The 408142-nt window shown below is 47.2% G+C and overlaps 12 protein-coding genes and 1 long non-coding RNA gene across 24 annotated transcripts; 8 read left to right on the plus strand and 5 right to left on the minus strand.

Moving 5' to 3' along the window:
• Positions 1 to 4304: 4304 nt before the first annotated feature.
• On the minus strand, positions 4305 to 12765 carry MMACHC (metabolism of cobalamin associated C). 3 transcript variants are annotated; one of them, XM_072866426.1, is made up of 4 exons: positions 12439 to 12765; positions 8968 to 9162; positions 7811 to 7963; positions 4305 to 7262 (listed from the first exon to the last, which is right to left on the minus strand). In XM_072866426.1, the coding sequence occupies exons 2-4, from the start codon at positions 9070 to 9072 to the stop codon at positions 6951 to 6953; spliced, it is 570 nt and encodes a 189-aa protein (XP_072722527.1). In that variant the 5' UTR covers positions 9073 to 9162; positions 12439 to 12765; the 3' UTR covers positions 4305 to 6950. The 3 variants fall into 3 exon arrangements, with proteins under 3 accessions (XP_072722527.1, XP_072722526.1, XP_072722525.1); XM_072866425.1 differs by lacking the exon at positions 12439 to 12765 and adding an exon at positions 11599 to 11728 and having other exon boundaries at positions 4305 to 7259; XM_072866424.1 differs by lacking the exon at positions 12439 to 12765 and adding an exon at positions 11599 to 11728.
• Positions 11854 to 37206, plus strand: LOC140653845 (uncharacterized). Of its 2 annotated transcripts, none has more exons than XR_012043249.1 (4): positions 11854 to 12500; positions 19591 to 19725; positions 21505 to 21625; positions 32897 to 37206. It is a non-coding gene; the product is annotated as an uncharacterized lncRNA (long non-coding RNA). The 2 variants fall into 2 exon arrangements; XR_012043250.1 differs by having other exon boundaries at positions 35088 to 37206.
• On the minus strand, positions 26798 to 42124 carry LOC140653842 (uncharacterized). Its single transcript, XM_072866423.1, has 5 exons — positions 42006 to 42124; positions 31589 to 32059; positions 30172 to 30501; positions 29844 to 30007; positions 26798 to 29020 (listed from the first exon to the last, which is right to left on the minus strand). The coding sequence occupies exons 1-5, from the start codon at positions 42070 to 42072 to the stop codon at positions 28976 to 28978; spliced, it is 1077 nt and encodes a 358-aa protein (XP_072722524.1). The 5' UTR covers positions 42073 to 42124; the 3' UTR covers positions 26798 to 28975.
• A 9356-nt stretch (positions 42125 to 51480) lies between these two features.
• TESK2 (testis associated actin remodelling kinase 2) lies at positions 51481 to 137667 on the plus strand. The gene is made up of 11 exons (XM_072866751.1): positions 51481 to 51679; positions 59743 to 60047; positions 81292 to 81413; positions 90907 to 90955; positions 110979 to 111125; positions 121591 to 121673; positions 123665 to 123740; positions 125401 to 125484; positions 126610 to 126696; positions 130241 to 130376; positions 132586 to 137667. The coding sequence occupies exons 2-11, from the start codon at positions 59826 to 59828 to the stop codon at positions 133596 to 133598; spliced, it is 2019 nt and encodes a 672-aa protein (XP_072722852.1). The 5' UTR covers positions 51481 to 51679; positions 59743 to 59825; the 3' UTR covers positions 133599 to 137667.
• Positions 137668 to 138884: 1217 nt separating this feature from the next.
• TOE1 (target of EGR1, exonuclease) lies at positions 138885 to 144094 on the minus strand. 2 transcript variants are annotated; one of them, XM_072866752.1, is made up of 7 exons: positions 143929 to 144094; positions 143813 to 143853; positions 143499 to 143595; positions 143155 to 143313; positions 142559 to 142818; positions 140944 to 141115; positions 138885 to 139825 (listed from the first exon to the last, which is right to left on the minus strand). In XM_072866752.1, the coding sequence occupies exons 1-7, from the start codon at positions 144037 to 144039 to the stop codon at positions 139031 to 139033; spliced, it is 1635 nt and encodes a 544-aa protein (XP_072722853.1). In that variant the 5' UTR covers positions 144040 to 144094; the 3' UTR covers positions 138885 to 139030. The 2 variants fall into 2 exon arrangements, with proteins under 2 accessions (XP_072722853.1, XP_072722854.1); XM_072866753.1 differs by lacking the exon at positions 143929 to 144094 and having other exon boundaries at positions 143155 to 143363; positions 143813 to 143855.
• MUTYH (mutY DNA glycosylase) lies at positions 143531 to 150175 on the plus strand. 5 transcript variants are annotated; one of them, XM_072866756.1, is made up of 16 exons: positions 144519 to 144708; positions 144945 to 145078; positions 145920 to 145959; positions 146321 to 146394; positions 146530 to 146571; positions 146660 to 146731; positions 146929 to 147042; positions 147319 to 147416; positions 147703 to 147847; positions 148114 to 148189; positions 148264 to 148449; positions 148604 to 148749; positions 148969 to 149121; positions 149259 to 149306; positions 149579 to 149725; positions 149816 to 150175. In XM_072866756.1, exons 1-15 carry the CDS (start codon positions 144606 to 144608, stop codon positions 149681 to 149683), a joined length of 1536 nt encoding a protein of 511 aa, XP_072722857.1. In that variant the 5' UTR covers positions 144519 to 144605; the 3' UTR covers positions 149684 to 149725; positions 149816 to 150175. The 5 variants fall into 5 exon arrangements, with proteins under 5 accessions (XP_072722858.1, XP_072722859.1, XP_072722857.1 ...); XM_072866757.1 differs by lacking the exon at positions 144519 to 144708 and adding an exon at positions 143531 to 143763 and having other exon boundaries at positions 149579 to 150175; XM_072866754.1 differs by having other exon boundaries at positions 149579 to 150175.
• Positions 150176 to 150794: 619 nt separating this feature from the next.
• Positions 150795 to 154000, minus strand: HPDL (4-hydroxyphenylpyruvate dioxygenase like). The gene is made up of 2 exons (XM_072868267.1): positions 153812 to 154000; positions 150795 to 152510 (listed from the first exon to the last, which is right to left on the minus strand). Exon 2 carries the CDS (start codon positions 152497 to 152499, stop codon positions 151315 to 151317), a length of 1185 nt encoding a protein of 394 aa, XP_072724368.1. The 5' UTR covers positions 152500 to 152510; positions 153812 to 154000; the 3' UTR covers positions 150795 to 151314.
• A 2319-nt stretch (positions 154001 to 156319) lies between these two features.
• On the plus strand, positions 156320 to 158021 carry LOC140654662 (selenoprotein Pb-like). Its single transcript, XM_072868192.1, has 4 exons — positions 156320 to 156528; positions 156633 to 156845; positions 156985 to 157120; positions 157779 to 158021. Exons 1-4 carry the CDS (start codon positions 156320 to 156322, stop codon positions 158019 to 158021), a joined length of 801 nt encoding a protein of 266 aa, XP_072724293.1.
• Positions 158022 to 170784: 12763 nt separating this feature from the next.
• ZSWIM5 (zinc finger SWIM-type containing 5) lies at positions 170785 to 272571 on the plus strand. Its single transcript, XM_072866896.1, has 14 exons — positions 170785 to 171504; positions 241985 to 242341; positions 251110 to 251258; positions 251874 to 252024; positions 257449 to 257628; positions 259957 to 260133; positions 262470 to 262616; positions 263590 to 263727; positions 264265 to 264525; positions 264957 to 265092; positions 266754 to 266911; positions 269124 to 269287; positions 269595 to 269676; positions 270111 to 272571. Exons 1-14 carry the CDS (start codon positions 170814 to 170816, stop codon positions 270971 to 270973), a joined length of 3654 nt encoding a protein of 1217 aa, XP_072722997.1. The 5' UTR covers positions 170785 to 170813; the 3' UTR covers positions 270974 to 272571.
• Positions 272572 to 273629: 1058 nt separating this feature from the next.
• Positions 273630 to 277321, minus strand: UROD (uroporphyrinogen decarboxylase). Its single transcript, XM_072866904.1, is given in 13 exon segments — positions 273630 to 273907; positions 274094 to 274160; positions 274436 to 274536; positions 274681 to 274818; positions 274954 to 275115; positions 275367 to 275564; positions 275662 to 275724; positions 275924 to 276003; positions 276086 to 276198; positions 277063 to 277127; positions 277130 to 277188; positions 277191 to 277254; positions 277256 to 277321. Coding segments are annotated over 13 exon segments (1341 nt in total). The 3' UTR covers positions 273630 to 273742.
• LOC140654008 (E3 ubiquitin-protein ligase HECTD3-like) lies at positions 277288 to 293511 on the plus strand. 2 transcript variants are annotated; one of them, XM_072866897.1, is made up of 21 exons: positions 277288 to 277789; positions 277881 to 278041; positions 278488 to 278580; positions 278854 to 278989; positions 279426 to 279541; positions 279825 to 279938; positions 280358 to 280440; positions 280754 to 280985; positions 281461 to 281542; positions 282487 to 282669; positions 283335 to 283387; positions 283717 to 283781; positions 284229 to 284332; positions 284665 to 284784; positions 285137 to 285226; positions 285589 to 285795; positions 288101 to 288230; positions 288679 to 288753; positions 288988 to 289069; positions 289191 to 289262; positions 289523 to 293511. In XM_072866897.1, exons 1-21 carry the CDS (start codon positions 277457 to 277459, stop codon positions 289605 to 289607), a joined length of 2616 nt encoding a protein of 871 aa, XP_072722998.1. In that variant the 5' UTR covers positions 277288 to 277456; the 3' UTR covers positions 289608 to 293511. The 2 variants fall into 2 exon arrangements, with proteins under 2 accessions (XP_072722998.1, XP_072722999.1); XM_072866898.1 differs by having other exon boundaries at positions 277290 to 277789; positions 280820 to 280985.
• A 1200-nt stretch (positions 293512 to 294711) lies between these two features.
• LOC140654009 (E3 ubiquitin-protein ligase HECTD3-like) lies at positions 294712 to 303629 on the plus strand. 3 transcript variants are annotated; one of them, XM_072866900.1, is made up of 21 exons: positions 294712 to 295228; positions 295323 to 295483; positions 296035 to 296127; positions 296555 to 296690; positions 297066 to 297181; positions 297446 to 297559; positions 298639 to 298721; positions 298962 to 299127; positions 299698 to 299779; positions 300054 to 300236; positions 300332 to 300375; positions 300494 to 300558; positions 300834 to 300937; positions 301221 to 301340; positions 301469 to 301558; positions 301651 to 301857; positions 302115 to 302244; positions 302717 to 302791; positions 303035 to 303116; positions 303204 to 303275; positions 303452 to 303629. In XM_072866900.1, exons 1-21 carry the CDS (start codon positions 294902 to 294904, stop codon positions 303534 to 303536), a joined length of 2535 nt encoding a protein of 844 aa, XP_072723001.1. In that variant the 5' UTR covers positions 294712 to 294901; the 3' UTR covers positions 303537 to 303629. The 3 variants fall into 3 exon arrangements, with proteins under 3 accessions (XP_072723001.1, XP_072723002.1, XP_072723003.1); XM_072866902.1 differs by having other exon boundaries at positions 295110 to 295228; positions 295306 to 295483; XM_072866901.1 differs by lacking the exon at positions 296035 to 296127.
• A 604-nt stretch (positions 303630 to 304233) lies between these two features.
• Positions 304234 to 407615, plus strand: EIF2B3 (eukaryotic translation initiation factor 2B subunit gamma). Its single transcript, XM_072866903.1, has 12 exons — positions 304234 to 304389; positions 304606 to 304754; positions 307453 to 307592; positions 325764 to 325923; positions 331591 to 331702; positions 356683 to 356772; positions 375667 to 375797; positions 376445 to 376638; positions 380780 to 380857; positions 381558 to 381706; positions 395656 to 395759; positions 407401 to 407615. The coding sequence occupies exons 2-12, from the start codon at positions 304607 to 304609 to the stop codon at positions 407451 to 407453; spliced, it is 1359 nt and encodes a 452-aa protein (XP_072723004.1). The 5' UTR covers positions 304234 to 304389; position 304606; the 3' UTR covers positions 407454 to 407615.
• The last annotated feature ends 527 nt before the right edge of the window (positions 407616 to 408142 follow it).

Raw genomic sequence — 408142 nt, forward strand, 5'->3', positions numbered from 1 at the left:
TTTGTATATTATCTAAAATTAAGAGAATTTACTCCCTTATTTTTGTGATAGTTATCTGTAAGTTTTGAAAGAGAATAGCATTTGTGCACAAGCATCAACAGGATTTTTTGTGTGTGTGTAATACAAAACAGTGCATCAGACTTAAATTCTATACATTATAAGTTTATCATAGAATGTGATTTTTAATATTTGACATACAGAACCTAACCTTTACTAGATTTTGTACATCTTTTATGAGCATGTTATTCCAAAATTAACAACGGCATATTTATTTTTAGATGTTTATAAGAAAAAAAAATTGCTTAGTAATGTTTAAAGAATTAGCACTTTGTTACAAATGAGTATCTCACTGGTTTTGAAAAATACTCGTAAGAAGTTACTAAATTAAAAAAGTGCTATTTTCTTAACAAATGCTCCACCCTTTTTATCAGGCCTTTCATGAATAGTTTATCGGATTGTCCAACAAATCAATACAGTTCAAAGAACAAAAGCAAGTAGCTTACATTTCACAGGTATTGCAAAATGATGCACTTTGGTTAGGAAAGCATGTTTACAAACGCCCCACAACTGTACTTTTAAGTAATATTACATCAAAACAACAGTCATGTGAAGATTATGTTAAAATAATGTGGTTTCTCATATTAATAGTTTGAAAATTATAATATCCTCTCTGAAATTTTCATCAGGTCTGATGTTCAGTATTAAATGACAGCCTGTGTAAATACATATTCTGAAGTATCTTGCTAGACAGATAGAGGACTTAAAACAGAAATGTCATGGTTCTACTTTGCAAAGGGAGAAATGAGGTTAGTGCAGAGGAGTGGTGTGAAGCCATAGAGTAGTTAGCTCTGTCCAGCGTGTACTTGTAGGAATGCAGCACAATTGGACATCAATTCAGAAAGTGTGTTAAAGCTGTCACTGGAGGTTTGGGTTTTTTTTTGATACAAATTAATGGCACATACAAAAAGAACACTAAATGAGGAAATCAAATAGCAGGTATCTTTTTGATAATTAATATATTACCTTCTATTTTTTAATACTAGGAGAGAAAAAACAGATGAATTTGCCTTTAATGTACAGTCAGAACTGATTTTACTTTGGCTGTCCACACGTCTGTGTTTGTATCAGGTCACTAGTCAGCGTCTTCACCTGTAACACTGGTATAATTTAAGCACCTCACAGAATATAGGAGTATGATACTACAGAATGGCTTTACAGGCCAAAACCTGTGCAAATCAAACGACCGTGTGTAATCAATTAATCTGTGCTGCGCACACTTATGTGGCTGCAGGAGAACAGGTTGCCATCATGCTGTGAATTGTTTGCAGTGTTCCTGAACAAGGGATGTGCCTGTGGTAAGCTCTTCTCACCACACCTAGTGATGACAGGCTTGGACTTCAATGTGAAACTTGGCTCCTTCACCTGAAACTTAAATCATTATACATATTATGGGACACATGAATTTAGAATGCTTCTGTGCAAGATACCATTTGACTATTATCTATATGAATATATGAGAAGTCTTCAAGATTGCACTGTCCTCTGAAAATGTGAGTCCAGTAGGTTTATGTTCCATATTCTATAGCAACATATTTTTGAAGTATCTGCACTGACAAATGAGATTAATATCCTTTGTCAAGAGAGAAAAAAAATCTTTAATACACAATTAATAAAACTTAATGTAATTTAAAACTAATGTATTTAATCAAATTAACTTTTCACAAAAATAAGTTAATTTCTTTTTCATTTTTATTGCTGTAGTTTTATATTTTAGAAGAAGAGCTTGTTAAAAAAGTTTGAAGCAGCAGTGAATGAATCAAGACGACTAGTCAGAACAATACTGGAAAAAAGGTTATGAGATGAAATTAAAACCTAAAACTAGCTAATTCCTTTAAAAGGAATAAGAGGTTTTATGCATTCATAGAAAAATTAATGATTCTGCATAAATTTAACATTCTGTAGGGTATTTTTCAACCCAGAAATTCCCTCCACCTCTTCCTTTAATTTATTTACAGGAATTCTCCTATCCCATGCTTTGTTTTACATGAGGAAAAAAACCCAGGGCAACCTAGTGTAAAGGTGTATGACTTCCAGAAACTCTGAAGAAATTAAAAAATCGAATTATCTTTCAAAATGTCCTTTAGGAAGTGTTTTGGGAAAATAAAACATATGCAGTTATTAAAAATAAAATTGCTCACTGAATTATCAAAAATAACATAAAAAATAACATCAAACATAAAAAAATAATATCAAACATCAAAAATAACATAAAATGAGAAAAGTATTCTAGGTAGACTATTAATGAATGGTAGTTATGTAATTTATTTTTTCAGGAAGTAGCCATTTCAAATACTTTTACACATATATAATCATATTTTGAAGACTGTGGTATATTACTGGAGAGATTTTAAACATTCCACTAAAATATCTTATTGCTCATTCTGTGATAATTTTTTGTCAAGTTTTCCACCATATTTCCCATTATTATATTTCAGTTATTGGAAAAAAAAATACCACTCAATTTTTTTCATCTGAAGTGCTGTTTTTCTACGTATTGTGAACATCTATCTGTTTTTCAGTCGCAGAGAAAAGAAAGGCACATTTGTGTTCCTTGGTTTGTTCTGTTTCCTCCTTGAAAACCTAGAAGGGAAGTGCTCTGTTTGCTTTCTGAAGCAAACATGATTGATGATCTGTCACAGGATATATGATATGACAGGAAGCCAACTTAACAGCAAAAAAGTCTCATGAATACATTTGTCTATTTTGGTAGATGAATTTGTGAAAGTTAAGGTTGCACAGGTACAGCTGGGCTCTGCGCTGCAGTAGACAGCAAAACCTACCTCCCCTGAGAGGAGGAACTTCAGAACTGTTGCCACTTAAATTGGTATTCAAAGCTAACTTTTTAAATTTACTTTTTGCATGGGGCTGAACAAAGAGTGCTGATAACCACAGTGGCGCTGATCAGTAGCTGCCACTGCTTGTTTTCAGAAATACGGAAGTCTTTACTCAGATTTTTTTTTTTTTTTTGTCAAATTCAAGTCACTGTGCATTTTCAGTAATTTAACCCATGTTAAATAGTAGCTACACCACAAATAACTTTGGTCACAAATGAATAAGAGACCATGTATACTATAGTGAATCAGTAAAATAATGCTTCTGACCCACAGGAGGGCAATGTAGCCCTATTAAAACAAACAAACACCAAAACTGCATCTTAAAAAAAAAAACGCAAACAAAAAAAAACCAGAAGAGTGTACTACTCTCATAAGGTTGGCTATTTTTGTCTGACGCACCAGCACTGACTTATACAGCAAACCATCTTTAGTCTTCCATAGTTTAGAGGAAGACAGGACTGTTACAAGCCATCCTTTTTACAGGAGAAGGAAATAAGGCAATTATCAGGAATTAAGTTTGCCAAACTCTACTTCATACCCCAAACAAATATTAGTGCTTATTCTTGTACTGCTGAGATGTAACTGATTTAACTGGTAAGAAAAAAAAAGTTTTTCCCTTTCTGAGCAATAATCCTGATGGCTGCTTGTCACCAGATTAGATTGTGCTTTGCATTTAATCAGTATTTTCTATCACATCTTTACTCTTAATAAAAATCTCAGTTATTTTAAGGTTCATGAAGTGAAAAAAAGGAAATTTTAACTGAAGGAGAAGATGAATGATAAATGTTATGTGCATAAAAACATTACAAATTTGCTAATTCTCCATAGAATATTTTATTAGCTTGAAATATACCGAAGATCTTGTTGCTAAAATGGAATTCAAATTCAAGTAGCTTTTAATTTGTTTTTCACTGTTCAGCTCTTGTGTTATATTGAGGTTATATTGAGGAAAAAAGATACTTTAATAAATGCTTAAAAATTAGGATTTAGTGAAAAACTTACTTGTCTAAAAATATAAAATGTGATACTTGAACTAGTAAATCTATCTAAGTATTTGCAATTACTTGTTTGACATTTGCAAATGCCGAAAATAAGAGTGTCTTCACAATGCCTCAAGATCCAAGAATGATCCGTTCCTCACCATGTCTAGTCTTGTCCCAAGAGATAAGTCAAACAGGTTCTCAAGCTTCAATTTTCTAAGACAAAGACCATTATACTCCAGCCAGCAAGGAAAGAAAATTACTAGCTGCAGCTGTGGATCTCAGTGACCTGGCTAAGAGAAAGCCAGTAAGAACCAATCCAATTCACTCCAAAGTTACTGTAGTAGGAAAGGATATGTTATTAAATATTTGTACACCGTTCTGCCTGACATAACTATATTGCCAGAAGCACAAAGAACACAGATTTACCCTTACCATGACTCAGTATTCACTAATATGTTTTAACAAATAAGAATTCCAGCACTTACAGGTATTACTTTGAAGTTAGTGAGGGAAAATCCCTCAATTATCAGTTATGTATCGCTGGACATCTTGAATTTTTGTTACTGCAAGAACAGAGGAAAAAATCAAAGTGCGTTGTCATGTGCTTGCTGTTAAATGATCTTGCTGAAAAGACCCCGTAAAGATAAATGTTTGTTAGACTTATTAATAATGTGCTGTATGTTTTAATTTTGATATCCCAGATGAGCCTGCCATAACACTTTACTAACTTCTACTAAGATAACTAACTTTTTATTTTGTTATCAGATACTGGATTCTATGTGTCTTGGGTAGCTCACTATTTTCAGTATGTTAAAAACGGAGTGATCGATTCTCACTTTAATATCTTTAGCTCTCCACAAGTTAATAATTGCATTGCTTAAATAAAAATACTCATTACTGAGGGTTACTTACAATTTTATTAACCAAAATACCATCTGAAGAGAAATAAATTACAAAAATTGAAATGAAATGGATATGGTAATCTGTTTAATAAATAAACTAAGACAAAATATTAAACATATATAAGAAATCAACCCCAAAATAGCAAAATATTTTACTTTAAATTGTAATGTAAAAAGATAAATCCGATTCCATTCTGTATGTATCCTTCTAAGAGAATCAGTATTTTGTATATATTACTAATATGAACCATTAACTTAAGTCCCTATTAAATTACAGTTCAGTTGGAAAGTTCTGGAAGGTCAACCAACATTTAAACCAGAAATACTTCTATAACAAAAGAACAGAATTTAAACAAATTTCATTATCTTGCTTAAATTAAAAATCACAATACCACTATCACACAGTAAGTCAGGTGTCTGCCTTAGATGTGGTGAACAAAGCATGGAAAGCAACAAAGACTCTTGTGTAACAGCAAATACACTGAACAAACCCAGCGATCACATGCTCACTGCTCTGTTCACAGGAGAACAAACTTGTTACACTGAATTTTGATTATGCTTATTTAGTATATAGACTATGAAAAAATATATCAAGCAGTGACTTATTGTGAGGGCAACCTTAGTGTTTGGGTCTCCAACAGGTATGAAGAATCACGAAATAAAATAAAAAGAAAGGGCTCAGTTCTGCAAAGTGAGTATTTTTGCATCATCATGTTGACATCAAGGAAAGGGAAAAAGTGCTTAGCGATCTGCAGCATTGCACTGCAGTCAAGTAACAAGTCCCACAAAATATATTTTAATTTATTATAATATATTATTTTAATGAGGCCTGAGCCTCAAAGTGCTCTAAGATAAATTAATTCCTGATTCCTGCTGCCATTGTAGCCTCTGAACAAATCTAACAGGACAAAGTAATCTAAAAAAAAAGTTATGTTTCTGTCTGAAGGTGTTTTATCCAGCAATATAAGTAACCTGAACGTCATTAATATCTTCCCTTTTTTTCCTCTGCTTGCTTGCATGTACATGTGACAATGCTTCATGCAATGGTTTTTACGTGCGTGCAGGTTTATGATCTCCCCCATATGGGAAGTACAACCGGAAACTATGGCAGTAAAACTGCAGTATGTGCTGGCATAACACTGAAAAATACTTTAAATTCAAACATTGTCTACCTTAGAAAAAGGTCACAAGAACTGATTTTTTCAGTCAGTTATCTTAATATGAGTAAAAACTCCTCTCACACTGACATTATTCAGCACCCTTCTGAAGATTTTAGTCAGCTGCTCTATACAGTGGATAAGTGCTTAAAACTGACCTAAAGACATCACCTTGTTCTGAGAAGCTGACCCTGGGTGAAAAGGAAATGAATGCATCAGACTCAAACTGTGACCTTATATCAGACCAAGCTGTGACCAATACTGTCCCTTTCCCTTTTGGAACTACCCTGAAGGAGGCAGCTGCTCTTGGCTGTGTTTTGCTCACTCCATGTGCAGGACCACACCACTCAATGAAACTATCTCTGGAGATTTGTCTTTTGGAGGTTAAGGAAAGGAGACATTAAAAGATTTCTTAATTAAATTAAGACAGCTTCACTGCAAGTGAGGGAATACAGGACAAATTTTCTTTCTGAGGAAGGCAAGACTTAAAAGACTGAACATCGATTCCCCAGGGAGGGCTATGACACAGGGTAATAAAATGCTGGATACATCTAAAAAAAGTATATGTCCTGAGTTCAGATGAAAAAAAGTCATAGTACAATGACTGAAAATTAACGTCTTTAGTCTTACACAGAATAAACCCAAAACATTTGGAAAGAAAATTCTTGAGAACAAAAATTACTTTTCTAATGAGCAGCACAGGTTTTCCAGTTGCCAGGGTGTCTGAACTTTTCCCAACCAAAGGCTAATCGGCATCTTACCAGACTCCCAAAAAGACACACCAAATCAGCAACAGCACAGAACGGACTGCTCCCGCCTTCTTCCAGACCACAAGTGCTATGATGCAGTGCTCCCTCTTACTCTGAGAAGCTGATGTTTGGATTGAGACGCTGCACACGCTGCTTGGATTTGCCATCTCTGTATCAGCACGCCCTCCTCCTCAGCACCGTGGAAAAGAAGGTGCTGATGAGTTACAGTTTGCTTGCCCTCTGTCCCACCATGGAGCCACGTTACTTAGTGAAATGTGCTTCTCTGGGCTTCTTGTGTCAGCCCTAGCAGTCTGAATCTCTCCGCTGGAGGAGTGGCAAAGTAGGCTTTTTGCTCCTCCGAGTACCTTTCCTTCACTTCAATTATGTCCCTGTAGCGGCCGTCCTGCCAGTGGAAATTGAATTGCTCCAGCAACTCAATTCTTTTCTCCTCTGTGCTCACACAGTCAACAGGGGCAAACTGTTCCAGGAACGGTACCTGAATATCTGGGAACAGGAGGAGACCCCGGATAGCAAACCAACCGCCATAATTGGGATGGATACATACGCCATATATCTTCTGGAAGGAAAAAAGAAGGATCTAGGATGTCTCATTTTGTCTTTAGTAATGGTTAGAGTTCAAAGCATCAAGCTTTGATGCAACTTCTCACACTCCTAGACCTCTGTTGGAGTGCTATGGAGAGAAGAAAGGAAAGCTCTTTCCTGAACATGTGGCTTCAAGGACTGCATTTCATTCCCATTTTCCTGTGCCCACACACACCACCCTGTAATGTGGGGAGAGGTCCCTTTCTGAAAATCTAACACAGAAGTTAACCACAGTGCAATATTTTTTTATTTATAATGCTCCAAGCAACAGGTCTTCTTTTCCACTGAAATTTATTCTCCTAAGTAGGTTTAATAGATCAAGCTATTCTTCTCCATGTATGCATCTCCTTACCACCCCGAAGAATCCTAGAAGCTTCTGATTCCTGTCTGAAACACTTTATGCATCTATATGTGATCTGGACTTTGTATTTTCCTGCAGGAAGAACTAGTGAGTAAACAACAGTTGTACAATTCAGTGATTGCAGTTCAGTGGTTTTTTTCCAGACTGTGTTTTTGCCTCACCTTTTTACCCCAAGGATCAAGCTTCACATCCTTCCTTTGGTAGTAATATGCAGCTCCAGCAACATGGGCAGCTGTCTGTGCCAAGAACTTGGGCTTTCGGCTTGGCAGGATCTCGTAATCAAAGATGACGTCCACCTTCTGGTCGGGGAATTTCTGGGAAAATTAAAAAACATCAGCCCAGGCTCATGGAAAAAGATTTGCCACTACAGAAGTGCTGGATGCCAGCAAATCAGGCACATGAGAAGCCTGCAGTTTTCCACATCCTGCTGCTGAAACCTATCAGCATGCTTGTGGCCTTGGGTTTTCAAACTATGATTGTAAAGCACTCTGCATAGCTACAGGTTGTAATGGCAAAGAGACAGAATATGCAAGTAAAGCAGGTGAACAGCCTGTTGATGCTCTCAGTAAGAATTACCATCACGAATAATGCTTTACCCTTCTCAAGAGCAGGGGTGTAGTCAATCAAATTCAGCATTATACAATTATGCATGGAAGATCGGTCTGACCTAAGCACTTAGCTATGATGAGTGCTCTAAAGATAATGGAAGGCTGAGACATACATGAAGTTGATAAGGGGGATTCATACTGGAATGTGGAAGGTCTAACCAAGAATTACTGTCCTTGGGAGTGAAGCACATCCTGGTGAAATATGTAAGCTAATTAAGATGTTTTTGGAACAATCTGAAACTACTAGTAGAAGTGTGATAAGGAGCACCCTCACGCGAACTATCCTCATTATAATACTAAAATTCACACCCCTTGAGCTGGAGACCCTGGCCCAAGCAGAGACCACTCACCTTTGAGCGTGTGCAGAATAGTAAAGTGGTACTGTAGCTTTAAGATCGAGACAAGAAAATGTAGACCAATAGAAAACTGCTTTGCGTAATTACTTATGCATATGTATAACTAGACTGTATAAATATTGTACCTGCATGAACGAGTGGTGTGCTAGCTTTGTGGAGCTACCACCTAGCACCCGGTCTTGCGCAAAACTTGAAATAAACTGGTATCTCGGCTCTGTGTGCGTATTGGTTGCACACCGGGTAACAAACTCCGTTTGTGAGACAACAAGGGCAGGAACCAGGAAGGCTTTGTCTACTGCCCACCCCCAGTTATATGCCACAATAGTAAAAGGAATTGGTATTTCAGGTTCTTACCTCCTTCACACGCGATAAATGATGAGAAACACACTGATCCACAGGATCCCTGATTATTTTTAACCGTTCTTTGTTCACAAAAGGTTTAAGGGCTTTGTCAAACATTGAAGGTGTGCTGAGGACCACGAAGGCCAGCGTGTCATCTGGGTAGGGAAGATGAAAGGCTGGCTGGAGAATAGCGTTGTACCATCCAACCTTTGGCAAAGAAAAACAAATCTCCATTAAAACAGGGACACCACTCTTTTGCTAGTGGGCATGCAGGAATTTTAAAAAGTGGAAAGAAGTATAGCCACCTTCATTTGCAACCCAGATATGCAGCCTGCCTAGTGCCTTCCATTCAAACCAAGTTGTTTTGCATACTGGGATTTACAGTTTCTGGAAGCTGTACCTTGATGTGAGAGATAAGAATCATCCATTGCATTCAGCTCAAGACTGCTCTTTATCCAGCTCTGCTCAGAAACTGTAGAGGGAAGTATGAGCAACCACTCTTGCCAATGCAAACCAGACGTTTTGGTTTAGATAAAGCTTTTACAGGTTTTTTTTCCTCAGCATTGGCCAGAAAGAAACTGGTGCATCCATTTTGCTCATGTGACAAGCTGCATGGTTTATTTCTTCAGCAGGAAACATTTATGTATGGAAATGAAGGATGTGAAGCTCCTAGCAGTGCTAGAATCCCCCAGAACCGTCAGCTGTAGCGTGTGGATTGTGACATAGTCACATTTTTATATTTGTTTCCAGGGCTGGATGTGTTATAACACAGTCCAGAAATGAGGGATCAAGCCCAGGGCAGCAGGAAGACATGACCAGAGGGACAGGGCTCAGACCAGCAACTGCCAAGCAGGAGGAGGTAATCACCAAAACCCCCCGCACTCTGCTACTAATGTATTGCACAATAACATCAGTCTTTTTATAGGTTATGACAACTCCCGCTCTCCTGGGATGTCACAAAGACCAGGTCTAACATTCAGAAAGCTATCAGGTAATGTAACTCTAATATTTAGTCTGAAACTGCAAAATACTGGTCATCTCTAAATATCTGTGAAATTAATCTGAAAGTGACTCTACAGGTGACAGTGGCAGCCAGACCTGCCCATATAGAAACATACAATGAAAACTAAGTTTATAATAAAGATACATTCTTATATCAACCCCAAATTTTCATCAGTTTTGTGGCTCGTTTAAGATGCTGAATTGAGATGTTACAAGAAATTAGAGAGATGTGAATCTAGGGTTTGCTGATTTCCTAGTTTACATCAGTCAGCACACCAGAGCTAGCTGTATGAGAATTAAATCTAGAAAAAGATGCAGCACTATAAGGTTTCCCTCTAGTAGCTGGAGCCTTTTTGATCTGGTTTTGCCCCTCATTCTGCTGCTATCTTTTGAGAAAGTTGTATGAAATTCTTCTCCAGATTCTGGAGATTTCATTTCTATTAGCACCTCATTCCCTTTTACTTTCTGTCAGATCAAGAATATAGCAGGAAATACGAACATTTCAGGTGACAAATACAACATTCCCTGAGGAGGGGAAGGTCAGGTTTATTGTTGATTTGTATTTGATATTGTAGATTGATTTACTGCAGATTGCCTCTGGGGTGGGCAAAGAAGGAACCCCTAAGTTTTGGTGGAAACTGAGTGTATACAGTACAACACGGGACAGTGGAAGAGGCTGCCTCGGTTGCAAGGGAGAGACCCCTTCAGTGGTCAGAACGAGCCGAGTGTCCGCAGGCCATTTACAAACGGATGAAGTAGCCTGCATTTTAATATACAGGTGCGTCTACATTTAGATTAAAATTTAAGCTTGTTTAGAGGACTTTACTCTCTGTCGGTCCAGATGTATCTTTAACTCTCCTGACCTTATCAGACCAGGACCAACACAAAGGACCTGAGCAAACCTCTAGCTCGGCGGGTGCTCCGCCGGTGCCAAGGCACAGCAATAACCTTGGCCTGCTTTACCGGGCAGGCTAAACAGACCTCTCGGGCTTCCTCGTTAACGCACGCTAGCAGCGGTGCCGCACGGCTCCTTGGGAGCCTTTCTAGCCCCAGCCCGCGAACTGCTGCGCCAAGGCCCGGGCCCCGGTGCGCGGAGGGGAGCTCCCCCTTCCCCCGAGGCAACGGCCGCCCCGTGTGCCGCCCCCGCGCCCGGAGGAGGTGCGTGCGGCGCCGCGGGGCCCCCCCGCCAGCCCGCAGGAGACGGATCGCTTCACCCCCGAGCGGGGCCCGCGGGGCGGAGCGGCGGCGGCCGAGGCTCGGGGAGGCAGTGCCGCCTGCCGTCGGCCGCGCGAGGAGCACGGCGGGCGCCGCGCCGTTCGCACTGGGGCTCGTCCTGCCTGCGCCGGCGGCCCGGGCAGAGCCGGAGGCGGGAGCCTGGCGGCGAAGCAGCCCCCCCGAGCCGGGGCTGACCGGGGTGGGGGGCGGCAAAGGGCCGGCCCTCCGCGGGAGCACTCGCCGCGGGGCCGCCCAGCGGGACCGGCGCCTCGGCCCGGCACCGCTCCCCTCAGCGGCGGTAGGGGTCACCCCCGGCTCCGGGAACCGCCGCCGCTCCACACCCCCGCCAACGCCGGGGACGGTGACGTCGCTCTGATTGACGTCACCACGGGCGACGTCACGGCGAGCCCCGCGTGACGCCAGTACCTTGAAGGCGTGCACCTCGAAGCCGAAGGGGCCCAGGGCACCGCGGAGCCGCTCCGCCACGCGCCCCTCCATGCCGCCCGCCGCGCGGGGCACGACGGGAAGGGTAGTTCTGACAGCCCGCCGGCGCGCGGCTGCGCGCGGGGCACCACGGGAGGCACGGCGGGACCCCCCCAGCACACCGCCGCGTCTCCTAGGAGACGGCCCGCCGCGCAAGGCGCCCTGGGATTTGTAGTGCGCGCCGCCCTCCCCTCCGCGCCAGCCCGCCCGGCGGGGACTCCATGTCCCAGCGGGCTCCGCGCGCAGGACCGGGCCTGTGCGGCGCCAGGGGCGGCTCCCGCCTTCCGCCCCGCGGCTGGGCGGCCTGGGCGGGCGCCCCGAGGGAGGGACCGTTACTTTCTCCCCGGGGAGGGTGCGGCGGCGGTCGTGCCGACAGGGCGTTACGCAACACCCTGTTTGCTCCGCTCGCGTGTCCCGGTAGCTGCCGGTGAACTTCTGCTGTCCCCGAGTAGCGCATTGCTCCCGTGGTGGGTCGGTGGTTAGGCTGATAATCTCGGTAGAGGCCTTCCTTTTCTAACGGCTGCGTGTGATTCTGTAGTTCGAGTGGGAAAGGCAAGAATTCCGGTATCTCGATGCGTGCCCCGGCCGGTTTCCAAGCTCGCGGCCGAGATGCTAGCTGAGGCAGGTTTAAGGATGCGGCAGGCCCAGGTGGGCTCCTTCCTTCGCAGCCCCTGGTAACGCCTGTTGCTTTCGATCGGCAGTGGGTTTGCAGCTTGACAGACTAGGCCCTGAGAACGCTGTGACTGAGGAGTGCCTGCCTGGCACCCAGCAGCCGTGTCGTACCTGGGTGTGTCTCCCACGCTGGAGCGAGGCAACAGCGGAGCTAGCAGCAGTCCCAAACCAAGGTGATTTGAGGGCTCTGGTGAGATTGCCTCTCTGTTAAGAGCAAGTTTTCCTAGCATAGTTGCACAGTGTGCCCATCCGTGCTATATACCACTTTGCATTGTGCACATTTTTCTTTCATCATATGCTGTTTGAAAGCCCCACCTTCCTGTGTGGGTGGACGCTGCTCACTAAAATAGTTAGCAAGGCCTCTGCGCTGGTAATCCTTTCTCCTTCCCCATCTGAAAGTACGTGTTCTTTGCAGCTTCCCTATTCCATACCAACACATTTGCCACATTGGAGACCAAGCCTCCGATTTGGATCTCCTTACCCTAATCTTTATAGCAGCTTAATATAATCTTTATAGTTCTTGCACAATGTTCTCCAGCTGTTAGTCCTGAGTGTTATGAAGATCTGGTGCCAGGACTGCAAGTTCTTGAGGACAGGACTACTTCAGATCTGCAAACTTTGTGGAGTTCCCTTATATCTTCTAGAGCCCCAAGAGTTGTTTCTTACCGTATCTCTGCCCTCTGTAGGAGGAGGACAGAACAATCCCCTCGGTCTTTTTTAGAATTAAGGTTTGTTCCTTCCAAGTCTCCCTGTATTTCCAGCTTCTGAAGTTGAACCAGCCTACTAACTATGTTCTTTCCTGGACTAAGTTATTCTCATACAAAATCTGTTTTTGCCCATCCACTCAGATCATTGAGTCGCTCGAACTGAATCAGTCTGTGAATTGACTAAAGCAGGAGAAAGAGCTCCAGCAGGAGCAGATCAATAAGCTAGAAGGTAGTGAAGGTAAAGGCACTGGAATGGAAGCACTCATGGTTACAAGAGCCTCTTACACAGATCACTTCTTGTCTAGGTTGCTGAAGTCCTGTTGAAGAAACAACAGGCTGTGAATGTAGCCCGGCACAATGTAGCTCCATCTCCGTGCCAAACAAGTGAGCACAGACAAAGTGTTGGATACAAGGCAGAAAGGGCTTTTTGAATTTTTCATTTCTTCCTTTGCCTTTTCTTTAGTGATCTGAAAACCTGAGAAGCACCTTTGCTTCCCAGGAGAGAAAATGGACAGTGGGAAACGAAGTTGAAGTGATTTCCTGGAGGGCCACGACCAAGCTTGGTCTAGAGTCAGGTATCCTCACATGGAGTCCTTTGCTGAAACCCTTGTGATGCACAATGTTTAGTCAGCTGGCCAAGTTGCCTTTGAGGGTGGTTAGTTCAAATATTTGAATTCTTAATGTGCATCTTGCCTGGTTTTCTGTCTGAATATAGTGGTCCAGGAAGACAGGGTTTCTATGGTCTGCTGAGCATACAGCATAGTGGCAGAGGGGAATTCTTGGGCTACTGCTGTATCCTACCTCTGTCAGGGATTGGTATGGGACTGAACCTTGAAACCATCTTACTAGGTGTTCTTTGATCCTATTCTTATCCCTTCTGTCCCAGCAACTGACGAGCTAGGCTGGGACCTTAACACCTCCTGCCTCTCCTGTTTGCTGTTACAGAGGATGCTCAGTGATTGCAGAACAGCACTTAGAGCAGTTTGCAGGCCTTGCCAAGGAGGACAGAGGAGTTGAAAGGTGAATGCCATAACTAGCAACAGCAAGTGCTTCACCAGCAGTGAGATTGTCCATGTCATTTGTAGCCCAGTGTCAACAGTCCACAAGAAATAAATGAGATGTCAGTGCTAAGACCTTTGTAGATTCAGGGCTGGTGCAGGGGAGGTACTGGAGGAAAATGTAACTTTTCCTACTTTCTTTAAGCAGTGAAAAACTACTGTGACAAAATGATGAATGTGTGAGGACAGAGTTGGAGCAACTGCAGCATAAAGTCAGTGAGTGGTGGTGTGTTCTGCTCCTCTCATGGTCTGAACTCTGATTCTGCACAGGGCAACCTGTTGCTGCCCAAGTGGTCTAGCAGAAACAGCCCCCGGTGGGAAGCACTGTAATGTTTGTTATAGTTGAGGATCTCTGTTCAGGAAAATAAAACCGAGGAACACTGCTGAACAGGCAGTGCTGGAGGAGAAGTAAAGAAGAATACACAGGGCTGCCAAGCTGTGACTCCATGCTGTGCTCTGGGAGAGCTGTGGGAGGAGAACATGCATGGCGTTTGCCTGCAGCCTCTGAATCCACCCTTTGCCTTGGGAGAGATGTGGGTGGATATAGTTCTGTAACGTTTTGCCTGGCAATAGAGAGATGGAAAATTAGGTGCCGAATGTAGTTTAATCATGGCCTTTTTCTTGGTCTGTGTGAGGTCAAGTTGCTTTACTGCACAGGTCAACAAGAGGAAGAACTATTGAACCAAATGTCTGCAACTGATTAAATTAAGAGAACTCAAAGTCAGCACTGCGAGGTGGGCTGCTTTATAGTCACACTTTGTCCTGGTTTTGGCTGGGATAGAGTTAATTTTCTTTATAGTAGCTAGTATGGGGCTATGTTTTGGATTTGTGCTGGAAACAGTGTTGATAACACACTGATGTTTTAGTTGTTGCTAAGTAATGTTTACACTAGTCAAGGACTTTTCAGCTTCCCATGCTCTGCCAGGCGCACAAGAAACCAGGAGGGGGCACAGCCAAGATAGTTGATCCAAACTGGCCAAAGGGCTATTCCATACCATATGACATCATGTGCAGTATATAAAGCTGGGGAAGAAGAAGGAAGGGGGGGACATTCAGAGTGATGGCGTTTGTCTTCCCAAGTAACTGCTGCGCGTGATGGAGCCCTGCTTTACTGGAGATGGCTGAACACCTGCCTGGTGATGGGAAGTAGTGAATGAATTCCTTGTTTTGCTTTGCTTGCATATGCGGCTTTTGCTTTACGTATTAAACTGTCTTTATCTCAACCCACAAGGTTTTTTTTCACTTTTACTCTTCTGATTCTCTTCCCCATCCCACTGGGGGGGAGTGAGTGAGCGGCTGTGTGGGGCTTAGTTGCTGGCTTGGGTTAAACCATGACACACCTCTTCAATCCAAAATCGGGCACTGGATGGTTTGATGGCCTGTGGCAGACCTACTCTTGGAATGAGCAAGCTTTGCTACTGGGATCTGTGGAGGAGAGCTGTGTGTTGAAACTGGTGTATGAAGAGTTTACTGTGAATAGTAGCCAGAATGAAAAATGCTGTTGCTGCCACAACAGAGGAAATATTTTTATTAAATACTGTAGTACCACTAGAAGGCTTTGATTGAGACAGCCAGTGTGCAAAGTGCTCTGCAGGCACCTTTCCTGCCTCACAGGCTTGCTGAAACAGCCTGAAGAGGCCTGCCTGTTCCAGTGTTGAATGATGGATGGCAGTTAGAAAGTGATCTTCAAAATATATATAAGTGGGGGAAAAGATAAGTGTTTGTATGTATTCAGATATAACAGGTCCTACTGCAGCCAGAATGCAATCAATCATTTTTTTAGTTGTGGCAGAAGTAGGTTGCAGACCTTTGCAGAAGGGAGAATCAGAAGAGACTTGATGGGAGAACAGGGAATGGACAGAGCTGGGGGGTAAGGGTTGAAATGAGAGTAGGGCTAACAACTGGCCTGTATCTATCTTTTGCACCAAGCAGCATGTTACCATTCTTCTGGAAACCTGCTGCAGGAGGATACTTGCACAGCCAAGGCTTGTAATCTGCTTCCCAAGGGGAGGTGGAGGCATGCTCTCAACTACTCTGTAGAGTCAGGTGATCACTGTGGGCAAAACACTGCTATTCTACTTGTAGCAAAACTTTAATTCCTGCTGAGGAGGGCTAGCATGAAGAAGAGGTTACAGATGATGCCAGGTAGGGTGCATCGTGATCTGAACCCAGAAGCATATAAAGAAATCGAGCATTACCTTTGGTGCTGGAAACATGAAGTGTTCACCAATGGTGGCATGTTATGTGTCCAGCTCTCTACTTTTTCTCAGTTGTTCCAACCTTATCTGGACATGATTTTTCTGCAGGGTTTAATGGTGCTGTGGTGGATCAGAGGCTGCCTCTGGGAAATGCTTGGAAGTGACTGTCCCCTCTTTCTCAGGTGCTAGATTTGCTGAGCAGCCACAAAGCACAATCTTACACTTTAGACGAACTCAGGATGGAAGTGTGGAGCACCCAACAGAAGCTTGGCCACATCAGGTAGAGGGCATACACCTTCAGGCAATTTGGGGGATGCCCAGCTCTGTGCATGCCACATGAGAGCTGCTGCAGGGACAAGTGCAGCTCTTGGGTTTCAAGGGGAGTAATTGCCTGGGAGCTGCAGGAGTGTGTCACAGGAGGGTGCTGCTGGCTGGTGGCTGTTCAGAGCTCCACAGGACAGCTCTTGCTGTTGCAGCTCGCTTTCACAGGGGCTGGATTGGCAATCAGAGATGCTGGGGACTGATGTCTCATCTTGCTGTTCTTGTTTGCCAGCTGTCCTTTGTACCTGCCTGGATAGAGTATTTGTCTTGTGGAGCACAGTTCATTTCCGTGGCTAGTATGGTACTGGCTTTACTGATGTTGAAGGTAGTGGATTTGTCAGCTTTGTGAGGTGAGGTCTTCTGTTTAAATCCTGAACTGGTAAAGCTTGAAGCGAGTATGGCTTAAGTGTCTGCCCTTTCCTGGTGAGGACCTCTGGCTAAGTGCAGGCAAGGCGTTCAGTCCTTCTGAGACAGCTAGTGAAGGGGGTGAACTGGCAGCCTCCGTTACTGAGACGTTTGTATCCTGAGGGTTAGCACCTTCTGCTTATTCCATGCGGGCGTTGCAAATGGGTACCTGCTCTTCCCTTCCCAGCTGTCCTTGGAGCTGAGCTGGCAGGGTCTGAGTTACCTCACAGCTTCCCTGAGCCATCTCATCCGCCTTGTTTAATCAGGAGTGTTGCTGTCTCCTACCCAAGCCCTTTGTCAGGGCAGTGGTGGACTCCACATGCTCTCCTGGTTGCTAGTTGGACAGTACCTTACTTGCTTTTTGCTGAAATGACTGAAAATAATAATCAGTGCCTCCAAGAAGAGGTGCTCATTTGAATTGCCTAAGCTCTAATTCTTTCCCAGCTTCCCCAGCCACCCTCACTTTCCTTTCTCACCATGCTCGGCTGGTGGGAACTAGCTTTGCTTGTGCCTCTAACCTCCGCTAGCTTGGCCCTTGCTCTCCCTCCACCCCTACCCGAGGGCTCTGACCAGCTCCCTGGAGAGAAATGAGTGACATCGGAGCTTCCTTGTTGAGGATCCTTAGATCTTTCTGGTTCTGTTTAATTGTATCCTCTCCAACCCCAGCTGCCCTCGGACAGCTGCCAGATGTCCTAACTGTCACAGATTTAGCTGAGGATTCATGTCACTGTTCCCAGCGGTTGGTTCCCCATGCAGCTTTGTGCTACAGTAAAACAGCATCCAGAGAATATGCATCACTCCTCTGGGGGAAGGCAGCGATGTCTCTCTGAGGTGTCTGTGTTCCAGGTATGGTTTTGTTTTTTTTTTTTAATTATTAGGAAGAACACAACACTCCCATTCATCTCCCTCAGGCTAATGCTGATGTCACATGGGCTACAGTGTGGTTTGGTGTCATCATAAAGTATTCATACAGAAAGGATCTTTCATTCTCTGTGTTCTCCAGAACAGTAAATAAGTATCACCAAGACACAACGTGGTACTGCTTATAACATAAGGGACTTTGCTTCTGCTTTCCATCCACAGCTCTTGAAACCTTTTTCTGACCCTGTTAAAGAACTATTGCTCTGCATTAGGTAGGAACCCGAGAGAGATAGTCACACAAGTTGTTTGAAGACTCATGGCAATTTGGTAACTGAAATGGAGTTAAAGGATATCTTAATTCCTTGTCTGTTTTTCTGATCTTTCTCCCTCTTGACCATAAGCATATTAATGTCTGTCTTGATTAGTGGGGAAGTATTGGTGGACACTGAGTGTGGAGGTCAGCGTAGCTCTATTATTAGGTTTTCTTTGATAAAGGATATCGTATCAACTTGGTGAGATGTTTTCAATAATGGAACTCATTACAGTTCTCCTGTAATTAAATATCGATTCCCTATTTCTTTCTATACAAGCCTAAGGCCTTCCCTTATTATGTCACTCTCCCACCTGTTGTCAAGCTGTGATTTCATGAGATGTGTCTGCGCTGTCAACATCAGCTTAAAATGTGCCCACCCCTCTGTTTTTTCCTGCACTGGCCTCACAGCACATTGCCTCCTGAGTTTCTGCCACTGCAATTGTTGGCGTGCTGTAAATCCGATCAGGGAGCCGAGCTGGTTCTAACAAGTGCGTCATTGTTTTGGTTTGTATTTTTTTCCCCTAAAGTGATGTGCTTCACAGTGCTGCTGCAGGAAAAAATTGTGCTGGCACAACTGAGATAGATAACAATGTGAACAGGGCTAGGTGGGGAGGCAGAAGTTCTGCTGCCAGACCGTTCATCTGCTGAAAACACAATTGAATTGCTCAGCAGAACTGCCTTCTGCTGCTATGGGGCATGACTTTGAACCCTGTCAGAGTGGTTCCCACCCCATCCCCCCCCAGTAATTGTTCCAGTAGGCATTGCCAAGCTTAAGGGACTGTCAGTGTTATCCTTTTGCTTCAGTCAGATCTACAGTCTCTCACCTGAAAGATCAAGTGAAAAGTCCGTTCTTGAAGGAGGTGCAGTCCACTGAGCCTGCAGGGAAAGACAGAGATCATCGGAACTATTCCCCACTTACTCCAATGTTACTAACACTCTGGGACATGGTATTCCAACCTCCCTTTGATTTAGAGATCTTATGGTCAGGTCAGGTGTTCTGTTGTCCCTTTCCAACACAAACTGACCCCTGTCTTGGAAGGGTTTGGCGTTGTGACTGTGGCTTTAAGCAGAAATGAGCTGGCCAATTCTTTGTGTTTTAAAACTGCATGATTTGGAGTTGATTGGAGCCATTGGTGTCAAAGACTGCTGAAATCCAGTGCCTGAACATTTTTGCCAATGTGTTTTCCTGCCTCGGTTTGTGTATCATGGAACCTGTTTTCTGCTGCCTTGTGCCACTGGTTGTACTCATGCAAGAATAAGTAAAATGCTGTTAAATCAGAATAGCAGCAGTTTCTCCACATGATAAAAGGTGTCACAAAAGGTAGACAGTGGAGGCTTAGGCTCAGCAAGTTAATCCTTGAACTTTTGACCTAACCTGCTGCTTGCTTCATTTCTTTTAGAGAGAAGCAAGAACTTGCTGAGAGAGGCAGAGTGGTTTTGTCCAACTTTGTGTGAGGTTTCCACCTCAGAGTTCAGACTCAGAGACTTCAGCTCCGATGAGCTTTCCAGCGCCGCAGAGATCAAGGTGCCTGAAGGTAAGCGTGGCTGGTTCCTGCACTCTCAGGATCTGAAGAGCCTAGCTGGGTTTTCCACAGTAATGCAGATGATAGAGGTCTGTAGAACCTATTTATATCTGCTGTTCAGGCCATTCCAGAGGTCATACTGATAATTTGCTGTGCCCAGTTTTACTGGTAGGGGTGAGTATTAGGCACCTAAAGGCAGGAAGGCAGTACAATTTGGAGTGGTGGCCTAGCACTTGGGCCACAGTTAAAACTTTGCTCTGAGAGCACTATTGCTTTGCCAGGACAGAGGTAACTTGTGTGTGCCTGTCTATTCTTTCATCCTCCCTCCCCGTCTAGTGTCAGGGAAATGTAAAGCTGCATGTGAGGGCCAATTATGATACTTATCACTTCCTCTAACAGCGCCAAGATACCACTTTTTAATGTGGCTCCATTTTTGTTTTGGTGCTGACACACAGCCAGTGAGATTAGGAAGGTGAAAATTGCTCACTTCAAGAAGGTTCATCTCTCAGCCTCTTTATCCTTTTGGATTTATGCCTTGCTTTTAGGATATAAAACCCCCTTGTGTTTGCATTAACACTTAGCATTAAACGAAATCAGGAACAAAGGGCTAATGTTCCTTTAAAAGAAAAAATTCATGCCCTACTTTAGTAAGATGCTTAAGATTCTTGTGAATGGAGGCTGTAAGGCATATTAAACTGCCCTATGTTCTGTTTTTCCAATTTACTAATCCTGCTGATTCAGACTTTACTAGCAAACCTGCTACAATTAACTGCTTTGTAGATGCAGTCGTAACATGTCAGGTTGCTGTTAGGACGATGCCTAAGGAGTCTTCATGTCCCATCAAAGGGTTAAGTTTTTCTCTTTAACATTTATTCTGAGGCACATGCCAGGTAGGGACTCCTATACAGAGCTTTACTGACCAAATGCTCAAGTAGTACCCCTCATTTAGTATGAAGAACCTAGTTACGTGTTGCTTAGTATTAGTAGTAAATATTTATATCGTAGTAGCATCAGAAATCCTGACTAATACTGCAGCAGGGGCACCCAGTAGCTGTGTTGGCAGCTTGCTAGGACACTTGGGACCACAATTCACTTATATGGGCACCTATTTTTATTTGAGCTTACCTAGCTTGTGAGGATGCTTGTTGGTATTTCTCTGTTTCAGTAGAAGATGAGTGAGGATGTTTTTGTATTAGAGTTTTATAGAAATTGCAGTCCACACTGAAACAGCAGTGCTGCAGGGGCTAGACATTAGCTGTTGTTTGTTCTTAGGGTTGGCATATGGGGTAAGGAGTTTGGGGAAGGCTAAGTCCTTGTTCTGTTGGGAGAGATTGTAAAGGTATCTCCACGCTGTGTTTTGATCTGGAAGAGAGCAGTGCTGGAGAAGAGGCTAGAAATAGCTGGAGCAGATGACTTCACCAGTGACCTGTCTGACAGCCTGCCTGAACTACAGCTGCATGACCTTTAACGTTAACTGAAAGATGCACCCTTTACTGTAGGGAACAAGTAAAAGATGGAAAGGATATTGGCTTCCCTAGGCGGGCAAACTCTTCTTCTTGACTTGTTGTTACCTGGATTTACCAGAACTGGAAGCTATGAGGTGTGGGGCTGACCCAAAGGAGGCAACTCAAGAAAGGCAAACAGCCATTTTGATAAGTCATTCACAGACCTGCCCAGTCCCACGCTCTACCTGAGACCTGAACTGTTGGCTGTCATCTCATGCTCTCTTGCTTAGACCTGCACCTTGTACCTTTACAACACAGTGCTGTGTATTCTCTTCTTTCACCCCAGGTGACAGACACTGATGGAGGGCCTGATTTGTGGTGCTTCAATCAACTTTTGCAGTTGCCAGCTGGCTTGCAGAGGGAGAGATGCTGTGGTGCTTGTCTGCAACAGGGGGGTTTCCTCCAAGGTCAGAGAATTCCTAGCTGCAGCCCTTTGCTTCAGCCCTCTCCCATGGGATGGGCTGTATCATCTTGTCTTCTGAGCTCTCACTTGGTGGACCAGAACAAATTGAGATAATTTTGTGTGTTGTCTCTACTAATGCCTTCAAATGTTTTTTCCCCAAATATACTGCAAGTTTTGGGTTATGTTGGATATTGTTTAAACTGTTGGCTAGCTAAAGCTCTAGGATATATAGCTGGGCTTAGATTGTGCTATTTAGGGAGACTCTATGCGTAGCAAGAACAGAACAGATATGGACTGACCATAGATTTACCCTGTCTGACAAGACCCAGTATGGAGCAGCTGACTTGACAAGTGTTGGTAAATTGCTTCCTCTTCTGTGGCTCAAAACAGGCTAAGAAATCTTGTTTTTTGAACAGAAACTTCCATGACCACCATAAAGGGGAGGTTGTTTTATGAGGATAAAGTGCCATAGTGGCAAAAAAGGGCCTTGTGAAATTTCCTAATGTGGTTTGAATTTTTTTTATTCCATTTTCCTCTGAGAGAACTTAATTTTAGAATTGCTAGCTGGTGAAGGAGAAGGGAAGAGGTGAACAACACTGACTTCAGAAAGCCTTAGAGTATGGGGAAAGAGAACAACTGCCTATTTGATGGTGAAGGCTTTGTAGTCTAGCAGATGGGATAGTGCAGGAGATGATAAATCTGTGGCATTCTCTTTGCTGCCTGCTTCTCAATCAATACAAAGGACCTTGGGATGTGGCACAGAGTCAGGGATGCCTGTAAAGGTGGCCCAGCAGAGCTTGGTTAGGACTGGTTTGAAAAGCAGGCAGAGACGGGTGGTGCTGAGAGTAGCAGTAGGAGTCATCAAGTGGGGGCTTGAGCACAGACCAAGACAGGACACAGTGGCGGAGGCTGCTCCTGTAACCTTCGTCTCATTCAGTTGCATGAACTGTGGCTTTTGCTTTGAAGATCAGTCTGAGATCAGTTAGTTTTCCCTTTCCAGGGAACAGCTGCTTCCCAGAGTTCAACTCTGCTTCTTAGGGTGGACCTGAATGTGTGAACAGCCATTGGCAGATCATGGTCAGGATGTAAAAGCCTGCTTGAGTGGCTTGGATCTGACTGAAGCTGAGCTGGGAAGTGATTTGATGCATCCAAGAAACAGACTGAGCAGGATGCAAGTGACCAATTCTCTGTCACTCAGTGTGGGTCACCAGGTTAGACTCTGTAAAACAATGGGAGCTGTTCTCCCAGTGCTTCTCTTGGACCTTTTTGAAAACGTGTTCCTTTTCTGCTAGCCAACCACAAATAGTATTGTGCATGATTGCCTTCCACCTACAAATATTGAGATCCTTTTTAAAAAAGTAGGCAAAAAGTTCTTATCCTGGCCCCAGGCTTATCAGTAGGGAAATTGAAGCAATGATCATGTTAGTGGCTTGATCTGCCTGTGTGATCAGAAAGCATAGCCAGGATTAGCACAAAGGAAAACTGCTAATTTTGCAGTTGTCCCCTGTAAAACCCTTCTCAGTCAGAATCAAATGAGTGCCTAAATCTGGCTGAAAGGCATGTTCCAGAACCCATGAGCCTTGTCTTGTTCCAAGCAGAAACTGTGATTTAGCATTGAAAGCTTCTGGAATTCAGACATAAGAGCAAATTTTTAAGAAAATACTGAACAGGGCTGACTGCTCATCCCTCTTCCTACAGCTCCCAAGAAAGACCAGTGTGAAAGGAAACACTCTAATGCATGTGAGAATCATCCTGTGGCAACTGATGTGTCTAATTTCAGAGCAAAAGTACTTCTGAAGGAGAGACGATTAAAACAGGGGAGGGGAGAAGCTACCCTGCGGGAGATTGTCAACAGATGTTCCATTATAGTTCAAAGAGTGCCAGCAAAAGGCTTCTGCTGCAGGGATATATTAATTCTGGGCAGTTCATCACAGGGAGACCTGTTTTATGACTGGGAGGATACCTCTGGTAACTTAGCTCTTTATTTGAACTGTGGGTGGGGGATTGGGTCTACCTGTAAACAGAGAGGGAGCTGAACAGTAGGAACAAACACATACTTATTTTCTTGCAGCTGTGACCACTGTCCGTCTGATCAAGATCATGCTGGTTTTGTGGTTCAGGGAGTTATTTGGCTGATGGGTCTTTCAAAAGAAAAATTATTACAGAGGAACTGAGGCTAACCATTGTTAAACTGCTGGTGCGCATAAAGCAGACCTGTGTTGAGTATGTCTTTTAAGTATATTTATTAGACAGGAAGTGGGAACAAGCACAAGGAAGGCTGTGCAGGCTGTCAAGCAGATGAATACATCAATCCATTTGTCTTTAAAACGCACAAATCTATCAAGTTTGACACTGTCTAGCACCTTATCTATGCTTCCTTCATGTAATAGTTAATGATTGCTTATAAAAGCCTACGTATGTTGCAGAATCAGCTATGGTGGGGGATCTAGTTTGCAAGCTGTGTATCACCAGCCACAATCAGAAGGTCCTCTTCTGGGCAGGTTTAAGTGCTTTACCTTCTGAGACTGTTTTGAAGTTGTGCTTTGGGTAAAGGCTGATTTTTTGCAGAACTGTGAGGAAACATGTCCCCTGCAATATTAGAGCGGGGAAGAGTCTTCCTTCAAATGCGGTTGGATGGGGAAGTTCAAAGACCTTGATTATCCCACAAAGTTCTGGGGAATTTAAAAAAAAACCCAACACAAATGGTTTCGGGGGCCTAATACTGATGGAGACTTTTGTATTAGCCATCATGGTCTTCCAACTTTGCTTATCACTTAGCTACATATCAGTAGGACCACAGATCTGGCTGTTTTATGGACAGGAAGTGCATGATTTCTTTTTTCTTTGTGGGGGATGGAAGGGAGGATTGGAGAGAAGATCCTTCTCTCACTTCTGCTGTGCAGTGAAGCAGAGGTAGCAATTAGATGGGAACATCCCTGGCAGAGGCTCAGGAGGTACACTTAGAAAAACTCTCCCCCTTCCCCAATGAGAAATCCACATTTATACTGAATTGTTTGCTGTCATAGAAAATTGAGTAGAAATAACGCAGAGGCGTGCAGTCTCCTGTTTCATTCCTAGGTGTCTGAGAAATGACAGTAGGCATTTTCTATTCTCCCCTGGGTATGAGAAGAACATTGCTTGGCTACTGGCTAAAAGCTTCCCAGGTTATGTATCATTTCATAGCCTTCATTACTGAAAGTTTACTGCTCTGCCTCCCTGGCTTGCTTCTGCGCTCCTCCCTGGATCACTGCAATGCCTCTTTCGTTCTGCTCTAAGTGGTAGCAAGCAAGGGGACTATTATCCATGGGAGAGCCTTACGGGGTTGTTGGTCTTACCAGATCCACACGCTGCCTTGTCCACTCCAATGCTTCTCATGGGAGTTTCTCTGTCTCCGAATGCTGTCTGTAGCCTTATTTACAGACTTGCAATGTGACATGATGGTGAAAATACACAGTGTCCAAAGCTAAACTCAGGCACTGAGCCATGAAGGACAACTGACTGGGCAGAGAACTGGCACGTAGCACAGGTAGCCTTGCCCTTGGCAGAGCAGCTCTAGCACTGTCACTTTTCAGGTACTCAAATCCCCTTCCCTTCAGAACATGAGTCTGGAGAGGGGAGGAGGGGAAGGCAGATAGGGCAGGTAGGTCTCAAACTCTGCTTTTCTTTTATCTGGGTTTCTTTCCCTCCTATTTAGCTTTAAACATTAAGTGATTTGATTGATTCTTGTCCCCTTGCTAATCAAGAATATAATTGTGCCTTACCCTAGGAGGCATTAAAACTAAGCCTCATCAAAAGCAAGAGCTGTGTTCAAAGGGAAATGCAGAAATTTGCAACAGTTGTTTTCTGGTTCTGTCAGTTTGCTTTGCTGCACGGGAAAGAGGAAGCCCATACAACCGGCCCATGGTCCATCTCCAAACCTGGCCACCTCAGAGATTGCAATACCTGGCTGGGAGGTCAGAACTTGGCTGGGCAAAAGCAGGAAGCTTCGTGCCTCCCAAGGGTGGCTGCCTGCACAAGCCTGTCCTGCTGCCTCTCCAGCTAACGCAGATCTGCTCTGTGCTACCTCTCTAACAAGGCAGCTCAGCAGTTTGTTCTGCAAAGAGTGAATCAGCTCTGAGTGGGGTTGGTGGTGAAAAGGCAGAACAGAGGAAACTCCGACATAAACCACCAGAATAATCCTGACATCAGACCTGAGGAGACTGGCTTATTTGTAGCATGTTTGTTCCGTTACTTAGTTCTTCTGTTTTGTATGGTTGTATGTTGGGACAGGACAGAAATCTCTGCAGGGTTTAGAGTTCACCCCCAAGTCTTCAGATTACTCAGCAAGCACTGTGCTAGGCTAAGAAGTCTTTCTTTGCTCTCCCCTTGCTCTAGATCTTCCAGAGATTTGCTTTTCTAGATTTGTTGTGGGAACTCTTTCAAAAACAGCATAAGCCCAAGGACCAAGTAGTTTCACTCACCATATTTTGCTTTTGCAGTAGAAAATCTTGTAACACAAACAGTCTATGACATGAGCTGGATGATTTTGCCCAAGTATTTTAACAGCTAGGAGAGACAGTTAGCTCAGGAGAGACTCGTATCAGGTCTGTAGCAAGAGCTGGGCTTTTGAAGCAAACTATGAGCGCTTACCTCCCTGTGGGTCTGAGCTCCAAAGGGAAGAGTTCAAAACAGCTATAAAGCTAAACAAAAAGAAGTACATGCCTTTCAATTTGCTTTGTCTTCTGTACTATAGAAAGAAGCATGGCAGATGATGCTACTTAGGTTTGGATTAGGCTGGCTTTCAGGATATTTCTGTAACTAGAGTTCAGGGTTGCAGCTGACAACAGATGAGAATAAGGATATCTTCAGTCAGAGGCAAAGGAAGAGAGTCTAAAGGTGTATGTTAGATTATTTGGTCTAGTCTGGTTCTCTAAGACAGATTTCATCTGATTTGGCCATTGAGAAATTAATCTCAGTCAACCCAGACAGGGAATGACCCTGACAAGAAGCAACACAAGCAGGGGTGGTGTCCTTCTGAGCCCTCAGAGCTATGGTTTATAGCTGTCTGGCATTTTCACTAGTATCAGCTCTGTCAGTCTTCCTTCCCAAACTGCTGCTGTTTATCTATCACAGGATTCATTGTGATCTACAAAAGCTTTTCAGCTACATGTTTGCAATGAAAATATGAGGACCGGGACACCTTTGGCATTTGTAACTTTATTGCAGAAAAAAAATTCCACTATTAACATATTTTACAAAGAAAGTTGCACTTTGGTGTTGGGCGAGTTTGCTTCCTCACCCCTTTCCCCTGGACAGCGATGCATGGGAAACCAGAACAACCAGCCCCTGCCCTTTCGGTTGTGTGCAGAGACACTTTCCAGCTATGCCAGCCTGCACCAGTTCCAGCCAGGATGGAGTTCTATTTTCCACCACTAACTTGCCTTTCTTTTTGCCAAAAACCAGTAGCACCCTGCCCTCCGGCAGGGGAAACAAGTCTGTAGCTAGGGAGATTGCTCTGTGCAGACAATGCTTGATACAAAAGCTTTGGAGTTGTGACAATTGCCCTTTAGTTTTCATGCAATAACAGTAGGAGAGAACCAACCCTTCTTCCCTATTTTACTGGGCACCCTTACAATAAACAGATGCAAGGCCCAAGCCAGCAGCTGAACCCAAACTGCACTGCAGCCATTTGTCAGCCACTTTGGAAGTAGTAATGCAGGAAGGAGGAACTCCTGCCTTACCCAGTTCATCTATTTGACCCAGACCAGTTCTGCTCCATCTTTGGGCTTTGCAGCTAATTTGAGCCCTGCTGATGGGGAAATTCCCCTTTCTCTGCTAAGATGAGCAATAACAGCACTGGAAAAAAAAGGTACTTTTGCTAGTGAGGCCTGGTATCTGTCCTTTGCGGGGTCAGTGAGTGTTGCTACTGAAAGGAGAGGAGAGACTGAGGTTTGTAAGAGCAATGTGGTAGATAATCTCTAGCTCTTGCTGTATCCTGAGGGAGCAACTGGCTTAGTCAAAAATCAGACACTCTAGAGAAGGCATGTGTTTACCTGCAGTCAAATGTGAATTAGAAAACAGGAGCAGGTGTTAATTACATGAAGACTTTCATGTCACGCGCACTCCAGTCTTTCTGAGGCGAGGGCACCAAAAGATCCTCAGACTTACACTCAGAGGCTCTGGTCCGTGAGTTTCCTTGAGGAGCCTCAAGAGCCTTGGATGCAGTCTACAGCAGTGATATTTTGAGGCGAAAGTGCAGAATCTAATCAGCCTAACACCTAGAAAGGGAAGGGGAGGAAGGCACCTACATCCAGGATCTGTCGTCATGACAAGACACCAACTGGCTCAAAGACCAACATTAGAAAGTGAAGGAGCTTTGACCTTGCATAGCAGAGGAGGGAGGGTGCAGTACTAGTTTTGTACACCAGCTTTCAGCAACCAGATGCTAGCAGCAAAATGGGAGGTACCTGAGGAAAGGCATGTGTCAGTCCAGGCAGGGAAACGGATGAAAGCATTTACTGAGCCTGGGCAAAGAGTTTACGCATATGCTGAAAGCATCAAGTATGGGACACACAGTTTCCTCATTTTGTGAGACCAAATTAGTGTGTCTAATAGGCAATAGACTGAGTCCTATCAAGCCCTGTTAAGCTAAAATTATGTTCATTTTCCGCCCAGCAACTTCAAAGCAACTTCAAGTAGCGAGGGCACTTCTCCAGTGGCCACAAAACTGTTTTCCCTGGTTAAAGAGAAAAGGTATGCATGTAGGAAGGAAGCAGAGCAGCCTGTCATCCTCCTGGTAGGTGTTTCAGGATGGGCAGTGCCAATCCCAGGACTAAAGCTGAAACAGGAACAAAAAAAGTGCAAGAAAAAACCAAAACAAACAACCTTAAAAATACAGACCAAGAGGGAGCCCAAGAGAACTGATTTCCACATCCTTGGCTTCCTCAGAAAACAGCAGTCTCCTTTGCTAGCACTGTACTGACATCACCAGCGTTAAGAGCGCTTGTATGGATCATTTGCCCACCTCCTTTGAAAGCAGTAGCCACCAAGATAGACAGAAGAGATCCATGCAGAATGTGATGGCAAAGGTTGTCTTGGCTAATTGGTCACCACACTAAAAGGAGGAGGCACCTCTTCAGGGCATTGTTTCGAGGAGAGCCTGGAGGAAAGGGACAGACTTGGGCTCTGATTCCCAGCATAAAAACTTCAACATTGAACTATTTAAAAAGTCTAAAACCAAAAGCCATCTGAAAAGGATCTTTCAGTTGTGTGCAAATCACAGCCCCTCATTCCTCAGCAGATCGTCTGGGACCAAGTCCTCAAGGCCTTCTCCTCTGGGAAGTTCAGCCGGCCAGGCAGAGGACAGCCTGGTTGCCTAGTAGCTGTAGAGTGAGAGAGGGGTGTCCTCCATCATGTCATCCTAGAAGCAGAGAACAGCGTGCTTTAATGAGATGTCTGCATGATGGCATACAGTCCCAGCCTGGAAGAGTGCTGTGGAGGCAGCACAGCCTTCTCTTCCACACTGTCACAGTGTGGCCATCTGCCCAGCGATCCACCTAAATGCTGTCCCTGTGCAATTCCTGGATCTTTGGACTGTCACTCTCCTCTCCTGCTGCAGCTTTTGGAGAGAAGAGGTGTATGCAGGAAGAGCCTGCCTGCTGCAGGGATGTGGAAAACCCTGGCTATGGAAAACTCCACTCAGCTTGAAACAGCATCAGCTTGCTTGCTAGCTGCCGAAGGGAATCGGTACTCCTCTGTCCCAGAAAGCACAGTGAGTTAGTTGCAGCTTCCCCAGAGCTAATCCAGCCTCTGAAACTCTCATATCTTTTTATATCCCCAAAGGGTCAAACGCAGACAGACAGACAACCTCCCCAGACAGAGCACAGAATCTGCTTTGTCATAGTCACAAAGCAAATATATCAGAATACAGGAGGAGAGGCTAGGAAGGTGTCATTTCAGGGGAAGTTTGGATGGAGCTCCCCTTCCTCTCTCTATTTAACCTCTTAGCATTCCCCTGCAGAGTGAGGGGAAGGCAGAGAGCTTCTTTAGTGGCCAACCTTGAGACTTGCTGTCTTGATTCAAACCCTGGATAGAAGGAGAGGGACCTAAGAGGGAATAGGAGTTGTGATCAGCATTCTGGCTGCTGCAAATATGCAAAGCGTCACTAATGTAGTAGAAGGGGAACTGCAAAGCAGCCAGTAGCAAGCCAGACCATGTCAGGCTGGGCTGAAGGCATTACTCACCATGGGCAGGTCCTGCAGGCGCCGGAACTCCATGCGGCTGTTGTGCTGGCGGTATCTCAAGAAGCCCACCAGGCCCAGGATGCCCACCATGACAATGAAGACGGAGATCACGGTGATTACCAAGGGATCAGCCCTCGTATCAGCCAACGGAGAATTGGGTAGCTCTGCAAGGATACCAAGGGAATGAGGCCAAAAGAGAGTCTTCAAGGGCTGGAGTAGCAAAGCCTTGTCTTTTCTGGTTCTGCTCAGTACAACCAAGAGGAAATTTGAGGTACCCCCAACCCTTTGCCATATTTTGTGAGAGCAGGGACAAAAGCAGAGCATTTACCTGGATTTTCGTCATCACCAACATCCAATACAGAAGCTTTCTCATGTATGGGCTCCAATGGCTGCTTTGGTGTAGATGTGCCGGTGGGGATGGCAGCTGTGCTGGTATATGTGGAGCTCGTCACAAGGGGTCTCACTGTCACAGCACTGGAGGCGGAGGCAGAGGACGTGCTCCCTACGGTGGTGATGGGAGCAGAGGAGGTTCTGGGCTCCGTGGTGCTCTCTTCTGTGGCACCCGCAGGGCTTGTTCCTGGCCTGGTTTCAGACCCTTCTGCTGTGGGCTGCACGGTCTGCCCACCAAAAGGCCCCAGCTGAGAGCTGTTAGTTGTTGCTGCAACATAGGAACAAGCAGTTATTTCAAAGGATAAAGTGCAAGCGCGCTGTTCTGTGGGACTGGACGAGATGGAAGCAAGTCTGTAAGGAAGACTGCTGGGACTATAGGAGAAGCAGCTTATTGACAACCCTTTGGAAAACAAGCAGGTCCTATAGCACAGACACAGCTGAGCCACGCTATATATAAGCCACAGTGCTTAGAAAGTCCTCTTGGTTTTCATGTGCACCAATCTGCAATGTCAGCTAACTGCAGCTGGGCCCACAAGGCCTGTCCTCTGGGGACAAAGACAAGCAGAGAACCCTCAAACAGCTTTGCACAGAGCTGGGGATAACCCCAGAGCAAGAGACTGGGAAAGGTCTCTCATTACGGGGAGCACAAAGGGGGCTGCCCAGGGACTGGGTAGCAGCATCCCCTAAGGCTGTGTCTGTGCGTCACAGAACAGCAGGATCTTGTGACACAAGCTAGGGCGAAGGATGCGGTTGTGCGTGAACACCATGCAAATCAATGGTCAATCAGTATCTGCCTTGCATCAGGGGTGTGTGACAGCCTGGTAGCCCCAAGGTGGGCGAGACTGGGGTCGCAGACCCTATAGCAAGTCCCCACGCTGCCCAGAGGGATCTGAAGGTAGGGTAGGGGTTCCCATGGTTGCCCAGGGATGGATGGGCTGATGCTTGTGCCTGCCCATCTCCATGCTTTGTGTTAAGGGAGGGTGCGCTGCCCCGTTCTGCAGGCAGCAGGGAAGGGTCCTGTCAAGCCCCCAGCCCTGGTGCAGGAACAGCCCAGCTGGGCAGCACTGCTGAAGCACGTTGTTTCAGATGAGATATATAATGGACTTCCCTGCACACAATCAATGTCCTCATCAGAAAGCAGCCAGCACAATTAATACCATAATTAATGGGGCTTGCAAAGAGGATGCTGAACTAACAGCACCTCTGCAAGTCAGTACCACTGAACTGGCTGTGCTTAATGGCTCATTCCCCTTTTCCCCGCCTCTCTCCAATTCCCATGAGAGTTCACAGAAGTTCCCAGGTTGTGCATCCTTGGGGCAGGACTTTCTGCACAGGCAGGAAAGGCAAAACCTCACCCGGCACACTGTTCACAGGAGGCGTGGGGGTTGCACTGCTGGTGTCATCCATTTCTTCAGTTGTGCTGAAAGGCTCTGTGACTTCGTGGTTGGGCTGGTTTTCTTCCAGAGTACTGGCAGTTGTGGTAGGAGAGGGAATTTCCATGCTGCTGTTGACTGACAAGCTCATATTGTGGTGCTCACGCTGTGTAACTGTGACGTCCCCGGGTCCGGCAGTGGTGGAAGCCTGCAGTCTCTCTGCCTTGGTGCCTACCATGGGGGTGGCAGGGATGGAGGCATCCTCCATCTCTGTAGCGTGGGCTCCAGTGGCATTGAGTGTTGCAGCAGTCAAGTTTTTCTCCAGGCTTGTCTTGGGAATGGCAGTAGTCACTGGACTGAAGTCAGAGGCTTCCCTTGGCTGATCCGAGGTTAGCACTGTGCTAAGGAAAGGTGATGGTTTCACCGAGGTCTCTGCTGTCTTCTGTCCCTCTCCTACGGAACAGAGTTAAGAAATGCTGAGAAATTTGTCAGAGATCCCACACTGAGAGGAGAAACAGAGGGGGGGGCCAGGAATTTAACCTCTCCATCCCCTTAACTCCAAATCCAGCACAGGTTCACACTTGGGGAAGGGGTTCAAATAGCTCCTCTGTCCTTGTGGCCTCTCTGAGGCAGCGACCTGCTCTAGGGGACCTGTCTTTACCCTCCTCCCCCTCAAGCCCTGTGGTCCTGTTCTGTGGGGTCAGCATCACTAAGCCCTCTAGCCTGGAGCACCTTTTAAACCTTTTGAAAGCATTTGAGTTTTTTAAAAGTACCACCTGAGACCTGATTCTGTGAGAAACTTAGATAAGTCTTCCTTGGTTCATTGAGAAGGAGTCAGAAGTGGTGCAGAAAAAATACAAGTGGGGAAAAAGTGGAAGTAGATCCTCTTATTTCCCCTGGCCCAATGAAGTGTAGAAAAGTAATGTTTAAAATGTCTGTGGCTGGCAAGGGTAAAGCCATCATCTTAGCAGTAGTGTGGGCTTGCTGCTAGAGGGAAAGGTAAAATGGGTAGCCAGAGAATACTACAGCTAACAGAGCTGGTGGTGTACTTTGGGAGGTGCCTTCCTGAGCTATTTATGAACACATCACCACCATAAAGTGTGACTGTTGTGATAGAAATGGGGAGCTACTCAGCCTCCCACTACAGCTTCCCTCGCCGGGACCTGCGGTGAGCAAGGATCCCCCCCAGATCTGCAGCCGCTAGACAGTGTGACAGCATGCGGGAGGAGGAAAACCACAAGGCTCTTACACTGCCCGTTCATAAACATGGATCCTGTGGGGTTTTTTTAGGGTGTAAACAGGAAGAAAACACAGAAATGTAGCCACATCAGGATGGACTCTCCAGACAATTTAAAAACATCGCATGGTCAATATTTTGACAATTTCTGTTCGAGTTTCTACCCAAGCCAGAGGTGTGATGAGCCAACTACAGAAAAAATAAAGGTACTGAAGAAAATCCATCTTCATGCCCACTCTCTCCACAGTGGAGAAGCATCCGAGGCAGATGCCGTAACCAAGAAACATTCATCCACCGACAAAGCAGCCCACTCTTGTACTAAGGCTTTGGGGAAATCTCAGCAGTTTTTAAAAGCTCTTCAGAATGGACACAGTTATCAGAGCTCTTCTCCAGCTACAGCACTTAACAGGCCCTAAAAAAAGACACAATACATCTCTCTCAAGAGACCTTTGCAGTACCCCGACCAGCTGGAGAATTCAAAACCTCAAAGCATCCTGTCGGGAGCTGTGCTTGCCTGGCCCGGGGCCCCAGTGCCAGGAGGGCTCCCACGGGGGATGCACAAACAGGCAGCACAACCCTGCTCGGCACATTCAGAGAACAAGCTCTCAAGGGGAGCTCCAGCTGGGGCGACTTAAAAATGAAGACCAAAGGTGTAAGTGATGCTCCCTTTGGCCTTGCCTTGATCCAGCTGTCCCTGGCCAGAATGTGCCTCTAAATAAAGCAAGGTGCTCTCTGAAATGGAGCTAAGGTGTAGGATATGGTTACACCAGTAACACCTGGACGGAAAAGAGCTGAGCACTGCCTTTCCCCAGCTCAGGCACCAAAGCTCACAGCTCTTCATGCGACAATTTCCAGCCCTAAACCCAGCATTGCTATTCAGCACGCTGCCTGTTGGGTGAGATCCCAGCAGCTCCAGAGCCTGTGCTGGGCAATGCTGAAGGATCCCGGCTGGGCATTGGCAGATGCTCGCTCTGTAAACACCCGACTACCTGTTCCTACGCAGCAAGAGATGCACACAGAGCTGTGCTGTCACTGTGGGTAAACAGGAAAAGGTGGTGGCCAGGTGCCCGGCCAGCGGCGAGCCTGGCTACGTGCTGCTTTGAATAGCTGGCCTGTGCCTGGGACAGTCTCCCACAGGGTGGCAAGCCGTGAGTGGGGTCATGCAGAGGAAAGATTTGAGGAGAGCTGTCTTGCACAAAGGCCTGAGCAACTCTGAAACACTTGTGCCAGTTTCTGACTAGGAAAGGAAAGCCAGGGGGAAGGCGGACGAGTCTGGGCCCTACATGCCAGGGCACCTCCCTGCAGTGTCAGGAACTGGCATCCCTGCCAGGAGATGCTGTGGGGCAGGAGGGTTTGCGGGGACGAGCAGCTCCCTCCACCCTGCGAATAAGGACGGGCTGCACACACAGCTCCCCGCTGTCTGCAAGAGGGAGAGCTAGTGGGAGTAGTATTTCCCTAAGCTCTTCTCTCTGTAAGTAGCCACACAGCTCCTTCCCGTAGAATTGCTCGGTGTCCATGACCACCAAGGAAGCAGTGCCCGGGTGGATGGGCTGCTCCGCCCTGCATCCCACAGGAACGTAGCAGGACCATTGCAGAAAGGCTTGTGCTGTAGCGGCAGCCGGCCCGGACCTGGTGTAACACAGCACTGTGGCGTGTAAAACTTGGTATGTAGAGAATTGCAGAAGAGAGGAGATGTTAAAATTGGCAGGTATAGAGCAGGAAGGGGAACCGCTGGGGCAGCAGGGCACCTGCTCAGAGGCCTTTGAGCACGGCAGGTGTTGATGACACCTGGATTAGTAGGTCATCCAGCCCAGGACATCACAGCACACCCAGCACAGGAAACAAAGGAGAGCCTAAACCAGGCTAACACAAAGACTCAAGCCATTAAAAGATGATGGCGGGAAGATAGAGAACAAGGCAAGAGCCTTAAGATGGGCAAGGAAACAAAGGACAGTGAGTAAATCCTGATCACTCGGGGACAGACAGACAAAAGATCACCATCACCATGTGTCAGCTCCAAAGAGGTAAGGGCATATCCACAGCCAGCACACAGTCACCAAGCAAAGCACCTGGGGAAATACCCAATAGGTGCAACTTAGTGCTTGTGAGCATGTGGGTGTTAAGAGCGCAAGCACTAATGAGTTTTATTTCAGTTTTGTTTTAGAATAAAAATACTCCCCCACAGGGTCTTGCATTAAGATTTGCTACATCGTTGCTGCAATGCCACAACTTTGTTTCCCACAGTTTTATCACCGCCCAAAGAGGCAACCCATTCCCACCCAGCTCCGGTGCAAACCCTGCAGTACAGTGGGGAGAGCACGGCTCTGCTGCAAAGCTGCTGCGGCCAGCTGTGCTGGATGAGACCCAGCGAACCCCACGCCAGCTGTGATCCTCCAGGGTCCAACCACTGTGGTTTGCTCTGCATCCTTGGTGCCCGACAGGTCGGAAAATCCCCAGCTCCAGCACGGTCACTGCTGCTCCAGCCACTGAGCGATGATGTTTTTAGCTGTTTATCAGTTACTTACAGAGATGCAGGTCAGAGCTTATTAGTCTGGCGTCTTCCTGGAGGAGCTCTGCTTCCTGCATCACATGCTAGGGAGGCTGTGGCTGCATTGCCTAAGGCATCGCCCTCATCAGCTCCTGGAGACAAGAGGGAACCATGCCCCTCTTGTCTCAGATGGAAAGGGAAGGAGTTAGTGTGGATGCTGCACCTTCTCTGGGATCCCCCAGGCCCTGACAGTTGCAGCAGCCCAAGACAGCTGGTGAAGTCACCCCTTGGATCCATAATGAAGAAACTACGACTGTACTGGAAGTGAGGAAGCAGGACCAGCTGCAAGCAAGAGCTCTGATAATAACAGCATCTCTGTTTCCCTGATGGGGAACCAAGGGTGGGTTTGCTTTGGTTACGCTGCAGTGCCTGCTAAAGCAGAGCTGGCTGGCGGTCCCCTGGCTACAGCCCTGCTCCTGCCCCGCGTCTGTGCTAACCACCAGGCTCAGTCTGCACGTGGTGAGAACCAGCGATCTCAGACCACATTAGGGCAGGGCTGGTGGATTTGGAGCAGCAGCTCCCATCAGACAGTGCTGACTGCAGTGACCTCTGTCTGGGAAACGAGAGGGGCAAAGGAAGAGAGCAGCCCCAAGGGAGGAGGGATGCAGCCAGCCGAGAAGCCCCTGCCTTGGACAAGGGTGGGAATTGCTCCCTGCTCTGCGAGGGAAGGGAGGGCTCTGAGCATCAGCCCACGGCTTCGGGCCCTCTCCAGCACTGCATGACGACACTGAGGACCTCCACGCATCAACCCAAGCTCCCACCAGCTCCAGAGCAGACATGGTATAAATATGCCATAACGGAGACTGAGTGAAGGAAGCCAGCTCTGCAGGAGACAGGGCCGTCCCTGCTTTGCGCTCCCTGCCCACGTTTCAGGGCTGGGGCCAAGCGAGGGGCTGAGGAAGGTTTGCACAACCAGCACAGAGCACCGCTGCTGTGTCAGGGCAGCCACGCAGAGCGGGGCCGTCTCCTCCATCCTCTGCCACAGCAGCCACCCCACTGTCTATTTGTTTCTCAGAATAAAACAAGGCAGCGAGACAGAGCAGGGCCTCAGCTGGACCAGCCTGTGGGACAAGCTCTTGCCACAACCCTCCTGCCACGGTCCCAGCAGCATCCTCTGCACCCCCTTCCTATCTCAGCCAGAAACAGCAGCCTGAGGTCCCTGAGGGTCAACACAAACCCAACTCCAATCCATAGCCTTTACCACCGTTTCTAAAATCCTTCTTAGGGTGAGATGTAGGAGAGCCATGTAAGGTAAGGAAGGCAGCAGCAGGCTGGCTGCTGGGGCTCGAGGGAGAGCAGGGCTGCGGGGTGCAGGCTGCAGTCACCGCTGGAAGAGGCGCACAGAGACCCAGGCGAGAGCTGAGCACAAAGAAGAGAAAGGATCTAGCAGGACTCCCTGGTGTGGATGTATCCTCCTGCGCAGGCTGTCACTGTCTGCGGATAGCACCTCACTTAAATCAGCTTCCTACAGAATGCATGTCAAACCACTACTCTGATTCATTGAAAAGGCACCCAAACCCTTCTTAAATCCTATTTTTGTGCACTAAGTGAATTCAATTTCCATTTAAGTGTAACAGCCCAAGTCGCAAACAACCTAGTAAAATGCAAAATTAATGTTTAAAAAGTAACAGCATAAACTGTAACTTAAATGTATTTAAGCAATTATATTATATCCTCTTGCTTAGCAAAGTACTCCATTAAGTGTAGAAATTATCTTTTGTTGCCAGTTATTACATTTTTATGGTTACCAACCAATGGTAATTAAACAACCTCTTCAAGGAAAAAGAGCTTGAGTATAAATGCAAATAAAACCATACAGTGGGATTTAAAACCAAGGATCCTCGTTTCATTTAGAAGCAGAACTGGAGTAGCTGCTGATTAGATACCTGCCGAGCCTGACCTCTTCTTAACTCAGAGCTTGGAATAAAAAAAAAACAAGTGGCAGAAGAGATTTCTGGAGGCCTTCAGGTAGGTGCCAGATGCACCCAGGGATGCTGTAGAGCAAACACTGTCATCGTGACGAAGTGAGGTTCAGACACGCAGATCCGGTACGAAGGGCAACTGCTTTGTAAGCTCAGCTCCAGTTTGATACTTTGCAGGACCTCGATGGAGGCAGGATGCCACCGGGCTGCATTTGCTGCAGGCTCCAGCGCTCTCCCTGCCAGGGCTGATGCTGGGACTGTCCCCATCCCCGTCCCGGCAGAGAGAGGCTGAACGGGCTCCATCTGCTGCGAGAAGTCCAGGCATGGGGCGCAGGGACAGACTGGACCTTGCAGCCTGCTCGGGGATCACAGCGAAGCTCTTGCGTGGCAGCAAGTTACTTCATCGCACCCCATGTGTCCTCTGTGAGCTGAGCCGTGCCCTGTTGTGCAGGCAGCAAAACTGGGGGGAGCTGAACTAGGGGTGCCGAGTGCCGAGTGCGGCCCTGGAAAGCTGCCAGGCCAGGCAAGCTGCAAAGCAAGGGCTGCGGTAAGGGACAGGAATAGAAACTGAGTCTCCTGACTGAGACGCTCCTTCTGGCCCAATAGGCAGGTGGCCACGAGCTGAGCACGAGACGGGGCTCAGATTAGATATGGGGTGTCGAGTGAGCGCAGCGCTGGGGAGGGACAGCCCAGCACCCAGCCTGCCCGGGCAGGCAGGAGGATGCTTCCCCGGGGCATCTGCGGATGCTGGGCCTAAAGCTTGAACCCCTGGGGAGCAAAAAGGGGAACCAGGAGTGTGCCAGTGCTACCGCTTTGTTTGGTGGCACTGCATTTGTGATGGGGACAACCAGCCGATGGTGGCATAGCAGAGCCAGGCAGAGCAAGAGTTGCGAGAGCAGAGACGAGCAGCCCTGGAAACAGCACCATAAATGCCAAGCACAGGTTCTTCAGTACTAGGAAAAGCCATAAAGCAGCACAGACATGCCCAGAGCATGCAGCGCTGCCAGAGCCTGAGTCGGGGAGGTACATCAGGGAGGGGGGCAGCGACAGCCCGAGCGCCTGCCCGCAGGACGCAGCACCCCAGGGTGGCACGTGGCTAGGTGCCTAGCTCTGCCACGTGAGCCCTTCCCCACCCAGCCGGGGCAGGGAGACATGCAAGAAACTGTGCTTTCCCACAGGTTTGCATGAAGCCCCATCACTGATCCCCCATTTAGAGGCAAGGGGGCACTTCCCGAATTCTCATGGCAGGGCAAAAGAGAGCAGGCTGCCTTGCTCAGCCACCACTGTCACACCAGCCAGTTATTTTCCACTGGCTGCAAGCAGCTACAAAGCACCCTGCTTGGCAAGAAGGTGCCCAGGAGGCTCCCACATTGTTTGCTTTGTTCCTCGGTAGAGGGATTGAGCCATGATGAAGACCCCTTTGCCCAGAAGCTGCTGGGGACATGCACGGCACCAAGGCCTGGGAAGCCTGCCCTCCTCTGGGGCTGCATAACCCCAATAATACAGCAACAGCAGGGAGCTCTGGCATCAGCCAGCCCTGCCCTGCTTACCTTGGGAGTCACAGCTGCAGTGGAGGAAGCACTCGCGTCATTAGGAGAAAATTAATTAGGCAGTTGCCTTAATAGCAGCCCCATGTCAGCAGGGAGCCTGGTCTCTAGTGCAGTGTGGCATGAGCTGGGGGGAATCTGGACACCAGGAAATCTGCCCAGCCCCAGCAGCCCCCAGGACCTTCCTGTCAGCTGTGTGGCTGCTGGTTTCATGGGCCATGGGGCTTGGAGGATGCATCCTGCCCTGAGCAGCCGCAGTTTAGGTCATGCAGGGCGAGCACGTGCCCTGGCCCTGCCCTGAGCACCCCTACAGGGCTCAGGACATGGCCCCAGACCAGAGCAGGGCTGGGCCTTGTAAGAGCTGCCCTGCAGAGTGTGGTGGGGATGAAGGCGGCCAACGTCACCGCAAAACAGCCCCGTGGAAACCCCTGCAGCAAGAACTGCGTCTGCCCACCCAGAGGGTCTCGGTGGAAAGGAAGGAGGGAGAGGGGCCTCTGTGCTTTGGATCGTCCCTGCTCCCTTTTGCTCAGAGGGATGGGGCCAAGGGAGCTGAAGGAGGCGAGTGCTTTGCCCCTGCCCAGCAGGTCAGGCCTTGGAAGGGCAGCAGGGAGCCAAGATCCACCCTGCACCTGGGGCTGGGGGAAGAGCACATCGCAGAAATGGCATCGAAGACCAACGGCACGACATGATGGGGCTGGGCAGGCGGTGCAGGGTCGGTGGTTACCCCACACAGCCGGAGGTACCACCCTGAGGAGAGGACCAAGCTGTGGCTCAGTTCTGGGTGCAGGAGAGCTGGAGCCCTCCAGCCAAGGGCGGGTTGGGGCCATTCACTCCCCTTCGCCCTGGGCAAACAAGGGGAAAAAAAATCATGGCAAATCAGCTGCGGGGCTCTGCAAGCGGACACACTGCCCGCCTGTGTGCATGGCCCCAGGCGCTGACAGACAGCGCTTTATGCCCTCCTGCCGATCCTGGCCCCGCGCTGTCCCCTCCGCTTGTGAGGCAGCTCAGCGCGGGAGGGGGAGGCAGCAAAATGCCCAGACCAAAATTACTTGGGGTTTTATTTGTAAGGCTAACGGTGCTGGAGGAAGTGGATTTCCGCAGGCAGCGAAGAAAGGCTGCATTGAGAGGCCGGGGTGGGCAGAGCACAGGGGATGCGGCAGCCCAAGTCCCTCTGCGGCCCCGCAGCAAACCCGTCCGGGGAGTGGGAGCAGGCGCTGCCAGACAGGGGTGCCAAGAGGATCTGCACTGGGAGCAAGGCAGAGACCACGGAGCTGGGACAAGCCTGGTTTTGGACAGATTTGTCTAGGGACTGTCGACTTTGGGGCCAATCTCCAGGCAAACCCTTCCCTTCCCCCATCACTGCCCTGCTGGGATTCTCTGGTGTCTCATTAAGGGCTGTGCTTGCCATGGGGCATTTTTTTATTGGTGGCATCTCTTCCATGCCATCTATTTTCACAAAACATTTGCGCTCTCAACTGTGGCTGGGATTAGCTAGCGGATCCACAAGCCATGAGGACAAGGGCCAGGCCAGCTGCATAGGTGCCATTTCCTGAGGCTGTGAAGGGATTTTGTGATTGGGACACTATGCATGAAGATCCCAGGAAAAACCCAGCACAACCTTAAGTCTGGTACATTCCAGCCATTTGAGTCTTGGACTTTGCAGCGAGAAGGCTCCTATGAGCCAGCTGGGGCAGGGGGCTCCCTGGGGGTACCCCAGCGTGCCGGTGCAGGAAATGCTGCGAGACACGGGGCCAGCCCAGCCAGCGGCAGCCCTGAGCTCCTCCTCCTCTCGGCGATGGAAATCCCGAGTCGAGTCGTTCCTCTGCCAGCGAGTCACTCCTCTGCCAGTGGCCGGTCACCTCCCCGCACCCCGTCACAGCACAGCCACCCTCGCACAGGGAGCGCAGCGTTACCCAAGGCTTTGCCCACATAAAGGGGGCTGGTTTGGGACTGTTTCCCCGTGCTCAGCCTCAAACCCAGCCAAACCACATCTGGCGCCCAAAACCTCAGCCTGAGCGCTGCTCCCGCTGCCGGGGCTCAGCCCTGCAGGCACCTACACTGGGGTTTTACCAGCCCAATTAGTTATTAGAAACCGAGTTTCTGCGTGTCAGCCCTCGGTCTCTATTGCTGCTGTCACCGTGCTGTGATCTGACCAGGGTCTGGCCAAGGGTTTTTCTTCAGCTGCAAAGAAGAGGAAACACATTTGCTGCCTGAGCCCCAGGCAAGCCCCTAAATGCCAGCTCAGACTTTGTCATTGCCAGGGTCACGGGGGATGGCGACAGCCCCCCGACTCGGGGCATGCTCCCCGCCACGCGGCAGGGCTCGGCGGCGTGTCAGTGGACGGGGCTGTCAGCGCCACGCTGCAGACTGCGCCTCCCCACGTGGGGACATGGAGCCGAGCCGAAAGACAGCCTGGGAGAGGCTGCCTGGGGCCGGGGTCTGGCTCCTGCTCCGTCCTGGACGCCGGCATCGCCTCCTCGCCCGCAGCACATCGGGGCGGGCGCCCTGTCCCTCCAGGGAGGCGGCAGAGCTCGGGCTTTGTCCGGGGTCCCCTCGGTGGGCAGCTCAGCACAGTAGGCACCCTAGGGCCGCAGGGTGGGAGACAGGGGACTTCGCAGGGCTGGATGCTGGTGGGCGAGCGCCTCCGCGCTCGCTGCTCCCCTCCCCGCGCATCCCCGCGGCTTCCCCGCTGGGCCAGGGAGGTGAACCCGGCCCGGCCCCGCCGGCGGGGGAGCAGCGCCCGCGGGGCGAGCGCTGCCTGCAGCTGCCTTGTATGGGCAAGGCCGGGGCGGGCGGTCCCGCTGCTGCCTTGAGCGCGGGGCTCGCCCGGGCCCCCCCCCGCGCATCTCTGGGCGACCGTACCTGCGCGCCCGGCGGGGCGACGGCGCCCGGGGCCGGGGCACTGCGCCCGAGTCTCGGGGCCAGGCCCGGGCGCTGCTCCCCGGAGGTTTCCGTCCCCGGGGAGCCCTCCCAGCCCCAGCCCCACCAGCCCCACCAGCGGGCGGAGGAGCCCGAGCCCGGGCCCGGGCCCCGGCGCTGCCCCGACGGCTGCCCCCGGCGCTGCGCTCCCCGCCGCGGCGAGACCGGCGGGACCCCCCGGGCCGCCCCCCCGCCCCGGCACCCCTCGGGCGGCCGCCCCCGGTACCTGGCAGGGCGCAGAGCAGGCAGCAGGCGGCGGCGAGGCGGAGCAGGGCGCGCCGCGTCCCCTCCATGCTGGGCCGATCCGCGCTGGCTCCGCCGGCGGCACCGGGGCGGTGCCGGGGCGGGACGGCGGCCGGGGCGGGGCGGGCGGCACGTGGTCCGGCCCCGGCCCCGGAGGCGCGGGGCGGGGGCCGCTGCCACCCCCCGCACTCCCGGCACCCTCCGCATCCCCGTCTGGTCCGGCCCCGGCACCCCCGGTCCGGCCCCGCACCGTCCCCGCCCGGCCCGGCCCGGTACCCGGCACCTCCGTTTCGAGCGTTTCGAGCAGAGCGCTCCCGCTCTGGTCCTGGTTCTGTCCCCGGCACCCTCGGTCCGGTGGGGCATCGCCCCCAGCATCGCCTGTTGGTCCCCGGCACCCCGGTTCGGGCAGGGCACTCTTGGTCCAAACTCGTACCGGCCCCGGCATCGTCGGACCGGTCACCCCTGGTTCGGGCAGGGCAGCCCCGGTTCAGTCCTGCAGCACCCTGTCACCCCATGCTGGTCCAAGTGACCCCGGTCCAGGCCCTCACCATCCCCCAGTCTGGTCCCGCATAGCCCCTGGCACCCCTACTTGAGCCTGGCACCCCCACTTCTGCCCCATACAGGGATGGGGACAGCGGCCAAGCCCAACATGGGGCATTGCCCTCAGGCCCCAGCACTATTTTGGGGTACACAGGTCTGTGGGCACAGCCAGGTGCAGAGCTGCTCCAGCACCCCTGGATGCTGCCCTGGCCAGGGCCGGGGTGCTCAAGCCCTGCTTTTTCAGGGCATCCTGCAGCCTGTGGGGCACCCCCTGGCCCCACATCCCTCCCAGCCTCCTGGGGACTGGCCAGCCCCATCCAGGCATTGTGAGGGCTGAGCCAGCAGCCACCCTTCAGAAAGTCTGACCGCTCTCTTCTGGTCGGCATTTCTGAAGAAGAAACCCCATTATGAAGCTGGCAGAAGCCAGGCGCCCGGCCAGGCACCCTGCGCCCAGGCTGCTCTCCGGAAGGACCAAAAACCCCCTTGCAAATCCCTTGGCACGGTGCTTCCTCCCTGACCCCAGCCTCGTATGGTGCAGCTGGTGTGAGCTCCATCAGCTCTCACAGAAACAATGGGAAGGTTTGGGGCTCCTCTGATCTGGGGAAGTGCCCTTCGCCCATAAGGTGCAAAGAACATGGGGCCTCGGAGGCATCCGAGGGCCCCACATCATGGTGTGGTCCTTGCTGACCCTCTCTCAGGCTGCTTTGGCAGAGGTGGGGCTGTGACGCTCCTTCTCCATCCCGATACCCATGTCTGCAGCACCATGGGACAGAAGAGGAAGGTGGAAACGGATATTTTTGTTCCCCAAGAGGTCTTGCCTTCCTTCTTCAATGTGGGGCTCCTTGGTAGCTCCTGCCCTCAGTTCAGAGGCAGGTAGAAGTGAGCAGGGTTGATCTGATGCAGAACTGATCACGTCTTTTACTGGCTCTTAAAAAAAAAAAATTAAACCTCAGTCCCTCATTGGAAATGTGTTTCTAGCTGCTTGCTACTTATCGTCACCAAAACTAGATGTAACATTTTCTGGCATCCCGTTAAGGCAGAAGTAATTGGGCTTGTACAAATTTCCCAGTTCTAAGGGGAATTATTTTAAGAGTATTTACAACTTTTTGGTAAGTTATAAGAGTCTTCTGTTCCCCGCAGACGCCGCAGGGCTGCCCGGCAGAGCAAAGACTCCTTTGTGCCAGACAGGCTTGGGCTCTCAGTGCCACAGTGTGCACCACCCGACCCGACACCTCTCAGCCTGACAAATCTCACCAGCAAGGGACCAGGGCATTTCCACCCCCTCCCGGCACCCATCCCTGGGGAGGACATGAACTCCGGGGGACGTCGGTGCTGCTGGCTGCTCCCACGGTTCATGAGCGTGTCCAACGCCTGCAAGCTTCTGACTCATGTCTCTCCTCTGGTCTCTCTCTGGAGACGTCGAAACTCTATCCATCTCAGCTGCCTTATAGATAGCGGCTCTCAGTCGTCAAGGTTACCGGTCCCTCTGCTTTAATTAAGCGTAGAGACATGGCACGGGGTATCTTCAACAGCTGGGGAACAAGAAGAGCATTGGGCTGGCACTCCCAGGCGGTTTGTGAGCAGCATGATAAACCTGGGCAGATGAGCCCCCCTGCAGGTCACTGCTATTACTTTAGCTGATCTCTGCACTCATTAGGATTATGATTAACACACTAATGAGGCACCTTCGGCTCCCCATAGCATGGAAGGGGTGGCTGGGAGCAAGAAAAGTGACTGCATCGGTGTGACAGTGCCTTTGCAGTGACACTGCTGCTCTCCCACCCTGGAGAAGGGAGGAAAAACAAGGGGCACTTTAACATCCCACTGGTGCACTGACACTTTCTCATGGAGTGAGCAAAAATATTCCCCTCAGATACCAGGCAGCAGCCCCCTATGTCCCTGTGGGCTATATAGGGGCTCTGACTTGCTCAGGGGGTAGTCGCCTTGGACTATTCTCGAGGAGGACTGAAAACACCCTTGCAAATCCATGCAGCGTGTAGGTCAGACAGGTCTGGGTAGCGATGAGAGTTGAGGACTTAGAATAACTTCTGAAAGAAAGTTTTGTGCTCGAAAAACACAGCATCGACTTCTGCCAGTGTCACACTCTCTCTTGCAGTGGCTTTATTCAGTTCCCGTCCTTTTGTTTCTGGCTGGTGGCCAAAGCACAGAGCAGGCCAGAGATGATAATGTTGATTATGTTAATTTAATAGGAAGAAGCAGATAATAGGAAGTGAGTGGAAAACAGTGGCAGCAAAAGGGCTGAGGGGAAGTGAGGGTATAGGTAGGAGGGAGAAAGATGTTGGCCCTCGATAGATGTGTAAGCTCAGTGCTTGGGCTGTGTCCCCCAGCCTGGACTACGACACGGGTTGAGCGTCCCCTGAGCGAGCAGAGCAGCGGCACAGCTTTGGTCCCACTGCCACCATCACCCCAGCGCGGCCCTGCACAATCTGAAGAACGATCACCTTTTTCACACAGCCCAGAGGTGAGTGGTCGCAGCAGCGGGAGCCCTGGGCAGAGGGATGGCAGCTGTGGCCAGCACTGCTGGGACGTGGGTGGTTCACCTGGTTCATGTAAATAAATCATCCCACTTCTTGCGCTTCGGCCTCTCTGTCCTCTGCCCTTCGCCACCGGGCACCGGGAGCACCGCTGGTGCACATCTCACCCTGCCCTTGCAGAGAGCTCAGCGGATCCCAGCCTGCCCCGTGCCACCTTGCAAACCTGCTTTTTCAGGAGGGCTGGGCATGATCAGAGTTCATCTTGGGCCAATATATCACCCCCAGACGGCTGCTTTCTCACCCTCCAGAAACACTTCACTGTGGGATGGAGAGAGGGGCTCCTCTGAAAGGGAGACGAGTCGGCACCTGAAGGGACTTCTAGTTCTCAAGGGAGCTGGTAGCCAACTGACTGGAGCAGAAGAGCTAATCCAAGGTGAGTCATTCCCCCCCCTCCAAGGCTGAAGCATTAAAACAGTTTTTTATGAAAGGCAAATTAAATCCCACAAGCCAGAGCCAAGAAAAAAGAATTTATCAAAGAGCAGGAGATGCTACTGGGTGACTTGCAGGCAGACAGAGGGAGCATTTGCTCAGCAGCCCGGGATATTACATCTCCTCTGTTGCTCCTCCAATGCAAAGAGCACTGCCGTTCATCTATTTTTAATAACAGTGAAGCAGGCAGTGAACCTGACTTCAAGGCTGGGAGCTTGTCTTCTTCCCCCTGTGTATCTGTTCTGACTCATCTTCCTTTCAAGGGCCCTTCACAGCTTTGGAACCCAGTGAAGGAAGAAAGGAAAAACAAAACGGAAGAAAAAAAGCAGATCAGACAGCAAAGCGTCAGAGACAGAGAACTGTTCTGGGAGAGGAATAATAAACACTGGGACTTCACTGGCTCAGGGAGCTGGGAAAAATGAAGGGGCTGGGAGACCTGAATGTATACAGGGTCATGCTGATCCGAGAGCGGGATCTCTCAGACAGCTGAGCAGGGATCTGGTAGCAGCTGGATGCTTGTATGTCTTGAAGCTCTGCAGAAAGCCCAGGCTGGAGGAAGCAGGGGCAGAGCTGAGGGTGCCCAAGCCCAGTGTGGCCAGGGGGAACAAGCTGAAGAGCTCCTCTGTAGCAGAGGTCTCCAATTTCAGTGCCACAACAGGTCTCTGCACCGTTGTAATTGCAGAGGTAAGGGCAGCAAGGGTCAGGAGTGTCATCAGAGGAGGGAAGGCTGCTGCACAGCCCAGGGAGGCAAAAAGCCGTGCTTTCATCCCTGAGAAGACTTGGCTTAGCTGGGGTGAGAGGACGGTGCACCAGGCAATACAGGACACTTTTGGGCCTTGGCATGGGGCAGGAGAGGTGGGACTGATGGCCATGTGGGCTGGTGGCCTCGATGCTCAGTAGGACTGCATGGTCTCTTTGGGTGTCCACCATGGTCCAAGCTAGTGCAAGCTGTATTTCTGCACTCTGGTGGGTGTTACTGTGAATACACCTTTGTCAGATGTTTAAGGTTTTCCCCTACAAAATTGGTATTTTCGTATCAGACAACCCAAAAACTCAGGGGCTGCTGAGAGGAGACACGCCCCAGGCCTGCCCCGAGCACTGGGGTCTCACCCTTTGCCCCTCAGCTCCTAAGGGCTGGCGCATGGTCTGATGGGCTCTCCCCAGGGCTGAAGCCACCCAGGCACAGTGATACGGGGTCAGTCCTGGCTCACCGTCCCGGTGCTTGCACAGCCTCATGGCTGGGAGCATCGTGGAGCAGGCTGGAGCAAGCCGGCTGGCTCTGTGCCGCTCCATGCCCACGGTACCACCAGGAGCTTGGCTATAGCCATGCCACGGCACCGTTGCAGTGTGGACTGGCTCTGAGTTGAAGCCAGGACAGCAGATGGCCATGATGAGCAGGCAGGGGAGCACAAGACCATGGCACCGGTCACAGCATGGCAGCTGCCTAAATGGGGATATCCATCTGCCCCAGCACAAGCCCTCTCTGGTTCCTGAGGTAGGGTGTCTGGGGCTGCTGCCAGCCTCCCGCCTGGGCTCTGCCCAGCCTCCTGGAAGAGGAACACGGAAGATGCTCTGACAATCTCGTCCTCTGGCATGGTTGCCAGGTCTCGTGCAGGGATGCGCGGTGCCAAGTTTGGGCTGACACGGCAGCATGGCTTTGTGCACAAGGACATGCTGGTTGCCTTGTCCGCACCAGTGGTGAGACAGAATCTTTAACCCTGTTCTTCATCGGCAGGCATGTAAATCCTCGCCCAGAGGACAGCGTGCAGGCAGCTCCCACAGAGCCCTGCTTGCTGCCAGGAGGATGGTCATGACATGACAAGGAGCATGCAGTCCAAGAGCAGCCCCAGCTGTGCCTTCCCCTGCTCAGAGCGGAGGGAAATGGCCTCTCACCCATGAGCAAACCTCACCTTGGGCTGCAAAGGCCACCTGCAAGGCTGGCTGAGGGAGGTGTGGGTGGGAGGATGCACTGCCAGGGGAAACCATTAAGATGCTTTTTGAAATCTAGGTGTGTCTGAAAGCCTAAAGGGATCATTTTTCATGGCTGTCCTGTTAAATGCCCACTGAGGAAAGGAGCTAGAAAAGGGACAGCTTTGACATTAGACAATTCCAGGCAATTCCAGGCAGTCCCCCTGGGACCCTCTCCTCTGGCTCCAGTGACATGACTCCAGATTTCCACTGGTGTAAATCAGAGCAGAATTTGACCAATCCTATCTAAAGAAGATGTTTTTCCTCGATGGGTTTCATGACATAAAGTATTTCATGGGTTAAATCACTAAAATGCCCAATCTCATCACAGTGCTGTGAAGTTGGTCCCCTGGGAGGGGAGAAAGACAGTCCCTGTTGCCTGACACTTATTTAATTTTGGAGCCCACAAAACCTCTCTGTTGGGGAAAACACCTGCTCTGCTACAGCGGAGGCAAAAGTTGCATGGCTACATCGCAGCATCTTTCTCCTTGGGAAGGAGAAACGTCCCAAGCTTCTCTCCTCTGGAGCATTTCCAAAGCCCAGAGGAAGGGAATTTCCCCTCCTGCCTGCTCTCACCCAACTTCTCTCATGCCTATTTTTATTGCCACCCTGTGAGTTAACCCTTGGCTGCTCTTTTGCCAAACCGGTTACATTCAAAAAGCCAAAGCAATCTGTCTGGGGAAGTGAGTCTATCTGAGAGCAGAGAGGAGCAAACCGCAAGCCGCAGAGCTGTTTTTTGGAGTGGCTGATCTTTGCATGGGGCAGCAGCCCGGGGGCAGCTGGAGGGGAGGGGAATACCCGCCGTGAGCAGAGCTTCCTGCGGTATTTACGGGCTGCATGACCCTTCTGGGATGCAAGAGGGAGATTGTTAGAACGAAGTATGCTGTGACATCTGCAAGACTTTGCCTTTGATGAGTCTCTTTGATGAGTCTTCTAATACAACGTTCATTTTCCTCTCTCCGGGAAACAGAGGAAGACTACAAAAGCCACTCGTCTTCTGCAGATTTTAAAGCCATGGATTTGCTAGGGTACTTCTGCCAGCTGCGAGGAGGGACGGGGGACTTTCTCAGACAAAGGTTCTGCTGTTGATGTACGTACACACGTGGTCACCAGCAAAACACATGTTTTTTTCCGCTTTCAAAATGTAGGCCTTGCCTTTGAGATAAAGCTGTAGGAGGAGTCATAAGACTATCTTATTTCCCTCTCAAAACAGGGGTGATCTATGAGATACATCACAGGACCTCATGCAATGTTATATGAAACACAGCATGAGTGTTTCCAGCTGAGATTTAACGTTACTGAATCACACTGGCATATTTTAATGATGTTACTTTGCACCAGCCCACGAGATAAATGCTTATTCCTGGATGTTGCCAGTAAGACATTTGCAGGCCAAAAGCAGAGACAACGTATATCTTGTTTGGGAGACAGAAAAGAGGTGAAATTTGTGGTGGGGAACTGGGGAACGATAATTCTTTTGCTTTAGTGCCGGGATTAGCTCCCAAAAAGAGACGTAATAAAAACCTACCACCAGATGTCATCTTGAAGCTAACTAAGAGCTTCCACACCAGCAGAGACGCAGGATACTGGGGGAATAGTGAGATGAAACGAGGGGTTTCTTTAATGGGGTACAAGGCAGCAGGATCACTGCACGCTGGCATACTGAATGACCACGGAGATGGAGATATTTCAGGGCTGCCTTTGTGAAGTCTTTACACTTGCTTGGATAAATCCCAGCAAAATGCACAGCATTTAAATTTAACTGTAAAAAATAAGTTCTAAAAAATTAGTCTTGATGAAAAGCCCCATTCTGGAGCTCAGTTCTGCTTGAGTGTCAGAGAGCAGAAGACACTGATGGAGCTGAGCAGTTCCATCTGCTTCATCACTGATTAAAATGTGATGGGTATGATAATAATTGCTTAATGGCTTAATTACAAAAGCTTTGCTGCACCCTGTGTTTGAGCTGTCATTAGAATAGATGTTTGCATATGGTTGATATTTAACATGTGGGAGTGTGGGAAAATTTCCTGTGAGGGAAACTGAGAAGGAAAACTAAGAAAGCAGGACAACTTTTTTCCCCACACAAAATACTTTTAATCTATTACCTGTGCAGAAATTATTACACTTTTTGCAGTTAAGTTCACAGAGAAAGTTTCACCATAGACTTGGGTGAAACTCTGAGACTAAATTCAATCAATGAATTGCAGAGTAGAGATTTTAATCCAACTGTAAGGGTAAATCTCCATTCAGTATTATTTGTAGAGTTGGTGCTGATGTTTCCAAACACCCTCAAGCACATTTTGGATCGAGCTGAAAAGATTAGATGTAGATTTAATGACAAAGGATAATGAGAAAACATAGTACTAACTTGGTATGGCAAGACTGAGCGATGTGTTCTTGTCTGAGACTCTTTTTAGTTATAACTCCACTGTTTTTAACTGTTTGCAATGGGGTTATTCTATCCAAGACTCTACAGCGAATGAACTTTGTTTTTTGAAGAGTTTCAGTAAAAATAGCTCAGCCTTTGCCAAGGATGAGGTCAGGGGAAAAAAGTCAATCCCTTGCCAATGTAAAACAAAACCAAAACCCCCTTACAACCATTTAATGAGATGTTCTAGTCCCGCCGTGCTTTGGAATGGATACTTGAAGTTTGGCAGTGTGTCCTAGCAGGAAGAAAGGTATCTTTTTCTATACCTGTTACAAGCTGCCTACATGTGGATAAGTTACAGTTTGAAAAAATAACAGTTTATATGCAAAAAGTCACAGACTTATTACAGCTTGGCAGCCAAAAACCTCAGAAAATTTGAGATGCATTAAGCAGGCTACAGGCAGGACTCGAGGGGCTGAGCAGGACGTTCTGTGCAGCGTGCCCCTCTGCTGTGACCGCCACCACGACTGGGGTGCAGGCAGCTGGAAACAAAGGGGAGAGTTTGGGTAACGTGCTGAAGTTGTGAGAGCTGGAGGGAGGAAGAGACCAGAACAAGGGATGAATCCTGTGGGAAACGTAGTAGGGAGACAGGGAATTGGAGGTAATAACAGCAGGGATGCCGCCACAGAGCCCAATTATGGTCACTTTAAAGCCGGGTGTCGCCCCAGCCACGTGTGAATGGCTCTGCGGGCGGAGGGGCGAGGGCTGCTGCCGGAACTGGCTGCGCTGCCAGTCAGGATTTAGGGCGAAGAGCCGGCGGAACCTGCCGCACGAAGGCTCAAGCCGGCGCTAGGCCGCAGGTGCGCGGCGAGGCCCCGCGGGCCGCCAGGCAGCCCCTCTCGAACGGGACGGCGGTTTCTCTGCTTCCCGGACGGACAGTCGGTTACCCGCCGGCGGCCGCTGCCGCACACGGGTGTGTGCGGTGCGGGACCGCGGGGCCTCCGCCGGCTCTCCGCAGCGCCCCGGCCCGCCGTCGCCATGGCACCCGCGCGCGGCCTGCCGGGACCCGTCGGCGCAGCGCGGGCCCGCTGCCCTCCGCTCCCGCCGGGGTGCCCGTTCTGCTGACAGCTTCACGCCTATCGCTGCCTATAAACATACGGGGATTGGCTCTTCCGCCCGTCCGTCACCACGCGCACCACACTCCTACTGGCTAACTCTCTTATTTATAATCCGCCCTCAAAGGCTGACCAGTGAAAGCGAGGCGCCCCTAGCAACACCCCTCTCTCTTTCCTGCCACTGGCTCCCGCTCGTCTCTCGGCGTTGTTGTCGCTCGTGTGGCTGGCCAAACTGCCTGCCTCTCAAGTGCCTCATGACCAATTAAAAAGGAGCACTCACGTGGACTACTTGCCAGTCCCTCCGCCCGGTTTCCCTTTCTCCATTGGTCGAGAGCCCCCCTCCATCCAGCCTCGCCCGGCGCCGATTGGCTGCTAGAGAGGGGCGGCTCCTGGTCGGGTGCCGCCCCGGCGCTGTGGGCGGCTTGGCGGCGGCGCTCGCCGGGGGGGGGGCGGACGCGTGAGGAGGAGGAGGCGGGGGCCGCGGCCGGGGGAGGAGGAGCTGCGGCGATCACGGCCCCGGGTCCCGCAGCTGGGTTCCCTCCTCACATGGGGCCCCCTCGCTTGCCGCAGCGGCGGGGCAGACCCTCGCCGGGTTGCTGAGGGGCCGGGGGTTGGCCGCGGGTGGGGTATGCGGCCATGAGAGCCCGCGCCGCCCACAGGCCCTGCTGGTGCCGCCGCTCAGGTAACGGCCGGCGCGAGGGGCGGAGGGGGGCGCGAGCAGGGAGCGGGGCGGGGGGTGCCCGCATTTCTCCGGGGCAGCCAGCGAGGGGAAGGTCGTTGCGGGCGGGGGGGGCACCCCCCGAAGGCGGTGAGGGAGGAGAGGAGCCGCTCCGGGGAAGGGCACCCGTCTAGCGGAGGGGAAGGGGCAGCCGGCGGGGTCCCGCCGCCCCCCCCCCGGCAGTGCGGTGAGGTGAGTGATGCGTTTGGGTTAGCAGGTGCCTGAAGGGGCTGCCTTCACCCCGGGGGCGAGGTGTGAGGGGGAGCGGGTGCTGCAGGACGCCTGAGCGCTGCGGGGGAAGCCGGCTGCGGGGAAGGCAGGCTGCAGAAACCCGTGCCCTGATCCGGGGGCAAGGGTCTGCCTGAAGACGGCTAGGATCTTTGCCCGACCACATGAGGACTGCCTTGAAAATGGTCGCTTTGCCAAGACGTGTGAAAGCTTGGCTCGGGTTTTGCTATTTTAAGTGCTACCCTGTAAGAATACATGAATCATGTTTTAATGACAGGCTCGACCGTTCAAGTGTATGTGCATATATGTTTGCTTTATGGCCTTCAGATGAAAGGTGCTGTATAAATGCAGATGATCACTCTTAATGTTGCATTCCTTTGAGGGTGGGAACTCTATTTGCTTTAAGTATAGGGGACTTTCCACTCGGGTATTCTGATAGGTAGTACCTTGATAGTTGAAAGCTAAAATTTCAAGAGTACCAAATTGAATTTTATTTAAGTTTATACCTTTCTGTTTGTCCCCCTAAAAAAGATTTACAGCTAATATTTAGCCTAATTTATGCAAAGCCTTTATGCTTCAACTGAAATTATTATTTTTTTTTTAGTAGAGATCAGAGTTCTAACATATTTTATTGTCTGCAAAATCAACAGACTTACAGTTTTATGGACTTAATTAGGCACTGCAATTTACAACCTAAGATAAGGTTTTTTTAATGAGAAACTCTGATACACCCAGTGGACTAGCCATAAGCCGTTCCATTTAGTCATCATCTTTGGAAATTATTGTTGCATACCATATCCTGACAGGCCAATAAAAATGTCATTTTCCAACTCTTGCAGAAATCTGCTGTACAACTGTAGACATGGCTGTGTAACTCCATTGTTCATTTTTATTTGTCTTCACGTAAAACTTGCATGCAAAGCATGAGTAGCTTGAACTGAAGGGAAAGGGGTGTGTTCCCTGTACCTGGTGGCAAGTGTGTGCTCTCCTGTGGTTTTTGTTTTGAACTTGTTTTTTGCTATTTTGTTAGGATGAACAGCTGGCAGTGGGAGCGGAGCAGGAGATAGGGACAGAGTACTCCTTGCTTCAGTGCTTAATATTTTTCTGACCATGGAAGGAGAAATTTGGTCCAAATGAGGTGTTCTGGTGGTATAGGCCTCCTGTAACCTAGTTGTACCCTCCATTTCTATACATTTGTGCTTTTGTCGTTGTAATTCTTTATGCAAATTATTCACAAATTCATGAAAGAAACACAGGGTTAAAGGAGGAGAATGTTGCTTCTGTGTCTGCTGCAGAAAAGAATGAAGCTTGAGGTTCACTTGCATCATAGGTTCCCTTTCTGTATTCTTCCTGTAGCCGAGAACCACGCATTTGCACAACAGCAAAGCTTTTTATTGTATCCTTGCAGCATGGTATCTTGCAGCCTGGCACAAAAATAAGTGCCCAAAAATAAGTGCCTTTCTAGGCAAGATCAAAAAATAGTCAGTGTTCGTAAATTTTTTTAAGCCCGTTTCCTGCTTATTAGTTCCCTAATGTGTTCATTTGAAGTTGTGTATTTATCAGTAAGTACATCTAATAATCGGCAACTGTATCACACTGGCTCCATCTGTTGTCTGTTGCCAAGTCCTCTTTCTGACTTAGATAGTAAGCTTCTTTCCGTACGGCCCTGTCACTTTTTCTTAAGTTTAACACATTTCTGGCAGTGGCTAAGCCACTTTTTGATATGATTGTCCCATTAGTTGCACTGGAGAATTGTAATAGCTCTTGCAACCAGGAGGGGAGTTAGTTGAAAGAACTTTGCTTTTGAAAGCTGACTTTGTACACTCCAGGTCTGTGGCTCACAAACTGTGAGTTACAGGTTTCCCCTTGGCACCCAGGGTGCTTCAGATTGATATGTAAATACCAGCAGATTCCAACGTCTCTACGTTAGCAATAACAGATTTGGGAAGCCCTATTCTCGCTTGAAGAATTAATAAACAAATTAGTCAAGACTGTGTTACTGTTCCGTTTGTGCAGCTGGTACCTGAAGCAAACATGGTACTGGGTGTTTCACAGTAGCATGAAACCAGTAGCACGGACTGGTGCTTCAGCTGTATTTTAAAGGGTAGATTACAGAATGCGTTTAAATATTTGTGGAGATGATACTTTTAGCTGGGAAATACAAATATTGACTGTCTTGTGTGATGATGTATAAATGTAAGATTTTGTCCAAGAGAGGTCAGTCAGGTATGAAATTCAGCCTGCTTACTTTATCTTTATCCCTCTTTCAAGCATTCTTGTTCTCTTTTCTTGCCTTTGCTGTGCTGGGTTATCTCACTGGCTGCATTGAAACAACAAAAAGTCATGAATGCCCCCAGTGCTAACAGAGCTGTCAGCCCTCAGTCATAAACCTGGCGGAGAGGCTGAGGGGGAAATTCCTTGATTATTGAGATGTTACAGTACCTGTTGGTATTGGAAGGCTTTGGTTCCCTTTGTTTTTCTCAAGAGCTAAGCAAATGTCAGCCTGCTGACACCCGGAAGGCATGAGCTGCTTCTCAGTGTCTTTACTGAGCTCTGTTTTGTTAGGCAAACATAATATATTAAAATTATCCATTTGAAGCGGCAGCTGTGTATTGTACATGGTCTACTTGAGTGATTATTTAACTCTAACCATGCTCTGTAACTAGGCTAGTGTGTCTGTCTGCACTGTGGATTGGAGTGACTAAAACCAGGCTAGGAGACAAATGGATTTTTGCAAGGTCCTTCTGTAGAGGTTTAGTTTTATATTATAATTGGACCCTAGAAACTGTTGGCAATTATACTATGGGCATAAGGATCAAGTGGTTTTCTGTTTGTTTGTGGGTTTTTAATCTCTTCCCCCCCCCCAGTTCTATTTGCCTTCTAAATATGTGCCAGAATTTATGTCTGTGCTTGATGCAAATATTTTTTAAACCTACAACCTTGGCCCTGAATCCTGAGCTCTGCAGTAAGTTAATGGCTAGTCTCTCTTACTGGTTTCAGACTTGGCTACAGTCACAAAATAAATGAACTGTTTGTTTCAGCTTAGCCTCTTGTGGAAGTTTGTTTGCATTATAAAACCACGATGCAGTTTAGCATACTTGCAGTTTCTGGAGTGCTGTAGTAGGGCTAATGCAGGTCTCTTCTGAGGAATGTCAGCCCTACTTGTGGGAAGCTTATGCTATGACAGTACTGGCTAGAGCTAGGAATTACCCCCTACAGGAGAGATGAAATTAAAGCAAAATATTACCTAAATGAAAATAGAAAATGTTGGGATTTTCACGTTCGAGTGTAATGTCGTAATTAAGACTTTAAACTGGACCCTAAGACTTAATCCCATAAAAGTAGTCAAAAAGACTTCAGCTTCAGGATGAGCTGGGCCAAATGTAGTGCAAGCTCTGGTACTTGTACCTACCTTGTCTGTAAATATGTGACATTATCTTTCTCCCAAAGACAAGAAGCTAAGTTATGGACAAACCAAGGAACTTTCCTCTGTTAGGAAAGCGGATGACAGCAGTTGAGAACAAAATTGTGGAATGCCTGGCTCTCTTTACCTGTTCAGTTTGATTTCTTGTGTTTCATTCCCAAATATTTTTCTTTTTTTTTTTTCTTTTTTTTTTTCTCCAGGCTAATGACCTCAAAGTCAATTCAGTCTTTGGAAGATTTAGTTCTTTACATTCCTTTGAAGCTTTTCTGAAATTTGCACATTACTACAGTGAATGCTTCCCCCCTCCCCCCCCCCCCCCCCCAAGTTATTATTTTGTTGAGTGACACTTGCCAGCATAATTCCTTCATGTTTTTGTAGTGCTGGGTTTTGAAGCTACATCAGACTATGAGTTTAAATAGTTAACTCCTGGCAAATGACTTATGTCAAAGCTTTGGCATCTTGTTCTTCAGAAAACCTTTTCAAATTAATAACATGCATCCACCAGATTTATTGCTTTCCAGGCTGAATGCCTAGCGACAGTCTTCTGTGTCTAAAAATGGTTGTTGTTGTTAAGGCCATCTTTTAGGAAATTGTGAGTTTGACATTTGAGTGCAAATATGCACATGTTATAAAGATACTGGGAACAGAAAAAGTCTTAGTAATGAATTGAGATGTTTTTTGGAAGGATCTTGTTTTACACCCTGAGGCATTAAAGAGATGCTGCTAAAGTTGAGAAGCCTTACCCATTTTTATGTCTATGAAGTATAAAATGTTAAGTACTGGCTAATATATGTCACCTCTTAGATTTACATTGATGTGTGGGGTATAACTTGATGTGCTATTGTGGGGTTTCCGTCTTTAAGTATTTGCAGGCTTAGGCATTGGTTTTGAAAGCCAAACATCTAATTAACCAAATAAATGCTGATAGTATTTGTATTTATAGTAATTTCTACAATTAAAAAAATCAATGCATTCATACAGTGGAGAAACTGATCTTAATATAATATTAACATGAATAATTTTTTTTTTCTTCAAAGTTTGTTTTTTTAAACCAAGAAATTAAAATGTGGTAGGGCATGAAACATTCTGAAATTGTGCTTTTCAGTAATAAAATAAGTGGATGAGTAGGGCAGGTATGCATTTTGAGAGGTGTATTTCTAAATTATTTTTGTCTTGGCAGAGTGGGGTGTGTTTTTCTTGGATAAGGATGTCAGAAAAATTGGTCTGAAAGCTGAGAATTGATTGGGAAATGTTTTTAGTCTCCTTTTTTAACTGGCTGTTGAGCACAGCTTAAAGAGTTTTTAAGCTGAACTTTAATATGAAAAAAAAACCACCAACAACCTTTTAGTTGGTTGCAGAATTTGCAGGATGGTTTGGATTCTGTTCAGTGCACTTTAATTAACCATACAAGGTAGTAAATTAAAGTACCTCAGACTGACTTGACAGTCAATTAAACCTTGGTTGATTTCATTGAGAATGTGATCATTAGTGTAATTGGCCAAAATGACAGGAGGCCCACTTGGAATTGTGCCCACTTGAAATTTGCCTCTAATTCTGTCCTGGGCAGAAAACTAGACAAATGGAGCTCTATCCAAATAATTTCCAAGGATTTCGTGTAGCTGTCTGGAAAGAAGGCAAACTCTAGCAGGCAAAAATGAAGGAATGAGTTACTTGGGAATCCAGGTGGCAAAGCCTTTTGGGGTTTATGTTGTGTGAAGTACTTTGAATATCTTCTTTCATTGTGGGATTTGTATAGAGTTTTGCAAAGTTCACCATGTGATTTCAATCAAAAGGATGTGTATGTGAGGGAGATTTTTTTTTGTTTTGTTTCATGTTTTGTTTTGTTAAATAGATTGAGAGACTATGGCGAGAGCTGATCTTTTGTTAATACTATATTTAAGGTATAGGTATACTGGATACTTAAGACAGAGTTAGGCTTTTCCTCCTAATCAAGATCTCTTACCTGACTTGGTATCTTCCTCTGTTGAGACAACAGCAATCTTCCCTATTTTCTTTTTGCATATATCTTGCTTTGCTTGAGAACTTAAACTTATACTCCTGATTTACAAGTTGCTTTAGTTTGCTGAGCTGCAGTGCAGATGTGTTGTTTCACTAGATTTAGCAGAGGTGTCTACACGCTCCAGGGTCCACTTCATATGGTGTTCCTGTGATACTGGAGTGTCGTACTGTGCATTTCTGGGGCAAATGCTTGCTCCCTTCCTTGGAAAGTATCTAGTGCATGTGGGTACTACTCTCATGTAAATAAGTTCTAAAAAATTGTTTCTTCAATTACAGCGGGTTTTCTGGTCAGTCTCCAAAGATACTTGCATCTCCTGTTCCAGAAAATGAATTGTTAACACTGTGGTTTCCTGTCCATCCTCCTTCCATAGATAGTTCTTTCTTTATCTCCTTGAAAAGTAACCACATGATAGTTTGTCCCTTTCAGATCAAAAGGAATTATTTAAGCATGCCTTGGAAATTCCTGGGCATCTTCTCTATAGCTGAGGAGGTTCTCTGGGCTATTTTTCTCAGCTGGAGAGATAGAACAGGCTTTATCTTCCCATGGTGCTTCTGTACCATTTCCAGACCCTCAAGGCTCATGGGGCAAGAATATGAGGTCAGAAATTGGATTCTGATCTTCTGTGTGGCAATCGGCCACACCATAACATTAGACCGTGTAGTACTATCATCTGAAAAGCTCAGTAAGCTCATACATGTGGGAGTCTGCATATAAAATTCTGTAGGAATACCACGACGTGGGATTTGATAGAGATTAAATTTCTTAATCAGGCTGTGGTAAGACTCTCTTATACCCAACGACTCCCATTTAGAGAGGTAAGTGTTAAGATATTTGAAATAAACACCCTTCAAAAATATGGAGGGTTTTTTATTTTTTTTATTATTATTTTTTGGAGAGGACAACCTCAAATTAATTCCATGCAGTTCAACAGAGCTTACTTCTGAAGGCAGGGAAGGACTGTGTGTTTTTCTGATGTGTTGGCACAGAGCATGTCTGAAAGATACACTGCATACAAAACATGGGTATAGCAGCACTGCTGTATATTCAGAGGACAGCTGGTGTGCCTCTGTTTTTGAGATGCTCTTCAAATTTAGTGTATTGTTCAGGTTCTGTACATCTGTGTAAATAGAAGTATAATTGCCTGGCCTGCTCCCTGCTTTGTGATTATTTTGTCCACCATTTTTTTTGTTTTTTAAATTTTATTGTTTCTTTCCCCTCCCTCCAGTTTTTCATTCACCCTCGGGGGGGAAGAAAAAAAAAAAAGAGAGAGAAATCTATCCTCTTTGTGACTGCTCACTTTGTTCAGGTTTTGTAGGGGCTCACCAAATTGCTGTAAATGAACAGTTAAGTGTGGAAAAGATGAATAACCTCTCGAGTCTAAGGTTTAAAGAAAAAAAAAAAGTAGGCCACCTGTCAAGTTTGCCAGTCCAAGCTGAATTTGATGTGCTCCAGAGTCATCCTGATTACTTCATCATCCTCTTAAAAAGAAAAAAAAAATTCCTGTACTGTTGGTGTACACCCCCCCCCCCCCCTTTATTTTTTTCTTTTCTCCTACTTGGCAAATGTAGCTTGTTTCCTGTGTTTTCAGTTGAACTGAAATTAATACAGCTTTAAAAAGTGTGTTTGTGGGGAGAATTGTTCTAGCAGTTTCTTATAAGAATACTTTGTTTTTGTAGCAGGATTATTGATGTTTTTATAAATCTGGGGGCTAGATCTTTAGTGGATATAAACTTGTGTTCCTACCAATTAAGGAATTAGTCTTGGAACACTCATAGGTGGAAGCTTTAAGAACAAAGGTTTTGGTGCTCCACCTACTGTTATTGACAGCTAATAATTTTCCTTATGTCAACTGAAAGTTGATCTGGTTTTTATAGTTAGGGATCCTTCGTTCAGTCCCTAATGTGAAATGGTTTCTTGCGATAGTGGTAGACTGGTCACCAACTGCTACTGAAGTAGAATAGAGCGTTACATTTTGTGGGTTTCCTCCTGCTTAGTTGCTTGCTTTAGCAACCAGAACTTAAGTAAAAAAGAAAGAGGCGGGGGGGAGGGAATGAAAGTTGTTTGTTAGCAGTTAAATTTTGAGTTCCAAACCTATTCATCTCGTAATAGCCAGAGCATAGGGTATTTCCGTGAACCTAAAGGAAAAGTTCATTAGATTGTCTGTCTTTACTGATGATGCTGTGGGGTTGGTTGTGGTGTTTTGGGTTTTTTTTCCTTCAATTTTTCATGCCCCTACTTGGATATCTTCTGCTTTTTTTTTCTGACTCCCTTAAACTGGTGTAAGCTGTGTTGGAGTCCTATCAAACATATCTAATATGTTTACAATAATGGTAATCTCAATTTCTTGTATTTTAGGATCCAACAAGAGTAGAGAAGACAGCAAATTACCTAAGATGTGAGAAGTTCTCCCTTAGCAAAAATAAAACCTTGTTTTCAAAATGGACCGAAGTAAGCGGAATTCAATAGCAGGATTTCCACCACGCTTGGAGCGCGCTGAAGACTTTGATGGTGGCGCTGGAGGAGAAGGGACTGCATCCCAGATAGGAAGAGTTTGTACCTCTTCATACAGAGCCCTGATAAGTGCCTTTTCCAGACTTACTCGTCTTGATGACTTCACATGTGAGAAAATTGGCTCTGGTTTCTTCTCTGAGGTGTTCAAGGTGTGTGTTTAGTTCTTTCCTCTCTTCATGTTGATTGCTTCATGTTTGGTGCTGAGAATGTACACGAGTATCAGCAGAAGTACTTCTCAGTGAAGTCAACTGTTTGTTCTTGTCTTTGCTTTACTCAGGATGAGTGAGTGATGGAGAACTTGTAGGAATCACATTTCCTCTGTCACTCTTTCAGCTGTTTTTTATCACTTGTAATTTATTTGGGGAGTTGCAGAGGCTATTTGGGAGAACCAGTAAAAGCTAAAAAAAAATTGATTTCTCTTTTGGTCTCTGCCATGTATTTTTGCATTCATGTAGTGTATGAAACACCAATGGCTCTTGCTTCTCTTATATGTAGGCGTGAATGTCTTTAATGTAGCTAGTTTATTAGTTTTGTGGGATTGTACTCATTCCTTTGGTAGTCTTTGCCTTCCAACACTAGATGCATGTGTTAAGAGATCTACACATGATTACTGAATTTGAAACCACAAAATTTATTGCACTGAAGTTACAATACAATTAGCTGCTCTTCTCTGTTTCCTTTGCTGCTTGTTATGCCATGCCTCTAACTCAAATAATCAGAGATTGGTTTGAAGTAAATAGTATGAATGAGAAAATCTGATGTTGTCAGTGACTTGCTGCTATGAATCTGGGAAGTGGATAAGATCTTTGTAAAGCAATTTGTGAAACCATACAGGCAACCCCAGTTTTATAGCGCTGGTGATATTTCTGCTGTTCTGACTGTTCTGGTAAGGTTTATTGTAGAGGAATAGGACATTGAGTTGACTTCCAAGCTTTTAGGCATTGCAAAAATAATTTGTTTCCTTGTCCTAGTTCCTGACTTTAAATGAAGTCACCCTGCAAATTATTTCCATTTCAGTGAAATGCCAGAAAACTTTTATCTCACAATATGATGTCCATTCCATGACGCTTCATGTAGTCTTTTCTTTAAGAAGTTAAACCAAAAAAACTCTTATCCAGCTTTATTGCTGTGAATAGCTATGCAAATTAGAAAATGAAAATTTTTTTTATGTTGCTTTAATACCCAAAGGCATTCAGATCTCCATATATACCTCTCCTCTTGTGTAAAGGCAAGCCACTCCACAGAAGTCTGTCTGTTTAGCTAGATGTATGAAATTTAATTTTCACTAACACAAGTTTTTAATTCTTTCATATGGGCAGACATGAAGAATTTTATTTGGGGTGTGTAGGAGACTTGGTACAGGTCAGCTATTTATAAAGCCAGCTTGTATACCAATTGAAAACAAGGTTTTGTTTTTTTCTTCTTGTTTTCCTATTTAGAAGACTTTCTGTAAAGCATTTTGTAGCAACTGTCTTTGTATCCAGACATTTCTTAACATGAAATGAACTGATTTTTAAAGTTCTGTGTGCCACTGGAACTCATCTTTACGGCTTTTATGGCAAAGCTGCTGTGAAATGTATAAGGCTACCAATAGACTTGGGTCATCTCTAAGTAACTGGGGAATAACAGACCTTGGTTTGTTTGTGTGAATTTCAGAATTCATGTTTTGGAGTAGTTTTGTCTTAGGTTTATCTCAGTGTTGCTGATTAGACATTGTGTTTTTTCCTATTCTGTAAATTCAGGACTTTTTCCTCTTTAAGACTTGAATTTTCCAGTGCTTAGATTATGAATTTATCCTATAGTGGCATTGCCAATCATATTTATTTTGGGGCTTCAAAAACTTACATAGTTGAATAGCTACATACTTTGTGAACAGACTTACTGGGTGAAATAGCTGTAATACCCTACCATACATTGGTGAGGAACATCATGGAGAAGCGCCCTGAGGCAAGGTGGTTGCATATCCAGCAGAAAGGTACGGTATTATTGATCATTAGGAAACAAAAGTAGGTGGGGGAAAAAAAGAGGCTAAAAGTAAAGGTAAATTTCCAGCATTCATAGTAATTGATTTATTAAGAATATCTTATTTTAAGAGAGCACTTGGTTTAGTCAGGTAGTGGCATACAGAGGTAAACATCTGTTTGAGAATTTATGTTGATTGAGAGAAATCCTTGATACCCGATTTACCTTCCTGTGCATAAGTCTGCTAACTCTTCAAAAACCTTGCCCTGCCATTCCTCCTTTCAGTAAGCTAACCTAGACATCACACGGTGTTAGTCTGTAGTCAGTGGCATTACTCTGAGAGCGATGGTAGTAGACTGAGTATCTAGTGTCTGTTTTCCCAGAAATAGCCACAGACCTCCTGCAGGGAGACAATGAGTGATAAAGCCTTTTCTTTCACATCGGTTTCAAACAAGGTCTCGCTTCAGTTTTGGCACAAAGGGGTGAGAATACATTACGACCTTATCTTACATGCAGTTCCATACTCATTTAAGCAAGTTTCTGTTCTGTTAGTTTATCAGCCTGACCACCTCTGTCATTAAACCTACTGTGCTGATGATCATATTTCATGCAAGAACCTTGATGTGCTTCCAGGAAGGAGAGCCTCATGGTTTGACACAGTTAAAGTTCAGTCTGGTCTGCAGGCTCCCAGCTAAACGATCGAACTCAGACAAATCCAGGATAGTTCTAGACTTACTGTGTAAGTAACTTTACAAGACCAATGAAGCCTTCCCTTTAAATTAGCAAAGGTGTCTCAGAAAACCCCATGTCACCAGAGCTTTTTCAATTATGTATTTGTCTATTGTTTTGTGAGTATCATACATTGCGTTCACTCAAGTGATGAGCAAAGAATGTTTGGACTGTTTTGAGGGTTTGGGATTTTTGTTTTGCTATGTAACTGACAATTGTTTTCAGTGATTTCTTTCCCTCCATCCTTTTCTGTGGAAACTCCTTTTAAAATATAGTCTATCACAGTGGATAGAAGTTGCCTTCTCTTAACTTGGGAATAGGAGTACATTACAGCTTAGATGTATATATTAGTGGTCATATGTGCTATGAATGATCTTTTAGCATTTCTAGTGCACCTTTATTCATATACAAATTAAACTTTGTGGTTTATTCAGCATAAAGTATTAAACTAGCATTTTGATTTTGTTAGCCATCACTATAATGCTTCGAATTCACATTCACCTGAATACTAAGTATTATAGAAACTAGTTTAGAAGAACTGAACTTTTTCAAACTATTCACAGTCTAGTTTGAAGCAGCTGACTGACTAGTGCCTGTTCTAATTTTCAATGGCAAGTGCAGCACACTGAGGTTTGCTTTTAAGATTGAGCTAGGCAAAGACTGTTTATGTAAATAAACAATGCCCAGCCATGATCCCAAACCTTTAAATTCCCAGCGGGGGAGACCAGTAAGGGCTGATGGATCTATAAGTAATTGTGGGGGAGATAAGCATCATGAAACTAAATACCGTTATTTGGAAATAGATACTGTTCATTATAAAATGTGTGTGTTGGAACAGCAGTCAGACTAAAATCCAGGATCTTTTTCTCTTCAAATATACATTCAGGTTCAAAGCCAGTACTAAATATTCAAGTTGCTGTAGAATTCCTTCAGGTGTTCTTGTTGGCTCCACATTCTATAGGTGAACCTTTGAGAGAGACTAGAAATACTTCGATGCTTTGGCTGAATGTTAAAAATGGACTTTTTGTAGTTCATTATTCATGTATATTTCAGTTTATTATTGCAGTATATTATTCAGGGCTCATTGATCCAATATAGAATTGTGCAAATTCAGTGTCCTGTGTGTTTGCATGTTGGGAAGGTCGTGTTGCTATACAGGTGTGGTCACTGGGGAATTCGAGGGTTTTGACTGTTGAGGAATGGTGAAATCTTTTGACATCAGGGAAGAATTCATGGTTTTGTCTTGGGTAGTTCTGGATGCTAAAATAGTTATTTCACTGCTGACAGTTCTTCTGTTTTAAATATGCCTAGCCATCTAATTAGCAGTACTATCAGAATACAATTCAAGAGGAGGAAAACAATTTATGTTTGCGTCACTCTGATTAGTTCTGTAATGCAGGGACACCTCACTGCTCTTGTAATGATGGGTTTAACTGTTGAAACCCCCCCCTCCCCAATAGCTAGAGAGTTGACATATGTATAACAGGGAGAAAAAGAATTTCTATTTGTCAGGGAACATGCTCTGACAAAACTGCTAAAGCTAGTGCAGCCTTCCAAAGATTATCTTTGGGACAGGCAGAGATCAAATTTGAAGTCAACTCAAGTCAACAAGGCCACAGTCTTGATCACTTCAAACTGTGCTTTTAACCTTGTAGGAGTCAAGAGATTTACTATTTGAAATCAGTCATCAGAGAAAAAAATTCCATCTTATGAAATACTCTAAGCAATATGTCAGTATAGTTTGTATCTTAAGGCATGCACCTGGGAAGGTTATTCATGTGAGCAGTGAAAAAGGTGCATAATACCTTTAAAAAAAATCAGTTAATGAAATACTTGTTTAATGGTGGATGGGTAAAGACGAGCCTATGAATATAAGATGTATAAGACATAATACAAAATAAACTGCCTTTTAGAGCCAAAATACTAAGCAGCTTAGCATGGGTGCCTCCAAAGAAAAATTTTGAGAGGGGAAATCAGCCCTCCATTTCAGCATACTTACTGACAGCACCAAGCGCTAAGCACTCAGTTTATGATCCCCTATAACTTGAGATCCTTTCTGCAGAACTTCTGGCTACACAGTTTTTCTGTTTTTGCACTTGTGCGGCAGATTTTACCTAGTAATCCCTACTGGGTTAAATAATGCTGCTTTGGTGGTTGGGTTTTGTTTTTTTGTGTTGCCCTCCTTCAGGCATGTCTTAATTTTTCAAGATCACTTTGAATTCTAATCCTGCCTCAGAAGTGCTTGGCCCTCCTTCACTCCCTAGTTTGACTTCAGGCAGATTCCTCCAGAGTCCTACTTGATAATCTTACTGGTTTAGCTGTGAAACACTAGCTACACTTTTGATTATGGTTTTACATTGCTACTTTATAGTAGTTCCTTCTAGATCACATTTGTCTGGCTTATTTATGAAGATGTCTTGTAAGATGCATTGAAGCCATATGAAAAACAAGTTATGATGAATCTTAGTGCTGATATAACATGGATACCCTTGAGAAACAAATGCTGGAAATGTCAGTGCTATTCTGTGATGTATGGACACCATAGCCTATGAAACTAGCACTATCCAGGTGCAAGGCCAAGTCTGAATGCAAAGAGAAGGCAGTGTACTTTTGGTTGACTTAACAAGAGGAGTGGTGGGTGCAAATGTGTCAGTATCCTCAGGATGTTCATGCTGTATGTGCTGATGCTGTAAAGGCCTCCTATTTGAATACCCTGGAATGATGGTCCTCAATTCATCAATTAGTTATTTGTCTTTATTTTGCATGGTCAAATTTATGTGCTCTGAGTTTCAAAAGTGCTGACCAATCAGGGAAGGTGTGCCTGTCTAAATACGTACCTTGTGCCTGAGGCTAGGATCCTCATAAATATTTATTTAATGTCTTCAAGATGCCTTAAAGATAAGCAGCATCCAGCTGTCTAATGTGAAAGGACAAACAGGGCTGATGTGGAGTTGTGCTTAGAGGTAGTGTGAAGAACACTTACATGTAATTCTTTTTTATCAAATACTTGTAATATATTTTGAATAAAACTAGTAGTTCTGTTACCTCTAATGTACACTATCTAGTATAATTTTGTTTTGTATCATTTGTGATACTGTGTCTCAAGCACATTGTCATGCTGGTGGGCTTGACCTCTGGAACATCTGACTGTGGCAGATCTGAGAGATACTACTGATCTCCCAAAGTGACTCACGGAGAGCTGCTTTTTTTTTTGTGCTTTATACTATTTTAATTACCATTCTGCTTGATTAACATCTCTCTGTGTGTTTGTCTGTAATTTTGCAGGCCTTGAGGAGTCCAGCGCAGAAATGTTTGATGTCACTTTCTTCTTTTGGCCTCTGACCTAGGTTTGACAGAACTTTCTGACTAGAATAAACAGTGCAGAGTAAGAACTGTACAATGGAGTAAGTGAGGGACTAACTCATAGGACTTCAGACACAAAAGTTATGAGAATAGATAGGTCACTTGACAAAAAAAAAGTATCTGTCTTGGTTGGCATGAATATCTATTTTCATGTTATACTTTGCCTATTATGTCTCAAGGTTAAACTATATGTTTAAAGGCATTATGGACTTCTCAAACAGTTAAGGCTTGGAAGAGTTATTAGGTCTCTACACACACACTGCTACATAATCAAAGGTCATTATATTTTACCAGTAACCTGTATTTTGTCTACAGCATATATTGACACCACATACAACACAGGTATACTCCCTCCTCTGTTGTTGTTTTTTTAATTCAGTTCTGAACTGAAGACCTCAAAGACAGTGTCATGGATTCCAGTGCTCAGTGTGTAATGTCACTGTTGTAAATTTGTACCTAACAAATTGGTCTTGTACCTAACAGAAGTCTCTGGACCTGTTAGTCCACCAAGTTGTGCTTTGTATTGTTTTTGCTGCGCCAGCGTCTCTTTAGTACTTCTTCTTTCCTCCCTATAAAACTTGATGTACATTACCAAGTTAGATTTTGAAACTTTTGGTGTGTTAAGTAGCCCCAATTTCTGTCTCTTTCCTGTCCCACCCCAACTCTAGGAATGACCTAGTTCTTGCAATATAGCTTTAAGTCTTTCCAATATCTTCTCCAACATCTTTCTCTTTCTAAAGTGGACATCCTAATTCAGAATGCCCTAGTTTTGTTCTTAACAATGACATGTAAAAACTATCCTTTTGCTTTGTGTCACACTCTTTTATAATGCACACCACTTGTTGCCATAGCACATTAGTACCTTATGTTTGATGGGTGTGGGTCTCCTGTTCTGTAGCCTTCAGTCCTTGTTTGTGGTGAAGTTTCTCATTTGGGTATGTTAATTTTTGCACAGATGGACCTAAGATACAAAGCGGCCTTCAGTACTTAGTGAAATAATGCGAACAGGGTAATGCTAGAAACTTAGAAGTTTCAAATTTTTCTGAGTGGCAACTTCCATCAGTGAGCTGGAAGTGAACACAGAATATTGAGTAACAGGAGGCCTAGCTCAGTTCCTCTGGAAGCTCAGTAAAAGACTTCCCTATCTTATGCTGCTTTGTCATGTACAACTGTATCTTGAGCTATCATTAGCCAGTCTTTAATCTAGTTGTAGTGGGTTGTGGCACGAAGTCAGATGTCTTACAGAATTTTGTGTGTTCATATATGTATATTACTATTGTAAAACATTTATACAATTAGCTTAATAAATCTTATCACCTAATTTTAAAATTAATGTAAAGCTGGGAAGGGATGTTATGAGAACTACTGCAGTATCCTTAGCTGAGCCAGGCTCGAATATATGTGATCTGTTCTTGGCAGCTATTTTCAGCCTGTCGTTTAAACTTCCATTATAGAAGATTCTAGAACCTCCTTTGGTGTATCCAGGCCATATTTTATTATTTTAACTATCCTTTTATAGCTAGAACTTCCCAGTTTGAGTTGTTTCTACAGCTGGTCCTGTCTATTTGCTTATTGACTCTACTAGCAACTCATTACTGACAGAGGGTTCAGTTTTCCTGTGGCATTTAGTGATATATCATGTCAACAGAGGCCTTCTTCCAAGAGTAAAATGTCTGTGAATGTGTGGAAGGAGGGAAGGAGATATTTGAGTAGTTTTATAAACAAGCATGCAGAGAAGGGAGTGCCAATTCAGATTAAAAGGAGAGGATGACTTCAAAAACGACATGGAAAAGGTGCGGGGAAAAATTGCAAGAGAATCTGAATTCAAGGCAAGGGAGCTGCTGCTTGGTTTGCAGCCCATGCTTAGCAAAACCCCACTGGAGAAGGTATTGGAAACCAGTGGCTCAGAGGTTGTAGACAGCACTTTCCAGAACTGGAATCTTCATTAACTTGGGTTTTGATAGATAAGCAGGCACTGCAATATTTGAACTGTCAATGTGTTTTAAATCTAGATGTGAGTCTGTGCATTATTGCCCATCTTTGCAGGATGGCCGAGAATACAACTGGTATGGAGCTCCCTCCTGCAGGACAAGGCCCCAGCGCACTCCTAGGACTCTACAAGCAAGTTCTTACTGTCTCCTCTGCGTGCACCTGTTTGCCGCAGAAGTAGGATGTCAGTCTTCAGGGCTGTCAAACCAATACCTTTCCCCATGAATTCTTTTAAGGGGGAAGGGGTTAAATGTCAGCACGAATCAAAGAGATTCTGGGCATTCCAACTGGAGACAAACTTTTCTTAATCCTAATGTACCCTTTTGATTATTATTTCAAATCTCTCAACATAAACACTGACAACAGGAAAAAGATGGTTTCTTTGTTAATACCAAACTAAGGGGTGAATTTGGCTCTTAGTACAGCTCTAGCTTTTGCTTTTGAACAGTTTGATTGCTTTGTCACCAGACTTTAGGCCAACATTACGTTCTTCAAAGTGACATTAATATATCCGTAAAATCACTTAATTGGGCAGAATGCTTGTGTGTTTTTTATGTAGAGGACGATAGGAAGACTAATTGTGTGTAGGCATTTTTCTTTACGGTAGCTGTTGTATATGAGAGCTAGTGTTGCTGGAACCATAGCTTGGTTTACACAGTGGGTGTGTGAACTTGTATTGTGTCCCCAGACTTAGAATGCAGTAACAAGAGTTTTCCTCTTGTCATTAGTAGCGTACTGGAGATAATTGCACTTTTTTTTTTCCTGGAAACAATTCTTGCCCAGTAGGCATAATTGCTTTCTGCAAGTTTTGCTTACATCGAGCTTTGGCATTTTTATTACTGTTTAGGCCTTCCTACCACACTGTACATCTTCATGTGTTTTTCTTCGCGTTATAGACTTGTGGAGTCAAAAGCATAGGGTTCGAAAAGACTTCATGTCACCTTGCTTTTCATCCTTTTGTCCCAGGGCAAAAGCAGCTTTATCTGTCGTTGTTCACGGACATCTCCGTAACCTATTCTTTAAAGCTGCAGTAGTCTCTACTGTCAATGGGAGATGCTAACTCCCAGGTATCTCTGAAGAATCAATTTTATAGAGCAAGAGAGGAGTGGTTGCGTCATAAGCCACACTGGACTGAAAAACCTCCAGCGGTAGATTAGGCTACTCTGACTTCCTTTGAAGATGATGTGCAGGAACAGCCTCTTCATCTGGTTGAGCTGGGAGGGCAGAAGCTCTTGGCAGAGGGATGTTAAAAATCTACCGAGGAAGTGAGAAAGCATCTGGAAGATTTGCTTTCTATCGTTTATATATGCTTTCCTCATACCTTCTCTATTTAGAATGATTGTCATTTTGTCTTAAGGAACAAAATAGTAACACTATTGATTTAGAAATCTGAAGTACAACAAAAATATCTTTCTGCATAACTCATAAGGAAGTATTTCTGGTATTCAGGTTAAAAACATTCTGAAGGCAGCACTGAAGTAGAAGTCAGCTGATAATGTGAAATTTCACAGGAAACCTCAAATCTGTTTCATGCTTTTTCTTTGTCCTTAGTGCTTCAGTTTCAAAGTTCTCTCATTTTCTACTGTGATGTTTTGAACATGTAGTGTAAGGTTTGCACTAGGAAAGGGTCCTCTTTGATTGCCTCTGGAATTAGCAGCCTGATCAGGGGCCTGAACAAATGTAGGTGTTCTTCAAAAACTTTGTAAAACGTTAGAGGTGAGATCACAGTATCCTTGATATTTGTGGGACTATTTGATAGGCTTAAAAGGTATTTTATTACCCTATGAAGTATTTGTAGGAAACTGTCTAGTTGTATGTATTAAATACTTTTTCAACATTGGATATTTGACTTTTCTAAAGGTGGAGAACTGTAACACTTGGTGTCAACACATGGGGAAAAATAAACAATAAAAATTGGTTTGATAACTAAAAAAGTGATTTGGTGAATGGCTTCAGTCTTCACGTGTTTGGTGTATAAAAATTGATGTCATTACAGTGCATAAACGGTCTTACAATGAGAAAACAGTTGTTTGAAGGTACTCTTTAGGCATAATAAGGCCCAATGGCTAGAAGCTGTAATAAGAATTGTGCTTATTTTAAAAATTAAATGACTGTGGGAACAGCCTCGCCAACCAGAAATTGTCTTCTCTCTCCTGTTGGTTCATTGGTCATGTTTGTAGCCATCCTGTTTTTTTTAGAATGTTCTTGATTAAGCTTAGCAAGGTGTTGAGAAACTTATAGCTACAAACAGTTTAAGGCCACCAATTTTGGAAGCTAATGGTCTAGACAATTTTTTTTTTTGAAGTGTTTGGTTTTTTTCTCCTTGAGATTGGTGTTGCTACATCAGGCAAAATAAGATACTTCAGGCTCTGCTTATGACATATAGTGGCAGAAGCAGTCCTCTTAGGTTGGAAAATGAGTAGGGAATGAGTAAGTGGATTATTCTACATATTTTACGTATTTGTTACGCAGATCTAATATTTGGTCTTGTAGGCACGGGGAATATACCTTGTGACTGAGAAGTGACACCCATCTGAGCAGTGCGTGTCTTCCCTCACCCAGGTGTGGTGCATTGTTCCTCTTCTAAATTTCTTCTGTCATTCTGTCACAGTGGGATAGAGCCATTGCAGTTGTCGCTGCCCTCCCTGTGTGATGTGATGCCTATTAGAAAGACAGACAGCAAATCTTCTTGTCCACGCATGCCTTTTGGTCTCATTTCTTATTTCAATGGGGTTCAATTTTAAGCTGAAAATCTTCCCCTTTTGGCTAGTGGAGGAAACTCTTTCACCTTGCTTAAGATGACAGCGGCAAGATACTTGAGACTTAAGGTCTCCTATATGAAGTTACAGTGTTAAAACTTGCCGCTAATTGTTTGCTTGGGAATACAGTCACTCTGTGTATTATATAAACTGGCCCAGAAGGCTAGAATAACTTTGAAACTTAATTTCAAGCTCTTCAGTAATATCAGCTAGGTGGTTCTAATCAGTCTCTTTCTATTCTGATACTTGTCAGGAGTAGGAAGAAGCACCATTCTGGAACTGAGATGAGGCATAAGTCCTGAGGATGCTGGTGCTTACTTAGTCAAAGTAGAAGTCTTGTAAGTTTGATTTGTCTCACACTGTTGTGTGAAGTATCAGCCTTTTGGAACCCTTCTACCAACTGCTAAGATGATTTGTATGGTAACCACTAAAGCAGACAGTTGTCTTCCTCTTGCTAATGATTTTTTGGTTATTGAGGTGCCAAGTCGCTGTCATCCTAGTCCTTGTCACTTAATTAGCCAATGCTTTTATAGGGCATAGGCTGTGGGGAGAAGTAGTAATAAATAGGCCTTACTCCAACAGATCATTAATATAGGCATTAAAAACCTCATCTGCGTTATTATTCTTTATGGATTGCACAACCGGGGCAAAATACTTACTTCATTCCCACTCATGTGTGAGTAGCATTAAAATTCAGAATTACCTGTCTGACTTGCAGGGTACTCTTACTCTTAACATTTAGCAGAATTGCAAATGCTTTGAAATACAAAGCAAAATGGAGGGCTAGTTCGCATTTGTTACCTGAAATAAGTCCTGATTTTTATTTATTTATTTTCTGGCTAGAAGTCTTAAAATATGCATGTAATAATCACCCTGTAACATCAGCTGTGGAAACACTGGAAGTGACTCAAAGCTGTCACCAGGTAGCAGATCTAATGAAAGCCTTGCCTTTTGTAGTGGTGTTGAAAAATTTTAAGAAAATTTTCAAAATCATATTTCCACAATACTTTTTCCTACAGTCCTACTTGGCATCACTACAAGTAAAGTCTAAAACTATACTGAGTGAAGCAAATTAACAAACAGGGGAAAGAGAGTTTTGCTTACACTACGTTTCACTTTTCTGGTTTGGTCAGCCAGCTCCTCTGCTGAAGAAAGAAAACTTCGGAAAATACGGTAGAACTATCATTATACCCTGAAAGTGAAGGATTTGTTTCTGTAGTAAAAAGCCAGAGCAAAAATCACTGAAATGAACTTGGTACTAAAAGAATACTCAGTCAAAAAATGAATGTAAATCAGTGTAAAGTTGTCCATTTTGAAATGTACTCATCACCTGTGTGAAAACTTGGCCTCTTCTAACTCTTGTTGAGCCGCTGATAAGTTAAATGTGCGAGGTATGTCTTTGTCCTTACAACTAGAGAGGATGTTCACAAATTCTGTCAACAATAAGAAGGGCACTCTGATACTGCAAGGTCCCACTTGTTACAGTAAGAGATAACCTCCTGGTTGGGTTTTGTGTTTAGTACAGTGACTTCTGTAGTTAAGAATCCTTTGGGCCTTTGATTTTCTTCTGGAAGAAAAGTTGTGCCAATCTGAGTATCATTGTGCAGTTTCCCGGGGCAAAGCAGGTGGCAAGATTCCCTTGGCACAGAAATGTTTGTGGGCTTTTTGTCTTGTTTTCCATAATAATTTCTCAAGCACAGTTAAATGATCTGTTTAGTTTTCTGTTCTGGATGGAGATGTGCTGGGTTGGCAGCTCTGGGATTTTCTGCGTTTTGCCAGCTGGCAAACATGCACATTTGTGTAAGCTCATTCATAGCTGATACTGAGAGACAGGTGCTGATTTACTGTTCTTCAAATAACTGTGCTGGCATATGTCCAGTATTAACATGACTGCGCCTAGAGAACAGAGTGCATCGCTTAAGATCATTGTGACACACCTCTCTGAACACTTAGTTACTGGTTTGGGGGGGCAGGGGAGTTAAATACATTTCAGTGATGGATTTCACTGCCTGTGCCTGGAGACTGTGTGTGTGATGGTAATACAGGTGCATGTGTTACTGACTAGTATGAAATCTAAAAATGAAAAGTGCAAATTATTATTGATAGCAGTAACAGAAAAGAGATGTTGTTTACAGTCTCAGATCCATAGGGAATGCTTCCTCATAGTCCCTTAATAGCCATTGGTAATGATTAGAGAAAGGAACTCCAAAACCTGCATAATGTGGCTTCTGTTAGTCTTTACTTCCCCAGCTGTTGGGAATTCTGTATGCGAGTCATCCAAGATGTCCTGTTCCCAGTAGCTGCTGAGGCCATATCCAAATTGTAGGGACTCCCTTCCCCTCTCCTTGTGAGCTTCCTCCGTCTGGGAGTCGCCATGGCTGCCAACCCGATCTCACTGTGCTTGTCACAGCCTGAGAGCGCTTCAGGGTGGCTGCACGGCCCTTCGTGTTAGGCAGCAGCAGGCGCTGCTCTGCACGGGTGAGGCCTTCTGTTTGATGGTCTTGTTGGATTAGGGGTTGAGGAGAGGACAGAGCTATGAAACATCCGCTGGAGGATTCGGTACTGAGACAGCGTTGCTTTGTTAACTAATCCATAGCTGACAATATGTCTAACAACTGAGTCACTAATGACAGTTTGTAACTTTCACATCAGCTGCCTGCAATTAAGTCCTGCAAATCCAATTCTTGTGCTTCCTAGTCTTTACTGACAATGAGGAGACATGGTGTATTTAATTAGCTACTTTTTTGCTGGGAGAATTTAATTCTTAAGAAGAGCAGTTCCATGAAGGCTTAAATAACAAGAAACTATTTAGAGCTTTTGTTTTTGGCTGTAGCCTGAAAGTTATTAAATGTAGCAATTTATAAAAACTTAAGTATCCTCAAGTAAGGAAAATGTAGCTCCTTTATACTCCCTGCTTTCTTCGTATTTGTGGTTGTGGTCAAGTCTTAGTGCTGCAACTGTGATTATAGTAGCAATAGTTGTATGCCAGTGGGCTCTGTTCTGAAATGTGAGATTGACTTCCTTACTCATGCATGGTAACATTTATTTGAAAGATTTATAAAGGAAAGGTAAGGAAATTATTTCTGCCCAAAATAAAACTTTCTTTCAAGGTTCCCATACCGATTTTGAAAATGAACCCAATAAATGGGTTTGAATAGCGATGATGACATCATTGGTACACTGTGGGGGCTGCGTGCTCAGTACCAAACTGTTAATATACTGTAAAAGACTGAAGGTGCAATTATATGTCGGGAAAACTCAGCCTGAAGTGTTTTTTGCTTCAAAAGCATCTGCAGATTATGTAAATACCATCATCTTTCATACAGGATAAACCCATAGTAACACGGGAAATATTTAACCACAAGTATTACAAATTAAATAGGAAAATAAGGACACAGCTACAGTGTCTGATTATGTATTATCTTTGGATGTTACAATAGTCATTTGCAGCAAACTTCCAGTTTCCCTGGCAGGTAGATGGCAATATCACCTCCATTTTCTAGGTACAGTTGAAGAGAGAATGAAAGTAAGTGAAGTAGCATGCCCAGGGCTGTTCAATGAGCTGATGATAGCTACCATTAAAAATGAAGAATAAGCTCCCAGTTCTGTACTTCAAACTCAATATTTCTTTTCCTTTCCAGACTATGACATTAGACTCAGGTATAAAGTACATACTTGAGCTATATACTGAGGTTGTGGTATAACAATGCTCTTCTGCATTTTCTTGCCTAGTACTTAAGCAGCAGGTCCATGTTCCTTCTCCTGGATTGCAAAGGGAATTTTATATGGTTACATTCTGCTGAACTGGCTACAAAATTAGTCAACTTCCCCATCCGGGCTGTGCCTGTTTATATCTCATCTCAAACTGTGGAACAATAGTCCTCTGATTAGTTTGTGCTTTCTCTCAAAATAAGACTGTAGTCTCTTTTTGCCTTTATGATTTGATTGAGATCAAGTTAATGGCAGAGAGATGTGCACAGATTCCTATCAATAAATGGTTTGTTTAAAGTAAATGAATGCTGTATTTTGGGCCCTGGTTCTACGTTACAGTGGGCAATGAAGAAAAACAAAATACAAAAGAAAAATTGAGGGGCTTTAGGCACACAAATGGATTTACAAAGTATCAACGGTACCGCTATCTCACTAATTATGAATTCACTTTAGTTTGGCAAATGAATTGGACAACTTGTTTGACTGTAGGTGTGGAATATGCTGGACTATAGGTGTGGAATATGTTGTAGTAATTGAACTTGCTACTTTGCTGAATTGGTGAAACTAGAAGTTATGAAAGTTATCAAGGTAGGATCTTTGTTTGATGACCAATACCAAGCCTTTGTACTAAAGGGAAAATGGTAAAGGCTCCAACTTTTTTCTCTGTATTTCTCACAACTGTTTTTAGTACTAAAAATTAGTGGAGTCACAATTACTGTCAGGGTTTTGAAAGGTTTTGGGTTTTGTTCTGTGCCTAGTTTCTGTACATTTTCTGAACCTGTGCTAAAGCTCTTGTAACACATACTGACTAGTTTTGTTTGGCAAAGTTTTGTTACACTTGGCAGGCTTCTCTCTTGCTACAAGAAGTTAGAGTGTAGTGACATTATACTACTACTCTGAAAACAACCACAACCCAGTCTGACTCCCTAGCATCAACATAGCAGCTTAATATTATCTGGACTGATGTATCTCTTTAAGCTTCTATTTGTCACTGCAAATTTTCCTAGTGACATGAGATTTTTTACTTCATATAGGCATCACTACTATGAATATGTGTTACATTTTAACATTTAGAAAAACATTTGAGATTCCAGTTTTACAAACAGTGTTATCTGAGCTGAAGAATAGGTTTGTCTTCTCAATTAAAGGGAGGTTTCTTCAGTCAAACAGAGTTATACTACATAGCATAGTTAGTGCAAACAGCCTAGAAAGGTGACTAAAGTAATGTCTTCATCTCTTATAATCACAAGAGAAAATACTTGCAAATCAGATGAAGACACTTAAGAATGTTACGGAAAAGAGACTGATAGAAGGTGGCATAGATAAATAAAAAGTAATTTGACCTTTTCTGTATATGTCACTAACATGAAGGCTGCAGGCTGAGTGAGGAGGAAACACTTGAACTGGTGAATGTAAGGTTTGTGAGCCAGTGTAAGTAAAAAATAATATGTGTAGCATTTTTGTGGATAATACAGTGAGCTTGGAAACAGGAAGCAAACTCAGGGACAGTAATCTATTAGGACTAGGGAGGGCTGCTTTTAAAATGGTACTTTGGACACATGGCAGGGAAGGTGAAGGTGAAATGGCCAGATGAAGATTGAGATGTGTAAAAGAATGAAGAAAGAATTGGTGTGGGTGCTAGAGATAGACAGGCAACATGATTTTATGTAGTAGGCTGCATAAGATCTGTAAATAATTAAGCATTGAGGCTGGATAGCAGAAGAGGGAAAGGTAAGGAAAAACTGGAAAGCAATTAAATGCCGTTTTGGAGGAGAACAGTGGCAAAATACTTCCAAATCATTGTTATATAGTTGGAAAATAATGAAAATGCAGTTAAAAACTAGGGGCAAAAAGGAAAGTTGTATTGGCAGATTTATAACATCAATATTAGGAAATGTTCTTCAGATGCTCATTCCAAGGACACCTGGAAAGGTACAGTTAATAGTAAAGGTCAAAAAGGCCTTATGAAAGATGAAATCAGGCTAGATTTCAGCTATTGCTTAAATGTTCCTCCCCCTTCAGTCCAGGCAAAACGTGGAAGTAATATAAAGGTTTGGATTTTCAGAAAGCCCTGACATATCTATATGACTTAATAAATAATTATTTAAATGATATTTAGGGTTTTTTAATAATAAAGAATTTTGTAGCTAAGCAGCAAGTTGAAAATCAAACCCACCAATTTTTGCCAGATATTCTTTGTGTGAACTTGGTATAGCATTTATATAGTGACTAGTTCTTTTGAATGTGAGCCTTGCTCAATCGCTATTATGAGATTTCCTTCAAATGTATTACTAATTTCTGTACGTGGATCCATGACTTCCTCTGCTTATAACTTTCTTCTAAAGGAAGTGGTAAGGTCCAGGATCAGAACATGGTTTGGAGACACAGTGAGCAGGCAGGCCATGCAGCTAGCCATAGCCAGGTCAAAGTACTTACAAAGTACTTTGATCCTAGAAGAATCAGGGTGCAAAGGGACAGTTTAACTGCCTGCCAGCAATAAAACAGGGAGGCAATATCTGGTTACTGTGACCTCGGAGATGGAGACGCATAGGTAAGCAGACTGAGAAGTCAGAAGCGCATGCAAAGCAGCATGGGAAAGCAGCTGTAGGATTGTCAGAATATTTCTAAGCAGAGACATGATCATCCAGACATCACTGAAAGGTTACTTGCTCTGATATGCAAGGAACCCTAATTAATAATAATGTCAACAGCTTTAAAAGCTTTGCAGCAATCTGCTAGTTGCATCAGTGAAAGGTTTGAATTGCATGAGTAAATCCCTGCTTATGTTGAGTATACAGGCATATGCCTGAGGCAAACTGCCTTGTAAACAAATGTTAAATTGGATCAGCAGTATTTCCAAAATATTTACTAGTTTTCCTTCTGGAGCGGTCAGGTGGCTGAAACATCACTTCCATGCTTTCATAGCACAGAGGTGGCCTGAAAGGAGATGAAGAATTAAAACTAAACGGTTTGGCAGGGTTTTGGCAAGGGATGCCGAAACAGACCCAAATTTTGTCTAGGGTATGACTGACAGGTAAGTAGGCACAGAGGGTAGTGTAACTGATAGCTCCTTCTATGTAGATGATCCGGAGTTTGACCGAGACCTTAAAGATAGGACCTGTCTGTTCCCTGTTGGCAGTCCGTTCTTGCCACGGAAATACTGTTAGCCAGCAGTGCTTTAGAGGAGAGAACACAATTAGTCTTATGTATCTAAGGGGAGAACATAATTAGTCTTATGTACTGAGAGGAGACCTTATCGGTCTCTACGACTACCTGAAAGGAGGTTGTAGTGAGGGGGGTGTTGGTCTCTTCTCCCAAGTAACTAGCAATAGGACAAGAAGAAATGGCCTCAAGTTGCGCCAGGGGAGGTTTAGATTGAATATTAGGAAAAATTTCTTCACTGAAAGGGTCGTCAAGCATTGGAACAGGCTGCCCAGAGAAGTGGTGGAGTCACCATCCCTGGAGGAGTTCAGAAACCGTGTAGATGTGGCACTTCAGGACATGGTTTAGTAGGCATGGAGGTGTTGGGTTGACAGTTGGACTAGATGATCCTGGAGGTCTTTTCCAACCTTACTGATTCTATGATTCTATATTCCAAGTGATTAGCATTGTGTTCCATAATATATAAACTGGTATTTGATTTTATTCATAATATTGGGTATTGTCCTCTTGAGAGATGTCCTCCCACCTTCAGTTCTGCTTCTTCCTCCTTGCTTAAAGGGTAGCTAGCATGAGAGGAAGAGTCCTTGTTTTCCCACCTCTCCTTTGGTTTGATTGGGTAATTTGCTGTTCTATCAGATTCAGGAGGAGTACACCCTCCAACATCAGAACAACATACAGAAGTTCAAATAAAATCACTGGTGTTACCTTATGGTGTCCCTTTAAGTCAAACAAAGCATAGTGCAGTGTTGGGTGCTGTTTAGAGACCAGTTATATGGACAGAATATGCTATATATGCTAGAAATCTGAGCTATTTCCAAGCATGGTGAAAATGATTTTATAAAACAGATGAACGAAAAACCCCCAGACCTCACCTCTGAACCTTGTTCAGTCTATCAAAACTGAAAAGACTCCAGAATATCCTTCTGAAATGGAGGATGAAAAATTTTGTCTTTGCAAAAGCGGCTCAATTTTCTCTGGATGTGGAGTTAGTGCTGTGGGTAGTCAGACCTTTGAGAAGCAGTTGCTGGCCACTTCCTCTTGTGTATCAGACCTGAAAACCCAGGAAGCATGCAGGACACAGTGCCCCAAAAACTTACCCACCCTGTTTTCTGAAGTTTCCCTAGCTCAAGAAGAGTGGTCAGAACAAGGAAGAGGCAAAGAACAAGGAAGAAGGTCCTATGATAGGTTTTACTTTTACCTCAGTGTTGAGGCAAAAGGATGTGAAATTTTGGCACGGAACTGAGTGAATTATAGAAATGGGCAGCAAATTAAGAGGTAGCTAGCACAGTTAATGAGAAGGTAAATACTGTTTAAGACCACACTTCATCTGAGTTCCTCCTCACCTTCTACCTCTATTCATTCCCTGTTGGCAGACCTTGAAGCTTCTGTGTTAGTGGAAAGCTGATTTCTGAGGAAGTTCTGTTGAGAGCATCTCTCTGCCGGTAGGAGTTAAGTTCCTTCAGATTCTTTCCTATTCCCTGCAAACCCCAAATTACTCCACCACAACACCCAAGATTCCTAACCCTCCTCCCAGAGGAAGTGTGCTGATTTAGCTGCTGTGTATAGATTCAAAGCTTTCAAATTATCCTTTTTTCTTAATTTAAATTTTCATTGTTGGAACAAATCTTTCTTTCTTAAGTGTATGAAAGCATTTTTAAAATTTCTTGTTCCTCAGCCAAAGCACCACTGCTAATAAAACTAATGTATAACTAAAATATAGATTATAAAAGTCTGGATATAGACATTGACCTGTCCATCTTAGCTTGTTAATTCAAATCAGCTGGGTATGCAAAAGCTGTGTAATTAAAAATTAATGAAAGCACACAATAGACACAAGAAACCTGACAAGTAACAATAAACCTCATCAACTTAACATGCAATCATCCTGCTTAAAACCAATAAGGATGCCAAACAGGCAAGACAGGTTATATGCAGAAGGATTCTAGATTATCTTGTTATAATGCACTAAAGCTGTAGTTCGACCAGTTTTATTTTGAAGACAGTGTTGCCACTGAAAGGAGGAGTCCCATGCTTATGAACTTGCTGTTGGTTTCTGCTCTCAGTGCTGGTTTCTATATCCTTCTCTACCTCCTTTCTCTGATCCTTCTTGCACTGGGATTACTGGGTGACTGTGGGTGAGGCAGCTGAGAAGCTCATGGGCAGGAGGGGAAGCAGGAGAAAAAGCATCTGTGGGCTATTTTTCTACTCACTCAGTCCCTTGATGTTGTTTACTACACTTAACTGTAATGTTTCCAGTGCTACCCTATACTTCAAACTAGGACGGGAATAGGCAACTTGCGTTAAGCCAGGCGCACATCTGAAACGTGACACCCTTTCCTCCCAGTACATCCCTGTGCTGAATTTGTGGTGCTTTGTGTCTAGGTGAGAATGTTTAGCTGAAATATGCCCCTTGTTCTTGAAGATATGGTGTGCAAATAAAACTTGAAAATGGGTATCACTTGCTGTCTCAGACCTACCAGTGAGCCTCACCTCCAAAAAACATACCCAGCTTTCTTCTTGCATCTGTTTATCATGAATTCAGCTGTTCTTTCTGTAACTCACATACCACAGCTAAAGAAGCCTTTTATTGGAAAAGATCAGCAGAGTCTCCTGGAATAAAAGGAGGCAGGCTGCCATTGTTTGAAAGACAGGTAGTTTGTGTGTACCTACATCGTAATGTAGATTTCTGTTTTAAATTAGAAAGCTGATGAGAGTCTTAAATTCTTGCATCACAGACTTTTCTAAACTTTTTCTAATCTCCATAAACATGAATAAATTTGCCATGGTGGTAGTTCAGTGCTTTGAGAAGTACACATTTTCTGCTTATGAGCTGCAGGTCCTGATGTAGGAAGAAAATAATGGAAACACGATTTCCATGAATACTACTGATATGCATGTGGGAATGCTGAACTGCAAGGAAATTCTGAGGCTTGGCAAGTCTTGTACTATTGTGACAACTCCTTTCTGATAGTAGCACACTTCTACATAACCTTGGTTTGTTTGCTGATGACAAATAGGCTAGTTTGAGAGTATCAAGTTAGAAATGGCCACAATCATGCCTTTCTGACTGTGGAAGGTAACTCTGAATGGTGTGCTGGTTCTGCACAGTTGCTGGAGAAATCCTCTTTTTCATGGTGACATTCTGCAGCCACTACTGAACATCCTAGACTGGGTGATACCATGTCGAGTAACCTCTCTGCTTCGCAGCTTTCTGTCCACTGAATGTATAATCTGGTTCATGGTCTTGATTCAGAAGTAAACATTGAATACCTCTGAAATTTGCCCTGTAGCTGTAACGAGCAGGTCCTCTCATAATACGTTCTGCGGAACAATGACACCAACTACTGCAGTGGGATAAGAAGAGGGATATGGGTGGAACGAGGAAACACCTCATTTCATAGCTCTTGGAGCAGGAAACTTTCTCTCCCTGGACAAATAAGTGGCTTCCTTCACTTGTACTAAGAAGCTGATAACTATTTTTTCAACTTCTCAAGCTTTCTGTCATCACCAGTTGCAAGAGAAGAGCAAAATACCTTTTCACATTTGGGTAGTATGCTTATAGAAAGTCATCTGTGTGATAAAGACTACAGAAATCAGAGTATAGATTAAGTCATTGTAGTATGGTTGTACTACAACATTACTAAGTTGTACTACAACATTACTGTTTTTTCAGTTTGCATTTCATATGATTACCATTTTTTTTGCTTGTATCCTATAGGTAAGGCACAGAACTTCAGACCAGGTAATGGCTTTGAAGATGAACACACTGAACAGCAACAGAGCAAACATGCTGAAAGAGGTTCAACTTATGAATAGACTCTCACATCCAAACATCTTAAGGTATACTGGCTTTTTTCTGAATCATATAGAGATAGGTTGTCTTTAGTAGAGCTTTCCTATTTCCAATTTTTATTTATTTATTTTTTATTATAGCTGTATCTGTTGTGAATGTGTTAGGATCAGCTTTTAATTTAGTGGAAGAAGGGGAGGAGGAAGAAAAGACTTGAGCAAACTGAAAATCCGCATGATTTTGGTATCTGAAGTTTACCAGTAATGAGTAACTTATTTCAGAGAAAAGCAAGTTTTCACATTATAAATTTCTGATGAATCAGTAAAATGGTATGAAGAGTGAAATTTGGCTTCTCTTCATGTATTTAAATTATTGCAAATTTAACACCTTTTAAATAATCTATGGTTACTAATCTTGCAGATTAACAATGCGAAGTGCCATAGCTTCCTCATATTTTTAGGTCTGTTTTCTGGTTTTTAGCATTTTCTTATTGTAGTATTGCAAGGTGGGGCAAGGGGGTAAGAAGAAAAGAAGCTAGAGTTGAACTAATCAGATTATCTGCTCTTGAAAGGAAAAAGGTAGTTCTTGTTTTGCAACGGATTACTGGATGCAAATCCAAAATATTTCAACGTGTATCTTGTTACTCCTTGAATCTTTTCAGTCTTGGTTACTCTTTTATGATGATGTGACAAGCAATTAACATAATTAGCTGAAGCCATAACATTAAGAAGTTTAAAAGTGTGATAACAGTGCACCAACTAGCCAGTTCTCCTAAACTGCTGTTGCACAGCTGGGATCCATTTTGATAGTCTCAGGCAGTGTAGCTCTTTCTGAAAATTTTTGGAGACACAGTGAACTTTAAGTAACTTAATTTCTTCTTCTTCACTGGACTGTTAAATAGTACAGACATAGTACTGATTCTGAAAATCCTTTATAATCAATTTTTCTGGTCCTTGAAATCCTGGCTCAGTCTTCATCAACTGATGTGTAACAATATTATCTCGTTCGTTTCCTTAAGTATTTATGAGGAGATATATCAGAAGCATTCCATTAATTCATGCCTATTTTCTATTATTTTTTTCTTAAACCCCCCAAAACCTGTGAATTTAGAGAATTTTTACTCGTAGTAAACTGTATTGGTTTTATCACAGTATGTTTATTCAAGTGTTGTAGTAATCTGTCCCTAATTGGAATTCTTAGTCTGTTTTCTCTGCTCCAAGGTGAGGTGAGTTCCCAGCAAATCCTCTGTCTCTTCTGTTTGTCTGTTTGTTTGGTTGTTTTTTTTAAATTATTTCAGATATCCGGCTTTTTAGGTTTCAGGATCATTAATTGTTTCTTATATCTATCCACCACTTCCTTTCCCTCAGAATCCTTAGATAAGCAGCTTATGATCCTGGGAACTGATACAGCTGCTTTTTTAGCAAGGTTTGTGGAAAGAATAACTTCATAGGATTTGCATTGTCAGAATCATGAATTCAGTACACTTCATCAGTTTCTTTATGAACTTTGTGTGGTTTGTAAATCTTACTTAAAAAAAAAAATCTAGCTTTACAACTCTGTTCAAAATAAAGTATTTAATTTGGCCTGGGGTGAGGGAAAGTAGGAAAGGGATGGTTTGACAGGCAAAAATCATTCAGTTGCAGCTTAATGTAATCCTGCCCCCCCTTGAATGGAGTTACACAGGTGTTGCTGAGAACAAAAGTTATTGTGCTCAGTTCTGAGTAATTGCTGAAATTTAAATGTCTTACGATGTCTCAGAGATCATATTGATGATATACCAGTTCCCTCTGGCCTTAGAGCCTATGAATAATTTGAAGTCAGTGGTGTTGCACAGATGGTCCTGAAGAAAGAACAATAATGTATTGATTTATGCATGAAGCAGAAAGGAATTCCATTTGGTCTCCCAGTTATTACACAGGATTGATAGAGAAATCTTTTTTTTCTGTGTGCTCAACTAAGCAGTTATGAGTAAATACATAATAAATTACTTAAATAGAAACAGTTTATCTTTGCATAATTGGTTTTGAAGAATAAACTACACTTGCTTTATGAATTGCTTGATTTGAGGCTTCTTCAGAGAGTTGGTTCTCTGGTAAAAAAATATTGCCTTTTTCTTATGTATTAGGTAAGTACCCTTGCTGTGGGGAGCAAGGACATTCCTACAGAAATGCAAATGAGAAAACTGTATTTAGTTTTAGTTTATTCTTTTATTGAATTTATTGAATAATAATACACAGTAAAAACTATTATATTTCTTTGTGTAGCAGATAACGTGGCGGTTTTGTGTGTTAGTTATGTGTCATTGTATTTTTGGTTTAAAATCACTTACTGCAGTGTTTCCAGTCCCTTTATACCTGGGAGAAGATTTTGCCCTTTTTAAATGTTACCTGCCTATGTGTCTATGTATACCTGTATATATACACACATGCATGCAAACATCTGTATTTATGTTTCAGAAACCTATAAATCATTGGTGCTTCTACTAGTGTTGTAAAAATTAGTTTAGGACCTATTTCCCACTTTAGAAACACATTAAAAATAACATTTGATAATAATTTTATTTTATAGTAAATTGGTGAGAGGTGAAAACATCGTGCTGTCAAGTAAGAGCAGCTGGAGTAGTATTGCTGAGAGGTCACTAGGAAAATGTTCTACAGCAATGTGTTCCTGCTGAAACATTTTCTGGGATAATTTTTGGAAATTTTAAGCTTGTATTAGTATTTAAAGGGAATGATCCTCTTCCAAGAAGTTCTAATGTATAACTTCCCTTTTCCAGGGACTATGAGCTACCTCAGTTTGCTGTTAAATGTTATTTTTTTCACTTAATTTCTCTCCTTTGAAGTTCTTCCTCTATATTACTGAGTAAGCTGTTTTGTCACTAGCATCAAGTTTAATTATTTATTGATTAGTCATGGGATCTCCTCCACTTGGCTTGAAGGTGTACTCTGATTTTATGTAATATATACATCTGAGCTTCTTCACCTTCTGTAAGCTCTAGGATTACCTACTGTTAACTTACGTTGTAAACAAGTTACTTTCCTTAGTGCTGATCTGTTGTTTGCCGGTAAGGATACCAGTGGATTCTTAGGCTGAAATGTTGAGGTCGTGTGCAGCAGTTAATTTTAGCAGGTAGAGGGCTGCGAGGCGCTCTGATAACAAATGGCTTTTAAAATTATGAAACTGGATAGATACTGGCTTTACGGCATCCAAAGTCTGCTCTCAACCTATTTCAACATGTGCAGTTCAGTCAATTAATGTTTTAGAAAGTGAATGTCAGATTCAGCAGTGATGCATTTACTTTAGTATACTAAAATCTTCCTTAATCTGGACGTGGTTATGGTTTTGAACATCCTGATGCTTTAGTACCTAAAATTTGTAATTGAATCAATATTTTTGTCCTAGAACTCTTCCCTGGTTTATATGAACTAAGTGATATGGAAGAAAGAAGAGATTCCTCTTCCTAGTGTATTTGATAGCCAAAAATCATTGTTGTCCTTTGGATGATTAAAAAACCCATCCCTTTGCCAGTGCCCCAAAATACATAGCAACTTTTTACAAGCTATCCCTTCTGTTGCGCCTACGGTTAACTTCAAGATGTTATTGCAAAGATTCTTGTATTTTTGCCATGGATTGCACTGATGTGAATAATAAATATTGCTGACTATTTGAAACTGCTTTTGTTTCTGTGCTGTCCATATCGACTCATTTTCACAGTTACAGATGCCTTTTAAGGTTTTTATCCTAGCCTGCAACCACCATTCTGGAGCGTGAGTTTGTCAGTACTTGCTGACTTTCTTCCATTCCTTAGCTCAGTAGAGATTACCTAGAGGTAGGCCTGCATTCTTACCTTAGTGATACCTCTGTACTATTTTAGGAGATGGAGTTGTGTCACTGTGTTTCAGTTTCCCTGTTTCTAATACTTGGTGAAGTATCAGTCTGGTTATTTAGGCTTTAAAAATAACTTGTGTTGCTGTGCATGGAGTGAAATGCTAACTTTAAATATCCCCACTCATTTCAGTATTTCTGTGCTCAAATTCTGCTCTTGTCCAGCTATGTAGATCCACCTTAATCAGGAGAGTGATGTAAGTGAAGAGCTTAGTTTTCACTTACCAAGTCCCCAGTAAGTATACCATCCCCATGGTAGCATCACAAAGATTCTAGTGGTCAAATACATACATATATATAAAATACATGTTAAAAAATTTTCTAATATATTTTCCATCAAGAAAATGAGAAACCGCCCTCTATTAAAGGGATTATTTTGGAAAAAATGGAATTTCTTTGTCAGCGTGTTAAGGATATTTTGGAATAGAGGACTCCAGCTCTTGTAGCTGCATCGGCATGATGGTAAAAAGTAAGAGGATTTAGAGGCTTTTTTTTCTCCCTTCCTCTTCCTTCCTATTTCAATTAGCAGATGTGATTCCAGAGGCAGAGTAGATTTTAACTGTAATGTAGTAACTTTTTGTTCAGTCACTGGTAATCATAAGAAACTATGTATGAAAGATCTGCTTTTTTTGGTTTTGCTTTTTTCCCCACGGAGCAGCTTAGGGACATTTTAGGAGTGGCTAGGGCAAAAGCAGACTAATGGTGTTCATGGAGTGCTCTGTTCTGTTTCTGCCATCAACCCCATCTCATATCATCTCTTATCTCCACATCACTCCTGCATGCAAGCTAAACATGGAGGACTAAAATGCTTTTCTGCCTCTGATCTACACTTCTCCTTGTCCTGGGTGTAGGATGTGCTGGCTTTACCACATCTTCCCTCAAAACATATGGTAAGAGCAGGAGTGGAAAAGTGAGCTGAGGTTTGTAGCATGTGATGTTTACTATAGCCACTTTAATACAGGTTGACTGATACATAGTAAGACTGTAATTGCTGGGGTTAGGGGAATCAGGTTTGGCACATTTCTTCACTTCCTTACTAGCTTGTGTCCCATTTAAAGCTTAGTGCTGTTCAAGGCTTGGGTTAGATCTGGTACCAGGGTTATGAGAGGTCTGGTGTATGGTTGTAAATGTTTTTCAGTGCTTCGCTGCTTCTCTAAATGCTGATGTGCTGCCGTAGTAATGAGTTTTTACCCAAATCAAAGTAAGAAAATAAGGCTGGAAAGGACTCCAGAAATCTCCGTCCTTGTGTCCTAGGCTGGGAGCCTTAAGGCTGCAGCCCGAGAGAACCGATACCTTTTCATTCTGGTAATGTTTTACAGGTTTGTTTTTCTCATTTTCACAAATGAAGTGGTGTGCTAACACAGATTCTCCATCTCCTGTGCTGTCTCTTAAATTAGTGTATCTTCAATTTTGAGATAGAATTTCAGTCTTTAATATCACTACTGTTTGCATGAAAAAGTATTTCTTTATTTGATCTGTACCTTGGGGACTTCATTTAAAACATTCTGTACACAGAAAGCCTTAGCTCATGTCTTAAGTGCTCTCATGGGAGCGCTTGGTGATATTGCTGCGTGTTTGGGAGTGAGTGTGCAGGCAGATTGACTCATTGATTAAATCCACCTTCTTGTGTGCGCGTGCGCACACACCAGTAAGCAAGCAGCGTGCATATTACATGAACGTCTTTCAAGGAGAATTTTATTTCATCTCCTTTCAGACAAATCTAGCACCCTGGGAACGCAATACCATTTTTTGTGTGTGTGCAGTTTTCTCCTGTCAAACCTTCCTTTTTATGAAATTATTTGTGATTGACTTTGTTACAACAGGCAGAAGGATGGCTTTTGTCTCTTAACATCCTTTGTCCTGTATTGAATAGTGCTTTAGCAGAAAAGAAAGACTTTTACTTCTCTCTGTGTAATGTGGCTATCAAAAAGGAGTATTTTAGAAATGCTGTGCACAAGACAGCAGAAGAGAGGCTGTATGCGTTGTTTATAATATGTTACAGAAGGGAGAGATGAAATGCCTTACCTCTATGTCTTGAATCAAAATGCAAGTGTAGAAAACTTAAAATACATTTTTAATCGAGCATGGTGCCTGAAACATTAAGGAAGGTCTTAATGCAGACTCAGTATTCTTACTCACCCTCTTCATTCTCCAACAGTCAGTGCAATGAAATAAGCATCTGTCTTTTGACCTTATTTCTCTTTGTGTTACTCAGCTCACATGAGAGACTTTTGCACTGGTGTGTTTGGTTTGTTTCTTTTTTTAAATGTTATCATCAAACTGCTGAATTTTCTCATACAAGCAGTAAATTTCAGAGGGCATCAATTTATTATGTTGGACTGTAGCTGCCCCAGGTTTATCCACAGAACAGGAACATGTCCCAGTGAAGTTCTTTTAATGGGAAACATGTGTTCAATGTCTAGATGTCCACAGTGGCTGTATAATCTGGATATTAGTTTTGTTTGATTTATCAAGGAGGCAAAGATTGCAGGCTGGGGCTACAGTTCTTAGTCTCCCCCTTCCTGTCCAGAATTTTCTCCCTTGCAGTCAGACTGAACTGAAAGCAGTTTGGGCAACTGCTGTTAACAGACTAAGAAATATCCAGAGTACCTTCTCTTGCTCTTGTCTAGGAGGGCAGGTATTACAGACTGATTGAGGAATAACTTGGTTTATGAGAAGAGACTTCCAAAATCTGAACATCACTGACATTTGTTAGAAAGCATTTTGTGGTGGAAATGTGCTGTGCTGTATTTAGTAGGGTGGACTCAAATAGCATCCTTCATATTTGCAGCTTCTGGGGAAACTTTTCCAACCACTAGATATGATTTTGGAAGTGCTTCAGCTTTCCTGATAAGGCCAGATACACTGTCTGGAAAATAAACCTCCATAAATCTGCAAATGGTCTCCTGTTTTGTGGATCACTGGTTCATTGAAGCTTCTTCCGACTAGAAATGCTTATAGGAAGTGTAACCTTTGGCTGACAAGACATTCTGCTGAAGTTCACCTACAAGCACATTTTGGCTCTGGAGACAGTGCGTCTAGCCAACAGGAATAATCTCAGCTTCCTATCCACAGAACTTGGAATCTCATTTGGGGCAATCTCAGAAATTTAAATCTTATGTTAAGCCTTGCTTGGTAATTGTATTTCCTGGTAGCAGCTGCATGTATTATCTTTTAGTGAAAATGCTTTCCAACAGTGTTTTGTAGCAGTACTTGGCTTAACCAAGAGGCTTATTATTGCTTGATACAGCAGCTAAGACGAAGTTTTCCAGGAATTTGGATCACTAGAGGTCTATTCTATCAATCTATTTTCCAGAGTCTGAAAGCTGAGATTCTTGACACAAAGTTTAAATGGTTTCAGTATGTTGCTTGTAAACTCATTAATTCTGTCTTTATCAGTGTATCTGGTTTCTCTTTTCCTGGGTAATAACTTCTAAATATGTGGGGTTTATAAATGTATCTTTCTGTCCAGCTTTTTTCCATGAGATCATGATATTGAGCTTTGTTTTTAATTTCTGATTTAAAGTTAGAAATGTATGTCTGTTTCCCAGTAGAAAGCCTAAATGTTTAAGAATTTTTGAACTCTTACTCTTGGTGTCTTTTCTGCCTTAAGTGTAGGTTCGCAAAGGTAATGAATATGTTTCCATTGAGACTTCCCTTGACCAAAACAGGTTGGCAGAAAAAGTTAAGTTCTACCAGTTTTTGGGTGACAGTGATGTTTTTCTTGTTTGGTAAAGATGAGACAAGAAATTTTAATTTTGCCAAAATTTTGATAAATTCTTAATTGCATGCATATTTTAGAATTAAGTCAAATACAATGAATTCCTAATTTTAAAGTAATGTATACACCTTTACAAAGGAAGAGTTGATATATAGGTGAAAACATTATTATTTTTAATTACTTAGCCTCAATTTTTTTTGAATGAAAATACTGCAGTATTGGGTTAACCTGTGTCATTAGCGTGTTTCATAAAAGAGAAAATAATACTTTCAAAAATTGTCTACTAGTGGAACTGATATCTTGGATTTTTTTTCCATTTTTGCTTGTGAATAAAGCTATTAACAGCATGCCCAATAGCTCTGGAGATTTTCAGAATGCATTAGGGAAGAAACAGATTTCTGCTCTGGAGGAGTCTGGATTTCTTAGTCTCAGGAAGCTTAATTTGTCAAGTTGTTTACAAAAGTGTTCATATGTAATTCCTGTATGAAGTGAAACTCAGGAACAGCAATGTTTTGAGTGGATGGTATATATAAAAGAACCCTTCTTCCCTTTCCCCTGAATACCTGCTTGTGCCCTATTGTTCTTCATTAAACAAGAGGAATTGGACTTTCGCTGTCTCTCAAATTAAAATTTGCATATTTAATTCAGGGAATATTATTTGAGGTGAGACCAGGCAATAGACGTTCAAGTACAAGTCCTGCTTCTTTGGTTATAAAAACAGATTTCCACAGCTCAGCTTATGCAAAGGACCTTACCTATATTATTTTTCTTTGGCTGCTTGTAATTTACCAGTCAGCTGTTGGACAAGAGAACAGTGAGGATCATTCATTTCTTCAAAAGAAGCTTAGCTGAACTAGGACTACATGTGTCTTGCATCATTTTGCTTTTAAATTCAGAAGTGTTTGAGGATATAAAAGGTCCTTTTCCTTCAAATTGTTCTCCACAAGATTCCCCTGTCACATTTAATGAAATCATGCCATTTCTACCCCTTGCTTGCAAAGTGGAAATTTCTGAACATTGTGGAAATGACAGACAATGTGGTTTTGCTTGTTGAGACCAAAATCTAAATGATAAAACTGAAAATTAATTAATCTAAAAAGAACCAATACTTTAACTGTGCAGGGAGGGCTCTGAAGTGCATATTATTTAAGTTTTACTGAACTTTCTCATGGGACATGTTTACCGTTAATATTAATTTGCATTTTGTCACTTTTAAGTTCGGCTTGTAGGGTGGTAAAAATGAGCTTTCAGTTGTTCCTTGTATGTTAAATGTATGGCACATTCTCTATCGCTTTCCAGAAAAATCAACGGTGACAGTCATTACTATTAACAGCAGGAGTCTGAACCTTGTGCAGCGTAGGTAACTTTTGTGGAATGTGTGTATACTGGGTACTATTGAAGCTTGGAAATAGGTGTTGGAAATAGGGGGTTGCGAAGGGGAAGTATACTGCACATATGTGCCCTCATATTCCTGAGTGGTTAGAAATGGGATAGGAAGAAACATCTTTATGCTTAAGCAGCAAAATGCAAAGGGAAGTAATTTTCTATTTATGCAGACCAACAGTGGATTACTTGGCTTAAACTTCCTTAAAACAGAACTCTGAGACTGTTCCTTGCTGCATAAATCATAATATGCTGGCCTTTGCTTATAGTCAAATTAGTAACTTTCCATCCTGAGTTTGAGCTGTCTCCTGTGGTCTCTTGGAACTGCTAATTTAGATTATATTGTAGCGTAGATGCATCGTTTTGTTTTGTGCTGAGATGTTTAAATAATCAACCTTGAGATATGCAGTATCTGTGAGGCTGAATTTTTTCTTGTTCTTTTTCCTTCTTTCTTGGCATATCCAGTACTTCTTATTATCTTAGTTTCTTTAAAGAAAAAAAAAAAGAGGGGGGGAAAAAAGCCCAAACCACTTTTCTTTTCTTGTTTCTTGTAGGTTTATGGGTGTCTGTGTGCATCAAGGACAGCTGCACGCACTTACTGAGGTAAGACTATTTCATTGATATACATACTCAATATGAAACAGTTCTCAGGCCAGATTCTGCAAACTGCTGTTCACCTTGAGCGATAGTTTCTTTTATGGTGACTAGTGAGTTAATCACATGCTACTTGCTATGCAGTGGGAAGTCTGCAGAATCAGGCCTCAGAACTGTACTTCACTCATAGCCCTTTTATGTCTTTTCTCATCAGAAGCGCTTATTAGGATGAAAAAAAAAAATCACAGTAGGAACATAAAATTTCACTGATAATCTGAATGAGAGATGTGGATTACTGTTGAGCTGCCCCTAAATATTTTTTTTTCAGTGACATTGCATTGTATTTAAGTCTTATTTATACTCTGGTTGTGTGTGTTTCACAGGTGAATGAGGGACGTTTCAGCTGGGTGATATTAGTGTATTCAGTCCCTACCACTTTCTTACTTGGAATAACATCAAGATTACAGCTTAATCTGGGTCCCATAGAAAGGAATTATTCCATTGCCCCTATACCCTGGCCAAGATGTAGGTATCAAATGAGAAACTGAAGTTTCCGTTCATGTGAGTCTTCCCACCAGGTTTTACTGGGTGGTATGTTTAATCCCCCTGTAAACTGCTCAGGAAAAACAACAAGGGACTATTCTCTTGTTAGGAGTAGCGTTGCCTGTTTTGAGTCAAAATCAATAAAATGTTTTTCCTGCTGTTTTAGTTTGAGTACAGATTGAGAGGAAACTCATGTTTTGTAAAGTTAATGTTTCTTATTTACTTCTATTTTGTAGGAACTGCTCAATTAAAAGATTAACCCTTTCCCACCCCCAAAGACAAGTATGTTATTAATTAGCAATTAAAACAGGTTCCTGGTATGCTTGCCAAGAGCTACTGTAAAATGAGAAGATTGGATAGCTGTATGCCAATTATCAGCATACATGTGGCCATCACTTCCTGTAACTTTAATATGCAACTCTGAAGCAAAGATGCACATGTGTGGGCAGTGAATTTCTTCACCTTCTGGGGTGACAATTCTGCAATTCTAGTTCTAGCTCCTATTAGAGTGATGCACACGAGTTCACAGTGGCCCTATTTCTAATGTAAGAGCAAAGGTAAAGACACTTCCAGAAATTTCAAGATACAGCACGTGTGAGGGGTCCTTTGATATGAGAGGGACAGTTTATTTGATCTTTTCCTCCCGCTCCCTCTGTGCTCAGTAGAGGAAACATTTCTAAGATTTGGTGTTAGAGGGCTGGTCAAGTCCTTCAGGCAGGCTTTGCCAGCATTATTGCCAATTTCTTTTGGACCTCTGATCAGTTAAAACAGGGAGGTTTCAGGCCCTTCCACTCACTAAACATGTCCTAGAGAACATGGAGCTTCATAACACTTCGTTGTACTAAATCTTGGCAGATATTCCTTAGTGTGGTTTTTTGTTGGTTGGTTGGTTTTTCCCCCCCCTTCATCCCATTTGCTTGTCATTTAAACATCCCTCCCCACCCAGAAAGCCAAAAAAATGAAACCAGCACAGATGCTTCCTCATGGAGAGCTAACTTTGTAGCTGCTTGCTTTGTTCAGCTATTTTTGAATTCCTGGCAAGCAAGTAAATCTAAGAAAGACTTCAAAGAGTAACTTTTTATAGTTATAATTCAGAATAACAGAAGAGATTCCTGAAACATCTTGAGACCAAAGAAGAAAAGTTTTAGACTGAAGAAGGTTGCTGCAAAATTTTGAGAAACATAATGGCTTTAGTGACATATTATAAAAGTACATGTAGTGATCACTGCTTTTCTTATGTGGACGAAGGTGGACATTTAATGCCTTCAATAGGAAAAAACACGACTGAAGGCCATCATAAGTTGATGTTGTAGGGAATCCACACACAATTTTGTCCAATACAGTAGTTGTTCTTTGGTTTTACAGAGCTTTTAAAAGTTAAGAGCTGTGTATGTTCCAAGTGGGTGGAATTAGTTGTGTTTTCTGGCAACAGTAGTTGCATTTTTCATCTTGAAGTGTGTGCAGAGTAATAGTTGAGTTCTGAAGACTTCTGGAGGTTAGAGAAGGGGGCTGAAATGGTTAGCTGAAGGAATTATTAGTAAGATGGACATGGTGAATCACCACTTCAAATATAGCCCAGGAGGATAAACAAATCAGCCACTGTCTGCTGGCTTTTTTCAGCTCGTGGTCCAAAACGGTGGTCTCCTAGCTTCCAGTGCTCAAGTTAATTGATACTAGCCTGATGCTACTAGCACTCAGAGAACTTCTGCCAGGGTTTCACTTCTTTGGAGATGAAACTGTTGATTCAGAGGCCCATTGCTCAACAGGTGTCTGAGTCACTACAAGGAGAATCCTCTCTCACTAGCCTATGCTGGATCTATTCTGTAAGGAGCTTAATTATCCCTTCTTGTGTTTTGAGAGTATAGTTGATGATATGCCTAAGTAAAAGGGATACAGCATCACTTGGAGCTTATGTCTGAGGGCATGATGGGAAATCATGTTTATTTGTATGTATATGTTTCCATGACAGAAGAAGTTAAGAACTCGCGGCAAATGTTCAGTGAATGGATTTAGATGACTTGTGCTTAATAGCCTCCTGTGCTATTAACAGGCAGAGCAACAACCACAAATGGTGTTAGAGGAGCCTTGAGGATTTTATAAGCCTGTTAAGGGGCTACATTAGTAATATACAGCACTTTGTTATTGGAAGGCAGGGTCTGAAGCGTTACAGACTTCTTTTCTTGCATGTTTAAACATACGGGAGGCTAAACACAGTGGATCATGCAGAGCAGGTTTTTTTGCTTGAGAAAGGTGTTGATGGTATGTGGGCCTTGGGTTTTTCCCTTTTGGCAGCTTTTTACATTGTTTTAATTGTCCTCTCTCAAGTGGCTTTTGTTTTTAAAACTGTTGGGCAAGAAGCAGTTTCTGTTTGTTTTGGTTTGTTTTTTTCAAAATAAGAATGGAATTGTTTAATTATAGACTGCACTAGGACTTTGGCCTTGTTCTGAATCCACAGTCTTATCAGTTTTGAAAATCCAATATTGTTTTCGAAGTTCTACTCAAGCCAGAAGCTATGGCATATGCCTCTTCTGAAGTAGTTCAGTATCTATCCTTAGAGTCACAGGGACATCTATCCTTGCAAGCACATAGTTAAGAAACATTTAAGGAAAGTGAAGTAGATGCTTTAATAGGTGTACCACTCGGATGAGTTGGCAGGTGTTAGACTGCCTCACTAACTTTGAGCTGATGGGTACAGATTTGCTGTGCTCATTTTCTGTATGAACCAGGAACTGGGTATTCCTTTCTCAGTATTCAGCTCTGATCTGTAGCTAGTGGGTTGTTTCTGTAGCTACAAGAATCTGCAGGGCTTCCTGCTGTACTTGCATGCCTCTCCAACTTAATTTCAGCCTCTCCTTCAAGCCTCTCTCTGTTTTCCGGCCACCTTCCTAATCTGACAACTCTCTATTCACTTCAATTTCTTAATTTCCTGGCACACAGCATCCTCAGACTTGGAGAAACTTGCATAGTAGTACAGGCTCTGGTGTCAGTTAGCATGAGATGCTGCTGAGCATTCAGAGACCAGATCTGAGCCACTGCCAGGGGGTTAGCAGACAGCATACACTCCAGGGGACATGAAGCTATGAGCCAGTTAGCATGGAGTAGCCAGGCTTAATAGCAATAGCATATGATCTGATTCCATACACATTTACCATGGAATGGATGCATGAGCAAAGCACCCATTTTAGATGGGAGGCAAACAAATTTATTTGTGTGTTGCAGGTTCTATAGGCCTCTGCTATTACACTGAAGCAGATAACATAGCATACAGTCTAGCATGTAAAAGCCACTTAATACCTTTTTGCGAATCTTAAATTATTTGTTGAACTCTGTTAGGCAGGTTTATCTGAATTTCTAAGAGAGAGGTCAGGGTAAAATCTTGTTATAATTAGATGTGTATATATATGCACAGAACAAGTCATACATCTTGATAATTCCTTCTTGAAGGAAATGAAAACCCTGACAGCTGTGCATATAGAAGATGAGGAAGGGAGAGTTATTATGTGTTGATTGGGATATCTTGAAATTGAAGTGCTTTGCAAACAATAGCTAATTGTTACACAGAAGTTTTATGGCTATTAATTCATACTGGATCATAGTAAAAAAGTGCACAAATGCTCTGCTGCCACAATCTGAAGCTGTAGCTTTACTTGCTCAGTGTGGGATCTGACATGCATCGGAGCTTTCTCAGGCAGGGAGCAGGGCCGTGGCAGTATGATAGGAACACATGATCTGTGATGGAGCAGTGGACAGTATTGTTTTAGCCAGCAGCTGGATCTGCTGTCTGCCTGACATGCCTCTCCTGCAGTCTTTCAGTCTTCCTCCTTGCTGGTGTACTACCTAGTCAGTCCTTCTGATTCTATCCCAAGTATCTGGTGTGGTATTAGATGTTTCACGGGTCTAAGTATGTTTGGGCAGCCTGGGTTTGAAGGTGCTGTATACGTGGCATTGGAACAATGGTGAGATAACTAAGGGGCGAGCCAGCCTTTCTGTGCATCTAGCTCTTCCTGTGCATCCCGTTTGGTGAGTTCTCCTTGGTGAGTTCTCCTTATCAGCTGCTTCACGTACTGCACTTTACAGGTGTTGCGTGCAGAGGTGCATGAAAGTGCCTTGAAGTCTAAAATGTTTCCTGCATGCTCAGTGGTGTTGTCTGTGACAATGCATGCTAGCAATGTATAGTATGGACAACAGAGTTTAATGCAGATGTATGTGGCAAAAAGTGCTGTAAGAAAAATATCTTGACTGCTGCTTTAGCTTTTTTTTTTAAGAGAATCCACAGAATTCTTTGAACTTGTGCACATTTTCAGTTCAATTAATTTTTTTATAGCTGTGTCATAAACCCCAGGAAAAAATTTACTATGGAAATCCTTCCAGACATGTTAATTTTTATCTTTGGCAAGATAATTGCTATTGGACAATTTTAACGTGTTGCACCGTAATAGCTTACTGAATTTGACACTGCTGTTTTTACCATCAACCACAATTCATTGTTTTGAGACAAGAATGCTGTTATGTAGCAGTTTGGAAAAGATTTTTTTTTCTTTTTTCCCCTTCCTTGCATAGTGTATCCCTTTTGTACTCCTAAAGCTCATCTTAATGAAACAGCCTGTGGCTTTTGAAGAGAGAGGGGTTTTTTTTCAATAAGTTCCTCTGTGATAACGGAAAACTTTCCTTTTCTGCTTTTCCTCCCAACAGCAATAATTTAAGTAAACTATAAATGCAATTAGTGGAGTTTCAGACCTTTGGAGACCTTCCTATTTTTAATATTCTTTTACTTTTGGAGATAGCACTGACTGGGAAGAAAAAAATATTAAAAGCTTAAAATTCTCAGAATTGTTACAATTGTGCTGAATTACCCTTTTATAAGGAAGGGAAAGTAAGTTCTTTAAGTGAGAAGGTCCTTCTGATATACAACTTTCACAAGCAGAATCTATAATTAAAAATGTTTAATTTTCCTTCTCTCTTTTTTCCTCCCCTCAGTTCTTAGGCATCTTTCTCTGGAGAGTCTTTGATCCTGGAATGGAGAAAAACAGGCAGACATCACTTAGGTCTCCTCTTCTAAACCTTTATGCTATAGCAAAAATTGTAGGCATACATTGCCTTCCAGATGGCAACTGTTTTAAAAAGCCCAGGAACACCATTCCTTGCCTGCTCCCTCCTTCCCCCATCTCCTGTAACACTTGCTAATCCCTAGGGTTATTCCATGAGTGTGATTCATATTGTTTGAGTAACTTTAGTTTTATGCCTGTAGCACTGCAAATACTTAACTCAGCTTTGGTGATCACACTAGGCTAGCCTGTCAACCCTAGAGAACGTAGTGTTTTTAGAACTGTAGTTCCTATTATCAGTCATTCTGCAAATATTCCATATGGCAAAGGAATTGCTCCCAGTTTAGGTATTGCCTGTTTACCAGCTGAGGTTTAGTTCCTGGGTAAGATGGCTCTCTGGTGGTTGTCCCTCAAAAAAGAGAAAAGCTGCAGTGCTAAGTTGATTAGCCTGAGCTTGGAGACAACTGAAGAGAAGATGAAAGTGTTAAAGGTGGCACCAAGTAGAAAATTAAAAGAAATCAAGGGACTCTCAACTTCATCCTATTAGAAAATGTTACTCATCTGCTGGATGCTGCTGTCCAATTTCTAGCAAAAAATCAATTGGAGAATTATTAGGCAAGCCATTTCCTTAATGTAAGATTAGAGGTTTAGGTATTACCTAATGTGTACAGAGAAGCCATACTGATTAGAGACTTCCAGATCAGTTTGTATCCTTAATATCTTGTGCTTTTCATTAGCTACCCTTGCTTATTGAAATCTTCCTCAGGCACTTTCGTAGTCTTTCTGACTGTAGTATTGAAAAAAGAAAACTCAAGAGGATGAGCAAAAAAGCAGAGGGATGGGGAAACTCTATAGAGATGTTTTGGTCCTCTGTCTCTCCTCAGATTTGGTCCCTAACTCTGGTCCAATTTGGTCTCATTTGCATACATAAAACATCTTATTTAAGTGTATCAGATGTCTCAGTTATGTCAAGTTATTTACTTTATGGTCTTGTGGAATTAGCAACTGCTGTGACTTTCTGGAGAAATTAAGTGAGCAACTGTGCAAACTTTCTCTTGGATGTTTTTGCTGACAGCTCTGAGAATATACCTGTTCATTCTAAACATCTTTGTTTTAGGGAAATGAGTCTGGATACAGAGTAGTGTAAAAAAGATGGAATTTACTTTGAAGCAACTTTAAAAAAAGATTAGCATGCTATGATGACAAAGGATATCTTTCAGATGACTTTCAGCAGCCGGCAGCTGGCATTTTTAAATGCCTTCTGGCTCTAGGATGCTGCAGAAGGACTGTTGCTTAAACTTTGTAAGAACTCTAAGTATGTGTAAAATTCTGCAGATTAAATTGATCCTTATGATCTCTCAGCCAATGAATAGCATGGCCTGTGGATTAATACTGTAATAAATCTCTACTTGCATGCTTTATTCTTTTTGTCCTTAGTTCAGATATTTTTAGTAGCATTCGTTACAGCTACAGCTTCATTTTATGCACTTCCATGGGAACAGGCAGAAGAGGAGTTATTACAGTGGTGCTGTACTGGTGCCAGTGCTGGAAAGTGCAACGTGTAGAGGCAATCTGGGCCTTTGCAGGTATAAAACCCAAGTACCAGAAGTGTAAGTTTAGCCTTATGGAAAGTATGTCAGAGGCGTCAGGTCCTCTGCTAACCTGTGGTTACATTCTACCCCTCCTGGTATGGATTTGGGTATTAGAACTGAATATATTTATTTCCAGGAAGGTATGCTTTGATGAAAAGAATGGGTATGTGGTATAAAACTAGAGTACCTATTGCTATTATTTGCTTGCCCCTTTTGCTGCTTTCATTGTAGGACTGGAAGTCCAGCCAGCACACATCTGTGTTATTTCCTCTGTTAATTTGGTTGTTTGGGTTCATTAGCTTTTCCCTTACAGGAGTCATTAAGAGTCAGGCCTTGCATATACTTCCTTCGAGGTCAAGAGAAAACTATTCATCTGGACCCCAGGGATTTGACCTCTAGAGAATGGTAACCTTATCTGATGCAGCAGTAGTTGCACTGCCCCTTAATGACTGGGGACTGTGTGAGAAGTTCAGGGTATGACCTGAGGAGAAGAGTGTAAGGGTCATGGCAGCAGAAGTAGGGTTTAAAATTGAGCAGGAAATAACTCAGGTGTTAGGAAGACTAGGCTAGTCTGTAATGTAAAGGTGAGAAGTCATTCCATTTCATTGCAACTGGGTTTTTTTGGTACTAAAATAGAATGAGTGCATCACAGAAGATGTCTGTTAGGACTGTTCACTGTCTGCATAGTGCTTTATGTTTCTGTTCTTGAGAAAAAGCACTTATCTCACCACAGAAAAATTGTTGCAAGCTAATAGATGCTTTGAAATATCTAGTTAATTCTGTTATCCTTTTTTAAAATATATAGAACTGTGCAGTGTTTTACTTTTTACTTTGGGAAATAGAGTTAAGGTGAATTTACAAGACGCAAAACCTGTGCTACTGTGTGCCTGCTTACTGGCACATATGAATATTGGCTCTTTTTGGGTTAAAAACAAAAACCAACTGAACATGTACAGAAAGACAAGTCTATTGCCCATGCTTTCAACTTCATTGTGTGTGAATACCAGGGCTAAGTTACGAAGAACTGAAAGTATCACCTTCGTTGTTGCGTACAGCAGCTATCTTGACATAGGGAATAGGGACTTTTCTTAGAGCCAAAAAGTTAGGAAGTTTCTGTTTATATTCCAAGATGAATGTGTTTATAACATGGCAAACCAAGTCTCTAGCATTAAATTTTAAAGATCCTTTGAAGTCCTAAGCCTTGGGATGTGCTTCAGATTTCTTGTATCAAAGTATCGTTTTTAGCTTTTGCTTAAATTATTGTGACATTAAAAAGAAGAGATATCTATAAATTTGAATATTAGGTACTTGTATGTGTGTATGTATCTGAAATAAGTTATTTCAACAGCTTTGTCCAGGACCACATGTAGACCTTGTGCTTTTTCTTGATCCTGTGTAGCTGCAAAATGATTCCTAGTACATCTTTGATCGTTTTGAAATGCAGTTATAATATTTTTTTTATAAACTTGTTTAAGTGCAAACACTTGCCTTCATCTCTTGATTGTTCATGATAGAATTTTAAAAATACTTGTCAACAGTTGAGCCATATTTGGTCTTAGTTTTGCACTCTTCACAGCATATGGACTGTCAGTTTCAGTTTTGCTGTAACAGTTCACTTAGGTTCTCAGTTTAATTTATAAAAAGTGGCTGAATGCACTCTCAGCAAATGTAGATTGATGCTTGATGACCAGCTCTACCTCATCCTTTCTCTGTGCTATACAAGGCATCATATTGTTTCATCTTCAGAGCGATGTCCTTTTTTCCCATGGATTTATTCTCTTTAGAGGAGTACAACACCTCTCTCTTCAACTTGAGAGATCCACATATGAAAGGCTTAATATATCTGACACTTCCCAGCTTGCAGAATTGAAGAGATTCTTGTCGAGAAGCATGGATCCTTGTCGAGAAGCATGGGTAGCTCTAGAAGCAACCATGCCCTGATGCAATATTAACTGGAGAGTGCTACACTAACCAACTCTATTGGTTTGGGGGGAGGAGTGTCTGCCCTAACTATATTTTTTAAAGGGTGCATGAAAAAGGAAAAACAATAAAAATCCCATTTCCAGTAATGATTCAGTCTAGATTATTAACTCTAGGAAGACTGAGTGAGGGTTAGAAGGATGTGAGCACCATCATCCTGTTTTATCAGCTAAAGACGTCTCATTTTTGTTGAAATAACGCTGAAGGCACTTGTACTGAGCCTAGATGATTGGTTATTCCAATAGCTGAAGAGCTGCAGACTCTGGTACCCATCACTGTACCTTGTACATGGGAATTGAGTTAGGCTGATTAAAGGTAGAAGTAAACCTGACTCATCTGTATGCACCAGTGGATGTAAAATTAAATCTAAACATGGCACATGTAATAAGTAAATTAGACTGTTCAAAGTAAGTAGAGTTTAAAAAGCTTGTAGAAAAGGTAGGGTAGTGTTGGTATTTGGAAAATGTTACACTGTTTAAACCTTATGCTGTAACTTTAAGGCTTCATTAATTATTTTGTAAGACAAAAAAAGCAGTGTGTCTAAGACAGTGAAGTTATTTCACAGAAGTTAAGACAAAGTATATATTCTTTATGTTGTTTATATTATTTTCCTTGGGAACCAAATATTTTTGTGAATTAGTTAAAAGGAAAAAAAACTTCAGTCCCAAACACAGCTTGATGTGCTGCACATACCAAAAAAGTCCATTTAAAATCACACAAGGGGGCCTGGCTTTCAATGACAGGAGGCAGGAAATTTAGTGTCCTGTCTGAAATTCCATCTCCAGTTGATACTCTTGCAGCCTGATGTTGTGGCATATGTAGTGTCCTTGACCCTTTAGTTCTTTCTCCAGCAAAAATGATACAGGCCTCCACAGGAGTTTCAGCTAAGTCTGTCTGATTTGTAGCTTTGCAATTTTGAGTGCTTAAATATCAAAAGTCAGGTTCTTGGAAAGCATGTAAAAGACCTTATTTAAGTTAGATGATCTTTCCATTTTTTTCCTACATCTAATGGCTATTTACTTTTTCATGAATGACAGCTAACCATCTTGTCTGATTGTAGTGATCAAAGACCTAGGGTTTCCAGAAAAACATTAAACAATAGAGGATTTTTTTAAACTTAGTTTTTGAGTTGGTTATACAAAGTTAGCCCAACAAGAATGCAGGGGCCCCTGTGGCATAGCTTCAGTTTGATAGGAAGTTAAATGCTGCTGTACCTGCTTGCAACACTTGTTCTGAGGACAGGAGGAAGCTTTAATTACTGAATTTGTGTGTGTTTTCCTGTGGCTTATGCCTGATATGATTTGACCAATTCCCCCAAAATGCATCTTTTCAAAGAGAGTGATTTCCTATCATGTACATGCACAGAATTTGAATAAGTGAGAGGTTCAAGTGGGTCCTTGCTTTACAGAAAGGTGGAATTGCTTCTCAAAAAGCTGCAGTAAAAAGCTCAGTTGTGGGAAACAGAAAGCTGACAAAAATGTTGGCTTATGGAGGGTGCAAGCTGGCCTTAGAGGCGGTGTCTCAGGAGGGAAGTGCTGGCAGATCAGTTAAAGGCAGATCAGTGCTGCAGGTTGGTGGTGACCAGGTAAATTAACACATTTGGGACAACTCTACAGAGAAAGTCTCTCCTTTTACCAAAAGCAGACAAGCAATGAAAGTTGTGTAAGCACTGCATTGTGCTGAAGGCACAGGGAAACTGCTAGATGCATTTGCAATATGTGGTTAGGTGAGAAGAAGGGTGGGTTCGCACAGAGAAGAAAGTTCAGGCGTAAAAAGTACTATAATCAGAGACACTAAAGAAATCCTCATGCAAAGACAGAAGCCAAGACTTTGAAAATATGAGTCTAACTTCAGGTGCACAGTCTATATTTATGCATGCAGGTGCTAGATCAGAAGTGATGAGCAACCAGTTATTTCAGTGAGAACTTCTGGATGTACAAGCTTTTGAATTCTAGTCTTTTTCTTAAATGCCTGTGTATGAGCTCGAGAGCTCATGGTTAAACCTCCTTTTCTCCTCCCCCCTTCTCTCTCTCTTTTGCGCTCTCTTTCTCGCTCTCTTGTGCATGCTCCCCCCCGCCCTCCCTTTCTTTTTTCCTTTCAGCTACACAGGCTGTATGTTGGATTTAATTATTTTTTTTCCCCCTGTCGTAGGAGGATGATTGACTTGTTTCATCACTTTAGAGCCTGTAATAGTGCACAAGGAACCTTTGTTATTTATTATTTTAATTGAGATAAATGCTTCTAAATATGTTGTGTTCTGAGGAAGGCTTGCTAAATATCTTGCTGGTGGTAACCTCTTCTTCCATCTTAGAATGTTTCAAGGATAGAAGAAAGATAAGAGGCAGATAAATGTTGAACCATAAACAGCAAGCTCCATTGTCTCATTCCTTCTCTCCCTTCCCTGCATGTGTGTGGCACACACGTGTGGGTGGGTGGGTGTGTTGTGTGAGTTTTTTTGGGCGAGGGATTTTTAGTATCAGTGTTTTGACACTCATCGTAAGCCTACTGGACCATTTGCCATTGTCTCAAGCAAAAAAGAAAATCATTCTTGAACTGCAACCCCTGCAATTCTTTTATTGTTGCTTTCTGATATCCTGGAAGTATGTCTAGGTTAGTAAGAGTGAGAAGATGCAAGCTTCTCAACTATTATGGTATGAGGGGGAGAAGAACTGAATACTGCCTTGAGGACTAGATTTTCCTGTTACTTGTGTGAATGAAGAGATGCAGTCTAAATAGATACTGTGATGCTGGCCCTTAACTTTTTGTCTGGGATTTTTTTCTTATATATTTTCCAGTAAATTCAGTTTGTTTTTAGTGCTTTCTCTTCCTTCCCCCCCACCCCGCTTCACCCTGGACCCCAGGAAACATATTCTTGAATTAACAAGCGTTTTGTAGTTTCACTTCCTCATTTCACTTTACTTATCGGCCATCCAAACCATTCAGAAACTGAGTTGTACAAGAAAATTCCTTTAATGTTTGCTTTGGCACACCACTATTAATAAGAGATCTTGGTGCATTCTATAATTGCCAATAAAGTGTTTGAGCACCCTCAAATGTAAATGGACATTGCGGCACAGCTGGAGTGTTGAGGCTTGGAAAAGCACTCTGAAACAGCTCAAAACCAGTATTCCTTGTGCAGAATTTAAACAAAGTTTGTACTATGAGAGGTGTTTGTGTGCTATAACTTTTGCACTCAGTAGATCCTTGTAGCTGTTTTACAGACTTCAAAAAATGAAGCAAACAGGTTATTTATCTGGAATCTTGCAGGCATATAATCTGTGGGCCGCTACTGCTGGTATCTGTGGGGAAGGTGAGAAAGACCTTATTTAAATAAGGCTCCTTATCAGGGGCTACAGCTTGCTTCTAGGCAGAACGGAGTGTATAGTATGTTCAAAATGCTGTCATTATGGATAGAGCCTTCTGCTCCTAACAGAAGTGTTATTGTAGAGATGCTGTTTCTCTTGCCTGTGTCAGCAACAAGGTACTTTCTCTTCTGTGCCTGTGTGCTAATTTATGCCATTGCTAGCTTGCCATATCCCAGATTTTTATCTGCACTGAAACTAGGCTCTACTTAGAATCCAAATGGTTGTGACTTCAGATTATAAATGCAGGTTTTTTGTTAGGCCTCCTTTGTTTTCTGTTTTTTCTGCTAATATAATTACAGGAAAAATGGTTATCAAGGTCAGTTTGTATAGATATACTGGGAGTGTTTTCCAGTTCCAACAAAATACTAATTTCCTGAAGTATTGCAAACCCTTCATACATATGGGTTGCAATAGTGCATTGTTGCCATGTGCCTGCAGTTGAAGCCTTACTTACAGTATTCTGTTTCTAGCAGCAGGCAAGCAAGTGAACATTAAATCTTGATTGAATGGAATGACAGAAAAGGGATAAATTCAGCATGTTGACCATAAGAGCTGTTGGATGTAGAGAATTAAAGGAAGACAAATCTTACCATACTCTTTTCCATGCCAGCACTTAAATGTTTGGAATGCAACAAATGGTTTTCATTACAGCTCCTTCCTGAGTTAACGCATGTTAATTCTTGTTTGTCCTTATAAAATAAGCCATGCCTGTACATGCCTTTTTAGAAGGAGGAGCCAGTGAATCAATGCCACAACTGACACGGAAGAAGAAACAGAGGTAGATCTGTTGTGTTTCTTGGCTTTTGGTCCTGAGTTCTGATGAGTAACCATGCCATGGCAATAGCATGAGGACGCTTGCCCTCTCCTCTATGAATAGCTGACACTTTTTAAAGCAAGATTATTTTAATCCTGTAATGGTTAATGCTTTTAAAGAATTTTTTATTAAAGAACTGAATTGTTTCTATTGGTTGAAAAGCAGAAGAGAAATTGACTTTGTTACAGACTGTTTTTTCCTTTGGTTTTCAGCAACTGAGGAGCAGGAAAGAAAAAAGTGGCCTTTAGAGGAAGACTTTTGGCTTTTCTTCTGTCCTTTCAATCAGGCTATTTTTCCTAGCCACTTGAGTCCTTCTGGTGTCTCATGAAAAAGTTTGAGTTTTGTTCTGAAATGTACTTGCTTCACCTGCATGTTCTGACTCTTTCAGTACTTGTGGTTTGCTTCCTGGCAACATTAGTTCACCTGCTGTCCAAAAATATACTCGTACAGCCCAAATTAAACATCCAACTTGTTCTGTTCTAATGTTTAATTTATTTTGTTTGGTGCAATCAATGTGTTGGATATTTAATGGAAATGGAAGGTTACTGCTCAGAGGTACTTGGGTGAGGTGATTTTGTAGATTTTTAAACTGGTTGGGATTTTTTTTTTTTTTTTTTTTTAACCCAAGTGGAGGTCTATGAACTAACTTCAAAAACAATTCAATTTAATCTGGTAGTCAGTCTCAGTGTATCAACTTGTAGCATCTCATATTGTAGTTTTGAACATACTGATACTGTCTTTCTCTTCCAGTTCTGCACAGTTGAAGCTAATGAAAACAGTTGGGGGAAATGAGGAAATTTCCAGTCCTCCCACTGTAGCTAATTTTGTGAGTTGTGGCAGAAGGGTATATTGGCTTGTTGTCTTGCAGCCAGAAGCCTTCAAAGTAGTCACTTAGGGAGTGCTGAGTGTGACAGATGACTGTTAAACATACGAGAACTGAAGACTGGGTTGTGTCCTCCTTGAAATGGGTGGTTTAAAATTTTTTTTTAACTTCTGCAGAAAGCTGAGTGAGTGGAAAAGATCTCGGCTTTCCTTTATTAGGCAAGAGAGTTACCTTCTTACTTCCAGCATTAGAAATGATACAAGTATGCAAGCTCTGTCTCCTTTTGACACTGCTTCAATGCATTTGTCGCCAATGTTTGCAATGTTGTTATTTTGCTTTCCAGGTCTCCCTTTAGAGTCCAACTACGTAGTCTGGCTTTTGCTCTGACATCTCTCTTCCTTCCACACTGAAGGTGCTACAGCCGCAATTCTAGTTTTTCTTTCCTCCTGCTTCTTGGCTTGCTGTCTTCATTGGGCTTCTCCAGTATATTTATTCAGTGCTATCTCAGTTGCTTGTCTTGTAGTGTTCTGGATCCCCAGAGCTCATATTCTTTACTTACCTCATTTGGTCTGTCATCCTAAATGCACTCTCCCCACCTACTTTTCTAACCACTTAATGCGTTGCCTTTGGCAACATTTGGGCTCCCATATAGGGCTGTCTTGTGGTTATTTGTTGCTTTTTAAATGGCAAGTAGTGACATTTAAAGCTGAGTAAATAGCAGGCCAACTTTTTTCTGGCTTTCCTGTGCAGTATCTGGTGGCTTATTTATATTAGACCTACATATTTGAAACAGCATTGGTTTTCAAAGTAGCATTGAAAACTCTTTGCAATTCCCTTCAGTCTTTCCCCTCAGACTTAGCAATATTTGGAGTCTTTGTTTTTGAGCGATAATTGCTGGAATCATGTGAATCTGATGCGCCTTTTCTTTAAAATTTCTCATGTTGGTGTGTTCAGACCTTTACTTTGAATTTTGAAGGCTAAAATCTGACAGCTGAAGTTCAGTATTAGTCTCTTGAAACGAAGCATGTAATGCTATGTGTAAGTACCATTATATGCTGAATTTCATTCTGTTCATCATTTCATATGCTTGAGTCTGATAACGTGACTGCAGGTGTCTTGCAAGGAAGCAGTCCTGTTATCCTATTCTTAAGTTAAAATAGCATGTTTCCCTGTGCCCTCACTGTTGTGTGGGAAAGGGTTACATACTGCTACTTTTGCATTTCATACCATTAAGCCTCCTCAACGCTCTTTGATCCAGAAAGCACCTATGTTTGGCTGAGCTTCTGGGTAACCTGTCCTTCAAAGAAGCTACTGCCCTCTTTCCTCATAAGGTTCGGGAGAGGTGTGACAAATGCAGTTTTGCGTAACTGCTCTAGCAACAAAAGCATGAGCTCTTACCATGGATAAATTTGTAGGAAAAGAATATTTTTGTGAGCTAAAACGGTCTTTTAAACCAGTGTTCAATTTGCTGTGTTAAGTTGCAGTAAATGCAAAAATAAACAACCTAGAGCAGTTACTTTTAGACTCTAGCAACCAGATAAATTGACTGTTGGTGTCCTGTTGCATGACAAAAAGCTAGCAGTAGGAATAATGGGTACCTGTTTCATTGCAACCTGATGATACAGAGTTTGAAAAGGTCTGAACACTGCTCCATTTAGCTGTGAGGTCTCTTTATGAAATGTAGTGACCTTTGCTTTCGTTGTCGTAGCCTGATCAGATCTCTGCTCCAATTGCTTGTACACTTACGCAATGGCTGTTGTTGTAGTAGAATAATACTTTGAGATGATGTGTGTGCTGTAGCCTTACTGTACCAGCACTGAAATGTTTCAGGGACAAAACAAAATCCAGTATTCTCTTTGGGAGAGGTGCACTTACTATCCTTTAGGATATTCTTACCACACAGAGCTGGTTTGTGCTAGTAAGAGATTGAGAACAAGTATTTTTATTTCAGTTGTATTGGCAATTAGGAAATTATGTACATAATTTTGTGTCTGTTCCGAAAAGGCATTGTTGAAGGGCTCTGAAAAAATGGGCCATCAGGCTGGCTGTTTGCATTATCAGCCTGAATGACCAGAAGAATTGGATTACTTACGTGACACTGAGGGAGCACTGAACTCTGTGTGGTGCTTGCCTTAGGGACAATTCAGGACTCTGCATGCAAATATTACCTGCTGGCCAGCTAAAATCCGAGCTCAACTAGAGTCTTAAAGATGTCTATAGGAAAATCTTAGTTCAGTTGTTCACTTGATTATTAGCCTGCTGTGCTTCATAGAAGTATGCTAGAAATTAGAGCCAAAACCAGAACTTGCATCTCTAATAAATGAAGTCTGCACACTTGCCAGGTGGCAGTTTCGGATAGGAGGCCTAGTGGGTTTTGTATATCTGTTAGAGTCAGGTTTGATTCTTGCTCTTGCAGCTCATGCATGCTGTGTCCTCTGTGTGTGTCAATTTTTACCTAGCCCATGCTAGAATCCAGTCCTTGCAGTTAAGGTGGGTGAATGACCCTGCAAGCCAATTTGACTGGAAGGGTGCTGGGGGAATAGATATATTAGATGCACGTAACTAATATGGCAGCAATGGATCAAATCAGAAGGCTACTTTATTGAAAAGGAAAGCACGTGCATGCTCAAAATAGTAGCTAACTATTGTCACATTTCAGTACGTATGTCAATACTCTTATGGGTTGCTTGTTTTATTTTATTAGCATTTCTGGAGCAATTACTGTCATGGTATGGCACAGTTTAACCCAAACCAAAATAGAAAGCCAGGCCAGTGATTCCCTTCCCCCTTGCATTCTTTTGCCAATGAATTAAAGTATGGTAGTGTGATCTGGATGGTCTATTATTGCCCAGTCAGAAAGGTGAAATGGTTTGAGATGATTGATAAGTGACACTTTATAATTGGGTTATTGAGCTAGGTGCTTTAGTGCCTTCTGTTCCAGGTTGGTCAATACTGTTCTGATTTGAACGTAACTAGATGAGAAGTGCTACTCGCACTGTTCCAAGGAGGCTGGGAATATATATGAAGTTAATGTAGAAATCTTATTCGGCATTTTTTCCTTAAGCATGCTAGAAACTTGTGATTTAAAAAAAAAAAAATCGAATTATATTGAGCAATGGTTTTTTTTTTTTTCTTGAGTGCTCTACAAGGTCATCTAGCTCCCTTAGGGCTTCAAATAAAAGCAATGAGAAAGAAAGATCAAAGTTGGAAAAGCTCAAAGTAGCATTGTTTCCAACATTAAGTCAGGTTGGCTGCAGCTCTGTCTAGTTGAGTCTTGAAAATCTCCAAGGATGGAGATTGCATAGCCTCTGAGTGACCTGTTCCAGAACTGCTCCGCTCTCCTGACACATGAACTCCTAGCATAAGGGACAGGTTGTTTTGGATCTCTGGCTTGCACCAGCCTGCAATTTCTAGTTTCCAGTGTAGGCATCTGACCAACTCCTCCCCGGCTCCCCCCAGATGCAGTGCCTGGGCTATAGCAGTCCTAAACATTCGATTTTTATCATTGGTGTGTTAAGTCTTGTTTGCCTTGATTTTTTGGAAAGGGGCCAGCAGGCATTTTATTTTGCAAAATGATATGCACTAAGCACAAACTTCTGAGTAATTAAATTATCTTGACGTCAGCACAAAAGAGAATAGTTTGATAGAACATTATACTACTTAAGAACAGGACAGTGTATTTTAAAATGTCAGTCAGATTAGTCTCTGGAGTTCAAGAGCTTTCCTTGCCTAATTGTAAAATAGAAATACTTTTTGCCTGTTTGGTCTAAAAATAGTCAATACGAGGAAGCATTCTGTTTCTCTCTACCTTATTTTGAAATCCTTTCCTGTATATCATTGCACTCTTTCTCCTGCTGTTAGTTTAATGCAAAAGATATGGAACAGCATCTTGAAGTAGTCATAAGAACATGAAATTCTTAAATATTGGAGCATTTCCTAGACCCAGGCACCTTCTGTGGGGTTGCCTCCTTTGATATGAGAAGGTAGTTGATATCTAAAATCTGGTCCAGATTGGAGCTAATTAATCATCTTTGAAGAACATTTGAGTACAAAGAAGTAACTCTTGTACTCACCCTTTGCCTTGATTGTTGCTCAAGGACAAAAGGTGGCACAGCACCATGATCAGGCCAAAGGTTCATATTTAAAAGGAGACAAGAAAATGCTGAGGGTGAGAATGCTTCGTGCCCGCTGTGTCCATGCGCGGCACGTGTACTTCCCAGCTTGTCCAACAGTCGACAGACCTTCTCCTCGAGAGAGAGGGGAGACAGAGGGGTCACATCCTGGACTGCCAGTGAAGTTGCCCCTGTGCATGGGTTGGGATGAACCCAGTTCCCGCGGAATGTGCAGTGTAGCTGAGGGGAGCAGTGGAGCCCCACGCTGCTTTGTGACAGTTCAAATTGGTTTGTGCCTCATCTGCCCAAACAATTTAGCCTCGTTAAGCAAGTTTCACAAGTAACTATTTATCTGCTGAAAAAGGTTTTCAAAATTAACTGGTGAGCTCAGAAAAAGACAGGGCCTAACTGTAAGGAAGAAGCTGTTTTTTGTAGACTGTTCAGGAGGTGAGCCATGACCCCCAGACTTAGTAGTAGAGTCTGGCTTATGTGTGTCCTTTCTTTGCTACAGCATAGTCTGAGGAGATCAGCTACATCCACACTGCATGGTGCGTGGTTCACATTTGCCTTGTGCCCCAGGCTCCAAGACACAAAGAAGCCCAACAAAATACAAGCAAGTTCAAAGTTTCTGAAATAACAAGAGCTGCAATTATGATTTTTATTTTAACGTGATAATGGTGGCACATTTTGTCTGGGTGAATGACACAGGAAAGTGCAAAGTTTCTTGAGAGAGAGTTGGAGAGCTGTCTGGCACAGAGGAGCAAAGTTGGTGCAGCCTGCCGCAGCGTTACATGCTTGGACCAGGCTTGGGAGCAAATTATCCTGTCTGCTTCACTTGGATTGTCTTGAGAAGTCACTGCATTGCTGCCAGGTTTTCCTTCCCAAGTGAGCTAGTCTTTCTGCTTTGTTGCTGGGGACTGGGGCTGGGAGTGAAACAAGAAGCTACTCAAACAGGGCATAGCTGCTGTTGTGGTATAAAAGCTCTATATGTAAAGCATAAGCCCAGTGTTGCTGTAATGCTTATTTGAGCAGTAGCGCTGCCACGTCTTAACCCTGGGTTATATTACTTGACATCATTTGGGTGCTGCTTTATTTCACTGTCTCTTGTAGCATTTATCTTATACTTAACGTAGGTTCCTTTTCATGAGGGCTACTGTTTGATGGGGTTGATGTAGTACTGAACACAGTGGGAATCAGATTGCTGATTAGGACTTGTAGATACATCAGTGAAAAAATGTAACTTACAGCAACATGTTGTAATATTTTTCTTTGATGCTGCTTCAGTTTAGGGAATTGATATCTAGGAACTTGATCAGGCTCCGTGACCTACACTTGGATACTTAGCCGTCTCTTTTTTGACTTACTCTGTATGAGAGAGACCCAGCTCGTCATCCTTTTTGTCCTTATTTTCCTCACACTGAAATGAGACGGTGATAGTCTCATTGAAAATGAGATGGTGATAGATGATTGTAGGTGTTTTTGAAGGGTCCATTTAAATGCCAGTATTTAAATAACATAGAGTTAATGCAGTGGTGGCTGTTGCATGCATCTTTAGCATAAAAGCATTGATATAGGTGGTGAAGGGAGACATTTTCAGCCTCTCTTGATGTGCAAACTTTGTGCCTGCCTAGCCCTTAAGGAAAAAAAAAAAAGGTTTTTAATGTGTAGCTGAGCTGAGGACGCTTGTGTAATGATGAATTTTACATTCCTTACAATATATGAAGTTAAATAATTACAAATGTTGCTTTGTCCTTTCAGTACATCAACTGTGGTAACCTGGAACAGCTATTAGACAGTAACCAGCATCTGCCCTGGACAGTGAGGGTGAAACTGGCGTATGACATCGCTATGGGAATCAGTTATCTTCACTATAAAGGCATTTTCCACCGAGACCTTACATCCAAGGTACCATTTATAAAATTAAGGGAACTTTTAAATGAAGGTGCTATAACTGGTTGTTTGGTTCTTTCTCCTCCTTCCAGCAGAGAACTGCTATTATATAAGGTGTGATCTAAGACATTTTGAGAAAAATTGAAATACTGTTTATAGGATTAAAACTTTCCTCAAAACATGTTGATAGTTTGTATAGAAACTGGAGAAATAACTATCCTGAAGGCAGGTCATTCCTTAAATGAGTTCAGGTTAGGATTTCTCAGAAAGCAGCTGCAGAGTTTTTTAGTTCTGAATTATTGTTTGGTAAAGTATTTAAATCCCTGGATAATTAAGCATAACAATCTAACATTGGAACAGGTCAAGCATATAAAGAACCCAAATTCAGGAGATTTTTACAAATGTACTTTAAAATCTCCTTGTTTTTGTTTCCCCATGTATTTCACAAATCTTCTTCAGTAGGAAGAGTGACCTTTCATTACTAATTCAGCATGAAGTGTCGTCCGCAATCCTGGTTTACATTTCTTTCATTTCTGAAGTCAGTAAGATCAAAACAGTTTACCTAAAACTTTCACATTTCAAAATTTCCTCCAGAATGATATTTCAGTGGCAGAGTTTTCAATGGACATAGATTTTTTTTTTTTTTAAAACTGTTTTGGTGACAACTTGTATAAGTATAGTTGGCTGAAGTAGATAGCTAATTCAAGGTCAGCTAGAAATATTGACATAGGAGCACTAAGCTCTGTGAACAAATTGCCCCAGTATTCACACTGGGTCTTGCCATCCATTGCAACCTGTGCTGAGGGCTTTGCTGTCCTGTTTATCCTGTTGTCTGGAGCTAATGAGCTAGTTTAAGCTCACTGGGGACTTGCAACATGAAAGTGCTCCAAAACTGTTCTTGGGAAGACTTCATAATGTCACTTCAGTCAAAAGCATCCAGAAGAACGTTATCTTAGCCTAAAAGGAACTATTTTTTAAGATTAGAAACAGCTTTTAAAAATAAAACCACAGCAGAGAGTGTTTGCAAATGTGAGTGACTACTAATCCTCCATCAGTGTAGTGTTAAACAGATAAAGAATGTGCATTTAGCCAAGGGGAAAAAAAAAGTAGTTCAACTGGAAGGTGAAAGAAGTATTTCACTGAAGTCATAAAATACTTCCTTGGGTGTCCTTTCAAGTGAAAGGTGCTGAATTCTCCAAGGAAGAATATAAAATTTCTGAAAAATGCCCAGTCTTGGAGTCATGTCACTCTGACGTGATATACGTAGAAAGAGCCATTTTAGTCACCTTGGAGTGTGCAGATAAGAGATGCGTAAAAATAACTGAAAAGATAACTTGGTGTTCCCCCTTTTTTTTTTTTTTTTTTTTTAAGTTCAGGATGTATTTTGGTACATTTAAGAGTGGGGAAGTAGAGTTACTGCAAGGAACCAAAGTAACTAAGGAGAACTGTGTGCCTGCAGCATTTATCGTAACATGTACTGTGATGGCTAGTCATACGAAAATCCATTTCCTGAGACCTCTGTAAATGCCTTTGTTCAAAGCTTTACATAATTGTATGTCATTCTCCGGTGCTGCCCTACCAATGCTTCAATGTTATCTATTGCTGAATGTTGATTGTTTAGAGGAAGCCCCCACTGGGAGGAGTGCATGATTTCACTGCCATAGCAAACTCATCGGTGGCCACAGGAAGTAGTAAGAGTTATTTAAAAACAAACAACAAACCAAACCAAGCCCTAAGAATTTACTAGCAGTTATGCTATATTTGGGTGGTTCTTAGGACTAAAGGTATAGTATCTGTGTGGGTCACATTTGGAAGCTGTCAGGATAAAAGTTTAAGTCATCAGCTATATTGTGTGTTTTCCAGTTTCTTGGGGGTTTTGGGTTGCTTTTGGTTTGGGGTTTTTTTGAATATAATTTTTTAAATTTTTTGAGGTAATGTATGCACTTGCTTGTTCTGGTTGGGAAGGGAACTAGATGAAACACCTGGCCTTAAGCGCCTGGGTACCTGTGGATTTTATTAGTGTATTATTGTATTGATGAAATATACTTTAAAATTAAATATGTCAGGCAAATTACTCTCCTTTTGGGCAAATGTTTGCCCTGCTGTCTGGCTGAGTTTTAAATAAGTTACTTTGTTCCAAAGCAAAAAAGTTAAGATAATAACCATAGCAAAAACCTGTCACCAGAAATTTCAACTCTCAGACTGTGGCTTTCGGCTACTGCTTGAGGAGGTGCCTTGTATTTTACAGGTTTGTACTGGCAGTGGGATGAATCGTCTTCATTCTTACTCATAAATAGTCAATGTGTGAGCAAGCTGAAGGAAGATGGGATGGGCTCTTTCCTTGTGAGAGAACTTGTGATCTGGATTGAACAAGGGCAGATCCAATACTGTTCTATATTGTCCTTCTTTCTTCGGTAAACTTCAGTAATTGATAAGATGGCTTTGTTAATCGAATGAAGGCAAAGACAAGGATTTAGATGTCTGCAAAAGTCAGAACAGACACTGAGTTTGCAAGATGGGAGAGTGAGGTATTTTTCTAGGAAACTTGCTGGCCTTGACTGAACTATGAACAGAATGAAGCTGAGACTTTCTGTGCAGGAATGTCTCCATGCTTTACCTATTACACTTAACACAATAGCCCACTGCAAATTACCCCTCTAATATGAATTTTACTATAAAAATTATTTGGGATTACTTTAGACCTGTACTTCTGCCTTTCATCTTCTGTTTCTGGCAAACCTCTAATTCCTGCAGCTTCCTGGAGCAGGTGGTGTGAATACATAAAGTTTATTCTGTCAGTTATGGCAGCACAGTTGTCTTGCTCTGACAGTAGCATTATATGTGTCTATGTACTGGATGCATAAAAACTTAAAGAAGGAAAAGTTCCTGTCCCCTGCCAATCTAAGACTGAAAAAATAAGTGGTTTTGACAATTAGTATACAGCAGGGTGATCTCTCTTCCTAATTGCATCATGTGGAGAGTAGCAGAACAGCATTGATACTGCAGAAAGCCAGAGGGAAGAATGGTGGAGAAGAGTAGATGTAGGTCATTATAGTCGATGTGGCAGCCCACAGGGGATGTCAGCCCTGACATCCCACTGGTGACCTTCCTGCTGCCCTTCTGTCAAAGAGAGAGGCAGTGCTTGTTAGAAGAGAGTGTGCTGCCCAGACAACCGGTACTTACCCACGTTGTGAGCAGCTCAGTCCTTCAGCTCTGGGCTTGGGCTGCTGTAGCTGATCAGGCTGATCTGCCCTGATCGACAGCAACAGCCTAACTTGAATCTGTCAGAAGGTAAGAGTGGTCGGATTGGCTGTTTCCAGCCTGCAGATAGCAGGTGTGTGGGCAGGGTGACTTGTACATTTTGTAAGCCAATAAATGTGGTGTCCTCACTTTGGACTTGTCACAAAGAGATTTACGCAGAGATTAAGCCATAGATGGGTTATGACAACCAGCCTCATTGGCTCATTCCCTGTCCCCTATCCATATAACTGCAAGCCCTGTTAATTGTTTTTTTTATTTGGGGCTCCTTGTAATGTGCACAAGAAGGATTTGCAACCTGGAAACATGAGGATTTTCTTTATCTTTCAGCAATTCTCAGGGAGGTCTGGTTATGAATTTTAACTCTGAAAGTCTTAGTCATAGAAGATGCAGTCATTAAAACAGAAATCATAATGTGAAACATTGGATGTGTTTCAATAGGAGCCAGTGGATTGTGATAAAGTTTTTCTTAATCTGACTTGTTTTTGCAACATTCTGTCTGTTAGCTACAATTAAAATAAGTGTTCGGAGACTTCTCTGTGCCTTCCCAGCCTGCAAAAAGAATATAGCAAAATCCTTTTGTACCTCACCCCTCAAAACAAATATCTTACTACTACACAGAGAGTTCCTTCAACACCTTGTTTACACTGTATTTGCATTGCATTCAAACCCTGCTCTGGAAGCACTGTTGACTTCCTTGGCAGCTTACACAGTGACTTCCATAATATCAGTGAATTTATTCTTACAGTATCTCTGAGATGAGGGAGATAAATAAACTCAGCCTTATCAGAACAGATTAAAAGCAAGAATATTGGTGAATACTGGGTATGTGTGTTAAGACTTTGTTTGGAGTATTTGGCATCTTACACATCTTTAAGTTCAAGGCAATATGCTCACTGACCTCAGAGGCAGTTGGAAGCATTACAGCACTTATAAAATAGTCAGGTTTGACCCCTGAAGGCAGAGAAACCACAAGATTAGCAACAATCTCTGAAAGATTTTGTTAAACTAGCTTCCTTGTCACAGAACCCTCCTGTGATGCTGAGGAAGGCCAGAATCCAGATCCTGGGGCAACACTGCAATAGTCTTAACCACAAGACAGAGACCTTCATTTCCAGCCCAGGCTTTCTTTCTCATCTCTTCCCAGCCTTTCTTTCACCTTACTGTTTCTGTGGCAAGAGTGGCCAGAGTCCTGAAAATAGTGGTCCAAGTGTTTTATGTACAGCCCCAATTCACGGTCAGTGTGAATCCATTGCATGCACTAAAAGACATGGGTGCCAGGTGGAAAACTGTCTGTGTGATCATGTAATTAAGGACTTTACCTTAATGTGTATGCATAAGGGGAAGAATGAAAGTTCTCACAGGAAGTCTTACGTCCCATCTTTTGTGCGATATTAATTATTTGATGTAGTGTATGTTGTGTGCAACTTTCTACCAATTAAAAAACCTGGAAAAAACCAATGGCATTATGCACTTCATTTGCAGGGTTAGAAGCTTGAGATTCATGGCAAAGGTTAGTTTCTTTAGTTAATACAGTTAACTAATACATGAAGTATTTTTAATTAGTATTTATTGCTACTGGTAATTAGTATTACAAATACAGAATGCATGTTTTTGCTACGGAGCAGGAATAGAGAGAGGAACAAGAGAGACTCCCTGGCAGTGAGAAGCAAACATCTAGGAGTCTGCCCATTTTTCAAGACCGATCATATCTACTCTGTGACTATCCAATCCTTTCTGCTAGCATGATATGCCAACCTCTGGTCAGGCTTTTCATCCTTATTCAAAGGCTTTTCCTCTTCTTTTTGCTCCCAGTTCCTGCCTCCCAACCTTACTGTTCAATCTCCTTGTCTGGCTGACTGCAATTACCCTCTTCCTATTGCTCCTGCTTGATGCTTTATCCCAGCTATCTTTCTGCATTCTGGTCTTTAGTATGTTTAGCCATTTCTAGCTCTCCCCCTGTTCTGCTGTTCCAGGTTAGCTCTATTTTCCCCCACCACCACCTGTTTGCTATACCTGCAGTTCTTATGTCCTCGTAATAGTCTCCAGGTTTTTTTCCACATCTCAAGAACCTAGCTCAAGGCCTGGTCTTGGTCCCTGCCAGCCCCAACTTGGACTCCTGCTCTGTCACCTTATTCACTCTTTCAAATTCCTCACACAGCATGTCCTGTCCCAGTCTACTTTTTGCAGGGGTGGCAAAAGGTGCATCTTACACAGAGGTCTCGTCATGTTTCAAGTTGAGAACATGCCAAATCTGGTATGATACCATAGGCTAATATTTTTGAGGATTTTTTATTTTCATTATTTCAAAATTTGCTTGCAACACATATTCTAAGTTTGTTGTCCCAAGCAGCTGAGCTGTCTTAGCTGAACACCCCCCTCCCCAAAAGCCCACTACCAAAGCTCTTGATTAAAAACAAACAGGCAAACCCCCAAACAAATGCTTTTTAGTTTTGCAGAATTATGTACAATTGAAAACGGTCTTACAATCAGTAGTAGGTTGTGAGCAGTTTTAGGGAAGATTGTGAGCTCCATTGATGATAAAATCTATGAAGAAATTCTAATTTCTAGGCATATATATATATACAAACACATGTACATGTGTGTATTCCTGCCAACATCTGCTTTCACTTCACAGTAAATGTGTAATGGCTCACTCTTCTTTCATTGAGAGAGGAGTAGTCTCAGTTACTACGGGACAGAAACATGCATGTGAGCAATTACTGTGGATTATCTCATGTAACATATATTCACTGCCTTTGGACTTGAAAGTGACATACCTTGGCTTCCTACCTTGTATGCTGTTTGCTTGTTTAACACAAAATAAAACAAAATAAAACCCAAGCAATGAACAGAACCTTTGTCTGATGAGTCTCATACTTGCTGCTGCTGCAGTTGTAAGGTCCCCTTTGTGCTAGAGTAAGCTCTTGCCTGGATATTTTGCACTGCAGGGGAGGGGTTGCACTGAAAAAATTAGCTGTTACAGATGATTATTTCTAATGATAGTCACAATACTAAACTTTTACTGGTAGTTTGGGACCCAAATGGAGCCTGTCCCTTAAACATAATGGGTTTAGTTTCAGAAGTGTATCTAGTATTCTAAACTTCCTGTTGTACATTTGTCAGTGGTGTTTCTCCTAGGGGATAGCACTTTAAAAACAGCTGATATATCTTAATTGGCCGTTCAGTATTTTAATTCAGTAACAGTCATCAAAGGGTTGCAAATGACGCTGCAGTAGCATTCCTGTATTTTCTGGAGTGCAATAAAATCTCTGAGGAGTTTAGCTTGTAAGTCATATTGTAAAATAAAACGATGGGGTTTCTTCATCTAAGCAACTTATTTTTAACTCTGAAACTCTTGAGTCTATTTTCGGTTTTGTTTGTGTAAAAGGGAGAGTAGAATATTGCATTCGTCTTAGTAGGATTATGCTGTGCAAAGCAGATGTTAAGCTCCTGTAACACACAAAGGGGGCTTTATGTTCTTTCACATCTGTCTCTGCATAAACAGCTCTGTTAACTCTTTAGGGCTCATGTACAGAGCTCCTTGCTTCTATTAAGAGACTGCCTCAGGAAGGACTGATGGGGTCCCCATTTGGGGGGAAAAAACCCTCGAGAACCCAGCTGAAGTCAAATACTGCCCTCTTTGACCATGTGAGCTGCCAAAGGAAAGAACATCCCTGTCTGTAGAGGTCCAAAGAGAAAGCTTGGGAAGGTCATAATGTTTTATTGCCTTGCAGCTTATACAAATAGTGCAATAGTAAGTCAAAAGCATTTTCTTAAAGCCTGTGTTGTAAAGCTGCTTGGCATTTCACCTCATAGGCAGTTCTAGAGAGGCTCTTTGCACTAGAGAGGGGTTTGAACTCTTGCGTCTCTGCGCCAAAATCCATTAATGAAACTTTCATACCAAATTGATACACGTATTTTCTTTTTTGTAGAAACTGAGAAGTATCACTTTGTCAGCAGAAACAGTGCAGTATGCTCTACTGTACTTTTCCTACTAAGATACCACCTCTAGCTTAAATTTAAAAGCTCCTTTCAACCTTTTAGTCTCTAATGAAGCTTTGCCCCTTTTTTGATCCTGATTTATCTTGGCAGTAGAATGTGAATGCTTAGAAATGTCTTTCATTGAGTGCATGTGAACTACCAGTTACTGTGGGCTGTGTTAAGTCACCTTTTTATGAATTGCATCTTAAATCTGGTAACTAAACTATCTGTGCTGTGGATTTGGTGCAGTGTTGTGTAATGGCTTTACTAGGGTGGGAAGGGTGGAGAAGGAGTATGGTGGTGCTGAGGGTTGGCCTTAAACACTTGGAGAATCTCAGCACAGAACGAAGCATCACCATCTGCAAAACTTTGTCCTCAATGAGCAGTACAAGCTTGAAAGGTGACGTCAGACCATGCTGGTATCTGTAGAAGGGTTTTACTACTGATTTTGGTAGGAATAGGCTTCCATCCTTTCTGGGTTCCAGGAAGTTGGTGCTTAGCTACATAAAAATTTGCCCCAGTTGAATTAAATTAGTTTAGTTTCAGTACAGTGAGCATTTGTAGTGACACTGGCATTTTTTTGTCTGGTGCATGTCACCTGCCCATGGCTGATTTACGTGTGAATAAAAAAAGTCACTCTTGTACTGGAATACGTATCCCAATTAATTTAAATTCACACTCAGCACTTCTTCATATGCAGACAAAAGGCAAGCTTCCACTAATGAAAGAGAATAGTTAAGCTTCCTTCTTTATGTCATTTAACATTGTGTGGCCCACCACAGCGGAACGGTTGATCGGTATTTTATAGCAGAAATGTAGCCCTAGGCTTTCCCCCATTGCCTCGTCATGGTGTAGTGGCCTCTCCTGCAGTACCTCTGGACCCCACAGCGGTAGGGTGTCCGCTCTGGTTTCTTGAAAGGCCTGCACTGAAAGGGAGCCTAGCTTTGCTGCAGGCAGCTCCTACTCATTTGGGAAGGAGCTCAGAGCTGTCAGGTAGTATTACTTGGCAGCTAGATTGGATGCTCTGTTGGTTTAATTTATGATTTATCTAGGAATAATCTACTTGTACAATAGTTCAGTGCTGTACCTGAGAGCTGAGACTGCCTGGGGTTTGGTGGGGGTAAGATTGTTCATCTTCAGTTGGTGATGTATTGTTGTCTAATGGGATGTGATTGTATACTGGTAAGAAGCTGAAGGAAAACTTGCTGTCAGGATGATGTTGCATTTAAGCCTCCTTTTGGTATCAAAGCAGCCCTCTAAATTATTGCAGATCTTAGTCAGTAGAAATGTTTCTACAGATTTTTAGTTATGTTGAAAATAGTTCTTAGTCTGGATTCAGATGTTGCCCTGAAATTTTGGAGGCCAGGGGTCATTGGAGAATAATTCTAACCCACAAAACCCAGAAGGTAAAAGGAACTACAGCAGTCTTGCTACTCAAAGAGAACAAAATGTAAATAGTCAAAGGTAATGCAAGAAGGAAATCTAGATCTTAAAACTAGTTCTTTTAGGAATCATAGAGGTTGTTTTTTTTTAAATGCTGAATTATGAATCATCTTAAATTGCTGAGAAATCTATGGTGGAAAATAACCTGATATTTTGCTGCATAAACTAGTATCAGCATTCTTGTACACTGCAAAATCTCTGGTGTCCTCACAGACTTGTTTCTGTGTGGTACACAATGAAATTCCCCTTGGCTGAATCATTTGAGTAAGATTTTTCAGAAAAGTTTTATCCTTCTCAGTTTTAAGTCCACTTATAGTGACCAAATGTTTAAACAGAGGCAAGCTGAATGAATGTGCTCTTTGATAAAAGATAACAAAGGCCGTAACTGAGAAGCTTTGCTGCTCTTTGGGCAAGCATGGTTGATTTAACTTGGTACATGTTTATGAATCCCCAAACTAACTGTACTTATTATACTTGAGTCATGCTAAACAAATAAAATTTTGCATCTCAGGAGCCTGGCTTGTGTTTCAAGAGGCTGGCATGCATTTTCTTTACATGATTGCAGGAGTGGCTTGCTTAACCTTTTAATTGGCAGGAAGAAAACTCACTTCATGGCCTGAGCCACAATCATCTCTGAATAATGTAAACAGTGATGACCTGAACTTGATCTTTTAGACAAGGGACTCACTTTTCTTGGTAGTTGCATTATACAGACAAGCTAATGCCCCGGGGTCAGTGAGGGGCTTTTGTACATCCAAGCACAATAAAGCTTGAAAGTGTTTCCTGCTGTTTAGCTAATTAATGCAGGGTACCACTCTGTAGGAGTCGGCAGTGGTTTTGCTGCCTGTCACTGCTATTGTACTGCCTGCAGAAGGATACAGAGCAAGGCATGTGGTAAGGGAATGAGTTCTCTGTCTTGCTCCACGTATTGCAGGACAGAAAAAAACTTAGGGAAGTCAGCTATTGATTCATTCGGTGAGAAGGGAAAAGATGTGGTACTGGAATGGTCAAAGCATATTTCTCAGTTGTAAATAAATAACAAAAATAAATCGATAATACCCTGCATGTGATGTGATGCTGCCAGACCAGAATTATCTGTGTGTGTCCTTAAATTGCCCTCCCTCCCTCCTGACACTGGAGGGCACATCTGAAAGGAAAAGATTGACAGCTTCTCCCTATTAGACTTTTCCCTTAAATCATGTTTTATGATGTACTGTAGAATAAAGAATTTTATTTGAGACTTTAAAAGCATGTATAACTTCGTCATATCTTGTATTTTCTGATGAAAATCTACTGCAAAGCAGTGAATTCCTTTTCAGTAGTTAATGTAGCAAAAGATACAAAGGCATTTAGAGTCTGCTCTGATCTTGTATTCTGGTCAGGTACAGGCAAATTGTAAAGAGAAAAGTTAAGGTGTCGTAGTGAACAGCATGTATTGCATACTTGAGCAGTAAGGGAGCTAAATCATCTTAATTCTTGCTAGAACCTAGCTGGGTACGTGCTGCCTGTGGCTGCCTGCTTTCTCAGCAAGTTTTTAAGTGGATTATTAACTAAGTGTAAGGCTGTTTGCAGCATCTTAAGTTTGACAGACATGTGATTGTGCAGAGGGCAGGGTAGGGGAAAAGGGTGGTTGCTTTCAGGCAAAAGGTTCTCACAGATTAATGTCTTCCACACAATATCTTGTAGTCTCGTTCCAGATTAAAAATAAATAAAACAAACAGTATATGGGTTTCATGCCCAGACAATAACTCTTCTGTTTGGTTTTTGTTTGTGTTGTTTTTTTTTTTCCCCTCAGAACTGCTTAATAAAACATGATGAGAATGGATACTCAGCAATAGTGGGAGACTTTGGTTTAGCAGAGAAAATTCCTGATCACAGGTACGTGAACTAATCAAAATACGGCAAGAGCTGCAGTGCAATTGCAGGTCAGAAGCTCTAATGAACCGGATCCGTGAGGCCATTATTGCATTCTGATACAAAATTTGCAAAAAATATCCTCAGTCTTCAGTCTAGAACTGCAGGCTGGATGACCAAAATGTTCCAGCCTTTAATTACTGTTCATTTTGATAGATTTAGTGGTGACATTTATTCTTCAAAAATGCTCCAGTGAGTAGAGGATTCACTCAAGCTTTTCAGTAGATCTTCTAATCAGGTACTTGGGAATTTTGGTGTAAAAAATAAACCACAACAAAGCAAACACAAAAATACTGTCCAGCATTCTGGATTGGGATGATTTTGTAATAAATGTCCTCTGTTGATTCCAAACAACTTTAATTAGCTTCTTTCCATTTTTGTGAACAATACTCAGTGGCATTCCAGTATTATTCTCTTTAACCTCTGGGTTAGTTGTTAAGATCCAGGTTTACAACAAAGAGATATTAAAATTACTGTCTAACAGTAGCTCACCATTTTACTCTCCCTAGGATGAAATTATAATCTTAACTCATTTGAGGAATGCACAGGTGACTGTCACAAGCTATTGTCACAATTGGAAATAGTCCTTTTGTCATCCCTCTGTTAGGGAGATCAAGGACAAGGATTTCATTGTACTCTCTGTATATTGACTTGTGTATTTCAGAGTATTCTGACTGTGAACTGCGCTGTCAGATTTTCTCCAGTGTGTGCTTCTGCATAAAATAAATAAAAGTCTTCCAGCTTTTTTGACCACAAAGAAAACAATAAAAGTTGATCTCAGATATGCACTGTTTTTAAACTGCACATATCCTAAAACCGTATCTTGGGAGATCTGAAGGCTTGCATTAATGTTGATGAAATACTGATCTAAAAGCTTAAAAAAGTGAACATCTTAATTTCCAAACTACTGATAAGTACAGCCAATGTGTATCTTGTATGCTCCTGTGGAATCTCTGCCCTTTAAGGTACTGAAAGCTTCAGCTGTATTCGTACGAACCCATCACAAAATCAGGAAGGCACCACAGATGCCTTAAGGTGTTCTTAATACCCAGTTTTGAGATGCTCTGAAAGCTGAGAGTACAGTAATAGCTAAAGTTAAGGTAGCTTGATACTAAAACAAACAACATAATAAAATTGTTACGTTAGCTACCATTTTGGTTTGATCTAGTCTTACCTCCATTTTGAAATGCAGTTTTGTTGTTTTCAGCTTGCTGACGAGCAAGCCATGCTATTTTGAGGCCTTCAGAGGCCTTTTTTTTTTTTTTTTTTAATAGGTATTCCTTCAAGGTCAGCTGGGTGGCAAGCTGGAGGCCTTTCTTAAGGCCCCGGTATTCAGCCATGTGAAAACATTGCAAATTTTTCAAATTGTCTCTATTCTGATTACTTTTAATTTTTCCCTATTAAAGGATTCATCTGGTCAGTCTTGACTTTTTTTTTTTTTTAATACAGCTTGCAAGCAGGCTGTGCTGAATACTTTCAGAGCTGCTTATTGGTATACATGTAGGGATGGATACCTGCATGTCTTGCTGCATGAATGGAGAACTTGACATCTAGCCTGAAACTGATGTCCACAAACCTTTCTATGTGTAAATGAAGGAGCTCACTCTGCCAGGAGTTTGGAAACCAAAACTATTGAACAGCCATGACCTTAAAATAAAATAATTTTTTTTTTTTAAAGTGGCCAGGCAGTTAGAAACTGGAAGTAAAATATGAGTAATTGATTGAAGCTTTCCTTTACTTTCACCTTCTCCTCCTGCTATTGAATGTTCCAGTGACTCCAGTAGGAAACCAGTGTAAAATACAGTATGTTATGGAACCCACTTGTATCAGCTTCCCTCTGGTGAAAGTTTCTGCAGATACTTGGAAAGTTAGTAGCAATGCCTGAGCATTTAATTAATAGTTCTTCTCTCTCTCCCCCTTCCCTCCTTTCCCCCATCTATCCCATATCTATATAGTGAGAAGTTACCAGTGGTGGGTTCACCCTTCTGGATGGCACCAGAAGTTCTCAGAGATGAACCTTACAATGAAAAGGTAGGTACATGATATAAATGGACTTTAGTTGTCAGATGTTTCTCTTCAATATACAAGATTTAGAATTTCCATAATATTAAAATTATTGTTATTTTCATTTGTGACATTTCTATACTTAGTAGGTCATTCAGACTAAGGGAGAGTATGAGTTGAATAGCTAATATTTTTAATTCATGGTGTGGATTCTTATATGGAAATAGAATTACTGTTAGCATAATTCACCGTTATGCTATTTCCATTCTGAAACACCCCACATGCAGAAATATGGTAATGGCTTGTTGACCTAACACAACTTAATTTAACCAAGTCTCATGAGAAATGTAGTGAGGTTGCTTCCCTGACCATACGTTAGTGAAATCTGGGTAGAAGTAAAAGGTCTGTATGTAAACTTGTACAATTATTTTAATTAAAAAAACAAAACCAAAACCCAACATTTCTCAAGGTAAAGATACCTGGATAAAAATGTTCGCCAAAGGTATTTCTACGTTTTCCTATCTGTGGCATTGGGAAATATTTCTTTCAGAGGAGGATCAGATCACACTGCATTTTAGAAATAGTATTTTCAGTCAAGCTCTTCTTTACACAGGATTTTCTCTCCCATGTGTAACATAGTCTGCTTCAGCCCTGCGAGTGCATTTTTTCTGTGATAAAGCCCACATCCTGTACCTTTTTATAGCTAGCAGTCGATAGTCTGTTTAATTGGAGGTACTTTTAACTTGCAGGAAAGCAGTAGCTACCTCAGTAATGAATGTAATAATTACCATTTCAAAGCTTTTTTTAAGAGTTCCAATTGGCCTAAATTAATAATAAAGTACCCGAATCGATGGTGCCACATTCTTCACTAACCCTAGGGCATGGAGAACTAAAGAGGAAGCAGGTCTCACCTCATCAGCATGAAAGGTGACATATAAGCTTGCCTGATATGTAAGGGATGAGGGATGCTGGCTTCTTCTCTGTAGACTTGTATTCCATGTTTTCCTAAATGTTATTACATGATAAATTCAGGTGGGTGGAAATCTGAGGAACTGTGCAGCTCCAGGGGTAGTCAGATAAGTGATTACTAAGCATCATGGAAATTTCAATGGAAATTGATGCTGGTATACAGTGTTACTGGATATCTCAAGCTTTGGGAAAGACACTGTTTACTCCAGAGGTACTGAACTGTGAGAAGAAAAAAATGTAATTTTTCTTAAAAACAGCATTAATGTTCTGGATAAGCTGTGATCATGTGTATTCTAAACCTGACTTTCTAACCAGAGTGATATATAGCCATGTCATGTTTTGGCTATGTTTTTAATTACTCCCATCTGTAAGACATCAAATGCAACTTCACCATTCTTTATGCAAGGAAGGATTTTTTAAAATTTTTTTTTTTTTTACACTGCTGAACTAAGAGTGGTTTGGTGGGTTTTTTCTTTTTCTTGAAAGAGTTTTAAAGTTATTGTTGCTATTTGTGCAACAAGAATACTTTACTCTGAGCATGTGTTTCTTCACATGGAAAATGTTAGCTATAATGTAGTTGCTTAGTGTTGTAAGGCTGTGGTGTTGGCGTAGTTGTTTCACGGTAACCATTTGGGGTATGGAGAAACTCAGCGGCAGATAAGAACACTGAGTATTCATAGCTGAACCATGTGGCTATTTATTTTTTTTTCTCTCTCAGGCGGATGTGTTCTCCTATGGTATAATTCTGTGTGAGATTATAGCAAGAATACAAGCAGATCCAGACTATCTCCCTCGCACAGAGGTAAGTGGTTACGTTTATAACATTGGTGGGAGGTGGCAAGTATGCCATGATAATGGCTGGCCTTTAGAACTTCTGGCACTGCTGCCAAAGATACGATGAATAGGTGTTACATTAAAAATAGCCTATAAAAGGCTTTTGTTCTTCTGTGCTGTTATTGTAAGAAGCTCCATTGAAGACACTTTCACAGAGACTTTGTCCAGCTGCAGTCCTCATGGGAAATCCTTTCTGCCCCTAACTGGCAGAACACTGAGAGCATTGCAGTGACCTTCCTTTTGTAGAGTGATAGCTCATGTAGACTTCTTGCCAGATTCAGAACAGAGCTCTTTTGGCACACTGCATCCACTAAGCAGCCCCTCCTTGTGAAAGGGGCAGGAGCTATGTTAGCAGCAGCTAAAATAAGCTCGCTCTTATTTTTGCATAGACTGTGCTAAGCACTGTGGATCTGAGCTAGAATCAAATAATCAAAGATGATACTTCTTACTTTCTTCAATTGCTTTTTTGGTTGAGTCCCATCTGCAGGGCAGCTTTTGGCCCTCTATGGGGGGTCTTCCAAATTGTCTTTCCCCCTCCAGTTCTGAAAATGCAAAATTGCTTAGGTCTTGAACTGCAGTAAATAAGAGATTCTTTTGTTTCTCTGCCCTTCAGATTTTATAGGAGTGCATTTAAGGAACTGGATAATTTGTATTACCAGTCTACCATCCACTGAAAAATTAACCATTTTAATTGATACATTTTCATCATAGTGAAGCCTCTGGTTTTATAGCAGGCTGTTAATTTACACTGTGAAAGTCACCATGGTGAAACATCATAGGGTAAGATATTGTTTCCAGATCCACACGGGCAATATTTCAAGTGCAATGGATTGCAGTTGAGTCCAGGAAGAAGGATGGTCTTTGAAGTCAGCTAATTCTCTTACAGGTATCTTGTATCAAGTAATCCCCATTGGGAATGCTGCAGTTTTGAGTATGCATGAAGTTTTCTCAAAATCCTCTGTATGTGGCTGCTGAGAGATGGTGTTCATGGTTATTCCTGATAACTCCATGTAGGGAGCCCCTGAAAAGAAGATGCTTTGGGCCAGATAGCAGACCTCATTTATATCTCTATGCTGTGTTTTTGTTTGTACAGAATTTTGGATTAGATTATGATGCCTTCCAGCACATGGTGGGAGACTGTCCCCCTGACTTCCTCCAGCTGGCCTTCAACTGCTGTAATGTGAGTATCTTGAAGGGGAGAGGCCTAAACTGGAGTTCTCTAAATCCCTCTGGCTTTTGAAGATAGAGCTTAAAGCATTTACAGAAGAGACTTGAAGAGCCTACCTATAAAAGCAGCGTACATTCTGATAACCCAGAAAGTTCCATGCAGTTTTTATAACCCTTCCCCTTGCAAAAAGGTCTGTCTCTTGTTTTTGCAATTCTGTGTTCTGTCATGCCAAACAAACAGGTCTGGCACACTGAACAGCTTCTTGCAGGCTGCTCAGGCTGATCATAACCAGTTGTACGCTATTGACACTGGCTGGCCCTCGGGCTGACAAAATCCAGCTGTTATTGTGTACAGACCTACTGAGGTGTGAAGAAAGAATTTTGAGTTGCTCTCACAACAGAGGGGACAAACAAATCAAGAGCAGGCACTAAACTACTCTAAAGTTTCTATATGCTGCCTTTTGGAAAGTGGGATAAACCTCCAAATCCCTAGCCTGTGTTCCAAAAAAAAAAAAAAACAAACTTGGACCCAAATCATTTAATATCAGTAAGGCTATAGGCAATGCACTGTATGGAGTAAATTTTCTGCCAATTATTCAAGTAAAATTGTGATAGATAGTGCTGGATGCCTTCATGGCTCCTCATTTTGAAAATTCCAAGGAAGTAGATCTCTTTTGTGGGTTATCCCATAACAGAGGTTGCTAGTAACTTTGTATAGTAAACTGGTTTATATGAAGTAAGAGAACGTGAACTTCCACCAGATTCAGCTGAAGTTGGGAATGTCCAGTTTGCACAACTTAAGGTGAGGCAACTTCTAAAAATTTTATTGCACAAAACTTTGCCTGGGACTCCACAGCCAGGCCATGCTGGAGCCAATACCAGCACTGTGTCCAAGTGAGTGTTTGTAAGAAAAGTCTCATCTCTCCATGCTCTTGATGCTTATTTTTGTCCCAAGCTCCCTCTTTGCTTTCTGTTAGTACAAATGCACATGCTCAAAGGGAGAGCAGTATAAAGGTGAGGATGTGAGCAGGTGGGGGTGACTGCTGCTCTTGACACAAGATAACGTAATTTAATTCTAAAAATGTTTGTGGAACTTACTCTGGACAAGCTACTTCACTCCTCTAATTTCACCTTAGTACAGTGGAGCTTGCTTCACCAGGACAGTGGTATGTCTGACTCATGTTTATGAAGTGTTTTGACTACGTAAGCACTAAAGGGTTGGGTTTGCTAGAGGTAGGATTTGACTTTGGAAATCTCAACTCCAACCTGTAGACTCCAGAAATCATACTGCATCCAAACACATGGTGCATGATTCAAAGCAATTTTTCAGCATAGGTGAAATTCAGAATAAAACTACTCATGAAGAAAGGGGAAGTGTCTGATCTTATATTCTCATATAAGAATTTGGTGTGTTCAGAGAAAAAGGATTTTCTCCTACTGATTATCATCAAATGCTGCTTCCTGTATAATAAACGTCCCTTCCCTGCATTGAAAGTGGAAATTACTGTCTTGTGATCAAGCCATTAATATGCTGATTTCAGCGTGGAACATGCTATAATTCACTTACCACTTACCTAGTAGAAGGAAAACAGGTGAACAGATAAGGCTTTCTTATATCTTCCTAAGCATACTGTGCTTAAGTAATAGGTGATCGGTGTGATAATTTGCTCTTAGACGTGGACGTTTATATAGCTTTTTATTATTTAACAGGTCAACAAACAGTGTAAACTGTATAGCTCAGCTGATTAGCTGAACTAATGTGCAAAGCCCTGGGGTTTTCTACAGCCAGGAAATGTGTTTTAGGGCAACCTAAGAAAACCAGTAAAAACTGACATGTATGAGCTTTAATTTGCTGTTATAAAGTATTTTTTTAAATAAGTACATGCAAGGAAGTCTAAAACTTAAGGCTCCTCAACAACTATAAGCCTACTTGAGCTAACACTTATAAACGTAATCATGCATGATCATGCAAAAAACTTACCAGCATGAGCTGAGCTGTGGGCAACTGCTGCCTTGAGGAAGAACCTTGTATTCCGTTTGAGCAGACCTGGACTGCTCAGGGATGGAAAAGGCAAATATTATTCTGAGTCACTTTTCCATTGCTGTTCTTGTCCTGGATCTTACCTAGCACAAATTAAAATAGCCAGAGAGCTCTTCTTACTTCCTGTAGCTTGCAAGAGCTCCCTAAGCTTCCTAAATTAGTAAGTTTGTCAGAGTACAGAGTGTGTGCTTTGGTGTTGCCCCTGCCCTACTCTTTCAGTGAAATAGGGAAAGCAGAAAAATATGTTTTCCTATGCCAAGAGATTCCAGCTGCTGCATTAGAACAACTTTCTTGCTGCTCTTGAGCTCTTCAAGTGTGATTTGTTTGTTTGGTTTTTATTGCTGTACGTATTTAGCCCTTTAATTTTTAGCCCTTTACTCTGTGTTGCTAGAAGGTGTTCTGGCATTGCTGATCATACCAGTTCTCTTCAGAAAGATCCGTCTTGTAGGACCTGCAAGGCAGTACCAGGGAGGTCTTTGGGGTTTTTTTGTTTACAAAGCACCACTGCTGCCTTTGTACTAGAGGTGAGATCTGTCTGGGCTTGTCTGCTCTGAAAAAGCCTTTAGAGGGCTGGAAACAGGAATCATGTCAAACAGAATCTTTTTTAATAGTGTAATGAGGTTAACTTTCAGCTGCTGAATTAGACGTTACTACTTACAGTAGTTAAACCTGTAACATATATACAGGGCCAATGTTCAAAATGATGAAATGCCTTCTGAATTACTACTTAAATTAAGCTGCTTGCCCTCTAGTACAATTTTAGTGTTGGACTTTGTTTAGAGATCCATTTCTACTAGGGTGAATAAATAAATACATACTGATAAATACAAACTGAATACATACTGATGACTGGGGGGGTATTTTACTTGGGCAAAGACAGATTTTTTTCTATTGTATTACTTTGCCAAATTATATAACCAATCTTGCTTCCTCACAAGACAGACCAGTACACCGAGTAGTAAGGCTAATTAACAGATGGAAGGATACAACATTTTAAACTTTAAAATCAGCAATGCCATTTAGGTGGGTTTTAATTAAAGCCACAAGGAGATGATGGAAGAATTACAAACTTTTAAAGAATGACATAGCCAAGTTGCTCTGTTTAATCCTTACTGCTTCAGGCATGTTTTGAAATAACATTGATATATAATCTCTGACTGTTAACTGGAGTCCAGAAAGAAATCCTTGAACTATGAAAGCTGTTTAAAACAAACAAACAAACCAACCCCTCTCTGAAGCTAATCTAACAGCTTCCCACCTTTTCAATTTAAAATGCGTCCTCATCATAGAACGTTTACAACCTGATAATTAAATGTGAGAGGTATAATAGACATAAACTGGGACAGAATACTACTTTTCCCCTGCTTTACTTAGTTTTTTTGCAATGACAACACACATCTTAAAATGATCTTGAATTTCCTCAGTTCCTTCAGATTGTCCCTCTGTCTGTCCACTGTGTAAGTAGAATAGCATGAACAAACCCACATGAACTTATTTGATTTGTGTGCATTTGCAGATGGATCCAAAGTTGCGTCCTTCATTTGTTGATATTGTCAAAACACTGGAGGAGATTTTAAACCGCCTGAGAAATGAGGACTCGGAGAGAGAGAGAAAGTTTTTGAACCTTGACAACAGTGAAAGGAAACCCAAAGGTAAGTGTCTGTACAACATTGCTGCAGGCTAACAGCAAGAGGGTACAATGCTTCATATTTTGGAGACTGGGATTTCAGCTATATATGGTATTATTTACAGCTTATGAATGATTTTACTCAAAGCATGAAAATTATTCTGGAAAATGCTATATATATACTTTGCACTGCAGAGTGTCCTTTGGGAAAGAACAGCTAACTGTTTCTTAAAGTGCCTCAAAAGATTCTGCCCACAAGCTCTTGAGGGGAAATTTAGAGTTAATTTGGGAATGGTTTAGTAAGTTGCTAATAGTATATGAAAATCCATCAACTTTTGCTTTGTCCCTGCCATACTTGGTGCATATACATAATTTCTTTGGTGTATGTTACATGTAACACTTAGAAGCTTCTTAAATTTCTTCAGGAGGAAGAGCAGAGAAGATGCAAGAGTATTATAAAGTACCTAGAAATACTCTGAAAGACTGGGGAAAAGATGAATCCCAGATCTGCTTGGGAATGCTGGCCTTGAAGGGCTTTCTCTAAAGCCATCTAGTGCCACCTGGTGTGGGGAGCAAACTGCAAGCAGTTCTTGTAGGCTGGGGCATATTCTGACTTAGGTATCTTTTATGTTAGTAGACTTCTGGCATTGGAAACTTAGAGTACAGTAAAAATAGTTTATCATATTGTGTATATATAAATACACAATATATACACATATACATCTATCTGTAATATGGTTACAGATTGAAATAAGTTCTGTATTGCAAACCACATGGAGTGCATGGTCTCCCATACCTGGAAAGCATCTAAAGAGGTGTGAGTTAAAATGGAAAATTTTTTGTTTGTTTGGAGTTTTTTTGATTGTTGGGTTTGTTGGGGGTTTTTTTGTGTATGCTTTGTGGGTTTTTTTGGTTTTTTTTTTTTTTTTTTCCCCTGGCATCCTCCCTTTGGAGGACATGTCAGATTTGCATCTTCTTGGAGAAGTGTTACATACTGCTCTTTGACCTGCATAGTCTTTCCTAGGTGGAGTGACTACAGTCTAAACTGTGGCAGTATTTAAAGGGAAAAGTGGAAATCTGTATGTGCTTATTCTGGAAATGGTAATCAAAAGGAGATATCACTTCTCTACATCCATTTGTTGTTACTCTACCCACAGCTCTTCAGAGGCACCTTGAGAGCCAGTGGCAGATGCATGTTCCAAACACTCAAGCAGTTAGCCATCTTTTTCTAAAACAACTACAATTTTTCCATCCTGTTCTAGTGATACAGCTTTTATATTTATATATATATGTATGTGTGTATGCGCATGTGCGCAAATAAATACACACACGCGCATATGTACAACTTTTTAACTCCTATTCATTAGAGTCAAACTCCTAGTTTCTGTATTGGATAATGTACTGAATGAAGGCTGGGATGGAATGATTTAAACTCTTCATGGTATCAGGAGGGGCATTTATTTTGGTCTTAGACTTTTCCCATCGGGGAAAAAGTCCCAATTCTTTTGGCAACTATGTTTTGTACTTGCTCTCTTTTATGGTCAGTATCATCAGGAGATCTTGGCCAAGCTGGAAGTCATGATAAATCTAGAAACATGCAGATTGTTCTTCTCCAAGACTACCCTGTGCCATCTCTGCTGTGTCAGTGTACTGGCAGCGAGGAGGTTTGAAGGGGCCCTAAAATACAGGGTTTGGCTAGAAGAGGGAAAGACTTCTTCATTCCTACCAAATTTTTATACAGTTTCCTTTCCTTTGTTTTTTCTGAAGACAATACTGCCTTGCCAAATTAGCATCCCCCATAATGTGGATGGCAAATTTGGTCATAAAATGATAAAGCAGCAGTCCCAGTTTCACTGCCTAGGGAAGTAAGATGGCATTAACTGAATTTGCATTTCCTCAAGTCTTCAAGATGACTTTTAATTAGCCTGAGGCATGAGTAAAGAGGAGAGAATATTTTAAATGTAGTTTTGACTGCCTGACATTTAAAAGGTCCTGTGGACAGGGCTGCCAAATCTCCACATTTGAAACCAATAATACACTGAGGAGAAGGGAATGGTGTCCTTGTGTTTGTGCAGGAACTTGTAAGGAATGAGCAAACATGTGCTTATGGAAGATACTTTGGAATATCAGAAATGCGGCTTTTTCTTTACAGTTGTCACGAAGGCTCTGTGAGGGAGCAGACATGCAGGCATATAGCTCCTTTAAGCTAAGAGTATTTCTTTTCTTCTACTCAGGGTCAATTGAAAAAGGACCAGGAGTAAAACGTTTGAGTTCCCTGGATGATAAAATCCCACCCAAGTCACCCCGTCCACGTCGGAATATCTGGTTGTCACGCAGCCAGTCAGATATCTTCTCCCGCAAGCCTTCCAGGAAGATAAATGTGCAGGACCCCTACTACACGCCAAACAAAGGGTTAGGCCGGAAAGTTAATCCCTTCAGTGCCCGGGAGGACCTCAAAGGGGGGAAGATCAAATTCTTTGACATGCCAAGCAAGTCTGTGATCTCCCTTGTGTTTGACTTGCATTCTCCAGAGGCAGGTGGAGGCCTGAAAGCCAGCCAGTCCCAGTTCCGGCAGGCATATAGCACAGACTGGCAAGAATTTTCCCTTCTTCCTGGGAGGAGATGCAGATCACTTCCACTCTCTCCTGAATTGCCGCACAAGGAATATGGCCTGTTTGGGGGACTGTCTTCTACTGTCAGCAGGTGTGACCCAACCCAGCTAGGTGCAGAGGTTCGGCAAAAACTCCTGAGTAGCAGTAAATATGGTGTGTCAGAGATTCCCCCCTTTCAAGCCAAGCCTCACAGGCCAGAATTTCCTCCTGTACCAGGACAAGAGGAGGATATGGACTGTTCAGATGGGCCACTGGCCCAGGAAGAAAATGGGTTTTGCCCTGTTGAGAACACGTGTGGAGATCCAGCGTGTAATCAGCCATTAGTGCTGGCCCAGCCTGAGCCACTATCTTACAAAAAGCTCCCAGCTGAAAATTCAGTGAACTCTGAGGGACATGGCTCCTCACAAGTGTTTGCAGGTTGTCTCCCTTCTGAAGAGATGGAGGTGGAAGATGACCTACTGAAAAATACTCCGCTAGAGTCTACAAAGCCTCTGTTTAGTGTTAGTCCTTCCACTGAGCTGCAGAGAGAGGCATGGCCCTTCAGGGAGCAGGATGGGGACAGTCCTGCCCTGTTGTCTCAGACCTCCTCCAACATCTCAGCAAGTGGCAGCATGCAGTCAACTTGTGACATATGAAGAGAGGGCTCAAACTGAACGTGTCCTTGAGGGAACAGTTGTTCCCAGTCGCTTAAACTCTGTTTTTCTATAGTGCTGGGCTTCACATTCAAAAGAGACTCAGCAGATGGTAGAAACTGGCTGTCAAACAGATAGCTGCAGACAGTGTCTGGAGAGACTGATTATTTTAACTTTATTTCAAACTGTGCTTATTCCCTTCCCTGATTTGCATTAGGAGGGGGAACTACTCCAGCCAGAATGGCCATGTGGGCCCCACAGTCCTTCCAAGAGGCAGCAGCCAGAGCAGGCACCGTGTAAACAGTTTGACCTGGATTCCAGCATGGAGCATTTCAAGGCCTTAAGCTCCATGTTGGGTAGAAAGAGCAACCCTTAGGTTTTCCCTCTTTCTCTGACTGACCAGCTGCTCTAAACCACTGCAGATTTTGCATTAACATTCTGCAGCAGTGCACGTGATTTGGAGCCTCTGTTTTAGAAACGGGCTCAGAGATCTTTCAGAGCTGTGTTGAGCAGGAATGCTGTCTCAGAGCTGTGTTGAGCAGGAATGCTGTCCCAGAGCTGCTGTGAATGCTGTTACAGCATTAAACAAGCTCTTCTTTCAAAAACAGCAAAAACAAAACTCCTCATACTGGTCGCAATCTGCAGGCTGAATCACGTGACAAGTACTTTGTGATTAACAAGAAGAATCTGTTCCCTGGTGTTTCATTTTCCCTTGGGATTTGGTAATGATGTGTAATACATTAGGGCAGGATGCGGTAAGCACCGCTCTCCTCCTTGCACAGCTCTTCATGTACCTCAACCTAAATGTGGAGGAAGATTTGCCCAGGGCACAAGAGGAGACCCATATTCCAAGCATTGGCATTTCTGGGCTTCTGGAGAAACTGCCAGTGAAAGTACCAGTTGTACTGAGCTTTTGGGGGGTGTGGGCTCTTAGATCTAAAGAGCTGAATGGACATAATGATCTGTTTCTGCAGAATAGTTAATTAAATACAGTATCTAGCTTACAGTTGACTATTACCACTAAGCTAGAGGGGTCACATTCACCTCCCTCTCTGGTACGACATCCCATCTCATTGGTAGCACTGCAGTAATGATGGCTCCTTATTTAAAACCAGACTGCTTGACAGAGGACAGGAATCCCCTGCTCAGGGGAAGTTGCCAGCAGTGTTGCAGGCCACACAAGTGCTCTTGGAGGAGGATAGACAGTAGACTCGCAGAAGGGCTTTGAATTGTCAAATTGAAGAAAATTAGCTTGTTCCAAATTAACTTTTTTTTTCTTCTACAGGACGAAGCTGTTGTCATCACTGGCTTCTCCTGTCACTGAATAGGATGGTCTTTCTTTTTTTTTTTTTTCTTCTCTCCACCAGCAGGTACATGTGAAAAAATCAGCGGCATGAGCTTTAATGCTGCTTGCTGGAACCAGCATCAGAGATCCCCGCTCTGGGATGTGATGTACAGGAAAGCTTGTTCTGTGATGACGTTTGTGCACCATCTTGCCCTTTTCCACTATCATTGTCCCAACAACATGGGATTTTAAAAATATTTTAATTTTTTTTTTAACCTATATTATCATTCCTAATTGAGGTACGCATTGCATGGTGATGCAGTGGAGATCAGAATTTCACCCAGGTAGCCTGTTACACTCTCTTCCTGCCCTCTTGTAAGGATGAAAAATGTAAGCTAGTCTCTGATGGAAGCAAGACTCTTCCTACTCGTTTCCTATCTCAAAGAAAAGATGAAGGAGAAAGCCTTAGTTCGTTCTTGGCTGAGATGCTTATCTTTCCAGAGGTGTAGGTAACTATTCTGTAAATTATAATTACGACTTCCTCTTGTGAAATATGTGTTAACCTGAGCAGCAGTTATCCCTTTGCAGTGTCTGCGAAGAATTAAATGAGAAACCCAGTGTCACTGAGTTACTTAGCACAGTCCACGCTAGATTAGGCAGCTGTTAGCAGTTTGAAAGAGAAAATGCCTATCCTTACCAAGATCACCCCGTTTGGCCCACACCTCTCTGCCTCTTGAAGGTGCTGATCTGTAGAGTAGTCTGTCTTGTGTATCCTGTCTGCAGAGTGCAGAGCAGCTTGTATGGCTGGCACTGTGTGTGTGTAATTTCCTTTGAGGACAGGGAAACAGCAGAACTCAATTGCCAGCTAGTTGCCTGCCTGGTGCCTGCTTCCTTTTTTTTTTTTTTTTTTTCTTTCTCTCTTTCCTCTTTTTATTTTTTATACAGTTGTAATTTTTCAGGAGGGAAACCATCAGCACCAGCTTCTGTTGTCACAAGATGCATTAGGTGTGTGACTTCAGACAAACAAGCAATAATAAGGAGTAGTTTACTTCTGGATCACCAGGCTGTGAGGAAGCTGTCCAGCATCCTACAACTGCCTGCAGCCTCATCGGAGAGCACGCGCATGCCTCCGGCTGCTCTGTGGCTTGCATTAACCCTGGTTGTCAGCACTGACACCTCATCATGAAGCCTGTTGCCCTCTCAGACACTGACTGCAAAGCCTGTGCAGTCAGGCTTGGGGTATCTCTATGGCACCTATTTCAGTGACCTCATCTGTTTTCTTACACCACTGTCTCTTAAAGTGTTTCCCTGCTCTGAATAGCTCTCTTACAAAGCAGCATGGCTAAAATTTTATTTTCTTAAATGTCCACTCTAAGCACAGCCAGCTGACATGCATAGGGCACATCTATCAACTTTTTTAGTTCTTTGTACTGAGATGGAGATGTCAGAAGGAGAAATGTCAAGGAATGGTGGCTCAGGCCTTTCCTGGGTTCATGGTCTGCATGGGAAAAGAGGCATGTGTATGAAACTGTAGTAAAAGGCCATTTTAAAATAGCTAAGAGCTTGCTAAAACCCAGTGTTTCCAAGGGTCTGGATGCAGTTGGCACTCACTACGTCTCATCCCTTTGGTTGTGTAAAGCTGAATCTAGGTTGCACCTAGTAAATACTCCTAGCTTTTCTGCCTACCTGAGGGTGCTTTTCTACTGGGGGCCATTTTCTGACAGCTACTGATGAACATGAATACGAACATGTGGTCAGCAAACTCCTTGTTTTATAGTGATGTGACAAAGTTTTATTGTGATTGGATTTTATCATGATTTCTGACTTTCTTATGAGAGCAGTTCTTGCTCTTTTAAAACACTTTCTACACATTGCTAGGTTCCCTGAAGAGATCAAAGATATTTTTAATTCACTTTAAATCTTTCTATATTGAATTCATTTAAATGTCTGTTATAAGCTATTTTTGTTGAGGTTGCCGGTTGATAAAATGCAACTAAGAGAATGCATGTGAACTGCTGCCCCTCAAAAGCAGGGCAGACAAGGGGCTATAGTAGACTTATACTTGTTGGAGAGGCATTGATGTATTATGTGTAACAGAACATTGGTATTTTTTGCCAGTACAACTAAAGACACTTGAATAATTCCTGTTTGCACTTAATGCTATTGTTTATATTGCATGTCACTACATTTCTATGCAAAACAAATAACCTTTTTTTTGGGAGGAGGGGCAGCCAGATATTTGATTAAGTATAAAGATCTTTGCGAGATGATCTATTTTCGTATTTATGAAGGAGTTTTACGTCTTAATATTTTGCAGTCTGTAAATAGCTCGACTTGTAATTAAAGGCTTAGAAAGAAGTTTGTAGCCTGTGTATAATAGTAAGTTAACACTGCCAGAAAAAGAATCTTTGCAAAACAACTTTTCTAATATTTGTGGATATTTATGAATATGTAAAGAAAGCACCTCTTGTTTTTATGTTGATTGACCTTCTGACTTTTTTTGAACTATAGAAATGGTGTATGTTTTATTGGAACTGCAATAAGAAGTAACCAAAGATGAATCCAGTTAAATATTTTCATAATTTTTTCTTGGTCAGGTTTTGTAAACTTTCCCAACTTGCTTTCAAAATAAAAATAAAATCAAGGCCTGAGTGTTGTGATTAAGAGGGCAACTCTAGGTTTAAAAAAGCTGGCTCAAATGCTTACTTAAGCTATAGATGACATTAATACCTGGCTTGAGATTGTATTCACTGTTACTTGGTGCTGAATTATAAAGAGGGAGAACTGTCATCCTTATTCAGTGTTATTTTGCTCCTGCATCTTACTGAAGTGTTACACTATTAAATCCATGAGACTCAAGGACTTTTTCTGCTCTGCCTTATAGTGCTCTGAAGAGTAGGCAGTAACTTGTGACCTACGAGACAAGATGGCTTTTGATAGCACTCAGCCTGCAGGGAGCTTGCCATTGTGGCTGCTCTGTTCTAGCCCTACAGAATAGCTTCAGTAGCACAGGAAGCAGTGCAGTTTAAGAGGACCACATCTGGCTTGAAGTCCCACTGCATCTCCCCTTACTTACAAGTTTGAAGACCTGCTGTGGCTTGGTTCTGCATGCAGTTACCCTGCACTAGAATCAGCTGGCCCACTTGGGAGGACAAGCTTTCTCCTTCCCCTCTCTCCTGTAGGAGCAAAGGTCTTGTCTATGTATGCTGTAACCAAGATTAAGGTAAAGTACAGATATGAAGTGGGATAGCTCTCCCAGGTGCATGTTCTAAGTCAACTGTGGTCAGTGTCTTTTTTTAAAAAAAACAAAACAACAAACCACAACGCTTTTTTCCTCCTTGACTTCCTTAGAAAGACAGAAATAATTATGTGGGTTACAGGGAATTATCCTACCAGCAGTGACTGAAAGCAGTAACACTTGACTAAACATTCATAAAAACATATGCTTTGCCTGAAGAGTTAGGCTGCTTTCATCTGGTGTCTGGTAGAAGCATCACATCTTCCTCCAGTGACTGTTAATAGCATTTTCTGTCAAGCTGGTTGTATGGGTCAACAACTTGGAGCCTTCAGATGTGTTTTTGTAGGTAGACTTTGACCTTTAGTACATGCTCCTTTTGAAAAGGTCTATCCCACCCTAAACCACTAGGTTAAGTGGTAGCATGTAGTAAGGCTGTAGGTGCAGTAAGGATAAAGGCAAGATCTGGGAGGAGGCTGGGCCTCTAACGTGGTAAGAAGTTTAAGTGGGAAGCTCTGGCCTCTGTCTCCTCTTGTTATCAAGTGATTACCCTCTTCCTTTTCTGCAAGAAGTGAAACCCATGCTAAAGTAGCTAGCCTATGGCCTTTCCAGAAAGGCAACCCTAGGCTGTTTTTTCAAAACGCACTTTGGGTGCAGAGCACTAAACTGAAACTGGGTGCAGTTGGAGAGGTACACTTTTCCTCCCTCTTCTCCAACCTCACCCCTGCCTTTACAGCCCAACATGCCACTAAGGAACACGAGGGGGAACTCCAGTTGAGAGCAATTTAATCGGTCAGAAGTTAAAACAAAAACAGGAGTAAGAAACTTGCTCCTCTTCTGGTCTTGATGGAATAAAGAACTTCAAAACTTGAGGGGGAAAAAGAAAAGCCCAGTTCAGGGAGGAGTCCTCTAGCTCTATCCACTGGCCCAGGCCAACTTCATCTTCTGGCTGTGAGCTTTGGAAGATTTAGAAAACAAGCTCTTCACTATTTGAAGTGGCACCGATTTCCCACTGAGGTACAGTTTATTGTGGCAGTCTGGCAACCAGGGCCCTGCACCAGCGTCTGTGTTTTTTCCTTTTTTGAGCATCCAGACATAAGCCATTATATAGCCAGTCATGAATGCATCAAAGCCAGCTCGGTGCGTGCCCCCCTGTGAAGGGGGACCATGGGTTTCCTTTTCCTTTTCTGCAGCACATGCTGCTTCAGTCTCGGGGATGTCTGGGTGATTGACTGAGCCCACCCCAGCAGGAACCTCTGACTTCCCCTCCACTTGGTCACTGTCAGAGGCATTTCCCTTGGAAGGAGGGCTCACAGCAGCTACCTGGGCAGCAGTTGCTTCAGTGCTCCCCAGATCCTCCTCTTGTTGTGCACTGGTGTCTGAGCTGACCTCTGGTTCCATGTCCATGGAGTTCTCCTTCAGGGGCCTGCCCTCAGTGTCGGGTGTGATCTCTGCCAGCTCTGTAGCAGCTGCAGGCTCATAACAGCTCTGTTTTCGTGGTGGTCCCTCCTCCCCGTTCTGAGCTAGCTCCATTTCTTTCCCTGAGCTTTCCTGTTCAGACACCTTTGTAGGCTCTTCTGTGTTCTTCCGACGCTTCCATTTGTGCTTCCGTTTCTTCCGCTTCTCCCAAAACTTGTCGTCCTCATCAATTATGAGGTCAATGTTATGAGACTGTGGACACTTCACCCCTTTTGGACACCAGCCATAGGCCTAGGGAGAAAGAGAGAAGTCTGTAGCCACCAGCCTCCTGGTTAGAGCAGCTTATCACCATAACATGGAGCAGAGCTAATTATGCCCCTCTACTGAGGGCTTGTGGGGCTGTATTGGGAGCACTGTGTCCAGTTACAGTCCCACAACACACAAGAAAGGCATTGACCAAGTACAGGAAGTGCAGCAGGGGGCTGTCAAGATGCAGTATGCAACGTATGAGGAGAGGCCAAGGAAGGTGGGTTTGTTCTGCCTGTAGAAGATGAGGCTAAGGGGATGGGGATATCTAGTTGCTGTCTGCAGCTACCTAAAGCAGAGGTTATAGAAAAGATGGAGCTAAACTCCTCTGAAGGGAGTACAGGGAAAGGTGAAGTGGTAACAAGTCAGGGGAAATTCTGACTACATGTTTAGGAAAACATTTTTCACAATGAGTGGTCAAACTCTGGAACAGGGGCTTGGAGGGGTTTTGTAATCTCTGTCCTTAGAGATTTTAAAAATTCACCAAACAAGGCTCTGAGCAACATTGAGTTGGTGGCTGGATGAGAAACTTCCAGAGGTTTCCCCAACCTGTGTTGTTCTGTGACGGTAATGTGCAACATCTGGAAGAGTTCCTTTTCTCCCTGAAGCATCTGAAACCAGTTATGATCTGATCAGATGGGCTCTTTGTTTACTGCTGTAGCAGCACCAGGACCCAAGATGCTGTGAATCACACCATGCTACGGTGCCAGAAGCTGCAGACAGGTGATATTTTTTTTGTATCTAATCAAGATATGGGGGAGGGAAGAGGCGGCATTTCTTGCTCAGAGGACAAGACAAACTAATTTAGAACTTACAGCCCTCCCAAGACAGCAATGGGTACTGTATCTCGCATCATCCCAGTATTTAGGGCCATATAATCTCTTTCTGAATCTTTGTGTCTAATGTAACCTGTAGAATTCACCGCCTCCAAACAGCATGCTATTGCCCTTTCCGTCATGAAGCCACCTGAAGCTTGAAAATCTTCCTTGTACTGTGAAGCAAGCAAGGGGAAGGTCCCAGGTGCTTTCCTACCAGTTCCTGCTCTGGCCACATGTGGGTCTTTCCATGGAGCCAGGAAGGAAGCAGGGATTCATGTTACTTACTGAAAATTTCTCACAGACAGGCACTTTATTTCCGCCTCCCACGTCATGGCTTTCTTCTTGCAGGGAGCAGTGGCGATAGTCGATGTAACAGGACATGTTGGCAGGGTAGTTGCAGAACTCAATGGTGAGGTGCTGGCCGCTGGAGTCCTTCAGCTTGCAGTTCTCTCGCTTGCTGGAACAAGAGTATGCAATTACTACACTTAACTCTCTGAAGGTACCACAGCGTGGAGCTGGTGCAAACACGCTGCTCTCCGCAAGTCTCAACTCCACTAGTTTCCTGCTCTTGAACTCTAGCCCCAGTTCGACAGCCTGCTGGAGAGAAACTCAGTCCTGAGAACAGCTTTAGTAAGTATTTGCTTCTGTGCTGATTTAAAGGTTGGTTTCTCTTATGCCGACATACAGGCAAGGACAACAGTGTCTCTGGTGAAGCTATGGGAGAAGGGGACACATAGCTTGGTTTTCAATATTAAGGGCACCAAGATACGTGTTAGTCCTCATAATGTTAACGGACAAAGAGGAAATGCCCCAAAATAAGGTATCAAGTAGAGTATCCAGCAGCTACCGCCCAGACAGGTCGAACCTGGGCAATGCAGACAAGGAAACATTTTCCATCTCATGAGAAAAGAACTGTTTTGTCCCAACAGCTGGCTAAAAGGCCCCAAACTTTTGGAAGGCTCCATGTAACTAGAATTGTGGGTTAAAACATTTAAGAGGTCAGTTGTTTAAAAAGTATTTTCATCCTGTCAAAACAAAACATTCTCATGTTTGTGAACAGCCATCTCGAATGTTTTCAGACCTGTCAAAATGGCATTTCCTGATATAAAACAGTCACTAAAAATACAGTTTCTCCTCTGCAGAGCGTGACTTCAGTTTAATGCAGATTCAAGGGGCTTGTACCACTGCCAGGGGCTTGTTTAGATTTTGTGGGGAGTGCAGAACCAGGGGCCAGACTGACACATGAAGCGCACAGACATCTCTGCTTCTAACGTGTCTGCCTGGAAGATATTCATGAAGAGCTGGGGACAGGAAGTGAGGCAGGACACCCTGGAACAAGAGCACAACCTTTGCTTGGAAGGAAAGCGATGGAAGTTGTAGCTGGCCGCACGTGAGTGTCACGCGCAGGACGTGTGACAGAGATGGTCAGCGTCGGGAGGTGCAGGGAGCAGTCACCCTTTAACTGCACCATCCCTTCCAAAACCGAGTTATAACTAGCAGACCCTGCAAGCACAGCTGTTTTCACTTGCTCTCTAGCTAAGTTTTAAGGGTGTCTGCGCATGTTCCTAACACAGTCCTGTGGCACTGCTGGGCAAGGGCCAGGGCCAGGGCATAGTTAGATCAGGTCACTCTGTGGTCAAAACTGCTGCCAGTGAAAGACCGAAATCCTCTTTCAGCAGCTGCCCACCGAACAGGTAAGGTGTGTTACAAAATGCACCCTTATGCAGTCAGCTCCCGTCCTAGAAATGGGACGGGCACAGGGCAGTCACCTGAAAAGCACCTTTCTTCGCTCATTGGGATAATACAAAGATCCAACCCCGTTGCCTAGAAAAACAAAGAAAACACTGACGCTCCCTTTGCCTTTCCTCCTGTAAGATTTAAATACCAGAGCGCCGCTCACCACTTCTTGTAAGCATACTCCAGGTAGGATGCTACAAAGCGAGTCTCAAACTCTGAAGCATATTTGGTGTCGTATATTCCTGCTGGAAACATTTCCGAGAGGTCAGCCGTGAAGGTGCCGAGGCTGTCTGGGAGGTGAGCATAGAAGCACTGGTACAGGAAGACCAGATCAATCAGGCCGTTATGGAGAATGAGAGGCTTCTTTGCTCGTATGAGCTCCAGAAAAAAAGTCCGAACGCTCTGGCTCTGGTTCTCATTGCCCTGCAAGAAGAAGGATTAGTCAACGAGCCTTAGCCCCTTGACTTGCCATCACCCTGGGAAGTCCTCAGAGCCTGCTGTAGCAGAGTACTGCCTACAGCTCTGACTCGCTCTGAACAGAGACCCAAATATTTAGAAAAAGCAACTGCACCAAGTGACAGCCTGGATATAAAACAGCAGGGAAGTGAAAGGGATAATGCTGCACTCAAGACCCCGGCCTGAGCCCACCTTCACTCAGCAGCTGTGCGAGGGAGATGCTAGGACCGGGGGAAGCCAGCAACCTCCCCAGAAGCCTGCAGCAGGGCAAGCTGAGGTGTCTGAAGGAGAGCTGTGTTGTACCTTGTCGTTGCCCTTGTGGTAAGGAATCCCCTGGGAGTACTGCTTGTTGAAGTCAAAGCCGTGCTGCACCAGGAACTGCACCGACTGCGGTTCAACAATATAGTCCTCCATGCAGAGGAGCGTCAGGTTGTAGATCTGGCAGAGATACGTGTTCTCGGACTGCAGGAGGAGAGCGTGCAAAGCAATAGAGGGCTACCTGTCGCAGGGAGCTGCCGAAAAAGCCAGGGCGAGAGTCCACGGAGCATGGGTGGGTTGAGTCCCATCTCCCCGCGGAGTCCCAGCGCCCGCCGCTCCCTCGGAAGGCGGGAACGAGGAAACGGCCGCTCTAGGGCCGGCGCACGTACCTTCTCCGGGAGCTGCTTGAAACACGCGACGCCGAGGGACAGGACGGAGCGGGTCCTGGCCGCGCTGCAGACGGCCTTGTACCGCTCTTCGATGCACCTGGGCGGCGGGAGAACGGGAGCTGACGGCTCCTGCCCTGGCACCCCCGCCCTCCCTCGGCCGCGGCCCTGCCCCTTCCCACCGGCCACCCCGGAGGGCTAAACCCGCAGGGGGAAGGGAACCGGGCAACCGGTACCGAAGGGATGCGCCTGGGAGCAGCCGCAGCCGGTAAGTCCGGCTGAGCGACACCTCCCCCCCGCACGGCCGGGGCACTCACGGGCTCAGCAGAGACTTCCTGGCGCCGAGGCCGCTCAGCTCCTGCGGGGAGACACCCGGTCAGCGGCCCCGCGGGCCCGGCCGCGCCGCCGGTCACCGCCCCCCGCCCCGCCTCACCGTGTCCACGGCGACAAAGGTGGCGGTGCGCAGCGCCAGCAGCATGGAGGGCCACAGCTCCGTGAAGTTGTCGCTCTGCACGTCCACCACCGGCACCCGCCACCGCGCCATGGCCGCCCCGCGCCGCTCCCGGGGCCTCCGCCGACGAGGCTGCCCGCCGGCTGCCCGCTCCCGCCGGCTGCCCGCTCCCGCCGGCCTGCTTGCCCGCCCCCGCGCCCCGCGCTGCCTGCTCGCGCGGGAGGCCCGGTTCTTGTCAGCTGCCAGCGGGGTTTTTTACCCCTTCTCCAAAACCCGTTTTCAGCCGAAATTTCGTTTTTAATTAAACAGGCGTTTAGATCGGGCAGCCCGTTGGGGTCCTTCTCGTGCGGCCGCTGGGGCAGGCGGGAGAAGGGGCGGGGACAGCCTCATTTTCTCCTCCGGAGCGCTGTGATTGGCTCCGGCGCGCCGGGAGGTCCCGCCCCCTCGCCCGGGCGGCTTGAGGGCGGGAGGGCGCGAGCCCGCTCCCCCACGCCTCGCTCCGATTGGCTCACGCGCGGAAGGTGGGCGGGGCCGCCCGCTCTGATTTGTCCCCGCGCGGGGGCGGGGCGCTGGAAGGGAAACATTTTCCCGGGAAAGTCTCACGTGGCTCCGTGCCGCCCCTGGGCCCCAGCCCCGCCGGGGAGCGGCCCGGCCCGGCCATGAGCCAGCTCCGGGCGGCGGCTGCCAGGGGGCTCCGGCGGAGCGGCGGGAGGGCGGTCCCGCCTGCGGGGCAGAGCAGGAAGGGCGCGTCGCCCCGCGGAGGTACCCGGTAGAGGGGGGGCTGGGGGAGCGTGGGGGGTCCTCTCCGGGGTACGGGGCCGCCAGCCTGGGCAGCTACCGGTGCTTGCTGCGTCCTCGTAAGGCCCGGCAGTCGGTGCTCGTCCGCCCGGCAGCAGCTCTGTCGGGCTCCCGCCTCTGGCCCCGTGGTGCTGCAGTCGGGCCCCGCACCGCTTCTCCATCCCCTACCGAGCCCTGACCCCGCGCCGCTCTCCTGGCAGGGGTCCCGGCTCCAGCGCCTGATCCGCCGCCCGCCCAGCATCTCTTCAGCGACCCGGCTGAGATCGAGGCCCTGCGCGGGAGCCTGCTGGCTTGGTACGACAAATGCAAGCGGGACCTTCCCTGGAGGACGCTGGTAAGGGGAGGCAGGGGTGCCGTAGTGGGGAACCGGTCCCTCTGCCTTGAGGGAGTGTTGCTGAGGTGACCGCGGTGTCTTTCCCTATGCGATGCATCCCTAGCTGCATGGAAGTGGAAGAGAGTGTTGGAAATGGGAGCGTGCTCCCAGTTAGTCCTGGCAGTTCTGTCGTGGGTGGTCTGTAGCCTGTCCCTAGGTACAAACAGTAAAGCAGGGCACAGGGTGAAACCCCGCTTCTCAAACATAGCCTCCACCCAGAAGTACTTTTCTCTGGTAAACTTAGTCTAGTTGCCTTTTAAACATGTTTTGTTCCTGCCTCCGTGGTACCCTGCAGCAGTGAGCGCTGCATGGAAAAGGTTTTCCATGTATTTGCTTTAAGCCTGTCGAGCGTTTTTTTTAAAGCTCCTACCTGCTCTGTGCTCAGCCTGGCAACTAGTGGTTAGGTGGTGATTGGGGTGGTGGGGGTGGGCGTCAGCTTTATAGCAACAGCTCTCTGAATGGTGCTGGGAGCTGCATGGCCCTTCTGTGGGATTTACATCTGCCTGCAATTGCTTCCTGTGCAGAGGGGCTTGGATCTGGGACAGCTCCTCTGGTGGGATCTTAAACCTCTAAGGTAAACTCTTGCTGTGGGATATTTCATCAGGGAGAAGGTGCTTTGGCTGTCGCTTGATTAGCCTGAACTCAGAACTTCTGAGCGCTTGAGAGAAATATTTTTTTGCAGATTCCCATGCAGTGTTCAAAACACACCACAAGCTATTTTATTTTATATGTAGGTCCCCTCCTGCATATAAAATATCCTGTGTCACCTTGTTTCTCACACTCAATCTTCTTCCCCTTTCAGGCAGCAACTGAGCCGGATGCTGACAGACGGGCGTACGCAGGTGAGGAGCAACGACTGTGCGCCGGCAGGCATGGGAGTGCCCGGCTGCGTGTTTCCCCCTGACACGGATGTGCAATATGGCCTTGCGAGGAAACATGGCTCCAGTTGCCGTCCTTGGAACAAGCTGCCTGGGGTGGCCACAAGAGCCACTGACCTCACTCGCAAGGCTCTGGGGGGTCTGAGAGACCACTTTGGGCCTGAGGGAGCTCCTGTGGGACAGCATGTGGGGAAGGAGGAGGGTGGGAAGGGGTCCCGTGTGTTGGATGCCAGTGCAGTGCTTGTAGCCAGTACTAACGTGACCATGGCACGAGGTGTGGGTGGTGTTGGTGCCTCTGCTCTGATCCCTGCCCTGCTCCCTGCAGTGTGGGTGTCTGAGATCATGCTCCAGCAGACACAGGTGGCTACAGTGATCGACTACTACAACCGCTGGATGCAGGTTACTGTTCCTCACAGAGCCCTGTACCCACAGGCTGCCCCTTTTGGAGACCTTGTCCACTGCCTGTAGCTGATCCCCAGCTGCAGAGCATGGCTCTGCTTGTCCCTGACTTGTCCCCTTCCCTCTGTACCGCAGAAGTGGCCAACGCTGCAGGCTCTGGCACAGGCATCCCTGGAGGTGAGCCTTGCTGGGGCCGGGGTGCTCTCCCTGCCCTCACGGCTCTTCCCATGCCCCATCAAACACCATGCTGTGTCTTTTGGACCAGGAGGTGAATGAGCTGTGGGCCGGACTTGGCTACTACTCCCGAGGGAAGCGTCTGCAGGAGGCAGCAAGGAAGGTACCCAGGTGTGGGGGGCATTTCCCAAGCCCTCTGTGGCCCGTCGGTTGGTGCTGGCTCCTGTCTGCCCTGCCTTGCTGGGGCTGCGTGCTGCGGGCACAGGCTACAGAAGCTGGGATCCTGTCTTACTGTGGGTAAAATGGATTCCATGCACTCACCCTGGCTGCTCCCCTGACCTCGGCCCCCCTCTCTGCCAGGTGGTGTCCGAGCTGGCCGGCCGGATGCCCAGGACGGCTGAGGACCTGCAGAAGCTGCTGCCGGGAGTAGGCCGGTACACGGCAGGAGCCATCGCATCCATCTCGTACGGGCAGGTGAGAGCCGGGCGTCAGTAGACACATCTCCCCTCTCTGCCACCCAGCCCCGCTCCTGGCAGGGTTCTGCTGCTGGGTCTCACGAGCCAGGGGCTCCCCAGGGCTGTGCCTGGCTCTGGCTCTCCCCTGCTTTGCGGTGCGTCTCACCCACCACCCAGCTTGGCCTGCGGGTTGGCCTCGTGTGTGTCCCCCCTCCATCCTGGGAGCACCCCAGCTCCCTGCCTTGCCAGGAGCATGGGCACCTCCTGGCACGGTAACTCCAGCTGCTGGTCCCAGGCTACCGGCGTTGTGGATGGGAACGTGATCCGGGTCCTGTGCCGCCTGCGGTGCATCGGTGCCGACTCCAGCAGCCCGGCCGTCATCGACCGGCTCTGGTAAGGTGAACGCTCCGTCTCTGCTCTGAGCTGCGGTGATCGTGGCTGTGCTTGCTGGTGGCCGAGGGCAGGATCACTCGGGAGCTGTGGGGAGCTGAGCCTGCAAAGGGAGGGAGGCGTGGGGTGCGGGAGCTCTTGGGAAGCTGGTGCTGCTGGGAGTGGTGGAGAAAGGAGCCGTGTTGCCTCTGCCGACCTAGGAGCATCCCCCCTCATGGGCAGGAGGTGGGCAAAGGTCCTGGGGCCCTCGACCTGCAAAGCCCCGGCCACTCACTGCTGTTTCTCCCAGGGACATGGCCAATGCCCTGGTAGACAGGAGCCGACCGGGGGATTTTAACCAAGCCCTGATGGAGCTGGGGGCAACGGTGTGTGTGCCCAAGGCCCCGCTGTGCGGGGAGTGCCCCGTGAAGCAGCACTGCCGAGCGCGGCGCAGAGTAAGTGTGGCCCCAAAATCTGTCTCCTCCCTGCCTGCAGGTGGCCTGGGGCTGCCAGCTGTCCCAGTGGGCTGGCAGAAGGTCACCCCCAGTCCCCTCTGAAGCTTCTTACAAGCCATCCCTGTCCCAGACCAGTGCTGCAAGCCATTCTTGGCTGGGCATCACGTCCTGCATCCTCAACGGGTGCCAGCCCTGAGGGGTCACCATGCATGGGGACAAGGTGGGCTGGTGGATGAACCTGTCCCCATTCCTGTCCCCCCTTGCAGGTGGAGAAGGAGTTGGCCTTCGCCTCTCAGAAGCTGTTTGGAAAACCTGCCCCAGTGCCTGATGTTGAGGACTGTGGTAAGCGCCTGGGGAGATCCCTGTTGTGGCTCTGGGTCTGGGCCCCGTGGCGACTGCTACATCGGTGTTTGCAGGTGTTGGGGGCTGTGCCCTGTGCCCCCCAGCCACAGAGCCCTGGGACAGCAGCCTGGGGGTTACCAACTTCCCCCGGAAAGCAGCGAAGAAGCAGCCGCGGGTGGCGCGAACAGCCACGTGTGTGCTGGAGCGGAGGGGCTGCCACGGGGCCCCGGAGTACCTCATCGTGCAGAGACCCAGCTCGGGTAATGGGGCTGGGCGGGAGGGCAGCGAAGGCACCGCAGGGTCCCTTCCCACCTACACGAGGGACAGAGCAGCCTGGGAATGGGATGTGATGAGCCTCAGCGTCCCCAGATGTGCCTCTTGCAGGCTCATGTCCCCGTTGTGCCCCCTCCCCAGGTCTCCTGGCTGGGCTCTGGGAGTTCCCCAGCCTCCCGCTGGCTCAGGGTCTGCAGGAGGAGAAGCAGAGGGAGGCACTGGCAGATCACCTCCGGGCCTGGACGGGGTGGCCGGTGGTGGCAGGAGGCCTGCGGCTCATCGGAGAGGTGAGCCTGGAGCCAGAGGCATGCAGCGTGAGCCCCCTGTGCTTGGCCATGGGCGATGTAGCACGGGGGGAAGAGGGTCCCCCTTCCCTGCTGTCACCCTTCCCAAGTCCTGCCCTGCTCCTCAGAGCCCTGGCAGCCCCAGTGCCCTTCTGAGGCAGCTGAGCAAGTAGTGCATCTCCTGCTGCCTGCCCATTTCCGTGTCTTCCCATCCCCTCGCAGGTCGTCCACATCTTCTCTCACATCCACCAGACATATGTGGTCTACTCCCTGCCCCTGGATGGGGACGTGACCCTGGACCCTGCCTTGTCCCCGTCCCGCTGGGTGACAGAGGAGGAGTTCCACGCCTCGGCTGTGTCCACGGCCATGAAGAAGGTATGGGGGGTATCTGGGCCTTTCCTCCCTTCCCTCCGTCTCCCTGGGGTCCCGGGCATCCCCTCAAACTCTGCGGGCTGTCCCGGCTCCAGGACGCAGCTGCAGTTCAGCTCTGGGTTCTCTTGTGCTTCCTTCAGGTGCTGAAAGCGCATGAGAAGCAGCGTGGGGAGAGCAGCCCTGGCAAGGTGGGCATCGCTGGAGGGTGTGCAGCCCGGGAGCCACTCCATGCTGCTGTTGGGCCAGGCCCCGGTGTGCGGTGCTGGAGCCCTCCTGGCCTTTGGGGTCAGGCCAAGGAGCATCCCTAGCCTGGGGCAGGGCTGCATCTGGGGGATTTGCCTGGCTGGCTTTGCCCCTGGATGTCCCAAATACTAGGGTCCCCACCTTGCCTCAAAGGCAATCCCTGGAGGCTGTGGGGGCCCTCGGGGTTTGGCTTAGCCCCAGTGTGTCTCTCCTGCAGGGCTCCAAGCGGAAGCGGGGGGCAAAGCAGCAGGGAGCAAGCAGCACCCACCCTGGGACGCAACTCTCCCTCCGCGCCTTCCTCCGGGCACCCACCTCCCCATGATGGCACCTTCAACGTCTGAGACCACCAGAGACCTGCACTGCAGTGAGTCCTGCCCATGGCGTCGGGATGGTGTCCCCACACTGCTGTGTGTCCAGCCCGCAGCTCTTAATGGCCTCCCACTCCTCCTTGCAGAGTCCGCTGGCTTCTCCTGTGGGAATTGTGCCTTAATGGGGCCAGTGTGGTCCTGGACGTGACCTGGAGCCCAGCTTGCCCTCCCCGCTCAGCTGGAACCCTCCTGGGGTTATTTGGTCCCCTACAGCCCCTGCTCTGGCACTGTGGCCCCAAGGCAGCAGGGGTTTCTCTCTGGCAGCAGGAAGGCAGTGGCCACATTGCTCCCGCAGCCCTGTCCCCAGCTGCCCGCCTGCACCACAGCTGCCAGCCAGCGTTGTGGATGCTGCTGTACCCTTCCTGGCCTCCAATAGCCCTTTTTATACACTTGTTTTTACTAAATTTGGGCCACAGGCTTTCTAATAATAAATCTCCTAAAGTGTGTGTGGTTTTTTAAGTGATTTTTTTGCCTCTGTTGCACTGTGCTAAGCTGGGGGTGCCGGGCAGCCTGTGGTTGAATCCGAGGATGGCTGGCAAGATCCCTACACTTGGGCTGGGATTTCTTCCACCAGCCCCTGGGCTGAGCATTAACTGCTGGTGACCATAAATAAGGCACCCAGAGCACCTCTCCTGCGAGGGCAGGGATCAGCCCTGGCAGCTGCACAGCTCCTGCCTGTGGGCTGCTCCTGCGTGGGGCTGGGCAGCCACCCCCTGGGCTTTTTGTAGGGTTTTAATCCCCATTTTTTTACCTTTTCTGTCAGGCTGTTCCCCACTGTGTTCACGCTGTGGCTTTCCCTGATTGTGATGCACAGTAGCACCCTTGCAAAGGCACAAGCCCGGGAGCCTCTTCCCAGGGGGCTGCCAAGGGTCTTCCTCCTCCCCAGGCTTGCGTCCCTGCCTGGGGCTGGCAGGGACAGGGGCCAGTCCTGGGGGGTGCGCAAGGGGCAAGCGGCCTCAGTTTAGGGACTGCAGGACTGGGGACAGCCTGCCTCGAGGGGTGCAAAGGGCCCTTTCATCCTTGCCTGGCACTTGACAGATCTTAAATGGGACGAGACAAAAAATTAAAGCAGTGCTTGCAGGTTAGTTCTTTAATTGAGAGGAGCAAGAGGCCATCACTTGCCCCGCACAGCAGCTGGCCGTGCTCTGGGCGGTAACTGTGGACGAGCTGTGGTGTCCGTGGCCCCTGGGTTATCCACTCCTCTCTGGCAGCCCCTCATCCCCTACGTCTGGGGGTGTTGCTCTGACAGCACTGTCCTTGGCCATGCTGCAGGCACAAGTCTGATTAGATCAAGATGGAATTAAGGCAGAAAGCTCTTCACATGAGGCTCATAACTCACCGGGAACCCAGGCAGGAGGAGAAATCACCCTCCGTCCTGGGGGATGCTCAGAGCCCCACTGGACCTGGCTCCAACCAACCTGCTGTCATGCTGAAGTTGGCTCTGGGTTGACTGGGAGACCTTCCTTGGTCCCTGCCAACCTGGGCCATGCTGCAGGCACCCACTGGCATCTCTACAGTGGCGTATTGCCCCAGGATTGGACCGGAGAGGACAGGGAGCTGAGGGAGGAGGATTGCAGTGTTGCCACTATTGCTGCTGGTCCATATAGACCTGCACAGCTTTCCACAGTGCCTGTATATTGCCTTCCCCGAAGCCCGGTGCTCCCCGCCGGTCAATGAGCTCCAGGAAGAAGGTCTCCTCGGAGAAGATGGGATGGGTGAAGATCTGCATCAAATACTCCTGGGAAGGGCGCTCTCTGGCATCAGTGCCTGGCTGGGCCTTGTCCCAGGGTGTCGTGGTGTCCAGCAGGATGCCCAGCTCTGCCAGCGTGCGGGGGTCCTGCCCGGCCCCCCGGATCTCCTCTGCTTTGCCCCCCTGGCTGTAATAGGTGGTGGGGGGCGTGAAGAACCGCACACCCCCCTGCTGCAAAGCCCTGGTCGTAGAGACGATATTGGTGGTGCGGAGGCCGACGTGCTGGATCCCAGCCCCACCATGCTGCTCTAGGAAGGTGTCGACTTGGTTGGCACCGTCCTCCGAGAGGGACTCGGCGAGGATGAGCTTGCAGCCGTGTGCCAGGGTGCCCTGGGCACTCTGCAGCGCGAGGAGCAGCATGCCCACCCCCTGCCCGCCAACCACGTACCCCTCAGCTGGCCTCTCCCGTGGGTTCAGCAGGAAGCGGCGGAAGCCGAAGCAGTGCTGGTACCAGTCCAGAGCCACCCGGGCACCACCCCGTGGGCAGACATACGTGATGTGGTCGAAGTGGGTGATCTCAATCCCGTCCCCTGCAGCCGAGGGAGCTCCTTGGATGGGCTGGAAGCCGGGCAGGAAGGGTCCCTGGTAGCGGGATCGGTCCAGAAGGGTATGGCTGATGTTGCCTACGATGGAGCTCACCACCCCGTAGGTGACGGAGCCACCACCATCCCTCACCTTGGTGGGGGGCACTGGCAGGGAGCATCCCTGGCTCTGCAGCCGCTCGCAGAGCCCCGGCACATCAGCCACCTCGAAGCAGACGTTGGAGGCTGTGCCCAAGGCGGGCCGGGGGTCCACGTCGTAGAGGAAATCGTGGGAGGAGGCACCGGCAGGCCCCGGCGCCAGGCGCTCGTTGATGAGGAAGATGGCAGATCCCCGTCGCAAGGCCAGCTGCCGGACCCGTGGCGTCTCCCGCACGGCCACCGGCTGGAAGCGAAAGGTTGTGGCCAGGTCCTGGGCCCAGCCCTGCCTGTAGGGCACGTGGAGGGAGATGAAGCAGGGGCGGCTCAGCAAGGCTGCCATGGCTGGGCAGGCTGCGGGGAGGATGCATGGGGTCAGGGGGGGGCTTGCTGGCCGCAGGAAGGAGCCATTTCCCCACCTTGTACAGAGCCCAAGTGCATTTGCATGCACAGATGCACATGTATGTAAATTTGCACCCCTTAAATATGTGTATTTTAAATAAGTGGCTCTCACAAGCTGATATACACTGTGCAAGGGCACCCACCTTTGGGACCAGCTGCAAAAAGCTGCCCAAGGATGCCAAGCTGCCCTGCCCCATGCCTGCACCTGGGGTCACAGAGGAGGAAAGCCCTGAGCCTTGGCCACAGCAGGTCCCCTCTGGAGCCATGTGTTCCTCGAGGGTGCCGCAGGGAGGTTACTGGGGAAATCTGGATAAGGGAGGGGTGTGTGCATGTGTAAGCAAGACTATGGGGACAAGGGTTGTGGGGGGGAATGTCCTGTACCAGCAACCAGGAACATGGAGGTTGGACTGGTAAACACAGAGCAACATGCTGGTTACAGCTAAAAGGCTCCTGTGCTGCCCCAGTGCTTGTCGGTGGTGTCCCACAAATGGAGGGGGGGAGCAGTGGGGTCACGGGAGGCTGATGTGCCCTTCCCCTCCCCAACAAGGACGGCATGGAGCTACCATGCTCCCCGCAACAGGCTCGGGGCGGTGACCTTGCCCTAGGAGCACAGAGGGTGAAACAGGAGGGACACTGCGGGAAAAGCGGCCTCCCTCCCCACCCAAATACCCGTCACACTGAAGGGGGAAAAAAGATCTGTCCAAAACCCCACTCAGCATCCCCTCCCAAGAGCATCCCACTGAGCTGAGGTTCCTGACCCCGTGCCATGCACCAGCCACCCTGGCCGGACCAGAGGTGCCCTGGGGGCGTGGGGGGGACACCTGCTTAATCATTCCCTTCCGCCTGCCCCCAAAAAAGGGCTGAGCGCTGCCTGCGCGGGCCGGGCACAGGGCTCAGCCAGGCCGGGGGGGGAGGCTGCCCTGCACCCGGGCACCCCGCCTGCCACGGGGGAGCAGGGGGCCCGGCAGCGCCCTGGTGGGACCCCCAGCTGCTCCACAGCAGCCCGGGGAGGGGGGATCCTTGCTGGGGCCCCCGCCCCGGTCAGCACACGGGCGGGGGACGGCGCTCCCGCCCTCCTTCCCGCCGCGGGGCCCTGCGGGATCGGCCCCGGCCCCGGCCCCGGCCCCGGCCCCGCTCCGCTGCTGCCGCCGCCTCTCCCAGCCGCCCCGCCCCGTCACCCCCCGTTCTGCCACCCCCCACCCGTGCCCGTGGGGGCCTGCAGGGCCATGGCTCGCCCGCGGCCTGCAGCTCACCGGGGTCAAGGCTGCGGGCGAAGGGGACGCCGGGGCAGGGGCCGGCCCCGGAGAGGCGGTTCAGTTCGCTCCTCCCCGGCACGCAGCAGGCCCTGGCGGGACGGGGAGGGGGGTTGGCGGTGGCAGGGAGGCTGCAGAGCCACCTGCCCCGCCATGGGGACGCCTCCCCGGTGGGAGGAATCGGTGGGTGCCGTCCTGGGCAAGGCACACGCGGCGTGGGGCCGTGCCGGTGCGGCGTGGGAGCTGCTCCGGCACGTTGAAAGCCAGGGACGCGTGGCTGCCGGTCGCTGCGGGTACCGACAGCGTGTGCCGACCCCGGGGGAGCCGGGCTGTGTTCGCAGAACCAAAAGCTGCCCCGGCTGATAACCGCGGCCGCCGGCTCGGGGATGAGCGAAGGGAGGAGACGAGCGGGCTGCCAGGCTGGGGGTCCCTGGGACCGGTGCTGAAATGGCTCAGGGTGTCTGCGCTGGGCCGTTCCCTGCCAGCCTGAATCCCGTCGGAGCAGGGCATGCAGCGGGGGATATGTGCCCCTGCTCAGTACTGGGTGCTTCACGGTGCCTGGGGTGCCCGGCAGGGACCTGGGGGGAGCAGCGTGCGGATGGGCGGTGACAGCTCTGCGGAGAGTCCAGCGTCGGCCACGGGATGGGTCTGCTCCAGGCTGACCCCGCGCAGCTGCGCCTGCTCCCTCATCCCAGCCCATGGCCCCACGTCCTTGCTGACATCCCTGAGCCCTTCCAGTCCCCAGCAGTGATCCCCTCTCTCCCCGCTGCTTGTGGCTGTTTTCGGACAAATCCCCCCCTCTTCGTGTGTCCGGGACCGTGTTGCTGCCCCCATTGTGTCTGTGTCTGCTGCCCTTCCCTGCCTTATCATGTTTTTGTACAGAGCCCAGGTATGATAAAACTGCTCAAATATTTGCAGAGATGTCCGTATGCGGCTGAAGCAGTGAGCTCCTCTTGTTTGGTCGGGGGGTGGAATCCACCGCTGCGATTTCCCAAGGGAGCACGGGCTCTTCACGCCACCACAGCCCCCCCGGTGTGGGGCTGGGCAGGGGGCACAGGACCGGACACCGGGGGCTTGCTGTGGGGCCAAGCATGGCCCGAGAGCGGCTGTGGCACTGCACACCAGGACAGCACGGCCTTTGGGGTGGCACCCTGTGGGGCAGGGAGCTGCAGCACCCCAGGCGTGCGGGGCAGGCACCTGTCTTTTTGGCTGCAGGGTGACAGAGGCTGCGCTGGTGGCTCCCCGGGGACCTTGTGCATGGGTAGCACCCATGGTCCCGCAACCCTTTGGTGCAAGTGGTGCCCTTGGCAATGCTGCTGGCCCTCCTGTGCCCATGGGGGGGCTTTGAGTGGCTGTGCCTGGCTTTTCCCCGCGGCACCGCCTGGTACCCTCTGCGCCAGCCCAGCACCAGGCACCGCTTTGCCCCAGCACGGCTCGCGCTGGGTGTCGCAGCAGGACCCCGAAGCCGCGTGGCACTGAGGGGGACAGTGCCTGCCTTGTTGCTGTCCCCTGAGGCGGGCGGTGGTGGCCGGGGCACAGTCCCCGCTCTGGCTGGGCTCTTCTCCTCCCTCCTGGGCGGGGAGAGTGGACAGGAGATAAAAGGGAGACCAGAGCCAGCTGGGCATTGCTGAGAGTCGCTGGGGCCGGGAGCAAGGTCTGGCTGGAGGACGGCAGTGAAGAGAAGTGCGGTATTGAGGGCTTGTTCTTGCGGGGAAGAGGGCTGGGGATTGGGGGTTCATCCATCCTGAGCAGACCCCACAGTCTCCTGCTCTCTCCCCACCTCCCTGGATCGTCTCCCCCAGCCCCGTGTCCTTCCCCTGCCCATTAAATGTGCTGGATCCTGGAGGGACAGGGTGTATCTTGGGGTGGGCAGGGTTAGGGGGCTGTGGGAGGAAGGGGCTTCAGGCATATATTGGGGGCAGGGGGGTTAAAGGCTCTGTGCACCCCTCAAGTGCTTCGTGGGGCATCAAGGACTCTCAAGGTGACCTGAAGGTGAAACCATCCCACTGACTCCCACTGACTCCCTGCCAGTGGCTGGGACGATGGGGGCTGCATCCCTGCCCACCCTGGGGTAAAGACAGACCCCTGGCCATGGCTGAGTCCGGCTTTCAGGGCTGGGGAGGTGGAGAAGGCCCATGGGGGGAGCGGGACCTTCATCCCCCGATGTGTGGAGTGGGTGCCTCGCCGCTGGGGGGGACTGGGGCACCCAGCTGTCGCAGCGGGTGCCCATGAAAGCCGGTGGTGAGGGTGCTGTGCTTGTCAGGAGCTGGGCACCCCGATGCCCCTGCCTCATCCCCCTTTCCTCGCCCCAGCGGCGCAGGTGTCTTGGCTCCCAGTGCCATGCTGGGACCAGTATGATACTGGCCACCAGTCTTTGTCTGCCCCAGAGGGGAATGCGGGGAGGCGGTTTGGGGTTGCAGTGGGGCTGGGAGGACCCCATTGGGTTGAGCCCCGGGGCAGAGGGGAGACTAACGCCCCATTTCCCCCTGCCAGGGCCGGAGGTCCGGGATGGGGCTGCTGGTGCTGGCCGTGGCCGCCTGGCTGGGGCTGGGGCTGGCCGCGGCCTCCGAGGGGGCGGCCAACAGCAGCCGGCTCTGCCAGGAGGCACCAGCGTGGAGTGTCAATGGCTTGACCCCCATGGCGGGGGCAGTGGGGCAGGTGACAGTGGTGGCCTTGCTGAAGGCCAGCTGACACTTCTGCCTGCAGCAGGCCCACAGGTGAGCCCTGCTCACCCTACCCCAAACTCAGCCCCACCATCTTGGGGGACGGTATGGTGGCCCCCCACCCCAGCACCCTCCTCCCAGTGCCTCCTTCCCCACAGCCTCGGGGGCCTGCGGGAGAGGCTGGCCCGGCAGGGCACGGTCGACGTCCGCTACATGATTGTCAACGAGAAGGCGCCGCTTTCCCGTGCCATGTTCGGGGAGCTGGAGCGCCAGGCCCCGCCGGGTGTTCCCGTCTTCCAGCCAGAGCCGGAGGAGCCCGACGTCTGGCAGGTCCTGGGGGGGGACAAGGATGACTTCCTCATCTATGACCGGTGAGCGTCCCCTGTCTTGGCTGAGGCTTTCCTGGGGGGTTACGAAGCATTTGGTGGGCTTCCCAAAGCTCCTCCCATGGCTGGGCTGGGGGGACCCCAGACCCCCCGCCTCGAGCCAGGCCATGGCTTCTCCCCGCAGATGCGGACGCCTGGCTTTCCACATCCAGCTGCCCTACAGCTTCCTCCACTTCCCCTACGTGGAGTCGGCCATCCGCTTCACCCACAGCAAGGACTTCTGCGGCAACTGCTCCCTCTACCCCAACACCACCCAGGAGGTAAGGAGCAGGGATGCTTGCTGGAGCCGGGCTCCCTTCTCCCCTCTGGCATTGCACATCAGGAAAAAAATAACCTTATCTTCACGTTGGGGACAGGCTCTGGGTTGGCAGCCGTCCTCATCCACGGTTTAGAGGGAAGGTGATGAAAGGTCTGGAATAAGGGCAGTTAAATAGGTCAGAGCTTTCAGGTTGAGAAGGAACGGACTAAAGGGGTCATAGCCCAGGTCTGGAAAAGCTAACTAGGGTTGCTGGCTGTTCTGATATAAGAAAGGGGCAGGCAATGGACCCAGAGGGTGGCAAGCTCAGAGGCAAGAAAAGGACATAGTTCTGGGCTCAGCAGGCGATTAGTCACTCCCTAGGAGAAAAATCCATCTAGAAATATTAAAGGCAAAGTCTCTTTCCTGGCTCAGGAATTCCCTGGACCACAGACAGCTTGAGCCAAGGGATGTAGGTACAGAGAGGCTTGTGCTCTGTGTGTCTCTCCTGTCCTCCCTGCCCCCTGGGTTGGGGCTGGAGAGCCTTTGCTCTGACCCACACAGCTTTCTACATGATGGATACCGGTCTGCTTTCATCCCAGCTCACAGGCATGCTCGCAGGCGCACTGCGGGGCCATGCATGCATTCACATACTGCACCGGCCCTTGTGTTGCTTTCCCCAGGCTAACAGTACCACGGAGGTCCCTGTAACCCTGAGCCCACTTCCCGAACAAGAGGGGAAGGACTCAGAGACCCCCATCCACCAGCACAACCCCCTCCATCCTCACCACCACCACGAGGTCAGCAGCAAGAGAGCCACAGACCCGAGTGGGGACCATGAACCTGCCACGCATGCTCACCGGCACAATGGAGACCACGGCCAGCCCCATCATGAGGGGAAGAAGCAGGAGGGAAATGAGCACTAAGCCAGGCTGGGCAGCCTTGCAGAAGAACCCAGTAGTGTGCAGACCACGCCAACTCGCTTCCCAGAGGCACGAAAGGACTCGCTTTGGGCTGCCGGTCACCAGCAGCGTTGGTGTAACAACTCCCTCCAGCATCCCCCATGTGGGTCGTATTCCCACGCTGTGACCAGGGATGAAAATCCCCCTCAGCCCCCCCCGAGGTGCTGCATTTTCAGCCCCAGGGCTCGGTTCTGAGCCTTCCTCTGCCGCCGCCTGCCTTTCCGTGCTCAATGAAGCCTGCTGTGCAAACCGGGAGGTCCCCGGTCACTGCTGGCTGACACTGCACGGAGCAGCAGGGCAGGGGTGGAGAGGCCAGAACTGGGACGGGAGCAGCACTGCCAGCGTGCTCTGCCTGTCCTGGCACCCCTGGGTGTCCTGGCACCCCTGGGTGTCCTGGCCGGGGACCGAGGGGAGGGACAGCGTGTGCCCTGCAGGACGTGATCCCAGGGGATGGGGGCACTAGGAGCGGTGGGAGGTCGCAGCTCCCCATGGTCTAAACCCTGTACCCCCATAGCTGTCACATCCTGGGGACCCTCCAGGCCTTGCACACGGGTATGTGCAGTGGTGATGGGTGGCCGCAAGATGGTGGCCTTGTCCCCTCTTGGAGACCTAGGGGCTGTATCCAGGGCCCACAGCCCTGGGAGGACGGGGGTGAGGATCCTGGGGTCTCTCCTGGGGGAGAAGCGAGATTGGAGGGCGATGCGGATATCCAGAGTACGAATAAAACCTCTGTGAAGCAAACCCTGCTCAGCCTGGCCTCTGGTGGGGGCCTTCCCCGGAGAGGGTGGGAGGCTCGCTCAGCGCGGGGCTGGCCCTGGGCACAAGGCACGGGCAGGGACTTGGGGCTGGATGTGGACCCCATAAAGCATTCCCCTGTTCAGAGACTGGGCGGTAAAGGGGTTGAAGACTGAAGAGACCCCAGCTCTTCATACCTTTGGGTTACCTCCTGCCAGCATGGCAACCCAGGGCTTAGTCCCCCCCCAGGGCAGGGCATTAACCCTGCACTGCCAGGAGGAAGCTTGGCTCGGCACCTCCGTCTCTGGCTTGCAGGTGTGATGTTGGGGTGCCTGCCCTGAGCTGCTGTCGTGGGGCTGGAGTTCCCACAAGCAGTCCAAAGTCATCTTGGGCATCTTGTCCCCAGTGCCCAGCCTGGTCCCCATTGCACGCACAGTGCTGGGGGCTGCCCAGCCCTCAGGCAGCTGGGTGCTGCGTCCCTGGCAGGCAGCTGTGCCTGCCTGCACCCCAGGCTGCCCCCATGCCTGTCTCAGCCCTGTAGCCCTTCACTCCAGCTCCATCCATCATCCCACACACCCCCCTCGACACTTCATCGCCTCTCCGGGCCCCACAGCCTGAGTGGGGAGCAAAGATGGTTTTTCTGCTCGGCGTTATGCGGCACCATGCTGCGGTGCGTGTCCTGCTGCTGATGCTCTGAGCTGACTTTCTGCCCCACGTCCTGGGAGGCTGCACCCCTCCGCCCTGTCTCTGCCGGGGGATGCTCTGCCCAGTGACTGGGGCAGGAGCCAGGGTGAAGGGGAGCCGTTCCTTGTGGGGATGAGGGCAACGGGATCAGGCGGGTCTTTCTCTCCCGCCCATGGGAGCCAGCCAGGCTCTCCCACGGGCTGCTGGCTGAGACTCTGCTCCCCCTCCTCCATCTCTCTTGCTCCCTCCCTCCTCCTCATCCTCCCCTTCCTCCTCTACCTGCTCCCAGCAGCCTGCAAGGGCACCTCTGTCTGCTGCTCCTGCCATCAGTATTGAGGTTATCTTTTTCTTCTGGCAGCTGCTGTAATTGAAACAAAGCAGGCCGGGCCTCACGGGCTCCACTCCTCTCGCTCATTTTGCCAGTGCTGCTGAGACAACTAATTCATCTTATCGATGCGTGGTTGGCCTCTTTTCCACCAGATCCAGGCAGAGCCCTCTCCCCACCATGGCTGGTGGGAGCAGTCTGTGTCCCTGCGGCAGGCTGCTGGGTGCTGCTCTGACCCAGCCTCTGGTCCTCAGCTTGCAGCAGCTGGGTGCTGGCCACCAGCAGAAGATGCGAGGGGAGCCGGCCAGGGGGGAGAGGTGCAAACTGGAAAGATGCTGATGACTTTTATCTCTTCCTTTTGACTTCTGATACTTCCTCAGCCCTTTCATTAAATTCCACATCCTTTCCTTGCACAGCTCCTAAAGGTGTCCCTGGCAAGTAGGTGACACTGTGATGAGTGGGGCACACACAGATTTGCATTCCCTTGCTGACAACCAGATCTGCAATTAGCGGTGGCAGATAGAGAGATCATGTCTGGTGCTGGGTGGGTAGTCCAGTGGCACTGTGCTGCGCTGCTACCGTTTGGCTGCCTCCCAGCAGACGAATTTCCAGCCCTGAAGACTTGGGTTGGTGTTTTGCTTTGGGTAGAGAAATTGAAGCGTGAGAAAGAGACGTAACACTGTCTGGGTAAAGTCCTGTGTGTCAGAGTAATAGCCAGGGTTTAGGGTGAAGCCAACGGTGCTCCATATGTTATTGACCAAAGGCCTGAAGGATTTGGGGGTGCTGTGCTTGGGGGCCCCATGGCATCGCTCCCCCCCAAAAGGTGCTGGAGACCTGGAGCTCTTCAAAACCTGTGTCGGTGTCTACACTCCAGCGGTGCTGAGGGAGAGTTTTGCTCTGAGTGGGCTGGAGCAGAGGTATTTTGGGGGAGTTAACAGGCTCTTCACATCGCTGATGTCTGGGGGAGTAATGCTGTTAGCAGGAGTCTGAGAGCTCCAAGGAGTGCTCAGCTGTCAGCAGGGCTGGCTCAGCAGGGGAGGGTCCAGGGAAAGAAACTGGGGCTGACTTCAGGTCCTGGCAGTGCTGCGCCGTGGCACCCTGGTGCCCGTGGCTGTGCCACCGCCCCGGAGGAAGATGCACCATGGTACCCTGGTGCCCGTGGCTGTGCCACCGCCCCGGAGGAGGACAGACCCCAGTCTCACATCACATGCAGCCTGCTGCCTTGGCCCTGTGTGCGGCTCCTGCCGAGGGCCAGGCAGAGCCTCTCAGGAGAGGGGGAACAGCCAGTCCTAATGTCAACAGAGGCCTCTTGTGCAGCGATGCTGTGTCAAGAAGAGGAATGGGTCCCTCCTCCTCCGCCCATTCATCTGGCAGCCGGGGCTGGCGTGCCGCCAAGCCAGGCTGCTTTGGAAACATTTCATTGAGGAGGAAGCTGAGCCTAGGAAAACAGAATGAAAATATACAGAGAGATCACTGTTGTTAGGCAAAATAAATGCAGGCGGCTGCATTTCTGTCCCCCAAGTCTAGCTCAGCCAGGCCCCTCTTGCTTCTGTGGGGTGAGGGTGAATGCTGCTGCCTGGGGATAGCAGCCATGTATCTCTAGCGTGGGTTAGGAGCTGGGGAACAAGGGCTGCAGAGCGTGTCCCCAGCTTTGGCCAACTTGCTGACGTCCCTGGTGAGTAGGTCCAGATTCATCTTGATGTAGCATCGCCCAAGGAGATGGGACAGAGCAGAGAAACAGCTGCAGAAATGAGCCAGCCCCAGTGACTCGTGTCCCCAGCACAGCCTCTGGTGCTGGAGGCTGGTGAAGACAGGGCTGAGGAAGTGCGTCAGATATTGGCCCCGTTCATTCTCATCTCCCTCCCCAGCATCAATCACGGGTCCTGGCCAGGCATGAGGCCACCGGTGGGACAGAGCCCAGTCCCCAGGTTTTCAAAGTCCTGTTGCTCAGCATGCCCCATCTTTCATCTGCTGGCAGAGGGAGAGCAGAGTCACCCCAAAGCAGTCCCCAGGGACAGAGGGTGGAGGCACCTCTCTGACTTTTGGGCAAAGGTGCATTCAGCAGATTCACCTCTCCCATTGTTTCACCCATAACCTCTCTCCTCCCTCCAAAGGCCTCCAAGCCTCTCCCCAGCCATTTGCTGACCTATAAGAGACCCACCTCAGCTCCTTCCCTCCTTCCTGGTGGGTCCAGAGTGGTTTGGGGGAGGCAAAGCTGGAGCCCCAGCCCATGGGACATCAAGGCTCTCACCCCTCCGCAGGTGCTCTTAGTGCCACTGCACCGCAGCTTTACGTGGCTTCACCTCCTCTCTGTGTCCACTGAGGATGGTTTGGCCATCGCTGTGCAAGAACAAAACAGCCATTTATCCGTGCTGCTGGTATCTAGCTCCTGCCTTTGTTCACCAGCGATGGACAATGCCACGGAGGGAACAATTTGCTTCTGGTTTTTCTGGTTTTGATCTGGGGGTTGAAAGGAGCCCAGTGTGAGCAGACAAAGCCCAACCAGCACCCCGGGAGATACACATCTCACCAGCCCAACATGTGTGCATTTGCAGCATGGAGATGCCCAAGGCTGAGACTGGATCCTGTGCTGGTCCCTGTGTTCATAGGAGCTTTACTAAAATTCAGGCTCCCTCTTCTTGCCCTCCCGCCAGGAAAGCAGCTAGCAAGTTACTCCTTTTTTGCTGCCATGCGAGGGGATATTTGCTGTGTCTCTCTCCATCTGTCTCTCCTCAAGATGAGCTGGGTGCGATGCCTGGTTTCCAGACAAACCAAGGTGCAGTGCCGGGCCGCTGTGTCCTGCTCTTGCGCTGGGTGGCTTCAAGCAGCGCAGCCGCATACCGGGACTGCTGGCACCTCTGCCGAAGCTTTGCCACCGTCCGCTGCCAGCTCCTACGCTCGGAGCGATGCGTGAGGACACGCCGTCCTGGAGGGGGGCTGGGATGGGTGGGCTGTTAAAGGGAAGGTCAGCGTGGTGCAACCTTCCCTCGTCCCACTGTGCCCCGACTGACCCACGCCGGGGGCAGTGCTGGGGTCCGGCCTCACGAGTGGGTCCCCGCGTGGGCTCTCTGCACTGCCAAGAGCTGAGGTATGTGAGCATCCATCATGGGGAGTACCTGACCGCCTTGTAAAGGAGCTGGAGGAAGAGGACGAACCTGTGGAGCAGCTTCTGAGAGAGAGCACTGTAACACCTACCGAAAGGACACCAATCCTGAGCTGGAGTGGGCAGCTCCCCAGCTACTGTGAGAGCCCTGATAAAGCTACAAAAGAAAAGCTGAGTTAATGATGTTTGTTGGCTTTTACTATGGAAGAGGTCCCAGGCTGGAGACTTTTTTTTTCCCCACGTGGATGTGCCCGTGGCAATGGCTTTGGAATAAATTGTTGAAATGGATGGTAAGGAATGACCCAGACCAGGTGCTCCAGGTGTCTGAACTCCGGCTCCTGAAACCTGCTGCGGAGCGTGGCCTGGGACGATGGCAGACGTGACAGTGATGGTCCTAGCCGTGCCTGAGGTAGGGCTGGCAAATGGCACACACAGCTGCACAGACCAGCAGTACCAGGCAGGAGGAGAAATGCTATAAACTGAAATGAGCTGACTTTCATCAAAGCTGGTTTTTTATTATTTTTTTTCCCTAGCCACCCAGCCAATCAGCATACAGTAATAAGGCCACACAGCCAACTAGCATCCAATGATGCCAGCCAGCCAATCAGCCCCGCGGCACTGTAGCTTTCCAGCCAATCAGCCTGCGGCATTGTGACACCCCCCCCCCCATCTTCCATGTGACATTGTAAACTCCCAGTCAATCAGACGTGTGGCATTGTGAACTCCCAGCCAATCAGCCCTGCAGCATTGCAACCTCCCAGCCAATCAGCCCTGCGGCATTGTAACCTCCCAGCCAATCAGCCATGCGGCATTGTAACCTCCCAGCCAATCAGCCCTGCAGCTTTGGAACCTCCCAGCCAATCAGCCATGCAGCATTGTAGCCTCCCAGCCAATCAGCCGTGTGGCATTGTAGCCTCCCAGCCAATCAGCCGTGTGGCATTGTAACCTCCCAGCCAATCAGCCATGAGCATTGCAACCTCCCAGCCAATCAGCCCTGCGGCATTGTAACCTCCCAGCCAATCAGCCCTGCAGCATTGTAGCCTCCCAGCCAATCAGCCCTGCAGCATTGTAGCCTCCCAGCCAATCAGCCGTGTGGCATTGTAACCTCCCAGCCAATCAGCCATGCAGCATTGTAGCCTCCCAGCCAATCAGCCGTGTGGCATTGTAACCTCCCAGCCAATCAGCCATGCAGCATTGTAGCCTCCCAGCCAATCAGCCGTGTGGCATTGTAACCTCCCAGCCAATCAGCCATGAGCATTGTAACCTCCCAGCCAATCAGCCATGAGCATTGCAACCTCCCAGCCAATCAGCCCTGCAGCATTGTAACCTCCCAGCCAATCAGCCCTGCAGCATTGTAGCCTCCCAGCCAATCAGCCGTGTGGCATTGTAACCTCCCAGCCAATCAGCCATGAGCATTGCAACCTCCCAGCCAATCAGCCCTGCAGCATTGCAACCTCCCAGCCAATCAGCCCTGCGGCATTGTAACCTCCCAGCCAATCAGCCCTGCGGCATTGTAACCTCCCAGCCAATCAGCCCTGCAGCATTGTAGCCTCCCAGCCAATCAGCCGTGTGGCATTGTAACCTCCCAGCCAATCAGCCATGCAGCATTGTAGCCTCCCAGCCAATCAGCCGTGTGGCATTGTAACCTCCCAGCCAATCAGCCATGAGCATTGTAACCTCCCAGCCAATCGGCCGTGCCCTGTGCGCCCGTTGCAAGCGCGGCAGGCCGGCGGCAGGCGGGTCACCTCACCCCGCGGGAGCCGGTCCCGGCCAGGCCGGCAGCCGGTGCCCCGGTTTCGCGCCTTCGTCTGAGACGGGCTCCGCCGCTCCCTTGTTCCACCGTTAATTGCGCTCCATCGCTACGATTTTGTAACTTCCCTTTGAGTCTGAATTTTTCCAGCTTTCAGCCTCTTCTGCGTTGTTTTTTAGCTTGCAGAATCGGTATGTGACCTTCTCTCCGTTACAGACCTTTTTCTTTTTTCCTGAAAAAGTGAAGTTGGTGCAGTGTGGTGTTTCCCACCAGTTTAATGTCTCCCTCCTCCCCTAGAAGACCATTCCCCGCCCAGAGGTACCTGCCTTTTAATTACCGTTTGCAAACTGTGTTAAATGCAGGGAGTAGAAGGCTGGAGCGACACAAAGGGGTTATGGCGTAACCGGCGGTTCCCTGCCCAGGGAAGAGGAGCGGGACCCCGGGTGACGGAGGGCAGAGGGACAAGCCCCAGCCCTGGCCTGGCTCCGGCTTCCCACTTGGCTGGACCCTGCAGCCCGCTCGCCTCTCCGAAGCCAGGGCAGACCCGATGCAAAAGGCTAACGGGAGCGTTGTTTACGCCTCGCTTTGCCATCATTTATTCATGCTCCTGTAGCCTGCAAAATGATTCCCTGGTTATTTTAGCATCTCTAATTAAAGGGAGGGAGCTTCGGCGGCTGAGAGGGGGGCAGTCGGTCGGGGGGCTGCTTTCTGCTGAGCTCAGCGCCGTGGCAGCCAGGGCAGCCGGGGTGGATGCCACTCTCCAGCGTGGGGCTGAGTAACTTTTTGGAGTGCTCTGTGCTTTTAGAGTCCACGCCAGGGAGGCAAGAGACGACTCTTTCTCCTGGAAGCTGAGGGTCTTCCCCCAGCAGCCCCTCTGTGTTTAATTGCCGGCCTGCACAGCAAATGCGTTTGCTGGAAGGGTGCAGAAATCCCCGTGGCAAGGCAGAGGCTCAGCGCTTTGCTAATCTTACGGGGGCTGGGGAAAGGCAGCCCCGGCAAGCCAGAGATGTAACGTTGTGGGTGGGAGAGAGGGAACAACAGCTCCCGACAGCCCTAACTCTCTGGTTGGGTGTGAGGGGGAGCCCGGGTCTGCCCGATCCCAGCCTGACACCTGGGACCCAAGCACCTCGCTCCATTTTTCTCCCTTCCTTGCTGCTGCCCCAGACCATCTCCTTGTTCCTCCTGCCCCTCTGCTCCCGGGTGTCCCCTCTCCAGCCGTACAAAGGAGCTTCCCAACCTCCACCCTGCACCACGGACCCCATCCCCACAGCAGGGCTTGCTGGCTCCCCCCACTCATCCTGCCACCCCCCCAGCCTCCTGCCGAGGTCCTCCAGGACCCTCAGCCCTGCCAGGTCCACGGTGTACAGCAGGCAGAGGCAATGCGGCACGAGGTGCCCTGGGAAGGGCATGGCATGGTGCTGGGTGCAGGCATCCTTGATCATCCAGGATCATTGATCATGGATCAAGGATGGCCTGAGGTTTTTCTCGGGGTTTGCGGTCTCCTTTGGCAGTAGACAAAGGGCAGAGAAGCTGCAGCACCCTGAGCATCCCCTGCTTTAAACTTATGCATCCCTGAGCGCATACGGAGACATATAGGCAAGCAGAGCTGTTCCTGTGTCAAAGTGAGAGTGAGAGCAGCCCTCCTGCACCTGATCTTTGCATTCAGCCCATGCTTGGGAAGGGGAGATGGTGTCTTTCACTCCTTGCATTTCTCTTTTGAGTATGCGGATGATTGCAGTCACACCTGAAGGAGGTCCCTGAGATTGTCAGTTCTGGAAAGTTTCATAAAATAACTGGCTGGCTAGTGAAAAGCAACTTCATTGGAGTCCCTGCTGAAAGAGGGGCACAGCAATAACTCAGCACTAATGAGTCAGTGGAGAAGCCACGGGGGATTTTAACAGTTGGATGGCAAAAAGCTCCAGCTCAAGCTTATGCTTTGTTGGAGACCTTACTAGGCACTCAAGAATCTAAAAATGGAGCTCAACTCCACAGGCAACCAAACCAAGGTATGGCTTCCCTTGCTTGCAAAGCCAAATATTTCATAAGGCAATGCTCTCTGCCCCTTTCTGGACATCGGATCCACAGGAATGCTAAGGAATAACTGTCCTGGGCAATAGATCCCCCTGCTCCTGAGTGCATCAAGGCAGGGGAGCTGCAGGCTACGTTACTCCCCGTGTCCTTTCCCTCCTGCCTCTGCTCTGAACAGCACCAGCAACATGAGAAAGGCAGAAGCCACCACACTTCCAACGAGTGCCTAGGGCTGGTGGCTGTAGCAGGCAGCTTGGCTGCCAATAAGCCCGGCTTTGGCTGTTTCGGAGCAGCAAATCCTCTGGGTGGCTGGAGCAGGAGCTTGGTGGCCGCCTGCGCTCTGCTATCTAGCTCCTTTCCCATTGTTAATTGGCCATAAAGCTTCTGCTGCACTTGTATATCTTCATCTGTCATCAGAGGGACTTCCTTGGTGCTCACTGGGTCTTGAAAAGCTCTGCTGTCATCTCTGCAAAGCTCAGCCAGCATTACCCATGTTAGTGAGGGCACAACATTGACTGTTCAGAGTCAAAGCAATGTCGAAGAGGCACGGGAGCATCCAAGAGAGGGGAAGATGCCCAGGGAAAGGCAGTCTTTCTGCTGGGTGTGGGGTTTGGGCGTGGTGGGGAGAAGAGAGCACCTACACGAAGGTGTGCAGGTAGGAGCAGCCAAGGAGATGGCATCCCCTTGGGCTGAGACGTGGCACCTACCAGCACTTACCCTGTCTGCCACAAAACAAAGCACAGGTGCCAGGAAACCTGCAGAGAACATCTCAGCAGCATCCTTTTCCTCTCTCTTTGTTGAAGCTCTTGAATTTATTTTCTAGCATGAGGAAAGAAGGGTCTAGAGCACAAGTTTTATGAGGAGCGGCTGAGGGAGCTGGGGTTGTTTAGCCTGGAGAAAAGGAGGCTCAGGGGAGACCTTATCGCTCTCTACAACTACCTGAAAGGAGGTTGTAGGGAGGTGGGTGTCAGCCTCTTCTCCCAAGTAACAAGCGATAGGACAAGAGGAAATGGCCTCAAGTTGCACCAGGGGAGGTTTAGATTGGATATTAGGAAAAATTTATTCACCAAAAGGGTTATCAAGCATTAGAACAGGCTGCCCAGGGAATTGGTGGAGTCACCGTCCCTGGAGGTATTTAAAAGACATGTAGATGTGGTGCTTAGGGACATGGTTTAGTGGTGGACTTGGCAGTGCCAGGTTAACAGTTGGACTTGATGATCTTAAAGTTTTTTCCAAACTAAACAATTCTACGATTCTATGATTCTATGAAAGCAGATTTCTTGCCCCACAGCACCTGCAACTTAAAGCTGGGCTTCTGGATGAGCCAGCACCCAAAGAATTTCCCACAATATTGCATTGCACTGCTGCCTAACTGCAGTGTAGAGCCATGGGGGCTCCAGCCCCTTTGGTCAGTAAATTTTCTAGCCAGGGACTCAAAATAAAATGCTTTCTGGGGCCAGCTTGAAAAATCAGCCCTTTGTGAATAACACCAGAGCTGAGGCCAGAATGACTGGAGTTGGTGGGTCACAGCACGGGCAGACCCCGACCAAACAGCCTCCAAGCCGGGAGGGGAACCAGGGCTGCCAGCGGTAGACACTCAGCAAATGGCCAGGCTCAGGAAAGCGTGCGGTGAATTATTGATGTACCTGGTTCCAGGCTCTGAATGAGCAGCATCAGGGCTGAGCAGGAGGCTGACATTTCGCATCCTTCCCCAGGGAGAAGAGGTCTGTCCATGTTCTCCAGGAGGAGGAGAGTTCCCCCTTGCAAAATTCAAGGCAGTAATGAAATGGATAGGGAGAGGCAGAGAGGAATGGGGAGCAACAAATGTTCAGATGAAGAGGGAGAGGAAAAATAGATTGATTTGTCTTTGAAATAACATGCTAACCCCCCCAGAGACAGGCTGGCCAGCCACTGCACTGACCTTGCTTTGATTTGAGTCTGGATTATATGTTTTATGCAGTGAAAAGTCAGCTCGTTGGGAATGAATAACATCCCTGCTCGAGCTGAAGTCTAAAATCCTCTTTATTTGGCACTGTCTGGGGATGACGTAAGGACGGACACTCAAGGTTGTCACTAGGTGAGCTCTGCAGAGACTGCTGACAGAGGGACCGGACAAGCTGGGGTGCTGTGTCCCGGTTCTTGTGCAAGCTCACCCCTGCCTGAGCAGACCCAGCGACTGCGGGGAGGCATGGGTGCTGGCAGAAACTCCCCGGCAATCGGGCTGCTGTAACACCGTAGCCCGCAGCCTCCATCATCATCAGAGCTTAAGAGCCTGCTGGACTGGTCTCTGCCAGGAAGGTGTGCTCTACCTTGGGGCAGGAGGGTGCTTTGGGATGGCCCCTTGAGGTCCCTCTGTGCAGCCAGGGAGGGGCAAAGGTAGACGAAGCCCTTCTCATCCCCCCAGGTCCTGCCGCCACCACAGCGAGCAGAGGTGATGGGCAAAATGCTGTGCTCACAAGCGTTCCCTGTCACAACAATCCCTTATGGAGAGTGAAATGCCCTTTGGGGTTAAAGAAATGGGGGCATGATTCCTGGGGAAAACGTCAACAAACCTGTGTGTAGGTGCTGCCCGCGGCCAGACCCTGCCACCGGTTAGCACTGATTATCTTGAACAAGTCCAGCGGCAGCAAGGAACAGCTCAGCCTTCAAGGAAAACCTCTTCCTGACCTTCATCGATTAGCATGTGGCTTATTCTCCGAAATGGAGATCTCTCATTGCAGTAGCTCTGCCTGCTCTCACTACCTGCCTGAGATCTGATTCCTTCCCTCCGAGTCCTGCAAAGGAGACCCTGGGCTTGGAGGTACCTCGTGGCATAGCAAAGGTGCATAATTATTTCCTGTTCCCTAATTGCATCGCCCTGTTATTCCAGGAAATGTACTCCTGCTCTGTCAGTAAGAGTAAATAGGAGATCTCTGCAACAAGGGAGTAACCAGTAATGGTCTAGATGTGACTGAACTGCAGATAGAAAGGAATTGGGTTTAGATTCTCAAAGCACTGAGAATAACAGAGTAAGAAACCTGAACTCTGAGATCTGTGAGCTCTGCTCTTCCTCAGAGAATTGTCACTTAAAATTAGACAGGACAAAAGAACGGGAATGTATTTCCGGGGAAAATCCTGGGACGGTGTCCTGCTGGACACGGCAGCAAAGCCACCAGCCCCAGCAGGGCAGCAGCGCTCTCCCCATCGGCCCCGTGCTGTGCTGGTCCCAGAGGTGCTGCCATCACCCTCTGCTGAAGCAGAGGCTGGCGAGGAGTCAGCTCCCTGGATTTTGGGGTGCCGACTCAGGCAATATGTGCTGAAGGACCTCGCTTTAATGCAACCCCACCTAAGAGCACAGCAGAGCTCCCTGGCAGTCAGCACTGCCTGTGCTTCTTCATCTCCTCTCCCAAAGGCCACGTGTGCCACAGGCCCCGGTATTTTCTCTGCACCCAAGGATGCTGCAGCGATGTGTGGGACGAGCATCTTTACTACAGGGCTTTAAAAGCGAGAGCAAGCCCTGATGCCCACTGAAGGGTAGGGCACTGCTATCTGCTCTGCTACCCGGTGTGAACCCGAAGGTGATTTGTGGGTCACGCTGGGTGTTAGATTTGTGGGTTAGGCTGGGCGTTGAGACCGCGTACCCCAGGGCTTGCAGCAGGAGCGGTCCCCGGTTCCCGCCGGACACCTCCGGGGCGCGGGGCCACGTCCATGCCCCTTTTGCTGCCTCCGACTCAGCACCAGCTCCTTGCGCTCGGCTGGCCTCGACACCCCCTCGCCCCCAGCGCCGTGGGGACGGGCAGCCGCGGGGCTTTCCCGCTCCCCGCCCTCCGGGCACGGGGGACGCAGCGCCGCCCGTGTGTCCCACCCCCCCGCCCGGGGACACAGCCGGGAGGGCACCGGGGCGGTCCCCGGGGGCCACCCCTCCCCGCCCCGCGGAGCCGGACGCCCGGCACCTCGGCAGGGGCAGGCGGGAGCGGGGGTCCGGCTGCCGGCGGGGGCGGGCAGGGGGCTGCGGAGCGTCCCGCCCCGGCGGGGGCCGGCTCCCGGCCGGTGGGACCACCCCCTCCAGTCTCCACCCCCGGTCCCCCCGCTCTCCTCCCTCTTCCTCCTCCCCGTCTCTCCTCCCCTCGCCCGGCTCAGTCGGTCGCAGCCATGGCGGAGGGAGGAGAGGGAGAGGAGCTGCTCCGCCCGCCGCTGCCCGCCGGCGCCCCGGGCCCCAAGCGCTTGTGCTCCCGGGCCTGCCCGGCGGGGGGCACCGGGGCCGCGCACCCCCGTCCCGGGGCCGCGGGGGCCGGCGCGGGGCCGGGCGCGGGGGCCAGCGGGGCCCCTCCGGCGCTGGCCGGCTGCTGCCCCGCGGCGGCGGCGGGGACGGCGGCGGCGGGGGCGGCGGGGACGGCGGCGGCGGCGGGGCCGGGGGGCGCCGGCGGCGGCGGGGCGGGCAGCCTGCTGCAGCCCGAGTCGCTGCTGGACGCGGCGGCCAAGCGGGTGGCGGGGAGCTGGGCCTTCGAGCGGGTGGAGGGCCGCTTCCAGCGCATCCCCGAGCCCGTCCAGCGCCGCATCGTCTACTGGAGCTTCCCCCGCAGCGAGCGGCAGATCTGCATGTACTCCAGCTTCCAGCCCGGCCGCGCCGCCGCCGCATCCCCCGCCAGCGCCGCCGCGGGGGGACCCTCCGCCGCCGCCGCTCCCCCCGCCCCGGCCGGCGAGGAGAGCCCCGCCGCCGGCCCGCCGCCGCCCGCCGTCCCCGCCGCCGCCCCCGCCACCGCGCCGCAGGGCGAGGGGCTGCCCTTCCGCCGCGGCATCCGCCTGCTGGAGACCGGCGCGGTGGACAACGTGCTGCAAGTCGGTGAGTGCCGGGACGGGGCCCCTGGGGGCTTGTGTGTCGCCCGTCCCCTCCAAACACTTCAGCCTTTTGTCTGGCGCGGTTGTGGTTTGACAGGAAAATCCTGCCCCGGGGGCAGGGACCGCCTTGTGCTCCTCTGGGAAGGTGCCGGCCCTGGGTCTGGGGGGTGGGAGGGCTGGGGGTGACCCCTCAGCCGCCCCCCCCCGGTGAGGTGCGTGTGCCCGGGTGTCACCGGCAGCTGCCCGCAGCGTGGACGCCGTCCATCCAGCCCGAGTGGGGAAAATAAAGCCAGCCCCCCCGCCCTCCCTCCCCTAAAGCGCCCGTCGGGGATTTGTATGGAGGGCACGCAGCCCTGCCGGCCCCCCCCGCCCCGCCCCGCCGCCGGGGTCCCTCTCACCCCTGAGCACCCACACCCACGGGGGTCCCTCTCACCCCTGAGCACCCACACCCACGGGGGTCCCTCTCACCCCTAAGCACCCACACCCACGGGGGGGTCCCGGCCCTTTATGTTGATAAACATAATGCATGTCTCCAACAGCTCTCAGTGTTTGCCTTTGTCTTCTCCATCAGGGGCTCTCCCCCCTTGGAAAATCTCTAGGGGGGCGTCTGCCCCCCGCTTTCCCCTTCCCAGCCCCCTGCACGGGCACCTGCAGCGAGGCCGGCTGGCGGAAAGCGAAGGGAACGGTTGGGGTGACAAGTTGGGTACCACCGGCGGGTACCACCGGCGGCCTGGCACGATGCGCGTTTCGGGGATGGATGCGCGCGGCCTTCTCGCTCTCGTTCGGTGACGAAGGGGCCGTGGGAATGATGGTGGGAATAATGGCATCGTGTTTTCTCTCCATGGGCAGGTGGCTTTTGTGTGCGCTGGCAGAGGGGGATTGTCGGAGAGGAAATGTTGTTCCTCTTCCCCCATCCTTCTAGTCCCTGTCCCCATCCGAAATGCGCCTTATATCTGTATATATTTAAAGAGAAGCAAATTGTGGTGTTTTACATAAAATAATCCGCTCCTGGTTGTTATTGGAAGTGATTGAAATGCGCCTTCCCATTAAAATGACATTAGGCTAGAATTTGCAAATGTGAAATGTAAATTCATTTTGTGCCAGGGTATGGCGTGAATGAGTGAAGGGAGGGTGGTTTTTGTTGTAAGGAATGGTTAGTTCGGCTGTGTTTATTTAAAGAGCCCTCCTTCCTTTTTGGGAGAAAACAGCTTAAAAAAAAAAATCCCATTTGGTACAGTTTACATTCAGAAGAGCATTATCAAAACATTTTCCATTTGAGACATGAAAATAGGAGACAGCAGAAGAATTATCCTTCCACCTCTGAGGATACGCAGTGAAAATTCCTGTAGCACAAAAGGTTTTTCTCTGAGGATACGATTACACCCTTTTTTTTTGGGTGAATTAATATTTTCTAAGGGCTGCATTAAGATGATTAATTATTCTAAGTCTGTTTAAAACACTTAGAAACTCAAAACCAAATAATTTTTTTTAGAAGGAGAGGAGTAGCTCTGTAGGAACTTTAAAATTAGGAGGGGGGAAAAAATAATAGCTTACTGTGGGCGATGCTTCATTGACCTGCCCACCAAGGTGTGGATGCAGTGAGCAGCCGGTGTGGGAGCGGGAGATGGAGGTAACGGTTGCCTAAAACCAGGGCTGGTTCTGTACAAAGGAATTTTATTTTTTAATGAGTTTTTAAATTTATTTCTCTTTGAAATGTGGCCCTGATGAGGCTTTAGCCAACGCTGTGAAGGATCTGGGTGAGCGCTGGGGTCAGGTGGGTGCGGGACACGCAGAGCAGTCCCATCCCAAAGTGACGTCCAGCCCTGGCATCCAGCATCACGCGTGCCCCATCTCCCTGCGCTTCCCGCTGCTGCTTTGGGCCAGCCAGAGGACGGGGAGGACGGCCCCGGCTCTGGCATTTCATATCCCCTGACAAGTCTAAACCATCTCCCCAGCTTTGAAATCGGAGCTCGCGCCCATTGTCCTCCGAACCATCAGCTTTTTAGATGAAGCAGCATGTTCTGGAAGCGCTCGCCGCAAAGTCGGCGGGTGATTTATCTCTTGTTTTCACAGCCCAAAAGGGGCGCGCGGGATGCTCGCCGTGGGAGTTTGCCTTCGGAGCGGGGGGGTCGGGTCTTGGCTGTAGTGCGGCTCCTCTTCGCATGGCAGCGGGTGGGTGATGCGGGGTCGGACACCTCTGTTTTTGTCCCCAGAGCAGCCCTGTCACAGCAGTCCCTTGCAGCTCTGAGATGGAGGAGGAAGACTTACATCAAACAAAAGGCTGTGAAGGGCTGCGTGTTTATCCGGGGTGGACAGGAGGCATAGCTGAGATGTCCTCTGCCAACTTTCCACATCCATCCTGCGGATGCTGCTGGAAGGTGAGGTGGAAGAGCTCCAGCCACCAGAGACACAAACACTTTGTGTCTGCGTGTGTGTGTTTGCAATTAAGATAGGAACTTGGTTGTCGGCTTATATGGGAGCCATTATGTCTTGGAAAAAAATAAAACCCCAGCACTGGCTTACTTGATGCTCACCAGCGCTAAATCAAAACTACTGTTCCCCTCTAAGGATCTCTTTAATGGACACTGCCAGCTCCCAGCGTTGCGACCTGAGGCTTGCACAGTTGAGATTTGCTGTGAATAAAAATCAGATGTTTGTACAGTCGTGTTTCTGACTCAGACCTGTGAAAAAGTAAGGATTGTGCGGATGTGAAATTCCTTCTCCCTGTGGTTGGAAAAATCTCTTTGAAAAATTGAAAGCCAAAATCCAAGAGGAATGGTCTTCTGGAGATGGAACATGGTGTGGAGGGGTGAGGGTTGTACTTCTGGGGACAAACTGCTTCGGGCTCCAGCTCCCTTGTGCTTACAAAGCTGGCAGGTCCAAAAAAACCCATATATGCCACATTATCAACCAATAATTCCTTCATGCTTAGTAAAACTTAAATGAGGCTTAAACCCTGATCTCACTGGAGTCATTAAATTGATTTTTTTTTTTTCCCCCCTGCTCAAAGAAAGATCTTGGATGTTGAACACAGGCATCTTTGTCTTCTTAAAAACTGCTTTATTATTATGTGTACAGATCCTGTCTTTGTGTGTGTGTGGTGTGTGGGTTTTTTTTTCCTTTTAATTTTTAGACAAATGACAAAAGCATGCAGGAAAGGAATGCAGAAATGCCAGGCTTAATATAAAGCATGCAACTGCACTGCATGCTGGGAATCCTAAAGGATACAAAACCTTTAACGACGGCGGTTAATTTTTAACAAGTTCACTCACATAAATATTTATGAACAAAAGTTTTTACACCATTATCTCTTGGTTCTTGGAGAGAGAAAAGACCTTTGGTGGATTTTGACAGTATGCTGTGATCCAGCAGAACAAATTCATGTTTCTCGCCTGCGCTCCCCAGTCTGGTATAATACGGTTTGCCCTCGAGTTGTCGCCGCTGCCGATGGGTGGGCGAGTGTCCGTGGCAATTTTAGGTGGGAATTCTCCTTTTTCTGAAGCATCGAGCTTTGTGCTCTTTGCGTTGTAACCAACCACTTAGGAATCTATATGGTGTGTGCTGCCTATGGCTCCTTACCCACAGATAAGCCTTTGTGCCCTGATGGGGAGGTATGCGGTCCAGCCATAAGTACATAGGCAGAATTTACTTTTGCTGTTAGAGTAACAATGAAACAGGGCTTTAAAACGCACTGGCTTTGTAAACACTTGGAGGGAACCTGTTTTTTTCAAACCTGCAATTAATCATGAATATTTTCTGATGCTTTGCAGGTCAGTCCTGGGTACCTTCCCGTGGTTCCTAGTCCCGTGATTAAGCTGCGCGTCCAGGCGCAGGGGGTTTTCTGACCCTGCTTCAGCAGCCTTCTGCCTGGGCAGAGGTTAAGATAGACCTGATACCTGTAAATAATACCTGTAAATGCCTTTGGCATTTTAATTGGAGGAGTTTTGATTTGGAAGGTTTTTGTTACACTATGGTTTTCAGCTTTTCTCGGTGTGTGTTTGTAATGATGCCTGTTGAAATGCAGCTTCAGAAGTAAAAATACTGATGGGTTCCTATGCTCTTAACGTGGTTGAAACTGCTTTTAATTTTTTTTTCCAAAACTACTTTTAGGCTTTTTAGATTTTTTTTTTTCTAAAAATGCTCGCTTTTAGGCGAGCATTTGGTTTCCCTCCCCTGTGACGTGGTACAGGGCAGAGTCTAAATTTGTATCCAGTTGTTTTTAAAAGTCTAGGTGGTGTGGTGCTTTATGGAGTTGTTTATTTTGGGGAAAACACTTTGATGGAGCTCTCTAGGGCCAGTTGTGGTTCCTTTTGTTTTGTGTAAAAATCAGTCTCCTCCTGGGTCCAGGTTTAAGGCTGTATCCAGCGGGAGCAGGTTTGGAAGGAATGCCATGAGTCATGAAATGTATTTTTTTCATGTTGAAACCTGGTGTCCCATGTCAGGGTGCTGCTAAGGGAGTTTAGTTTTTCTGTATCCTCTTAGTTTTTGGGTGGGGCAGTTGTTGTACAACATGTTTCCAATTTGCTAATGAATTTTTGCTTTATTTTTCTTTAAGGGTAGATTACTTTATCCTACCATGTATATTAAAATACTTTAAACCACATAAAAGGGGCCAGCAGAGGTTCATTAGCCCTATCATGATGGAAACTGTTGAACACTTTAAATATACATTAAGCCCTTTATGTTTCTAATTATTTTTTTCTTAACATATATAATTAAAAGGAAGGATTATTAGGCATTAAAACTTACAATCTGTTTATTGCTGCTCCCTCATAGGTGAGATATTTCTTGAGCATGTTCTGGACTGTATTACAGAAACTGGAACTGGGGATGATGAAAACCACCAGAGTTTCTTGCTGGTCGTGCAGGGAGAGCTAGAAAAACTTTGACAGCTGGAATTTTAACTTTTTTGTTTGTTTGTTTTAGCAGATTTATTTATTGGCTTTTGAGTCTCTTTTTTAAGAGTATAAACAGACCCTCTGAAGCTGGGACGTCTTTTTAACTGGATGGTTAATTACTCCAGGCAGAATGATGCTAGTTTAAAGAGGCTAGAGACCTGAAAAATAAAGCACAAGAAATTAAATATTTAGTTTTGGCTTTAAGAATAAATAGGGTTGAAGCTTTTTTCAGAGAGAAAGTGTGACAAGCCCTGGTTTCTGGCAGGCAATAGGAGTTTGTTCTCAGCTTACCTACGCTTTTTATAAAGCTCAGCCCAGGTGAGACACGGGATTTCTCTGCTTCCAACACACGAGTCATTTACAGCAGATTTTAATTTTGCTCACATCTAGAGGAAATCTTTTAGGAAATATTTAACTGTGCTAAAACTGCAGTAACATAAACCACATGTGCCTGCGTGCTTTGTTTCTGAAGCTTTGTGTGAGGGAATGTGCTTTGCTGTTATTTGACGCTCGCTTTGATGTTAGATGTTTTATGATTAGTCCCTCTAACCTCAGATAGGACTTTTGGAAAACTTAAATGAGCTTATCTATCCGATTGCTCTGTAAAGTGACATTCAGCTGTGAACCATCTCTTGTGGTGTGTCAGCTTTTAATTTTCTTTGGAAATATATATATTAAAAAAAAATCTTGGTAGCATTAGGGTGGAAGAGAGAGTTTGTGGGCTTATGCGTTTCCTTGTTGTATACGTGAACCTAGCCCTGGAGGGGGACCTGGTCCATGGGGGAGGTGGTGAGTCTTCGATCATTTTGGGGTTACGTCCTGCTCCCCTTTCCCAGCGGGAGACCTGCTCCCCTCTGGGGTTAGCTTGGATGAACGGTGTGGCCAACCTTGTGCTTGCGTTTAATGTTTAGGGGTTTTGCATTTAGGTTACACGGAGAGCTCTGTGTTTAGTGGTGGTGCAAGTTTTGCATTGCCCCCCCTCCCCGGCCCTCGGGGCTGGAGTAGCTCTTGCGGGTGAGGAGCTGAGCGGGGATTTTGGGAGGAGCAGCATCTCCTCACCCTCTCAAGGCAGCTGAGCCCGGGGATTTTCAATGAGAGGCCAAGGCTTGTTGCTGCATGACGATGCTTTGTACTTCACGCAGGTGACTCTTCTTCTGGAGACGTAGGGGTGTTGCTGTTTCTCCCATGGGCGTGAGGCGTTGATTTCTGTTCCTCTGGCCATGCTCTGAGGAGCAAACCTTGCATAAGATCTTGGGCGAGGCAGTGGGGAAGGAGCCTTTGCTTGCTCCCCCGTCTCTTCATGCTGCTTGTTTCTTCTGGTGGGCCCTGGGTGAGATTTGCTGGGGACCTGGGAAGGTGGGTGCTGGGGTCCTCTCCTGGCTTTGCTCAGCAGGAGGCAGGTGATGGTTGAACCTGTGTTTCCCCACTGATCTCCCCATCTGTGGCTGGCGTGGATGACTTTATTTTGCAAGGAGCTGGGGCTGTGCAATAGCTATCTTGAGGGTATTAAAATGAACTTCTGGTATGTCCTACCTTACATTTGTTGCTGTCTTGAAGAGGTTATGTCATGGGGTTGTCATACTCCTGGTCTTCTGGGGATGAGAGGAGAGGAGGAAAGCGGCTCCTCTGAGTAACTAGTTCCTGCCTCTGCTGAGTCTTGGCTTTCTTTGGCATCGGCATCAATAGAAACCGATCAGTTTTCCAATGAAATAAAAAACTCAAAGACACCAAACCTTGGCTATGTTAATAAGCGCCGTGAGACAAGTCTACCTGTTTGGATGGAGCCAGTTCTGGAGCCAGGACGTGCAATGGTGGTGGGGAGCTCTCCCTGTCCTTCGGCAGAGCTGCCGCGGCCCTGAAGATGCTCTCCTGCATGCTTGGAAGAGCAGGACTGAGACCCGCTTAATTTTTGACCTGGCTTTCACAAGGGTAGGGTCTGATGTACAGGCTTGACCCCTGACTTCTTGTGCCTTTGCAACGGGAGTTGGGAAAGGGCCTGATAACTTCTCACAGGGAGACACAGGTCCTGCAAAACCACTTCTTGGGAGATGTGGGGGGAAAGCATCTTCATGGTTTTACAATGAAGTGTCCCAGGAGCAAAAATTCAATTTTTCAAAGGCTTTTTTTTTAATCCTGATGTTTAAACATGAATAGATTCCACTTGGTTGGTGCGGCGGGTGTGTTTTATTAAATGCCGAGGATTCACCTGTGCACGACACCACCACATTTCTCTCCAAATGGATTTTCTAGCGCTGCGTTTTAAGAGCATTTGCTTTTTTGTCTCAAGCTTACGGCTTAGGATTTTGTGCAGGATTGGGGTTAGTCCTTGTAAAATGGTGCATTTGAAGTAATGCACAAATTAATAAAATCCTGGGCTTTTACTTGTCGCATTCTAGGTGCACGTTGCCAGGGATTTTTTTTTTTGGGGGCATTTCTCACATCATTAAAAACAAAGCCACAAATGTGCTTAGGAGGCAGATCTGCCTGGATGCCAACTCGGAAAGGTTGCATGCAGATAAGTTGGTCCAGCTTGTTGCCTGCAAGTGTCCTGCTGTTGTCACCCCTGGGTTAAAATGGGAGAGGGGGCTTGTGATGCCCCGCTTATCGCCGGACGCCCGTAACGAGCTGCCTGAACCTACACTGCCCAGCTTGTTTGACCAGGGGCTGCTAATCGTTACGGAGGTTCGTTCAGCGGGATGCGGCGTGGTATCTGCCTGGCTGCTGCCTGGGCACCTGGAGACGGTGCCCGTGCCCCACAGCTGCCGGCGGGGAGGGATTCCCGGTGGGAACGCTGGAGACTCGGTGTCTGGGACCTTGGCAAGGTCAGGACAGGCTGTGCCTCCGCTCCGGATGCCGTCCAGTAGCCCTGGCCTCCATCCTTCAGCTGATGGCAGCGTGTGGGTGACTGCTCGGGACGCCAATAATAGCCATTACTCATTATTGGTGTTATGTGGTTTTTAAAGGCAGGGATCGCAGGAGGTGCTGCGTGCTGCACCCTGGCTGTGGATGTGCGGCTGCCTTGATGAAGATGAGTGCCCTGTCAAAGGGGTGGCAGAGCAACAAATGGGTTTCCAAGATAAATAAAATTTGCATTAATGAACTACAATGGCTTTGGATGCCAAATTAAAAGAAGTGTGTCTGGAGGATGAAAAATAAATGTATTTTCTGTCTCACTCACTGGATCTCGTCTCTTTTCATTTTCTTTATCATCAGAAAGAAATTTTTAATTTTTTTAAAGCCAGTTGTGTTTATTTTGGTAACAGTTCATTGGCTGCTCTGTGTACAGAAGCTTTCTCTTGAAAGTACTGAAACTATATTAAAAGTGCTTTTGGCTGTCATCTTTTATTTTGCTTCTCCTTCGTTCTTTTCCCAAAGCTGGGTCGTTGCTGTATCAAATGCTCTGAAACTGTCTGGTAGCGTTTTCCCTGTGGTGCTCTGTATAAACTGGAAATAAAAAGGGAAGAAATTGCAGGATTTGGGTTTCTGCAGCTTTTTTTTTTTCCCTCTGTGTGTGTGTGTGTGTGTGTCCCATTGAAGTCTGAGCAGCTGTCTCCATCCGCACAGCCCGCCGATGGCATGCACAGATCTGTTTCGTGTGATTAAAAGAGAAATAATACCCCAGTGTTCAGAGAGGGGCCGGGGGGGCAAGCGAGCGCCCGGGGGGCAGCGCTTCTCCCCTCCTGCCTGCCCCTGCCTGCTTGGCCCAGGGTCCAAGGGACCTGGCAGCCTGGCTGCTGCTCCCTGCATCCTTGCGGCTTTATATCCCTGTGAAAGAAGCATTCCATCCCATTTGTGGAGAGCTGCCCTGCTGCAGCGTTTCCACCCTGGGGTGGCTCCTCCATCCTGTACCGGCGACCTGCAGAGGCCCTGGGGTTCTTATTCTATTCTAAGGATGTCGAAACATTTCGGCGGCGCTGCAGCCACTCGCTACCGGTGCACTTTGAAAAATACCCAGCAAGTGTCGAGCATCTGTCTGTGAAGGGGGAGGAAATCCTCCCCCCCCCCCCCCCGTTATTATTTTCTCCCGATTGTCCTCGCTTGGTGTGGCTTTGGCTATTATGGGTTTGTAAAATAGAACTATATATGACCTTTTATCTTACAAGAAATAGGTTAAGCCATTTTTAAAGAAAGTGATGGAGTCAGCAGTGCTGCTGAAGGAGCTGCTTTCGCATGGTTGATAGGCTGTGAAGCTGTTCAATGGACTTTGGTTTCAGAGACAATATCTGTTTAAATTAATCTTTGTCAGATACATGCCACTGCAGACAATTCAAATTCCATTTGCTTTCTGATCTCATAACAAAAAAGCACCTTACACTGGTTCTTTTATCATAAAATTAACTTTTGTCTGTGTGTCCTGGAAACAGGGGTGGCATAAAATCTAGTTAAAAGGCTCTGTTATAGGAGGATTCTGTTTCTTTGTACAAGGCAGACTTTTTTTTTTCCCCTTCTTTCCCCTGCGTGCATTTAAAAAGAAGACGAGTGTTTGAGATGGATTAGGGAGAATGCCAGCAGATGGACCAATTCTGTTGTTGCTGCTGGCAACCATCTAAGCAGCCATTTTGAACAATGCTGATACCGGGGTACTGATAACACAAAGATGAGGATGGGATAAATACCCAGCTAGTCCCTTTCTCCCCGCCTGCTCCTCCTCCTCTCTTTCACGCCGCCGCTGCAGCCCTGTTATTAGAGAACCTGATTGTTTCCAGAGAAATGCTTCATCCTCTTAGCTTGGTTGGTGGACGTCTAGCGTTGCTTATCGCCTTGATTTTCCTCGTGGTTGTTGGAGACACTGGCAGATCAGCCTCTTCCAGGAGTGCCTGCTGCGTGGGTCCTGAGGGGAATGTGATGTTTGGGTGCTTTGCAGTCCTGATGCTCTTTCCTCTACCCTAATAAAGCATGGGGTGTTTGGTCCTTGCTGTATAAGTGGAGATAATTTCCTCCCCTCCTTGTGCACTTTTTAAGTGCTTAATTACAAAGTGTGATGGCATTTGGTGGGTGGATTCTAGGGTTTCAGGAGGTTCACCGTGACCTCAATGAGTCTGAGATCTCCTTTATGCCAAAATGATTAGTATGGGGCTGTGATTGCAAACTGAGGGTATCCCCTTTGCCCATATACTGGTCTCCCCTTCCCCTTCTCCCACTCATGTTGTCTGCTGGCTCTTGGCTATCTGGGCCACGTTCATGTTGTGGACCTCCTGCTCTTGGAGCTTCTTAAGGTCTGTACTGATACCTGTTTGGGCTGCTGGATTTTTAGCACTGGAATCAGTGGCCTTCTATCTCTGTTTTGTTTCCCATGTCTAGGGAAATAACCCTTTCATGGATCAAGAAACCCCAAGCAAGCTTCATTCTTTTCCTAGCAAATGACAAAAAGGCTGTTTTGTGTTTTGCAGGAGGACTTGGGCCAGGATGAGGATGGGGTTGTTCTGGGAAACCTGCTGGGCTTTGCCCTGACCTCGCTGTAGCATAACATGGTCCTGAACCTGTGATCCGCAGGGCCGGTCAGGGGATGCAGCATAGCCTTGGCCATTCGGTACAAGAGCAACCATGGGGTGTGGAGGAGCTCAGTAGAGCTGTGGAGCATCTTGGATGGGAGAGGTGCCTTTGGGATCTGGGGTTCGGGCTTGCTGTAGGAAGAGCAGGGGTGGTGGGGCGGGAGGCGGTTAGTGGGTAGTCTTCGGTTGCAGTTTGGTGTCCAAACGCACTGTCTCTAGGAAGGGCCTGTCCCCAAGTCCTCTCTAGGTAAGGCTGCCATGTTGTCTGCTGCAATGCAACTCCTCTGCAGTGTTTCCACCATCTGGGAGCATGAAGTGGCACAGGCTGGGGCTGAGCCAGGCAGCCAGAGCAGGCACGGTGACAGGAACGCCATCCAGTATTTGTCCTGCTGCCTCTGGTTCTTGGTGAACTGCTTTGGGTCAGGGATTTGCAATTGATTTCCAAATTGCACATCTTTAAAAGGTTCCTGGAGCCGCAGGGCCCTGCGTGGGGAGCTGAAGGCGAGCAGCAGTAAGCTGGCGTGTTCTTGCTGCCTTCCTTGCACGAGTCTGCAGACCTGAAACAGGTCTTTCAGAAGTTTCACAGTCTGAAACCTTCACCTACTTACATTGCAGCATCTCTGAGACCTTTGTGCCTGAGGTGATGCTATTCCTTCTCCAACAGTTGCTCTTTTTTTCAGTTAAAATTTCTTTGTGGTCAAAAACTGTACAAATAGATTTCAAATAAATCTGTATGTACATATACCCATATATCTAATTGTACACAGTAGATGAAACTTTACTGTAAAATAGCAGATGTAAGAATTAAAAAAGGAGTTGGGCAAGCATTTTATGGTTTCCTTTTTTAATTTGTCCCCTGGGTCTGTTACATTTTGAGGTAAATCTTATGTTATACTTCTTTTTTTCCTGTTGGGAAGTATCTTCTCCCTCTTGAGTCTTTCTTCTTTTAGGCCTGCCTTATTTCATCCATAAGCTGTGGACTAGCCATATTTGATGTACTTGCTAAAATATGGGGCATCTATCCTGAAAGTTGAAAAATCAGGCTGTAAACTCCACTTCGGAAATGTTGTTATGGTGGGTTGGGAAGTTGTTGAGGTCGGCTGAGCTCTCTGAAGACTTGGACTGAGAGACTGGGGGTCTCAGCAGGTTAGCTGTCTCGGAAGTCAGCTGGCATCATTGACAGATGCTTTTAGTGTGCTCAGAGAGCTCCAGCACCTGGTGTGGTCCCCAGCCACCTCCTCTTGTGGTGGCTCCTGCTGTGTTGCTTGACCTGTTGCGTTAGGAGATAGATTCTGGAAACTGGAGGATGGGTGAGGAGATACCTTCTGCTTTGAAAGGTGGTAAGTGGGACGATGAATCGTGCTTTTCTGCCTCTTCAGCTCATGATGAAGTTGGGCCTTAAAAGCTCCTGCAGGTTTTGATGGGGAGGAACTGTGACCAAGCGTGATGGTGAGCTTGGTGGCTTGTGGTGTGCTGCTTCTGTTCGCTTGCTTCCCACTGTGGAAAATATTACTCACCGACAGGTGCAAAGCAGGTGGTTGCAAGGATGACCAAGAATGAGCAGTGGGTTTTGGAGTGCTTTTAAGCTATGTCCTCTGAAATGGTGCAGAGTGGAGCTTAGCCCCTTGGCTCTTTTCTAGAGCCCCCTAGATGGCATGGAAGTGTGCATTGCCTCCCCTTCCTAGAGCTCTCTCCATCTCTTACTTGTCTTGAGTTCGACTCAAGTCTGCTTCAGCTTCACAGATCCCATCCCACTACATAGCATTCAGGTTCTTTGGCTAAACTCCCCTCAGGTGTGCTTGATAGCAGCCACTTTTTTTGAGATTGAGGAGCGTGTTCAGACAGTGGTTTATGAGGTTGCTGCTTTCAGAGCCAGCACACAGCACCTTGCTGTTAAAACCTCTGCGGTGCAAGGACAATGGCTTCTGAAACCGTCTCACCAAGTGGATGGTGAAAGGCAGCACATATCCTTGCTTTCTGCTGCTTTAGGGTTGGGATGGATGAGGAGGTAATTGGCAAGGTCAGGCTGTTCTCATGCAGGTGAGGTGTATTGGGAGCAAATAGCTGCTTCCCAGTTTGGAAGCTACTGGTTATTTGGGAAAAGATGGTTTCTGGTCACTATGTTGCTGGGGGGATGTGGAAAGAGCGGGTATCTTCAGGTGCATCGCTCTGTCCACTTTAAGTCACAGCTCTCATACAGTGCAAACATCCATTATCTCTAAAACTCAGCACGGTGACTTAGTTTGAAAGATTCCCCTGCCTTGTGCCTTGCTTAAGCTGGAGGTTATTTGCCGGTGGCTCATGGTGGGCTGCCTTTCCCGTGGGGTACCTGAGGGGCGGAAGGGGAACTGGAAGTGTGTTACAACTGGTGCTGTGCTCGCGGGGAGAGGGGGCAGAGGGAAATTTTGCTCTGTTGCCTTTCTTTCTGTGTAATCTGCTGTTACCTAGGCCCTGGAAAATCATAAAAACTTACAAAAACTGGGCAGGATAAAGATGAATGGTTAGGTGTTCCTAGCCATGGCTTAGCTCCTCGCCTTCCACTGTAGAAAAGAGGCGGGGTGATGGGGGGGAATGACTTAATGGGAATTGTCCAAATTTGTGGCTTTTGCTTGAAAGCACTAGTTTTTCAAGAAGGGTGAGCTTCTGGGTAACGAGGGCTTTTCCTGAAATGACTGATGCTTTGTTATCATTTTGCACTTGAGTAATGCATGTGAAGTAAGGCTTAGGCAAAAAGGACCAAGCCGAACGAAGTCAGCGCAGGGAATCGGAGTTCTGTTACGCTGGAGACCTGCTCCTGGGCAAATGGAGGGTTCGGACGTCGCGTGTTCACTCTGCCGACGGCATCGTCACCTGGCGCTGCTGGTGCCACCCAGCGCCTCTGGGGATTTGCAGAGGGGCTTAGTAGGCATGGCTGCTCCTCACATGGGGATGCCATGTTTTGGCGAGCATCCCGAACAGGAGATTGCCATGGGCAATCGTTCGCTCTCTGCATTCCCTGTATCTGAAGGAGGCACAAGGCAGTGGTGAGGTTTTCCCTTGCCAGCCTGCCTGGTTTTTGGCTTGTTTCTGGTGGCTTCTAGCGGCTCCTAGCTCAGCCCAGAGCCTGTGGTTCAAGCGCTGTGGGAAGGACTGATCCCCGAGAGGGTTTTTTTTATTCCCCACCCGTCCCCACACCCACACACTGCTCAGCCACACTAAGGTTTCCTGGACTGTGAGGTTTGAAGAACCATTAACCTAAAAATGCCCTGAGTAGGAAGAAAATGTTTCCAAGGTCTAAAAATCTTGCAAAGCTTCTGAAGTGGGAATGGGAGCTGTGGTTTGCCTGAGCAGCTTTTCTTGCTCCTGGCTCTGCTGTGAACTGGCTTAGCTTTGTTGGGTGCAAGGGTATGTTTGGGATCTTGCAGAGACGGGAAGGCAGCCCTAGCCCTCCAGGGCCAGGTCAGCCCGAGGGGCTGCCTTCCAAGCAGATGTCCTCTTGGCATGAGGCTCGGCAGGTTTAAGACAGGATGTCCCTGTACTCCGGAGGGCTGCAAGCACTGAAATAAGTAACAGGCTGGGAATGTCTGAATCCAGCTACGAATTCCTGGGGAAGAGGGTTTGGCAATGGCGGGCTGTATCAGCAGGCAGGCTCTGCGTCACCAGTGGAGGACAGCACCTCGCTGTCCCGTGGGCTCTGCTGGGTGCCGAGCCCAGCATTAATGGGGCAGCATGGCTGCACGAGCCCCTTCCCCTTCAGGGCAGTGCTGGATCCAGCTCCAGCGCTGAGGGAGACCACCACCATCCTTGTCCCTTGCTTCTGTTACTGAACGAGGGAAGAAGCAACTAACTGTAAAGGGTAGGGACTCTTCGTGGTGTCAGCTGGACACTGCTGTGTGGGGCTGCGGTTGTTAAGCCGCGGTTGCGATGCAGTGGTAGGGCTCTGGTGGCCATGGGGATGGCCCAGAGGAGGACCTGGTGCATGCGGTTGTGTGTGAAACTGGAAGATGGGGTTGCCTAGGGAGGTGGGCACAAAGGAGCACCCAGGTGGGAGGAGGTTGGTTTTACTCCAGAGCAGGGTTAGTGGCTGTGACTTGGAGCCTGTCCATCACTGAGTCCCAGCAGTCCCATTCCTGAGGGCTTTCCTAGAGCTGCCTCTAAAGCATTGGTGATGCTGCAGCTCAGGAAGGAGCTGACAGCAGGATCCTGACCCTATTTTCGTAAATAGTAACAGCATCTCTAAAGGCTTCAAGGGCTTGGTTGGGAACAGAGCAGCTGGATTCCCCTGTGTCTGGCAGTGGTCAGCAGCAGATGTTTGGGGAGGAGATTAAGAAATGGGGCTGGAGCAGAGAGATGCTTCCCTGGTGGTGAGCACCCTCTCCAGCCAAAGGGCTGCTCTGGCCCTCGGCTGTCATGTGGATGCAGAAGGAGATGGCTTGCGACAGCAGCCCTGGCCCCACGTCTCCTGCAGCAGCAGGATTATCCCCGCGTCTCCTCGGGGCGTAGCATCCCTTCTGCGCAGGCGGCGGATGGCCGCTCCCCTGGCAGGGACCGCTGGCACCGCTCTGGGAGGCAGCAGTGACGCAGAGCTGGTGGGGCTGAAGAGGCTTTTGGAGAGACCAGCACTTCTCCACCCGACTTTGATGCCATCCGAGAGCCACAGGCTGAAGTTCGGGAGAGGGAGCGAAGCTATCAACAGCTGCGGATTTGACGGGGTGTAAGAAATGTGCAATCAAAGAACGTGCTGTAGCACCAGACTCTGCTCTTTTCCTTTCCCCATCGCGATCTTCTCGTCGGTTTGACTTTGCTAAATATTTTAACGCTTTTCTAATTGCAGGCCGAGTTAAATTCCCTGTGCTAATATTTGAACAGGGTTAGCGGTCTGGAGGTGGCATCGTTCCGAAGGGCTGCCTCATCTCTGGGGGTCTGGTGCGTCGTCTGGCCCTCTCCTAGATGCCCGAGGTTATCCATCGAGGAATAGCCCCTCGTGTAGGGATATTTGCGGGAAAGATGAAGGACTCTTCATCCTCCTGACTGCAACATTTTACCATGCGGCTTGTTTGCTGTGGGCTGCAATGGAGGAGTTCCCAGTGTGCGGATAAAGGTGTGTGCAGAGGATGTCCCATGGACGGCGCTGGATGAAGCCCCTGCTGCTTGGTAGCTCATGACGCCAAGTCTGCGAGATCTCTTTGCAGCATGCATTTTGGGCAGCGTTTTTGCATTTGGAGCATGCAGCTGTTATCAGAGGGTTGGGTGAAAGGTTTTCCTTGGAGCTCAGGAGAAAGTGTTTATCATTTAAAAGGGTAACTTGGGGTGAGAGAGAAAGAAAGAGAGGCAGCCTAATCTTGCAATTTAAATATATTTAAAGATTCCCTCTGTTTGAGTTTGCTTCCTAGCCTTGATCAGAAGGAAATGCTGTTAGCTACAGAGTGGAATAAATCGAGGGCACCCTTATCTGTGCAAGATAAATTACTTTTGTTTAGGAAAGACACTCTAGGGATTGAAGAATTTAATTAAATACACAGGGATTATGAATATGCATGTAAATTAGACAATCTAGATATGACATGGCTACAACTGCAGGGAATTGTTCGAACTTAAAAGTGTAATCATTCTTTTTATCGGGATGTGGGGATGGGTAACAAATGAGAAGATTCCCTTTCCCATTTGCCTCTGCCTCTGCTGGTCTCAGGTCATTAAGCAGTGGGAATTACCCGTCGCAGATCAGCCCTCCACAAGCCCGCAGAGATGATGTGCTGGAGCCTTTCTCCACCCTAATGAGCCGCTGCAAGAGCCAAGGGAGAAATGGGGGTTGCGGCGAGGGGCTGCCATGGCACTGACCCAGCTAAGGGGTTTGGGAAGGTGGGGGGATGCGGTTTGCCTTCTGCTGAGAGAGGAGGAGAGCACTGCCGGCAAGGGTGCACGCTGCCGGCATGCTGCCTGCTCGCTGCCTGCTCTCCTGGTACCACCACCGAAAAGGAGGATCCTCTCTGAAAGGCTTGGAGAGATATTTGCTGTGGTTTCAGAGCGTCTCCCTAAAAATCACGGGGGTTAGGGAGTGCAAATATTGATTGATCAGCTTGTCTGCCATTTTTTGGTGCTTTTACAGGGGTGCCTCCCTCCGATTTGATCGCTGCCGTTTGGAAAGTGCAGTTTGGAAATCACAAAATGCTTTTGTAGAGACTAAGCTCTAGATCAGCGTGAACAAGAGAGGCAAAATTGAAATGTCTCTTGAGAGTCAAGACTCCTGAGAAATTCAGAATGAAATGTGGGACCGTGCTTGTGCTGCCCTCCCAGTCAGGTCTGGGCTCCTTGTAGCAACCTGGTGTCTGTGCGGAGCCAAGGCAGGTTCTTCAAAGGACATTAACTGCAATATATAGTGCTGCCTTGAATATGTTTAATTTGCAATTCTTAGAGGTGGCATCTAATAACAATGCAGAGAAATATTTTTCTTTTTTTTTCCCTATGTTTCCTTTGTTTGACTTCACCTCCATCCGCTGGGTTTCATTGTTCTGCTAAAATCAGATTGCTCTATAGTTTGAGTCCAGGACCTGCAACTGAAGAAATAAATTGCTACAAGCGCCCCACCCTGTGAATTATTTTTAATTCTTAAAATAGGCAGCGAGACATGGACATGATCTGACTTTGAACCTGACTAGTCATTAAAAAAAAAAAAAATTAAGGAGAGGCTGGATCTCGACTAGACGTTTTCCATTTTTTTTGTTGTTTCCCCCCATCTTTCCATTTTTTGCTTTTCGGTCGGCCGGAGCTGTATGAGATGGACCTGTTCTCATGGGGACTGATGGGGGTCCCCATTGGGGCCCCCGCGGACCAGGGGCAGGAGCGGAGCTGAGCCTCTGGCTGGCTTCCTCGGGGAGCCGGGGGGTGGTCCGCAGGGCCAGGAGGTGATGCTGCCCTGGGTCACCCCTCCATGGGGCATTAGGTTCTCCCACTTCCTCTGCCCCCTCGAATTGAGGGCTTATGGTAATCGGGAGCTCGGTCCCATCCTGTTCAAGCCATGTGGGAACAATTCCTATTTATCACTTTGAAACGTGGATGATTTTCCAACCCCTGGCTCATGGGATCTGATTAAAAAAACAACAAGAAAAAAAACCCCCCACATCTGAAAATGTGAAATATGTAAAGCCTCCATAATGCACATTTGTTCAAAAAGCTTGGAAGACCTGCTTTTTTTTGTCGAGGAAAAATACAGTAGTGGGAGAATATTTGTATGGGTGCACAAGTGCATGGAGACAGGTTTGAACATTCGTAATAAAATATTTCTAATAAAAATTTAATGTGCTCAAGACAGTGTTATGGCAGCTCATTACTATTAAAGGTCATTTGAAGAGTATTGATCCTAAATGTTACAGCCGAATGTAAACTTTGACTGTTACAGTTATTAATGTGTATTTATGATCTATGGGATATGTGTAAAAGGAAAATGAGAATATAAACGGTATGGTGAGCTCATTTGTTTCAGGATTGCCAAAGGCTGGGTTCACGCAATTCACCTCAGTTTTAAGCATGTCTGTCTTCTTTGTGTTACATAGATTGAACCTTATTTATTTTTATTTTTTTCACTGGCAAAAATCTGTTAGTCCTGCCTGAGAAAGTGAATGCATACTTGAATTTCTGGTCATGCCCATGCCATGTCTGTGTCTGTTGCTAAATGTATATCAGGGAGCAATATTTTGTACCCAGCTTCGATGCAGACACAGAAGTAACAAGGACTGAACTTTGTGTGTGACCAAATTGCTAGCATAATTAGGAGCTCTGAGAAGCATCCATCTACTCTGACTGTCATTAGGAGGTTATGCTAGTGAAAAGCAATTGTGGGTTTTTTCAATAAATTAATTAAAAATGTTAAGCTTGTATACTGAGAGAGCAAGTGGTACTGTATTTATATTTTTGCTATACTGTAATGCACCTATGTTTGCACATCTGAGGCAGAAGGGCTGTATTCACAGTGAATTTTAAGGCTCTTTGTATTTAAAAGAAAAAAAAAAGACAAGAAACCTGTGGTGGCAGGAGGAAGATAAACGGTGCTTGTGATATTTCAAAGTCACATTAATCTTTTTTCCTTCCCTTTTTTTTTCTTTTTCCTTTTAATGTATGACTTTCTCCAGGGAAATTGTCTCCTCATTGACTACAGCGGATTAATGTGCACAGATCAGCTCCTGCATTATTTTTCTGTTTTGACAGAGTGGTGATTTTTATACGCGCATCCCTTTCTGCCAAGATTACAGCTTGTGTTCTTGGAGTTTGGAAGAGTTCACTGCCAAGAAGTGGCAAGGGACGGGAAGCTGCCTTTCTGATGCACAATGCTAGGAAGAAGCTTTCTGTGGGTGCGGAGGCTGTGGTTTTGGTGGTCAGGATGGGAGCCTACCAGAGGGTGGTGAGGGTGAGTGCCTGGGGCGGCCAAATCCTGGCATACGTGCTGGGACTCGTGCTTGCAGGGTGATGTGCCTGGTGGCGTGAAGATGTTGACGTGGGTGTTACTGGCAAGGGTCCGGCACTGGTAGCGAGGTGTGGGCATCCAGTGGCACCGAGGAGCCAGCTTTGGGTGGGCTTGCAATTGCATTGAGAGTCCTTCAAAAGATCCTGCTGCTCTCCAGGCTTATTGATGTCAGCTTATTTTTTTTTCAAATTGCAGTTAAATATACATTTTTCTGGTGAGTTTTGGTAAAGTTCCCCTTAAACAAAAAAGCAACAACTGAGCCAGCTCTGGCCAACCTATGTGAACGGGACAGATTTGGCTTTTTCTTCTCTCCCCGTGGCTCCTGCAGTATCTCTGGGCACGAACTTGATGTTGCATTTCTGATGATCGTTGCATCCTGTTTTTAATGGTTTGTCTAGACAGTGCTGACATAACTATGAAAATAGTTTGGTGACCTAGTCTAGAATTAGTGCTCATAAAGAAATCAACCCTCGCTTCTGATGTTTGCAATCAGTTTAAATGACTATATTGTAGCACAACTTAAGAGGGAGGCAGATTGGAGTTGCTCCAAAGAGCAAATCGTGAGCAAAACATATCCAAACCAAACCATGCGGTAAATACGCAATGGGTAGGGAAAATGCCTAAATGCAGGTTAGCCAAGGCTTGCTTTGGGAGCTGCGTGGCAGGTTTATGGAGTCTGGTGTAAGGCTGGAGTTCCCCCTTGGTTGGCCCAAAGGTTTTCTGGGAAGCTTGTAACCCAAACTCTAAACTTGGTGTGTGTAATGTTGTGCCCTGTATTTGGAGAAGCTTTGTCAGCATAAAAATAATGTGTTCCTTGCAAACGTCAGCTGTGTTATTGAGGGTGCCTTGAATTAGGAGTTTGTAAACTTTGGGATCGGTGGTGTGTCCCATCGGTTAGCTCAAAAATATCTGGCATGTCAGTGCTGGTGACCCTCAGCAGTGTAATCATAATGAACTTCTACTCTGGCCCTGGATTTGAGACCAGTTTCTACAGCACTTGTCTACCACCCTAAGGCGCGTGTGACCTGCCTGCTTAGATTTACTAATCCCAGGTATTTTAAGATAATGTGTCTCCTGAGCTGTAGGGGCTGTGTGGATGTCTCTACAGACCACCTCCCTCCTGTCATGGGGTTCGTTGTTGCAGTGATGACTTGGGCACTGTGGAAGAAGGGTGCAACTTGAAATGAGGTCCTTGGTTGTAATATAGCAGCAACAAAGCTTTGGCACAGCTTCAGTTTTGGTGGGGGTATGTGGAGTGCAGTCTTCATTGGGTTTGGTAGCCTTTGAGAGGTGGCTTGCTGCCCTTGGAGGGGACAGCAGCTCATCCCCCATTCCTGTGGTGTAAACAGAGGAAAAAGGGCAAAATATGAAAAGTTGAGCTCATTTGCAGAGAAATAAATGATGTGTGAAAGGGAGTTGTCTGACAGAGCGGTTCAGTGGTTCTGTGCTTCATGCATAGCTAGGTAGCACGTGGAGGCACTTCCCAGATGTGTGAAAACTGGCCTCTGCCCTCGAGACCTCCCAGGCTGTGTGGGGATGGGAAGAGGTTTCCAGGCAGTGCGAGCAGAGGAGGAGGAAGAGGGACAGGCAGGGTGTGTGCAGGGGTTTCACTTGCTTTAGGGTGGCATTGCAGACGGAGCCAAGAGCAGCGCCTCGTGCCAAGGCTCTTTGGGGGCTTGTGGGTTTGTAGGCACTTAGGATGCAAAAGTCCCCGTGGGTGGCAGTGCAGCTGTCCATCCTGTCAGCCTAAGGCTTTGCTTTGTTCGCCCAGCAGTAACTTTTATTCTTGGATTGCAATGTGGAAAACACTGGAGCTGCAAGTGTCCTGGTGGAGAGGGGGGAGAGCAGGAACCCGTGAACAAGGCTGCCCCGGGCAGTGGGTGTATGGTGAGGGCTGGGGCCAGGTATCTGCCTGGTGTGCATTGAAGTCTCCCCTCTGGTGTGCTGTAGGATTTATTGGTGCAAACGCCTTAAAATGCTCCTCTTCCTCTTCTTTCCCCTGGAGAAACCCCAGGGCAAGCAAGAGCAAGGAAAAGCGATCAGTGAAACTTGTGGATATGACCTAAATCTGGCGTTTGGGAGAGCTGGGAAGGTCTCCCAGGTTGATATCTGCAGGAAAGTGCCAGGCATGGGTGTTATTGGGGAGGGCAATTGGGGATTTGAACAGCTTTCTGACAGTGGGAGACCTCTCCCACTCCTGCTGTGGGTGGATGGGAATTGTGTGCATGGGGCAGCGCCGATCCCGCATTGCGCAGGGGGATGTGGTGGGCCCAGGACCCTCAGCCTGCTGCCCTCCCTGCCTGCGCCGGCCGCTCCCCATGCTGGGGAAGGGGCAGCAGGGTGGAGGTGGCGTGCAGCTGCATGCAAGACCGAGTGTGCAAGGGCTTGGATGCCTGACGATGGCACGGTGACTTTCCATGCCCTTGAGCCTTTGCAGAAACACCATCGTGATAACCAAAGGAAACCGGTCGTGACATTTCCAGGCCGGCAGGGAGCCTGGCCCACCTGCCTGCTGCCGATGGAGGAGGTGTTTCATGACTACCGTTAGTTACGTACTTGAAGAGGGCGGAAACAAATCTTTACTGAATTGGAAACCTTGTGAAAAGGTCACACTTCTGAAAAGCTGTGCATTTTAAGACTGCTCAGCTCTGCAAAGCTGCCTTTGAACTGGAAGAGTGGGAGTTTAACACCCTTGCAACAGCTCTAGGCTTATTAAACCCACAAAGCGGGAGCTGGAACCAGTCGTGAAGTTAACTCTTGCCAGGTGCATGGCCTCGAGAGGGGAGAGAAGCCCATCCCTGGTGGGTCTCCAGGGGAAGGCAGCATCAGTGTGAGCCCAGCCCTTCTACCAGACACCAGAGGATCCGCTTGGGAGGGAGATGGTGCAAGTGGGGGAAACTCCCGTTGTTGCTCAAATTTTGTGGACATGAAAGGGCCACGTGAGGGAGCGGTTCCTGGGGAACCATGCTTCCTCAGTGCCTGCTCCTTCCCTGTCCCTTTAAATCACCGACTTCCCAGGGTGCCAGCATTATCTCTGCCTGTGTCTTCTCTCCTCTGCTGTGGCAAGATGAAGGTTTGCTCACCCCGATGAACATTGACAGTGAAATTGCTGTTTATTATCCGCCCTGCTATTAGCATAGGTAAAATCCCTTCATTACAGGCTATTAGTCTGAGATTGTAGGTGCTAATGGCCCCATTCAGGAGAGCACCAGGCACTTGCAAAATCCTGCTGATGCGCAGGAATTGATTGCTATCGATCAGTCCCTGAGCACCGGCCAGATGTTCCGAAGAGGCTTTAATATTGCTTACAGGGCAGCTGGTCCCTCGTTATGTTTTGGACCTTATTGAAGCTTATAGGTAAGGAGCCCAGACCCTCTCTGCCCGTGAAGTCAGGACCTAGTCAGACGTGCCAGGCGTGGGTGCCCTCACCCTCTCAGCTGGAAGCTGTCCTCTGCGCCTGCACTGGGAAGCATAACAGGTAGCTTAGCCCACCGCTCAGGGTCTCCTCACCTTGCCCGGGGCTGTGGACATGTCAGCGGACACATCCTGCATCCTAGTCAAGAGGACGGGACAGTCCTCAGCCACCCAAATTCACTGGGTTGCTATTCTTTGTCTGTAGTCCTAATGCAAAGCAAACTGGAGAAGCGCAGGGAGAACGTTTGCTGCGGTGGATCTGGGCTGTGGTGGCATCTGGAGAACTTGGTCTTTTGTGGTCGTGGTCTAGCTGAAACAGGTCACCTCATTGGTCACCTCAAACAGCAAAGGTCACCTCAAACAGCAAACGCCTCATTGCTCTAGGTAGATGCTTTGGCAATGTGATGTGGGTTCTCCTGACAGATGTTTCTGTGCAACCCCCAATCTATAACCGAGCTGGAATCAGGCAATGAGCCCACAGATGGTTCGGGTTTTAGGAGCGGTATCTGTGGGCAGTGGGAGAACCTGCAAATGCTTAATTCATCTGAAAACCCAAAGTGTATCTTGTTGACTCTGGCCTACTCGGGCACAAAGGCTGAGTGCTCTTTCGCAAATGCAGGGTCCCATCTCTGTGATGTGGCTTTTACTTCTGTGGCTAGTCCAAGGGAGATTTTGTTGGGATTCCCAGTGTGTGTAAAATGTCCCCTGCAGCACGGAGAGCAATGCACCATGGTTCCTTGCAGCTGCTGTGCCCTTGCTGTTACTTTTCAGCTGGGAAGTGCCTCAGAGTCCTGAAGGAGTGGGACAGGATTGAGAGGGACAAGAGACGCTGCAAATAGGACATGCTGCTCCTGATGTAGCCTGATGGCTTACGGTGTTGGCGAGAGCTCAGAGCATTGGGAAGAGCACATGGGAGGGTGTCTGAAGTGAAGACCTGCTTAAAACCAAGAGGAGAGAAAAGCAGGAGCATGGATGGAGTCCAAGCAAGTTTGACCTCTGCTAGTCTCCGCTCAACATCTGAGCCACTGGGCACCGTGTCCAGAGGGACCTCCGACTCCTGCCTTGTGAGCTGACGTAAGTTTAATTAAATTGTGTCTACCTGGCTGGGCTCCTGCTGGCGTAAGGGATTATTCTGAAGAGTCAGCTGGGCTGCATAGGCACTAATCTCACTGCTTCATGTATCCAACACAGCTTTTCCCATGACACATTTTCATTCCCCCGTGATTGGCAGTAGTCCTATCTTTTTCCTACATCCCAGTGAGTGAAGTGGGATGCAGATCTGGGGAAAGGCAGGGTGAAATACTGGGCTCCGGACACCCCAATAAACACCCAGACTATGGCTGTAATGCGCTTGTGTCTCTGTGTGAGGCTGGGACCACTGCGTGAGTGCCAACCCGTGGTGGGTGAAAACTTCTAGCAAGTTAATAAATCAATTGGATGCCTTTCCAGGCTTCGCGGCATGAGCCGGGGAGGAATTCTTCATGGCGATGATGAGTCACCTGTTTGTGGCCGGTTGGCAGACGGACCGCCGCGCTGCCTCCAATCTGCAGTCCTCCCCTGCTCAGACACCATCGGCTGGAGAAACTGCTGATGCAGCCTGCAGTGTCTGAAACGCGCCGTTGCCATCTGCCTCCCTGACGGAGTTGGAGCAGCTTCTTTTTTTAACCTGAGTTTGCTGAGTCTTGGCTAATTAGCCGCCTTTGGAATTTGTAACAGAAAAACGCCTGCTAAGTTTGGGATGGAGTGGGGGTGCTAGGGCACTGTACAGTCACAGGTTTGGCTTTTTTTTTTAAAAGTCTAATTTGAGCGAAAACAGATATGCAGTAGTCTGATTTGCTTCATTTCTAAATTTGAACTCTGATGGCTTTGCTGTTTCCAAATGCAGTGACAGTAGATGTTTCTCTCGGTTGTGACCTTACCCAGTGCAACAGTTCAGCGTGCTTTCTTAGGGGAAGGAGCTGTAAGTCATGCCCTCTTGCTGGTCTGTTGGGGTGGCAATGAGCTGGGGGAGCCCCACCATGTGCCAGTTTGGAGCAGGTTGGCAGCATGATGGGATGGGTGGGAGGTGCATGGGGTTGCTCATGGTGGGTTCATGGTGTGTCCCAGGTGAGACCTGGCTGGAGACTGTCTCTGTCTTGGTTCCCTTTGCTGAGGAAGGAGATGGGCACTTTGGGGGTGCTCTGACTGGAGAGGGAGGGTGGATGAGGAGCTAGGACAGAGGGGTTTGTTGGCTTGAGTTCAGAGTAGGACGAGATGAATCCCAACCGAGGTGGTTCAAGGTGGTTGATCTTGGAAGACTTTTTCTATCTGAATGACCCATAAGGCTTCAGGAACCCATCGCAGCTCCATTTTGTGATCTTTTCCTATGGTCTTCAGTAGGAGTTAGTGATTTGGAGTGTGGTAGGGATGTTTCTAGGTACGGTAAGAAGTCTGCTTTCCGTAGGAAGGGAACACCGTTCAATGTGGTGTTGGCCTCAGGGTCAGGTGAACCGTATGCTCAAGTAGCCTTTATTGCCTTGGAAGGAGTTCAGCGTGTGAGGTCCATCTGGCACTTTAAACAAGTACATTTATTTCAAGGTGAGCAGGCTTTTTTGATCTTTGGAGCTGAGTTACCCACTTGGACCCATAACGATCCTTGGCGCTCTATTCCGTTTCTCTAGACCTGCTGCTGCCAGTGGGCAGGAGGGCACTTCAGACAGGGAAGGTGATTGAATTAGTTTTCGTTAGGTCCGGGCCTCCTGTCTGCTCTGGACATGCTGCCAAAAATTTATCCAGTCTTATCTTAATACAAACCTTCGTCTCTTAAACTGGAGTGGCAATTAGATGATGCCTGGGCAGCAAACCTAATAAGAGGCCAAGCAGAGCTGATGTTTCACCCTTGCTAACTGAGTAGCAGACTAGCTAGCTGAGACACATCCCTTCTCTAAGCAACGCTGGCATCCAGACATTTCACAGCAGCTAAAATAAATAAGCCCTTCTCCATTTTGTCCATCAGGAGAGGTCCTTGCTGTGCTGGGGGACGTATCCTGGAGCTTGCTTCCCTGGGAGAGCTGGCTGTGAGCTGCCCATCAGCGGCTGATGCAGATCCCTGCTCCTTTTCTTGCTGCTAGAGCGTGCAGGCAGAGGGAAGGTGCTGCCCCATTGAAGGCTTGAGAAGGGAGGGAGGAACACTCAGTCTTCAGAGAACTGTCCTCTGCCTTTACTGACCACATTTCTTAAGGCTTCTCTTTCTCTCTTTTTTTTAAAAAAACATAATCCTGGATATCTTTGAATAACTCGTTCTGTTTGGGAATGGTCTCTGAATGTTTGTCCTTCTGTCTCTCTGCCTTTTGGCATTGGTTTTCGGGTTCCCTGCTCAGCCTCCCTCTTGCAATCATGACCCTGTGTTGCAAGAGGATCTGTTTTGATGTCCCTGCTTGCCTGGCATCTCAGGAGACTCAGGGAGTGGGAGAACCTGGCCATTTGCTTTCCTTAGTGCTTGCCTGTTTGCTCCTGTGAATCTCCTGCAAGCAGCATGATGAAGGATGAATTGGTGGGATCAGTGGAGCTCTGTGCCCTGCCGCTCTGGGAGGGTGCCCTGCTGAAATTCATGGGGGTTATCAGGGCTTGAGGTGCTGTAGAAACCGGACTCCTTTCTGATTTGATGCTCATTTGATGTTCAGATGGGTATTACTAATTGCAGCCACCAAAGTGTTGGGGGTGTGGACTCTGCCTTCCGGGGTTGGGATGTTAGTGCTGTTGGGACTAATTTCTTCGCACAGACGGAGCGTTGCCTCCCTGTCTGTGTCTGAGCTGCTTTCTTCCCTATCAGGTGAGTAAATAGGATGTGAGAGAGAGCCCATTCCCTACAATCCTTAATTGATGGATTTTGCTCTGGAGTTATGTTCTGTGCCATTGGACAAAGAAAGAGAGCCTGTACAATTGCTAAGTGAAAAACTTGTCTCCTGCTATTTTTGAGAACTTGCCTATAATTGTGCATCCCTGCTGTGGCACGTTAGCTTAAACAAAACCTGCACCTGGCCAGGAATATTATAAGGCAAGAAGTGGCAAATACCTCCAACATCAACCTCCTGCAGTACCTTTTAGCTTGGCTTGTCAGCTGTTGAGTGGCAGGAGGTACCAGAGAAATGCAAACATGTTTTTGCTGATGCTCGTGGCAGGGATTTAGTATCCTTCCTTCCTTCATTTGTATTTCTGTAGTTTATCTTCTCTTCCAAATTCATATTTCTTCTTCCGCCGCCTTCCTTTTCCATCTTTGCCATCTTTGTGTCTCTTCTCCTGTCCTAGTGGCTGTGGTCTGAGGGCCTGGAGTTTAGAGGATTACCCTAAAGGATCTGCAAAAGTAGTCAGGCTAAGAAAACCCAGCCTGTTTTCAGGAAGCTGATGTTCATGCTGTGGGATTGCATCTCCACTGGGAAAATGCGTAGAGATCTGCAAACAGAAAAGGATTGAAGGCATTGTGCTCTCGTCTCTTTAGCTTCCCACGGTGTCCAGTCAGGCTGGGTAGCGCAGAGAATAGCTCTGTTGCAAAATTGGAAGGACATGGGCAGTGTAGCCTGAAGGAGCACAGAAGATGAAGGTACTCAGCACATGTGAAATGCAGCAAGGCTTTTTTTCTGAAATCATTGTGCTTTAACTAAATAGCGACTCCCTAGGCCAGTGTATTTTTCAAGTTGGAGAAGCTCAGAAGATGACAAAGTCTCCAGTTTTAGGAGATACCTAGATGTAAGATCTCAGGGCTACAGGAGAACCTCAGCCCTGTTTTAGCTGATGGACTATGCACCTGATTTCACCCCATGATGACTAGAAGAAGTGATCTGTGCCAGCAGGACATTGCTTCCCCAGGTCTATAGTAGAGACCAAGGGCTATATGTTGGAAGGAGCCGAGTTCTCCAGGGCGTTTTGTGGAGAGCCTCTATGAGTCAGGTTGGGGCTCATGGTGGCCACTTACTTTCGCAAGGCTGGTGGCAAAGCCTGTAGTGGGAATGAAGTGGAAGATAGCAGCTCCTTCTTTCCAAGCATACCGGTATCAAGTTGTTCCAGTTCTCCTCAGGATGCCAGGAGCTTGGCTTTCTACTTGTAATGGTTAATTCTGCTGTAAAAACCACATTCTTGGTCGCTTGGGAATTGTGCTGCAGAAGTGTCTCCAAAATAATAAATGGCTTTCAAACTCAGAAAGAACAAGTGTTATAGATTACACTTCTCCCCCACTTTCTTCTTTTTGTCTAAACCAAATTCATATTGCAGAACTTTAAAAATACACAGTCTAATCTCCCTGAAACCTAAAACCATTGATCTTTCCTGTGGGGCTTCATGAATGTGTTTTATTTTTGCAGTGTAGCTGTCATCTTGAAGATCTGTGATTAAAGTAAGGCTTTTTCCCCTCAAAACCCATTTTCATCTGCTGGTGAAGCTGTGGTGAAGCACTGAATTGGTGCAAGATTCATAGCAACTTTTGTATTAGGAAGCAGAAATTACTGGTGCTTGTTTGCCACCAAGTACCTGCCTCACCATCAGTGCCCTTGGTAATGTTTCGGTTATGTGACCATAATGTTCTGGGAGTGGGAGAAAGAAACACTTTTTGGGGTGAAAAAAAGGCTTGGTTGCAGATAAATAATTTTTTTTTCTAAAGCCCATCCAAACAAAATCAATTTTTGAGCTATTTTGGGCTATGATAAAGTGTGCTCTGCTGCAAAGATGTAGATCGTGTGTTATAATACTCAGCTAATGTCGTCTTTCCCAGTGATTTGGTCCCTGTGAGAACAAGTCCTCAAGCCAATTAGATGCTGGAATGAAAAACCACTGGAGGGAGAAGCTTTGCCCGCCTGCGATGCTAAACTTCTGTAAAATATGTAGAGGTATACTGGCAAACAGGGAAGGATCCCACTTGAGGGTAGAGTGGGACCATGCCATTTCACGCTGTCAGGATGTTGTCACACAGGCACAAGTCTGCTCATATGTCATAAATTGGACTGTTTGATCTTTTTTCTTTCCAGGAAACTAAACGAAAGCATATATCCTAACTACGAGTGAGGGAAATGTGTTTTCACAGAGTTCTCGTTCCAAGGTTCTTGTTCCACTCATCTGAGCGTGGCCCTGAGATGCCTTTTGGCGAGGTGCTGATCTCTGGCCACTCCACGGCTCCTGACATCACTGAAGCCATGCAGGGGCTTGGCTCAGGGTGGGAGCATCAGGGGCTGGCCCGTGGGTGGCAGTGCCAGTGCCAGCGGGGCTGTGCACCATGAAGGTGTACAGCACCGTGTCCTCATAGCATCAGCAGTAGAGGAATCTTCTCCCAAATGAAATTGTTGCTTTGGAGTCCCCTTTATACGTTGGAGGCCTTTTGTTTTTGCAGGAAGGAGGTGACACCGGTCCGCTCTGCATCAAAAGCTGCTTTAGAGGCTTTACTGGGAGGTGCGGCCGAGGCCAAAGTTTGATGGGGGTTCTCTCTGAATTCTTCTTATTGAGCATTTCATAAGTACAGTAGACTTGGCCTTAAGTTTGCCTGTTTGACACTTAGCGTCTGTCTAGCATACAGCATGGTTGTGTAAGGTGTCCTGGTTAATAACCAGTGGGGAAAGTACACAGTGCTAAACTTATCCTTCCAAGTCTCTTGGGAAGGAGGTGGGACATTTTATCCCAATAACAGGCATGCTCGTGTTCGGTGGCTGCAGGGGCTTTCTTGTCGGAGCCTGTGCTTTTAACCTCAGGGCAGAAGTTTGTGAAACTACGGATTTACTGAAGAAGAATTTTGCTTTATTGTACCCTCTGCTCGATCTTCAAGTAGATACCCAAATTATGTGGGTGTACGAGGATTTACAGTACAGGACTAGAGAAGCGCTAGGCAGGACGGGTAGGACACTGGTTAAATGGATCGTAGTGATCAGTAAATGTCACCTTGCCTTCCATGTATTTACATAAGTAGAAATCAGAGTAAATATTTGTTTTAGGGTAGATGCTACCATTATGCCAGCTGATGGATGGACTTGGGAAGAGGTGATGTCACCTGCCAGTGTCATCTTGGTAACATAAGTGGAGGTGAATGTTCCTTTTTACCCTCTAGGTCTTGGGGTAGATTTCTTTTTTGAACGTTGTTGAACCAGTTGAATGTGGGGTGTTTTGTTTTGTTTTGTTTTTTTTCTTTCAACTTCGAGATCAGAGTTATTTGCCCTCCAGATTAAAACCCAGCTTTCAAAACCAGAGTGAATTTATGGAGTGTGGTGCATTTTAATTAGAACATTTAATTAGGAGAGAATTCATGAGTAGGTCTTGTTTTAAAACGATCAAAGATGTTAAATGAAAACAAAAAGGAAAGAAATTATGGAGAAGCATAAAAGATCATTTATTTTGGGTATCTTCTCTACCCATCAAAGGAGATCACTTTCTGTCCTGTGCTTTTTGTTCCCAAAATAGCTAAAGTGCTGCCTGATTTCTGCAGGTCGATGTTGATCCGTCTTTGTAATTAACTATGAAAACAAATTGCACAGTTGGGAGAGGAGAGAAGTGAGTGTCAGCAGGCTGCTGAAGATAGCTCAGGTGTGTAAAATGGCTACTCTGGCTCACCACCGATTGCCCTGAAAATAAAGCTGTGGATTTCTCACTTGTGTTTAATGTCTGTGTCGTCTCTTCGGCCTCTTGCTGGGGGTCATTTCGCACGTGTGGCAGATTTACTTTCTGAGACTTCTGCCCATCTCCTCTCTGAGCTGAGTTAACATCTCCTTGCTTTTGGTATCAGAGCATGAGCAGCCAATGTGGGCATCGTATTTTTCTGAAGGGCAGTGAAGGAAGCAAGGAGGTGATTTTCCTGACAAACTACTACTGTCTTGCAGTCTCCAAGCAGCAAATCATGCTAGGTACTGATGCCAGGGTGAAGGACTAACCTGCAGGTCCATCAAAGGGTTTGCTCTCCTGATTCCTGCTCAGGTACATATCTTCCCAGATATTTCCATGGAAGCTTAAAACCCAGCATCCCTTTGCGGACCTAAAATACAAACCCATATTTTTAGTACAGAGCAAGATCTGATGTCCTCAGGAAATGAAGTCACTGACTTCACTGCATCACCCGTTTCTGCCATGGAAACAGTTGGTGAATTAATGCAAGTTTTGCACAGGTTTAACAGCCATCCTCCTCTTCCAAGCGAGGGGTGGGAGGAACATTTTCTATTAAACTCAAAATTGTTGTCTTAAGTTATTAATTCCTTGCATCCTAATGTATTTATCTCTGGCTGCAGTGAGGAGTGGAGAGCTTTGAAATCTAGCTAGCTCAGAGGATGCTTTCTGCACCAGGGAACAAAGAAGAAGCATTGCTTTAGTAGGACACTACGTGGATTTAAAGGCTACTTTACATACAGTGTGCGAGCAGCATAGCGGAGCCTTGCTGTTGGTTTTGAGGGTGTGCGGGTCCGTCCTTGCGTCCTTCAAGAGGTGCCATGTGTGAGACGGGTTCTGTGTAAATGGAGTGTGCAGCTCCTTCTGCTTCATCCAGGTGAGGTCAGGACAACCACCGGCAGTTACCAAGCTGTCCTGGCCGCTTGGGACTGAGACAAAATGAAGAGGCACTAGGATGGTGGCAGTGGAGGCTGTAGACCCTCCACACCAACGTGCTCTCCTCATCTGTTTTTCCCAGGTGTTACAGCAAGAAGCAGTGTTTTGTCCTAAAAATCCAGACTCCAGGACCTGGTTTTACCAGGAGCAGGATTAGATTTGGGATATTTGTGACTCTTAAGTGGTTTTTGCACTTGGTTTGTCTCTCTGCCAGCTTTGCAGTACGTCTCCTTTGATAACCCCGGGCATGTAGGAGCACGTTGGAGGGTGCCGCGCATGTCCCAGTGTGAAGCAGTCGCCTGCCCACCGTCCGTGGGCTGTGTAGGTGTGAGCAGTGAAGGAGTGCTATTTTGCCCATGTGGCTGTGAGCACCATCCCCTTTGGGACCTTTTCAGACCGGGTTGTGCAGTTGGCCAGGCTTTCTAAAGCTGTTTCCATCTCCAGTTCCTTGTGCTTGCTCTTGGCCAAGAAAACATCAAGTTGTTGAAATTATAAGCCAGGATCATACTATTTATGTTGGAGGAAAGGCACAGTTTACATAGACGGGCTCTTTGCAAAATCAGCTTACGCTGGCTTTTAGCAGTTGAAGTGAACAGCTGTAGCAAGTTAGAGATGTTGAAAAGGGAGTTCAGCTTGAGCGGTGTGCTCCTCCACCACGACAGCGCGCTCTCAGCAAGCGGCAGATGACTCCGACCGGGTTTTGCTGGGGTTCGAAGTGGTTTGGGACGGGGGCCGAGTGCCATGCTCCCCATGAGGAGCTAGGATCCTGGGGGCCTGCTGTGTTGTCTACCCCTGTCCCGGCTCCAGGTCCAGCAGTGAATAACAGGCAGGGCCCCGCTGCCTCTGTCTGGCTCGTGTTGAGCAATGCCGTGGTGCTGGCTTGATGTTTCTGGTCTTGCTGGAGACTGAATCTCCTTGGCGTGGCTTTCTGAGCTCTGCTTTTCCCCTCTCCTCCGCTGTGTGTGAGCCTTGGGGTGGTCCCGCTGCCACCCCAGCCTTGCCCCACACCGTGAACACCCTGAACTGGGAGCAAAGATGAGTTTCAGCTTGAAAATCCCTGGGAGCAGGGATTGGGGAGTGGGAGCTTGGAGGCCAGTTTGCATGTAGTGGGGGACCTGGGGGAGATCAGGCTCCCTTCTGGTCTCGGCTCTGGTCCGAACAGCTTTTGATGCACTGGTCTGGTCTGCCAGCAGGGCCTGGAGGGTGTTTGGGGCATCCCTGTCTAGGCATGGCATCTGGCAATGTGTGGGAAGGGGACGGATTTCTTGGACCATGGGATGGCTAGAAAAAAAGACAACTGTTGAGCAGATGTGTTCTCTCTGAAGTGGCTTGAAAGGTCTGTTGGCCCTCAAAGAGGGAAACTCTCTCTAAATGCAGCTGCCTTCTCTCTCTGGATACTAATGGTCCCAAAACCTCAGCGAGTTTTTGCAGAGAGAGCTCAGGCTCCAGCACCGCGGCCTTAAACAGGCACCGGCACTGCTGGAGGAGCCAGCTGCCTCCCACTGCCAGAGCTTCCCATGGCCCAAGGGCTGGAGGAGGCTCTCGTTCTCCTTTCCCTTCCAGCCTTGGAGCTGCTTTGGACAGGACTGAACCTCCGCATCATCCTGCTTTTCTGCTGACACCTTTGCCTGGCATCTGTGGGTGTGTTGAGTAGGGGACTAGTTTCTCCTACCTGTTGGCATGTTTTCTCCATAGAAGCGGCTTCTCTGATGGACACCGGGCATGTGTTTGTAGGGAGCAGGCTGGCCAGGGTCTGGAAATAAGCATTTTTAAGTCAGCGAGGGAAGGAACATGTTGCAAATATGATTAATGGCAGTGCGTCTGCAACTTAAAACTTCTTTTTGTTGTTATTTGATCTTTCTCCTGCAAACTCAGCAGCTGACTTCTGCAGAAGATAAACACATGGGAGGAGAATGGAGAGAGGGGCTCTTTGGTCTTCAAAAGCAATTAAATGTTGAATGTCTGACTTGAGACATCTTGAAGAGGCCCACGTTTAAGCAGGAGGGTGTTCATCCTTTTCTACAAAGCAGGACCCGTTTAAGGGCTGTCAGATGGACAGCAGCAGTTGCAAGTTGGGCAAAGTATGATTTCTTATGGCAGGGGCTGCATGGAGCTGTGCTGGTCAAAGGGAGCTCACATCAGGGCTATGTTCTGTCACATACTCTGTATTTAGGTTGTGTTTTGCATTCACTGCTATTGCTTTAAAATAACTTGAAATGTAGCTGATGTTGGTAGAAGTTTATGGGAGTGATCAGAGGTTTGGGTCCAGGTGACTGTGAGGAGATGTTCTTGGTGCCATGAGGTTTCTGAGAAATGCTGAGATGAGTCAATGGGTTGTGTTTTTCTGGCATGCAGGAAAGCAGATGAGTCTGGCCACCAGTGTTTCTGTAGCACTGAACTGGCAATGGTTGGCTCCCAGAGAGCAGGGGCTGCTGCTGGTGAGCTGGTGCTTCAGGTGTTCCTGGAGATGGCCCTGGATGAAATCTGGCATTCCTTTGAAATGCGAGGTGACTGCCACATGCTGAGGTGGCTGGCAGGAGGTGAGGGCAGAGCACAGGCCAGAAGATCTCTCTGCTTGGCTGCACCCAGTTTTCTGATAGTGGGATCTGGCCAGAGATGCCCTCTGTCCATGCAGGCTTGTGCGGGCTGTTTGCCCTTTCTGAAGGGGGTCCTCCCATGTCCTGCGCTGCCCCACTTTGTGGTGGTCCCCCATTGTTTAGCCTGATTTGAAAAGGGATCTAAAAAGACTTATGAAAGTAGTGACTGAGTCTATCAGCTGCATCTCTGTGTGAAGGACAGGCTGAAAATCATCTCAAGGGACATGGAAATAGTTCTTGTTTGACTGCTTCCACGTGCGAGGAAGGTGAATGGGGGCCGGGTTGTTGCATCCCCTGAGACCCTCTGCCCTCCAGTGTCCATGCAACAAAAAAGTCTTGAATTGAGTCAAAGCTGAGGAACTGGGCAAGGTTTGGAAAGAGGCTCAATGCAGACTCTTGTTCCTGGTCCAAGGAGCATGGTATCTGCTTCTGAAAACAGCCAGGGGCAAATTGTCTAGGATCCAAGTCAGAGGCAGAACAGCAGGTGCCAGTGAACTTTTGGTACGCTTACTGGCTGAATCCCACATTTGGAAGGTAAATTGTGGGGGGAAGTTGCATCTATTACCCAAGCAAATGCTGTTTGAGAGGGATTCCTCTTGCCTGCTTTCTGCCATGTAAAAGTTATGTGTCTTTTTCAGTATAGTCTCCAAGATCTCTATTAGTCACTGGAGAGACCGGTGCTGCCTGGAGGTGATGCTAACCCAGTCTTTTGGGGTACGTAGGTGATTTTATTGCAGTTGATGGTAGAGGAGCCTTGTCCACTGGCACAGACCCTCAGTGGGTAGGAGATGAATCCCACCATCAGCCATGCGAGCGGGAAACTGACTGCTCCATTTTGCAGTGGATTTAGCTAAATTGGCACAACATTCCCATAGACATGAGTCCTTCCTGCTGGCTTGGCACCCTGAGACCAGGGGAGATGGCCCTGCTATGTAAGGACTGTGCAGGCCAGTTGAATCGATGGCTCCTGTCTGAGTGTTGTTCATATGCTCTGTAACACACGTGGACATTAGCATGAGTGAACCTTGAGAGCATACGATCTTACAGAGGCAGGGGGATGTGCTGGCAAATCTGGAGGAAGAAATGGGTGACTTATTCTTCGGGAACGTTTTTTGTTTCCTGACATCTGTTATTCTGCCTTCTCCTGCCTTTTCTCCCCCAAATTTGCAATTTGTCATTAAAACCAGGAAAGAAAAATCCCAATATGCATATGACATTTTACAAAAGTGCTCTCTGTGCTCTTAAAATCCAACAGTTTCGCTGCACGGTGTTCATCTGTAATCAATTAGAAGGTTTTCTGATCAACAGAAGCTGGAGGTTCTGCTCCCTGGAGCTTAGCACTCTGCACGAGGATGTGGGATTGCCTGGCACTTAGTCTCCTTTCACCTGAAGAAGGAAGTTGGAGCAACAATGAATGAAACTCAGTGAGGCAGAATGAGATCAAAAAGCTCCAACCTTGCTTTGTTAGCCCTATTCCAGCCCCATTTCAGTGTTAGATGGTAGTATTAAACCAGATGGTCCAGATGCAGCTTCCAGCTCAGGAAGTCCTGAAGCTGCTTTTGCCAGAAGCAGGGGAGAAGCTTTCACTGCGACTTCCTAGGAGTTGTCAGCCTCTGCCAGAGACAAGATAGAGGTGAAAGCTGTGGTCCAGTGCAGACTGGCTCATTTTTTTGGGGTCCTCTGAGATGTGCTGCCAGTGGTAGGATTGGGACCTCAGGTACCTAAATGGACCTAGCCTAATTTCCCCCCCCCAGCCCCATGGGAGAAGCTCATCTCTCCCTCCTGAAACCAGCCCGGTGTTGCACAGATGCCTCATTGTAAACCTAGGGGAGCAAAACTTTTGGGGGACGAAACTGCTTTCACGCTGCCTGAAGCCTGCTCTACAGGGGGCTTCTACAAAGGTCTTCATTTTCAGTTGCCTCAGTGGGCTATGGAGAAGGCAGTGACTTGGTGAAGGGGAAGCAGGAAAAGAAAACTTACACTAAATAGTAGGAGGAAAAGAAATCTTTCCAAGTGGGGATAAATGATCTGAGTATTTGGCTTCTTAAAAAGAGGGACTGAAACCTGCTGAGGTGTCAGAAGCTAGGTTGGACCAAAACTGGGACATGATCATGCAAGGAGGGATTGGTTCTGGATGTTCTTGGCCACCAAAACAGGTCTCTTCCCTCCACGCTCCTAGGAGAGCTGGCTCCATAGGAAACCTGTCCAGGGCTGGCTTCAGCTTTGCCACAATTGAGAGCAGCAGCAGAAGCATCATCCTGTCCGGTGGCCTGAGTGTCAGGATGTTTCCCTCCTTGGAGGGGGCAGGGGCATAAAAATTAGAAATAAAAGGCAGAAGGGCTTTTGAGAGGGTAATAGAGTATAAGATGGAGTATTAAGCCCATCTCCAACCATAATTAAACCTGCAGTTGGAGGGTCTGCCACATTGCTTCAGACCCTTGGGAAAAAAAAATACTCAGTTGCTAGCTTCATTAGTAATTAAATGTCCAATTACTGTATGTAATGTTTCTGCTTTGCTGAACTCCACAACTGCATTCATAAACAGCCCTAAGGAAGGCCTCTAATCTGTGCCATTGTTCTTCAAGTGGTTTGCACATGCAGAAAAAGAAAAGAAAAATCAGGCAGACATCTATAATATGGAAAGGAAAGGGGGAAGGGGTGGGAAGAGGAGGAAATCAAATCAGCATCTTCCACCTCCCCCCCCCCCCCCGAGGTAGGATCTCTGCCAAGCCCACAGAGAAGCCCTCAGGCCCCTCGAGCATGCAAATGTAATTTTCTATCCAGACAACACACTTTTTTTTTTTTTTAATAAAATGAAGTCCACCCCCACCCCCCAGAAAACCTCCTCAAATCCCTGAATGCACAACAGAAGCAAGAAGAAAATTACAATGAAAGGAGGAGAGACGGGAGGGGGAAAGAAAGCAGCAGCAGCCCACAAACAGAAGGAGAGAGATGGAGGGAGAATTGAGATGAATATGCAGTGTCCAGAGTTTAAATAGACATAAAAGATAATGAAGGGGGGGGGGGGGGAGGAGGGAGGGGAGATTGTAATCAAACAAAATGATTTTGGTCCTCTTCAATCATCCCTGGTTTGCAGGCTGTCATTTTATACAAATTAGAGCCTGGGTAATTTTATGAATATTCACTGGGATTGCAATCACGTTCATTAAAGGGAAGGCACCCTTCTTGGGGCCCACTGCGTCGCTCGGCTTTTGTTCGCCTAGAACAACAGGAAAGCCACTTGCACGGTGGATGAGCGCCGGGTCCGTGCCCCCCTCCCCTCCTCGCCCCGGGAGGGGACCGGGGCTGGGGTCCGGGGCGGATGCTGGAGGCGGCTGGGTGCTCCGAGGGATGGGTTCCCCCCAGGGCAGGGTGGCCCTCGCCTTTGGGGTGAGAAGCGGAGAACTGGGTGGAAATTCCCTTCTGGGGGATAAGAGCCGTAGCCTGGGAATTGGCTCCTCGCCTTGTCTGCAGGGGGGGACCGCAAGTGCTCTAGCCTTTAATTTCCAGGCAAGCCCTTATTGAACCAGTAATAGCTCGAAACCATTCGGGATGAAATAATTGCCACATTTTTACATTATTATTATTTTTTTTTCCCCTTCGAGCGTGGCTGCTGAATTGAATTCTTCTTCCTGCTCGAGAGTCCAACCCAAGTCTGTGTTGCACATGTCTGGCACCACGCTGGGGACGGTTCCTCTCATACATAACCAATCAAAGATGTATTCAGGGCCGTTGTGAGGAAACCGGGGATGATTATAAGTCGAGAGATCCAAGCCTTTTGCTGACTGCTCACCCTCGCATATTATGAAATTTCTGTTAGAAAGGCAGACAAAGCCTTTTGAGCCCGTGTGTGGTGATGGCCTCGCTTGGATGTCTGGCTTTAACTGCTTCACAATGTCGGCCTCTTGTTTCCGTAAAAAGGCAAACGTATCCTATTGTAGCATGTCAAGTACCCAAACTCCGCCATTCAGCAGCCTGGTGATGGCTGTAACCCATCCTCGGGTTGTCACGGTAATGCAAGGAGATCGCTCTGCCACTTGGTAGCCGCCTGGAGGAGGAAGGCAAAGCTGACCTAGAGAAGAAACGTTCATTTAAATATTTGATTGCGTCTTAGCCCAGCGGTGGGATGGCTTGTCCTTTCTCCAGGACAGCTGGACTGCAAGTGAAATCAGGGTGACTGGGTGTCATGTTTGGTTATCGTTGATGAAGCCATCTGTAATAAATTGCGGTGCTGTGCTGGGGTCGCCCAGGGAAGGAGATGTGATGGCTGGGGGGGTTGGGACCATTTTTCTGCTGCTGGTGTGAGCAGGTTCTCCATCGGCCCGGGTGCTGGCAGTGCTGTATATCTGCGTGCCAAATCCAGGTGAGAGCAAGAAATCACCTGGTGGGGACTAAAAGCATTTTTTTTCTTTTTAGAGCTTATATATATATTTTTTTCTCTTTAGATCTAAAAAAGATGAATTAAGATCCGAGGAAGCCAGTCATGCCAACCTGTGCTTTTATGGTTACATAGGTAGTCAAAGAGTCTAGCTTGAACATTACAGTCAAAACAGCTAACTTAACCTAACCAAAGGGAATGTTTGGGGTCTTTTTTGCTGAATGTGGGAACATCACTGGGGCAGAGTGCAGAAAAGTGGTTGCACATGTAGTGGCAGAAGTTTCCTTCTGGAATCAGAGTGACTGTAGCATCTGCCTGCGCTGTGGAGGGTCCTGCCTTCTCCAGATGATAAACCAAGCGCAAAGGGCTGACAGATATTCCACTGGTTTAGTCAACATTTTCCCAGGGCTCGGCTGAGGCCGCAGGGGTTTTGTCCAGTAGTATTGACTCTACAAGACCAGCCCTGGTAGAGGAAGGCATTGGGTTCTGCTCCCAGCAGTGGTTGTGTGTTGGACTGGAACATCATCTCAGGTCCCTCTGCCTGCTGCTGGGCCAAGTAAAACTCGGCTTGCTTTCTTCTGTCTGTCCTGCCCAAACCTTCCCATTGAAGATGCTGCCCCACCAGTGCAGTGGCTATTCCCCAGCCTGGTGCTGTTAATGGCAAGGCTGGTCAGGTCATCTCCGCCATGAGGGGAGGCCATGTGTATGCTCCTCATTGGAGCCACAACACTATCTCTGGCTGCCCTAATTCAACACAGCTTCGTATACAAATAATCCTTCAAGGCTCTGATGTGGGAGGCAGCGTGCGCTCTTCAGGGTTGCCGGGCCATGTGGTTCCTGGCTTAGCACCCTTGCTGGGGGGCCCTGTCCCCTGGCTGCTTGGAGTCATCCTCGGCTTCCTGTGGGCCTGATGTAGAGCAGTAGAGCTGCTCGTTTGTTTTTTATCCAGGGTTTTCCTTTTCTGGCAAGATTTTGTCTTTGAAACGCATCCCAAACCCCCACGAAGAGCCCCGCCATCGAGCTGTGCAGCGCTGGGGGTTGTGCTGAGGGAGCTGGTTAGGATCAGAGGCTCCCTGCGGCGTTGGGGGCAAAGAGGAGGAGTGGGCCGATGGCCCTGAGACATGAGGCAAAATGGTTCCCTGTCTGTTGCTGTTGTCCTTGTTGCTTGGATTGGTGTTCGTGTGCCGGCCAGACCCTGCAGACCCCAAAGCCCAGGTGGACTGGAGGCAATGCTCTCTCCTGTGTGATGGGGGTCCCCAGGGACCCGCGGGTGGGTGTGAAGCTGAGGTTCTTGTATGGGGGAAGGACGTAAAGGTCAACCCCATAGGCAGCCAGACGGCAGCAGCATCCCCGCTCTTAGATCTTGTTCTCTTTGGTGTGTGTGTGTTGCCTGGCTCCTCTTGGGCTTTTCCACCAAAAATAACTTTGCCAGCCAGGCTGGGCTGGTTTTCATCTCATTTGGATCCAGGGACCTTAAAACTTCTGAAGTGTATTTGAGCTTCTAGAGACTATAAACCCTTTCTGACCGCCAGGATGTATTGGTGAGGAAACTTCAGCCTGGGCCTGGAGGGTCTCAGTTGCTCTAGGGTTGTCTAAATTGGAGACATACAAGGACTTCTTGAGTTGGGGTAGAGGAAAAGGGGCTGTTTGTTAGGTCTGTGCTGGGAAGCCTTTTTCTGCTTTACATGTAGGAAAACAGAAATGTACTTTTTTTTACTCTAAGCTCAGCACTTGTTTGTCATTGTCCTAGTTTTTGAGCAAAGCTAAGAAGAAAAGTTCTCAAACAGTTCAATATTTTGTTATGATACCAGGAATGAGGAGTCTTTCCAACAGAAAAGATAATCCCTTGTCTCATTATGTTTATGACTTTAAAAAACTCCTGCTGGCCATTTTCTGTGGGGACCATTTTCCGAGGCAGCTTCTTGGGTTTTGAATGGTTTCATCCCTCAGCGCTTCTTTTGAGTGGAAAGTTTAAAGATGCGTTATCTTGCTTGAGCAGGGCGATAAACTGTAAAGCAAATCTGAAGAGCCTTAGAAAAGGGCTGTACAAAATGCAGATGTAGGGGATTAGAAAGCAGAACTGTACTACATCCAGCGATAAGTAAGGTCGAACTCAGCAATTTCTGAGCAGTTGCACCAGGGAGGAGCAGGGAATTATTGCTTTTTGGCTCCTGGCGGCAGGAACAGAGGCAGAGAAGTATCTAGCGTTGGCTTGCACCTTGGGTGCTGCAGATGGCAGGGGTGGTAAGCAGCGTTACCCCGTGAGGGCTGGAGGCAGCAGGGAGGTGAATTACATAGCAGCGTGCTGTTGGGGGCTGTAGTCCCGTCAGCTGTTAACCAGACAGGGCAGAGCGGTAAAAACATCCCACTGGTTTTATCAAGTGCTGTATGCTCCAAAATGGTTGGCATTTCCATGGATGACATACGGCTGCTGGCAGCGATCTGTTGCTGCTGTTCAGGAGATACAAGGGAAGAGGAGGGACTTTCGAGCCATGATGATGCTTTCAGGTAAGGAAAATCCAATGCATGGCGAGCAGGGAGTGTACCCAAGCTGTCAGTCTTGGAGGTCAGAGAGCCCCAAACCAAAACTCAGAAGTATGGCTTTGACCGATAGCTAAGAGAAAATCAGCTCCTGCCTGGACACAGGACCTCCTGGAGAAGGGGAGGCAGGAAGGGAAGCCCTGACCCGTGTCTCTGATCTATTAATCCTCTGATTTATTTTCTCCCATCTCTCTTGGCCAAATCAAGGCTCAGTTTTGCAGTTTCCCCAGGGCTCAAGTTGCTCTCTCCTGGCTGAGGGCACCACACACCTTGAGGTTGTTCCTGGAGGGCCTGTGTTGCTTTTACAATGCTGATCATCACCTGTCTGAGCAGCTTTGCAAGGTTTTTGTTTTGCTCAGAAAGTAAGCTCCTGTTGAATATTCAGCCCCCGCCTCTAGCTCAGGGTTTCCTGCATGGCCCTTTCCCAGTGAGATGACTCTCATGCCTTCTCCTTTGGCTTGCTCATCTTACTGGAGACACAAAGCTGCCGTCAGTCCCTTGTGTGCTGGGGTAAGATCTGTTGACGTATCCTGAGGCTAGAGTTACTTTCTGTTTCCGAGTAGTTCCCAGGGCACAGATTACAAGTGCTGTGATAAAGATGTTGAGTCGGATATCTTTATTTTTTTTCTCCTGTGATCAGGTCTTTCATCACTTGCCTCTCGCTAACCAGGGAGATCTGAGAGTTGGGCGGATTTCAGCATTTCCATCTACCCCAAACACTGCATAAACTTAGTCCAATGCAGTGTTTGCCATTGGTCCAGCCTCATGAAGCTTAAAGCTCTCCATCTCCCTTTGACTTAGGGAGTAGCTGTGCAGGTTCACCATCTTGCTGGAGCTTGTTGGTGGACCAGAGCAGCTTCTAGATCTGCTTTTTGCTTGAGATGAACCTGCATTTACATTGACCTCAAGAAAGATCAAAGTTGCAGCAGTCGGGTCCGCTTGATGCTTTTCCAGTCCTAGCACCTCTCGCCACTCATTGCTGCTGTAACTCGTGATGAGAACATGTCTTGAGTATACAAAAGAGACAGTGTGAACAAGCCCTGGGGGCAACACAGCTCCGTGAAATAGATTCATTGTAGGTGTAAAGCTGACGAAAGGGAACGTTATGCTCTCTCTTAAGAAGCTGCTATATCTTCTCTATCAAGGAAAGTGTCTTCCAGGAGGTCTGCGGGAATGGAGACTAATCTCTTGAGTGATACATGGGATATCCTCCTGCTTGGGATCCCTAGGGTGCAAAGACCCCTGCACGCCCCATCCTATTCCTGCCAGGTACGTCCCACCAAGATGGGAAGCCATGGATGTGAGTCTCTGTCCATTTCTAGCTTCTTGTGGGAAAGCATGGGGAATCCTATAAGACTGTTCTGCTGGGTCTCTTTTGTCGTTTCTTTCTCCTAGTTTCCTTTCTGAAGACTATCCAAAGACAGGAATATTTTGTGATGGACTGTGAAGGACTTGAGATTGAAAGCTGTAAAATGCACGTCAGCCACTCCATAAACGTCAGAGGTGCTGCAGAAGCACGGCTACTTGAGTTTAGCCAGTTCTGTATCTCAAGTGATCCCTGCAGATTTATTAGATGTTTCAAAATGGATTTGAAATAACTGGATTTAGTGTTTCTGGCGATTCCTTGAACTGTCTTGTTTTTCAGCCAACTTGCATAAATGTGCCAGTCGTGGGCTGCGGTGTATCAGCCAACTTAGCAAATGGTTTTATTTATAGCTGAAAGAGTGAAGCCAAGGAGTATAAATCCTGAAAAAAAGTATAAACTGTATCGTGGAAATAATAAACTTCAAATTCATGGAATTTCTAATGTTCCACTGATGGCTAAAAAATCTGTTTAATGGCCGCTGAGTGATATTTGGCTGCAAAGCAGAAACCCCAAAGTTGTCTTAACTCAACAGTGATATTTTTTAGTGTTTCTTTATGTGCTGGCGCTGAGTCTCTTTGCTGAATGATGGAAAGTTGACCTTCTCCACTGCATTTCTGCAGTGACCAGATAAGATTTCAGATCACAGCTTTGCTTTTTCTGTTGACGATCTATGGCTGTAGCCCAAGTCTCGCTGTTAGATGTTGGGCTGTTTATCTGGAGGATCGGTTGCATGCCCAGCTGACTTTGGGGGTGTGAAAGACGTTCAGTACTGAAAGCAAGTGCAGAGGAGGGAGCTGATGATCGGAGAGTGGATCCTGTGCTTTCATGGCATGGCTGGCCAGCCAAAGGAGCTCCAGCCACGTCTTCAGAGATGCCAGTAAGTGTTGGACTCTGAGAGCTAAGAAGATCTGGACTGTTGAGAAGAGGCATTCTCCTCCTTCATCTCTCCTCTCCATTGAAATCGCTAATGGTAGTGTATTTTTAAGCTGATAACAGTTGTATTCTTTTTTGAGGTGATTCATTAAAACTTACGGACCTGATTGCACATCCTTTCCTCCTAGGTCAGTGTCAATGGCCAATGTATTGCAGGGGCCTCCTTGCTACATCGATTATTTATGTGGGAATGTGTAGGACCTGTGTGTGCATTCAGCAGCTGCTGGTTGGCAAATTTGCATGTAGGTGCGTTGTCCTGGGCAGCGTTGGTCAGGGATTGTTTGCACCAGCCTGAGCTTGGGGTCCCCTTCCTGGGTTGGAGGTGTGGAGGCAGAAACCATGGAGGCTTCATGGTCCCCAAGGCAGGGGGTTGCAGCCTGATGTTTTGAGCACATGGCTGCTGCTTCATGACTGCAGTGAGCTTGGGCTGCTTGTGTGGCTGTTCCCCCAGCCCGGCTGACCGGTGCCAACGTACTCCATGGCAGCCATGGTGTGTCTGTGCCTGCTGTATCTGCAGGTGGTGGTCGAGTGGCCTGCCCGATCGTGGGGTCCCTCATGGTTGAGTGCCCCTGGCCCCAGACAAGAGCTCTCCCAATACACCAGGGTCGTTCCTCTTGGTTGCTTGTCTGTTCTTGTGCTTTGTCAGCCTGGACCAGCCGGGCATTTTGTGCATGCGGCTGCTACTTCCCATTCGAGAGATGGTCTCTAAACACCTAGTTCTGTTTTATTTCTTTAATTTTGTTTAATTTATTTTAGGGCTGGATTCAGCTGAGCAAGTTTGCAGTTTCTCTGGGTTCTGGTGATTGACATAGCTTTGAACGTGGTATTCAAACACAAATACTTCTTGCAGATGCTGAGATAAGTATCTGTAAATCTTTGCATTTACTATTATCCCCAATTTTCTTGTGCAGTGCCTGCTGTCACCGTATAAGGGTATTTATCCTGCACGTAATCTGATTGGAAAATAAGGCTTTGAAACAGAAAGGAAAATACACATTTCAGGTGGTGTTAGAAATGTCAGTTGTGGATGCTTAAACAGTCCTGATTGCCTCCAGGCTTTGGGGCATTTGGGTTTTCAGCCCCCTATTGTTAGATCTAAAGCTGCTTATTGGAGTCCGAACAGGTTAGAAAGACATCTTGTTCTTCAGATCCTCAGAAGTCTGCCTCTCCCCCACTGCGGGGGATGGCCTTCTTACATCCCAGCCAGTCAAGTTTTAACCCTTGGCTTAGACGGCGCAGGGCTGAACAAAGAACCGCTGCTTTCAGATGGAGCAGAATAAAAAGCTATTATTTCATAATAATACTCCGCTCTTCCCCTCCAAGGATTTCCTAAGGACTTTACAAATATTAAGGCCTGGGCAGTCACCCCTGTGACTGAGAGCCAGAGAAATGGCTGTGTGTGGGCATCTGAAGGGTTGAACATGAAGCATAACCTTTGTGTTGGGGTGGCTTCAAGCCTTGAGGTCCCCTGTGCACTTCATACCTATAAGAGGCCAAGGTGTGGCAGGACAGCGAGGGCATTTGGGGCCAGGAGAGCCTCCTGATTTGTATTGCTTTGTACTCATTTCTTAGCCTTGTTCCAGCTCCTTGGCCCTTTCCACTCCTTGTTGGGTCTTAGGTTGAGCTGGTGGCTGTGGGATCAAGGATGCTCTCTGCACAGTCCAGATGAACTCCTTCATGCCATCCCTCAAGCAGGGAAGAGGGAAAGATTTCACTGTTCACTTAGACACCACTATGGGGGTGGTGGAAATCCAGCTGATGTTTCTTGGGCTGGTTATACCCAACCCTCTGCCTCTGCTACCATCACAGCATCAGGTGGTTGACGGGGTGGGATTGAGGTGTCCTTGTATGGAGGCAGGTGCTTGCAGCCCCATGTCCCAGTGGTGGGAGGAGAGATGGGGGAACAGGAGGTCTTCTGTCTAATATCTGGTGCTGTCATTGGGCAGGTTAGACCCCATCTCAAGTTAAAGATGGGAACTCCTCTTAACAGTGAGATTGAGAGTCCTTGCTCTTTCATCCATCCTTTCCTGCCTTTGCGGCACGAACAGGAGCTCTTTTAGGTTGTGAGGTTTTCTTCCCCTGCCTCCTCTTCAATTGCTCCTTAAAATTGGCACCTCCAGGGATGTTGCGGACTCTCCGCTTGGTGTCTGGCACTTTCTGCCCGGCCTGGGGCCAGCTGTCGCTGGCGGTGAGCAGCAGCAGGTGAGCAATGCTGAGGACCTGCTGCTCCCGTGGATGTGGGTACCACCGCCGAGGGAGCACGTGGCACTGCCCTCTTTGCCCACACATCGTCCGTCTGAAAAAGCCGCCTCTGGCTGGCATCTCAAACTGGTGGATGCATCAGGGCCATTTTCTCCCTCAAACAGTGGCAATAAGTCTCTTTCCTTTGCGAGGACAATTAGTTTCTTTCCTTTGCGAGAAGTTTAGTTGGAAAGGGCTGACCTCTCTTCGTGGAAGGAGAGCCCTTGTCCCTTGTGTCCCTGGGAGAAGCCACAGCATGGACCGCTTATGGCTTTTCCTTTTAACACAGTGACGGCGGCTTTGTTTTCTACATTTAGTTTGCATCTAAGACCAGGACACGGCTCATGCTGTGTCCCTGATCCAGTGTTTAAAGCTTTGCTGTGACTTAAGTTTGGCCTGGGCCCTGCAGGGTTTAGCTTAATTTTTAAAGCTCTCAATGTGAATAATTCCTCACTGAATGCAGATCGCAAGAGGGGATATTGATTTAAAGCTTTAAAGCTGGTGGTTATGGATTAAAAAAAAAAAAAAAAGGAAAGAAGGAGATTTACTGTAGTCAGAGCTGGTTGCCTAAATGTTAGTCCCTTACAGACAGGCTTCTGCTGAGCTACGTGTGGGAGTGGCAAGGGAGCCCGGTGAATTTTAGCTTTAAATTGTTGGCTGCTGAGAATCAGCCCTGGGATACACTAAACGGCAATTCCCTGTGCCAGGGGAGCATTTGCTTTAACTCCTTGGCCTGGATTTTGTGTGGGTACGGACATGGTTGTGGGGTTGCAGCAGCTGACCCGAACCCTTCCTCAGGCGTGGGGGACCGGGGGGAGGATGCGCTGGGTTGGGGTGATGCTGCCATATGTCTGCATGTAGGGAACTTAGCTGGGGCAGCAGGTGGAGAGCAGTCAGCAGAAGAGGGGTGTAGGGGCTTGAAAAGAAAATTATGGGAAAGGAAGCTTTGGTAGAGAAGATGCTACAGAAGATGGGGAGAATTACAGGCAGGGAGTATGTCCAGTTAGCAGGCAGGGCTCTGAGGTCACTAATGCTGGTTATTTGGATTTCAAAGAGGATCCTATTAGCCACTGTGGCGGAGACCCATTAATCAGTGGGGCAGGAGGCAGGAGCTCGGGCTGGCCGGAGAAATCAGTTTCCAACGTCCTTGATGTCCTGCCGGGCTGGCGCTGCAAAGCTTCCTGCACAATGATGGGTTTGTCTCGTACGAGATGCTTCCAGCCAGAGGCACCGGGCGGGATGGGGAACGCTGAGCCCCTCTGCCTGTGATCAGCGGAGGGGTACAAGGATGTTGTGTCCATGCAGACTCCTTTGCAAAATCCCATCTTGCTGCTGCTGTCCCGGGAGGTGTTGCTGAGCTGCAGCTCTTAACGGGTACAAAAAGTGTATTACTTACCTTTGGCAAGCATCCTCTTAAAAGATTCTTGCTGTCACTATCCCACAAGCACTAAATGGGATTTGGAAGAGGGTTTGGGGGAAAAAAACAGTGTTTCCAGGTGTGACTGTTTGTGATCCCTTGGAAATAGAATCTCTGGCCTGCCTTTTTGTTCCGATCAGGAGTTTTCACATGTGCCCAGGAGCCATTTCCAAAGGAGCTTTAAGCGCAGGACCTGAAGTCACACTGAAAGTTTGTGAGTTGGACTTGCAGAGCAGCCTTGTTCTCCAAGCCTGGTGCTAGAACTGCTTTAAAAACCTCTGAAAGTAGCCTCTGACTGGTTGGAAGAGCCATTTGCTGTAGAAAGATGCCATGAATAATGCAGAAAGAGACTTGTGAGTTGTCAGAGATGGGGTCAGAGAAGGGTTGCTTAGATAAAATTAAGATCTGGACGTGGTAGTTGAATCTGGAACAAAATGGGTTTGGCAGTTTTTCCCCAAGAAAAGTGGCCGAAACCTTCTTGCTTGCCATATTTAAATTTTTGCCAAAAACTGTTTATCTGGGATTTGCTCTAACACTTCTTTTTATTTAAATCCTCCAAATGCCATTAGGAGGAAGATATTTACCAACAAATGTTCTATCCAAACTCCAGAAAGCCCAGAAATTTCTTCTTCTACATTTAGATTTAACCCCCTAGTCTGACCCATTCAGACTTTGTAGGGACTGACAAACAGAGCTTTACAAAAAAAGGGCAATAAAAATGGTCTTTACAAATAATGTCCATCGCTCCAAGAAACTTGATTACATCAGCAAGATCAAGCCTCTGGCTGGACTGAGTATGCTTAAAATCCCTAATTGTCTGGCTTTTTGTCTGCAGGATGAATTTATAAGAAAAAGGAGAACCCAAGCCTACTATTTCAACACTCCTGGAATTCATGAGTAGAACTGGGTTTCAGAGACTCCCTGTCTTGTTTTGGCTAGGTCCTTAAAATGGAAAGCTGGAGATTAACATGGTAGGCCTGGGGTCATCTTGTTATAGAATACATAGTCTCACAGACACAAGATCTGTTTCTTCAGACGTCCCTTCTGGTTGCGATGTTTGAGCCTTTGCTTTGCTCCCTGGCTAAGAGCAGCGTTAATCATAGGACTGGAATTTGTGACTTAACCGAGGAGGCGTTTTAATGCTTTTCCTGTCATCGATCAGTGGGCTGGAAGCCACTGTCTCAGTAGCGTTGTCACGTTGACCTCTGTGATGGTGCTTGATGGGTTCCCGTCCTCCTGGGTGCCTCCCAGCCCAGGAATGCCTTCCAGTGAGCCCACCTTTCTCCTTTCGGAAGGGATGCTCTGAACTTGGATCCCCCAAAGACAGAAAAGGGGCTTTTTGTGTAGTCTGCAGAGGGCTCTTCTGTCTGCAGCGGGCCACGGTGAGAGACCTTCCTTCTGAATCTGTACTGCTAGAACAAAAAAAAGCCCTTGCATCAGAACTTGCTATTTATATTTCTAGCTCTGAGACTCCTCAGCTGCATTATTAATGAAGCGTTTACCAATTAAGATAGATGAGTCTGCTCTTGAGGGTGTTTGTTAAGGTAAGGTACCTTATTAGCATATCTGATAGATACAGTGCCAGGTGCTGATTAAAACCTTGTCAACTCCCCAGGGACAGAAGTCTTGAGGAAATAAGGTGGAGAAAGTTGTCCTGTTTCCTGGCTTTGGCCATGCTGGGAGCAGGAAGAGGAGCGCAGCATCCCTCCCCAAAGACACATCCCGGACCTCGTGAGCAGCTTGAAACGGGCACGGGGAGGAAATTAATCAGCCCGGATCAGAAATTCCAATAGCTGGAGCGATGCAAGTGTGATTAATGCCTCCTGAACGCAAGAGGTGGAAAGACACTGGGTTTGCTGCTCTTGCAAGGCTAGCAGTCTGTCAGGCGAGGAATTTGTTTCCGACGACCCTATGGATTTCGGGGGTCTGGAATTGATGCTTGCCTATGTTACAGTGTTTCGGCAGCTCGCTAAATTAGGTTTGCAGGCAAAACCATGCTGCGAGGTGCAGTCAGCCCACATATGAAACCAATTTCCCTTTGAAACAGCACTAAGGAGGGCGACCAGAAGAGAAACGAGATCATCTTTAGGTCTCTCATGACCTACAAGAGTTGAGAAGTGTGTATTCACTTTCCATATTTATTATAACGGCAAAGGAACTATATTGTAGGCTTTAATGATCTGCATGTGAAGAGCATCTTAAAATAGACTTAAGATCTTCTTGGAACATACATGTGTGTTTATAAATTTATGGCTATAAAAATGTATGTTTACTGAATACATGTACTTTGTTTCTCCATCTGCTAAATATAGTCACGTATGAAAGTTATATAGAAAATGTAATTTTCCCCTAAATTATCCCGCTGTCAGTCTGCTTCAATTTCAACGTCGGCAGAGGCGAGGAGCGAGTTGAGATGGGCGCTGTCGTGCTGCCGAGCGGGTGTCTGGAAGCAGTTTGCCTGAGGATGGTGATTACTGGAGGCGGGGTTGGTGGCAGCAGCTATTATTAAGATTTGCCCAACAGTTCACGAGATAAGACCCTGTTTTCAGTTTTGCTTGTAATTTTGTCAGGGTTTTAACCATTCACGCTTTAAATTTCCATGCTGGATCTCTGCCTCAAATTGTTTGATTTTAGGGAAAAAGAGTGTAAAACGGTTCTGCCATTTTGGAGAGCAAGCTTGGAGAAAAATGTTGGTTTTGCCCTGCTGAAGAGTTTGAGGAGCTTTTCTTGGAGCTTGCTGTGAAGCTCAGTGCAAGAGGAAGGGGGAGAAGGTGCCCATTTTGCGAGACGTCTTTGCCATCCCTCTGCAGACGTGGCCAAACCAATGAAAAGCTGGAATTCGCATGCCCTCAGCAGAGACTTCTTTTGATTCCAGCGCCTGGTAATTACCCGAGTCCCTTCAAAATGGACAAGGCTCCTTCCCACATGGCTCCCCGGGGAGGCAGGGCTGGATGCCGGCCATCCCCAGCCAGTGACTCCCTGCGGCTAGCTGCACCAGAGCAGGCTTTTCCTCTAATAGCTGCTTTGGGGAGCAGACACGGAGCGGGGAGCTTGTCCCTAATCACAGCTGGGCAGGCAGGTGGGACTGGGGCTGGCAGAGAACACAAAAAAATAGACATGCTCTAGACAAGGGCAGAAAATGGGAAGGGGTTGGGATAGCAGCCGGAGGAAGGAGACCTTCCAGGGCCAGGGAAAAGCGTGGGATGGCATTGTGCAACAGGGACACACCAGGTCAATTTGTCTCACTCTGATATTTCCTAATTGTGCAGCTTGAGTAACGGCCCTTCGTCGGGTGCCGTGTCGCCAGCACGCAGTCCTTGCAGAGGTCTGCAGAGATGCTTGCGCCATGTTTGGGAGATCAGCAGATGTTTTCTCTAAAGAGAGCCTGAAATGTAACTGTTGCTAAAATCAGTTTTTACAATAACTGCAAACACTTTAAAAAAATGGATCGTTCCTCTTGCAAACTCCAGCTCAAATAGTCACTTTAAAATAAATACACTTCTGTAGCGTCTGCAGTTGGGCCTGGCCAGAGAGCCTGGAGTCTGCCTCGTGAAAAGTGTCATGACGCTGGAGTTTGGTTTTGCTCATTTTTGGAGTGTCTTGTAGAGAAGGAAGGAGCCAGGCAGCCAGCAGAGTAGTCCCTGGGTAGGATCTGGGATGGGGGACTCCACCGTTCCTGTTTCTGCTCTGCTGGGCTTGGAGCAGGAATTTGGAGAGCCCTGAGAAACCAGTCACCAGCAACATGTCTCCAGACAAGAGGCTGTTGAAGAAGATGCTGTCTCTTCATTGTTTATTCCTGAATGCTCATCCGGGACCCTATCACTGATGGATGTGAGTGCTCCTGGTTCGCTTCTGCAGCAGAGTGGATCAATTGAGCTCTCTTGGACCTCCTGCTTCCCAACTCGCTGGTGTCCTGCAACGGCAGTGTGGCAGGATGTGCCGCTGTCTGCGGCAGTGTGGGAGGACACCATTGCAGATGTGCTGGAGCTCCAGAAATGACCACGGTCACTCCAGCACACAGAGGGAGGTTTCACGTTTGCACCCCTAAATGCCAATGAGGAACGTGCTTTTTGGATTTGAACCGATGCTATGTTCAGCTGCCAGGGCAGAAATTTCTAGCCATGGGGAGTGCAAAGGTAGCGATGGATCAACTTTAAACGGTGTTAGTGGATTTTCCTTTCAGAACCATGGTTTGCTATCAAAGGAGGATCACAGTAAAAGGTTGCCTCCACACTGCTTTGGCCCGTCTTCCCCTGCCACGTGTGCGCTGCTGTGGGGTTGGATGCTTGGGGAAGTGGGAGCAGGTGGATCCTGTGTTTGGGACAAGTTTCTTTCCTCGAGGATGTGACTTACTGGGAGACAGCAGGAAGGAGAGTTTGTGGGGGGAAGCCTGCGTGAAAAGGGACCGCATCGTGGTCTTCCAGCTCTCCCCGTGGGGAGCTGGGTGGCTGGCGTGCTAGCTGATGTTTTCAAGAAGGATTCCTTGTAACCATTTGAGGAACATTTGCTCTAAATTCACAATCAATTCTTTCATCTGTTGTACAAAAATGCTACCAATGAAAATAGACAAGCTCTCTGGGTCATTTCCAGATGCCCTTAGTGAGGCAGAAGTGTTTATTTTTTATGGGCCAATTTTTGTAGTCTACCAGAACGTCTTGTACTGTCTAATGCCGCATGGAGGAATAGCTCTGCAGAGTGTGTTTAATAAGAGCAATGTGCTCTCAGGGATATTCAAATCAGAGTTAGCCTCCTCGCATGTATGCACTCCATAGTGTGTGTTATAAAACATCTGGGTCCAAAATTGCACTAAAGAAATCAAACGGCCAAGTCAACCTGAAAGTCATACCAGGGCTCTGCCTGGGGAATCACCGTGTGCAGCCCCCTCCTCTGCTGCAGGGACCTTGAGCAGATGGCCTGGCCTTTTTTTATTCCTTTTCCTCCTCCTCCTCAGGATCTGCAAGTCAGGAGTAAAAATCAGCTTTGAATTTTCTGTCAGCATGAGGAACTGCAAGTCAAAAAGGGGCTCTCTGGCCACGGTTCCATGGTTGCGTGGGAGGTGAAGAGCCCTTGGCTCTCCTGTCTCTGCATCCGCCCTTCTCCTGCTGCAGTTCTTGTCTTTACCTCCCAGGTCTGGACCGCCTGGTGCTGGTGGTGCTGGAGCAGTGGGTGGCTGGTGTAGGAGGACATTGGTGGCAGCAGCTCCACCACAGTGTCCCGGCTGTCTTGCATGCCTCCAGCCCAGGTTCCTTCATCTTGGAGGTGTGCAGTGTGATGCTGCCGACTCTGCCCTGCTTTGGGGCTTTTTGCGCCTTCCACCTGGGCTCTGACCTGCTGGGCAGGTAGCTGAGTGTCATGCCTCCAAGGTGAGAGCAATGGTAGGTGTCTAGGGGAGAGCATACACGCAAGGAAAGCTTGTGTAGATACTTCCCCAGGGCCCTCGGTGTGAGCTCTCTTGCTGTTGGACGTACTCCTGGCAGGGCTTTTCCATCAGCCCCACAAGGCATGGGGTTGTTCCTCTTCAGAAGGAGCCTTATCTGTCCTCTCTCCTTTTCTTGGGTTCTCTGTGCATTTACCACGGGGAAAGGAGAGCGATGTGACAGGCAGCAGCTGGAGAACTGTGCTGCTCTGTTGGGTTTGGCAGTCATGGCACCAAAGGCTGGGACACAGCAGTTTGGGTGAATTTGCTTCTTTTGTTTGACCTTAAAACCAATCTTTCCCTTCGTGGATGAGTGTGTAGACGAATGATCCTCAAGATTTAACCTTTCCAATAGGAAATCTGTTCAACAGTGACTTCCATCAATGGCTACTGTCCTTCGGAAATGTCCGTGGCAGCTCCACGTCCCTGTCTGGTGTGACTTGGTTAGAAGACTGCTGCAGAGATGGAAGAGGGCTGTAAGCAGCTCCATCTCACTGAAGGAGCTGGCAGAAAAAGCAGCTGTCAGGGAGCTGTGATGCTTTCTCTGCCTTTGCTATGTCAAGGAAAGCAAGACCAAGAGCTTGGCTTTAAGGGTTTCTGAAATTACTCTTTGCAGACTGGGAGAATATCTCCTCCTTGGCTTGGAAAGGCAGCGGGTTGTGTTTTAGACTAAGCCTGTTCAGTGCGGCTGGTGTTGCACCGCATTCAACAGGGAAACCAGCTATCTCCTGTTTTAAATAAGGATGGGAGATGCAGTAGGAATCAGCCCTGGAGCAGGCTGCTTGTTCTCGGCGTGGGCAGTTTGCCTGTGAAGCATGTCAGCGTGGGTGAGGGAGCCAGGAGGGACCGAGAGGCTCGTGTCCAATGTTCACATAGGGTCGTTCCCTTGGTGCCGCACTAGTAATTTGAATGACATCTGAATTACTTGCTATAATCTGCTTGCGGATGCTGTAAATCAGTGCTAAGCCCTTTCCAATGTGGCTTTCTGAAGGGACCAAGTCCCAAGGATCTGGGACCCTTCTCCCGTTTACGTTTACTCTGTACGCTCTCAAGCTATGTCTCTGCACGTGGGGTGGGCTGTGTCTGCAAAGAGCTGGGCTTAAGCCTGAGCTACTCCAGTCAGTGCTGGTAGGCTGGGGACCCCTGAAGGAGGGGTGTCTTATGCTCTCATACGTGCTGTGTGTGCTTCGTGGGAGTGCTGAGAGGAGCAAACTGAAAACGATGGGCTGACTAGAAAAAGCATTTCCCCAGGATGCAACATCTGGGTTCCCCCACCCCACACATGATGCGCTAGAAGCCAAGAGCCCTTCTCTGTGCTTCTACATCCCAACTGCACTCCCCCCATTCCGCAGGAGAAGGAGATAAAGCAGGGTCCTGCTAGGGGAAGCAGGGGAACTTGCTGCTGAAACAGGTCCCCATACCGGCACAGTACAACTCCAGACTGCATTGCTTTGGTCTAATTAATAATACACAGGTGGCCTGATGACCATACACAGCACCACTCAACCATGCAGCTGGGTCTGCAGTGTGCAGTGGTGGAGATGGGTCTTTTCTTGCCCATGCAGCTGCTAGGGAGGAGTCCTGCTGACTCCTTTGAAGATGCAAGTCTTGGTGTGAATGCCCTGCTTTGGAGGCATGCCCACCCTTCGGTCTGATCCACTTGCCCGCACGTCTGTATGGACTGTCTGCAGGAGCAGAGGTGGTGCGGAGCATGGGTGTGCCAGCACATGTCCCAGAGGACTTTGTGCCCCTTCCAGAGGGGCTTCATGCTCACTGCAGCAAGAGACTGGGCGATGCATCCCCTGCTTGACCTCAGCTTGTTTTTTATACAGCTCAGATGTTGTGTGCTGAAGCTAAACTCAGTGTGGACAAAATCATATGGGACATGGTAAGACCATGCTTTACCATGCAGCATAGGTACAGTCAAGGGCTTTCTTCAGGAGCTGGATGGTTGAATAACACTTGAAGGAGAAAATGTTTGTGCTGAGCCCTGGTGCTGGATCCCCTGTTCTGAACGAGCCTTGCACTCGTCTTTATTTTTTGTATGTCTGTCTGCAGAGCGAGAGCGATAATTAATGCAGAATTGCTCTCCTGGGTTCTGGCAAAGCCAATACTAATTTTCCAAAGTCAGCTCAGAAGTACTGAAAGCACACTTTTAGGCAGGGCTGCGGGTCGAACATTTCTCCATTTGGCTCCTGCTACTTTGATTGTCAAACATCACTTGAAGCTTTTCAGTCAGCATTAAAGTGAGAGCATCAATCTAAACCGGGGAAGTGCTGGACATCAGATGATTACATATTCCAAAAAATTACCTTAACTTGACCTTGGAAGAGGGGGATGGCCAGCATCAGATTTATATATTTTTAATGCAGCTTTTCATTTTTAACTTCTTTCAAATCGTTTTTTTTTTTTTCCTTTATGGATCTTTCTTTCTGCAGTAGTTTGCAAATGCACCGGTCATTTCCTAACGAGCCAAACAACTTCAGCCTGCTTCTTAAAATACCCCAGTGAGGCCCAGAAGGGACATTGTCCCAGCTTTGCAGTCGGGAAAACCAAAGCCCAAAGAGGGCGAGAGCTTCGTTTCAGAGGTGCCAGGCAGTTGCGCTCCTCATTACAAGCACTGGAAACTGGAGTTGTTTTCGGCGGCGTTGAGTCTCTGGCCCCTGCGAGCCGGGCAGAAGACCACAGGCGTTTGGAGAGCTGGAGCTCCCGTCTCACCCAAGTGCGGTTTGCCAGGAAAATGCTCCTCTTGGAGAAGCACCGGGGATTTGGTGGAAGGGACCGTGTCTGGGAGTGATGTGGGCTGGGCGGGTTGCTGCCACGTCACCTCCCTGGTGGTGCGGAGCGAAGGTGAGAGGGATGCTCGGAGGCAGGATGCTCGGAGGCTGCCAGCCTTGACGGAGCAGAGACCACACAATGGCTGGTGGTTTCGCATGTGTCTCTGGAGCGGAGGGGGGTGATGAGATACATACCGTTCGCATGCCTGTGCTCTGGCTTGATGTGGTCTTGCCCGAGCGAATCAAAGCTTTTGCTTTGAAGGCGGTGGAGGGGGAAGGGACTGCCTTTGTTCTGCTCTTTGGAGAGTGCTGGAAATCCTTCAGCCCAGAAGACTACACCCTTCATTACCCTCTGGGTTATTGGCCCCAGATTGGAAGTATGGCTCTGTCATGTGAAGTATTTGATTATTTATACAGTTAATGTTTAACAGAGTTGGAGTATTAGAATTAAACAGGGGACGAGCTTCCAACTTTGCATGGTTAAGGGCTAATAAAACTTCTCTGATCCAGTGTTGTCCTTTCACCAGAGGGGATTTTTTTCATTAGCTTTGGAGTGTTAAAAAGAGATCTCCTGTATTTGAGGCAGATTGATCTGTTGGCTTCAGACAAAGTGAACGTGCAAAAGCGTCAGCTTAAATATCCAGCGGTGCAGATGCAGGCAGCTGAAAATTTAAAGGTGAGTTTAATTGGCGACTTTGATGGCAGTAGCTGGGTTCAGCAGCCCCCGCCTTCGAGACTGGGTGATGTCTGCAGCCCGCTCCGGGTGCGAAGGAGCAGAATGCAGGCTGGGCAAACGATGGACTGGAAGGTGGAGGCTGGCAAGAGGCTGGACCGACCAGCGTTGGCTTTGCCGCTTGCACCAGCCTCTGACAGGCTGTTTTGACTGTCGACTCGCTGCAGGACAGCCTGGAAATGTCAACTGGTGACCCTTCGGTCATCACATCTTCCAGGGGTGCTGAGCTGGGGTACCATTTCCCAAGTGCTTAGCGTGGGGATTGTGAAGGTGTGCCTGGGGCAGCCCCCAGGGCTGGCATGGTCCAGGGGACGGCAGGGGAAGGGGCCAACAGTTAAGGCTGGCTGAGCTTAACGGAGCCTGTGATGGGATTGATGTAGTAATGAGTTTGGGTTTCATTTCTTTTCAGTTTAGTTTACTCAGACTTATGGGTCTGGCGGTGTCTCTCCCAACACACTTCATACCCATTGCATACCCATTACTCTTGGTGGCCCAGAGCTCTCAAAGCTGCACTTCTTACCAGTTATGTGTTTGGAGATGGTGAGGATGCTAATGTGGGTTTTCATACCTTCATTAAGGGGAAGGCTGAGGGATAAGAGCTTGGTGGCATCCTAGAGTTCCCACAGGGTGGAGTGGTTGCGGCTGCCCCAGAGGTTTCCTCAGTGCTGTTGCTCAGCATTGCTCACTTAAAAATCAGGTTGATTTCTAGTAAATCACCAGGACTGAAGGCAGCCATGACGGTGAACTCGCCACTTGTATTTTAGGTGTCCTGATTATCTGCTGCACATTTTCTTTCCCTCTTATCTCCCACGCACTCTTGCCTGCACAAATGCAGAGTATACTGGGAGTGTAATTTGCTTCTACTTTGGCCTGGTGTACTGATGCGACTGATAACTCACATTGTGCTGGCGACAGCCGTTATTAATCCATTCCTTATGGTTGGAGAAACAAGGGGGGATGTATGAAAGCAAGGCTGTTGAAGCTGCTGTTGCATGAGTGGAAGATCCACAGATGACGTTTTGCTTTTGCAAATGTACATCATGAGCATGATGGGAACTCTGCTCCTCATTGTCCTTCCAACCATTTCTCCTCACTGTAGATGATGTGGGAACTGTGCTGAAGAGTTTCGTGTCTCCAGTTCCACCTGTGAGCATCACCTGCTTGTTGGCTGGATGGAGCGAGACTCTGCTTTTAGCTCTTCTGAGAAGTGTTGGTCTCTCCATCCATGATGAGTTCATCTCTAGGTTTAACAGAGTGGTTTCTCTAAACAAGGAACTGAATTGGTTTTAAAAGAATACACCTCTTCTGTAAGATGTCACGGTCGTGATCCATGAGAGCGGCCTGTAGACAGGTGTTCATCACTAAGATGCACTGAGCTTTTATTTCAAAATTTCTGTTTTTATTTACATTTCACCTGCTAGGTCCCAAATTTGGTGCTTCCTTCCCTCGAAGACAGCTGAGCCCTTGACCTGCTGTAGAAGTCTGTGAGGTTTACATCTCCTTCCATCTCCTGAGGAAATGCACAGTGTGGAAATTGGCTCCTAGGGGAAACAGCAAGTGGAAAGTGTAATCCAGTGTAGAAGTATTTATTTTTTAAAGACAAGCAGCAACCTCCTGTCCCTCTGCTGCCCTGTACGCTCCCCGTTTATTTCAGATTTTAATAAATTTCTTGTTTATCTTGAGGAAGCAAATTAATAAGTAATGGCAATTGCTCTTCAGAGAGAGAGGCTGCTGAAGGTTGCAATCGTTTTAATTTGGCATGTGTGTTGTTGCAGGGACTGTTTGCCATTGAAGTGGGCGCATCGGTGTCGGAGACGATAAAATGTGACGGTTCCCTGCACACACAAGCGTTGGGTGTAAAGTCTTGCAAGTAGGTCTCCGAGCAAGGGCACCCACAGCTGTTCGCACAATGGGGGAATTAAGCTGGTCTTGCTGGGAGCTTTGGGTCTCCCGTCTCCTTTAGCTCTGAGTAAGTTTGAAACCCGGCATGACTGGATGGACACATCTTCCCCATGCATTGCCAGGCAATCCCCAGCATTGCTCTTCCAGGTGAGCATCATTGTTTGATGCGTGGTGCTGGTCAGGTCTCAGCCCTCTTTATACTCCAGAAACCCACAGCTGCTTCCTTCAGACACCCACCTGAGGTGATGCTGTGTTCGGTTTGGGGGTGGCCTGGCCCTGGGCACTGTACATACCCCTTCTGTGGGAACATGGAGATGATGGTGGAGCCTGGCTGTGTGTGCATCAGGGTGATGTTAACATCACCGAACAACTAAACCTGAGTGCTCAGAAGCCCTGAGCCATGATGAGAATGACTGGATCTGCTTAAAAGGTTAGGAGCTTTGGGAAGAAAACTGAGTTTCATTTCTGCACCTTTCCGTGTGGTTTCGAGCTTGCGCTTGCATCTTCTTGAGGTGCCCGTGATAGCCAGGCTTGTCCCGTGACCCCACAGGTTGGGGCTTTTCAACCCCAAATGGTCCGATCGCCGTTACTCATTGGCATGCACTGCGGGCCAGCATCCCGGTGGGGGCTGAAATGGCACCTCTTGGAGGAGAAAATGACCTCTTTGTTTTACCTCCTGGCTTTTCCTCATCTGCAAAACTCGAGTGTGAGGGTATGTAACGCCTCATGCATAGTTGGTGCAGCAAGCTGTGGGAATTGCTAAGCAGCCGTGGGAAGCGGGGTTAGAGCATGCAGCATTGAGGCAGCACGGAATCCACCCGCATGGATCCATTTTCAGGTGTCATCTTGGCGAGGATGACTTTCCCAGCGTCGGCCCTGACCCCTCTAATTACAGCAATTTAGTTTGCAATTATGCACCATGTTCAGCCTTGCGGCCACGGTTCCTGGAAAGCCCGACCATGGGAGTTTACCCAAAACCTTGCAGATATTCCAGGTTGAGCCTGAGAAGGTTTCCTGCAGGGAAGGCAGGGCTGGAGGTTTCCTTTCTGGAGAGGCATCGGCCGAGCGTGGGCTCCTTGCATCCCTTGCTCAGTGCTTCCCAGCTTGCTGTCCCACGCGCTCGCCTTTGCTGCCAGACGCTGCTGCCTCGGTTTCCTGGCTGCGTGAAGGGGGACCCTGCTCCTGGGTCAGCCCAGGGAGGGGAAGGTGGTGGGTACCGCTCTCGGGGGAGATCCCCAGCAGGGTGCAGCTCCCCAGGTGCGCTCTGCCGGCTGGGTGGGTTAGAGACCCCCAAGCCAGGATGCGTCACCCACGGTGCGTGGCTGCTCCCCCTTTTCTGGGGATGTCTGTGGACCCTTTTTCAAGGGTCGGGGAAGATTTCCCCCTGCTTTCCAGTCTGTAAGTGGGAGCACCATGTAATACTTGGGTTATGTGCTGATTAGAGCGATTCCTAAAACCCTTTGCTGAGATTGTGGGTAAAACCGCCTTCTCTCAAATTACCGGCTTCCCTTTTCAAAGGGAAGAGAGGAGTCAACTCTCCAGTCGCTCATCTGGTTTTGCTTTTTACTTTGTTTCTGTCCCATTATGCTGAGCTCACTGCATTTTTGGTTGTTTCCAATTCCAAATCGAGATAAATCTGCTGATAACCCTCTGGCACGCGTGGTGTCTGCTGCCAGGGAGCTCTGCCTGGCTCTTCCCACGGAGGACGGGGGCAAACCAGAAGGCGCAGGAGGCTGCAGGGTGGGGTTTCACTCCGGTGGGGCTTTCAGGTTATATTTCAGCCAGCCAGCAGGTAGTTGGCTGGGATATTACAGGGCTTTCCCTTTTCCCTTTTCCCTTTTCCCTTTTCCCTTTTCCCTTTTCCCTTTTCCCTTTTCCCTTTTCCCTTTTCCCTTTTCCCTTTTCCCCTTTCCCCTTTTCCCCTTTCCCCTTTCCCCTTTCCCCTTTCCCCTTTCCCTTTTCCCCTTTCCCTTTTCCCCTTTCCCTTTTCCCTTTTCCCTTTCATAAGGGGACTTAATTACTGAAATAGGTCTGTGGTTAGAGGAGCTGGAGACTCTCCATCCACCACCAGAAGGACCTCATGCCACATAATGGGAGAAAACCACCGCTAAACGGTCTCACATCACACTTTTCCCCTTTCCCTTTGGTCCTGTGTATTTAGCATTAACTGCACAATGTAGGTTTCCTTTTGTTTTAATTCTGATGAATTCCAGAGAGAAGGAATGGATCGCTCCCTCGGTTTTTTTTTCTCTACTGTAGCCCCAGCCATCCTGATGACAGATCTTGTCATTACGCGGTGTCGTTTTAGATGTTTACACTGTACCAAAAGCAAATGGAGGAGCCTGCAGTCCAGGGTGTGTATTGAATAACAATGTTTTTCCAGCAAAAAAAATCTGTGAAGTTTTTAATCAGAAACATGAGTTTTACAGAGGCAGCCTGTACACCGCTTCCTACCCAACGAAGCGATGGTTCACGTCTCTCTGGGTATCAGCTTTTGTGGCCCTGTGTGTTTCTGAAGGCTGTGAAGCCGTAGAGTCATCTTGAACTTGAAAAGCAGGAGCGCTAGTGTTTTCCCATGCGTGGTGGATCCTCCGGGACAGCTTTCCAGTTGCAGGGTCCTCACTAAAGCAGAGGTTTGTGATGTGCGGCTGGGAGTTGCTGGGGACAACGCATGTCCAGGAGCAAGGGTAGCACCATGGGGCTTAAAATCATGGCACGGGGATCTGTGTCTCGTGAAATGCTTGCGTGCTAAAGATGGTGAAAACTGCTGATGCGGGAGAGCGGAGCATCTTTGTTGGGCATCTGTCTCCTAACCGCCTTCCTTTCAAGCAAGGAGGGCTGCTGGGGAAGTCTTGGCTCCTCAGACCTCCCGTTGCCTTCCTGACTTCTCAGAAGGGTCATGTGAAAACTAATGTGATCAAAAGGGGTTTTTAAGTGTTACTTAAAGTGTGATGACTGTTCTGCAGAGTGTTTTCATTGTGCAGAATTGGGCAATTTGACTGCTCGTCAGCCATCACCCCAAACTTCGCTTCCGGGTCTTACCAGGGAGGAGATACTGGCAACTGAGAACTTGTATGTGGTTGCCTCGCTTGGGTTGGTCTTGCCCCTCTTCGATTTTTCTTATAGTGCCTGAACATGCTGCCTTGCTGTTGTCCTCTGGAGTGTGTTGGGCTTTGTGGGCGGCAGTGGACAGTGTATCAAGGATCCCTTTTGTGATACCATTTGTGAAGCTTGGGGAAATGGCCATGGCCAGGAGATGGCACGAGTCCAGCTGCTGTGGCACAGCCTGTGGGCTCCATGGAGCCTACTCTGTAGTTGTCTTGAGTAATTTTGGGCATGATGTATAGTTTGGTAGGACAGGAGGACACCCAACAAAAACCTGGTCCTTGTGGAAGAAGCAGAAAACTCATCCACCAGCAGGCTGAACTAGGTGTGGGAGCTGCCACAGCACACTTGGATGCTCTGCAGGTCTCTCCACTGTCAGGTTTGGTGCTTTTCAGATACCCTCAGCACACTTCATGCACATGATGGGTGAAAACCTTGCGACCTTCTAGGGATGCGCATAAGCACTGCCATCCCTCCTGTGAAGGGCCAGCAGGGGATGGGGGACCGCAATGTGCACGCAGGACTCTTGCTGGAAGAGCACAGAGCCAAGACAGAGATGTGGGAAGCACAATGTGACAGCAAGTGTTCCCCCCTCCAAAGCGTGGTCCTGCTGGAGGTCCCCATGTAGCTGACCCTTCCCCGGCTCTGTGCAGAGATCCCAGGGACAGGAATCCTTTGCTGCTTTCCCCAGCGCTGTGGGGCAGATGTTACACCTCGTGATGCAAAGTCCTCTAACCTCTCACTAGACGGTTCCTCTCACTTTGCAGCTTATGGATTGAAAGAAAGCTGGAAAAATGTTTTTCCACACAAAATCAAGGTGTGTGCCTTTCCTTCACCTCAATTTTTGCTGGACATTGAAATTCAGCATCAGCCTTCCCAAGCTTGACACCCCCCCCTCATCTCCTCTTCTGGGATTGCTCTGGTCAGGGTTGTCACCAAGGGCTGGTGACCAGTCCAGCCACTGGTGTGCAGCAGTTATTTGAATGACTCCCTGTCCTGGAATTAAAGTCCCTTCCTTCAGGAAGAATTAATACACTCACAAGGTTTCCCAGAATGATTCTGGAATAAAATGTCCACAGAGGAGGCTGATCTGGAATAGCAATTGCTGGATATTTTATTCTGCAATGACTAGTTAATTTCCCTATATGGAGCAGCCCTAATAAGCTCCAAAATTTAAGCTTCATTGGTTTGGGGTGGGGGGAAAGGAAACCGCTAAGTTTTTGTGAAGCTACTGAAGTGAGCTAAGCCGTTTAAGTATAATAATATTTCTGCAATATAAAAAATGATTGGCTGTGGTTTCCTCGGTGAAATTCAATAGCAAAAAAAAAAAAAAAAAAAAAAGGTGGGTTTATTATAAATGGGGGCTGTAAAAGTTGGCAGGAGAGGGGTGTCCTGGTGCCTGCTCCTTGGGTCTGTGCCCAACTCCTGAATGGGGGATGGAGAGCAGAAATGGCAAAATGGTGTCATCTCAAAGATTTTTCCACTTTGGGGGAGCAGTTTCAATGCAGAGCTGTTTTCTGTGCTTAAAAGCGAGGTTTTCGGAAGGAAGTTAATTGACCTTTTCAGCAAATCTGTTGCTGAGGCCATTACTACAAATGCTATTGAAACGCTTTGTAAATATAATGTTCATTTAACAACATTGCCAATAACTTAGAAAGTCAGCCTTTATCCTCCCTTTAAAAAAAAATAGAGCTATTCTTAGTGGAAAAAATGTCTTTTTTGGGAAGAATTTGGAGCAGATTTTCGTGCTGAATCTAGGCTGCCTCATTCCCTCAGAAGGCTTCAGAGGCCCAGGAAAATTATAACTAATAACTTCCCTATAAATTGTAGAGCTGCTATTTTAAGGTTTGGTGTCTCACGGAGGAGCAGGGTGGTGTCCTGCTTCCCTCCATTGCTGCACGGTGCCCTGGTTTGATTCTGGTCCTTGTTAGGCTGGCTGCCGGTCCTGCCCTGTGCAAAACAAAAACGTGGGAAGAAAACAAGTCAGGAGGCTCTCAGGCTTGGTTTTGCTTTTGGTTTTCCATATTGGTGGGTTGAGTTTGGGTTTTGGTATGGAGGTGGCCCGCTCCGGAGCTGGCTTTAAATTGCAAAATATGCATTGAATGCAATTTATCTTTGTGTATTTGGAGACAAAATCCAAAGCTGCTCTCCAGCCAGAGGTCAAGAGAGACCTGGAGAAGCTGCCGACACAGGAGGGAGGCCACATCTCAGAAAAGCAGGTCAGCAAGGGGAGCAGATACGTAGAGCAAAGGATGTCCATGGCTCTGGAGCAACTTCTTCCCGACCAGAGGGTAGCCAGGGGTGAGCCCTTAAGCCAGGAGCAACGGGTTAAGGGCTCTGGCATGGGAGGTGCTTTGCTTTTAGTGGTCTGGATTTCTTTTTGTGGGGCTAAGGGTTGTTTGAATTGCCACATAAAAAAAAAAAGACGATGGAGGGAAGAGTGCCGCTCCACTCGCTTTTGACAGCGGTGAAGATCAGTGATCCCATTGTAGTGACACATGCATGGAGGGATAAGAGGCATTTCCTAATTAAAACCCTTTTATGTACTAGAAGCCAGCTTCTCAGCTGTTGGAAATCTGGGTGGCTCCATTGAAGTCAGGAGATGACCCCAGCTCAGCCTTGCCTGTGAGTTTTGGCATCCCCCATCGGTTTCCTTGAGGCAGCCAGAGTGGTGACAGCACGGGGCTGGATCTGCTCCGTGGCAGCCTCGACTGATGGGACGCACGAGCCTGGAAACTCCAGCGATAGTGAATTTCCTCCCCATGGATATTTTCTTTCATGCTTGGAAACAACCCTGCATCTGTTAAGAAAACACCTGAGCTATAACAAGGAACTGCGTTGCTCCTTGTTCAGACACAGCCGCTTGGGAACGCAGAGAGGAGAGGGATGCTTTTGGGATGGTCACAGAGATGTGTTGCTTTTTCTCCCTTGATGTGGAGATGGTGCATTCACCGCTTCTGCCAAAAAATGTACTGCACATCCTCATCTTTCTAATTTCTCATGGTTTTAAGAAAGCTCTTTATATTCAAGCTTACCATAAGATATACTGTAGCAGTAAAGAGCAGAGACTTGACAGCATTTTGCCACCAGTTATTACGTGAACAGCACATGTTAGCAAAGATGTGGTGAGCCCTTCCTCTCTTCAAGCCCTTTCTATTGCTTATGCTGCTGCAAAAATGGTATTCGGGTTGGTTTGTGTTAAATCTGAACTGCTAGCGGAGGAATTCAGCTTGCAGGGCTGCACGTTAGCAGAGGAAATCAGTCTGGGCTTTAAAACTGGTTGTATTTTTTCCTTCTTCCCCCAAACCATATGTCTTTGAAGCAAGGGTTGCGCATCTGGGTAGATTAAAAAGCCATTTGTTGGCAGGCGGCGGAAGGATGTGGAAGGTGATGCTGGGAGGGGCGGTCTTGGCTTTGGGGCTGGCAACAAAAACCCAAAAAAGTTGGGTCTTCAGGTTTGGATGGGCAACAAAGAGCACTGTGGGCTGGAGGGAAAATGGGGGAACAGTCCTGAATATTTTAGGGGAATGTGACAGAATGGGACCAGCCTGCTGGAGCACGGCCTTGGTCCAGCCAGCCCCTGAGCTGGGTAGGGGGAGGAAAAAACCCTCCATTTCAGGCTCCTACATAAACAAACACCAGAAGTCTCGTAAGGGTAATAATGGAAATCACTGGGAAATTGAGTTAATACAAGGGCATCTGTGTAAGTGAGTGCTCGGGACAGGGAAACAGCTTTGTCCTTTAACTCTAGTAATGCTGGAGCGGATGGGAAGCACGGTGTGCTTCACGCATTAGCTGGCTCGCATAAATAGCAAGGCAGAAGCCGGTCCTTGTGGCTGATTAGAGGTTAACAGGGATAGAAACCAGCGGATTGACTCTTCATTTGCAGGAGGTGGTGTGGGATCAGAGCAGATGGCAGAGAGAGCGTCCCTCCAGCTTACTCAGCTGCTCAGAGGAGCTTACGGCTCCCTCCAGCACAAACAGCCCCACTTGCATCTCCTCTGTTTACAGCTGCAGCTCATGCTTCTTCCCTGGCCTACCCGGGGACACAGTATTTCTCCTAAACCTGTGGTAGTTGGTGTCTGAGGCCGTAGGTACGTGCGGGGACGCTTGCAGGCACAGCGCATCCTCTCCAACTCAGCCATATCCCTTTGTTATGGCTCCTCTGGCGTCAGCTCAGCTGCGGGCACGGCCTTTGCGGCGGCTATTAATGGTCTTCGTTAGCTCTGCAAAGCCAGAGGTGCCTTTCCAGGGTGGTAATGACCGGGAAAGGACAGGAGCGTGGTGGGGACCGGGGAGGAGGGCTGCAAGGGGAAAACATACAGCAGAAGAAGCACGGCTGCGTTCTGCTGGGGCAGCATCCTCCAGCCAGCCGTCGCCTGCCTCCTTCATCCCTGCCAAGGACTCGCTCAGCGGCAACACCTTTGCCGGCGATCACAAAAATAAATCGCTTTGGGGAGGAGGGAGGATGTAAACTTGTACCAGCTCTGCTCATTGACTTGCTGGAAGCCTGGATTCCCTATTTTGCAAGGGAGAAATGGCAATTGATTCAGTCTTACCCTCTTTCTTTTTGTCTGCCAGCGCTCTGAAAAGGCACATTTTATCTGTGTGTGACAACACCTGCCTAGGGTGCCTCTCATTGAGCCATGCTGAATCAAAAGAGCAACAAGAAAAGTGGGTTTAATTGCACACATCTTCAGCGGAGTCTTTCTTGCACTGGCAGTACAAAAGGCCAGCCCCGCGCTGGTTGAATAGAGCCCGGGAGGGCTGGGGCACGCCGTACTCTCCGTTACTATCGGAGGCAGATGATTCACTTTGCTGGAGCATTGTCATGTGCAAATGAGTTCATGAGCCCATCTCCTTTCCAACTGCAAGGTCAGGGACTCGGCAATTGTCAGCATCAGCCGGCTGGAGGAATTGATCTAGAAGCTGGGAAGCTTTGGGAGATTTTTACTAACCTCCGCTTCTCACCGCGTGAGCACGCCGACACCTTCCTCCCACGGGTGTTGTCTACATTACAAATATTGACCGATTTTAAGTTCACGTTTGGAAAGCTGCTGTTTTGAGGCACGGAAATGTGACCGAGAATGGCTTATAAATAACACTTGGTGCAGCAATTATTATTCATTGCTAGTTATGGCTTTCACACAGTGGAAAAACAAATGGTTTTTCCACTAGGAGCTGGAGCTGCAGTCCGTTTAATCACTAAAGAGCTTGGAATCGCTTTAGTTTAAAATACCTTTCCGCTGTGGTTTGGAAATTTAAAAAAAAAATATTTGGGTCATGTTAACCTAGTATATACAACTTGCACTGAGAATTTCAGTTTACCTCGTCTGCATCTGCTGAGCCCCATAAATATCAGTGTATTCATTCCCATTTGGTTTTGCAGAGCTCCCGCTGGCCTGAAGGCAGAGCTGCCCACACGTGGATCTGAAACGGGGTTAGTCTGATTAGAGGTGGGGTCTTGGCAGTTCAGCACTGGGTGCGAGAGTGGCGAGGGGGAAGAGCCGAGCTGCTGTCCGCTGCAGCTGCCCCTCTCCGGCCGGGATGCAAGGGGATGTGGCTGGTGCTCTTTGGGAAGCTACGTGAATGGACTTTCCATCATGTTGCTCCTAACGGAGCCTGCCCAAAATATTAGCCTCAGTTACTAGGAGGTCACTTGAGGTTTTGGCAGCCAGATGTGGGGGTGAGTTCCTTATGTACAGCATCTGGCTGCATCCCACCAGTGGTCCTTGCTCAGGGGGGTGGATGTGGTTGCACGTTTCTCTCTGCAGAGCTGTTCCTTGCCCCGCTTCGAGGTTTCCACAAAGACAGAGAAAAGCCTGCAGAGGAGGCAGAGGAGCCACAGTGACGTGAAGAAATGCTCCCCGCATTACCCATGCGTTACTAATCCCCATCCTCTTGCGCAGCAATGCCAGTGCAGCAACCTCAGATGTTCTCTGCTGGTCCAGGGTTAGGTCTGGCGTGAAGGGTGCCTCCCCAGCAGGATTGTGCTAACTCTCCGTGAAAGGCAAGCGAGTGCCGTGCCTGGGAAGAACGAGCTAATTTTTCCAAATGGCACAACTTTGCGAATGACAACTGTGACTTCTGCCTGGACTGCGGTGTGAAATCTGGGGGATGGCTGTGAGCAGCAACTGCCAGAGGGAGCAGAGTGGAGCTCCCGAGTTCCTGGCTAGTGTTGTAGCTGCGGGGTCCTCCTCTCCCTGCTCCTCCTTGTGGGTGTTGGAGGGCTGTGGCTGACACAGTTATGAGAAGGGAAGGAGTTACACCTGAGTTTTGCTTGTTTCTGAGGTTTAAATCTCCACCTGTGGTCTGCCCATCTCTGAACTTCAGGTATTTCAATGTAACTAGCTTGTGCATTGACTTTAACTTCTGTGGTTTGCTGGAGGACCCAAGACTAGAGGTGTCCACCGCCGGCCCGGTGGTGGGTTGGAGCTGCAGGACAGGCTGGTAGTCTCTCCTAATGGATGGCTTGTGGACATCTGGGTTAAAAATGCCCAGCTGAAAGAATCTAGAAGCTCTTACAGAACTGGAAGGGTTTGCAAAGCTCCTTTTGGTTGAGTAGGTTTAGAGATCAAAGGATTCTCCATCTCGGTTAAAGATACTTCTGTTGAGGCCTTAACAGTCTTGTCTTGATAGCAAAGCCTGCTGCGCTGGAGCTGCTGCTAAAGGCTTGGTCCTTCGCAGCCATTTCAGAGCCCAGGGATGTTTTGTGGGTCCGTGTTCCTCCCAGCCTGCGGGATTTATCAGCTCCAAAGAGGAAGGTGTTGCCCAGCTGAAGAGTTTGGAAGTGCCACTGGTGCTCACAGACTCCCAGGTGGCATTTCTAGGGTTGGTTTTAATTTAAATCAGAGGCACAATATCCTGCAGCACTAATGCAACATCAGAGCTGAGACTCAGAGGGCAGATCTGCTGTGGCAGGGAAAATGTCCTTCCTTCGGTGTTTTGTCCCAGTTTGATGGGTAAGTGGGATTAGGAAGGAGATGTGCTCATTGTGTCCTGTGTGCCTGTGAACATTCGTGGCACCTTTCTGTGCTCTTTCTGGGGCAGGTATGAACACTCAGCTCCTTTTGCAACCTGGATCGCAGGGGCATCCACTGGGAAGCATCTGTGGTAAAAGTAGGGGAGGCTGTTCTGGGGCAGGGAGGAGGTGACGTCGTTCTTGGGACAAAGCTAGGCTCCGATGGTGTGTAATGAGTCTGTAGTTACAAAGATGATACTTAATTATTTCTTTTCCATGGTTTTCAAGCCCTGGCACTGTCACTTTGCTGGCAGCAAATCAAACGCCAAGTTAGCTTATGTTAAGGAACAGAGGATGAAGTCCTAGATAAGCACTCGGCTGTAGGAACGTCTTAAATTGAAACATGCAGGGGGGACATGGAGGATAGTATGTTTTTGCTCTCAGCGCTATCCAGACACCGTGTCTGCGGCCAGGGCTGTGCTTCTCTCTGCTGGAGTGCCGGTATCACCTGCCCCACGTGCTGCTTGGGATGTGAGATGAGCACCAAGGAGAGCAGAGTGACAGGTGTCCTTCTCCAGGGTGACCTGTAGCCTCTTGGTGACTGTAGCGTCAGGGTTTTACGTGGACCAGGCGTGAGTGCTTTGATGGATGATGGAGTAACCACACCCGTAACCTACCCTTTAACCACCACTCTTCTCTGGGACAGCGATACCCATCACTGCTGAGCTGGCGAAGCCATCTCCCACCCAAGGGTGCGGCGAAGCCATCTCCCACCCATGGGTGCCAGGGTCAGCGCTGGGTGCAGACCTGGCCGCAGAGCAGGGCGCAGTGTGGTAGCTGCAGGCTGACCTGTTAATGTAAATATTCTGTAATAATGCCGCTGTTCCTGCCAGCTCCTCTCTCTCCCCCTCTCGCCATGTTTAATTTCTAACTAAGCTTCAGATAAATGTTTTGTATAGAGTTTCTAGTTTATCTTAAATAGACCTGCTGCTACCACGGCTAAAGTCTAAACCGACACTTGGCTTAGGGCTCGAGTGCCAGATGAACTTGGCAGTTGCCGAACGGTCCCGTTTGACCTGCAGAGCCCAGCTACGAGTTGTGAGGACCGGCTCTCGTAGTGGATGGGGGAGCACAGCTTTTAGGATGCCTGAGAGCGGCCTGGGAAGTATCTGGGCAAATCTCCTCTCTCGAGGGGCCGGATTCAGACCACGGTTGAGGTATTTTCAGACTTACACTTGTCTGAAACAGGTCATTTGGTTAAATGAGTTCATCCAGCCTTGCACCAGTTAGCCCCAAGTGGGTTCTGGCCCATGATCCTGGTAAAGTAAGCATTTGAAGGCAGTGTTTATGGCTAGTAATTTGTCTTAGCGGATTTTATATATATATGTGCCTATGGGCGTACATACACATATATACATATATTATTGCTCAGGAGCGTAGTTTCCAATCCCTTTAACTTGTTAAAAAAGTAAACTAGGGAGAAACTGGCAGCGAGTCGGAGCTGCCTGCCAAGCATTGCAGACCAGAGAAGTGGTAAAACATAAACACTTTGGAGTTTATCCTTGGGATTTATGTAGTTTGGCTGCTGGGGGATGGACTCGTGCGGAAGGGGCGTTTATCAGCCCCTGTCCGTGCTGCTCCCACGGCACCGAGCCCAGCACCTCCACAGCCGTGCTTCCACTCAGCAGTGTGCGAGCGAGAGGGCAGTGCGGGGTTGTCCATCCCTCCCCTCCCACTCCACTGGCCATGCCGGGTGGGTTTCGGGCATGGCAGCAGAACAGGTCTGCTTCCCCCTCCCCTGCACTAAAGTGAAAGCAGACCTCCTTGACGCTTAATCAGATTTGAATGTGGTTTTTGGCGTAGCTTTAAAGAGACTGGCAGTGAATAGCTGGTTTTGATGCCATTTATTAAAAACCTCTGGTAGAATTTGTCTCGGAAAGCCTTTGTGAGAGCTGGCAAACGCACAAGGGTTTGATGCAGTTAATGTATTTTAATCTTCACCCCCCCACCACCCCTTCTCCTTTTCTGTCACTAATTGTAGGGCTCTCAGCTGTCTGCTGCCTTCTCCGAGGGGACGGTAGGCAGGCTCTGCAGGGACCTCTGTACAAACACGGGCTTAATGTGGTTGCAGTGGCACGGAGAAAAGTGAGCATCCTCTTCGGGGAAGAGGGCTGGGGGGGGCGGCGCGGGGCACCGGTTCCCAGGTACCATGCCAGGCTCTGACATGGGGGCACCTCCAGGTTAGTTAACCTCCTGGCGTGGCCTCGTTCTCCTTGGAGCAACGAGGCAGACGGATAGGGGAAACAAAGATGTCCCTTTTCAAGGAGCCTGGGCAAGTGCAAAGTGGTGGTGTTGGACCTCCTCGGCAGCCGGTTCCTGGGAAGGGCTCCCTGGGCTTTCAGATTGAGGTTAATGAGTATCCAGTGTTTTCTCGCTGACTTTTTATCCCTTGCTTGCTTGGTGCATCCACCTTCCTTGTACCCAGAGGACCTTCTGAGCCCGTTTCTCACTCTTCACCTGCATTTGGGACTTGGGACGTTTTTTCACGGTTTGTGCCTGAAGGTGCTGCAGCCCCTCGTGGTGCAGCGGGGGCTGTTGGGAGCACCATAGCATTTGCCTGAGCAATTTGGGCTGTCCCTGCAGCCCAACACACGGATCATGCCGATGAGTGGCTGGCTTCCTGGCCACAGTATTTCGAGGAGAGCTCAAGAGCTCAGAGGGGAGCAGCAGATATTGTGGAGCTCAAAGAACAAACAGTTTCCCCCCCAGTCCGTGGTTCAGGCTGTGCATTGCTCCCATCCCTGCTCCTTGTTCCCGCTGTGTGGAAGAGCTCAGAGCTGCCCTGGAGCATCCTGCCTGGTTGAGGGACTGAAGTTGGAGTTGTGTTGCATTTAATTTGTGGGAGTCTTTTGTATGCCTCATCAAAGAAAAGAAAACCTGGCCTTTTTCTGCCAGCCCTCGCTCATGTGAGTTACAAATTCAGTGAGAGGGAGGCGTGGATGAAGATGACTCCCAGGAGAGAAACAGTCTGAGAGACTCTTAAACAAATGGGAACCAAGCGGCTTTGCTCATCCCCTGAGGGTTTGCTGTTAAATAAACTTGCCGAAGACTCTGGCTGCACGTGTGTTGGTGCAGGAGCGCGTTTGTATGCAGGCTGGGTGTTGTTGCTGGGTGTAAGCCACCAGAATGGCATGCGTTGGGTGGTGCGCTCCTTGACATAGCGATGCATAAGTGGTCTTGGCTGGCCCTGTCCACCTTCCAGAGTTTGCATGGGTGGTTGTGGTCAGAGGGAAGCTAACATGGCCTTTCGCTCTTCTTCTTTCCCTCTCCAGGGTTCCACCTCAGTGGGACGGTAACAGAGCCGGCGACTGCAACAGAACCAGAGATGACCTACAAGGTGGCCATCAGCTTTGACCGCTGCAAAATCACCTCAGTGACATGCGGCTGTGGGAACAAGGACATTTTTTACTGCGCCCACGTCGTGGCGCTTTCGCTGTACAGGATCCGCAAGCCGGACCAGGTCAAACTCCGTCTTCCCATCTCAGAGACCCTTTTCCAGATGAACAGGGACCAGCTCCAGAAGTTTGTTCAGTATTTGATCACGGCGCACCACACCGAAGTGCTGCCCACTGCCCAGAAGTTGGCTGATGAGATCCTGTCATCCAACTCTGAGATCAACCAAGTGCACGGTAATTCCTCCTCCCTCCCTGAGTGGCTCGGCACTGATTCACTCTGCGTTTGGGGCTGGGGTGGTGGTTTCACACCAACGGTGGTGGCCTCCGCTTTGCCGTGTTTGTCTGTTGCTGCACAGAGAGAGGTGGCAGTGTCAAACTGATGTTAATGCCTGGGTGTTGGGACCGCATCGATGTTGGCCATGTGTCCCCATTCTGCCCTCTGTTCTTCTTTATGTGTTTAGCTGTCAAACGCTGGCTTTAACAGGCAAGAAAAGGCAGAGCAGGTAGGCTGGTGGTGCACAAGGCACAGCTCAGAGCAGGATGGAGAAGCCACCGGTGGAGGAAGGGAGTACGTTCAGTCCCCAACACAGAAGGACGTGGTGCTGGGACCCTGGGGAGCGGGAGGTGCAGTGGGGACGTGGCTCCTCCAGCTTGTGGGGACGCGGTGTCAGCCCAGCCCTGTGCGTTGCTAAGTCAGATGCGGCTGAGCCGGTGGGAGATAAAGCTTTAATCTCCATGGGCGTTAATTTGCTCATAATAAATGAGCACTGCTGTCCTGACCTACTGCACAAAGGCGGCGGAGATGTGTCCCGGGGCTTTGTGTTTGGAAGATGCTTTTGACTTCCTCCCCTGGAAAGCACCGGCTGGGGGACAGTGCCCATCCCAGCCCTGCTCCAGTTGCCCACTGGCCCAGGAGGTGGCCCAGGCTCCCTGGGGAGCTGCCCTGGGGCTCCCTTCATCAGCCCAAGCCAGGTGCTCCTGCTGTGTCTCTCCAAGGAGCCCAGAAGCTGGAGGTTGCCCAGGGTCTGCAACAATGAGCCGCTCCCCACCGTGCCTGTCCCACCAGCTGTAGATGGAGATAATAAACACTTATCTGCCAGGGAAGGGTGTTGTGGGGATTAACACATGCCTGTTAAGTGCTCCGAAGATGAAAAGCCCCATATGCAGCCTAAAATAGGATCTGAACTGGTTGAATCCACATGTAGAGGTGAGGCCAGGTGTCCACCTCCACCACAGGGGTGATGGCAGCTCTGATGTCAGATATTTTCTCCTCCCTTCCTTCTAGCTGGTCATTCCTGCTTCTACCGTGGGAGAAGTTTTTGTCTCCTCCGCTGGGCCACATCTGCTGCGTGTGTGGTTGTGCTCTAAATTACTGGCTGGGGGGGGGCGTGGGTGTTCCTCATTTTTTGGCATTAAAAAAGAATGAGGAGCTGTGGTACTGCAAGAATCTGGTGAGGTCCGCTCCCTCCTTGAGCTGATCCACTGAAGCTGAGGTTGGGCAAGATCCCTTCTTGGCCGTTGTTTGAGGCTGCTTTCTCCTAAGCAGATTGAAGAAAAGCTTTTAAGGCCCTGAATATTTATTGCTCTAGAGTCAGCAAAAGGCTGGTGATTGAGAGTCTTACAAAGATACAGATGTTGGCTCTGGTTCAATATCTGCCTCTTGTTTTTACAAGTGGTTTTAAAAAACAAAGCAAAAATTCTCTGTCCCTTCAGACTTGTGCAAATTCACACACTCCAGTGTGTGATTTTGGACCGATAGAGACGCGTTGACTTACCCAGCAGAAGGCGGCACCTACCCAACACCCATGTGGCTGCGTAGCCAGGGTCACAAGCAAGTGAACGCCTCTGCAAGCAGGACTACAGCCTAGTCTCATCCTGGGGAAGGATGTAGATCAGCCTTAAGACGATGAGATGATTTAAAGATGATCTAAGATGATCTTAAGATGATCTAAAACTCAGACGTAGCACCCTGTGAAAAGGAAAGCTCAAAAAAACTCACGTTCAGGTTCAGAGTGATGTCATCCAGGGCTTCGGCTTTTGATCCTGGACAGTGTTGCAGGCTATACCCTCCGTGTCCTGCCACTGAAGCACAGCCGCAGTGCAACTATATCGCAGAGCTACTTGAGCAAGGAGCTCAGGGCAAGGAAGGACTGCAGGTGTGTGGGGCTGCCTATGTGAGAGCAATTCAGGGGCTCCATTTGAAGGGGATCCAAATTTTTCCCCCATCTTGCCCTTCCCAGCTGCAGTTCACGTGTTCATAGAGGGTCCCCGATCCTGGGATTTGAAATTCTTCAAGGTATGCTTTACATAGAGCTTTATGGGCTTACGCGTGCATTTCTTGGCTGTGTCTGGTTCAGACCCTTGGGGTCACACCTTTGTTTACCTCTGGGTTGAGGCCAAGCTGGCTTTTGGCAACTTCTGCAGCCCCAACAGTAACCCAGTGTGTGCGCGCTGGACACCCGAGGTTATTATGCCTTGGAGCAAGAAAAGCCTCTCTAGAAAAATCCTGTCTTTTTTTCCCCCCATTTCTTCTGAGAAGTGGTCTGTTGAGCTTCAGGTTAGCATCGGGTCTTCCCCACCTGCCTCTGGTCACCCAAAGGGCTGCTCCTTCCACGTTGATGGTGAGCACGTGGGATGGCAGAGCCAATTCTGCACCTTGGGAGCACTCCGGGCTTGCTGAGGAATGCCCCTTGTGCAAGGGAATCGTCTGGTTTTGTAAAATAAGGCTTTCAGGGCTGCTCCTTCTCCCCCTGCAGAGGCTGAATGGCGAAGAAAATTACAGGCCGTTGTCTGGCGCGCTCATCTCGGGGCGTTGGAGCTTTGTTCCGTGTAGGAGTCTGTAGCTGCAGGCTGTGCACCGCATGCCGATCTTCCCGGCTGCCTTCCTAGAAGGAAATGCAAACTGTCCAGTAATGATGGAGTCTCGGAGCGCAGCCAAGGCGCTCGCGTGTTCTCGAAGGATTCAATCCGAGCAGAGAGCCTAGGTGTGCCGGCCGCTCTGCTCCCTACTTGACCTCTGCCTGCTTAAGTGGGTCACGTTTCTGCTCTCGTAGCTGGCTGCAAAGGGCAGCGTGCTCACAGCGAGAGCGTCTCACGTGTCTGACATGTCCACGCTCGGCGTCTGAAGTGGCAGCTGGAGTGAGGAGACTGGGGTGGGTTTCAGTGCTGCTGTGTCCCCTCCTCAAGTGAGTTCCTGCTTGGGGACAAAGTCAGCAGCATGACTGTCTGGCACGGAGCAAGGCTGCAAGGTTGTGATTGTGCCAGCAAATGTGACTTGCGGCTGCTTGGTCTTTCCTGGTGGGGTGGCTGCTGGGGGCAGCCAGGACCTGCAGCTGGAGAGCTTGGATCCAACAGCCAGAGTGAGGAGCATCTGGTCGTGGTCACCTTGGCACCCTGCTCCCTTTGGTCTTCCCAGAGCGCCAGCCCAGGGCTCGCGTTGGTTTGCTGCGGGGCCAGCCTGACCTGGGGAAATGCAAGCTGAGAAAGTGGCTCCAGGCCACCAGCTGTGGTGGACATGCCAGGGATAGGTGCAGCTTTGCTTTTGGGGGGATTCATGCTCTACTACCATGAACCATGGGAAGAATATGTCCTTCTGCCATGGAAGGGTGGAACAGAGAGCAATTGCTTTGGTGCAGTAAGGTATTGCAGAGGGCCAGGAGGTATCAGAGAGGGCAAGGCTGAGAGAAAGAACTGAAATGGGAACTGCAGGCAGAGAGGGAGATTTCAGGGGTAAAAGCAAGCAATACGGAGGAGGAGGAACTCAGAAGCACTAATGAGTCCTGACAGCGCTGAGTTTCCTGCTCTTGCAGCGTGGATCCAACATCCAGCAGCAGTGAGTGCGCAGGGTCCAAGTCAACCAGCAGGCTTGGGAGGTGGCATTCATCTTCTCTTGTGTTTTGGTTCATGCTTGTAGGGAATGATTTGAATTTATTTTAAGAGGAAGACAGGATCATTGTGGGGTGTACAAGAGGAAAGCTACTGTCTCAGATACATCCTTTGAGCCTGATTGGGATGTCTGGGCTTTGGAGGCAAACATTGGATTCTTCCTGAGGGCAAAAGCAGTCTGCGGCCAAGGAAGGAGAGGGGGCTGGTGGAGACCACTGCAGCGACAGAGATGGTGGTCATTAAAATCTTTAATTAGAAGCTTAAAGACAGGCAGCTCTGAAGAGTGAGAGTGCCTGTGGGCCCAGAAGATTTGGGGCTTAGAGGTATCCTTCGTGCATCATTGGTGAAGTCTCCCCCTTCCATGGGTGAGGAGCAGGTTTTGGCAGGCCGAGTGTTTGCAGCTCGGTAACTCATCCTGCTTGAGCAGCACTTGGGCACGGCAAGGAGAGCTGCTGCCCTCAGCCCAGGAGACGTGGTCGGGACGGTCTGTCTGCCCCACGGAAATGCCAGTGGGTGACACAGTGTCTGTGGCGCTCAGCTGATGCCATCGAAAGGCTTGGGATGCTCTTCTCAGCCAGAAGTGAGAAAAGCCACAAAACCTCCACTGTCTTGCAGTGCAGGGGCAGCTCCCTCCAAGAGCAAGCCAGCGAAGTCAGTGTGAATCACCGAGGGGCCTCTGTGGTCCTGCAGGGTCTCGGGAGCTTCCTTGGAGGAGAGGACCTTCAGAAAACTCTTAGTGGGAATGGTCCCTCAGGCTTTGGCATGGAAAAACCAGATCTGCTCATGCAAAAGCCATAAGGAGCCCTCTGCCTCATCTTCTCATTTTTGTCCCAGATGTATTCTTAGCCCTTCCTTCAACTTCTGGGCTAATACTGTCCTTCACCCGTTGGCCTGTCTTGCTTCTTGTGCACAGCAAGTCAGCTGCCAGGTCAGCCGTGCAGGAAGTCCCTGCCTGCTTGTCCTGTCGCACTGAGCCAGGGCTAATGTTTGAGGAGTCCGCAGGAGGTCTTTAACTTTGAGGTCATCCCACGACAGCGTCTGGAGGGCAGCACCGGTAAATCTATTTGAAATTCTGCCTTCCCACTGGGGAGGAGGAGAAGGTCAGGTCTCCGGGGGATTTGTGTTCCTGGTTGCTGAGCTGATGTGAATTTAAGGGAAAATAGCACACCTGAGTGCTGGAGAGAAAGGCTCTTCTGCCAGCTCTTCCCCCTTGTCTTGCAGAGCCACTGGGGCTGCTGAATGACCCCAGAGTGTGGATGTGGTGCTTGACGAGGGGCTTCCAAAGACAGATGGACCCCACGCTGGTACCCGCTGGACCAGAGAGCTCCCGGCCATCGTGCTGGGAGCTGGTCTGGCTTCGCTTTCCCCATCGCTGTCTGATGGGTGTGAATCTTCAGGCCTCCCTGGAGGCTCCATGCAACCTGTCTCCCCTTGAAAACGAACCAGGAGCCTTGGCAGAGCTTGACTCCTTGCTTTGCTGCTATTTTTAATCCCTCGTTAGAGTTCATTTCCTTTCTGGTGCCTGGTTATTTTCTCTCCGAGGTTTTCTGCTGTTTGTTTATTTGTCCGTGTCCTCCCCTCCCTGAGCTGTTCCTTCATGTCTGTTTTCTCTCCGGATGCCAGCAAGGCAGCCCAGAGGTGTTCAGCAAAGCCACCACGTGCAGTCATGAGATGGCCCTTGTGAACCACCGCCACGATGGCCAGCCCTGCTCTGGGCAGCTGCAGCTCAGCCAGCTGGCAGAGCCCTCCCCGGCACCGCCAACCCCAGGGCCAGCACGGCCAGACCCTGAGCTGCCAGCGGGTACCGGGCATGGTTAGCCGAGATGACCACCAGGGAGGTGCCAGGGCGGCCACCTGCATCCCTGGGTTGCTTTTACCATCAGTTTATCAGCTCCAGGCACTGGTTAAGAATAATAATGATCCTTTTTCCTTTGTGTCACCACTGCTGCTCTGCATGAGATGCTCTGGGAGTGCTTCCCACAGTGCCCGGCTGATGTGTCTCCCCTTCTTGGGTTCATGAGCTTGGGTCCAGGATGCGCCGATGCCTCGGTGTGAGCCACGGGATCCCACCACTTCCTCAGCCCTGGAAACCCGCTGCTTTCTGGTCCAGGAACTGCTTTCATTTTCTTCACGTTGGGCAGCTAATTTCTGAGCAAGGCGTTGAATTTTCCATGCCTGGCTTTGCTCTGTTTTCTAATTTGTAGATTTTTCCAGTCCTTATTTCTCAGTCTTTGTATCTCCCTGGAGAAGTCTCACTTGGCTGTCAAACAGTTAAACCCTGAGCCCGCAGCAAGGGAGGGGGTCCTGCTTCTCCTTTGATGGGTTGCATTTTTATCTCTGTTTCTACAGCCAGTGTAAATGGGCTGGTGAAACCCTCTTTCCACTCAAGAGGTGGGGTGGTGTTTCCTTAAATCTGAATCTGGCAGGACCAAAATCCAGCACATCTGAAACAGGGCTCTTTGGAGCAGGAATGCTGCTATATGAGAAACGTGTTACGCAGGCGCCGGGCTGTTTTACATGCCGTTCCCTGCTCCTTTGGAGCCGAGACATGGAATCGCTCATCAGCTGCGTCACGGCATGCCGCTGCCGAAGCCCCCACGGTGTGAACGTTGGCAAGGGGAAGTGGACAAATCCTGCCATTAATATTTAAACCCAGCACAAATCCCGTTGTTTGCTCTTAAATGTTTAACCAGCTCCCCAGCGTAATTGGGCAGCCCGTTATCTGCTGGGTTGTGTTGCACGTGTGGGAATCTGCTATTACAACCCTCTCTCTGAATCTTTTATAGGAGAGCAAAATACATTTACAAGCAAATGCGGGTTTTATTTGGAGGCGCGTTACTAATTTGGCTGCGGCCCGAACCCCAACATGCGAAGTGCTCAATGTGTTGCGTGGGAGGAGGAGGTTTTATTTAGCTGCACTGCACGCTGCTTTCCTCGCTGCTTGGGCTTTCCGTTGCTAACGCTATGTGTGAGCAGCGAGCGCTGAGGGTAGCCCGGGGAACCCCCCAAAAATGCAGCCACTTTTTGCATCTTGCTGACTCCTCCACCTTTATCTGTCACAGCGGCCTCGGTGAGGGACCAAGGATGGGCTGAGCTGGGGTGGGATGGGTCACCCCAGGCATCCGCGCCCTCCTGGTCCCTATAGAGGCAGCCGAGACCGGATCAAGCTGCAGCTGGGAGTGGTGGGTGGGATGGTGGGGAGGAGGATATTAAGAGTGCAAGCGTCTGGGATACCTCTGCGATGGGGACGGATAAACGCTCGTGGTAGACAGATTAGTCATCGGTTCCTGATAGGGGATAATCGCTGGCTTGTCTGCTCTTTATCTGCGAGATAAGGACGGGGTTGGGGGGAGGGAAGGAAAAGGCACGGAAAAGCTGAGACAGCCAGGAAAAGCTGAGACAGCCAGGACGGACTGGTCCTGGTGTGGTGGTCCCTCATGGCTTATGGTGGGGCTTGGCCACCGGCAGCCTGGGAGCAGAATCAGGGCATGCACGGGGCTGTAGGCGAAAGCCCTTGTGCTCATCCAGGGGCTGTGATTTCCTTTCTGCTGCTTCAGCTCCCGTCCCAATTACGTGGTTCTGTCAACTATAAATTATTCTACAGAGGGAGCAGCATCCTCCTCTCCCTTCAGCACAGTGCAGGCTGCACCTAGAGCTTGCTGGAACAGCTCTCGGGCAGGAACTGTTAGCAGAAATTAAAGGAATTTTGTAAAGGACATTAAATACAAATAGCTGTATCTTATCGGGTCAGGAGCCGTTCTCAGGCTTTGCCGGAGGAGCAAAACCCCTCGGGTTGATGTCCTCTTGTTTACAAGCCAAGAAGAGACAGTTGCCCTGCTGAGAAGGCATCCTGGAGCTTGATTTTCATGAATTGCATTTGAGCACCTGGTTCAGCAGCGCACAGAGCTGGGGCGTGTGCAGCATCCTGAGCTGTCTCCGCCTGAAAGCGATGTCTGCTCCCCAACCAGATCCCAGTCGAGTGGGGAAGACATCTTTAAGATTTAATTGGAAATGTGTCGGCTACAGCGTCCCTTGGCTGTCCGTGCAGCGCCTCGCTCTTCCCGTGCTGACCCCCTTCCTCGCTCGAGAGGGAGACGGGATGGGAGAAGCAGACCAAAGTGGAGCGGAGCATCCTCCAGCGGCACCGGTCGCTCCTTGGCACTGGTTCTCACTGAGGGGTTTCTGCAGAGCAGGGCTCAAAAGTGGGGAGTCGAAAAGCTGAGTTTCTGTTCCCTTTTGTGCTCCTGGCTGCTCGCTGGAGCCGTGCTGCTGCCTGCCCCGTGAGCCTGGGAAGCCGGGGACATTGCTGGGAAGTAGGGCAGCACTCGGGAGGGAAAAATGGGAACTGAGAGGAGCAAGGCAAGGGGAGGTGGATCCAAGCTGTTGTTTAAAGCACTTGTGGGTTTTTTTCTTTTTTTTGTTCTCTGGAAGATGAAATACAGCCTGTGAATGCACACATGTGCCTGCCAAAGGCCCTGCTCCAGTCACAGTTTGCTCTTTGAAGGATTATTGATCCTTTGCTCTTTCCAGCAGACGGTCTCTCCCAGGCAGGTACACTGATGCACAGGGACTTTCCCCTGTCCTAAAGCAAATGAGGGGCAGGACCACGCATTTAACCTGGGGCTCTGGAGCCCCCATGCAGCGGTACCTCTGTTCGACTGTTGCTAATGTGGGGAAGGGCTTGCAGGAGCTGGAGCTTTACTGATGGTTAAACCGGTGATGTGGAGCAGGAGGAGGAGCACCCTGGGCGATCCTGGGAGCCAGGGAGCACTGCGGGCTCTGCAGCTGCCCTGCCTGCTCCCCCGGGGCTTTGGAGGAAGGCTCTTCCTCAGCCTCACTTCACGTGGGGCGCAGAGGGAGAGGGGCTAGCTAGGCATTAGCCCTGTGGTCAGGAACCCTCCTGACGGCTGCTGCCACTGCTGTGGAAAGAGAGCATGATGCTGTCAGCTGGGGCTCACTGCCTGGGAACCTGGTTGGTTTTCCCTCACCTGAGCTGATAAAATAGAGGTGGGTCCATATAAAATAGAGGTAGGTCCACTTCTTCTTGCTGGTGGGACTGCTGACCCTGCTGCTATAAACACGGTTGTCTCTTTTCTCCTCCCTCCTCATCCCCCTAGGCGCTCCTGACCCCACTGCTGGGGCCAGCATCGATGACGAGAACTGCTGGCACTTGGATGAGGAGCAGGTCCGAGAGCAGGTGAAGCTGTTCCTATCTCAGGGAGGGTACTACGGCTCGGGGAAGCAGCTCAACTCCATGTTTGCCAAGGTGAGGAGGAGCCGGCTGCTCTCTCCCCTCTCCGCTCAGCACGTCACGTAGCCAGCAGCTCTCCGGCTGCCCTGGCAGGGTGCCCGTCACAGCTGGGAATCTCTGCTCTAGTGCCTTCTCGCCCGGTCGCGGAGCAGGCGGTTGTAATCCAGGCTCTGGGTCAGGCCTGGGTTGTCTCACCCGCTCTCCTGGCAGGTCCCTTCCTCCCACAGGATGGGCTTGCCATGATCCCCGCATGAGGGAGGGCTTTCCCCCATCTCCCCATCAGCACGGTGCGGGGAAGGCCAACCCTGCAGAGCCTACTGAGACCATGGAGAGGTGGCACCAGCCTGCAGGCTCTTCGCTTTCTTTGCAGAAGGGCCTTGTTTTCATGTTCTCGATTGCTTGGTCCTCTTCACAGCCTAGGCTGTGGCTGCTACTCAGCTGAACTCCAACCAGCCATTGCATGAGTGTCATAATGTATGACTATATGTTATACACATATATATGTATATATTTACAGTCTGGACCGCCAGACTGAGGGAGCTGTGGGTTGCCAGACAGGTGACCGTGTATTAAACACCTCCAGGGGACCATGGTTTGTCTCACAAAGGACCTTCTTTCTGTCCTTTCCAGGTTCGGGAGATGCTGCGCATGAGGGACTCCAACGGGGCCAGGATGCTGACGTTGATAACGGAGCAGTTCATGGCCGATCCTCGGCTCTCCCTCTGGAGGCAGCAGGGGACGGGCATAACAGAGAAGTGCCGGCAGCTCTGGGATGAGCTGGGTAAGTGTCACTGCCTTGCAGAGAGTAGCAGCATGGTCGCCTGGGCTGCTGGGCCAGCAGACATCCTCTCAGAGGCTTTTGGGGCTCTTTTTTGGGAGCAGAGGCCCTAAGAGATGCCAGGACCTTGCTCTGTCCCCTGCTGGGGAAATCCTGGTGGGACAGCTGGATCAGGCCCCAGCTGTACAGTTCAACACCTTAAACCAGCCCTTCTCCTGCAAAGGAGTCTAGGATGATGGGTGCGCGGAGTGTGGCTGGTCCCATACTTGCAGCAGCCCGGCGTTTGGTGTGCTGCCCCGAGGCCTTTGCGAGGGAGGATGCAGGCTGGTGAGCCCCAGGGGCTGGATGTAGCCTGGAGACATGGAAGTGCCATTCCTGGAGGAACCATGATCCAGAGGGGGAAAGGCAGGTTCTCAGGTCTCATCCCGTCTTAACAGATTTCTGCATGCTCTGGTGCACGTTTCCAGGGTGAGGGGGGCAGGATGGCCAGTGCAGAGCCTGGCCTTAAGGGAAATGCAGTTCTGGGTAATTCTAGCTAAGCACCTTAGACACTGGCTCAGCTGGCTGACACCATAATATCATTAGAATAAAACATTTAGATGACGTGGGCCCAGGGAGGCTGGTTGTGTGGTGGATTTAACCCAGCAGTTCTGGGCTCTCCTGGACATCTGGGATCTTGGGTGGATAGTTTGACTTGTGCCATAGTTTCATGATGAGTGAGTTTGAGCTCCTCTGCGGCCTGCCGGTGGGAGATGCTGTGTAAGGGCAAGGGCGCACGGGCTGGGACCAAAGGGATGTTGTAGAACTGGAAGAAGGTTGAGGGTGGTCCAGGGGCTGGAGTACCTGAAACTGCAGCTGGGGTCACAGACCCTCTTACCAAGTGCCGAACAAATGCAAACATAGCTGTGAGACCCGAGAGCCTGGCCAAACAGCACAGACAAGGGCCAGGCAGGGGTGGGATGTCTCACTTCTGTGTGAAGTTCCCTAGATGGAAATAACCACACCAGCTCTGAAGAGCTCATCTGTGCTTGCTTGCCAAGAAGATATTTCCAGGATTTTGGGACACTGCAGCTAGATGGTTGGATATGCAAGGCTCCTGGAGAGGTGGCCAAATCCACCAAGCCAGAATTTCCGCATGGAAGAAAGTAAACGTGTTGGTGAAACGTGGATGAATGGGTGTCTAGGCAGGCCTGGATGCAGGAAGCAGTTTGCCCAGAATTACAGATTATTTGGCCAGACTTCAAACTGCTATCCAAGCCGAGAGCCCTCCCTCCCTTCCCACACACACAAGGCAGGAGCGGTTGGGTTTCAGTCCTGGCTTAACCGTGCAAGGACCAGGTCGATGCGCATAGTTTTGGTTGGCAGAGCGGGAGGAGGTGACAGCACGTTCCCATCAGCAGATGGCAGGGTGGCTAGGGAACATCAGGGCCCTACCAAGGCTGGATCAGCATGACAGCAGGTGAAATGTGGTGCCAGCAAACGCACGTCAGAGCAAGCGGCTCGCTTGGCATAGGCACGTCACGTGGAAGGTATTTGGGCATCTCCATGCTGAAGAGAAGCCCCTGCGGAGCACACAGTGATGGTCCAAGAAGTGGCTCCAGGGCAGGATGGGCATGGACTATACTCAGAGCAGGGATTATTGCCCCCATCTCACAGAAGCCTTTTGGATTTGGACCTGGGCAGCGTTTGCTGTAGGAACAGACCATCCCTCTGAAGGATGGGTCAAGGCATGGAGGGACCAGAGCTGCAGCGAGTTGGTGGTGTTCACTGGTAATGAACATCAGCAATGCGGAGAGATGTCCCACACCATGGCTGAGCAGGCAACGGTAGCCGAGGCGCGTGGGGCGGTGAAGGCACGTTGTCTGACCGCCCGTGGGCTGCGGATGCCAAAGCTGCCCGGCGTTACCGCTGCTGCCAAAGGGAGGGACGAAGGGCCCGGTGCCAGCTGCTGCAGGAAGCCCCAGCACAGACCGCGTTCCCCTGCCACGTGGAAGAGAAAAACGGGCCTTGCGGAAATTATTTCGGGCACGTGTTTAATAATTAATCATTGATTTTAGCAAAGACTGCTTCACAGACTTGCGTGGGATTGGAAGATCAGCCTTAAAGAAGATTGTGGATTTATGCTGGGGAAAATGTAAAGGATTTTGCAGGATTTCAGAGTTTGGGGAAAAAAAAAAAAAAATAAAAAGGGCATCATTTGCTTGTGCATGTGCTGCCAACTGAACATCTATTGCCCCGTCTGCTGGGGAGCCAAAGGAAAGACCTGCTGGATGGAGAGCTCTGCGGCGTGGGAGTATTTGCCCTGGCGCATTAGTACTTACGATTAAAGCCTAATTACAAAAAATAGACGAAAAACCAGCTGAAGTGCAGCCTGACCTTAATCTGCCTGGAGACGGGTTTATTTATCTCGGCCACTTGTTTACAGTGGGGAATTTCAGCAGATTAAGCTGGGGAGCGACCCTGTGGGAAACAGGAGAATTTCTTTGATGGTTTGGAAACTTGGGCGCGGGATCGGAGCGCCTGTCCTCTCCAGGGCCAGCAGCCAGGACCGCTGGGCTGGGAAGGCTCTGACCCCCCCCGTCCCTGCATCCAGCCCTGTCATCAAAAAGCATTTTTGTTTAGAGGCTTAGCTTAATCGTGATCTGCCTCTTTGTTCCCCACTTAACCTTCTGCTATCGGAAAGTTCAGATGAAGGTTTCTGCAGCATGTGAGCAGACACGGAATCTGACCTGGCGCGGCATTTCGGCTCAGGACAGGAGTCACTTGTGCTGTCAGCTGATGTCACTTGACCACAGGGCTCAGAAAACCCCTCTTTTTCATCTTCCAGATAACTGTCGTGGCCGAGATAGATGCAAATCCCTCTTCCCTCCTTGTCCCCACCTCCCCGCCACATCTTCCCTTCTGCAGGAGAGCCCAGGGGCACGGCATTTTGGCAAGCAAAGGATGCCTCAGAGGGCTCCCAAAAATAGCCTGTGAAGTCATGAGGCTTCTGAGGATCGCATCTTAGCCGAACTGTGGGAGCCAAAAATCCAGTGGGCGCATCCCGTTCGTGGGGGCGGCGGAGCTGGAGCACCAAGCCTTGTTACCACCTGTCAGCCAAGCCACTCTGCTCACCGTCGGGAGCGCAAGCCGAAATCGCCGGAGGCTGCTTTTTGCATAAGCAGCTCCAGAGCGGGTGAAGAGGAGCAGCGACAACGGGCGGGAGTGCTGGTGGGAACGGGGTGTCTGAAACCAGTCGGAGCCCCGGGACGCCCAACACCAGGAACCAAGTGCAGGATTTGGCTCATGCCCGTTCAAGGAGGTGGGAAGTTTCATGCCCTCGGGACGGGCAGCAAGCAGGCGCCCACCGCTCAGCTGAGGGGCAGTAACCAGAGCCTTAAGGAAGACTCATTTTCCGGAGCTGAGACCTGATTTTTTGGAAGATGCTGTGTCCATGCAGCCCCTGCGGAGCCTACAGGAGCCTGGGAGTGATGGGCTCTGGGAGGGATGGGCCCTGGAAGCCCCAAAGGAGTCAGCTCTTCTCTTGCACATGCATTAAGTGCTGATGTTGCAGCTCAAAAGTCTTCTTCCCCCTCTGTTCATCAGACAGGAGTGGGGTTTTGGTGGGGTTTCCTGGGAGCAGCGGAGCTGAGATGTGGGTGGAGCTGGACTGGGTGAGGGCTGCTTTGAATATTTGCTGATCTTCAGTACATGTGGTTGCTTTTTCCCATGCCCGTTCCTGGATGCAATGCTGCTGCCACCATCTGCGTTGTGATGCCTTGACGTCTTTCCTGCCGAGCCAAGCTGCTCCTAGGAGCTGGACGTGCACAGCCTCCGTGCCTTACTAATGTCCACAAGTCCCAACCAGCAGAGGATGGGTGCTGGGAGATGCACCCCAAAAGCACCACCAAAGCTCAGCTATAACCCAGAGGAGCAGGGAGACACCGGAGTGGAGCCAGAGTCAAGACATTGCTACTCAGCCTGGTTTTGCCTTGCACTGCCTGGAAAAGGGACTGGCTGCTCCGGCTGCCTGTGTCGGAGTCGCAGCCTCGCTCGGGGCTGCTGTGCAGCTCGACAGTGCGGCTGTGCAGCTGGGGAGCTGCTGCACAAAACACAGCGAGCGAGGGAGATGGTTTGGGTGCCTGGAGGAATCCCCTCATCACGCAGCAGAGCCGTGTCGGGTGATGTTGTCCTGCTGCTGCTGGCTGTCACTTTGGGATGGGAATTTTGCTTCTGGGAGTGATGGAGAGCTGGGGGAGAGCAGCTGGGTGGGTGGGGAGAAGAAAGGTGCTCCAGGTGTCCACTGGGCCTATGGAGGAGAGGCAGGGGAGGGTGTTTCTGCAGGAGGCTGAGCTGTCCTGGGTGTGTTACAGGATCCGACCTGGGCAGAGAGAGGAGCAGCAAGGGCTGCTCAGCTCAGGGGGATCCCCGGGGACACTGTGCACTGCAGCTGTGCCAGCACGTAGCCATCCCACCCCACGGGGCAGGCACAAGGGAGGGGACGTGCTGCATCTGGCAGCCTTGCAGGGAAATTTGGGCAGAAACGCAATTAGCTAAAGGAGAATTCACGGTTTTGCACTTATTTGGGTTGCTGCAGCCCTTTTCAGAGCAGTGGCTGACCCAGGAGAGTCGGTGAGGCTCGGTTAGCAGCACCAGCGTCAGCCCTGTCTTATGAAAGGGTGAGCTGGATCTTGATGACGACAGAAGTCCTTGGGCCTGGTTCTGCTTCTCACGCAGCAGACAGCATTGTCAGGCCTGTGAGGTCCCATAGTTGACCTGGAGGGTGTCAGCATGTTTGTCCTACTGATGGGCACCTCTGCTTGCCATATCTGGAGGGCTTGCACCTTGGAGGGCTCCTGCCTGCGAGACATTGAGCCAAGCTCCAGGTTCCTCAGCTGGTTCCTCTGCAGGCTGGGGGCTACTGGGGATTAAAAAAGAAAAAGAAAAAAAAAAAGGGAAGAAAATACACCAAATCTCCTTTTTAAATAGTTGAATGCAAATGGCCTGAAGAACAATAGCAGATGAAATAGCATTCGGAGAGGGCTTTAAAGCGCTTGGAACGTGGGTAGGATCAAAATCAGGTTAGTCTTTGGAGATACAGACTCTGCAGCTTGCCAGGGTGTTTTTAAGCATGCTTTGATGTGTAGTTCAAACACTAGATTTGTCCTGGCAGACAGAAGCACTCACAAATTCATACACAGCCGCTCTCTTCTTCCCTCCTCCCCACTGTCCCCCATCTCATGAGATTATAATTTAGCTTCATTACAGAGGAGTTTCACTTTTATTTAAAAGCTGTCTAAATCCCCCTCCTGGGTCCGTGCATTATGCTGAAATGAGTTTACGGACGCTGATGAAACCTTGCAGGCTCTCACGACGAGCGCGGCAGCAGAAGAGCTTTGCCCTGCGGATATGGTGGTGGCACCTCGTTGATTTCTTGGCTTTGTTTAGGGGCACTGTGGGTGTGCGTGGTGTTAAACCCACACTGCAAGCTGGAAGAGAAATCCTGCTGGCTCCGGCAACTGCGCAAGTGGGGTGAGATGGACGTGTGTCCCCTAGAAGATGGCAATTACGGTAATGAGCTTCCCAACATCACCAACGCGCTTACTCAGAGCTCTGGTCACAGCCAAGGTGAGTCTGGGCAGGAGGTGGAAATGCAGCCGATGGCCACAGGGGTTGGGTCAGGGTCAAAACTCACCTCAGTGTTGAGAGACCTCAATTCACCTGGTGGTGATGTCTCCAGGAGGCATGGGAATACAAAACATTTCTCTTCACAGCCTCTGGTTTTACATACGCTTGGAAATGTTTGGCTTTTTGTGACATCTTGGGTGAAGTCACTTGTATTTTGAGCATCAAATAATTTTCAAAGGCCATTTTAAAGCAATTTGACCACGGGGGAGTTTGGATCTATATGGTCTGTGCAGGTTTAGGTATGGAGTTTTACAGAAAAACGGTGCTGCTTGAATCGGAGTGGAACTGAGCTCTGAAGCCCTGGCTGTAATGTGAGAGTGAGGAGTTGGAGGTGGTGCAGAGCCCCTCGCCCAGCCCTTGGGTCTCGCTTCTGGGCTTTGATTCAGATGGTAGATAAGTCATTAGCCAGGGATGTTAAACGTGGTTCAAGTGCAGAGCACAAATGGAGCAATGTAGTTATGGGGTTGTTCCTTCGTGCTAAAATATTTTCTCAACCCCTGACAAAGCATTTGATCCCTTTAAAGCACTTTTTCCCCTTCCTTTTGCCTGAAGTAGACATTAGTTGAAAGTTACTGCTCTTACCGTGCCTCCATCTGCTGCACTGGAATTGCTCTTTGGTGTATTACGTGCAGCCAAAGTGGGAAGAGGAGAGGGGGATGGCAGCTGTGCTGCGGAGGGAACTTCACTCTTCTGGGTGGGATTAGTCCCCCAGCAGCAGTTCGGGAGCGTGGCTGTCCTGCCAGCCCACCCCAGCCACGGCCAAGACCGCACGCCCCAGCCACCTCCCCGTGCGCGTCCTCAGGGAGCAGATTAATTTAAACCTGGCCTTGCTCCATGTCCTGCGCCAGCCCCGGGACTCCCCCCTGGTGTTCCCAGCTCCGCTGAGGATTCGCTCCGGCATTCGGGGCAGGTCACCAGGGCTGAGCAGGTCACATTTTTAGACATGCAGGGAGTTTCCAAAGCACATGGCAGGGATGTCCCCTTGTCCCTGCGCTCCTGCCTCTCCAAGCAGGGGACTGAAAGCAGCAGGAACCCTGGAGGTGTCCCGGGGTTAATGTCTGTGCATATGCAAATACTGCTGCAAATTGTTGCCAGCCTCTTTTATTACTGAAAGGAGAACAGCTGATTCCTGAAATCCTTCCCTGTAAAGTGAGCAGGCTTGGTTCTGCGCGTACGAACACCTGTTTAATTTCTCTCCACCTCGGGGTGCCTGCAGCATTCAGGGTAATTGCTTGTTGCCATCGTTTCCAGAGTGTGTTTATCCAGCCGCCCTGGATCAGCTTTGAGCAGTGCCTTTTGTTTTCCCCTCTCCAATGTGTTTAACTCGTCCCGTCTTGCAGGTTGCAGGACCTAACATTCAGCACTGCAGCCCCTTTGGGGCTTCCCATTTTGCAGCCCACCAGCTGTGTTTGGCCCTTGTGCTCCGGCGTGCTGGAGCGATAGCAGGATTGCTCCGGATGGGCCTTTTCCTCCTGACAAACCACTTGTCTGATCTGTCTGGCTGGAGTGAAATGCTCATCCAGCATTCAATAGCTTAGAAAATATCATTGTAGTTACAGAGCAGCTCTGAAGAGGAGCACAGACATCTGCTGCAGAGCAGCGGTGGGGTTTCAGACGGTGCCATCTCCTCCCTTCCAGCCCTCTCACACAGCCAGGGGAGGTTGCTGGAAGGTGATGGTTCCCCCCATCGCCCGGAGGCAGATGAGACATGCTCGTGCATTTCTCTTCACAGCTTCGGGTGCTGCTGATCTAAGCAGCTGTGGTTCAGTGAGGCTGGGGCTTTGCGTTGGAGCGGAAGAGGAGAGCTTGTGGTGCTTGCAGGGCAGTAATGCTGAGGAAGCCCAGTCCTGACCCCGGCAGCTGCCTGCACGCCGAATGTCACAGGGGTGGGAATGCACTGCCACATTTCAAGGCGTCAGCCTCCTATGTGACAGTGGATTATCGTCAGAAAGCTGGCGGCAGGGCAGTCCCTGCCTTTTTTCTCACCTCTCTGACCAAGGCAGCTATTGTAGCAAGTTACTTAGCAATGCCGTCTAAGGAGATGGCAGTCTCCATCAGAGACGGGACGGGCAGCAGAGGTGTCTAAAGGCAATCTGCCACAGCGTGGGAGCCGGAGCCCCTGTGCTCAGCTCTGAAACAGCTGGGGTGGGACCAGGTGGGGCTTTGCTCTCGTTGTAAAGACATTGCTTTTCCCAGGGAGGTCGTGTCTGGGGGCAGGAACAGGCTGCCCCTGTCCCACCAAGGCACTGATGGTTTTTCTCTTTGCAGACTCGCTGGCCAGGCCCAGACGAACCGTGTTCACCCGGGCGATCGAGGGCTGTGACCTCCACTGGCAGGACAGCCACCTGCAGCGCATCATTAGCAGTGACTTCTACGTGTCTCCCTCCTACCAGCGGGAGGGTGAGAGCCTCCTCTTCAACTCCCAGGGGCAGCCGCTGTGGCTAGGTGAGCATCCAAACCAGCAGCCCCTTGCATGGCCTGGGTGGGTAGGGCTGCTAGTGGAGAAGAGCCACCCAAGGCATCAAAGCTGGGTCCTTGCAAGCTTCTGCATCCTAGATTGAAAGTGCCTCCCTGGCCCTTAGCCTGAGGAGTAGGGCGAGCAGAAGAACCTGATGCCCTCCCACACCCTAGCCACAGTCCTTATAGCAAGCCCCACATCCTTACAGTCTGGGTTCCCCTTGGGCAGCTTGGGCCAGGGTCATCGTGTCCTCTTTCATCCTGCCAGTGTCTGGCTGTCCCCAGTGCACGCTCTCGCTGTTCCCAGTACAGTCCCTTGAAAGTTGGCTGGGGAGCACAGCTGTATCCTCTGGATTTTTTCTTCCCTGCTCTCACCCTCTCTATAGTCTTCCCTTAAAGGCAATTAGCAGACAGTACAATTAAGCCTTGTATGAACGTAAGGCATACTGGACCAGTCAAGCCCTGCACCCTCCTGTGCTGTAGACCTTTAGTCCATGTACCTCAAGCCACACAACTTCTCTGCTGCAAAGTCATGACCCTGGGCAGATCTGCAGACCCTTGACTACATGTCTGTAATGAGAACGAGTGAGACGAAGGGCTTGGGGGGTATCTGGTGTGGCTGTCAGCCCTCAGACTGACCCCAAAATGGGAGACGCAAGCCCCCCCACCCCCCTTCCAGGAGGGTTGGATGCCTCATCCCTACAGCCCAAGAGGTGAATGTATGGATATGGAACAGGTCAAAATCCACCACTGCACTGTTGTCCATTCCAGGAGCCAGGGTCTGCTGTCAGCCAGCCACATGAGCAGAGAATATTTAAAGTCATCCAGAGATGTGGTTTGTGGAGCAGCAGGCACTAAGTTGCTATTAAGGCCAGGAGATAAGTTAAAAAGGGCCCATGTGAAGGCTGCTGGTACACTTCTGCTAGCTTAGCTGGAGTGGGAGAGGACATTTCTACTCTGGGAAGAGTTTGGTGTAGCTGCAGGCAGCAGGTCTCCTTCCCCTGCAGCCACAGGCAGTGGTGGTGGGTTAGTGCTTCCATGGACTCCATCTAGCAGGGACATGGTGGCCACAGCTCCCCTGTCCCTAGCATAATCTGGGTTCTGGTGAGCCCTTTGGCCCAGCTGATTGGTGCATGTTATTTTTCTGATATATTTGCCGTGATTTTTTGATTTTGCGCTTTCACTTTCTTGGCACCCCTTCAGGGACTCAGTGCTAGGAGAGGAGTGTGGTTTGTCAGCAACTTCCAGTGATGAATTCAGCAAGAAGCTGAATATTTCATCCATTTAGCAAATGAATAGAGGGAGCAACAAGAAGGTCTTTTACAGATGTGTTTGTTCTGAAACCTCTTTCTTGTGTGTTCCTTGAGGGTGACCTTTGGGATGTGGAAACCCCATTTGTGGAGGTGGTTGTCTGCATTTCCAAAGCTTTCTGAGCTCTTCCAGGAGTAGAAATTATCCCTCTGCCATAATTTTAGATCTTCTGTGTTTGCCTTTCCCTTCCCTTGGTAGGACATTTTGCAAGAAAATGGGATTTTCGCTGCTTGTTATGCGACATGTCATGTCATCTGCTCCTGCTAATTTCTCACTCAGTCATAATCCTCTCCACAGTTGCTTGTGATTTCAGGTGAGCAATGAGCAGCAGGAGCAGATGAATTCCTAAGCAACTGTGAGTCTTGGGGGGGGGTTCATGCAACTGTTCCTAATAATAAAGCACCAGGTAGGAGAGCTGCAGAAGAGATGGGGTGTCTGCAGAGCTCGCTCCATGGAGGTGTTAAGGAAGCAGTTCATAACATCACCCCAGACCTACCAGTGCCCTCAGCGCAGTGCGGGATGCACAGCCTCACCCCATGTATCACCACCTGTGTGATGAGAGCAGGGAGAGTTGTTGGAGGAGATGCTAAGAAGCGTTTGGGTGCACAGCAATGAGAGAAATCACCATAAGCTGTGCAGATTTTAGGAGAAATGAGTGGCAGGGTTGTAACAGCGTGTGTTTGGAGCCGTCATATTGCAGCAATGGTGTGTTGGAAATGCTTCCATTAGATAAGGTTTGTGGAGGTGGGGATTTAGGTACTGACGTGGCTGCTGTGGGTTGGACATGGTAGGAGTCCCGTTAGTATTCCTGGTACGCATCCCTGCCAGGAGCAGGGAGAAAGGAATGAATTCAAGACAGGGAGCAGGAGTTTAGCTGGGGTGTGGGGAAGATCAGTAGAAGAAGATGCCCTGAAGCCTGATGCCGTCAGGTTCTCTCCCGCCATCAGTACCATCCCGTGAATTTCTATGCTCCTCTGGCTCAGCTATGCCCTGTATTTGTCCTTGCCTTGCAGAACACGTCCCGACAGCCTGTGCTCGGGTGGATGCCCTGCGCTCCCACGGCTATCCCAGAGAAGCTCTCCGACTAACTGTTGCCATAATCAACACCCTGCGACTGCAGCAGCAAAGGCAGCTGGAAATATATAAGCATCAGAAGAAAGGTATGAATAGAGCTATGGGAGAAGTGTCTCACAAGGTCTGGCTGGGGTGTCCCAGCTGGTTGAGAAAGTCTTCTCCACCTCAGAGAGTAGTGCTGCCCCATCTAGAGCAGCAGAGGTTGACGGTGGGCAGCGCTGTATGGGATTACTCACACCCTAGGAAGACAAACTGATGCATCTGATTGCTTGAGCCAAACTGTTGGTACCCACATGCTAAGGACAGAGGTGCCCACGTGCTGTCTTCGGGCTGCTGGAATAGGGATGTTCTCATTTCCACTGTTGCCATGTCTGGTTGCCTGTAAGGATTGCACAGGCAAGTGATGCCTGCATTAAAGAGGATCTGCTTGTCTGCAGAGCTGCGGTAACTGGCTGCGTGTGCTACCTCCACCTTGTATTTGCTGAGTAAATGGTACCAGGAGGCAAGCCCAGTGTGTCTCCTTTTGCAGTTGCAGTTGGCAGGGAGCAGGGGTCAGTTACTGCGGTGCTGCTGGTGGTCAGTGACTCCTGGACCTTGCTAGCTCAGCCAGCTTGAGATCATCACAAGATGGAGCTTTTAAGATGCACTGGGAGTCTTTGTCATCTCGGGAGAGATTTCTGCTTGTGCTTCCAAAACATTCAGGCTACCATTGCAATTGAGTCCATAAGCTGCAGGTCTGACTTCATAGACCCCATCTTGGGACTCTGCAGTCCCTTGTGTCCTCCTGGAACAGAGAACAAGTCACTGCATCTTACGTGGCCTTAGGGGCACCTTTTTTTGTTGGGTGCCTGTTCCCTCTGATGTCTGTGACAGCATGCATGGTGGCTGCTCTGAGCTGCTCCTTGCCCTCGTGAACTACCATGCCAAAGTTGGCCCTGGAGGTCCCCGTGTCCAAGGCTGTGGGGTAAGAAAAGGCCTCTGGTCTCAGAGACCCCTCTGGGTGCAGAACCTGTCTTTAAATTCCTCACTTTTAATGTCTTTCTGTTCCATTTTTTGCAGACCTGCTGCAGCGAGGAGCAACAACCATCACCAACTTGGAGGGCTGGGTAGGCCACCCTCTGAACCCCATTGGCTGCCTCTTCCTCACCCTGACCGAAGCTTGTAGATTAGAAGAGGAAAATTGCCTTGAAATTTCAGGTACCGAGCGCTCCTCCTGGCTCCCTTCCCGGTGGCTGCGGCTGAACCGAGCCCAGCAGGCAGACCCTGGGTGCAGGTCTGGGGCTTGGGACTCCTGGGCTCCGAATCTCCCCTCTCTCCCCCTTTGCAGGAGCAGCCAGGACAGTGCTGCAGTGCAGAGAGGGGAAGTTAGCGCTCTGAGTTTTCCAAGTGAGGTTTCCCAGCCCAGTTTTTCTCGTTTGCAGCCAGGGCAGAGCAGGAGAGTGGCTTAGCAGAGCTGGGCCGAGGCATGCCAGCCTGTGGGAAGGCTCTGGTGTCAGCTGTGCACCTTGTTGCAGAGGTCTCAGGTCTCCTGCATCTCCTAGTGAGAGCAGGAAGGAGGGTGAAGCCCACATCTCCTGCAGGAAGCTTTTATCCATCATCTCTGGGTAACTGAAGGCAGGCAGCAAGAGAAGCGTGGGTCTGGTTTCTGAACTTGAGAGGTTTTTCCTCTCTGCCGTGGTTCTGCCACCTAGGAAGGCTCTTCTAACCTTGCTGCATCTCTCCCCCTTCTTCTAGACGCTGGGGACTCCAAACCCCCAGTGTATCAACACGTGCCCGTTGCGACCGGCAGCCAAGACAGCAGCGAGTCCTACCTGTCCCTGGCCTTAGAGGTGGCCCTGATGGGGATGGGTCAGCAGAGAGTGATGCCTGAAGGTCTCTATGCCCAGGACAAGGTGTGCCGCAACGAGGAGCAGATCATCGCCCGGCTGCAGGACCTGGAGCTGGACCCGGTGCTTGTGCAGACCCTGCGGAAGCAGTGCATCTTGCTGCTGGAAGGTGGGGGCTTGGTCCATCTAGCTGGCTTCTGTATCTTAGCTGAGTGTTGGTAACATCTCCGAAGTGCCCTTTCCAAGGTTTACTCCTGGCTGACCCCATCCTGGCTTCTTCCTCTGTGGCTGTGGTGCCGAGTCCATAGGATGGCTGCTCTGCCCCATCATCTGGCAAAGCAAGGGTTTGCTGACATCCATGGAGTGAGACCACCTCAGAGGTGTTACAGAGAAGGGCGCTAAGCATGTGGCCTCAGTTTCTGAGGGATTTTGACCTCAGAGGGTTTTTAGAAAAGGAAAGAGCAGCCCTTTGCCCTGGATCCAACTTGAGTAACGCACCAGGGAGCTGCTGAGCCAATCCTCAAAGCTTTGGGGTGGTGCAAACCCCAGCCACAGATCCTGCTGTGCTAATTACAGCTGATGGACTCTGCTTCCATCTAGGTGGTCCCTTCAGCGGCTTGGGAGAAGTCATCCACCGTGAGAGCGTCCCCATGCACACCTTTGCCAAATACCTGTTCTCTGCTCTGCTGCCCCACGATGCAGACCTGGCGTACAAGTTGGCTTTGCGGGCCATGAGGTTGGTGCATGTTTTATTCCATCTCTGCCCCCCATTTTGCCTCCCTCTTCTGCTCCGCCAGGAAGCTGGGATGCGGTGGAGCTGGATGCTGGGATGCTCACCCTAGAGCAGGGATGGGAGCGGAGGTAGGCTTGGAGCTTGCCATCCCTGGGATCATCCTGTGCAGCGTGTAGAGCTGCCCGGGCACCAGTCAGCAGTGCAAAGAGACTCCTGCTCTCTGTTTGGGCAATTCCTGGTTTTCAAGCCCCATCTGTAGGGATTTGCATGGGCCTGATAATGTCTGCTGGTCCAGCCCTCTGCCCAGCCCCTCACCCCAGGCTGGACCACCACCTGCCTGTCCTGGTGACAGGCATCCTCTGCTGCAGCACGTCCCAGGCACGCTCGGTGCTGTCATCTGCCTTGTGTCTTGCCACACAAGCTCTGTCTCTGGGACTGGGGGACACAGCTGATGCCGAGAGCTGCCCCATCTCCCTCCCCGGTGTGTGACACCCCTCAGACATCAGCCCATGTACTGCAGTTTTTTGGCAGGGCCTGGATGGGTCTTGAAAAGGCTGGAATTGCCCAAATGAGTCAATGCTTGAAGGACCGTCAACCCCAGAGCATCCCAGTGCCCTCTCCCGCTGACAACATTGAAAGTCCCAGCCCAGAGCATCATCTTTCTTGTGGCATTTCCTCGGTGAAATGGGCCATCTCTCCCCAACGCCAGGGGAAATTTTGAAATCCTGCTGTCCTGGGAAGAGCTGCTCAGGAGGACAACCAGACCTAAAAGGGCAGCCAAGGGCCTCTGCAGCGTGTGGGGACACCATGCCCCACCAGACCTAAGACCTCCGGCCACCACACAGGAGCAGGACCGAGTGCCCTGGGGTGCACGTTGCTCCCTCGCCATCTGTGTCAGTGCCCCTCCCCTGCTCCCAGCTGGGACCCCCTGTGTTGGGGTGTCTCTGACCTGGGCTGGAAAGGTTGGGCTTCTGCAGCCCCATGGGTACCCCAAGCCTGCAAGCAAGGAGAGCAGAGATGGTTGGATGCTCTCCATATCCAGGGGGACAGTTTCCCTCCTGCACGCTGTGGCTGGCCACCGAATTAGTGACACCAGCACCAACTCAGGGGTTTAAGAGCCAACATGGTTTTGTCACCATGGCTGGCGACGTGAGACTCCTGCTCCCCTTCCTTAGGCTTCCTTCTCCTCTGGGTTTTCCAGGCTTTTGGATATCCCCACACAAGCAGGTAACCCAAACGGGCTGCAGAGGCCCTGGGGAAATGTGCCGCTGCTTCTGATCATAACCGGGCGTTTTAAGAAGAACCAGATGATAAAGCCAGTTCTGCTGGGCATTCTGACATGAAAGGAGTGGGGAGGGAGAAGGGATTTTGCCTTTTTTTTTTTTTTTTTTCTCAGAGGCTTGTGCTTTTCCTTACAAGTTTATAAATCACTTCATGGATCATTCTCCCCCTTTCAAGTCGGTCTCAGATTGATCCCCGTGCCCATGTGTTGAGCACGCAGCCTTGGGAGCCCCCACACGTGCACGGCAGGATGCTTTCAAAGGCAGGGCTGCGAGCAGCTGCCTGCAGGCAGCCTCTGCCTCGCGTCACCAGCACCTCGGGGAGAGGAGGCGAAGCGAGGGCTGGGCTGGGTCTGGTGTCACCTCCTCCCATTTACCCTTCAGGTTGCCCGTCCTGGAGACCACGGCACCGTCTGGCGACGTGACTCACCCCCACCACCTGGTCTCGGTGGTTCCCAGCAGATACCCACGCTGGTTCACCCTGGGGCACCTGGAGTCACAGCAGTGCGAGCTGGCCTCCACCATGCTCACAGCAGCCAAAGGTTGGTGGGGGGGCCAGCTCTGGAACAGGGGTGATGGGACAGAGCTGCACAAGAACATCAAAGGGGTTTTCCTGGAGAAAAGAGGGAGCTCCTGCTTCTGCTCCCTCGAGCACTGGCAGAGACCAGGCTGGACACCCCACTGGCAGCCCGCTGCAGGCAGGGCATGGTGAACTGGCCTCAGAGCAGCCCGTCGGAGTCCAGGATCGCTGGGGCTCTTGTCCCAAAGGGCCCCAAGGCTCGTGGTCCGGCAGGGCGGGACAGGAGGTTCCCAGGAGGTGCAGGCAACCCTGCAGGGATGCCAACTACAGTGCCGTGGATCCTGGGTGATGCTGGACCATGCCTGCCCTGCAGCATGGTCAGCTAGTCCTGCCAGACATGTCACGGGTTCATGCCACGGTTTAGTTTGAAGCTGCTTATCCTTTTACCTTTGCTTTGTCGCTTCCTGCCCTCTCGTAATGATCTTGCACAGGCTGTAGGAGGGAGAAGACCTCCCTGTGCACCAAACCACGTGTGGCTTTCGGCAGGGCTGGAGATGGGGACACTGGGGTCCCAGCCACTGGGGGGAAACACCTCCTTGCTGGTCTCTCAGGCCTCTTCAGTTCCTGCCCAGGCACAATGATGAAGATGAGCACAGGCTTTTCATTACATATCCCTCTGGCCAGAAATCAACCCCACCAGGATGGCAAGCGCCTTGTGCCCCATGAGTGTTGGCGAGCCGAGCGGTTACCACTGCCCGCTGCTGTCCCGCACAGTCTGCGGCAGCCTCCAGCCCCCGGTACTGCCAGCCTGACAGGGAAGGTGCCGCTTCCCCGGTGAGGTGGAAGGTAAATGAGCTGTCAGAAAGCTCCAGCCTCACTGCCTCGGCAGCCTCTTCTCTCCTTCCAGCCGTCCTCCTCTTGGCTGCTTTTTCAGGGCTGATGGTGTCCTGCCCCTGCCTCGCAGTGCCCTGATGGAGAGCTGGTACCTGGCTTATCCTTTAGTTTCTCCTCCCTTCCAGCACCTAATGGGGATGAGGTTTTTATGCTGGGGGTGTAGGGCCGTTGGATTGCGTCTTTTTTTTTCCCACTGTCCCCTTCCCAGGGTGTTCCCCTGCTGCAGCATGTCCCGATGTGATCCTGTGTCCTCGCAGCCTCTCTTGCCCACGCCCCCATGAGCCGTTTTAGGGAGGCTTGGATTTTGGTGTCAGTGCAAGCAGCTGCTGTGGGTGGCAGGCGATATCTTTAGCTATTAGTCACCCGAGATGTCTCTGTGTGCCCAGGTGCAGCACTGGGTTTTTCACACTGCTGTGCTTTACTTGGTTTTCTTTGCGTGAGGTTCATCTGCTCAGTTTATGACTATGGGAGTAGAAACACGAACCTGGAACAAAGCAGAGGGACCTGATGTGGCACGTTGGCATCTCTGGTCTGCACCCATGCCAAAGGTTCCTCTCCCCACCCTGTGTCCTGCAGGGGCTGACAGGAGGATTTCCCAAGCCAGATGGGTCCCTCTTCCAAGATCCTGCCCCATCTCCCAGTGCCATCATGTATCCTTCTAGCACCCATGGCCTCCTGTGGCAGGAGACCACAGCATCACTGTGTGTTGTGCCAGGAACCCCCTTCTCTGGCAGTATCTCAGCCTGTCTCGGTCATGAGAGCTGTGTGCCTGACCTGCGACATCCAGGACCAAGCCGCAGTGAATCTGGGCGACCCTGGCCCGGGCTTTTCTAGCCTTGCAGAGGGAAGTGACTTACTGGGCAAGACAGTATGTGTGCAGCAAACAGCTTTTCTTCTTCTTTTTAGTGTTCCTAAATGAAAACTGACCTTTCTGCAGCCATTGAGCATGGAGCATCTCCCCAAACTGCTCCTTTATCAGGAAAAGGCTGCTTTACAGCTGTCAAACTGGAGCCCAGGGTAGAACATCCAGGTGCCTGGTGATGTCTGCTAATGCTCCAGGACGTGTCTGAGATCACACAGGGTTGTTTGTCCTCTCCACGAGAGGATGGTCTTGAGCGAGGATGGGTGCTGTAGGATATGTCACCTCCTGGCGAGGATGCCCCATTTTGCTGTTGGACTGCAGGGCCTGATCCAGCACCTCTGTGCATCCCTCCATGTGCACGTCCAGAGGGGCTGACCATGCTGAAGGGGCTGTTCACCACCCAGTGCAGGCAGGAAATAGGGTTCAGGGGCAAGGTGGGGGGAGGCCAAGCCATCTGACCATCCTTTCCCGCACCCAGGGGACATGCTGCGCCTACGCACGGTGCTGGAGGCCATCCAGAAGAACATCCACTCCTCCTCCTTGATCTTCAAGCTGGCCCAAGACGCGTTCAAGATTGCCACGCCGGCCGACAGCAACTCGGACACAACGCTGCTCAACGTGGCGCTGGAGCTGGGGCTCCAGGTACAGGATGGCGTGGGGGCATGCCAGCAGCCCTTCTGCCCCTTGTGCTGCAGCATGACAATCTTCCACCAAGCAGATGGTCCCCCGTGGAAGGAGTAAATCCATCCCTGCATGGCCCTGAGCAGGGGAGCTCAGCCCCGGGAGGCCCCTGTGCCCACTGAGGTTTGGGTGGAGGCAAGGCAGCGCTGGGGAGCCTCACAGGGAGCTGGTAGCCAGCTGGGCCGGGGGATTTTTGGGGAGCGCCACGGTATTGGGTGGCCTTGGTGAGTCCTGTGGGGCGGCCGGTCACCCCAGGTTTGCCTTGCAGGTGATGCGCATGACCCTGTCCACCCTCAACTGGCGGCGGCGGGAGATGGTGAGGTGGCTGGTGACGTGTGCTACCGAAGTGGGTGAGTGCCTCGCCGTGCTGGGCAGATCCGGCCCACGCCCAGTGGCACCATGGTGGGCACGGACATCCCGGGGTCATTCATAGCCCTGGGTGTCTGAGATCTCCTGGGTCTCCCGTTTCTTCCTGGGTAACTGGTTGCAGCCCCAGAGTGCCAGCTGGCAGGGCTGGAGCCACAGTGGTGGCCGGGTTTGGGACTGGGACTGGTCCCCTGTACCTCTGGGACAGGCCAGTGGTGTTCGCTGTGCCCTGCAGCATAGCCAAGCAGGGTGGCCTCTTCCTGTCCCCCTCCACCCTGTCCCTGTTGGAGCAGAGGCAGTGGCTCAGCACTGCTGCGGGCCGGCTTTGCCCTGGCTCTGGGCACCCGGGGACTCAGAGGAGCCCCGTGATCCGAGCTGTGCTCCAGGACTGTGCTGTGACCCCAGTGTTTTCTTGCAGGGGTGAGGGCCCTGGTGAGCATCCTGCAGAGTTGGTACTCACTGTTCACCCCCACGGAAGCCACCAGCATTGTGGCAGCCACGGTGATGTCCCACAACACCATCCTGCGCCTGAGCCTGGACTACCCGCAGCGGGAAGAGCTGGCCAGCTGTGCCCGCACCCTGGCCCTGCAGTGTGCCATGAAGGACCCGCAGAACTGCGCCCTGTCCGCCCTGACTCTCTGCGAGAAGGACCACATCGCCTTCGAGACTGCCTACCAGATCGTCATCGACGCTGCCTCCACCGGCATGACCTACACCCAGCTCTTCACCATCGCCCGCTACATGGAGCACCGGGGCTACCCGCTCCGGGCGTTCAAACTGGCCTCATTGGCCATGACGCATCTCAACCTGGCCTACAACCAGGACACGCACCCAGCCATCAACGACGTGCTCTGGGCCTGCGCCTTGAGCCACTCTCTGGGCAAAAACGAGCTGGCAGCCATCATCCCGCTGGTGGTGAAGAGTGTGCACTGTGCCACGGTGCTCTCGGACATCCTTCGCCGCTGCACCATGACGGCCCCAGGGCTGGCCGGCATCCCCGGCCGCAGGAACTCGGGGAAGCTGATGTCCACCGACAAAGCCCCACTGCGACAGCTGCTGGACGCAACGATAAGCGCCTACATCAACACCACCCACTCCCGGCTCACCCACATCAGCCCGCGGCACTACGGGGAGTTCATTGAGTTCCTCAGCAAGGCCAGGGAGACCTTCCTCCTGGCGCAGGACGGGCACATACAGTTCGCCCAGTTCATTGACAATCTCAAACAAATCTACAAAGGCAAGAAAAAACTGATGCTGCTGGTGCGGGAACGGTTTGGGTGAGCCCCGGCCCCCGCCATGCTCACTGGCAGGGTCTGGCCGCAGCACGGGGACTCGGGAGAGAAGAAGGAAGGAAAGCAGAGATCACCTTCCCCCCATCGGCAGAGGCTGCTCTGTTCTGGTCTTCTGTTTCTTTTTTTTGTTTTCTTTCTTTCTTTTTTTTTGTTTTTTATTTTTTTCTTTCTTGGATTTAACCATTTCACATGCTGAGAGGATCCAGAGATTCCTTGGGCACAAACCAAAAGGCAACCACGGGGAAAAAGGATGGTTCGCTCAGCCCCCTGCCCTCCCTTGCCAATACCAAAAGCTAACCTGGAAATCTAATACCTCTTTCCTGAAGGAAGCGGTCGCTGGAGGGATCCGAAGGTTGCAAAGTGCAAAAATCTTCAAAATTACATGAGGAATTAAAAAAGAAAAAAAAAAAAAAGAGCGAGCAAAGAAACCCGCAACACTAGAACCTCATGCGTCACCAAAAGCGATGGCTTTGCAGAGCGCTTCTCCCGCCCGCCCGAGACATGCAAACTCCTCTATTTGTGAAGATACTTCAATAAAAACAAGTTAAAGTAACTGTTCTCAGGGATTGCTTACTAAAAGTAACACAAAAAAAAAGCATTTATGATACTGTAAATACTATAGTATATGTGTCAATTATTAAATTGTAAAGTTATAATTATTTATAATTCTGTCTTTTATTTGGGGGATACTTGAAATTGTCGTGGGCTGGGGCGATTATTTTTATTATTGCTATTATTATTATTATTATTATAACTATTATTTAAAAAAAAAACCACACAAAACAAAACCACGGACAAAAAGAGGAGGAGGCACGCGAACATTTCTCAGGTTCCCACGGCATCGTCGGCAGCGAGAAGGGTGTGGGGGGAGGCGAATGTCCACTCAACTCGCAGCCCTGGGACGGACAGACAGATGGACGGATGGCAGGAGGAGCAGCAGCCCAGCGCTTGAGGACAGCGAAGGAAGGGACTCGGGGCAACACTCGCTCGGACACACATGGATGCTGGCGATGGAGGACACGAGCCCATCGCCTCGTACACGGCCGTCTCCCGGCAGGCGCAGGGGTGCGAGGTGCCTGGGCGGGCATGCGGGCACCGAGGCTGCCCGGCTCCTGGGGAGGGAGGCGGGGGCAGGCGTAGCCGCGCCACCTCCCCGCACCGTTCTGCTTCCCGGCTCCGTGGTGCGGCCAACGCTCAGCCCTTCCTGGCTTCGCCCCGCACTGGGGGCAGACTCTCCAGCCCTGGGCCGGCGGCTCTTTGGTTTTGGTTCATTTCTTTGCCAGTGGGTCGGGAGGGCTGGGGGGGCCAGGGCCGGTCTGGACGGTGACTTGTAGTTAGAGAACGTGGGCTAGTTATCTGCTGTCTGGTTTGACTTTTAATTTTTTGGCAAGTGACTTGTGTCCGCACTCCGGCCAGGAAACCAATTGTACTCGGTCTCTGTTGCCACCGAAATAGCGGTCTTCAACCAGTCTGTTTCTCTCTCTTTTTTTTTTTCCCCTCCCCCCCCCCCTTTTTTTTGCGTGCGTGCGTGTATGTGTGTGTGCGACCTCTTCATCTGATGTTTAATAATAAAAGGGATGAACGTTACCGCCTGTATCTCTGCTGCCTTTCTCTGAAGTCGGAGGGGTCACCATGCTTGCTGGGCAGCCTGGCATCGCAGGCAATGCAAGCAGGGCAGAGCCCGGGGGAGGAGGCGGCGGCGGCATCAGCACAGACCCCTATGGCACCCAGCTCCTGCACCCCAAGGAGGGGGACTGAGCAGTGGCAAGGCACCCTGGCGCCTTCAGGGTGCAACTCCCTGCCATGCTCAGCATCAGCAGGAACCTGCCCACCCTGGTGGCACTGCCCCGTCCGTGTGGCTAGAGCAGTGTTGGTGCCCGTGTCTTGATCCGTTCTACAGCGAGCCTGGACTGCAGTGGGTGTGCTGCAGTGTGGGATGGGAGTGGGACGGAGTCACAACCCAGGGTTCCTGGGTGCCACCGGCACTCTGGGCTGCTTTCTGCAGGGTTTGCTGGGCCCCAGGTAGACCCGGCCCCAACGATCAGAGGAGATGGGGAGGTGTGCATGGGGGGGAGATCTCCAGGACCAGTGGGATGGTCCCAAAGAGGCTCTGGGACCTGGAGGAGGGTGACGGTGGTGCTAGGGCCATGGTGTCTCTGCCGCCATCCCAGCCAGTGTGGCAGGGTGCTGGTGGTGCTGGTGTCTGGAGAGCTCCTGCCACGTGGCTGGCTGTCCCACAGGTGAGTCCTGCTGGGTCTCCCTCCCACTCGGGGATGCCCTGGGTCGATGTCATGTTGCCTATTCCCACCTGAGCAAGACTGTCACGGCTCATGCTGAGCCTGTGGCAGCGGTGGGCTGCAAGCCCCCAGCTCCCAGGCTCAGGCAGCGTATCCCCCCTAGCAGGGCTGAGTGCAGCTGTAGCGCCAGGAGATGCCTATTGTACTCTGGGCTCACACCCTCTCGTGCAAGCTCTTGGCACAACACTGTGCAGCCTGGCCGGGAGCGGCATCCCCCATTTCCCCGTTCTGACGGGGCTCAGGGGCTCCCCCTGACCTCACATGCCCCACTGCCAGGCTGCCATCACTGCCCCTCTCCTCCAGGGCCGTCCAGTTCCCCATCCCCCCCAGCCAGAGCCACACGGCTGCTGCGGAGAAGGCGCTGGTTTAATGCTGCAGCCCAGCCTGGAGCGAGCCCTGTGACAACACACTACTTGGGGTGACTGTGCCCAAACCAGAGTCCTGTCCCCAAGCCCCCAGGCTCAGCTGTGCTTCTGGATGTGGCGGGAATGAGTGTGCACAGCCTCCACGAAGGCACCCACGTGCTCGGGGTTCATGTCGGGGTAGAGGCCGTGGCCCAGGTTGGCAATGTAGCGTTGGGTCCCGAAACCCTCCAGCATCTTCTTCACCAGCTCGCCAATCTTCTCCTGTAGGCACGGTGGGAAACCATGTGTCAGCCCCATCCAGTCCAGGGTACTCCACCCCCACCAGTTCCCAGCCAGCCTGAGGGACTGCTGGGACATGAGCCAGCACTGCAGGTGGGGAAACTGAGGCAGGAGGCCTTTAACACAGGCTGGAACTAACCCCCGCTGCTGGCGATGGCCACAGCTCACCTTGGGTGCGTAGAGCGCGCAGGGATCCAGGTTCCCTTGCAGGGTGATGTCTTTCCCTGTCTGTGCACTACAGCAGAGAGGAAGCAGGTGAGTTGTTGCGTGTGGTGCAGAGGCTGGGGGCAGCTGGGTGCCTGCAGCCCCCACTCCTGCAGGCGGAGGGCACACGGGACCCCTCAGTGCAGCCCCTGGTTGCTGCGAGCTCTATGTAGCATGGGGGCCCAACTATCCCCACCTCTGGAGCAGAAATCTCCAGGCCTGGGGATGGCTCAGGGCAGAAGAAGAGGTCAGGGTACCTGGCCCAGGGTGCTGCCCAGGCACCTGAGTGCTCTGCCAGACTCTTACCGAGCTTCCTGGGGCCGGATCGTCCAGTCGAGACCGACCACCTCATAACCGGCATGAGCCAGGTCGCGCAGCGCGTAGTGTGCATCCTTCGCAAAGATGATCTGGGGAGGGAGGAGGTGGGCAGTAACTCCGCTGTGGGTCAGGCCCCTCTCCACGGGCTAGACTGGGGGAGGCAGGTACGAGGGGATGCACCCCTCTCCAGCAGCCCCCACATGCCAGGGTCAACCCAGGCAGCCCCAACTCACCATGGGCACCAGGGGCAGCGCCTCCTCCTTTAACTTGCTCTTCACAGCCTGGGCGATGTCCCGGATGTAAGGCAGGGCGAAGTCCTGAAACTGCTCTGGGCCCAGGTGCCCCGCATGGGACTCAAACAGCTGGAGCGCCTGCCGGGGACATGGGGCTGGGAGAGCCGCACCTCAGTCCCTCCTCCTCCTCCTCCCAGAAGCTGGAGCCTCTCTGCTCCCTGTCCCCAGTCCCTGCCTTCCTGCCTTGCCCTGTCACCATGCCCCAGGACACACCTGCGCTCCAGCAGCCACCTGCCCCACCAGGTAGTCGGTGACGACATCAGCCAGCAGCCGCAGCAGTCGGTGGCTTGCCTCGGGGTGACGGTAGAGCCATCTCTTGGCCTTGGCCATTGTAGTGGAGCCGCCACCTTCAATCATGTAGGACATGAGCGTCCACTGCGGGAAGGAGAGTGGAGTGAGGAGGGTGATGGAGACAGAAGACGACACAAGGGGCGAGTCGCAGTGCTGAAGGTAGGACCTGTGAGCACCCCAGACAGAGCCTGGGGCACAGCTGCTCCTGCAATGTCCCCCACCTATGCAACCCTATAGCACTCACAGCTCTGGGGGTGTCATGGCCTGTGTCACCCCAGAAGAAAGAGCAAAGAAATCCAGCTGGGGAGGCCACATGGAGGAGCCACATCACTTACAGGCGCCCCAGAGAAGCCAATGAGGGGCACCCTGCCCTCCAAGCTGTGTCGTGTCAGCGTGATGGCCTGGAAGACGTAACCCAGCTCCGCGGTCACGTCCACCTTCTGTCGCAGTTTCAGCAGATCCTCCACCTCTTTCAGGGGCTCTGTGAACGTGGGTCCTTTACCAGGGACCATGACAACCTCCATGCCCAGTGCCTGGTGACAGGGGAGAATGGACGAAGCAGGAATGGGGTGGGCCCAAACCCAGCCCTGTTCCCAGCTGCTGCTCCCCACCACCGGCCATGGCTCTCACCTGGGGCACCACCAAGATGTCGGAGAAGATGATGGCAGCATCCAGGGGGAATCGTCTGAGCGGCTGTGGAGGGGAAGAGGCAGCGTCAGTGAAGGGCTGGGACCCCCGCCCAATGGAGGACCTGGACAAGCACATGGGGCAGTGGGGTCCCCAAGGGCTGCACAACTTACTGGGGCCACCCAGAGTGGCCAGACCCAAGGTTTCTCCCCATCCCCATCTAGGCGGGGAGAGGGGACACACAGACCCCCTGGGGGATGCTCACCTGCAGCGTCAGCTCACAGCACAATTTGGGGCTCCGGCAAGTGGCAAAGAAATCCTGCGCCGCCCGGGTCTCCCGAAACTCTGCAAGGGACCAGCACGAGCGTTATGGGGTGTGTGCCGGGCCCCCCTTGCTGTCCCCCCCTGCACGCCTCCACCTGCTCACCGGGCAGGTAGCGTCCTGCCTGCCGCATGCACCACACTGGGGTGTGCTCCGTCTCCTCCCCACGTGCCGCTCGCAGGAACGTGTCGTTCTTCAGCTTGGGGAAGCCCTTGGGGCTGCGGACAAAAAAGCAGATACAGGTTGTCACACGCAGGGGGTCTGGGTGCCATGCCAGATCCCTGCAGCTGGGGGCAGGGGGTGCCAGGGCCAGCAGCTTGTCCCCAGTCCCTGGACAGTGACTGCAGGAAAGGGCTTGCGCCCAGCTGTGACAAACATGAGAAACGCTCCCCATCACGGTCCAGGGCCTTTTCCTGCTCGGGCGTCCATCTCCGTCCTCTCCCTCTTCCGGGGAGAGGCGATGCCTGGCCCAGGGCCCCATGAGATTAAGTTATCGGGGCCAGCAGATGCTCCCGCCTTTAGAGATTTGGGGCCAGCGAGGCACGAGGGCGGGCAGTACTGCCACCAGCGTCCCTGGCCCCTATCTGTGCCGTGCAGCCCCCGGAGGCTCAGGCGCCCGCCGAGGTGGCAACCATGCATCCCCAACCTCCCCCCCACGGTGTCACCACCGAGGGGCTGGTGGAGGCCGGCCTGCCCCAGGGATGGGGACCCTGGGCAACCACGGGGGATGGCCAGCACCGTCCTGCTGTGACAGGTGGGGGGCATGGGGACAAAGTCCCCAAAGCGTCCAGTGTGGGACCAGTGACTTCACTGCCACGCCAGTGGCCCTGCTGATCCATCCCAGTGCAGGATCAGTATTCCCAGTGCCTCACCACTGTGGGATCAGCCCCGCCAGCGCCTCACCAGTGTCCCCAGTGCAGGACCCTGGTGCCAGCACTGTATCCCCAGCGCCTCACCAGTGTCCCCAGTGCAGGACCTCAGCGCCACAGCGCCGTTCCCAGGGTCACACTAGTGTCCCCCGTGCAGGCCCCGGTGCATGTCCCCCCTCACCGCACTCGGAGGCCCCAGTCCCGGTCACTCACAGGAGCCGCTCGCCGCCCTCCATCCTCCTGCGCCGCTCCCCGGCCCCTCCGCTGCCTCCCGACGCGACCCGCCCCGCCTCATCCCACGGCCGCCCCGCCCCGCCGGCGCCGCCATCTTGCCGTAGTCCCGCCTCTCCGTACGCCGCCATCTTGCCCCTCCCCCTCCGTACGCCGCCATCCCGCCCGGCTTCCCGCTCCTCCCTACGCCGCCATCTTGCCCTGCTCCTCGCTCCTCCGTACGCGGCACGGGCGCCGCCATCTTGCCCTACGTCCGCCCCATCGGGCGCCGCCATCTTGCCTTGTCGGCGGGCGGGGTTTGCCGTAAACTCGCGAGTAGCGACCCCGCCGGTTCGGGGCTTGGCCGCTGCCCGCCGTGCACGGTCCCCGGTGCGCGATGCGTGCGGGCGGGGAAGCGCCGCACCAGGTGCTGGGCCGGCTGCGGTTCCTGCTGCAGTGCAGCGAGTGCTTCCGCCGCGCCCAGGCGCTGCCCGCCGCGCTCTGCTACGTGCCGCGGGAGGTGCAGTACAAGATCTGCAAGGACCCCGCCGCCGCCGCCGCCGCCGCCGCCGCCGCCCGCAGCCTGCTCAGCGTCTGGGACAGCCCGGGGCCGGCGCGGGGCGGCAAGCGGGCGGCGCGGGCCACCATCGAGGTGCGGAAGGGCGGCTGCCTCCGCGCCACCGGCGAGGAGTACTGCAACGGCGCCGGGCTCTGGGTCAAGCTCAGCAAGGTAACGGGGGGGGGCTGGGAGGCCGCTGCGGCCTGCGCTGCCCGCGGAGGGGCCTGTCCGTCCCCTGACGGGAGCCGCCTGTCCCCCGCAGGAGCAGCTGGAGGAGTACAGGAGCGGCTGCGAGCTGGAGGAGGGCTGGGTGCTGGTGTGCAAGCACGCCGACGGCGGGGACCGGCTGGTGCCGGTGGAGTCCACGGAGCGGATCCAGCGGCAGCAGCAGCTCTTCGGGGTGGACTACAAACCCGTGATCAGGTGCGGGGCAACCGCTCTCTCCCTCTAGGTTGCCGTCCCTGGCTCCCCCTCGCACAGCAGAGAGCAGGGAGGTTCTCACCCCCCATTCACCCAGGCCCAACTGCTTGGGGTTTTGGTGTGCCACCCCTCAGCTGCTCCTGGCCTGGACTGAGGAGCCGCAGCCCGCTTGGCCACTTCTTCCATGGAAGTGAGGTAATAGGGATGCCAGGTGTGGAGTTAACTGGGTTTGGCTCGGTCACTGTGCTTGTCACCTGCCTAGCAGGGTGTGGGCTGGAAGAAGTAGAGATGGTTGGAAAGGAAAAGACAGTGGATGAGGCTGGAGGTGATGGAGGCTGGAGCGTGGTGGGGCTTTAAACCCAAATCTTCCCCTTCCAGCTACTCCTCAACCACCGGTTCCTTCTTTCCCCTGGGATTTTCTCACTCCCCCCTTCTCTGGGTTGTTTCAGATGGGAGCAGGTGGTGGATCTGACGTACTCCTTGCGCCTCGGCGCGAAGCCCAAGCCCATGGAGCAGGATGAAGCCGCAGTAGAGAAGCTTCGGTATGAGCTGTTTCCCAGCTTCTGCTGTGGTTGGGTGCAAGCCACTGTCTCTCCCTGGCTGCTCAGACAGCTGTCTCCTGCAGACCGAGGGGAGAGGGAGAAAGACAGGCAGCAGGGAACAGCTCTGCTTGGCACAGTCTTGTCCTAGATAAGCCTGCGCAAAGCAGAAAACAGGGCAAGACCAAGGCAAGCAGGACATGGACCTGCCTTCCCTGACCTGTTAGCCTGGCTGCCCATGACTCTCCAGACCCATTAATCCCTTTTCCCTGGTAGGTTTGTGCCCCCAACATGGACTTACGAATGTGACGAAGACCTGGTGCATTTCCTATATGATCACATTGGGAAGGAGGATGAGAACTTGGGCAGCGTCAAGCAGTACGTGGATAGCATCGATGTCTCGTCCTACACGGTGGGTTAAAGGGACGAGGCTGCATCAGCCCTGCTGTGCCATGGCTCTGGGGAGCGTGGATGGTGCTTGGTGTGCTGCGCTCGGCTGGGCTGTGTTTGAGGATGTGGGAGAGGAACCTGGGGAGCGTCATGCAGCGTATTGTATAATGTGGCCCCTGGAGGGGCTGTGATTTGAGAAGCAAATGCTAATATTGGCTGCTAAGCTGATTTTAGGGAGGGTTTGATATTCTGTTCTGTGTGCGTGACCCCAGAGCACCTTGAAGGGTCAGCCCCAGTGTCCTGTGCGCTCTGTACTCCCTGTGTCTACCCACAGCCCAGCAAAGGGAACGGGCCAGTTTGATGCTCTCTGGCTCTAAGATTCTTGACAAGAGTAACCACTAAGGGGAAGTTAATCCTACCCCCATCTGATCTTTCTTTCATTCGCTGCCCTCTTCCAGGAGGACTTCAACGTGTCATGCTTGACCGACAGCCACGCCGACACATACTGGGAGAGTGATGGGTCCCAGGGCCAGCACTGGGTGCGGCTCAACATGAAGAAAGGCACCATTGTCAAGTGAGGCACCTCTCCCCTGCGCGCTGGCTCATGGCTGGGGTAAACCCTGCAGCCCCCGCTCTCTGCATGAGTCCATCGTGGCCTAAATTTGCCCTGCACTCCCTGCCCCTCAGCCCTTGCTCTGGCTCTGGGCTTGAAAGGTTCTTAGGATTGTCACAGGTACCCAGGGATCCCAGCACCAGCTGAGTGTGCTTCATAACAAGTGTGACCAGGCAATGAGGGGGAGCAGCAATGGGTGTTCAGCTGCAGTTACCTTCTCCTCATTTCATGCTTCCCTTTGCAGGAAGCTCCTGCTGACAGTGGATACTACCGATGAGAACTTCATGCCCAAGCGGGTCGCCGTGTATGGGGGTGAGGGGGACAACCTGAAGAAACTGAATGATGTCGGCATTGATGAGTGAGTGGATGGAGGTGGAGAGGGTAGTGTGGCCCTTGCAGGAGCCTGAGGTGCTGGACACCCCAACCCTAAGCAGTCATGCCAGCACCAGCCTGGCTTCAGAGGCCCAGGGCCTTGGGACAGGCATTTTCCATGTCTGAGCTGCGGGTTCACTCTGCCGACAATAGCAGATGGCACAATCGTCAGGGCGCTCCTGATCCGATTGTGGAACCCATCGGGATCGTGTTGCCTGGATCTGAGGCACCAGCAGGTTCAGGCATTCAACATAGACCATGTTGTAGGCAACTGGATCTGGGTTCCTGCCGCAGGCTCTCATTTCAAAAGATGCAAACCTTCTTCCCTTAACAAGTGGCCGAGTGGATTTTGGCGGGATGGGCAAGGGAACAGCTCTGCAGCCCTCATCTGTGCTGTGTTTGCAGGAGCTACATTGGGGATGTGTGCGTTCTTGAGGACATGACAACACACCTGCCTGTCATCGAGATCCGGATTGTGGAGTGCAGAGGTAGGGCTGGGTGTTATGGCCACATCCATAACGCACCTGTAAGATACTGTACATTAAGAGTTTGTTCCTGTGGCTTATACTTCTTGGCCTTGTGGGCTGTTTCAGATGAGATGCAGAAGAACCATGGGAAACTCCAGGGGGACCTGGAGGTTTGCAAGCTCTCAGCTTTCATCCTATCTTTCCCTGCCTTCAATTTTTTTTTTTTTTTTTTCTTCTGTAAATGCCTCACTTCTTCACAGAGGTATTTCAGGTTCTCAGTGCCCAGCCCCAGAGCTGGTGGAGCTGGTCACATTCCTAGTGCTTTTACTTACAGACCTCCCATGCTGGAAGGCTTGCTTTCTCATGGTCTTAGCGTATCATCCATGGTCTTCCTTGGCAGATGATGGGATTGATGTTCGCCTTCGAGGCATCAAAATCAAATCTTCCCGACAGAGGGACTTGGGGCTCAGTGCTGACATGTTCCAGCTGCCCAATTTAGTGCGCTACCCTCGCCTAGAAGGGACAGACCCTGACCTGCTGTACCGACGGGCCATGCTCATTCAAAGGTACTGTATGGAGGGGGGCAGACAAGTAGGGTGGTGTTGCCTGCAGGGACTGGTGCCATCTCCAGCACGAGTATGGCTGGAAGCTGTAAAACTGTGTGACTCCCCTTGGGACAGGCATCCTGGACCCTGGAGAAAATAGCAGAGTCATTTGGGAACAAAGTGGGCTCGCTGGGGTAACTCCCCTACACTTTCAGATGAATTTTGCAGCTCAAGTTCAGTGTCTTGTGTGTTGCAAGCGCAGCATATCTGTGTGGTGTGTGGGGCAGGTGCACGCAGAATCCCTTGCAAGAGGTGCAAGGTCCCTGCAGCGCCCAGTCAGTGGGAATTTAGTACCAAAGGCTACCGAAGACCATGCTGGGTTGGGTTTGGATCAGTTTTTACTTTTCTGCTTGTGTCTGGGGGTGTCTGGTCTGGAATAGGCTTGTGCAGATCCCTGTCCCTCCTGTGTCACAATACCTTCTTTTTTGGGTTTTAGGTTTATCAAGCTCCTGGACAGTGTCCTGCATCACTTGGTGCCAGCCTGGGACCACACTGTTGGCACGTTCAGCAAACTCAAGGTGAGTGATTCCCTCTGTGTCTTGTGGGGCCTCAGTCTGGCAGGCTGATTGCGCTTGGGCTGTGGCAAGGGAGGCGGTCAGTGCTTGTTGCCTTTAAAGCAGCTCAAGGGAAATACCTGGGTAAGCTCGGTTCATTAAAGCTGTGAAAGGTGATATTGTTTAGAGGCTGGTTTCCTGCTAAAATGCTCATGTGGAAACATGTAGCTATGGGGTAACAAGTAGAATCAAACCAGAGCACTTCACTCTCAAAAGGACTTGGACCATAGCAGCACTGGGCATGTGAGCTGGACACACATCCCCCCTGAGATCTCAGCCCAGGACACTCTATTCCTGCACTTACTGCCAGCAGCTTTGAGCTGGCTGTGTCCAAACAGCAAGGCTTTTACCAGTAATTTCTTTCTGGCTTTAATAAGCTTTTGATTTTCATCTTTCTCATAAGACTGAGTTCATCCCTCCAGTTGTTTGTTTTCCTTACATCCTCTCCCAGATTACATGTGCCGGACACTGCTGGGGTAGCCCTGTTCTGTGTGTTTCTAGGCTTGGTGTCGGAAAGCACTGTAATTCCTGTGACAGCTCAACATAGGATCCAAAGCATTTGAGGATTCTTGTTTGTTTAGAGGAGCTTGCTTTGATTACAAATAGGAGGGATAGTAAGACCAGTGTTCTGGCGAGAGTAAAGGTGAAGGAGAGTCCAAGCAACACTGGAGTGTAAACATCAGATGACGACTGATGGAGAGAGGACTGGGCTTGGTATCTCCCTTAAGCCAGAAAGCAAAATCTTTCAGAGGCAGAGGTGGAACAAATATTGTCAAGGAGAATGTCTGTGTGTGGAAGGCAGTGGCCCTGGGAAGTGGAGAGACCTGGCGGTGCAGTGGCTTCAGTAGGAAGTACATGACGTTCTGGTCACTGGGCACTTCTGACATTTTGGACATACCTGTTGGCAGCATATCAAGCAGTTCTTGCTGCTGTCCAAGAGACGCACAGCTCTCATTACCCAGTGTCTGAAGGACTCGGAGACCAGCAAGCCCAATTTCATGCCACGGCTCTATATTAACCGACGCCTGGCTATGGAGCACCGAGACAACCCTGCCCTGGACCCCAGCTGCAAGAACGCTGTCTTCACCCAGGTACTGTCCCTCTTGGAAGGGTCTCTGCTGCTCTGGGGAGAGTGGGGCATCCCAAAACCAAAATGAACCACATAGAGGTGGGTGGAAGGGACAGCTTGGAGCTGGAGATACCTGGAGTCCTCAAGGCGTGTTCACATGACTCAGGCTCTACACGTGTGCTGATGATCCCATATCCAGGAATAACATCTAGGAGGGATTTGGGATCTCTGAGTTAGTCTCTATTCTGTCCTGGATGCTCTCTGTGGCATGTTGCTAATGCAGAGCATAACAGTCTCATTACACTGAAAGGGCAGCAAGGAATTCGTGTGACAACAATAATGCAGCTGCATACAGTCCTGTATTGTGGTTTTACAGCAATGCTGATCTTCCTATTGTCATTCTCTCCCCACCTCCAAAAGATCTGCTGCTCTGTGTGTGCACAAACAGCCCAGACTGCTGTGAGATTTAATATGTGTTCAATGTACCTCCAAGGCCAGAAAGCTCCATACAGTAGTTAGCACTGTAATTTATGTTCCCCTTCCAAAAATGAAGGGCTCCTAGACCATTTAGAGATCAGCTTTGGTCAGTATTTAAAGTTTGGGGCAAATCAGATTTCTTCCAATTTCCTGCCTTCACCTGGCACCTGGAGAGGGGATACCAGCCTTGATCTTCTCTGCTTGTTGCAGGTGTATGAAGGCCTGAAACCCTCAGACAAGTTTGAAAAGCCTCTAGATTATAGGTAAGCAGTGTCTGGGGGAGGGAGGGGATGATGCAGTGCTGGGAGCTATGTCCTCTGTCACAGCAGGGTGTTTGGGAAGCCTGTGTGTGTCCTGTGCTCTGGAGAGGGTTTGCTAGGGCAGGAGCCAGCACAGCCATGGGATCAGGGCCTGTTCCCCAAGGTGTCACCTCCCTACTGAGGATGCAGCTGTCTCTGGAGACTGAGATCTTGTCCTGTCCTAAGCCCAGGCTGGTCCACCCTAGTCCCCTGGCATCCCTGCTGTCCCTGCTGCCTCCCCCGCATCTCCTTGGCTGTGAGCAGCACCTCAGGCGATGCCTGGTTCTCCGCAGGTGGCCATTGCGTTATGACCAGTGGTGGGAGTGCAAATTCATCGCAGAGGGCATCATCGACCAAGGTAGGGGCTGTGTGAGGCAAGGGCTCCTCTGGCAAAGAGTTGGGGGTTGATGGGGTGACTGTTGCTGTAGGGAGCCCCATCGGGCTCTCGTTTGCTCCCAGTGTTACTGCCCATGGAGGAGAGAGGGAAGGCAGGTTGCCTTGTCCTGCCACCCCAGGCCACGTCCCAGATAAGGAGTGCTGCTTGCTGGGATGGGGACCAGACCTCCATTAGTCACTAACAGCAGCTTTGACAGTGTCAAAGCTCCTTCTGGCTGTCCTCCACAGGCCAGGCAGGGATGTTATTTCTCCTGTCTTATTTCCTCCGGTGCCATAAGGCTCTGACAGGAGCCTTCTGCTGAGTCCTGCAGCAGGTTGGACCAGAATTCCTCATCTTTGCTCCGTAACTCTGAGGGTCAGCACACAGGGAGTTCACATCACTAAAAATGCCCTTCTTTTGGGGTTGCAGGTGGCGGTTTTCGGGACAGCCTGGCGGACATGTCGGAGGAGCTGTGTCCCAGCTCGGCAGACACCCCCGTACCTCTGCCCTTCTTTGTGCGCACATCCAACCAGGTGCTGTGCGTCGGGGTATTTGAGGCAGATCTTTCTGTGCCTGGCAATGCAGTGCTGTCCCTGTCCCCCTGCATGCCAGGGACGTACCTACTTTTGCTGGTCCGAAACTTTTCCTCGTGAAGGGTTGAGTGGATTGCTTTGTGGCATCTCGTTTTAGGATACGCTGAAAAGTGCCTGGATGCTTGTCTCTCACTAGGAATATTGCCAAGGAGGATGGGGGTTTAGCCCACTTCTGTTGAGACAAGTGCCCAGAGGCACTGCAGGAACTGAGTTTGTGGTGCTTCATGCTGTGCTGAGATCATGACTTGGAGTTTTGCCTCTCACTCCTGTAGGGTAACGGCACTGGAGAAGCTAGGGACATGTACGTCCCCAACCCGTCCTGTAAAGACTTCCCAAAGTATGAGTGGATCGGGCAGATCATGGGAGCAGCTCTGCGGGGCAAGGAGTTTCTGGTAAGCTTTCAACCCCATCCCTGTGTGGAGGTTTGCTGCAAAGGGAGTCGTCAGCCCCCTTCTGCAGCCTGTCCGACAGGAGCATGGGAGGGCTCTGTGGTCACACACTGGGACAAAAGGTGTTTGGCAGGATTTGGGGCCGAGGGGTGAGGAGAGCTCACAGCCTGAGTTTTGGGAGATGCTGCTGGGAGCTTGGGAGAGGGTGTCTGATCTCTGCTTGGCTAGGAGGAGCTCTGCATGTGGACGGGGGGAGCAGGGAAGCTCCTCTGTATTTGCACTGTTGAGCCCTGTCTCTATCTTTGGGGGATGTCTCCTTTCATACAGACTCAGCAAAATCCCTGTTCTCCTTCAGGTCCTGGCTCTTCCTGGCTTCGTATGGAAACAATTAACAGGGGAGGAGGTCAGCTGGAGCAAAGACTTCCCTGCCGTGGACTCTGTGCTGGTGAGAGGGACTGGGAGGCTGTGCCTATCCTATTCCTTGTGGCACTCAACAAGGTGGTGATTTGTGTCCCTGTCCTCATGTACTTCCTTCCTCCTGTGATGCATCAAAGAAACACGCACAAAAAGGGCACTCTTAGCATTTAATGCATCCTATAGCTAATATAGAGATGTAGCCATGCTGACTACTGCTTCAAGCATGCCGTGCTCCAGGGTCTGCTAAACAGCTCTAGGGCAGCATGTCCTGTGTTGTGTTACTGTTGCAGCCACTCCAGCCCTTGTCTGGGAAGGGAGGAGATGTGGGTTTGGGCACACCACTGCCCACTGGGCATCTCTCTAACAAGCACTCATCTGGGGCCTGGGCAGGTGAAGCTCCTGGAGGTGATGGAAGTCATGGACAAAGACACCTTTGAGTTCAAATTTGGGAATGAGCTGACCTACACAACGGTGCTGAGTGACCAGCGTATGGTGGAGCTGATCCCCAATGGCAGCAGCACTGTGGTGCGCTATGAGGACCGCAAGGAGTTCATCCGCCTGGTGCAGAAGGCTCGACTGGAGGAGAGCAAGGAGCAGGTAATGCTGTCCCGTAGCATCAGTGGTCATTGAGTTCCCAGAGACATACCCCCCCAGTCTGTTTCTGGTAAAATGCATCGTGGTTAGCATCCCTGGGCTCATTAGTGCAATAGTAGGTGATCCTTTTTGGTGGAGTCCTGGAGCCCATGGAGTTGTTGAGAAGCGAAGTGGCTTATAGCAGCATGGGAGACAGAGGATTTTATTCCCAGCTCTGACATGGGCTTCCTGAATGAACTGGGATGCATCTCTGTGGGATCCTGTTCTCTTAGAATTACAGAATCATAGAATTGTTTAGGTTGGAAAAGACCTTTAAGATCATCAAGTCCAACCGTTAACCTAGCACTGCCAAGTCCACCGCTAAACCATGTCCCTAAGCACCACATCTACATAGAATCAGCAAGGTTGGAAAAGACCTCTAGGATCATCTAGTCCAACTGTCAACCCAACACCTCCATGCCTACTAAACCATGTCCTGAAGTGCCACATCTACATGTTTTTTGAACTCCTCCAGGGATGGTGACTCCACCACCTCTCTGGACAGCCTGTTCCAATGTTTGACCACCCTTTCAGTAAAGAAACTTTTCCTAATATTCAATCTAAACCTCCCCTGGCGCAACTTGAGGCTATTTCTTCTTGTCCTATAGCTTGTTACTTGGGAGAAGAGACCGACACCCACCTTGCTACAACCTCCTTTCAGGTAGCTGTAGAGAGCAATAAGGTCTCCCCTCAGCCTTCTTTTCTTCAGGCTAAACAACCCCAGTTCCCTCAGCCACTCCTCATCAGCCTTGTGCTCCAGACCCTTCACCAGCTTCACTGCCCTTCTCTGGACACGATCCAGCACCTCAATGTCTCTCTTGTAGTGAGGGGCCCAAAACTGAACACGGTATTCGAGGTGCAGCCTCACCAGTGCCGAGTACAGGGGGACGATCACTTCCCTAGTCCTGCTGGCCACACTATTTCTGATACAAGCCAGGATGCCATTGGCCTTCTTGGCCACCTGGGCACACTGCTGGCTCATATTCAGCCAGCTGTCGACCAACACCCCCAGGTCCTTTTCCACCAAGCAGCTCTCCAGCTGCTCTTCCACAAGCGTGTAGCGTTGCATGAGGTTGTTGTGACCCAAGTGCAGGACCTGGCACTTGGCCTTGTTGAACCTCACACAATTGGCCCCAGCCCATCGATCCAGCCTGTCCAGGTCCCTCTGTAGAGCCTTCCTACCCTCAAGGAGATCGACAGTCCTGCCCAACTTGGTGTTGTCTGCAAACTTACTGAGGGCGCACTTGATCCCCTCATCCAGATCATTGATGAAGATATTAAACAGAAATGGCCCCAGTACTGAGCCCTGGGGAACACCACTTGTGACCGGCCGCCAACTGGATTTAACTCCATTCACCACCACTCTTTGGGCCCAGCCATCCAGCCAGTGTTTTATCCAGCGAAGCATGTGCCCATCCAAGCCATGAGCAGCCAGTTTATCCAGGAGAATGCTGTGGGAAACTGTCAAAGGGTTTACTAAAGTCTAGATAGACAATATCCACAGCCTTTCCCTCATCAACTAAGTGGGCCACCTTGTCATAGAAGGAGATCAGGTTAGCCAAGCAGGACCTGCCTTTCATCAACCCATGCTGACTGGGCCTGATCACCTGGTTGTCCTGTATGTGCTGCGTGATGGCACTCAGGATGATCTGCTCCATAACCTTCCCCAGCACCGTGGTCAGACTGATAGGCCTGTAGTTCCCCGGATCATCCTCCTGGCCCTTCTTGTAGATGGGTGTCACATTTGCTAACCTCCAGTCAATGGGGTTCTCCCCAGTTAGCCAGGACTCCTGATAAAGGATTGAAAGCAGCTTGGCGAGCACTTCCACCAGCTCCCTCAGTACCCTCGGGTGGATCCCATCCAGCCCCATAGACCTGTGTGTGTGTCTAAGTGGTGTAGCAGGTCACTAAACATTTCCCCTTGGATTATGGGGGCTTCATTCTGCTCCCTGTCCCTGTCTTCCAGCTCAGGGGGCTGGGTACCCCAAGAACAACTGGTCTTACTATTAAAGACTGAGGCAAAGAAGGCATTAAGTACCTCAGCCTTTTCCTCATCCTTTGTCACTATGTTTCCCGCTGTGTCCAATAAAGGATGAAGATTCTCCTTAGTCCTCCTTTTGTTGCTAATGTGTTTATAGAACCTTCTTCAGGTTCCTTGGAGAATTTGCTGAGCAGTCCTGTGGCTTGCATCCAGTTGAGTCCCTAGGCTCAACCACGAGCCAGGGAAATGGGCGAGACGTGCTGCTTACCTGCCCTGTCTCATTTTCAGATCATGGCCATGCAGGCTGGGCTGCTGAAGGTGGTGCCCCAAGCTGTTCTTGACCTCCTCACCTGGCAGGAGCTGGAAAAAAAAGTCTGTGGAGACCCTGAAGTCACAGTTGATGCCCTGAAGAAGCTCAGTAAGTGAAGGGCTCTGCTGAAAACTCTTTCCCTGAAAACAAGACTGTCTTCTCTCCATGCTGGGACAAGGAGAGGTGTGGGAGGCCAATATTAGCCTTTATTACAGTGAGAATGTGGGCCTGTATAGTTCTTGCCTTTACCTGGGTGCTGATGGGGGCAGGGATGTCCCTCGTCCCCATGCTGGGCTTCAGAATACAGTCTGGGGCATCCCTAAGCTGCCAGTATCTGAGCCTCTGTGGAGCTGAGATGTGTATCTGGATGTGCTTTCTGGGAGGGGCCTGACTGCATGTGTCCCTTGCACCTTGGGTCTATGTACCCTGCAGGCACCTAAATATTTCTTCCTGTGCTGGCAGAGGACCCCTGGGTGAGCAGGGGAGGCTCTCCTCTAATTTATCCAGGAGGAGCTTGGATCTTTAATAAACTGGTTTTCTGTATCCTTTCTGCCAGCCCGGTTTGAGGACTTTGAGCCATTGGACACCCGCGTTCAGTACTTCTGGGAAGCACTCAACAACTTCACTAATGGTGAGTGATTTGCCCTGTCCCTGCATATCTTGTGCCATGACAGCCCCTGCATGCTGGCTGGGAACTGGGAGGGTGAAACCACCCTCACTGCTGCCTGGGAAACAGATGGGAGCCAAGGAGAGCAAGCAGCTGGGCTGAAGGAACTGCTTGCTAGCACTGGGGATACCTGGAAGTGGCTGTACTCCATCTTGCATCCCTCTAGTGTCGGCTGATGTCTTTGCTTTTCCTTCACAGAGGATCGCAGCCGCTTCCTCAGATTTGTCACTGGCAGAAGCCGCCTTCCAGCACGGATTTACATCTATCCAGACAAGATGGGGTGAGTCCATTCTTCTGTAGACTGCAAGGCTGACAGATCCCACACCAAAGGGATGTGTGGTCTGGTCTCCCCTGCCTCACTGGCCTGTTGGTTCTGACCAGTTTGTCACCTTCTCCCCAAGCTCTGAGACAACAGATGCTTTGCCGGAGTCTTCCACCTGCTCCAGCACCCTCTTCTTGCCCAACTATGCCACGTAAGTTTTGGTGCTTCCTTACATCTGGGGACTGTGTGTCTGGGCTCTCTTCTTAACCTTGGTGCTGACCCATAGGGCCGCATCGCTTTGCCACGCTTACATCCCCCTGCCTGTACCATGTGGCTGCTGTGATTCTCTCTGTGAGTGGCTGGTGAAGAATAGCCTCCATCTCAGAAAGCATTTTGTTCTCTCAGCTGGCAAATGCAGCAATGGCAACTCTTCCTTGTCTTTTGCCCCCCCCCCCCTCCTGCCATCCCTAGAGCCAAGGTATGTGAAGAGAAGTTGCGGTATGCCGCCTATAACTGCGTGGCCATTGATACAGATATGAGTCCGTGGGAAGAGTGATGTTGCAGCCTGACCAAGCAGCATGGACAATCGTTCAACAAAATGGTGCAGTGGGAAGAGCTCCCTTGACCCCCAGGATATGTATATATAATAAACATATAGGTGTGAAGCCTGGCTCCCAGCAGTGGTAACCAGCACCTCTTTGGACATGGAGGTTTGGGTCTTCAGCAGGGTGGGAGCTAGCTTGGAGTGTAAATGTGATTACAATAATGAAGCCCTGGCCCAGCCCTCATACATCAGAAAGGTCTGGTAGGCTTTTGTAATGAATTTCTTCTCCACATGTCCCTGTTGCAGCTCCACAACTCTTGCTCCTCCTAGGCTGCGCTCTGCTCCAAACAGAAGTGGGGCAGGGCCACAAAGCTGCATGGCAGTTTACAGCACAGGACAGAGAATTGTGAGCTGCTGCTGAGACCACGGGGAAGCTCAGAGATGTTCAGGGTGTCCTAGCCTGACTGTCCTGACCACATTCCCTTGCCTTGTTCCTGCTCTCACCTGAGGTCATGGAAATGAGATCATTCATCTAGTTTCAAGAAGAAATGGGTCAGGCTGGTGCTGCAGGGGTGCCTCTGGCCACCAGATGTCACAACAGACCTGCACGGCAGGACTGTGGGTGCTGTCAGGAAAGGGCTCCCATGCTTTTACATCGCACAAAATCCCAGTTCCTGTGACCGCCCGTGGTTCCTTGTACCCCTTGCACAGCAGCGACTGCTGGGGGCGCTGCTCCCCTACAGGAGATGGGAACTGTCTGCTTCCCTCCTGCTCTGTAACCTTCAGTTCTGCATCCGGCATGCTGGTGGCCTAGCAGCTGTTCTCCAGGCTCTTTGAGCCTTGGTTTTCCCCTAAAAGACAGTATTACAACTAATCTGTTCTAGTTCTCATGGAGATGTGCAGGGAGGGCCAAGTTCTTCTGCCAGACAGCAGGGGTTAGAGCAGTAGCAGGCACAGCAGCACTGGACTCTGCTCCCCTCTGCCATGGGGAGGTAGATGGAGGTTTCAGGTGGACAGGGAAAGCCATTGCCCCAGGGGAGTGGAGAGACTGTGGGTACCAAGGGTTGGAGCTCCTTGAGCAGATGGACGCTCAGTGTGTGAGCGAGGAGTGGGCAATGAAAGCTTTATAACTTCAAGACCATTGGAAATGTTCCTTGATCTTCCCAGTCCTGGGCAGGGCTAGTCATTGCCTGGCAGTGTGAGCTACCAGGTGTTGGTCCACTTCTATACCCCCAGCTCCATCTTCAGCCCATGTGGTCTGTTGGACCACCGCTACTAAGAGCCACTGAGTCACTGGGGCTTCACTGGAGTGGGGCTAATGCTGTGAGTTAAGATTTATCCTGTCTTAACGCTTCATGCCTTTTTCCTCCTCTGTTGAAGGAGTCTGTCATCCAGAAATTGCCTCCAGTTGTAAACGAAGTCCTTGCCTTCACCAGTTTCCTTTGAAACTGCTGTATTCCCAGACCTGCTGAGGGGGTTTGTACTAAAAGGGATGTAGGACCAGGAGAGAACATGTGCTGTCATCTCCCATCGCGGTGAGTGGAAGGAGTATAGGGTGAGCGGGGAAGCTGTTTCTGGCAGCCCTTGCCTGCAGCAGAACCTTCCATGCTCAGCTGGGTGGGTGTGAAGTCCTGTCTGCTGGAGGAGGTTTTTTGTAAATTCTAGAGTTATCTCAGAATTGAGCTGTGTGGCTTTGTGGCTGATTTCAACAACCAGCTTGGACAGGAGCAGAGCCAGTGTGATACCTTTCCATGCTGGTGGCTGAGTCACTTCCTAGGGTGTCTGTTTTAAATGGGCATGAGCGAGCTGGTGAAAGGACTTTGATCTGCTGGCTTTGCCTCGGTCAGGAATGTTGGTGAAGGAGTCTTCAGCATCAATCTGGGATTTGAAATGAGCCATCCTAGATCCTCTCTGGCCACTGACATTTGGGTGGAATCGATTGTGCTTTTTCCAACCTTCCCCACTTGTCTCTAAGGGAGATCAGCAGGAGGTCACATTATTTACTGAGCAGAACTAGAAGTAGCAAGAAAAATTGACTTCTCTCTGGTACTTTATTGCTGGGCAGGGGAAGAAGGTTGGTTGATGAGTGGCTCAGGGTGGGATGGATAAAGTGGCCCTAGTCTTTGGTGGAGGGTAAGCTATGTCACCTGTGGGAATGGGCAGGTTAAGAGCCAGCTGGGGCTGCTTGGGGTCACTAGCTGTGGGGGAATGGGCACCTGTGGCAGAGACATCTCCAACAGGTGACCACTGGCTCCCTTGGTCTTGGTGAAAGCAACTGCAGCTGACAGAGGGTAACTGAGGTAATTATGGAGGTACCCAGAGTAGCCCAGGTTTCTCACTGAGGGATGAGATGCTTGGACAGCTCTATTCCCACTCACCATCCATGTACACAGTCCCAGCCCTCCGTGATGAGGGCAGAGCTGCTGTGCAGGGCGATGGTGAGAGCAGAGCCTGGCTGAAGCGGTGGGATCCTTCCCTAGAAGCATCATGGCATCTCCATCCTTGGAGATGCTCAAGACTTGTCTTACAGCCCTAGGCAAGCTGATCTAACTTCCAGTCTCACCCTGCTGGCTTCAGGTCTAGGTCCTCCTTAACCTGAAGCACTTGATGACTGTGGAGTTGTCAGCTCTAGCTTTTCCCACATTTCTCTACTCTTCCTCCCAGCAAGGTCTTTTAGCCCCTGACCTCTCACAGCCTTGGGTTTATTTCCTGCCACTGAGAAGAGAGAGAGTACTGTCCAAGGGCTTGCTGGAGCTCAGGTGTGAGTGCTGGAGCTCTGGAGAAAGGATCTAGCTGGTGACAGGGATTTTTGTTTAAAAAAATACTTCTAGTAACAGGACCCTCGCCCTAGCAGGAAGGCTGCACTTGGGAGCTCATCCAGGATGGTCTGGGTTTAACCCCTACAAGCATATTGAGGAAAAACATTGTTTTACCATATATACCATTGTTTTACTGTCCATTTTGTGTTATGGCCATATACATGTTGGAGAACGGCAGCAGCCGCTGCTGTAGTGTTACACGGGGGTGTAGAGACCTGTGAAAGCTCTTCCAGGTGCAGGAAGAGCCCCTTGCTGCAGTGAGGTTTCAGCTGAGATCATTTAGTGCATGGTCAGAGGGTCTGGACAAACATGGCTGCTGAGCAAGGACGCCAAGATAACCCACAGATCGTGTTGTTGAGTTTGCTGTGCAAAGGTGAGCTGGGAAGGGGGAGCTGGTAACCCGCCTGGATCTCCTCCACACGATCCTCTGTCTTGTCTGTGGTGTTTTAAAGCCAATTGCAAACTGAATTTCTGCTGTGACAGCCCAGCAAATTGTGGAAAAGGTCAGCTTGGCTCAGCTCTGGCCAATCTCAGGGGCACCAAGTAGGTGTTATTTCAGTGCTGGGTCACGCTCCTTCTCTGATCTCCAAAGCTGAGGCTAGGAGCGGTCTCCTCCCATGTTTGACAAGACACAAGTCAAGTGCCCCAGCCCCGGACTCCTGCTGTGCGTAGCCTGGGGCGAGGGAGCCCTCCTGGGCACCAGGAACCAGAGGCTGCGTGTCCCTACCCTGTCACCCAGTCTCAAGTCGGTTGAGACTGATTTTCAAGCTAGTGCCACCCTGAGGAAGGTGCTGGTACCCCTGTGCTGCTGAGAAGGAGGCATCTGTGTGTGCCAGAGCTGCAGCTTTACAGGGTGGGTAGGGATGAGCTGGGGGAGGGACTGATGCCCTGGCGGCTCCGTATAACCACTCGCTCTCTCCTGACTTCAGCTTGCTGAATTGTCATAGAATAGCTTCAGGTGATTAATAACGCACGTGTAGTCTAGCTGTTGTTATTCCACTAATACCCTGAAGTATGACAAGCTATAAATAGTTTGACAGGATCTGTCTGTCCCTACCTCATGTAGGATCTAAAATAAAGTGAACAAACTAACTACTCCTGGCCTTCCTGATGATTTGTCTGGTCTGGCTGGGGCTCCTGCATCCTTCTGTTGGGTTAAACAGCGATGGAGACGGTGTCATGAGAGGCAACTGGAAGTGAAGCAGAAATTGGCCCCGTGATACCCTTTGCACACAAAGAGGTGTCATGGAGGTGGCTCAGAGTATTAACTGGGTCAACCCTTTGCAGCAGCTCTGCAGCCAGTTTTATAGGGTGACGTGGCTGCGACGGGAGGGCACAGGACCCTTCTGGCTGCGGTGGCCGCAGTTAGGGGCAAGGCAGAAGTTTGCATTTCTCTCACACCGTGGTTCAGGGCACTTTGCTCCCCGTGAGGCCAGTGCCTATCGCTGTGGTGAGGCAGTCACGCCTGTGCAATAGATAACGCTGCAGGGGTGACAGCTGTCAGACCTCCCTTTGCACTGTGCCTATGGAGCTGGACTCTGACCTGCCAGGAGGGCAGGCAGGCACGGGAGGGGTCCGGAGACCTTTGAGCTCTGCCAGCCTGGTTGTTTCCTGATCCCTAAACGCAGCTCTTTGTGCCCAGCCTGGAGAAATTCAGGTAGCGTGGGGTGGAGCTGAGTTGCTCTCTGCCACCGCCTCACTGTGGTATGCAACAGGCAGACATGATGTGGGGTGACACACTGCCAGCGTTCTGGGGTGGTTGGGTGCTGCTGAGTGTCATGGCCTCGTTCCTGCTGCCAGGATGCCACTGCTGGCGGAGATAAAGCTGCTCCTGGGCAGGAAAGCTGTCATCCTCCCCAGTGAGTGCCCAGAGCGGGGCAGGTGCCCGGGCAGCAAGCCCGCCTGGGGCAGGAATGTGTCCCCCAGCCAGCCAGGAGCTGGCTCTCCCCATAGCAGGATGCCCGCTCCCCTCTTGTCCCTATCCATGCCCGAGATGTAGCCCTGTGCCCTGACCCCACAGGGACCCCCTCTCTGCTTGTAGGGATGCAGGCAGCCACAGGCACCTTGGAGGCCAGGAGGGAGCAGAGTCCTAAGCCGCGGGGTGAGGGGATGCGGGTGACCCGGGTCCGCTCCCGCCGGGGACCGAGGGACCGGGGTGGGTGTAACACAGTCGCGTCTCGGCAAAGCGGGGATGACGGCGGCCCCGCACCCAGCACCCCGCCGGGGAGCGGGGGGGCCGTGGCCCGGGAGGGGTGAAGAAGGGCCGGGGCGTGCCGGAGGGCGCGGGCGGAGCGGCGCCAGGCCGGGGAGGAGGCGGCGGTCGGGAGCTGGGGCTGCCCGCGGCGGGGCGGCCCCGGAGGGCCGGGCCGGGCGCGGCAGCACGGCCGAGGGCGAACCGGAACCGCGGGCAGACCAGGGCGGGCAGCGCCGGCACAGCCCGGGGCGCAGCGGGAGCGGCACCCCCGGGTGCACGGTCCCCGGTGCGCGATGCGTGCGGGCGGGGAAGCGCCGCACCAGGTGCTGGGCCGGCTGCGGTTCCTGCTGCAGTGCAGCGAGTGCTTCCGCCGCGCCCAGGCGCTGCCCGCCGCGCTCTGCTACGTGCCGCGGGAGGTGCAGTACAAGATCTGCAAGGACCCCGCCGCCGCCGCCGCCGCCGCCGCCCGCAGCCTGCTCAGCGTCTGGGACAGCCCGGGGCCGGCGCGGGGCGGCAAGCGGGCGGCGCGGGCCACCATCGAGGTGCGGAAGGGCGGCTGCCTCCGCGCCACCGGCGAGGAGTACTGCAACGGCGCCGGGCTCTGGGTCAAGCTCAGCAAGGTAACGGGGGGACGCGCCCCCCGCCGTGCAGCCGGGAACCTGCCCGGGGGACGTCGGGTCCCGACGGCGGTGACAAGCCGGGATGTGCTTTCAGGAGCAGCTGGAGGAGTACACGAGCGGCCATGGCCTGGCTGAGGGCTGGCTCCTGGCGCAGAGGTTTGGAGGGGGAGGCGATAAGTTGGTGCCGGTTGAGTCCGTGGAGAAGATCCAGTGGCAGCACCAAACGCTCGGGGTTGATTATAAACCCGCGGTCAGGTATGGCCCCAGCCTGCTGCACCCCGGATAGGGACCGGGCTGTGGGCGCTGGAGGTGCGTGTGGCCGGTACCCACAGAGGACGTGTGACCCAGCCATCCCAAATCCCTTGGGCATGTCCAGCACAGCCTCCCTCACTCCCTCCAGCACAGGTGGGACACATCCCTGCCGAGCCGCCTGCGGGCAGGAGGGTGCCCCCTCATAGGCTAATCCTCTTTGCTTGTGGCAGCACCTGCGTAGGATAAAGATGATGCCAGGGGGTTTCTGAGGCACTCAGGTTTGGGCTGAGCCATGTCACAGAGGTAACGCAGTGATGAGAGAGCTCATATTTGATTTTCATGACAGAAGGCCATGAGCAGGGCTGGATTCCCCCGCTCTGCCCCAGCCTGCACCCGCATGCAGGGATGCTCTCATCCCTCCTGCAGCCCCTGGGTGCTGTCACTGGTCCTCCATCGCTGCTGCCTCCACTCCAGGCTAAGACACTAATGCTTGGGCACACTGAGCACTGACTCATCTTTTCCCTTGTGTGACTTCTCTGCTGGTGCTGCTCCAGCTGGGAACACGTGGTGGACCTGACGTACTCCATGCGCCTGGGAGAGAAGCCCAGACTCATAGAGCAGGATGAGGCCGCGGTGCAGAAGTTTCGGTATGAGTGCATCTCCTAGTGTGGTACTACAGCACCCCAAGGGGCAGCTGGCTGGGGCCTGGACGTGCCTGTGGGGCCAGGACTGGCTTCAGGGTTGGGAGTGGGGAGGATGGGTGCCATGAGATGCCTTTTACATTGATACTGTTCGACACTGCTCAAGCAAAGATGGCCTTTGCTCCGTGGAGCATCAGAGCGACCACGTGGTGCTGTTCCCACTGGGCTGGGGTGGCCATAAACACCTGTCATGGTGGTGGTGAGATACAGCCATGCCATCTGCCTGCGGCAGGGACAGCTGTCTGGCGCCATCCCGATGTGGTGACCATGAGATGCTGCGGCCGACCCAAGTTGGGGCACCTGCACAGTGCTGGTGGCAGGTTTGGGGCATGGCCTGGTCTCCCTGTCCCATTAACACGGAGCCCCCCTGCAGGTCTGTGCCCCCGGGCTGGAGCTACGAGCATGACATGGAGCTGGGGCGCTTCCTGTACGATCATAGCGAGAGGGAGCTGTGGTATGGGGACTGCACCAAGGAGCACCTCAGCAGCATCAAGGTCTCCTCGCAGGTGGTGCGTAGCGGGGCTCCTCCACAGCTTAAAATCAGCGTGAGACACACGAGCATCGCCACAGCTGCGGGGAGGAGCGGCTGGCAGTGGCTGTCCCCTCCGTGAGGGGCAGGGGATAGTGGGGTTTTGCCGCTCTAATGAAGCTGCAAGGAGTTGGGCATCTGGAGCAAAACCCCATTGTGTGTCTGGGGTGCTGCGAGGGGTCCATGGCCGTGCCCAGCTTGCTTTGCGTGGGAGCCACCATCCACCCGCAGCCCGGCGAACTGAGGCGCTGGCCTAGTCCGGACCTCCTCTGGCCCCATGGGACCTGTGCAGGGGGTGGACATGGTGTGCCCAAGGATGCTCAGCTCCCTCCCTCCGCTTGCTGCACTCTTGCAGGAGAACTGCGGCGTGGCCCATCTGACTGACAACCAGACAAACACCTTCTGGGAGAGCAACGGTGCCCTGGGGCAGCACTGGGTGCGGCTCGACATGAAGAAAGGCGCCATTGTCAAGTGAGACCTTGGGGTATCCCCTCCTGCTGGCAGCTATGCCAGGGATGGGCAGGGTGCGGGGCAAAACACCATCTTCCTCTTGAAAGCAGCTTTCCCTGGGCTGCAGCCGGGGGCTTGGGGTCGAGGTGGGGGGCAGCTGCTGCCAGATGCACCCCAGGAGGACATAGCCTTCTCCCCACCCCTGGGACATCTCCAAGGGCATCTCCATGCCCAGGCAGCTCAGGAGGAGAGGACAACACTGCCCATTGCTCTTCTCATCCCCAGGAAGCTGTGGCTGATGCTGGATGTGCAGGCCAACTGCTATATACCCAAGCGTGTGGCCGTGTATGGCGGGATGCCGAACAAGCTGCAGCACCTGAGAACCGTGCTTATTAATGAGTGAGTAATGAGTGAGGAGCTCGGGTCTGGCTTAGGCCAAACACCCAAGCTGTCTCTGCATCCCACGCAGATGCTAAGGAAAGGGCTGGGGTCAGTCCTGAGTGAGCCGGCGGTGACGGTGGCTCTCCATGGGTCCCTGAATGCAGGTTACGTCTGTCCCTGCAAGTGTCGTGGGCGCCCACCTCCACGGGACAGCTGGGCGCCTTCATCTCCGCTCCTGCTCCTCCTCTGTGCTGTGGCCGCTGGGCTGCAGCACGCTTCCTCTTGCTTGGTGACTTTGGGGTCTTTCCTCCTCCTCCTCCTCACCTCAAGGGACACGTGCCACTGCCGTCTCCTTTCTGAGCATCTCTGCCTTGCTGTAGCCGAGAAGTCCTGGGGTGCTTCACCTCTCCCTCTTCACTCTGGCTCTGCAGCACCCTTATCGAGGCAGGCAGGGGTTTACACAGGGGTGCGAAGATCTCCTCCTCCTTCCCCAAAACTTGCCTGTTTGCCTTTTTTTGGCTGAGCAGTGAGATTTGCCTTTGAAGAAGCATCCATGAGTCCGCCAAGGTGTCTTTCCTGGTGGCAGGAGCCAACTCCTCTCTGCATCTGGGTAGTTGCGGTGGTTTTTCCCCATGTGCCTGTAGGTCTTTGACGGGACCTTGCCAAAGGCTTTGGAAATACAAGCGAATCAGTTACCAAATTGCTCATCTCCACAAATCCCTGTTTCCTCCAAAACACATCACCCTCGTGTGAGCAGCTTGGCTGGAAGGATGGTTGTGCCAATGCGGGATGCGCCAGGACCCCCCGGGAACAGCAACACGCTGTCGGCCATCTCGCCTTTCTGTTCTGCTTTGAATTTATGCTCTTTTCTGGCTCTTTGGATGTGGCTTCCACTTTCTTCAGGATGTCTCTGTGCCTCTGACAGCCTCTTCTCTCTGCTTGGTCCCCTCCTGCCGCAGCCCTGGTGAGGGGGGGGGCTTTTGCCACGGGTAGCGGCGCATCCTCGGCTGGGGAGCCGGAGTGGCCTGTGCCTCGCCGGCCGCCTGACCAGTGTCTGTGCCTCGCATCTCTGCCATCTCCCTTTGTGCTGTGTGCAGGAACAGCTACCGGGATGTCTGCATCCTCCGCAACATGAAGACCCACCTGCCGGTGCTGGAGATCCGCTTCCTGGAGTGTCGGGGTGAGCCTGCGCTGCCAGACTGGGGCTGCCAGCCCAGCCTGGCCCGAAACCTGCAGCCAGTCCTGGCACCTTGCAGCTCTTCCTGTTGCACCGGCTGCTTTTGGGGGTCCATTGGAAGAAATGAGCTTCATTTGGGATTCTGCAGGCACTAGGGGCCCCTTGCCCCCAGTTGCAGCATCTGAACTGTGCCAGCCACACAGCTGCAGCCACAGACGCAGCATTGCTGTCCTTTCTTGGCAGACGAAGGGTACAACGTCCGCCTGCGAGGGATTAAGATCAAGTCCTTCTGGGAGTGGGACCTGATCCTCAACGCCAGCATGTTCCAGCCAGCCCGGCTGGTGCGCTACCCTCTCCTGGAAGGGGTGGACACCGATGTGCTGTACCGGCGGGCCGTGCTCATTCAGAGGTACGGCATCGTCCCCGCAGTGAGCCCGGGCCCTGAGAAGGACTGAGCTCTGGCCTCTATAGCAACTTGTTGCATGTGTCTTGCTTGAAGTCTGCCATCTCCTTTCCCATGTGCAGCAGGGACTTTGGCTTGCTGCTCCCCATCCGAACACGGCTGCTTCCAGTGCCTGGGGAGCACGGTGCCGGCATGGGACAAGGGGAACCTGCAGTGTGGAGTCTCCCACCCCTCTGCCTGCAGGGCAGCCCCAGGCTAGGGTCAGCACTGGCCCCACGGAGAGACCCCCTGCAGCAAGTCAGCTGCAGTGCTGTGGTGTGGGCTGGGCTGCCCTTCATTTGCAGCTTTTTCTTGGGGGTAACAAAATAAAGCGCTTGGCCAGAGGGTGCTGGTTGGGTGCTCCCCTTGGTGTGCCAGGGCCCCTCTGTGCGCTGGAGGAGACCCATGTGCAGGGAGTGCGGTACCCGGGCTCAGTGCATGCCTGGGGCTGTCTGCGGTGAAACGCCACGGGTGTATTGTGCTCCCCACGTCCACCAACGCCCTCGCATCCTCACGCTGCTCCTCTCCGGTCTCCAGGTTCGTCCAGCTCCTGGACAGTGTCCTGCATTACCTGTTCCCCCTCTCCGAGGAGAGCATCGGCACCTTCAATGCACTCAGGGTGAGCGTTTGCCAGGCTCCCCTGGGATGGTACCGGTAGGAGCATCTCATCATGGGCTCAGCTGGTTCCCCCGGGGGCTGTGGCATGTCCCCCTTCATCCGATGGGGACAGACCAGCCCAGGGCTCATGCTGAGAGCTGCCATGCTGGGCATTGCCAGAGGGATGGGGGAGCTGAGCATCCCCTGTGACACCGGGGGCTGTGCTTGGAGAGGGGGAAAGAGAGCACGTGGCATCACTATCAGGCCTCTAACCATCCCTGCTCGTCCCCTGCTAGAGCATGAAGCCATTCCTGCTGCTGTCCAAGCAGAACACAGCCCTCATTGCCCACTATCTTCAGTCCTCGGAGAGAACCCCCCAGTACATCCTGCCAAAGCTGCGCATCAACCGGCACCTGGCCCGGGAGCACCGTGCCAACCCCGCGCTGGACCCCAGCTGCAGGAACACCGTCTTCACCCAGGTATGGCAATGCCGTGCCCCATGCCGGCTACCTGCCACTGCAGCATCGCTTGCCCCCGCTGCATCTCATCCCCTTTCCGCTCTGCTCCTCTCCAGCTGTACGAAGGCCTCAGATCTTCCAAGAGCAGTCTGGACTACAGGTAGGTCTTCACGTCGCATTTGTGGGGTGTCACCTCCCTGGAGCAGGGTGTGGGGCGATGGCGGGTGCTGCTGGCTCTCTCGGAGGACGGGGTGCATGAAGCTGTTGCTTCCCCGCAGGTGGCCCCTGACCTACAGCCAGTGGTGGGAGTGCGAGTTCATCACCGAGGGCGTCATCGACAACGGTGAGAGCTCTCCCCTCCTGCCTGGGGCTCTCCCCTGGGCTTTCTCGTGCTGGGGGGCAGCTCGGTGGGTCGCCCACTGCGGTGGGGTGCCCACACTGTCCCGGCTGCGCTGTGGGAGGCAGCCCCACTCTGCACGTGTGGGGTGGTCCCTGCATCTCCCCTATGCTCCCAGCGCTGCCCCTGCCGCACGGGGAGGGGGTGGCTTGGCCAGATCCTGCGGCTCAGCCTCTGGCCCCGGTGTGCCAGGCACTAACCGGCCTCTGCCCCCATTGCAGGTGGCGGTTTTCGGGACAGCCTGTCGGATGTGTCGGAGGAGCTGTGTCCCAGCTCGGGTGATGTCCCTGTGCCCCTGCCCTTCTTCGTGCGCACCTCCAACCAGGTTTGGCACCCTGCTGCCTGCCTATCCCGGCCTCGGGGGAAATCCAACAGAGCCTGGGGGCTTGTCCCTCAGCTGCAATATCTTGGGGTGTTAGTCCTGCCTTAACGCTTGCAGGGATATTGTCTGGGGGGGCTGTGCTTGCAGCTGGGTTGTGGAGATCTCCTGGAGGGGTGTAAAGGGCAGGAGAGGCAGGTGGAGGGGTGATGGAGAGGGAGGCTTGCAGGAGGGACCATGCTGGGCTGGTGGCATATGTGTCCACAGGTCCTAAGCCTCTGTCCCGCAGGGTAACAGCAGCAGCACCACCAGGGACATGTATGTCCCCAACCCCTCCTGCAAGGACTTTCCCAAGTACGAGTGGATCGGGCAGCTGATGGGAGCAGCCCTGAGGAGCAAGGAGTTTTTGGTGAGCATGGCAGAGCCTCCCCGGCCAGCGAGGGAGCTTGGCGGGGGCCATCATGTCTTGGGCAGAGGGACTGCCCTCAGGTGAAGGAAGGAGACGGGAAGGACACACGTCTCTTTCCTCACTGGCAGATGCTGTCTCTGCCGGCGCTGGTGTGGAAGCAGCTGGCAGGGGAGGAGGTCAGCTGGAGCAAGGACTTTGCCACCGTGGACACGGAGCTGGTGAGCGGGGCTGGGGGCCAGCAGGGCAGTGCCAGGCACTCCCATGGCTTCTCCAGCTCCGCCGTGATGGCTTTCGTCCATTGGGGCTGCAGGTGAAGCTGCTGGAGCTGCTGGAGGGGGTGGACAGGGAAGCCTTCGAGTTCATGTTCGGCAGAGAGCTGACCTACACAATAGCGCAGAGCGACCAGCGCGTGGTGGAGCTGATCCCCAACGGCAGCAGCACCGTGGTGCGCTACGAGGACCGCAAGGAGTTCATCCGCCTGGTGCAGAGGGCTCGGCTGGAGGAGAGCAAAGAGCAGGTAACAGGAGTGGCTCCAAGGGGACCCTGCCCCTGTGGCAAGCCTTCCTGGTACCTGCGGGGTTGGTGGCTGTGAAAATGTGTCCTCAAAACCAGCTCCAGCTGGGCGGTTCCTCCGTGCATCCCATGCCCAGCATGTCCCTGAGCCCTGGGCACCACCCTTGGGGTCCTGTGGTCCCTGCCCCCAGTGCCCTGGCTGGCTGCCCTGGGCTCAGACCTGTCGCAGTGATGTGGGACCCCTCCTGTGCCCCCCCCCAGATCGCAGCCATGCGTGCCGGGCTGCTCTGTGTGGTGCCCCAGCCTGTGCTGGACCTGCTCACCTGGCAGCAGCTGGAGAAGAAGATCTGTGGGGACCCTGAGATCACAGTGGCCGAACTGCGGAGGTTCAGTAAGTGCCAGGGCCAGCCCAAAGCTGCTCCCAGCCCCCCGCTTGGGCAGGGGCTCCCCTCGACAATGCTCATCCTGTGCATGCATCCTGCCCTGTGCTGAGTCTGTGGTCGTGAGGTGTCAGGGAGCCTGGGGGAGCATGAGCCAGAGCGATCCTGGATAGGGCTGGGATGCTTCAGGTTTAGCTGCAAACTCCACCAGTCCCAACTCTGGTCCCTCTGGTCCTTGGCAACTGTGAGCAGAGGCAAATAGCCACCCTGCAAAGCGGCAGCCCCATTTCTCCACCTGCCTTTGCGCAGGGTGCCAGCCCCGCTTGGGGTGCCGGGGGCTCACAGGGGCTCACCGAGAGTGGAGGGTCTCCTCCTCTCCTGCCTCCACTCTGGGCTCTCACAGAAGGGCGGGATGGATGTGTCCCGTGTTAATTTGCTTTGCTGGGAGTTTCTAATGAAGCTGTTGCACATTCCTCGTCTCAGTGACATTTGAGGACTTTTCCCCCAATGACACCCGTATCCAGAACTTCTTGGAGGCACTCAACAACTTCACCAGCGGTGAGTGACCCCGAGCCTTTCCCTGCTCTTCATGTGCAGTGGGGTGGGCCAGGGGACGGGGCACCCACTGCCCTGCGCCCCGGGGATGCTCAGCGGGTGCTTCCCTGGGAGTTAGCTGGGGTCATCTTTAGCTTTGCCCTGCACTCCTGGGATGCTTCTGCAAGGGCAGACCCTGCCGCAATGGCAGCAAGTGGGACGGTCCTGTCCCTGTCCCTGAGACCTGAGCCCTGTCCTTCCCCTCAGAGGATCTCAGCCGCTTCCTCAAGTTCGTCACTGGCCGGAGCCGCCTCCCAGTTCAGATCACTGTCTACCCGCAAAGGACAGAGTGAGTCCGTCCTGCGCCGTGCCAGGGTCCCTGCGCCGTGCCGGGGTCCCTGGGCCATGCCGGGATCTGACTCTCCTTTCTCCCAAGCTTGGACACATTGGACCTGATGCCAGAGGCCTCCACATGCTCCTGCAGCTTCTTCTTGCCCAACTATTCCTCGTGAGTCAAGCTGGGGACAGGGCACGGGGATGTTCCCCCCTCCCTGGGGCTGGCATTTGGGTCCCCTCCCAGGCTCCCTATGTCCTGCCCCAGGGGACATCCAGGCGGGCGTGGGGAGGGAAGCGTGGGGCTCTTGGTGACTGTCATGGCCGTGACCCAGCGTTCCCCCGCCCCAGGGTCAAGGCCTGTGAGGAGCTGCTGCGGTACGCTGTGTACAACTGCATGTCCATCGACACGGACAGGAACCCCTGGGATGAATGAGGTCCCGCAGGCGCCCCATGCTGTGGGAGCTGCCTGCCCCAGGGACACCAGATTCAATAAAACTGCAGGGCTGGATCCTGCTGTCCTGCCTCAGGTCCTGTTTGTGTCCGTGCTTCTCGAGGGCTGGGACAGAAGTGTATGTGGTCAGTGCTGCAACTCGGGGGCCAGCGTGGCACTGTCTGTTGGGTGCTGTGCCAGCACGGGGTGCTGTGGGGTGGAGAGCATGGTATGCACATGGGGACTTGTGGGTCCTGTCCCCTCCCTGGACATGGTGTACATGGGGAGCATGGCCACAAACTGCCCCCCCCCCCATGCACCCTACAGACTGCCCCTGCAGCACACCCTGCAGACTGTCCCCCTGCCATGCACCCTGCAGACTGTCCCCCCAATGCACCTGCAGACTGTCCCCGCCCCCCAATGCACCCTGCAGACTGTCCCCCCCCAGTGCACCCTGCAGACTGTCCCCCCAATGCACCCTGCAGACTGTCCCCCCCCAATGCACCCTGCAGACTCCCCCCGCACCCCGCCCGCAGCTCCCCAGCACCCCCTGTCTGCAGCCCCACCTCCGGCCGCCTGGGGGCGCTGTGCCGCCGAGCGCCTCCCGCGGCCGGGCAGGAATCCATGACTCGGCGCTCCGCAGCCTGGGCTCCTTCCCTCGGTGTTCTTCTCGCTGCCCTGGCCGGGAGGAGCCGATGGCGGCCGGGCGAGGCGGGGGATCGAGCCTATCGGCGCTCTACCGCCGCTGTCCTCGATTGACCCGCTCGGCTCTCCGCGCGCACGCGCAGTGCGCGCCGGCGCCGCCATTCCTGTTCTGTCAGTGAGGCGCTGGGAGCCGGCGGCCGCCAGCGCGGAGGTAACGGCGAGGCGGGGGGAGGCTCAGCGCCTCCGCATGGGCTGGGGGGGGCGCGGGGGAGGCGGGGAGCCGACGCACGCCTCTGAGAAGCGCTGGCGGCTAAAGTTGGGCCGGGCTGAACCGAACCGGTCTTAGCCCGGCCCGGCTCGGCTCGGCCCGGGCCTGCCCGGTTCTGCCGTGGTTGAGTGAGGCCTTGCCCCTGTGCTCTCTCTGCAGCATGGAGTTCCAGGCCGTGGTGATGGCGGCGGGGGGCGGGTCCCGTATGACGGACCTGACCTCCAGCATCCCGAAGCCGCTGCTCCCGGTGGGCAACCGGCCCCTGCTCTGGTACCCGCTCAACCTCCTGGAGCGCGCCGGCTTCGAAGGTGAGGCACGACGATGCCTTGAGGTGGGGGTGGAGACGACTGCGTACCCTGGCCTCTTCAGGCTTCCCGGGGCCACCTCTGCCACTCCTGTTTGTGTGTGTCGTCGTCCACCCTCGCCCCCGTTGTTCTAATGTCTTGTCGTAGGTGCTCTGTTGATCGGGATAGTTGCTTTAGCAGGAGGTCTCTTCTCTGTGCTGGAGCTATGCTATTGGTCCATGTCACATCCTTTCCTTAACTGTGGGCTGCACCTCCTGTGCCTGCGCCCTCTTCCCCCTCTTCTCCCTTCACCAAGGCTTTTCCCATCTATATGCTTTTTCCAATGTTGGTGTCTTTCCCAGTGTTGTTAACCAGCAGTCTTTCACTGTTTTTTTTCTCTGAATCATTAATAAGAGTGGCGTGAGAAGCATGTCAGCTCTCTTGGGATATCATTTGGTTTGTTATTTCAGTCTGGCCTGAAGTTCAGGGTTACTTGTTCTGTCTGAGGCATTTAGTCCTTGTTGTTGCAGTGTGGAGCCAAGTGCTAGGTTTTGGACAGAACAGGGCAGGGTGAAGTGGCAGACATGTAACGCTCACCTGTGTGCCTTGTTTCATGGGAGGGCTAAAACAGTATTTAGTACATAGTGAGGTTCTTTAGTATTTTCTGGGTTTAGGTTTTTGTTTTGGTTTGAGTGGTGGACCAAATCTCTGTGGTGTTCCCCCTGCTACTTCTAAAACTTCTTCCTGACACCTTTCGTGGCTCTGTTTTTCCATGTTTGTATTTGTCCTTTGCCTTTCTGCTTTTCTGTTTTTGCTTATCCTGCATGACTGTGTGATTATTCTATACTCCATCCCGAGAATGTGGCTTTTTTCCTGACTGCTTTTTTTCTCTGTGACGACGTAAAGATCAGCTCATGGTTACTCATATCAGCCTCGTACAGTTTCAGTGTGAAGGAACAAAAGAAAGAGCAAACTTAAGACTTTGCCTTTATTTTGTTTCATTAAGAAATCCTTGAGAACTTTTTTCCCTTGGAATTGCTTTTTGCCTGTTATTTGTTGAGTCTGCTTTCTGAATGTCCACTTTCTTTGACTGTTCTCCTGTCTCTTTTTTTTGCTAGGATCATACTTTTATCCAGTGATATGGATATATGGGTAGCTAAAAGCTTCTCTGTAACCAGTCTTGTGCTTTGTGTGGCTCTTTATAACTATTCAGAAATAACCATTTCTACTTGATGCCCTTGACCACTAATAGGTGGTGTTATGGTCAGATCTTTCTCTTTTTCTCACACATAGCTCTTCAGCTTATCTATCTGCTACAAAAATTTGGACGTGCAGGGTTGTACATGCAGCTTCAGTAAGCAAGCTACCACCTTCCTGCTCCTCTCTTGCTTCTGCTCCCTGACCAAGCTGTACGTTTCTGTGTTAATACTCCAGTGGTATGACTTCTCTCCCTGGATCATAACTCTACTACAGGAGGCTTTAGTTTCTCATACTTGCTTGTATTAGTAAGTAGGTGTTCCACAGTCTGATTCACTGCGTCCCTTCTGTCCTGACTGCAAGTGCTTCATCTCTCCTAATAAATATTAGGAGACCTTTGTCCAGCTCGCCAGATTTATGCTGAACTATGGGCTTATAACTTCCTCCTAACACCAATTTCTTCTCCATTGGTTACTACTTTCCCCAATTCAAGGTGTGCTTTCAATCCCTTTCTCTAGGTTCTTCAGCCTGTTTTGAATCCAAGTTGGCATCCAGTACAGGATTGGGAGGGGAGCCCTCCCGTATCTTTGGTACCAAACTGTCACACAATTCTCATGTTTACAGTTCCTTCCTCTTTTCTGTTAACAGATTCAGGATGAGTTCAGTTTTGAACGATACAGACTTATTCTTAGTGTGTTTTCATCTTGCCATAGGAGCTTCCTAGGCTGAGGGCTGTATTATTTCCCATACTTCTCTGTTAAAATTCCGTGTGGAACATGATGTTATGATGTTGGGGTTTTTTGGGGGGATGGGATATTTTAATTTCAGGTTTGACTCTTACTTTTCCTTCCAGTTCTTGAGGCCAGGGGAAAAGGTTTCTTGCTGTTTTGTTTTCTCAGTCTTTTCTTTGCAGAGCTTCTGTTCTCACATTCTTCATTTTGGAAAATATGCTTTCATGCCACTGTTGATATCCTTCAACTATGCCACTTTTTTCTTTTATAGATGGCATGAGTTTATTGCTCGCATATTACTTCACTCCCTTGCCAAGCTGGTGCTGGGAAATAGTTTAATGATTGTATTGTAATACTGTGGTTGGTGGTGTTGTCCACAGAGGATTACACAGGATGGGGGGGGGGGGGCAAAAGACAAAGCTCTAAAGTGTCAATGACATTAATGCAGGGTCTCATTGGTCCGTTTGAGGACATACGGTTTGAGGTCACACGCTAATGATAGAAGACATTTCTGTTCTGTCTTGCTATACTCATGCCACTCACATGCATGTGTCCCTTTCAGTAACAACCCTCCACCCACGCAAAGCAGGAGAGATTGTTTTCATATGTATTAGGAGTTTAATTATCTTCTTCAAAAGTTACTATTGCCAAAAGAGCTTGGTTCATTGGAGAACCCAATTATGTTACTCAAGCCTTTTGACAGTTTCATCAAGCTTTGTACATAAAAAGTTAGTGTATCCTATTTGTGATGATTTTTTTTTTCCTTGATCTCATCCCACTTTCCTCTGTCCTAGAGGTCATTGTGATTACAAGGAAGGAAATCCAAAAGATGTTAAACTTGGACACAAAAATGAAGCTGGATTTTGTGTGCATCAGTGACAACATGGACATGGGTACAGCAGATTCACTGAGGCATATTCACCAGAAAATTAAGGTATTACTCTCTTTTATTGAACTTGACTGGAAGACGTTTGTTTATAATAATAATTGTTTTTTTCATTGTGCTTAAAGATCTGTCCCATGTAATGATATTGCGAGTAACTGAATTTCCTGATCTTCAGAAGAGCTGAATTTTTTAAAGGTCACCTCATGGGGGAACTCAAACAAAGACTTTACATGACTAGAATTGACAGCTAGGAAGGCTGGAGCAGATCCAAGCTGGGCACTGGCTGCTTCTTAGTCAGTGTTACCTTTCTGGCAGGTTAATTAAAAGGTTTTATTTGTTCATACAATTTTTCATATGATGTGTGATAGCTGTTGTCCATATAGTGCTTGCGGAAGTAGTTCTGCACAAACGTTCATTGCCATCTTAGCTTAGGCAATACACCAATATGTAAGGAAGCTTATGTTCAGTTCTTGGCCCTGCCACAGGCTTGCCTGCACCATTAGGCAAGTGACTTGCTCTGTGCTTCAGTTTTCTGCTTTTCCTGTGCTTTTGCTGGCTTGGTCATATGGTAAGCTCTTCGATAAACAGTGCCCAAATGTGATAAAGGGCTGCTGTTCGAATAAAAACGCCCGTTTATAGAATTGTAATTTCCAGCTGCACAATTAAAACACTCCCATGTAAGGCAGAAATGATGCTCAGACCTCTTACCACAATCTGGGATGGAATTTTGTTTTAGTCGTTGTCATAAACTTAATCTTTCCGATTTGTTCCCTGTTTGTTTAGGCCATCTTGGCCAAATTGGCAGTTTAAATAAAGGTTGCAACAGAACATCAATGGGCTATTTAAGTCCTGAGGTGCCTTTTTGTCTTCAGGCTCTTTTTGAAGGTAATAAACTGCAGCATAACAGGCTGTGTACTCCCCAGAGAAAGATTCCAGTTCAGACAAGATGAAACTTTCCAGGCAAATATGGGTGTCTGGGTGGCACAAGATTCTGCAAGGGATTAATGCACAGACTAGAATAATTTAGAGGGCAAAGAGAAGATATAAAGAGGAAAAGCAAAATCAACAAAATCAGTTTAACTTAACTGAATGTTTCTGTCGTGGAGAATTGTGCTGTGTCATAACTCAGTTTGGCAGTATTTTTTAAGTACGTGCATGCAGTAAGGAAATATCTCTGCACTGCAAATTGTGACCCTGGCCTTACAGTTTTTTTGCCTGATCAGGGTGATCAGTCCAGCTGTCTGTGTGTCCCTCTTTTTGGTAATCCAGGCAAGTTTGCGTAGGAGGAGGCTTGGGAGACAACAGTAAAGCGTGTGGGGGTAAGAAAATAGACTGTGTCTTCAGAGGCGGCAGTATTGATCTTCTGTTTATTTTTCAGAAAAAAGGCTTAGAGAAGATGTGAGGTAATAGTGAAAAACATACAGCTTTTCAGTCAACTGCTGTGTATGAACGGCAGCAATTGCTTCTGCCCTTTTTATTCCGTGTCTTGCTTGTCTGGCCAGAGAGGACAAAGTGGTCTCTTATTTGAAATAAGCCTATACTAAGTTCTTGAGCAGATTGCTGCACTGTGTATTTTGGAGTCATTCCTCTAGTAAACGCATACCACTGGTACACCTCTTACAGGGTATACCCTCTCCTGTGTGATATAGGTGAGAGAGCTACACAGTAGAGGTAGCTGAAAAGCTGCACTATGTTGGGTATGTCTACAGTGTAGCAGGAGAGGAATCTCACTGAAGAATGCCCTGGTGAAAACAACTGCTGCTTGTGGCCACAGTTTGCTGGCAGGCTTTTTGCAACCCATGCCAAAAGTCTGATGAGGAGTTTAAACTGGTTGCTGAAACTCTTATTTGTCACAAATTGAGTTAATTGCCCACAGACAGAAGAGCAAGTATGCTCAATAAAAACGAGGTAACACGGCACAGTATAGGCAACTTACCTGTGTGCAATGCAAGTGACATGGAGTAAAGCCAAGATTATAAATGCACTGTAAGAAATATGTCTAAGGCTAGCTGAACTGCTGATCACAAATCCTGAAACGCACATAAATGTTGAACCGCTCTAAAGCATAAAAATCTCATGACTTTCTGCCTTGTCTGGCATTTGACTGAGGGAGTTCCGCCAGCGCAGCATTGCTGCTTGCTGTGCCTGCAGTTGCAGGCCTTTTTGCTGTGTCACACCTTGGTTAATGAAGCTCGGTACTTTAAAGATTAGCTGTTGAGATTAGATTTACAGAATTGCATTCAGTAGTAGCATGAGAATACACGTGTGCAAAGCCTGTAAGGGCTGAGGGAAGGTAGTTTGCATTGTTGTTTTATTGCTTTTTGGTGCTGGCATTTTTGGGGGTAGGTAAAACCGTCTTGGTTCACAGTAACAAGCAGCTGACTCCACCAGTCTTACTCTTTCCTTGGTTGTTCAGAAGTTCATGAGAGCAAAGGAAGCCTGTTCAAGTTTTTGTTTGCTGTTCGCCCACTCTACACACACAGGATTTTTTTGACATCTTTACTTCAAGAGTTGATATAGTAGATGCATGTTCTTTGCTCTACTGGAACTCTTCCTGTTATTTTTGGCTGTCTCAGCCTACACCTGATTGACAAGGTAGCAGCTTCATTAAGTTTTTTTTATATTCATTACAAGTCTGAATGTATCTTTTTCTTGGATCCTTCGCACAATAAAGATATCATGCTAAACTTGATTCCTAAAGGCACCTGCTTGAGAAGTAATGAGCAACAAAGAACTTGGTCCCGTAAGTTCTACTTTTTGGGTTCCTAGGCCTGGGTGTCAGTCTGGCCTGTTCTTCACCAGTAGTTCTTTAATTGACTTGTGTGGTGGGGTGTTTTTGTTTGTTTTTATTCAAACGTTCAATTCTGGTGTCTGAATAGCTAACACCATTGAGCAGTTTGTCTTCACAACTCGATGGCCGAGAACTGAGGCTTAAAGAGATGAAGTAATTTACATTAAAGAAATCTGTAACTACTCGAAACTGGACATCTGTCCCCAGTCTGTCATGGTTTTGTGCACAAGATCATCTTTCTATACTCTGTGTGTATTGCATGCTCTGTTTCCCACCTTGAAAAAGACAGCAGGACAAGAGATTAAACACAAGTTGAAACTATTTTAAATGGAAACTGCAGAGATAAAAACTTCAGTAGAGCTGCAGTCCAATTTCTGAATTGCGAGTGAGGTTTTTTTCAGCGTGTGCTAGATTATGACTTTAAAAAGGTCCTCAGTTTGGGAATGCATCGGTCTAAATATAAGTAACTGAAAAATCATTTTGCAGCATATGAAGTAGAAACTGATAGGGATTTTTTTTTGTCTGTGTTTCTATTATTTTTTTCATTGGGTAATATAACACTTATTGATGTTTTATTAATGTCCAGCACTTAAAATTATGTTGTCAAAAAGCAAAAGGTGCATATAGGAGTTACTCATTTATTTCTTAAATGTTTCTTTTTGTGCAGGGATATGAAAACAATTTGTTTGAGGACTTTATTAGAACTATCAATCAGATCCTTTAATTGCTTTCCTGTGGACAATCCCAGCATTTCACTAGAATGCTGTTGGTTTCAGGATCCTCCTATAGTCTGTGTGCTTTATGGCAATTTCCATGGCTATCATTTTAATGTCCAGTCTTTGTTTTTTGATGTACTTTTAATACCACTGTCAGTTTTATTCTTTTGGCCCTTTACGTTCCTAGTTTTCTGCTCATCTTTTACAGGACTGATAATGGATGGCTTTTCAAAATATGAAAATGAAGCTGCAAAGTCTTAATTCTTTTCTCATTTATATATAGGATTGGAAATGGTAGAACATAGATGATGTAGACTAACAGTTGATGGTATTATAATAATGCTTTTGTTGAAACTGCAGCTTTACCACCATAGGGTTGTTTACAGGTCTCTGTCACTTCGTGATCTAGCCTAAACAGAGAAACGAGCCAGCCTTCCATGCCTGTAAGTTTGGATTGATGACCTTTCCTGGTCATGAAGAGTGAAGAGAGCTCCCCTATTCCAGGTGGGGCCTTGGCAAGAGGATGGTATATATAGGAATTTAATGTATTTTGGAAGATGAAGGTGTGCTTCTGTAGCTGACTAAATTTATTACAGGAACATGGATTTTATTTATTTATTTATTTATTTTAAATGCCTTTTGACTTCCATTTTCTTTCACTTGTTCACATACACAATTATACTAGAGTAATTCTGAAGTGATTTACATAGTGAAAACTGCAGTACTTTTTGAGTTATCACCTTACCCGCAGCATGGAAGTGAGACAGGTCCAGCAAGACTTACAGGGGACAAAAAGAAGCACTGCCATGGATTTCTTCAGCTGTGTGCCTGTCAGCTTTTGAAAAGCTGTGCAAAGTAGTGGGAAAAACCTTTCACTAAATCTTTTGAAGACAACGAAGAGCTATGATAAACCAAGCAACTTTGATGGATTGTAACAAGCAATGAATCAAGCAGTTATATCCTTAGGTTCCAAGTCTGTTAAAGCAGTACTCTGGCACAATTTACTCAATCCAGTATCTTTATGTTGAGCTTTTAAAATATTGCTGTGTGTTCATGTCTGTTTTCAAGAATCCTTGTCAATAATTATTTGAAACTCCAGAAAACTATTTTTATAGATTAAATAACAAAGTCAGCTCTCTCAAAGTCTGTAATATGTAAATACCACCTCATCCAATGTACATTAGTAAAAGCAGACTGTGAGCTCTTTAGGGCAGAATCTACGCTTTCCTTTGTCTCTGAAGGATATATGTTTTAGTCTCCTCCTTTGGTTGGAGCCATGTTGCTATTGTCTTAATCTGTTATTTGCATTAAAGAATATGAAAGCACTTGAAATTTAAAAAATCAGTTAGCATAGGTGTAAAAAATTGTTTTTGTATGAAATGTAAATCGAACTCCCTCCTTCATGAAATCTTTTTTTCCACATCCATGTTTTTTTCCTGTTACTTTCTGATTCTGCTCTCTTAAGATATCTTTCCTACTTCATCAATGACTTAAGCTGTTACTTGTCACTGTTTCATCCATTACAGGCATGGGAGGCACATAGCCTTTGCACGCTTTGCTAAGGAGCCTGTAGAATTTCTAAGGGCGAAAAAATAATTTGCTTTTGTAAGAGTCAGATTCTCTAAAGGGTAAACTTTCATTAGGGACAAATGAGCAAACAATCTGAATGTAAGGATAGCTTAATCTATCCCTGAGCATGAACAACTGAATACCTCTTCCATAGATGATGAGAAAACACTAAATTTGTTCTGGATTTGTCTTTTATTTTCCTCACACGTGGTGTTTCAAGATTAAGGGTTTTTTAAATGAGATCAGTGTTTGGCATTTTTAGTAAAACAGTATGTTCAGCATGCTGCTGTAAACTATGATGTTACAGATGTGATACAGCAGGTGCTAAGGTGTAATTTGATAATTTCCATGTTCCTGTTTTTATTTATTTTTATTTAGCATCTAAAGCTTGCTAAGTGCCAGTAGCAGTGTGGAAGGGGGTCTCTGTAAGAGGTATGGTTTTTCTTTTTTTTTTTTTTTTTTTTTTTAACTCATGTGTAATTGCTTTCTCCTCAATAACTATCTCCAGTCCTTGTTTCTGGTTTTCATTGGTAAGCAGCGCTGGCTGGAGCATTCAGATGAGTTCAGTCTGAATAATAGGGACATTAGTAAGAGTCCTGACAGTTTCAGTGTTGATATCTGATATGCTTTCTAGCAAGAGAAGAGATGCGAGTGCTGTCTGCTGCATGCTGTGGTAGGGGATGATGCAGTTTTGTTTTGTAGGCAGCTCGTCTTTCAGTGGTGCTTTTTTTTTTTCATAATTGTGGGCAGTAGCCTTTTTAAAAGTTAATTTCTTTTGATGTCTCTTGAAATTTTATGTAATGAAATCCCCTGGCTCACTTAGGGAAGCTTTTCCTCTGTAGCTGGTGTTAGTGGACACGCTATTTTCAAGTCATAATGTAAAGTCTTCTGTTATGTCCACGGGGCTTTTTAGTGGGGTCATTCGCTTCAGTATGTTGCTCTGTGACTTCTTCAGTCCAGATTTGTCTTCATTTATTTGACTTCTACCACCATTCTTAAAGGCCTTCTCTTGCAGTTTAGTAGGCCTCCTTTGGATGATTCGCAGGACCAGTATGCAAAATATATGTGCCATGACCTGCCATGTTACAGCACAGTAATAGTGTCAAGACTTTGACTGGTGACATAGAACTCATGATTTTGGGGATTAGTAACAAGAAATGGTAATAGGATCTAGGAGCCCAAGAGTAAATTGCAGTGTCTCAGAATGTACTAGTTGAAATAGGGTGATGGTGAGCAGCCACTCTGATGCAGGAAGGAAAGGTAAATGCAAGACTAGAATGTATCAGGTAAAGTGTTTTTTTTGGTAGAGGTGAGAAATTAATACTGTTGTTTAAGGTAATGGGAAGATTTTTTTTTTGCCTGGAATACTGCACAGTGTGGAACTCAAATGCATCAAATGTGGAACAAACACTAGAAAAGGAGATAAGATATTCAGAGTGGAATATAATTGGGTTTCAATTTGCTATGAGAAAACAGGCTGAAAATTACTGAAAAATTACAGGCTGAAAGGTTTTAATCAGAACAGAATAGGATGGTGAAACAGACTTCCAGAAGGAGCAATCAAGACAAAAATCTCCTGACTTTATACTGGAGTGAGAAGCTGATTTTTTGTTGGGGTTTTTTTGTTAGTTTATTTCAAAAAAACTAAACCAACAAACAAAGTAATGTGATACCTGGAATGGCAGGAGGCTAAACTCTGACACAGGAAACCTCTTTGAGGACTGTGTTACTGTGACCTTCTGCTTGTACCATTCATCAAACTGCTGCAGACCTTTTTGTGGGTTGTAGATTATTGCTGACAAAAAAAAAAAAAGGCGGTGGGTGTCACTGTAGTTTACAAATTAGTTCCTCTGAAATTTAGGGGTGTCTAATATTTGACTATTTTGTTTCTTGTGCCAAATTTTACCAGACCCACGCAGCTGCTGTCTGGCGCCACCTCCCAGGCTGGGGCCTCTCCAGGCAGCAGGTTGAGAAACCTGGTTAAATCATGAATCTGTGTTTCAGGCTGAAGCCGGAGGTGGATTGGGTGTGCCTGGATCAAGCATTTGTCTTCACTGAGTCTATATTATTTTCATCTTCTGTTAAGCATTTCTCTCCCTTGTGTCACTCAACTATACTCCAGCCAGTGATTAAAATGTGGTGTTCCAGCAGAGTAACAGCAATGGAACAATTTCACATTTTCCTTCCTTGATGAGCCCTTAGTTGTGTTAATGGAAGCCCTGACTAATATGGTGTGAATTAATCAGCATGTCTTCTGCTGCTATCACTGGTGAGTGCTTGCATGTGAAATGTTTCGTCTCAGGTGGTCCACCTGGCTTTCTCAGTTTCAAAAAGTAAGATTTGAAAATAACACAGCTCTTAAAAAGCAAAGCAAAACAAACCCTAAAAAACTACCAAAAAGAAGAAGAAAAACCAACTTTCTTTGAACAAATAAACAAAGATTGAAACTCCAGATTCTCTTGGTATGTGCATCTTTGGGAGCCATGTTGTGGAAAGTGTGATGTCACGGTGGTGGTCTGTATGCTGCTGAGGGTCACTGATCCGTGGAGTCTTGGACGGCATGGCTAAGCGCTTCGCTTCCTCTGTTGAAAAATCTCCTTTCCAAACACATGATGTAAGTAAGCTTGCTGTAACGGCTGGAAGGTGGAATCTGAGTCCTTTTGGTACAACTAAGCAGAGTTTGGTGAGCATGGAAAGAAAAACTTCAGTCCTCATAATATATAGTTATGTATTTTTTGTACTGTCAGTGGAAATAAAAAAAACAAATGAAATTCATTTGTAAGAGACAAGATCTCTCTCTCTCTATATATATATGAGCAAGACTTAACTAAACATTCTGTTCATCTATTTTGAAATAGTAAAAATAATTTAATCAGTTTTTTCCAGCAGACGTGACAGAAAATACTGTTTACTTGAGTGTCTAAAATGCAAATAAAAGTTGCTGTCTTGCCGGTTTTTCTGATTCTGCCTTCTCACAATGTTGCTAGTGCTGTGTGGGAAAAGCAGATGCATCAGATGGCAGCTCACAGGATATGTAGCATCTTGTTTCCTTCTCAACCTCTGATTGAAAGCTGCCACCACTGAGACTAGGCAAAATTTATTACGGACTGCATGCCCAAGTCCCATTCCCGAAGCACAGCTGACTGTCTTAGTAGAAAGCAGCTATACTGGCAGGTGCTCAGGCTGGCGATGTTGCTGGGGGGAATGATACAGCGCTGCCTGACTGTGTGCTTGATGAATGTGTTCAGGACTTTGCTCTGATCTTTATTTTTCCTGGCAGGGTAAGAGTTAGAGAATTCAACAGTTGCTGGTTGTTGTTGGTTTTTTTTTTTTAAAGTTACTCAGCTTTAGAAGAATGTAGCTAATTAAATTAATTATTTTGCTGCCAGAGTTTACTATGGATCAGGGCTAAAACACCAGAAGTTTGAATAAGGCAATTAGCTCTGAAAGTTAGGATCAAGAGTGGTTATTAGAGCATTTGCTCTTCTGCACGTTGTCAGCTAAAGAGGATGCCTTCCATTATACACACAGGCACAACCTTAGGTGTTTTGCAGGAAGAGTCATTGACAGACCTGCAATGCCTGTCAGTTTTAATTGTTGCATCTCCCACTCCATGTCCTTATCCTTTTCATGCTCCTGGCAACTCGAGGCCTGTGCTCATTATGTTAACCAATACCTCTTGTTTCCATGTAGAAGTTAATTTCTCCTGTATTACAGTATATGTTTTCATTTAGACCCTATGTGGTTTCTGATGAATTACACAAATTCAACATATTCTAGTTGCAGGCATAGTAAGCTCTTTGCACATGTATATAGCTGAAATAACTTGTTTAAACATGTCCTGGTAAAATTCTTTTCCTGTTTTTATGAGCTACTACTAGTTTTCATTTTGGGGGAGTAAATAGAAGTTAGTGTTCATTTTTGTAAATCATTCTTCATTTTCCCTACTTAAAGTATATACAGTCATCTTGTGTAAATGACTTGCTGTGCTATGTGTTGAGGGAAAATTACACCTTCAGTAAAGGTAATCTCAAAAAACGTTTTGCACTTTGTCTTTAACAACACTTTAATGGACACATGAAGGCAAAGAAGAGTTACACGTACTTTATTATAAGCTCATTTTATCAGGCATAGGAAGCCTTTTACATTAATAAGTCAAACTCAAGTTTATAGTTTTCAAAAGTAATTCTGTGATGAATGTTCAAAGAAATGAAAAGTCTGTGTGAAATGAATTTGTGCATCTTATTTTATTTCCAAAGAGAGTAAGATTTTAAGAGTGTGAGGAAAAAAGTTGGTCAGTGTCCTCCAACTGCCATTTTTCCTTGGTGCTGTCAGTGGAGAGGGCAAAGCCTTGTAGCACTTATCAGCCTTGAAGACGTAACTGTCAACCATGCCTGGGTGAGGACATGAAGGGCAGCATGAAGGCATCACTGATGTCCGTGCCACCCTGGGCTCCACAGGGCAGGATGAGTTGTGTAGGGCTCTGTTTGGTGTTCCTCAATGATGTCCTTGTTTTGAATGTTAAGTCACCATCTGGTCTGATGTTTTAATAATTTTTTGCTTGTAACTTCCAGTGTCCTTGGCCTTTCCCCATGAGACTCAAGGCCTCCCTGGCTTGATGAGGTAGGGTGATACTTGCAAGGAGACATTAACAGGCTATTTGTACATTTTTCTGGAATAACATTCCTTCCTTGCTGTCCGCAGCCTTTTTACTTTGTTTCTAGCCTGCGTGATTTCTACTTGTGTGTTTTCCCCACATTTGGATCTTAACCGCCCTTCCCTTATAGGAGGTTGGGGCTTTTCATGGCAATTGTGGGCTGTACAGCTATCATGGTTACCCTGTTGCAGGTGACATTCCTCAGTGAGTATTCATCCCTTGAAAGAGAAAATGGAATTGTTTAGATCAAACACAATTGTGTGTGTTAACCTAAGTACATAGTTCCAGTTATTGGGGAATGTGGGAGGGAGTAGATGCCAAATGTCAACCCATGGAGTTACTGTGCTAGAGAGGGTTTTTCCCTGTGTCTGTTTTTGCAGTAGTGTAACATTGCTAATAGGAGGGTGGTGCTGTGAACAGCACAGGCTATCCCAGAGGCTGTCACATTGCTCAGCACTGTTGAAAGCCATGGTGAAGATCGGTGGACTTGTAGGGTGCTGGAATTGAATTTTGCATTTTTGTCATGTTATGTTAACTGGGAAATCCACATAGGTTATGTAGTTTCTCTTTTTCCTCTGTTCTATGCTGAAAAGGGAAAAACAATTGTGTATTCAGGTTTTCTTGAAGGAAATCCAGGCATTCTTTAGTATAAATTCTATTAGTTCCTTTGGGAAGGTGGTGAAAATTCTGGATGTAGACTAATAGTGCTGGAGAAAGCAGTGGAGGTCTTGAAGTTTTCATAATGTGTTTCTTACAACACCATTTGGTCTTTGCAGACCAAATATCACTAGAAAAATCGGAGAGGTGCTAGAGAAGAAAGTAGTATTGCATGGGGGATAGTATAGGAATCTACAGTTCAAAACAGTACTTTTATGTAACATAGCATGATTTGTTTTTACAGGAAAAAAAAACACTTGAACAAAGCTAACCAGGTTTCACACGCATGGACGCTCAGTTCAGTGCAGGCTAGTATAAAGTGGCAATGCTGTTGAGCTGTGTTTCACAGTGACTGGTTCTGTTGAGCCTGTGCTTTGTGGAGGAGATTAGTGTTTCGAGTTTCTGTTGGAGCAGAGTTGAAACTGGGTTTTGTGTAATGACTTGGTTTGACCTTGGAAAGAGTTGCACACCATTTTTTTTTTAATTTAAGATCATGCTGATACTAGCTGTGGGATGGCAGAATTATTCCTGAGGACACATGCTGTATATGTCTTGGTTTTCATTTACAGTCTGGTTTGAGACTGCAAGGAACCGTTACAGTCCTCTAGGCTGTAAGGGAATTTGCACACAGTAATTAGGGCTGTTAGCCCCAAAACTTACGGGTGACTAGTGAATGTATTTCTGAAAGATAGCAAGTCTTTATTGATACATTCTAGTAGATGAAGAGTCCTCTATCCTATACCTATCCTTTGGTATTTTATTCCAGATCATATTTATTCTCCCTCTTAAAACACTTTGCCTTTCATTTCTACATTGAGCACTGATTTCTAGCCATTGATCTGGTTTTTGCCTGCTTTTTGTTGTGTTGCTGACAGATCTTCTGCTGTTAAGGTAATTGCAGGCTGTGGGCAAAGGCCTTCTTTCTCTTCAATAAGTTGAGCCGGTTGAGCTCCATTAGGACTACTTTTTATTATTGTTGTTTGTATGACTACAGCACCTGACTGCCTAAGGCTCTGCTTACATTAAATGTTACGCCTGGGCTTGAGCTCTGGGCTTTGGCAGCAAGCCTGCTGCGCCGCTGCTGTTGAGATTGGAGCCCGGCTGCTGCATTATCCTTTCTGTTCAAGTGAGGCAGAGTCCAAGATCAGCTGCACAGCAGGTCTGGTAGTGCTGCCGTCCAGGTAGTCCTGGAAACCTGCCTTCCAGGAACAGGAGTGATGAGGAGAGTGCCATTTGTTTCTGGAGTTCTCCTGCCTGTGAAGAAGGGATCTGTTTGTGTAATGTGTTAAGCCAGGGGAGAATTCAGCTTGCCAGGCTCACCCTCTGTGAACTGGTGAATTCAGGGCCTGGGTTATGGGGTGATCCCCTGAGCTTCAGCACTCATGGTTCTCATGAGTGACAGTGCACGCTTTCTGGATGCCTTTAGATGGGGGGAAAAACAGTGTCCTCTGTGGCATGCTTAGGATCTGGACATAAACCCAGGATATGACCCCTGACCTCAGACAAATGAAAGAGCCTAGCGAGACAGGATAATATGTGTCACTGTATCAGTCCAGTGCCCCAGCATACTGATAGCTTGCTAATTGTCAGTTTTCTGTAAGTGTAAGGGGAGCAGATTTCTTTTATTAAAAAAAAGAAAAAGACAGCACAGCCTCAAACCACATCCTTTAGAAGATACAAGTAGGTAATAGAGCTGGCATCCTTTATTGATGTAAGGCAGAAGTAGACTTGGTAAGTGAATGGCAAGTAGAAGGGATAGGCTATTAAAAGGAGGCTAAACAATTTGTGCTTGATGTGACAGAAAATGGAAGCAGTGAAGAAGGGTGATGTGGTTGGAGGCGGAAGCTGGGAAAATTATTTTCGGAGTACCGTGTGAGTAGGACAAAATTGCATTAGTTGGAACCAGAGGAGAATATGGACTGCAAAGCTTATGTTCCAGACCAGAAGGTTTACTGTTCAGTGTCATAATATCAAAGTCCTCCTTTGAAAACATTCTTAATAAGCTTATGAACTTGTGTTCATCTCTAAACTTTTGCTTCTGGTTACTGATAACTGTAAATTACCCCTTTCCACTCCATGTGTCAGTTTGAGCAATAGGTAATGAGACTTCCTCCTGGGAGGGACAGGATGCCTTCCAGGCTTGAATATCTTTCCTGATCCTAGCTTATATGTATGTAAATTAAAAAATATTGATTTTGGATGGTAGCTCTTGAGATACAAAGATAACCTAAAATGGTGTTTTCATTGTATGTTCCCATCTGATACAACGCATAGGATGAGCCATATGATGGGACTAGGGTTAAGTCTTCTCCCCAGCTTCTGGCATCTTTCTTTCAGCTTTCTTTGAGAAGATAAACAGTGATGCTGACAGGTTACGTATGTGAAGGCATTCACATTGCCTTAAGATATCCTCATCTGATGAATTCATTGCCATCCAAGAAATTAGAAGAGACTCCCTTGGCTCCTGCATTAGACTTTTCTGTTTTCTTTAAAAAAAAAAAAAAGCCTCTTTCACGTTACAGTACACACTGTCTTTCAAAAAAAAAACATTTCTTCTATCATTTAATGAGGAGAGGTTGCTGCTGGATTTCAGATTGAGGGACATCCTCTGCCTCCGCTGCCCTCTACCCTTAGCAGAGTTATGAAGGTGCTGGTCTACAGCAAACTTGCTGCTGCAGGGTGGGTACACAATAGGTAAATGCTTCATGTCTGCTAACAAAGTACTAAATCAAGATTTTCTTCTGAATCTTGCTATCAAGGACATTACAAAAGCAGAGTGGGAATTCCCAGCCAAAGGCAGCCATTTCAGTTGGTAGCTAACAAGATCCTACAGACATCAAAAAATAAATGAGGTTCCCTGCTTCAGTTACAGCAACAGCCATAGAGCTTCAAAGAGGTCACAGGTGTGGAAATTGGAGGACTCTTAATGGAGACTGAGATAAAAAGGGATTCTCTAAAGCCTTGGATATAAGTTTCTGATCTGAAGAGTGGTGAGTAATGCAATTGCTAGGAGGTATCTTTGGCTTTGCCTGGAGCATGCTAACAAGCAATCAAAACGCTTGCCCACAGCCAAACTGTTCTTTCCCTTTCCACTCTTTAGAATAATAAAAGCATTACACACAAACCCCACTGTTAATGCAACATGTGGGTGAAGTTCCAGGCTATTGTGTATAAAGCTCTCAGTCTTAATTCCAGCAGTAATTATAACTTGTTCCTCTCTCCCCTGTTGTATGGTGACACCGCAAGAAGTGATGCAAAGTTCTCTGTGCATGTGTTAACTTAGGCTGAGTGTAGGAACAGAGTCTGTCTAATCTCTTGATTTTTTTCGTTACCTGTCAAAGTCTCAGCTGTAATACTGTGCAATTGGAAATTTTTCACATTTAACTTCAATGTTTTGTCTCTCTTCAGTTCTTTTAGGCGCTGGTTCTACTGCTTGTGTATATTTTGCTGCTTTTCTGTTTATAATGCAATCGGACATTTGCTTTCCTTTCTCTTGAGTCTGATTTTGTTCAAATTAGAGATTTCCTTGCAACACATGTTTTCTCATTTTCTAGTCTGCTGTTTTTGAGGCCCTCAGCAGTTTAGGCTATGGGGTCCTGCCCTTGTCTATACTTGATATAAAAAGCATAGTGAATACCACTAAAAATTCATCATTTGCTGCCAGCTATCTGTGGTAACCTTGATATCTCCTGTTTGAACAGAAGGGATCTAGCAATTATTGCTGAATATAAAAGAGTTTTTAGCATTGCCTTTGTATGCAGGGTGTGAGAAAGTCCAAGGCTTTTTATTTATGCTGGTATATTGCACCATATAATTGCATCCATCTTTTGATCTGTGGTATGAATTAGTTCCATTGAAAACATGTTTTCTATTTTTAAATTGGTTGTCTTGAACTGAGTTCTTTAAACATTCTGCTTTTTGGTCTTGTTTTTGTATAGTTTTTCCATATTGTGCTGAGTTTAATAAAATTGTTGACATGTTGGTTTTGAGTTTTTTTCTTTACTGTTTTTTTTCTCTATTTTGTATAAATCTCTTGATGTTTTATGTTACAGTGTCCAGATTGAGTATGTAAGTTATCTCATAGTATCTGAGCATCTCACAGTTCGGAAGCATGTGATGGTGAAGTGCTGTTAGCCAGTGCTAGAAAGGGAGAGTGGAGATTTGGAGGCCTTAAGTGCTGCGTTTCTGTACTTGACTTGACTGAACAGTCTGTGTTCAGCGATGGCTAGACTGGAAGCCCAGGGCTCCATCCATGGTCAGTAGGGACAGAGAAACATCTCCTTGAAATTTGGACCATAGGTGGAATAATCTCTGCAGGACCTTGTTTTACTCCACTGATCAGCATCCGAGTCTAAATCCTGAATTTGAGTGTAAATTGCAAATCTGAGGTTAAATGGGATTACTGAGGCCCAAGTGACTCTTCCAAGGAGTGTCATATTCTCCTTGTCTTTTCTGTGGGTCTTGTGATGCTCACAAAAAATGAGCTGTGCTACCAGCAAGCCGGGGCTGCAGTCCCTATACCTGAGTAGCACTGCAGTGTTTCCTTGTGTTCCCCAATCCAAAGTAATTTGCTGTTTTCTTTTTTATTATACTTGATGTCTGGTCTGTACAGCAGCTTCTGTGGTAGAGCCCTGGTCTGCAATGAGGGCTCCTCCATGTTATAAAAGTAGTAAACAAAATGGCACATATCAAGTTTGGCAGAGCAGGGAAATGACAGAAATTCCAAGCATTTGTTTCATGCCCCATCTGTTAGATGGTCCTCCTTGAGTTAAGACCCTTGCCTTGTCCTTCCCACGGCTGTAATGGGTGTTGAGAGTGCATTTGTGCATGCATTTTTCTTCCTTTGCAGTGGTTCTGCTTGGGGTGTGTGTTTCCTGGGTTTTTTAATCAGTTCATGTTGATTCTTATCATGTGTTTGTATAATAGTTTGGGGTTGATGTAATCATTGTTACATGTATTTCATTAAGAGATGTACGTGTGTGTGTGTACTTAGTTGTTTGCATAATTCATGAAGTCAAGTATGTTCACATACCCCGTGTTAGCACATGAGTGCATGTAGTAAGTACGTACTTCTCTTTTTTGTATCAGTGGCTCATTGGGAAAGGTGCACTGTATTTATTTGGCATGTATATATGTAAAAACCCCACAAGCTCTACCATTTATTTTCTTTCTTCTACACCCACCCTAAAAACGTAAAGAAAAACACACACTTGGGCTAGGGTTCTAGGATAGTTTATTTTTTCATTCAGCCATTAGTTTATTCGTTCAGGAGTTGTACACTGGAAAAAAAGTGCATCCATTAGACAGTGAGGGCTTTATTTATGAGGGGGGTGGTGTTTCAAAGGGGAGGCTGTCAAGTCCCAAAAGAGCCTTTCATGGTGTATTCTCAGCGTGCTTCTGAGGCCACTGCTCTGCTCATCAGGAGGAGAGGCAGAAATGTGGGCTTTACAGAGCAACTGTGTGTTTCACTGGTCCCTGCGCTCACTGACGTTTATTTACATATTGGGAGAGTAAATGGGTAGAACAGATGGCAACCAGACATTTGGTGGTTCTGTTCCCGTATGCTCCTCAGGGGTCTTGCATTCAGTTTTTGCAAAAAGCTTGTCCTATAGTGAGGAGAAAAAACCCAGGAGCCTGTTCACAACTATGAAATGCTTGTTGGTTTTTTGCTATAGTGACAGATTAAAGCATTCAGTAAAATGTGAAATAATTACAAGGTGTTTTACAAGTCCAGATATTTGTTCCTTAGGATAAGTCCATTGGTGTGTCTGTGTCTCTCTTATTATTATTTCTTATTTTCACTACTGGAGTGAATGCATTTAGATTTGAAGCCGGTGATCTCTTCCTTCTACAAACTGAGTTTGTAAAGTACAGGTCTATTTATATGGGTCTTGGGTACCTTTTGGCCTTTTCTGCAAATATTGTAACTCATTTGTGCTCTTGTAAAAACAGAATATCTGAAAATTTTTGCAGTATTTTCCAAGATATTTAAAATGTGTTTCTTCACTATTTACTGTTATGAAGCAGGAGCTTTACTTCCATACCAAGTTGAATTTTTTTTCTTACTTTCTTTGTACACACTGGAATGTTGGAGCAGGGCTGCTCCAGAGTGCTAGGCAGCTTGCTTTGGTGGTTTGGGCTGTTTTGGGTTTTTTTCCAATGTGTGGATGTTGTTTGTTTTAGAGAAGTGATAATGAAAGCACTTCTGGACAAAACCATAATATAAAATACACGTTTTAAAACAATATGTTAAAAGGGGAGATGCAAGTCAGGTTTTGAATGTGTAAAATTCTCAACCTGCACATTGTTCCTTCCTGTAAAGCATCCAGGTGTTTCTCAGTAAAGTGGGGAGAAATCAAATGAAAATTGAAGAGCTTGACCTTTTGCACAGCATGCCAAATCAGCAGCTCTAACAGTTTGTGACATGATGAATTCCAATGACTTATTGGTAAACACATGAAACTGCCTAGCGTTTGTAGGAGAACCTGTCAAATAATGTAAATACCAGACCTCAGTTAGTCTCACCTACAATGTGGAATCTCCTAGTTTTATCTAAAGTCTGTAAAGCAAACCTTTCTATAATAAACCTTTCTGTAAGAAAAGGTCAATGCTGAACTAGTTCACTTTGAACCAAGATACTTTTCAAAAGTAAAAGTAGAATTACTGATCCTCCATGAGTTAATTGACTCAGATTTTACCAGGTCTTTTCTAGTGCCCTTCTTATTAAATAATGTTTTTTAAAAAGACAAAACTAGGAAGCCATGGCACAGTCTGCAGGGAGGCTTACCATAGTAAAGCTTTGTGTGGTAGCACAGAAAGTGAAAATGGTAAATGTCAAGAAAGAAACACTATCTTCTTGAAACGAGTTTAGAAGGTTGATCATTAACAAAAAATAAAGTGGAAACTTGCTACTTTTCTGTAGGCCATGCTGCACAAATATTTTGTTAGGATTAGTTTAAATGAAGATAATTGCTGAACTAGTAGATTTTTGGCAGTATATTCCACAACCCACGTGAAATACAGAAACTTGTTTCCAAGTAAGAGTTTTTAGCCAGAGTATATTGATAGTGTGCATGGTTAATGAAGCTGCTACATCTCACTCAATATGTGACAATGTTTCTGTGATATATGCAGTAGTTCTCTTAAATACTTTGTAAGGCACTTTGGAATCCTTTGAGATCAAAATTAAATACAAGCCTGTTATTAAATAGGACCTAACTTCCTCTTTTTTTTTTTTTTAATATGGGGTATTGCTGGTTTTAGGAAATGTATTTCTAAACTGAGCCCACCATCGCAGTGCAATTACCAAGTAAATCACATCCTAGATAGTCTTTGCTTTTTTTCCCCCCAATAAAATAACATAGTTTAAATAACTTTTCCAGTGGTTTGTAGCCAGATGCAAAGTCAGCTAAAAAAGATTTCTTCAGAAAGATTTCTTTTCTACATCATTATGTAACTAAAAGTAGCTGTTGTAAATACTGCAGAATTTCATGGCAGTCTTGAAAGCCATAGCTTCTGTGTCCTGGTTCCTTCCCTTAGGGGCAGTTGATGGCAATTTAGATGGTCACATATTCTTTATGGTCCAGAGCTGGATAGGCATTAACCAAATAACTAATTCAGTAACAGCAGGACTCAAGAAAAGTGAACTGGTAAAAACCAGTAACTATTTTTGGCAGAGTATGGCAGACCCTGTGTTTTTTAAATTAAAAAAAAAAAAAAAAAGGAAAAAAGTTATGGGTGTATTTGTTGTTGAGTCCTCAAATGCTAATCCATATGTGGTCATTTGTGTCTCTGAAGGGTTTGGGTTTTTTTTTTTTCTTCTTTGGCAGACTGATGTCTTGGTGTTGAGCTGCGATCTGATCACAGATGTTGATTTATATAAAGTTGTGGATCTCTTTCGGACACATGATGCTACTCTCTCCATGTTGATGAAGAAAACTCATGAACCCACAGAAGTGGTACCAGGACAGAAAGGGAAAAAAAAGCCAGGTATGTAGATAGGAATACATACATTTATTTATTAATAAATGATAGAGAAACCACTGGTATGTATGATATGTTTAGTTATCAGTCCCAGAGCGAAAGAAATAAAAAAGACACAGATACCCTATTTTTCCTCATATTCCCTGGTGGGGGTGTGACTTGTTTTTTTCCAGCTCAGAATTAAGTATTAGACTCATGTAATCTTGCAGGCTCTGATCCAAAGCTCACAAGAGTTAAGGGAAAAGCTCCAGGTGACTTCAGTGAGTTTTGGATCAAACCCTAAATTTTTGTTACATATGAACATTAAAACCGTTAGGTTTTTCAAGAGCGCTAAGCATCAGCCAGATTATAGCTGGGAATTTTACCATTGACTGTAGGGACCAGCATTAGATGGGTAACAAATACTTCTAGAAATTCTCCCCTCTCATGATATGTACTGAATTACTCTTCTGAGACCGCATCCAGGAGCCTTTTGCTAGGCAAAACTCCCACTGATTTCAAGGCCTTGGTTAGATGCTTATCTTGTCCCTCTTACCATAATATCTTAGTGCCTTGTAATCTTTAATGTATTTATTCTCACAACACTGCTGTAAGGCAGGGCAGGGCTATGATCCCCATTTTACTTATATGCTAAACATACTAAATACCATACAGTTGTTCCCATACCATACCTCTCTTTTTTCTTTTAATGATATCTGTTAAATTGCTGAGGCTTGATTATTGCCAGCTTAGTGGGTCCTGGTCCATGATTACTGTAGAGCCTCTGAGCTTTAACATGAATAAGAAAGCGTAGCTTCAAACTGAGAGAGGAGTGAAATGCAAGCCAACTGTTGGACTACGTGTGTGTCTGAAAGTGGAGGAAATGTGTTTTTAAAAGAAAGCTGCTTAGACTGCATGAAAAGATTTTCTGGAGCAAAGTGTAAGGATAATAGGGCTGAAAGCATTTAGGAGTTGGACTCTCAAACAGCTCTAAACCCCCTTGTTTTTGAAAAGGCAATCTAAGTGATAATGGCACATAAAAAAAACATTGTCAAGAGCACTACTACAGCCACAAAGTTGAGCATTCAGGAGTTATAAACTAATGGGTCTATGGTTAAACATCATAGAGCTGCCCAGTATGTGAGCTCTGAGCACACAGGGCAGGGGAAAGGAGGTCTATGAGGATAAACAAGATCATCTGAAGACTCTTTGCAAATGTAAACACATCAGGTTGCACATACATTCTTCTTTTGCTTGTTTTTTAATGTCTGTGTACTTGACTTTGTAGCATTACTCTTCCTACATGACTTGTTAAAATTTGTGTATCATTTCTGAGATCTGTAAAAAGACCAAACTTGAAAACATTAAAATTCCATCATGTGGAAGTGTTTTGACACCCACAGTGTTTTTCTGTGGGGCTGGATGCTAAGGTCTCCCACTCAAAGCTACTCTACTTGAGCTGTCATGGATAGCTCTAGTAAGTTGTTTTCTATGAACTGCCTCAAATGAGACATGTACCCTACCAGGCTTTTTTCAGTCATTTGCTAAAAGCAGGGGAGTGCTGAGACTGAGGAATTTTGGGTTCTTCTGCAGGTCCTGGAGAGGGGCAGTACATTTTAGGGAGCACTGGACCCTCCTACCTTTCATTCCTACTTGACTGAATGCACCCTCTTGCTGTCAACATCGTCCTAGCTCATCCCTATCTCTTTTCCCATGCTGGCTTCTTGCCACTACGAGCCTCCATTCTTATTCTCTTTGCTTAGTCTCCTCCTTCAATGATCCTTGTCAAGAGTCCAGCTTCTCTTTCTCATGTATTACTCTTTTCTTTCACTACCAGTCCCATCCCCTGTTCCACTTCTGACTTTTCATCTCGACCTGCTTCATTTATCTGCCCATAGTCACCTTTTTTCTTCTCTTCTGGTTCCGGTCCTTGTGGTCCAGTGTCCTTTCACGGACAGTCCCAATTTCGACTAGTTTTCAGGGACTACTTTCTTTCCCTTCCAGCCCATCTTGCAGAGTCTTCATTTTCATGCTTTTCTTTCCCCTCACCCTTGTAAGCTTTAAGTTTTATTTTGTTGTAAAAAAATAGGTTGCAAAACCAGAACAGATCACGCTCTTTTCCCTGGAGCAGTCATCACAACATGGCTGTGGAGCCTCATGGCTTGTGTGCTTTGCTTGTACCACCTGATGGTAAGAAGACCTTAGATGGGACCTGCTATTTGATTAGAACTAGGAGCTGAGGAATTGAAACAATCTTTCCTTAAGAATAAAACATGCAGAAATTTTTGCAGCAAAAATAGAAGTCTTGAAAGAGCATGTGAAACTGCAGATTTTCCAAGATTTATAATGGAGTCAGATGGCAAAAAGTGCACTTCTGACACACAGGTCAGCAGCACTTACTGAATGTCATGCTTCTTCTCTGAAGAACTGGAATACCAGAGCTTTTCAAGGGAAGGGCCACCTAACTGTTTAAGCTTAGGCTAAACACTTTTTTTTTTTAGCCTTAGAAGCAGCTGAACTGTTTTTGCTGAATTTTTCCAAATGTTCCTCATAAGGCAGGCACCTGGCATTGGAAATTTCATCCCAAACAGTTAAAATTTGATGAAACTTATAAGCAACTGAAGACAAGATATTAACATGGAATGTGTCAGGCAGCTTTTCATAGTATGTGGCACTATTAGCTCCTTCTCTAAATTGTGACACATATATGTTTCTATGTACTTGCACTGTACTGTTCAAGTGTTAGTATTAGGAAATGGATCCTTAGTCCTGACGAGTCACTAGATATATTTGCAGCTTTATTTATTGTTTCACTGTTCCTACAAATTCATTCATTTTTTGAGAAGGAGCAACAAGACTTTTATTTCGCATGTGTCATAGAATCCGATACAAAGTTGTTGCTTTCAGGATATTATTGAATATTCAAGAACTGTGATATAAGGAACTGTTTTTTAATTGGCATGAATTGCAGTGTTATAAGCAGCTATAAATTCGTACTGATGGTTTCCTGAAATGCTTGGCATAACTCAGCTGCAAGTTACAGGGTGAAGTTCATTGGCTTTTATATTTAGGGGATCATATATTGACAATAATAATCTCATTGGCTTTTTTCTAATTGATCAATAAGAGGCATGGCAATAGAAAAAAAAAAAAGCAGAGTGCTAGTGAATGGTAGTAACCCAAATAAACAGAGTGTGTCAGGAATTCAGACACCCAGAATGGAGCCATGTGCTTAAAGATGACCTGGAAAGGATTGAGTGGAAAGGAGTGTCTGAACATTTCTGTGTATAAAGAAAGGCAGAAAAGATGGGGATGGTGACTCTTGCCTGCTTGTTTTTCTTGTCTTGAAAGCAGCAGGCATGTCATCACTGGTATTCCCTGTGTTTGCCAGAAGACCTCTTGGTGGTCTTGCAGGCTGCATCGTGTGCATTCTCTCCCTTGAATTGAAAGGGTGGAGATACTGAATCTTTAACAAAGATGTCTTTTTCCCAAGTGTCAATTAATTATGTTTGATTAAAAAGCATTGTAGAAAATCTGACTGAAAATTATTTCTTCTCATCGCTGAATTGCTCAACTTCCATTCTCTTGTGATGTCATGATTTCTTTAGGTCATTAAAGCCCTCAAAATTGATAGGAATCTAATTTCTAAGGTAATTAATGAATTGCAATAGCTGTGTCAAATTTATCTATTGTGAGGAGGTAAAACACATCCTGCTTTCCATTTTTATACTTTAAACAATTTTTTTAGTTACCATCACCGCAGCTTTAACATTTTTCTTATACTTTCCTTGCAGGGATTTTTATAAACTAGTTATGTATTCATTCTTCCATTTATTTTTTTCCTCACTAAGTAATGCCAGTGTGATTTGAAACAGCACTCTTGTATCTCTGGGTAATTGATTTTGGTAATAACTTTTGTCTTTTCTGAATTACAAAAGTAATGCTATTTATTGCCAGTGTACAGGGAAAAACCTAACCTGAACTGGCATCTGCTACTGAAAAAATGTTTCACTGTCTGTTTCTTGCCTTTGACACAAGCAAGAGAAACCGGTTTGGTGGCAGTCATGTACCTGGTCCTGTTTCATCAAGTTTTCTTTTTCCCTTTCTCTTATTGCATAGAGCTTTGTGATAGCAGTGTAATATGCTACTGTAGGAATGGTCAGGAGATGGGCAGCCACGACCTGAACTTTGAGAGAAGTGTTGGTAACTTGATGGAGTAAAATCTGTCACTGTTGTGTTTCTAGCCTGTCAGGAGACCCCAGTTAGGTGGCAGTGGCGATGGTTGGTTAGCCCCTACTCTCAAACTTCATCACCCTCCTTAGCATGAGAATTGGCACTGCTTTCAAGGCTTATTTCTGAGTTTTTACAGCAAGTGAGCTTTATCCTAATTGTACTTAATTTGTAATAGTGTTACATGTTCAGGCCTATTTTTGTACTTCTTTGCGGTATGATTCATTTCTGAGAGGGGATGGGGGGGATTTCTGAAGAGGGTATGCTTGATCATTTGGATCAAAGGCTGCTAGGAGAACTTTCAACAGCTGTGTAGATTTGGCTGTATTTTGATAGTGGCTATTGCTATGGTAACTCTGAAGGAACAGGTAAAAGGAAAATAAGGGATAGGGCCGAACTGGGGAAAACAGGGTTAAAAATAGTTTGGCTGAGAAAAGATCTTAGAGAATTAACTACTTAGAGAGCCTGCTGTTACTCCAATGTGGTTAAAGGCTTAGAACTTAGGAGATTGAATATTTGCCAGTTTGGACTAAAATGATAGTATTTAGTGGGAGAAAAGAGGTTTTTGTTAGAACTGTACCATGGCATTCTTGTATAGCCTGTGTTCCTGTAAAGATCAGTGTATGGTTGCCACCAGAGTGATGGAACATACTACAAACTGCAAGTTAGAATAAGCTGCCACCATTGTATTCGGATGTTGTGGAAAACTGTTCAAAAATAAATGCTTTACATTTCAGTAGACCAAAGTCACTGTTGATGCACAGTCATTGATTTCAGGAGATGGGAATTGCCACAATAATATATGTGACTATTAGGTATTCTCTTGGTTGACAGTTTTATAAATAGATATTTAGACCAAGTGAACCCACCCAGAAACATCAATGGTCGGAATCTTAGAATCTATACTTTTATGTGTGTTTGTGTATGTTATTTAGGTTTTCTATTGCTATCCATATTTATCTGAAATAAGAGATCAGTTGCAAAGTAGTTACGTCTTAACTGAAATCATAATCCTCTCCAGACCACCAAATTCTAATGTAGAGTGATTTATGATGAGGAAGAAGCAGTTGGATTTTGAAGAACTCTCTGCTTGCCTTGGGTTTGTTGTGTAAATTCAGGTAGCAGGGGTTTTTTTATTTAAAAAAAAAAGGGGGGGGGGGGGGGAGAAGGAAAGCACAGCTCAAGATGGAGTTTTGCATGTCAGGACCTGTAGTTGGCATCTTCATAAAAAGGATGTAAAAAGCTTGCAGGGCCAGTGTTTTGAATGTCATGATATATATCAGATACTCTGACTGAAAAGGAGTTAATAAATATTGTGGATAACTTTTGCAAATTCATTGATTTGCTGGGTTAGTCTGAAACCTAGTATTTCATATTTCGGGGGTGGTTGGTGGTCCCATTTGTCTTTCCAGCCTGCATTAAGACAGGGTTATATAATGATTGTGTTTGATTTTTCTACTTCAGTGGAGCAGCGCGACTTCATTGGAGTGGATGACACAGGAAAAAGATTGCTCTTCATGGCTAATGAAGCTGACTTGGATGAAGAACTTGTCATTAAAAGATCCATCCTTCAGAAGTAAGCTTATGAGTCCGTGTAATAGAAACTGAACTTGGATGGGGGAAAATAACTGTGGACTAGGAGTGATGGTTAAAGACAAAGTAGGATGAGAAGGGAAGAGGAAAAGCAGCTTTTGTAATATTCAGGGAGCAGTATTTTATTATTCATTACCTCATTACAACAAGTTGATAGGCTTGTCTGATACCTTTATTGTGAAAAATTCCAGGGAATAAAAAGGAATGGTTAAAAGGTAACTCTCCTTGAAATGAAGCCAGTATCGCTATAGTTCAGATACAGATTAGATTCAGAGATTCAGAAGTGGTAGACCTATGTCCGTAAATGAAATGCTAGTCTCATTGGCTGAGTCCCAGACAGATTTACAGAGTATCTGAGAAAGGCTCTTGGGATTTCACGACACTTTTGTGCATATAAGGCACAAAACCTCAACTGTGTTTCCAGGCCCAAAAAGGTTCATTAGAGAATCCGTGTTATATCCACCATTAAACTGCACTGGGGACTTGGGTGAATTTATTAAATATGCCAGACTAGCTGAGCTTCCTGCACAGCGTAATTCATATCCCTTAGCAGAAGAATGAAAGATGGCTTGTTGCTCTTTGTTCTGTATGGTGATTTTAGTTTTCTCAGATACACATTGTCTGACATTTTCTGTGGAAAGCTCTGCTGGCTCCTTCAGACCCAGCCTTTGTAGTCTGTCCCAGGCTGACAGTCAGACTTTCACCTCTGTGAGATTAGACACCTGTGGGGCAGCCATCTGAGAGCTGGGAAATTCATCCATGTGGACCTTGTAAGTCAAGGATGCGGACATCTGGGGTCTGCTCCCAGATAATCTCCCCTGTGAAAATGCCTCCGGTGTGTGCTGTAGGCCACAGCTAGGTGTAATCTTTCCTTGAACATCCCGCTACCAGATGCAAGGGGGGTGCTGTGTGCCCATGGAAAGATGACTCCTCTTCTGCCTGAGTTTAAGGATTACCCTAGAAGGAAGGTGGTTGAGAGTGAGCCATGTGTTAACTGCTGTGATGGAAAGAGCCTGTCCCAGCGTGTTCCCACTGGCTCTCTCCTTGGGTCTTTCTCGGACATGGCAGGGACCAAGCTGCAGGCAAGCCTTCTGTACATACACAGCAGCTGATCTGCATCGTGTAGGAAATTCAGCCCTGTTGCATTCTGTGCTTTCGAGCAAACAAAGACTAATAGATCTATTTTGGGCTAGGGAGAAATATTTTATATACTGTTAGTGATAGGCTTGTCATTGTGGCTTTCTCCTAGCACTAGTGGGTGGCTGTGATATAACAACTTAGAAATTGCTGTAACATGTGTGATCTTAGTTGACCTCTGATTTTACAGGTTCATCTAACCAGAGGATTCTCATTCCTGTTACCCTATAGCCAAATTAATCAGGCTTTATCCTGCAGGCAAAACTTTGCCTTCAGGAACACCTGTTCAGATACATTGTCTTCAGCAGATCTTCTTGAGCATAACTGTTCGGGATTTGGTAAATGTGGTGTTGGTGATAAACAGATGGGATAAAAATCTGTATGTCTCCCTGTCTTTCTTACATTTCCATATGCACAGCTATCCAAGCTAATGTAAAGTGTTAACCACCCTCCAAGTAAAGCCCACAGATGACAGCATAGCCTAGAAGCACAGAGAGAAGATCTGCTAAGTGTTAAAAAGAAGAAAAAAAAATTAAGAAAAAGATGCTCTCAAGCATTAGGCAGAAGCATTGGGCCAGTATCCACCTGGGCGAGCCTCTGACATCTGAGACTGCCTGCTGTGGATGCTTATGAGTTCTCTCTGTTTTACAGCTGCCATCTTGGAGCAGCTCTGAGGGAAGCAAAATAGTATATGAAAATTGTAAAATATTTTACAATGAGGCAATTCCAGGGTAGCAACAACTGTGGGAGCTCTAGGAAGACAAAGTGTTGGCAGCTAATGATGTTTTAACTACTGTGTTGTCTAGACCTGCTCGAACCCTGACTTTCTCATGTGAGAAATAAAAGCGACGCTTAAAATGATCTTTGAAGTCTTTTTTTTTTAGTACATCATAGTAAAGCAAGGAGAGAAAAAAAAAAAAAGAACAAGCCCAATCTCGTTTTTCTTCATGGATCACTTGAAGTGACTGACTTTCAGCTACCATGTTGGCTGTTTCTTGATCTCTGGACTTTGTTTTGATGAAATAGCAGACTTTGTGGCAAGATGGGAGAATTTCCAGTACACTCATTTGTTCCTCTGTAAAATACAATAGACATCTTGAGGGTGTTGCTGTTGTTTGTTTTGCTTTTAATGGTCCCTTTGAAGGGCTATGGTGGTCTTGTTACATGAACTCTAGAACTCCTTCAGTGTGTGTTTTGCTCTTCAGATCCTTTTCTTTTTCTATTTTCTTTTTTCTCTCCCTTTTTTAAGGAGGGGAGTGGAAGGAGGGACAGGGAGGGAGTGGTGAAAGGAATGGGAAGAAGGAAGATGAACTTTTCTTTAAAGCTAGGAATCTTGTTACTGGTAAATACCTAGATCCCATACAGAAATGGTTCAAAGGACCTTTGGCTTTCCCTCCTCACAGGAGGGAAGTTGTGTTGACAAAACATCCAAAGCTGTAGAACGCTAATTTAAATCCTTGAAGAAAAAACTTTTTCCTGACCTTTGCCTTCTTCCTATCACTGGATTTCACGCTCTTCACTTTCCTGCCATAAAAGAGCAGCTGGTGGGGAGGGACAGGGGAAAACACACATTCTCCTGAGTACCTGTTGAGTATTAAATATTTATTTGCTCTTGACTCAGGCATTTTGTAATAATAAAAGTGTTACAGAATGAAACATTTTAATAGGATTTCTAAGTTTATGTGTAACCTGTTATTCACTTTCTCAGTTTGGTTGTTCTCTTGTATTCTGAGAATGTATCCTCTTTCCAGATTTGTTGTTTTGATTTGTTTTGGGGTTTTGTGAGTTGTGGATAGCCATTTTGGTTTTGAGAATGCCTCTCCTTGTTACACCACAGAAAGGAGTCTGGATTTTGCTCCTTTGCTTGCCAGAGCAAATCTGGCAAAGCTTTCCATTCAGCTGTTAAAATTGTCCTCACCTCCCCCCCCCTCCCCGTGCTGTTAATCACCCTGATGACAGGTCCCACAGGTAGCATCCTCCTTCCAGTAAACAGTATCAAATACATCCATCCAGGCACGTTTTGGTGTGCATCAGGATGGGCCAGGAGACAAATTTATTGGTGGTGCCTAGAGAGACTAATGCTGCTGGGGAAAGCATTTTCAACGAAATGGTTCCCTGTTTGGGTAATGAGAGCTTATAAAAAGCCATGAACAGCCTGTGCATGTCATTCACTTTGGCAAATAGCTGCAAGATGAGATACTAGAATGAAAGAAATACAGTTTGGGGAAGTTTCAGAGCCAGCTTAGGGCCCTTTGAAGAGAAAAAAATACAGTTATGTGCTCATCCCTGGAGCCTGGTTTTGCCGGTGACATCTCTCTGACTTGGGTCTTGGCAGGATGAAGGAGTGAGGAAATGATGAGAATTCCATAGCTGCTGCCTTTGCTTTCGGAGGGGGCAAAGGTATTTGTTTTCAAAGCACGATTACAATGGACAGGGAGCTTTTTGCTCCACCTCTGATACTTATGGTCATGCAAAGTGAGACAGTAAAAGACACCTGTTGGAGCAGGTCTAAATTTGGAGCATTTCCTTTTAAGATCTTGTGGGCTGTGTAAGGGTGAGTTCAGCCTTCGTGGGTGTTCTGTCTGCACTGACGCAGGTGCAGGGCTTCTCCTAGAGAATATGTTAATAAATCACCATGACAATTCCAGCTACTTATTACCTCATGTGCTTCAGACAGAAAGGAATACCTCATCTATAAATATATGCAGTACTAACATTAGTAACCTTGAAGAAACAATACAGATCTGTTTTTAAGATATTTTAATAAAAAGAGGGGGGTAAGATGGGGAAGCTTTTTCTTCCTTTTCCCCTTGCATCATGAGAGTAAAAATGAATGGTGTAGTATAATTTTAAAAGTCAGCGTTGCCAAGTGGGTAGGTAATGGGAGTTCAGGAATAGCTTTGATACACTTGATTTCCTTTCTGTTGCCTTGGGATATTGCCTTTTTTTTCTGCTGATAATTTGTTTTAAATAAGTGGATCATATATAAACACACTGCAACTTCCTTAGTGTTTCTGTTCTCTGAAACTGCCCTCCTTGGGAAATTGGCATCTCTGAAATACTCTGTCACTCCTATGGTGGTTCTCTTGTTTGTTGTTTTTTGTTTTCCTTTAAAAATCTACTTCCATGGGAGAGGCTGGGAATGACACAGGTATAGGCAGATGCTCCACTGTGTAAAGCATCCTAAACTAGATCATGGGCAGATGTCCTCTTCCAGATCCAGCTGTGCTGGTGAAGGGGACCACCACCTCCAGCTTGCCCCCAGCTGCATGTATGATTGAGTACTTCATAAGGCACATGTGTCAAAATGAGTTGCATTACTTTTAATGGATTAAACAGCAGGACTTTGATAACTTGGTTCTTTTTACTTTGTGCATTAGGGAGTGGTCCCCACAAGCAGTGCCACTGGCGGGGAAGGGAGGGATGCAATAACCTAACTCAGTAGGAAAATCCTGAGGAGCAACTCGGGCAGATCAGGGAGCAAAAACTCTTTGCTGGGCTCAGCTGTCTACAGGATGAATATACATGTGTTAGCTTTGGTGGTGTTCCCGTGTTGGAAAAATCAGTAGTTTTCACTATTAGCAAACTTCTGTTACTAAGTTTCCTTTGCATTCAAGTGATAATTTGAGGAATGCCATGGAAAGATGTTGGATATATCTTTTTTTCTCTAGCATGTGACTCTTAGAGTGATGTGTAGATCTTCATGGTTTTCCCGTTAGTCCAGATCTGCTCTTTTCATAAATAAAAATAAAATTTTCTGACTAGCATCCAGAAAATAAGTCAGGTTCTTTTTGGCTCCTCCATCACAAAAATAGAAATTGTATGTGTTGATTTAGGTAATAATCCTTTTGCAGATGCTCAAGCCAGAAAAGAATCTGGTTCCCCTTACCAGAACTGAATTGGTTTCACAGTACTAGTAGGAATTTAGAAAGCTGTAAAAAGTTATTTTAGCCAGTAAAGCAAGAGGATCTGACTCTGAATCAAAACAGGGGAACTAGGTCTATTGAATAAGAGGGTGTGATTTTTACACACTAACTTCTCAGACTATAACCACACTTTAAAAATGTTGGTGTAGCTTTAATCATATTTATTTACAAAAGAGGATTTTGCTGAACATTTCAGAAAAATATATTGGCCTGTGAGTTGTTTTTTGAGCCATAAGTTAGGAGTAGATGTTCTCAAGATGCCCTTGGAGGTCTTGCTTGCCTGTTCAGGAGTTTTTCAGTTCACTAAGAGTAGCTGCTGTAACTATAAGGCATTAATTTTCTCAGAAAGTTTGCTCTTTTCATTATGCATTTAAGCTTTGCTCAACTTGCTCTGCTTTTTCTGTAAATATGTTGGGGATGAGTGTAGCCTTCAACTTCAGAAATGGAGTATTTTTAAAGTGATTTATTGTTTCTAAAATGGATGTAGCCAAATATAAGGAAAACAGTTTAATTTGGTGCTTTTATATGTTATGCTTGTACAATAAATGTGAACGTACTATCAGCTGTTCGTGAGACATTGACTTTGTATTTTAAAGAACATACTGCTATTACTGATTTTAATACCGTTGCTTCCACAGGATTTTATTGTGTTTTGCTGCTGCCATGTTATTTCATTCATTCAGTTGGGGGGGGTGAAAGGAATGTACAACATATCCAGGTCCTACATATAAAAGAAAGGTCATGCCATGTCTTGACAGCTTGTACAGGTAATGGGTCATGAATCTTAGAATCTGGAATATTAGCAACAACTTCTGTTGAATGTAGCTATAGAAAGACTTACTGGCAACAGATTTAATTTTACTGCAAGATTCTTGCTGAAGTTACGGTACACGTAAGACTAAAACCAGAGAGCGTAAGGCTCAGCATTTGGTTTTTAATCATCAGTAAATATATGTTGTGTGGATTGTCATTAGTCATTTGTCTGTCTGTCTGTCTGCTGCGGTCTCAGACCAGCACTTAGCCCGTGATTTGGTTTTACTTTTCGGAGGTTTCAAAGGAGGAAGAGCTGACTGTATTGCTTGGACACCCTTGAGTCCATGTGACTTGGTAAATGCAGTACTCTGAATGAGTCATCAGGTTGGACAATACTGAAGTTGAATCTGTCTCGTTGTTACTCTAAGCCAGGCTTGGGTCTTGAAAAGATTACAAAGGTCTGTTCGTTTCAGAAAGATGTCTTAATATTTTAATACAGTTGCCACTGTGTAGTTGTTAGCAATGCTGTTAGTTTATTTTGCAGAATTGATGGGAAGTGCAGCCATCATCAGTTGTTTTTGTGACATATTTACCTCAATTGATCCAGATGTAACCTGTATGATCAAAAAGTTCCTCTGAATGGTCTGGTTAGGGGCAAGACACAGAGTGATCAATTATTTGCTTCTAACATATGTTTTCAGCCATAGCGTGTATTCAGTAGAGCTGCCTGTTGAAATCTTAGGGTTTCAGCTTGTGTCCAGCAATCCCAGGATGACCAGTACACGACAGAGGGGCACAGACTCCTTATTGTGTGGTTGGGATGGTACAGAGGAAAAAAAGCCAAAGGTCAGAGGAGTTATCCCTGCTTTTGTGAGCGCTGTCAGGCTCTCCCCTACCACATGTCCGCCATGTGTTCCTCATCAGCAGGATGTGGAACTCCATGACGCAGAGCAGACTGGAATGCGGAGTTAGTTAACACCCGCCGTTGGGGAATTTATCAGCCGATGTGGAATATGGGGGGGGAGGAAACAGCCTAGTTTAGAGCAAAGTAAGGGTGAAATGAGGCATGTGACTGTTCCTCTTCAGTTAAAAGGTCTGATTCTGCTTGGGGCTGACGTCCTGGCTCCTGAGCCCAGCCAAAGCTTGTGGTACCCTTACTGTTCTGCGTTACTGATTTTTTGGTTTTGGTTTTTTGGTTTTTAATCCTTTAAACTGTCATGCTTAGCAGAAGATTTTTGCAGTGGGCTGGAGGGAAATACCCTTGGGATTTTTGCAAGGAACCATTCATCTAGTTTATTCTAAGAAACCCAGACTTTGAAGAGCCTTTCCTTCATCCTGGTCATTGAGATGCCAAATCACTAACTTACAGGGATACATAAAAGTGATAGCCTCTCCATTAAAATTAGCTACACTTGGTATCAATTGAATTGTAGTTGCGTAATATTTTTAGTGCTGATTTATTACACTTACTTCATGGCTACCGTGAACTCTAACCTGGATGATTTACTGTGATGTTTAGCACTGCTAAGAATATTGTGAAAGTCATAATGGAAAGAGTCAGAAAATACAATTAACTGGTTGAAGGTATATGTGTGCCCACGATCCTTATTGGGTTCGCATTCTACTTTACTCGCAGCAAATATATATCTTTCAAAATGTTTCCATTCATTCAGAATACAATGCTGAATTCCCTCTTGAATAGCTGTTGTGTGGTTCTCCCCAAACAGCATTGTGCTGGCAGTTTCTGGAATTACACAGGAAATGAAGAGCATAGCAAACTTTCCTTTCTCTTGCTAAGACATGCTCCCTGGGAGTTCTTCTAGTAGATCGAGTAAATAGCAGAGATCTGTTCTTAAGGGCAGCATGCCCTCTACATTTCTGCTTTGAGAAATCCTAATTTTTGCTGGCTTTAAATCCTTCCTTTTTTCCTCAAATTTATTGCACCATTTCCTCAGCTAGGGAAGATTAGATAGAGATTCCTTTTACATGCAGTAAAACTTATCCACTTGTCTTAGAGATTTTTTTTATAGGACTCTCTCCTTCCCCAGTCACCAAATATGAAATACTCTGTTAGGAATTAAAAGGAGATGGCTATTAGACCTTGATATGTGAACTGGCAATGCAGAATGCTGTATCTTGCACGATTACTCATTCTAAGTATAACTTACATGTACCTGCATACCTGCATATTGGTCAGCAATAGCTGTTGGTATTACTTGGGTTGATCATCTTGAAATCCTGTAACCTTTTAAAAAAACATGGGGAGTGGTATTCATAATTCAGGTTAGTGGAAGCTCAAGATTTTGAAAAATCTAGGTCAGTCAATACAGAGAGATTTAAAAAGGGAATAACTTAGGGCCTTCAGATAGAAAAAATTTGGCTGATGGGCTTTAATAATTAAACTCCGAGGGCTGGAAGCAAACCAGTAAGAAAGCAAGGGAAATTCAAGTTAAAGCTCAGCTTCTAGTTTTTCTGCATATAAATCCTCCAGCAGCTGGTGATATTTGCAAGAGCACAAGAGACTGTCTTTCAGTATTCCCTTTGATTTTATTTTTTTCCCTTTGCTTTATTATTCCCAAGGTGTAGCATTAAATATCATTTCAGAGGCCATGTGTGTCCCTGACTTCTCTGTCTCATCTCTATGGTACATGTGTTCATACATGTATGCATATATGTGTAATATATAGCTTTGTTCACTAATGTATGGGTACAGCATTTCTAGAACTGGGGGGGGAGGGGTGTCAGTTTTTTTCCTCCAAAAGAACTACAGCATTTCTGAAAATACCTCTGAAATTCCCACTTCTGTGACTTTGAGCCTTAGCCAGGTAGAATAGCAATAACAGAATCATGGCCAGTGGTGCCATAAATTTCAACTAAAGTATCGGGCAAGAAGGCTCATTTCTGTTTGTACTGTTGTTAGAGATATTTATGCAGGGCAGGTCTTTCAGCAAGTGTGATTATTTTCAGAGAGGCCCTTTCTCCATTCTTGCATTAGAATGTGCTGGGGATGTGTGTGGGGAATGGCACCTGATGAACAGCAGCCAGACACAAGGCATAAAATCCCTTGGGAATGAGACTTCTCTTTATGGCCATTTTTCACTTCTAAAGCCACTTGAAAAATATTGTTCTTCAGGTAGATCTCCTTCCTAGATCCCTGGGTTAGCATTTGGGTCCCTGCCATTTTCCCAGACCAAGGAGCTACTGAAGACTTAAGCTTTTCAAGTAGGAAAGTATGCAAGCACATATTTTGCAGCACCAGACACTATTGAAAGAATAATGGACCCTTCCCACATTCAACTCCATTCTTCTTGCACTCCCTCCCAGACCTCTGGAGCCACCGTGCTAGCAAATGATTACATTCTGTTTCTCTCCTGTAACTCTTCTAAACCAAATGTTAATTGAGACGTTGATTTATACAATTTAGATTCCTTTGTTAAGTCAGTGTAGTTAAAAGTAGCCTCTGGCTATTGAGGGGATAGATCAGTGAGACAAATTAGTACTTGCTGGTATGTTTTTCTATATCTTACTCTTTGAGAAAATAGTATATATTTCAGATTTAAGGAATATGTCTCTTGCATCTGTTTTAGATGTACCCCATGACAGTGTAGCTCTAGAACATGGGATTCTGGGTGTTTTCTGATTTACGTTATTATATGAAGGAAGCAACCTGAAAAAAAGTAGACTTTGGCATTTTTTTTTGCGATGCCCTTGATTTTTGTCAACTGAAAAGAACGGGTTATGATACTAGGGATGTTATATAGATTCCAGGCTTTCGTATGTGACCGGGGTAACCTCGTGCCTGGGGTAAAAAATGACTTCTCATGTCCTGGACAACTGTTGACTTAAAGGGTTCGCAGAAAAGTTGTCTGACCTTACTTCTCAGTAATCTATTCTTGTCTTTGGAAAAAAATAGAGCTGTTAATCTGTTTGGTTGTTGTAGAAAACCATTAAAATAAGCAACTTTTGTGTTTATAGAGGAAGAGTTCTCTTGTTCTACAGGTGATCTGATGCTGGAAAGGGTAAAAGTTAACATGTGAATTGATGTGCTATCGCCTGTTTGCATTAAGAATGTCTTGTAATTAATGTACAAAGAGATCTCACTTCTCTACTTGGCTTTGTGGCCTTAAAAAATCCACTTAATGTTTGTGTCTCATACTTTCTTTGCTTTTTAAAATGAACGCAATATTACTTTCCTGTCTCATAGAAGCATAACTCATGAATATTTATGTCAGTACGGTAAATGTAAAATGCTGCTCTGAGTACAGGGTATCAACTGTTGGCTTTCCTACATTTAGAATCAGAATAGTACTTGTTAAAACGACCTGCAGGAAGCAGCTGATATAACACTGTGTACAGCATGAGCTACAGATCATGTTTAAACCTAGATTTTCAGTTTCAGCACTTGCATTTTTGCATGTCAGATGCCAGTAGTATTTAAATGTATTATTGTATAGTTTATTGTGTGTTATGTTGTTATGCGCTGCTATTCTTATCACTCCACTGTCTCTAATTTCCTTTCAATGCACTCATTCTCCTGTTTTTCTTACAAAAGCACTGGACATACAGTGAAAAATGAAACACATTTTCTTTTGCATTAACAAGCCACTACTCCTGAGTGTACACAATCAAATTTGCAGATAGGTGGTTCCTCGCATGCGCGTGAACTGGTTTTACAAATGCTGGCCTGAATCTGGCACAGCTTGCAGCAGTGCACCTGAGCTAACATGCAAGTGGCTGTACTGCTGGCAGGGCCAGGCTGGGCTGGCAGGGGTGTAGCTGGGCAGGCAGAGCAGCTCCCGAGCAGCCTCTGAGTCCTGCAGGGGCTGAGGGCACGCTGTGGACGTAACGGAAGGGCTCGGTAGGAGCCACTTCTGGTGCAGAAATAGTAGTGTCGTCTAGGCTTTCTCAGGTCCATGTTACTCTGGATAAAGGGGAAAAACATGCTTATGTTTCTTAATTCTTGCGTTTGCTGCTTTCCATTGCCAGTTTGGCCATGTGATGGCAGCTTTTAAATTCTGAGATAAGAATTGGGGTTTTGTTACCCGAATGTACAGCTTTGGTCGGCACTTTCCAGTTCCAACAAAATGCAAATGTCAAACAGGAGTTAATCTTTTATAGTTCTTCAAATAGCTTACTTTTCACAGTAGAAAAGTAATTCCCTTTAGAAGGCGATCACTCCAAAGACTAACTGCTTTCATTTCTCCTAAACATTTTAAAAGCATGGCAACAATTTCCTATGAGTGATATGATTTAAAAGACCTGACTTGATTTGGGCTACTGTGTGTGATCTGCTTCTTCACTTTTATTTAAATTTTATGCATGAAGAGAAAGAGTTAATGTTTTCTGAATGATGAGTTCTGTTAATAAAACAAGTTGATACTGCCCTGCTAAATAGTGGCCTCATAAAGGTCACATGCATAAATGAAGATGCAATGAACTTGTAAGTCAAGAATGCCATGAACAGCAGAAATGCCAAACACCAGAGCTGAAGCACAGCTGAGTAACCTGCTGCAAAGAAATCTGACACTTTACCTGTTTCTTCGTTTCTATGTTTTGAAGTCATGACTTGATTGATTCACCATCTTGAAGGCAACAGATGCAAGGATATGAACTTGTGCATCTCTGAAAGAAGTGTTTACTCCTGAGCACGAGTCTTCAAGTGACAGAAAGCTCATAGCAGACTGCAGCACAATAATGTAAAGGCTAGTTTTGCTTGACGCTCTTTCTGTCCGTTGACTTCTTAATTTTCCTAAAGGAAAACATATTGACTCCCCTGTGGAGGTGACTCACAGGTTCTATTGATGACCTCTGGAAGGCTTCAGTCTTTTACCTGCCATGTGCCTGTGTCACTACTGCTGATGTTGGCTCTGCCTACAATGACAATAAGAAAACTGGCTGTAAGTGTTTATTCAAGTCTCAATGGAAGTATCTTAGAATACTGCTGTTTCCTAAGGTTTCTAGGTGTGCTGACATGTAGCTGATGAGTGGTTTTCATCATTGGTTAGTGCCTGAAAAGTTACTGTGTGGTGAAGAGGTGAAAGCTGAATGGAGCTGTTCAGCATATAAACAGTTGAAATGAACAGGGATTATGGGAAGGTGTGCTGCACTGTAGTGGTTTGAGGCCACAACCAAATGTGTGCTGTGCATGTGGGGGGGAGAGTCAAGGACAACTGCAGTGCATGCAAGTGAAAGATGTTGGGGCCATATCTTTGTAAAGGCTGATCTGATTTCTAAATGTAAGTTTACTGGTCTAAGTTGTTGATCCCTGCTTGCTGCAGGCTGAGTAGAGACACAGATGTGGAGAATTAGGTGAAGTTATAGAGAGGAGAGAAATTGCTGAGCTTTGGAGTATTCCTTGCAGGTAGGCACTGTCTTGAACTTGCATGTTATCTCCAGAAATGGATAATATCTTCTTATTTACACTCACAGTTAAATATTTATTCCCCAAATTCTGGGATGTTTTGGCTTTTAAATCTAACATGAGGAAGGACAACCAGAGAAAGTCTGTACTAATGTGGATCAAAATACTGTGAAAAAAGTGTATGAGAATCCATTCTTAGTAGTCCTGTTTGTTACCTTAAGCAAAAATGTCACCCTCACTGCCACTGTTTTGTGTCCTGAAGAGAATCCCATGCTCACATCTTTGAGGAACTAATTTTGTCAGCTGGTTGAATAGTAAGACCCAAAATTGAGATTGACAGTTATCAAAAAGTGAGAAGCAAGTGCTCTGCTGTTAGTTGATCATTTTGTGCTTACTTGCTTAGCTGATATTTTCACCAGTTACGTTTTTTTTATGATTTCTGAGTATTGTTCATTAATGTAGTTATTTCATTGCTGAATGACAGCATATTTTTACACACTGCTGTCACTTCTAGCTTTGTTTCAAAAGGAGAGGTGATTCTCCTTGCCAGAAGTAGAACTGTTGTGCTGTATGGTTTGTTCTTCCAGAAATTCCTTCAGGCCTTCGGTTTGTATTTGATTTTTGGCTGGTTTGCAAGAATATGTGATCCCATTGATCCAGTCACATTTTTAATTGAAAACATACATAGTCTGTATACATTAAAAAAGGATCATTTGCATGTAAGGAAGAACCCATGAAAGTGTGTTTGAGAATTCTTACCTGCACCTGGGCATAGAAAAAGATTAGCAAATTATTTTGTATGTATCCATTGTATATTTGTTTCTTTTTTTATCAATGTACGTCAGAGGTCCGAATACAAATAAAGCGTGCTATGCAAGCTAATTAAATCAATGCCTCTGTGGAAGAACTTAGTTTCTGGAATTGCTCTTGTAAATCTGAGATGTAAACAAAAACCTAGTTATTTTTATATCATTTCCCTTTGCCTCATGTATGTGATTCTGGAAGTTGGAGAGTTATATGTTTATGCATCTTTTTATAGCAGAATATTTGCGTGGCTGAATTTTTATTGAAGCGTAATTCCTGGTTTCCTTAAAGCTGAGCAAGGCTACTGTACAGTGGGAACACACATTAATTTGAGTTTCTGTGAAAGGCTGTTCATTTTAAAGCTGTCAAGGCAGCAAATTGTCCTCAAGTGTTTCTTCATTAACAGTTGTTGCTGCTTTTGTAGAAAAGGCTGCTTCAGCCATGGAAAGTAAATTGGGAGCTTTTCCTGAAAGAAGGATGTGCAAAGAACAGCATTTAGGCCATGGGATCTTACTGTCCCTCCTTCTCCTGCCCCTGCCTACCTGGGGATGACGCAGGCACCACTGCGTTTTATTGTTTCATTTCAGCTGCGTGCTGAGATGAGCAGTCTCCAGATGCTCCATTTATCTGAGGTTGGCTTTGGTTTGTTCTTTCTTGGTTCATTTATAGCTTCCTCATAGACTATGAGCTGATTGTGCCAGTTCCTTTAAAATGTAGAACGCAAAGATAGTACCTGTTTTCAGAGTTTAGAGTCTAAATGGACTGTACGATTATGGATGTGGCTCTTGCTCCCATTAAATGTGAAATTCCAGCTCTTCAGAATAAACCTATTTTCTAGTGAATTCCAATATAATAATACAATCTACTATTTGTGAGGAGTGCAGCTTCTGTGGTGTGAATAATCAGACCCACTTCTTCTGTTGAAGTGCAAAAACTCCCTTTTATTTTTAATAGCAAATTATTTTGAGAGCAGAGCTCAGAAGCACGGGATTTTTAGAAGTAAACTAGTCTTTTAAGGCTTCCTGTTCATTTTGGTTGTGCTTATTGCTTCTTACCTCTGATTTATTTTTTTTTACTGTTCTCCGCAGAAGCAACCATTGTAGACTTGGCCCTTTTTTATATTACTAATATAGTCTAGAGGGTTAGCACAGGTCTTTATAGTTACAGATTGTTTCTAATACATTTTTTCTTCATAAACTAAGGGCAGGACTGTACACGAAATCTCTGTTATTGTATTTGTGCTTTGTACTCATGTACTTGTTGACTGTTTTACAAGCCAGTAACGTAGTAGCCACAGGCTAGGAAGCTTGCCCAGAAATCTGGCATATTTAATTAGTGCTAGTAAACAAGCAGAGTTTCAAATTTAATTTTTCCTTCTTTAATTCCTATAAACCTCAAGCCATTTAAAACTTAATTTTGACACTAGTTTCGTTTATGCAGTTGGATAATACTGAAACAGTCCACAACCACAGATGGAATAGTCCCAGTCTCTTCCAAGCAAGAAGGGAATAGAAGTTGTTTTGTTTTAATAGTGTTTGAGGTTGCCGTAAAACTGTAAATGATAATCTTCAGGTCATCCACTACGCATTTTCTTTTTCTTTCTGTTAGGCTAAGTGTTTCAAGATGAGGAAATTGTCCAACCATGGGTTTAGCCTTGTAAAGGAAAAGGGTTGGATTTGTTGCCATTCTGGTCTTTGTACAGAGAGCTGTTTTAAGAGCAAATTATGGAGGCATCTGAACTCTGTTACTTGCCATAGCCAGTTTATTGCTTCTAGGCTGTGAGGTTTAACTCCCTACCCCAGGTGGCATAAGCAACAGAGGCTTCAGTTGCTGTCTTCTCTCTTGCTTTTCAAAACCAGGTTGTGATCAGTGGTGAAAATGGTTCTCTACTACTGCTTCCTCTATCAGGGACCACTGAAGTCTAGATTAATGACGTTTCTCCTATCTGTTTCATTGCTGGAGCCACACTGTCTCCAGACGAGTAGTGTGCTGATGTCTCCTTATCACAGCAATAAAATACTTGCTAATTTTGGCCAAAAACTGGACTTTGTAACTGTAGCTAAAAAAAAAAATTTAAAAAAATAGTATTTAAATTGTGAAAATATGCAGATGAGCAGTGTCTTATTAACTGTCCAGACAGCTTTTCCTTCAAGAACGTGGGTGGTTTGGTTTTGTGGGGGTTTTTTTTGTTGTTGTTTTTTTGTTAAATGAACAGTGACTGTGTCCTACTTATTATAAAGGCAGCTCCCCTCTACTGTATGAAGTGAGTTAGCATATACTGGGCTGTGTGGAACAGCACTCCTGTTTGCCTGAAGTTTCTCAGTCAGCAGTAACCATTCCAGGGAAGGAAGTTAACTGCTCAAAGTACCGTCTCACTGCATTGAATTCGCCAGGATTTTCTTCTGTCCTCTGCAATATTCTAATTGCTGTATTATCACTGTTCAAAAGGAGTGAAATTCCTCCAGCCCAATCTTAAGCTGTTATTCAGGTCCCAGTAATGGGTGAAAGATGAGACAGATTTTTGGAAATCCAGCTCTAGCCTCAGTGCAGTGTACATTTTTCTTCAGTTGGGCTTAATGCTGTAGTGCTCCAACTTTAGCATCCTCCTGAAAGCATTTTAGGTGTAAGCTCAGTTTCTTGTAGTAATATGAAGCAGCCACTTCTGTTATAGGTATTAACAAATCTGGAAATTTTAAAACATGAGTAATCTGGTCTAACCAGAAACTAATCCAGTGTGGTTGTAAACACTGTAATTACTTGTTTAAAAAAATGCTAATTTGGACTTTGGGTGGATGTTAAGCTCTTCCTGTGGTAATGGTAGATTTTTCTGTGTCTTGTCTGTCTTTTTTTTTCCCCCCCCCGATACTTACGTTTATCATCCCATGGTATTTCTAATGGTGTTTTGTAAAATGCCAGTTAGCTATTAAAATAATTAATAATAAAGTTCTTTTGGGTTGAAAAGATGAGAGACATCTGCAAGCTGCTTCAGTCTGACTTCAATTCTCCTTTCGTTTTAAATTCTTCTATCACTCTGCAAAAAGAATGCTACATTTTCTAATTTTAAGGCTTTGTTTTAATGAAGTTCTTATTTGATACTGTCAAAATATTAGCTGATAAATTAAATAGTATAGGTTCTTTTAAACTAGAAATGAACACAAGTGTGTCTATTTCTTGTGTGATGTTCCTATACCCTTGGGGTACAAGAACCCTACTTGGTTCCCCTATTTGGGTATATACTTGGGTATATATTTGGTTCCCCTACTTGGGGTATTTCTTCACTGCAGAATTGGGCTGTACTCTAATGCTGATGTTGCCCCGAGCCCTGACAGCTCTGCATGTCCTGAAGTCTCGTGGCTCAAGGTTGATGTTGCCCTAGATCCAGGCTAGCATGTGTCTGGGGATGCATCTGAACACGTGGGCTGAGTCATGACTTCAGTGTAGCCAAGTTGGGAAACCACTCTGCTTCCCTACAGAAAAACAGGATTGATCAAATCTGACTGCTGATACCTTAGTGTAGTTTCCCCTAAAATGTATTTTTCGTCTATGTACTCATTCAGCATTGCCGAGATGTGGAGTGGCCTGTGTGCTGGCAGCCACAGCCAGGCTCCCTCTGCAGTGGCGGCAGAGCCAAGTTCTGTGCCCACTTGAATTTCTGCCTGAGATAAAGCTGTTTCCACTAATTGATTAAATATTTGACATTTACAGTTGTTGCGGTCTTGTAAGGATGAAGTGTGGTTACTGCGTTACCAAATGCTAAAGTGTCCAGGTTTCAGTGGAGTCAAGATGTGAATAAGTATGACTGTAAAACCTTATCATGAATCAGAAGTGAGGCAGAAGCAGTAGGTTCCAGGGGGAAATCAAAAGAAAACATGGGTCAAAGCACCAGCAGAGGAAGCTACAAACCCTTGAGGAGCAGGAGCTAAGTATAATACATTTACAGTAGATGAAGGAAATGAGCATTGCCAGATTTACTGCAGAGGACATCCTACATGGGCTGGATTTGGGTAGATTTTGGTAATTTAAACCATAACACTTGATTTTTTTCCCTTCTTTGGATTCAAAGTTTGTGTCATCTTGCTTTCTACACTGTAAGTGTTGGGGGGAGCCAGATGCTGCTTTGTCTAATACACAACATGTATTGCTCTTCTCTCCCTCTGTTCTTCCTTCTAACCCTAATGACCTGCTATTGGACTCATCAGGCTGTTTTCCAGTCCCATGTAATTTAACTGTTTTGAATGCAAATATCTTCTAAAGAAAGACTCATAAACACACACCTTCTGTTGTAACAGCTCATTTGCTTGTCAAGCGAAGATCCTAGCAAAGGAAAGTTAGTGATCGGGTATGGCCTATGCACAGTAACAGGTTTAAGGAGGGATTTTTAATTTTAAAAATCTGATGGTGAAGAAGTAGGTGGTTTTCATGAGGTACCTGGAAGGCTACTCACAATGGGAAATCCAAAGGTATGTGTGACAGCCTTGATTTGTCCTGGTTCTGTGCCCTGTAAAATAAGAGGAAATGCTTATAATGCTTATTTCCACTTTGTTTTTTCTGCTTCTGCTTTTACTTGCAATTTAAGGTCAGGAGAGGGGGGGATTTCTTTTTGCCCGTATGCTTTAGTAGTCCGAAGGTATGTGATTACCTTAAATCCCAAAATTTTGCAGATCATAGATTTTAAGTTCTAGCCACTAGTAAAACCCACCTCACCTGAGAGGCACAGAAGGTCTTTAGTGCCTTATCGAGCACGGCTGCGATCAGCCAGTCACACTGCCGAGTACCGTTTTGTTTGCCTTTGAGTCTAGGTCAGTGACATAAAGAAATTGTGGCAGCCTTGCTGTGTTTAAGCTATATATTGCTAGCGACCTACAGCTTTGACCTAGTATTCAGTTTCACTGTTTCCCATGCATTTACTGTAATTATTTGATTTAAGAAAATATATCATATGTCTACTGCTTAGCCCTTTGGGAACTGATGTAGGAGGGATCAGCAGGAGCTGCTGTTCTTCAGTAGCCTCTGTACAGTCCCCCAGTTTCAGTTGTTTGCTTAAAACTTGTTCCTCTTATGAGTTGTCATCCTTTCAGTCCTGGTGATTTTAGGGAACAGTTATTTACTAAGGTGAATTTCCACGAAGCAGGAAGCAAAATGAGCTGAAAATTGGAAATTATTAGGGTTGCCAGGTGCAGACTTCTAGTTCTTTCTCCTTCTTTAGCAAAGAAAGCATTTCCGAAAGCTTGATTAAATCTCTTAAATCACGGTTTAGCCCAGCATAAGAAAAATAAGCTCATATACCAGATCTGAACCAAGTGACTAAGCCATGTCCCGTTGTGTTGGAATCGAATTGATTATAGTGCACAGTAATCTACTTCATTGTCATCCTGGTCTTAACTGTAGCATAAGATGATTACACTGGATGTGTATAATAATAAGGCTTACACTTTGTATATACTGCTTTAAATATTTTGGCACACCATAGGAAGAACCTTTACGTGCAAGGCTTGATTAATCTTTTTCCTCTGTGTATAGAACAAGTAGCTGCCAGAGCTCAAGGCTAAAACCTATTAATAACGTCTCTGGCAGTCCCTGCCCTCCTTTGCAGTGTATTGTCTTCTGTTCACACCAAACTCCGGACTTACTAGCATTTTGGTCTCTCTCTTTTGCTTTCCCAGTTTCTACATAGCAATTGAGGTATTCTAGCAGATTAAGTCTAGTATAAAAGTGTCTAGTATAAAATGTTTGCATTTTCTCTGTATTTTCAGTGGAGGACAGGGAAAGAGAGAAAGGGGCAGGGGGGTTGTGGGCAGCCCAGCCCCTGCTTTATTTCCTACAGCTGTTAGCACTCACTGTGGCAGAGAAGACCCTTAAAATCAAGTTTAGGGAAATGCTTTCCCCAGCAGCTGTGTCTGGTGTGCTCCTGGGGGGATGCACGTGCATCCAGTGAGGTGGCTGTGCACCCCCCAGGGTGTGCTCGGCGGACTTGGGGTGGGTGAGGAATTCCTGTTCTCATTTTCATATGGGGAAGCTGAAGGAGGGCGAAGAAAAATATTTTACGTAAGGTCATGGGATGAGTTGGCTGCACAGCCATCAGCACCCTCGCTGTTCAGCGTCGAAGTCAAGAGAGATGTTAAGGTTAAAGCGTGGTGTTGGTGCCAAGATAATGACTCTTTTCTATGGGAGGTCACGCTGGTTTATTGTAAACCATTACTGACCTTGAACAAATATTAATCCTGAGTCTGACTGCTAAGCTATACTCTTTATACTAGGGAAAATGATTTAATCTTTGGCTTTCAATGGAAGTTGGTTCCTTTACCAAAAAGTTTTCAGCATGTTTTTGTCAAAAGTAGGTTCATAGTTTGTATTATAGTCTCATGGGTATATTAATAATATAACACAACAAAGAAAAATGGCACGTGGTGAAGGTTTTAAATGAAAAATATTTATTATTCGGAAGGCTTTCAAGCAACTTAGGTCATTAGATCAATAAAACATTTTCATTTGGAAAGTACTTCCCATCCTGATGCAGTGTCTCTTTAGAAGCAGCCAGCATGGGGATCGAGGATCGGTGGGTAGTCACCAGAGCTGCCTCCGGGCAGCTGATGTTAAGCTGCGAGCGTGGCCTTTCCTCCCTTGCCAGGTCCTCAGGGGACCAAAGTGCGTCTTACCCTCCTGTCTTTGTAAATAAGGTTGTTACAAAACTGGAGGAAGGGAAACGGCGAGGGGGTGCCTCTGAGCTGGGAAACGGAGGTCAGGGTCACCCGGGGCCCGCAGCACATTTTGTAAGACACCTCGTAGTAGCCTACGCCACCTTGAAATCTTGGGTCATTGCTTTTCTGTGCCCCTTTCCTCTCCACGCCAGCTCTCTCGCATCACCGAGGTATTCCTCGTAGCCAGAACTGAACCAGTTGTTCCACCCGAGAAGCAGCATGCTCTGATTAAGCTCTGCTCCCCCTCCTCTGAAGCCGGGCGGAAGAGGGGCGCTGGGCAGAGCGGTGCGGGAGGCCCCGCAGGCAGAGGGGGGTCCCGGCCGGCGCCGCTACAGCTGCTGCGGTTCAGCCCGGAGGTGGCAGCATTTCACTGGTGGGCAAAGGAGGCCTGGGGTACAGTGGGGACATTCATTTGGCTAAGTGCTTTGGGATCTTTTTGGCCAAAAGCACTGTGTAAAAAAAAAAAAAAAATTAAGGTCATAAGGTGTCTGGGATTTTTGAATAGCCAACGTAACAGTGGTCTTTTATTATTAGTGAGTTTACAGCAAGAGCTGTCCTGTAAATGAGCAATGTGATTTAGGGATTTCCCCCCCCCCCCCCTTTAAAAGTAGGAATGCTTGAGACATTAAAGGTGGTCTGGCAGCTTTTGCTGTGAGACTTCTCTTCGTGTTGATCTGTACACTGGCTTTGTATCAACACGAGAGCACCACCTCTATGCAGACAGTCAGGGGTCGGCACTGTGTGTTTGAACTGGATGGCACGCTTCTTCACGCAAGAATACAGTACATAGCCTGCGGGATAGGGAGAATGCGATAGACTGTTTGGCTACACAGACTGTGAGCTACGTGCAATTAATTAGAAAAGAAGTGAGTGTGGAATGCATAGTTTGCACTTAGCGTGCATTTATTTATTTATTTATTTATTTAGGAGGGATGGGGAGGAAGATGAACTAATACCCCATAAGCCCATGGTGGACGTAATTCAGATATTGGTTCAGGAGCCAGGTTATTAGCAGGTATGATTGGCTTTTTATTGTGTCATTGCTCGGATTAGCATTAGAGTACAGACAGCCTCAGGTCCTTGAGCTTATTTAAAGACCTTCGTATTTTCCATCAACAGCTGTATGAAGTTAAAGGGAAAGAGGCCATGGGATTTCTCTTTCTCAGCTAGTTTATTTGTGAGGTGGTGAGGTTAATGTGGCAATATCCCATGCTTAGTAGAGAGGCTTTTTGGCTTTAAGCATTGTGTGTGCTCCCTTCAGATTTATGATTTTGACCCCAGCCTGGTATTATCACACTGTCAGTGGGAGTGCAGGGCTGGTTTGAACCTCCAGCTCTTGGTGGTAATCTCTCTTAATTAGTTTACAGTTGAAACAATTGTCCGTCTTTTTGCCTTTAAACAAGGGAAGTTTGCTCTATCAGTGGTTGATTTCCCTGAGGGAGGAAGTCCTGAGAGAGGTTATCAGGGAGAAAAAAGCTCCAGGCTCCACTTTCAAAGCAATGCCATGTACGAAGCATGCATCAATCCTGTTAGTACTGCTTATTATTTCACAATGGCGTGTCAGGAATTACGGGCACAGACCTTTCTAAGGACTCTTGCAGACCTTTATGTGGTCTCATCCCGAGTCAGGATTTTGTGGAATTATGTGCTAATAAAAGCTAATTTTACACATTTAAATTGCATTCTTTGAAATTGCTCTTTTAATTGCTGATCTTTCCCTGACTTCTCCACAGATCTCTCAGAGCCTCCTTATTGTCGACTTTCTGCCAGGGAGCCCTCCATGCCTCATCATTAGGGCTAAAATCTGCCATCACTTAACATAACACACAGAGCTTACAACTGGGAGCAGCCCCCTCCCTTGCATGGGAGCACAGACAATAATAGACACTATAGTGGCAGCACCAATGGGAGTTTTACCATGTATTTTAATGACTTGTGCTTGATTACATTTGCTAGATTGAACCGAAGTTCATTTAGTAATTGGTATGATTCTTAGAGGGTTCACACTTGACATTCCTTGCTCATTAAAGAGCTCTAACAATGGCTGTTACAACTTTCATCTCAACGGTGACCCTCTCAGATATATATCCAGACTTTTTCTTTTGATAAACCACCCAACCCAGCATTCATTAACACTTAACCATCTGCAGCCAGCCCCTCCTAGTACCTTCTCTCTTGCTTTGATGATATAATTAAAAGCCTTCTGTATTATCTCCCTCAGAGCGATAAGTCTAGGTGCGTCAGCTCTGGCACATGCATTGTTTGTTATTCGATTCTCTGTATCAGCTGTTCCACACGACGGGCTCATTTTTCATATGTTGTAAAGATTAGCTGATGGAGTGAGAGATCAGAGGCATGAGAAAGGAGTGTGGCTTTCGATATTAGTAACCAGATGCTCATTTGAAATGGTGATGGAGTTTGCTGTTATCTGTTAGATTATTTGGCTCCTTTGCTTTTACCTGAAGATAAACTGTCAATGAAGCACGAGTCAATGAAAATTAGCATCATCTTTAGTGGCTTGTTATGATAGAGTGCTCTTATCAGGCTGGTTTACTGTGGCTACTGTCCCCTTGAGTCTGGTTTACAGAAATCACAGCTTTGTTTATGCATGTGCCCAAACTTGCCTGTTTGACCTTTGAAACTGTGATTATAATATTAATCTATGGGACTATTCTGTTGCAAATCACTTAGGTGGTCTGTATTTCAGAGGATTTTCATTGTGGGACCTCCCTCTTGTCCAGCATGATGTTCAGTTATTGTTAGTATATTCTACATTGAAAGCTAACTCAGAGTGGTGTTTCAGTACATCTTGTTGTCTGGCTGGTTTTTGTGGGGTTTTTTTTTGTGTGTGATGGAGCTGCAGCTAGGATAGCACTGTGCTACTGTCTGTCCACTTGCACTGATTTTGTATAACTTTGTTATAAAGTTGCTTAGCTACAGAAAAACTTGGTATAATACCTTTGCATGCAGATACAAACTTCAGCCCGCAAATCCTCAGTGTCCTGCGGTGTAGCTAAATAGTGTTATTCCAGTTTGCAGGTGGGGAGACTGTATGTGTGAAAGCCACACAGACACTAGCAACAGAACCAGCATTTATTGAGGGGTTCCTGTTTTACACTCTTCTGCTTGATGTCTAGCCCTTGCAGCATTCCCCTGCCTTGTGTTTAAGGGGGGTTGTGATGGATCTTGAATAGGGAGAGAAGAACCTGGCATTCTGGCACTAAAGAAACTGTGTCCTGTCTGTCATCTTCAAGATTAAGAATTGGGGTTTTTCCTCCTATTTTTCCCTCTTCTTCCCATGTTGCATCCATTTCTCTTTTTTTACATGTTGTTGCCTTGTTCCATTGTTTTGTTCATTTTCTCAGCTTTCCTCTCTGCTCCATTTCTTTCCATTTGTCTGTCACCCATTTCAATAAACTATTATATTCATTACATAAATACAAGGGAGTCCTTTTTCTCAGAGAAGATATGAAAATTATCCCTCTCATAAATACACAAAATGTGGAAACCATCCTCAGGACACAGAGCAGGAGGGAGTCTGCTCAGACTTCCAACTGCAAGACCTCATTAAAATTAGTGGATTCCCTATCCTCTTTGCATAAGGAACATTGCTATTTGGGCTGGCTTCCACAGCAACATCTGGGCCACTGATAACATCAGTACTGGAGCATTGCTAGGTGAGCTCATGTTTTGTTAATGAAGTAATCTACTGAAAGCACATATATCATTTTTTAGTACCACATACTTTACTGCAAAGTGTCGTACTACTATTATAGGAGCTTTCCTTTGCAAGTGGGACTTAAAGAATTTCGTTATAGTTAGTAATATGCTTAGCTTGAATTGCATGGCATGCTTAAGAAATGCCACCTAAATTATAAAATTTTAAGACTTAAACACTTTGGTAGTTCAATGCATTAATTGAGAGATACACTGAAAAATGGCTTACTAGAACACCTGATATTCTTGGTAGCTTTGGTGTTACTAAATATTCAGTGTGCTAGTATTGGTTTACTATATATATATAGTGTGTGTGTATATATATGCATATATACATGCATGCCCAAGTTGTGAGCGATCCCTCTGCTGAGGTAACCAAATAATAAAAGTGATTATGATCACAAACATCTGACCTTAGCATGTTCTGGAATAAGCAAAGTTTGGATGGAATATACTGGTAAGATGTGTTCATTCAAACTTCATTATGAAATCCAGGCATCAAAGGAGGAAGAATGAAAACAGAGACAATTTCAGGTGTGGATTGAAATTTCTCTCCGTAATAGCCTCTGGACTGTGAGTGCAGTTGCAGATCTCTTGAACAGTCCAGTATAGTCCCTGACTGTTGTTGTGTTTTGTCTTTTTTTAAATTTGCAAGCTAAATATTCTCGTGGCTTTTCTGTCCTCAGAACTAGTGGCGAGTGTTCAGACAGCCAGAACACTCTTAAATGAGGCTACAGGTGTGTGGAAGGGAAAGTAATATTGGCATAAAATATCCAGCAGCTTTGAGACAGGTTCCAAAAACAGTTTCCACTAAGACCAGAGAATGCATACAGAGAAGTGATAGAAGTAATCGATGAGTCTTTCTGATTTAAAACTTTGTTCTTAAAATATCGAAGCTATTGGAGATTTCCGAGTGTCTGAAATATTAGCCTGCCACTGGTCTGAAAGCAAAAACTTCCCTGTTTGCCATTGTTTGGCTAAGGATGAGAGGGAGTTTTACTGATCTTTCCCATGTTGCTGGGCTGGATAGGCAAGCACTTTGTAATTGAGCTGTGTCAGTCATTTGTAATGTGTAGTGTAGGAAAGGTGAGCAGACCCCATCTCCTTCCCCTATTCCCCTCCAGGAAGTGTTGGAAAAAATACAGTAGTGTTGTTGTGTTTGCTAGCAGAACATGCACAGCCTTGCATATTAAGGCAGGCACTTAGCCAGGAGCTTTGAATTATTGTACCCTGACATTACCCACTGTAACTTTTAGCACTCTGGGCCCATTACTTTGGCTTCCTGCCCAGTAATGTGCAATTTCCACTTACATAAGAAGATGTAGCAGGAGTAATCACTCCTTGGAGGAGGTGTTTTCTTTTGCAGCAAATCAGCCCAGGGCCAGCAGGTGTAAGTTTATAGACACAGTCCAATAATGGCAGCTTGCACTGTTCTCCTCTGTTAATCCAGCAGTAGATGGAAAGGAACAGATCTGCCTTTGCAAATTTTCACTATCCACTGACTTAATTGCAAAGTCCAGCTCTTGGCCATGCAAAATTCTGTGATTTTCCTTTTTTTCTTTTCCAGGCACCCCAGAATGCACATCAGAACAGGGCTGATGGATGCCCATCTCTACTGTCTGAAGAAATATGTGGTAGACTTCCTTGTAGAAAACAGGTAAGAAACCAAGCAGTACACAAGGTAGTAGCAGGTGTTTGCATTGACATATGGTTCATACCAGAGTTTTTAAAGGAAGATTTGTTTCATTAAATGGGCTAGCATAAAATAGAAATGTAAAAGAAATGAGTTTTCAAAATGCTTTAACTACACTAAAAAGAATGCCGAGCATTATGTCCGAGTTTCTTATTTAGACCTTTAAAAAAAAAAATCTAATAACAGCATAAGTGGAAAGCTAAAATTTTTGCCTCTTTTCTGCATCCCTTGTTTTCCTAATGTATCTGTGCTTTTTGGATGCTCATTTCACCAGGGCTCCCCCATTGTTAGGGCTGTGAATACATTTCTGACCTTTGATTTCCCCCACCACAGTCAGTTTTGGCCTTTGCAATCACCTTTTCTCTCCCCCTTCACATCCACCATCACTGCAGGTGGGCTATCTCTGTAGCATCCTATGTTTTTAGCTTGTGATGTTCCTCTGTCAAAACTCTGAGACCACCCACTGAGAGTAAGAAAAACATCCATTTATGGAAGTGGAGAAGGATCTTAGTTATAATACTTCATGAAACAGACCAAAAAAACCTCCCTGTTTATCTTTAAAAAAACAAATAAATGAACAATCCCCCTCACAGTAAGTAGTTCAGTTTTGGAATGATGTCCCGTTCCTAAACTTTTTATAGTGCTCTCATGCCCATTACATATATTGAACGCTCACTGAGTTCTCAGAGAGTTTTTCTTCCCCTTTTAAGTAAGATGAAAGATAAAGGGACTGACTAAGTGTTGTGGTCATAGTGCTTTTCCTTAGCACATAAACTGACATGTGAAAAAACATTGGGGGTGGGGGGATTTGCGGTAGTCTTGACTGTATACAAATCTGGTGATACAGTTGGATACGTGATTGAAGGAGCTCTTCCAGAATAAGGTTCTGTGAGTGAGTTAAAATTAAGTGGAAAATCTGTGTTAATCCCCAGGGCAATTTCTTACCATGCATAAGAATAAAGCTTATCCGCTACTTTGGCTGGCACAGGGGGGCATTGTACAAGTCATGTTAGTTCCCATTTGTATATGGGAACATGTCTGAAAGCTGAGAAAGCTTCAGGAGCAGCAGATGCTTTAAATCTGGAATAAGCCATTTATTCAGTGTATTTTAGAAAGTCGGTGACAGTTTAGACTTCTTGTGTTTCCTGTGGTAGCATGAAGCAGTGTTTACACCTTTCTTTTGTCATAATACAACATGTAGGACTCATTTCTTTAAATCTTAGCCATCTAGTTTTGCTGGGAATAGACATTTCCAGAATATTACACATTTCACACATTCAGTTCTTTTTCCCTGGTATTTCATGCTGTTTTGAATTTAGATCATTAGGTCTGTGGGACAAGGATGGTCTTTGTCAGACATGCCACAGTGCGCGACACAATGAGACCTCTAAGCGTAAATAGCGGTAACTTCAGATTTCAAGGCTTTATGCTATTTCCATTGAAACTGGTGAGATCTTTGGCAATGTCAGTAGCAGGATTTTACCTTGTATTAACCAAAGCCAGCAGAGTGAAATCCTGCTCTGAACTCCTCCAGTTGCTCCCAGGTCCCCCTAGAACACGTCTACTGACTTTTTGCAAGTATGACCAGTTGTTTTTTTGTTTTCTATAGAGAGGTCATTCCCTGTCTTCACTATTTTATGAAGCTCTGCTGCTTTTCCGTGACAATTCCATGACAAATACATAATTACAGCAGCTAGACAACATTCCTTAAGACCTGATAGCAACATCTGGCTTACTAATGGCAGGTAGCTGCTTCATTCTCTTTTACACACATGCTGATTATTCAGTCAATTGACAGAGAGAGTCAACTGCAAGTAATGTGCTTAACTGGCAAATCTGGGTAATGGGACTTTTGCCATGAGGAATAACTTGAGCTTTCAGGCTCCTGGCATTGGTGGGCATTTGCAGCTTGTTTTTCTTCTCTGAGGAAGGGGAGGACAGTGCATACCTGAAGATCTTTCCATGTTTGGCAGCAATGTGCCAGGACTTTTGATAGACCCTGTGGAATATTTTTGCCTCAAAAGTACTGACATATACATAATTGTTTGGGTTTAAGGATTCTTTTTAATACTTTGTTTTTTAGTCTAGAGAGAACCTACAGTAAGATTTTGCCTCTCTGCAATTCCACACCAGGACTGGAGAAGCTCAGATGCCTTGTTTAAGCTGTGCGTGTTTAAAACTAACAGCAGGGACTGAAGTGAACAGTGAAGCTCTTGTACAGTGCCAGGAAGTACTGACACAGTGTACTTCCTCAATATTACAATATTTACATTGTGTTAATATTTTAACAGCGGGGTTTGATGGCAGGCAGAACACCTTTTTTCATTGTTTGTAGCTCAGTGAAGCATTTACATTTTTTTTCAGATTTTATTTTGACATACAAAAGCAGAAAAGATGTTGCCCAGCAGCAAAAAATTCAGATCCTACAGCTGGCTATAGCTCACTCTTTTGCAGAGGAAAATTATTATTATTTCCAGGTCAAAGAATTACATGAAAACTAATGTTGTTATGTATGTGTGATCTGTTGCTTCAAATGGGATAAGAGCCCAGTGTAGTCCCAGCTTAGCTGCAAAGATCTGGCAAGAAGTAGCTCTCCCCAAGTGAATGTAGTTTGTATATAGCTGCACCTGTAAGGATAAATTGCATTCCTCCACTTTGATCGGATTAATATATGCATTGTATGTAAAGTCCAAAGTCACTAGCAACTAATATGAAAACAGGGAAAAGAGAATGTGAAATGGCTAAACCTTTGTTTGGTCCAAGTATATGAATCTTGCTTTAGGATTTAGGACAACTTTGTTACATGACACCTCTGGAAAAAGGCTGAATTTATTGTTCAGATCCAGAATGGAGTTGTGATACCAAGGTTTTATCATCAGCTCGGCCACTGTCTTGCTTTGTGGTACTAGGCAGGTCTCTTAATTTTTCTATGCACTTGTTTCCTCTTCTGGGTGGGATTGTTTGGAGAATAATAAGTGTGTGTTTGGCAGCAGTGAGATTCTACTACAGGGGGTGTTAGGAGAGGTCAAAATACTGTTTGGTAGTCTGTAACTCAGTTCGTAGTCCTTTAATACATTTTTATGAACTATTTTAAAAGGACTGAATAGTAGATTCTCCTGCCTGAAGTTTTATTGCACTACAGCAAACCAAACAAATTCTTGAGTTTTAAAAAGCAGAGATCACTAGTGCCTTTAAATAAGAGTCAGAGGAAATTGTCTGTTTATTAGAATCCTGTCAAATATGTATGTCCAGACAAAAATAAAAAATATCACGCCCCTAATGTTGTTTAAACCTGGGGAATTTATTTTTGGGGGAATTAAACTGCTTTCTTTTTCCTCTCCTAAGAGGAAAAAATGCATTTTGGCAGTTAAAATCCCCATCCCCATCTATCTCTCATCCACTAGTTCGACACTGCATCTTAGTGAAATTGAGTCTTCAAGGGTATGACAGTCCTACCCTGTCCAAATTTACCCAGGTCAAATGCTTGTGGTTCCACAGTGACTTGGGGAACAGCTGAAGAAATTCTTACCCCAGCAGTCTGTTATTCTCTGCGGCTGGAATTTACACCTTCCCTTCTCTCCACACTCCTGCATCACTGGGGCAGGTTGATTATCTGAGTGCTCCTTAATCAGCTCCAGTGCACTGGCAGCCTCTGCCCCAGGGTTGCCAGCAGGAGCATTCAGAGCTCTGCCCTGGGATGGACATCTTCATCCCTGCATCCACAGTGGATACCCAGCACTGACAACTTCTCGGTCTGTTCCCACTAGATTTGCAAGAGGTCACAGACCATACCCTGCTACCAACCGGATTTATAATGTCTGAACAGGGACTGTGACCTTGATGTGAACAAGGTGCAGCTTGTTTGGGCTGAATTTTCTGCTGATTATAACTGTCTCTGGGGATTTTTGCTGCAGAGACCTTTGGGTCTTCCCCAGGTTCTTTTCTGCATCAATGAAGTTAGAGTTGCTGAGATTGGTCTTTGGTTTGGTGGATGTACCAAGTCTGCCAAATAGTATCACATCTTTGCACGGGAGGCAGGTCAGTTAAAAATCTGATCTCCCTGTATTCAGGTGAGAGCTTTTCTTTCCTAAACATTTCCTTTTTCAGAATAAAGCTAGCCTGAGGATCTTATAGGCGCTGCACTTTGCGGCGTGGGGAAGACGGACAAGTGCTGGCCGTGTGTCTTGCAAGAGCTGCTCTGCCAGCACAGGGCAGGGATAGTTGAAGGTGAACACCTGCACCGCATGATGAACTGCACAATATTGCTTTTCTTAAAACGATCATTACATGAACTGAGCCAGCAGGCTAGACAGAAGCAGAGGCTGTAGCTGGCTGGGGGCACGGCTCCACCCCACAGCTGGCGGGCCTCACACCCCTGGGGTGGCAGCCAGCACAGTAGCCAGTCCCTTTTTTGGCACTCTCCTGAGTGCTAGGTTGGAATCCTGCCTTGCTGCTGCATTCAGGGCAGATGGAAGAAGAGAGTTCTTATTCCCTTTCCCCTGTGAACTTCATCTGTAGTAGAGGGCAGGATCTAGGCCTGTGCTCTGTGAGCCTGGCGCACTGCACAGGCATGCACTGATATTTCTTTACTGTGTGCTGACGGCTTGCTTGCTAACAATCCCAGCAAACCTGCTAGCAGAAGAAATGTGATCAAAGTGAAATTGCATGGTAGTTTGTGTTCTGTTTTTCCAGAATATTTCTAAAGCTCTAGCCTGATGCAATAAGATACCTGATTTGGGGGAGGGCGAGGAGGGAGATAGATATAAAGCAACCCCTTCCCCTGTAAAGTTTTAATGTGGAAAATTCAAACTTGCTTTGGAAATTTAAGTGTTGAAGATGTGTGTGTGTCTATATATCCTGTGTATATGCTTAAAAGCATATGTAATAGTGTCGTGGTTTAACCCCAGCCAGCAACTAAGCACCACACAGCCGCTCGCTCACTGCCCCCACGGTGGGATGGGGGAGAGAATCAGAAGAGTAAAAGTGAAAAAAAAACCCTCGTGGGTTGAGATGAAGACAGTTTAATAGGTAAAGCAAAAGCCGCATATGCAAGCCAAGCAAAACAAGGAATTCATTCATTACTTCCCATCACCAGGCAGGTGTTCAGCCATCTCCAGGAAAGCAGGGCTCCATCACACATAACGATTACTTGGGGTCCTCCCAACACTGTAACTCCGAACATCCCCCCTTTCCTCCTTCTTCCCCCAGCTTTATATGCTGACCATGACATCACATGGTGTGGAATATCCTTTTGGTCAGCACAAATATGCATTTATAATATATGTATGCATGAATGGCACAGATGACAACATTTGTTATATGTGTAGCTGAAACCTGTAGACATGTGGAGGCTGCCATTTTCACCTCTCATTGAGGTAGACCAGAAAATCCGAAGCCAGATCAAGGTTGCCTAAAACAAAGCAGTATGTGGTCCTATGTATTAAGTTACCTCCCAAAAATGACTTTTGTCAAATTTCATCAGTGCAGAGCTTGTCATGAATATGCTACTCAAACCTTAGTTACAAGTTGGGCACATAAAAAGCTACATTTAAAAATACTAACTTGCAAAGTTAAGCACTTGGCAGTTAGGAGGTGCCACAGCTGAGGCTCCCTGTGCAACCTTTGGCTTCTGTATGTGCCACGTATTATGGTACAGTCTCCAGTTACATGACTTTGTACATTTATTTTTTTTCTCTCTGTGACCATTGCTTCATTTGTTGCCTGAGATGCTCACTGAAGGAGATACTGTTCAATATTGTATGTGACTTCTGTAGTTCAGGTGAAGGCCACCAGCCTTACTTGCTGCTCACTGTTTAAACCCTGTTCTGAAGATAAGGTAAATAGTTTCCTTTTGGATTCTTGGTGCTCATCACTGATACTATAATGCTCTGCACACACTTCATTAACTGTCTTTCCAGAACCCGATTAGTGAAGTAGCAGTCTTTCCCCATTCTGAAAGGGGGAAACTAAGGCACACAAGAGCTGAAGTTTGTAGCATCTTTGTCTTAAGTATGCCATTTTTCAGTTCTTAATGTTATACAGAGAGCTCTTAATGTTGAAAGAATCTTTTCCATTGACGATAGCTGTCACAGGGTGACACTGATCAAATCAAAAGCACACAGTCAGTGGCAACCTGCAGAAATTAGATTTACGTTCTGCATTCAGCAGCATCTGTAAACTCCTCTGACAGAAGGGAATTTAAAAAAAAATCAGTTCTTCAGGCATCATTCATTTGCCTTAAATATTAGCAGTTCTTTTCTCTTCTTGCAGCCCTCTGCCTTGTACATTTAACACACATGTTCTAACAAATGAGGCAGGCATTCTTCTGCCTCATTACACAACCTTGATTCATCCCCAGGGCATAGTCCATCTTTACATTGGGTGAAGAAGAGATTGAGATTGGGGAGAGAGTAAAAGTAGGTGAGTGTGTTTTTAAGGATTGTGTCATAATGTGTACACACAAGGTCTTAATTATTAAGGTTGTATAAGCAACATAGTTCTAGCTTTTCTTAATTTGAGTGCCCAAACTGTTACCCTGATGTTCTTTTAAGTGTGTGTATATATATTTAGATGTGACACTTTTAGAATTAATCAGTGAGGCTACTGTGACTCTTGCTAATGGAGTAGCTGTTATCAACATAGATTTATCACCTTTCAGGTCAGCCACCAGAAGAAGGGGTGCTCTAAACTTCAAAGAATATCCAGCTCAGCCTTTGTAATCTTGGCCTGGAGCATACTCTGTTACTCTCTGGAGTAGTGCATGAGCAGTCCAGTTACCTTGCTGAGAGAGAGAGAATGGAGCATGCCCAACATAGAAGGACAAAGGACTCAAAAAATTTAGCTGCAAAACAGGTCTCTTCCAAGCATGTGCAACAGTGTTTTTTCAGACTTAGCTTGATGTAGTATGGGCACTTTTTATGTTTACAAATGTAATGCCCTGATGAAAAGACAACCTTGTGCCAAATTGCAAGCATGGAAGTGCAAGAGCTTTTCAGCAAAGCAGTTGAAATATTTTTAACATGGACAAAACAAAGTACTTTTCCATAATTTTGTTCTTGGAAATAGCTGAGACATTTTTGATGAAGCTATCCAAAAAAAATCAGCTTGAGGCAAACACCTGGCATGGGTAATTTCAGCTGAAACAGTTAAACTTTGGCAAAGTTTACAAACAGGTGAAGACAGAAACTTACAATAGGAAATGCTGGGCAATTTATCTATACGCACCCCAATTGCACTGCCTCTGAAAGCCAGTCATCTCAGTTTTTCTGAAGGCAGATGCCACTATGTGTTCGCTCAGATGTTATGGCTTCTCTGTTACGCACCAGAGTGGCAATTGCATTTTCTAACATAAGGAGATCTTTGGACTTCATTTCAAAACACTATGTCTGTATATCTGAAACAAAGTTGATAGCACATGTCTTCCTCTTATATGTTAGAACATTTTACTGTGGTGTCCTTCCCCCTTTTTCCTCCCCCTCTTCCTCCTAAAAGCATGGTAAAATTTTAATTGTGTTTAGTAATGTGTTTTGCAAATCACCATTTTGTCCTGAATCTAGTACTTCTAAATTGTTGGGTGTACAAAAAGTCACCTGGGAGCTGGGCAGCTCTGTTTGTGGCCAGAAGGAATGATGCATGGTACTGGAAAGGCAAGAATGATAAACAGCAGCATTGTGGTCACTTCGAAAGGTCTGAGTAAGCATTCGCAGTGCCTTGTCCTGGGAACACTTCGTGCTAACGTCTTGCTTGCCCCCAGGGAAATCCACTTTCCCTGGGGAGCCCTCCTCTCAGGGTGCGCACTACAAGAGGCTGAGCCGGAGCTAAGGAAACAAATCAGCTCTTCTGCAGTTCTTCCAGTGCTGGCTGGAGAGCTGCCTGCCAGAATTTGCCAGTAGAGAAACTCTTCTCTGAACTGAGCAAATTTGCAGCAAGCTTTATAGCCAAAGTCAGTATGATTTGTTTGCAAAGTTAAACACTGGGGTTTGGGTTTTTTTTTGAACTGCTGAAATAAATAAGAGCAAATTGTGTGAGGTCATAGCGCTCTGCCTTTCCAAACTGCTTCAGCTGCAATCCCAGAGCAAGCTTCTCTTCTCGGCTCCCCTCTGCTCTGTCCAGAAAGCCTCCGCTGGGCCAGCACTAGGAGGGGAGAGGAAAGTTTGCTGTCTCAGTGCTCTGTATTCTGAGATCTGTGGCTGTGAGAAGAGCTGCAGTGGAGCCACCCTTCTCCTCCCCTATAAAAGGCAGGGGCAGTATGAGATCTTTGAAAACTGGAGGTGCGAGTGACTGGCTCCGAAGCTCTTGCTTGGATGGCTGTGTGCTATGCTGTACACAAAGGCCCCTGCAGGTTTATATTAAGGTGCTGCCCAGACTAAACCAGTGCATTTTTTCTTTTTCCCCTCTAAATGCCTTTTTATCATTCAGGCTGTCACCTGTGTTTCCTGGCAAGGGCTGCTGGCTGGGGGAGGTCTGGCAGAGCTGAACACCCAGCTTTGGTGGTCTTTGTGTGGCTGTCTGAAAGATGGCTTAAAACAGAACCTGCTCTGTGAATACCTGCGAGTTAACATGTGTCAGCCGTGTGGCTGGAAGGTTTCTCCTTTGCTGTAAAGAGAGATTTTTATAATGAATACTTTCCTTGTGATTAAAATGGGTAAATAAACAAATAGCTCCTACAGGAAGTATACTGTGTGAAGACAGGGCAAATAGATTGTAGCTTTCCAAACAAGGAAAAGAAAAAGAGGGGGGAACCAACCAACCCAAGCTCCTCCTTAGTGCATTTAATCTATTAGAATGTGAAATGGCAATTTATCTTTCCCATTTCCTTTCCTTGTCAAACATATCCAGCTGTTGGAGCTTTCTCTGCTCCTTACTAGAAATGCCAAGACTTGAAATTTGTTGATGTCCTCCTCCTCCAGAGTATCATTACCGTTATCATCTTTCCATGGTACCAATCAAGCTCACTCCTGAAAACCTCAGGAGAAAAAACCCTAATGATCCAAACTAGATTTAAACAAATTATGATTTTTAGTAAATCAATTCTGTAGTAAATAAAATTCCCTTTCCTGTTAGCAGACTACCTGGGAGCAGACATATCTCTGGATGTGCTGAATTGGAGCTGATTAACTTCATGAATAACTGCAAATCTTTCTTTATAAGACCATGATATACCATAGTGGCCATATGCCTGAGATACTTGAAGCATGCTTGGTCACAGCACAGTGTTCTCTGCATGCAAGCGGCTCGTAATGCAAATTTTTGTAAAGTAAATGTTAAAATTAGTTAATTTAGTCGTATAACTGTGATTTACAGCATCAGATAATGACCCTTTGGATTCCCTATGAAAAGTGATTGTAGGGAGGACATGAAAAAGGTCATTCAAATGTCAATGCAAATATTATAGAATCATAGAAAAATTTAGGTTGGGGAGGGACCTCTAGCAGTCTCTAGTCCAACCTCCTGCTCAAAGTAGGGCTAACTTTTGTGTTGCTCAGGGGGTTTTTTTGCAGTTGAGTTTTGAAAATCTCCAAGGATGGAGACTGGGCCTTGTCCCAGGACCGTACCACTCACTGAAAAGTTGTTTTCTTTATGTCCCAACTGGAATTTCCCTTGTTGCAGCTTGTGTCCGTTGCCTCTTGCCCTTTTACTGTGCACCTCTTGGAAAAGTCTGGCTGTCTTCTGTATCGCTTCACTTTTGGTAGTGGAAAACTGTAATCAGATCCCCCTGCAGCCTTCTCTTCTCCAGGCAGAACAAACCCAGCTCCCCCAGCTTCTCCTCCTGCGTCATGTGCTCCTGGCCCTCTTGGTGGCCTCAGCTGGGCTTGCTCTGATCTGATAATAAACATTAAAAATTGTTAACTGTTTTTTCCGCTGTTTCACGCAGTTGCAGTTTCCTTGGGTAGCCTTCAGTCAAATTGACTTTTGTCTTCATATGAGATGTAGATTTTGAACCACGGAAGAATGATGATTCTTTTATCCATCTATGTGTGCTTTTTTCTTTTTTTTCCTTAAATCATTGCCACTTGGACAAGTATCATCCTAAGCATTCTTTCATCAGTGCAGTACATTTTCTTCCACACAGCACTACTCGCATGTAAGATAATACTTGGGGTGAAATTATTATCTTACCTTGCTGGACATTTCCCTGTGAGGATACAATCCTTATATGTGATATCATGGCATATTTCTCTTGTAGTAGAAAACATGATTCTCCTATATTTTCTGTTCTGTTCGGATGATCTGAATTTCTCCCCAAGATTGTGAAACTTTCAAGAATTTTCAAGAAAATGTTTTCCTTTCTTCTCCTCTCTGGTTTGCTTCTAAATCTCTTCTCTTCCATACCGTTTCAGTCACTGACTGATCCTTTGGAAATGCTGAGAGTCCCCTTTTACTCATGAGTTGAATTTTTGGGAAAGAGAGAAAATAGTGATTGTTTCCCTACTATTCCACTTTTCATAGTTTTTGTACTCTAGGTGTTAGTTCAATGTCAAATTTCGTTGTGCCTTAGCCAGTCAAATGAACCATGAACAATAATAAAGATGTCTGTAGTACTGTTGCCGACTTTATTATTGCGTTGAATTATGGTGATGGGAAACTTTTAACTTCCTGCATATAGAAGGGAGAATAAATGCCACTAATGATGATAGGGCATACATGCCTGAATAGAGCAGCTGAGAGGTATCTTCATTAAGTCAGTGAATCATCAATAGATAACAACTTTTTAAGTAGCTAGAGTGTGAGGTAAGGGCCCATCTTAGAACACAGTCTTGAATCAAAGTGGAGCAACTACAAATTGCTTCACTCAAAATAAAGTGAAAAAATAAAAGAAGGGAGCATAACATTTTAAACAGCCACAGGACAGTCTATGAGAAATGCTGAGGGCTATCTAGTTAAGTTACCAGTTTTGAAGAAGTCAAAGATGTGAATGTGGAGGAGGAGTGACATTTCCCTAAATCAAAGATGCAGAGATGAACTGTAGCGCACACAGCATTTTACACCAAACCTTTCTGAATGAATACCACCTGGAAAGAACATTATGAATAAAAGTAGGCTTGTGAAGAGAGATGGGATTCATTGGCCAAAAAGCTTCATCTTAAAGTTCTTCAAGAAAGGGTAAAGTCACAAAAAAAGTTTAGTCTTATCACAGGACAGTAGAACGTGTTGAAAATGCCACAGTAAAGAGAACAGAAGAGTTGTCCTACAGGGAGGAGTGGAGCAAGGATTAGTAATCAATAGTGAGGATAGGAATTAATTAAGGTAGAATGATTGCTGGGGAGAAGGATGTAGAAATGGGGATTTGTACAGGTGGAAGCAGGACTGAATTACCCAACAGAGCTTCCAGTTTATCTCCCAGACTGCTGAAAGAATGGGCATGTTGTTAAGTCAAACTGAGAATGGGTCCATTTGATTGCAGACCACCAAGCATGATATCTGCATAGAGAAACAGAGCAGTGATGTGGACATCTACAGTGCCTTTAGTGCAGCCTCAGTGGAGCAGGGTGAAAGAGCTTACCCACATGAAGCTACAGCCACGTCTACATTTTTTGACACCTTTTATACAGACAAGTCTGAAGAGTTGATCTATCTAAATATATACTTGTGCACCTAAAGTTTACATAGTTCATCAGTTTTATGGATACACATCAACTTTATCAAATGCATCATATGCATGTGTTTGTTTAGGCAAATTATCAGAATGCCTCTGTTCAATGCACTTTTCAGAAGAAGAGCCTAATTTCAAAAGCATTTAGAAAAAAGTTGGTAACTCAGACACAGATGGCTGCAAAGGCGGAGGTGGGAGAGAATGGGGAAAGATGAGTTCTGGCAAGGAATCACATTTGGTGCAGGTGCGCTTGTTTTAGAAGAATGGGATGCTGTCTGGGAATGAATGAGATCCATTCCTCAGCAGCATGTACAACCTGCCAAACACCCTGGGTGGCCTCCGACGGCCTCGGAGACTTTTGGTCAGAGAGAAGTTCTAAAAACGTCTAAACTTGCTGGCATTCCCATGCAAAAGCTGTATTAGTCAGGAGCTGCGGGGCGTTCCTGGCTGTTTGGCAAGTGGGCAGAGTTAAGGTTACTTAGATGACCCTAGCTGAGCGTGCGCACGCTTTCAAAGGATTTGAGTATGTAATTGAGGAGTTTTAATTTCTGTGGTCAATTTTTCAGAAAGCTGCCTTGTTTCCCAAAGGGTTTTTTGGCAGAAGTGGAAGTTAGATCCCTGCTCCTTTAAGTGCATCCAGACTTGGTGGAACTTGAGAACAGCTTTTTATGTGGTTTGCATCCATGCCATCCCTTCCATACTTTGATCTGGATCCTCCCTGCATTATGGCGTCTATGACTGTCACTTGCGTGTCGTCTTCTGCTTTCCCTCCATCATCCAGAACGTAGGGACTTTGGTGGTGATTCTGCAGTTTTGGGAAGTCATTCATAAACTTGAGTCTGCAAAGCAAAGCTGTGCAGTTGTACCGGCTTGCTCTGCAGTGGCTTTTGAAATATTATCACGCACGCTCTTATGAACGTTGGGAGTAGGTTGCTGTCAGACTTGAAGGTTTTGGTTAGAAAACAGTATGGAAAGACAAATGAAGCACAAATGCAGTCATGTGGAATTACCTTTTAGTAGAACATTTCTCAAAGTTTCCTTGCCTTCTCCATAGGCTTTTAGCTCCAAAAATAATAAGAGACACTGAGAAATAAGTAATTAATATGAAATTGGGGGGGATGAGAAATATATTTACTCTTTTTGTGATAGAAATTTTGAGAATAGAACAGGACAAATAGAACGTAGCAAGAGAATAACATCTGTTTGATGCTGTGATTGGTGTTGCAGGTTATTGAATTAGGCACAAGTAATTGCCTGGTAGTTTATTGGCCTGCCTGGTTACTTTGGAGTTTTCCTTTATTATAATTGGTCTTGGGTACACCAAACAAAGACAAAAAGATTACTGCAAGATATGAGAGCAGAATTAACCTTCTGCAGGGATGTGGCACAGCCTATAAATTTATCATTTGATATTTTTTCCTTTTGTACATAGTCCTTGTCTGCTTCCTCCACATTCTTAACATGTCTCAGAAATTCCAGCATTTTTAGCAGTGAATCAGTGAGAAGAAGGGGAAAAGGCCTGTAATTGCTTTTTCCATTGTGCTTGTTAAAACCGCATTGTGGGAAATGGACCCAAACACTGTCTTTTAAGTGGTGTTGAGTATGAGGCAGGTGGTATTAACTCAGGACTGCATTTACTCTTTTCAAATCTCTTTCCTGTTTCCTTGAGGAAACATGCCTGGTGTATATATGTGGCAAGGGCTGTTTGCCTGCCTCTTGCATTGACATTTTAATTTGGTCCATGATATAAATATCATTTCCCTAATCCCCCTTGCCCTGACCCTGTTTTGTCTTTTCTTCAAAGTGAGTTGACTTTTTTTTCTTTAAGGAGGGGGGAGGAGATGGGAATGGTGGCTGGCTGCTCTAGTTTGGAGCATTAAATGCTCAGGAAAAAAATCTCAGAGTAACTGTTGTTTCTTTCTTTGTATTCACATGGAAATTTTTAATCTCCATCAAAGGATCAGGAGAAAATAATGTTGAGATTCAACAAGAGAGCTCCCAGCTTACATGGAATTTTTAAATGTTATTTGGCTTTATCCTTTAAGCGATGAGAACCATGAACTATGTACCTACAGGGTTCAGAATTAACTTTTCTCTTTCTTCCAACACACCCTTTTTTTTTTTTTCTTTCTCCTTCCCTTTTTCTTACATCTTTATTGTTCTGCATAAACATGCAACTTCTTTTTGGCCAAAACTATAAGTGCCTTAGGATTTGTTTAGTTGTATTTATGTATACATTTCTAACATTAATTATAAGCACCAGTCTGAAATACAGCCTTGTGTTCTCCTTTTGATGTGATCTGAAGAATCTCTGTTGAAGGCCATGGAGCTAAGATCAGAACCCAATCCCACTGTGTGCTTGCATAGTCATACAAGAAGTAACATTAGCCTGTTTAAAAAAAAAAAAAAAAAAGGCAAAAGTAGGTATAAAAGGGCTAATAATCTGCTTGTTTGTAGTGGGGAGTCACAAATACTATCTGCACCTGTAGATGTAGCTGATTGTGCTAATAATGATAGCAAGAGAGACCCCCTGCAACTAGCCCATGGAGAGTAACAGCAGATTTCACAGGTGGGTGCTGACAGCAGTGGTAGATTTCATGCTTCATCACAGATTAATAAAACAGGGAGGATATTAAAATGCTAATACTCATTAATACTGCTTTATGGTGTTTAACATTAAACATAGAAAATGAAAATGAATGACAGCCGGTAAATGGAACTGACAGTTGTGTTCAGGGTGTCTGAAGCTAGTGAGAACTAGCTGCAGGAAATAAAAGCTGTGGATGCTCCCATTCCTGCTGTGGGTCAAGCCAAACAGTACCTCCTGGACTTTTGCAAGGTCACCTAAACTTAGACTTAAATAGATGCTTCTATTATTATAAAATATTTGGTGACATTTTTTCTTTACCAGCATTGGTCAGACCCATTATTTTCTATGTCATATGAAAGACAGAGCCTCCAGCAATACGTATGTCTAAGAGCAGAAATCACAGCCCATTGAAGCATAATTGTGAAATACTTTTTTTTTTTTAAGTTTAGGTGGTCAACATTTGTTTTTTTTCCCCAAAACTTTTCTTGTGTTTTAATTGGCTTCATTGTTCTTCATTTCTGACTAAAGTTTCAATAAGCTTCCCTTCATCCCAGAGGCAGCTGCATTTCAGCAACAAGTAAAAGTTGGCCCTCTGTGGGCTGTAATGTATGTAATGTAACATAACGTAATACAATATAATATAATATAATATACATAGATACAAACTTAATTCTGCCATATCACAGACTGTTCTAATTTCATTTGTGGTTAAAACTCACTGAAAACTTCTGCGTAGCTGTGTTTAAATATGAAACTTAAAGATCTACAGTATTTTCACCTAAAGTTCTTCACAAGTGAAATTTTTTAATTTAGCACGAACTTCATCTGTGCCCTTGCTGTCATGCAAAAATTCCAGGAACACTGGGAAGACGTCATAATGCACAGGGTCTGAGGATAAAGGGATTCTAAAGGCATGGTACTGATTTCTCTCTGATGGTGATAGTACTTGGTAAAGTTACCGTTGTTTGACGAAGTATCCATTTTTGTACCTTAACGTTTTAGGTTTTAAATAAAATTAACCTTGAATATCCTAGGTTTTGTAATGCCTAGGTCTGTGTCTACAGTCTGCAGAGCTGACTGCAAATGACTGATGTGTGCTCTGAGCTATTAGGTACATTTAATATAGACTTTTCCAGGGGGTTCCTTTGGTTTTAAAAATTTTATCTTCTCTTGAATTCCCAGCTGTTTCTTGCACATGCACCATGAATTTCAACTGCCCTGTTGTCTTCATCTCCCCCACGTATGCACTATCTCTTGCCAACATCCCCCTTTGTTGTGACCTGCTGTGTGAAGGGAGGATTCCATCACAGATATAATTCTAATTTTTATATGCTTAAAATGTGATCAGAATCGACCCCTTTCAAAATTGCTGCCATCTCCCATTGTTCTCACGGGACTGAAGCCACATAAGGTGCTCCAGGGATTAGTCCCCCCTTTCCTTAAAGCAGCAATTCAATGGCACTCTCAATCTTTGGCTGTTTAATTGAAAACCTGCTACTTTCTGTTGAGGTGAAAACAGACAGATATCACTTCAAAAATCAAATTTTGGGGAATGAAAGATCACAAAAAAGGCTCATCACTTGAGCTGGAATTTATGAAAGCGTGTTTATTTTGGCAAATGTTTCTCAAAAGCAGGTTCATTTTTATCCTCTCTACCATCTGGATTTTCCTATGAGGTGTCAGAGCATGGTTACTCCAATTTGGCTTAGAACTGGATTTCTGCCAAAATTTTGTGTCCCCTCCTCTCCTTCTGCCCCCCTTCCCACTTTCTTTCTCCTGGTCATAGTAGATTTTTCCTTATGTTGATCTCAGTGGGTATTTCATTCTTACTTCTTGGTGCTAAAGAAAATAACAAGCTTAGAAACCAGGGTGATGCCAAGTTTTAAAACCTGAAGAGAATAAAAAAAGACTGCTTTCTTCAGCATATACAGTCTTACACTTATTTCTTCTTAATATAGGCACGTGTGGTTCAGGATTTGATTGTAAGAATTTTTAACACACTAGACCAGAAACCTTTTTGGTTTGTTTTCTCCTGAATCTAGGTTACAGGCTAGTTGGTTCTTCCAAACTCCTGCTAATTTTTTTCTCTCTTGATGAAGGGTCTTCAGTCCTATCCCTCCTTTGATTTAAATTCCTTTCCTAGTCCCAGCCAGATGTTTGGTTTCCCCCGCTGTTGACAGTTAGATAATATTCTCATGCTATCACTTCGTATATCCACATTTGCAAGATCTGTCACAAAAAATTCCCAAATTTTTGTCACTGAATGCCTTACTGTGTATTTTTTAATACTTTCCAAAGACAAATTCCTTTAATGTTGCATATAAATTCTGCTTAAACAGTAAGCAAAGGCAAACCTTCCTGTTTTTCCTTTTCCAGTAGGAAGGGTGTGTTTCTGAGCCACATCTTATGGATGACCCGGAGATTTACTCCACCTTTGCCAAAGGAATGTGGCTAGCACTTCAGAGAATTGCAGGAAAGCTTGAGGAGTTTGGCCAAGAAAGAGTAAACCATCGAAAACCAGGCAAAACTTTGTTTTTCCCCCTTTCCACTGCTTTCATTTCCTACCTTGTTGTGTTGTCCTCTGCATCAGACTATTTAAGACTGCCAAATACTTGGATATTTTATAGGTAATATATCTTATAAATGCCATGGCCAGCCTCTGAGGGAAACACAGGATTGTCGGTTTTGGATGGAGTATAAAACCCAAGCAGGAAATCATTGCTGAATGGCACAGCTGTGGGCAAACGTTGTAAGCTAGTAAACTGCCCATCTGCACAGCCACACGTGTGTCGGAGCGCAGGGCCAGGACAGCCGTGGCAGAGTGCCCCTGTAAGTGGTTAGCAGGGACAGATTTGGTGATTAAAGAATGAAATGTTTTGCTTCATTAGTTCCTGAAATACAGCTATCTGAAGGTGATTATAATCTTATTTTCAAGAAGGAGGAGAGACTGAAGACTAAAGCTTTTCCTTGTCTGTAATAAAAAATAAAAGCAGAATTTCAGGATGGGATGGGTTAGATCCTCCCACTGCAGGATGGAGCGTGTGACACAACCTACAGTTGAGGACTGAAGGAAAAGTTTGTCAAGAAAAAGGAAAACACTGTATTTGTTCATAGGGTGATCACATCTGAATCTGCCCATCAAAGTTAGAGACAGGGAAGACTGTTTTGGTCCTTTTTCTGTTTCACTGTCATTGACCTGAACAGGAGCCTGGGCGGGTTATGAGCTGTATGTTTCTTAAAGTTTGAACGTAAGAAAGTTCTTAAAGTTTAAACTGTTTAAGATCCCCGTTTGCTAGAGATTTTGCCAACCAAAATCCCTTTCAGGAGACTCATTCTGGTACTTTCCTTTTTTAATTTGACCTACAGTTAGTTCCTAGTTTTGCTGTCTTCCATTCTAAATAACTCCTCTTTCTTTGTGGGTTATCATTTGTTGAGTTCCTCTAGCCAAGCTCTCTGTGTTAGTTCTCCCAGTCCTTCCTCTGAAGTTTAGCACTTCCTCTTACACATGCCAAGTTTGAGTTCATTTTCTGCATGATTTTCCCAAGCACTATTTTAAATAATCCACAATTCAGTAACTAAATGCAGATTGTTAAAATAATGAAACAACAACAATAAAGCTCTTTTAACACTGCATCTCAGGCACTCCAACTTTAGAAACGATTGATTTGGGTTTTTTTTTCCAAATACTTTATTGAAAATAAAATTATCTTCTAATAGTCAAAATTAAATTACCAGGGTTATAATCCCATTGTACAGTAGATATTTGTCTGTTGGGGAGGTTTTTTTCTTGATTCATTGTAATGTATAAATCAATGCAAGAGGAAAGACAATCTAGTATCAGGGTCCTTGTTTAAGGCATAGGTGACCTGGGGGCAAGTCCCTGCTTTATCACAAACCCCTTATGTGATTTCTCTGCCTCCTACTATTGGGGTGTCAAAATTAATATAATAAAAGTTGAAATCTGTACACAGGGAAGATGGTATTTCCAGCTGAAGCCTTTGGAAACTTTCTGTTGACTGATGTATTTTGGATTGGGGCACCTAAAGAGCGTGAAACTCTTGGGACCTAAACTTGTTAAAACGTATTGATTTCTCTTGGTTAAAGAACTGAGTCTTTAAAATGTTCTTGATGTTTCATGTGAGCAGGAGGACATCATTAATGTCTGTGTCAAATATTTTAATTTAAGGATCAGGTATTTCAGATACCCTTGAGCATTTCCATTTTTTTTGTCACAAAGAAAAGGAGCTTCTTTGGTTTTTCCTCTATAGGCACTTTATTCTCTCTTTTCCTGTCAACTGATGCCATTTTTTAAGCCACATAAAGTGGATTTCAGTTGTTGTCATTAGGATGTTGGTACTGTTCTACATTCTGCCTGCACACAAGCACGAATTGCGGGGTGGTGCCATATTAAATTATAGGCTTCTCTGTTAAAACATAGGGGAAATAGTTCTAAAGATGAAGCTTTTTCCTTATTTTCAATCTTCCTTATATTGTAATGCATTAAGGAAGCACGTGACTAGTGGACATTTTCTTAGTGTCAGATATCTCAGAGTATCTGGCATTTTGATTTGTTCTCATGAAAAATGTTCAAAATGTCTCATAATGTTATGCAAAGAAAATGAAGACATGTAACTTTTAGGATTCATGGACTTCATGTGTGCTTCTCCTTCCCCAGGACAATCACATCTCTCCGGAGTGAACTGATTCCACATCTGGTTAGGAAACAGTTCTCTTCTCCTACATCATTGCAGCAAGGACTAGACAACAAAGAAGAGGACCAAAAGAAAAAAGAACAAGCATCCCTAGGTCAGTACAAGTATCAAAGATTTGATGAAGGTTTTAAAGCTCATATGCTGCAGCTGAATTATTGGGCAGAGTACAGAATTAGCCTGAAACACTAGTTTGGGGATTTTTTTTTCCTTTTATACTTCATGATAGCAAAGATTATAGTAGATTTCTTTTTCAAACACTACTGTGCATTATATAAATATTTTTGTCCTCCCTTATTTTGGTGTAAATCAAGAGCAAATCAGCTAGGTGCTCTATATTTTTTCTTCTGGAATACAGTACAGGTAAATGCACTTTTGAAAATGTCATTTTAGGAGGGAGTTCCTAAAATTGCGTAGGGCAACAGACTAAGCCTTAACCTCCCTGCACTGGGAACTGGACAGGATCTCAGATCTTGGAATTTATTTTTAGCATTTCTGCTGTCTTCTTGTGTGACCTTGGGCATAACATTGCATCTGTCCTGATCCCTTGGTTCCCACCTGCAGAATAAAAATAAGCACTTACTCACTACATGTGATAAAATCTGTTAATGATTGCTAAGTATCTAGCCATTCAGATGATGTGAGGCAAAGATTTCCCTTCACCAACAGTATTTTAATAGTATTCCTCTTCAGAAAATATTTCATTAAATCCTGTCTAACTTAATGCATGTGTGTGTTCTCCAGACATTTATAGCTTCATAAAGGAAGATAATAGCTTGCTGAAACCTGCTCCAGATAACTCTTGTTGGAATGATCATAGAGGAGATATGAATGAATCTCTCCATGAAGGAAAAGTGCGCTGCTACGTCCATATAATGAAAGAGGGACTGTGCTACCGAGTGAATACTCTTGGGTTGTATATTGAAGCTAACCGACAGGTGAGAAGAATACAGAACTGCCACGTGGGAATACAGCAATAGTTTATGGGACATTTTAGCCTCCAGGAGTGGCTCCCAGCGATACAGCTGAGGAGTGTGTGGGAACTGAACCAGTGCCATGTTATCTAGGCACATCACCCTACTGGTTGCTGGGTGGGGACATGAGGCCAGGAAACAGTTCTGTCACTAATTTACTCCATAGCTTTGATTTAGCTAAGAAAACCCCCATCCCACACACTCTTCTGTTTTTTGGGGGTGGCAAGACCTGCAGCCAAAGAGCCAGGAAGTGTGGAAAATGAGGCTGGAAGTAGCTTTGATAGATCATCTAATCAATGTCCTCAATGCAAGGTCAGTTCTGACTGGACTCGTCCTAACAGATGTTTATCTAAGTGATAATGACAAAGGTTATTAAAGATTTGCAGGAAGACTTAAACTACCCGTACATTCAAATTGCCTAATGCTTTCCATTATGAAAGAATTATTTTATTAACAGGTTTCACTACAGTGGCACTCCAGGTAAACAGAGGTGAAATGTCGATCTGTTGTAGCTTTCACTTTCACAGTACTGAGAATTCATAAAATAAAAGATCACAGGGGAGGATTAGAGAAATACTGTACTAGCTAATGAGCTGATTAAAAGCTTTTAATATGTTGGGGGGGGGAGGTTTTTTGGTTTTTTTACTACACTGGCTGATGCAATGTACAAGTTCTCACTTCACTCTGATAGTGATGAACTTCATTGCTATCAGGAGTGGACAGTTTCCTCTAGTTTTGAAAGACCGATAGGGAGTGCAGTAGGGAAAGACTCAAGATTTCTGGAAGTGGGGCTGGGAGAGTGATAAAGTTGTATTGGGAATCCTGGAAGTGGTCACTGCCTTGCCTTTGCTCTCAGACTGAGTTGATTTCTTTTTAATAAAATGAATGGATGAATTTATGCAAATTAGAATTGCAGCATGGCAGAGTGAGTGCACACACTGGAGCTCTTTCTCCTTAGTGCCTGTAGAGGAGCATAGAAATAAAGTTATTTGTTTTGCAGTTAGAGACATGAGGAAGAGAGGAGGGAGGCAGCACTGCTTTCAGAAAGGGAAAACTTTCCCCAAGAATATCAGAAACAAGTGTGCCCAAAGGGTTAAGGGAGAACACCGCTTGCTAGGGGAAGTGTGCGTGTACATTTGGCAGCAGCCACTTCAGTAAAAAGTTATTGAGTTGAGCCAGTCAGACTCCATGTGGGTTTTTTTGTGTTTTGGTTTTTTTTTTTTTAACCTAAATATTCTACATTTTGGTCAGTTCAGGAAATGTGTTTGCTCCTGGGTGGTACATAGAATTAGTGTTTTGAAATCACACTGGGGCCTTCAATGTTGGAAAGGATTTTCTTTGAATTTTTAACTTTTCCAGAATGGTAAAATTTCTAAGGAAACTATGTGGAGGTAAAACATAAAATGGAGTTTAATGAGGGGTTGTGAGAAAGGAGTTCCTTTTTTCAGTGCCACTGCATTTTGTTTCTCTTGCTAATCCTCATAAAAGATACACATGTAATTTTATCAGCTTTTTTTTACCTGTTTTGTTGGTCTCTGAGGAAGACTTTTGGTGTCTTATTTGCTCTTATCTTGGTCGTCACAGACCAGATTCTGATTCCCTGGCTGCAAAGCCAGGACCTGTAACTTTGCTGTCCAAGAGGACAGACTCACAGAGCAGTAGCAGTCCAGTCCAGTAGCCGTGGGAAGGAATGGCATCCTAACCCATTGCCCTTCTGGTGAGGAAACACTTTACTCACATCATTTCACTTCCAGCTGGGTTTCTGGATGCTTGCAGCCTGTGTGTGGGCAGGTGGGTTCAGGAGGGAGTTATCTTCAATAGCAGGAAATAGTTTCTTTGTAAGATGAATTAAATCCAAACACATCTTAAACCTTCCCTTGACCCAGGCACTCCCTCTGACTCCTGCCCCCTATCTAACCTTCCTTTTCAGAGCAAAATGCTTGAGCTGGTAGCTTTCTTGGGTCACCCCTCAGGCTGCACTATCATTGACTGATTCTAATAAGGGCTTTGCTCTGACCAGTAAAACCCTTTATTTATTTCACCACACCACCTTTCCACTGAGGAGGGCAAGAGCCTTTCCTTGTTTCTTTCCCTTCCCACAGAGCAACACTGGATAGTAGGAATCTTTCCAACCTATGCTGTAGGTATGCTTTGGTGTGTGTTCCTCTCTTGGATCTATCTGTTGTGGCTGCCCAGCTATGTGTCAGGTGAGGACGACACCCCTTCAACAAGCCAGCATCATCCAGGTGGATTGGCCTAGTTTGTGGTGTTTTGGTAAGCCGGTGGTTTTCTGTAGTGTCTGCACCTTGGACTGAAGGATCTAACCTACTCTTGTTTTTTTAAAAAACAAAGAAAACACAAGCCTAGTGGGAAGGACCATCTTCAAGATGTTAAGAGCTACAGATGTGGAAATGTCTACTGGGGACAACAGGCAGCCTGAAATGATAGCTCAGAGGTGTGAGCTCATCTGAGCTCATCTCACTCACCTGAATGAAGCATCAACTGTGAAAATTCTTATCATATGAAAACCAGCACTATTTATCCATCCTTGCATGCTGGAAGGGAAATGGGCTGGTCATATTATGAATAACCAAACAATTTCCTGCAAGTATCATCTCATTTGAGATCTTGAGATATTTTTTTCTGATCTGATCCCAACTTCTTCAGATCTGTGGGATCTGCTTCTCGAGGTTCACTCCCTAGCCATCAGCCCTTCTTATCCCAGCTTTCTAAGGAAGTTGTTTTACACAACCGTACTATGTGGCAGCTCCTTTATAGCAGCTTTGGAAATTGCTGGCAACTCTCAGCCACATGTAAGAGAGCAATAGAGATCTCAAAAATGAACTTTCCTGAGAGTTTTGTAAAAATAGGTGCCTGGGTAGAGAAAAGAGAGAGTGCTGCTTCCTCCCCTCAGGCAAACCCAGTTACACCATCACTCTGCTGAGACTCCAGTTGACCTCCCAGATGGACAGTCGGTGCATACATCCTGGCTGGCCAACAGCATGTGTGGAGCTCCACACCAGCCCCGGCACATGCTGCCTCACACTTAGGCATATGATTTGCCATGACACAGACCTCTTAGCGCTCATGTATCACTTTGCTGCCTTCTGTGTCTCCCGTTTCTTTTACTGCCATCTCTGTCCTACCAAGATGCTTCATACATTGCATCACCTCTGCAAGTAACTCTGTACAGCACTGTGTCTGTGCATTGCTGTGAGACTCCCACCTCCCCTGAAATCCCCATCCGTGCTGTCATCGCCTCTTCTGTGGTGTGTGACCTTGGCCCCAGCCTGACGCCAGGAGATGCAGAATGCCTCAGGCTGCTCTTTCACCCAGAAAAGGAGGAATGATGGAGTGATATCCCATCCTCCTACAACACTGGCTCCCCTTTCTTTTCAGGAGCCAGTTCAGAATTGCTCTCCATGGATTTGTTTTTGGCTACCTCATGGGCTGTGTCTCTCTCTATTACCATCAGTGCTTTGTCTGCTTATCTAACACCTGTCTTCTCTCTGTTAAGAGCCTTTTCTTCTGCAGCTTTCTACCATCTGGAATAGCCACTTGATCAACTTTAGTTTCTTTCTCCTTAAACATCTGAAATACTTTTTTGTTACCTGTACCTCAGCATGCTACCTTATTGAGTGGGCTGAACATAGTCATTTTTTAATGCCAGTTTACTGGTTTATATTTGATATTACTTGCTTCCCTCTCTTGCATTACTGAATGCTGTAAAACACGTTGAGCTGCATTTGAAATGGCAAATACTGGACATTGTAGTAATGTACAGGTTGTCACTGTGTTCAGCTGGAGGCAGCCTGCTTGCTGCTGCTGATCCACTGCTTCTCCACAAGTGGGAAGCTGAGTTGAGAGGAGACATGAAGTGCACTGCAGTGGAAGTCTACCTGTCTCCTTTACAAAAGGGGAAGATGATAAATCACACATATCTGGTTGCAGATTTAAAATGCAGGAACCTACGTTTTCCTTTAAGTTAAAATGTTTATGGTAGATGCACTAGTGCAATCAAAACTAAAGCCATCTTTGAGCTGTTTATGTAACACGCGGGTACAACACTGTCATGTTAACTTGTGATGTGGGTTTTTCCATCCAGGTTCCCAAGCTATTGCTTAATCTGGGTCTGGAAGAGCCACTGGTTCATGGGTCTGCACAGATCATTGACAGAGGCATGGTAAGTGTTCCCTTTCCCTGTCTCTGCTCTTTACCGTGTGCACGCCCTTTGCTTCAAGAACTGCTTCCTAAAATTCAGTCCCACTGTTGGAAGTGAAGCTGAGTTCTGAAGTGTGGAATTACAATGTAGGTGATACAGCCCAGTCTCCTCATAGGCTCACCCATGGGTTCCTGCCTTTCAGTCTCTGTCTTTAAAAATGTTTGGTAAAAATTCTCTCTTACTCCTAGGTCAGACACTGCAGTGTCTTGTTCCCTAGTGGCAGTTCATGGTAGTTGAGCAGTTTGCCTCCCAAAGGACACCAAACTCAGGAGTCAGTGTTTTAGCTCTACTTGTTGCTAAAGCATTTTTGTTGAATACCAGCTTCAAGCCTCCTTTTCACAGGTCTCACTGGGCAAACCTTAGTGAAATCAGTGAGCAGGACTATTCTTACCGTGCTTACCTTACTGTGTGAGGCCTACAGAGCTGGACCAGCTAATGGAGTTTTGCCAGGCTAATGGACCTTGGGAACACTGTCCAACTGTCTGCCTCTGGGATGGGCCCCAAATTTCTAGGTCTTTCCTCTGCCAAGGATCCCTAAGGGTACAGCAGGGTACACTTTGTTGATGAGTGCTTGAGACGTGCTGTTTGGAAGAGGTGTATGGAGAACACACATTGGAGAGCTCCAGGTACTTTTGCCAGTTTCTGTTCTTTTCTTCCCTAGGTTGGATCGGACAGCATCATTGGATCATCCACACAAGTGGGGGAGAAGACATCCATTAAACACTCCATCATTGGCAGCATGTGTACCATAAAAGACAAAGTTAAGATAACAAACTGCATCATCATGAATTCTGTTACAATTGAGGAAGGGTATGTCACGTCTTTGTATCTCGGTCCCCTAAATTTGCTGTTTCTTTTTCTAGATAGATTCTGAGTCTGTAATTTTTGTCCTGTAACCAATCCTCAACGGGAACCGCGGGGTGTGTTTCTAAAGACCAAGTCAGAAATAAGTGTCTATAAACAGGCACAAGTGAAATAAACTAACAAGAGGGCTGCAGTCTTGGAACATAAATTTCTTCTTTTAAGAAGAGATTATATCATCTTCAGAATGTGTAAGTAAGTTAAGTGGATGTATGAGTCTGTATGAGCTTGTGTGTCATCCTTCCAAGCTTTATTTTAGTGGCTGGGTCCATGAGTATACCTAAAACATTTGAGGCAGGAAACTTATTTTGAAGTGGTACACTTACCAACTAGACATGTTCTTATCACCTTTGAACATTACAGCTTCACCTAAAATGTCATTTTCTTTGGCCCTTTTTTGTCATCTTGCAGCTTTACCATTGCATATGCTGAGTAATAGAATAAATGAATAAACTTCTTAAAGAGAAAGTCTGCCAGCTAGTAGAGGTTTCCCATGCATTGAAGACACTAACTAAGTAGGTAGCCTTGAGCTATTCATTTCCAAATGTGGGAAAAGTGGCCTATCTGTAATTGTTGATGTCTGCATGCCCCCATCTTTCCATACATGCTGGCTTCCTGTGGATGTCAGTGGAAAGGAAACTGCTGATTGAGTCTGTGCAGGCCTGTATAAATTCCCTGCTCCTTCATGGCTTGAGGTTTGCTTAGGGCCTCAGGAAAAAGGCCAAACTCTTAAAAAATGCCAAGTTGGCTCTGAAAGTTGCATATCTGAAAAACAAAAAACCCCAAAGGATGTGGGGTCTATGGAGGATACTACTGTTACATAACTAAATTACAGGTAAGTATGGTACCTTACTGCCAAATGTTTGTCTTTAATAGAAATCCACAGTAATTTCAAGCACATCATAAATCAGAATTCTGTTGAGTATAGAAAATAGCTGGTTTCCAGTTCAATCGCAAATGGATCCAGTATGGCTATATCACAAGCACTGCTGTCATAAGAAGTACTAGAACCTCTCTCGTTTGATCATGAGACCCTCTGTCATTTTGATTAATGAATTGATGCCACAGTCAAAATGGTATGGTTTTGCATATGAGGTGAGCAGCTCTACCATTAAATCACAGAGGTAGCTAAGTGTATAAATAGTGCTATATTTATGAAGAGTCCCAAATCAACTTGTGTTTGTCTGCACTGGTATATAGTAATATTCTCTTCTAAATCCTAAATTGAGCTCAGAGCCATTATCTTAGGCATTCCACAAAATTCCATAAGCATCATAAAGATGGTGATATATTATTTTTTTAAGAGGGAAAAACTAACTTTTGGGGTAACATTTTTGTGAATTTCTGGAAAATGGTGTCATCCCTGGTCACTCTCAGTGGAAACAATGTAGTCACCATTGAGTGAAAAACCTTATAGTCCCAGGGGTTTACCCCCTTAGCTGCTCTATGATTACTGCACACTGATGCACTGGAGTCAAATTTATAATTATTCCTCTCCAGACAGAATTAAGATTGTAGACCGTGGAGCTTTATTTCAAAGCATATTATAATTCATATTGTGTAGATCTGCACAGATACTGAGCTGATAAAATATTTCTTATTGCATCATGGTAAGTCTTAATATTAGAGGGATATGAAGTTATGCATACACAGGTAGCGAGATACGGAAATATTCTAGCTGCTGAGTTTTGTTGAAAGAAGTCTTGCTTGTAACTTAGTGAAGAATTTCTATGTATTTTGACCCTCTTTCATGACTTTCGTTAAATCTGATAGATTTTTGTTAAAATGCTAATGATTCTTACACATGTTGATGGATCCATTTGCAACAGGTGGATAAATTATGTGTGGTTTTGTTTTAAACTGCCTGCAATGGACGACAACGCTTTACAAACATCTTTTCTCCCAAGTGTCTCTAAAATAACTCAGGCTTTATCTAATCACCGACTTCAGAAAACATCTTGGACTTTAATTGGAAAGTCAGTATATGTTGGCTGATATGGGTCAAAATGAGCATAATAAAGTGCCTTAACAGATCTAATTCATTTTTTGTTGCATAGCAAATGTCCAACAAGTAAGCCGATTTTAACACCATCTAAGGTATTGTTTATTAGAAGCTTCTGGAATTGCACTGAGAAGTGGGTAAAAACTGTGTCATTTAAAGAATATACATTTTAATGCTGACAGGAGCAGCTCCACCAAACTAATGGACTACTATATTAATGCCCTAGTTAAATGTGAGTGGTAACAGAAGGCTAGTCCCAGCAATGTTCAATGCAGTCATACCAACTGAAGCAGTAGGCTGAGAAGACCGCAGTAGGGCACATATTATGGAAAAGACAAAGCTGTTTAGATAACCCAGAGAAGAAAGAAAGATCGGATAAATCATTTCTGAAAGTCGGGAGACTGGGAACAACCAAATGCAAAAATTGCTCCGCATTCTAAGTTCATTTTTCAAGAGCTATGATTATACATGGCACTGCCTTGGTAATTCCCTTGCCACTTACGTCACCTCTAGCTTCTCTGTGTTGAATCTTACCTTTTTTTTTTCCTTTTTTTTTTTTCCTTTCCTGCAAAAGTGATCAGCAGCTTCAGTTCCCTATGTCAATATAGGGAAAAAAAAAAAAAAAAACCCAAACCACCAGCAAAAAAAACCCAGATTAAAAAGTTTTATCTCTTGATGGTTTTCCTGTAATGTGATTTGAGGATCCCATGCCATAGTCCCTGCGGCTTCCAGATCCACAAATTACATCTCCAAACCAGAAAAAGGTTTTGAATAGCCTCACCACATTTGATACCAGCTTTTGAAATGGATAAATAGATTCTTTCTGGGCAGATGGAAACACCACAAGGTGCTTAGAACAAAACTAGGTTCCTATTGTTAGGCTGTGGTTGGCTCAATATTGGAGAAACAGAGGTTATGACCTAGATGATGATGACCTTCCCAACTGAATGGATTAAGGAACTGGGGTTAGCTTGGACAGTGCCATTGCATACTGTTTGCAAATTATGATCCATTCTCCAGCGATGGCTGGCTGGTGTGTTCGATACTCTGGAGGACCAGTAGCAGGGTTTTTTGTTTTCCCTGGTGTGTAGGGCTTCTGTTATGTTATATATGTCTCCTGTGAAGTGATTTGAGTAGATATGAATCCCCCCTTAGAAGAGATTACAGGGGATTAGAGAAGTTAGTAACACAGACAAAATAATTGGTAGTCTTTTCTTAATGTGTTTCCCACTGTGCAGCTAATTCTTCCATCAATGAGACAATAAAATAGTGAAGATTACATATGTGCTGAATGATGGACATACTTGACCAAGCTGGGAGGGATGTAATTTATACAACAGCGCAAGTGCTGAGAGATGCTGACTGCCCAGGTGACAGGCTGCAGCGGGGAAACGGTTGTTTCCCTCTGGACGGCTCCCCAGAGCTCAGTGACAAATGACTGCACTGAGTTACATAGATGGAGAAAATCTGCTAATCGAGCTGAAATTATAGGTCACTTGAAAACGTTGTATATCTGAATGCTCCTGCAGTAGCTGTACATGTCCTCAGTCTCTACAGTACCTTGCGGCTGCCCCTGCTGTTTGTTCTGTTTGCATTAGAGGTGGTGCAGTAGGGTCCTACTGCAGGGTCCTACAACAGGGTCCCTGGATTCCTATGTCTTTGGTGTCCCCTTATTATAGCTCGCTTGCAAAGGAGCAGTCTGTAACACTGGCAGACTGACTGAAGCTGGTTATGTAGGGAGATTGTGCCACTTGCAAATGAAAAGTGATGTGTCTGATACGTTAACTCCACTCTGATATCTTCATAGAACAGCAATTACCGCTGTTGAGGCTTGCAGACAATCTCACAACTAATTATGCTGACCTGAGCGTGATAACTGTGTTTCATTTGGTATACTCAGGCACACTTAGCTTCCTTGAAATGAGACCTAGATATGGATGGATGAATTCAGCTTCAGGTTCCTGTTTTGGCTTTTGTTTTGGCAGTTGGTGCTTGGGGTTTTTTTCAAACATTGGCTTTATTTTTTTTTTACTTAGTTTGTTAGCTTCTGGCAGCAGGAATTGTCTAATTGCTCTGGTCATACAGGACCTTGTGCCGAGGTGCTCTGAGCATTACAAATAATATTAACAGGAAAAGCATGTTGAATGCTTTATTCCATCCCTGCAGATAAAGATTTTGAAATCTCTTATTTGTTAGTAAAACTATCTCAGTGTATATACTTACTGAAAGGAGTTTGGCCATTTTGTCACGTGCGCAGTATATTCTTCTTCCTTGGTCGTGGAAGATGAACATTTCCCTGGGAAAGATTCAAGAGATGGGACTGTAGTAGGGGAAAAAAACCTGATCTTCGGACTGCTTAGAGGTTAGTTGAGGAGGCAAGCATGAAAAGCTCGGATAAATATCGAGTCCACAGTAAGCCATGCTTTGAAATGGTCTTGTTGACATGCTGGTAGTCAGTACCATAGGGGCTCTGTGGCAGATTTAGTCTCTGAAATGAAGTATTTTGCTGAGGTTTTTTTTCAGTGAAATACAGAAAAGCAGTATGCTTCAAATGATGTTTTTATGGAAATCATAAATAGGCTGCTGTGATTATCAGAGGGGGTGACAGCAAGTTGCAAACGGCTCAAGATTTGCATCAAGATTTCACCTCCACAGCTAGGAAGTACCAGATCTTCACAGAGTAACCAAGGAAGCTCAACCTGTCTCACCTATAATTTTATCAGAAAAACTGCTCATTGGGGTTGATCATTTTTGGACAATGGAAAAGACAAATGAAATGTCTGGTTACCTGCCTGGCACAGGCCAGAGAATTTTAGGCAGTACCTGCTGAGTTGAAGTCAGCAGCTGCTGACTTTAAAAGATGGCAATCTTCTTTGAAAATCATGAACAATTTGAGGTCTGTCGACCATGTTGAAAGGCTGTTCCAATGTTCACTTTAGTCTCCCTAACTGTTTCCATTTTTAATGTATAGACACACACCTCCAATCCTGAGTGTTTTACAGTCTGCGGTCAAAGATGCTTCGTGTGGCACAGGGGCTTGCCAGCACAGGTGTAATTTGTGGGATGTAGAATTGCAAGCTCTGAAGGGCAGGTACTGCCTTCCTTTGGTATTTGCATTGCTGACATTTAACAGTTCTCCTGGGTGTAACTCTGCAAGGTTCCCCCTTCGATTGTACAACGGTGTCTTTATCCTGGTGTCCGTCATGTGGATATACTTTGACGTGATGTCTCAAAAGATTCCTCACTGTTAAACTCCTCAAGCTGTACCCCAAACTGTGAATAGCAGTGGGAGAAAGAGAGGATTCCTTCCAGAAAGGAGTTTGCAGCAGACAGTTGCCAGATAGCCTGATGCAGCGGGCAGTCTCAGTTCAGGAACTGTAAGACTGGGATGGCAGATGGGACTTAGTTTATCGTGTGCGTGTGCAGGGGCAGGAACTATTGAATAGTAACCTTGTCTCCTTGTGTTTGTAAAGCTTATAGCATGTTGTTGGAACTATATAAAAAACATACTACCCAAAGAGAACTGGTGAAATTCCCCATATGACACAAAGCTAAGGTTACCTTTTGGAAAGGGAAGGGTTTATAAAGACGAGCAGATATGCTTCAGGTCAGGCTGCACATGATGATAGCAAACTGCAGAGTGTTGCAGCATCAGGGAACTTGGAATGCAAGGGAGGTGATGCCGAGCACTGTGGATTATGAAAACTGCAGGGAGGTGACGTGAATATTGAGGACAGAGGGAAAGTTAGACGAATCCCACAGGGAGATGTGGTAAACCTTGGGGAGTTCTGAATGCCTGGACAGAAAGAATAGGCTGGATTAAAAATTTGTATAAAGGACTAAAGTACCCAGATTTGTGGAGGAAGGACTGGCACCGAAAATGTAATGTCAGCCAAAACTAGCATCTTCCTTGTTCAGTCATATGAAGACAGTAAGTTATGTGTTGGATTTTTTTAAAGGTGTTCTGGCTACCTGTGTGAAAGTAGATGGCACAGATACTGTAATGTTACTCAGTGAGGGGACTGGAGAGAGACCACATGTGACCGGTTAAAGGCTACTCTGGTTTACCACATGTCTCCAATTTATTGCTACTTTCTATGAGAAAATGTACAAAGGAAGAAAACAACAAGCAAGCCAAGCTGGATTGACTACTAACTGCAGATTGATTGTGAAGTTTATTGGTTGTTTCCTCAATAGTGCCAAATCAGCACCTGATGTAGAAACAGTCAGCGGTTTGAAGAAAGTTCTAATTAAAACCAGGATGGAACTGAGCGTTTATAGGGGTTCAGTGCATAAGTAGTCTTTTTCCCCTTGGATAATGGCAGTACAAAGGAATAATCCTATTGCCAAGGCAACATTTGTTGAAATTGTAAAATATATTTTCAGCACACTCCCTCATGAGAAGGAATGAGGAGATGAAGTTGTTTCCAGCACCATAGCTTGCAAAGCTGGAAATAAAGATTTGCTTATGCTGGGATTCCCAAACATTTTATATCTTGAACTGTTTTTTAAGATGGCTGTTGTCTTCTGGACACTTCGTCTCACACCACCAATTGCCCCCCTGCCCTATGCTAGCCCTAGAAAGAAGAATGAGTTTAGAATAGGTATCACAGAAAGCACATAAAAAATGAGAACTTGATTCAGAAAAAGCACATGGTCAGCTTAAATATATGGATAAAGTATATATATGGATAAAGTATATCATGGATATGGATAAACATGAATGTATGAAGAAAGCTATGTATAGTCCTTGCCTGTAAAAAGGGCTCTTATTTCTCTTGATGATGTAGCAATTATGTTCTGTCCTTTCTGTCACACCTTTTGGTTTTAAACTGTAAACCTTTTTGGTCAGGAACCATAATTTTCATTCTACTATTCAATTCAATGCACATGCAGTATAAGATACTGAATAGAGTCAACCTCTGGCCGGTAGAGTTTGCTTTCAGGAAGATGAATTGAAGAAGAGAGGGCAAACTAGGAAACCAGTGAGCAGGAAGCAGTTGAGCTACTTGCAGGGCTAGTTTTCAGTTACTTTCAACTGAAGTCAAATTCTACTGTACCTAATGTATTTAGGATATTTCTTATATAGGACCTGTTACCTTGTGAATGTCTGAACCATTATTACTAGCAGCTCCTCAAAAAAAAAGTTTTCTTCTGGCTAGCTTCCTGGTACATCAATCTGTCTTAAATAAATCACCTGTTCTTTAATCTCAGATGCAGATGTTTCCCTGATAGCGCAGGGAGCTCTTCCCAATTTTCCAAACATCTTGTACATCAAATGTTGAACTTAAAGCACAGATCAGCTCTGAGAAGTGGCATTTTAAAGCATCACCTCTCATTCTGCTGATCTGCTTCTTCAGGTGGCCAGGGTTATGTCTGACTTCAGAGCTATAAATAAACTTCTGCCTCCTGCTAGCCACATGGGTCTAATCGAAGAGGGGTATGGAGATTTTCACAAGCAACTGATTGCTGTTGGGTTTTCATGGGAATCTGGGTGTGAGTGCCTGCAGTGCTCTTGAAAATCTTCCCCAACCTGGGTATGGAAAAGGAAGAAGTTACCACACTGTGCCAGAATCGTGCCCATAAGTTCCTTAGGGGACCGTGGGGTTGAACAAGTTCAGCTTAGCTCTAAGAAGCCAGGCTCAGTTTGTAAGAGTGACATGTAGAAAATTCTTTTCCTTGTCAACCTAGCCCATATGATATGGAAGTCAATTTAACCGATAATGTCCTATGGAGGGCTACAGGTCTCAACCCAGAATTGCCCTTGGAAAACCCCAGAGAAAGTGTTTTTCTACTGTGTGTGCCAGTTACCCCACTCAGTCTGACTGTGCCAGCTAGTGAGCATGTAAAGCAAACCCAGAGATGGGAGCAAACGTACAATTTTTCTGCTTTGTTACCTTCACATAGACATCTATAGCTTTTCCTGGGCATAAGCTGAGTGTCTGTAAAATCGTGCAGGACATGGCCCTCCCACTCTGCAAAAGATAATCCAGAGAGAGGTCAGTTTTCCTGCCTGTGGGATTTTCTGGTGTAAAACTCCTTGCAGCGTACGTTTGCTGAAGTGTGCAAAACCAGGCTTGCAGCTACATAAAAGGCCACCAATTTGTTTGTTCCAAGATCAGCTGGATTTAACTGAGTTTCAGAGGGGAGGCACAACCTTCCAGGCGACCTCCCCCGGCAGCCTAAGTTTCACTTAATAAAACACATTAAGGTAGGTTTGAGGCAATCCTTTAAGGTCAGTTGAACTTTCACTGGAAAATACGAGTGCTGGCAAGTATATGCAATATGTAATGCAAAATGTTTAGGGTGTGGGGAAGAAGTGTAGAGGAGCCATACCACAGTGATGAGCTTGGCTAGAAAAGAGACATGAAACAAGTTCCTTAGCGAAAACACCCTCAGAGACGGGTGAAGAATTTAGGGGGGTTGGTAGAATGTTTTTGTTACCCCCAAGGGGAAAACAGGAGATCAAAGCCCAAATTCACTTAAGAATGCTTGCTTTGAAATCTATCTATAAATTATAGCACGTACTGCTGGCATCTATTGTAGTCTTTGGTATTTACTTGCGTGTATAACGTGAGATTCACAGTGCCCCTGCGTTCTCTTGTTAGTGTGTAAAAGCATGTTGCTGTAAAAATGTGTTAGTGTGTAAAGCGTGTTGGTGAAGGCAACATTTCGAATTCTCAAGTTTCCCAGTAGTGTTTTTGCCTCTTCCCTGTTTTCCCATGGTCTTTGTGCTTCATCCCAGTGATCGTGTGTCCCAGCCACTGACTCACTGGCTAACAGGGGATTCCTTGAGGGGTTGCTGGTAGGTTTGAGAGCTCTACCTGCCTCCTTGCCACCTCTCAGCATTATTAAGGTGCCTGCTGTGGCTGTTATCTTCTTGGTCAGGGCAGAATGGGATGTTGCTCCCAGGGGAATCCACAGCTGTTACCCCTCAGTCAGCAAAGTAGCTGCCGAGGCATGTCACCCTTTGCTTTTAACTCCTGAATCAGTCTCTCCGTTTCATAGCTCATCTGGAGGAGCAAGAGACCTGACTTCTTGGCATGGTGGAGCGTTACCAACAGGCTGTCCTAAGCTTTGTGCTCCAGGCTCTTTCTTCCTCGTGAGTGTATAGTTTTAAGCGTTGCATTTTAGACACCTCATTTGCTTTGCTGCCCAACAGAGATTATGTCAGGTTTTTGGCACAATTGGATTAAACTAGCAGACCTGGATAACTTCCATTGGCATTTCAGGAGATTTGCTGTAAGGCAAACCTGTGACATTCATACCTTCCTAAGCTTGCACAACTAGGGTGAGAGCTGCAGTTGAGGTCTTGACCTCAGTTACTTAAGCCCCTTTCTCCCAGGAACGTTCATCACTTTAATCACAAAGTCCTAAATAATCAGTGGGTAGCCTGTAATTAGGGGGTTGTGTCTTGGACTCCTGCAGCCTGCTCCTGGTGTGCTGAGCGCTGCGTATTTTGATTTCCCGTTCCCCCAAAGGATGTTTGATCTCAGATTTACACTTTAGAAAATTAAGAAGGGTACGACACCTCAATCCCCTGGCAATCTTCCTGCTTTCAGTGGTAGGTGCCTTGCTTTTCCTAAGTATTGCAGTGCTGCAGCAATTGACACACTTGATTTAAGAGTTTGATTTATAGACTGATACTCAGGCTGAAAGTCAGCAGTTCCAGGGCTGCGTAAATCAGCCTGTCTCTGGGACTAATACTTCCTTATTTATAATTTCGACAGGAGATGGAATTCTTTCTCGATTCTTTACATTTCTTTCAGATGTAATCGACCACCCTGTCCTTTGGTTTAAAGCTATGTGACTTTGCCACAAATAGAGGGAGGGGAAAGTAAGCCGAGTCCAGGAATTGCTGTGCTATAAAAGCTCCATATTGTATGCTCTTGGACTTTGCTTTCTCCCAGCTTCCTTCAAGCCCACACAAGAGATGGACTTGAGGTTTTTTGGCTTTGTTCCCCTCCCCCCTCCCTCCATACATACGCTGACCTTTTAGAAAAATAAATAAAAGATAAAGAAGGACCTGGAATGTTGCAGAATGTGTGTACATTTTGCTCTCTGTTGTTTTCTGCTGGGATTAGTTGTTTACAATGGGGGAGAGAGGGAGGGCAGAGGAAGGGAGGTCTGTGGCCTTAACTGAAATTAGTGGCATTTCAGAGTGATCTTGTTAGGTGGTCTGCAGTTTAAAGACCTAAATCCTTGTAATCCCCCCATGCCTCCTTGGCCACTACTCCTTTTGCTCTTGTTCTCTCACTTTCAAAAAAAACCACCCCAAAGTCAGCCTCTCTGTCTCTGAGATACAGGCGCATAACATACACGCATGCACGCGTGCACGGACACAGACGTACACGCACACTCTCTCTCATATGCTTCCATTCGCACGTTGTACCTGTATAACAAATTAATGTCTTAGCTACATCTGTTCCCACTACAGGACTGGGCTTGTAAAATGCTCTCTCTAGAATGCAGACGCACACTGAATATTTTTATTTATTTTCTGAAAAACACCCAGCTGCCAGACTTTCCGTTTGTGATTACACTTAAAACAAATTCAAATCGAAATTTCAGCCATAAATCAAATGCCCCAAATTAGTTCCTCTTGTGGGTTTGAACATGCTCTTTGGATTTTAAGGTCAGAAGATATCCGTTTTCACCGTGCTGAAAAGTTTAAAAATATACTACATTTTCGGGGAAAAAAAAAAATATGGTTTGCATTATAAAGCAGTACATCAAATGTGCGCGTATGCACACACACAATGGTGTCGATGAAGCTGGATGCTGTCGGAGCACCTTTGAGGACTAATAGCACCTAATTGTTAAGCAAGGCAGGAACCGCGGTGGCTGTTTAGCCAAGGAGAATACAGCAGAGTTCCCCGAGATGTGATATTTACCCTGTAAGAGAATAAAAGTTTATTCCTTACTCTTCAACTTAAAAAAATAGTAAAAATTAAATAAACACACAAAATACTTCTCTTGGCAGGCTTTATAACATACTTTTTTTTTTTAAAAAGGCATTTACAAGTGGTTTCAAAATGGCTGTGTTACATCTGTCAGCGGGTGAAGGGAACACCCACAAATTGTGTTTTTATCTCTTGAAGTTTTGTTCCACTTGAGCAATAAAAGCCGGATTCGCTGCTGGTTTGTGTGATTGGGGTAATCTGAGCATTGAGTATGGTTTTAAAACTTCTGCAGTTGGTTGGGCTTATAAGTTTTAAGAAACTCCTGGGGTGGCGGAGTTCTTGGGGTTTGTTTTACCCTGGCACCAGGGAAGGGTTGGTTTGCGAGCACCTGGCACAGACAAGTTCATCTTGGTTCCCTGGCCTGTCCCTCCCAACAAATGGTTTGGCAGGAACCCCCCTTATCTTTGATGTTAATGTCATCAGCAGTTTCTTGGTTACAATGCTATTCTTTCTCCAGGAGTTGAAAAACTATCCCCAAGTAGGCTCTGAACACACATCCAGTATTCTCCAGCCTGAACTCCAGACCAACAGCTTAAATCCCCTCTCTGTTGGGGAATATCCTCCTCTGTGAGGTTAATGCCGAGAGGTGTAGTGTACTCACAGCTGCTCTCATGCTCAGAAGAAGTGATAGATGGTGGGAACCTAAAAGTTTGCAGGGGAAAGCTCTCATCTGACTGGCTTGAAGCGATGAAGGAGGAGGTATTTTGGAGTATGCATTTTGGATAGGAGCCATTTCAGTGGGAAATGAGCAACCTCTCCCATCGCCTTCACTAGTCCTGTTGAAAGCCAAGTCAGGATGGCAGCGGTGGGCAGTCCTCCCTTCACCAATTCATTCCCTAGCCCGGCTGCAAATGCAGAGTTTCTCTCGATCTCAGCGGCTGCTGTTGCAGAAGACGATGGCCTGAGCCGCTGCACAGGCACACAAAGCTATTGGAAAGGAAGCAGATCGTGACAGTGTGAGAGCAAAGGCAGGCGGGGGTCTGCTGTGTATCTTTGCCGCTTTTTATCTTATTAACATGTTAGTAAAAACCTTGCCAAGGCAACCTGAGCTGGTTACTTGTAGCATAATTGCTCATATTGCCTCCTTATAGGTCAGAGGAGGGGGAGTTTAAATGAGTTAAAAGAGTAATTGTTCAGAGGGGACAGTCTGTTCAAGGGGGGTCATAACTGCTAACCACTGCGGCTGAGGTTCGGTTTTATTGCTTCTACTCCTGCAGAATTAGTGCTGGTTTTGTGGGGCAGATGGTTTCTGCTCTGACTCACACAAGCAACAGAATTGTAATATGTTTAATGGCAAATTCCATATACTAGATAATAGTGATGCATAAGCAGGAAAATACTAGGAATTAATTTTAGGATCGGCAGTCTGGAGTGAGGATTGATGTTTCTCTTTTCTCCTGAGGACCACAGCTAGCTAGCTAGCTCTCCATTCAATACAGTATTGAGGCTCAGGGCTTTGACCTGATACCAAAACCCCTCTATGCTGTTAGTTCAGACTCCAGGGTAACAATTCTGTCCACAAACCAGCCTCATGGTGTGGTGCAGCTGTGTTTCACTAATGCAATGAGTAGTGGTGATGCCTGTGACCATGGTGGGGAATGGCTGCAGGTCATTAAACTGTGGAACTCACCATGCAGAAAGTCACTGAAGCCCAAAATGTCAGATAGAGATCAGCTGTTCGATTGAGGATAGCAAGAATATCCACAATTGTTGTAATTTATATTAGCAGACATACTGGGAAGAAGATATGAAATGCCATGGTTCACAGTAGGATTAATACGGGGGAGCAGATTATATCTCGCTTATACCTTCCTCCCAATCAGCTTGTTTTGATGTGTTAGACTTAGTATTTTAGACGCTTCTTAGCTGGCTGCCTTCAGATTTTCTGTTCTTCAATGACTTCTACCTATCTTTGCACATATGAAAATAAGGAAACAAATCATTTGCATTGTAGCTATTTTTTTCTCTGTAGCTTTGAAAGAAATTACATTTAATACCATTTAACACTACTCATGATGCTGAGTGAACAGCATTTCAGGACACATCATGGATACTAGCAAAGATTCACAACTTCCATTTTGCTGCATGGAGGGGCTCAGACCAGTGCAGTAACTCACTCAGCGTCTCTCAGCAGAGGAGTTACGAAACCAGCACTTGGACTCTGAACTCCTTTCCTGTCTGGACAATCAGATCAGCAGATTTGAAAGCTGGTTATCACAGATTCAGATACATTTTTGAAGAAGGTGACTTTTGGTAAAGTTCCATCCTATGTAGCATTTCAGACTTTGTGGTGTCAAAGGCTACGTGAGTGTGAAGATGTCCAAGGCAGGTACAGCAGATCCAGTGTGGGTTTCATTGGTTTAGTACTGCAGGGTAATCATGTTTGGGTGCTTGAATGTAACATGAACAAAGCCAACCAGCTGAGGTATTGGTCTGCCCCTTCTCGCCACCCTTTCTTAGTGCCCAACAAGCTGAAACATATGAAACTTCTCAGCAAAATTCACAGGGAAGGACTGGGCTGCTGCTCCTCTTTTTAACTGGGGAGCTGAGCAGAGAAACCACCCCCGCAGTTACCCAGACTCTGTGGAAAATATGAGACCTGATCTAGGTCCCAAGTCCCAGGCCACTGTCCTGTCTATGAAATCCTCTGGCAGTATTTATTCTGTTAAGGAAATGTAGAGGAAAGCTGTTCTAACAGGAGGTAAAACTGGAAACCCTTTTTTGCAAACCCATTCTGAGAGCTGGCATTTCAGTTTTTTCAGCAACTGGGTGTGAGGATCAAGAGAATAATAGTGGAGTTTTTGAGAAAAGAGCAGAACTGAACCTACGTACAGGATCATGTCACAGGCTCAGTAGATACTGCAGTGGATACCTTTGGTTTGTACCTATCATTTTAAATTATTTTCTCGCTTTACTTTGTGTTTATGTTGTAGGTGCTGTCTTCAGGGCAGTGTTATTTGTCATAACGCCGTGATAGAGAAGGGTGCAGACATCAAAGACTGTTTGATTGGAAGTGATCAGAGGCTGGAAACCAAAGGTAAGTAGAGGAGCTGTATTTACAGTGCATTTGTAATAATTTCAGAATTTCTTCCTCAAGATTTTATTCCTGCTTCTTCATGAAGTGCCAGTAAACAGTGGCACGTCTACAGTGTGGTGTCCTATAATATTAGGATTTGTTTTTCATGGAAAGTACAGCTTCTTGGCATAAGAATAGCTCAGGGACTTGCTCCTCTGAAGTTGGCAGAAAAGCTCTGTTGTTGTTGTTATAAAGAACAAGATTGGGTGCTGAGACAGTCTTTTCCCAGAGACCACAATTAGATCAGCCTGAAGTTGTCCTCAGCAGAAGGAGCCGTTATTTTGACTAGTAATCTTTGTCAGTGTCAGGGGCAATGCAGTCAAATTACTGATCACACAGACATCCTTCTCTTTGTACATGCTACCAACCCACGGTTCCAGCATGCTCGCATTCACCTTGCTCCAAGCAAAAGCTCGAGGTGGAATATCATACTAGGAGCTGCTGTGCTCAGTACTAAATACAAGGGCAGCTACATTCAGATCTGCTTTACTGCTGTGAAATGCTATTTTGGGGCTTCAGAGAGGTCACAACTACGTGGCCCTCATTTGGGCAAAGTTAAGCCATCCAGCGGAAGCGTGCATGGCGAGGGCTCGGTGGTAACCGCCTGAGTGGAACTGTTGATTTCCTGCCCTAAGAGATAATGGGCAGGAAATGGCTGTCTCAGTGACTGCATCCCAAGCAGAGGGCTTTTTAATGAATATTTATAGTTGGGGTTTGGCAGATCCCTGCTCTAGGGTGTGGACTGAGGACAAAAGTGAGTTCCTTTGCAGGCTCCATGTGAAGTTATTTAGTCAGATCAGGATTTGTTTGCTCGCTTTGTCTGTATGGGTGGATTCCCAATTGTAAGTGTCCTGACACAGAGCAGGGTTTGCGCTTAACGTAGTATAGCATAACCTATTGTCAGCTATGCATATGACAAATTTTCCTTTAAATTGAAACTAAAAGTAAGAAAGACTCTTGAAAACAAAGTATTGATCTTGCAGTTGCAAGTCTCGGATACTGTAGGAAACACCCAGTGAGTGTTCTGTGCACTGTGGTTTTGGTCCCCGTATACCAGAATCTGTGCCTACTCATGGCTTTGCCTGTCACATCAGTCTGAATCAGTGGCCCTTGTGGGTTTCATTGCCCCCCTATCACTGAAGATCTGCACTATTCATGATGCTCCATCTGTGTCCTCCCCTGAGCATAGAATCACAGAATCATTTAGGTTGGAAAAGACCTTTAAGATCATTGAGTCCAACCATAAGCCTAATACTGCCAAGTCCACCATAAAACCACGTTCCCAAGTGCCACATCTACGCATCTGCATGAATCATTAGGAGAGCTGAATCAGAGTGTGTTTTGTTGTTAACCTGCAGTGTGAACTATGAGGAGACGGGGTGTAGATTTAGCTAATATTTTAGGAAATAGGAATATGTTTGATTTCTTTAGTAGATTATATCGAACAGAAGTATCGCCCTTTGGCCTCGGTCATGTCTGCTTCAGTAGTCTTTTCCAGGGTGCAGATCCTAGTCTGGTTGATTTTAGTATGGAAACCATTCTTTCTTCCTGATTGTCCTTGTCATCCTTGTCTGAATACTTTTCGGGGTCTATAGGTGTATTTGCAGGGATAGTAACGGAGCTGTAACCCGTGGTTCATTTGCCTGTTCCTGTAGAGTCTACTGCTCACCTCTCCAAAGCTTAAACCCACTTTGTAATGAGTCTGTGGGCCCTCTAGTTAAACTGTTCAGAAACGTATGATTGACATTAGCAAAGACACATTCAGGTAGATTATGAATACACCATTATGCTGAGCAAGAAAAAATAATAAAGCCTCAGTTCATTTCCCTGCCTCAGTTTCCTAACCATTCTGGAATTTCTTTGGGCTGGGGGTCAGGTTCTCCTCGGTGGTCTGGGATCTGTCTGCGAAGTTCATGACTTATTTCCTGAACTGTGGAGTCTTTCCAGCCCAGCATGTCTCTTCTGACCTTGGCTGGTCCCATAGTAAACTGGGCCCTCTCTTTTTCGCTGTGAAAGCATGCCATGACTTCCTTTCTCCTGCCCAAGACTTCCTGTATCTTGTGCCAAGCTTTTGGTGTGGCCCTGTAAGTCTGTTTCCATATTCCCCCTTTCATCATGACTTTGGCTGTGTTGTTCTGTTTGGTAACTTTTCCTTCTTCAAACTTGAGCCTCCATGGACAGGTTAGAAAAAAACTAGTTCTCTTGGGCTGGAGCCACCTTTTGTTGCAAGCTGATCACACTTCAGCAGACGTAAGCGGTAGCAGCTGGCTGTTGACCCTAGTCTGGGAGTTACATGCTAGAAATCTCCTCAGCAAAGCTGCATACACCTTCCCAGAAACATTAAAAAAATAAAAATACAGCAGTCCCTTATTCCAAAGCATCAGCCAGGATTCATCAAAGGTAGAAATATCCCTGAATCATCCTACACAGCCCCAAGCAAATCCCACAGTTGACTTTGCTGCAGAACTGGCTGTGTGCTCCCTGCTCTGCCGTATGAGTCCTGGCCACACTGCCCAGGCGGCTCAGGGTACAAGAGCTCTTTGAGCCAGTGGTGCACTGACCTCCTTTCATAAAATGAACTCCAGTCCGATGCAAGGAGGATGGCAGGAGAACAGCTACCACAAATGATAGGCAAACGTAACTCAAACCAGCTCTCATCCTTTTCCTTCTGCGGAAGAATATGGGCATATTTAGGGTGGTCCAAATGGTACAGCTGGGAGTAATGGGATTGAATTAAACACAATTTAGGTTGGCTATCTGGAACGTTTTCCTAACGATGTGGTCTGGTAGGCTGTGCGATAATCTCCCTGGGGACATGGTGGGAGACCTCATCACTTAATAATGGGCTTGGCAAAGCTCTGGACACCTAAATAGAGGGAACACTGCAACACTGCTTACTAGGGTAGATCAGATGCAGCCTATTACTTTCAACTTGAAAAGAAGGTTAGAGACACGGGGGGGGGGCAAGTAACTGTCAGCGATGACGTCCCAGTCCTGCGTTGACTTCAGCCCTATCTCAGCAATGGCCAGAGATGGTACTTTTAAGTGTCTCTTAAAGTCAAGGTATGGAGTTTTATTAAACTTCTGGATTTGCAAGCCATGCCTCCTGAGAGCCATACTATTCTCTTCCTACTGCTTTTATTACCATGCTTAGGAAGCATCCACTTTCCTTCCTCTTTGATACTTTAATTTAAGGAATTTGCTAGCAGAGAATTAACAGATGGGCTTTGTGAAAGCTACCTCACGCAGGTAGCAGTTTGAAAAACATGTTGGTACCTAAGAAAAAGGAGGTAATTATTAAAGGGATAGGAAATGGCAGGCAGCAGTTCTGAAAGAACTTAATTGCACAGAGCATTCAATCACTGTTTCGAAGACAGTTATTAGGATCATGCTCTAGCCTTTTTGATGAACCTATCTTTAAAGAGGAGCTCAAAAGCAGCATGCAGTCATTGAAGTAGGACTAGAGAGAGGGAGTGCTGGTGATGGGCCAGTCGAGTCAGATGAGCCCTAAACCCAGTGAGTTCAGTTCCCAAAGGAGTCTCTAGGCCAGATTCAGCAGGGAGTACGTTATACACCTGGTATAGGTTAGCCAGGAAGAGGCATATACGGTAAAGTGGCCTAAACTTTCTTCAAAGCAACTCCAAGAACAGAGATGGTAAGACACGCACATAGGATAAAACTAGCAAAATTGACACAAAACTCACCACCGTATCCCTCGCCTTCATCTCTGTTGTTGTTGAGGCAGGAATGTTTTATGTGCATTGGATATTAAACAGCAAATGTTGTTTGGGGACAGCTTGAGTCATTGCACACCCAAAAAGGGAAAAAATACCAGCAGCCAGGATGCTGATGTAATCTTAGCTTGGTATCCTGGTACATACTTGGTACTAGGATTATCTCCGTGACCAGGCTGTAGACTAAGACTTCGCTGTGCTTGTTCCTATGCAGTTTTTATGTCACTATATATTTTTATTTTCCTTGGTGCCCTGACACAGTCAACACCCAGAATGAGTAGTGCTTGTTGAATGCGGGGGTTTTCCATATTCCTCATTTTCCTGTCTTTTTTCAGTTTGTGTCTGAAACCTTAATTACTGTACACTATACAAGAGATAAGATCCTTCCTTTCTATGGCCTTCCTGCAACATTTGTCATCTTAATGCTTCACAACTGTTAACAACCTCATTTGCGCCTCCTCAGTATCAACGTGGTTGGGTTTTCCTCCTATTTTACAGAAACCTGAGAGACAGGGAGATTCTGATCATCTGCTCATTCATTCGGACTGGCCAACTTAAGTGCTGAATTTGCATGTTACATGTGGCATTTCCTAGCTATTAGAGACTTGACATTTTAGCCTTAGCATTTTCTTTGTAAATGTTGGGAGGGAAGGTTCAGTCCACTAAAAAAACCCCAGTTTTATTATACAGGATTATGTTGGCCCTTGCATGGATCATTAGCAGTGTCAGAAGCTTGAACTCCGTTGTACAGCTTTCTGCTGCTTCAACTGATGGGAACTGATAGTAGTGGGTCATCTTCCTTAAGGGGAGCTGGATCTGCAATGGGACAAGAGAAACTCTTTGCCAGGAGGTTTCACGGATGCCCATGGGCGTCAGCAGCCCTGAGATCCACTCCTGGTGCTGGGAGGAGAAGGGTCTAGTTACTGTAGGCTTTACTGCTCTGGCCCCCAGCATCAGCCATTGGGCCCCAACTATATCACCTGTGTCCTACCTGATCCTGACTCCTGCTTCACAGCTTCCTGCTATGGCTTTGTCCCAGGACCAGTCTCATCCCATTCCCAGCTTTCTTTCTGTTGTTTTCCTCTAGTCTTTGTCCCATGGAGATTCTTGTTTTTCTCTCTTACTTGGTTATTCCCAGACACCCACCTGACTCCTCCTCTGGTCTGACCGTAGCTGCTATTTCCAGTCCCCTTGCCTAACAGTCCCATGCTCCATTTCCCATCTGGCATTCACCCTCTGACTGCTTTGAGTCAGACTGCATCCCTTTCCGTACCGCCGTTGTGCCTGGGCAGGATCATTCTGGGCACAGGAGGGAAGCGGTTCTGTGCCGAGTGCTGCACTGGTCCATAGAGCAGGAATACAAGCATAGGGGAAGCCCTGCCTTCCTCCTGCGCTTCCATGGTCGAGAGTGCTCGCTGCAGACAGAGTCTCTGGAGCTTTTAGCTGCCCTCCTGAGAACATGTGCTAACTGAGATTTTTTTTTTCCAGAAGCTTATCACGTAGCCAAAACTGTGTGGTTTCTCACAAGAACAGAAAAAGGCACATATCCCAGTAAGGACTGGCTCCCATTTCCGATCATTTTCCAAGTCCTGTTCCAAGCTTGGAATCCTAGGACTTCTCAATGAAACAGAGTAAGATTGTTTTATTTTAATGAGGGCCAAAGAGCACATTTTTCTCTAATGTCATCCACTGAAGGCAGGTACAGTTTATGAAACCTCCACATATGAATGGGTGACTGCTTGTGAGGATGCTTCACCCCAGCCAAAATTTAGCAGGATAGGGACAGGAAGAAACTGAGGGACTTTCTAATGCTCTCACTGCATTCAAGTAGGGGCAAGCATCTGCTCTTGCAAGATGCTGAGTACCTCCTGGTGAAGTCTTCAGGAAGTGAAAACACTTAGCACGACACAAGGTCGGGATCAGAAAGCATGCTGCAGTGCAGATGGGAGTTATGAAAGCTCGTGAAGATCAGACACAGACTAAACAGTGCACACATGTATATTGTGCACTGGGGTGCAAGACAAGCTGGAGGTGATATAGGAATGGTGTAAATTTATACCAAAACTGAGAGGTCCGTAAGATTTGCTCCCTAAAGTAGTTTAACTACTGAGTGTCCATGACAAAGATATTGTTGGCAGTTAAAACAGGCATCTCTTAAATAGTTGTCATTTTTGTTTCAGTGACTATGCAGTGACTACATTTCTAACTGATCCTAATAAGCCTCTTTTCCAAGTTGTATAAAAATGGTTTATGAGTTCTGGCCTTGGCAGTGGCATAAAACTTCCCTAGACTATCCATCCAGTGACGCTTTGTCCTCCCCTCTGCCGCTGGGGACTGTCACACTTGTGCACACTGTCATTCCCACCTGGGGAAGTTCAGGCTTCCCGAGTGAGTGGGTTAAACGAGCTGCCACATTCGCAGCATGTTGATTGTGAAGTCTACCCATAAGGCAGCAGTTCGTAACCTTGTGGAAATATTTTTACATGCTCCACGCAGAGAAAATAACCACTTGTGCTCTGCTAGAGCTCAGCCACATGAAAGAGCCAGGAAGAGCACCGCAATGGATGCTGAGAAAGGAAAGGGACCTCTACTTGCATCCAGCGCAACGGGCAGCAGTGTCCAGGCAAATATGGCATCTCTGCCACCTTAGCAGGAAATGTGGACAGAGTCTGTCAGACTGACGTTTCTGAGACCTCTGCTCGCGTTTGCTGTGAGGTGGTGATACCCCGTGGGAGCACACCGATCAGTACAATGCAGTCCCTTTCTTAAACACTTTGCTAGGACTCTACCCCAATACTAGGACTCCAAGTGTGCCCCCCTCCCCAAAGAGCTTGCTATCTTAGGCATACCCCTAGCTCTTGGTCTCATTTTCCCTTAACTAACCTTTTTCCTAAGACCCTGACTGATCACTTTCCCGTACACCTCTCTTTCCAGTTCCTTCATTCCCCCCATCCATCTGCTCCAAGCCACAGTAAATGCATCTCTCTTCGGGTACTGAATTCAGCGTTGCCTTTACCTTTACACTCCCAAGACATGTCTATTCCCCAGATGGGCTTGAGGGCAAATGGGTTAATACTGGTTGAACTATGAGAAAAGCCTCAGTTGAACCAGGTGAGCACCGGCACTGTGCGCCGGTGGTTGCTCAGGGTGGGTGTGAGGCAGGAGTGAGATCCCTACTGCCTGCCCGTTCTGTGCTGGAGGCCCCAGCTGTGGGCCAGAGCTGATCTGCCTGAAGCTACTGCCAGCCCCATTCCCAATGCCCCTGGGCTGAGTTGCACATCCCACCCCTGGGAGCAGCTGGGGCACCCAGCTCATGGGGAGCATCGTTCCTGGAGACCTGCGGGCTCGGCAGATGGCTGCACAGTGGGGCTGACGCAGCGCTTGGGAGAAATCTGTGAGACACTCCTGGCCTTTGGGGCCACAGCGTGGTCACCCCTGATCTCCAGTGATCACGTAAGTAAAGTGTGGCTGGCGAGAGAGCAGGCCTTCACTGGAAAGCCCCAGTGCTCTGTAAACACAAACAAATCAGCCCCCATCACCTGCTTCCCTTCTTTATCTCTACATGTAATTTAAAACACCCTCCAGCCTCCCAAAGTCAAGCTTCAGCTGCTTCCCATCCCCTTAAGCCCCTTTAGTTCCTCTCCCCCCCAACCTGGCTGCTTTTCCAGGGCCAACCATCACTGCAGAGACAAGTTGCTCTTCTCTCCCACTCTCTGATCCTTTCTGTCCTGGGTGAATGTGGTAGGAACCACCCACAGCGTGTTTTCGTGCATGCGTTTCTGCAGCCACCCCTCCCCCCCGCCTAGTTTTTTAAGTTAAACTATCTCTTGCTTTAAAGAGAGCAAATACACAGCAGTGGCTTTCATCACTGCTGTATAATAGAGCAGTAATTCTGTGCCAGGGACTGTTTTCTATTTTATTTTAAAGGGTTTATAAAACAGTGTATGTAATTGAGTGAGTAAACTGAACGTTTTCTGGAGCCCCTGAGGGCTGGAACTTCGTGGTGGTCCTGGGCCTAGGCCCTAACCTTTTTTTTTTCTTCTCTCTCCTTTCCCCCCCCCCTTTCCCCTCCTTCCCCTCCTCCTTTACAACCCAGCGTTGCCACCAGCAGCAGCAGCAGCAATCTGTCTGGGGCTAATTGAGCAAACAACAAGGAGATGCTTTCACATGGCTTTTAAAGGAATGCTCCGGCATCCCCTTTCTGTAAGCAGCTTGGCACGAACCTGCCAGGAAGGCTGGGGAGCGCTGGATCCCCGGCCCCCCGGCCCGCTGGTGGGGTTTGTGCTGGGCTGCGCAGTCATTTCCGCCTCTCTGTTTATTTGCATTACAATTTGTTTTTAGCCAAGCACCAAAAGCTGCACTGCTCCCCAGCTCTCTAGCTCTCCTTGCCTTGTGCGTATGTTTTTAAGGAGCTAGTGTACAGTATGTGTAAACAAATGTCTTCCAAAGCAGGAACGCATATATAACGAGTGACAGGTTTTTGATTTACGCTCAGTAAAATCTCTGTGGACACTCGGTTCAAGCACCCAGGCTGACTTCAGGCTGGGCTGCGTCAGCAACTTGAAGCAAAGTGCTAATCAGGAGGTTGAATGTGTTGATCAGCTCTGGATTTGCTTAGCACCAGATGCTCCCAATCTGAGAAGATCTAGTTGAACATGATTTAAGGTTGCAGAGTCCAACTCTAAGGCTTTCTGAAAGTCCTTTCTCTAATCCCTCTTCTTTCTCTGTGGGCTGAATGCATCTGTAACCCTGCCAGTGTCAGATAAAAGGCAGCCTGGTAAGAAATCCCTAATGGGGAGCTGGGGAAGGAAAAGGGAGCTGAACAGCTAAGCATGTGAGGTACTTCTCCCTCCTCCCCCAGAGTTTCAGGCAGAGTTTCTGCATGAACTGAGCTTGCTGGTACCAGCCAGAGCCACTGGCAACTGGCAGCCACGGCTGATAATGAAACGTTATCCGCAGCTCGACTCTCTGGCACACACAGTGGAGTCTGAATTCCCTTCCCGCTGCAAGGAGGGCTTTGGGAAGGGAAGAGGGAAGCAGGGTGAATCCTTATCTGCCTATCGCATCCCCTGGGGGTGCGGAATCAGGCTTTGTTTCTAGCAAAACCATTCCCTTTATTGCTTAAAAACTTTCTTGCGGATTTGAGGCAGGCACATTCATGTGTTTTCTTTTAGCCTGTACAAGGAGAAATGAGTTTGGTGATTTCACGTGAGTCTCTGAGGTAGCAGTGACATACCAGGCAGGCTGTGTGTGCCCGCTTAGGGGAATCTGGGCCACACGGATCAAGGAGGAGACAAAACAGGTAGAGGAATGGGAGATGAGGGAATGCATGCTCTGATTTCCCATGTGGCTTTGGCTACTTAAACTCCCTAAACTCACTGCTGCCTCAGTTTCCCCATCTATAAAATGGGAATGCTCCTATTTGCCCACTCTTGAAAAGCATTTTGAACTCATCAGGTATAAAATGCAAGGTATCATAAGGCAGCTACAAGCATGTCAGTGCAAAATACAAATAGTTGGTACCACCTCTGCAACCAAGTATGTGACAGGACCCATCCCAGTTCTGCACGTTTAGGACAGTGCAGGATGCTGTCTGAAATGAAGCAAGAAGTTCCTTATTAAAAAGTATTGCTGCAGATAACCTATATATAGAACCATAAATTGGCATGGGTCTTTATAAGCCTAGATGAAGGCATGTTTAATCTGCAGAGGCATAACGTAATTACTCTCACTGGATGGTAGCCAGGGCCTTATTCACATCACAGAAATCAACATGATAGGTAGTCTGCTTGGAGGGGGTTCAGGAATGGAGTCACAGGAGTTGCTACAGGGCCTGTTTGAGATATATTGGGAAAGTTGTTGGGGGTGAGGAATGTTATAGCAAGAAGTGCTGCAGGTTGGATTTGAGGTACCTTGGCAAAGCTGTGTGGGGTCCAGGACGGGAGGAGAGAGGCGCTGAAGGCTGGACTTGAGGCTGTTGGCAGAGCTGTGCTGGAGAGGTTGTGTGGTGCTACCTACATCACACTTGCACCTGGCACTTGTACAGTCAGTCCCTCATTTTCCTGAGCACTGCATCCACCTCTGTTCGTCCTCCCCAAAGTGCTGGAGATAGGGCTCCACGCTCCAACTTTGAGCTCCAAGGTGTTGGCTCCAGGCATGAGGCTCCAGAATTAATTGTCAGTTGTCACTAAATACCCTGAGCAAAGAACTAAATGACTCAATCTGATGCTGAAGGTGAGAAGCAGCTCCTTGATCTCCTTATTTTTGCCTTCATGAAGGGTCTCTGAAAGTCAGTCGTGTGGCTAACCCAGCTCTGTCCCCCAGGCTGCGGAGACAGCAAGATCCATATGATTGTGGGGTCAGGGTTGTAGTGGGAAATTAATCTTGCCACAGTCCAAAACTCCTTGAAGTTTATAGAGCAGTTTTTGATCAAACCTTTTCTGGAGCAATGGTTTGCATGGTGCAAAGGTAATGGCTTGAATTTTAAACCAAGAGAAGTATTGTGTTGGCCCGGCCAGTTTGGGGATTGCCAGGAATTTCTTCATTTAGCCAAAGGTGGCATGTTTGTTGTTTTGCAGCAGTCTTGCAAAATCCACTCCCCTGAGGGGAGGAGTTTTAGGTGGGTAAATAAAACAGAACTCGTTTTTTCCATCATCCTTGGCTATCCACCCCCACTGCTGTGCAAGGTGTGGGAGACAACGCAGCCTCCATCAGTGTATCCCAGCACCTCACAGGCCTTGGTGCTTTATCCCAGGCTCCACAGCTGATCGTTATTCCTAATGTGCAGAAGAGGAGATGGAGAGCCTGGGGGCATGGGTCAAACCACCTGAGCTCCACCTGAATAGGTGTCCAGCTCCCAGAGAGCAATTTAGATTCACCGCCTCCCCCCACGGTACCCTGAGGACAACCACTTTGAGCACACCGGCTTTGTGTCACACTCTGAGGCCACATGCTTGGGTTTTTTAGGCACTGGGCTTTCAGTTGCGTGTTTTTATTATTTTGGCTTTAGATCCCTTATTTGCAGTCCTTCCCTGACAAGCTGCTTTTGCATTTTAAAGGGAAGGCTCTTTCAGTACAGCGTATTAACAGTGCTGGGGCAGGGACTGGCACGTTAATGTGTCCACTGGGGCTGTGCAGAGCTCCTGGGAACAGGCAAAGGAGTGACCTTGTAGAAATTGCCCCTCCAACAAATTTGCTCCACAGGAGTCTGAGGTGGGCTGTCCACCGTTATCCTCAGAGGTGATAACTGTGCTCAGAGACCTTGCTTCACGCAGATACTTCTGGAGAGACTCCATCCAGATTTTTTAAATCCAGGATGGAGAAGTCAGGTTTAAATTAAAAAAAAAAGCCTGGTTTTTTAAGCTGCCAGGGTTGAGTTGGGATTGCTGAGAGGATCTCATGCTGCCCCGGTGATGGCCCCCAACACTGAGCAGCCCCTCTCCTCCCCAGTCTCCATGCAGTTTGAGGGCACACAGCACACTTCAGGGCCGGGGTGGATTACTGATCTTTAATTTTATGTCAGATCTCCATGTTGGATGTCGACGGTTCTTTGCCTCGACCTAGGTGTACACCTGTCAGCAGCAGCTGTGACTTCCGTCGGGCCTCTCTTGTTCAGTAGTGACACATACATGTGAAAACTCTCATTAGAGAAACCTCCTGATGTTTAGTCAGTTGTTTAGGCTTTTGCCATGTGTGTGGGATACTGTCAGAGAGACGCTGGAGTCCAGAGAAAGGCAGCGAATCCGTGTTTGACTTCCCCAGAATCTGCTTTTCTCATTTGTTTTAAAGTTGCAGATTTGAAAAATGCAAGGTCTGAAGCACTGCTGCAAAACTCAATTCCTCTTCTTTTCCTCCCTCTCTCTTTTCAGCCAAACATGTTAATGAAGTCATTGTGGGCACCGAACAGCTGATGGAGATATAACCCGAGTAGGTTTTAAAGATGATTTTATGGAAGCCAGCAGCAGAACCAGATGTTCAAGCATCGTAAGATCATCCGTACAGATCAGTACTGGCACGATTTACCCTGTCATTGCTCCTTTCCTGTTCAGCTTTATATTTATGTCTTAATAAAGAAGTATTTACAGAGCGGTGTGTCCGTCAGCCCCTCCCCCCTCATTGGGATGCACGCGGGTTTGTGCCGGGTAATATCGGTTCCTGCGCGCCCGGCGAACGCACTGTACTTTTCCAGCAGAAGGGAGAGCGGGGACCACACAGACTGTGCCCACTCCAAAGAATGACTTAGCCGCCCTCCCTGCGATGTAAACCACATCCCTGCAGTCCTGCACCACCGTCCCCGAGCCTGGGAGAAACCGCTCGGGATGCTGCTTGTGCATCTCATCAACGCAGCAGGTGGGCAGTGAAACACAGCGGTAATGCGGGCTGCTCTTTGCAGCCCGGCAGCTTTGCCAGCCTCCTCCTCCTCCTCCCCCCTCTCTCTCTCTCATGATGCTGCCCCATAGCACAGAAGTGTTTAAGCTGCGCCTCTTCTCTTCTGTAATACAGTTGAGGAGTTTGGCACCCATTTCCATCAGGGCTGAGTTTGGTCCGTTACTTTGAAATCCTGCCCAACAGCAAGTATGTGAGAGGGCTGGAGGGATGGGGGACTGTAGA

The sequence above is a fragment of the Ciconia boyciana genome, chromosome 7, assembly GCF_034638445.1.
Source record: "Ciconia boyciana chromosome 7, ASM3463844v1, whole genome shotgun sequence".
Lineage (NCBI taxonomy): Eukaryota > Metazoa > Chordata > Aves > Ciconiiformes > Ciconiidae > Ciconia > Ciconia boyciana.

Excerpts from the sequence above, each read along its gene's own strand:
- MMACHC (XM_072866424.1), bottom strand. The coding sequence starts at position 11,670 with ATGGAGGGGCGCGTGGCGGAGCGGCTCCGCGGTGCCCTGGGCCCCTTC. Across the intron at positions 9,163-11,598 it reads TCGAGGTGCACGCCTTCAAG|GTTGGATGGTACAACGCTAT; the intron begins GTACTGGCGTCA and ends TCTTTGCCAAAG. Across the intron at positions 7,263-7,810 it reads TTGATCCTTGGGGTAAAAAG|AAGATATATGGCGTATGTAT; the intron begins GTGAGGCAAAAA and ends TTTTCCTTCCAG.
- LOC140653842 (XM_072866423.1), bottom strand. The coding sequence starts at position 42,072 with ATGGAGGGGACGCGGCGCGCCCTGCTCCGCCTCGCCGCCGCCTGCTGC. Across the intron at positions 30,502-31,588 it reads TCCTGTGAACAGTGTGCCGG|CAACAACTAACAGCTCTCAG; the intron begins GTGAGGTTTTGC and ends CCTATGTTGCAG. Across the intron at positions 30,008-30,171 it reads TGGTGATGACGAAAATCCAG|AGCTACCCAATTCTCCGTTG; the intron begins GTAAATGCTCTG and ends GTATCCTTGCAG.
- TESK2 (XM_072866751.1), top strand. The coding sequence starts at position 59,826 with ATGGACCGAAGTAAGCGGAATTCAATAGCAGGATTTCCACCACGCTTG. Across the intron at positions 111,126-121,590 it reads ACCGAGACCTTACATCCAAG|AACTGCTTAATAAAACATGA; the intron begins GTACCATTTATA and ends TTTTCCCCTCAG. Across the intron at positions 121,674-123,664 it reads GAGAAAATTCCTGATCACAG|TGAGAAGTTACCAGTGGTGG; the intron begins GTACGTGAACTA and ends ATATCTATATAG.
- TOE1 (XM_072866752.1), bottom strand. The coding sequence starts at position 144,039 with ATGGCGCGGTGGCGGGTGCCGGTGGTGGACGTGCAGAGCGACAACTTC. Across the intron at positions 143,314-143,498 it reads TCAAGCAGCTCCCGGAGAAG|TCCGAGAACACGTATCTCTG; the intron begins GTACGTGCGCCG and ends CTCCTCCTGCAG. Across the intron at positions 141,116-142,558 it reads GAGTATGCTTACAAGAAGTG|CAAGCGAGAGAACTGCAAGC; the intron begins GTGAGCGGCGCT and ends CTCTTGTTCCAG.
- MUTYH (XM_072866754.1), top strand. The coding sequence starts at position 144,606 with ATGAGCCAGCTCCGGGCGGCGGCTGCCAGGGGGCTCCGGCGGAGCGGC. Across the intron at positions 144,709-144,944 it reads GGGCGCGTCGCCCCGCGGAG|GGGTCCCGGCTCCAGCGCCT; the intron begins GTACCCGGTAGA and ends CTCTCCTGGCAG. Across the intron at positions 148,450-148,603 it reads CGTGCAGAGACCCAGCTCGG|GTCTCCTGGCTGGGCTCTGG; the intron begins GTAATGGGGCTG and ends CCCCCTCCCCAG.
- HPDL (XM_072868267.1), bottom strand. The coding sequence starts at position 152,499 with ATGGCAGCCTTGCTGAGCCGCCCCTGCTTCATCTCCCTCCACGTGCCC.
- ZSWIM5 (XM_072866896.1), top strand. The coding sequence starts at position 170,814 with ATGGCGGAGGGAGGAGAGGGAGAGGAGCTGCTCCGCCCGCCGCTGCCC. Across the intron at positions 265,093-266,753 it reads TTGGCTTTGCGGGCCATGAG|GTTGCCCGTCCTGGAGACCA; the intron begins GTTGGTGCATGT and ends TTTACCCTTCAG. Across the intron at positions 269,288-269,594 it reads CGCTGGAGCTGGGGCTCCAG|GTGATGCGCATGACCCTGTC; the intron begins GTACAGGATGGC and ends TTTGCCTTGCAG.
- LOC140654008 (XM_072866897.1), top strand. The coding sequence starts at position 277,457 with ATGCGTGCGGGCGGGGAAGCGCCGCACCAGGTGCTGGGCCGGCTGCGG. Across the intron at positions 283,782-284,228 it reads AGAGGGCATCATCGACCAAG|GTGGCGGTTTTCGGGACAGC; the intron begins GTAGGGGCTGTG and ends TTGGGGTTGCAG. Across the intron at positions 288,231-288,678 it reads TGATGCCCTGAAGAAGCTCA|CCCGGTTTGAGGACTTTGAG; the intron begins GTAAGTGAAGGG and ends CCTTTCTGCCAG.
- LOC140654009 (XM_072866900.1), top strand. The coding sequence starts at position 294,902 with ATGCGTGCGGGCGGGGAAGCGCCGCACCAGGTGCTGGGCCGGCTGCGG. Across the intron at positions 300,559-300,833 it reads CGAGGGCGTCATCGACAACG|GTGGCGGTTTTCGGGACAGC; the intron begins GTGAGAGCTCTC and ends CCCCCATTGCAG. Across the intron at positions 301,341-301,468 it reads TGAGGAGCAAGGAGTTTTTG|ATGCTGTCTCTGCCGGCGCT; the intron begins GTGAGCATGGCA and ends CCTCACTGGCAG.
- EIF2B3 (XM_072866903.1), top strand. The coding sequence starts at position 304,607 with ATGGAGTTCCAGGCCGTGGTGATGGCGGCGGGGGGCGGGTCCCGTATG. Across the intron at positions 325,924-331,590 it reads GAAAGGGAAAAAAAAGCCAG|TGGAGCAGCGCGACTTCATT; the intron begins GTATGTAGATAG and ends TTTCTACTTCAG. Across the intron at positions 380,858-381,557 it reads AGATCATTGACAGAGGCATG|GTTGGATCGGACAGCATCAT; the intron begins GTAAGTGTTCCC and ends TTTCTTCCCTAG.